General features: G+C 42.1%; 1 protein-coding gene and 2 pseudogenes across 5 annotated transcripts; 1 reads left to right on the forward strand and 2 right to left on the reverse strand.

Annotated features, from left to right (window-relative positions):
* Nucleotides 1-10,998: 10,998 nt before the first annotated feature.
* On the forward strand, nucleotides 10,999-484,560 carry LOC145412565 (putative monocarboxylate transporter 5). 5 transcript variants are annotated; one of them, XM_080282467.1, is made up of 15 exons: nucleotides 10,999-11,103; nucleotides 23,810-24,424; nucleotides 141,083-141,353; nucleotides 159,563-159,706; nucleotides 203,538-203,743; nucleotides 219,853-220,020; nucleotides 241,104-241,332; nucleotides 264,830-265,056; nucleotides 288,679-288,834; nucleotides 310,516-310,699; nucleotides 337,185-337,351; nucleotides 353,367-353,589; nucleotides 395,674-395,799; nucleotides 470,928-471,058; nucleotides 483,768-484,560. In XM_080282467.1, exons 2-15 carry the CDS (start codon nucleotides 23,939-23,941, stop codon nucleotides 483,990-483,992), a joined length of 2,943 nt encoding a protein of 980 aa, XP_080138593.1. In that variant the 5' UTR covers nucleotides 10,999-11,103; nucleotides 23,810-23,938; the 3' UTR covers nucleotides 483,993-484,560. The 5 variants fall into 5 exon arrangements, with proteins under 5 accessions (XP_080138593.1, XP_080138594.1, XP_080138595.1 ...); XM_080282468.1 differs by lacking the exon at nucleotides 395,674-395,799 and adding an exon at nucleotides 396,702-396,827; XM_080282469.1 differs by having other exon boundaries at nucleotides 264,866-265,056.
* On the reverse strand, nucleotides 387,527-387,645 carry LOC145412665 (5S ribosomal RNA; annotated as a pseudogene).
* A 42,598-nt stretch (nucleotides 484,561-527,158) lies between the features above and the next one.
* On the reverse strand, nucleotides 527,159-528,375 carry LOC145412395 (uncharacterized; annotated as a pseudogene).
* Between the last annotated feature and the right edge of the window lie 48,341 nt (nucleotides 528,376-576,716).

The raw sequence follows: 576,716 nt of genomic DNA on the forward strand, positions 1-576,716 counted from the left end.
ATAGCTGTATGATGATGATGATTGCTGTATAGATGACGATGATTGCTGTATGATGACATCGATGATTGTAGTGCAGTTCCTACAGTGCCTATGTGGTGAAGCAATGAGATGTGTGGCGGCACTGTAGGTAAGCTGTGAGTCTAGTCTGACCCTTCTGACAGGACTCCAGATTACACCTTATGCTCTCTGTTTGGCTTAGAAGGATTGCTTTTATCCTTTACTTTTTTCTTGGGAGCCATTTTTCACTTACACAATGAAATACAGTAGAGTTGTAAACACGAAAAGGGCGATGACGACGTAAGTAACTAACTGATTGATGTTTACAATAAGACTGGCAGAGTGGCAGGAATGCCCATGGGTGCGGGTATGCTAACTATAGCTCCAAAAGAAGTGCCAGTTGCACGCCAATTTCAGATTAAGTTACAGTGTATAGTACAGTATTAAAATAAGTTTGATCCGCGGAAACCTAAATCCGCGGTTGCAAATTCCGCGGATAAGAAGGGTCTACTGTATACTGAAGTGTTGAACAATAAAGTGTTGAAATGGGAAAGCAGTTGGGGTTGATGAGGTGTATGCACAGATGATTAAGTGTAGTGGAGAGAGTGGAATGAAGTGCTTGTTCGAGATATGTAAGAAGGCATGGTTGAGTGAAACTGTGCCAGCAGAGAGGAAAAAGGCTGTGATTGTACCCCTGTACAGAAATCAGGGTGAGTGAAATGAGTGCAAGAATTATCGTGGCTTAAGTTTATTGAGTGTGGTAGGGAAGGTATATGGAAAAATTTTTGTAGGAAAAGTAAGAGAGATATCAGAAGTCCTAATGAGTGATGAACAGGGTAGCTTTAGGACTGGCAGAGGATGTGTGGATCAATTATTTGCAGTGCGACAGATAGTGAAGGCATGTGAGAAGGACTATAGGGTGTTTATGGCATGCATGGATCTGGAAAAGCATACAACAAAGTAGACAGAGAAGGATTGTGGAAGGTTCTGCACATGTACGGTGTAGATGGTAAGCTGCTAGGTGTCGACGAGAGTTGTTGTGTTGGTATTTAGGCATGCGTAAGGGTAAATGGGCATCTAAGTATATGGTTCACAATCATTGTGGGCGTGCGACAGGGTTGTGTGATGTCCCAGTGGTTGTTCAATATATATATGGATGGGATGATGAGAGAAGTAAAACACACGTAATAGAGAGAGGGAGGGCATTGGTAATGAATGGTGATGCATGGAATATCTCAAATTTGTTGTATGCTGATGATGCAGCATTACATGCAAATACCAGACAAGAACTTGGTAGACTACTGCAGAGTTTTGCTGTTGTCTGTGAGTGTCGTGCCTTGAGAGTAAATGTATCAAAGAGTAAAGTGACGGTTATTGAGAGAGAAGGTGACTCCCAGTGTTATGTTACAATGAATAGAGACTGGAATTGGTGAGAGAGTTCAAGTACCTGGATACAGTGATAGAAAAGAGAGGAAAATGTGCAAAAGAAGTGGAAAGTAGAGTGACACAAGAAGGAAAGTAGCTGGTGCGATGAAGACCTTGATAAGAAACAGAGGCTTGAGTGTTGCAGCTGTGCAAGGCTTACATGAAGGAGTGTTAGTGCAAGCTTTAACATATGCATGTGAGACTGTGTTGTGGCATGAAAATGAAAAGTCAGGAGTGAAAGCAATGGAGATGGTACTGCTGAGGAATGTATGCGGAGTACAGATAGTGGATAGGATACAAAATAATATGATTCATGAAAGATGCGAAGTGAGGAAGTCTGCAGACACCAGAATCGAAGAGAGTGTACTGAGATGGTATGGTCATGTGGAGAGAACGGGTAACAATAGACTGATGAAAAAGGTTTATCTGAGCAAATCTGAAGGAGGGGGAAGGCGAGGTAGGCCAAGGAGAAGGTGGAGGGATATGGTGGATAAGTATGTGAGAAAGAGAGGTATGGAAGTTGGTGAGGCTAGGGGATTGACAAGAGATCGAGCTGGCTGGATGAATGTTGTGAGAAGTGCATGATCAGGGATTTAGCACCCCTTTTTAATGTGACAGTTTCCAGATTGACTCTATCAGATAAGTTTACATGAAGCAACAGAATGTGGTGAATGTTTTTGGCGTATCAGATAGAGCCAGGATTCCGGGGGGCTTGAATGGTGAGTGAATGGATATGTAGCCCACTGAATTGGGCAGGCTTGGGCTGGCTGGACGTTGCTACTCCCTACCCTGCCCTAGAGTGGGAAAGGAGGTCCGGATGGTGATGATGATGATGATGGTGTTGAATATCTCATGTAATTTACTGAATACTGTCCCGAAAGTACAAGATCATAAAGTAAAATATTCGTAAGTCAGCTGTTCATGAAATGGGGGCCACCTGTATATGGTTACCACCTAGTATAGTAAATGGTTTCCAGGTGTACAGGAAACCATTTGGCTTGTAACTCAGTGTAGAGTCACTCGTAGACAGAAGGACGAGGAGATAATGAAGGACAGTGTAAATATCCTGAATGTGATTGAATTTTGAAAAAACTGTACATACATATCAGTGGACAAGAAAAGATGAAAAGAGCAATGCGTAAGGTTAAATCAGCAGCACGGTAAGTATCCAAAGTGGCCTGGAATATTGGACTGATATATTGTAGTGAGGTACTTCAGAATTATGTATTCATATATGACACTGCTATAACATATAATACTTTAATCTTGTTCTGTATATAGTTAGCATTTCCTTATTACTTCAGAGAGGAAATGTATAATTCAATCAGTATGAAAACTGTATGGTGCTAAAGCTGCTAATGGCTTCAGGAATGTCTTTAATACATTGTTTATTGCTTCATTCTCCAGTTGAACATGAACTGTATTAAACACATTAGCAATGGATTTCACTTCTCCACTCTGCTTTACAACTCTTCATTGTGTATTTATCATTATCATCATAACAATAATTTCCTTTCAAAAATGGGATGAGTTCCTTTTTTTATGTCTGTTGTATTATGCATAATTTCTCTGATGTACTCAGTAAGTAGTTGAGGCGTACCCGGTATATCTTCAAATACAGTACTGTTGTGCCTGTATAGGTGTACATTTTTAGATACAAGACTTTACAAACTATTATCATCTGTGGTTATAAAACTACTGTTATTACAGTGTACAAACCATTATCAGCAGTGGTTACAGAGCTACCATTATTACAGTATACAAACCATTATCATCTATGGTTTCAGAGCCATTATTATTATTATTATCATTATTATTATTATTATTATTATTATTATTATTGATATTATTTTTAGTTATTACTACTGTTATTTTTATTACAATATTATTATTTTTTCAGTAAAATAATATTTCTGCACTGTCTGCATTTAACTTTAATTTGGCATTACGGGTTACATTAAACTAAGATTAGACAGCTATAGAAGATTAGTTCCTGATATTGTTAATTGCTAATAAACAGAATATTTTTTCTACATTAGAGTGTTTGAATGAGCAGGAACAGTGTATATACAAAATTTGATGTAAAATTTTCGTAAAATAAAATTATATCCTCGTTGTCGTATCCTTGACTCACTATTCAGCCGTGTATCGGTTTGTATCGCTTATAAAGGCTCCAACATGCTTGCATGAATCGGCCTTGGTCACCTAATGGCAGCTTTCCATGCTTTTGAATCTCTGGCAGTCTTCCTATTCAGTCCCTTATCCCTACGATCACAGTTTATGACCTCGTTCCAGGCCTTTTTCAGTCTACCTCTCGTAACCCGACCCCCATCATTCATGCTTCACACCTTGTGTACCCAGTGGTCATCTTCCATCATCTCAACATGCCCAGACCATCTCAGTCTACCCCTTCTCATCACAACACCAATACAGTCCAGTGCCATCCTTCCTTTCAACTGTTCGGTCATAAACCTAGCCCCATCAGGTTGCGCAATCAAAGATCCACTACACATCCATCTGAACATTGTCGTTTCAATACATTTACGCGTACAAATATCCTCTTCCTTTACTGCCCAGGTCTTACTACCATACAGCAATACACTCCCAACACATACTGCACACAAAGATGCCTGAGCATGGAGGGAGAGTCCTCTCAATTTCAGGAGAGGCAGCAGCACCCTGAACTCCTTCCAGCCACTCCTTACTCGAGCCCCACCTCCAGCACATAACATGTCCCCCAAGTAACAAAACTCTTCCACATACTCAAGAAACTAACCAGTTAGCTCAATCCCTTCACACGTGAAAATCTCTACATGCTCTCCCCAGCACACTGCATTTATGAAACCAGCATTATCTTGTAGTCTACCTCTAATACCACTGCATCTCTTATGTACCGACTTATCACAGGTACAGCACAAGATGGAGTTACTTCCCATGCCCTAGTGGCAAACTGCACATGGCCAGTCTCTGCTTTGACAGTACTGCCACCAGCCCCAGATATCATCACCCTTGTTTTATTCACATTTGCTCTCAAACCCTTGTGTTCCATTCTGTTTCTCCACTTCGTAAATCTCTCCTCCGCCTCTCTTACATTATCTGCAGTCAACACCAAGTTATCAGCATACAACATCCTCCATGGGAGTCCATTTCTGAAGTCACGTGAGAGAGCTTCAAGTACCATGGCAAACAATATGGGGCTCAAGACTGACCCCTGATACACGTCAACATTCATGGAAAACTTATCATTCAGATCCCCATTCACTCTCACCTGGGTGCATGCACCCACATACATAGCCATAACCACCTAATCAGCCACTCCACGATGCCAAGGTTTCGCATTGCCTACTTCACTACCTCCCTAGGGACTTTGTCAAAGGCCTTCTCCTAATCAACAAAAACAGAGTACAACTCCCTTTTCTTCCAATATATTTTACCTGGCGCACGGTGTCTCGAAGAGTCCATGAACTTGGTTACACAAGTCACAGGCCTGTGAGAAAGCCTCTTCTTACACGTTACCAGCGACTTTGTAGGCCTGCCTTTGCTAACAAGTACCTTACCTGGGGTGAAGACCAATGGTTGTCAGTGTTGTGGTCTGATGAGGCAACGTTTAGTGCTACCTGTAATCGAGGAGCGCACATGTACCGGCGCAAAGGTAGTGACCCACTTGACCCCTCTTACGTGGAGAGCACAGTTAAACACCCTGATTCACTTATGGTATGGGGTTGTTTCTCTGGGTAAGGTTTGGGGAAGCTTGTTGTGCTTCCCAAGAACTGCAGAGTGAATCAGGACGTTTATCTGGAGCTTCTTTGTGATCATTTACCTGAGTCCTTCGAGCTCACAGGTGCACGAGTGTTTCAGCAGGACAGTGCAGCTGCTCATTAAGCCAAATCGGTCACCAACTGGCTTCGTGACTGCGAGGTCTCCTTCATGAAAGACTGGCCAGGCAATAGCCCAGACCTCAGCCCGATAGAAAACCTCTGGTACCTCGTAAAGAAGAATCTCCAAGGGAAGGACGTGAGCTCTTTGCCTAAGCTGGAAGCAGACATTCGTGAGTCCTGGGCAAAAATACCACCCCAGCACCTGAGAAACCTCGTCCTTTCACTTCCACGACGTCTCAGGTCTGTGAAGAAGTGCAAAGGATACCCTACCAAGCATTAAAGGTAAATATAATGCATTATTTACATGTTTTTTCAATGTTGAAAGGTTTGTTTCGTGGGAGGGACGCAGGGCGCTCGGTACTTCTGATGAGCACTCTATATATATATATATATATATATATATATATATATACCTAGGCTGCTTCCCCCAAGGAAAGGGAGGTAGCCGAGACAGGACGACACACTCCCCATTTACTCATCCATTCAAACACATTCATTCGCATCTTAGCCCCAAAGGGGAGAACGGACAGATCCTCACCGCACCACACCGCACAAGGGTCAACTGTGCAATGCAATCAGTGACATCCGCAGCAAGGCCCGACAGGAGAGCTGGTTTACCCCTGTCACATCATAACAGACTCATCCCCTTACCCGCACCTGACCTGAAATAGCTGATCAGACCAAATGCGGGAGAATATCCCCTCAGGGCTGCGTCATCACTTATTCGTTCACAATTTCTCTCCATTTATTTCTGTCACGCACAGCCACACTTCCTTGCTCAACAGACATCCCTCTCGCATCCAGCGCTCTCTTCACAATGTCCATCCATCCTATTCATGGTCTTCCTCTCAGCCTTACACCTCTCACATCAGATCTAGTTATCTTTTTCACCAATCGCTCATTATCCATTCTCTCCATATGCCCAAACCATCGCAACACCCTCTGCTCAACTCTACCAGTCATCTCCTGAACAACTTCAGTTCTCCTTCGCACTTCATCATTCTGCACTCGATCCATACGTGTCGCTCCACACATACTCCTCAGACACCTCATCTCCATTACATTCAAACTTTTCCTCTATGCTACACCCATATTCCATGTTTCAGCCCCATATAACGCAGTCGGTACCACAACACCCTCATACAGCTTTCTCTTTACATCCATTCTAAACGAACGACATCTAAACACTTTTTTCATTCCTCCCAGCACCTTTCCTACTTCATTTATTCTAATCTTCACTTCTGCATCTATTCTTCCATCCACAGCAACATGTGACCCTAGATATTTAAAACACTCTACCTCCTCAAGCAACTCGCCATTCAAAACTATATTCATCCCCCTACCGTCTACCAACCTCGTACACTTCATCACTTTACTCTTATTCTCATTTACTTTCAATTTCCTCCTTTCACACACCCTTCCAAACTCCTTTACCAACTGTCTCAATCTCTCCTCTGAATCAGCCACCAGTGCAGTATCATCTGCAAACAGCAGCTGCTTGAGATTCCACTCTCCACCATCAACATTCACCAGACTCAGACCTCCACCTAAAACTCTTGCATTCACCTCTCTTACAACACCATCCATGTAAATATTAAACAACCAAGGCGACATCACACATCCCTGTCGCAGCCCCACTCTCACAGGAAACCAATCACTCACAGCATTTCCCACTCTTACACACGCTCTACTATTTACATAAAAACTTTTCACCCCTTTTAGTAACCTGCCATCAAGTCCATACAATCTTAAAACAGTCCACAAAGCCTCCCTATCAATTCTATGATACGCTTTCTCTAAATCCATAAATGCCCAAAACACATCCTTGCCTTTCGCTAAATATATATATATATATATACAGTACCCTCGCGTCCAACACGGTAATAATGTCTTGCATGGGTCCCGTGTTGGACCAAAAACATGTTGGACAAACAACAGAGCTTATGGGGAAAAATGAATTATGTCAGCAACCCTAGCAAAAGTCACCCTAAATACCTACCATATACCTTTACATATATTGGTACTACTGAAATTATAATAAATGGTACTGTGCTATGAATGATAACTAACCTCTTAGGATAGTGTTGGTGGGCTTGCTGGGAATGGAAGGTGGTATCCGAGGCTGTAGGTAGTCCTACTGGATCCCTGGAGGATGGCTGCTGGGGTCACTAGCGGGTAATGGCTGCTGCTCCTCCTCAACCTCCCTCATAAATCCTATGAAATCACACTCAGAATCACTATCCTCATCCACATCCATGGAAGGTCCTGCTTCTGCCTGTCCTAGCACTCCATAAGCCTTCACTGCTGCCAGGATCTTGTCTTGGTTTTTTATTATGGTCCTCATGCTGGCTTCATTCACGTCGTAGGCCTTGGCGATGTCCACTTTCCTCTTCCTTTTCTTTTTCCTCTCGATGATTTCTAGCTTGGTGGCCTGAGGGAGGTGCCGCCGCTTCTTGGGGTTCTCAGAAGGCTTCCTAGGCATCGTGAGCAGGATGAAATGCAGTAGCAAGGGCAGAAAATGCAGTGAGAAAAAAGCACCTTCCAATGCGAATTATGCGACAGAGTGTCACTGTGGCGGGAGAAATTTAAATAAAACATCATGTGAGAGCAGAAGCATTTTTGATTGGGTGACATCACGATCACGTCACGATAGCGGGTGGGGGATGCAACTTGCTCAGAAGTTTTAATTGGCTGTCAGCATCACAGGAATGTCCAGTATGACCGTGTTGGACTGGGGGTGATCGTGCTAGAGGCGAACTCTGCGGATTTCGCCCACTTCTCGGAGCTCTGTGCGTGTTATGCTAATGCACCTATGTTACAGTAATTAAATTGTATTAAATCATACTAATTTTTTGCTCTCTGTGCTGGACGCGAATCGTGTTGGACGCGAGGGTACTGTATATATATACTGTATATATATATATATGCACATATACAGTAAAATCTCAGTACAGTAAAACCTCGATATAACGGACTTCAATGGACCGGAATTCACTTTTATTGGACTCGAGGAGCTACCAGACTAAATCCCTATATATCAGAAAAAGTCCGATAAAGCCAGAAGCAGTTCGGACTGCCTGACCACTTGAGCTATGTTCACCACAATAAGGTAAATGAAAGACATGTTTATCAGTGCACAGTACAGTATTTTTATATATATTAAACCATTCGATTAATGTAATGAAGTTATAACACAGTACAGTACCAAAATGGTAGTCAAAATTGTTTAAAAACCGTTCGTGAGATCTGGACTAATGCCTGATATATATATATATATATATATATATATATATATATATATATATATATATATATATATATATATCGACTCAATCAGATATGCTGTGTGAAGTTGCAGAATGTGGTGAATGTTTTTGGCGTATCCGGTGGTGCCAGGATTCCGGGGGCTTGAATGATGAGTGAATGGAAATGTGGCCTATTTGGATTGGGCAAGTTCGTGCTGACTGGACATTGCTACTCCTCACCCTGCCCTTGGGTGGGAAAGGAGGTTCGGTTGATGGTGATGATGATGATACTGTATATATATATATATATATATATATATATATATATATATATATATATATATATACTGTATATATATATATATATATATATATATATATATATATATATATATATATGTATGTATGTGTGTGTGTGTGTGTGTGTGTGTGTGTGAATAAAATAACAGAGTTTTTAAATGATTGTAGCCAAACTGTTTGAAAGGGTTAAAGGATTCCCCATGAGTAAGTGTATTGTTTTTGAGAACACTAGGTCAGAGGTCAAAGTCACAGGTCTAGGGCAAACTTTGACCTAACAAAAGTAACTCATTGTTTCTACCCAGTTCTGACCAAATGAGAGCTGACACTAAAGCAAAAATTGAGTGATTCAGTTTTGAAAAGTCAAAGGTTAGGGTCACAGGGCAAGGTCAAAGTTCATCTGATATGTGTGTTAAAAAAATAAAGTTTTCATCCGATTTTAACCAAATTTGGGGGAAGTGTTCAGAGTCAACCAAGATATTATTATTATTGCTCCCCGTAAAACAACTAACTCAAAGTCAAGTGGCCACCCCTTATGGGAGTATGGCGTCTGGCAATAGATAGATAGATAGATAGTTATTTTTTTCGAATGGTAATTCAAAGGCAAAGGGATCAAGGTCACAGGACAGGGTCAACTACTGTAGAAGATTTTATTTAGACCAAACTTTATGGAAGGACAGAGGATAAAGCAAGAACAATAGGGTTCGATTGTTGAGAAGTCAGTGAAAGGTCTTGTCACAGGGAAAGGACAAAGGCTGAGATTACAGTTAGAAGTTAAGGACACATGACAAAGTAAAATATTGACCCGTGTGTCTGTATGTGAAGAAAATAAAGCAGTTCTGCTATGATTTGACTCCACCTTGGAGGGTGAGTTGAGGGTCACCCAAATGGTTGACCTATTTTTAGATCAGGGTCTCATAGCAGTCAACTAATACAGTTTTCATTCGATGTAAACTAAATTATGAAAAGTTTCAGATTAAAGTAAGGCAGAAAGCACATTTTTAGAACAGTCAAAGGTCAGGGTCACTGGGCAGAGTCAAATGAAACATTTGATTCTATTTGAATTAAAGTTGGTGATGGATTAAGGATTAGGCGAGAATTTGAATGAAGTAGGTGAATGTAGGGAAGTCTTCGAGAGAAATGAAGTCAGTGGATAGACAGTGAGGTTGGATGATGAGGAAATGGACAATGTGAGTGCATTTAAGTACTTGGGTAGTGTGATGAGTAAGATTGGAAGTTTAGAGGGTGAAGTGCTTGAAAGGGTACAACAAGGAAGAAAGGGTGCTGGTTTCTTGAGAGCAGTGATAAGAATCAGGGAATTGAGCATGGAAGTAAAAAAGTCGCTTCATGACGGTATTGTGATACCAGCTCTAAAGTATGGAAGTGAAGCTTGGACCCTGTTGGAAGGACACAAGTCAAGAGTGAGAGCAGTGGAAATGAGTTATTTGAGAGGAGCATGTGGAGTTACATGGAGAGACAGACAAATGAGGATGTGAAGGAGCATTGTGATGTGGCTGTGGATGTGATAGGAAGCATTAGGAGAAATACATTGAGGTGGTTTGGCCATGTGAAGAGGATGTAGAGCGAGAGACTAACGAAGAGAGTGTATGTGAGCGAGGTGAAAAGCAGGAGAGGGAGGGGGAGGCCAAGGATGAGATGGAGGGATGGAGTGAAGTATACCTGTATAAGAGAGGGGGGTGTGAGCTGGGAGCAGGACAGTGAAATGGCAGGGGACGGGGCGACATGGAGTCGATTTGTTTGTGGCCATCCCTTACGGGATTGAGGCGTCTGGCAGTAGATACATACAGTAGACCGATTTCGTTTTCTTCAACAGCTTCCAGGAAGTGTTAGAGATTAACTGCTTCGGCACCTAGAGAAAACAAAAATGGCTGTAACCCTCCATGGCCTAGTCCAGTATGGAAAGCATGTCGTCGCTTAATTTGATGTAAAGTGGATCCTTTGTTTTAAATATTGGGTGTACTGTGATCTCAATACCTTGCAAAGCTTTCTTTTTTTTTCTTTTTCTTTTTTTTTCCACATTAGAGCAGCATCATAGTTACCCCTAATGCCTCCACCACAGAAAACGTGCGTCTGCGTGCGTGTTTGCCGACTGTGTGGCGACGAACTGAGGGAGGCGGGGAAGGCAGTGTATACCTGGCGTCACTGTGCGGGAGGTTCGTTGCCCCTGGATCTTAGAGCTGAACCCGTCCAACATGATCTTCACTATTATTCATCCGGGAGGTGACCAGTACATCTGAGGGGTAAGCAAGCCTTTCATAGGAGTAAGCAAGAACCGACAGTGAAAGGACTATTAATGACAGTGTACCGGTATGTCGTGCGGTAACTGTGTGTGTGTGTGTGTGTGTGTAGGAAGGACAGCCTGAGACTATGGCAGGGAAAACCGGTGTGGCACCAGGCAATCTTTGTTCACAGTTAATATTGGTAGTTGCCAGTTATTTTGTGCCAAATTACACGTTAGGCTACCTGTATTCGTTCAGTAATTTCTGCCGACATTCATAGTGGTGATCATGAATTTTCAGCGAACTTTTATATACTGTACATTAATGATAATGATAATATTTGTTAACAAGGAGTATTGTCTCCTCTTTAGCAATAAGTTAATAACAACTATAGTACTTGATAGCCTATGTATCGTATGTGTCTGTCACATGGCAGTCTAAGTGTAGGTTAATGACCAATGGAGAGACAGGACTGCAACGAAATAATAATGAAATGACGTGTGCTTTAAAAATACTTTTTTGTCTTGATATGAATGTGACGATGTTCTGTTGCAAGCTAATAGGTAAAACACTTGAAAATCATGAAGTACCTAGCGATGTCAGCTCCTATAGTCTTGGCTAGCCAGGGGCTAGTGCACTATCAGCAACTGAAGTCCTGTCTTCTTTCTCGCTTTTCTCTCCGGGGACTTTGAATTAGTCTCGTGAATTCGAAACAGACGACGTTGATGACACTGATCTGTGGCCTGATTAAGTCATCAGTGTCGACTGACGGAGATTCATGAAGCTGTTTCAAACAGCTTCATGAATCTCCTGTTTGTCAGAAGTCAATAAAGAAAGAAACTGCAGAGGCGACAGGATTTTTGTTGGCAACTGTTGGCATTATATTAAATTTCGTGCCTCTCGCCGTGCGGGGTCAACCAAGCGTAGTTTGCCCTCGGTCCTCTGTTCGATAATCCGTTGAGTTCATGACATCCACCCGGCCAGATCCCCCCCTCAGTTCTTCCTGTTTTTCCCGCCTGTCCTATCCTCCACCTCTCGAAATACATACATACCGCTGTGTATTATGTACATGATTTGTTTATTGTTTGTTCTTATCAGTTATCATTGCCTCTTCCCTTCTTGATTTCCTTATAATTGCCCTTCCCCCCTTCTTCCCGTCTGATTTTCCCCTTCCCTCATTCTTCCAGTCTGACTTACCTCTCCCCTCATTCTTCCAGTATGAATCACCCCTCCCCTTTCTTCCAGTATGACTCACCCCACCCCTCTTTCTTCCAGCATGACTCACTCTTCCCCTTTTTCTTCCAGTCTGACTCACCCCACCCCTCTTTCCTCCAGTCTGACTCACCCCACCCCTCTTTCCTCCAGTATGAATCACCCCTCCCCTCTTTCCTCCAGTCTGACTCACCCCACCCCTCTTTCCTCCAGTCTGACTCACCCCACCCCTCTCTTCTCCAGTCTGACTCACCCCACCCCTCTTTCTTAACACCCGATTCATCCCTTCCTTCTTCCCTGCCAGCTCATTCCTCCTTCCGTCATCCAGCCTTCTGTTCCCTTTTTTGGTTTACTTCAGTCATCCGTTCCTTCCTTCTCTCTCTCACTGCCAACCTCTCAGCATATATCGGGGTATGTTGACCCGTGTCGGATGCATGTAAAGCATTGCCTGTGTGCTCATCGTTTGTGTATTTCTTTTTAATGATTATTCGGATATTATTACCCTGTTGTAAGGTTCGAACGGGGTATGAAAAAGATACTTGGTTTGAAGTGGAAACTGGGGTGAAACAAGGAAGTGTACTATCCCCATTACTGTTTATTGCTTATATGGACATGATAATTAAAAGATTCAAGGAAAGGTTTGGAAATGAAGAGCAAGGGGATATATTGGCCTACGCAGATGACATCGCATGTTGGAGTAATAGCCGGCCACAACTAACAAGAGCTTTGGAGTGCTGGAGGGAATGTTTTGAAGAAGCAGGAGTAACAATAAACATAAACAAAACAGAAATACTCACTGCGAAAAAGCAAAATGATGATGCGGATGATATAGTAGTTGGGGGCGATCAGGTCAAAGAAGTAGAACTTGTAAAATATCTGGGGTGTATTTTTACGAAGGAGGGAGATAAGAATAAGAGAGAGATCACCGAAAGGATAACTAAATATAGCAGATGTGTATGCTCTCTATATCCAATACTCAAAGACAGATATGTACCACTGGAGGCAAAGAGAACTATATTCCAGTCTATTTTAACACCTATACTGACATACGCATCTGAGAGCTGGACTTTGACAACCCGAGACTGGAGCAGAGTTCAAGCAGCAGAAATGAGACCACTGAGAGCAATAGTGGACAAAACAAGGAGAGACAGAATCAGGAATGAAACAATAAGAGAAATGGTTGGAGTAACATCGGTGAGAAAAGTAATCGAAAATTCACAACTGAGATGGCTAGGACATGTTGAGAGGATGGACGAGTCAAGAATAGTGAAGGAGAGATGGAATTGGAGACCTGATGGCAGAAGATCAGTCGGAAGACCTCGGAAAAGATGGAGAGATGGGGTGGAGGAACTGTTGGACAGACGAGGTATGGATAACATCGAAGCATCGAGAAATCAAGAGGCCTTTGAGAGAACCAACTGGAGACGGCTGATCCACCTGACAGGCTAAATGCCTACCTGGGAGCCGAATGAATGAATGAATGAATTGAAACACACACACACACACACACACACACACACACACACACACACACACACACACACACACACACACACACACACACGTCAGTGGCGCAACTTATTTACTGTCCTCACATCGTTCTTGTTTTGCGTGAGATCCAGACCCAGTGGCATTTTGACCGGTACCAACCGGTCTCTCTCTTTGTCTGTCTGTCTGTCTCTCTAGTGTACTGTTCTGTACTCTGCTTTCAGAATTATGGTCGTGGTCTTTCTTTTGTGTTGACGCACCATGTTGAACCAGTACCATGACTGGGGACCTACTGTATGTCGTTACGGGTTTTGTTCCGAGGAAAGATTAGGAATTAGCAAACAACTCATTTTTGCCGCAGTGAAATATGTGTAGGTCTGTGCTCATGAAGTTTTTATTTCTGACTTTTTTGTGCCAGGAAGAAAGAATTAAGACTAGAAGCTTGCAAGATTATTCCCTTCAAGGAAAAAAAAAAATCAAGATCCGTTCAATTCGAGATCCCTGGACACATTGCGTTTAAAAGACTGGAGGGCACAGGCAGAGGGAGATACAAAGACAGTCCCATAGGTGACATGCTGCATACATGAATGACTGGGAGTATCGGTGACTCTAGATCTAGAGAGTTGGACAGAAAAGGGGAGAGAGTTTGCTGCCAGACGGGTGTTACGCACCCGCCCGTAATCGAGGGGGGATGCAAGCAGGGAGTTTAGAAGTGACTACTGAAGTAGCTGTGGAAAAGAGAAAAAGCTGCAACAGTGCGGCGAAGAGACAGAAGTTGAAGGGAATCAGTAAGAGGAAGCGTTAATGAGACTAAAAGCCTTTGACTCCACCTTGTTGAGAAGTGCTGTATGTGGGGATTCTCCCTACATGAGAGTCGTACTCTACACAGAGGCGAATAAAAACCCTGTATAAAGTCATCAGATGTGTGGAGGTAAAGAGGGTACGGAGTCAGCATAGCACATCTAAAATCTTGAAGGCAGATTTTGCAGGGGAAGTGATATGATGTTTCCATTATAAATTCCGAGACAATGAAACCCCAAGTGTGTTCGGAGAAGATGTGGGATTGACTTGGATGTTGTCAAATATTAAAGGATATTCTTGTGGAAGATTTTGGCTGGTCGAAATATGCAGGGACTTAGATTGAGATGTATTAAAAACAACGACGCTACTTTACCACAGTCAGATAATTATGTGAACCAGGTCAGAAATAGTTGTCCCGTAGCCTCATCCCGTGTTTGTTGTTGTAACTTCTGTGATGGACAATGTGGGAAGCGAATGGAAAGGTAAATGGTGGAGTCATTGGCATCTTCCATGTAATTCACCGGGTCGGTCAGGATCACTTGATGATCGTGATCGTGTGTGTATGTGTGTTCGTACCGAATTGTTTTTACCTAATTGTATCTTTACAGGAATGAGTCAAGCTCGTATTATCCCGTGTTTTAAACCATTTTTATCATACATATCCTTAAATTTATGAATTGTTTTGGCACAAACTATTTCATTCGGTAGTGCATTCCGCTGATCATTTGCCCTATTTGGGAAACTGAATTTCCTTACGTCTTAATTGCATCTCTTTTTATGTAGATTTTTGCAGTATCCGCTTACTGATGCTTCCCCATAGGTTATATATTCATTTATGTCTAATTTCACTTTCCCTGAGATGCATTTATATAGTATAATCATATCTCCTCTTTTCTTTCTTTCCTGTAGTGTTGGTAGATTCAGCTTTTCTAGTCTTTCTTCATAGCTTAGATCCCGTAAGCTTTGTACCCATCTTGTAGCAGACATTGTACTTTTTCAATCTTATCTATATGTTTTTTGAGATGTGGATTCCAGACTACTGATGCGTACTCCAGGGTTGGCCAGATGAATGATGTTATCTTTCTCAGCATGTCTTCATATATATATGTGAATACCGTTCTCATATTAGCAAGCAATATATAGATATTCCATACCTTTGATGTGGTCAGCTGGAGATAGTCTGTTACTGATAATCACTCCTAAGCCCTTCTCCTGTTCTGATATGTGTAGGGTTGAACTTCCTATCTTAGTATTCCAACCTGGTCATTTTCCACTTTTACCAAACAATTGCATGGCGTTTGTCCACATTGAATTCCATTTGTCATCTATTGCTCTAATCATGAAGCCCATTTAATTCCCTTGTAGCTCTCTGCACGAGTCTGTGTTTGTAATTATCCTTTGTATTTTTGCATCATCAGCAAACATTTAGATGGTTTCCATTTCCAATGTTGCTGTCAGTGTCATTTATATATAGTAAAAACATAATTGGTGCCAGCGCTGAACCCTGTGGAACTCTGCTGGTTACTTCTCTCCATGATGAGTAATTTCCCCTTAGTACTGTTCTCATTTCTCTTTTTCTGAGAATATCCGGCATCCAACAGTACAGATTACCTTGGATTCCTCCTTGATGGTACAGTTTCCATAAAAGTCTTTGGTGCTTTCTTGAAATCTGAATAGATATTCTCTACTCTTCCCTCTCATTTCTGTAGTGTTTCTGCAACTCTATCATAGTAGTTTAATAGATTAGTAACACATGATTTTCACTTTCTAAAACCGAATTACCTTTCCGTTATCATACCGTTTCTTCTAGATGGTTTACCCAAACTTTTCTTATCAGCTTTTCTAGTATCTTACAACACTGGTCAGTGATATTGGTCGGTAGTTGAATGGATTCTGTCTATTTCCTTTCTTGAATAGGGGAACAATGTTTGCTTTCTTCCAAATACCAGGTAGTTTACCTTGACTTAAGGATTCCATGAATATTAAATATATTGGTCTGCTTAACTCTTCTGCATGTTTATGTTGCACCCAACCAGAAATTTCATCAGGACCATTTGCTTTTCCATTGTTTAATTTACTCAACTCTTCCTGTACCTCTTGTTCCGATGTCGCATATATGGTAATGTGTATGGGCATACACCTTCCTTATCATCTCTCTCAAAATTACTTTCTTCTGTAAAAACTTTATTCCTCTGATCTTTCCTAATTCTTTGTTTTAGCTTCATCCCTCTTTTCCTTTAGTAATCCCCATTCCTCCTAAATTAGGCGTCCTTTTATCCATACCTTTTTCAGTTCCTTTTTTTCCTCAGTTTGTTTGCATTTTTTAATATTCCTTTACAGTGTTCACACTTTGGAAGGTTACTTTTAGGGGCCTTGACTTATTTTTCTGATATTTTCCTAGCGTTTTGTGACCCTCAATATCTTTATCAGATATATCCTGTGATACTTCTTTCAATATGTTTATTATATTTACCATCTCCCTTTTGTCTCTTGAGATTCTATATTTTATTTCTTCTTCATCTATACCAGTAAGAGTGAAAGTTGGACTACAAATGTGGGCAATTATGTGTGTGTATGTGCCAGCGCAATATTGTGCAAGTAGAGTGAAAGAAGTGTTCTGAATGAATGTGGAAGCGTGCATGGAAAAGTTTTTAAGGAATGAGAGAGTGTTTTTGATTGGAGATATTAGTGGAAAAGTAGGGAATGTGAAAGTGGATGGAGTAGTTGGTGAGTGGGGGGTGCCTGCAGAAGTGGATGAGAATGGCAGTGCTCCAGTGGACATTTGTGCAGGGAGGGGGTTGGTGATAGCCAATACTCTCTTTTGACACAAAATAATCCATAGGTATACATAGTGAGTAATGAGAAGGGTGGGTGGTGAATTGAATGAACGGAAGGCAATGATTGATTACGGGTATGTGTGTGTGGATGATAGAATGAAAAAGTGTGTAATGGATGCAAGAGCGTACAGAGGGGTGGGAGTGGACTTTCTGACCACCATCTGGTGGTGGTGAAAGTCAAGGATCAAATGAAATGGAGGAGGAGGAAAAGAGAAGGACAGGAGGAAGTAGTCCATACAAGGAGGGTAGAAAAGTTTCAAGAGGATGGAAAAAAGGCAGAATAAAAGAGAGAAGTGGAGGAGCAATTGGGTAAATATGATTTGGAGCAGATGGGGGACATGGAACGTGTGTGCAAGATATTCACAGAAGAAATCTGTGCAGGATGTGAGATGGTGTGTGGGGTGAACAGAAGATGAAAGGGAGTGCAAGGAACAGCATGGTGAGATGAAGAGGTGAGACAGGTTGTGACGCAGAAGAAGAAAGCATGTAGTGAATGGATGTGAAACAGGGGCGTGGAGGCAGTTGAAAGACAGAAGAGAGAGTTATATGTAGAGAGGAAGAGAGAGGTGAAAAGGTTAGTAAGACAGAGAGTAAGAACATAGTGGATGAGGAATTTGGAAGGAATTTGAGTGTAGAGTGGAGGGAATGTAAGAAAATGTTCTGGAAAGAGGTAAAGAGAGTTAGAGAGGGTGATAAAGAATTGAGTCGGGGAGTGAAAGATAAAAATGGTATATTACAAGTGGAGAAGGGAGAAAAAGTGAGCAGATAGAGAGAATGCTTTAAGAAATTGTTGAACATAGAGAATGAACGCATAAGTGGCTGGGGAATGGCTGGGAGGAGGAGGGAGATGAGAAGAGAGGAAGGGATCATTAGGATGGAAGTAGTGGAAGCGATGAAGAAAGTCAAAATGGGGAAAGCTCTGGGAACTGATGAGGTGTGTGGTGAAATGCTGAAATCTGGGGGAGAGATAGTAGTAGAATGGATATAAAAGATGTGCAGATTGGCCTGGGAGGGAGGTAGAGCTCCGAAGGATTGGAAATCAGGCATAATTATTCCCCTGTACAAAGGAAAAAAGGAAAAAAGAAGTGTGTGGTAATCATAGGGACATTCTTCTTAGTGTAATAGGAAAAGTATATGGTAGGATACTTACTGACCGAGTTAGGGAAATAACAGAGGAATTAGTTGGAGAAGAACAGGGAGGTTTTAGGACGGGAAAAGGTTGTGTAGATCAGATATTTATTCTTAGATCTTTAGTGGAAAAGTTTCTAGAGAAGGGAAAGAAGTTGTATGCGGCCTTCATGGATTTGGAGAAAGCATATGACAGAGTGGATAGACGAGGAATGTGGAAAGTATTAAGGATATACGGTGTAAATTGTAAGTTGTTGAATGCCGTGAAGAGTATGCATGAGGGTGCTAAGGTTGCTGTGCGTATGGATAGTGAACTGAGTGAATTTTTCTATTGAATGTTGGATTGAAATGTGTGTCATGTCCCCATGGTTGTTCATTCTGTATATGGATGGGGTTATAAAAGAGAGACAAGGTAGGGCAGTGGATGTTGGAGAAACCATAATGAGAGAGGGCAGTGTTTGGAAACTCCCTGTACTGATATTTGCAGATGTTATTGTATTGTTAAGTGAAGACGAAGGGGAACTGCAAGGCTTAGTGTATGAGTTTGGGAGAGTGTGTAAGAAACAGAATATAAAGGTGAATGTAGGGAAGAGTAAAGTTATGCTCATTGAGAGAAATGAGCTCACTGAATGTACAGTGAGGCTGGTTGAGGAGGAAATGGAAAATGTGAGTGCATTTAAATTTAAGTACTTGGGTAATGTGATGAGTAAGGATGGAAGTTTAGAGAGTGAAGTGCTTGAAAGGGTACAGCAGGGAAGAAAGGTTGCTAGAACTTTGAAAACAGTGATAAGGAACAGAGAAGTGAGCATGGAAACAAAAAAGTCACTGCATGACGGTATTGTGATACCAACTCTAATGTATGGAAGTGAAGCTTGGACCTTGTTGAAAGGACACAAGTCAAGAGTGAGAGCAGTGGAAACGAGTTATTTGAGAGGAGCATGTGGAGTCATATGGAGAAACAGACTGGCGAATAAGGAAGTGAAGGAGCGTTGTGGTGTGGATGTGGATGTGAGTGATAGTAAGCGTTACGAGAAATACATTGAGGTGGTTTGGCCATGTGGAGAGGATGGAGAGCGAGAGACTAACGAGGAGAGTATGCGAGTGAGGTGAAGAGGGAGGAGGAGGCCGAGGATGAGATGGAGGGATGGAGTGGAGAGCTATTTGAAAGGGGGGGGGGAGCTGGGAGCAAGGCAGTGAAATGGCAGGAGGTGATTTGTTTGTGGCCACCCCTTACGGGATTGAGGCGTCTGGCAGTAATTAGATCTATACCAGTGATTACTATAGATTTATTGATGTCTGCTGATTCCTTTATCATTTTTGGATCTTTCTTTATGATTTCTTTCACTTCCATTCTTATGCGTTTTCATCTACATTTGTTTCAAAATCTATCATTACTTTCACCATTGCAGCATAGGGCCTACGTAGTTTGTACCGGTTCTTCATCTTTGCAATTTCTCATCATTTCATTCACTTGGGTTATCTTCCCTTCAGTACCACTGCTTTGGTCTAACAGACTGCTTGCTTGCCTAGTTGTCTCTTTATCGTTTCTGAGATCCTCCATAATTCTCTCATGGTTAACTACTGTACGTCCCATCTCAATCTTTTTTTTTTTCTTTTTTTCTTTTTTTTCCTCAGTGAGTCCACCTCAACTGACTTCCATTACTTAGTCTTCATTTCTTTCCTTCTGCAGGCGTTTTTCCTTTTTGATAGCTGCATTTTATATTTGAAAAAATTTCTCCATTTTATTAACTTTCTCCACAGTTTTATTATATGTTTCCATTTTAACCAGTTCTCAGTATTCGTCATTCTGTTCTCTACACTTATCCCTTCTCGTCGCACCGTTTAGGGACATCTTACAGAAAGAGAACGTTTACTTACAAATTGGCATCTCCCTGCTACCCGCCTGGTGATAATGACGACACCCAACTGGTGTTTGAGTTGTATCAGCGGATTCCTTGGCTGCACTCACTTGCATGTATTCTTTTATTTGGACAACACATTTTTGCATATACTTGCTCTGATATATTAGGACATCACTTAATTTAGCCTAGTACAGAGCTTGACTCGTATAAAGATAGTATTAGGTGTGGCCAACAGTGGCTAGTAGCGTAGCGAAGTGACGTGGTGTCGTGTGTGTGTGTGTGTGTGTGTGTGTGCGCGCTTTTCTGTATTTTTAAAGTAATTCCCATATCCCCTTAAAATATTACTCGTGATGTGCGTGAAAATGAGTCCCGGTATGTAATGTTGTCCGGATTTGCTTGTAAAACAGCCAGTAAGGAAAACATTCCTTTAGTTGAGGGTTTGCAGAGCAAACGTTTTAGCGACAGGTGGTCAGGGTGGTGGAAGTGCTGCCTAATATACGGAAATCCCAGAATCGAATATGCATGGAGAGAGAGAGAGAGAGAGAGAGAGAGAGAGAGAGAGAGAGAATTTTGCCTGTGATCACCTGTGAGTTAGTATCGTTTAACTCTTTATTCATGCTGTATGGATATTGCGATAAGGCCGACGAAGAGACCATGTTTGTTCGTGAATTCGCTGCTCAGGGTGACATTAAGCGAAACAAGATTTTCCATAGCATATAATCCGTTTGTGTGTGTGTGTGTGTGTGTGTGTGTGTGTGTGTGTGTGTGTGTGTGTGTGTGTGTGTGTGTGTGTAAATTTTTTTGCATTACGCTTAAGGATTGCACAGAAATAACTGAGTTAATATCAGTGTATTACATGTATACAAATATAAATATATGTAACGGTATTTTTGGAGTATAACAAATTTTATTGGGTGAATGGGGCGAGGTGAGGTGAGGTGAGGTGGGGTGAGGTGAGGTGGGGCGAGGTGAGGTGGGGTGAGGTGAGGTGGGGTGAGGTGAGGTGAGGTGGGGTGAGGTGAGGTGAGGTGAGGTGGGGTGAGATGAAAGTGAAATGACAGCGCTGGCTGGATGACATCCAAGTGAGGCCATGAACATGACATCTTTAGCAATGTTCTCACTTCGCCTCAAGTCATCACCTCACCCCACCACACCCCTCCCGCCTTGCACCACCCTCGCCACCAGCATTTCCTCACGTTTCTCACCTCTCATCTGTCTCCTTTATTATATTTCTCATTCCCCCTATTCCTCTATTTCTTCATGTGGTTGTATCCTTCAGTGTCTCTAAAAACTCGCTTGCCACCGTTTCCCATATGTCCCGTCCCCTTCCCATATTCCTCCTCTCGGCTTGTCTTCAGTTCATTTCCTCTTTCCTTATCATGTTTTTCCCTCAAAGAGTTACCGATTTTTTTCTTTTCTTGATCACTTACTTATATTTCTTCCTTGTACAATTCCCTGTAAAAATTTCCTTCCTCTTCCATTACCTTAATATCTCATAACAGTATGTTAATATCGGTAGTTATGAGTAACGGTTAGTTAAAAGTAAGTGTTCAACTGACCAGATGTATCATACTGACTGCATACAACTTTAACAAACTGATATTATGTTATGGGTTACAGAATGTCAACAAGAGGAACATAACTTTTGCAGGGGTCAACATTCATTTCCGTTTCTCCGTAAGCCTCTTCACTCCTTAATTTTGCTCTTATTTTTTTTCTTTTTTTTTTTTCACCCTCTTTATCGTGTGTCGTCTATCGTTCTTATCTCCTCTCTTATCCATCCACTTTAATCTCAGTCCTCCATTTTGTTCTTATTTCCCTCCTTGTTTATTTTTCTCCTCTTTATTCTTCCTCCATAACGTTCTTAGTTAATTCACTATTTTCCCCTCTTCATTACTCCCCTTATTCCCGTCCTCGTCTTTCCTTTCTCTCGCATTATCTCCCTTTTTATCCTTCTCGTCGTTTTCTCTCCCGTGTCCCTCCTTCCCTCCCCATTTATAACCTTCTCTCCCTCCGCTATTGCTCCCTCTTCCCCTTCCTCCCTATTCTCCCTTCCGTAGTCTCTCCCTGCCACCCTTTCCCCCCTTCCCCTCCTCCCGCCTCTGATTTCTGCGCCGTGAATCGACCAGCAGATGAGGCAAGAGAGGGAGAGAGAGAGAGAGAGAGAGAGAGAGGGGGGGGGGGAGACGGGGTTTGAGGGGAGAAAAGAAGAGAGGCTTGTCAGGTTGGAAGTTCGTAAGAATACACAGGAAATACAGGTAACAGAAAGCCTATTGACCCCTGACGAGGTTATCTGTCGGAAAAGTCTGTCCAGCGTGTGAGAAAAAATGATAGAAAGGAGGAGGTGGAGGGGGAGAGGGATTGTGAAGAGAACGAGGGGGAGAGGAAGGGCAGGTAGGGGAATGATAAGTAGGTGAGGGGGGAAGGAAGGGGGGACGGACGGGGAAGCAAATAGGTCAGGGAGGACTATGAAGGAGGTGGGAGGCTAAGGGATGTGGGACGGGGAAGGACACACAGATAATGATGTACAGGGGAAGCGAGAGAGGGACGGCGAGATAGGGGATGCATTAGTGATATGGCAGGAGGGAAAGAGCCAAGGACACATCGGAGAGAGAGAGAGAGAGAGAGAGAGAGAGAGAGAGAGAGAGAGAGAGAATGTAATGGGCTGAAGGACGGGGATGAAATTGAAAAAAATGGAGGGACAAAATATTAACTTAAGGATAGAGAAAGCGGTAATAAATTTAGACGAGAGGAAGGTGGAGGAGAGGAAGAGAGTAAGCTGTTTGAAGTAGATGTAAAGACCAAGGGAGGGACTTAGCTGGGGATATGAACATGAGGTGGAGAAGGGGGAGGGGGAGGGGTAGAAAGAAGGGGGGTATGGGATACAGGGCGAGAGAAGAGGTAAGGGGAAAAAACAGACTGAGGGATAAATAGGACGAGAGAAAGGATAGAGGAAGAGGAAAGGCGAGAGGAGTGTAGGGAGAAGAATCGGATTGGGGATAGATAGGGCGAGAGGAAGGGCAGGGAGAAGACAGAGTGAGAGGAGGGATAGGGGAAGGAAACAGCAGGTAGGGGATAGGTACCATAAGGCGAGAGGAAGAGTAGGGGAGTGGAGGCGTAGAAGGTATGAGTGAGGAGGGTGAGGGAAACCGAAGGAGGAACTGTTTATGGTACAGACAGGTATAAAGTAGAAAGGGTTACAGAAAAGTAAAGGGGAAATATTACACAATAGACTTCACCTGAAGAGGAGATATTGACAGAGAGGAGTTGGGAATGGATGTGTGGGTGAGGGAGAGAGGAAAATGAAGACAGACTGTTGAGTAGGAGAGAGAGAGAGAGAGAGAGAAGGGGGGGGGGGCAGGAATTTCTAACTCCAGCATTTCTTTCTTCTTTTTACAGGTATGACAAGATTATGACTTAGCTGAAGATGTCACTAACTTAGCCTTCCGAGCCACCACCACCACCACCACCACCACCAACAACAACAACAACAACAACAACAACATTACTAGCATCACGAGCAGCAGCATGAAGCTCGATAAACAGATATCAAAGGAAGGGGAAAAGAAGGAGGAAGAGGAGAAGAAGGAGACCAAGACGAATAAGCAGACGAAGGAGGAGCTAAATGAACGCCTTGCGGGAACCAGTCGAAGCGGCGATGGTGGCAAGGAAGAGAAAGACGACAACAACAAACCAACCAATAGCAGTGCTGATGAAACGCCCCCAAGGAAGTTCTCTGGGGAAGACGAACACCCCATCAACAACAAGATCTCCCACGATGGACAGGAGAAGCCGGAGAACTGGGCCGTGGACGGAGAACCCAGCATGGACCAGCAAGTTCAGGAGGAGATACCGATAAGGGAGCTGGATCTAGGGCGAGTGGATTCCAAGATGTGTATGGCCAACCTAGAGACGATCAAGGAGGGGGAGGTGCTGGAGCTGCCCCCTGACGCCTGCATAGCCTCCCCTCTCACCAGGGACTCCACGGCACGGTTCTACTTCGGCGACAGCACTGTGAGTAGGCGGTTCCTTTTGTTGTGTTTCGTATGTGACTTGAAGGATTTATTGCATATTATTAGATTTTTTTTTTCTTTCTTTTTTTGAAGGGAGGAGTCTTTGTTTTTACCATACATAATTTTACCCAAAGTTCTTTTATAGCTTGACGGGTTATTGGGGTTTGCAAAAGGATATTTATTTTGTGTCTTTGTTTTCATAATGTCTTTTACTCAAAGTTTTTTCTTTCGAAGGATTATCAGACATTCCAAGAAGAAAATTAATGTTGTTGGAGGTCATTGGTTTCATGTTTGGGCTACATTTCTCCTTTTTTACACAACTCAAAGGATTATTGGATATTGCAGAAATGCCGTTTTCACATACAGTGTTTTACTTTGTTGGTGTACAGTTGAAGGCATATTGGACGCTGCAGACAAGAAATATTGTTTGCACGGCATGACATATGAGTATTTACCACCTGACAAAGACAGCGTGTTGTTGGTTTTCCTTATTTTTCTTCTTGTCTTTTTGTCTGTTGATGTCATTGTAGTGCAAACCAGTGGACTCGCTGACTTCCTTGGTCTTGTATTGGATTTATTGTGCCTGTGTTTACTGTCAGCGTCCTCGATAATTTATTTGCCTTGTCGTGTATTAGTTTCTTTGTAGTGACGTTGTTTGTGATACGTATACTGTAGTATCTGATTTCGTGATACTTATTTCTTGTGATGTGTACTGTATCCTACATAGATCGCTTTCTTCACCATTGATGAAAGTGATTTTTTTCCCTCGAGCCTTTTTTAAAAATATATTCATTGTCATGTATTTCTTTGTTCTGACTTTTAGTTATTGTTTCTTCTGCCAACGAAGTTGGACTGAAGGTATTTTTTTACTCGTGTCTTTGTGTACAAGGTATCTCAAAAAGCTGTAATCGGATTTCTGTTATATGTGGTGGATATTGGGCAGCGGATCAGGGAAGACTTGATTAGGTTTTAAGATGGACCCGGCTGAGGGTACAGGAATAAATCATAAATTCTATTGGGATTGGCAGAGGTATGCCATCTCTGATTTCAAGTGGTAGGGCAGTATAAGACCGTAGCATTGACTGAAGAAGTGTGACCTTAAATAGCTTCATCTGGTAGGAAAGAGGAATTACAGCTGTAAATCACAAATTTTATTGAAGATGGTGAATGAAAGCGCTGTGTCAGCGCTTCAGGTTGTTTTTCCCCAATCCCGGTCATGCCTGGCCAGCAGACATGACGACCACAGGTAAGCAACTACTGCGGGGTCGTGCCATAGGTTTCCTACACTGTTGATGTGTTTACTTCTTAGTTTAGCATTGTGTTGTGCAGTGCTCCATAATGTGTGTTGTGTGTGGTCCTATTCTACAAGTCGGGCATGGGTCATGTGTGATTCCATCCAACTCAAGTCTAAGCTGATAACTGGTAAAGGCCGGGTCAGACTAGGTGAAATTGATCAGCTGTATTTAAGGATACCTCTGATGGGTGGATGTAGGGGGGCAGGATGGCATACAGTATGACATTCTGATTAAGATGTTTTGCCTTGTGCGTGAAATTAGTATGTAAGTGTTTCTTCGTTGCAAATGATGGAATGTCTGGATAGGGTGCAGTTGAAGAGGGTCTGGTAGTGTTTGTGTGGTGATTGTTTATGTGTCTAGTTGTGTTGTGTGGCGGTGACTTACAGTGGTAAGGGTGCTGCCGCGTAGAGCCGTGTGCCTCTCATATCAAGATCCCTCAGAAAGAGAGGACTTCATTTTCAAAATGTAAGTGAACTGTGGGAGTGGTACTGGTGCAGCCAGTGATGATTTGTATAGCGCTTTTGTGTATGGTCTGCAAGATGTTGTAGTGGGTATTAGTTTTTTTTTGTGTGTGTGTCCGTCTCTGGACACAGGCTTCACAACCCGTTACCACGGCCCAGTAGTTCTCCTACGTCCACACACCTCCACATGTCGCCACTATGGCACTAACACCCACTGTCCATAGTGAATACATACTAGAGCTGTCTCGTAAAGGAATGGTGTATTGGTATTAGTGGGGTATTTTTATGACATGTCGGCGGGTCGTCTGGTAGTTCAGTAAAGTCCGCTTTAATGAAATTCAAATCCTTACATTGTTCCCTGCCCCAGTGGGGATTCGAACTTGGGTCCATTAGGACAGCAGGCCAACTCTGTTGATTCAGCCACTGCCTCCCCCAAATGATAATGATAATAATGACCCATGCTGGAGAGGCATTGGACATCTCCGATTTAATATAGTGTTTTTAGAGCAGGAAATGTGTGTGTGTGTGTGTGTGTGTGTGTGTGTGTGTGTGTGTGTGTGTGTGTGTGTGTGTGTGTGTGTGTGCGTGTGTGTGTGTTTCCCTCCAGAGTCTCGCCCTCAAATGGCTTGAGGCATGGCAGAGAAAACTTGGGAGGAGATCATAAAAAATGAGCTTAAGGTTAAAAATTTGGACATAGATTTTGCTGAACATTGTAAAGCATGGAGAGCCGCCCTCATACTGAGATTGCCGTCTTGGCAGTTCTAATACTGTTTCGGTGTTGTTTGGTTATAAGCAGGTAATCACGTGACCAGTGACGTATATACCACGCCCTGATCCCACACGACAACAGCATCCCTACAACACCTGCCTGCACCCACACCCGTAACAACGTGACACAAAGTCTCCTGACTGGACCAGCAACCCGAGTACGAACAATGGGTGTGTGTGGTGCATCTGTAGTGCTTCACCTGTAGTGAGGCTGATTGGCTAGAAATTGGGGTTCTGGAATGAGCGAAATTGGCCCCATTAGCGGATCTCTGAAACTTAAGGACATGCCATTCAGATTCAGCGTAATGAATCCAACCTTACCGTGAAGCAGTAAACTTGTAACCTGTCCCTACTGAAAGTATTAAAGGTTGGAGATCCTTGAATCTTCTGTTGCATGAGGAAGTATGTGATATGGCCATAAGCATTATTCAGTGGACGTGAATCAGAATTAGGTGACGGTTTTAATAGGATTATATTTGGTTCATTCGATTATGTTTGGCAGGTTTATCGCTTTATGTTTGGGAGACCAGCGAATGTAGCGCCAAGTTCAGTCCGCAGGCTGGTGATAGCATTATTCCGTCCTTGGGAAGTAGTGATGGGAAAAGGTGTGTCTGAGAGAAGGGGAATGGAGTGAGGGGAGAGGGATGAATATGAAGTGGGTGAGGGGAGAGGGGAGTGAGTTTGAGCTCAGAGATGAGTGAGTGAAAGGGGGGTCTGTGAGTCCGAGTTGGATGAAAGGAAAGTGATATGGGATGTATGTGGAGTGGTTGAGGGGAGGGGGAGGGGGGTGAATGTGAAATGATGGGGTAAAGGGAGAGGAAGTAAACAGAGCAGAATGAAATGAGATGGGTAAGGGAGAGAGGGTGGAGGATGAGAGAACTGACCTTAGAGTGGTATGCGGTATCAAACAAAGACGATGATGCTGTTGGTCCAATACGAGTGAGAGGAAAGGCGCCGGATGGGAGGGTGGGGTGGCGTGTTGACATGAAGAACTAAGAACTTTACTCATCTGACGTATTTTTCGATTTATTACTGTTGCTTCCAGACGATTATATTCTGCTTTGGAGTTTTTTTTTTTTTTTCGGACTAGAGGGGTTAGATATAGCCTTAATCCCTTCAGTACGAAAGGCTTGTCTTACGATGAATAAAATCATCTGTCTGAAGCAGGAGTCTAAAAAGCACGCCACTTGGATCCAAGCGACTGAGGGAAGCTGGAGATTGGATAGATAATGCTCAATAAGTGGGAAGCTAATTCAAGTGAGTCGTAAGGGGATAATTAGTTAAGTAGGGATTTGAAGTGGAGGGAGCAGGAGGGTGAGGTGGCGGTGGATTGACTTGAATTGCAGTTGGGTTACTTTTGGTGTCCGATACTTTCATTACGTACTTCTTCATTACTGATTCTGCAACTTGCCAGGACCCATGGAAAGCCAATATACCAGGTATCTCGGGATAAAAGAACTGAAGATTGATATACAGTTGGAAATGGTCGATAACATGATGAAAACAAGGGATGAAATACAATGAGAGAATAAAGATGTAGAGAATAAAACACAAGAAAACTGAGCATCGAATCGATTAGAAGGAAAAAAAAAAAGATTGTATTTGAAAGAAATGAAAACTCAGGGAGAAGGAAAACAAGCAAACGAGAAGAGAGCGTTGTGAACGAGAGAGAGAGAGAGAGAGAGAGAAACAAGAAGCCTATCTTATTCAGAGTGCAGTGCGTAACTACCTTTAAAAATAGTGGAGTACAGGCAGGTATAGGGAAAGTAGGGTGGATTTGGTGATGTGTATGTAGAGTGCGGGACGGTACACTGAGTAGAGAGGGGAGAAACAGGGTCCGTCTTCGGTCGTGGCTGGGGATGGTGAGGTGGGAGGGGCGGGGAGGTGATATTAGCCGCAGTGGAAGAAAGGGAGAGAAGAAAGTCGATAAAAAAGAGGAAAAAATGAGAAAGGGAGGGAAGAAGGGCGGCGGTGGAAAAAGGAAGATGTGAGAAAGGGAGCATGAGGTGGGCTGAGGAGAATGTGCTAAACGAATGTATGGTAAAGGAGAATGGTGAGCTGGCGCGGAAGGTGCTGTGAGGTAAAGAGACTTCAGAGAGGAGAAAATGACAGGCAAGAAAGGAAGGAGTGACAGAAGAAATAAACTACAGTGAGGGAGGCGAAAAAAATGAGTCGAGAAGTATAGCGGGGGAGAGAGTATAAGAGAGGGAGGGAAATGCGTTTTGTGGTAAAAGGTGAAAGAGTGAGAGAGGGGGGGAAGGGGGAGTAGGAAAGTGTTGTGAGGAAGGAAGAGGTAAAAACTGAAGAATAGTATATCGAGGGTGAAAGGTGGGAGAGGGAGGAGAGGATCAGCGACAGAGAAAGGGTAAAGTCAATATGGCGATTAAGAGATAGATAATTAAGAGAAAAAGGGAGAGATAACGTAGAATGATAGAAAGAAAGAGATATGGAAAGCAAAGCAAGTAATTTGAGAAGAACGCCAGAAAAGAAGGTATGACGGGGAGGGGAAGGAGGGGTGCTGTGATAAAAAGGGAGGGAAAAAATTATAACTAGGTAAGGTGAAATGTAAGAGATGGTGAAAATAAGTAAATAAGAGGAAGAAAGCTAAATGAACGAGAGAAAAGAAGTGAAAGGAGGAAGAGGTAACAGAGGAATAACAACTGGAGCAGTAGTTAGAAGGAGAACAAAGTATAAATGAACCAGGAAGGAACGTACCGGTATACTGCACTTGCAACCGTGTCCTCTGACTTTGGTTTTTTAGTTCCAAACAACTTAGGTAGGACACAAAAGTTAGACTCATTGTTCGGCTTCCTTTGAGTTCATCGGAAGTGACGGGAGATGGGAGGGAGAGACGAGAAGACTGTAGGTGAAAACAAAGAGAACGAAGGTAGGAGAAGAAACAGAAGGCAGGAGGGGAAAGAGAGAAGAGGGAAAATGCGGATTCGAGTAAGAAGGAGAATAAGTGAAGGAAGTAAATTAATAAGAGCGGAAGAGGAAGGGGAGAGGTGGAATGAAAGTGAGGGAAAGTACAGGGGGGAAAATCAGACGAGGAAGAAATTTCAGGGGATAGATATGGGAAGCATGTACTGTACTGATGTTAAACTCAAGGGTGATGGGTATGTCTCATTTAAATGAAGGTGAAGAGATCTGTCTCGTGTTGAACATAGATGCTGTCACTTTGGTGGAAATAGAATGGGGAAGTTTGAGAGGGTATGGAAACTGATAAACCCAGAGTAGTAATTGCTGTAGTGTATGAAAAAGCAGGAAAAAGAATTATTGTACAGGAAGGAAAGAAATGACTGCCACACAGTAAAGTGGTAGAAGAGGAAAGGGAAAGCAAGTAAAGGTTAGGAAGTGTAGAAATGGATGAAACCACAGTGCAGTGAATGAAGGGGCTAACCAGTTGGCAATGGCATCGGCAGTGTTTTTGTCCTGACTCCAGAAGATTTTTTTCAGTTCGGGGAAAAGCCTTGCAGCTAGAGAGTTAAAGAGAGAGAGTGCGAATGTTGGCCCAGTTATCTGCAGGGAAGGCACGACATGAGACAAGAGGTGAAGTGAGGTAAATCAGAAAATGTGAATAGTGTCCCTGGAGTGAAGCGAGTTAAGTGAGTGTGAGTGTCCCAGTTACGTTAAGGGAAAGGATGGAAAAGGACGAGAAGTAAAGTGAGGTGAGTGTTGGTGTGGATGCTGCCCCAGTAAAGGCCAGCAACTGTGACAGGCGCTGATCAATACTACCACGTTCACCCCACGTGGCTCTTCACCACACCACACCGCCGCACACAGCAGTCCTCTCCCTCTGCCACACTTACATGTATTTTGTCAACACTGCCTTTTCTCATAACATGTGCATCAGTACAAGATTTATAAGAGAATTATACTCACGTTTGGAGAAGTTGTACCTGCCCAGTAAACGTCTCCAAATGCCTGTATAGTTAATTCTTGGATTTGATCAGGTCATGGCAGTGTGGTAAAAAGACATTGCATTTATATCAGTTGAACATGACTTCCTTCTTACTTGTCTGTCACTTCTGTCATCTCCACCTTCCTTCTTATACACTTGTGGGATACTTTAGCTTTGTATGTATCTTGAACCGCACTACATGTACGTACAGTACAGTCAACAGAAAAGGCTTCGGCCATGTTATTGCACGTATCATTCTGAAACATGGACCAAGCATTGTGGTATATGGGGTTCCCTGCTATTTTAAGTGCAGATATTGTCCTTGGTTATTATTAGGACTCGAAATGGCATAAATCGTCATATATTGGGTGATATAGTGTTTGAAACAACGCCTTAATAGATTCATGTGCGTCAGCAAAACTCGCTCACTTTCACATCCATCGTACCCCACGTTTGCGATACTTTTTTGTTGACTTTACACCATGTCAGTATGCTACAGTATATACTTCGTTTCCGTCTCACCTGTACCATGCACTTACCATTCTTGCCGCTTTCCCTCAGTTGCGTCACACCTTCACATTATCTCAAGGCCGTGTTCTGGGTGGCGTAGAAGACTTGTTGAGCATTTTTCTCGCCGATTTATTATGCATATTATACCCTGATATTTTCGTTTTTGCCATTCATATCTTGTATATTAGTTTTACCCAGCAGGGTACAAGAGGATATAAAGGTTTAATGTACAAAGTAAATAGCTGAGGAAATGGTATTACGAAGCATTTTATGTCATACAGAATATGGCCTTCTATTCATTCCGCGTGTTCCACGATAGCATCAACTTGTATCCTTTTTTTTTTTACATATAAAGGGAGAACTCACTCCTATGCCAAACTTTCGCTTATCACACCACTACCATACAACTCAGATTCCTTTAGTATGGGATCTCGTTTTCACACAAGTGTTCTCGGTTGAAAATATGCCTTATCTTAAACCCGTCACTGCAGTTACCTAACTAGGTTTCGCATGAATAGAATTTGAAAGACGTCATTGTATCGAGGGGGTTAAATGAGACGTACTTCCTTCACCATGAAAGTTCTCCGCAAATCTTATAAAAATCGTATAGTGATAGTGAAACTAAAAATTTTAAGACATCATCCTACCTAAGGGAATGCTATCTTTACAGCTTAGAGTACTGACTACCAGCGGCATGTAGTTTACTTAACCCTTTACCTGTATGCATATTCTTTGTAGTGTGAAATGGTGTGGTGGTAACAGAGTAGTCTTATAAAGTGGGTCCATTGTGCCGAGCGAAGCACCGCCTTTTTAAGTTGCCTGGCAGACCATGCTTTAATATCTCACCTCAGCTCAGCCACACCAGCACCACACTAAAGAGACACCTCCATTACACTTCCGTTATGCTACCACACCACAACTCCCCTTGAGCCACACTTCCTCCATATTTACAACATTTTCAAACCAAAACTACTTTTCAGCCACTTTTCTCCTGTTATTACTGCACTACCACACCATTACACTTCCACAACACTTTTGCTGTACTTGCACACTACCACTGCTGTGTGCATTCTTCCACCACATTGTGGATACTGCTCTAAATCTCCCGCATCCACTCTTGATCGGTGGTAATCATGGTCTTCTCCCTGTTTGCGGCTCCGTGAGTCTGGGATGACTCCGGCAGTGACAGACTTAAAGTGGGTGTTGGTAATATGCCTAAGCCCTGTCCTATGCTAGCAAATGTCGACACCCTGCCGCATCATACTGATGTCGTACCCGTCCAGCATAAGGTTCTGGTCATCATTCCCCTCTCCCCCCCTTCCAAAAAGGTTAGGTCACTCAGCAGACCTCATGAAAACTGATACAGATACAGATAAGTCTCTCAAACCCAAACCACGCCTGCCACACTACCACACTCGTCTGCTATAAAATGTAAAGCTGTCATACCGTAACCACATCTTTGTCACACCAACACACTGCCCGAAGAACACAGGAAAGACACATAACTCTCACGTCCCAGCACCTCATTTAACCACAGAGCTGCTTTACTGTAAAGGCATACCTGTACCACACCATTCCACCGACAACACCTGTAGCCCACCATTACTACAACTCAAGATTGTACTTCAGCAAGAGCACTACACAGACAATGCCAAACTACCACACCTAACATACCCCAGCCACACCAAAACCATACACAGTCATAACAACCATACCACGGCCACAGTACAACCACACCACTACTACATCACAACCACACCTCAACCATACCCCAGCCACATCACAACCATACCACTACTACACCACAGGCACACCACACCATAACAAAACCACTACCACATCACTATCACAGCACAACCACACCACAACCATATCACTACCACACTATAACCGCACCATAGCCACACCATAACCGCGCTGCAACCATATCACAACACGCCAGAACCGCACCATAACCACACGGCGACCACACCAGTGCCACACAACAGCCACACCACAACTAGAACTGCTGCCACACCATAACCATACCAGTACTACACTACTACGACACCACTACCACACCATTACTACACCATAACCATACCACAACCACACCACAGCACACTACTGCCGGACCACAACCACATCACTACCATACCAGAACCTCACCACTACTGCACAACAGTATTACACGACCATTACCACACCATAACCATACCATTATCTCACTATTACCACACCATAACCATACTATTATCAACCACTACCACACCATAACCATACTATTATCAACCACTACCACACCATAACCATACCACTACCACCATAGCCACACCACAACCACGCCACAACTGTACCGCAACCACACCACTACCACACCACACCCATACCACAACCACACCACTACCACCATAGCCACATTACTACCACACCACTACCAAACTACTACCACACCACTACCACTACTACCATATCACAACCGTACCACAGCCACACCTCAACCACGCCACTCCACATCACAGCTGTACCACAACCACACCACTACCACACCACAACCATACCACAACCACACCACAACCACACCACAGCTGTACCACAGCCACACCACAACCACACCACAACCACAACTTTACCACACCACATCCACACCATTATCACAACACCACCACACTAACTACAACACCTCAACCACACCACTACCACTGTGCTACCATACCACTACCACGTCACAGCCGCACCATAACCACACCATTACCACACAGCAAGCACACCACAACCACACCACTACCACTCTTCTTCCACAGCACTACCACACCACAACCACACCACTACAACACTACAGCCACACCACAACCACACCACTAACGTACCATTACCACACCTCAACCACACCACTACCACACCACAAACATGGGATGAGGCTGTGGCACACCTAATTTCTGACCTGGTTCATATACCTGATTGGGATGAAAGTAACCTGATATCACCATCCGCGTTGGGGGAGGCGGTGGCTGAATCGGTTGAGAGGCGGCCTGCAGTCCTGATGGACCCAGGTTCGAATCCTGGCTGGGGCAGGGAACAGTTTAAGGATTTGAATTTCATAAAAGCAGCCTTTCCTAATCAACCAACAGACCCGCCGACATGTCGGTAAAATACCCCCGCTAATATTAATACACCAGTCCTGTATGAGACAGCCCAAGCGTGTATTCAATATGGACGGTGGGTGTCAGCGCCGAGGTGGTGACATGTGGAGGTGTAGGAGGACTACTGGGCCTAGGGATAGGCTACTGCCCCCGAGATATAGGCTCTGAAGCCTTTGCCCAGAGTCGGAGACATAGAAAAAAAAAAAAAAAGAACTGAGAGGAGTGGTAATGTTTTCAGTTGTGAGGTTGGCTGGCTGGCCTTGTTTGTGTGTGGGTAAACAAGATATCTCATGAACGGCTTGAGCCATCAGCATGAAACTTTCCGGGGATCAAGATATGACCAAAATCTTGGACGACTTCGAAAATGGGCACTCGGGATCAATGTCAGGAGCACCAAAATGGCTACCAAAGGCCGACTAGTTGACCTCTATCACACTGCAACTATACCACAACCACAACACTACCCTACCGCAATCGCACACCCACTCCACAACCACACTACAACAGCATCCACACCCCTTCTAACCAGGCCACCCGCTCACCACATCTCAGCCCTATATACTTACCTCAGCGGGCGTTCCTTCTGCTTACATTTCCACCACCATCTCATTTGCTGCCGCCTGCTTACTGCACTACGACTTTCTCGCCTACTTAACCATCTGTTTCCCGCTTACCCGTCCCTTCCATCTCTGCTTTCACAATTTCAATGACTCACATAATGCATTTGCACGTATTACTTACATGCACATTCATTTACATTATACACTTATTGTCTTCCCATTCCTACTTACCAACATACTCTGTTACCTTTCCATTTATTTACTTTCTTACCTACCTACCTACGTACCTACCGACCGACCCACCAGTTCAGTTACGTACCTATGCACATTTTCATTAATATATTTCTTTACCTACCTGTTCATTCATTTATACACTGTACACGTAATTTCTGCTGACTGAGAACCTACTATAATGCCTCGTCACTACCAGACATCATCCCTAAGCCCGGAAAACTATTTGGAGGTGGCAGGAATTAAGTGGAAAAGGCGTAATTAAAGGACAGATGAAGTTTCCCACGAGGTGAGGAAAGTTATGTCATGATAGAAAGAACGAAAGTAATAAAACACATCATCTGAAGGCTATAAACGGCCGCACATGTTATTACTTACCTACGTACTGACCGAAGCATCTCCCACCAGTTATATGGTTAGTAACAGAAGCACTTACCCATTAATTATTGACAAACACCAGTTAATTACTGACAAGACACCAATTAATTTCTGACTGAAACACTTAACAACCAGTTACTGACTGAAACATTTATTTATTACTGAGTGGGCACGGACCAGTTAATTACTGACTGAAACAAACCATTTAATTACTGACTGAAACACATACCAATTAATTACTGACTGAAACACTTAACAACAAGTTACTGACTGAAACATTTATTACTGAGTGGGCACGGACCAGTTAATTACTGACTGAAACACAAACCATTTAATTACTGACTGAAACACATACCAATTAATTAGTGACTGAAACATACCAGTTAATTAGTGACTGAAACACGTATATACCAGTTAATTACTGACTGAAACAATCACCAACCAGTTACTTACTGACTGAAGCACCTCCCACCGGTTGTATAGTGTACTTACTAACTGAAGCACTTACCAATAAGTGACAGAAACACTTGCCAACCAGTTACTTATTTAAGCTAAAGCACTTACTCATTATTAGCTGATTCTTATCATCCAAGTACTTATTGAGTGACACACCTCCCACCAGGTGTGTACTTACCACCTGAAGCACTTACCAACCAATTAGTGACTAAAGCGCCTACCCACCAGTTACATATTTACTGACTGAAGCACCTATCAAGCAGTTAATTATTGACTGATGAGCTTACCTGCCAGTTACTTATCGACTGAAATGCCTATCAACCAATTACCGGTATATGTTTACTGGCTGAGGCACCTAAGAACCAGTTACTGACTAAAACACCTATCCACCAGGTATATACTTACTGAAACACTAAGCCACCAATTTTTTTCTGACTGAATCACCTACTTACCAGTTACTGACTGAGGCACTAACCATTACTGATAGAAGCACTTACCAGTTACTTTTAGAAGCACTCACCAATTACTTATAGAAGCATTACCATGTACTTATAGAAGCACTTATCATTTACGGATGGAAGCACTTATCAGTTACTGATAGAAGTACTCGCCGTTTACTGATAGGAGCACTTACCTGTTACTGAGAGAAGCACTTACCAATTACTGATAGAAGCACTTATCAGTTACTGACAGAAGCACTTACCAGTTACTGATAGAAGCACTTACCAGTTACTGACAGAAGCACTTACCAGTTACTGATAGAAGCACTTATCAGTTACTGACAGAAGCACTTATCAGTTACTGACAGAAGCACTTACCAATTACTGATAGGAGCACTTACCAGTTACTGACAGAAGCACTTACCAATTACTGATAGGAGCACTTACCAGTTACTGACAGAAGCACTTACCAATTACTGATAGGAGCACTTATCAGTTACTGACAGAAACACTTACCAATTACTGATAGGAGCACTTATCAGTTACTGACAGAAACACTTACCAATTACTGATAGGAGCACTTATCAGTTACTGACAGAAATACTTAGCAGTTCCCGATAGAAACACTTAGCAGTTCCTGATCGATACACTTAGCAGTTAAATCTAAGCAGACACCAGTAAATGCCAGACACACCTGCCCATTACTGGCTGAGGCTCTTATCCACCATTTGCTGGCAGAAGCACTTAGCCAATAATTCCTTACTACTTAAAGCACTTCCTAACCATTTACTTACTGAATGATGCACCAGCCCACCATTTACTTACCTATATTAACGCCTCACCACCCAGCCAACCAGTCACTGTATTACCCAACTTACTACCCCACTCACCGCTCTACCTCACTCACCACTCAACCCCACTCACCACTCTACCCACTCCCATTTCCTTACCACTGTGTTAAGTTAACCAGCCACCGTCATATTTACCAAGCCTGCCAGCCAGCCACATAGGGTGGTAGTAGCCAATGCAGCCACCTGGCCAACTGCGTATTAATGCCCCTATTCGTTCCCTCTAATGGCCAGGATATTGGACTGAGGGCACGCCAGAAAGGAGGGGAGGGTGGAGAGGAGAGGGGGGGGGAGTGGGCAGGAGAGGGGGAGTGGGCAGGAGAGAGAGAGAAAAGGAATAGGAAAGAGGGAGGGGAGCAAAGAGAGGGGGAGGAAGAAGACGGAGAAACGGGGACAGTGTAACAGAGAGCAAGTGATTGAAGAGAAAGGAAGAGTTGAAGCGATGAGGATAAGAGAAGTGGAGGTGAAGAGAAGGAAAAGGTGAGGAAAAGAGGATGGGAGTGGCAAAGAACGGGGAGAAGAGAGGAAGGAGGGAGAGGGGAAAAGGGGAAGAGAGGATGGAGGGAACGGAGGGAAGGGGCGAGGAAAGAAGGGAAGAAGTGGGAAAGAAGGGGGTGAAGAGAGGAGGAAGGGAGTGGAGAGAAAGGGAGGGCTGGGAGAAGGAAAGGAAAGCAGTGTTGAGGAGGGGGAATTGGGAAAGGGAAAGCAGAGGTGCAAGTTGGGAGTTGAGGGAGTGAGGACTGTGAGAGGGAGAGAAGAGAAGGAGGAGGAGGAGGGGAAAGGGAAGGAGTGGGTGGGAAAATGGAGAGAGAGAGAGAGAGAGAGAGAGAGAGAGAGAGAGGTCCATATAAATGCGTAGTAGAATGGGGGTGGGTGGGAAGGGAGGGTGAGATGAGTTATAATGATGATGATGGTGTATGCTGTGGACAGGGTACGTGTGTCTGTCTGTCCACTTGTCACTGGTATAAAAGGAAGGTGTCAATGAAGTGTATATATGATTTCCTCCAGCCATCTTTATGCGCAGATAATTTGACGTCGTTTATGTGTTTTCCGTGATAAACTGGATGTTCGTTAGAAATTAAATAACTATAGTTATGTTCATGAATAATGTACATTATTAGTCAACCCATTCGGTATGGTAACTTATTTCTTATTATAATTTTGCTGCCACGAAACACACAGCTATTAGCAGACGTCGCTTTGTGAAGGAGTTGGCAGCCATTTAATTTACAATGATACACAGTAATTTTACTGTAGTGGCGCTGATAGTGTGTTCCTTTAGTCTTAGTATTTATGTACTTTGTCATAGTGAATAGTAATAATAATAATAATAATATTAATAATAATAATGATAATAATAATAATAATAGTAACAACAACAACAACAGCAACAACAACAACAACAACAATAATAATAATAATAATAATAAATATAATAATAATAATAATAATAATAATAATAATCGCTGTTGTTTAAGCAGGTGGTTTAACATCAGTGTTGGAGTAAGATAAAGATTTGTGATGTCCCCATGGATGTTCATTATCTTAATGGATGGGGTTGTGAGATTAGTGAAAACTGGAGCCGTAAAGAAAGTGATGAAGACAGTAATGAATGGTGATGGGTGGAGTATTTCACAGTTGTTATATACAGTTGATGCTGTGCTTCTCGCTAGTAGCGAACAGGAACTATTCAGGTGAGCGTCGTGCCTTGAAAGTAGGCGTAGATGAGAGTAAAGTGATGGGTGTCGAGAGAGAAGGCGATTCCCTTAATGATGTTGTGGTGAATTGAAAGAGACTAAAATTGATGAGAGAGTTTAAGTACGTGGATGCAATATTAGGAGAGAGAGGTAAATGTGCAGAGGAAGTGGAAAGCAGAGTGACACAGATGAGGAAAGTGGCCATTGCTATGAAGGCCTTCATACGGAACAGAGGTGTGAGCGTGGCAGCTGGATTACTTGAAGGAGTATTGTTACCCACATTAACATATGAGACTTTGGTGTGACATGAAAACTAAAAGTGGTGTGGTGCAGATGCTGTTCTTGAAAAGCATGTGTAGAGTGCGGATATTAAATATGATAAGAAATAACTTGATACATGAAAGATTTAGAGACAGGAAGTCGTAGACAAGAGTTGAAGAGAGCGTGCTTAGATAGTATGGTCATGTAGAGAGAATGGATATAAATAGAGTGATGAAAAGGGCACAGTATAATTATGTAAGATAAGTTTGAAGGTGGGAGAAGATGTGGTCGTCTAAGAAGATGGATAAATATGATAAAAAAGAGTGTGAGAAAGAGAGGTATGGAAGCTGACGAGGCTAGGGAAGTGGTAAATGGTTGAGCTGGTTGGATGAATTTAATAATCCAGAGTACGTGACAAGGGTTTGACATTTTTTTTTTTTTTAACTTGCCAGTCCTTGGATAGACTGTCAGAATGGTAATTTTGAAGCTAGGTGTGGAAAGATGTAACTGTGAGGTAGTCAGGACTCCGGGGGCATGAATGATGAATGAGTGGGCGCGTGTCCCATTTCATTGGACATGCTGCTGCTTAGTTCACCCCTATCATATTCTTTCCATTTCCTTGTTTCTGGACCCTACTTCACTCCACCGCAAGGTGGGAGAAAGAGGCGGGATGGTGGCATTACTGCTGCAGCTACTACTACTACTACTACTACTATTACTACTACTACTACTACTACTGCTACTAGTACTACTACTACTGCTACTACTACAACTACTACTACTACTGGTAGTAATAATAATAATTAAAATAATGAGTGTGTGAGGAAGAGAGGTATGGAAGTCGGTGAAGCTAGGAGACTGACAAGAGATTGAGTTGGCTGGATGAATGTTGTGAGAAGTGCATGATCAGGTATTTGGCACCCCGTTTTAACGTGACATCGTCCGGATTGACTCTATCGGATACGTTTATATGAAGCTACAGAATGTGGTGACTGTTTGGGGGGTATCAGATAGAGCCAGAATTCCTGGGGCTTGAATGATGAGTGAATAGAAGTGTGGCCCATTGGATTGAGCAGATTTAGGCTGTCTAGACGTTGCTACTCCTCACCCTGCCTTAGGATGGGAAAGGAGGTCCGGATGATGATGGTGATAATGATGTTGGTTCAGATTAGATCAGAACTGTTTGAGCTGACATTGCAGAGTGACTTTGAGCAGTGACTTTCCCCTGGAATCCTGACCACTGACTGATGCTTCTCTAAATCGAATCTCGTTATCTTTATTTAACCAGGACATTTTCAGAAAGTTTAGTCTACATCGAATAAAAACTGTTTAAGTTGATCGTGCCTTGCGACCTTGATCTTTGACCTATGTTTTCCAGATAATAGGGCAATCTGTTGAGTGATCCTCAACCCATTCACCAATTTTGAATCAGATAAAATCAAAACTGCTTTATTTTGTTCACACAACAAGCAGGTCGCATTTTGACCTTGACCGATGACCTAGACCTTTGACTTCTCAAAATTGAATGTCGTCGTTCTTTGCCAGGCCCTTCATCGTTCCACGAAGTCTGTTTAAATCAGATAAAAACTGAGTTAACATTGCGCAGTGACCGTGGTGATTGACCTTTCCCTGTAACATTGAATTTAACTGTTCTCAAAATCCATTTCTTAAATTCGTGCTGTATCCTCAGCCCATTTACAGAGTTTGGTCTAAATCGAATACAAACTGTTTAAGTTGCCCGGTGCTTTTGATCTTTTAATCCATTGTTCTCAAAAACAACAATTTTACCACTTGGCTGAGTCTCATCGCCTCCACCAAGTTAGGTCAAAATTGGCTGAAACCCGTGATTTTTTTTTTTTCTTTACAAACAGACAAATGGGACGAACATTGAGCTTACCCTGTCACCTTGACCTCGACTGGTTGCATTCAAAACTCTCTTTATTCTTAACTCTCTCTCAACCCTTTTTCCAACTTTGGTCTAAATTGGATAACAAAAGTAAAAACCTGACTTTGCATGATAGGCATTTGACCTCGCCCTGTGACCTTGACCTTTGCCTTACTGTAAAAAAAATATTAATTAACCCTGAACTCTTCCACCAAGTTTGCTTAAAATTAGAACTTGTTTCGTTAGGGCGGGTGTAATAATAATAATAATAATAAAGTAAAAATAACGGGTTTTGGGTCAGGTGCGTGCAAATACAAGAGGTGGCCGTAGATTTTTGGATGATAAGTAATTATTTGTTAACTTGTTGTTATTCACGCTATTGTTTTGATTAGTGGTATTGTTATTATTACTGTATTATTATTATTATCATTATTATTATTATTATTATTATTGTTGTTGTTGTTGTTGTGGCTGTTGTTGAAATTGCCATTGTTGTAAAATTACTGGTATCATTAGTCGTACCAGTGCTGAGTGGACCTAACAACCCTCGGTCAGGCCAGCATGTGTACACCACCAAGCCAATCTAGCCCTAACCAGACCATATATTGTACAGCGTAGTGGTGGCCTGGGTTCTCTTGTACTGTACTGGCCGGCAACACAGGATGGTCAGATAAGGCTAAATCCTCTCCCTCGCAACCCGTGCACCATGACCTCCTGTTTATCACCGGGATTACGATAACGGGACGGGGGGGGGGGGGAGTTTTTGTCATTTTTATCTTGTTTTTAAACTGTACTGTGATAAGGTGGTGGTGATGTTTATGGTGTAAGTGATGAGGTGAAATATATTGGTCTTGTGGTGGTGAGAGAAGTGTTAGTGATGGTGATGGTGTGTGGTGGTAGTGGTGATGATGATGACTTGTGTAATGATGGTAAAGCTTGTGTGTTGTGTTGGAGGATTGATGCTGGTGGTGGTGGTGGAATGAGAATCATGGTGCATGTGGGAGGCATGATGGTGAGAATGGTGATCACTGATAGGGGTGAAAATGAGACTGTGAGGTTGTGAGAATAATGAATATTGTTGTAATAGTGATAGTGGCGATTACAGTGATGATAAAAGTGATAATGATTGTTGTGGTGACAGTGATAAAGATGATGATAGTGAAGCAGTGGATGATGATGATGATGATGATGATGATGGGGAGGAGGAGGAGGAGGAGAAGGAGGAGGAGGAGAAAAAGAGGAGGAAGAGGAGGAGAGCAGTAGGAGAGATGACGACAAAGGAAGATACAAGTGGGAGAGACGAAGACGATGGATGATGGAACAGGTTAAAAGAAACTGAAATGGAATCATGTACGAGTTAAAAGGAGAGGATGAGTGTAAGCCGTGTGGGTGGATGTGGAGGTGTTGTGAAGGATGTACTGGTGGGATTACGCTTATTTATTACTTACGTCAGTCGCGGTTGTATAATGGACTCTTGTTCCTGTGTATTTCTGGTCTTTTTCTCAGTTTGCCCACAAAGTACTTCAGAAACTTATAATCCTCCTCATCCTCCTCCTCCTCATCATCATCATCCTCATTTTCGGTTTTACGTCAGTTTTCGGTGTAGCAAGGGTCAGATGCTATCACCATATAGCACTTCACCTTGTGGGTTGTGCTTCAGGTGTATAGTAATACCTCTAGATTTGAGGTCGGCTCACACAACTTGTCAGTTGCCAGGAACCAGTCAGCTTATAGTTACGCCTTCCCACCAAACTCCCTTAATTCATCCTCTCGACATGTCTGGGCCAGATATATATTGCATTTGATGATTACCTTCGTTATTAAAAGAAAACTCACATGTCTTAACTTTTGGTGTAGATTTGATAACCCTCACAGACCACATCCGCCTGAAAAGTACGGTAAGAAGTATTTCCCATATGATCACGTCATCAGAATGTGTGTGTGGAATGTTCGTGATGCAGTCGAAAATGATCACAGTGCCCGTCAGTGCATTCGCACTTCCATTTTAAGCGGCAGTTTGTGAAGTTATGGTTCCAGCTTAACTGTATATTTTAATAGTCTCTGTTTCGTCAAACTTATGAACCCGCAGCAAGGTGCACGAGCACTCCATTTTGTTATGAAATATTCGTGGCAGATTATTTTATAGGTGTAGTGTACTTAACGAAAGTGCACACTTTATGGGCGAACTTTGGACTGAAGTACATGTGCTACTTTTGAATATAGTGTGTACTGGACGTAGATCTGGCACAGTTACTTCTAGAGTAACAAAATAAGGTAGCAGCAGAGTTACCTACAGTATCGCAGTTTTCTGCATTTACTGCATGGTGAATAAGCTGTTTATTTGTGCATTATTTATTTTTCCTTTTCCTCATCCTTCTGCCTACGGGTGACTGTACACTCCCTCTTTTGTCTTTCGTTCATTCTTTCCTCTTCCTTCTGCCAATGGGTGACTCTACACTGAGTGACAAACCTAATGGTTTCCTGTACACCAGGAAACCATTTTCTACGCTGGGTGGTAACCATATAACCAAATTATGGCACCTGGTGGTTTAGTGGGTAATTACAGCACTCCAATCGGATTGAGCCGGTGAAGGTTTATAATCCAAGGGGTGGTTGGGGTTATTGCTCATGTAATGCCACTCAGGGATGGATGAGGCTGGTCACTCTCATCTTAAATGTCAGGACCAAATTGCCTAGCCCCGGGATTCTACGCTTCTCATGGGGCAACGTAGAATTGAATGATGGATGGATGGATATTTATTTGCATATTTATTCATTCATTCATATTTTACATTCGAGCAAGAAAGTGGGGCGAGCTGTCAAGAACACTATCAGGGTGCTATCAGAATGCTTTAGCACAGCACCGGAACTGTGCGTTCTTGGAAACTGTTAAACCTGCAGCGAATATACGCACATCGTTTGAGATCTTATGAAAGTGTAATAGGTGTTAGTTAAATGTCTTTTCTCAAAATTCGCCACTGTAGTAAAGTTACAGCAGTTGAACATACATTATTAAAAAGTTAATGGGAAAGTAAAAGGTGTTACTTAGTGCTTGTCACGGAAATCGAGACCATATATTTAATAACAACCAGAAAGCTTCAAAGTGATCACCAGACCTGGGTGCTATCGGAAATTTGTATTAAAGCTACATCGGACCTACGCACATCTTTGGAAAACTAATGTAACAGTGTCCGCAAACTTCCTCACTCAAACGCATTCCACATGAATTTATTCAAGTGCCTATAACTTTTGTTTTGTATTTGATTTGGAGATTAATCTGCGTATGTTGTGGTTTTAACCTTTAGTTGGGCATGTTTTAGTGCTTATGGGTAATGCTGAATTAGGATTAAGGATCTTGACAATACGTTACCTTCGGTTTAAACCAGTATAAACCCACTCTGGAGGACAATGCCCGTTGAGTGTGCTATGTTAACGTGTAGTGGTGCAAGAACGCGCTCTGTGGTGTGCTCTTGTTACATGTGTGTGTGTGTGTGTGTGTGTGTGTGTGTGTGTGTGTGTGTGTGTGTGTGTGTGTGTGTTCATATGCAGATAAGAATGTATGAACCTCAGTGCGTGGAAGCCTACCGGTACCTCTGTTTATATGAGCAGAATATTAAGTAGGTTTGTATATATTATGTATAAATATGTATAGTGTTGTATGAGTGTGTGTAGATCTGAGAATGTGTGGAATGAGAGTGAGATGTCAAAGTGTCCGTGTCATTCAGTCCACCAGTGTCTGTTTTTTGCTATAGCGTCCTTTGGTTATACGCTGCTAGATTATCACACAGGTTTACTTCCTCCTCCTCCTCCTCCACTACTTTCATTTCATCTTGTTTTCCTCCTTCATTCCCTTTCTTCATCGTGTGTGTGTGTGTGTGTGTGTGTGTGTAAGAGAGAGAGAGAGAGAGAGAGAGAGAGAGATAACACTTCATTGGTAAGCAGTGCATGGCAACAGTAAACATTAAATTCATGTTCTTTGAATATCCGTCATTAATAGAAAGTGCTTTCACCTCCCACAACATTATACAGTTACGAGTATATCTACACTGTTGTCATGAAATTTTAAAGTGTGTATTTTGCCGTTTAGTTGACTCGCTTTTTATTGATCAGTTTAATTATGTAATATATTAAGGAATGTATGTTTTTGAATATTTATTCTGTTGTTTGATGGTTTTATTTCAAAATGTGTCAGTATTGGTATATTTACGCTTGTGTCAGACTTGTAGGCTAATCTTAGACGCTTCTTGGCGGTGCAGGCAGTCACAACGACCCCGGGTAATATATCGGTCAGTAACCATCCTACAAAGAAAATTGTTTCTTTCGGCATTTTGTCACTCCTCAGAACTGCTAGTGTTTAATTCGTTTTCCCTGAAATTAGCTTTGTCGTTTTTCTTTTGATCACTGGCTGTCTCTCTTCTTGGAAAAGAGTTGAGTTATAGACCAAAACCCTGTGACGTCAAGCGCGGGAAGCCTTTCATTGGCTGACGTCGTTGATGAGAAAGATATCTTCAGAATTGACTGTTTCTCAGAACTGGAAAATCCCCCCAGAATATACTGTAATAATATTGGTCATATAATATTTTGCTTCTTTATATTAACAAAGCTCACATGTGGAAAAGAAATGGCTTACACTTGTACTGGCATATGTCCAATGGTAAGCCCACCTTTCTAAGAATATCACTATTTACATAATACTTGCTGTCATCCACTAGGATATTTTATTACTTCAAAAACAGAGAAACTAATTTACGGTTTCATAAGACAGCATGACGAAACTGCGAATGTTTGCCAAGTGTATTAATGATGAGGAACTAATTTGGCATTTGGTAAGGCAGCATGACAAGGTTGAAAATGTTTGCCGAGTGTATTATTGGAGAGGAACTTGCATGAAACAGAGGATGTGTGAAAGCCTTTAATGGGTTGTATGACACACACACACACACACACACACACACACACACACACACACACACACACACACACACACACACACACACACACACACACACAGCTCTTTTTTCTTTTCTCCATACGGTACGTCCCTTCCCTTCCACCCCTATACTCTACCCTACCCTCACCCTGCTTACCTGTTTGCCTCATCATTCCTCCTCCCAGCTTGCCTCTTGCCCTGCCTTTCACACAGATTCCGTGCCTGCCTCTCACTGTCTGTCACATTGACTCCCTGCCTGCCTTCCACCCTGTCTCCCTGCGTGCCTTTCTCTCATGACGTGCTTCTTGCCCCCTTCCCTCCCATCTCTAAACTTTCTTCTCCCTTTCTCATATGATCATTAATCCTCGTCCCACCCTACCCCTCACCTATTCTCTCTTTCTCTCTCTCTCTCTCGCTTGCTCGCTTGCGCGCGCTTCTTCAACTAATCCGCCTTCCCTCTCACCCAGCCCACCTTTAAATTTTTACAAATTCACAGTGATGAGCCAGTGTCAGGGGTGGCAGGAGCTGTGTTGACATGTAGCACTACTAGACCTTAATGACGAATATCCCAGTGTATGGCCAGAATCAGATGTGTAAGAAAAATCCTGCTTTCATTGTGACCTTTACTCATCCTCTGCACCACCACCACCACCTCGCCCTCCCACTTATCACCACCACCTAGCGCTCCCACTCACCATTACCACAGTCACATCCCCCCCATGAGGGGTATTGTGCTATGGAAGAATTAGTGGGCTTATATGATTGCAGGGCGGTGGTGACGAATCCTAATATTCTTTTCCACTAGGTCAATGTGTGCGTTGCCTGAGGTAGGGACTGTATAGTAATAATTTCATTGCTAGTAATCAGCTGTATTACATTCCTCTTCATTTTACATGGTACTATATAAGAAGTTATTGCCGTGGTGGCCAAGTGGTTAACATTGTTTTCTAACCCGATTGCGCCAGGAATCGAATCCTGGTGCCGGCAGCAGGTGTCATTCGACCCCGGTGTCCATCAAACTTACTTGGGCTGGTAGGTAAAACGAGTACCTAGATTAAGACAGAGGCCAGATAACTGTGGTAAGCTGGATGATGCTGTTGTCTGGTATTCTAGGGAAGTGGGTGATAAGTAGCCACAGGCTCAAAGGCCTAAGTTATGGAGAGGAGCAGCGCAACTAAGTTTCTCATTGAGTCTGCCTTCCTCTCCCCATATAAGTAACATTTAATATCAACGATTACAAATACATGGGCAGAATACTGTTAGTTAAGATATTTAGGTTTTACTATTGTTCAGAAATTAATAACATTATTGTTATTATTGAAAACATTGTTGTATGATGTCAAAATATGTTGGTGTCACAGTTGATGCAGCTCACACAGACCGCAACGCATCAACGGAAAATTGCGGAGTATAATAAAAATTTTGGACTCGTTAAAAGCAAAGAGGGACAAATAGTGTCCTGCCACAACGCCACTACACTGACTGCACCCCCCCCCCCTCCTCTCCCGTCTGACCCCGCCACCAAGTCCGTCTCATGAATGGCTGGCCTCGGTACTACGCCTTTACTACGACACATGGGAGGCGGACGGGGGGAGGGGAGGGGGGCAAAAGGAAGAGAGATAGATGAATTGATTGAGGAATTTAGAGGGTCCGTGGAGGGAGGGGGAGGAGAGGGGCAGGAGGGACTCGGCATTTAGGACGTGAAGGAAGGAAAAACAGGAGACTGGCAGCTGGCCGGAAGAAAATTATGTAAAACGGAAGAAAATAAATGAGGAAGCATTAAAAAAGAATGAAATGGGTAGGATGCAGCGATAAAGAAAAGAGCAAGAGAGAGAGAGAGAGAGGAAGGGAGGGGGTGGGGAAGAAGGGAGGGAGAGGGGAGGCCAAGTGACTATATCCTCTTTTGATTGGGTTTAATAGCGGGGAAATGTACGAGGCCGGTGCATGTGGCCAGCTGGGGAGGGGGAGAGGGGCGAGGGCCGTGAGAGAGAGGGGGGTAGGGGGAGAGAGAGAGAGAGAGAGAGAGAGTTGTGTGTGGGAGAGAAGTGATGTGGGCTTAGGGGAGAAGGGGAGAGGGGATGGTCGAGAGAGAGAGAGAGGTGGGTGGGGGGGGGAGAGGTGTGGGCGTGAGGTGAGGAAACGGAGAGGGGAAGGAAAGAGAAAGCATGGGTGGGAATCGATGTCAGAGAGGTAGCGTGTGTGTGTGTGTGTGTGTGTGTGTGTGTGTGTGTGTGTGTGTGTGTGAAGATATGTAAGCAAGTAAGAAAGGGAACATGACAAGCAATCGTGGATGGGTTGATTGCAGTCGGTATAAGTAGGGATTGAAATATAATAGCTGAGGTGAAGAGAAAGGACACCGTTGTAGAAGGATAGCAGAGAGAGAAAGAGAGAGAGGAGAGAGAGAGAGAGAGAGAGAGAGAGAGAGAGGGGCAGGCAGAAGGTGTGTGGAGAATAAGAGGGTGCGTGAAGAGAGGAGTATGAGAGGGAATGAGATTGAGTGACGGATAATGAAGTAAGTGGGAAGATAAGAATGCTGAAGATGGAGGAAGTGAAGTGAGGGAGTGGAGAGGTGAACATGTGGGGCCTCTGAGAGGTTTAGCCAGGGACAAAAATTCACCTACATTTCCACTACGTCAGCTCCACACTTAGGACATGTGCATCACTTTCTGTCTTAACGCATCATGCCACAGAATATCATCGGTAAGCAGAGGAACACAGCAAGCCTCGCAGTTTAGGGATATTTAGCCTGCAACGGAAACAAAGAAGAGGTGAAGTAAGTGGTGAAATGTTGACCTCGACCATACATTTTTGTGATGATGCTAAGGTCTGTGCTGTTCTTTGTGGAAAATGTTCAAGTTTCCCTAATGCGCATGTCAAATTAAAGTTTATAATCAAAAGTATTATCTTTGTCCACTCCTTTAACATCTGGTTAGCTGAATTGTATTCAGTAAAATGATCCGTATATATTACTTAAGTTATCCTGTCAAATGATCTGTAAATATTATTTCAGTTATCCTGTACATGTTTTTCAAGCCATTTCATATTTGCAGCCGATGACCTTCATGTGGAACCTGAACGTTATTTTCATTTAAATTACGAGGGTGCAGAACTAATCTTTAACCTTTATTTATGTTATTTACTTTTGTATTTATTTATTTTTGCATTGTTTATTTATTTATTTATTTATCACAAGATAAAGATATAGGTTCATTATCTGTTCTTCGTCGTTGATGTGAGGAAAAATATGAGATACCCGCTGGATGTTATCTGCAGAAGGGACTCAAGTGGCATTTGGCATCTGTGTGTACATGATCTTGATATCCTGAAGGCAGCCTGAAGTGGCCAGGTACTGTATCATCAGAATAGGCATAAGATGTACAGTTAACAAACTCTGATCCATTGGAAATCTGTTGAAGATGACCTCCCCCTCCCTCTTGCCGGAGACTTGTGGATATAACCGTACAGTTGTGGAGAAAGTGATGTTATAGCTTCTCATTGTACGCAGTCATTTAAATGTCAGTTGTACGGCACCATTTGCAATAAATCTTCAACTGCATGGCGCAAGAATAGTAAACTGAAAAATAAGTATTAAAACTGCGCCTGTGATCCCCAAAGTGCAGCATGGATTACAGTATCTTGCTTTTGGATCCGCCCGTTTGAAAATATACATATGTTGTACTATCTGCCTGGCCAGCTGAACCGAGTGCGGACGGGGAATGACATGAACTGCCCTTAATGTGAACTGAAGTCAGGGCATCACTTGAGTATTAGGATGCCCTTCTTGAAACGTTGCATATAATTTCAGGAGGGTCAGGAGGAAAGGAAGAGGGCGCATGGAGGGGCAGTGGTGGTGGTGGTGGTGGTGGTAGTATATTATGACGATGGTGGTGGTAGCGGCAGTGATGATGATGATGATGATGATAATGACGATGATGGGATGGATGTGTGGTCACATAGTAATTGCTAAGGAAAAGGGGCCGGAATAAATTCTCACGCCGTCAAGCCTCCGCACGTGCAGCAAGAGACAGTTTGACACTGCCTGCAGAGTTACCTGAGACGAGGTGAAGAGACTGGTTACTGTAGTACTCTGTGGCTGACTGTAATGACCGGCACAGAGAGAGAGAGAGAGAGAGAGAGAGAAAGATTACTGACATTACCAAAAATGTGGATATTTTTACGCCTTGACCTCTTAGTGTTGTTCCCAGTTGAATGAAATCAGTTCATTTTCCTTATTAATACATTGTCACATTCTCCTTCCACTCCAAGTGTTTACGTTAGTCAGGCGATAATTCAGGTAAGGTGATGAGAACTGCATGTACGTGGAAACGAGAGGTCAGGAAAGGGGAAAGCAAGGCAAGAGAAGAGGCATGTGTCGGTGGCAAGGAGAGAGATGAGGAAGACTGGAAGGAAAGAAGGGCAGGGAGAGAATAGAAAGACAGATAGACAGATGAGAGAGAGAGAGGGGGGGGGGTCTGGTTAACAGTGGTAAAAATGCCGGAGGTTCTGGATCTCCTTGAAGAAAAGAACAACGTAAGGACAGCAAATAAGGTATGCAACTGACGTGTGTGTGTGTTGTGTGTGTGTGTGTGTGTGTGTGTGTGTGTGTGTGTGTGTGTGTGTGTGTGAGAGAGAGAGAGAGAGAGAGAGAGAGAGAGAGAGATGGAAGGAAAGTAGGGGTCAGTCTGCCCCATCGGACATCTCCCATTTTGCCACTTATGCCCCATCCCAGCCTATTGCTCACTCTTCCCCTCCCAACCATGTCCCCCGCCCCTCCAACCCCTATCCTCCTCCCCCAACTGCTCCTGACTCAGTGTTAGCCTGTCCTTCATTACTCCACCCTGCCTGCCCACCCCACCTGTCCACCCCGTGACGCTGCATTGCCCACCTTTGTTTCACCCCAAGTCTCTCTCTCTCTCTCTCTCTCTCTCGTACACACACACACACACACACACACACACACACACACACACACACACACACACACACACACACACACACACACACACACACACACACACACACTTGCGTGCGCTCGCGATTGCCTGTGGCATAACATATACTATCCTCTCGTCGTTTTTTTTTTTTTTTTTTTTTTTTTTTTTTTTTATCCTGAACCTCTGGAATTTTTACCGGTGGAAACCAGTCTCTCTCTCTCTCTCTCTCTGATCTGATGTGATCTGTATAACAAAGACTACCCAGTACGTAGTCGTTTTTCTTCTGCCTCTCCCATAAAATTTCCAGACTTATTCTTTTTAACAAGCATGGTGTTTTGTGTTTGTGTCTTTTGCCTGGTCAGCCGGCTGGTGTGGTGTGTGGGGGAAGCCTTCATGTTTTCTAGCCTTTTCTCCTACACGTTGGTTAGATCTAAGTAGAATTAGCCCTTCTTCCTGCACAGAACCTTGTCAGGGGTCAACAGGCCTCCTGTTACCTGTATTTCCCATGTAGTCCTATATACTCTCTCTCTCTCTCTCTCTCTCTCTCTCTCTCACACACACACACACACACACACACACACACACACACACACACACACACCAGTGTCATTATTTATTTACTGCCCTCTGGCATTTATGCCGGTGTTATCCAGTACCTGAGGTGGATAGGGATGAAGCAGCCGCCGCCGCCTCTCCTCCTCCTCCTCCTCCTCCTCCTCCTACTACTACTACTACTACTAATGATAATAATAATAATAATAATAATAATAATAATAATAACAATAATAATACTAATGATAATAACAACAACAGTAATAGCAAGTGTAGAGGTTCAGTTTCTTCCTGTGCATTGAGGGAAGACATGGAAACTGCATACCCAGTACCTCGATACAGCTGCCCATTTGAAAGAATTGCGCAGCAGTACATGTATTAGTGCGCCATTAAAGATGTAATGCCACATGACAGTGGTGGTGACATGTGATGGGGCCATGTCGTAGGATACTACAGTAGTAGCAGTACTGGTTAGTGGATGGGAACCCATTCTACAACATTAACTAATGTATCAAAATATCTGGCCTCTTTCCCCTATTTTGTATTCTTTATAAGTTTTGAAGGGGGACTGACCCCCCCTAAAAATAATGGTGAAAAATTTTTAGATAGTGGAAAACATTATCAAGGAACCAGACGAACTGACCCGAGAAGTGTCGTTACAATCCATGCGCTCACTTTCCCATATACGATTTTCTGGTCGCTTCTATTTTTGGGAGGGGGCTGACCCTCCACGGATCATTTGGGGTCACGCTCCTAAAGTGCCGCATTACGTATTAAAGTCCTTTGTACAACAAGTACTATTTTATCAAAGACATATCTGCCCGTCTTTCAGTATTTCTGGGAATTTCTTATATGGTGAGGGTCCCCCCCCCCCTCCTGCAGCAGTCATGGTTGGAAAATTTTATGTAGTGGAAGATCGAGGTAACCAGACGAACTAATCCATCAAATAGCCTAGTAGGAGTTAAGTCGCGCACACACACACACACACACACACACACACACACACACACACACACACACACACACACACACACACACACACACACACACACACACACACACACACACAGAATAAACGTTGCACAACTGTACTGGACAAGTTGCTGAAAATGATACCATCCTGATTCATAGGATTGACAGTAGTAGTAGCAGTAGCAGTAATAATAATAACAAGAAGCGGTGCCAAGACACAGAAAACCCGTCCGCGGCAGTCATTTTAGAGCTGACGTATAAACACAACAGGATATCTAGTCAAAGATGTCACATACCAAATTTGGAGTAAATCGGGTGAAAATTGACGATTTTATGCTCAATTGAAATTTTAGGGCCAACCAACCTGACACTGACCCCCCTACTGCCGACTGGGAGTGATCCCCCTGATGCAATGAGGCATGTTACAGGATGCGGATTTGAAAGATGTACCTTTAGGTTTTGGTTTCATGTCGATATGACGAAGTTGACAGGAGTTATAGCGAAAAAACGCTTTTTAACCGTCTCCCCCCCCCTTTTTTTAAACATTTTTTGGGCCAACAGCTTGAACCTTGGCCCAATATGGCCTAAAATTTGATCAGCTGATCAGGTCAGCGTAGCGCATCATCCTTTTAATTTTAGTTAAAATCGCGCAAGTAGTTTTCACATAAAGTTGTTAACAGACAGACCAACCGAGTGAAAACAATACCTGTCCCTGAGACCCTCCGGGGCGGGGACGGGTAATAATAATAATAATAATAATAATAATAATAATGATAATAATAATAATGATGATGATGAAATAGATGTGCTGTTTCTTCCTGTGCGTTCAAAGAAAACATGGACACCGCCTACTCAATCCTGTGACGTGCCTGCCGATTTCTTTGAAATCCATATCCTCAGAATCCCCTATTTCTAATCATTCTTATTTTTGAGAGGGGGGACTGACCCCAAGAATCACTGGGGGTCATGCTTCACAAATGCTGAGATTTCATTGTACAACATGTACTAAGATATGAAAGCCATATCTGCCCTCCTTTCACTATTTCTGAGAATATTTTATTATTAATAATAACACTGATGATGATGATGATGATGATGATGATGATGATGATGATAATGATAATAATAATAATAATAATAATAATAATAATAATAACGACAACAACAACAACAACAACAGTAATAATAATAATAATAATAATAATAATAATAATATCATCCATATTCACATTCATTTATTGTTATTCGTATGGTTCTGTTCTATATATAACCTTTTTTGTCGCTTTGATAACCAGTTTTTCTGATTTTGTTGCTGCTTAAAACGTCCTTCTTGTTTCACGTTTAAGCGTCATTACATTTACACATTATATATTACTACATTATATTTGTGCCATGTATACAAGTACAACTGTAGCCATTATATTGGATAAGCCACCTCTGTCCGACGTCCCTCATAAACACAACAGTTATAGGTCCTGTCTCAAGTCCCTTCAAATGTTCGCTGCCTGACTATTAGCCCTTCTGCTGCGGTGCAGTGTTTAATTTTCAACACATACGATATTACCTGTTTATTCAAACCGGAGAGCTTGGCTATAGACTCCATTAATCCCTACACCACATGTCATCTTTTTTAATGGGAATACATTAGTCTTGTAGTGGCCTGTTTAAAACAAGTTCGTCATTGGCTTGAAGTGTTAAGACATACGCTGATATCTGTGTTGTGAAATGCTACGATGCTGTTGTAACAGTGGCCGATCCGGGGAGGGGGGTTCTATTGGTGTCATGGAGCCCCCTCTGATCAGTCACGAAAAGGATAACGCTACTCGGAAGACGCACGCATTCATACTAGTATTTCTGGTAGAAAACCCACCACCATATTAATATTGTTAGTGTACCACAAGATTGGCTTTTCGACAGTACTGAAATTCAGATATTACCGACCAAAACAGCGCCAGAATACACCATTTTGATTTGCTTTTCAAAGGAAGTTCTCAGGCCCCCTTCGTCTCCCCCAACGTGCATTATGAGTGGGCGGCCAGCTCAAGCAGAATGTTTGAGAACCCTCCTCCCCCTTCCATCCGATTTTTTTTTTCTAGATCCGCCCTTGTTAATATGCATTTATGACATGACCGCGAACCTTGTTGAAGGAAATCGGAAGAAAAGAGAAAATGTTTAAGGAACATCAGATAAAACGAAAGAAAAGAGACAGGAGGTTGAAGAGAAAAATGAGAAAGAAAGGATACAACTCAAGACACGGGAAAGAGGGCAGAGTGAGAGAGAGGAATGTAAATGTAGGCAGGGAAGAAAAGTTATAGACCAAGAAGTGAGGGAGCAAAGGGAAGAAATGAGGGGGTGACGGGGAGAATAGGAAGGAATGAGGAGGGAAAGGGAGGGAGTGATGGGGAGATGTGGAAAGTGAGGGGAGACAGGGAGGAAGCGGTGGGGGAAGTGAAGGGGGGAAAGGGAGGGAGTGATGGGAAGATGGGAGAAGTGCGAGGGGAAAGGGAGGGAGTGATGGGGAGATGGGGGAAGTGAGGGGGGGGATGAGGGGTGATGGGGTGGACGTAAGAGTGACAGAGAGGGAGCGAGGAAGAGAAGGGGAGAAATAAAAAAGCTGGCTAGAGCTGGAGACATGGAACACTCGTGGTGCCCCGAAACTTATAAAAAATATATATATATCCGAGACATCCACCACAACAGCATACTCGTATTTGATTTAATGGGTTTAAACTTCAATTTGGCGTTCATGAATACGAAAAAATCACACACACACACACACACACACACACACACAATATGCCGGGGGTACATATTTACGGCAACAAAAAGCACTGATACCAACGCTTATAACAACAGCATGTAACCTGTACCATAAAACTATAGTCTGTTTTTGTTTCACCAGTTGTACCTTCGTGACCAAACAACCAGATCCATTCTCTTCCCACTAACCACACTAAAATAAAAGAGAGAGAGAGGGAAAAAAAAAAAAAACAAGATGGAGAGATGGTAGGGAGGACAGGGAGGGAGCAGGCAGGGAAAGAAGGGGGGTGGGGGAGGGAGGGAGGGAGCGGGGGGAGCGGTGACGGGAGGTTCTAGAAATTCTTGCATCACTGCGGGAGTTTCCAGTCAGCTTTAATCCAGCGTCACCAGATGGCGCATCCAGACACTTGCATGGCCGGGCAGCGGAGGGCTACCGGAGAGTATGTACTGTGTGTGTGTGTGTGTGTGTGTGTGTGTGTGTGTGTGTGTGTGTGTGTGTGTGTGTGTGTGTGTGTCTGTCTGTCTGTCTGTCTGTCTGTCTCTCTGACAAAATAACTCAAACAGTTTTTATCCCTTTGTAAGCAAACTCGGCTGAAGGGTTGAGGAATAGCCTTTGAAGATTTTTTTTTTTTTTTTTTTTAGAACAATAGGTCAGGCTATGATTCATAGTTACGGTGCTGAGTCCAACGTCGACCTAACTTGGGGGGAGGGGGGAAGGGGTGAGGGTAAGGGAAGAATAAACTGATTCAGTTGTGAGAATTCTACCAAAGGTCAGTGTTACAAGGCGAGGTCAGAGTTCGACCCGTGTGTTTGACTGTTAACAAATTAGCTTAAACAGGTTTGATCAGCTTTTAACTAATCTTGGTGGAAGGGTTGGGGTCAGCCAAGGAGTAACCTTATTGGTTTTCAGAACATAAGATCAGATGTCGTGGCCACAGGGATAGGTTTTCTTAAATAATTTGTATCCCAAACTTTATGAAAGATTGAACATGAGGCAAGATTATAATTATTCGATTTTGAAAACAGTCTGAAGTTAAGGTCACAGGGAAAGGTCAAAGGCCAAGGTCATAGGGCGGGGTCAGCTCAAAGCGTTTTGAGCTGATTTGAAACAGACTTGGTGGAAGGGTTGTAAATCAGGCAATAACAACGAGATTCAGGTGTGAGACCAATTAGTCGTTGGTCAAGGTCACAGGAAAAGGTCAAATTTCGGCCTGTTTGTGTCTGTGTGTGAACAAAATAACTAAAATGGTTTTGATCTGAGTTGCATCAAATTTTGTGGATGAGTTGAGGATAACGCAAGAGATATATTGTTTTTTGAACAGTAGGTCAGAGGCCAAGGTCACATGACAAGATCAGCATAAAACAGATTTATCCAATGTCATCTAAACTTTATGGATGATTCAGATTTTTAAAATAGGAAAAAGTCGATTGTGGGAATGGTTAGTCAAAGGTCAAGGTCAGAGGAAAAGGTCAATGGTTAAGGTTCCTAGGCAAAGTCCATGTTTTGTGTGTGTGTGTGTGTGTGTGTGTGTGTGTGTGTGTGTGTGTGTGTGTGTGTGTGTGTGTGTCCCACTCTGGGCATAGGCTTCACAGCCTGCACTCAAGGCCCAGTAGTCCTCCTACATACCATACACCTCTCTACATGTCACCACTTCGGCGCTAACATCCACCGTCCATATTGAATACATGCTAGGGCTGTCTCATACAGGACTTGTGTATTGGTATTAGCGGGGGTACTTTTATGACATGTCGGCGGGTCATCTGGTAGATCAGGAAAGTCTGCTTTTATGAAATTCAAATCCTTAAACTATTCCCTGCCCCAGCCGGGATTCAAACCTGGGTCCAACAGGACTACAGGCCGCCTCTCTACCGATTCAGCCACCGCCAAAGTTTGTGGAAGAGTTAAGGGTTAGGCAGGAGTGAAGGTATTAGAATTTGAGAGTAATTTGTAGACAGTCAAGGTCATAGGGCACAGACAAATACTCGGCCGTGAGATCAGTTGTTGGCCGCAGGTATTGCACATTGTGAAGCCTCCCCAACCTTCTCCACGAATTCCTTGACTGAGACAATCCCTGCCAGGTTTTGCCTGCAAACTTCTCTATCTCATCTTCCACCTCCTGTCTGGCCCTTTTCTGCTATAGTTGCAGTCTCTTGCTGCCCATTCAGTCAGCTTCTTGCTACATGGGTTATCCCTTGTTCTTGCTACACAACCTTCCCACCTCCTTTTCTGTTCTTTTATAACTTCTATAATGTCCATGAGTTTAGACTGCTCTCCCACCCAAGTTGATCTCTTCCTGTCTCTCAAAGATATTCCCAGCATTCAAAGATATTCCTAGCATTGTCTTCACCATTGCTCTTTGAGAACGGATTAGTTTGTTTTCCATTGATTTTGTCAGTTTCAAGGTACTGTACCACAACCGTATGTCATAGCTGGGATTATACATTCGTTATATACTTTCCGTTTTCATACATACTAGCAAACAACTTTCCTTGAGGTTACCGTGTGTACCAAAAGCTTTCCATCCAGTTGTAATTTTTTTTTTTGTTTTTTTTTTAAGTTTTCATGGTCTTCCGTTATTTTTAGTATTCGCCCCAAGTAATTTTACTCTTCCCCTTCTTCAGGAGTTTCTTCATTCATTTTGATGACGGTCTTTGGTGTATGTGAATTAAACATCACTTTAGTTTTACCTCGGCTCATCTTTAGCCTAATTTTCAAACTTTATTTAGGTCATATAAAATTTCATGCATTGTCTCTTCCGTTTCTAAGATTTAGACAGTGCCATCTGCAAATCTTAAATGGTTCAAGTTTTCTCCATCTGTGTTTACTCCTTTGTTCTCCCATTCTAGCTTTCAGATACTTTCAAGGGATGTAAATAATGTAAGTGAAATTGTATCACCCTGACGCACGCCTTTCACAATCTTAATTTTTTCAGTCTTTATGTAACTTAACTGTAGCAATTCCTTCTTTGTATATGATTTGGAGCAGTTTTAGAATGTTCTCGTTTACTCTTTTCTCTCGCAGTGAATTTGTAGTAGCTATGTGCTCCACAGTCGAACACCTTTTTGTCATCGACAAAACCTAAGCACGGTGGTTTATTTTATTCTATAGTTTTTCAGCTGGTTCATTGTGTGTAGATGATCAGTAGGTGATTGCCAGCATCGGAATCTTGCTTGCTTACGAGGTTGGTTTCCATTCTTTCCAAATTTGTTGTTATTCTGTTCGTATGGACTTTAGTGAAGAGTTTGTAAATAACTGATAGTAAGCTCGATCTTTTGAGTCGCCTTTTTGTAAGGTAGAATAACTATAGTATTACACCATGTTTTGGGAATTTTCTTTTCTATTGAGTAAATAATTGGGTGAACCGGTTTTGAACATCTGCATCCGACAGTAAATCTGCTACTATTCCATCTTCTGTGGCCTTTCCTCTTTTCATACTTTTATGGGAAAAGTTTTCTTCATTTGATGTTACCTTTAATATTTATGTCAAATGAAAAGCAGAGTTTTGGTACTGTTGTCATGGATGCATACGGTTCTGTGCAAGATACTTCACGTGTGTGTGTGTGTGTGTGTGTGTGTGTGTGTGTGTGTGTGTGTGTGTGTGTGTGTGTGTGTGTGTGTGTGTGTGTATCTATCTATCTATCTATCTATCTATCTATCTATCTATCTATCTATATATATATATATATATATATATATATATATATATATATATATATATATATATATATGTGTGTGTGTGTGTGTGTGTGTGTGTGTGTGTGTGTACGTATAATCATTATTCTTCCTAACGAAAGACAGTGTTATGCGGGTGAGACAGAACCATGGTTGACAAATCATCTTTTCTCGAGTAAACGTGAATACAGTACGGTGTATCTACTAACATAAATCTTTTACCTCTCTCTCTCTCTCTCTCTCTCTCTCTCTCTCTCTCTCTCTCTCTCATGACGCCAGTGTCGAAGTATACATTATGATGATGAAAAAGAGTAAGGTAGTGAATATTAGGGCCGTTGTAGGTGTCACAGGATTCAGTGGCGCCTCATCCTTGGCAATACAAGTATGTTACACCTTGAAACATTATTTCTCTTTACCTTTTATTATTTATTTCTAGCTATTTCAGGAGATTTATTCATCTACGGAGAAACCTTTTGCTGCAGTCGGGTTGATAAAGAGTATATCTTGCCCCACTGATTCAAAAAGTCTAAGGTGATTAATATCATCTGGTGGTCGCAAGAACAAAGTAACAAGAAGGATCACTTAGAGAGTACAGTACCTTCACCCACCAGTGCAAAATATTTGACAGAGCCGAACTTAAATATCGACCTGTTACTCTCTTAAAATCGAAATACATCATCCCTGCCTGATCGATGAATCCTCCACTAAATTTGGCCCAAATCAGATCAGAACTGAGGTAACGCTTGTCTTGCCACCTTGACATTTGGCCTTTGCCCTTGACCATCACCTTTCACTGAGTGTTTTCGAAATCGAATATCGTTATCCTTACTTTACCTTGAAGCCTTTCACAAAGTTTGTTTCAAATCGGGTAAAAACTTTAACTGATCTTGTCATGTGACCTTGACTTTTGACGTGTGTGTGTGTGTGTGTGTGTGTGTGTGTGTGTGTGTGTGTGTGTTTTCAAAAGCAGCAGTTTAACCCCTGAATGATCCGGATTAACCTTTCTGTTGTTTGATTAAAACTTTGATTTTATTCACTCACAGACACACTTTTCGGACGTTGACCTTGATGTTTGACCTTGACCTTTGACAGATTGTTCTCAAATTTGAAGCCCTTCGTTCTTGCCTTTCCTCTAAATTTGGCATAAATCGGATAAATGTTATTTAAGTTGATACAGACCTAACCTTTTGACCAGTTGTTCAAAAAAATAACAGATCAACCGAAGGCTGACCGTCAGCCTCTCCACGAACTTTGGTTAAAATCGGATAAAAGCTGTTAGAGTTTTGCACACACACACACACACACACACACACACACACACACACACACACACACACACACACACACACACACACACACACACACACACACACACACACACACACACACACACACACACACACACACACACACACACACACACACACACACACACACACACTCGTAGGTCTACTAAAACATAACACCCGCTCTCGCTTTCCGAGCGCAGGCATAAAAAGATGTTATCGAACTAAGGGGTTGATGATCTCATATATGCTATTGAAACCGTGTTAACATCGATATAGACTGTATTAATAACGTTCAAGAGAATACTGGGGTCGGTAGTGCCAAATAAATCGCTGAGGAGGAGGTGTTACGAATCTCCAGAGCAATTTTGAGAAGGAGCCTTAGCGGTGAGGAAGGAACAAGACTGTGAGTGGAGTGAGAGTATGAGAGGCGTCGGGAAAAAAAAGGTGTGATAACAGTAGGAACAGAACCGAGCGTGAGTTTGAGGAAGAACATACTGTGAGAGCAAGACGCTGTGAAATGGTAAGAGCTGGACAGTGTGGGTGAGTCCCAGAGAGTGTGAAGGAGATATATGAGTGAGATAGGACTGGCAGCAACACAGTGTGTGTGAACCCTTATGAATAAGAGTTAGACAGCGTGAGTGAAAATGAGATAGTGTGAGTAAGAGTAGTAAGCCAGTTTGAGTGAAAGTAAGCCAGTGTGAGAGGGACAATGTGAGTGGGAATGAAACAGTGTGAGAGTAAGACTGAGTGAGTCAGCCAATGTGAGTGAGAATGAAACAGTGTGGGTGCGACTGAGACAGTGTGAACGAGAGTAAACCATTGTGAGTGAGAGTAAGACAGTTTGAGTGAGAGTGAAACAGTGTGAGAGCAAGACTGAGATTGATACATTGTGAGTGAGAGTACGGAAGTGTGAGTGAGTGTGAGACATCGTGAGTGAGAGTGAGCCATTGTGTGTGAGCGTATGAGACAGGGTGACAGAGACCGTGTAAGTGCAACCGAGTAGTGCGAGAGAGAGTGTGACAGTACGATTAAGAGTGAGAAAATGAGTGAGTAAGAACGAGAGAGTGTGTGTGTATGGAAGTGTATGGGAGGGTGCATGGGTGAGGAGTATGGCACGGGGATCGACCTGCATTGTGAACAGTGTGGCCGTCCGAACACTGCCCTCACCCCACACCACGCCATTCCGGACAGGTGCAACAGGCAGGCAGGCTGGAACCATGCACACAGGCAAAAACCAGACAGGCGGGCAGAACCAGACATGCAGGCAGGAACCCGACAGGAAGGTAGGAACTAGACAGACAGGCAGGCAGGCAGGAAGAAATGGATGAAAACGAGTAGGCTGAGAGGAGACTAACAGGGAGAGGTACTGGGCAGGAAAAAAACAGGCAGACAAAGAGTCAAAGGGCAGGAAAGCAGGAAATTGTTGTACAGAAAGGCAGGCAGGGGAGAGGAGGCAAGTTGGCAGACACGTAGCAGGAAGGATGCGGGGAAGCTGGGAGCAGGTAGGCAGGCAGAGGGGTAGGTATACAAGGTGCAGGAGATCAGCAGGCAGGCAAGCAACAGCCAGGCAGGCAGACAGGCAAAAAGAAAGAACGACTGAGTACGAGAAGAGCAAGCAGAGAGATGGAATGACATGGAGTATTATCCAATCAAGCAGGGTGACAGACACACGGGGAACAAACAATAAACCGGGAACAAGAAAGCACACAAGCAAAAGGGTAGACGACATGTAGGTATGCAACTTGACAGACAGACGGAGACTAAAAGATATGAAAACAAACCAGAGGGAGAAAGGCAGGAAGACAGGCAGCAGAGGAGCTAGCAGATTATGAAGGCAAAGATGCAGGCAGCAGAAAAACTAGCCGACGGGTAGGAAAGTAAGAAGGGATGAGAGAGTTTGTGGATGAAGACGGTGGAAGGAGGGAGGGGTGGGATCGAATGGAGATAAAACTGATGGCCAGAGTAGATAGGAGGAGTCAAGAGAGGGAGAAAAAGGAAAACTGGAGTACCGTATAATATAGAACAGAAGTATGCGCCACGAGACCTACAGCAGCCATCTTCACAGGGTGTATGTAGTGCCCCTTCGTTGCCTTGCCATCCACAGCCATCCTTGTTCACTTCGTATTACTCGTTCATCTCCCGTCGCACCCTTTTCTGTTACCCCACAACGACTTTGTAGGAGAAATGTGCTCTGTAAGTCTGTTTACTGACTTACATTATATCATTGATCTGCACAATACATTTTCTTATGAAGATGTTGTGACCTGTGAAATATACCAGTGAGTGCACGCACACTTTAAGAAATGCTTTATAACATCCTAAAGTGCTCAGATGTGTGATTTTAGCAGAGATAGACTTGTAACAAATTACTTTGCAAAGAATTGTTTGCCCATAAGAATTTCAACAAAATAGCGAAAAAGAGCGAAAAAATCCTCACATTTACGTTACAACTTACCATGGAAAAGTGAGTCTAAAATACCAAAAATGGTTTTGAGCTTTTTATGTCAAAATGCAAGTTTTTAACACTCGGTGTCCTTTATCTTAGCACGTTAGAAAAACTGACACACCGTACCAATAGTTTCAGCAGTATGGGTTATGGGATGGGTGTACGTACCTAACAAGGAGATAAATAGACAGGTAGGTACTGTACTGTATATATGAATAAACACATACACACATTCCAAGAGGGAGGTAAAGGCTGTCTTGGGTAAACCTCGGGAGGGTTTGGAGAACAGGATTTTTTTGTGGCTACTCCTAGATTATACGCACTTGAGGGAAACACGTCAGCGACAAATGAATGCTATTTGAGAGCATTATTAAGGAAGGTAGAGAATACGGTTTTACAGAACAAGAGAAAGTAACAACAAAGAAACAAAATTAAAGCAAGAGGCAGCTTGCTGTTCCTGGTAAGAAGTGCCCAAGGCGTCCACACCCTCGTCTGGCCACCTGTGCACCTGGTCCAGCCTGGGTCATATGTTACCTACCTTGCCCTGCCGTGCCCTGCCATGGCCTACCTGCCCTGCTCTGCTATACCTTACCCTGCCCTGTCCTGGCCTACCTTGCCCCTACCCTGACTTATTGTACCCTACTCTGCCATGGCTACTCTTCCCTGCCCGGCCCTGCCCTGCCGTACTCTACCCTGCTGTGTCTAGGCCTACCGTATACCTACTTGGCCTACCCTGCCCTGCTGTGCCCTGGCCTGGCCTACTGTGCCCAGCCCTACCCAGACCAACCCTACCCTATTCTGCCCTGCTTTACTCTGCCTTTCCTGCCTTGCCCTACCCTATGCTGCCGGCCAAGCCCAGCTCCCCCCCCTTCCCCCACGCCACACATGCCTGCTTTGCCCTCTCACACCATACCAAACCACATACCACATCGCATCGCACCACAGCAAACTACACATCACATCACATCACACCAAACTACACATCACATCACATCACACCAAACTACACCACCCCACCCCACACCACACCACACCACACCACACCACACCACACCACACTCAGCACCGCTTCACACACACACACACACCATATCTCACTATATTGCATCACACCACACCATTGTACTACGTCATCACACCATATTTCACAGTACTGCACCACACCAAACGACACCACACCACACCACACCACACCACACCACTTGACACTACACAACATCACACCACACCACCTCATACCATAGCCTACTACAGCACACAACATCACATTGCACCACACCACACCACACCACACCATACCAAACATACCATGTCATAGCATACCACCTCACACTACACCACCTTATACCACACTACGTTGTTCCACACCACATTACACATCACACCACACCACACCACACCACACCACACCACACCACACCACACCACACCATACTACCTCATACTACACTACACTACACTAGTCTACACTACATAACACTACACAACATTGCACAGCAGTACACTACACAACACTACACTAGCCTACACTATACTACACCACACCACACTACACTACACTACACTACACTACACTACACTACACTGCATTGCGCTACACTGCACAGGACTACACTGTGTTGCACTGTTACACTACACTTCACTACAAGGCATTACCCTATGCTGTACTCTACTATACAACGCTACACCTCACTACACCACACCACAGTACACTACACTACACTACACTACACTACACAACCTGCATACTACACTACACTGTGCTGTGCTGTGCTGTGCCATACTACACTACACTATACTATGCTGTACTACGGTGCACTGCACTGCACAACCTGCACACCACACCACACTACACTACACTACACTACATTACTCTGCACTATGTTATGCTATACTGTGCCATACTACACTACACTATACTGTGCTGTACTGCAGTACACTATGCTGTGCTGTACTACACTACTGTATACTATGTTTTACTGCAGTACACTGCACAGTACTGTACTATACTAGACTATGCTACACTACACTGCACTACACTACACTGTGCCGAACTCCATTTCACCATAATACTCTGCTGTACTGTACACAACACTATACCTCACTACACCACACTGTGCTGTACTACACTACACTGTGCTATAATACACATCACTACACCACATTATGCTATACACGTACTACACTACACTACGCCATGCTATACAACACCACTACACTGTGCTGTGCTACACTGCACAACACTGTGCTTTACTACACTACACTACACTACACTACACTACAATACACTACATCACATTTCACTACACTGCACCATACGACCTGCACACCACACCCACCTACCCCACCCCTCCCACCTCCATTACCCGCCGTGGCCACTTGCCCTCCTCACCATGTCCAGTCACCCTTCCCAACCCACCTCTTCCCCATCCACACCAGCACCCACCACACGCACCTACCCACCTACACCACCCCTCCATCCCATCCCATTTACCCACCACCTCACTCTTCCACCCTCGTCTACCCACACACCATCCAGTTTCTATCTTTACTACTCGTCATATTGATTCTCTCTCTCTCTCTCTCTCTCTCTCTCTCTCTCTCTCTCTCTCTCTCTCTCTCTCTCTCTCTCTCTCTCTCTCTCATCACTTGGGTCATTCCATCTTTAACCCTTTAGCTCCCATAGGCGTACCGCCCTCCGTCTATCGGCTTAGAGTCGCGAAGTTCATAGGTCACTACCCCGGAGTTACCCATGTTTATTAACTTTTGAAAATGGCCAGTTCCGTCCTTTATTGAAGACACAGGGCACCAATAATACAGTACATATTCACCTGTTTCCCTCGTTACCTGTCTTCCTCAGCACACTTCTGACTCACATAAATACCTAGATCCCCACCAGTACCCATATACCCAGCCAGCCAACGTTTCATTGTTCTTACTGTCTCCTCGCACATAATGCATGCCTACCTATTACCTACACTGTCTTCCAACCATCATGCTTACCTATAACTCATTCACGCCACTTAGGCATCTGCCAGCCGGCCTGTTAAATTACAGTGTATTCATCTGTCGATAGTAGTTTCCTGCCCACATATTTAGACCCATGTGGTTCGTTGGTAATAATGCTCATCTTTCGTTCTGTCAATGCGACAGGAATCGAATCAAAACCCCAGCAAAGTGGGCATTTACCTTTCATTTACTATAACATATGGTGGTACCTTGTTGGTTTATACTGATGACATAAAACAGACGTGACATACAGACAGTCATTAATACGGGCCATTGTTCACTTACATTTTTCCCCTTCCAGACATCCCTTCCCAATTCGTTGTTGATCAACATAAAGAAGAGTTAATTCTGTCTATCCCGTTTGTTCATCAGAGAACGTTAGGTACTGCAGTGTACCATGTTTGGACTGACAAAGACGAAGTCCCAGGTGTACCCATACTCCATCACCTAACCAATTACATATTCTACACACCTGCCTAACCACTTGTTAAAAAATGTACCCACTTGATGTTCCATTTATATACCTATATATATATATATATATATATATATATATATATATATATATATATATATATATATATATATATATATATATATACACTACTGTAATATATATACAGTATACAGCTCTCTCTCTCATATATATATATATATATATATATATATATATATATATATATATATATGTGTGTGTGTGTGTGTGTGTGTGTGTGTGTGTGTGTGTATTGAGATTCCCAATCACCCGTGCAATTATTTATTTAGCAAGTTGACAAGTTTTAATACGGATTTGAGAAAGCTTTTAGGAACTGTTGATCGGAGCTGCAGACGACATACCATATCCACTTACCCACTCACTGTTATGTTATTTTAAATTACGTATTGTGCACGCCTGCATTAACACTTTTAGACAGATGACATTTCTAAAAATTTCTTTACTACCTCCAAACTACTTTTAATTAAACATAGGAAAGGATTTTCGAATTGTCAGTGTTTTATATAGCCTTCGCTAAACTTTCTAATATGGAAGGTCTATTCTTACGTTCAGTACATTCTTCAGTAGGCAGCAAGAATTAGCTAAACTAATATGCAGTGGGACGAATGCGATTAATAACCTACCCCATGTCAGGCCCAAATACCCAACCGCCTACATCCCACATCCATCCCCCCCCCCCTCGCTTATGCATCCAGCTGCCTGCCACCCCGCCTCATTGCCCATTGACCTGTGCATCACTTACGCGTTTACTCACCTGAGCTTTCATGGGGGCAAGGAGTGGTGGGGCAGCAGTGATGGTGGTAGTAAGTGTTGTAGTTTTTGTTATGGTAGTAATTGATACTTGTTGAATTATGACGATGATTCTGGTTGTGCCTCGGACTTCTTCCCCGGCTGCCCTTTTGCCGAGTACATCCACCAGAGACACATCGTCGATCCCGGCTCACACTCCCATACCTTAACACTTGCCCCTCCTCGCACTTTGGCCCTCACTAATCCCTACCCATACCCACACTGTTACTGTAGAAATTCTGCCCTCTGACATTTCGAAATGGTTGTCTTGCATTGACGATGTTCCTCTGAGATAGAAGACACGACTTTTTTTTGATGACTGTACAAGTCTTCATTATATATAACCTGTTTAATTTTATCTGTTTTATTTTACTTCATTTTAGCTTTCTGCCATTAAGTCCACAATAGACGAACTTACAGATATTGCCTACTAAACTCCCATTGTCAGCCTATCTGTAAAACTGATATGCCAGTGTCCTCCATTTTGCTGTACCTGTTGTATGGAAAGAGCTGTGATGTTTTGGAACACTTCGCAAACATGTATAGAGATAAAACGGTGGCACCCATTCCTATATTACTCCCTTCGAGGCGTAGGAACTCGACTTTAGACAATCCTAGTGTAGTACGTGAATGGGTTGATGATAAGCGTACTGTACTTCCTCTAATGGCATGATCGAAAAGCCTCCAGTCACCTTTTGGGAATCGAACCTATGCAAGGCTGTCACTGCAACTGGGGATTTCTAAGCACTGGAGTCACCTGGCTTACTGTGATTTGGTGGTTGGTGATAGTGGTTGTTGGGAAGCAATGGCGGGTGTTGTGGTAATGTGTCTGTTGGTGATTTGATAGTGGGGCATGATTGTGATTGTAATGATTACTGTTGTAACCGACGTGGCTTTTGTTTTGTTTGAGCGTTTTGTGTGTGTGTGTGTGTGTGTGTGTGTGTGTGTGTGTGTGTGTGTGTGTGTGTGTGTGTGTGTGAGAGAGAGATGAACCTCTTCAGCTCGAGGACCTTTCAGACGATTATTATTCAACGTACAGGAGATTTTTTGTAGTGAAGAGGTTTGTGATGAATGTATGTAAAGTCTCTCTCTTTAGCAGATTGAAGTCTTCTGAAGCTACTGGGAGGAAATACAAAAGGCACATTGGTAAAAATTCAAGAAGAATCAAATCTTATTGAATGGGTGTCTTATTTTCAGCTTTTCGAGATTTGGTAACATCACTTCTCTAGCGATTTGTTCTACACATTGCACCTCAGTATCCATTGGTATGTTGCTGATAGAAACTGTGTTGATACTGAACCAATATAACATACAAGAGAATGCCAGGATGTATTAGGCAAAACAAATAGGCACTGTAATTTATGACACGAAGCGCGTCCTGTGCCGCCGAGAGTACGTTTATGTAACACCTCATTGCCAGTCACGTTCGCTCCTCCTTAAGCTGGTTTGGTCAGCTATGTTACGAGGGGGGATCGATAAGTTCGTGGCCTGAGGTACAAAGATTTAATTTTAGACAACTTAACACAGCCATTTTTTCAACATAGTTTCTTTGCAGATTTACACACTTAGTCCAGCGGTCATAGAGCATACGGACCCCTTCTTTGTAGAAGTAAGCATCTTGGGCCTCCAAGAAGTGATCTACAGCATCAATGACGCCATTATCAGTGGGAAAATGGCGACGCTGAGTTCCTTTTTCTTACTGGGGAACAGGTAGTAGTCTGAGGGCGCCAAATCAGGGAAATAGGGCGAGTGTTCAAAAAGTTGGAATCGACATTCGTGGATAGCAGCAATGGCCACCGTGGACTTGTGAGCCTAGTGTTGTCTTGGTGGAAGAGCACCTCTCTTGTCAGCTTCCTGCACCGATTCTTCCTAATTTTCTCTCACAGCTGCCTCAAGAGATCAGCATAGTAGACCCCGGTGACATTGTGACCCTTTTCCAGGTAAGCCACCAACAGCACTCCTGCATCCCCCAAAATGGAGGCCATCACCTTCCCTGCAGACATCACCAACTTGGCTTCTTGGGAACCGGAGGTCCTGCATGTTTCCAGTGTTTCGACTCCTTTCGTGTCTGGTGGTGATGCACCCAAGTCTCATCCATGTTCACGAATCGCCGGAGAAATTTCGCTCTCGGGATCTGCATAAAAAATAGCAAGATTGTGCATAGAATTGTCCTGAATCTGCTTCACATCAGGTCCAAGGAGCTTTGGGACCCAGCGAGCTGAAATCTTGGACATTTGGAGTTCATTGCGGATAACTGCATGGAAACATTCCTGGAAGATACCCTGCTCTGTGGCAGTGTAATGCTTTGTTACTCGTCGATCTGCCAAGACTATGTCATGGATTTTGTCAATGGTTTCGTGTGTGGTGACAGTGACAGGCCTTCCTGGACGAGGGTCATCTTCCAAGCTTTCCCTGCCTTGTTTAAATTCAGCAGTCCTCTTCATAACCATGCATCTTGGAGGCCCAAGATGCCAACTTCTACAAAGAAGGGGTCCTTTAGTGTCGACCATGTCCTTGTGGATCAGCTTGGGTGATAAGCCCTTGATACCGAGGTAGCGGATGACTTCATGATGGGCAATATTGTCTTTTTTTTTTTTTTTTTTTTTTTTAATGCGGACTCTTGAATTTGAATTATATGGAACGGAAAAAACACAACAGTTATGAATTTCAAAGTTCCTGTGTAATCATTCAAAGAGTTGAATTGTTTGTAAATTTTGTTAGAACTGTATAGCTCCTCTTATACCATAGGCCACGAACTTATCAACCGCCCGTCGTACTCCCTGGGCACCGTGTTAGAGTACGCAGTTTGTTTTCATATAACGAGATTGGACTACTGACGTAACTCGAATACCAAATCATGCCTGTATGATTCGATGATCCTGAGTTATGATGCAGGAATCAATCTCCTTGGTTTCTAGTCAGATCAACCCTCCAGTCTAACTATTCTTGGCCATCAACTGGGCTGACAGGAGTAAGGGATGTTCATCAGGTTAGAATAAATGTGCTATAACAAGCTGTACAGGAATGGTAAGGACAGGGAAATTATCAAAACCAGGGCATAATAGTCAGGACGCTTATCTACCAATTAGCAGATTCATGCTAACATTTAAGCACTCTTACTGTGACGAGAATCGAGCCCCAGACCAGGTAGCTTTCCAATGCTCCACGATCTTTTTTTTTTTTTTCCATTCAAAAGCCTATCTAGGTTACGCGAAGATGATCGTTAAGTGTTTTGTAGCGTGTTTGTTCTGAGCTGATAAGATGCCTCTTTGCGATCAGTTGATGACCAAGTGCAGCAAGACTGAAGTACCTGAGAGACTCATTCCTGCCTCATTACGAAGGGTTATAGAAGTATATGCAACCACGAGTTAGTATTCGGCTTGTGAGATTTGCCCAGTTCCCTCAGATAAAAACAAACCGACTTCAGTCATTAGTGAATATAGTTCAGTGTCACCCAGTCGTCCAGTGTTTTCTGCATTTATGAAATAATCTTGTTGTAGTATATTCTGCCATATTTTTGTTTATATAAGAAATGGCTTAGTGTTCATGCAGTATATTCTCCCATCTCCCCCTTTTTGTTTTGTTTACCATTTAGATGTAAATGAGGTGTCTAGTAGGAAATATTTGAAGGCCAGAATGATGGTGAAATAACAACCTCATTATGGATTCACCCGTCACTCCCATCCCAAACCGACATTGCATATGACTTTCTTGACGTCAGTAAGTCCAGTCACATTAATTATTTGTTGGTATTCCTGTTATATGTTTATTTGTTTACTTAAGTTCATATTTGGAGAGTAGAAATTCCCCTTGTGCAGCAGTTTACACATGAGAGTTATAACAACGAACTTCAGATGTAGGTCATAATCCACATCTGAACCAGATCGTTTCTAATGCGCATCAAGGTAATCCAGGTTCATATTTATCAAGGATCTTACTTAGTTAACAGATAAACAAGCATTCTTTCCAGCTTACCGGTAGCAGAAATCGGTTTGCTTCCGTATTTTTTCCCTATAGCATTCTTTCAGGTTTAGTTGTGAGTTATTTGGTATGTGTGTGAGTGAAGATAAACGAAAAAGCAATCAGTTTTCCACACATCATAAGAGATGTGGTAAAAGTGGCCCGTAGTGGGTTTGATGATGCCGTGGCAGGCGTGTCAGTCAAGGGGCAGTATGTATAAACCTTCCCAAACATAAGATATTTATAAGATCTGCTTGTTTGTGATTCCCTTCTTCACTCTCACGTTTATCAGCATTTCACTTCCTAACTAGAATGAATATTTAAGTGGAGAATTACAAAATAAAACGACTCATTTTAAGCATTTTGTCGGAGTGGGGAATAATTATATGTAGTGGATATTGGCTCAAATCTTTTATCATTTCGATCCTAGAATCCTTTACCATCATCATCGTTACTATTATTATTATTATTATTATTATTATTATTGTTGTTGTTTTTGTTGTTGTTGTTAGTGGTGGTGGTGTTGATGCTGTTGTTGTAGTTGTTGTTTTCATTTCCAAGAACCGGCATATCGTAAGTGGCTTTGGGGATTTCCTAACACCTCTTCCTTAGCAATTTATTGTGCATTTTAAAAACACACTCTCCTCTTGTATGGCACTGACGCAAACGATGCCGGTATTAAAACAATATAAACAACACACACACACACACACACACACACACACACACACACACACACACACACACACACACACACACACACACACACACACACACACACACACACACACGCAGTTAAGATGTAATGTGGTAAATAAATGGCAAAGGAAGAGGTACTAGGATAAGTTTACCTGGTGTGTTACGTTAGCGGTGATGCAGAGGACGAGTGTAACCAAAGACACCGGTGGCTGTGTCCGTAGCGCCTGTGCTGTGTGTGCATGCTGATAAGGGGGGAGGGAGGGAGGGGGGGAGGGGGAGACAGAGAATAGGAAATAGCCGGGGGGAGGGAGGAGGGAGAAAAAAGAGAAGGGAAAAGAGGAGGCTTTGAAGTAAGTGACAGAGAGAGAGAGAGAGAGAGAGAGAGAGAGAGATTCAAAAGAGAGAAGAGTGAGAGAGAAAAGGGAGTAGAAAGGAAACATATTGGGCGTGAGATGGTAATGGGAAGTACAGGGACGAAGGAAGGATGACGGGGATGATGAGAATAGAGGTGATGGGGAAGAAGGAATAAAGAAGGGTAGAAGAGAAGCATGGGAGGATGGAAGGTAGGGAGAGAGAGAATCGGGAAAGGTGTAGGAGGAGGAAGAGGAGGGAACAGCAAATGGGGGGAGGACAGGGAGGGAGAGAATAGGGGAGGACTAAAAGAAGGGAGAGGAAGACAGAAGAAAATGATTATTGGAAAGAGAGGCGTTGCTGAGAGAGAGATTATGAAAAACTGGAAGAAGAGTGAGTACAGGAGGAGGCAGGAGGGATGAAGGGTTTGTGGAGGAAGGGGGAGGGGATGGTGGTGGTGGAGGGAAGAGGGGTGATGTTGGAGGGAGAAAAGTAGAGGTAGTGAACATGGGAGAGGTGTGTTAGGAGATATAGATAAAAAAAAAAAAAAGGAAACGAATTATTATTAAGCGCAGTTGTTAATATGTATGAGCCATAAACGTATGATGATCACATGAGTAAAGTTATTTATTTAGTAACATTTAAAGATATCAACACATCTCAAGCTGATGTTTAATTTCATGTCCTCTATCTCAGACTTAATGTTTAAGGAACAGATTGAGAAAGACTTGTAGGGCAGCATCGGCTGTTCTGGTCGGGTATAGGCCCATGTATAGAAAATAGTTACTTTGCAGAAGGTGATGTATTACGCAACATGTGTACTGCGTCTTAACTTGAAAATAATGTACCCAGCATCAAGATGTAAAGACCTTGTCCTCCATACCAGCTACAAGTTCACCCCATGCCTCAGGGTTGGAAGGGAGGGGAGGGGAGGGCAAAGAATGGAAGTATGAGTAGGGTAGTGACGGGGGGAAGGGAAGTGAGGTGGAGAGAGAGAGAGAGAGAGAGAGACAGAGACAGACAGACAGACAGACAGACGGACAGACAGAGACAGAGACAGAGAGAGAAGTAAGGAGGGAGGGAGGGAGAAGGGGGTCAAAGCGAAAGGGTAGAGGGAAAGGGCTGGGGCATAAAGAAAGGGTGAAATAAATGGTTCCTTGGAGCATGACAGCAAAGGTCATTGCCGAGAAGGGAAAAAAGAGTAGGACTGGAGGCGAGGCGAGGAACGAGGGAAAAGGAAAGGAAAAAAAAAAGACTAAGGTAGAAAAGGTGTGAAAATGAGGTGAAGAAATTAAAACTAAGGATGGACGAGGGAAGGGATTGGGGAGATGAGAGGGAAGGTGGGTGGAGAGGAAACGACAAAGAAGGAGAGGTGAAAGGAGCCGGATGATGGTGGGTGGAGATATGGTATGTACTGTATGTGGTCAGTGCTGTGGTACAACACAATTACACTCAAACATGCCACTGTCACAGACTCCCTTGTGCCCTACTGTATCCCACCACGAAACTAGTCTTGATACACACATGCAGACCAACACAGCAATTCTTGAAGTGCTGGGTGGTCACACACACACACACACACACACACACACACACACACACACACACACACACACACACACACACACACACACACACACACGAGATTATCGCGTGTCATGTCACGCTCCCATCCTTTAGAAGAGAATAAATGCACGTCAGGAAGTCATTCCGTGTCACACAGTCACACTGGCAGTATTTAAAACTGGTGTCTACTGAATAACAACAACAACAACAGCAACAACATTAATAATAATAATAACAACAATAACAACAGAAATAATAATAATAATAATAACAAGAAGAACAACAACAAGATTACGGAAGCATCATATAAAGGTGATTTATGGGGAGGAAATTATTAAATATATACCACAGGTACAAACGTTTACGCAGCCTGCCATAAAGAATAGTGGTACACAAGTCATCAACACGGCGAAAAGTTGGGTATAGTAATCACCCTCATGAAACATGTCTCATGGAGATTGGAGTGACCTCCTCCGCCTACTTTTTTTTTTTTTATAGCATACACATAGGCACTGTTGTTATGGAGGTATACACACTGACGTAATACGTAAGACAAAAGTTTAACCAGTTACACATCTGGTAACTGATAAGTTGGACAGCAGTGTGATCTAGATAATATGCTGAGATAGTGAGACAGACTTTATCACAGTACTATGGGATCGTGTGCAATAACGTGACATCAACCATCATCACACTTGAACTCAACATTGACCCATCCAAGTACATCACCTGCCCAGACGTCAGTAGCAAAGATAAAACAGGCTTGGTGGGGAAGAACCAGTTGCTGCCGTGTGGCCAGATGTCATTGTTAATGAGGGTCGAGATTGACTGATGGATAGATACACTGGTTAATTGAATGTTTGATTTGTCACTGACCTCTCAGTGTTGTGGTCGAGGGTAAATAAGTGCTTCTCGTTAGAAATGAATATACTGGGTGTGTGTGTGTGGGGGGGGGGTGTATGTATGTATGTATATATATATATATATATATATATATATATATATATATATATATATATATATATATATATATATATATATATATGTACAGGTGTGTGTATTTTAGCACGTACTCTAGTACCTCACCTTTTGCAGTTTATTTACCACAATGTACACCTTACCTGTGTGTGTGTGTGTGTGTGTGTGTGTACGAATTAAACTTTGTATTAATGCGTCGACCAATGAAGCAAAAGCATTCGGGGACCGAATGCTAATCGCTCGCCAAAATATATTATTGGCTAAGGTACAAGTTACCTACAAACCAAATATGAAAGTGATTCACAAAGTTCTGCGGAATTCAGTCACCGTGTTTCACCAAAAGCCAATCTCCATATATATATATATATATATATATATATATATATATATATATATATATATATATATATATATATATATATATATATATATATATATAAAGATAAAGTATATTGCAGCTGGCATTCTGTTGTCTTTGATCAAATTCTCACAAAAAGTAATTGACTTCAGCACATCGACATAGTTGTCATTTCCTGAATGTTTGGTGAAATTTCGTCCACAACTTTTCGAGATGTTTTGGCAGCAAATGCATACACAGAGACACAGACAAAAACTATATCGCCTCGCCTTGCTAAAGGCGGGCAATAACAACTTACTGTAAGGGTCATTACGACTTTATGTGCTTCCGGTACTTACAGTGTCAGTTATTTTTACTGCTTACAGTCTAGTTTACACATAAAGTAGACAAGGTCAATATTATGCACCTGTGTCTGACTGTACCATTATTACAGTTACTGACAACAGTTTTCAGGAACTTAGTCCAGTCCTTCACAGTGTTACTGTTAAACAGTACTTTGTGCTGTGGACAGTTGCTGACTTTGAGGCCACTTTCCCTTAGAGAGAGAGAGAGGCCGGTGGTTTTCTATAATTTTTCATGGAAAAAAAAAAAAAGATACACAAAAAGATAGCCCTTAAAGCTGTATCACACACTGATCATAGCATGAGCACTAATGTAATATATATATATATATATATATATATATATATATATATATATATATATATATATATATATATATATATATATATATATATATATATATATATTTTTTTATGTGTCTGACTTTGGGCATAGGCTTCACAGCCTGCTCTCAAGGCCCAGTAGTCCCACATATCAAACACCTCTCTACGCGTCACCACTTCGGCGCTAACACCCACCGTCCATATTGAATACATGCTAGGGCTATCTCATACAGGACTGGTGTATTGGTATTAGCGGGGGTATTTGTACGACATGTCGGCGGGTCTTCTGGTAGATCAGTAAAGTTTGATTTTATGAAATTCAAATCCTTAAACTGTTCCCTGCCCCCACGAGGATTTGAACCTGGGTCCGATAGGACTGCAGGCCACCTCCCTACCGATTGAGCCGCCGCCTCCCCATTATCAAGATTCTTGTGTTGGATGTCTTAAGGTTCAGTTGTCTACACTGTATTGTTTTATGGAAATATTTAATGGGGTCCAAAGTCTTGTGTTTTCATTCAGTTTTTATGTGAAATGGAAATGGTGGTGCAGATACTTCTTTTGCGGATGTTATTTATTTTTGAACAGTACTTTTCCCTAATGTTTTGTGAAGCTGGAGTCTACGCTGACGTGGTGTAGTCTTGGTTCATGTATTACTAAGTGTTTGAGTCTTTCATTGTTATTTTCAGCATACATAATCATATCTTTTAGACCTCTTTCACATTATAATATTGCTATTTTGACTGTAACATGAATGTGGTGATAGAGAAGAGGGGAAAAGGGAAGTTGGTGGTGGTGGAAGTTGAGCCAGATTAAGAGTTGTGTGGGCCCTGGGGCACAGCATATTGTGGAGGCCTCCTGACAGGCCGAACACCGAAGATGTGAGGCAGTAGGCTAGGAATCTGGGATGTGTGGAAATTCCCAGCGTTTGGGTCCATGGCTCTGCTCCGTTCATAAATGAATACAGTATTTCAAAGATGAATCTGAAGTATTATAGAGCAGGTTCAGTAAAGACATCCGTCGCATTTTTAAGCTATACCTAGCCTATGCAGTACACATAGCTGAGTCTACTGCTTTTTCTGTTTTAGAATCATGAAATTTCTAAGCTCAGTATTCCCACTGTCTTGTGTGTGTGTGTGGGGGGGGAGGGCTATAACCCCAGTAGGTCGTCTTTAATCCTGCCCTGGGCAAGAGGGAGGAAAGTGAAATTAAGAACAACAGGAGGAGAGGAAAATATGTGGGTATAGGAACGATGAGAGAAGACAAACAATGAGAGAGTAAAAAAATATTAGAACTGATGTGAGAGCAGGAGCGAGGGGATGGGTAGAGCAAGAGCGAGGGGAGGAGTGAGAAAGCAAGGGGAGGAGTGAGGGAGGCGGTGACAGGAGTGAGGGAGGGTGCTAGGCAGGAGGTGGAGTGGGCAGTGGCAAACAGTCCTCGGCTACTGAGTGTGTGAGGTGCATCTATACCCCAACACCCACAAACCCACCCCAGCCACCCCGCACTCACACACTCACTCACTTATTCACCCACGCCTTCCACCTCCTCTCACCTCTGCCTCATCCTGTTCTCCCTCTCTCTCTTTCCATCTCTCCTCCCATCTCCACCTCTGCTCCTCATTTTCTCTTGTCACCTTGACATCAGCTCATTCTCCACCTCTTTCTCTCTCTCCTTCTGTCTCCACCTTAGTTCCTCATTCTCTTCCTTTCTTCATCCTCGCTTTGCCACCTCATCTCCTTATCCTTCCCCCCCCCTCTCCCTCTTTACTTACGTCAGCTTCAATTTCTCTCTTTTCATGTTCTTCATTTGTTTTCTCATTTCCAACCCAGTGTTATGTGTTTTCTCTCTTCTGTTGCTTTATTCTTACTCCTTCTGTTCTGCCTTCCTTGTATTCTGCATCATCGTCAGTCTTCTGTTTTATCTTTTGAGTTCTCTCGTCGATTTAGGTTTGTTTTCTGCTGTTTCTTTTTGTATCAAGTTACTTTTACTGTCCTTTTTCTTATGACATTCGTCCTTTATCATTATGTTTCTGTATCGGCTTCCTTACTCCTCTCCTCTTACCCATTTATCTTCCCTCTTACTCTGTCTCCCTCCATCTTCATTGTTCCCCTCTTCTTCGACCTTGCCCGCCGCCTCTCTCCACTTTCTTCCCATTTCTGTTGTTCCTCCGTAGTACTCTCGCTTCACTTCCATCCTTTACATCCATCCCCCTTTCAATTTCCCTTCATCCATTCCTTCTCCACTTTTATCGACCTTCATCCTTCGTTACTCCATTCGTCCTTCCACTTTTTCACTCCTCATCTTTGTCGTCTTCCCCATCCCTCACCCCGTCCATCACTCACTCACTCGCTGACTTACATTCTCACTCCTTCCTTGTCGTCACCTGTCTTCCCCTGTGCCTCCTTCCCTGCCTCCCACCACTAGTTGCTTCACCTCATGCCTCTCGCTGTGTCTCCCTCTGTTTGCCTTCCCTCTTTCCACTTCCCTTCGCTGTCTCTTCTCATTCTCCCTCCACCTCCCTCCTCGTCTTCCCTTCTCCCTCTATCCGTTCACCTGGGCTTGCCATGTGACCTGATAGTGTGAGGCTCAGTCACTATCAGGAGTGGTGTAGTATCTAGTCTCTCTCTCTCTCTCTCTCTCTCTCTCTCTCTCTCATATATATATATATATATATATATATATATATATATATATATATATATATATATATATATTAATTTGCTTGTTTTATTTATTTTTAGCTCATTTTCCTTACATTCACTTCTGTGTACTTTTTATATTACTGTCCCCTTCTTCATTTACAAAATGATATATCCCACGCTTCATATTTGTTTTCGTCATAATAATGTCCTTTCTCCCTCCCTCTTTGCCTCCCTTGTTCTTCATTCTTCCACATCTTCATTATTCCATTTTCTGTGCCATCTTACATTGTTTGTCATCCCTCCCTCTTCTTCCGTCCCTTTCCTTTGCATTTCTTCTTTCGTCCCTCCTTCTGTCTTGTATTCCTAGCTCCCTCCCTTCCTGTGTGCTTTATTTTTGTCATTTGTCCTTTCCATTCTCCTTCTCATCCGCCCACACTCCCGACCTCCATTCACAGTCTCCTCTCTTCCTCAGCTGCACCTCCCTTCTAACCGTTTATTGTGTCTTTCACTCTCACTCTGTCCCTCATCTTTGTATCTCATTCCACTATTTAAGTTCCCCGTTCTCCTTATGGTACTCTCTCCGACCCTTCAGTCACACTTCGTCCATTATTTTCCTTCTCATCCCACTATTCAGGTTCCTCTTTTTCTGTATAATGTCTTCTCCTTCGCTTCAGTTGCGCCGTCTCCCTCCACCCTTCCACTTATACAGTCACTTTCCTTTTTATTCCCGGTGCTCTCCATTCATAAATTCTCTCCCTCGTCTCTCTCCTTGCTTCCCCTCCGTACTGCACACATATTGGCTGTTTGTTCATGTCTTCTCGTAAGCCTTCTCTCTTCTCCATCCACTCATATTTTTACTCCCTTCACTGTCCCTCCTCCTCTTCCTCCTTTTGTTATCTGTTTTCTTGTCACGTAAGTCGGGCTTCATATATATATATATATATATATATATATATATATATATATATATATATATATATATATATATATAAACAAGCATAGATGCAAATATGAATAAAACCGTCTTGCGCGTGTGACTGAATGTTCTGGTCGCCTGACGTCACCGATTTTATTATTTTACTCTGTTCTGAAAACCATGCATCCAGAGGCTTAATGTCAGTCAGTTAGGAGGGAAATTATATTCGCCCTAAAATCACCAACAATTGTAATTCTGTAACGGTTAAAAACTGAACTCACGTTGATTGTCCATTTTCCTACTTAATATTAGCCCTAGAATATCCTACTGAAGTGAGAACGACAAGTCCCTGGGACACCCTGTGTGTGTGTGTGTGTGTGTGTGTGTGTGTGTGTGTGTGTGTGTGTGTGTGTGTGTGTGTGTGTGTGTGATCTGGTCTTGTTCCGTACATTCTTCTTCCCCCCTCTTGTGCTTCACTCATTCATTTTTCCCTGAGTATTCTCACCACCCCACCCTCTTCTTTTCCCTGCCATGCCCCTCCCTCACATGTTTCCCCCTTCCCAGGTATAGCTAATCCCTCCCACCCATCCAGGAAAACATCAGCTTCACCAGACAAGTACCAAGGGATTAGAAAAAACATTCGAGCATGTTAGCTTCAGTGCTTAGAATATGGCAAACTTGTTTTAGATAAAGAAAAATCCATCGAGACAAGTGTTTTTCAATGAGGCAGGAAATACATAGACTTTAGCAATCAAGGAAAAGTCTACTGAGAGAATAGAAAAGATTTTAAAACTTAACCTTGAAGATTACCCGAAAATATTATTGCATAAGAAGCAGTTGGTAAACAGGACAAAGGCTAAAGAAAAGCCAAGGAAATACAACGAAAAAACAAAGAGGTTAAGAGAAAAGCAAGAAATTATTAAGGAAAATAAAAAGATATTACGCAAAAATCAAAGATATTACGGAAATTACCGAAGAAAAACAAGGAAATGAACAGTGTTAAAGAACTTGACGTACAGCCAGTGAAGTTAGCGATTACTGAACTCCTGTGACTGCGTGTATGTGAGATAAAAAACAAAAACAGACAGGGTGTGGATAACGCCCTCATCAACAATCCTGTCACTGATTTGTCACTTCATATTTCTCTTTAATAGGTCAGGTCTTTGGTTTCACACATACTGAGTTGACTGTTCATCAGGTTTAGATTTGTCTCGCCCAGTTTGCGTCACACATATTGACTTTACTGTCCATCAGGTTTAGTTTTGTCTCATCTAGTTTTCCAGCTAATGTAGTAATTATCTTCACTCACTACCTGTTCCTTTTAGTACGTTGCCAATTGTATTTGTATTTAGTGTAAACAAATAGGTGAGGTAATAAGTAGTTCACAGTAGAGGTGGGTTAATTGTCATCTTTCAGCAGGCCAGTCAGTGCGTCTTTCAGTCATTTGTCCCAGGGTGAGTTATTCAGTCAACCTGTGAATCTGTTAACGGGTCTGTTATTCAGTCTGCCAGTGACAGGGAGGGGGCGGCCAGTGAGGTACCCAAGCTGGATTGGATTGACTGGCGTGGCTTTATTGTGCTTCCCACTGACTCACTATGGTTCACACCGACTCACTTCAGTTTGCTTTGACTCACTCTGGTTCACTCTGACGCACTCTGGTTTGCTCTGACTCCCTGTGATTCCCTCTGACTCGCTCTGGTTGGGTCTGACTCACTCCAGTTTGCACTCACTCTGACTCGCTCTGGTTCGCTCAGACTCATTCCAGTTTGGACTAACTCACCCTGGTTCGTGCTGACTCACTCCGTTTCGCATTGACTCACTCCGATTCGCCCTGACCCACTCCAGCTTTGCTCTAGCTCTTTCTGGTTCGGTTTGACTCACTCTAGTTCGCTCTGACTCACTTTGGTTTGTTTTGACTCTGCAGTTCGCTCTGACTCATTCGAATTCGATCTGGTTCGTTCTGACTCACTCTGGTTCGCACTGACCAGCTGTGGTTCTCTCTGGCTGATTCTGGTTTGCTCCGACCCACTCTCATCGCTCTGGGTCACTCGAGCCTGCTGTGTCACTATCTTGCTCTTATTCAGTAGGTGTACTTTATTTCTTTTTTTGTTCCTTTCCGCACATCTGTTCATAAAACAACTGATCTACTGTACTTCTTACTTGTTCACACACACACACACACACACACACACACACACACACACACACACACACACACACACACACACACACACACACCTTTGTCTGAGCAATTGGAATGATCAATGTGAGTGAACCATGAGTGAAGACAAGACAAAGTGCAAGGAAGAGGGGGAAGAGGTGAGTACGCTTCAAGTCTGCAGTTTATTTAGTTGTACAGTATTGTTTTCAGTTACAATATTCTTGTATGTATAACTCGTGTGTGTGTGTGTGTGTGTGTGTGTGTGTGTGTGTGTGTGTGTGTGTGTGTGTGTGTGTGTGCAGTACCTTTGAATATCGCACAAACGTTTAGTGTATGACATCAGGGTTCCTTCCTGCAGTAAGATATTCTGTGTTACACGACCGTAGCACAACAACATTCACTGTACTGTATTCCTTACTCGTCCTTAATTTATGTAATATTTTTGTCAGTACGTGGTAGGTAGGGCACCCACCATCCACTCACTGTATACAATGCTATCCTTAGGTGGCTGTGCATAAAATAATAAGCCAAGTAGTTTCCTACACTTCAGGAAACATTAACAACGTTGGGTGGTTACCATACAACCAGTAAACGTACACCTGGCACTCTAATGGGTGTAGTTCCTGCAGCTGGATGTAGTCCTGGGGGTGGAAGAACAAGTGAGGATGAGCTTTATTGTTCACATAATGCTACCCAGGGTCGTGTGATCGGTCATCTGACTTTAAATATCTGGATTAAACAGCCCAACTCCTGGCCCCTACTCTCCTGATTTCAAGAAAATCTCAGATGATATACAAAGTAATTTTTAGTTAGTTTAAAGTACCGGTATTTGATACATCGTGCTTTCCTACTAAGTTGTCTCTGTGCTGTGGTAGTTTGGAAACACATATATCAGTTATGCAGGAGTAATCATAGGGGCATTTGTTTTCTTAGTGTAATAAGCAAAGTATATGGTAGGATACTTATTGACAGAGCTAGGGAAATAACAGAGGAATTGGAGAACGGAAGTTTTAGGAAGAGAAGAGGTTTTGTACATCAGATATACATCCTCAGGTCTTTAGTGGAAAAGTTTCTAGAGAAGGGAAAGAAATTGTATGCGGCCGTCATGGATATGGAGAAAGCATATGACAGAGATGGTAGACAAGGACTCTGGAAAGTAAGAATATATGGAGTAGATGGGAAATTATTGAATGCCGTGAAGAGTATGTATGAGGGTGCTAAGGCTGCAGTGCGTGAGGATAGTCAACTGAGTGAATTTTTCTGTCTGAATGGTGGACTGAAATAGAGATGTGTCATGTCTCAGTGGTTGTTCAGTCTGTATATGGATGGGGTTATAAAAGAGATACAGGGTAGGACAGTGGATGTTGTAGTGGCCCTAATAGTAGAGGGCAGCGTAGTAGGTGTAGTTGTTCCCTAGGCAGTCTGGCCTTACAGCCCCGAGTCCCAGAGGAAGGCCATGGCCGTGACCGGGCTTTCCCACAGAGCTCTCAAGGAGTGTATGTTGTGTTGTTGGCGTAGGTGATTGTGTGGAATGCAGTCTTCCATAATGTGCTTAATAGTATGGGATGCTGTGTTGCACTCTGAGCATGCATCAGCGACGGAGTCATCCAGCTTCTTCTGGTAACTTAAGAGGGCTGGATGATGACCACATCTCAGCCTGGCCAGGTGGACCCTGTCCTCACGAGGGAGATAGGATTCGGAGGGGTGGATATCAGGAGGCCGTGCATGCGGCTGTGTATTGTCTTTAAGTGACTGAATGGAACGGCGAGTGATTTGAGTATGGATATGCTTGTGGAAGCTGGTTTGAGGTGGGCGAGAGGGGATAGATGACAGTATTTGTGTATGATATCGTGTGCTTGGTGTTGTTTTGATGTTCCTTGGTATGTGTAGGTGTGTTGCCATCTAGTGTAGTGGATGTTGTGGGTTTGTGGAGGCTGCAGCGAGAATTTGCGTGCCTCTCATGTCTAGGTGATCCTTGACTTGGAGGACTTTGGTTTCTTGATGTAGGTGGTCTGTGGGTGTAGTAGCTGTGCAGCCTGTGATTATTTTTAAGGACTCGTTCTGTATGGTATGTAGAGTGTTGTAGTGTGTTTGGTGAGGTTAGGAGCCCAAGCAGGGCTTGCATAATTCATCACCTAACGTATATATGTTTGTGGTGGTGGTTTCTTTGTTGTGTCCAAATGTTGTATGGGCAAGTGACCTCAAGGCATTGAGTCTTGGTGTTATTTTATTTTTAATGTTTGTGATGTGTTGTTTAAAAGACATTGATGTATTGTATGTTACACCAAGGATTTTGGATGGGTGTGTGTGTGGTAGGGGAGTGTTGTTTATGGTGAGGTGTGGAATGTGACTGTGTTCTGCTGGAAGTTTGGAAACTTCCTGTATTGTTGTTTGCAGATGATACTATATTGTTAAGTGAAGACGAAGGGGAACTGCAAGGCTTGGTGAATGAATTTGGGAGAGTGTGTAAGAGACGGAATTTAAAGGTAAATGTAGGGAAGAGTAAAGTTATGGTCTTCGAGAGAAATGAAGCCAGTGAATGTACAGTGAAGCTGGATGATGAGGAAATGGAAAATGTGGGTGCGTTTAAGTACTTGGGTAGTGTGATGAGTAAGAATGGACATTTGGAGGGTGAAGTGCTTGAAAGGGTATCATCAAGGAAGAATAGTTGCTGGTTCTTTAAAAGCAGTAATAAGAAACAGGGAAGTGAACATGAAAGTAAAAAAGTCGCTGCATGATAGTACCGTAATGCCAACTCTGATGTATGGAAGTGAAGCCTGGACCTTGTTGGAAGGACACAAGTCAAGAACGAGAGCACTGGAAATGAGTTATTTGAGAGGAGCATGTGGAGTTACATGGAGAGAGAGAATGACAAATGAGGAAGTGAAGATGCATTGTGATGTGAATGTGGATGTGATAGAAAGCATTAGGAGAAATACACTGAGGTGGTTTGACCATGTGGAGAGGATAGAGAGCGAGAGACTAACGAGGAGAGTGTACATGAGTGAGGTGGATGGGGGAGAGGGAGGGGAAGGCGGAGGATGAGATCGAGGAATGGAGTGGAGAGGTGTATGAGAGAGGGGGATATGAGCTGGGGGTAGGGCAGCGAAATGGTGGGGGACAGGGCGACATGGAAGCGATTTGTTTGTGGCCACCCCTTACGGGATTAAGGCGTCTGGCAATAGATAGATAGATAGGTTTATTCTCTAACGTTATTCCTACTCGCCAGCATTGGAAATATTTCTAACCCTTACAACCCAAGGACGTCTTATCTAATCTGGCGGAATAAAATCGTTTTACGTTAAGCCAAAAAAAAATATTACTGAAGAGCTGCCCAGACTGAAGGAATTGGTTCTGTTGGCTTGTAATTCTCTGGCCAAGGTAATTTGTGTTCTTGATAGCTTAACTTTGTTATTGGATTTGTCGTACTTCCCTGTTATTGTCGCCTTGAACTGATTTTTAGCGTGGTTTACTTATACGAGTATAGTTGTATATTCAGATAATTAGCTAGTGATAAAGAAGGATGATTGAGATCAGTTCAAGGTGAGAGTCGCAGTTCATTTCATCACCAGGATAACTGTCTTACATGGTTATGCTAGTCCAGATTACATTCACCATGTTTGGGCGGAGTGCAGATACCTTTGAATTAAACTGTATATGAATTAAGACAGGTTTTGTAAAATATATAATTACTCTGTCAGTTCGGTAAGAGTCCTCGATTTTTTTGTCTTCGATAACAAATATGTTGTCAAGAGTTAGAGATTGATAACGATGATAACCGTGTGGAGACTGTTGTTACATTAGTAGGAATGCGTTACCGTACTCTGTTGCTCCAAGGTAAATAAAGGTCTCTGGTAAGGTAAGTGATTAGATGCCATTTGGTGTTCGTCAGGTGGTCAGTTGGTAGATAAGGCAGGCTAGTTAATCTCTCAAATCAGTGTGCTTGTCACTTTATCAGGCTTGGGTTGTCACACCCTTTGCCACCTGGAGTCAACGCACCGGTCCACCCACGTCACCACCACCACACTTCCCATCCACCCCACCCCATCACCACACGACCTGCCATCCACCTCACCACCACTCGACCTCCCTTCCGTCCCACCACCACACGACCTCCCATCCATCCCACCACTACTCGACCTCTCATTCACTCCACCATGCACACACTACCACCTACATTCACACCTCATCACACCCAACTGCATTTTAGCCCATACATCACACAGCATAAAGGATGTGGCAATTGTACAATGGGAGGAATACTTGGCTTGCAACCAGAGTTCTTTGGTTCGATTCCCGAGCAGGCCATGAGACCTTTGAATAGTCTTCATTACCCCAGCCCCGTCATACAGCTGAAATAGGGACCAGGTTTGTAAGGTCTACGGTTGTTGTCTGTCGTGTCTATGGTTACGACTTGGGAAAAGTTGAATATCCGCCTCAGTGACCGCCGTGTAATCATTTTTTTTTTTTTTTCACATCATTTCGTCTCACCTTCACTCTGTACTCATACTACCAAATTTTTCACTATTCAAACCGTCGCATGTCATCTCATTACTCCTTCCCAACAAACTCATTATCTACTACCCCTACCCCCACCCCCACCCCCACACATATTACCTTGACCTTCCGTTGCCATACGTGTCTCATTCCCTTGCGTTATCAACACGATCCTTGATCCTTCACGCACATCCCGCCCATTAATGCTCAGGCCTGCCACAGCCTTGTCTCAACCCTCTACCCCAGCCCACTTGCCCATCGTCAGCATCCTCCCTTTCCCTGTGTTATTAAGTATTTAATATTTGGATGCCAGTTATCTGCTTTTGTTATGACTTTTGCTAACGTCAATTTTGCTCTGCTCAAAATAAACCTAGAGTACCAGTGATGTAAAAAGTTCCTCATGACTAAGATTTGGTGGTGAAAAAACGACGTCCTCATTTACTGAAGCTTGCCAAATACTGTTTTTACCCACTCACAGAAAATTCACTGCATTTCGTAATCCAGTTTATGATAGACGATTTTATTACGTTCAGAAGTTCACTGCAGCCGTAGCGTTAAATTATTATATACCGTCTTTCCCTCTTTCACCCTATCCCGTTCCATCTCACTGCTGGACGTGCTCATTCACCTACCGGTGCGGTACATCACATCACATCACATCACATCTTTCCGTCTGTCCTCATACATTCATGCCTCTCACGTCTTTCCTCTTTCTTATTTCCTCCACCTGCATGTCATGTCTTATCTCACCTGCCTTGAAACTTCACCGATCATACACACACTTTACCTCCTCACACACACACACACACACACACACACACACAGTGTTTTCTCATCTGTAATCCCATGATCTCCCCCCCCCCCTTTTTTTTTTTTTTTTTTTTCTAAAGGGCCACCTGGGCACCGTAATGTTTTAGTCTGGCTGTCGCTGGGGAAAGTCCCTTGCCATTAAGTAAATTATTTCCTCAGACTCAGTTTCCTGCTCATATTAGCTTACCTTTTTTCATCTCTCTTTAACCCACATAGTGCCATCCTGTTTTCCTCAGTCCTACCCTTCAACCTCTCTAACCCAGCCCAACCCCTCCCCACCCCAGTCCACCTCATCCGCAGCCAATGAGCCACCATGACCCTGAGAGCGATTGTAAACATGTTTATCTCGTTGTTGCCCCCGGACTTAAGAACAAAAAAAAAAAAAAAAAAAAAAAAAAGTGCACCTGACAGACGAGATGCGCTTTAGTCTATTTTCTGGTATATTAATAGTCCTTTTTTAACTGTGCATTTCTGTGATCGATTTGAACGCAGTCATTATCTTTTGGTTTGTGTTTCTATCATTTGTTGTTATCTGTGTTGCAGTGTCATGATTACAGTGTGATCTTTCGCTGCTAGACCCATTTCACCTCCCATGCTCAACTTCCTCCTTCTTATCTTTCTTCCAAAACCTTTCTGTGCCCTGCATTACTCCCTAGCTCCCTACCTGTCTCTCTCTAACCTTTCCTTCCCTCCGATCCCCCATCCCACAACACCTTTCCTCTCTTTCGTCATCTCACCTTAAACCTTCGTCACATGCTCCATATGCATTTTCCCCTCTCATCCTCTATCCCTTCATCCTTCCCCTATCTTCCCACCAATTTCCATGAGTCAGCACCTCTGCCCCTCCTTCACCTCCTCCTGGGTTTTATAGGAAGAACTTTCGAGTTTAAATGGAAATCAGGTCTTCATCCCCCCCCCATCATCATCGTTCATATTTTCCTTTAGCTATTGCAGCCCCATGTGTCCTCAGGTCTTCAACGCTCTGTGCATTCCTCCCCGCCCTCACTTCTCTCCCGTCTTCCCCCAACATCTTCGCTACTTTCCTTTCTTCCCATGCTCTTAATAATCTCTCTCCTTTCCATGCGCCCGCACCTTTCACCTTCCTCTCATCGCCTTCCCCTCTTGCCTCTAACCACTTCCATTGCGTCTGTGCTCGTTTATAAAATAATTTGTACTCTCTGACAGCACAGATAATGATCACGTTTAAGTCAGTTGTTATTCGAGTCTCTGTCTTTTAGCGCGTATATGGTAATGCAAGTGTTGTATGTTTGGTTTGGCAGCCGCTCTACCACCACAATCAGTATTTCTGTTATTAGAATGTGCATTTGTTTTGTTCATTTAAACCACTCATTGTTTCTAGGTGGGTACAGGAATGAACCTTGTTGTTGTGGCTGCAGCAGCAGTATAAGTATCGTAGTTGGTGAATCACATGTAACGCAGTAAAGTTGTCTTGGTCTATAAGTGGATGAGACGTAGTATATTAGTTGTAGAACGCAGTAGTGTGGAGGTCAGGGTAGGGCAGGTACTAGCAGCCTAGGCTGTAATTACCCACGGCTTGCCCAATACTTCATTCCTTTTTTCTCTACTCTGACCACCTGGAGAGGGACAGGAGGAGGAAGCGGGGAGAGTGAGGGACGAAAAACATGTAGGAAATTGAAGAGACGGGGAAGAATTTGTGGAAGAAAAGGATTAGAGGACATATTATAGCGGTATGTAACGGAGAGACTGAGGAAGAAACATGTACGCGAGAGGGAGGATGAAGGAGACGAAGAGGAGGCTGACTTTGCGTGGAAAAAGATGAACAGAGAGAGGAGCAAAGGGGGGAGGTTGAGGGAAGATGGTGAGCCATGCCGTAACTCTTGTCTTCTCTCGACTTACACACCTGTTTTTGTTAGCGACGCCGAAAGAGTAGCTGTTGTGATCGAGTTGGTGTATGTATCTGTGTAGCTGTGTATTGATGTTTGTACGTTAACAAAATATCTCATGAATGCACAATCCGATTTTGGTTTTAAAACTGCATATTCATTGTGTGTGAGAATGGGAAAAAGTTATCCGATTTTGGCGTAGGTCAGTGTAAGATCAAAGTCATGGGTTAAGGTCAAAATTCGGGCACGGCGTCGCTGAGCTGTATGAACACTTGATCTTGTTCATGTTGATGTTGTTGTTAGTACTAATGCGATTTCTATACCTGCACGTGCGAAACGACAGTGGATGTTGTTCTTCTAGACGCGTTGTTTCTGTGTGTGTGTGTGTGTGTGTGTGTGTGTGTGTGTGTGTGTGTGTGTGTGTGTGTGTGTGTGTGTGTGTGTGTGTGTGTGTGTGTGGGAGAGAGAGAGAGAGAGAGAGAGAGAGAGAGAGAGAGAGAGTTATTGTTGCGTTAAAATGTATTTAAATGTTAGAACTGCTTACATAATTAAACCATCTTTAGTAAATATAACTGCATTTTTGTGTTGTGATATTTATGTGGTGAACGACTTATGGCGGCTCGGAGTGTAAATATCCTCTGTACGCTGTTGTCAGTTGGTTGAAGGAAGTGCTTAGTGTACGAAACAGCCTCTTCCAGGAGCACCCATTGTACCAACCCAGGCGGCACCACAAACTGTTGCTTTATTATACTTCTGAAGAAAGGACTGGCGAAGTGTGATGAATTTTGGATTGCTGGCAGAGTGAACAGAAGGGAGTGACAAGCCTTCAGCCACTTGTGCCACGTTGTGACCGTAGTACTGATGCGATGGGGAGACGGTGATGAGGACGCAGAGTAAAAAAGTGTGATTCATTGCATCTGACAAGCGAGAAAAACGCGCATTCGTCGACAGCATACCTGTGTCAGCTGGCATAGTCAGCTGGTAAAATCTCCAGTCAGCCTGACCACCAGAATAGCAGTTTAAAAGGACCATTGTTTTCTAACGTGGCTTAAATAGGAATGAATCAGTCCAGTGGTCGGTGGACGTTATTTCAATTTAATTCAGGTTCATGTACGAGTCACTTCCTATCAGCTTCTGTCACATTCATTCTTTCACGTAGTTTTCAGCCAGGCTCAGACTCAGAGCTATTTATGCCTGTTTCTAAAGTCAACCCTTTCAGTCCAGTATGTATTTTTCATTTTAATCAAGCTACCACCGGACGGGTTATTTCAACGAAATTCTTAGGTTCTGACATTAAAGGACTTGACGGCTGTATCTGTTGCATTTCCAAAGCAATCCCCTAAACTGAATAAAGACGTTATGAAGTCGCAAGCATAGACTAAAGGGAAACAAAATGTTACCAGATTCAAGGCAAGGGATTACGTCTACTCTGGTCAGTTTTGGTCAAATTAAAATCTGTTCAGCGCTGTTACATCCAGTTGAGTCCATTCAGGCATTTTCACGTCCAATCTTGCCTAGTTAGCCTCACGTCATGAAGCACCAACGAGGTTAATTTAGGATCACTCAGTCCATTGTAGATCCATCAGGGCACATCACTAGTTTTGGCCCAGTTAGGTCAATTCAGGACTGTGCAAGGGCAGTTAGCTTCATCATTGCCACTTTAGGTCTGGTCAGGCCCTTTGCATCCATTTCAACTCAGCCATGTCATCTCAGGCCAGTTTAGCCATTTTTAGATCCAGGAAAGTTGTCTGCATCTGTTCAGGCAGTAAGATCATATCGGAATCATTCAGGTCTAGTATGATTAATTCTGGCAAGTCTAGAGCCATTCACCTATCCATCACTACAGTCATGCTTAGACCCAGGCAGATCATGTCAAGCCTGTTTCAGTCAATCTAGATCCCATTTAAACCATCCATGACAGGTCAGGTCTGTCATATCAGTCAGCTATAATTTTCAGTCATTGGATATGATGGCATGATTTTTCAAAGGCAACACGATAAATATGACAGTTCCTCAGTCAGTGATAAGAATTTTGGACAGTGTACTCACAGAAGGCAAAATAGTAAATTTTTCTGTAGCGGTCTAAAGTTAGTGATGACACAGCCAAAAAACAGAGATCAGAGCTCCCTGGACCTCCCGTGTATCAGACACTGAGTGCCGCGCCTCCTGACGCAGTCCCAAACCCCCCTTCCCCCAGAAAAAAAGGTCACACACACACACACACACACACACACACACACACACACACACACACACACACACACACACACACACACACACACACACACACACACATATATATATATATATATATATCTTAATGATAAAATGATGATGTTCAAATTAGCAGTCATTTGGTATACATAATTTATTTTACCTAAGACACTCAAAATCCCATGAAGTGCAACGTTTTGAGGAACTATGAGTGATTAGGTGACAAAAAATTAGTTGTTTAAGATGTTATTTCTGAGTTTCATTTGAGATAATATGTGACGTCTTTTCCACAAAGAACTTGATAATACCCTAATTCTTTCCATCTGTCTATTGCCAGACACCTCAATTCCGTAAGGGGTGGCCACAAACAAATCACCTTCTTCCACTCCATTGCCTTGCTCCCAGCTCACACACCCCTCTCTCATATCCTTCTCCACTCCATCCCTTCATCTCATCCTCGGCTTCTCCCTCCCTCTCCCCCCTCCACCTCACTCACATACACCCTCCTCGTTAGTCTGTCGTTCTCCATCCTCTTCACATGGCTAGACCACCTCAGTGTATTCCTCTTAACGCATCCTATCACATCCACATCCACACCACAACGCTCCTTCACTTCCTCATTTGTCAGTCTGTCTCTCCATGTAACTCCACATGCTTCTCTGAAATAACTCATTTCCACTGCTCTCACTCTTGACTTGTGTCCTTCCAACAAGGTTCAAGTTTCTCTTCCATACGTTAGAGCTGGCATCACAATACTGTCATGCAGCGACTTTTTTACTTCCATGCTCACTTCCCTGTTCCTTATTACTGCTTTCAAAGAACTAGCATCCTTTCTTCCCTACTGTACCCTTTCAAGCACTTCACCCTCTAAACTTCCATCTTTACTCATCACACTGCCCAAGTACTTAAATGCACTCACATTCGGCATTTCCCCATCATCCAGCCTCAGTGTACATTCAGTGACGATTTCTCTCAGAGACCATAACTTTACTCCTCCCTACATTCACCTTTAGATTCCGTTTCTTACACACACTCCAAGACTCAGTCATCAAGCCTTATAGTTCCTCTTCGTCATCACTTAACAATACAGTATCACCTGCAAACAACAGTACAGGGAGTTTCCAGACACTATCTTCTCTCACCAAGGTTGCTTCAACATCCACTTCTCTACCGTGTATCTCTCTTATAACCCCATCCATATACATATCGAACAACCATGCGGACATGACACATACCTATTTCAGTCCAGCATTCAGAGAGAAAAATTCATTCAGTTCATTATCCACACGCACTTCAGTCTTAGCACTCTCATACATACTCTTCACGGCATTCAACAACTTCCCATGCACTCATATATCCTTAATACTTCCACATTCTTTGTCTATCCACCGTGTCATATGCTTTCTCTAAATCCATGAAGGCTGCATACAACTTCTTTCCCTTCTCTATAAACTTTTCCACTAAAGACCTAAGAATGAATATCTGATCTACACAACCTCTTCCTTCCTAAGACCCCCATGTTCTTCTCTAACTAATTGTTGTTATTTTCCTAACTCGGTCAGTAAGTATCCTACCATATACTTTTCCTATTATGCTAGGAAGACAAATGCCCCTTTAATTACCACACTTTTTTTTTTTCCGCTGTTCCTTTGTACAGGGAAATTATTATACCTGACTTCCAATCCTCCGGGACTCTATCTTCCTCCCAGGTCAATCTGCACATCCTCCATATCCATTCTGTTACTGTCTCTCCCCCATGCTTCAGCATTTCACCACACACTCCACCAATTCCTGGGGCTTTCCTCATTTTGACTTTCTTCATTGCTTCCACAACTTCCATCCTACTGATTTCTTCCTGTCTTCTCACTTCCCTCCTCCTCCCAGCCATTCTCCAGCCACATATACACGCATTACTTTCATTTTCTATGTTCAACAGTACCTTAAAGAGTTCTCTCCTTCTGCTCACTTTTTCTATCCTCTCCACTAGCAATCTGCCATTTTTATCTTTCACTCCCAGACTTAGTTCTTTATCACCCAGTCTAACTGTCTTTACCTCTTTACAGAACATTGTCTTACATTCCCTCAACTTTATGCTCAAAGTCCTTCCATATTCCTTATCTGCTCTTTTCATACTCTTTGTTACTAATCTTTTCACCTCTCACATCCTTTCTACATATATATCTATTTTGTCTCTCAATTTACTCCACGCTCTTGTTTCTCATCCACTCACTATATTCCTACTTCTTTTGCACCACAGCCTCTCTCACCTCTTCCTTCTACCATTCTTTTCCTGGCATTCCCTTGCGTCTTCTCTTCACCCCACACACCACCTCACATGCTACACAGATTTCCTCCGTGAATATCTTCCACACATCTTCCGTGTCCCCCATCTGCTCTAAATCATTTGTAGCCTACCCAATCACTCCTCCACGTCTGTCTTATATTCAGCCTTTTCCCATCCTCTTGTAACCTTTCCACCCTCCTTGTATGGACTACTTCCTCCTGTCCTTCCCTTCTCCTCCACCTCCATTTCATTTGAACCTTGACTGTCACCACCACCAAGTGGTGGTCGGAAAGTCCACTCCCCCAACCTCTGTATGCTCTTGCATCCTTTACACGCCTCATTCTTTCATCCACACATACATAATGAATTATTGCCTTCCATTCATCCAGTTTACCACCCTCCCTTCTCATCACTCACCACATATACCTGTGGATCATTTTGTGTCTAAAGAGAGTATTGGCTATCACCAACCCCCTCCCTGCACGAATGTCCACTAGAGCACTGTGATTCTCATCCACTTCTGCAGGCACATCTCACTCACCAGCTGCTCCATCCACCTTCACATTTCCAATTTTCCCATTCATATCGCCAATAAAAAACACTCTCTTTCCTTTCAAACTTTTCCATGCACACTTCCACATTAATTTTGTCCAGAACTCTTCTTTCACTCTGCTTGACCCATCTTGCGTTGGTGCACACACACACACACACACACACACACACACACACACACACACACACACACACACACACACACACACACACACACACACACACACACACACACACACACACACACACACACACACACACACACACACACACACACACACACACACACACACACACACACACACACACACACACACACACACACACACACACACACACACACACACACACACACACACACACACACACACACACACACACACACACACACACACACACACACACACACACACACACACACACACACACACACACACACACACACACACACACACACACACACACACACACATTTGTAGTTCAACTTTCAATCTTACCCACACAGCAGTCCTTGAGCCGACGGATCCATACTCTCTTATATTCTCCTTCCATCTCTTGCACACGACAATACAAACTTCTCTTGCCCCCTCATACCCTAGTTATGAAAGGAAAATTTGCAACCAAAGATATTTTGTTTAAAAATGACATACAGATATTATTTCAGCAAAAAAATAAATAAATAAATATATAGGACCATATCCAGCGGGCTTGTGATATATCATGGCACCGTACTGTAGAGGGAGGGTAATGTTTTGTTTGCCTCACACTGGCCCTGCTGTACTCGATCATTTTGTGGGTTATTTCCTGCAGGAGTTGCCATGTGCAAGTGTAGGCTAGGTAACCAGTTGTGTACGGACTGTCTTATGTATTATGTTGCAGTTCACATATCGCCTCATGAGTGGTGTGACAACTGGTGTATGTGGAGGCATGCGTGTGCAGTGGGGAGTGGGTGTCATGGCAACACTATTGAGACATTGATGGCCGGTGTTCAGTGGTTAATGTGGTTGGTATATGCTGGCCTGGCTCACCAGGGCAACCAGATGCACATGGAGGGAAGGTTGGCAGGAAGAAAACATGGAACCGGAGCCACAAACAAACAAACAAGCCAGCAGGTGACGATGGCCAGCTCTAAGTGGACCAAGCTTCGTCAGTGACTGGCAGTAATTTTCGACACTAAAAGCCACTTCTATATGGAGGTCCTCCAGTGCAACATTCCACCCAACAGTCATAGCCCTGGCTTATTAATCTTTGGAACCATAGCATTTCTCATGAGCAAGGTCGTCATTTTAGCGCTTTTCATATTTTCTGCACTTGATGATCTTTGACCCCTGACCTGGCAGATATAGGTCATGCATGTATGAAGCACACTTATAGTACTCATTAACGTCTATAAGCATGCAGGGTTTCATTCGATTCCATCCTCCCACTGTGGAACTAGGGAACCTGAAATTCATGGAATGGCCCGCCAGAGGTACAACTTCAAGGTGGCATTGCCAGTGACTGGAAGTGAGTTTCGACACTAAACGCCGTTTTTATGTGGAGGTACTCCAGTGCGACTTTCCACCCAAGAATCATGGCATTGGCTTAATCATCTTTAAAGCCTTAGCATTTTGCACAAGTGTAGGCGTGATTTTAGCTATTTTCACCATTTTCGCCTTTGACGACTTCTGACTCCTAACCTGGCCAATGTAGCACATAGGTGTACCGTAGGAAGTTGTAATACTAGTCAGTGTCTATAAGCATGCAAACTTTCATTCAGTTCCATCAAGCCGCTGGTGAACTAGGGAGGCATTTTTGAAAATCGGTGTAGTCTTTGCAGGTTTGTCTTTCAAAAACTAGAGGAGAGAGGAGAGAAATGGATGGCACACTTCCGTAAGGGAATGACCTCAAGATTACGCCTAAAGAAGCCAGAGCATTCTATGTCTATTAATAATGCTTCTACAGCTCAAAACATGAAAAGTACGAAAAAAAGCTGGTTTGTGGTCGTTGCTAGGCAACAGGTTTTTGCGTAGGAACCAAAACCTTGTTGACACAACTAGGTCATAGGCTGGTCGTTGTATCCAAGTTTGGTCGGAATCGGTTAATTCTGAAGGGTAGAAGTGCCTGCCACAACAAAACAAGAAAGAAAGAATACAAGAAAATCAAAAAAGAAAATGCGACTGACAATAAGGGCAGCATGGAGCTGGCTAATGATCAGTTTCCTAACTTAGATTTTGATAAGCAGACAGGACAGGGAGACAGGAGGCTTTTACCTGACTTGTATTTCCTGTTTCATTAAGCCTTTCGTCACAAGAAGGAAAGTATCGTATACAGTATATATATATATATATATATATATATATATATATATATATATATATATATATATATATATATATACACACAAATATGAAAGAAAGGAAACTGCTGAAACTTCCCATGTTTCTTGTTCGTAGATCAAAATTAGAGTTACGGTAGGGAGATGATCGTAAGGTTATTATTGAATCCGGCCTCAGCATGGAAAAGAGGAAGTGATGTAATTCCAGAGGAAAGGGGAGAGGCGAGCACGGAGGGAGATATAGCGAGATTGGAAGAGCTATGTGAGACGTTGTTTGTAGTAAAAAGAAAAAAAGAAAAGAAAAAAAAGAAAAGGAAGAGAAAGAAGGAACTAAAAGAAAGAATAGAGAAATATGAACCTCAAGGACAGCAAGAGGTAGAGAAAACAACAGTGGGAGAGACAAGAGAAAAAGTGATGTTAGGCGATGAGGAAAAGGAGTATATATAGAGGGAGAAGAAAAGCCTGGGGGTAAGCACGATAATGCAAGTAAGGCTAATAGTAGAATTACTGAACTGAACAAGGAGAGAGAGAGAGAGAGAGAGAGAGAGAGAGAGAGAGAGAGACCTAACTTAGACGACAACAATGCCTCACCGTAAACATGTTTTGTGAGAGACGTGCCTACACAAAACCTGCCACCCCAACACACACATACACACACACACACACACACACACACAAACAAACAAACAAACACACACACCAAAAAAGAAAACACACACACACACACAGCCAGGGAACGGCAGAGGAGAAGACGAAAATGGAAAGATTGAAGGAAGTGAAGACAGTATGACGAAGGATAGAAGAAGAAACGAGAGAGAAAATGAAATAAGAAATGCAGAAGAGAGAAAGGTCGCATAAAGGATGGAAGAGGACAGGAGAAAGAGGAGGAGGGGGGGGGGTTAGAAGCGAGGGAAGAGGGAAAGGGGAAGGGGAGAATTGAGGAAGGAAGAAGGGGAAGGGTAGATTCAGATTTAGATACAGAATATTGAGACGAGTACAGCTACATATCACCTACAGTTGGAGACGAAAGTTGACCTTTCTGACTTTCCATTTCTGTTGATTATCCTAAACTGAGAGAGGCTTTGCACAATCGCCTCCACTTCTAAGAACTACAAAGACTTGTGTGTTGAGGATCTTATGTGGCACCGTTATAGTTGTTTACCACTAATGTCTCTTGTGATCTCATCACAATAAGAGTTTTTTTTCCTACATAGTAGACGTTAGACGTAAACAGATACACCATCGTCACATAAGACTCCAACACAGCGATCCCAGTAGTATTGATTTTATAAGTGGAAGCGATTGTATGTTTCTTTTGCCGTAGATGAGTCAAGGAGGAAGGTGACGAACATTTACTAAGGATGAAGTTGACGCAGTGGAATAGTAGGCGAAAGTTTGTCCTAGAGTATATGCAGGATTTAAGTTGATGTTTATATAAATTACATACCGCACAGGTGCATAAGAGGGTAGAGAAAAGAGAAGTAGTTGGTGAACGGAGAGGAGAGGGATGAAATTAAACGGAAGGGGTCATGAAAGAGAGGAAAAACGAATGGGAGAGGAAGGAATGGGGAAGAAGAGAAGGGAGGAAAGGCGACGGTGGAGGTGGCAGAGGCTAGGAGAGAGGGCTACGGAAAGCGTATGGAGAGGGGGAGAGATAAGGGCCGTGGTTGTGGAAGGAGAATGAAGAGGAAAGGGTAGGAATGAAGGACGATGTGGGGATGTGGAAGGAGAAGTGGAAAAGAAAAGGTAGAAGTGCTCAAAGGTCAGGAACGACGGAGGAATAATAGAAGCGAAGGCTGTGAAAGAGTCTTTAAAGCTTTCTCTATGCCTCTGGCTCATATTTTGGAGTAAAGCTTTAAACTTAGTGAGACGGAGAGTAAATCTAATATCTTCACCAGTACATTGTGTTACAATACTTCACACTGGCAGGACGTGACCAAGCTGTTATGTTATTGATTGTGTTGATAGTATACATATGTATAGTACCGGTACATTAAAACACGCAGTGTAATACATGATGTATCAGGTTCATGTCAAAACCAGTGGCTAAAATTCAGCTTATAATCGCAGGGTACTAAACCGTCAGCCACCAAGACAGGAGGGAGGTCTGCAGTGTATGATGCTGTTCAAGATATCCCACAGTTACATCGTTAAGCTTTAATCAGATTAAAACACCAAAATTCGTCCATTACGATAAACAAAAATGTTAATGACCCTAGTCAGAGCAGGCCTGTGTTATGTGTACATACGTTGTTGGCTTGGAGGTGTCACCTAATAGAGATGTTCTCAAGAAACAGACTCATCAGTGGAAGGAAAGACTGAATCACAGAGCTGTGGCAGGATTTTTTATTTTTTTATTTTTATTTTTTATTTTTTAAGGGGGGAAGCATTATTATCGCCGGCCTTTATCACGGCGGAACGATAATGTTTATCGCCCGCCTTACCAGTTCGGAGCGATAATGTTTTTGCCCGTGTGTGTGTGTGTGTGTGTGTGTGTGTGTGTGTGTGTGTGTGTGTGTGTGTGTGTGTGTGTGTGTTTCCATTATATCATGAATAGCTTGAGCTATCAACATGAAACCTTGAGGGTATCAAGAGATGGCCAAAATCTTGGATGAGTTCGAAAATGGGCAGTTGGGGTAAAGATCAAGGTCACCAAAATGGCTGCCAAAGCCCAACTAGTTTTTATTGCCAGCCATTAGCTCCATTAGCTTATATCTCACGAACGACTTGAGCTATCAACATGAAACTTTCAGGGTATCAAGATATGGCCAAAATCTTCCGCCCCTGCCACCCCCTCCTAGGGAAGGACACCACCATCCGGCCTCCCTGGAGGGCCTCCTCTCCCTAGCGTCCCCGGGGGTGGCCGCGCTTGTAACCTGGCCAACAGCATATTCTGGCGGGCGATCAGCATTCGGCTCCCGAACGCTTTTCTTTCATTATAATGGTGCGTTTGACATGTAGGTAGGCCCGTAGATATGTTGATTTTTTTTTCCTTGCTTAGGTGTCAAATGGAATGCATGTATTGCTAGCAGAATGTACTGAAAATCATTCAGGGTGGCCTCTTTGTGAAGTAACTCCCAGTAGGCAAGAGAAAATAAACATCTAAAAAATGGTGACAGTGAAATTTGTGCAATCACTGGTACTGGCAACCTGTAGAGTATAACAGGAAACACACACACACACACACACACACACACACACACACACACACACACACACACACACACACACACACACACACACACACACACACACACACACACAGAAACTTGGCACTTGTTTACCGCCATTGGTGACCGTGAAGCGTGAACACTGCAACTTATGACGTATTTTTTTGCATTAAATTCTTGCTGCTTCCTTATGACTGTACTCAACTTAGGACAGACGTCATGTTGTGAAGGAGTTAATGAAGACAATATTTCATTCATGTAGTTCGAGAACTTTGTCCAAATTTGAATAATATTATCTGGTGGTAGAAATAATGAACTATATAAAACGTTATGGGAGAGAAGAGGTACACTCCAAGCACACAGTGTATAGTGTTTCGGGTCAGTTGTAAACGTCAGCATACATTAATCACTCTGGCGGTCTTCCATCTTCAGAGTATTTTAAACGCATCTGTAACATCGGAACGAGGAATGATGAAGGAAAATGGAAGGTGAGGAAGGAAAAGAAGAGTGAGCGGAGAGAAAGAGAGAGGAGTGAAAGAAGGATAATAGGAGGGAAGTGGCAGGAGGGGGGAAAGGGTGAAGTGACGGGAGAGACGTCACAAACACAAAGAAGTACGAATAACAGCAGGAGGGAAGGAGTAGTGTCAGAGAGAGTGGGGGGGGGAGGGTAAGGAAGGATGAGGGCATAATACGAGAGGATACGGAAGAAGGGAGGGAGGGAGGGAGGGTGTTAATACGCGTAAAGGAGGGAGGGACGGGGGGGAGGAAGGGAGAAATATAATATGGGAGAGGGAGGAATATAAGAGGCAATATGCATGACGACTCTCTTCAGAGGCGAGGGAGGAAAGAAACGATGTTGTGAGAGGAAAGGAATCAGCGTCTACTTCGCACGAAACAATCTGACACCAAGGGCGGTGGCAGTTGTAGAACTCCAAATGGTTCTGCCCTGCCTTTTAAAACTTGGTTTCATAAAGATACTATACATATGTCGCGTGCTTGATATTTCGTAATCGGTACTGTCAGTATGTACATATTTAGGATGTAATCTGGCCGCCTCGTTCGTGATACTATACAATACTGGTACCATATACAAACACTGCTGTCCCGAAAGTGTAGTGCGATACATATTCGTACCGTGGACCCACGATGGCTGTGTGATTGCTGACTCCGCCTCCAGATCAGCGTATACCCTGAGTCTGGAGTCGAACCCAAATGACCCCGCAAGTAAATGCTTGTAATATGTCTCTTCATTTGCAAGAATATGTTCGCATGCTCTCGATTCATGTAGATGACATAATGGACTCAGACACTCACAAACACAGCCAGTTGTGCTGGCATTCATATGCACTACTATCACCACACGCCTTCCTGATTCGTGCTTTGGCAGCATTAGGAGAGGTTATTTCTGGCTGTCACTCTCCCTCTGAAGAGATGGGCTGATTCTGCTATGGACCCCTTACAGACTGATATACTGTTACCACATAGTGGCTTACATAATCACCGTTCAGACTCTTTGACACAGTTACCCCTATACTTGACTTTACCCCCCCCCCACTCCCTTGAAGATAACAAGGGAGTTGGGGGGGGGGGGAGAGTAGGACAAGGAAATGAAAGGAGAGAGGAGTGAGTGACAGAAAGGACGAGGAAAGAGGAAGAGAAGAGGAAGTGGAGAAGTGGGAGAAAAGAGTACACAATTTTGGAGACATGGAACGTGAAATGAGTAGAAAGCTGTACTGGGGAGAGAGGGGAGGAGAGATTGAAAGAGATGATGCGAACATGAAGACGAAGAGGGAGAGGAGAATTGTGAAGGATATAGTGAATGAGGAGATTTGACTTGATTAAAGGGAGAGATGAGAAGTAGACTGGAAATAGAGGAAGAGAGGTAAGCAAGAATACAATGAAAGTGGAGCAGGTTAAGCGTGAGGGTGGATGATACAGCTAAAGAATCATGTTTACCCGTATGTTATCTCCAGTGCTGATAGTGACACCTCCACCTCCCCACAACAGATGTACTAAGTCTTTCTCACTAGCCTACACCTGGCAACTCATTACGCGCCTCTCACTGCATAAGCTAACTACCGTACGCAAGTGGTACACATTTACCGTAACAGTAGTAAATGAGGTTTCAAAGCCCCAGTCATGTCAACCAATTTAATAATACTTTATTAGTTTTACCGCACACATGTATAATATGACAGACAAACACTTTTCGTATGCAAAATCTGATACTGTTGTAGGACGGTCAATTACTTTTAGCATGTAAAATCTATTACGTAGTGTTTTCTAAATGTGGTCACATATCCTATAAGTAATTTTGTCGAGGGCTTGATAGTATTCATGATTATACAGTAGTTAGTAAAGGTGACCATGGTGACGGGTATACCATGAGTACGACACTGTTAAGGGAATGGCTGGACTGGGAGACCACTTGACAGAGATCTCACGTGGCAGAGGAACCAGTTGACACAGAATGAGTAAAGCCGGGGACAAGTATACCCCGAGACCACTTGACCATGGAGTGAGTCGAGCAGGGGGGAGAAAGCAGCAGTTGAAAGAACAAATGGACAGAAGAGCCAAGCAAGGTAAGAGACCTGCAAGACAAGCGCCAAGCAAGAAAAATCATGCAAAACAGTAGCCAAGCAAAACAAGAGCCAAGTAAGATAAAATGCAAGCAAGACATGAGCCATGCGAGACAAGAGCCAAGGGAGAAATAAACCACGCAAGAATTAAACCACGCAAGGAAGAATTAAACCACGCAAGAGGAGCCAAAGAAGAAACAAACCAAGAAAGATAAGAGTCAAGCAAGAAACAGATCACGAAAGATAAAGGCAAAATAAAGAAATACTGAAGATGGCTCGTATGATTAAGCTCGCTAAAGCGCACATTGTTTATAATATCGTCTGTACTTATATCGTCACTCATACAGCCACCAAACACTGTACAGTAATATTACAGTCATTAGTACAATCAAAAAATGCAAAAGGCAGAATGATTTGTTGTTTTTGTCATTGTTGTTGTTAAGTAACCCTGGTGTGCAGCTTCAGGCAAGCAACTGCCCCAGCAGGACCGTCCCGTGCGGTGAACCGTCTCCTTGCGTCAGGCAGCGGTCCGCCATAGCGAGGCCTGGGGAAGAGTATGGAAGTTTGGTTCTCGGATGGATACCGCATTTGCGTCTCTCCATCCGGTTAACAGAGGCACCATACAAGTAGTAGGCTCCACATCGCCCCGCTATTTAGTTACATGGTTACCACGCAGCGTTGTAAATGGTATCCTGGGTTACAGGTAACCATTAGGCTTGTGACCCACTGTAGAGCCACCTGAAGTAGAAAAAGATTAATAAAAAGTGACATGAAGGAGGGCAGACAGAAAAGGAAATGTTGAGGAAGAAGTAGGTAACACTGCATCAAATGAGTGGATGATGGTTTCCACCACTTTCCACCAAAGCGATCCGTAATAACAGTTAGCTAATGGAGGCTTTTTTTTCTAGTAAATAAGGTAGGTCCTTTATACGTGTGAGCCCTGCTGTCAGGCGATGAAAACAGATGACTAAAAGCACACGCAAACCAGGACCAATTACTCAGGAAAGCTTGAGCACAAGCACGAATAACGCCTTCACTGTGATCATGTCTGATTCTTAGTAACGCAAGACGATTGTATTCAAGACAGGAGAGGCTGAAACAAACTGACAGGGAACTGAGAAGAGAGAGAGAGAGAGAGAGAGCACTATTGACGACCAATTTGTGAGATGAAAATGATATGAATACGATACAAAGAAAATAATTAGAGTGGTGAATGAAACGGGAGGAAGAGGGTGCGAAGTGGTGAGGAGGACGAGAGGGTCAGGGAAGAGACGTAAATTTACTACTGTTGACCTTGACACTATTGTGGGTTTTGTGAGACTATATAGCGTCGGGGAGAGAGAGAGAGAGAGAGAGAGTAATGTGATAGTAGCCCTCATTGATACGTCAACTCGAGGCTTTTATGTTTAAGCACACTCACGCAGATACGTCATGTACACACACACACACACACACACACACACGAGGAAATAAAAAGTTAAACAATATATATATATATATATATATATATATATATATATATATATATATATATATATATATATATATATATATATATATACCGGTAATTCTGATGCAAGTTTAGGGTCACGATATCTCTTCCATTCCGTCTACAGTTCTATGCATTTTCTGTTTCTATTCGTCCACAGAGAGAGAGAGAGAGAGAGAGAGAGAGAGAGAGAGGACGTGCTAACCTTCACCTCACTCACGTAATCATGATAAACAGGAAAAGGAGTAACGTAGTATGCTCTCTCTCTCTCTCTCTCTCTCTCTCTCTCTCTTCTTTATCATCGTCTCTCACTTCTGCCATTAGTTTCCTGCCATTTTGTCTCCCTGCTTCCTCAGTCTTCTTACATTCACATCTTGTACCTTCAGCTTTCCCTCCGTCTTCACTCTTACTCTTCCTTGGTCACCCATTTTTCCACTGACATACTTCTTACCTGCTTACCTACCTCTCTTGTCTGCCTGCCTGCCTTTTTACCTACTTTCCTAGGTGTCTGATTTCCTGTATGTCTATACCTGTCTCACTGCTTTCTTATCTTCCCGACGACCTTCATGCTTTCCTACCTCTCCCTCTGCTATCCTAGTTTCCCACTTGTCTGCCTACTTACCTGTCTCTCCCTCTGCTGCGGTATCTACATTTTTTTTCTCCTCTGTGCTGTCTGTCTACCTACCTGCCTATTAAACATTTTTCTGCTTTCCCACGTACTAACCTACCTGCCTACCAACCTACCAATTTACACTGTTCTCCCTCTGCTTTACTATCTGTCTATCTACTTACCTACCCTTCTTTCTAGTGTCTTACTTATTTACCTACCTTGCTACTTACCTACCTTTCTGCCTTCCTTCCTACCTACCTACCTTCATTTATGTATCATTATCAGTGTGCCGTGATATGATGAAACAGAAGTTTTATACTCATATTTTGAAGTGCTCTTATATACTGGGTGAATCACTCCTCTGAGGCCTCAGATTTCAGCATTTTCGTTACTAATGAAGCGATTTAGGTGAGTCTTGGTACTTACTGTCTTCACGTCGTTGTAATTTAGCCGCATTAACACCAAGTTTGAAGGCGGTCTCTTTCACTGCTTCAACACAGGTTAACCCGGTGATCCAAAGTAGTCAGTTTTCTGTACAACTTATCCATTGTGGTGGTGCATTCCCTCTAATAATGGTTTTTTAGCTAGCCAGAGGAGCGAGGATTGTTTATAAATCATTTCCTGTAAGGAAACACCTCTGCCTGGAAAAAAAAAAAAAAATACTTCAGTGAAATTATGAGAAAAAAAATCGTCAGTTACTGAGTACAGCATGATGACTGGATCATTGCAACTGACGAACTGTAAGTACTTGTAAGTACGGAGTTTCATTTCAGTCTGTTGGTTAACAATGGATATACAGGCGTTATTGTAGGACCTCGGAGTAGTGAATCACACATACTTACACACAGACGCACACACACACACATATGTATGAACTGTATGTATGGAGAGAGAGAGAGAGAGAGAGAGAGAGAGAGAGCGTTTATCACGCTTATGGTGCCTGGTTTCTTTCTAGAAGTCCCAGGTTCGATTGGTAACGCTCTCGCTTGCCAACTGGTGGACGGGAGTTCGCGCCTTGCTCAGGTTGCGAAAAGTTTCACTGACGAAGTGGGTGGTTACTGTCCCCCTTGAGCAAGGGGACGGGTGTGTGCGTGTGTGAAGGTCACAGCCTTGCCCTTAGATCGGACTATATGAGCTCTCAGCTCCCTTCCGGGAGGGTAAAAGCTGACGATCACGACCATCAAGTGATCCTGACCGACCCGGTGAATTACACACACACACATATGTATGAACTGTATGTATGGAGAGAGAGAGAGAGAGAGAGAGAGAGAGAGAGAGAGAGAGAGCGTTTATCACGCTTATGGTGCCTGGTTTCTTTCTATAAGTCCCAGGTTCGATTCCTGGCAAGAGCGTTAAAAATTTTGGACATACTTACGCACATGTAATGTGTGCTTCTGATATATATATATATATATATATATATATATATATATATATATATATATATATATATATATATATATATATGAACTGTATGTATGGAGAGAGAGAGAGAGAGAGAGAGAGAGAGAGAGAGAGAGAGAGAGCGTTTATCACGCTTATGGTGCCTGGTTTCATTCTAGAAGTCCCAGGTTCGATTCCTGGCAAGAGCGTTAAAAATTTTGCACATACGCACATGTAATGTGTGCTTCTGATATATATATATATATATATATATATATATATATATATATATATATATATATATATATATACACACACACACACACACACACACACACACACACACACACACCTCCCTTTCTGTTTCCGTACTAACTCACATACGTAGTCATTCTCGTCTTCTGATTACCTGCCTGAATACCTGCTTACCTACATGATTACCAACCCAGCCCTATTCCTGTGCTTTCTCTCTCTCTCTCTCTCTCTCTCTCTTTCTCTCTAACTTGCCAATTTCCCTTCTATTCTCCCTTGCTGCCCTACATCTCATCTTGTTCCCCTCCATCCCTCACCCCCTACTTCCTGTCCTGTTCCCCCAGTCTCTTTCCTGCCTCTGTCTTCCTCCTTGTTCCCTTTCCCTCTCTATTCTCTTTCATTCTTCCCTCTTTGCCACCCTGCCATCTACTCTCCTGTATTCTCTGTTTACGGCACCTTACCTTTGGCTTTCCCCACCTCCCTAGTCCATTCGTATCTTGCGCCTTTGATCTTCCTGCTTCCCTCCCTACCGCACTGCCTCTTTCTGCTTGTATATTTTTTCCTTGCTTGTCACTCCATTTTCCTCCTTTCTTTTCCTCATTGTCTTCATGTCTCTCCCCTTGTTTCCTTATCCTCCTCTCTGATTCGCGTACTTCCCACCCAGTCACTTGCTTTGTCTTGCCGTCCCCATGCATCTGGGATGGAGATGCATAAAATTAGCAGGTGGAACACTTCAGTTAGATGCTCAGATTGTGAACGGCAGTCCCATGACAAAAAGCCTTTGTTGTAATGAGGGAAGCACGCGATACTTTCATATACCTGGCACCTTACGATGAACCGGTACAGTCTGCCTCTACCCACCGTGCACTTATTACTGGTTCATTCCGCCTGTAATCAAGCCGCACTTACTGCTGGTTAATTCTGCCTTCGCTCAAGTTGCACTTGCATCCCTTCCTTTTTACTTTGTCCGTGGGTCTCCGTTCTCTTGGTGCCATGCCCGGGGGTCCCTGTACTTCCACCTTCCCACCACTGCCAGGCAGCCCGCCAACCACTGTGTGTTGGCGGGTGACCCACTCCCCTACTTCATCCCCACCTCCATCCCCACCTCCACCACACCCCTCCCCACCTCCACCGTCAGCAGCCACAACCACATGCTCGCCAGTCTGTGTGAGTCAGTTACCCTGCCCACACGTTTCTCAAGTGATCTTATCTCACCTACCACAAGTGCCATAACTACCACCATTATCACAACTTCCGCCCTGCTATACTGTAACTCCCTGATTTGTATAGTCAGAGGTGTACAGTATGTTGCTCTGAAGGTGTAGAAAATACCATAGCCATTTTCTTCCATGTTCGCGAAAACTACAGTGTTTACCAGAGTTGCCACAAGTATTGCGCCATAGCAACCGCGTGATGCCAGCAGTGACGGGTGTTGTGTGCTTCTTCAAGTCTATATCGCAGTGTTTCAGTAACATTTTGATGAGTACAAAATAACTGGGGATGCTGTCTGTACAACATGTGTCCACCTTATCACTGCTTCTGTCCTCTCGCCTCGCATACCTCCAACTGATTTGTTCACTCGCATAGCTTCGTATTAGCATTTGCATTTTAAGTTTCATTATTATTATTATTATTATTTAGAAATAGTGATGTAAACATTAGTACGCGTCTATCTCATGATGCTTATTTTAAAAATATCAGCATTCAAGCATTATTATTATTATTATTATTATTATTATTATTATTTACCTCCTCCAGGAGGTATATGTTTTACCCCGCGTGGGTTTGTCTGTCTGTCTGCCTGTTAGCAGGATTGCAGAAAAAGTTATGAACGGATTTTCATGAAATTTTTTGGAGGGATAGGGTATGGCCCAATGAACAATCGATTAGATTTTGGTTGTGATCCGGAATTATTTGTTTGTTTCTTCACACCATGTTTCCAAAAGGTTTCAATGAATTTCAATGAAATTTTGTGGAAGGGTGGGCCATGGGGCAAGGAAGAATGAATTAAATTTTGGGGCGTATGTGGATCATACCGCACAGTATTTCCAAAAGTTCTCAATGAATTTCAATGAAATTTTGTGGAAGGGTGGGTCATTGGCCAAGGATGAAGTCTTTAAATTTGGGGGCAGATCCAGATCCGTATCCTACCGCACAGTATCTCCAAAAGTTCTCAGTTAATTTCAATGTAATTTTGTGGACCAGGGGCCAAGAAAAAAGTCGATTAACTTTGGGGGCGGATCCGGATCTGGCACTGGCGGAGGTATGCGCTCCTTGAGTGCTGCTGTAGCTATTATTAGCGAACCAAGAACTGTCATCATTTTAACATTTTCTTTACATGCATCATATTTAAAGCAGCTTTCAGCTACCGGATTTTTATTTTTTTTTCAATATAAGCTGCGCATTGCTATCGGTAGAGGCAGGCAAGAATAACGGAAATGCATCAGTCTGCGAGAGAGAAGGGAATAGTAACGGAAATGTATCAGTCTAGGAGAGAGAGAGAGAGAGAGAGAGAGAGAGAGAGAGAGAGAGAGAGAGCATAAGCGTTGTGGGGGTAGTGTAAAAGCGTTTATCTGTGTAGCCCACGTGCCTTGCTTGAGAAACTTGACTCCCGTGTGTGTGTGTGTGTGTGTGTGTGTGTGTGTGTGTGTGTGTGTGTGTGTGTGCGTGTGTGTGTGTGTGTGTGTGTGTGTGTGATAACATTAAGTCACCAGCCAACGCCTCATACTCACACCTGGAGACAGCTGGTAGTGTTGATGGTGGTGTTGGTGTTCGTGCTTTGACGGATTGGTCTTAACCGAATAACTGTGTACATTTTCCCTAAGATGAATGTAATGTTTTGGGGCCGGCCTATAATAATGCATAAAGTTCTTAATTTTAGGGCCTAACCTTTAATCGTGATAGTTTTAACATTTTGGTGCCTTGGTTTCTCTTGATCATCTGGGAGGGAAGGGGGGAGGGATTTCCCAACTCGGGGGAAATTTGGACACTCCGGGGGAGGAGGTAAAGAGATTAGGCCAAAATAGCCAACGTAGCCTTTCTGGTGTGTTGCTGGTTGTAGATGTGGTGTATTTCTTGATAAAATACTGTTTGGCTTTTTGGTTTGTTCTTTTTAAGAGTTATGTCTGAATTTTGATTCTCAAATAATCATCATGCTACATGAAAATAGTCTCTAAAATATTCCCAAAACTGTGTAAAAACAACACCGCTAGATTTCTTGCTGTTACACAAATAAATGTATAAATAAATAAATGCAGACGAATAACTCTAGAATCTGTAGTCACTCCCAAAAGGGGGAACTTCCTCCCTTCGGGAGCAGAAGGGGGGATCATGAAAGATGTTCTGGCAGAATTTGGGAACGACCAGAAGTTGGGAAGCCGTGATCTTGAGCATAGTAAAATCGTCTGCTGTAAGTCGAAATCAAATATAAAGTAAGTAATCCGTAGTCATAGAGATAACAGTTTACTGCCATATGCGTAGAACTTATCTGATATTAGCTAAACGTTCAGAAATCTCTCGAAGTTTTGACTACCTAGTCCCGGAGCACTTCCTGAAGTACAGTACGTGGGACTCGAAAGTAGGGGAAACTACGTAATGTGAAATAACCACTGAGTTTTGCATCCTGAAAATCGGAACGAAAAGTTTTGAAATACTGTAGTCCGTCTCACTTCAATAACTATTTTATTTTCTGTAAATCCGGCGAACTGAATATTAGGTTCGGAAAGTGCTAGGGTGAATGGGCATTTTTTCCAGAGTGTCTGACATTTTCGTCTCATTTCGTTCCCTGCATATTTTTGAGAGCCCCCAGTTTGTTTAACCCCTTCAGTCTAGTGACTTATATATATATATATATCCCCGAGGGTGCCACAGGAAATTATATATATATATATATATATATATATATATATATATATATATATATATATATATATATATATATATATATATATATATATATATATATATATATATATATATATATATATATATATATATATATATATATATATATATATACCCTCATACATGCTCCTCACGGCCTTCAACAACTTCCCATCTACTGCATATATTCCTAATACCTTCCACAATTCTTGTCTATCCACCCAGTCAGATGCTTTCTCCAAATCCGTGAAGGCTGCATACAACTTCTTTACCTTCTCTAGAAGCTTTTCCATTAAAGATCTAAGAATGAATATCTGATCTACACAACCTCTTCCCTTCCTAACAAACACCTCCCTGTTCTTCTCCAACTAATTCCTCTTTTGTTTCCCTAACTCTGTCAATATGTATCCTACCATATACTTTTTCTATTACACTAAGAAGACAGATGCCCCTATGATTACCACACACTTCTTTTCCCTTTTTCCATTGTACATGGGAATAATTATACCTGACTTCCAATCCTCTGGGACTCTACCTTCCTCCCAGGCCAATCTGCACATCTTCCATATCCATTCTTTCCCCCGTGCTTCAGCATTTCACTACACACTCCATCATTTCCTGGGGCGTATATTTAACTTATATAATTGGTAGTCACAGTAAAGTTATCTAGAAGGTATATGCATTGTAAGCTATATATATGGTAGACATAGTTATAGACACGATGGTAGACATGATGAAGTTATCGTGGGGAAGGTGAGAGGTGAGGGTGAAAGAGCAGAATTGTTGAGCCGTGTATGTGCGTTGCTTGTGGCAGAAATCAGTAACCGTATTCATACACGCTCTTGATATTAAATAATATAAAAGAGTGTTTGTTTAGATTTTCATCTTTTCTGGTACAGGCTGACTACCATGCACTTAACAACCAAAGTACAGCTTAGAGTAAAGTGAAAATATACGACTTACCTATCTTAAACATTGTAAAGCATTCCATACTAATACTTGCCCAGGAGTAGCACACAGTTGAAGGTCACTGAGAGGGGAGACTAAGGCCCGTGTTATTAAACCTGCATACACGAAGCTGTAGGTGATAAAACCCTAAGTTATGACGGTCAGTTTGAAAACACTTGAGGTTTGGAAGCGGTTGGACAGCATTCCACTTTGCATAGCGTAATCAATGTGGTAGAAAGGTTTAACGTATCGTTCCCATTACGTGTCAGAAATTGTCAAAAGTACTGCAGGAGCCTGCTTTCCTCTTTGCAATCTCAGGTTGACAGTACTGATATGTCCGTGAGACACGTAACAATACTGATACAGTAGTGTGAGCTGCTGACTTATGGGTACCACAAAGTGCGTTATGGAGTGTGGATACAGTTAACATCGATGGTGGGAGTTTATTTACATTAGTCCGCATACTTGATATAATATTACTCTACACTGGGTTCATTCACAGTGTTTACAGAGCTTTAGGCTGTCAGTGCATTCATTATAACCTCCGCCAAGGAGGTTATGTTTTACCCCGCGTTGGTTTGTCTGTCTTTTAGCAGGATTACTCAGAAAGTTGTGAACGGATTTTAATGAAATTTTGTGCAAGGGTGGGCCATGGGTCAAGGAAGAAATAATGAAATTTTGAGGTAGATCAGATCCGGATCCGGAGTTTCTCGCACAATATCTCCAAAAGTTCTCAATGAATTTCAATGAAATTTTGTGGAAAAGTGGGCCATGGGCCAAGAAAGAACTGATTAAATTTTGGGGGCGGATCCGGATCCTTTTTAGTGGCAATGGCATTGGTAGAGGTATGCGCCCTCTGAGCGCTTTCTAGTCACTGTTTGTTTATTGTTTTACTGGTTTGTATTATTATTATTATTATTATTATTATTATTATTATTATTATTATTATTATTATTATTATTATTATTATTATTATCATCATTGTTATTATTATTATTATTATTATTATTATTATTATTATTATCTGTCTGTCTGTCTGTCTGTCTCTCTCTCTCTCTCTCTTTTATATATATATATATATATATATATATATATATATATATATATATATATATATATATATATATATGTGTGTTAAATAACCTTTTTAACCTCACTTGTTGCTAGTTTTCTTCGTCTGTGTTACTGGTGTGGTTAAGAACTGCATCAGTCTCCTGCGCCTCCCCCATCGTCCCTTTCCTCCCCTCCCACTCATATCATGCGCGAGCCCCCTCCCCTACCCCACCTCCGGCGCAGCTTCTGGGTCAGTCAGTAATTGATACATCACATCTCTATCAGGGGTGTAGCTATGATTATTAAAACTGGGGCGGCCAAGGGCTGACTCAGCCTAATTATAGGGTAGTCCTTGGAGAACTCTTTAGGGTGTCCGAAGGTATAGCTCAGGAAGTTTGAGGTGGCCACTGGGATGGCCAGGCGTGCTTTGGCAAGGCCACTGCACATGCTATCATATCACATTACCGGACCTGCCATGTGTCACACCACCCCCGTCACCACACCGGCAAGGGCATGGGGATCGAATCATTTGATCTATGGCCTCGTTTTATAAATGTGTGTGTGCGTGCGTGCGTGTGTGCGCGCGCGCGTGCGCGTATGCTTGCTTGAGGCTGGCGTGGCCTCTCTTGACAGTACGTACGTAATGTCACGGTCATTGAAGCACAGGCATAATTGGTCATGTTGAGTGAGGGAGGACAGGAAGGAAGGTGTAAAGAGTGAGGGAAAACATGGAGGGAAAAATCAGGGAGGAAACATACTGACTTTCCCCTGGACAGTACTCTCAACATCCTCCGTCCATTTTCTCCCTTGTTTCAATCTCTTTCACATAGTCTCATCCCCCACCAGATTTTTTAGTCCCCAACTCCCTCTCTTCTCCATCTTCCTACTCATTTCCCTCCCTACCCTCCATCTCTGCATTCTGTCCTGCCCCCACCTCCATTCTCCCTTTACATATCCTCCTCCTCCCTCTGCTGTCTTTCCTTCCCCCAAACCTTTCCAATTCTTCCCTTAGCTCTTCCCTCTTCTCCAACGTTCCTTCCCGTTTTACCTGGCAGCCCTTTACTCCTGCCTCTCCTATCGCTACCCTTGTCCTCTCAGCTCCTTTACCATCATCGCCTTTATTTTCCTTCCACCACCTCCTCTCCTTTTACCATTTTTTGTTTCAGTACTTCTTCATTACATCGTCTCTCCCCTTTTCTCCTGTTTCCCCATCCTCTTTCACTGCTTCCGTTGACCTAACACTTGCCTCAGAACTCTGCCTTCCTTTTAACTTTTCTCCGACCTCCTTCTTAGACTCTTCCGTCCTACTTTTCCCCTTCACCTAAATCCCTCCTGCTGCTTCCTTTCTTCCGTGGCCTGCGTCATTCCCTTCCTTTTATCCCCAAACGTTTTCTCTCCTGCCTCTTCTCCCCTTACCCTCTCCTCACCCATTGCATTTTTTCCCTCCCGTTCTCTTGTTTCTTCACCACCACCCCTCACATCCAAACAAAAGTAACAAAAGTAGTCAGCATACCATTGCCACCCTAACCCCTTGCCCCGTTTCCCACCCAGCCGTCGCTTGTACCCGTCTGTTTATCATCATTCTGTTTGCCCTGCTCTTATGTGGTAGTTTTTGGATAATCGCTGTAAACCACTTTTTATGTTATGGCTGATGCGTATTTTAAATTATTGTTTTAATGATATTTCATCGCGTATTATGAAGGTAAAACCAGTAATGATATTATCGTTTCCTTCATCATCGTCATCTGGTAACGTTTTCCCACTTAAAGATGAGATGAAGTAAGAATCAGACACAATAAAAAGAGAAATGCAAGAGTTGGGGAACTGGCAGTATATTGCCCAGTGAACTGGGCTGCATAATCATCTACACATCATTCAGGTCCCCGAAATTTTGGCTCCACTTCACAAGCTTAAACATTTGCACATAGTATATATTGTTTTCATTATATATGTGCCTCACATACAGGTGCCAAGCAGAGTCCGTTCGTTGACTCCATCATCAAAATTTCATTTATTAGAATTACTTTTCTGTGTTCCGTTTTATGATGCATTAATGTCAATAGTATTAACACTGCAGATAAGAATAAAATAAGTTTTATCAGAGGTATTTTCTTACGAAAATCTTGATGATGAAGCTATTGTCCCAACCATGAGTAGACTGCTACTTACACTACAACTTTATCACACCGGTACACTTACTAATTATCACAGTAGGCTGAGTCAAGCAGCCCTCCTCACCATCCAGAACAGTCTAGGGTACTGTCAAACCCACATCATGATCGTTTTGACGGGATGCCAAGGAAGCAGGCGAGACGAGCAGCTGTGTTTCATTACATCTTTATGAGGCTGTAGATTAGTCCTGCTCACCTGCAGCCCCAGTGAGTACAAGGAAATGCCTCAGCTGATAAATACAAATTTAGTCCTACATCAAGATCGGAGGAAGTGACATTATCATGAAACATGTGTTCAGCCTAAACGTTCAATGGATACTTCTGTAGTGTAAAAATAATAGTTTCATATTTTCTTGCTATGTTTATCAAAGATAAAAACATTATATTTCTTCCATTTAAATCATTCAATAAAACAAGCGCGTCTGTTGACAGCACGACATGCGTCGGTCCATGCAACCGTCACGGAGGTTATGGGCCTTGGTGGAGGTAAAGAAATGGTCATGGTGAGAAAATAGGGGGGGGGGGTGAAAAACTGGTGGACGTTGGGTCTGGGGCAGGGAAGGACCCTGTAGAAATGAGAGTTGTAGGATTACTGGTTTAATGTATATTTCAGAGTGGTCTCCAACAAGAACAAGAACAAAATAAGCTCGCGTTGCACTCACAGACTGGCGTCTGGCGACGTTGGTAACAGTTATTATTTTTTAAGTCATAAATGTTACCACTGCGGTAAATTCTGTTGGTCGGTATTATATTTGTAGCTTTGGAAAGTGCCTCTTTGATGGTGGTAAACCAAAATGGTGGCAATATTGTAATGTATTTTATCTGTCTACTTGTCTCACTATCTTTAGCGAGACGTCCTTATCCCGGAAGAGGTGACCACAAACGGATCGCCTACATGTCATCTTGTCCTCCGTCATCAGGCTTCCCCATCTCCAGCTCACACCTCTCTCTCATATACAGGGTGATTCAATAGAAACGTTGCTCGTAAAACATCTTATATTTATTGCATATGTAATTATAGACTGTACATATCTGCATTAAGACATTAAAGGCAGAACCTATTTACAGTGTTTACAAAACAGTAGCTGCTCATAATCACAACATATGCTCCAAGTGCGATCCTTTTTCGTGAATGCAAGCTCATACCCTTTTTCCCATGTTAGCCGACACTGTTCAGGGTTGCTACAGTGATGTTTGCAATTGCATTCTTAATCCTGACCTTCGGTTCTTCTAATGTGTGTGGATTTGTCTGATAGACTACTTTCAAGTGACCCCTCTGAAAGTATTCGGGAGATGTTAGATCCGACGATCTTGGAGGGCACAAGTTTATGAAAACGAGTCGGTCAGCGAAAAATTCTTAAAAGAAGGCCATTGTTTCACTTGACGTGTGACTGTGGCACCGTCTTGCTGAAACCAGCAATGACGTTCATCCTCTTCAAGAAGTGCGGTGAAATGTGTGATTACGAGCGAGGGCGAAGCCCTAGCTAATCTCGCGTCAAGTTGCTCTTGGGAAAACTTCATCTTGCTATAGCTGAACACAAAGTACTCCCTTAGACTGCACAGGACATGTTGCTCGCCAAATATTGCTGGAATTTCACCAGTACATACCAAAGGAGCCATCTATTGAAAGAAAACGGAGTTACAGCCAATTTTCCGTTATTTCAAGACCATTCTGTGATAGATAACGTTTCTTTTGAATCACCCTGTACATCACCCTCCCCCATCCTTCCATGTCGTCCTCAGCCACCTCCTTCCCCTCCTCGCTCTTCCTTAGTTACACTTTTCCAGTCTGTCTCTCTTACTCCATTCAAATGGCCAAACTGTGTCAAGGTACTTCTGATGCATTTTAGCACATACAAAGCAACACCACAACGCTCCTTCACCTCCCTATTCCTCTGTGTTTCTCTCCACGCAATACTACACGCCTCTCTCAGATAACTGCGTTAGTGTATTTTTCTGAATTTCAGTGGCTCATACAATGTCAGGTTTGGAGTTTTCTTACCTCATTTGCGCAGTTTTTCACTGTGTTTGCCACGGATTGATTTTTCGTTGTGAGAGAGAGGTGGGTAAGGAGAGAACTTCATTTTTTCCCCTCCTCTCTGACAGTAGTAACTAGTCTACTCTGGAAGTACAGTATCATTTGACTTCTCTGATAGTTAAGACTGCATTACCCAACCTGTCAAGACCATTAGGCGTATGTGATGTGTGTATCTGTGTAACTTACCCCTTCCTCTCCTCTTGCAGGTCATGTCCACCATTCCATCTCCTCTTGTCACTGTGTGTCACGCTAGCTTGCTTCAGTTCAGTCAAAGCAGCTCAGTTAATTTCATTTTGCTTCTTTTTCTTTTCTTTTATTTTTTGTCCTTTGATCTTCCTCTTTTCCCATCCACCCTCTTTTCCCCTTCCTTCGCGTCGCATTCTTTACCCTTCTCTCAGTTGCCGTTCTCGTCCTGTTTGCATGTTACCGTACTTTTTTTCTCTCTCTACGTTCACCAAATGGAGAAGAGAGAGAGAGAGAGAGAGAGAGAGAGAGAGAGAGAGAGAGGATGGGGTTAAAGTGTTGTAATCTGTAACATTTACACCGCAAAGGTCTTCCCGATGTTGAATAAAATCGTCTGGTGTTATAAAAAAAAAAAAAAAAAAAGTCACTTAGACACCATACGTAAGAGTTTAAAGGAGATAATTCCAGTACGTGTTTTTGTTCTTAAGCTGGATAAAATTGTGTGACGGTGCAGAATAATATTAAAAAAACTTACGAGTGGCTTAATGGAGACATTCTAACTCGTTCACCAGGAGAGGTCTATGATAAGCTGAATAAAATCTTGAGAAGGAAGAATTGAATATGATGGAGGTCATGGTGCAGCCACTGTTAGGGTTTGTGTGTAGTGTATGAGGCAGGGGTAAGGCACTCACGTCACTCACAGTGACGCAGGGTTGCGAAGTGGCAGGGATTGTGGGGAACGAGTAGTGGCATGCACAGACAGTTCAGGGGTGCACAGGCTCTAGCTAAGAAAAGCGGCATTGCAATTCTTGCTGATTACTACTCGAACTACCTGACGACGATGCCTAAGAGGGCACTTTGTTATTGGCAACGAGGATTGTGGACCGCCTGCCTGTGTCGTGGCGGCATAACCGTTAACCAGCATAACCCAGTCTGGCTCAGCTGTCAGAATAAAGGTAGTTTGAATTACATATCTTTTGCCTATTGAGGCTGTGCTTATCCTCCACGTCCATTCAGACTCAGTCAAGTCAGGTTTGTCCAAGCAGGGATATTCATATCCATGTAGGTCGGTTCAGGTCCAGTTTGATCCGTATCAGTTAGCTTTTCTGTGTCATCTAGGTTCATTCATGTATTTCACATCAGTTCAGGTTCAGTCAGGTCAGTCACATTTGTACATGGAAATTCTAGTCCAGTTGGGTTGTATGGGGGTCATTTATCATCGTACAGGTCATTCAGGTCGCTCACATCAGCTCAAGCTCATGTAGGCTAGTTCAGGTCTGTCAGAGCTGTTCAGATCAGTTCAGTTGCTTTTAGGTTCTGTAAGTCCATGTACACCTGTCAAGGCGATTTGGGTCTGCTCAGGGCCATTCACATGTTAGTAGACCCACTTAAAACATACAAGCCCATTCTGTTGTTTCATAGCCATTAAGGCTCGAGGCCATATCAGGTGCTGTGCTGACCATTCGGATCCGGTTAGCCCCAATCAGGTCACTTAGGTCCACGCTAAGCCATTGAAGCCGTTAGACCCATTTAGCCCCAGTCAGGTCACTTAGGTCCTCTCAGAACCATTCAAGCCCTGTTAGACCCATTCAGGTCACATTGGTCCGTTCAGGTCAGTTAAAAATATTCAGATTCTTTGATCGACTCAGATTCAGTCTCTGCACAGGTTTCTCCATTCATGTCCAGTCAGGGTCTTAGTCCCAGAAAGACGATTCCCATTTAGACTATTGTTTCCCAGAAAGACGATTCCCATTTAGACTTGTTTCCCAGAAAGACGATTCCCGTTTAGACCGTTGTTTCCCAGAAAGACGATTCCCAGTTCGATGATTCTTTTCTACGGTACTCAATTTGCCATCACTGAAACGTTGATAATTTTAGTAGAATTTGTTACTTTCATAGCAATTGTTCTTGTTTTATTGTTATTAAGTCTAAATGTTTGTTTTAGCCGATGAATATCTTAATAACCGAGGAATAGCACAATGCATACTGCTTAAGTCCCAAATCCATTAGTTTACTAGCGATTCGCGTTTGCCATCTATACCGGGAGTCTAAACAAACAAGGTAATTCGGTGTCTGGCCGTCAAAGTGTAAGCAGAGTAGGTGGGTAACGTTGGCTAGTGACTGAAATGATACCTAGCTCCACTCTTTCTCCAAAGCAACACATGCGCTGAATCTCTAAATGTGGTCGTAATGGCAGAGATTGTTACTCAAGGTTGGGTCACTAACCTTACCAATGAAAGACACGCGTAAAAAAAGACGTTAATTGTTGATAAGCAGCATTGGAGGTACCGTATACTTTCAAAGGTTGTTCTGGGTGTACACATACCACTTTATTATCATACTTGATCTAAGTGTCCTGTACAATAAGTCATATGAAACACACTATATGCGAGACGAGGCTTTAATTATCTGCAGGTGTGTTCATCGGCTGCAAAAATTACACTAACCACCTCTGTAGATCAAGTTTACGCAGTCAGTATTTCAGGACTGCTAGGGATTGTGTAAATGGGATGGCAAAATCGGCTAAAAACAGACGATTGTCCAGATGGGAATCGTCCATGTGGGATGATACCCAGTGACTCGAGTCATTTAGGTCCGTGTAGTTTTACACATCCCTTCAGGCTCAGGCAAGCCAGTTGAGGGCCAATCAAGTTCATTCATATCCTTTACATTCAGTCTGACCTAATGAGATCAACTCAGGTCCAGTCACATCCACTGAGGTCACTTTGAAGTCATTCACATCCTTTTCGACTCAGTCGCGTCAGATCAGGGCCTTTCAGGTCTGGATTGGTCCATTCATAACCATGGCGCTAACGAGGAGCCTAGTCGTGGTGGCACTGTGCACCCTCGTTGGAGTTAAGCAGCTCCGGCGTCCACCAGGGAGCCAAACCCCATATTGCACTGGACGTCACGTTGGGAAAGGGCCCTGTCCGATCCTGGCGAGCCGCTGTCTGCCACACGGGGACGCCATGTCCCTGCACGTGTAAGCATGTACTGCGCCTGTAGGACGGCTCCACAGAAGCAATTGCTTACCTGTGGTCATTGGGTCTGCCTGGCCAGACAGACCGAGGTTGAGCAACAACAACAACATGCATATCACACCACCCCAAACCATCCTCTCTTAGTGCCCTTCCTCCACATCACATCATACCCTAGTTCACCCACACCATACCACGTCACACCCGACTGCTCCCTCATGACACCATATCCCTCTGTCCCCACGTTACACCACACTGCACCTCATTGCCCTCTCACCACACGGATTAATGAGCGTACCACAGAATGCTGTTTCCCTCGAACGTGCTGATTAATCAATATTGCCAACAGTGGACCTGCACCAGCCAACTTCTTGTACGTTTTTGGTGGCGTGCCAGCCCTTTGATATGGCCAGGCCACTTTTATCACCACTTCTACTGGGTCCTCCCCCACATACACCCACACACACTTTTCCCCCACTTCCCCATTCCCTCACACAACCACTCTCCTATACCCCCTTCCCCACCCACGCCTACTTCCCCCATTCCTTCACCCACACTCCGTTCCCGTTTCTCTTCTCTCCACATCATTTTTCCCAAGCTTCTCCTCCCATGCTCACTTACCTCTCCACCGCCCCTCCACACACACATCCACTTTCCTCAGCAAGCAGCCACATCCTTTTTTTACCCCACACATATTCAATTCTTCACGTTCTCACATCCCTTCGTTCATCCCCGAGACCTGATTCTTTTTAGGGGTGGGGGGATTTCATTTCATATTCAATTTCTTCCTCCACACACACATCCACTTTCCTCAGCAAGCACCCACATCCTTTTTTTACCCCACACATATTCAGTCCTTCACGTTCTCACGTCTCTTCGTTCATCCCCGAGACCTGATTCTTTTTAGGGGTGGGGGGATGTATTTCATTTCATATTCAATTTCTTGTACATATTATTCAAGCTACCTTAAAAAAAAAAAAAAAAAAAATAGCCGAGTCAGTACAGTAAACATCGCCGTCCTGTTTATTGCATCAAGCAGTGCATACAACATATTATTTACTGAGGGAGAAGGAACAGAAATTTTACAGTACTACTTATTATTGTTTGAGCATCAGCACTGGGTCATTCCCCCCTTGGCCTGCAGTACCGGTATTATTGGATTTGGCATCCTGTCATACTTTTTTTTTTTTTTTAAATATGCAAATTATGCTTTAACGGCCTTCGTTCATCTATCGGTCAGTTCTGATCCTCCAGCTTTTCTTGCAGTTTCGCCGTTGTTGAGCCGTTCTTGAACCAAAGCTATCACCACACTCTTTTCCTCCATCCATAACTTGCTGAACCCAAGTTTGGTAGCGCGGGGGGGGGGGGTAGATAAAAGATAGCAAGAATAAATCATCAATCAAAACACACAGGTAAGATCTTCGAGTACCCACAAATAAGTATGGCTCAGTGAATCCTCGTACGTCTGACTACACGCCTCATCAGAGACACAATGCATGGGTTTCAGAATGACATCAATTACAGTCGAACAGTGACACAGACAGGTTACATTAACTGGCACCGTGGCGGCACCTCCCCTCCTCCCACTTTTGTAATTGTCTCAGTCTGCCTTATTTTCGCCAGCTTTTATCTACACGTCCCCCCCCCCCTTTCCACCCCGAGTGTGGTGATGGCTGTGGTTCATGAAGGGCTCAACAACAGTGAAACTGCAAGAAATGCTGCAGGATCAGAGGCGGCTGTTAGATGAGCGAAGGCCGTTAATGCATAAACTGCATTAAAAAAAAAAAAAATGGCAGCATGCCAAATCCAATAATACCGGTACCGCTATCTATCTATTGCCAGACGCCTCAATCCCGTTTGGGGTGGCCACAAACAACTCGCCTCAAAGTCGCCCTGTCCCCCGCCATTTCACTGCCCTGCTCCCAACTCACACACCCCTCTCTCATATACCTCTCCACCCCATCCCTCCATCTCATCCTCGGCCTTCCTCTCCCTCTTCCCCCCTCCACCTCACTTACATACACTCTCTTCGTCAGTCTTTCACCCTCCATCCTCTCCACATGGCCAAACCACCTCAGTGTGTTCCTCATAACGCTTCCTATCTCATCCACATCCACACCACAACGCACCTTTACATCCTCATTCGTCAGCCTGTCTCTCCATGTGACTCCACAGGCTCCTCCTAAATAACTCATTTCCACTGCTGTCACTCTTGACTTGTGTCCTTCCAACAACGTCCAAGCTTCACTTCCATACGTTAGAGTTGGTATCACAATACTGTCATGTAGTCACTTTTTCATTTCCACGCTCACTTCCCTGTTTCTTATCACTGCTTTCAAAGAACCAGCAACCTTTCTTCCCTGCTGTACCCTTTCAAGCACTTCACCCTCCAAACTTCCATCCTTACTCATCACACTACCCAAGTACTTAAACGTACTCTCATTTTCCAATTCCTCACCATCCAACCTCGCTGTACATTCACTGACTTCACCTCTCTCAAAGACCATCACTTTACTCTTCCCTACATGCACCTTTAGATTCCGTTTCTTACACACTCTCCCAAACTCATATACCAAGCCTTGCAGCTCCCCTTCGTCTTCACTCAACAACACAGTATCATCTGCAAACAACAGTACAGGTAGTTTCCAAACACTATCCTCTCTCACCAGGGCCACTCCAACATCCACTACCCTACCTTGTACCTCTTTTATTACCCCATCCATGTACAGATTGAACAAGCATGGAGACATGACACATCCCTGTTTCAACCCAACTTTCAAAGAGAAAAATTCACTTAGTTCACCATCCACATGCACTGCAGCCTTCGCACCATCGTACATACTCTTCACAGCATTCAACAACTTCCCATCTACTCCATATATTCTTAACACTTTCCACAATCCTTGTCTATCCACCCTGTCATATGCTTTCTCCAAATCCATGAAAGCCGCATACAACTTCTTTCCCTTCTCTAGAAACGTTTCCACTAAAGATCTAAGAATGAATATCTGATATACACAACCTCTTCCCTTCCTAAAGCCTCCCTGTTCTTCTCCAACTAATTTCTCTGTTCTTTCTCTAACTCTGTCAATAAGTATCCTACCATACACTTTTCCTGTTATACTAAGAAGACAAATGCCCCTATGATTACCACACACTTCTTTTTCCCCTTTTCCTTTGTGCAAGGGAATAATTATACCTGACTTCCAATCCTCCGGGACTCTACCTTCCTCCCAGGCCAATCTGCACATCTTCCACATCCATGCTACTACTATCTCTCCCCCATGCTTCAGCATTTCACCACACACTCCATCAATTCCTGGGGCTTTCCCCGATTTAACTTTCTTCATTGCTTCCACAACTTCTGTCCTACTGATTTCTTCCTGTCTTCTCACCTCCCTCCTTCTCCCAGCCATTCCCCAGCCACTTATACTCGCATTACTTCCATCCTCTATGTTCAACAATTCCTTAAAGTGTTCTCTCCATCTGCTCACTTTTTCTCCCTTCTCCACTAGTAATCTACCATTTTTATCTTTCACTCCCCTGCTAACTTCACTTCCACCCTGTCTTACTCTTTTCACCTCTTTCCAGAACATTTTCTTACAGTCCCTCCACTTTACACTCAAATTCCTTCCAAATTCCTCATCCACTCTCTTCTTACTCTCTCTTACTAACCTTTTCCCCTCTTTCTTTCTTTCTACATATAACTCTCTCCTCCACCTCTCAGCTTCTTCCACGCCCCTATTTCTCATCCATTCATTGTATGCTTTCTTCTTTTGTGCCACAGCCTGTCTCACCTCTTCATTCCACCACGCTGTTCCTTGCACCCCCCTCCGTCTTCTCTTCCTTCCACACACCACATCACATGCTGCACATATTTCTTCTGTGAATATCCTGCACATACCTTCCACGTCCCCCATCTGCTCCAATTCATATTTGCCCAATCGTTCCTCCACTTCTCTCTTATACTCTGCCTTTTTTTCATCCTCTTGTAACCTTTCCACTCTCCTTGCAACTACTCCCTCATCTCGTCTTTCCTTTCTTCTGTTTCTCCATCTTACTTAAATCCTAATTCTGGCCACCACCAAGTAGTGGTCAGAAAGTCCGCTCCCCCGACCTCTATAAGCTCTTGCATCCATTACACATCTTCGCATCCTTTCATCCACACACACATAATCAATCATTGCCTTCCTTTCATTCAATTCACCACCCACCCTTCTCATCACTCGCCATGTATACCTGTGGATCATTTTATGCCTGAAGAGGGTATTGGCTATCACCAACCCCCTTCCAGCACAAATGTCCACTAACGCACTGCCATTCTCATCTGTCTCAGCAGGCACACCCCACTCACCAACTATTCCATCCACCTTCACATTCCCAACTTTACCATTCATATCACCGATCAAAAACACTCTCTCATTCCTTCCAAACTTTTCCATGCACACTTCCACATTTGTCCAGAACTCTTCTCTCACTCTTCTAGCACGATCTTGGGTTGGCGCAAACACACACACAATCGCCCACGGCTCAGACTATGAGTAGTATTTTAATATCTGTTCATTCACCCTCTGTAAATAATATATTGCATATATTGCTGGATGCGGTGAACAAGACGGCATTGTTTATTGTACTGACCCGACTTTTTTCCGGTGCTTGTGTATTGCCAAACGCAAAATAACTGTTAATACTGCGTGGCAGTGATTAAAATGCCTCCAGGCTTTTCTCACTACCCACCACCACCAACCCAAGCACCCCCCCCCCACTCTCTCTCTCTCTCTCTCTCTCTCTCTCTCTCTCTCTCTCTCTGTCCGCAAACCTTTCTTCCTTTCACCATTCACCGCCACTCCAAACCTCCCTTCCGCCGTAAACTTTAAATAATCATATTTGTTTTAATCACATCATGGGAAAATTTATTACTTTCGATAAGCAGACTTGTCCATATAGTAGCCTACATAAGCTGTGACTGTGGACCTTTTATTTTCTCCAGAAATTTTCATTTCATAAAAATTATCTGTGTCGTGTGTTTCATAGTGATAGTTTCATGAATGTACACCACTAATGATAACGTTGAACTTGAATCTGTCCATACTGATTTATATGCATGGCTGTGGGTAGACTAATCTGAGTAACGTTACCAATGACTTCGAGAATGTATATTGTCTTGGGCATTAGTTCTTCACACTCTGATTATGATACCATTTTCAACGATCCACTCCTTTAGCAACTGCAATTGCCAAAAGTCATTCTTAGAATGGTCTACTAGTCTTCCCCTAACCGGTTTTCCCCATCACAATTTTTCATATTGCCTCCTCTGATGCCCGTTTCTGTATAACAGCTGGACTACCATAGAAGCAGTTGGATCAGTGTTAGGGAGATGCAGACACTATCGTACAGTCTATCATGTTCGCTTCTGAGTCATCATATATATATATATATATATATATATATATATATATATATATATATATATATATAATATAATATAATATTTATATAATATTATATTATATTTTATATATATATATATATATATATATATATATATATATATATATATATATATATATATATATATATTATATATATATATATATATATATATATATATATATATATATATATATATATATATATATATATATATATATATATATATATATATATATATATATATATATATATATATATATATATATATATATCTGAGAACTAAAAATTAGTGTTGAGTGTAGCTTTGACCAGGCATGTGCTCCTGACTTAGTGTGGCCTTGTTCACGGGCTTTGATAATAGTGAGTTCAGTGGCCAGTAAACACTCCGGAACATAAACAAGCTACTCGTGTGTATGTGTGTGTGTGTGTGTGTGTGTGTGTGTGTGTGTGTGTGTGTGTGTGTGTGTGTGTGTGTGTGTGTGTGAGAGAGAGAGAGAGAGAGAGAGAGAGACAGACAGACAGACAGACAGACAGACAGACGAGACTGACAGACAGAGACAGAGAATGTGTGTGTGCATGTGCGTGTGCATGCCAACTCAGGTCTTAGTTGGTAATTAACATTAATGCCTAGCTCAGCGTTTGTTGTCCGTCTCTTCCGATGTGGTTGTGATGTTACTCGTAAAGTTAGCGAGGGATGATAAAAGATGGAACAATCCAAATCTGTTGTGGATGATTCAGTACCATTTGTTTGCTTACACTGAATGTGATCTTTGTTGAATGGCTCTGAGTTTTGTGAAGATTTATGGTCGATGATATAAGAAAACAGCAAGTGGTGCCAGGCACAACAAACCTCGCCCGACAGCAGTTATTTTATTGCTGTTAAATACTGCCTTGTTTCTGCCATTTAGTGTCAGTGCACAATTATTAAAGTCTAAGGTAATGGCACAAGTGTTTTCAAGTTGCTCCCTCTGAAAATCGTGATCATGCATTTGTCCTTTCAAGGTCACTCAAGGTCAAAGGTCAGTCTTCCAAATGAAAGCCCATATGAGACTGCCTATATCTTGGTAATAGTTAATATCTTCAACGAGCTTCGAGTTATAGTCCCCTGAATATCCGTGGCCTTGAGTTTGACCTTTCAAGGTCTCTTGCGGTCAAAGGTCAAGGTACCAGTTGTAAACCATATGGGATTTCCTGTTTCTATCTTCAACCAGTTTCGAGTTATAGCCCCCTGAATGTCCGTGAACTTGAATTTGACCTTTCATTGTCATTCAGGGTCAAAAGTCTTGGTGTCAAATGAAAGCCCATACTACGAGTTCCTGTATGTTCCTATTAGTAAATATCTCTAACCGTTTTTTGGTATAGCCCTCTGACAATCCGTGACCCTGATTTTGACCTTTCAGGTTCACTCGATTACCTCCAAAATTTAGTCACTCTCCTTGAGGACCAGTGCCAACATATATTGAAAGTTCCATATAATTTCATTCAGCCGTTTTTCCGTAATGTTGCTAACAAAAAACAAACAAACAAACACGACCAAAAGCAATACCTCGTCAGACTCCGTCTGGGCGAGGTAAGTATGAACAGTTGTAAACTAAAGGTTGTTGTGAAAGGTCACTTTCAGTTCTGAGAAAGGATTTGAAATGGTGGAGGAATTCCTTGATGCAGTGATACAAATGAGTCAAGTGTGAAGAACAAGTAGAACGTGGAATGGCTGCTGTGAAACAGAGCACAGAGGCTGCTAGAGAACTGCATAAAAGTGTATGAGGGTCCACACAAAAGTATGGATTGAAACACTGGTAATGTATGAATACCATATGAAAAATCGAGAGTAAGAGGAGTAGAAACTTTATCAAGGAATGCACTATAGATGGGATGCGTTTAGGTGACAGGTTCAGAAACTTGGCATTTGAATTAAAGAAGTTTATTACCCAGTGGGTAGACAAAATTTGTGCATGTAATGCAGTCGGAGGAAGAAACTGAATAGGAGTGTGGTAATGAAAAAAAAAAAAAATGAGTGAGGCTGATGATAGGAGGTGGCATGGAGGGTCAAAAGGACAAATAGTTATGACCAGAGAATGTGTGAGAAAGTGAAATACAGACAGTGAGGAAACAATAGAACTGACGATGAGTATATTGTAGTACAGCTATTTATGGCAGTGCACATACCTGTGTCAGATGTGAGAGCAGCGCGCATTTACTTCTTCTTCGAGAAAATTTTGAATTACCTAATTATCACTCCCCTACTGGCCAACCCACAATTAAATAGTCATTTTTACGTGGTACATAATCCTCGCCCTGCCCCGCCGTCACAGCCATCCCATCCTTACCCCCCACCCAGTATTTTCCCCTACTCAGCCGACACTTTTTCTGCCTATCCACATCGAAACTTAAGAGAAATCTGTGACGTAATTCTTCCTGTGGCCAACACGGCACCATGTTCATTGGATGTACTCATATCCTCCCTTGCCTCACCACACACCATTATCTTAGCCCATCTCACTCACCCTTGCTTTCCCATTTCACCCATTGTATCCTCCCACCCCCGCTATTTCCACCCCAATAATGTGAATCATTGGTGTAGTCAGGATTTTCTTAAAGGGGATACATCAGTGGCGCCTTTAGGTTTTCTGGCGAGCACAGCGAGTCTATATAAAGTTGGTGATTCTATGAGGGGGTGGTTGGAAGTGACATACACTTAAAGTTCATCACAGTGCATCCAGTATTATTAGCTTCATTAACCTCTGTTATATTCACCTTATTGCCACAGTTTCATTAGTAGACTACTGCCATGGCACATTTTCCCCAAAATACCTTCCTTCTTAAATGAACACAATACCTTGCCCAGTACGACATACATATTTCGTCAGTAATCTCTCTCTCTCTCTCTCTCTCTCTCTCTCTCTCTCTCTCTCTCTCTCTCTCTCTCTCTCTCTCTCTCTCTCTCTCTCATTGAATCTGACAGGCAAATAACTTCAATTTAATACACTCGTATTACTTAGGTACTTTTTTCTTGGGGGGGAGGGGCGGAGTATCAGTAGGTCGTCACTTTTCCTTGAACTTTTTCCTGACAATTGTTGAAATGGACTTCACGGCGTCACTGGGCACTCATGTGAAGACTCTTTAAATGATTCTCGCCCATAGTAGATCTGACTTCACTCTTTACCCTTCATATTAATGAAAGGATCCGCTCGGCAGTACAACCGGCAACAGTGGCCAGAGTAGTATCGAAAGACACTCGGTATTTAGCAGCATTTGAGCAGCTCTTTCACCCAGAGCTTCCAGAGAACTGTTGGGCCGCTCAGATTCAGGCACTGTTGTAAGTCTCTGCTTCCGTGTCACGAGTACACCTTTCAAGGCATTTAGGTTTGGAAAGTCACATTCGTAGTTGTGGATCGCCATTATAGAACACCTTACAGCTTTAGTCTGCTTCATTTTTTCGACCAGTAACCTACCACAAAACACAAAACATGTTTATAAATGGTTGACAGATATACAGAAGTAGTTCATATTGTGCTTAGAAACGACCCGGCTCTTGAAAAAAGGAGTCTGAACTCTGGAGCTTGTTGCAGTTTTTCATTTTTTCGGTACACGCTCAGTATACGCACAGTGGTCGGAATGGTCCTGAACTGACTTATGTGGACCGAAACTAATCTGGAAAGGCTGGGCCAGATGAGAAGTGAAGGGCCACAGTGAATATTAAGTGGCTTGATTAAGTCTGATTTCACAATCACATCAAATATTTGGAATCAGTCGCCATTCCGTTCTGAGGCCAAGCAATTAAACCAATGAAAAATTTACCATCACATACGAATTGATCAGTATCTCAGCAGTGCGCAAAGTCCTAAACAGTGGAAAATTTTATTCATAATAGTATCACATTTAATATTTATCCAGCCGAATCTCAGCTTGGATTTCGACTCAAACACCCAACCACCACACACCCTTTTGAGTTACCCTGTTGAAACCACGATGAGCCTTTTTTTTTTTTTTTTTTTTTTTTTTAAGTGCCAACACAAAATGCAGCTCACAAACGTTTAACTGGAGCCTCAGTATACTGTAATACAGAGATTTAGCCCACACCACGACGCACACCCTCACCTCATGCACATCACAACACACAACACACATCCTCACCTCATGCACATCACAACACACATCCTCACCTCATGCACATCACAACACACATCCTCACCTCATGCACATCACAACACACATCCTCACCTCATGCACATCACAACACACATCCTCACCTCATGCACATCACAACACACAACACACATCCTCACCTCATGCACATCACAACACACAACACACATCCTCACCGCATGCACATCACAACACACAACACACATCCTCACCTCATGCACATCACAACACACAACACACATCCTCACCTCATGCACATCACAACACACAACACACATCCTCACCTCATGCACATCACAACACACAACACACATCCTCACCTCATGCACATCACAACACACAACACACATCCTCACCTCATGCACATCACAACACACAACACACATCCTCACCTCATGCACATCACAACACACAACACACATCCTCACCTTATGCACATCACAACACACAACACACATCCTCACCTCATGCACATCACAACACACAACACACATCCTCACCTCATGCACATCACAACACACAACACACATCCCCACCTCATGCACATCACAACACACAACACACATCCCCACCTCATGCACCTCACAACACAATACACATCCTCATCTCATGCACCTCACAACACACAACTCATATCCTTACCTCATGCACCTCACAACACATCCTCACCTCATGCACATCACAACACATCCTCACCTCATGCACATCACAACACATCCTCACCTCATGCACATCACAACACATCCTCACCTCATGCACATCACAACACATCCTCACCTCATGCACATCACAACACATCCTCACCTCATGCACATCACAACACATCCTCACCTCATGCATCTCACAAAACACAACACACATCCTCACCTCATGCACATCACAACACATCCTCACCTCATGCACCTCACAACACATCCTCACCTCATGCACATCACAACACATCCTCACCTCATGCACATCACAACACATCCTCACCTCAAGCACATCACAACACATCCTCACCTCATGCATCTCACAAAACACAACACACATCCTCACCTCATGCACCTCACAACACACAACACACATCCTCACCTCATGCACATCACAACACACAACACACATCCTCACCTCATGCACATCACAACACACAACACACATCCTCACCTCGTGCACCTCACAACACACAACACATCCCCACCTCATGCACCTCACAACACACAACGCACATCCTCACCTTATGCACATCACAACACACAACACACATCCTCACCTCATCCACTTCACAACACACAATACACATCCTCACCTCATGCACATCACAACACAACACACATCCTCACCTCATGTACCTCACAGCACACAACACACATCCTCACCTCATGTACCTCACAACACACAACACACATCCTCACCTCATGCACATCACAACACACAACACACATCCTCACCTCATGCACATCACAACACACATCCCCACCTCATGCACCTCACAACACACAACACACATCCTCACCTCATGCACCTCACAACACACAACACACATCCTCACCTCATGCACATCACAACACACAACACACATCCTCACCTCATGCACCTCACAACACACAACACACATCCTCACCTCATGCACATCACAACACACAACACACATCCTCACCTCATGCACATCACAACACACAACACACATCCTCACCTCATGCACATCACAACACACAACACACATCCTCACCTCATGCACATCACAACACACAACACACATCCTCACCTCATGCACATCACAACACACAACACACATCCTCACCTCATGCACATCACAACACACAACGCACATCCTCACCTCATGCACCTCACAACACACAACGCACATCCTCACCTCATGCACCTCACAACACACAACACACATCCTCACCTCATGCACATCACAACACACAACACACATCCTCACCTCATGCACATCACAACACACAACACACATCCTCACCTCATGCACCTCACAACACACAACACACATCCCCACCTCATGCACCTCACAACACACAACACACATCCTCACCTCATGCACCTCACAACACACAACACACATCCTCACCTCATGCACATCACAACACACAACACACATCCTCACCTCATGCACCTCACAACACACAACACACATCCTCACCTCATGCACATCACAACACACAACACACATCCTCACCTCATGCACATCACAACACACAACACACATCCTCACCTCATGCACATCACAACACACAACACACATCCTCACCTCATGCACCTCACAACACACAACGCACATCCTCACCTCATGCACCTCACAACACACAACACACATCCTCACCTCATGCACATCACAACACACATCCTCACCTCATGCACCTCAGAACACACAACACACGTCCTCACCTCATGCACCTCACAGCACAATACACATCCCCACCTCATGCACCTCACAACATACAACACATCCTCAGCTCATGCACCTCACAACATACAACACATCCTCACCTCATGCACCTCACAACACAAGCATAGCCAGCCTTCAACTTGACCTCAACACATACCTTTGAGGGCACAGGAGTGGTGCCTAGATTCCTATACTCCCTCGGGTTCATGTCCAGTTGCGCCTGTGACAACAACAGTAATAACAACACCAATAAGAATAACAACAACAACAATAATAATAATAACAACAACAACAACAGCAACAGTGACAACAACAAGAACCACAACAATCACCTTCCCTCCCTCCTGTCTGTCGACGTAGCCCTTCTTCCCTCTCGCCGACCGATACTTGTCTTGAAAGCTTACCATGCTTACTGCTGTATATGTCTCTCGTCTCCTCTTCCAGCATCTTACTCCTCTCAACCCTCTTGGAATAGGGACCAGAAACAAGGAAAATATAATAACCAGTGCAGTTAAAAAGCAGGGCTGGACAGAACCACCTCCTTTCATAGAAACTGAGTCATTCCAAACTCGGCGCTACACTTTAGCTGGTTGCCATGCATGTAATAGCCGTGGATTATTTGTACTCCATTGTCTAACTGTGAGATATGGTAATGGCATATGCCATTGAAATTACTAAAATATTACTCAGAAAAATCATAACCAATAAGAATGAACTTTATTTTCAAGACTTGATATCGAAGTGTCAGGCTGTCACAACTACAGTACACCTTGCATAAATTTGATACGCTGGAGACTGTAGCCGGTCTCTCATACTGTATATATTAAGGCCTGCCTATTATACATTATTAATATCAGCTTTCGTACTGACAGTCCTTGTATTATCTGAAATTTAATATTTTGTAAATTTAAGCATTTAATATATCGCCACGAGACTCGCGTATGCGCATTAAAGGGACATTCCTGAATAGAAGTTAGAACAGCCCATGCTCAATGTTTACCAAAGACCACTGCTTGTTTCGTCCGTCCGGTGTTAATGTTTGAGAATGAACTATACTGAATTAAAGGGATTAGGTGCGATAGCTTAAATTCAGAGGCTGCCAAATCAAATCAGGGACTTCTTATCAGCCCTCATTATTATCAATATCTTATCCTAGTAACGTCAAGATCCATAAGTTGCTCGCTGTAGAGAGACTTCTATCAGTTGATGTACAGAAGGAATTAATGGCTTGCACTGATGCACCAGAAAAAAAAAAAATGCCTAATTACGTTTATTACTAGTGTTATTACTTTGCCACTAGGCTACCCTTTGATTTGTATTAATGACGTATAATACCTTGCATTAAATAGACATCTCAGCAAAAAGTTACCACCTTAATGTTTATTTAAAATATGAAAACTGAAGAAACAAAATGTAGGCTATGTGTATTTTAATATCGACAGTTTGCATCATTTAACGTACACCCTCTCAAAAATTTTTCGGCACCCCTTGCTCTGATACCCTTCGCAACGATCACTTACAGACGGCGAGAATAAGTGGTCGTGATGTGGTTGGTACCCCTGTACAGTACCTCTCTCCCTCTCCCACTGGATATCATCATTATAGCAGTCAAACTACACACACCACAACACAAGGCCAGGGATACCAACCACGCACAGTAATTCAGGAGTTGCTTCAGAATGCCTCATGCGGTGTGGCATAATGTATCGTGCCGTAAGGGTGCCGAATATTTTTTTTTTATAGCCTGTACAAGAGGATATTAATGTGTAATATAAAGTCGTTACAAGTGTCCAGTGCCATTTAGAATCATGCCTATGTTCCTTCAATTTTTGGAAGGGATGGTAAAATAAATCATTAACATGTACCAAATGATCAGGTAAGCCGCCTCTCAGCAAGAAAGTGATGTCAGAAGCCTAACTTTCAGTCCGCTGATAGGCTATATAGTTTTATTCTTGTTGCCAAACGATTTTACTGTTTAGAATACTCATAATGATGGGACTTAATGAAGCTGTATCGTCATCCAGTTCAGTCTCCCCTAAGCTGAACAAAGTCGTCGGAATAAAGAATAAAATGATTTACGTCGAGTGAAGGAAGTAGTATAATCACCCTCATGTAGCAGCACACGCTCTAGGCTAACTTGTAACTGTCCTCTTGTTTTTTCCTCGTTGTATAAATCTGTCCAAAGTGGCCCACGAAAATGTGGCATTAGTCAGCTCGGATAAACTCATAACAGGGAAAGGGTTAAAAACTGCCTTGATCTAACCAAAAATAAAGAACTTTTTATTTTATTCTGGCTAACTCCAGACGACTTTGCTCTTGTGATGAACCTGTTGTAGTCAGAGGAATAAGCACGTTTTTGTAATAATGCTTATAATAATGATAATAATAATAATAATTATTATTATTAATAATAATTATTATTATTATTATTATTATTAAGCAGATGTGCAACTTTATTTGATTTCTGATAAAAGTACATATTCAGCGGGGAAAAAAAATGAGTGAATGAAATTGATTGAGAGTCTGAAAATGAGAGAGAGAGAGAGTTCTTGATAAAGTGTGAAGTAAAAGGAGGGTAAAGGAAAGGAGAATGAAACGAATGTGAGCATGAGGATGAATGTGCGAGTGAATGTAGCCTATATGAACTAGTGAGGGAGAAATAATGTTGGATGAGACTGAGTAGACTGTGAGTGCGAGAATGAGTGTTAGTGTGAGAAGGTAAGGGTGAGTTAGTGAAAGAATCTGAGTGGGCGAGTGTGAATCTGTGAAAGTGAGACAAGTTTGAGAGATGTGAAACTGAGTGAAAGAATGTGACCAGAGGGAGCAAGTAAGAAAGGGAGATTGCACTGGTAAGAATGAGTTATTGAGTGTGAACATGAGAGTGACAGTGAGAACGTTAGGCTGAGCCTTTTTTTTTTTTTTTTTTTTTTTTTTTTTTACAGAACAGAGGAATGAAAAACAAATGAATAAAAAAAATTCCATACACCAGATCACTGGTGTCCTCCGTTCATAAAATATCTGTAACAATTGGACTTGAACAGCTGTAGGTTGAAGTTTGGGGGGAAACAACTGTAGGGAAGTGAGTTGCAGAGAGATGCAGTTTGGGGAATAAAAGAATTCTGATAGGCAGAAGTTCTGCAATATGGCTGTGTGACATCCCAGTCATGAACATTACCAGATGCCCGTGTAGCACGAGGGAAGGCATGGAAAGGTGGTACAATGGGCGCAACTTCGTCTGAGCGTTTGCCTTAATAATGTCTGTAGAATAATCAAGGGAGGCAACATTCCATCTTATTTGTAGGGGAGGTAGTTTATTTATAATAGCAGGGTTATTGATAATTCCAGCAGCTTTGTTCTGAATTTTGTCTAGTTGTATTAGTGCAGCCTCACCACATCCATTCCACAAGGGTGAGCAATATTCAAGCTGAGAGCACACATGACTTATAGCTAACTACTTGTCAGTGAAGAAGTTACAGACTTTGTACAATAATTTAAATTTCTTTGAGGCAGTTTTAGCAAGTTGTCTGACATGAGAGGTCGAGGTGAGGGCATTGTTAGGGCGTGTCCACATGTATGCTCAAACAAGCATTAGCAACAAGTAAGCAACACAGTAACAAACACGCTGCAAACATATTGGGAACAGCAGCGTCCAGATCATGTTGGCAGCATCATGATGAAGTCTTGGTTGCCTCGTATGGACACACTTATCCCATCACCTCTGCTGCCAGTGTTAGAAGTCGCACTGAAACATGTTTGCATACATCTGTCCAAATACTGCTGCAAACATGTTGCCAGCTATGTTGCCAACATATGTTTGAGTACACATGTGGACGAGCCCGTAAGTGAGACACTGAGAATTTCAGTACTTTTGGAGTTGGGAATATTAGTAGCATTGAAAGTAATATATGAATCTGGCAATATCTGCCCATTAGTAACTTTTATATATTTGCTTTTACTAGCATTAAATGAAACAAGGTTGTTTTGTCTTCGTTCATTGATTGTACTGTAGATAAATCTTGATTTATGGAGATGAAAGTGAAATGGTAAATAAATGAGGGAGGGTGGAATTATTACAGTAAGTGGTAGTTTTTTTGTTTTTTTTAATGCAGGAAAGAAGGAACCAAAGACCAGGAGCCCGCAAATCGTTCCCTCCAAGAAAAAACAGAAACTTTACAAAAGAGAGCCAAATTCAAGATCCGATCACTTCGAGATGCCTGGACACACTGCGTTTGAAAGACTGGAGATCATAGGAAGTAGGAAATACAGAATGAGACAGTTCCAGAGTTGACCTGTTGCATAAGTGAAAGACTGGGAGTAATGGTTAACTCTTGCATTAGAGAGTTGGACAGAAAAAGGATGAGAGTTTGTAGCTAGACGGGTCCTATGCACCCGTTGTAGAAGTGGAGGGATGCAAGCAGACAGTTCAGAGGAGCAGTGACCATGGAAGTAGCAACAGAAAAGAGATAAAAGAGGCATCAGTGCAGCAAAGAGACAGAGGTTGAAGGGAGCCAGTAAGACGAGGAGGGTTAATGAGGCAAAAAGCCTTTGACTCCACCCTGTTGAGAAGAGCTGTATGTGGGGAGCCTCCCCACACATGAGAGTTGTACTTTACACATAGGCAAATAAAACCCATGTATAAAGTCGACAATTGTGCTAGGGGTAAAGAAGGTACTGAGTTGGGTTAGAATACCCAATCTCTTGGAAGCAGATTTTACAAGTGATGCAATATGATCTTTCCAAGATAAGTCCTGAGTGAATGAAACCCCAAGGATGTTCAAGGATGATGCAAGATTGAGCTGGATATTATTAAACATTAGTGGGTACTCCTGTGGAAGACTGTGTCAGGTTGATAGGTGTAAAAACGGAGTTTTTGATGCATTAAAAACAACAGGATTATTTTTACCCCAGTCAGAGATACGAGCCAGGTCAGACGTTAGGTGTGCCATAACCTCATCCCTTCTTTGTTGAAGTAACTGCTGAGATGTACGTTGCGAGAATCGAATGGACAGGTGAAGGGTGGAATCATCAGCATATGAGTGGATAGAGTTAGATGTACAGTTTAGAAGGTCATTGATGAATAAAAGGAAGAGAGTTGGTGATAGGACAGAGCCCTGAGGAACACCACCATTGATAGATCCAGGAGAAGAATGATGGCCATCTACAACAGCAGCTATAGAACGACCAGAGAGGAAGCTAGAGATGAAGGCACAGATAGAAGGATAGAAGCCATAAGAGGGCAGTTTGGAAATTAAAGATTTATGCCAGACTCGATTGAAAGCCTTTGATATGTCAAGCGCAATGGCAAAGCTTTTGCCAAGGTCCCAAAAGGAGGATGACCAGGAGTCTGAAAGGTAGGTGAGAAGATCGCCAGTGGAGCGTCCCTGATGGAACCCATGCTGACAATCAGAAAGAAGGTTGTGATAGGAAAGATGCTTTAAAAAATTTTCTGTTAAGAATTGACTTAAAAACTTTTAAGACACAGGATGTTAAAGTAATTGGATGATAGAGGGTTGGTCACCCTTCTCTGGGACTGGCTGAATGAGAGCAAACTTCCAGCAAGAAGGAAAGGTACAAATTGAAAGACAAAGGCGAAAGAATTTACATAGACAGCGTGTAAGCAAAGAAGCACAGTTCTTGAGGACAACAGGAGGGACTCCATCAGGCCCATATCCTGTTAGTACTGAGGCCACTGATGACAGAAAATACATCAGCTGAAAAAATTTTAATGTCAGCCATGAGGAAGTCAGAGGGGGGAAGTGGTGGAGGAACAGCACCAGAATCATCCAAGGTGGAATTGGAGGAGAAAGTCTGAGCAAAGAGGTCTGCTTTATTAGTAAATGAAATAGCTACAGAGCCATCAGAGTAGAAAAGAGGAGGGAAGGATGATGAGGTAAAGTTATTAGATAGGTTTTTGGCAAGTTGCCAGAAGGAGCGGGAAGAATTTGAGTTGTAGAGTTGAGAGCATTTAGTACAGATGAAATTATTTTTAGCAGAGCGAAGAACAGACTTAGCACAATTCCGAGCAGAAACATAAAAGAGATGTGATTCAGAGGTGAGTTGGCTCTGGTACCTTTTATAGGCCCTCTCCTTGTTGTGGACAGCATTAGAACAAGCGTGATTAAATCAAGGCTTTCTTCCATTAGTCAAAGGATATGAGAAGGGAATGCATGCTTCCATGCCTGAGAGACTAACCACCGTAATGCACAAAGCACACTCAGATGGCTCCCGGCCATGGAAGCAATAATCATTCCAGGGAAAATCAAAGAAGTACTGCCTGGGGGCCTCCTGATCCGCAGCTCCAAAGTGCCACAGTTAACACTTCTTTCAAGGGTCCACAGGCCGCACCAGAGCTATAGGACAGGTCAAGGTAATAAGGTTGTGATCAGAGGAGCCCAATGGAGAGGATAGATTAACAGTGTAAGCAGAAGGATTAGTTGTAAGGAAAAGGTCATGTGTGTTGGAGCTCTCTCCAAGGCAGTCAGGGATACGGGTAGAGTGCTGTAGAAGCTACTTTAGGTCATTAAGGATAGAAAAGATGTAGGCTTGTTCACCAGATGGATCAGTGAAAGGAGAGGAGAGCCAAAGATGGTGGTGAACATTGAAATCTCATAGAATGGAGATTTCAGAGAAAGGAGAAATGGGAAGAAAGTGTTCCATCGTAGAAGATAGTTGAAGAACTTTTCATAGTCAGTAGAATTAGGAGATAAGAAAACAGCACAGATATATTTAGTCAGAGAATGACAGGGAAGTCGAAGCCAGAGAGTAGAGAATTCAGAAGTGTGTCAAGTTCAAGAATACTAGAGCAAGATAAGTCTTTGCGTACATATACACAACAGGCATCTTTGGGTTTGAAATGAGTATTCAGAAAGTTGGAGGAAACAGAAAAGGGTTTGCTCTCAGTTGCCTCAGAGAGCTGAGTGTCTGTCAGGAAAAGAAGGTGAGGTTTAGAGGAAGATAGCTGGTGTTCAACAGAGAGAAATTAGAGGAAAAGCCACGAATGTTGCAGAAATGAAGAAGTGAGTCAGACTGTGTATCCAGGCATCTCGCTGAGTCGTCACCAGGAGAGGGGCAGATGGGGCATTTATGGTCCCCCCCCCCCCCTGGAGACTCAAAGGCCTGGTTATTCTGTGCTTTTTTTTTTTTTCTTTTTTTTTTCTTTTTTTTTAAAGGACGTGTAGTGTGTACTGTGCTTGCAGATTGGTGTGGACAGAGAAACTTGTATTGGAGAGCATGCTGGCCTACTCTCTGTGTTACTGAAACACTGAAAAAGTTCAGCAAAGGGGGATGGTCATGCTGCTGTGTAAATAAGAGAAATGGTAACCTACTCATCACTCAGCGAATTATACATTATACATTATTATACATTATTTAGCTCTTCCTCCCACCTTTGAAACTTTTGTGTCCTTCCCCAATTGAAGAATTGGTAACTAGTACACTGATAACTAAGATCAGCCATGGAGAAGGGAGATGAGAGGGAGAGGGTTGTGGCGATGAAAGTGTAGTGAAATGTTTTGGGTATTGGCCCATATGTGATGGAAGTGTACTTGTATTGGATATCATTACAGCGTGAGAAGGAAGGATACTCTGATGTTAGGGAGGTCTCTCTCTCTCTCTCTCTCTCTCTAATATACATCAGTACATTAATTTACAGTTCGACCATTTCTCCTTTTATTTTTTTACTCGTAATGTTTTGTATTAAACTTTACTTTGTTGTTATTGGTGGAATCGTTAGACCATAAGTTCAGCATTCTCAGAAAATATGTTGTGTACTGGTATTGTACAGTACAGCTGTGTGACCATCATATATTTTATATTCATTGTTTCTTCACCTTCAGAGAGAACATTAGGTGACAGTGTAGTGTTGAATATAACCTGTGAATTACACTTTCAGAAACATGTTAAAGTTGATCATTAAGCGCCGCAAGGTGCCCCAATTTATCACACTATAATGATTATCTAATCAATGGAACATGTAAACTGAAAATATTACTGATATCAGTGCGTGATTTAAAAGCCTCAGAACAAATACTGGTTGGCAGTAAATTATAATAATATGAAAACTGGACACTTCAAAAATATTAAAATAAAAAGCTGTTAGAAATCCATAATAACCAGTTGTAGATTTGTCTACTGTTGCATTTTGACTACTTGAAGTAATGGATCGTAAAGACAGAGTGAAAAGGAATAGCAAGGCACGCACTGTGTCTTTCAGTGAGGATTTACAGGTAAAGAAGAACTTTAACATTGCGTGTCTTATTTCACAGTTCCATGATTTGTTCAGGATGAATGAATTATGTACACGCACTTACACATCTGAATGCGGGTACATTTCATCCATCAGATATTGTAGGCGACAGGTATAAGCCACTGTTTTTGGATGTTGCAATAAACATATCTTTTAATGTAGACCACTTGTTATGTAATTTTGCAATACTTTACTTTAAATATTAGGCATATGTTTACACATTTACAATATCTGATTGTAGGATTAGCATGCTTTTCCCATGCATAGGACTTCTTTCAATGTACTGTAATGCGAGTGTAAGTGGCTCGGAAATGGCTGGGAGAAGGAGGGAGATGAGAAGGGAGGAAGAGATTAGTAGGATGTAAGCAATGAAAACAGTCAGACTGGGGAAAGCCACTGCAGTTGATGGAGTGTGTGGTGAAATGTTGAAGCACAGGGAGAGATAGTAGTAGAATAGGTATGGAATATGTGCAGATTAGTGTGGGAGGAAGGTAGAGAACTGGAGAACGGGAAGCCAGGTATAATTATTCCCCTGTACAAAGGAAATGGGGAAAAAGAAGTGTGTGGTAATCATAGGGGCATATGTCTCCTTGGTATAATGGGAAAGGTATATGATAGGATGCTTATTGTCAGAGTTAGGTGAATAACAGAGGAATTAGGAGGTGAAGACCAAGGATGTTTCAAGAAAGGAAGAGGTTGTGTAGATCAGCAGTTCATCCTAACGTGTTTAGTGGAAAAGTTTCTAGTGAATGGAAAGAAGTTATATGCTTTCTTCATGGATTTGGAAAAAGCATATGACAGAGTGGATAGACAAGGAATGTGGAAATGTTAAAAATGTTTGGAGTAAATGTGAAACTGTTCAGTGCTGTGAAGAGTATATGTGAGGGTGCTAGGGCTATAGTGCATGTGATGGTGAACAGTTAATTTTTCTATCTAAATGTTGAAACAAGGATGTGTCATGTCTCCATGGTTGTTCAGTTTGTATATAGATGGAGTTTTGAAAGAGATACAAGGTGGGGCAGTGGATGTCCAAGCGGCCCTAACGAGAGAGGACAGCATTTGGAAACTTCCTGTTCTGTTGTTTACAGATGATACTGACTTGTTAAGTGAAGATGAAGTGGAACTGCAAGGCTTGGTGAATGAGTCTGGGAGAGTATGTAAGAATGGAATCAAAAAGTGAATGTAGGGAAGTGTAAAGTTGTGGTCTTCAGGAGAAATGAAGTCACTGAATGCATAATGAGGCTGGATGGTGAGGAAATGGAAAATGTGAGTGCATTTAAATACTTCGGTAGTGTGATGAGTAAGAATGGAAGTTTAGAGAGAGAAGTGCTTGAAAGGGTACAACAGGGAAGAAAGGTTGCTGGTTCATTGAAAGCAGTGATAAGAAATAGGGAAGTGAGCATGGAAGTGAAAAATTCACTGCATGAGAGTTTTCCGGTACCCACTCTAATGTATGGGAGTGAAACTCAGACCTTATTGGAAGGACACAAGTCAAGAGTGAGATCAATGGAAATTAGTTACTTAAGAGGAGCATGTGGAATTACATGGAGGGACAGACTGATAAATGAGAAAATGAAGGAGCATTGTGGCATAGATGTGGATGTGACAGAATGCATAAGAAGAAATACGTTGTGGTGGTTTGACCATGTGGAGAGGATGGAGAGTGAGAGAGTAATAAGGAAAGTGTATGTGAGTAAGGTGGAGGGGGGGAGAGGGAGAGGGAGGCTGAGGATGAGATGGAGGGATGGATTGGAGTTGAGAGTATGTGAGAGAGGGGGGTTGTTAACTGGGAGAAGAGCATCGAAATGACAGGGGACAAGGCGACATGAAGGCAATTTGTGTGTGGTCACCCCTTATGGGATTAGGGCATCTGACTATAGATAAATAGAAAGATGACTCTTTTTGCACATTGAGATTCTGTGCACATGGAACCTACTCATATAGAAAATCTGATTATTGGAGTAGTTTGGAAGGGGAGATGGTATGAGCAAAGAATATTGATGTGTTTAAAATAGAGTGGATGAAAGTCAATGTGGAGACAGGACAAAAGGAGTGTGGCTCAAATTCTGTGTACGGTTGTACAACTAGGTGAAAACACACACACACACACACACACACACACACACACACACACACACACACACACAGGGGGGGGAAGCACCATAGTGTACTGGTAATTTCTCTCTCCATGTTAATAAGGATGATCCTCTTTCAGAGTGAGTATGAGGGACAAGTTGGAGCAACACAGTATGAAGATGACGATGATGCAGCATCCTTTACGTCCCTGCCTGCCGAATTGCCTCCTCCTCCTGATGGTGGCTGGGGCTGGGTCATCGTTGTCGTGTCCTTCCTTTGTAATGCCATTGTGGATGGGGTGGCGTATTCCTTCAGCCCCTTTCTTGGCGTCATCTCGGAGGAGTTTGATGCTCCCAAGGGAAAGGTGGCGTGGATACCTTCCCTGTTGGCTGGTGTTTACCTCAGTGCTGGTAAGTAGCACTTTTATTTGAACTAATTGTTAAATATCAAACAATACAGTGTTTATAAGGGTTTGCCTGATAACTTGCCTGAAGCTTTGACATTTTTTTTCTGTTGGATGGGTTATATAATACTGTACGGTATTACAGTATGCCATTCACTTTAATTCTGCAGAGTGGCCTCACAAACCCCACGTGACATTCTGGTGCATATGGTTAGTGTACGTGTTAAATATTTTCTTTAGGTTTTTTACATAGGTATGAACATAAGTGGTATCCACAGTATAGAAGTAACATGCAAAAGCAGTGACATGTTCTTTTAATCCTGTCAGCCTTGTGACATTTTTCGTATATTCTTTCTTTCTCAAGACTTTTATTCAACTTTGGAGGAACTTTCTAAAGTGGAGAGATTGGGTAATTTCATTTACCCCTTCCCTACAAGAGTCTACCCAAAACTGAATGAAATTGTCTGGAGGTGTACATAGCAAAAATAAATCAATAAAACATATCACTGGATTGAAGGGATTAATTTCTTGGCAGTGTAGATAATTTAGTAAGAAATGAGCATTATAAGAGTGTCCTGAGTCTCACAGCTCCATTATAAAATGTGGTGAATATGTTGAGCCTTTTTCAAGTTATGTGAACACTTAACCACATTAGGATGAACTGAGTACAAATATTGGTGCCATGCATATCTTTGATGTTATAGGGAGGTGGGATGTGGGGGTTATTGTTGAGTAACCCTGGTCTGTCTACCCAGGCAGACCCATCAGTGGTAGGCAAGCCTCTTGCTGTGAACCGATGTCCCGTTGCAGTGCTGAACATTATGCCTCACCATAGTGGGGCACAGGAAAGAGCGTGAAAGTTTGGTTCCTGGATGAATGCCACATCAGCATCTCTCTACCCAGTTAACAGAGGCAAAGCAGGAGGCTCCATTTCATCCCTTATTTGGTTATATGGTTACTACCCAGTGTTGTAAATGGTTTCCTGGAATCCACTTCCCATTGGTTTCTCCATATTTCCCTCCCCCTCCAATGGGAAATAAGAAGGGGTATCTTGGTAGTGCCTGTCAGGACTGAAGAATTAGAGGCCCAAGAAAAGGACCAGAAAGTAAAAGTCATTAAGAAAATAGCACGGGATACAGTGAGTTAGTGGCAGGGTGTACCAGTCTCCATGTTGATAGTAGCACTGGCCCAATTTGCTGCAGCCAGGATTCTCACATCATTCAGTCCTGCTACATTTATATAGAAGCAGTAGAGTGTTGCCTGTGGCTGTCTGGGTGATTTTTTTTTTCTTTTTTATGCAGTCAAGTTCAAAGCATCCCAAAGGCTGTTAGTGGGAGCAAAAGAGGCCAGATCAAAGGTAGGGGAACAGAAACTAAAGGAGCATACACGTTGATGAACTATGTGGATTGATTTGCAAGCAAGATTGGTGAAGCAGCCTAACTCTAAGGAACCCCAGCCAGAAGTCGTCCCAAATAGATTGGCTCCACCCAAGTGACCTGAGAAAACTTTGGAAATTCTTGTGTTATCCAGAAAGAAGGGAGCTCAGCATCCTGAAAGGATGGGTTTGGTCAAAATTGGAAAGGTTTATAGCCATCAAGTGATACCAGTGAAAAGAACATCCCCAAAAAAATTAGGTTCCATACAAGGAAGTGCTCTGAAGAGAGTTCTGTAGGCAGAAGGCATGATGAATTTGCAGAGCTCCTATCATTGCTGGTTGCAGGCTAAAGCATAGTTATGACACCTTTCAGGGTTGAAGCACCATATGTTGTTGCAGAAGGAGTGTTGGTTATAGAACTAGTACTCACATGCCTCAGATGATATCCCACAGCCCATTTCCTGGCACCTGACCCTGATGGCTAGTGGCATATGGGTGGAGTCAGTTGAGGATCCAGAAGTACTTCCCTCATACCATAGGTGCTGTACATAGAACCTGTTAGAACCAGATTATGGCCTCAATTTCCCTTAACTAGGGGGAACTGATACTTCCAGAGTGGCATTCAAATAGGGACTTGGCCAGTGTAATCCAGCAACAGGGGACCTGTGGGATGGGGTTGCAACACTTGTTGTGGGATGTCCTCTCTCTTAGTTCTGTTGGATCTGTCAGCAGCTTTTGATACAGTAAATCATAAACTATTGTTGGATGGTCTGTATTTTTATGGCATTCATGAGAGTGCTCTTTCTGTCGGACAGATCTCAGAGAGTGGTTGTTGATTATGCTAGCTCTGATTCTGCTCCCCTTCTGTTCAGAGTCCCTCAAGGATCAGTTTTGGGTCCAGTTCTATTTACTGTCTACACAAGTAGTTTATCGTCTTTACTTGATGCTCACGATGTGTCCTACCATTTTTTTGCTGACGACACCCAGCTCTATGTTAAGATGTCAGATATAAACAGTACTGTGACAAAGCTTGAATCTCTAATGTCTGATATTAAGATTTGGATGGCTAAGAGGAAACTTAAGCTGAATGATGGTAAAACTGAGATCATCATCATCAGAGGAAACAGAAGTGGTGACGACACTGATAATGCCCTAGCTTTGAACATTGGCTTGTCACAGCTTCACCCAGTCAGTTCTGTTTGAAATCTGGGTGTTTATTTTAATTCAGAGTTAAATTACAAAGAACATATTAATCAGGTTATCAGAGGGTGTAACTTGCATATCAGAAATCTGTACTCTGTGAAAAAATTCCTGAATAGACGGTGCCTCTTAACATTGGTCCATGCAGTGGTCTTGTCTTGTGTTGATTATTGTAATTCACTGTGGGTTGGTCTTCCAAATAATATACTAACAAAAGTTCAGTCTGTGTTGAACAGGGCAGCACTTCTTATCTTAGGTCTTCCCCCGTGAACCTTAACTACCCTATTCCTGATTGAGTTGCATTGGTTACCAGTAAAGGCTAGAATTGAATTTAAACTGTGTCTTATTACATTCAACGTTCTTAAGTTTGGTGAACCGAAGTATCTTGGTGAATTTTTAAAACTCCCATTGGCACGCCCGGATGTGATGTCACATAATGAAAAGGATTCCTTGCGTCTTAACGATCCTGGAGCCATTCACCAGTCATCTTTCTCTGATCGTTCTTTTGTGTATAGAGCCCTTAGATTATAACAGATTGCCATTTTCCATACGACAACTCTCTTCTGTTGAATCCTTTAAGAGACAATTGAAAGCCTTTTTTTTTTCAAAATGCTATGACCTGGAGAGAGGTACTATGATGGATGATTATAGGGTTTAATTATTGTCACTTTCAGATATATATATGATATATGAGAGATGTCACAATTCTTGTAATTGTAAAAATAATATGTGTGTGTCGAGTGCTAGTGAATTCCCAAAGGAAGAACTGGCACTTTTGAGAAACAAAAGATCAGATTATTATTATTATTATTATCATCTCCAAGTAAGATGGAGAAATAGAAGAAGGGAAAGGCGAGAGGAAGGATAAGTTGCAAGGAGAGTGGAAAGGTTACAAGAGGTTGAGAAAAAGGCAGAGTATAAGAGAGAAGTGGAGGAATGATTGGCAAATATGAATTGGAGCAGATGGGGGACGTGAAAGGTGTGTGTAGAATATTTACAGAAGAAATATGTGCAGCATGTGATGTGGTGTGTGGGAGGAAGAGAAGACGGAGGGGGGTGCAAGGAACAGCGTGGTGGACTGAAGAGGTGAGACAGGCTGTGGCACAAAAGAAGAAAGCATACAATGAATGGATGAGAAATAGGGGCGTGGAAGAAGTTGAGAGGCGGAAGAGAGTTATATGTAGAAAGAAAGAGAGAGGTGAAAAGATTAGTAAGTGAGAGTAAGAAGACAGTGGATGAGGAATTTGGAAGGAATTTGAGTGTAAAGTGGAGGGACTGTAAGAAAATGTTCTGGAAAGAGGTGAAGAGAATAAGACAGGGTGGAAGTGAAGTTAGCAGGGGAGTGAAAGATAAAAATGGTAGATTACTAGTTGAGAAGGGAGAAAAAGTGAGCAGATGGAGAGAACACTTTAACCCCTTAAACGCGGATCGTCTTGTTTGCGACGCTCGGCAAAAAGGACATAACGGCGGATCATCGCATTTGCGATTCTAGTAAATTTTGAATAACCGCCGGCAAGCAGGCTCCAGCTGGTATTGTCTATCAGTACCACCACCCTTTAGCTACAATTAGCATGCTTTACCTTTGTACTACTGACCTCAGTTGTTGCCAAGTATCGCGTTTTCCCCCCGTCCCCCCCCCACCACGGCCCGGCCAGCCTGGCTGTGATACATGGCAGCGCTCTGAGAGCTCAGAACTGTAAATCTGTGCTCTCCTCTCACAAGCACTTTATGCTAATAGGAAACGCTTGTTTCCCCAGTTGTAACACTAGCTTTTTTTCTCACGGTTTGCCCCTGTTTAGCGTCAGTTTACTGCAGGCTTTCAAAGTGACATTATGGCGAGTTCTAGCTCTTCCCAGTCAGTGCAAGCGGCCGACAGGAACGAGAATAAAGTGGCGGGCGTAAGGCAGAATAAAAAGCGCGCCGTGGTGATCTTTTGGGAAGTAATATGATTGAAAATAATGTAGTATACATGTTTTTAGCTGTGAAAATGGAAATGTTTGTTGAGTGACGGGAAGACCGCCGCCACGGTGCATGTCGGCCGTACGCTTCGTTGATTTTAGCCTTATTTTCAGTGCTTATTGTACAAATACGGATTCCAAACTACCTTTACGTTGTAGTATAAAGTTTACTGTGACAGAATGAGGCTGTGGTAGAGGGGAAACCAGGTTGCTGGAGGTGTGAAAGTGAAGATTTGGTTACCCAGCTTTGCAAGTCTCCACAAGTCCTTGGGTAGTCCACGAAGGCTCAACACCTGTCTCTGGAGAAAGCTGAATGTAAGTACTATCTGCCATACCAAGTATAATGTTCTAGGGTTAATCTCTGATATTTGGCTAATATTTTCCTACAGGTACTCAGACCGCGATACAACCCCGCCACTCGGGGGGGATCGACTGTACACGGCCGCGTTTAAGGGGTTAAGGAATTGTTGAACATACAGGATGGAAGTAATGCGAGTATAAGTGGCTGGGGAATGGCTGGGAGAAGGAGGGAGGTGAGAAGACAGGAAGAAATCAGTAGGATAGAAGTTGTGGAAGCAATGAAGAAAGTTAAATTGGGGAAAGCCCCAGGAATTGATGGAGTGTGTGGTGAAATGCTGAAGCATGGGGGAGAGATTGTAGTAGAATGGATGTGGAAGAAGTGTAGATTGCCCTAGGGGGAAGGTAAAGTCCTGGAGGATTGGAAGTCAGGTATAATTATTCCCTTGTACAAAGGGAAAGGGGAAAAAGAAGTATGTGGTAATCATAGGGGCATTTGTCTTCTTAGTGTAATAGGAAAAGTGTATGGTAGGATACTTATTGACAGAGTTAGAGAAAGAACAGAGGAATTAGCTGGAGAAGAACAGGGAGGCTTTAGGAAGGGAAGAGGTTGTGTAGATCAGATATTCATTCTTAGATCTTTAGTGGAAAAGTTTCTAAAGAAGGGAAAGAAGTTGTATGCGGCTTTCGTGGATTTGGAGAAAGCATATGACTGGGTGGATAGACAAGGATTGTGGAAAGTAATAAGAATATATGGAGTAGATAGGAAGTTGTTGAATGCTGTGAAGAGTATGTATGATGGTGCTAAGGCTGCAGTGCGTGTGGATGGTGAACTAAGTGAATTTTTCTCTTTGAAAATTGGGTTGAAACAGGGATGTGTCATGTCTCCATGGTTGTTCAATCTGTACATGGATGGGGTAATAAAAGAGGTACAAGGTAGGGTAGTGGATGTTGGAGTGGCCCTGGTGAGAGAGGATAGTGTTTGGAAACTCCCTGTACTGTTGTTTGCAGATGATACTGTGTTGTTGAGTGAAGACGAAGGGGAGCTGCAAGGCTTGGTGGATGAGTTTCGGAGAGTGTGTAAGAAACGGAATCTAAAGGTGAATGTAGGGAAGAGTAAAGTGATGGTCTTTGAGAGAGATGATGTCAGTGAATGTACAGCAAGGTTGGATGACGAGGAATTGGAAAATGTGAGTACGTTTAAGTACTTTGGTAGTGCGATGAGTAAGGATGGAGGTTTGGAGGGTGAAATGCTTGAAAGGGTACAGCAGGGAAGAAAGGTTGCTGGTTCTCTGAAAGCAGTGATAAGAAACAGGGAAGTGAGCATGGAAGTGAAAAAGTTACTACATGACAGTATTTTGATACCAACTCTAATGTATGGAAGTGAAGCTTGGACGTTGTTGGAAAGACACAAGTCAAGAGTGAGAGCAGTGGAAATGAGTTATTTAGGAGGAGCCTGTGGAGTCACATGGAGAGACAGGCTGACGAATGAGGATGTAAAGGAGCGTTGTGGTGTGGATGTGGATGTGATGGGAAGCGTTATGAGGAACACACTGAGGTGGTTTGGCCATGTGGAGAGGATGGAGGGTGAAAGACTGACAAAGAGAGTGTGTGTGAGTGAGGTGGAGGGGGGAAGAGGGAGGGGGAGGCTGAGGATGAGATGGAGGGATGGGGTGGAGAGGTATATGAGAGAGGGGGGTGTGAGTTGGGAGCAGGGCAGTGAAATGGCGGGGGACAGGGCGACGTGGAGGCATTTTGTTTGTGGCCATCCCAAACAGGATTGAGGCATCTGGCAATAGATAGATAGATAGATTATTATTATTATTATTATGAATGTGGCTGGGAATACATAGTATATGCACAAAGGACAGTTTCCTTTGCAGAGGTAGGGTCAACAGTCCATCAAGTATGAATGAGCATAGCTTCATCACTTTGGTTGCATGAGGAATATTATGATAGTTGGCATAGAGAGGACCTTTCCTCAGCCAGTAGTGGTCAGTAACATCTCATGTAGGAGCATAGTTGATCTAGGTATTGACTAGAACCAGCGAAAGCAGAAAGGGTTGACAGTGTTAGGCGAGGATTTGGAGTAGTGTCATTTACCCTCAGTGAAGCAGTAGTCAGCACTGTGTTCAAGGACCTGCATGTATAGGTCAGTTATCAACTTAACTTTCTGGGTAGTCTGGTTTGGAGGTATAGCTGTGGCCAGGTTGGCACCTTGTGTTGATACTGAGGTACCTCATGATGGTCATATCTCTGGAAATGAGGGGGGAAGAAGGTCAGAAATTGTTAAATCAGTAAGTAGATGTTGTCAGTCACTCAAGTATTAATCCTTCCCCTCGGCAAGGTTGCTTTCCCACTGAGCTGTAATATGTAGTAGCAGTAATGGTTTGTGGGGATATGGTTGAAGGAATATGGTTCTGGGTTATGTGTACACATCTGTCTGTCTGTCTGTTGCCAAATACCTTAATCCTATAAGAGGTGGCCACAGACAAATCACCTCCATGCCTCTCACTCCTCTGACAGTTAGCTGCCCTCCCTTCAACTCGCACCCCCTCTCTTATATACCTCTCCACTTCATCCCTCCATCTCATCCTTGGTCTCCCCTTCCTCCTCTCCATCCTCCACCTCACTAACATATATTCTTCTAGACAGTTTCTCATTCTCCATCCTCTCAGCATGGCTAAACCATCTCACAGTACTTCTCTTAGCACTTTTAATAACATCCACATCAGCACCACAATACTCCTTTAATTCCTTATTTGTCTGTTGTCACTCTTTGTGACCCCACATGCTTTTGCCACACAAGTCATTTCCACTGCTCTCACTTATGAGCTGTGTCCTTCCAGCAGGATCCAAGCTTTACTTCCATACATTAGAATGGGGATCACAGTTTACTGTTGTTATTGTTGTTGTTATAGATTGCCTCACCTTTTGGGAGGCCCAAGCCATATATTAGCCCAGGAACACAGTTTACTGTCATTCAGTGATGTTCTTTTTTTCCTCTCCCATGCTCACTTACCTGTTCCTTATCACTGCATTCAGTCAACTAGCAACCTTCCTGCTGTGTTTTACCATTTCAAGCACTTCATTCACAAAACTTCTATCCTTACTTATCGCACTACCTAAGTATACTTGAATGCACTCACATTCTTCATATCCTAACCATCCAGTCTCACTGTGCATGCTGTGCTGTTATTTTTCTCAAAGACAATAAATTTATTCTTGTGTACTTTCACTTGTATATTCTGTTTCCAGCACACACTCCCAAACTTATTCACCAAGCCTTGCAGCTCACATTCATCTTCACCTAACAACACAGTATTATTAGCCGACACCAGTATAGGAAGTTTACACACCGTACCTCCTCTCACTGGGGATACTTCAACCTCCACTGTCCCACCTAGTATCTCTTTCATATTCAGGAAGTTATATAGGAAAGAAAAGGGAACTGTACATTGTTTTTGTTGATCTGGAGAAGGCCTTTGACAGAGTCCCTAGAGAGGTGGTGAAGTGGGCAGTGAAAAAAGCTTGTGATCGAGGAGTGGCTGGTTAGGGTGGGTATGGCCATGTATGTGGGTGTATGCACCCAGGTAAAGGTGAATGAAGTTTTGAGTGAGGAGTTTTCCTGAATGCTGGTGTGCATCAGGGGTCAGTCTTGAACCCCTTGTTGTTTATTATGGTACTTGAAGCCCTCTCACGTGACTTCAGAAATTGACTCGTGTGGGAGATGTATGCTGATAATTTGGTGTTGATTGCAGAGAATGAAAGGGAGGCAGAGGAAAACTTTAGGAAGTGGAGAGATGGTATGGGGCACAAGGGCTTAAGAGTTGATGCAGATAAAACAAAAGTGATGGTATCAAAGGCTGGGGGCAGTACTGCCAAAGAACAGGGGAAGTGGCCATGTGCAATTTGCCACAAGGGTGTAGGAATTACAGTAATTCCATCATGTGCAGTGTTTGTGATAAGTGGATGCATAAAGGATTAGTGGTTTAGAGGCAGACTGCGAGATAATGCTGCATGCATGAAAGGATTGAACTTACTGGTGAGTGTCTTGATTGTGTGGAAGAGTTTTGTTATTTGGGAGACATGTTATGTGCTGGAGGTGGGGCAGGAGCTAGCGCTGTTGCTAGGGTGAGGAGTGGTTGGAAGAAGTTCAGGGAGCTGTTGCCTCTTCTGATGTTGAGAGGCTCTACCTCTGTGCTAAACAATCTTTATATGTGGCATGTGTCAGGAGTGTAATGCTGTTTGGTAGTGAGACCTGTGCAGTAAAGGACGAGATTAACACATACGGAAATGGCAATGATTAGGTGGATATGCAGTGCATCCCTGAGTGCAAGGCCTAGGGGAGCTAGGCTTACGATGGAAGAGTTGTGAGGTAGGTTGGGACTGGAGTGCATTGGTGTTGTGATGTGGATGGGTAGATTGAGGTGGTTTGGACATGGGGCAAGGATGGAGGATGATAATTGGGTGCAGAAAGTGAGAAGTGATAATGTCAGGGGTAGGGGAATGTAGATCTAAGAAGACCTGGGACAAGGTCATTGAGTGTGACCTCAGGAATGGGACTAAATAGGGAAGCTGCCAGAGATCGAGCAGCATGGAGAACCACCATTAGGTGACCAAGGCCAGCACATGCAAGCATGTTGGAGTCTTCAAAAATGAAACAAAACAAAACAAAAAATGAACTCCATCCATATACAACTTACATAGCTGTGGAGACATGATACACCCCTGCTTCAGTCCAACACTCTGATCAAAGAACTCACTTAATTTACTATCTCTACTCACTGTAGTCCTTATACATACTCATCACAGCATTCAGCAACTTCTCATCTACTACATTTATTTTTAGTACCCTCGACTTCCCTCTGTATCTGCTCTGTCATACACTTTCTCCAGGTGTATGAGGGCACCTTACAACTTGTTTCCTGTCTCTAGATACCTTTGCACCAAATATCTTGAAATGAATATCTGACCTATGCAGCATCTTCCCTTCCTAAAAGCCCCCTTGTTCCGAATAATTCTTAAGTCACTATTCTAACTCTGTCGATAAATGACCTACCATATGCTTTTCCTATTACACTGAGAAGGCAAACACTGCTATGATTGCCACACGCTTCTCATTCCCTTTTTCATTTGTATAGAGGTAGTTATGTTTGACTTCCAGTCCTCCAGGAGCCTCTCTTCTTCTCAGACTAGTCTGCCCATCCTCCATATCCATTCTGTCACTAATTCTCCCCCGTATTTCAGCATTTCACCACACACTCCATCAATTTCTGGGGCTTTCCCAATTTTGACTTCCTTCTTTATCTCTAACACAGTGATCCCTTGGTTATTGCGCACATGGTTATAATGGTTTTTGTTATCACTGCTAGATGAAAATCTGCACTCCTTTTGTTATCTCCATTTTTCAGCTAAAAAAAAAAATTGTTATTGCACACCTGAGCTGGTTTCTTCTGACAATGATGGTGCAACATCTGCTGTTTCTGATGGCTTAGAGGGATTAAAAAATGAGGCTCTACTCAAAGAGTTATTCCCAGGTGGTGGAGACCATTAACTCTCCATCCCTTAGCCTCAGAACCCCTTTCATCAAGCCCATCTAAGGTCTCTGTATAGGATGTGTTTCTTGCATATTGTATCCTTTTCATACTTTCTCTTAACCTAACCCTGTGTGTTTCTGGTACTTACCATAACTGTTTGGATTTGTTTAGTAGATCTAAATTGTTATAAAAGGAAAATCTAGATCTATGAGTGGGGTGCCCAGTACCAATTAGGATAAATGCCATAGGTTCTTTGCTTTTGGTATCATGCACTGAGCATGGTACGAATTATGTGCTATAATGGTCTGCATCAGAATTTCACTAACTAGCTGTAAGTGGATAAGAAAATGAAATAAATAAATCAAATGCTAGGGCAATGGCAAACTGGGGATGCATCTAGGATGTACCATGTACACTCTGTGGTTCCATACTTTTCAGGGTGCTACCCAAAAGTTCCAGTAATTTGAACAGAGGAAGCCAACCATTTGCAGTTTTGCCGTTTGCCGCTAGGAGGAGTCACCCCTTGTCATAAGTGTGGCCCCGGCCATGTCTGAGCGGACGTGTTGTTGAGCTAGCATTACTATTGTAACGTGGTGTGTAGGTGGTTTGGCAGTTTGACAATGGCGGACCAATGACACCAATGTCAAGTTGATGTTGATCGTTTTCTTCGATATCCAAGGGATTGTCCACAAGGAATTCATCCCACCCAGTCAGTCCATCAGCAGAAAGTTTTACTGTGAAGTTTTGCAGCGTCTGAGGGAGAACATCCGCCGCAAATGTCCAGAACAGCGGAAGAACAAGGACTGGGTCCTGCATCATGACAGTGCCCCTGCCCACACATCAATTGTTGTCTGGCAGTTCCTGGCTTCTGCTAACACATCAGTCATTCCCACCCACCCTATTCACCTGATATTGCTCGCTGCGACTTTTTCCTGTTTCCCAAGCTGAAATTACGACTGAAAGGGCGTCAATTTGACTCGATTGAGGAGATCCAGACAGAATCGCAGGAGGTGCTCAAGACCATGACGCCTGAAGCCTTCCGGGATGCATGGACTCATAGAAAAAACACTGGGACCACTGTATAAGGGGACTTCTTCGAAGGCGACAGTGAGAACTAGGAGGTAAGGTAACTTATTTTCCTACCATATTCAAGTTACTGGAACTTTTGGGTAGCACCTCATAACTCCCCCTCCCCAAATTGAGGCCAGAGTGGCATAGAAGATTGTAGACACAAAATGTTTGGCATGGTAATGGCAGAGGGGGTAGCAAAAATGACAACATCAAAGAAGACTGAGAGACTTAAGCTGACCACATGAGATGCAGACATCTACATAGTGGTATGACATAGACTCCTGTAAGTCCCATGAATGGAAGTTGCAGGAGAGACCTGCTGAAAGCTCATTTTGTTACCATGAAGGAAGGTACTTGTGTCTTTTGATGCATTTTACATTTAGTGGTGATAAGAAACAGTGCACCGAGTCCACAGTTTTCTTAGTCTGGGATGATTCCTTCCATCTGCTATTTCTAATGCCTGGGTGGTGTTGTAAAGTGGCTGATGCCTCATCCTGAGGATGCCTTCAAAAAGAGGGAGCATAGAGTGGGAAATATGCATGTCTAGCTTGCCTTGTATAACAAAACTAAGATTTCCGTGGCTTGATTAAATATGTGGCCCATATCACCTTGCACTCTGTTGATAGCATTCATATTTTAGTGCCTTTTTCATGTTTATGTTTCCTCCCCATCCTTTTTTATGGGGACTGGGGGATATGAGGTTTAGGATCATGATGACAGTGATGTTAAAATTCAAGACAGGATAGAACTAGCTTACTTTGTACAGTACAACAGTGATCCCTTGGTTATAGCAGTTTTTATCACTGCAAATGGAAAATCTACAATCCTGTTCTTGTGCATTTTTCAGCTCCCCATCCCGACGTTTTCTGGGCAGTGGTACGCCCGTCCCGACATTTTTGGACCTTTTTTTTTTTTGGCTCAAACATCCGCTTTTGGTGAGAAACATCAAAAATTCATAGAGAAATCGCTCACCTGAGGTTTAAAATACTCGATCTAGGTATGAGTACTTCCTTACCTGACTGGGTTTTCTAACAGGTTGGCACCAAAGAAAACGAGTTCTATGGGAGGGTAACTATTTTATCCACTCATAAACAGTATTTATTTATTTACTTGGTACGAATTTATATGTAGTACAAGAGTATATTGGTTTTCAAACAGTAATATAGGCATTATAAGCATTGTTTCACTCACTAACTCATCACCATTCATGACCTTTTTTTTCCCACATTACCTGATCATCATTTCTGACTGTTTCTTCCTCTAATACTATGTAAACTTTGTCCTCCACATTGTCATCGATTGGGGAATCACTCTGGCCCTGAATGTCTTTATTGGCCAGGTCACTGGTAACAGGTGAATTGCCGAGACAATGGCGTGCCGGGGGGGGGAGAGGTTATGCGGTGTAAGGCATTGTCTCTGCTTGGCATCTTGTAGAGGAATAGAGGAAGGTGTCCTGTGTATACGTGCCAAAAATCACTCGCGAAATCACTTGCGAAAATTGAAAATTGTGTAAATTAGGGACCTTACAATGTTGCCGCGTTAATTCACGTCGCCGGGACATGAGTGCGTTAATTCACGTCGCCGGGACGGCGCGGGTTAAAAAACATTATTATTGCATTCCTGAGTTAGTTTCTGCCAAAGAAGATGGTGCAGTATCTGTGGTTTCTGATGGCTTTGAGGGATTCAGAGATAAAGCCCTACTTGAGGAGCTAATTCCAGGTGCTGGAGACCACTGTCTCTCCACCTCCTAGCCTCAGAATCCCTTACCTCAAGCCTGTCTCAGGTATCTCTGTGTTACATGTTTCTTCCTTATTGTGCCATTTTCATAACTTTCTGTTAACCTAACCTTGCCTATTTCTGTTTCTGATACACACAATAGAAATATGTATGTATTTAGTGGGTACATAATGTTTTAAAAGGCAAAATTTGGCTGTGCAAGTGGGATGCCTGGTAGGCACCAATTAAGTTAAATCCTGTAGGTTCTGTGCTTTTGTTATTTCTCAATTTCACTAACACACTAGGCTTGGTACCAGTTATGCATGATAATCAAGGGGTCACTGTATAAGGTACTCCAGCCTACAGTTGCTGTTGTTAAATACCTGTACTGTATAGAGTATAAGTTTTTCTTTTTGAGCATACCACCTGATCTCATTTGTTTTGATGTTGCTCAGCAAAAATTAGTAAGAATTTATAAATTTATAATCAGTAACAAACTGGAACATTGGTTTTGTTATGTTTTCGTAAATTTGAAACTCTTACACAGTATGCAGTAGGAGGCAATTTGGGTATATGATGGTATGTGGCCAAAGATTTTCTGCTAGATGAAGTGTGTATGAAGCCAAAATTTAACTTCAGCAGAGAACTTGTTTGAGCAGATGCTGAATATCAAGTTGAAGTCGAGTTAAATTTAAATAAAACAGTAACCAAAATCAAGATAACTCTAGAGGTAGCCTATCTTGAATTTCATTTGACTTTTAAGCATAACTTTACATTCTCAAGCATACATCATGTTGTCTGTTTAATGTGTTTATTTCAGTAGTGTGTATAATTTCTCTCGACTGACGTGACTTTCAAACAGCCAAATTCTTCATGTGTACTGATTTTGCCATTGTATTGAAGTCATTCCCAAACCCATGTGAAAATCAAGTGAAAGTGATTTTTTTTTTTTTTTTTTTTTTTTTTTTTTTTTTACCATTAGTTTTCGCAAAAACAGACTTCGTCATCTACCCTCGAATTTCCCAGATTACAGTAGCTTTATTTCAGGCCCATATTCCTCGCAGGAGGTAATGTGGGACTGGGGATTACCTAATAGTTTATTCCTGAGTATAGAGTGAAAAGACTACTATCTGGATGAAATATATTATTTTCTGCCTGTACTTAGAGGCAGCTGTAGGTGCAGAAATGAGTGACTGTATTCTCCATCTCTTTGTATTGAACCAATGAGCTGCTATGTTGCAAGCAGTTATATACAGTCCAATCTCGCTATACAGTAGGGTTATGTCAAGTGAAAACTTATTGCATAGCAAGACCATACCAGTATATTATGAGTTCAGTGAAGTTAGGATGGGTGACCTCAACCATGAAACCAAAAATGCCCCCAAAAAACTCTGCTGCCTTCCTGAAGTTTGTCCTGGGCCAGTGTGAGTCATCATGAAGGGTCCCCCCCAAAGCTGGGGTACATTTGGAGGTTATGTAGCTTGGAGAGCGCAAGGAAGACAGTCACTGGTGACGGACATGGGAGTGAGTGGGCAAGCAATGCTAAAAGAGTTGGCACAAAGGCTTCTGCTTGCATAGTCCCAAGATGGGGGTTCTGTGCCTGTAAGCATCGGGCAGCCGTCTTGGCTTAGACGGCTGACTATTGGCTTGTGCATGTCAGTGCATCCACGCAAGATTCTCAGTGGCAGCTGTCAAAAATATCATCCTAGCAAAATCGCGACCAGTTTTTTAACGTTATTCTGAAAAAGGGTATACTGTAACTGTTTAATTATTGCTGTAGCAAAATATCACATGGTGAACTTCGTATAGTGAGACCAGATTAAATACTGTATGTATGGCATAGGGAAGGAGATGGGAAGGAAAATGTATGTGATGCTTTCTGTCATCTTGTATGCATGCCCCCGTAGGTGTGAAGGTCCTCCAAATCTCTTCACTCTTGTGAATTCTAAAAAAATGGGTTATGATGATTTTTTTTTTTTTTTAATGCGAGAAAGAAAGAACCAAAGGTCAGAGCCCACAAACTGTTCCAACCAAGAAAAAACAAAAGAATACAAAAGAGGGCCAAATTCAAGATCTGTTCATTTCGAGATGCTTGGACACACTGCTATTGAAAGACTGGAGATCATAGGAAGTAGGAAATACAGACAGAGGGAGACAGTTCCAGAGTTGACTTGTTGCACAAATGAAGGACTGGGAGTAATGGTTAACTCTTGCATTACACAGTTGGACAGAAAAGGGATTAGAGTTTGTTGCTAGATGGGTGCTATACATCCGTCGTAGAGATGGAGGGATACAAGCAGACAGTTCAGAGGAGCAGTGACCATTGAAGTAGCAATAGAAAAGAGATAAGATGCTGCATTGTGGCGAAGAGACAAAGGTTGAAGGGAGCCAGTAAGAGGAGGAGAGTTAATGAGATGAAAAGCCTTTGACTCCACCCCATTGAGAAGAGCTGTATGTGGGGAGCCTCCCCACACATGAGAGCTGTACTCTGTACAGGAGCTAATAAAACCTATGTATAACGTCAACAACTGTGCAAGGGTAAAGCAGGTGCGGAGTCGGCTTACCACACCTAATCTCTTGGAAGCAGATTTTACAAGAGATGTAATATGATCTTTCCAAGATAAGTCCCAAGAGAATGAAACCCCAAGTATATTTAAGGATGATGCAGGATTGAGCTGGGTATTATTAAACATTAGTGGGTACTCCTGTGGAAGAGTTTGTCTGGTTGATAGGTGTAAGAACTGAGTCTTTGATGCATTAAAAACAACAAGATTACTTTTACTCTAGTCAGAGATACGAGCCAAGTCAGACATTAGGTGTGCCATAGCCTCATCCCTTGTTTGTTGAAGTACTATAACTGCTGAGATGGATGTTGCTAGAATCAAATGGAAAGTTGAAGGGTGGAATCATCAGCGTATGAATAGATAGGGTTAGCTGTACAGCTTAGAAGGTCATTGATGAATGAAAGGAAGAGAGTTGGTGATAGGATAGAGCCTGTCAGAATGACCAGCTGTAGGACAACCAGAAAGGAAGCTATTGATGAAGGCACAGATAGATGGACAGAAACCGTAAGAGGGCAGTTTGGAAATTAAAGATTTATACCAGACTTTGTCAAATACCTTTGAGATGTCAAAGCAATGGCAAAGCTTTTGCCAAAGTCCCAAAAGGAGGATGACTAGGAGTCTGAAAGATAGGTGAGAAGATTGCCAGTGGAGCGTCCCTGACAGAATCCATACTGATGATCAGAAAGAATTGTGATAGGAAAGATGCTTTAAAATTTTTGTTAAAAATAGACTCGAAAACTTTTGAGACACAGGATGTTAAAGCAATTGGGCTATAGTTAGAGGGTTGGGAGTGGTCACCCTTCTCTGGGACTGACTGAATGAGAACAAACTTCCAGCAGGAGGGAAAGTACAAGTTGATAGACAATGGTGAAAGAGTTTACCTAGGCAGGATGTAAGCACAGAAGCACATTTCTAGAGGACAACAGGAGGGACCCCATCAGGCCCATATGCCTTGTTAGTACTGAGGCCAGTGATGGCAGAGAATACATCTTTTGAAGAAATTTTAATGTCAGCCATGAAGAAGTCAGAGAGGGGAAGTGATGGAGGAACAGCACTGGAACTGTCTAACATGGAATTGGAGAAGAAAGTCTGAGCAAAGAGATCTGCTTTATCCATCCATCCATCATCCAATCCTACGTTGCCCCATGAGGAGCAAAGGAGCCCGGGGTTAGGCAAGTTGGTCCTGACATTTAAGATGAGAGTGACCAGCCTTATTCATCCCTGAATGGCATAACATGAGCAATAAACCCACCCATAGTATAAACCTACACAGGCTCAATCTGACTGGAGCACCTTAATTACCCACTAAACCACCAGGCGCAATAATTTGGTTATATGGTTACCATCCAGAATAGTAAATGGTTACCTGGTGTACAGGAAACCATTTGGTTTGTCACTTAGTGTAGAGTCACCCATAGGCAGAAGGAAGAGGAAAGAATGAAAAAAAGAAAGATGGAAGAGGAATGAAGGAAGAGACGAAAGGGCAGACACCCAGTGCAGTACTGCATTGAGTGAGTGGATGGTGAGCACCCCCACCTACCACTGTCTGCTTTATCAGTAGAAGAAATAGCTACAGAGCCATCAGAGCAAAAAAGAGGAGGGCAGGATGATGGAATAAAGCTGTTAGAAAGGTTTTTGGCAAGGTACCAAAAGGAGTGGGGAGAATTCAAATTGGAGAGTTCAGAGCATTTAGTACGGATGAAAGTATTTTTAGCAGAGCGAAGAATGGACTTTGTATGATTCCTAGCAGAAACATAAAAAAGATGCAATTTAGGGGTGGGTTGGCTCCGGTACCTTTTATAGACCCTGTCCTTGTTGTGGACAGCAGTAGAACAAGCATGATTAAACCAAGGCTTTCTTGCATTAGTCAAAGAATATGAGAAAGAAATGTATGCTTCCATGCCCAAGAGAATAACCTCCGTAATGTGCTTGGCACACTCAGATGGCTCCTGGCCATGGAAGCAATAATCATTCCAGGGAAAATCAGTGAAGTACTGCCTGAGGGCCTCCCAATCAGCAGCTCCAAAGTACCACAAATAACGTTTCTTTGGAGGATCCATAGGCCATACTGGAACTGTAGGACAGTTTAAGGTAATAAGGTTGTGATCAGAGGAACCCAGGAGAGAAGAAAGATTACCAGTGTAAGCAGAAGGATTAGTTTTAAGGAAGAGGTCAAGTATATTGGAACTCTCTCCAAGTCGGTCAGGGATACAGGTAGGGTGCTGTTCAAGCTGCTCTAGGTCATTAAGGATAGAAAAGATGTAGTGTGGGGTGATATATCCTCCTCCACCTTTTTAACACCATGTTCTCTCATGGGAACTACCCAAGGAATGGTCAGGACAAAATTTCCCTTAGGCTACTTTGACACTCTCTCTCTCTCTCTCTCTCTCTCTGTCTTTATATTTTTCTGCGATTATCTCCTTCCCTTTCTGCCATTACCCTCAATGGGATGACACAAATGTATTAATGTATATCTTTGTCTTTTTTGCCTACAGGACCCATAGTCTCTGCCCTGACTAACAAGTTTGGATGTCGGTCTGTGTGTATCGTGGGAGCTGTCATTGCTACCATTGCCTACCTTATCACCATATTTGCCAACTCTATTGAGTATCTTATGATATTCCAGGGAGTCATTGGAGGTAAGAAAAATTGTGAAGGAAATCAAAACTTCCTCTTGCAAAGTATGTCATGTGAGGAGCTTCAGAGGGCCAAGAAAGTGAATGTTAAATCATGTCTGAGTTGATGGAAGATAGCATTTCATAGTGCTTTCTTGGGCTGAGAGTTAAGAGGGCCATAGTTCAAATCTGGAATTTCAAAAAACACATTTGAAAATATATTCAGCCTGTAGAGTGTGCGCTTGCCTGCAAGAGGAGCCTCCCCAGTGGGGAAAAAAGACTCATAATGAACTTCCACTTATTTCATGTTTTGTAGCATTGCAGTGGTAGCTCTACAGGTGTATATGCAAGGCATGTGGCTGAAAAGTAAAACTTTGCCCTAATTAAAGAAGCACCAGTCTTTTGGTTTCATAAAAGTAAATACTGTATACAGTAATTATTTTACTGATGCTATCAAAACAAAAGTCTCCCTGTGACTTATGCCCTCATTGCACTGACAGTGTTACTTATTTACTAAACTAAAATCTTGTTTTTAGTTCATCAGAATTTCAGAAGGAATTAATTAAAATTTTTATTTAAGTATTGGAATTTATATTCATGCTGGAAGACTTTTGTAAATATGCTGATGTAAAGATATTATACTCATTTTTTTTTTAATTGAGGCAAAGATGCACTTGACAGGTTGGTGATGATTTGCTGAATGCAACATTACTTCATAATCTCTTTACTAGTTAGCGTTATTAATTGACAACTTATATCTGAGGGGGAAATTTGGGTTAGTAAATGTTATTCAGACATGTTGTATTCAGCTAATCATCACCAACCTGTCAAGTGCATCTTTGCCCCAGCAAAAAAAAAAAAAAAAATGAGTATAGGATGTTTTTGCAAACAGTTTCTTTAATTAGGCCATGGTCTACAGTATTGGTTTATATGGCATTGGTCTTTGGAGCATTGATAGGGTAACTAGTTTTCAGTTAATTGCAGCTTGTATTTTAACTTGTCTTTGTGTTACTGGCCTTAACAGCACATGGCTGTGGGTTTATTACAACAGACCAGACTTCCATATTCATATACTGTACAGGACAATCAGTTTATTGATATAGCTATAGTATTAGATTCTGCTATATCAAGTTATGTTTGGTGAGAAAACAGAATGTGTTCAATTGTTAGGTATATTTGACTGTTGGGCAACTCAGTAATAGTCTCTTTGTTTGTATTCAGTAATAGGTTCCAATACTTCACTCTAGAAACTGTAAACTAGACTGTTTAACTTAGCCAGCACATCAGATACTAGTGAGGTAAGGAACACAAGCACTGCTCAGTATTGTTAATGGTGCAGCATCCTTTGCTTATTACTCATACTGTTCCTGTAGTACTGATAACCTTGACAGCGTAATGATATTTTTGCACTTGCATTTGTGTAGGTAGGGATATTGTTTTACCAATATCTGTGTGTGTGTGTGTATTTGCCTATTTGTAGTATACAGGAATTGAGCTAAGCTCATGTTGTCCTGTCTCCATATCTACATTTATCCAATCTAGTTATAAACATGAATGTTCTATGCCTGCACCACCTCCTCATCTAAGTGTGTGTGTGTGTGTGTGTGTTCTTACCTAATTGTTCTTACCTAATTGTATCTTTCCAGGAATGAGTCAAACTCGTACTGTCCCGTGTCTTAAACCATATTTATCGTACATATCCTTAAATTTGTGAATTGTTTTGGCACACACTATTTCATTCGGTAGTGCATTCCATTGATCAATTGCTCTGTTTGGGAAACTGAATTTCCTTACGTCTTTATCACATCTCTTCTTATGCAGTGTTTTGCAGTGTCCTCTTGCTGATGCTTCTCCATATGTTCAGTAATCATTTATGTCTATTTTCTCCTTTCCTGATTTGCACTTATATAGCATTATCATGTCACCTCTTTCCTTCTCTCCTGTAGTGTTGGTAGATTCAGTTTATGTAGTCTTTCTTCGTAGCTTAGGTCCCTTAAGCTTGGTATCCATCTTGCAGCGGCCCTTTGAACTTTTTCAATCTTGTCTATATGCTTTTTGAGATGAGGACTCCAGACTCCTGATGCATATTCCAGGGTTGGTCTAATGAATGATGTTGTTATCCTTCTTAGCATGTCTTCATTTATGTATGTGAATGCTATTCTCATATTTGCAAGCAGTGTATACATGTTCCGTACCTTCTCGCTGATGTGGTCAGCCGGAGATAGTCTGTTATTGATAATCACACCTAGGTCTTTCTCTCTTTCTGATGTGTATAGGGTTTTATTTCCTAACCTATGATCCCAATCAGGTCTTTTTCCACTTTTACCAAACTTGATTACATGACACTTGTCCACATTGAATTCCATTTGCCATGTACTACTCCATTCATGAAGTTTATTTAATTCTTCTTGTGGCTCTTTACAAGAGTCTGTGTTAGTAATTCTCCTTTGTATTTTTGCATCATCTGCAAACATATTCAGATAGCTCTCATTTCCAGTGTTACTGTTTATATCATTTATATACACTAAAAACATGATTGGTGCCAGCACTGAACCCTGTGGTACTCCACTAGTCACTTCTTTCCATGATGAGTAGTTTCCTCTTAGTACTGTCCTCATTTCTCTTTTTATGAGAAAGTCTTGCATCCAACAAAACAGTTTGCCTTGAATTCCTCCTTGATGGTACAGTTTCCATAAAAGTCTTTGGTGTGGTAATGTGTCAAAAGCTTTCTTGAAATCTAAATAGATACTGTCCACCCATCCTTCCCTTTCCTGTATTGTGTTTGTTACTCTGTCATAGTAGCTCAACAGATTATTAACACATGATTTTCCTTTTCTGAAACCAAACTGTCTTTCTGTTATCATACTGTGTTCTTCTAGATGATTTACCCAAGCTTTTCTGATAAGTTTTTCTAATACCTTGCTTACAACACTGGTCAGTGATACTGGTAGGTAGTTGAGTGGATTTTGTCTATTTCCTTTCTTGAATAAGGGGACAATATTTGCTTTTTTCCAAATATCAGGTAGTTTACCTTGACTCAAGGATTTCTTGAAAATTAAAAATAATGGTTTACTTAACTCCTTTGCACATTCTCATAATACCCAACATGAAATTTCTTCAGGACCACTTGCTTTTCCTCTGTCTAATCTACTTAACTCCTCCTGTATTACTTTTTCTGCTATTTGTATATCTGGTAGTATGTGTGGACATGCGTGTTCCACATAGTCCCTCTCAAAATTTTTTTCTTCTGTAAAAACTAATTGGAAATTATTATTTAGTGCTTCACAAATATCTTTCTCTTGTGTATAAGTGATTCCCTCGTCCGTAATGGATTGTATTATATCTTTTACTTTGGTTTTGCTTCTGATATAGTTGTAAAACAGCTTTGGTTGATCACTACTTTTATTTATTATATCCTCCTCAAACTGTTTTTGGGCTTCCCTCCTTATTCTTGTATAGTCGTTTCTTGCCTGTTTGTAATTATTATACGCCCTTTCACTATTGTGTCTTCTGTATCTATTCCACAACAAATCTCTTCTTTCTTTTGATTTTTTACATTCTGTATTGAACCATTTCTGTATTTTCTTATCTGCTTCTTTGTGCTGTGGGATGTACTTCTGGACTCCTATTTCATAAAATTCACAAAATTTTTTATATACAGCATTTAAATCTTGTCCTCTAAGCTCATTTTCCCAATCAGCTTCTAAGAAATACTTCTTTAGGTGTGTATGTATTTACCTATTTGTATTTACCTATTTGTAGTATACAGGAACTGAGCAATGCTCGTGTTGTCCTGTCTCCATATCCACATTTATCAAGTCTACCTTTACACACATGAATGTTTTTCTCATGCACCACCTCTTTGTCTAAGTCGTTCCAAATATTTAAGTATTTACCTAATATACCTAATTGTGATAAACATGGAATGTACTATGCTCGTGGGTTTCCGTCGCTGTTTCTCAATAAGTCGAATTTAGCTTTAAACTCGTTTAAGTTTTTAGACTGGACGATCTCTTTGTCCAGGCTATTCCATAAGTCTATACTTCTGTAAGGAAAGCTATATTTCTTGATATCCTTCAAGCAGCTTGACTTTTTCAATTTCATTCCGTGTCTTCTTGTTGCTCTCTTATCCCATACAAACAGATCTTTGTCAATTTTATCTACTCCCACCATGGTCCTGAACACCGCAATCATGTCTCCCCTCTTTCTCCTTTCCTCTAACGAAGGCAAATCCAGTTTTTCCAGCCTCTCTCTGTATGACAGGTCTGTCAGACTGGGGACCATCTTGGTTGCTGTTCTTTGTATTCTCTCAATCTTGTTTATATCTTTCTTTTTGTGTGGGGACCACACTACCGCTGCATATTCTAACCTGGGGCGGATCATGGCCACTATAAATTTTTTCATCATTTCCTCATCCATGTAATGAAATGCTACTCTTATGTTAGTCAAGAGTTTATAAGTCTCTCCAACTATCTTGTTAATGTGCTTTTCTGGTGACAAACTATCTTGGACCAGCACTCCCAAATCTTTCTCTTCTCTCCTTTTTGTGATTAATTCATTACCCAAAAAATTTTTCAGTGATGGTCTCCTGGTACTTTTACCCATTTCCAATATTTTACATTTCTTTACATTAAATTTCATTTCCCACGTCCGGCTCCAATTGTGTATCCTATCCAAATCCTCCTGCAGTTTTTTACAATCCTTCTCAACCTCTATCTTCCTCAAGATCTTCACATCATCAGCAAACAGACTTGCATAACTGTTCAGTCCATCTACCATATCATTTACGTAAATCAGGAACATTACTGGCGCCAACACTGAGCCTTGAGGGACTCCACTTGTTACTTCCCTCCATCCAGACATCTTTTCCTTTATTACTGTCCTCATTTGTCTGTCTCTCAAAAAGTCTCTCATCCATTCCAGAAGTTTCCCCTTTAGTCCTCCTTTATATTCTAGTTTCCACATTAGTCTCTTATGAGGTACCTTGTCAAAGACCTTCTCTAAGTCTAAGTACACACAATCCACCCAACCATCTCTCTCCTGTACCACATCAATTGCTCTTGAGTAAAAGCTCAACAAGTTAGAAACACATGACCTTCCACTTCTGAATCCAAACTGACATTCAGCCAAAATATTCGTCTCTTCCAGATATTTTATCCATCTGTCTTTCAGGATTCTCTCACACAATTTTGCGACCATGCTGGTTAGAGACACTGGTCTATAATTCAGGGGTTCTTCCCTGTTTCCTCCCTTGTAAATTGGTACCACATTTGCCCTCTTCCATTCTTTTGGCACTTTCCCCTCTTCCAGTGAGCATACAATTAAGCTGTGAATTTTATCCGCCAGTTGTTCTCTGCATTCCTTCAGTAAATTAGAAATTCCATCAGGTCCTGGGGCTTTCCTTACATCTTGAGTTTCCAGTAATTTATACACTTCCTGTACCTCCACTTTTATATCTTTCATCACCGGAACATTTCTAATCACTCCCTCCCCTTCCACAAGCTCCTTTTTTTTAGTGAAAACTGACTGAAAACGTTTGTTCATTATTTCTGCTTGCATTGCCACATCCTTAAAGACCTCTTCTTCTACATTCAGTTTGGTGATTCCTTGCTTTTGTTTCAGTTTGCCATTAACAAATCTATAAAACAGTTTGGGTTCATCCTTGCATTTGTCAATTATACCTTTTTCAAAATTCCTTTCTTCTTCTCTACATATTCTTGTGTATTCATTTCTTGTTCTTTTATATTCTTCCTTTGTTCTGTCGTTACCTCTCTTTCTCCAATTGTTCCATGCCTTATCTCTCTCTTTTTTTGCTGTCATACACCTTCTATTAAACCACTCCTTTTTCCTGTTTTCTTTCCCTCTTACTCTTGGTACAAATTTTTCCACTCCCAAATTATAGAGGTCTAGAAAGATATCCCACTTCCTCTGTATCTCTCTTGTTTCTCTGAATTTTCTCCAATCTGCATTTTCAAAAAAGTTTCTCAATCCTGTAAAATTTGCTTTCCCAAAGTTGTATCTTCCCTGTCTATGAAGCTCATCTCTTGGCTCGACGTTTCCTATTAACATCTGGAACTCAATGACCACGTGATCACTTTTTCCCAAAGAACAGAGATATTCCAATGATTCTATTACATCGGGTTCTTTGATGAACAGTAAATCTAACCTTGCTGGTGTGTCCTCACCTCAAAACCGTGTCTCTTCTTTGACCCATTGCGTCATCACATTATTCATTATTATATTTAATAACATAGTGCCCCACAAATCCTCGCCGCCTCCCGTGTACCATTCCTCCCAGTTCACCTCTTTACAATTAAAGTCACCCACCAAAATTATATTATTGCTTTTCTCAATTATTTTTTGCAAGTAGCTAGCCATATCTGACAACATCTCATGGTATTCGTCATCCTTCCATGCTCTCGTCTTTGGGGGAACATACACTACCGCCATATCTCTCTTAACATTCTCTCCAGTTTCTAATTTCATATGTATCACTTCAGCCCTGCCTTCTCCCATTTCCACAGTATCTACATTTATGTTGTTCTTCACTGCTATCATCACTCCTCCTCCCTTTTTTTCTTTTCTGTCTTTTCTCCACAGTTTGTATTTACCATCTCACAAATGAACATCAATATCTTCTCTTAATTTGGTCTCTACAAAGCACATGACATCAGGTTTATGTTCTCTCAAGAAATCATTAATTTCGATCCTTGTCGATATGAAACCATCAACATTAGTATATATCACCTTCAAATTATTTTTGACATTATTAATAACCTCTTCTCTCCTACACTCTGTCCGTACCACTTCCTCAACTTCTGATCTTTCACAACCATCCCCCTTAGTTTCCTTCACTTCTATTTCCTTAAATACCATTTCCTTACTTTCATATCCAATACTCTCCAAAAAAAAGTATTACATTCTTCCTCTGTCCTCTTATCATTTTTTTCCTTTACTTCTTCCTTTAATGATTTTAAAACTTCTCTTTCTTCTTCATTCAGGTCTTTTCTTATTATAATATTTTCCATCCCCGCCTCTTTGCTTAATTTTCAGGTCACTTTAAGTATCTCATTTATTACACTTTCTGATGTAAACTTGACTCTCATTGGTCTTGTTTCCCCTATCTTGTAAGGCCCTATCCTCCTTACTTCCTCAATTTCTTTTACCCACTTGTCTCCTTCGGGGTCAATCTTGCCTAATATTCCTCTCACCAGGTTCGTGTCTCTCTCGAGTCTTACAAACCTAACCTTTTCTTCCTCTTCCCTGTTTCCAAATACTACCACACATCTGTTCCTTTCTACAGTTTCTCTCACTGTTTTCTCTTTTTTCTTCAGTATTTTCACTACATTTTCTTCCATTTCTTTCTTGTTCATTTCCCTTTCTTCCTGGATGATCTCTCTTAAGCTGACCACTTCTTTCTGTTCTTCTTCTACGTGTGCCCACTTTGCCTTATGTTCTTCTAATACATTACTCACCTTCTCCGTTTTATTAGTACTCTCTTCTAGTTTCCTCCTCAGTTCAACATTTTCCCGCTTCAAATTCCTAATCTCTTCATTGGCTGTTTCATTGGACTGGATCAGACTCTGTATGGTAGTTTTTGTATTTACTGACACATCCTTTATCACTAGATTCTCTACTTTCTTTTCGAGTTCACTAATCCTCATAATTAATGTTTTAACCAGGTCCATGACATTGGTATTAGCATCAAATCCTTGAAATTCTAGTCCCTCGTTGTTTATATTTTCGGCCATGTTTGATGTTGGTTAAATACCAAAACAGCTGTTACCGAAAAAAAAACTACAAACATTCATGTACAATCTAGTCAATAAATCTTTACCTTTTTGGTAGTCTATTAACTTTCATTATTTTTAATTTAAAACAAGACCTTAGGAGACAGGACAGACGAAATTCCTGAAACTACTTAAGGTTAGCAGCGATGGCTGGGACGTCTGCTCTCTCCGGCTGTTCATTCGTGTGTGTGTGTGTGTGTGTGTTCTTACCTAATTGTATCTAGGAATGAGTCAAGCTCATACTGTCCTGTGTATTAAACCATTTTTATGATACATATCCTTAAATTTATGAATTGTTTTGGCACAAACTATTTCATTCGGTAGTGCATTCCACTGATCAGTTGCCCTATTTGGGAAACTGAATTTCCTTACGCCTTTATCACCTCTCTTTTTATGCAGTTTTTTGCAGTGTCCTCTTGCTGTTGCATCCCAATAGGCTACATACTGATTTATGTTAATTTTCTCTTTCCCTGAGATGCATTTATATAGTATAATCATGTCTTCTCTTTTCCTTCTCTCCTGTAGTGTTGGCAGATTCAGTTTTTCTAGTCTTTCTTCATAGCTTAGATCCCATTAGTTTAGTACCAATCTAGTAGTGGCCCTTTGAACTTTTTCAGTCTTATCTGTGTGTTTCTTGAGGATTCCAGGCTAATGATGCATACCCCAGGGTTGGTCAGATGAATGATGTTATTATCTTTCTCAGCATGACGTCATTTATGTATGTGAATGCTATTCTTATATTAGCAAGCAGTGTATTCATGTTCCATACCTTCTCACTGATGTGGTCAGCTGGAGATAGTCTGTTACAGATAATCACTTCTAGGGCCGGATTAAGTCTGTTACAGATAATCACTTCTAGGGCCGGATTAACCATGAGGCACTTGAGGCACTGGCCTCAGGCCCCCAGACTCTAAGGGGCCCCCAGATTCTAGGGATAAATATAGTTAACTATACAGTATATGCCATCAATATTTGATGATATCATTGAAGAATTTTCTAGAAAGAAAGCTAGAAAAGTGTTTAAGTTACCAATAGTTGTGGACTTTGTTTTTTTTAATAAACAGCAGTAATAAACAATTTATTTATTTTTTGTTCTTGTTATTTACATATACATTTAGGGTTGGTTGAATTTTGATATCATTGAAGAACTTTCTAGAAAGAAAGAAAAGTATTTTAGTTACCAAGAGTTGTGGACTTTGTTTTTTTAATAAACAATAGTAACAAGCAATTTATTTATTTTTTGTTCTTGTTACTTACAGTACATATACATTTAGAGGTGGAGGCCCCCAAGCTGATCTGTGCCTCATGCCCCTGTTCAACTTAATCCAGCCCTGATCACTCCTATGGTCCTTCCAATTTATCCAGATGGTTTGGGCGTTGTCCCTCACGGGAGTTCCCCTTCGAGCAATGCTGCCGAATCTGTACCAAAACACACCTCTCTGTCTCATGTCATCTATTTACTACTTCTAAATATTTTTTTACAGTATATATATATATATATATAAAATTCTCAAATATGGCTATATAGTATAAGAAAATGCCTATTGTTTTTAATAATAACAATGACTTTTTATAAATACCTCAACACTTGGCAACGTTGCTTTCCAACGTTGTCGCGCTTGTAGGTGAGTCAGTGAGGGTAGGTCAGGTGTCAATCCGCAGGTCACTTTCTCTGACTGCCATTGAAAGATAAGCTCCTACCCCTATTACTCGCCCTCGTCTGCTCCACAGTGGAGAAAAAGAACTTATTTACAACGTAAATAAGTATTTTTTAGAAGAGACGGCAAACAAGGGACCTATAATTGATCCCTCAAAAGCTGTTGCTCGAACAGCAAAGGCCACCAATGTGAGTGAAGTAACAGTCAGACGAATTTGCTCTTCCATCAATCAAGCCTGCATTACACAAAAGTTACCAGAACAAATTATAATAATTCATAAAACCGTATAGACTTTTAATAGAAATAAATAACCATAAACTGTAGATTTTATATGGAGAGAGAGAGAGAGAGAGAGAGAGACAGACAGACAGACAGACAGACAGACGAAGTCAGGAGGCTTTTCCTCAAATTCTAATAATTCATAAAACCGTATAGACTTTTTATAGAAATAAATCTCCATAAAATGTTGATTTTATATGCAGAGAGAGAGAGAGAGAGAGAGAGAGAGAGAGAGAGAGAGAGAGAGAAAGAGAGAGGGAGAGAGAGAGAGAGAGCTGGGAGTGAGGGTTAACCCTTGTCTGTAATCTGATAATTGGCCCAGTAGAAACTGTGGCAACGTCGCACGTAGGGGAAGTCCCGTGAGGGACAACGCCTAAACGATCTGGATAAATTGGAAGGACCATAGGTCCTTCCATCTTTCTGATATGTGTAGGATTTTACTTCCTAACTTACAATCCCAACCTGGTTTTTTTCCACTTTTACGATACTTAATTACATGACACTTGTCCACATTGAATTCCATTTGCCATGTATAACTCCATTCATGAAGTGTATTTAATTCTTCTTGTAGCTCTCTACAAGAGTCTGTGTTAGTAATTCACCTTTGTATTTTTGCATCTTCAGCAAACATATTGAGATAGCTGTCATTTCCATTGTTACTATCTGTGTCATTTATATGCACGAAAAACATAATTGGTGCCAGCACTGAGCCCTGTGGAATTCCGTTAGTCACTTCCCTCCATGGTGATTAATTTCCCTTTAGTACTGTTCTCATTTCCCATTTTCTGAGAAATTCTTGCATTCAACAGTACAGTTTTCCTCAGATTCCTCCTTGATAATACAGTTTCCATAAAAGTCTTTGGTGCGGTACTCTGTCAAATGCTTTCTTGAAATCTAGATAGGTACCGTCCACCCAGCCTTCTCTCTTCTATAATGTTTCTGCAACTCTATCCTAGGAGCTTAATAGATTAGTAACACATGATTTTCCCTTCCTGAAACCAAACTGCCTTTCTGTTATCATATTTTGCCCTTCTAGATGGTTTACCCAAACTTTTCTTATCAGCTTTTCCAGTATCTTACAACATTGGTTAGTGATACTGGTGGGTAGTTGAGTGGATTTTGTCTGTTCCCTTTCTGGAATATGGGAACAATGTTTGCATTCTTCCAAGTATTTGTTGGGTAGTTGAGTGGATTTTGTCTATTCCCTTTTTTGAATATGGGAACAATGTTTGCATTCTTCCAAGTATCAGGTAGTTTACCTCGACCAAAGGATTTCTTGAATATTAAATACAGTATATTGGTGTACTTACATCTTTTGTACATTCATGTAGCACCCAACATGAAATTTCATCAGGACCATTTGCATTTCCCTTGTCTGATGTACTTAACTCCTTCCGTATTTCTTTTTCTGATATTTGTATATTTGGTATTATGTGTGGGCATGCATGTTGCATATCATCTCACTCAAAATTATTTTCTTCCGTAAAAACCGATTGGAAGTATAAAGTGCTTCACAAATATCTTTCTCTCGCGTATAGATGATCTCCTCGTCCGTAATGGATTGTATTTTATCTTTAACTTTGATTTTGCTTCAGATGTAACTGTAAAATAGCTTTGATGGATGACAACTTTTAATTATAATGTCTTCCTCAAACTGTGTTTGGGCTTCTTTCCTTACTCTTGTATAATCGTTTCTTGCCTGTTTATAGCTGTTATATGCGCTCTCACTGTGTCTTCTGTATCTGTTGCACAACAAGTCTCATTTTCCTTTTGATTTTGTATTCATTTATTCATTCATCATCCAATTCTGCATTGCCCCATGAGGAGTGTTGGAGCCTAGGGCTAGGCAAGTTGGTGTTGATGTTTAAGATGAGAGTGACCAGCCTCACTCATCCCTGAGTGGCATTATTTGAGCAGTAAACCCCAACCATCCCTTGGATATAAACCTTCACCGGCTCAGTCCGACTGGAGTGCCATAATTACCCACTAAACCACCAGGTGCCAAAATTTCATAATATGGTTACCACCCAGCATAGTAAATGTTTTCCTGGTGTACAGGAGACCATTTGGCTTGTCACTCAGTGTAGAGTCACCCACAGGCAGAAGGAAGAGGAAAGAATGAAGAAAAGCAAGACAGAATTTTCTACAAGGTGTTCCTGCCCTAAAGCAGTTTGCTGTAGTGCGATATTGCTATAACGCGGCACGATTTTGCAGAAGGAAATAGACATTCTAAATCGGGTGCTGTCAGCGTAACGCGGTAATTTGAACCGGGCGGGCTGTGATGCGGTGGATTTTAATATGTGCCCTCCTCCTTTACCTTATCTGTGGCAATGTGTTTCTGCTCTTCTCCTCACATAAGGTACAGTTCAATAAATAAAGAAGTCTTGTATTGACCTAATGTGTTTTTTATTACCATATTAATGCTTTGAGGAGGTTTAAATTGGGGGGTAATTTTGCACCACAAAGGGGGGAAAAGTGGACTCTAGGTAGGGGTATGGAAGGAAATAGGGGTTTTCAAGAGTCCCTCTAACGCAATATTTGCCTAACTTGAGGTTGGTGCAGAAGCAAATGCCCATGTTAAGGAAAGAACACCTGCATAACAATTAAATCTTGTCCTCTAAGCTCTTTTTCCCAATCTGTTTCTAAGAAGTACTTCTTTAGGTCATGGTAGTTTCCCTTTTTGTAGTTTAGGCCCTTTTTGTAACTTTCATTACTGTTAACTATGTCATATGCAATCCTGAAGTTGCAATTTAATCTATCTATCTATCTATTGCCAGACGCCTCAATCCCGTTTGGGGTGGCCACAAACAAATCGCCTCCAAGTCGCCCTGTCCCCCGCCATTTCACTGCCCTGCTCCCAACTCACACCCCCCTCTCTCATATACCTCTCCACCCCATCTCTCCATCTCATCCTCGGCCTCCCCCTCCCTCTTTCCCCCTCCACCTCACTCACATACACTCTCTTCGTCAGTCTTTGACCCTCCATCCTCTCCACATGGCCAAACCACCTCAGTGTGTTCCTCATAACGCTTCCTATCACATCCACATCAACACCACAACGCTCCTTTATATCCTCATTCGTCAGCCTGTCTCTCCATGTGACTCCACAGGCTCCTCTTAAATAACTCATTTCCACGGCTCTCACTCTTGACTTGTGTCCTTCCAACAACGTCCAAGCTTCACTTCCGTACGTTAGAGTTGGTATCACAATACTGTCATGTAGTAACTTTTTCACTTCCATGCTCACTTCCCTGTTTTCTTATCACTGCTTTCAAAGAACCAGCAACCTTTCTTCCCTGCTGTACCCTTTCAAGCACTTCACCCTCCAAACCTCCATCCTTACTCATCACACTACCCAAGTACTTAAACGTACTCACATATTCCAATTCCTCACCATCCAACCTCGCTGTACATTCACTGACTTCACCTCTCTCAAAGACCATCACTTTACTCTTCCCTACATTCACCTTTAGATTTCGTTTCTTACACACTCTCTCAAACTCATCCACCAAGCCTTGCAGCTCCCCTTCGTCTTCACTCAACAACACGGTATCATCTGCAAACAACAGTACAGGGAGTTTCCAAAAACTATCCTCTCTCACCAGGGCCACTCCAACATCCACTACCCTACCTTGTACCTCTTTTATTACCCCATCCATGTACAGATTGAACAACCAAGGAGACATGACACATCCCTGTTTCAACCCAACTTTCAAAGAGAAAAATTCACTTAGTTCACCATCCACACGCACTGCAGCCTTCGCACCATCGTACATACTCTTCACAGCATTCAACAACTTCCCATCTATTCTATATATTCTTAACACTTTCCACAATCCTAGTCTATCCACCCTGTCATATGCTTTCTCCAAATCCATGAAAGCCGCATACAACTTCTTTCCCTTCTCTAGAAACTTTTCCACTAAAGATCTGAGAATGAATATCTGATCTACACAACCTCTTCCCTTCCTAAAGCCTCCCTGTTCTTCTCCAACTAATTTCTCTGTTCTTTCTCTAACTCTGTCAATAAGTATCCTACCATATACTTTTCCTATTATACTAAGAAGACACATGCCCCTATGATTACCACACACTTTAATTTAATTTAATACTGCATGCAAAGCTGGGAACACTACTAATAAAAAGTAGCGGCGCTTCCATTCCTGTTACTAGCTCGAAAAAATAGTGGCGTTACTGGTTTCGCTACTTGGTACAAAATGTAGTGGGGCTCCCGCTCCTGCTCCCACTACTTTGGATAAGAAAAAGGTCCATCCATCCATCCATTGCCAGATGCCATGTATCCCAAACGGGGTGGTCAAGGGCTTAGAGTTAATTGTTTTACAGGGAGGGGCACTAATCCTCCACCAACCCCACTTGACACGTAGGGATGCCAACAGCATCTGGTGTTCCCAGGCGGTCACCCATCCAAGTACTAACCAGACCCAACGTTGCTTATCTGTGATATAGCAATACACTATATACTGATTTGATAATATTTGTCAGTCTGAGTGGTTATGCTGTGTACCAGTAATGTCAGTATATACTTATATTGAAAAAAAAAAAAAAAACATCATATACATGTCGGTGTCACTTTAATGAAGCTTAGAGCCGAATGTACAGGAAAAAGCTACTTACTGTATAATGTAACAAATGTTCTTTTACATTGTTACACAGTATACCTACTGAAAGTAACATGCGTTTATAAAAGGCAAAAAAATGTGGCCTACCATTGATACATATTATATAGATTTATTATATTTTCAATTATACCTTTTTAAGATATGTACGAGAACGAAAGTAAAAATGAACTGGGGCATTCTTTTGAAGGCTATTTATACAGTAGCAATGTTTTTTCCATTACTTTAAACTGATAGTTACATACTTTTACGAAATAATAACGTAGTGAGTAAGAATTAGTCTGAAAGAGAGAGTGAGAGAGGGAGCGGGAGTTAGAGACGGGGATAGTTAGAGGTGTGTGTGTGTGTGTGTGTGTGTGTGTGTGTGTGTGTGTGTGTGTGTGTCCCTGTGCTGCACGCCAAGCTGCCAGTTACTTAATTTAAATGATCAATACTTAGCTAGCAAATTCCTGTCTAATTATTGCACATTACTAATAAATAATAATTAATATATTACTGATGTATGTAGAACAGGTGGCTTTACATTGGGTGACAAGCCAGGTGGTTTCCTGTAAGCCAGGAAGCCGTTTGCAACGCTGGGTGGTAACCATATAACCAAACCATACGTGCTCCCTACTTGTCAGCAAGTGGGTTGGTGGAGGGTTAGTGCCCCTCCCCATAAAACAAATAACTCAGAGCCAAATGGCCACCCCTTACAGGATTATGGCATCTGGTAATAGATAGATAGATAGATTATTTTTCGTCATTAATAAATACAACCAAACCGTTGGCATATCTGTATGTACTCACCAACTCCGGACCTGTCTTCGTCGCGTGAATAGTGAGGAGCGCGGTAACGCGTGAGTACGGCCAAAAAGTAGCGGCGCTCTCAGTTCCGCTAGTGGCTAAAAAAAGTAATGGCGTTACCACCATCGCTATTAAAATAGTAGCAGCGCTATGTAGCGCAGCTGTTGGTAGCAGCACTATTCCCAGCTTTGACTGCATGGTTGCTTTTGCTGAGTGGAGGGTGATACATTATATTGTCAGTATCATTTTCTTGCCTAGTAAATATAAGATCTAATACTGATGGATCATTAAGTCCTCTTTATCTGATGTTTTTCTTTACATGTTGTGTTAGTAAAAACTCTTGCACAAGATCCAGGAGCTTTTGGTCCCAACAGCTTTCATGGCTTCTTACATCTAGGGTATTCCAATTTATATTTGTATTGAAATCTCCAGTTAATATAATTCTTTCAGATTTCTCTTCCATTCTATGTAGTAATGTTCTTAAACTCTCAGTTGTACAGTCTGCCAGGTCTTCATATTCATCTTTTTCCCAAATGTTTGTTCTGGGTGGCATGTATAAATTTGCCACAATTAATTTCCCTTCATATGTATTAATCTCTCCTGCAATTAGTTCTACTTGTGAGGGTATATCTTGTTCTGTTTCTTTGACTTTTTGGTTTTTCTTTGTAAATATTATAATTCCTCCTCCTTTTTTTAAATTCTTATCTCTTCTAAATGCAGTATATGAGTATTGTATTCCTCTAAGTTTAGGGTATCATTTGATATCCTTGGGGTTAATTTTGTTTCAGTTAGGTAAATAATATGTGGCTCCTTTTCATTGGCATAATCTTTCATCTCTAATAATTTAGACACCGTTCCATCCACATTTGAATACATCAGCTTAATCATCTTGTTTACATACTTGCCATAGCTTGAGTCTATTACCCTCCCTTTTTTTTAGTCCCTTCAGGTTATGTACCACTTTTGTACCTGCAATCCACTTACTTTGTAAAAAAAGATTTACTCTTCTTTTCCTCTGATCTGTCCTCATTTTTTGTTTTTGCTTCCTCCCTCCTTTCCTTTAGTGTTCCCAGTTCCTCTTGAGTTAGGCATCATTTTGTCCATCCATCCATCATCCAATCCTATGTTGCCCCATGAGGAGTGTAGGAGCCTGGGGCTAGGCAAGTTGGTCCTGACATTTAAGATGAAAGTGACCAGCCTTACTCATCCCTGAGTGGCATTATGTGAGCAATAACCACCCCTTGGATATAAACCTTTGCCGGCTCAATCCGACTGGAGTGCCACAATTACCCACTAAACCACCAGGTGCCATTATTTGGTTATATTGTTACCACCCAGCATAGTAAATGGTTTCCTGGTGTACAGGAAACCATTCAGCTTGTCATTCAGTGTAGAGTCACTCATAGGCTGAAAGAACAGGAAAGAAAGACAATAGAGGGAGTGTAAATTCACCTGTAGGCAGAAGGACGAGGAAAGATACGTTTTTAAATTTCTCTTTTTCCATGAATTTGTTTGCATTTTTTAATATTTCCTCTACAGTGTATGCACTCTGGAATGTTACTTTCTGGGGCCTTCCTTTACTTCATTCATATTTCCCAGGCCTTTTATGTTCTTCTGTTTCTTTCTCACAGATATCCTATGATACTTGCTGCAGTATGTTCATTATATTTTCTGTCTCTTTTTTGTTCCTTGAGATTCTGTTTTTTATTTCCTTTTCACCTGTGCCACTGATGACTATAGATTTGTTAATCTCTCCTGATTAGTTTTGGGATATTCTTTATAATTTCTTTCACTTCCCTTCTTATGCCTTTTTCTTCTACCTTTGTATCAAAATCATTCTTTACTTTCACCATTTCAACATACGTAGTTTGTACCTCGTCTTTGTAATTTCTCACCATTTCATTTGCCTGTGTTATTTTCTCTTCAGTGTTACTACTTTGGTCAATCAGACTGCTTGCTTGCCTGATTTTCTTCGTATCATTTCTGAAATCATCCACAGTTCTCTCATTGTTAACAACTGTACATCCCATTTCACTAGCTTTTGTTCTCAGTGAATTTAGCTCAGCTGATTGTTCATCTATTGGTATGGCTTTTTGGTTTATTAACTTTATTGATTCCTCATTTTTTCCCTTCTGTCTGCGTAGTTCATTCTTGATATCTTCAGTTTCCATTTGAAAAAATCTCTCTAGTCTATGTACTTTTTCAACTAACTTATCATAAGTTTCCTTTTCAACTATTCTTGGTAGAAGTCATCATCCTGTTTTTTACCTCTGTGTCTTTTCTTAACACCTTCTAAAGGCATCTTTCCAAAATAAAGCCATCTTAAAGAAAAGATCTTTACTAACAGTTTTTGCATCACTCTGTCATCTGCTAACCTTGGTGTTGTCCAGCTGACGTAAGGAAATTCATCACATTCCTTGTCACTGATATAGATGTTTACTTACTTTAGACTACCCTTTCTTTTATATTTCTTGGTTTACTATGTTGGATCAATACCTATATTAGCCTGATATGAGCTTGACCCATAAACAGATACAATTTAGGTGTCCTCAGAGCAGAGCTCAGTGATACCTATCCAACTGGTGTGCTTGCAGCAGTGTGTGTGTGTGTGTGTGTGTGTGTGTGTGTGTGTGTGTGTGTGTGTGTGTGTGTGTGTGTGTATTTACCTATTTGTATTTACCTGTTTGTAGTATACAGGAATTGAGCAATGCTCATGTTGTCCTGTCTCCATATCCACATTTATCAAGTCTACCTTTACATACATGAATGTTTTTCTCATGCACCACCTCTTCATCTAAGTCGTTCCAAATATTTATGTATTTACCTAATATACATAATTGTGATATACACGGAATGTGCTATGCTCTTGGGTTCCCGTCGCTGTTTCTCAATAAGTCAAATTTAGCGTTAAACTCGTTTAAGTTTTTAGACTGGACGATCTCTTTGTCCAGGCTATTCCATAAGTCTATATTTCTGTAAGGAAAACTATATTTCTTGATAGCCTTCAAGCAGCTTGACTTTTTCAATTTCATTCTGTGTCCTCTTGTTGCTCTCTTATCCCATAAAAACAGATCTTCTTTGTCAATTTTATCTATTCCCACCATGGTCCTGAACACTGTAATCATGTCTCCCCTCTTTCTCCTTTCCTCTAAGGAAGGCAAATCCAGCTTTTCCAGCCTCTCTCTGTATGACAGGTCTGCCAGACTGGGGACCATCTTGGTTGCTGTTCTTTGTATTCTCTCAATCCTGTTTATATCTTTCTTTTTGTGTGGGGACTACACTATTGTTGCATATTCTAACCTGGGGCGGATCATGACCACTATCAATTTTTTCATCATCTCCTCATCCATATGATGAAATGCTACTCTTATGTTAGTCAAGAGTTTATAAGTCTCTCCAACTATCTTGTTAATGTGCTTTTCTGGTGACAAACTATCTTGGACCAGCACTCCCAAATCTTTCTCTTCCCTCATTTTTGTGATTAATTCATTACCCAACAAATAATTCAGTGATGGTCTCCTGGTACTTTTACCCATTTCCAATATTTTACATTTCTTTACATTAAATTTCATTTCCCACATCCGGCTCCAATCATGTATCTTATCCAGATCCTCCTGCAGCATTTTACAATCCTCCTCAACCTCTACCTTCCTCAAGATCTTTACATCATCAGCAAACAGACTTGCATAACTGTTCACTCCATCTATCATATCATTTACATAAATCAGGAACATTACTGGCGCCAACACCGAGCCCTGAGGGACTCCACTTGTTACTTCTCTCCATCCAGACATCCTATCCTTCATTACTGTCCTCATTTGTCTGTCTCTCAAAAAGTCTCTCATCCATTCCAGAAGTTTCCCCTTTAGTCCTCCTATATATTCTAGTTTCCACATTAGTCTCTTACGAGGTACCTTGTCAAAGGCCTTCTCTAAGTCTAAGTACACACAATCCACCCAACCTTCTCTCTCTTGTACCACGTCAATCGCCCTTGAGTAAAAGCTCAACAAGTTAGAAACACATGACCTTCCACTTCTGAATCCAAACTGACATTCAGCCAAAATATTCATCTCTTCCAGATATTTTATCCATCTATCTTTCAGGATTCTCTCGCACAATTTTGCGACCATGCTGGTTAGAGACACTGGTCTATAATTCAGGGGTTCTTCCCTGTTTCCTCCCTTGTAAATTGGTACCACATTTGCCCTTTTCAATTCTTGTGGCACTTTCCCCTCTTCCAGAGAACACACTATTAAACTGTGAATTTTATCCGCCAGTTGTTCTCTGCATTCCTTCAGTACCCAATTAGAAATTCCATCAGGTCCTGGGGCTTTCCTTACATCTTGAGTTACCAGTAGTTTATACACTTCCTGTACCTCCACTTTTATATCTTTTATCGCCAGTACATTTCTAATCACTCCCTCCCCTTCCACAAACTCTTTTTCATTAGTGAAAACCGATTGGAAACATTTGTTCATTATTTCAGCTTGCATTGCTGCCTCTTTATAGACCTCTCCTTTTACTTTCAGTTTAGTGATTCCTTCCTTTTGTTTCAGTTTGCCATTAACAAATCTATAAAACAGTTTGGGTCATCCTTGCATTTGTCTATTATACCTTTTTCAAAATTCCTTTCTTCTTCTCTATGTATTCTTGTGTATTCATTTCTAATTCTTTTATATTCTTCCTTTGTTCTGTTGTTACCTCTCTTTCTCTAATTGTTCCATGCCTTATCTCTCTTTTTTTGCTATCATACACCTTCTATTAAACCACTCCTTTTACCTGTTTTCTTTCCCTTTTACTCTTGGTAAAAATTTTTCCACTCCCAAATTACAGAGGTCTAGAAAGATATCCCACTTCCTCTGTATCTCTCTTGTTTCTCTGAATTTTCTCCAATCCGCATTTTCAAAAAAGTTTCTCAGTGCTGTAAAATTTGCTTTCCCATAGTTGTATCTTCCCTGTCTATGAAGCTCATCTCTTGGCTCGACGTTCCCTATTATCGTCTGGAACTCAGTGACCACATGATCACTTTTTCCTATAGGACAGAGATATTTCAATGATTCTATTACATCAGGTTCTTTGGTAAACAGTAAATCTAACCTTGCCGGTATGTCCTCACCTCGAAATCGTGTCTCTTCTTTGACCCATTGTGTGTGTGTGTGTGTGTGTGTGTGTGTGTGTGTGTGTGTGTGTGTGTGTGTGTGTGTGTGTGTGTGTGTTCTTACCTAATTGTTCTTACCTAATAGTATCTTTACAGGAATGAGTCAAGCTCGTACTGTCCCGTGTCTTAAACCATATTTATCGTACATATCCTTAAATTTGTGAATTGTTTTGGCACACACTATTTCATTCGTTAGTGCATTCCATTGATCAGTTGCTCTGTTTGGGAAACTGAATTTCCCTACGTCTTTATCACCTTTCTTCTTATGCAGTTTTTTGCAGTGTCTTCTTGCTGATGCTTCTCCATATGTTAAATAATCTTTTATGTCTATTTTCTCCTTCCCTGATATGCATTTATATATCATTATCATGTCACCTCTTTTCCTTCTTTCCTGTAGTGTTGGTAGATTCAGTTAATTTAGTCTTTCTTCGTAGCTTAGATCCCTTAAGATTGGTATCCATCTTGCAGCGGCCCTTTGAACTTTTTCAATCTTGTCTATGTGTTTTTTAAGATGACTCCAGAGTACTGATGCATACTCTAGGGTTGGTCTGATGAATGATGTTGTTATCCTTCTTAGCATGTCTTCATTTATGTATGTGAATGCTATTCTCATATTTGCAAGCAGTGTATACATGTTCCGTACCTTCTCACTGATGTGGTCAGCCGGAGATAGTCTGTTATTGATAATCACACCTAGGTCCTTCTCTCTTTCTGATGTGTGTAGGGTTTTATTTCCTAATGTATAATCCCAATCAGGTCTTTTTCCACTTTTACCAAACTTGATTACATGACACTTGTCTACATTGAATTTCATTTGCCATGTATTACTCCATTCATGAAGTTTATTTAATTCTTCTTGTGGCTTTTTACAAGAGTCTGTGTTGGTAATTCTTCTTTGTATTTTTGCATCATCTGCAAACATATTTAGATAGCTTTCATTTCCAGTGTTACTGTTTATATCATTTATATACTCTAAAAACATGATTGGTGCCAGCACTGAACCCTGTGGTACGCCACTAATCACTTCTTTCCATGATGAGTAGTTTCCCCTTAGTACTGTTCTCATTTCTCTTTTTATGAGAATATCTTGCATCCAACAAAACAGTTTGCCTCGAATTCCTCCTTGATGGTACAGTTTCCATAAAAGTCTTTGGTGTGGTAATGTGTCAAATGCTTTCTTGAAATCTAAATAGATACTGTCCACCCATCCTTCCCTTTCCTGTATTGTGTCTGTTATTCTGTCATAGTAGCTCAACAGATTAGTAACACATGATTTTCCTTTTCTGAAACCAAACTGTCTTTCTGTTATCATACTGTGTTCTTCTAGATGATTTACCCAAGCTTTTCTTATAAGCTTTTCTAATACCTTGCTTACAACACTGATCAGTGATACTGGTTGGTAGTTGAGTGGATTTTGTCTATTCCCTTTCTTGAATAAGGGGACAATATTTGCTTTCTTCCAAATATCAGGTAGTTTGCCTTGACTCAAGGATTTCTTGAAAATTAAAAATAATGGTTTACTTAACTCCTTTGCACATTCTCGTAGTACTCAACATGAAATTTCATCAGGACCACTTGCTTTTCCTCTGTCTAATTTACTTAACTCCTCCTGTATTACTTTTTCTGTCTGTCTATCTATCTATTGCCAGATGCCTCAATCCCGTTTGGGGTGGCTATTTGTATATCTGGTAGTATGTGTGGACATGCAAGTTCCACATAGTCCCTCTCAAAATTTTTTTCTTCTGTAAAAACTAATTGGAAATTCTTATTTAGCGCTTCACAAATATCTTTCTCTTATGTATAGGTGATTCCCTCGTCCATAATGGATTGTATTATGTCTTTTACTTTGGTTTTGCTTCTAATGTAGCTGTAAAATAGCTTTGGTTGATCACTACTTTTATTTATTATATCCTCCTCAAACTGTTTTTGGGCTTCCCTCCTTATTCTTGTATAATCGTTTCTTGCCTGTTTGTAATTATTATATGCCCTTTCACTATTGTGTCTTCTGTATCTATTCCAAAACAAATCTCTTCTTTCTGTGTATTTACCTATTTGTATTTACCTATTTGTAGTATACAGGAATTGAGCAATGCTCGTGTTGTCCTGTCTCCATATCCACATTTATCAAGTCTACCTTTACACACATGAATGTTTTTCTCATGCACCACCTCTTTGTCTGAGTCGTTCTAAATATTTAAGAATATACCTAATTGTGATATACACGGAATGTACTATGCTCGTGGGTTTCCGTCGCTGTTTCTCAATAAGTCGAATTTAACTTTAAACTCGTTTAAGTTTTTAGACTGGACGATCTCTTTGTCCAGGCTATTCCATAAGTCTATACTTCTGTAAGGAAAGCTATATTTCTTGATATCCTTCAAGCAGCTTGACTTTTTCAATTTCATTCCATGTCCTCTTGTTGCTCTCTTATCCCATACAAACAGATCTTCTTTGTCAATTTTATCTACTCCCACCATGGTCCTGAACACATAATCATGTCTCCCCTCTTTCTCCTTTCCTCTAACGAAGGCAAATCCAGTTTTTCCAGCCTCTCTCTGTATGACAGGTCTGTCAGACTGGGGACCATCTTAGTTGCTGTTCTTTGTATTCTCTCAATCTTGTTTATATCTTTCTTTTTGTGTGGGGACCACACTACCGCTGCATATTCTAACCTGGGGCGGATCATGGCCACTATCAATTTTTTCATCATTTCCTCATCCATATAATGAAATGCTACTCTTATGTTAGTCAAGAGCTTATAAGTCTCTCCAACTATCTTGTTAATGTGCTTTTCTGGTGACAAACTATCTTGGACCAGCACTCCCAAATCTTTCTCTTCTCTCCTTTTTGTGATTAATTCATTACCCAAAAAATAATTCAGTGATGGTCTCCTGGTACTTTTACCCATTTCCAAAATTTTACATTTCTTTACATTAAATTTCATTTCCCACGTCCGGCTCCAATTGTGTAACCTATCCAAATCCTCCTGCAGTATTTTACAATCCTCCTCAACCTCTATCTTCCTCAAGATCTTTACATCATCAGCAAACAGACTCGCATAACTGTTCACTCCATCTACCATATCATTTACGTAAATCAGGAACATTACTGGTGCCAACACTGAACCTTGAGGGACTCCACTTGTTACTTCCCTCCATCCAGACATCTTTTCCTTTATTACTGTCCTCATTTGTCTGTCTCTCAAAAAGTCTCTCATCCATTCCAGAAGTTTCCCCTTTAGTCCTCCTATATATTCTAGTTTCCACATTAGTCTCTTATGAGGTACCTTGTCAAAGGCCTTCTCTAAGTACACACAATCCACCCAACCATCTCTCTCCTGTACCATATCAATCGCTCTTGAGTAAAAGCTCAACAAGTTTGAAACACATGACCTTCCACTTCTGAATCCAAACTGACATTCAGCCAAAATATTCATCTCTTCCAGATATTTTATCCATCTGTCTTTCAGGATTCTCTCACACAATTTTGCGACCATGCTGGTTAGAGACACTGGTCTATAATTCAGGGGTTCTTCCCTATTTCCTCCCTTGTAAATTGGTACCACATTTGCCCTCTTCCATTCTTTTGGCACTTTCCCCTCTTCCAGTGAGCATACAATTAAGCTGTGAATTTTATCCGCCAGTTGTTCTCTGCATTCCTTCAGTACCCAATTAGAAATTCCATCAGGTCCTGGGGCTTTCCTTACATCTTGAGTTTCCAGTAATTTATACACTTCCTGCACCTCCACTTTTATATCTTTCATCACCGGAACATTTCTAATCACTCCCTCCCCTTCCACAAGCTCCTTTTCTTTAGTGAAAACTGACTGGAAACGTTTGTTCATTATTTCTGCTTGCATTGCCGCATCCTTAAAGACCTCTCCATCTACTTTCAGCTTGGTGATTCCTTCCTTTTGTTTCAGTTTGCCATTAACAAATCTATAAAACAGTTTGGGTTCATCCTTGCATTTGTCAATTATACCTTTTTCAAAATTCCTTTCTTCTTCCCTACGTATTCTTGTGTATTCGTTTCTTGTTCTTTGTATTCTTCCTTTGTTCTGTCGTTACCTCTCTTTCTCCAATTGTTCCACGCCTTATCTCTCTCTTTTTTGGCTATCATACACCTTCTATTAAACCACTCATTTTTCCTGTTTTCTTTCCCTCTTACTCTTGGTACAAATTTTTCCACTCCCAAATTATAGAGGTCTAGAAAGATATCCCACTTCCTCTGTATCTCTCTTGTTTCTCTGAATTTTCTCCAATCCGCATTTTCAAAAAAAGTTTCTCAATCCTGTAAAATTTGCTTTGCCAAAGTTGTATCTTCCCTGTCTATGAAGCTCGTCTCTTGGCTCAACGTTTCCTATTAACATCTGGAACTCAATGACCACGTGATCACTTTTTCCCAAAGGACAGAGATATTCCAATGATTCTATTACATCGGGTTCTTTGGTGAACAGTAAATCTAACCTTGCTGGTGTGTCCTCACCTCGAAACCGTGTCTCTTCTTTGACCCACTGCGTCATCACATTATTCATTATTATATTTAATAACATAGTACCCCACGAATCCTCGCTTCTCCCAGTACCATTCCTCCCAGTTCACCTCTTTACAATGAAAGTCACCCACCAAAATTATATTATTGCTTTTCTCAATTATTTTTTGCAAATAGCGAGCAATATCTGACAACATCTCATGGTATTCGTCATCCTTCCATGCTCGTCTTTGGGGAACATACACTACCGCCATATCTCTCTTAACATTCTCTCCAGTTTCTAATTTCATATATATCACTTCAGCCCTGCCTTCTCCCATTTCCACAGTATCTACATTTATGTTGTTCTTCACTGCTATCATCACTCCTCCTCCCTTTTTTCTTTTCTGTCTTTTCTCCACAGTTTGTATTTACCATTTCCCAAATGAACATCAATATCTTCTCTTAATTTGGTCTCTACAAAGCACATGACATCAGGTTCATGTTCTCTCAAGAAATCATTAATTTCGATCCTTGTCGATATGAAACCATCAACATTAGTATATATCACCTTCAAATTATTTTTGACATTATTAATACCCTCTTCTCTCCTACTCTCTGTCTGTACCACTTCCTCAACTTCTGATCTTTCACAACCATCCCACCTAGTTTCCTTCACTTCTATTTCCTTAAATACCATTTCCTTACTTTCATATCCAATACTCTCCAAAAAAAAAGTATTACGTTCTTCCTCTGTCCTCTTATCATTTTTTCCTTTACTTCTTCCTTTAATGATTTTAAAACTTCTCTTTCTTCTTCATTCAGATCTTTTCTTATTATAATATTTTCCATCCCCGCCTCTTTGCTTAATTTCCAGGTCACTTTAAGTATCTCATTTATTACACTTTCTGATGCAAACTTGACTCTCATTGGTCTTGTTTCCCCTTTCTTATAAGGCCCTATCCTCCTTACTTCCTCAATTTCTTTTACCCACTTGTCTCCTTCGGGTCAATCTTGCCTAATATTCCTCTCACCATGTTCGTGTGTCTCTCTCGAGTCTTGCGAACCTAACCTTTTCTTCCTCTTCCCTGTTTCCAAATACTACCACACATCTGTTCCTTTCTACAGTTTCTCTCACTATTTTCTCTTTTTTCTTCAGTATTTTCACTACATTTTCTTCCATTTCTTTCTTGTTCATTTCCCTTTCTTCCTGGATGATCTCTCTTAAGCTGACCACTTCTTTCTGTTCTTCTTCTACGTGTACCCACTTTGCCTTGTGTTCTTCTAGTACATTACTCACCTTCTCCGTTTTATTAGTACTCTCTTCAAGTTTCCTCCTCAGTTCAACATTTTCCCTCTTCAAATTCTTAATCTCTTCATTGGCTGTTTCGTTGGACTGGATTAGACTCTGTATGGTGGTTTCCGTATTTCCTGACACATCCTTTATCACTAGATTCTCTACTTTTTTTTCGAGTTCACTAATCCTCATAATTAATGTTTTCACCAGGTCCATGACATTAGTATTAGCATCAAATCCTTGAAATTCCATTCCCTCATTGTTTACATTTTCGGCCATCTTTTACGTACCGGTAAAGTACCTAAACAGCTGTTACCGAATAAGCCACAAACATTCATGTATACTATTGCCAACAAATCTTTACATTTTTGGTAGTCTACCAACTTTCATTATTTTAAATTTAAAAGACCCTAGGAGACAGGACAGACAAAATTCCTGGAACTACTCAAGGTTAGGAGCGATGCTGCAGGCAAGCAACTGCCCCTATGGGGTTGTCCCATAGGTTTTCTACACTGTGTCAGTAATGTAGTGTGGCGTGTGCTGTGCGGTGCATCATTATTTGTGTTATGTTTTGTGGGCCGATTCCGCAAGGTAGGCATGTGTCATCTGTGGTGCCATCCATCTCAGATCTAACTTGGTAGGTAAGGAGGGCAGAGTGATGTCCTGTTTTAAGCTTTGGTTGGTGAACTTGATCATATCTGTTTAACGACACCTCTGATGGGTTTATGTCAGGGGGGAGGGGGGTACTTGTAGTATGGTGTTAAGATCATGGTGTTGTCTTGTCGTGCATGTCAAGTGAATATGTAGGTGTTTTTTGTCCCTGATATTGGATCATCTGGAGTTAGGATATTATTGTAGAATGTTTTATACAATAATATTTGTGCTGTGGTTGTTTTATGTGCCTATGTATATTGTCTGTGTTATGTAATGACAAGAGTATTGTGTATTGGCACAGGTTGCTCCTTAAAATTGTGTGCCCCTCATATCAAAGTAGTCTCTTCAGAGTGTAAGTGACCTGTGAGAGTGGTTTTGGTGCAGTTATTGGTGATGCACGGGACATTTTTCTGTATTTGCAAAGTATTGTACTGTACTGGGTATTAGACAAGATGGGAACCCATGCAAGGGAGGCATAGGATAGTATTGATACATTGTATTGTTTGTAGAGTGAAGAGAGAATGCCTTTGTTGCCCAAAGTCTTGCCATGTAGTAGCCCTGGGTGCGTTGAGGAGTCTGGAAGTGCACCACCCCTTGATGTCTTGTGTATGGATCTTGAAGGTGAGTTCAGTGTCATATGATACGCCAAGGATCTTAGTGGAGGGTGTGTGGCATACATACACATACATTGTTATGTGTGATGTGGATAGAGTACCTGTGTTCATGTTTACTGCTGGTGATGAGTTTGGTGGTGGATTTTCGACTGGGGCGATAGTCGGCCTGTTGTCCTCTACCCAAGTTTGCAGTATGTTGAGGTAGTCTTGTTGCAGTGTGCAGGCTGTGTCTGCAGTATGGTGTGTGGTTGGTATGGTGATGTCATCTGCATATGTGGAAATGTGTGTGGGTGGTAGGGGTGTAGGAATATCACTCATGTGTGAGTTGAAGAGTGTAAGTGAGAAAACGGAGCCCCATGGAACTCAGTTAGGGAAATTTCATGTTCAGAATGACTTGCCCTGGAATGTAATATGTGCTTATCTCCCAGGCAGAATTTGGCAGGCCAGCATTTGGTGTTGTTCTCCATGCATGTGTTGTATATAATGGAGTTAGAGTGCATTGGGATGCCATCTAAAGCTTTACTAATAGCTATTGGTTTGAGAAGTGTGCATTGTGTGTGTGTGTTACAGAGTATGTAGTATGGTGTGTGTAGAATGTTGTTTTCTGAATCCATGTTGGGAAGAAGCAAAAAAGGTTGTGGGGAATGACTTAATTGAGAATGTGTTAAATTATTTTGGATGATGGGCTAAGTAGTGTTGTGGGTCTATAAGAACAAGGGAATTTTGTTTTTTGGTGTAAGTATAGCGATAATTGTTTCCAAATATTGGGAATGCTATGGTGTGTGTATGAGCAGTTACTGATGTAGCCTGAATGCCTTGTGGTTCTGAATGTTCCAGGTGCCGGTTGCTGATGCCATCCAGCCTTTTGCTTATAGAGTTCTTTTTTTTCTTGATAAATTTTACAAGTCTGTTCTCGAGAGAAGGGGATTGCATTATAATCGAGTGGGAAGGACTGCTTATGTTGAGAGGGTTGTTTTCCGGACTCATTGCATGTTGGTACTAAGTGACATGTTTACATAGTGCATTATGAGTATGTTTGCTTGTTCTTTGTGGGAAGGGAAGTGTTGGGTGTTGGAGATGATGGCAGCTTGGATCTTGGAAATGCATGTTTATGATTTAGTGATACTGCTAAGTATTTTGTAGAGTTGAGATGGGACTGTCGAATGGCAGAATGTTGTCACAAAGACTTTCAGATTTCCATTATCTTTATACAGATACTAATTTTGTTGTTGATCTCATTGTTTAGTTCTTGGACCCTTATGATGGTGTCTTGTGTGTGTGGAAGAGGTGAGTTGTGTTTAAGTCTAATGTGTTGTCTTATGAGATTGGCAGTCTGTGGTGTAGTTTTGGTTGCAAGTATCTTCTGTTGCCTTGTGGAATGTTGTGTTTTTGTGCATTGAGTAGGGTATTGTTGATCTTTTTAATGCATCTGTTAATGTTGGTGATGGGTGTGTTGTTTTGTTTGCTGAAGTATTGTTCTGTTCTTCAGTGAATTTTGTCCAGTCTGCTTTTTTGTAGTTTGAGTATCTGAAGTGTGAGCACTCTGGTTTGGATTATGTTTCTGTAGTAATAATGATGGGGAGGTGATCTGTTGTGAGTTTGGGTTCTGTTTGCCAAGTGGTAGTGAGTGCTAGTGTTTGCAAATAGAAATTGATGTCTAGGGAGGAGGGTGGCTTTACACTGTTTATAGTGTCACTCGTCTTGCAGGCTGTACCTTAAGTGAACTGTCACTCATCGTCAGTATCAGCAAAGGTGACTTCTGGTGGCTCTGGTGTCATGTCTGATATAGAGAGCCCTGAGTTACTGGGGGGTTGGAGTCCTAGAGGCTAGTGCTGGATCATGAGGCTATGTGGAGACTGGCTGAGGAAGTTGATGCTACTGACATAGTGGGGGTCTGACTCTGTGCAGAACCCCCTGGCAGTAGGAGAGGGCAGAGGCTTGATAAAATGGGAAATCTTAGGTTAGATCTTCTCTTGCTGCTGCTGCATGAACTCCAGCCTGATGAGCCCCATGACCTCATAATGTTGAACAAGAGGTCCTCCAATTCCACATACAGTATGATGGTCAGGATTGTGTCTACAGCACCGTGCCTGCAGCTAGAGACAGTCCTCCTCCTCCTCCTCCTCCTCCTCCTCCTCCTCCCTGTCATCTCTTGTCCTGTCTTTCTGGGGGTCTACCACAGTCTCCTCCTTCATGTGGTGATAGTAGTCAGGCACACTAGCATCCTTATCCATCCATTCTTGCAGCTCCTCCTTGGCATAATTTCACTACCTGGCAGCTGTCAGCAATTCTACCATCCTAGATCCCTCAAAACCCTCAAAAGCATGCTGTGGTGCTGTAGTCTTTGGGTTTCTTGAGGAGTTTGTGACAGGTGGCACTTTCTTCCACACATCTACCCAGTTGAAGATGGCATCCTTTGTGGTGTTGTTATTGAACCTATGCAGGATTTTTGTGCCTCTGATGTCCTCATAGTCAGCCTGATCCATCCCATCCTCATCACAGCAAGGCACTGTTGCAGGTAGAGGTTACTGTAGTATTTCTTGGCACTCTCTGTGACTCCCTGGTCCATGGCTGGATCATGGTAGTGGTGTTGATTGGCAGGAACAAGGCCTTGATTCATCCATCCATGCTGCAGAGGAGGAAGGATGGGCTGGGACATTGTCCAACAGCAGCTCAGCCTTCATTTCGACAGGACTGATGCTATACTGTCTTTGGTGCTGCTTTACAGAAGGGTCGGAGCTGTGGTGGAACCAGTCTGTAATGATATCCTTGGTAAACCAGGCAGACTTGTTTCCCTGGTACTCCACTGGAAGCTTGGCCATATGTCCTTGAGTGACCTGGGTTACTTGTTCCCACCTGTTATGACTGGCTGTACTGTAGCATTGGCACAGGCCAGAATGAAGAACTGTTCCTTCTTTGGTTTATGCCCTGGAATGCTGCTATAATCTTTGGAAGCTTGGTTGTGTTAGGGAAGTGCATGCCAATAGGGCCCAGTTTTGTTTGCAGTGTAAATTTGGAATTCATGCAGACCCTCCTCCTCCTCCATCAGCTTTCGAAAATGCCTAACAAATGGCTCCACAGCATCAACATCGGCACGGAGCAGCTCTCCAGTTATGGTTCTGTAAACAATGCCATGGCACCTCCTGAGCCTCCACAGCCAGCCGTCATTACATGTGAAATCCTCTTTTCCAAGGTGTGCAGCAAACCTCTGAGCTCCATGTTGGATAGCCAGGCCATGCACAGGGACTGTGTCCAGCTTCTTTTTGGGCAGCTTCCTGATCCATAACACACTCTTCCCCATCTTCCAACTTTCCATTTTCTTCATTCCATCCTTTGTTTTATTTTAAGCCTTCAGGATGCCGTGAAGGATCATCTTCATGAGGTCACACTTGTGCATGAGATCGGTCCTGCTCATGCCTCTCTCGAGGGCCTCACTCATATCTATCTTCTCCACATTGGAAAGACTCCTCCTGTTTGCCTTCTCAGAAGAGGTGCTGGGAGATTCTTACAACAAGCCTTTCTTCACAGTTACAGTGAGAGAACACTTGGCAAAGTTGAGAAACATGAGACATGAACACAGTTGTCTGAATGCAACAAGAGATGTGGCAAGACTGAGGCAAATCATGTGTTCTAGAGTGTCACTGACTCTGTTCCCACCTAAAAGTAGCCCCCAAATAACAAAACTTGTCACCTATTCCTGCCAGCCGATCTCTCTCTCCTAGCCCAAGTGCATGGGAGAAACCATTACTAGCCTTGGCATCTGTGTTGTGTCACCCTGTGTGTTGGGAGTGGTTTAGAAGGGTCATGTAATGCACCTCATTTATTGACCATTATTCATTACAGCCAAAAAACAGTTTGCTGGGCTCAGAGATGTTTGGAAGGGCTGTGTGATGTTCTCGCTTTATTGTCCATTGTTCAATATTCCAGTGAAAGTTTAATGAGCTCTTATGAATTCAGTAAATCCAAAATTCTTTACATCGAGGTTAAATAGAGCAAGGGTCTACTTTAGATACTTAATTGCTTGTGTTTGTGTGGCTGCCAACTCTTAAATGTTTGGTATTTAGACATGGTCACTATTTGAGGGATACTAATTGAGGGCATTTCAAATGATATTTCTTTAGAGTGCATGTGAAACTATGGTATTTGTAGAAATGGATGGAGCAGGTGATGGTCAAGTGCTTTCCTAACCGCCGGGTTTTGGTATGGACTGACACAGAAGAGGTGGTGTGAGGCTGCTGGCTGTCAGTACAGACCGACATGAAAGAGGTGGTGTGAGTCTGCCAGGTGTTGATAGGAACCGCACTTGTTTTCCCAGCACAGTTTGAAGTGGCCGCCACTTTATCTTATCACCAAAATCTAAGGAGAGACTCTTGCCAGTTGAGCCAGCCATACCTCAGGTGTTTCTGTAACTTTGCCAGGTGTAAGACGATGTTTCCTTAACCCTTCTCATTCAATTCCATTCCCATCTCACATGGACTTTTGCCTCATCGACCCCTCCCAAACCTCTTTCCAAGGATGCTGGGAAAGGACTTGGTGATTGTGCCATAGGGTATGCCTTGGACACCACTGTGTTTAGTTTGTCTAGTAATGGAGAAGTTATCACATTGGGAGCATAGCCAAAATCGGTGCCACGCACTAACACACGAATACAGCCTACCTCGTGCCAAAAATTACTCCTCTTCATTACGTCCTTACTCATCGATGCGACAACCTACAGACCTAGGGATACTTTCATTAGCAAGAAGAAGAGTTGGTGAGCATTTGGTCTTTAATTTATTTCCCTATCTGGTATAGTTTCTGAGATATTAATTTTTGAAAACAGGCTGTTTTCAGAAAATTGCCCGTAGTAAGAGAAGAATTGGACGCTATAAATAGTCCGTGGTTTAAGGATTCAGGAGCACATTTTTGTGTGTGTGAATGTGAGTTCAGTTCAAGTGGAAACAAAGTGTGTTAAAATTGGGTTAAAATAACTTTAGTTATGTAGCATCATTTTTTATGTATTAGAGGACTGGATGGTTTAGGGAATGTATTAGGTAGTCTAGCTTTTGCCACCCAAAGTCAGGTAAATTACAAGACAGACAGGCAGACAAAGAGAAAGTACAGTATGCAGACAGTGTGGATTGGTGGTGGATGTCATTAGTGTGGTTAGGAGAATGAATGAGTTATGTGTTTAAACCAGCAGAAAGTTAAAGATTGAAAGTTAATTTTAGGAATGAAGCTGGTGGAAAACTTGTGATAGCAAAGTGAAATAAAATAGCGAAATATACATAAATAAGGGTGTCTTGGTGTGGTAGGAATAATATTTTTTTTTTTTTTTTTTTTTTTTTTTTTTTAAATCGACACAACACACTGCTACATTCAGGTGATTATGTGACTTCTGTCCAAAAATAAACCAAACTTTTTAAGTCTTGAACCAACTAGCCAGTGTAGCGTGATCGTGACGGGAGTGTTGTATTTACCTAATTGTATTTACCTAATTGTGATATGCAGGAAATGAGCTACGCTCGTGGGGTCCCGTCTCCATTTCTCAATAAGTCAAATTTAGCTTTAAACTCGTTTAAGTTTTTAGACTGGACGATCTCTTTGTCCAGGCTATTCCAGAAGTCTATACATCTATAAGGAAAATTGTATTTCTTGATATCCTTCAAGCAGCTTGGCTTCTTCAGTTTCATCCCGTGTCCTCTTGTTACTCTCTTATCCCATAAAAACAGATCTTCTTTGTCAATTTTATCTACTCCCACCATGGTCCTGAACACCGCAATCATGTCGCCTCTCTTTCTTCTTTCCTCTAAGGAAGGCAAATCCAGCTTTTCCAGCCTCTCTCTGTACGACAGATCTGACAGACTGGGGACCATCTTGGTTGCTGTTCTTTGTATTCTCTCAATCTTGTTTATATCTTTTGTTTTGTGTGGGGACCACACTACTGCTGCATATTCTAACCTGGGGCGAATCATGGCCACTATCAATTTTTTCATCATCTCCTCATCCATTTAATGAAAAGCTACTTTTATATTAGTCAGGAGTTTATACGTCTCTCTAACTGTCTTGTTAATGTGTTTTTCAGGTGACAAACTGTCCTGGACCAGCACACCCAAATCTTTCTCTTCTCTCACTTTTGTGATTGGTTCATTACCCATCAAATAATTCAATGATGGCCTCTTGTTACTTTTACCCATTTCCAATATTTTACATTTCTTTGCATTGAATTTTATTTCCCACATCCGGCTCCATTCGTGTGTCCTATCCAGATCTTCCTACAGCATTTTACAATCCTCGTCAACCTCTACCTTCCTCAAGATCTTTGCATCATCAGCAAACAGACTTGCTTAACTGTTCAGTCCATCTACCATATCATTTACGTAAATCAGGAACATTACTGGTGGCAACACCGAGCCCTGTGGGACTCCACTTGTTACTTCCCTCCATCCAGAGATCTTATCCTTTATTACTGTTCTCATTTGTCTGTCTCTCATCCATTCCAAGAGGTTCCCCTTCAGTCCTCCTATATGCTCTAGTTTCCACATTAGTCTCTTATGGGGTACCTTGTCAAAGGCCTTCTCCAAATCTAAATACACACAATCCACCCAACCATCTCTTTCCTGTAGCACATCAATCGCTCTTGAGTAAAAACTCAACAAGTTGGAAACACATGACCTTCCACTTCTAAATCCAAACTGACATTCAGCCAAAATATTCATCTCTTCCAGATATTTTATCCATCTATCTTTCAGATTTCTTTTGCACAATTTTGTGACCATGCTGGTTAGGGACACTGGTCTATAATTCAGGGATTTTTCCCTGTTTCCTCCCTTATAAATTGGTACCACATTTGCCCTCTTCCACTCTTGAGGCATTTTCCCCTCTTCCAGAGAACACACGATTAAACTGTGAATCTTATCTGCCAGTTGTTTTCTGCATTCCCTCAGTACCCAATTAGAGATTCTATCTGGACCTGGGGCTTTCCTTACATCTTGAGTTTCTAGTAATTTATACACTTCCTGTACCTCCACTTTTATATCTTTTATCACTACATTTCTAGTCACTCCCTCCCCTTCCACAAACTCCTTTTCATTAGTAAAAACTGACTGGAAACGTTTGTTCATTATTTCTGTTTGCATTGCCCCATCCTTATAGCCCTCTCCTGCTACTATCAGTTTGGTGATTCCTCCCTTTTGTTTCAGTTTGCCGTTAACAAATCTATAAAACAGTTTGGGTTCATCCTTACATTTGTCTATTATACGTTTTCGTTCGTTTTCGTTTTCGTTTCGTTTTCGTTTTTAAAGGCTCCAACATGCTTGCATGTGTCGGCCTTGGTCACCTAATGGCAGCTCTCCACGCTGCACGATCCATTGCAGCCTCCCTGTTCAGTCCTTTAACCCTAAGGTCACACTTAATGACCTCATCCCATGTCTTTCTCGGTCTACCCCTCATAACCCCACTCCCAATATTAACACTTCTCACCTTCCTCACCCAATTGTCATCCCCCATCCTCTCCACATGTCCAAACCACCTCAATCTACCTCTCCTCATCACAACACCAATACACTCCAGTCCCATCCTACCTCTCAACTCTTTCATTGTAAACCCAGCCCCTCCAGGCCTTGGACGCAGGGACGCACTGCACATCCACCTAATCATTGTCATTTCTGTACGTCTGAGCCGGCAAATATCTTCCTCCTTCACTGCCCAGGTCTCACTGCCATACAGCATTACACTCCTAACACATGCTGCATACAAAGACCCCTTAGCACGGAGGGAGAGCCCTCTCAATGTCAGGAGAGGCAAGAGCTCCCTGAACTTCTTCCAACCACTTCTGACCCTAGCCACAGAGCTAGCTCCAGCCCCACCTCCAGCACACAACATGTCTCCCAAATAACAAAACTCTTCCACACACTCAAGAGATTCACCAGCAAGTTCAATCCTTTCACGTCTGACGATCTCCACCTGCTCACCCGGCACGCCGTACATAAAATCAGCATTATCTCGCAGTCTACCTCTGATACCACTACATCTCTTATGCACCCATTTATCACACACACCGCACAAGATGGAATTACTTCCCACGCCCTTGTGGCAAACTGCACATGGCCACTCTCCCTCGTCTTTGACAGTATTGCCACCAACCCTAGATATCATCACTTTTGTTTTATCTGCATTTACCCTTAAACCCTTTTGCCCCATACCATCTCTCCACTTCCTAAACCTTTCCTCCGCCTCCCTTTCATTCTCTGCAATCAACACCAAATCATCAGCATACAACAACTCCCACGGGAGTCCGTTTCTAAAGTCACGTGAAAGTGCTTCAAGTACCATGATAAACAACATGGGACTCAAGACTGACCCCTGATGCACACCAACATTCACGGAAAACTCATCACTCAAATCTCCATTCACTCTCACCTGGGTGTGAGCACCCACATACATGGCCATAACCACCCCAACCAGCCACTCCTCCAAGCCAAGCTTTCTCATTGCCCACTTCACCACCTCTCTAGGGACTCTGTCAAAGGCCTTTTCCAAATCAACAAAAACAAAATAAAGATCCCTTCTCCTGCCCATATATTTTTCCTGAAGCTGTCGAACAATGAATATGGCATCAGTGTTCCCCCTACCTGGCATAAAACCAAACTGCATCTCATCAATATTCACTCTTTTTCTAATCATACCTTCTAAAACTCTCTCTATTACCTTCATTATCTGATCTAAAAGCTTTATACCTTTATAATTTCCTCTTTCCAGGGCATCACCCGTCCCTTTATACACATTTACAATTACACTCTTCAGCCAATCATCTGGGACAACACACTCATAAATAATCCTGTTTATCAGGTCAGTGACTAAACTCACCCCTATATCGCCTGAGGCCTTCAACATTTCGGCAGTCAACCCAGACACACCTGCTGCCTTCCCCACCCTCATCCTGCCTATTGCCTCACTCACAGTAGCAGTATCAATCAAAGGCCAAGGGCCAAACACTGGATCTGCTGGCTCCAAACCTTCCCTGTCCCAGTCAAACTCCTCATTCAACAACCGGTTATAATGCTCCCTCCATGCATCTTTAATATCCTCACTGTTCACTACTACCCTTCCTTCATCATCCTTCACACACTGCTCACCCATGATATCCCGATTATCCCTCTTCACCTGACCTGCCACCCTAAATATATTTTTCCTTTCCCCATGATTTAGGTTATCAAGTAATTGTCTCTGTGACTCAGACTTTGCCCTGTATACCTCTCTTCTAGCCCTACGCTTGGCAGCCAAATATTCCTCTTTGCTACCACCCTTTTTCCATTCCCGGAAAAGCCTTCTTTTCTCCTTAATTGCAGCTTCTACACCCTCATCCCACCACCAAGTTACTTTATGTCTTGGTGGTCCTCTTGTCCAGCCGCATGTTACATCAGTAACTCTCAAGAAATTGTTCTTGAGGGCTCTGTACTGTTCATTAACGCCTCTGTCTACAGCTCCTTGTTCAGCCACCACTCTCCTCAACTCGCTATAGAAGGCATCCCTTACTACTTGGTTTTTCAGCTTCCATATTTTCCTCCTAGGTACATAAGTCCTCTTTTTCATCACTTGTTCTTTATGGTGAGTGTAGCCTATACACTGTATATGGCTAGTGAGGGAGTGATCGCCCTCTACCTACACAGATCAAAAGCCCTTGGGAGCAGGGGGGTGGTTGCTTTCTCAGGCAGAGGAACTCCTTGAGAGTGAAATGGCTGGGAAGCATGCCGGCACGTGACTGGCTACAGCATAGCTGGGTCTTTCGGGTGTGGGCAATCAGGCAAGTTAGCTGCCTACTGCGACTGCAACACAATGGCGAGGTGTTCAGGAAGTTAGCCAAAGAAACCTTGATGGACTCTGAAAGAACAATAATGGCCCCCAGTCCCGTGCAGCCCTTAAATGGGCAGGGGGTGCTAAGAATCTCACGGTTGCCTCAATTACAATCTAGTTCCTTTGTTAATGCAAAAAATACAATTAAAATTGGTAACTGGAATGTGAGAACGCTAAATCATGACGGTAAAATCGATGAGTTAGTGAAGGTTTTTCAAAATTACGGACTTGATATTTGTGCTCTGACAGAAACTAGATTAACTGGAGTCGATAAGTTGGATTTGGAGGATGGTATGCGTTTATTGATATCTGGCCGACAGGACGGAATGCATTATCAGGGAGTAGGATTGTTGCTGGGTTGTAAGGCAAATAAGGCTTTATGTGAGTGGGATCCTATAGATGAGCGATTGTTATACACACGGTTTAAATCAAATCATGGCAACATCAGTCTGTTTGCGTGTTATGCACCTACTAATGATGCACTGAATGAAAGGAGACACATTTTATGAAAAGTTGCAAGAAGGAGTAGGAAGGGTGCCTAGACATGATGTTTTGATCTGCGTTGGAGACTTTAATGCAGTAATGGGCTGTTCAAATGAGGGATTTGAGGCATGTATGGGTAAGATGGGAGTTGGTAGTAGGATGAGTGAAAACAGAGTGAGGTTTGGAAGCTTCTGTCTAGCAAATGACTTAGTCATCGGGGGCACACTCTTTCAGCATTGCAATATACACAAGACAACTTGGGTGTCGCCTTGTGGAAAATATAAAAATCAGATTGATCACATCGCTATCAGTAGGAGGCATAGAAGTTCTCTGCTAGATGTTCATGTTAAACGGGGAGCGGATATTGGTAGTGACCATCAACTTAGCATTGCAAAAATAAGGTTTAAACTTAAAAATCAGAAGAAGGAAAAATCTGGTGTTGGTAGATACGATATTGTTAAGCTTAGAAGGGAAGGAGAAGAAAAGGAGGAATTCAGATTAGAATACAGAAAAAGGTTTTTGGCGTTGGAAACGTTGGAAGAGGAGGAGAGAAGTGTAGATGAGATGTGGGAGGATGTGAACAAAGTTTTGCATGAGACTGCTGAATGTACGATTGGAAGGAGACATAGATTCAGGAGAAAGAAATGGATATCAGAGGAAACGTGGGATATGATGAAAAAGAGAGGTGAGGCTAAATTGAGGAGTGAGATGCAATGTGTTGATGAACGAGAGATTGAATTAGCAAGAGCTGCGTACTGGAGTTTGAATTCAGAAGTAAGAAGGTTAGCTAGGAGAGATAAAAGAAGATGTGTGGATGAAAAGGTTGCAGAGACTGAAATCTTAATAAACAAAAATGATGGACAGAGTCAAAGAATAGCATATGAATCGATTAGAGAACTGAGTGGTAATGCAGGTAAACGCAAGGAAATACCAGTTAGAGACAGGGAAGGAAATTTATTGACCAAAGATGGAGATATTAAAAATAGATGGAAAGAGCATTTTGAGACAGTTCTTAATAGACCAATACCACCAGAAGAGGATATACCGTCTGCTCAGGAAGATTTAAATATAGAAACAGGAGAGTTGAGGCTTGCTGAACTGGAGAAAGCAGTAAAACAGTTAAAGAATAATAAGGCACCAGGGGAGGATGGTTTATTTCCGGAAATGTTTAAAGTTGAGGGGGATAGATTAATAATGATCTTGACCAAGCTTTTCAATAAGATATGGGTGACGGGGTTACTACCATCAGTTTGGAAGAATGGTGTAATTGTTAAAGTTCCGAAGAAGGGAGACCTGAGTGAATGTGGTAATTGGAGGGGAATCTCTTTGTCACCGATAGCTTTGAAAGTTTTCAGTAGAGTGTTGTTAAATAGGTTGGAGCCGGTGGTTGAGGGTATTCTGAGGGATGAACAGGCTGGTTTTAGAAAGAGACGTGGTTGCAATGATCAGATCTTTATAGTTAGGCATTTGATGCAGCAAGTTAATGAAATGAGAGTACCGTTAAGTCTTTGTTTTGTTGATTTTGAAAAGGCTTTTGATAGTGTTTCGAGAGAGACTATGGGGAAGATCATGAGACATTATGGAATACCAGAGGAGTTTGTGAGGGTCATTATGAACATGCATGAGGACACATTTTGTAAAGTGATGGTTGATGGTTGTCTGAGTGATTCGTTTGAAGTCAAGTCCGGAGTAATTCAAGGTGGTGTTCTATCGCCTTTACTATTTATATTGGTCATTGATTACATTATGAAATGCGTTGGAACAGAAACCGATGCAGGTATACTTTGGGGAGAGAACAGGAAACTTTTGGATTTAGATTATGCAGATGATATAGTTTTGATTTGTGATGGGCCAGAAGAGATGCAGAGAGTGTTGGACTGTTTGGTGAGTGAAGGTCGCAAGGTGGGTTTGGTTATTAATTGTGGAAAAACTGAAATAATCAATATGAATATGGAAAATGCACCGGAATGTGTAATTGGAGGTATGGTTGTAAAGCAAGTTGATAGGTTTAAATATTTAGGTACTTATTTAGCCAAGGATGGCTCTTTGAACTTTGAATTCGAGGAAAGGTTAAAGAAGGCTAATCAGGCAATGGGAATGCTTAAAAATATTTGGAATAATAACAATTTTTCTGTGCATACAAAAATCAAACTTTATAAGGTAATGGTTAGGAGTATCTTAATTTATGGACACGATTCTTGGTACAGCACAGTGACTATGGAAAATAAATTCTTGGTGTTTGAAAATAAAGCACTTAGAAGAATATTAGGAGTTAAGTGGTGGGAAAGGATACCAAATAGTAGAATTAGAGAAATAACAGGAGTGCAGCCGGTCGATGAATATGTTAGATTCTCACGATGGAAGTGGCTAGGACATGTGTATAGGAGACAGGGAATAGTATGAGGTACACCAGGGTGGGTGGCACTTGGTAGGAGAGGTAGAGGAAGGCCAAAAGAGACGTGGGTGAGGACAATGAGACGGGAAGCTGGAGATGAGTGTTGGGGAGATCTTGAAGAGTTAGCACAAGATAGGATGTGGTGGTGTGAGTTCATCGAGGCCCTATGCATCCCCGAGGGTGCCACAGGAAATGATTGATTGATTGATTGTTCTTTAAGCACCATATCACAAATCAATAGTTTGTGCTGCTGCACACACTCCTCACTTCCTATAACTTTAACATCCCTCACTAACCTCCTATCGGCCCTCCTAACCAGAAAATAATCTATCTAACTGCTATTTCCCCCAGACTCATACATAATTAACCTACTGTCTCTTTTTCTAAAATATGTGTTGCACACAATCATGTCCGTTGCCTCCCCAAACTCGAGTATCCTTTCCCGTTCTGCATTCCTTAGACCATATGCACATCCCCCATGCACTCCTTCATAACCTTGTGCTGCTTCACCTGCATGACCATTTAAGTCCCCTCCCAAAATCACTATCTCATCATCCCGCATACCACCCACGACACGTATTAAATCATCCCAAAATCTATCTTTCTCTGATTCATCCAATCCTGCCTGTGGAGCATATGCCGATATAGTCGCAGCTATCTTTCTTCCCAACAGAATTTTCACTACCAATATCCTATCGCTTACTCTCAAAACATTCATAACATATTCCACCCATTTCTCCGCAACCATCACACCAACACCTCCATATCCGTCTGTCCCCCCCTGCCAAAACAACTTATAGCAACAGTCCTTCCCAACAATCTTTCTGGCTGATCCACCCCTGTACCGGACTTCCTGCAAACACGCCACATCCACCCACCTCCTACTGAATGCCTCAACGACTTCCCCTGCTCTTCCCCTCAAACTTCCCACATTCCATGAACCCACCCTCATCCCCATGGGTGATTTACTGTCCTCAGGCTTGCTTTGAAACTTATTTTGTTTTGTCATATTCAGTATTAATAAAGGGGGACAGACACAGCACAGGTCCCACTCACTGCACAGTCCCAGGTCCAGGCAATGGATCTGAGACCCCTAGCCCACCAGCTTACCAGTGGCTGTGGTAGTGGCCTCGGGGCACCCTGCCAGGACAGCTGCAGGGACACCCTCCAAGCGCGTCTTGGCACTGCAACTATCCCACCATTATACACCTACTGATAGGGCAGCCTCCTGGGGCGCTACTCCCAGGTTCGGGCCCCTCTCTATTGGGCGGAAGCGGCAGCCTGGGAACCGCAATGCCCTGTACCTTTTTCAAAATTCCCTTCTTCTTCTCTGCGTATTTTTGTGTATCCATTTCTAGTTCTTTTATATTCTACCTTTGTTCTGTTGTTACCTCTTTTTCTCCAGTTGTTCCAAGCACGTTTTCTCTCTCTTTTTTTGCTGTCATACCCCTTCTATTAAACCACTAATTTTTCCTGTTTTCTTTCCTCTTTACTCTTGGCACAAATATTTCCACTCCTGAATTATAGAGGTCTAGAAAAATATCCCACTTCCTCTGTATCTCTCTTGTTTCTCTGAATTTTCTCCAATCTGCATTTTTGAAAAATTTTGTCAATCCTGTAAAGTTTGCTTTCCCAAAGTTGTACCTTCCCTGCCTATAAAGCTCGTCTCTTGGTTCCACGTTCCCTGTTATCATCTGGAACTCAATGACCACATGATCACTTTTTCTTATAGGGCACAGATATTTCAAGGATTCTATTACATTGGGTTCTTTGGTAAACAGTAAGTCTAGTCTTGCTGGTGTGTCCTCACCTCGAAACCGTGTCTCTTCTTTGACCCATTACATCATCACATTGTTCATTGTTATATTTAATAATATAGTGCCCCACGAATCCTCGCCGCCTCCTGAGTCCCATTCCTCCCAGTTCACCTCTTTACAACTGAAGTCACCCATTAAAATTATATTGTTGCTTTTCTCAATCATTTTATGTAAATAACTTGCCATGTCTGACAGCATTTCCTGATATTCATCATCACTCCATGCTCTTGTCTTAGGGGGAACATACACTACTGCCATATCTCTCGTTGTTCTCTCCAGTTACTAATTTCATATTTATCACTTCAGCCCTGCCTTCTCCCATTTCCATGGTATCTACATTGACTTTGAGCTTTAGTCTAACACTAGCCGCAGCACACCATGTCACTTGTCAAGTGCACTAAACATCATATGTTTAGTGACTTGACAAATTTTCTTCTGTCTCTTCTGTCGTCTGGAATTGGTGGCCTTTCAGGGTGACTTTCAACTCTGTGAACATAAGAAAGGTCTGCATTGGCCAGATCTGGAGAGTAGGGTGGTGTGGGGATGATAGTAGTCTCATGCTTCGCCAAAAAGCCACAGATAAGGAGCGATTCATGAGCAGGTTCATTGTCATGGTATTCTGTCCTCGCCTTAGGCCTTTTCCTTCTCACTGCCCCCGTCGAACATTTCAGAATGTCAGAGTAAAACTGTCTATTGACTGTCTGACTATGTGGAACAAACTCATGATGAACGATGCCTGTCCAGTAAAAAAAAGATGATCAGTATCACCTTCATAGTTAAGCGGCTCTGACACGACCTTTTTGGTCACAGTGTTCCAACCCACTGTGATGACTGCCTTTTTATTTGAACATCATAGCCATACACCCATCTTTCATCACCTGTTACGACATTTTTCAGGAAGTTTTCATCAGCTCTTGAACAGTCAAGCAGCTCCTGACTGACTGTGACACGGTTTTGTTTTTGCTCATCTGTACACAGATGCAATATAGATATTGCGGCAACACAATGCACCTTCAGTTTTTCAATTAAAATCATGTGGCACGAACTTCTACAGATGCATATTTCTTTGGACAGTCAGGCTACGATTTTCATGGATCTCAGCTTGCACTATCTCAATGTTATCATCATCTCTCAATGTGGAACACTGTCCAGATTTGGGATCATCTTCAGTGGATGTTCTTCCCAATTTGAACCACTGGAACCACATGTGACATCATGAATCACTCAAAGAATGCTTCTCATAAGCCAGTTGCAACATCTGAAAAGTCTCTGTAAAAGTTTTTTCCAATTTGAAACGGGGCTTCATGCAAGCATGCAAACACATTGCTCTTCAAGATTCTTCATTGTTCAGCTTGCAACAAATTGCCAAGTGCACCAAACACATGTTCACTCAAGTGCATTTACCTCTATGACAAAGTGATGTGGCTAGTGTTGGACTAAAGCTCAAAGTCACCACTACCCAGCACTCCCATCACAATCACACCAAACTGGGAAGGTGGTGCACTGTTAAAAATTCATTTCTTTTTTTAATGAACCTCATACATTGGGATGACAAACCTTACAGTGTATGATAATACTTGTACAGAAACCCATTTACTATAGTGGTGGTAACCATACAGCCAGATGGATACCTAGTGGTATGGAGGGTTAAGGTGCTCCAACTTGATGGGGCTCATTAGGGTTTACATCTAAGGGAAAGCTGAAATTTATTGCACATTTAATGCCACTCATAGCAATGCCACTGTTCGCTTGTGCTCTATATGTCTGGACTAAGTAGCATACCTTGGGCTTCTCTACTTCTGATGGGACAAAAATGAACAGAATGAAGAAATATATGTTTCATGCACAGTATTACTATATATATAAACAGTATATGTATATTAAAATTTTTAAGTTGCTGTCACTATGTGTGGACACTGAACTGGGCACCAAGCATAAATAGATGGATAGATAGTAGAATAAATGTGATTTGTCTCTTTGCAGGGTTTGGGTTTGGTTTGGTGTACCTACCAGCAGTGGTGTGTGTGGGCTACTATTTTGAATCAAAGCGAGCGCTAGCCACGGGTATTGCTGTGTGTGGCTCTGGAATTGGTACCATGATATTCCCACCGCTCCTCAACTACCTCATCTCGGTATATTCATGGCGGGGCACCAACTTGCTGATATCTGGCATGATCCTTAACTGTTGTGTAAGTACTAAGTTGGCTGTAAAGATATAAGCATATATATATATATATATATATATATATATATATATATATATATATATATATATATACTGTATATATATATATATATATATATATATATATATATACAGTATATATATATACAGTATATATATATATATATATATATATATATATATATATATATATATACTGTATATATATATATATACTTGTGGTAGGTGGGGGCGCTCACCATCCACTCACTCGATGTAGTGCTGCTCTCGGGTGTCTGCCCTGTCCTCTCCTCCATCCTTCTTTCCTTCCATCTTCTTCTCTCTTTCTTTCCTTCATTCTTTCCTCGTCCTTCTGCCTACGTGTGACTTTACACTCCCTCTTCTGTCTTTTATTCCTTCATTCTTTCCTTTTCCATCTGCCTATGGGTCACTCTACACTGAGTGACAAGCCAAATGGTTTCCTGTACGGCAGGAAACTATTTACTACGCTGGGTAGTAACCATATAACCAAATTTTGGCGCCTGGTGGTTTAGTGGGTAATTATTGTGCTCCAATCGGATTGAGCCGGTGAAGGTTTATATCCAAGGGATGGTTGGGGTTTATTGCTCATGTAATGCCACTCAGGGATGAGTGAGGTTGGTCACTATCATCTTAAATGTCAGGACCAACTGTCTAGCCCCGGGTTCCTACGCTCCTCATGGGGCAACGCAGGATTGGATGATGGATGGATGGATGGATGATATATATATATATATATATATATATATATAGGCCATATATACACTCAAACCTCAAGTGCCGCAGGCAATAGGGACTGGGCAAGGACTGTGGTACTCAAATCCGTGTCATGCAGACAACATGTTTATGTGTTAATGGTACAATGTGTTCTGGCAACTTTCCATAACTCTCACTTTCACCCCTTCTTACAACCTGACTCCATGTAAATTACCCCTACTTGCACCTACCATCAGGTAAAACAATGAAAGAGATATAACTATAATAATTAAAAACATCAGTGGTATTAAAAATAGCATTAACAAAAACAGAAGTTGGGCTGGGTACCCTTTTGTTGATACGTAGCTCCACGGTATTTTCCTTCCGCCCCTCAACCCCAATGTTGTTGTCAAAGTTTTGCTATCTCTTGTATCATGTGGCCTTCAGGAGAGACCTTAGGTCGTATGGTTAAACAAAAATTTATGGGTCTGACGGTTTTAGGGGACGAAATAGAACGAAAATTTGTTCTAACCAGAAAAAATTACGTTCATCCTTGTGTTCTCGTGAGTTAGCGTTCCGTTTCACATTCTTCGTTTGATATCACGCTTCCCTACACATTTCAGACAGACTAAGCATATGGCTAAACTGTTCAATCAGTCCAAAATGTGTTGGGAAAAGCGTTACAGAACGAAGAATGTGAAATGGAATGCTAACTCACAAGAACACATGGATGAAAGTTTTTTTTTTTTTCCAAACACTTTCATTCCATTTCGTCCCCTAAAAGTGCCAGACCCATAAATTTTAGTATAACCATATGGCCTAATGTCTCTCCTGAAGGCCACATGATTCGAGAAGGCGAAACTTTGACAACATTATCGGTGGGGGGTAGGGGATGAGTGCCGGGAAGCTACGTATCAACACAAGGGTACCTAGCCCTACTTTTTTGTTAATGCTATTTGTAATACCACTGATGCTCCTAATTACAATAATTATATCTCACTGTTTTACCTGATGGTGTGTATAAGTGGGGGTAATTTACGTTGGGTAAGGAGGAGTAAAAATGAGAATTTCTCTGACGCTCCACATAACGCCCTGTAGGCCTAAGCTTCTCAGTCAGCTTCAGGACAGATATAAACTTTCACAGCTACAAGGTTCACATCACTTCTATGCACGATCTTTATCTTCTCCTGGTCCTTCCAAATCGTTATGATGGTGCATTCATTTATGCCATACTTTTTTGCCATTTCAGTAAACGTACACTTTACCTAAAGCAGTAGAAGGACTTACCAGTTCAATTCATATTCCTCCAGTTTGTTTTCGATGTTCTTCTGACTATTTCCAGGGTGATAAATTACCAATTCCTGCTGAAAAACTTCCCATTTTTTATCATCACGTTCCTTACGCCGTACGTATGATTGTCTTGACGTACTCAAAGGTGGTTTTCATCTCCCGATTTCCCAACTGGATGCTAGGTTAGATTAGGTTAAATTATTAGGTATAGTTAAGCTAGGTTAGGTCAAGTGTAGTAACACTTATGGACAGGCCCTTTTGCCGTAACCCAGACGAGTCAAACGAGTTGACATAGTGGAACACAGCTAAAAACAATGGGGAAACAGATTTAGCATGAAATATTTTTTTTACCACCCAGAAGCAATCCGAAAAATATAAGACTATCAGGAAGAAAAAGAGCGAAGAATGTGGAACTGAACGCTAACTTATGAGAGAACATGGATAGAAGTAATTTTTTTTTTTTTTCCTGATTAGCAAACATTTTTGTTCAGTTTTGTCCCCTAAAACTGCGAAACCCATATGACTGTGACGTAAAGTCAGTAAGACGCAAGAAAGGACCTTATAGCCGTATGCACAGTCAGTCCTAAACGTGTTGGGATGCACGAAGTCGAGCAAAAAATGTGGAACTGAACACTAATTTATGAGAACACATGGATGAAAGTTTTTTTTTTTCTAATTAGGAAACATTTTTAGTGGTAGGTGGTGGTGACCATCATCCACTCACTTGATGTAGTGCTGCCTACTTCTTCCTTAGCCTTTTATCATTCTTTTTCTGTGCCTGCCCTCCTCTCTTCCTATTCTTCTCATCTTTCCTGTCACTTCTTATTGCTTTTCTTTCTGTTACAGGTGGCTTTACATTGAGTGACAAGCCAAATGGTTTCCTGTAAACCAAGAAACCATTTACAACGCTGGGTGGTAACCATATAACCAAACCACACGTGCTCTCTACGTGTCAACAAGTGGGTTGGTGGAGGGTTAGTGCCCCTCTTCTCATGGAGCAACTTAGGATTGGATGATGATGGTGATGAGATATATATATATATATATATATATATATATATATATATATAGAGAGAGAGAGAGAGAGAGAGAGAGAGAGGGGGGATAGATTTAATATGTCAAGGGATGCTTTATTGAGCCTTGGTTTTCCCCCCCAACCAAGTTCTTAACTCACCCAAATAAATCCAAAAACAAAGTTTCTAGCTCACCTCATCTCCCAGATAACTTTAAAGCAAGCTAAACTAAGTCTAAAAGCAGTTTATCACACACCTAAACCCAAAAATAAAATACGAAAGTTGTCAGATATAAGTCTGGATAAAATCCAACTTAGTAAACTGTATCCCAAAATGACAATGCTCACCCCACGTATGACTGAAACACATTAATATAAGTGTAGAAACAGTTTATAAATCAACCAAAACACAAAATTTAAATCTAAAATATCATCAAAAGTGGTTTTAAGAAAAATCTAAATCCATCATTAAACCTGGGTTTGGCCATTGTCAGGCGGGATATGGTGGTATTTCTACCGCCATCACTAAGCCAGGGTATCGCATCTAGGGGTATTGTAGACAGTGCTCCCTTAACATCCACGGGGATTAGGTAACAGAGACACCCACGTACAGTATGTTAAAAATCCATGGATATCTGTTGCCCCCCTTAAAAACACCCCAGGACCCCTCTTAACCCTTTGGCTGCAGTGGCTGTGATGACAACGTACTGACTGTGCTCATTGCGGAGAAATTGGAAAAAAATTATGTGTTTTCAACTCATGTTTTAACCCACTAATCATTAATCTTGAGAGCAAAAATTTTTGTCAGACAAACATCATTCTTTCTACTATCATTTTGCAACAAACTGCATGTCCGTAGGCATTCCAAGCACAGAGAACGATTTGAGAGAATACAAGGTGTGTTTTGACTGTCTGATGCAAGAAATAGCCCAAGGAGGTGTAAGTTTCCACCAAACCACAAGATTTTTTCCATACAAAATAGGGTTACAGCCACATTACCTCATCACAGCAATTGCATTAATAATAAAAATAAAACACTCCTAGCCAGTCTCCTATGGTTTTGTTACGATATTCCGGTGTTTATGTTAGACTTTAGCGATACAGTAATGATGTGAGGAAAATCATTACACACTTTATTAGACTTCATGAATGACTTTTATAACCACTTACTTTTATAAAGCTTATTGATATAATGTCATGAGTCATTTCATGGCATTACTGCATGGTTTGCGACCACAAAAATGTTCGCAATGCGCTTTGCATCGTGACTTCTCTGATTATCGCAAAAATGTCACTAAATCACTTGTATTTTATCACAGTAATTCACAACCTAAAGGTGAATGTAGGGAAGAGTAAAGTGATGGTCTTTGAGAGAGGTGAAGTTAGTGAATGTACAGCGAGGTTGGATGGTGAGGAATTGGAAAATGTGAGTACGTTTAAGTATTTGGGTAGTGTGATGAGTAAGGATGGAGGTTTGGAGGGTGAAGTGCTTGAAAGGGTACAGCAGGGAAGAAAGGTTGCTGGTTCCTTGAAAGCAGTGATAAGAAACAGGGAAGTGAGCATGGAAGTGAAAAAGTTACTACATGACAGTATTGTGATACCAACTCTAATGTACGGAAGTGAAGCTTGGACATTGTTGGAAGGACACAACTCAAGAGTGAGAGCAGTGGAAATGAGTTATTTAAGAGGAGCCTGTGGAGTCACGTGGAGAGACAGGCTGACAAATGAGGATATAAAGGAGAGTTGTGGTGTGGATGTGGATGTGATAGGAAGCGTTATGAGGAACACACTGAGGTAGTTTGGCCATGTGGAGAGGATGGAGGGTGAAAGACTGACGAAGAGAGTGTATGTGAGTGAGGTGGAGGGGGAAAGAGGGAGGGGGAGGCCGAGGATGAGATGGAGAGATGGGGTGGAGAGGTATATGAGAGAGGGGGGTGTGAGTTGGGAGCAGGGCAGTGAAATGGCGGGGGACAGGGCGACTTGGAGGCGATTTGTTTGTGGCCACCCCAAACGGGATTGAGGCGTCTGGCAGTAGATAGATAGATAGATAGAATTCACAATATAATATAATATAACACATTCAGCCACTCTGGTATGAGTGCATATTGCTTCGTATTACATATGAGAGTTGGGGGGGGCAGCTGACCAATTTAGACGAGCTCATTGAGGGGTACGAGAGAGAGAGAGGGGGGTGGAAGGGCAGTAAACTGGTTCATACCAGCTCATTGAGGGTACATGGAAGAAGAGAAATACTCCCAGTCTGTCCTAACTTTTTCCCTGATGCATTAATGACATAAATAAATGAAGTGGCCAAAAGGAAGAGTGTTATATTTGATTCACTGCATAATGCCATCATTAAAACAGCCATGAACTGTGCCTGGGAGAATGTTACATTTGCAGTGAGCAGTGTCAGCAGAGTTCAGTGAGATAAAATGCTTTAGTAAACCCAGCCCTGGTACTGTATCCACCTGCGGATATTTAAAACCGTTTATGTTATATCCACCCATGGATATTTAAAACAGTGTATGTTAAAAATGCAGATGTTAAGGGATGACTGTATAGGGTTATACCTGTATGTATGTAATAGAGCCCAAGCAACATCTGGGACTTGGTCTTGTTCGGGACTTGGGAAAAATGCCCCTGGACAGACTCTTGTAGACTGCAGCCCAACCTAACCTTGAAAACCACCTAAAGAACTCCCTACTGGACATGCACAGCACCTATTTAAGACCCTGTTCACACAAATAAGGGACAGAACCATAAAATAAAATGAAAAGGAACTGGAGAATGAGAAATCAGAAGTATGGAAAATATATGGCAGTATACAGGGTACTTACGACACGTCCGTGGTCGTCACAGAGATTAACCTGCCTCCTCTATGGCTCTGACAGTGGTGAAGATGCACTTAAAGCACATACAGTAATCCAGTGTTGTGCTGCACTTAATCCTTTGCACTGTGAGTTATAATTTTTTAACACTGCGCATTTTGTTCTTACTTGTGCCACGGCAGTTGCAACACGCCAGTGTTGCCCTTCACACTTAATCCTTTGCACTCTGAATTCAAATTTCTGAACACTGCACAGTGCTGAAATTTCCATGTACAGTAGTCTAGTGGCAGCCTGGCCTGCAGCAGGTAGGGCACCACCACAAAAGCGAGCACGTGGGCGGCCATGGTGACGAGCGTGTAGTCACGATGGTAAGTAGGCGGGAAATGGGGAGAGTGCTGGTGCACTGTAGCAGACGTCACCAGAACTATACACCAAAATACAGCTGTTCATCACCATGTGACAAATTCAGAGTAGGGATGAACACGTACCGAGTTTTTGTGTGTGTGTGTGTGTGTGTGTGTGTGTGTGTGTGTGTGTGTGTGTGTTCTTACCTAATTGTATCTTTACAGGAATGAGTCAAGCTCGTACTGTCCCGTGTCTTAAACCATATTTATCGTACATATCCTTAAATTTGTGAATTGTTTTGGCACACACTATTTCATTCGGTAGTGCATTCCATTGATCAGGTGCTCTGTTTGGGAAACTGAATTTCCTTACATCTTTATCACCTTTCTTCTTATGCAGTTTTTTGCAGTGTCCTCTTGCTGATGCTTCTCCATATGTTAAGTAATCATTTATGTCTATTTTCTCCTTTCCTGATATGCACTTATATAGCATTATCATGTCACCTCTTTTCCTTCTGTCCTGTAGTGTTGGTAGATTCAGTTTATTTAGTCTTTCTTCGTAGCTTAGGTCCCTTAAGCTTGGTATCCATCTTGTAGCGGCCCGTTGAACTTTTTCAATCTTGTCTATATGCTTTTTGAGATGAGGACTCCAGACTACTGATGCATATTCCAGGGTTGGTCTAATGAATGATGTTATTATCCTTCTTAGCATGTCTTCACTTATGTATGTGAATCCTATTCTCATATTTGCAAGCAGTGTATACATGTTCCGTACCTTCTCGCTGATGTGGTCAGCCGGAGATAGTCTGTTATTGATAATCACACCTAGGTCTTTCTCTCTTTCTGATGTGTATAGGGTTTTATTTCCTAACTTATAATCCCAATCAGGTCTTTTTCCACTTTTACCAAACTTGATTACATGACACTTGTCCACATTGAATTCCATTTGCCATGTATCACTCCATTCATGAAGTTTATTTAATTCTTCTTGTAGCTCCCTACAAGAGTCTGTGCTAGTAATTCTCCTTTGTATTTTTGCATCATCTGCAAACATATTCAGATAGCTCTCATTTCCAGTGTTACTGTTTATATCATTTATGTACACTAAAAACATGATTGGTGCCAGCACCGAACGCTGTGGTACTCCACTAGTCACTTCTTTCCATGATGAGTAGTTTCCTCTTAGTACTGTCCTCATTTCACTTTTTATGAGAAAGTCTTGCATCCAACAAAACAGTTTGCCTCGAATTCCTCCTTGATGGTACAGTTTCCATAAAAGTCTTTGGTGTGGTACTGTGTCAAAAGCTTTCTTGAAATCTAAATAGATACTGTCCACCCATCCTTCCCTTTACTGTATTGTGTTTGTTACTCTGTCATAGTAGCTCAACAGATTAGTAACACATGATTTTCCTTTTCTGAAACCAAACTGTCTTTCTGTTATCATACTGTGTTCTTCTAGATGATTTACCCAAGCTTTTCTTATATGTTTTTCTAATACCTTGCTTACAACACTGGTCAGTGATACTGGTCGGTAGTTGAGAGGATTTTGTCTATTTCCTTTCTTGAATAAGGGGACTATATTTGCTTTTTTCCAAATATCAGGTAGTTTCCCTTGACTCAAGGATTTCTTGAAGATTAAAAATAATGGTTTACTTAACTCCTTTGCACATTCTCGTAATACCCAACATGAAATTTCATCGGGACCACTTGCTTTTCCTCTGTCTAATCTACTTAAATCCTCCTGTATTACTTTTTCTGCTATTTGTATATCTGGTAGTATGTGTGGACATGCGTGTTCCATATAGTCCCTCTCAAAATTTTTTTCTTCTGTTAAAACTAATTGGAAATTCTTATTTAGTGCTTCACAAATATCTTTCTCTTGTGTATAAGTGATTCCTTCGTCCGTAATGGATTGTATTATATCTTTTACTTTGGTTTTGCTTCTGATATAGCTGTAAAACAGCTTTGGTTGATCACTACTTTTATTTATTATATCCTCCTCAAACCGTTTTTGGGCTTCCCTCCTTATTCTTGTATAGTCGTTTAATGCCTGTTTGTAATTATTATACGCCCTTTCACTATTGTGTCTTCTATATCTATTCCACAACAAATCTCTTCTTTCTTTTGATTTTTTACATTTTGTATTGAACCATTTCTGTATTTTCATATCTGCTTCTTTGTGCTGTGGGATGTACTTCTGGACTCCTATTTCATAAAATTCACAAAATTTTTTATATACAGCATTTAAATCTTGTCCTCTAAGCTCATTTTCCCAATCAACTTCTAAGAAATACTTCTTTAGGTCTTGATAATTTCCCTTTTTATAGTTTAGGCTCTTTTTGTAACTGTCATTGCTGTTTACTATGTCATATGCTATCCTGAAGTTATAATTTAGTACTGCATGATCGCTTTTGCCGAGTGGAGGGTGATATATTAAACTGTCAATGTCATTTTCTTGCCTAGTAAATATTAGATCTAGCACTGAAGGTACATCAAGTCCTCTTTTTCTGGTGGTTTCCCTCACATGTTGCGTTAAGAAATACTCTTGTATGAGATCCAGGAGCTTTTGGTCCCAACAGCTTTCTTGGCTATTTATATCTAGAGTATTCCAATTTATAATTGTATTGAAGTCCCCAGTTAGTATAATTCTTTCCAATTTCTCTTCCATTTTATGTAGCAATGATCTTATACTCTGCATTGTACTCTCTGCCAGGTCCTCACATTCGTCTCATTCCCATGTTTGATCTGGGTGGCATGTACAAATTGGCTACAATTACTTTACCTTCAGATGTGTCGATCTCTACTGCAATCAGTTCTACTTGTGATGGTATATATAGGTTTATTTTCTTGACTTTTAGATTTTTCTTAGTTAATATTATAATTCCTCCTTCTTTTTTTAAATTTCTGTCTCTTCTCCATATACAGTAACCCCTCCAATATCCGGATCAATAGAGCCATCGGTAGGTTCGGATATTGGTTTCGTCCGGATATTGGGCCCCAGCTTATGGACTTGTACTTATGGACCCTAACTCAGAGAAACACCTATACAACTCCCTCCGGACATGCATAGCACCTATTTAACACCCAAATCACACCAATAAGGCACATAAATGACTGAAATAAATGCAAATGAAGCATAAAATGTGGGTTTAGAAGTATGTTCATACATTAATAAACATTCTGGTACTTATGGACTCTAACCGAACCTAACTCTGAAAAACACATTCCTACTGCACATGCATGAGGTAAGTATAGTATGGAAAGAAGTACAGTATGACACGTTCTGGTAAGTATAGTATGGAAAAAAGTACAATATGAAACATTCTGGTAAGTATAGTATGGAAAATAGTACAACATGAAACATTCTGGCTACTTACAGCAAGTCCCTGGCCACCTCGATGAATAACCGCCTCCTCTCGGACTCTGACAGTAAGAACGATTTCCTGAAGCACTTGCACTACACTCTTCCTGAAGTCTTGCACTGAACTTAGTCACTAACACACAGAAGTCCGTTCTCTTCACAGTGTTCACTTTAGTCCAAATAATGTTCCATTTACTTTGAGTGTTGCACATTAACTTTTCCCAAGTTTTTTTAATTTTCCAAAGCCAAAACAAAGAAGGTTAGTTACGTTAAATTTCTTTTCTACTGAGTCTTTTCTCCCAACTTGAAAACCTTAACACAACACACCGTTTTTCACTGCACAACACTCAAAATTCCCGTGTGGTCTAGTGGAGAAGTTCTTGCTGTTTATTCACTGTCAGAGTCCAGAGTATCACTGGCAGGCGACCAAAGGGGTACATCGGTGGGTCGTGGTGATGGCGTACACCGACTACAGAAGACTCTGAAGATAGCCGCAAACTCACATCGAGCGGTGACTCCACTGTAGCTGATGTGCTGGGCTGTGGCTCGGAGCATGAGGGCCTGTCTTGGGGAGGCAACGGAGTGGAACCAGGGCTTGGCACAGCGGGGGTCACGGGCCTGAAAAAACTGTCAATCGTTGACTGACGCAAGGACCGACGATTCTGGCGATTGATGATGCGCTGCCGGAAAGCACGCACTTCCTCCACGAGTCCCAAGGGCCCCATCTCCCTGTCGCAGTCCGGGTGTTCCAGGTAGTCTAGGACGAACTCTAGATGTTCCCGGAGTGCGCTCAGCTTGGGGATGGCTGGAGTAGTGTCCTGCTGAGAGGAGTCCGCATCATCATCGCCTTCGTCATCGGAATCTTCAAGTTCGGGACTGACACCAGCAACCGAAGACGCGATCTCAATATCAGACAACGTCTGATACCCAGGATCGCCCTCGTCGTCGTCCAACCACTCACGAACATCGTCCACATCAACATCGTCGCCGTGCGTACGTAGCCGTGCATGGAAGTCATCCACGTCAAACCCTAGGAAATCGTACTCCACATCTGTTCTGAGAAGCAGACGAGACCAACCATTTTCAAGAGTTTTCACAGGGACTTCCATGCACTAGCCCAGTTGTACAGCGCAGACTTGATGTTGTAGCGGCGAAGGTTTTCCAAAGTCCGCTTGCCTCGAGTGTCACGTCCTTCCCTGCGCTCGTCCTCGTCCTCGAGAACAACCATCACCTCGTCCAGGAACTTCCGACGGTACAGGCGCTTTGTTGCCACGATCACTCCTTGGTCCATTGGTTGAATGAGAGCAGTCGTATTAGGTGGCAGAAACATGCACCTAATACGGCCATTTTCAGCAACCAAGTCCTTGTCGCACGGGTGGGCAGGTGCATTGTCGAGGAGGAGAGCCTTTACCTGGTCGCGAGGAATTCCCAGTGTCTTCGTCTGGTACTGGATGACCTCCTTGACGAAGTGACGGTGAAACCAGTCTTTGAAAATCACAGCTGTGAGCCATGCTTTCAAAGAATGGTACCATACGACAGGAAGGACATCCATCACCCCACGAAGGCACCGAGGCTGCTTTGTACGGCCAACAATAACGGGCTTAAGCCAGTGCATGCCGTTAGCATTGGCACAACACAAAGCAGATATCCGTTCCTTAGAAAGCTTGCGGCCAGGTACATGCTTCTCCGTCTCATCGGCTAGAGTGTTCGTTGGCACCGAGCGATAGAATAGGCCAGTTTCGTCAGCGTTATAGACTTGACCGAGAGTGAGGCCCTCCCTGTCGATCAAGCCTTTCACCTTGTGCCGAAACTCGTCCACTCCATCCTCGTTAGCGTCCAATGCTTCGCCATGTGCTTTACGGTTGGTAAGGCCATGTCGTAACTTGAACGCGAAGAGCCAACCCTCGGATGCCTTGAAGTCAAGGGCGTCGTGAAGCCTTGCAAACTTCTCAGCAGCAGCCTTCAGCTCCGTTCCACATACCATCACATCAGCTGCACGTTGCTGTCGATACCAAATCAACATGGAGCGGTCGATCTCTGCATACTTGGGGGTAAACATAACCTTCCTCTCCACGTTGCGTTTGCTTCTCGACGAGAAGTCAGCCGTGTACTGCATGAGCTTGTCTCGGGAACGCTTGATATCGAACAAAGTCGACCGGGCCAGGTTGAACTCGCGGAGAATGCGTGAAGAAGACCAACCCGCATCAACCTTCTCCAATATCTCCCGTTTCTTCTCCAGAGTCAACACCACTCTCTTCCTTTTCTCAGGAGGCGGGGCCATCATCACACACACTAAGAGTAGGGCAGAGAGCAGCAGGAGGCCTTGCAGCAAGTACGGCACCACCACAAAAGCGAGCACGTGGGCAGCCATGGCGAACAGCGTAGGTCTAGTCGCGGTGAGAGACAGGCGGGAAGTGGGGAGGATGCAGCGGCGCTCTATCGGACGTCGGAGGAATGACGAACCAAAACAATGCTCTCACGCGGCGCGCGCGGCAAGTTCAAATTACGGACGGCAAAAAATCGATTTTTTTTTTTTAATTTTTTTGGATTTTCGGACCATTTTGGGAATGTTTGATCCCAGGACGATAAGGTTTGGTTAGTGGGGATGTTCGGTTATTGGGCGTCCGGATATTAGAGTGATTACTGTATTGTATTCCTCTAAGTTTAGTATGTCATTGGATATCCTTGGTGTTAATTTTGTCTCAGTTAGGCATATTATTTGTGGTTCATTTTCTCTGACATAATCATTCATCTCTAGTAATTTAGATACCATTCCATCCACATTTGAGTACATCAGCTTTATCATCTTGTTTATATACTTGTCATGACATGGTTCTACTACCTTCCTCCTTTTTCTTCCATCCTGTGTGTGTGTGTGTGTGTGTGTGTGTGTGTCCCAGATATCCGGATATCTTAGGGAATATTCCGAGACTTGGACTAATGACCCAAGCCCAAAACGTTTGGGACTTGGGCGTCTGGGTCTTAAAGGGATTACTGTATATATATATATATATATATATATATATATATATATATATATATATATATATATATACATATATATATACAGTATGATCTCACCAATAACGATTTCGACAATAACGTTTTCGGCAATAACGGTAAGTTAGAATAGATACCCATTTTCTATAATAACGTTTGGATTCACTTGAATAACAGTTATTTCGTGAATGCCAAGTTGTTATAGTGCAAATATGTCCATATAAAGGTGAGGAATGAAACAGACAAGCAAGAAAAGATGAAGGAAATCGCCGAAAATGTGAGCAGTAGCGAGGAGGAGATGGAGGATCCTCCCCTCACCACCTCCCCTGACTCGCCCACTGCCGTCCCCTCCACCTCCACTGCCCTACCTGACTCACAATCTGCCTCCCCCTCCACCTCCACAGCCCCACATGATTCACCTGCTCCACCTGGCATACCTGCAACCCCTAACATAATGACTGTTGCTGCATTCTGGAAGAAATGTAACATTCAACAGGCTGTAAATTTCTTCGTCAATGCCTGGAATAATACAACATTGGCAACCATTAAACATGCCTGGTCGGCACTCCAGCCACAGCTCAAGTCTGCTGAGATAGAGAGAGAGCAGCCATCAGAATTAATGACTAATGATTGGACCTGTAAATCAGATTTCAAGAAAATACCAGAAACAGTATCACGATCGAGTGAATGCCTGCCATCAGTCACTCATCACTCACTTTCTTTCACAAAGCTAGCCAGCCAAGGAAGAACAACAGAGAAGGGTTGAGTAGATGATGACATTGATGACATTAGGGACTTTAATGAAGATTTTGACTTTATGGGGTTTGATGAAGTGTTGATGGAAGTGGGTGACCCTGGCGTAAGAGGCATGAGTGGGGATGAGGCCAGCAAGGAGTCAGGGGGTACGATGCAATAGCATCCATGCACAAGCCTCGAAACAATCATCATATCAAACACCTCATAACTCCATTAAGGTGAATTTTATATTACTCATGATGATTTAATAACTAATCTTATTATTTCAGCTAAAAAAAAGTAGTGATAGGAGGACTCCAGGTGGGAAAAGTGGATAAAAGTCCTGGAGTGGTGGCACCAATAAACCCTTTAACATGTATTTTAATGTCACGCAAATAATGTTTTCGCTAATAACGGCATTTTTCTGGCACCAATTAGGCGTTATTGGTGAGATCCTACTGTGTATATATATATATATATATATATATATATATACTGTATATACACATCCATCCATCATCCAATCCTGTGTTGCCCCATGAGGAGCGTAGGAGCCCGGGGCTAGGCAGTTGGTCTTGACATTTAAGATGAGAGTGACCAGCCTCACTCATCCCTGAGTGGCATTACATGAACAATCAACCCCAACCATCCCTTGGATATAAACCTTCACCAGCTGAATCCGACTGGAATGCAATAATTACCCACTAAACCACCAGGTGCCAAAATTTGGCTATAGTTACCACCCAGCATAGTAAATGGTTTCCTGGTGTACAGGAAATCATTTGGCTTGTCACTCAGTGTAGAGTCACCCACAGGCAGAAGGAAAAGGAAAGAATGAAGGAAAGAAAGGCAGAGGAGGGAGTGTAAAGTTACCTGGAGGCAGAAGGACAAGGAAAGAATGAAGGAAAGAAAGACAGAGGAGGATGGAAGGAAAGAAGGATGGAAGAGAGGAAAGGGCAGACACCCGAGAGCAGCACTGCATCAAGTGAGTGGATGGTGAGTGCCCCCCACCTACCACAGTATATATATATATATATATATATATATATATATATATATATATATATATATATATGTACTGTATGTACAGTAGATTCAGAAATTTAGACACCATTGTTACTGTAAAAACCTTGCAAAATTTAAGTTGTCCAAATTTAAATGAACTTCTTATGAAGGAAAATAAGTGTGCTAAGGGTGATCAGTGAGTGTATTATTCTGTTTAACTATCTCTTCTAACTCCTTCCTTTGGACATGAAAACAGTCTGAATACAATAATAGCTTACCATATCCACTACTTCCCTTTCAATAAGCAGTATTACCAAATGAAAAATTGTCTGCCATTGAATTCTTAATAACAACCTGATCATGATGGCATTGTTAAAAAAGTATGAAATATTATAATTGAAATGAGTCCATCAGCTAGAGCATACTGGTAGCTCCGAGCTGCCGCTTTCCTTAGGGTCCAATAATCGATTTTTGTGGTTGTATCTTTGCCTCTCATAATTTTTAGTTATTGTGCATTGTCTTCTTTTATTTTTGCTCATCATCAAGCATAGTTATATTCAGTGAAAAATGGGCTGAGAAATTCAGTAAATATTTTTTTATTTATGCCCTCTTGAAAGCAGTCATTATCCACTAGGTTAGGACCATTTGGGCCTGGGTCATGTCCGATAGCACATGAATATATTTTGTCATAAAAGAACAAATGCACATAGTTGGTACGTGCACAACTGTTCACTCAGTGTTTTTATAAGTACATTCATTTTCAACATTATACTGCCTGTAAATAATGAAGTGTGTGATATTTGACACTGCTATTCATGTGTTGTTTTGGCACTGGCTAAATCAGGACTGAGGCATCTTAACTTCTAACTGAAAGGATACACAGAATGCACACAGCTGATGTGTGCAAAGCTATTCATTCAGTGCCTTAATTGCACTCATTTTTAATGGTACTGTATAGAATGTGCTTTATACAACATTGCTGCTCACATGTTGTGGCGGGGCTAGAGCATCACTACAGGTACTTGCATTCATGATTACGTGAGACCACTTCCATGAACATGTGATCAGCAGGTGCAATGCACGCCATTAATGAAGCAGCTGATGTTGTATTTCTGTCTTTACGTAATTAATTTTCAATGGCAAAATTTTGACAAATACAAATACCATAAGAATGTTACTTGAATTGGTTCCTAACTTTTGTTATGTTAATATGAATCATCACAGAAAGAACCATCGGACCTCAAGAGTTTGCTGTATAAAGTCGGTTCAGCACAAGTAATGGCCATGATCTTTTTGTCAGATGATCTTACTATGGCCTGTGTTTACATTTTGATTGGTGGCTGTAATTTTTCGATTCAGCATAGCCCGACTGTGTTTCTGAACAGAAACCAAGCAGCCCCAGATGCATTTTGAATCCCAAACTCTAGCCTCAACCCATCAAAAATTGCAAGTTTGTTGTAAAAAATTGTGACTTGGTAGATATTTCATGTGTTGTTGAAATTCAGGTTGTCGAAATTTAATCAAACGAGATTTGAGAATGTACTGTATACAGTACTTTATATTGCTTATTACTGTACTGTAGAGGAATGGCATATTATCTGAAATTTCTGATCCCCCATTATGCATGCCGGTTCGGGATATTCTTAGATTTCTCTCCTGTATTGTATTGCAGTTAGAAGTTTTGGAAATTTTTCACTTTCTTCCATTGTAATCTTTAATTTGAGGGAAGTAGAATTTAGAGTATTTATCCACTACTTGATATAGTATCTTGAGTTTATTTTTGATTATGGCAGTTTGTAAATGTGAATAATTTATATTTGTCAGCTATTTGGAGCTCTTATGCGACCACTGGAAGTACCAAGAATGAAAAAGAAAGATCTGTTGCAGCGCCTAGCAGAAGAAAAGAGAGCCGCCATGGAGGCAGGATCATTTTGTGAGTCAAACTACGTTACTTACACACACCCTGATGGCACAGTCGAAAAACGACCGAGGGTAAGCTTTACACACTTGCTTCAAGTTGTCTCTTTCTCCCAGTTTTCTCTTGTTCCAGTTTTTCAGTTTGTTTTTCTTTGTACAGATACTGGTATACAGCCCATTTGCCTATAATGCGATAATTTTATTCCAACCTTACATCACGTTATGGACGTTTTGCAGTGCAAACAAATGAACATGTACAAAGCTTTTTTTGTCCCAACTTTCCTTGTTGCTACCAGTAATGACCTCTTTAAGAATGCCCTAACCTCTCGAAGTTGGTCTTAAAATTACCAGGCATTGATAATCACATTCATGTTTTGCTCTTGTTAGCCCAGGCTTATCTGGATGTGAACCCAGTGGACTGTGGGAAATTGGCCATGTCAGTTGGCCAATCCCAGAAAACTTTTGGTGAGGCTGTATTGAAGGATTTTCTGTGCCATGAGTGTAGGACACTAGAATCTCCTAAATCGCACTCTTATGAGACTGAGCACGTGCTGTGATTTGAGAATTCCGTGAGTTAGAAATAACTAATCTTTTGGGGAAACTTCTTATGACTTATTATTCCTGGATTACCACAGCTACTGGGCATTTATATAAACATACCTCTGAAAGCCATAACTGAGAATTTAGAATGTGTGATACATTGATGCATCCAATGGGAGCGGTGGTTGGTAAACAATGCGGTCAGTTGGAGAGATTGTTTGTAAACACTGGATGGTGATCTGCCTGCTTCCGTGAATACCCCCAAATTTTGTTTTTTCCCACCCATTTCTTGCAGCCACAAATCAACAGTTAACCATCCACGTCACATATGTACCAAAATTACTTAACTCAAGATCATGAGTTCGTTATAATAGGCAGTATTACGGCGCCTGTCAAGTGAGAATTACTCCGTGTGATTATATGAGAGAGGGGGGTGTGAGTTGGGAGCAGGGCAGTGAAATGGCGGGGGACAGGGCGACGTGGAGGCGATTTGTTTGTGGCCACCCCAAACGGGATTGAGGCGTCTGGCAGTAGATAGATAGAATTGATTTTCGTTCTTTACCAGATGGGTGTGGCCTTTCCCTGTTTTCTATTGTAGTGAGTCTCTCACAGGTTACTTGTTATTATTCCTGGATTATCGCAGCTAATGGGCATTTTTTTAAACATACCTCTGAAAGCTGTAAATGAGAATTTAGAATGTGTGATATACAGACACATCCAGTAGGAGTGGTGGTTGGTAAACAATGCTGCCAGTTGGAGAGATCGTCCACTTGAGTCCTTAACGGTGGATAACTTTGGCTTTCTTCTCACTACCATCAATCCTCATTGCATCAGACTTTGGTTGTAAGTTAATGGCGACTTTTTACATTTCCTCAAAGATGTTTTAAGCTTAGGAGGGTTACAGTTGGCCTTGGTAACAATGGGCAGGGGGAGGAAGCATGGAGGAAAGAAAAAATAATCCCATACACCACACCCTTACCCCACGTTGTCAACAGAGAGGAGACAATGCCCTGAGCCGGGCGGGTGCTGGGGCTCACTTGTGCGCGTCCTTCATGCTTGGTTTTGGAGGGAAGCACTGTGATTGGCTTAAAGCAAGTGCTGTACATGAATATGACTGGTTTAGTAATTTACAGCTTGCTAGACACAGGGACTTGAGGTAATGGTGGTACGTATTACACAAGGCATCGAAAAACCTTCACTTTTGAGGCAGCATCCACGAATTTTCATGATTTACTGATGTTGCAAACTGTTGCATGATGTTTCCATGTATTATGAATCTGCTATTTAGGATCACATGATTTAGGAGATTGTTCAGTAGTTTTGAGTAGAGCTCAAAATATATATATTATTGTTCAGAATTATAATGCACAGATCATGTGGTGATGTTATATTTTGTTTGCCTGCCTAATTCAAGCTGATGATGTATTTACGTTACCGATTACAATATGTTGTGTTGTGTTACTGTTTACTGTTGACACATAGCTTATCAGTCATTTTGTCACAGTAGAGCTAAAAAAAATTAGTTATTCAGGTTGGATTACACAGTTATGTTATCATAATGTTTTGAAATAATATTTTCCTTCCCAGTAAACAGCTGATTGAATGTTTGTGTGACTCGCATGTCACTCAGTTTTTGCCGCTTTACATCCCCCAAAATAATAGTTATCAGACTGGAGTACACAGATCATTTTCAGGATAATTAAGGCACACTTTCACTGAGGGTGATGTGTATTTTCACACGGGATATTCCTTAGATCAGCTGATAGCCGTTTCCTACTCGGCCTCTATTAAAAAAAAAATAATAATAAAAATGAGGTACCAAGATTCTTCTAGTATGTTTCATTTATAAGATGACACATAGATTTACATGCATATAGGTTTTTATTAATGTCTATCTATCTATCTATTGCCAGACGCCTCAATCCCGTTTGGGGTGGCCACAAACAAATCGCCTCCAAGTCGCCCTGTCCCCCGCCATTTCACTGCCTTGCTCCCAACTCACACCCCCCTCTCTCATATACCTCTCCACCCCATCCCTCCATCTCATCCTTGGCCTCCCCCTCCCTCTTCCCCCCTCCACCTCACTCACATACACTCTCTTCGTCAGTCTTTCACCCTCCATCCTCTCCATGAGTATTATTGTGAATATTATTGAAGTGTTAACCCCTCTGCACATAATGACGCATTTGTCGTCATTAGGATGTGGCTGCGCTCATGCACTTTGATGCTTTTGTCGTCATTAGGATGTGGCTGGACCCATACACATTGGCGCTTTGTCGTCATTAAAGCATAAAAACTTTTGTCAGAGAAAATGTTTTTGGCTGATCGGCGTCATTTTTGGAGGTGTCGTAGCTTTCCTGCACCTCATCAAAAGTAATGAGTTGGCAACTGTGGGTCTCGGTACCAGCAAGAGAGCGGACGGGTTATTCAGTACCAAATGAGCTGTGAGTGGGGAAGGTACTTTGTGGTTCTGTCCCTTTAAATTTCCACTCTTACCCCCGTCCTGGCCGTGCAACATATTTCAATATATCAGTAGTGCTTGTGTATAGTGTTTGGGCACTGTTGTGATTGGATTTGGTGTTTGCAGTAGGAAATTTGGTGTTTGTTAAGCATTCCTGGTCGTTATTAGTCGTTGACCCAAAAAAATTGTGCTACTGTTTCTAATCAACTACACTGCCTCTACCCTGCACCAAATGTGAGTATTCAACTACAGTGGAATTTCAAATTTCGATGGGCACATGTGCCTAAAAATCACTGCGAAATTCAAATAATCGAATTTTAAACTAAACTTCTTATGGGAAAGATTAGTTTAGGTCCAGGGCTTCCGAACCTAACTACCTAAAATCATGATTTTTTGCCCACACCCCCTGTAAACTTTATGAACTATAATTGTGGTTAAGTAACTGTAGTTCTGCATTGTATTGCCATACTGTCAGCAAGTGTATACTTGGTGTATTTCTGCCCTTTCCTGTATTGCCATTTCTCCTTTGGCTGCGAAGATTTAGAGGTGCCAGGCTGCTCTCATCCATTACCACTGCTACCTGAAGAACCACTCTTGCTTGCCGTCTTGAAACAGGTAAGTTGCGACGAAAATACAAAAAAAATACATACTACTAAATTGCAGTGAAATGCATGTCCACATGTGGAAGGTACAGGCTGAAAGTGTGGCACTTGGCTGGAGAGGGCTGCTGGCAGGACAGTCGCAAGATGGCCGCCGACAACAGAGCATTGCCTTGCACATGGCTTGTTGTTGGTGGTGTCTGCTCCCATCCAGGAGCTCTTGTCCTTAAACAGCATGACTATTTTTTTTCTCAGTCTCTACTGTATTGTTGATTTCTATATTGCTCCTTATATTCATAATTACCGTACTTCTCTTCGTTTCAGTATTCTGCCTACTGTATTTACTGACACCTGTAATTCATTTTATTTTAGTATTTCTACTATTGATTCTCTTCTTTTAATTTCTCTTGTTATATCTTTGAGTTATTAAAGTATTGATTAATTAATATTAAGTATATGGTTAGTACTTGGATGGGTGACCGCCTGGGAACACCAGATGCTGTTGGCATCCCTACGTGTCAAGTGGGGTTGGTAGAGGATTAGTGCCCCTCCCTGTAAAACAATTAACTCTAAGCCCTTGACCACCCCGTTTGGGATACATGGCGTCTGGCAATGGATGGATGGATGGATGGATATTTATAGAATGACGGTGAATCGTCCAGGGTGCAAATTGTCCTGATGGAAAGTCGTCCATATTTTGATGGGGAATTATCTGACGGCGAATTAACTTGATGGTGAATTGTCTTGGAACCATATCATCATATGCTTCATATACTGTATGAATAAATGATGTTCATTTTCATTCTGTTCTTGACACGTCACATACGATATTAGGTTAGGCTCATACTTTTCCTCATAATTTTCCTTCACTTCTAGCATTTTGGTTCGCATCAAAAATATTGTCTTTGCTTGTTTTGGTTGGAGTCTGGCCCTGAGAGCACGTCACATACGATATTAGGTTAGGTTCATACTTTTTCTTATAATTTTCTTCACTTCCAGCATTTTGGTTCGTATAAAAAATATTGTCTTTGCTTGTTTTGGTTGGAGTCTGGCCCTGAGAGCATCAAAATCCGCGACTTTGCATTGAAAAGTAAGGTAGGCAGACCACTCCAAAATGCATCGAAATTTGATTCATCGAATTCTAAACCATCGAAATTTGAGATTCTACTGTATAAAAATTAGTGACAGTGAATCATGTGAATATAGTGTGCATATCTACTGTACAAAGAATTGGTGAAAAGCATTTAATTCTTGTCCTCTAAACTTCTTTTCCCAGTCAGTTTCTAAGAAGTACTTCTTTAGAATGAAAGACTGACTAAGAGGGTGTATGTAGGTGAGGTGGAGGGAGGGAGAGGGAGGGGTAGACCGAGGATGAGGTGGAGGGATGGAGTTGAGAGGTATATGAGGGAGGAGGGGGTGAGTTGGGGGGAGGGGAGTCAAATGGTGGGTGACAGAGTGACTTGGAGGCGTTTTGTCTGCGGCCACCCTTTGCGGGATTAAGGCGTCGGGCTATAGATAGATAGATAGATAGATAGATAGACTTCTTTAGGTCATGAGACTTTCCCTTTTTATAGTTTAGGCTCTTTTTGTAACTTTCATTGCTGTTAACTATGTCATATGCAATCCTGAAGTTGCAATTTAGTACTGCATGGTCGCTTTTGCCGAATGGAGGGTGATATATTAAATTGTCAAAATCGTTTTCTTGCCTAGTAAATATGAGATCTAGCATTGAGGGTACATCGAGTTCTCTTTTCCTGGTGCTTTCCCTTACATGTTGCGTTAGGAAAAACTCCTGCACAAGATCCAGGAGCTTTCGGTCCCAACAGCTTTCTTGGCTTATTATATCTAGAGTACTCCAGTTTAATATTTGTATTAAAATCTCCAGTTAGTATAATTCTTTCCGATTTCTCTTCCATTTTATGTAGTAATGCTCTTAAACTCTGAATTGTACTTTCTGCCAGGTCCTCATATTCATCTCTTTCCCATGTGTTTGATCTGGGTGGCATGTACAAATTGGCTACAATTACTTTCCCTTCAGATGTATTGATCTCTACTGCAATCAGTTCTACTTGTGAGGTATATCTAGTTCTATTTCTTTGACTTTTAGATTTTTCTTAGTTAATAATATAATTCCTCCTCCTTTTTTTAAGTTCCTATCTCTTCTCCATATATTATATTCCTCTAAGGTTAAGATGTCATTTGATATTCTTGGTGTTAATTTTGTTTCAGTTAGGCATATTATATGTGGTTCATTTTTTCAGATATAATCATTCATCTCTAATAATTTAGATACCATTCCATCCACATTTGAGTACATCAGCTTAATCATCTTGTTTATCTACTTGTCATGACTTGGTTCTACTACCTTTCTCCTTTTTATTCCCTCCTGTTATTTACCACTTTCATACCTGCAATCCAATTACTTTGTAAAAAAATGTATTCTTCTCCTCTGACTTTCCCTCATTTATTGTTTTTGCTTCCTCCCTCTTTTCTTTCAGTAATTCCAGTTCCTCTTGTGTTAGGCATCTTTTTATCCATACATTTTTTAACTCCTCTTTTTCCATAAGATTCATTGCATTTTTTAGTATCTCCTCCATGGTGTTTACACTCTTGAAGGTTACCTTTAGGGGCGTTGACTTGCTTCTCTCGTATTTCCCTAACCTTTTTTGTTCGTCTGTGTCTTTACTACAGATTTCCTCTGATACTTCTTTCAATATGCTCATTACATTTGCCATCTCCTTTTTAATTCTTGAGATCTTGTTTTTTACTTCGTCCTCTTCTATACCAGTGATTACTATAGATTTGTTGATATCAGCTGAATTTCTGACTAATATAGGATTGTTTTGGATTATTCTTTTCACTTCCTTTTTAATGCTTTTTTCTTCCACCCTTGTTTCTAAGTCTTTCTTTACGTTCACCCTTTCGGCATGTGTGGTTTCCACATCATTTTTGTAGCTTTGCACAGCTTCATTCACCTGTGTTATCTTCTCAATATCACTGGCATGTGTGGTTTCCACATCATTTTTGTAGCTTTGCACAGCTTCATTCACCTGTGTTATCTTCTCAATATCACTGCTTTGGTCTATCAGACTGCTTACTTGCTTAATTATCTCTGTATCATTTTTGAACTCTTCCATAATACTCTCGTGGTTGACTACAGTACTTGCCATTTCACTCATTTTCCTCCTAAGTGTACCCACTTCTACTGTCAACTCATCTATGGTTGTGTCTTTCTTGTTGACTTCCTTTCCTAACTTTTCTATTTCTTCCTTTTACAAGTGCATTTGTTTCTTAATTTCATCAATCTCATTCTGGTAAGCCATCTCTAGTATATGTACTCGTTCCACCAGTTTATTGTGAGTCTCCATTTCAACCAGTTCTTGGTAGAAATCATCATCCTGCTTTCTACCTTTATCCCTTTTCTTTTCCAAATTTGCTTTATTAAAGAGTGTGGTCATCCTGCAGTACTAAAAGCACATATACTACTTACATTCTCAGGTGCAGTCGTAGACTAAACAAATGATCAGCTGATTTTGCGCATTCTTGTGCTACTTTGTTTTCTTTACTGTTTGAAGAAGTCTTACTTAAAACTTCTTTTTTTATATTAGAACACATTTAGTCTAACCTGGTACAGAGCTTGACTCATATAAAGATACTAATTTAGGTAATGCCGCTGTCCAAGTTGGCCAGGTATGGAGTGGTGGCGACGTGCGTCTGCTCTCCTCGGTGCCTTGTGTGTGTGTGTGTGTGTGTGTGTGTGTGTGTGTGTTTACCTAGTTGTGATATACTGTACAGGAAATTAGCTATGCTTGTGGGGTCCCCTCTCTGTTTCTCAGTAAGTCAAATTTAGCTTTGAACTTTTGCTTTGAACTCATTTAAGTTTTTAGACTGGACGATCTCTTTGTCCAGGCTATTCCACAGGTTTGTGCATCTTTAAAAAAAACTGTATTTCTTGTTAATATGGACATTATGAAAAGTAGCTTACCAGTTTGTATGAAACAGAAAGTATATAACGATTGTATAATTCCGGCTATGATGTATGGTTGTGAGACTTAGAAACTGACAAAATCGATGGAAAATAAACTAATTTGTTCTCAGTGAGCAATGGAAAGGTCAATGTTGGGAATATCTTGAAGAGACAGGAAAAGATCAACTTGGGTGAGAGGGCAGACTAAAGTCAAAGATATTATAGAAGTTATAAAAGAACAGAAATGGAAGTGGGCAGGCCATGTAGCAAGAGTAAGGGATAATTGATGGAGCAAGAGGTTGACTGACTGGACACCAAGAGATTGTAAGCGTAGCAGAAAAAGGCCAGACAGGAGGTGGAGGGATGAGATAGAGAAAATTGCAGGGAAAACGTGGCAAAGATTGGCTCAGTCAAGGAATTTCATGGAGAAGGTTGGGGGAGGCCTTTGTTCAGCAGTAGACATGTAATGGCTGATGATGATGATGATATTTCTTGATATCCTTCAAGCAGCTTGGCTTCTTCAGTTTCATTCCGTGTCCTCTTGTTGCTCTCGTGTCCCATACAAACAGATCTTCTCTGTCAATTTTATCTACTCCCATCATGGCCCTGAGCACTGCAATCATGTCGCCTCTCTCTCCGCTTTCCTCTAAGGAAGGCAAATCCATCTTTTCCAGCCACTCTCTGTATGACAGATCTGCCAGGCTGAGACCATCTTGGTTGCTGTTCTTTGTATTCTCTCAATCTTGTTTATGTCTCTCTTTTTGTATGGGGACCACATTGATACAGCTGCATATTCTGACCTGGGGCAGATCATGGCCACTATCAATTTTTTCATCATCTCCTCATCCACGTAATGAAATTCCGCTCTTATGTTAGTTCTTTGAACGCAGTGATAAGAAACAGGGAAGTGAGCATGGAAGTGAAAAAGTTACTACATGACAGTATTGTGATACCAACTCTAACGTACGGAAGTGAAGCGTGGACGTTGTTGGAAGGACACAACTCAAGAGTGAGAGCAGTGGAAATGAGTTATTTAAGAGGAGCCTGTGGAGTCACATGGAGAGACAGGCTGACGAATGAGGATATAAAGGAGCGTTGTGGTGTTGATGTGGATGTGATAGGAAGCGTTATGAGGAACACACTGAGGTGGTTTGGCCATGTGGAGAGGATGGAGGGTGAAAGACTGACGAAGAGAGTGTATGTGAGTGAGGTGGAGGGGGAAAGAGGGAGGGGGAGGCCGAGGATGAGATGGAGAGATGGGGTGGAGAGGTATATGAGAGAGGGGGGGGTGTGTTGGGAGCAGGGCAGTGAAATGGCGGGGGACAGGGCGACTTGGAGGCGATTTGTTTGTGGCCACCCCAAACGGGATTGAGGCGTCTGGCAATAGATAGATAGATAGATGTTAGTCAAGCGTTTATACGTCTCTCTAACTGTCTTGTTAATGTGTTTTTCAGGTGACAAACTATCCTAGACCAGAACTCCCAAATCTTTCTCTTCTCTCACTTTTGTGATTGGTTCATTTCCCATCAAATAATTCAGTGATGGCTTCTTGGTAGTTTTACCTATTTCCAATATTTAAAATTTTTTTGCGTTGAATTTCATTTCCCACGTCCGGCTCTAATCATGTATCCTATCCAGATCCTCCTGTAGCATTCTACAGCCTTCCTCAACTTTTACTTTCCTCAAAATCTTTGCATCATCAGCAAACAGACTTGCATAACTGTTCATTCCATCTACCATATCATTTACGTAAATCAGGATCATTACCGGCGCTATCACCGAGCCCTGTGGGACTCCACTAGTTACTTCCCTCCATCCAGACGTCCTGTCCTTTATTACTGTCCTCATTTGTCTGTCTCTCAAGAAGTCTCTCATCCACTCCAGGAGATTTCCCTTCAGTTCTGCTATGTGCTCCTATTTCCACAATAGTTGCGTATGGGGTACCTTGTCGAAGGCCTCTCAGTCTCTCTCCTGTAGCACGTCAGTTGCTCTTGAGCATAAGCTCAACAAGTTGGAAACACATGACCTTCCACTTCTGAATCCAAACTGACTTTCAGCCAAAATACTCATCTCTTTTGGATATTTTATTCATCTCTCTTTCAGGATTCTCTGGTACAATTTTGTGACCATGCTGGTCAGGGACACTGGTCTGTTATCAGGGGTTCTTCCTTGTTTCTTCCCTTTTAAATTGGTACCACATTTGCCCTCTTCCATTCCTGAGGCACTTTCTCCTCTTCCAGAGAACACACATTTAAACTGTGAATATTATTCGCCAGTTGTTCTCTGCATTCCTTCAGTGCCCAATTAGAGGTTCCATCTGGTCCTGGGGCTTTCCTTATATCTTGAGTTTCCAGTGATTTATACACTTCTGCACTTCCACTTTTATATCATTGATTACTACATTTCTAGTCACTCCCTCTCCCTCCACAAAATCCCTTTCTTTAGTGAAAAACCATTTGGAAACATTTGTTCATTATTTCAGCATGCATTGCCACATCTTTATAGACCTCTCCTGCTTTCAGTTTGATGATTCCTTCCTTTTGTTTCAATTTGCCATTGACAAATATATAAAGCAATTTGGGTTCTTCCTTACATTTGCCAATTATACCTTTTTCAAAGTTCCTTTCTTCCTCCCTATGTATTCTTGTACTGTATATTTATTTCTGGTTCTTTTATATTCTTCCATTGTTCTGTTATTACCTCTCTTTCTCCAGTTGTTCCACGCCATGTCCCTCTCCTTTTTTGCTATCATACACCTTCTATTAAACCACTCCTTTTTCCTGTTTTCTCTCTCACTTGCTCTTGGCACATATTTTTCCACTCCCAAGTTATAGAGGTCTAGAAAGATATCCTACTTCCTCTGTCTGTAACTCTCTTGTTTCTCTGAATTTTCTCCAATCTGCATTTTCAAAAAATTTTCTCTATCCTGTAAAGTTTGCTTTCCCAAAGTTGTATCTTCTCAACCTATAAAGCTCATCTCTTGGCACCACGTTCCCTATTATCATCTGGAACTCAATGACCACATGATCACTTTTCCTATAGGACATAGATATTTCAAAGATTCAGTTACGTCAGGTTCTTTGGTTAGCAGTAAATCTAATCTTGCTGGTGTGTCATCACCTCGGAATTGTGTCTCTTCTTTGACCCACTGAGCCATTACATTATTCATTCCTATATTTAACAGTATACTGCCCCACGAATCTTCACTGCCTCTTGAGTCCCATTCCTCCCAGTTCACCTCTTTACAATTAAAATCACCCTTTAGAATTATATTGTTGCTTTTCTCAATGACTTTCAGTAGATAACTAACCATGTCTGACAACATCTCGTGTTATTCATCGTCATTGGTCTTGTCTTGGGGGAACCTGTACTACTTCCATATTTCTCTTGCCATTCTCTCCAGTTTCTAATTTCTTATTTATCACTTCAGCCCTACCCTCTCCCATTTCCACAGTATCCACATTTATGTTGTTCTTGACTGCTATCATCACTCCTCCTCCCGTTTTTTCTTTTCTATCTCTTCTCCACAGTTTGTATGTACCATCTCCCATATGGATATCAATATCCTCTCTTAACTTGGTCTCTACAAAGTACATAACATTTGGTTCATGTACCCTCAAGAAATCGTTGATTTCTAACCTTGCTGATATTAACCCCGAGGCATCCTGACAACTTATGGATACGTTGCCACATTTTGTCACAGTAACATCCGACAACATGTCCATACGTTTTGCGATTGCGAGGTCCGTCATTTGCACATTTTTCAAGTTTCACAGGTGATTTTTGGTAGGCATATTGTGATACCTTCCTCTACCCAATGCCAGGCAGGGATAATGCCTGGCCCCATCTTAACCCCCCTCCCATACGCCATTTTCTCGGCAACTCACCTGTTAGCAGTGACCTGGCCAGTAAAGACATGTTGCACCATGGTCTCTCCAGTGACAAAATTCAAGGCGAAAGTGATCCCAAGGACAAAGAAAAAAAAGAAGCCAGAAGAAGAAACAAGCGGAAGTGATGAGATGGTAACATTGTAAAGGAAGGTGCCATATGTTGTTGTTTTTGGTGAGTGAACAATGCTTATGTCGCCTATATTATTGTGTGAAAAGCAACATGCTGTTGTACAACATATAAATTCTTACATATAAATTCCTCACATAAAATATTATATATATATATATATATATATATATATATTATATATTTTATGTGAGTAATTTATATGTAAGAATTTATATGTTGTACAAGAGCATCTTGCTTTTCACACAATGATATAGGCGACGTAAGCATTGTTCACTCGCCAAAAACATCAACACTATATATATATATATATATATATATATATATATATATATATATATATATATATATATATAAATAAAATGAGTGGTTTGAAATAGTTACCCCTCCCAAGAAAACATCTTCTCTGGAGCCTGGCCTGAGAGAACATGGTACCAAGGTGAGGGGTACTGTTACCTGTATTTGGTATTTCAAAACTCAACTGAGCACTTTTTCTCTGAATTTTCAATGGTTCTCATAAAAAGGGGAGGTTTTAACCAAAAAAAAAACTTTCCTAAAAGCTTCCGGGATTGGGGGGTTCATTGGTGAAAAATTTGCCGGGATGGGGCGGGTTAAACCATCAACATTAGTACAGTTATGTTGCCTATGGCGCAGACTTCTATGCCGCGGTTTTCTGTGACATGGCAAGGTGCCAGAACCAAAAAAAAAATGAACCATCCATCCATCCACCCATCATCCAATCTTACATTGCCCCATGAGGAGCGTAGGAGCCCGGGGCTAGGCAGTTGGTCCTGACATTTAAGATGAGAATTACCTGCCTCACTCATCTCTGAGTGGCATTATATGAGCAATGAACCCCAACCACCCCTTCACCGGCTCAATCTGATTGGAGTGCAATAATTACCCAGTAAACTACCAGGCATCAAAATTTGGTTATATGGTTACCACCCAGCATAGTAAATGGTTTCCTGGTGTACAGGAAACCATTTGGCTTGTCACTCAGTGTAGAGTCACCCACAGGCAGAAGGAAGAGGAAAGAATGAAGGAAAGAAAAACAGAAGAGGGAGTGTAAAGTTACCTGTAGGCAGAAGGACAAGGAAAGAATGAAGGAAAGGAAGACAAGAGGATGGAAGGACAGTTGGATGGAGGAGAGGAAAGGGCAGACACCCGACAGCAGCACTACATTGAGTGAGTGGATGGTGAGCACCCCCACCTACAAAAAAAATTAAAAAATAAATAAATAAATAAAAAACGCATAACATACCTATGGTGCAGGGGCTCAGCAAGGTTTGAAATGTGCCTCTTGCCTCGGAACCCCCAACCCTACCGCTTCCACTTTAGCACTATCATCGTCGGAGTTAGGTATGTTCAGTATTTTATGCCCTTAAAGCCCTTTGCTATTTATTGTTTAGTGTTTAATTTGAGGCGCTGAGTGGAATAACCTCTCATGTGCCAAATATAGAAAATGGAGAAAAATGCTGTTAAAGTATGTTTACTTTCAAAATGCCATATCTTTTCTACTGATAAAGATATTCTGGTGAATTTTTTTTCAAATGTAGCTGAAAACATCTGCTTGCATGTTTTAGAGTATGTAAATCAATGGCATTTTGAAAGAACAATATATTAACAGCATCTTTCTCCTCTTTCCTGACAACAATGAACTGCATTTTCCCAAAAATGTGTGTTATTGCAAGCCAATTTTACGATGTATACATGTCCTTTCACAATATCCATTAATATAATAATAATCTAATAATAATCTGGCCTTTTGTTTCTCAAAAGCACCAGTTCTTCCTTTGGGAATTCACTAGCGCTCGACACCCATATATTATTTTTGCAATTACAAGAATTGTGACATTTCTTGTATATAATACAAGCTACATCATATATACATGAAAGTGGGAATGATTAAACCCTATAATCATCTGTCATAGTACAGTACCTCTCTCCAGGTCATAGCATTTTGAAAAAAAAAAGGCTTTCAGCTGTCTCTTAAAGGATTCAACAATAAAGAGTTGTCTTATGGACAATGGCAATCTGTTACATAATCTAGGGGCTCTATACACAAAAGAACGATCAGAGAAAGATGACTGGTGAATGGCTCCTGGCTCATCAAGACGCAAGGAATCATCTTCACTGCGTAACATCACACCTGGGCGTGCCGATGGGAGTTTTAATAATTCAGCAAGATACTTTGGTTCACCAAACTTAAGAATCTTGAATGTAATAAGACACAGTTTAAATTCAATTCTAGCCTTTACTGGTAACCAGTGCAACTCAATCAGAAACGGGGTAGTTCAGGTTCTCGGGGGGAGACCAAAGATAAAGTCGTGCTGCCATGTTCAACACAGACTGAACTTTTGTTGGTATATTATTTGGAAGACTAACCCACAGTGAATTACAATAATCAACACAAGACAAGACCACTGCATGGACCAATGTTAAGAGGCACTGTCTATTCAGGAATTTTCTCACTGAGTACAGATTTCTGATATGCAAGTTACACCCTCTTACAACCTGACTAATATGTCCTTTGTAATTTAACTTAGAATTAAAATAAACACCCAGATTTCGAACAGAACTGACTGGGTGAAGCTGTGACATCCCAATGTTCAAAGCCAGGGCATTGTCAGTGTCATCACCCCTTCTGTTTCCTCTGATGATGATGATCTCAGTTTTACCATCATTCAGCTTCAGTTTCCTCTTAGCCATCCAAATCTTAATATCAGACATTAGAGATTCAAACTTTGTCTTAGTATCGTTGATATTTGACATCTTAACATAGAGTTGGGTGTCTTCATCATAAAAATGATAGGACACATCATGAGCATCAAGTAGAGACGATAAACTACTTGTGTAGATGGTAAGTAGAATTGGACCCAAAACTGATCCTTGAGGGACTCCAAATAGAAGGGGAGCAGAATCAGAGCTAGCGTAATCAACAACCACTCTCTGAGATCTGTCTGACAGATACGACTTAAGGAGCAAAAGGGCACTATCACGAACGCCATAAAAATACAGATCATCCAACAATAGTTTATGATCTACTGTATCAAAAGCTGCAGACAGATCCAACAGAACTAGGAGAGAAGACATCCCACTACAAGTGTTTGCCACCAAGTCACTCTGAATCCTTGTCAGTGCAGTTTCAGTTGAATGGTATTTTCTGTATGCTGATTGAACAACAGGAACAACTCTGTTGTGTTCCAGTAGTGGTACGAGTTGATCGAGTATGGCCCACTCAATAATCTTGGATAAAAAAGACAGGTTAGAGATGGGGCGATAATTTGTCATGCTCTCGACATCAAGGTCAGGTTTCTTAATTAGGGGCCTATGCAAAGCATGTTTCTCAGACTTCACAAAATTACTTTCTAAGAAGCATCTATTTATTATGCTGCAGATAAAGTCTGCAGCGTGCTCATACACATCAGGTAGTTGTGACATGTTACATGGATCGAGTGAGCAAAATGTTTTATTAAGTTCTCTGATATAACATTTGACTTTGTCTACATCCAGCGGATGAAATGTTGAAAGCAAATGATCCCCGGTGCACCATGGCTGGAAGTTGACTGAGTACGCTTCACTAGGAGAACTGCTGTCTAAATCACTTTTTATGCGAGATATCTTACTTGTAAAAAATGAAGCAAAATTGGAAGCCAAGTGGGTATCAGATGCAGAAGTTGGTTTAACAATTACATTCCTCCGACCAACCAAATTGTTCACAACTGCAGACAGTTTTTCTTTATCACCACGACATGAATCAACTTTATTTTGACAATACTTAGCCTTTTGGGCTTTTACAGTGTGAACAACTGCTCTTTTCGCAAAAACATAACGCAAACGAGTTACTTCGGTTCGCTGCAAGTGCCGCTCACGTTCTGCCCTTCTACGTTGTCTACGCAAAGAATTAATGGATGGACCATACCACAGAGAATCATCACGTACAGTGATTGTTTTTACTACCTCAGGACAATAATGGTCAAAAATTGACCTAAGCTTGTTGTTGTAAATATTAACCAACTCATCAGAAGAAAGACTGGAAGAATCAGTGGAGTTTAAACGTTGATCAATTTCAAGACACATCAACTGGCGGTCAACATTTCTGTAATTTCTGAACCTGATGTCCCTTTTATATGAAGGGGATTTCGGGACATCAAAACTAAGAGTGATCAGAGCATGATCAGAGATGAGGGGGTCAAATGAGTCAACCTCCACATCTGATACGCACCTGCAACCAACAAGGGACAAGATCAAGTCAAGGACATGTCCTGAGACATGAGTTGGATTACTCACATGATTGAAAAAATTGTTCTGGGTGATCAACTCAAGGAATTCTGAAGAAAATGGTTTTGACTCTGGACTGTCAACCCAGTAATTGAAATCACCACAAACAAGAAGTCCTCCAGGTTTAAGAGAAAACCCTTCAAGAAACTGCCCAAACTCCTCCATAAAACCTCGATCTCTGCCCGGATGACCCGGTTGATAGACAATTGCAATTCTAATTGTATTGTGATGGAAATTTATTAATAGTTCCATAAATTCAAATGAAGATGGGGTCAGGTCTGGGTCAGTCAGAGAAACGTTTACAAGTGCTGCCGAGTAGATGAGTGCTACGCCTCCTCCCGGATAGTCAGCAGCAGGCCTGGGAATGCTAATTATAGAATGTGTCTTAGGCAAAGCATTAAGAATAATATCGACATCAGACTCATACAACCAGGTTTCAGTCAAGCACAAAGTGTCAAGCTCGTGCTACTTTAGAATTTCATTAATATAGTCTGTCTTATTATGGATAGAACGAATATTTAAAAGACCCATCCTTAACTGGTTCAAGAGGGACGTAGTCAGTTTTTTGTATGGTCAAACTTGGTGTTTTCAATCAATCTATTCCTATAAGAAATCATAATTGGACATTCTCTACTTGATGCAAAATGGGCAACCACCTGTGACTTTGAATTAGCATCTTGATGTCTTAAAGAAGAGCAGTTGATGCATTTGGGAGAATTTCTGTTACTAAAGTCCTTAGATTTATGGGCTCCAGCACAAAAGACGCAATTAGGTTCATCACTTTTCCTAAAACATCTTTCAAATGTATGACCAAAGCCTTGACAGTGATGACACTGTATAACCCAGAATCTATCAAAAGCACGGCATCTTATAAGATCCACATAGATGTAATTGCCCTGTTCTACAATGAAGGATCTCACCTCTGGCAACATCTTCAAGACAGCAGCTGTTTTTGTGTCATTCCTTGTTCTTGTGAAGAGAAGGTTGAGGGTACAACCTCGATCAATGAGCATCTTAATTTTACTGTTTTTTCTCAGAATGTTTGGGATGATGTCAGAGTCACTCAAGGAAGAGGAAAGGCTTGTCACGGTCATTTTAGGCAACATTTTCTTTGGCTCTGATATGCAGAAAGTGCCCTCAGAGCCAAAATGATCACTCAGCACCCCAGTTGCCTTACCTTTGGCCTCAGCTGACGGAAACTTCATTACCAACCCACCAGCCTTGGTCTTAAGACAGCTATCAACCGGTACCGAGTTAAGTACACCTCAGATGTCTTCTGGTCCCATCTGATTTGTCGGGGCATCAGCACCACTGTCTGGTTTCACAATCAGTACATGCTGACCATGAATGGCTTTTTTCTGGCCATGAGCACTGATCTCAATCACGCCCCCAGGCAGATCCTTCCCTTCCCCCACGAGAGACCCGCGAACAGCATCCGCAAATGACTTGGCCCTATCTTGCGTGACAGCTATGGGTGATGAGACCTTGGTCTCTAGTGGCTCCAGTCTATTTGAAACATCTCTAATTGCCTGAAAGATTGGTCCAATAACTTTATCTTCAAACTCCTTCTTGGTACTACTTCCTCCACCAACCAAGATCTCATCCACTGGTGCAACACATTGGCTACACAGCCAGTGAAAGCCCAGCTGGTGGCTCTTCTTCATAAATGGATAGTCGCCTGCGTCCAAATTTTCACAAGCTATATGAACCCACTCACTGGAGTAGGTGCACTTCAGTGCTTGTGCACTTTTTGCTACAGACCTACTGCAGTGAGGGCACTGGTGTTGTTTGCTCATGATAAAGGAGAACAAAAAACAAAACAAAATGACAACAACAGCAAAAAGTATATGCAATACTACCTGGGATAAACCTGGGTAGCTCCGCCCCCATTTGTGTCACCCTAATTTAGGAGAAAAAAAGAAAACCGAAAAAAACACAAAGATCAGAAATGGAAAAAAAACAGGGTGTCTGCGAGGTCACCACGAGCAGGTGGGGTACGACTTGACTACCCTTCTAGGAAAGGTAACCCAAACCGAGGTGCCGCAAAAGTGCTGAGATGGTATTGACAACTTTTCCCAATTCGAGCTTTATGGCAGCAGCAAATACGTCACTTAGGCAAGACCTGATTGGTTACGATACTGCTACAAAACCAGCACAAAAAAATAAAATATAGCTAAGAAAATCTGTCCGTGGTGGCCTGTGGTGCTCGAGTGGTTATTACTAGCATTCAGGGACTTCCCCCACATGAAGCTAACAATAGATGCGTGTCTGAACTTGAATACCTAAGAAAAATCAACCTTAACACCATTGGAATAACTGAGCCTGATGTTGGTTTCCAAGGTTCAGGACCTGGTTAAGACAGTGCTAAGACACAATGGTTTTCTGACTGGATTATTCAGGCAAAAATGGACCTAATGTCCACCTAGCAGAGGATAAACACCTTCGTATCCAGCACGGTCAGTCAGTACCCTCTATAAAATGGGATTTTCATCCTTGTTGCGGGCATTTTTCACATGATTCGTTATTGTACTAGTAGAAGAGGGTTTGGGGAATACGTTGGTGTACTTAACTCCAAAATGACCGCTGTGGTGAACAAGAGGTTATTCCACTCAGGGCCTCATTTGTGTGTAATACATGCAGTGACTGATTGCTTGATTGTGTGCCTGTGTAAAGTGGGTGAAAAGTGGGGTGAAAAGGGGGACTTTGGGCGAACGTCCAGAACCAAATTCCATTTTTCCTATAGGTTTAGTTATCTGTATGGCACGGTTTGTTATGGAGCTGGCTTGTCCCAGAACCAATTATCCGTGCCGTAGGTGACGGCTGTATGTGCCTCTTAACTTTTTTCATTGTTTTTTATTCCCTTTTCTCTCCCACTCTCCGTCGGTACTGCTTCCTCAGTTTCTGATTCATAACACTCCAATAAAACACTGTCATCTCTTTCTCCGTTCTCTGTTCGTTTTTTGCCTTTGCTTCCTTTACTAACTCCTTTATTTTAGCTCTTTCTTCCTCATTGGCATCGCTCTTTATCCAAACATTTTTGAACCCCTCTTTGTCTGATAATTTCCATGTGCTGTTAATGATTTCATTTACCATTACGTGGGACTTAAACTTTACCTTAAGTGGCCTCGCCCCTCCTTCCTCGTACTTTCCTAACCTAAACACTTCTTCAGTCTCTTCTTGAGCTTCGTTGTTGCACTCCATAACTACTGATATTATCTCTTAAACCTTACTCAGTTCTTCTCTTTCTCTTTCTGATCTTACTCTCATACATTTTTCTTTTACTCCTGAAATTACTACACATTTTTTTTTATCTGCTACATCCCTGACTAAAAATTCTCTACTTCTCAGTATCCTAACCACTTCCTTCTCCACCTTTTCCTTGCTTTGTTGTTCTATAATCTCTTTCAGATTTACATTTTCTTCCTCCTGAATTTTCTTCCACCCCTTGTGTTGCTCCTTGATTTCCTTAATGTGCTCATCTTGCATCCTTGATTTTGATTCATACTCATCTAGTTTACTTTTCATCCTGTCCCATTCTTCTTCCAACCTATTTTCCCTCTTGAGCTGTTTTATTTCATTTGAGGCAGATTCATTACTCACTTTTAACTTTGTATCTTCTCTTTCTTGTTCAGCACTATGTGTGCAAACTTTTTCCAATTTATTCTGCAGTACTTTGATCTCTTTCTCCTGCTCTGAGGTCCATTCCTGCAACTCTCTAATTACTGACCATACCCTTTTTAACTCCTGGACATTACTTTCTGCCATTTTCTCCGCTCCTGCTACTCTTGTTTGGTTCAGCTTAGCACTTCCTTTACCCATATCATCATCGGAGTATCCTGCAAATTCCCCTTCATCACAATAGGCTGGTCTCCTTTTCGATGCCGAGTGGACGATTATTTCCCCATGATCCACAAGGAGCTGTGTCTCTGTCGGCGACTTGTGTGTGTGTGTGTGTGTGTGTGTGTGTGTGTGTGTGTGTGTGTGTGTGTGTGTGTGTGTGTGTGTAGTCATCTCACCCATAATGCACATTTTTATGATGTTATTTGTATTTAGTGTTCATAGATGTCGGTCAAGTTTGCTCAAAATGCTTTCCTATTTCTCAATGAATAGGCAAACTTGGCCAAATATGGCATTTCCAGCCATTGCACAGGTCTCTCCTTCCCACAGCACATGGCATATGACTTCTTAGAGACCCAGTGTGGTACTCTTCCTCCCTCACCCTTCATTTCTTCTTCTTCCCTCACACCAAGCCCAAGTTCCTTCACAGTTCATTTTAAGTTCAGTACAATAAGTGTATTTATAGATCTGTTCATAATTTTATAGTAAGGCTTCCTTATGAATATCTGGTACTTTTAAGGCCAGTTTGCAAAAGGTTACGGCAGGCTTTGGGGGATCCGAGGTGCTGAACGAAAGCCTGTCTTCCCATATGCCCTGTGTCTTCCATAACAGTGGCTGCCTCCAGCAGCAGCCAGTGAGTATCCAGAAAGAAAAGTAGAGATGAAGACAGATAAAAGGTTACACACTGTAAGAAGCAGTGTGGTAGAAACTACAGCTGCCAAATCCCATTTTGTCCTCCTCTGGGCATAGGGTCCTGAGGCTAGACTACTGTTAGTCCAGAACAGAAGGGGCTTGAGGGTAGGCTACTGTTAGTCTTGAATATTTAAAGGCATAAGAATGACTTATGGCCCTGGTAGCATCTGCATTGTAGAAAAACCTCTGGCCACCTCTTAGATTCAAACTATGATGCTCAAGTCATAATACCCTCCAACCTGATCACTCCACCAAATTTGCCACAAGGGCAGTCTGGAAAGTTTTGTGCCACGCATGGTTGAAAGCTTTTGAGATGTCAAATCCATTGGCAAAGGCTTCACCAAAGATAAGGCTTTCTATTTAAGTTTGTAGTCTTAGAAAGTAACAAATCGACATCTGGTGTTTTGTTGGGTAAGCCACTTATGTTGGATTTGGCTGATAAAAGTTCAAGTTCAATGGATTTAGGAGCTTGTCATTAATGTAATGCCACTCAGTGGAGGCAAGTGACTTCTTTCTCTGCTTTAAGTGTCTGAACTGAATAGTGAGCACTGAACCTTATGCTCCAGATGGGACAGCACAGGCTATGATGGATGGGTGGATGGATGAATGAAAATTTAGACATAGAAATAATATTCTAAGCTTTGTACTTGTTTTGAGGTATGTGTCAAACTGATTTCCAGAACATTAAGTTTTGCTTGTGTTAAATGCCTGATGTGTTTTATTCCATTCTCTGGTGCTTATTTTTCCTGACTTCTATCAGAAAGCGATGAATGCTGACCCTGGGGTTCACTCACACCTAAACCTGTCTGGGTATCTGACCCCAACTGCCACCACCCTGGCCCTGCCCACCATCCAAGAGACCCAAGGCAGCACACCCCCAGACCAAGAATCGCCTATTTCCGCTGCCAGTAATGAAGTGTCTCCCATGATTGCCACCAATAACATCAGACCCAACAGCACCACAGACCTCCAACAGGAAAAAGATACCTGTATGCACAGTGTAGTAATGCACAGATATTTACTGTCCTGTGTGTGTGTGTGTGTGTGTGTGTGTGTGTGTGTGTGTGTGTGTTCTTACCTAATTGTTCTTACCTAATTGTATTTTAACAGGAATGAGTCAAGCTCGTACTGTCCCGTGTATTAAATCACTTGTATCATCTATCTATCTATCTATCTATCTATAGCCCGACGCCCTAATCCCGCAAAGGGTGGCTGCAGACAAAACGCCTCCAAGTCACTCTGTCACCCACCATTTGACTCCCCTCCCCCCAACTCACCCCCCCCTCCCTCATATACCTCTCAACTCCATCCCTCCACCTCATCCTCGGTCTACCCCTCCCTCTCCCTCCCTCCACCTCACCTACATACACCCTCTTAGTCAGTCTTTCATTCTCCATCCTCTCCACATGTCCAAACCACCTCAGTGTATTTCTCCTAATCTTTTCAACCACATCCACATCTACCCCACAACGTTCCTTCACTTCTTCATTCGTCAACCTGTCCCTCCATGTCACTCCACATGCTCCTCTCAAGTAACTCATTTCCACTGCTCTCACTCTTGACTTGTTCCCCTCTTGCAAGGTCCACGCCTCGCTTCCATACGTCAGGGTAGGGATCACAATACCATCATGCAGTGACTTCTTAACTTCCATACTCACCTCCCTATTTCTCATCACTGCTTTCAGTGTGCCAACAACCTTCCTTCCCTGCTGTACCCTTTCACGTACTTCATCCCCCAAAGTTCCATCCTTACTCATCACACTACCCAAGTACTTGAATGCACTCACATTCTCCATATCCTCACCATCCAACCTCACTGCAGACTCTGTGACTTCATTCCTCTCAAACACCATAACTTTACTTTTGTTTACATTAACTTTCAGCTTCCTCCTCCTACACACTGTCCCAAATTCATTCACCAAACCTTGCAACTCCCATTCATCTTCACTCAACAATACTGTATCATCAGCAAACAGCAACACCGGAAGCTTCCAAATCTCACCCTCATTCATTAGGGCCACCCCCACATCCACTGCCCTACCTTGTACCTCCTTTACGACCCCATCCATATATATATTAAACAGCCATGGAGACATTACACACCCCTGTTTCAGTCCCACATTGAGATCAAAGAACTCACTCAGCTCACCATCCACTCGCACCGTAGCCCTAGCTCCCTCGTACATACTCTTCACAGCACTCAACAATTTCCCCTCCACTCCATATATTCTTAATACCTTCCACATACCTTTCCTATCTATTCTGTCATAAGCTTTCTCCAAGTCCATGAAGGCAGCGTACACTTTCCTTCCCTTCTCTAGATACTTCTCCACTAAACATCTTAGAACAAATATCTGATCTACACACCCTTTTCCCTTCCTAAATCCCCCTTGTTCTTCTCCAACTAGCTCCTCTGTCATATGCCTAACCCTATCAATGAGTATTCTACCATATATTTTACCAGTCACACTAAGAAGGCAAATACCCCTATGGTTACCACATACTTCTCTCTCCCCTTTTCCTTTGTACAGAGGAACAATTATACCTGATTTCCAGTCCTCTGGAACCCTTCCTTCTTCCCAAGCCAATCTACACAGCTTCCATATCCACTCCACAACAATCTCACCCCCATACCTAAGCATTTCACCACACACTCCATCAATTCCTGGGGCCTTTCCCAGCTTAATCTTCTTCATCACTTCCACTACTTCCGACCTACTGATCTCTTCCTCCCTCCTCTCATCTCTTCTTCTCCCAGCCATTCCCCAACCACTTATACTCACACTGCTCTCACTCTCTACATTCAACAAATCCTCAAAGTGCTCCTTCCATCTCCTCAATTTCTCTCTCTTCTCCACCAACAATCTATTATTCCTATCTTTCACTCCCCTACTATTTCCCCTTTCACACTGCCTTACTTTCTTTACCTCCTTCCAAAACAATTTCTTACTCTCCCTCCATTTCACACTCAGATTCCTCCCAAACTCTTCATCCACTTTCTTCTTACTCTCCTTCACCAGTCTCTTAACCTCCCTTCTCCTGCTCACATATACCTCTCTCTTCTCTCTCTCATCTTCTCCCCTACCTCTACTCGCCAACCATTCACCACATGCCTTCTTCTTTTGTTCCACAGCTCGTTTCACCTCATCATTCCACCATGCTGTCCCTTGCACACCCTTGCATCTCCTCCTCACTCCACAAACCGCCTCACACGCTGCGCTTATCTCTTCCGTGAATATCTTACATACGTCTTCCACCCCTTCCATCTGCTCTAGCTCATACCTTCCCAATCTTTCTTCCACTATGCTCTTATACTCTGTCCTCTTCTCACTATCTTGCAATTTCTCCACTCTTCTCACAGGAGCTGCTTCCTCCTGTCTTCCCCTTCGCCTCCTCAACCACTTTCTTTGCAGCTCCACCTTGGCCATCACTAAGTGATGGTCCGAGACTCCATTCCCCCACCCTCTCCACACCCTTGCATCCAACACTTGTCTTCTCATTCGCTCATCCACACACACGTAGTCTATCATTGCCTTTCGTTCAACAAGTTCACCATCCATCCTCCTCATTACTCTCCATGTATACCGGTGGATCATCTTATGACGAAAGTAGGTGTTGGCTATTGCCAACCCCTTACCAGCACAGATGTCCACCAAAGCACTACCATTCCCATCTACTTCCGCTGGCACACCCCACTGACTTGTATCATACATGTCCTTAAATTTATGAATTGTTTTGGCACACGCTATTTTATTCAGTAGTGCATTCCAGTGATCAAGTGCCCCATTAGGGAAACTGAATTTCCTTATGTCTTTATCACCTCTCTTATTATGTAGTTTTTTTTGCAGTGTCCTCTTGCTGATGTTTCCCAATAGGGTATATACTCATTTGTGTCTATTTTCTTTTTCCCTGAGACACATTAATATAGCATAATCATGTCTCCTCTTTTCCTTCTGTCCTGTAATGTTGGCAAATTCAGTTTTTCTAGTCTTTCTTCATAGCTTAGACCCCTTCAGCTTGGTACCCATCTTGTAGCAGCCCTTTGTACATTTTCAGTCTTATCTATGTGTTTCTTGAGATGTGGATTCCAGACGACTGATGCATACTCCAGGGTTGGTCTGATGAAAGATGTTATTATCTTTCACAGCATGTCTTCATTTATGTATGTGAATGCTGTTCTCATATTTGGAAGCAGTGTTTACCTGTTCCGTACCATCTCACTGATGTGGTCAGCCAGAGATAGTCTGTTATTGGTAATCACTCCTAGGTCCTTCTCTTTTTCTGATATGTGCAGGGTTTTATTTCCCAACTTATAATCCCAATCTGGTCTTTTTCCACTTTTACCAAACTTAATTACGTGACACTTGTCCATATTGAATTCCATTTGCAATTTGTTGCTGTTTATTTAATACTTCTTGTAGCTCCTACAAGAGTCTGTGTTAGTAATTCTCCTTTGTATTTTTCCATTATCTGCAAACATATTTAGATAGCTTTCATTTCTAATGTTACTATCTATGTCATTTATATACACTAAAAATATAATTGGTGCCAGCACTGAGCCCTGTGGAACTCTGCTGGTCACTTCCCTCCATGATGAGTAATTTCCCCTCAGCATTGTTCTCATTTCCCTTTTTCTAAGAAAATCTTGCATCCAACAGTACAGGTTGCCTTGGATTCCTCCTTGATGGTACAGTTTCCATATACAGTAAGTCTTTGGTCCAGTACTCTGTCAAATGCCTTCTTGAAATCTAGATAGATACTGTCCACCCATCCTTCTCTTTTCTGTAATGTTTCTGCAACTCTATCATAGTAGCTTAATAGGTTAGTAACCCATGATTTTCCCTTTCTAAAACCAAAGTGCCTTTCTGTTATCATATTGTGTTCTTCTAGATGGTTTACCCAAACTTTTCTTATCAGCTTTTCTAAAATCTTACTTACAACACTGGTTAGTGATACTGGTCAGTAGTTGAGTGGATTTTGTCTGTTACCTTTCTTGAATAGGGGAACAATGTTTGCTTTCTTCCAAATATCAGGTAGTTTACCTTGACCCAAGGATTCCGTGAATATTAAATATATTTGTCTACTTAACTCTTTTGCACGTTCATGTAGCTCGCAACATGAGATTTTGTCTGGACCATTTGCTTTTCCTTTCTCTAATTTACTTAACTCCTCCTGTATTTCTTTTTCTGATATTTGTATATCTGGTAATATGTGTGGGCATGCATGTTCCATATCATCTCTCAAAATTATTTTCTTTTGTAAAAACTGATTGGAAATTTTTATTTAGTGCTTCACAAATATCTTTCTCTTGTGTATAGATGATCCCTTCATCTGTAATGGGCTGTATTTTATCTTTAACTTTGGTTTTGCTTCAGATGTATCTGTAAAGTAGCATCAGTTGATCACTACTTTTATTTATAATGTCTTCCTCAAACTGTCTTTGGGCTTCTCTCCTTGTCCTTGTATAATCATTTCATGGCTGTTTATAGATATTGTATCCCCCTTTGCTGACCTTTTCAGTGTGACAGTAACATAAAGAGTACTGTAGATCAGCATACTCTCCCAAACATTTCCTCAAACTATCTTATGCACTACACCAAATGCGCTTTACATATCACACAACGTGTCCCACTACATTACAGGGTTTGACACCAGCAAAGGCATATGGCCAAAAAACTTTGCCCCCACTACCTAGTGGGGGACTTTTTTTGGAGGGGGGGGCATGACGGGGATTCTGCCGGCATAGATCATGGGTCCTTGGCAAGATGGGGCTAGAACATGTGCTAGAGGGTACAAGGCATTGTGGTTCTCAGGCTGCCTCTTCCGCCCAATATAGAGGGTCCACTAACCTGGGAGTAGTGCCCCAGGAGGCTGCCCTATCAGTGGGTGTATGATGGCTGGATAGTTGCAGTGCCAAGGCGCGCTTGGAGGGTGTCCCTGCAGCTGTCCTGGCAGGGTGCCCCGAGGCCACTACCACAGCCACTGGTAAGCTGGTGGGCTAGGGGTCCCAGATCCATTGCCTGGACCTGGGACTGTGCAGTGGGTGGGGCCTGTGGTATGTCTACTCCCCCATTATTATTATTATGATTACTGACTATGACTGAATACAAGAATAAGCTTCAAAGCAAGCCTGAGGACATTAAATTGCCCAGGGGATGAAAGTGGGTTCATGAAATGTAGGAAGTTTGAGGGGAAGAGCAGGGGAAGTCGTTGAGGCATTCAGTAGGAGGTGGGTGGATGTGGCATGTTTGCGGGAAGTCCGTTGCAGGGGTGGATCAGCCAGATTGTTGGGAAGGATTGCTGCTGTAAGTTGTTTTGGCAGGGAGGGACAGACAGATATGGGGATATGGGTGTGTTGGTTGCAGAGAAATGGGTGGAATATGTTATGAATGTTATGAAAGTAAGTAGTAGTAGTAGTAGTAGTTGTTCCCTAGACAGTCTGGCCGAACAGCCCCGAGTCCCTTAGGAAGGCCACGGCCAAGACCAGGCTTTCCCACAGAGCTCTCAAAGAGTGTATGTTGTGTTGTTGGCATAGGTGATTGTGTGCAATGCAGTCTTCCATAATGTGCTTAATAGTATGGGGTGCTGTGTTGCATCCTGGACAGGCATCAGCAAAGGAGTCATCCAGCCTCTTCTGGTAGCTTAAGAGGGCTGGATGGTGCCCACATCTCAGCCTGGCCAGGTGGACCCAGTCCTCACGAGGAAGATAGGACTCAGAAGGGTGGATGTCAGGAGGCTGTGCATGCAGTTGTGTGTTGTCTTTAAGTGACTGAATGGAGCGGCGAGTGATCTGAGTGTGGATATGCTTCTGGAAGCTGGTCTGAGGTGGGCGAGGGGGGAGAGATGACAGTATTTGTGTATGGTATCATGTGCTGGGTGTTGTTTTGATGTTCCTTGGTGTGGGTGGATGTGCTGCCATGTACTGTAGTGGATGTTGTGGGTTTGTGGAGGCTGCAGCAAGAAACTTGAGTGCCTCTCATGTCTAGGTGATCCTTGACTTTGAGGACTTTGGTTTCTTGATGTAGGTGGTCTGTGGGTGTAGTAGCTGTGCAGCCTGTGATTATTTTTAGGGCCTTGTTCTGTATGGTCTGTAGAGTGTTGTAGTGTGTTTTGGTGAGGTTAGAAGCCCAGGCAGGGCTTGCATAATTCATCACTGAACGTATGTATGGTTTGTATACTGTGGTGGTGGTTTCTTTGTTGTGTCCAAATGTTGTATGGGCAAGTGACCTCAGAGCATTGAGTCTTGGTGTTATTTTATTTTTAATGTTTGTGATGTGTTGTTTAAATGACATTGATGTATTGCATGTTACACCGAGGATTTTGTGTGTGTGTGTGTGTGGTAGTGGGGTGTTGTTTATGGTGAGGTGTGGGATGTGACTGTGTTGTGCTGTCCAGTTTGTAAGAAGTCATTGTAGATTTGGCTGGGGCTATCTTGAGCCTGTTTGTGGTGAACCATTCGTGTAGTGTGTTGAGGTAAGGTTGCATGATGTGTGCAGCTGTGTTTGCGTTTTGGTGCATACATGAGAGTAAGTGATAGGATATTGGTAGTGAAAATTTTGTTTGGTGGAATGATGACTGCAATTATATTGGCATATGCTCCACAGGCAGGCTTGGATGAGGTAGAGAAGGATAGATTTTGGGATGACTTAATACATGTAGTAGGTGGTATGGAGGATGATGAGATAGTGGTTTTGGGAGGGGACTTAAATAGTCATATAGGTGAAGCAGCTCAAGGGTATGAAGGAGTACATGGGGGGATGTGCATGTGGTATAAGAAATGCGGAAGGGGAAAAGATACTCGAGTTTGGGGAGGCGATGAACATGATTGTGTGCAACACACATTTTAGGAAAAGAGAGAATAGGTTAATTACGTACAAGTCCAGGGGAAATAGCAGTCAGATAGAGTATTTTCTGGTCTGGAGGGCTGATAGGAGGTTAGTGAGGGATGTTAAAGTTATAGGAAGCAAGGAGTGTGTGCAGCAGCACAAACTATTGATTTGTGACATGGTGCTTAAAGAACGTATGATGAAAAAGAGGACTTATGTGCCTAGGAGGAAAATATGAAAGCTGAAAAACCGTGCCTAGGAGGAAAATATGAAAGCTGAAAAACCAAGCAGTGAGGGATGCGTTCTATAATGAGATGAGGAGAGTGGTGGCTGAACAGGGAGCTGTAGACAGAGGCATTAACCTCTAAAGTACGCAATTCGCTCAGCAGGTCTGTCCCTCCAGCCACAAAACAGGTTCGATTTTTCAGCTTTCACCAAGGTAAAAATTTTTCTTCCACATTTCAAGAGACCGAATTTACACACCTGAAAATGTATGTTTCAGCCAGATTGACCAAATAGTTATTGCACAATCACCCATCAAAGATGCAAAAAAGTTACCAATCCCCCATGGGCGAAAATAGAAAATGTACAGAAAATGCATTATTCACGGTATATAATTATATATACATAACTAATGTCAATGTGAAGTGTTCCCTAGGCATGAAATGTCAGAGTGGCATACGCCCGTAGCAACAAAACAAGCCAGGTGAAAAGTGGAGGTGGAGTGTGTCTGGCTGGAGAGGGGAGGAGGAGGGAGGGAGAGGGGAGAAGGGTTGCTATGCACACACACCGTTGTAGGGAGTATGATGGGGTATGGTTAGTTGGGAGGGGACAATGTGGAGATGATGCAATGGGGCTGAGGGATGTAAAGTGACGGTGGTGGGGGGTTCTTTCTCCCCCACCTTAGGGGGCCAATCATGCCATACCACCCCAGACACTCTAGTTGTCATTGGTCTGATCCTATATATATGTCATCAAAGGGGCGGAGTTACCCTCCGCAGTTTTTTGTGTCTTTATCGATCGTGCGGGATAGGCTGGCATGTCAAATTACGCAAAAGCACAATCATGCACCATCGGTCTTGAAGGGTTAATGAACAGTACAGAGCCCTCAAGCACAACCTGTTGAGAGTTATTGATGTAATATGCGGTTGGACAAGAGGCCCAGCAAGACATAAAGTAACTTGGTGGTGGGATGAGAGTTTAGAAGCTGCAGTTAAGGAGAAAAGAAGGCTTTTCCGGGAATGGAAGAAGGGTGATAACAAAGAGGAATACTTGGCTGCCGAGTGTAGGACTAGAAGAGAGGTATACAGGGCAAAGTCTGAGTCACAGAGACTCTTACTTGATAACCTAAATCATGTGGAATGGAAAAATATATTTAAGGTGGCAAATAAGATGAAGAGGGATAATTGGGATATTATAGGTGAGCAATGTGTAAAGAATGATGAAGGAAGGGTAGTGGTGAACAGTGGGGATATTAAAGATGCATGGATAGAGCATTATAGCTGGTTGTTGAATGAGGAGTTTGACTGGGACAGGGAAGGTTTGGAGCCAGCAGATCCAGTGTTTGGCCCTTGGCCTTTGATTGATGCTGCTGTTGTGAGTGAGGCAATAGGCAGGATGCAGGTGGTGAAGGCAGCAGGTGTGTCTGGGTTGACTTCTGAAATTTTGAAGGCCTCAGGAGATATAGGGGTGAGGTTAGTCACTGGCCTGATAAATATGATTATATATGAGTGTGTTGTCCCAGACAATTGGCTGAAGAGTGTAATTGTAAATGTGTATAAAGGGAAGGGTGATGCCCTGGAAAGAGGAAATTGTAGAGGTATTCAGCTTTTAGATCAGATAATGAAGGTAATGGAGAGTTCTAGAAAGTATGATTAGAGAAAGAGTGAATATTGATGAGATGCAGCATGAGTCTATGCCAGGTAGGGGGACCACTGATGCCATATTCATTGTTCGACAGCTTCAGGAAAAATATATTGGAAAGCAATGGGATCTGTACTTTGTTTTTGTTGATTTGGCAAAGGCCTTAGACAGAGTCCCTAGAGAGGTAGTGAAGTGGGCAATGGGAATGTTTGGGTTGGAGGAGTGGCAGGTTAGGGTGGTTATGGCCATGTATGTGGGTGCTCACACCCAGGTAAGAGTGAATGGAGATTTGAGTGATGAGTTTTCTGTGAATGTTGGTGTGCATCAGGGGTCAGTTTTGAATCCCTTGTTGTTTATCATGGTACTTGAAGCCCTCTCACATGACTTCAGAAATGGACTCCCGTGGGAGATGTTGTATGTTGATGATTTGGTGTTGATTGCAGAGAATGAAGGGGAGGCAGAGGAAAGACTTAGGAAATGGAGAGATGGTATGGGGCACAATGGCTTAAGGGTAAATGCAGATAAAACAAAAGTGATGATATCTAGGGTTGGTGGCGGTATAAAGAAGAGGGAGAGTGGCCATATTGCCACACAGGCATGGGAAGTAATTCCATCTTGTGCAGTGTTTGTGATAAATGGGTGCACAAGAGATGTATTGGTGTTAGAGGTAGACTGCAAGAAAATGCTGATTTTATGTGCATGGCATGTCGGGGAGAGCAGGTGGAGATTGTCATTCATGAAAGGATTAAACTTGCTGGTGAGTCTCTTGAGTGTGTGGAAGAGTTTTTTTTGGGAGACATGTTATGTGCTGGAGGTGGGGATGGGTGAGAAGTCGTTGTAAGAAGTTCAGGGAGCTGTTGCCTCTCCTGACATTGAGTGTACTCCCCTAGGGCCCTTGTATGCAGCATGTGTTAGGAGTGTGATGCTGTATGGTAGTGAGACCTGGGTAGTAAAGGAAGAGGATATTCGCAGGCTCAAACGTACAGATATGACAATGATTAGGTGGATGTGCAGTGAGTCCCTGTGTGCAAGGCCTTGGGGGGGGGGGCTGGGTTTACAATGGAAGAGTTGAGAGGTAGGATGGGACTGGAGTGTATTGGTGCTGTGATGAGGAGAGGTGGATTGAGATGGTTTGGGCATGTGGAGAGGATGGGGGATGATAAATAGGTGCAGAAGGTGAGAAATATTAATATGGGGGGTGGGGTTGCAAGAGGTAGACCGAGAAAGAGGTGGGATGAGGTCATTAAGTGTATCACAGGGTTAAGGGATTGAACAGGGAAGCTGCCATAGGTCGAGCAGCATGGAGAGCCGCCATTAGGTGACCAAGGCCAATGCATGCAAGCATGTTGGAGCCTACAAAAATGAAAGGAAACGAATGCCCTCTCATGATTGTGTCTTCTGAATCTGTGGAACAGGTCTCTTTTTTTTTTTTCTTTTGATTTTTTACATTCTGTATTAAACCATTTCCTTATTCTCTTTTCTGCTTCTTTATGTTGTGGGATGTAATTTTGGACTCCCATTTCCTAAAGTTTGCAGAATTTTCTATACATAACATTTAAATCTTGTCCTTTAAGTTCCTTTTCCCAATCTGTTTCTAAGAAGTACTTCTTTAGGTCATAATACAGTAGTTTCCCTTTTTGTAGATTAGGCTCTTTTTGTAACTCTTTTTACTGTTAACTATGTCACATGCAATCCTGAAGTTGCAATTTAATACTGCACGGTCACTTTTGCTGAATGGAGGGTGATACATTATATTGTCAATATCATTTTCTTGTTAGTACAGTAATCCCTGTACTACCAGGACGCCCACTTTCCAGACATCCCCACTTACCAGATATTTTGGTCCCGGGATCCAGTATTCCCAAAATGGGCCAAAAATCGCAAAAAATTCCAGAAAAACCCCACTTTTTTCCCCCCGTAATTTGAAATTGGCGCGCACGGCACGGACCAGCTGTGTTTTGGTGCGTAGTTCTGCTGCTGTCCGCTAGAGCGCCCTTCATCCTCCTCACTTACCGCCCGTCTCTTGTGAGTGCAAGCTCGTGATCATGGCCGCCCACGTGCTCGCTTTTGTGGTAGTGCCCTACCTGCTGCAGGCTCTGCTGCTGCTCTCCTGCCTCTTGTTAGTGTGTGTGATAATGGCCCCGCCGCCTGAGGAGAGGAAGAGAGTGGTTTTGACTCTGGAGAAGAAGAGGGAGATATTGGACAAGCTGGACGCGGGATGGTCAACCTCACACTTCCTTCGTGAATTCAACCTGGCTTGATCTATTTTGATATCGAGATCCTTTGACAAACTCATGCAGTACAAGGCTGCCTTCTCGTTGAAGAGCAAATGCAATGTGAAGAGGAAGATGATGTTTACTCCCCGGTATGCAGAAGTCGACTGCTCCACGTTGATTTGGTATCGACGGTGTCACGGGGTTTTTATAATACCACTGTGTTTTTAAAATAAATACTGAATATTATTTAATTTGATATTAATATTCAATAATATTGAAGAGCAGAGACAATGATTGTCTTGCTACATCAAGCAACGATTACTTTACGCTGACTTGCTACGATTCTCTAAGAACGAGAATTTATAAACTTTCTCAACAGTACACAGCAGAGACTAATTACTCACAGTTGCTGAATTACTGTACTGTTAGCCTCTGGAGAAAGTTACTTCACCCCTGACAATAAATAACTAATACTAACATCAGGTTCTTGCCGATGCTTAACTCCTATGGCACAACGGATTTTAAGTTAATACAACAAGACTGGTCTAAGTACCAGTTATGAATAGTAAAACGTTTATGCAAGCTAGGAGCTATATGGAAAATAAGCTTAATTTGGAGAAATGAAACAAGATTTTACTTTACACTGAGCTCAAGAAAGGAACTGTTAAATTTATTGATTACAAAAAATAAATTTAATGTTACAATTCAAATCAAATTAATGAGACGCACTCACTCACTCACGCAATAGCTAAATACTTACGCCTAGAAAAAAAACACCTTAATTAAACTCTTATGACTAGGGAAATACAAGAAGGAAATACTATAGTCGATGAACGCTGCGTATCACCCAAGCTGAACTAAAGATGGAAGTACTGAAGAACTGTGAAGTGGAGTTTGGGTACTAGCTGACCTCTCACACTGCTGGCACAGGACCTCTCTCCGTCGCAGCAACAACTGGACTGAATTCAAAATACATTGTATGGGCAGGACGCACAAGCCACCGGAAGAAGGCGTGGCTAACGGTTAAGGCAAGCAGAGGCGAACGATAAAGAAACAATTGTATCGCTCAGTAGAGCACTTAGTGACGTGCATTAAATCGGTCACTTTTGAAAGTGACGAATGTTTTGAAAAGTATACTCCGAAATGGAGGGAGAAACGGTTAGCTGAGCGATTCACAGTGAGTTTTCCACTAATAGTTCGTGGCTTCTCACAAAAGGGAAATGTCGCGAATTGATTCGTGACCTTACGCCCTTACAAAGTTAAATTTTTTCCTTATGGGAAAAAATTTGTGGATATATATATATATATATGTACACATCCTAAGTCATTCGCACAAGATTCACACGGTGGTGTGTGTGCTATCCTGCTACAGGAGAAAGTCGCAGTCGCCAGTGAGCGAAAGAACCTCGTATTTACGTTAATAGAAGCAAGCTTGAGGGAAAAACTCCGTGACGACGGTGAAAATCCTGTACTCAGGTCAAACTGAGCAAAAAGTCGCTACATTTACACTGACAACTAATTGTTGTGTAGTGTGATGTATGTAATACACGGTGTAGGTGTGACAGTTGTAGTGTAACTGTACCTACGTGTAAAATGACACAGTAAATAATAATATGGCGACGACAAAGGCAGAGAAGAGGCGGCAGCGTGCGGTAGACGATCAGCTGGCCCGCACAGCAAAACTGCTACACCCATTGCTGAACCTGCAAAACCAATTGAGGTGGAGCATCAAAAGTGTCAATGAGACAAAATTCTTATTAAGTTACAATTACTCTCTCTGCCTAGCAATCAGTACATGCTACGAAAAGTACACTCGAGGTCGCCATTAATTTTAGCACACGATTAGTGTCGGCAAGTTGAGAATCCTTGTGCAAACTCGGGTCTTCCATAGCCTCGAACTGCACATGGGTCCTCAACCTGTGCCTTAACCTACAGTTCTTATATTAATATCGGGGAGCTGAGAATCCTTGTGCAAACTTGGGTCTTCCATAGCCTCAAGTCGCCTCTGCGGAATTCTCACTTCCCCCTTAACCTACAGTACTTATATTAGTATCGGGGAGCTGAGAATCCTTGTGCAAACTTGGGTCTTCCATAGCCTCAAGTCGCCTCTGCGGAGTTCTCTCTCGAACTTCCCCCTTAACCTACAGTACTTATATTAGTATCGGGGAGCTGAGAATCCTTGTGCAAACTTGGGTCTTCCATAGCCTCAAGTCGCCTCTCAACTTCCCCCTGAACCTACGGTACATAATATGTATGTACAGGCCCTGGACATAATGTGTCCTGTGGGGCCAATGGGCGAGACGTCAGGTCTGCACCCACTTCACCACTACCCTGTCTCTCAACTGTCTCAGAGATTACGGGTGTGGTTACAAATGGCACAGGAAGGGCATGTCCCTGATTAGTGGTGATACTTTGGCACACACTGCAGGAACGGACAAAACTATCTATGTCTCGTCCCATCCCTGGCCAGAAAAAGTCAGCTCGGATACGGCCCTGGGTCTTCCTTTTGCCCATGTGACCTCCTGAGGCTGAACAATGACCCCATTGTAACACTGCTAGGCGGTACTTGGCGGGAACGACAAACTGCAGTCGAACCTCGCCCTCGGGTGTTCGTGACTCACGGTAGAGCCGTCCTTGTTTATGAAGGAACTTGGCTCGACCTCCCCGTGAATACTTTATCACTCGACCCTTTTGTTTGTTCCGCACAGTAGCAAGTGTCGGGTCAGAATGTTGTTCTTGTACAACAAGTTGACTACACATCAGATCTTGGGGTGATTCAATGATCACTGGGGTGACACAGTCTGGAGCCTCAGTCATGGCTCGTGTTACCGCAGCAGCCGAAGTCTGAGTAGCGTCATCGGAGCAACTATCCTTGACTCCATTAATATTTCCAATGATGAGTTCAAATAAAGGTTCTGGCATGACAACTGCAAGTGTCGTACCAGTATAAAATGGAGATGCCACCTGGATACATGCCTCAGGGAACAATCTCACTGATCCATCAATAAGGCTTCCATGGATCTGTCGACCTGTATACTGCTCAGGCCGAACTAAACTCTGCTTAACAGAGCAACCTGAGGAACCATTGTCTCTCAGGACCTTCACAGGAATGTCTCCCACAAACCCTGGCTGAACAAGGAAGGTATTGTCACCTGTGGGAGGGCCTGTGGAGGAAGCAGCCAGCCACTCATGAGGCTGCTGAATTGATGTGGCAAACATTGTGCCTTGTGAATTATATTGGGAAGATGGAACATTGGCCATCTGTGGAGGGGGGTTCACTGTCACTGTGGGACTAGTGAACTGTGGGGAAGTACCCACACTGGTAGGGACGTGACCACCGTGCTGCTGCTGAGGAATGAAGGCTGCATTCGCTTCCTGCCTCTTTTGAGCTGGTGGTGAAAAAGTTTGTCCCGACGGTCGGTTGCGTGGCTGATACTGCTGTTGGTTAGGGTACTTGTTGTACCTCTTCCACTCAGGTTTCTGAGTGTTTTGCCCCTGGTCCTTCTGCGGTTTGCTTGGACCTTGGCCATTACTCTGAGAACGACCTTGGTGCTGGGATTCAGTCTGAGACGGCTTCCCAGACTTGGCAGTATCTTTTCTGCTCCAGGTGTTTTGCTTACGAGTTTGATACCCGTATGCAGTAAAGAATGCGTCAGCCTTTTCTGCCATTTGGCTGGCATCTTTCACCTGGCAGATCTTAAGCTGTGCTATGAGCTCAGCAGGCCACGACCTCTCTAGCTGTGTACGCAGCATAAGGTCAATTATCCCCTCACGCGTGGAAGGAGTTTCATCTTTCTCCATCCACTCATTTAAGTAAGCTGTGAGATGATCAAGGAACTGAACAGCTGTCTCCTTGTCTTGGAGACGAGCTCGCATGAACTGAACTTTGGCGTCGTCTACTGTGAGACCATACGCCTTAATGAGTGCAGCTTTCATCATCTCATATGTGAGATTGTCTCCACGAATTCTGTGGAGAATATCGAGGGCAGGGCCCTCAAATAGGCTAAGAAACTGAAGCCGCTTAGCTGCCTCATCCAGTTGATACATGTCTGCCATGTCCTCAAAACGAGCTATGTATGGCTCGATTCGCTCGCTTTCCTTGTATGAAGGAAGCTTGATGCGTGGGGTCGCCAGGACATGTGCAGGGAGAACGCTCGTGGAGCTTGGACCAACTGCACCAGACGTGTCTGAAGCCAAGGAATCTCGCTTGAGCTTCATCATTTCAAGTTCATGTTTTTCTCGTGCCTCACGTTCGGCACGTTCATATTCACGTTGTTCCCGCACGTGTTCTAAGTCGAGTTCGCGCTGTTTTTGCTCGTGTTCGCGCTGTTCTCGCTCGTACTCGCGCTCCATTTCACGCTGCTCTTGTTCATATGCACGCTCTCTTTCACGTTGTTCGCGCTGTTCTCGCTCGTATTCGCGCTGAATCTTACGCTCTTCACGGGCATCATTCTCGCGCTGCTGCTCCTGATTATGCCGTGAGAGTATATACTCTTTAATTTCGGTTGGGTCCGAAAGACCCATTTCTTTGGCTTCCTGTAAAAATACAGTAGTAGCCATGGCGCTAGCTTATTGAGCAACCCGAAACTGAGCACTGACTGCTTCGCAAACGAATGCTAATGACACAAGTAAAGAGTACAGACACAAGCTAGTGGTGACCAGTCTTATCTAGATAACTGGCAAAAATAAATCAAAAATGTAAATGACTGGGAAGACTCAATAATAAACACAATGGGTACGGCGACTTCCCAGGAGCGAATAAAATCGTCTGGCGTTACCAGGAATAAACTAGAGTTAAGTACTCTATTGATTAATAAAGCAAAAATTCACTTGCTAAATCAACGGTAACCAGTAAACTTGTGCCTATAAACTTTAATTATAAATACCTAAATATGAATGAGTGAGCACTATCTCGTGAATAGCTTTAGAGCTAGGAGTTAATATCCTGGAATGAGGTCGCCAATTGTCACGGGGTTTTTATAATATCAGGGTAATTTTGAATAAATGGTTAAATGTTATTTAAATTGATAATAATATTCAATAATATTGAAGAGCAGAGACAATGATTGTCTTGCTACATCAAGCAACAATTACTTTACGCTGACTTGCTACGATTCTCTAAGAACGAGAATTTATAAACTTTCTCAACAGTACACAGCAGAGACTAATTACTCACAATTGCTGAATTACTGTACTGTTAGCCTCTGGAGAAAGTTACTTCACCCCTGACAATAAATAACTAATACTAACATCAGGTTCTTGCCGATGCTTAACTCCTATGGCACAACGGATTTTAAGTTAATACAACAAGACTGGTCTAAGTACCAGTTATGAATAGTAAAACGTTTATGCAAGCTAGGAGCTATATGGAAAATAAGCTTAATTTGGAGAAATGAAACAAGATTTTACTTTACACTGAGCTCAAGAAAGGAACTGTTAAATTTATTGATTACAAAAAATAAATTTAACGTTACAATTCAAATCAAATTAATGAGACGCACTCACTCTCTCACGCAATAGCTAAATACTTACGCCTAGAAAAAAAAACACCTTAATTAAACTCTTATGACTAGGGAAATACAAGAAGGAAATACTATAGTCGATGAACGCTGCGTATCACCCAAGCTGAACTAAAGATGGAAGTACTGAAGAACTGTGAAGTGGAGTTTGGGTACTAGCTGACCTCTCACACTGCTGGCACAGGACCTCTCTCCGTCGCAGCAACAACTGGACCGAATTCAAAATACATTGTATGGGCAGGACGCACAAGCCACCGGAAGAAGGCGTGGCTATCGGTTAAGGCAAGCAGAGGCGAACGATAAAGAAACAATTGTATCGCTCAGTAGAGCACTTAGTGACATGCATTAAATCGGTCACTTTTGAAAGTGACGAATGTTTTGAAAAGTATACTCCGAAATGGAGGGAGAAACGGTTAGCTGAGCGATACACGGTGAGTTTTCCACTAATAGTTCGTGGCTTCTCACAAAAGGGAAATGTCGCGAATTGATTCGTGACAGACGGCAACATGCTGCTGGTGTGCTGGTGCATGACACGGAGCCGAAGGCTGCTGCTGAGAAGTTCGCAAGGCTTCATGATGCCCCAGACTTCAAGGCATCCGAGGGTTGGCTCTTCACGTTCAAGTTACGACATGGCCTTACCAACCGTAAGCCCCATGGCGAAGTTTTGGACGCCAACAAGGATGGAATAGAGGAGTTTCGGCACAAGGTGAAGCGGTTGATTGACAGGGAGGGCCTCGCTCTCGGTCAAGTCTACAACGCTGAAGAAACTGGTTTATTCTATCGCTCTTTGCCAACGAACACTCTAGCCGAGGAGACGGAGAAGCGTGTACCTGGCCGCAAGCTCTGCAGGCAACAGATATCTGCTTTGTGTTGTGCCAATGCTAACAGCATGCACCGGCTTAAGCCCGTTATTGTTGGCCGTGCAAAGCAGCCTCAGTGTCTTCGTCGGATGATGGATGTCCTTCCTGTCGTTTGGTACCATTCTTTGAAGGCATGGTTCACTGCCCACATCTTCAAAGACTGGTTCCACCGCCATTTCGTTAAGGAGGTCATCCATTACCAGACGGAGAAACTGGGAATCCCACGCGACCAGGTAAAGGCCCTCCTTCTCCTTGACAAGGCACTTGCTCACCCTTGCGACAAGGACTTGGTGGCTGAGAATGGGCGCATTAGGTGCATGTTTCTGCCACCTAATACGACTGCTCTCATCCAACCAATGGACCAAGGAGTGATCATGGCAACGAATAGGCAGTACCGATGGAAGTTTCTGGACAAGGTGATGGTTGTTCTCGAGGACCAGGATGAGTGCAGGGAGGGACGGGCCATGCGAGGCCAGCGGACTTTGGAAAACCTTCGCCGCTACAACATCAAGTCTGCCATCTACAACTGGGCCAGTGCATGGAAGGAAGTCCCTGTCAAGACTCTAGAAAATGGTTGGTCTCATCTGCTTCTCGGAACAGATGTGGAGTACGATTTCCTAGGTTTTGACGTGGATGACTTCCATGCACGTTTATGTGCGCGTGGCGATGATGTTGATGTGGACGAAGTGCGTGAGTGGTTGGATGATGACGAGGGCGATCCTGGGTATCAGACCATGTCCGATATCAAGATCGCATCTTCAGTTGCAGGTGTCAGTACCCAGCTTGAAGATTCCGACGAGGACAGCAACGATGATGTGGACTCCTCTGAGCGTGCCACTACGCCAGCCATCCCCAAGCTGAGCACACTCCGGGAACACGTAGAGTTCGTTCTCGACAACCTGGAACACCTGGACTGCAACAGGGAGATGGGGCCCTTGGGACTTGTGGAGGAAGTGCGCGCTTTCAGGCAGCGCATCATTAATTGCCAAAATCGTTGTTCCTTGCATCAATCAACCATTGACAGCTTTTTCAGACCCGTGACCCCCGCTGTGCCCAGCCCTGGCTCCACTCCATTGCCTCCCCAAGACAGGCCCTCATCCTCTGAGCCACAGCCCAGCACATCAGGCACTGTGGAATCACCACTGGATGTGAGTTTGCGCCTGTCTTCAGAGTCATCTGCAATGGGTAGTCCATCACCACGACCCAGTGACACACCTCTAGGCCACCTGCATCAGCTACTCCCAGACTCTGACAATGAATAAACTGCAAGAACTCTCCACTAGACCACACAGGAATTTACAGTGTTGTGCAGTGAAGAAAACAGTGCATAGTGTTAAGAAATTAGAATTGTGAATGCAAAGACTAAAGTGCAGAGTGCAACACTGATTTTATTGACGTTCAATGGAGCGCAAATTAGACTAGAGTGTATAATGTTAAGCAAATGGATTTATGAGTGCAAAGACTTAAATGCAGAATGCAACACTCATTTCATTAAGGTGCAATGGAGCGCAAGTAAGATTAGAGTGCGCAGTGTTAAGAAAATGGAATTCTGAGTGCAAATGACTAAGTTCAGTGCAAGACTTCATGTACAGTGTACTGCAGGTGCTTCAGGTACTCCTTTTTACTGTCAGAGTGTGAGAGGAGGCGGGTTATTCTTCGAGATGGCCAGGGACTTATTGTAAGTACCCAGAATGTTTCATATTGTACTGTACTTTCCATACTTACCTCTAAAACCTCATTTCACTCTTTTATGTCCCTTATTGGTGTGAATAGGGTCTTAGGTGCTATGCATGTGCAGTAGGGAGGTGTTGTTCTGAGTTAGGCTAGGTTAGGGTCCATAAGTACCAGTCCAGGAGCCAGGGACTTGTTGTAAGTACCCAGAATGTGTAATATTGTATAAACTCACCTCTAAAACCTCATTCTCTGCTTCTTTTGCATTTATTTAAGTCTTTTATGTCCCTTATTGGTGTGATTGGGGTTTTAAATAGGTGCTATGCATGTCCAGAGCGAGTTGTATAGGTGTTTTTCTGAGTCAGGGTAGGTTAGGGTCCATAAGTACAAGTCCAGGAGGCTATGGCCCACTATCTGGACGGGACCACTTTCCGGACATGCCTTTGGCTCTATTACAACGGATAGTGGAGGGATTACTGTATATAAAAGATCTAGTACTGAAGGATCATCATGTCCACTTTTTCTGGGGTTTTCCTTTACATGTTGCATTAGGAAAAACTCCTGCACAAGGTCCTGGAGCATTTGGTCCCAAGAGCTTTCATGGCTTCATACATCTAGAATATTCCAATTTATATTTGTATTGAACTCTCCAGTTAATATAATTCTCTCAGATTTCTCTTCCATTCTATGTAGTAATGCTTTTATACTTTGAATTGTACTTTCTGCCAGGTCTTCATATTTGCCCCTTTCCCAAGTGTTTGCTTTGGGTGTCATGTATAAATTTGCCACAATTAATTTCCCATCAGATGTAGTAATCTCTGCTCCAATCAGTTTTCTCCTTGTGAGGATATATCTAGTTCTGTTTCTTTGACATGCAGCTTTTTCTTTGTTAAAATCATAATTCCTCCTTTTTTTTTCATTCCTATCTCTTCTCCATATATTATATTCCTCTAAGTTTAGGGTATCGTTTGATATCTTTGGGATTAATTTTGTTTCAGTTAGGCAAATAATATGTGGTTCCTTTTCTTTGGTAAAATCTTTCATGTTCCTTTTCTTTAGTATAATCTTTCATTTCTAATAATTTAGATACCATTCCATCTACATTTGAGTACATCAACTTAATCATCTTGTTTACATACTTTCCATAGCTTGAGTCTATTACCTTCCTTTCATTTATTCCCTTCTGATTAAGTACCACTTTCTTACCTGAAGTCCAATTACTTTGTAAAAAAATTTACTCTTTTCTTCCTCTGATCATTGCTCATTTTTTGCTTTTGCTTCCTCCCTCATCTCCTTTAATGTACCCAATTCCGTTTGGGTTAGGCATCCTTTTATCCATACCTTTTTTATTCCTCTTTTTCCATGAGTTTGTTGGCATTTTTTAATATTTCCTCTACAGTGTTTGCACTCTGGAATGTTACTTTCAGGGGCCTTGACTTAATTCTCTCTTATTTCCCTAGCCTTTTATGTTCTTCTATATCTTTCCCACAGATATCCTCTGATACTTGCTGCAGTATGTTCATTATATTTTCCATCCCCTTTTTGTCCCTTGAGATTCTGTTTTTTGTGGTAGGTGGGGGCACTCACCATCCACTCACTCGATGTAGTGCTGCTCTCGGATGTCTGCCCTTTCCTCTCCTCTCTCCATTCCTTCCTTCCTCTTCTGTTCTTCTTTACTTGATTCTTTCCTTGTCCTTCTGCCTATGGGTGACTTTATACTCCCTCTTTGTCTTTCTTTCCTTCATTCTTTCCTCTTCCTTATGCCTATGGGTGACTCTACACTGAGTGACAAATGTAATGGTTTCTTGTACACCAGGGAACCATTTACTACGCTGGGTGGTAACCATATAACCAAATTATGGCACCTGGTGGTTTAGTGGATAAGTACAGCGCTCCAATTGGATTGAGCCGGTGAAGGTTTTTATCCAAGGGGTGGTTGGGAGTACTGCTCATGTAATGCCACTCAGGGATGAGTGAGGCTGGTCATTTTCATCTTAAATGTCAGGACCGAATTGCCTAGCCCCGAGTTTCTACGCTCCTCATGGGGCAACGTAGAATTGGATGATGGATGGATGGATGGATTCTGTTTTTTATTTCTTCACCTATGCCACTGATTACTATGGATTTGTTAATCTCTACAGTTTTGCTGACTAGTTTTGGGTTTTTCTTTATAATTTGTTTCACTTCCTTACGCATTTTTCTTCTACCCTTGCATCTAAATCATTCTTCACTTTCACCATTTCAGCATACAGTACATAGTTTGTACCTCATCGTTGTAATTTCTCACCGTTTCATTTACCTGTGTTATTTTCTCTTCAGTGTTACTACTTTGGTCTATCAGACTGCTTGCTTGCCTGCTTTTTTCCATATCATTTCTGAAATCATCCATAATTCTCTCATCGTTAACAACTTCCTTCCTTCTGCATGTGTAACTCCTTCTTAATTTCATCTTTTTCACTTTGAAAAGTTTTCTGCACTTTATTCACCTTCATTACTATTTGTTGTATGTGTCCATTTCAACCAGTTCTGGGTAGAAATCATCATCCTGTTTTCTGTCATTATCCCATCTCTTAACACCTTCGATATTCACTCTACTAAAGATGATGCTTATCTTGCAGTAATTCTCACTTAGGAAAATAGCTTTTACCTACAGGTTTGCATCTCCCCACTGCCTGCCTGGAGATGACACCCAGCTGATGATGTGTTGTATCAGCAGATTCTTGCACTAACTTGGATGTACTGTACTGAGTTCTATTAGTAGGACAACGCTTTTGCTTGTACTTTCACTGCTATATTAGAACATCACTTTATTTAGCCTAGTACAGAGCTTGACTCATATAAAGATACTATTTAGGTGTGGCCAGTTGCGGCCAAAGGTGGCCATTGCAGAGCGAAGTGACGGACGTCCTCCCTCTCTCCCTTGCTGTAAGTGTGTGTGTGTGTGTGTGTGTGTGTGTGTGTGTGTGTGTGTGTGTGTGTGTGTGTGTGTGTGTGTGTGTGTGTGTGTGTGTGTTTGTGTGTGTGTATGTGTGTGTGTGTGTGTGTGTGTGTTTGTGTGTGTGTATGTGTGTGTGTGTGTGTGTGTGTGTGTGTGTGTGTGTATGAGAGAGGGAGGAAGGGAGGGAGAGAGAAAGAGAGAAACTAGAAAAGGTGGATAGTGAGGATATTTTTGTGAAAGTTGATGGAAGGAGACGAACACATTCAAGAGGAGTAAATGTGTAAATAATGTAAAAAGGTTGTTTTCTAAACAGATAAATAAATATTTAGAATAGTTTGTGAGGACAAGTGATGCAAGCAGTGTATATATAATGCATGTATAATACTTGATGACAAAAAAGAAATCATGTGAATTTTAGATATTCTCTTCCCCATTACCGGAAAACACTGACTGTTAATTATTTTGCATGTATTCCTTCATGCATCACTTCTAAGGATATGTTAGCTGCACAAAATGAGGAATCACTGTGCTGTACTTTTAAAGACTCTTTGAGGAAACAGTTAAAAATGAGGGGAATGGTAGTAAATATTGCCATGTGTAGCCAGCCAGTATTGTTTATTGAGAGAATGTGATGGTGCCATGCCAAGGTAGGCAGACCAACATCCACCACTATCACCTTATGTGATCCACAGGTCATTGTGTTGCCAGTAAACTCAGTTCGAATCCAGAATATTTGGTATCCTAAATTGCTAGGTATTTACAGTGTGTATAATGTGGATACCTGTTGATTATTATTTTGTCTTAATAATACCATTAGATGTTTGATAATAGATACCATGAAGTGGTAGGTAGCTGTGGTAGTTAGGTAGCAGGCAGCATATAGTTAGCAACTTGGAATTGACAGTACAGTATATTGGTAGGTAGTGGTGATCATCATCCTCACCCATTATAGTGCTGCCTACATTTCCCTGTAACCCAGGTTACCATTTACAACATTGGGTGGTAACAATTTAACAAAATAATTGGGTGATGTGAAACTTACTTTTGTGCCCCTGTGAAGTGGGTGGAGAGACACAAATGTCGCATCCATCCAGGAACCAAACTTCCTCACACTTACACGCGGCATGCCACAGGAAGCTGCTGTCTAATGCAAAGGAACATCAGTTCGATGCACAGGCCAGCCTGCAGGAGCAATTACTTGTCTGTGGTTGATGTGTCTGTTTTACCAGACAGATTGGGACTGATTATCTACTACCACTGCAATTACTACCACCACTACTACTATTTGACAGTGTTGTAGGCTGTTAAGTTTTCTGTAGCATACCTCCCAAATTATAGGTGGGTCTTATCATATGGAGGAAATGCATCAATTTAGTACTTAACAGTCAAAACATGTGCAGATATGTTCAGTGTAGTATTGTACAGCTAAAACAAAAATCCATTTTGAATTCTCATTCCTTTAACTTTAAATTATGGGTGAAAAGTGGCACCAGTAAATCTGTGAATGACTGCAACCGTGACTTTTAAGGGTATACTATATGCTAATGGTCATTCATGACGATATAGTGTAACTATCTGAATTTTGTTTGGCAGGTGACATTGAACGTCAGAATTTGGTATCCGCCACAGACAGTGCTGGAGGACCTGTGATGACACCACTACCAGCTCGTGTGATTGCTTTGGCCAGCTCTGGCAGGATTCCTCGCAACTGCTCTCAGCCTGTTATGGCACAGGGTACAGCTGGTGTAATTCCAAAGAATGGATCAGTCCCAAACTTTGAGAGGAGGTTGTCCAAAGTTGAAGTTGCTAGTGCAATGAAGGTAAATATTTGGCATAATTTTACAATTCACTTTAAGACATTTAATTCATTTGTGTTATTTTTACACTGACATTGCCTATAGTTTCCATTTCTCTGTCGTGAATACTCAGCTGTAACAGGAGATTCTAATCACAAATGGAATATGGTTCTAGTTATGATGTGCTGTGTAAAGGTGTAGAGCTGTACTGTGGTCTTTTTCTACCCCAAAACTATGTGAAACAAGCTGCAAAATGATGAAATTCTTAACCATGTTAAATTAAAAATAGTATGGCAGTGCTTCTGAGGACTTGTGATGTACTCTTTCCTGTTACTCAGACAATATTTCTTATAAACAATGTAATAATATATCCTACCCATCCCTCTTAAAAAATTGCTGTATAATTAGATTTCTTAACTGCTACATTCTCATTCTTAAAACATAGTACACACACAGAACATTCATCTTTTAAGAACAGAGATTGTTTTTGTGCACTTATCAATATAGGAATACAGACAGATGGTACTCAGTAGTCAGTGAAATTATTACACTGCATTCATTATCAGGATACAGTTTTAGGTGAAGTTAGTAGCCCAAACACTTCAGACATTTATTTTATGCTAAAACCAATATCAAATGGATGAGAGCTTGCAAAATTTCTCCTTTCAAAAGAGAAAGTGAGAAAAAGGCTGTGTCATACCACAGTGAGGAACAGGACAGCATGTCCATACTGATTTCCTTCATTCCATTGACACTTTATTTATTTTTCCTCCAGACAGTTTATTCATGGTATGATAGACTTTTTGAACAGAATGGGTTGCATGCTGTATAGCCTTCATTAATCTCTTCACTGTCAAGACATAGTGGTAGGTGATGGCACCCATTATCCACTTACTTGATGTAGTGCTGCCTAATTCTTCTTTCACCTTTATCATTCTGTTCCTGGGTTTGCCCTCTTCTTTTCATACTTCTCACTTTCCTTCCTATCATTTATTATTACTCTTATTTCCATATCATGTGGCTCTACCCTGAGTGACAAGTCTACTGGATTCCTGTAACCCAGGAAACTATTTAAAATGCTGGGCAGTAACCATATAACCAGATCACAGGGTGATTTGGAGCCTATTATGGTACCTCTGTTACATGGAAGGAGAAATACAAATGCGGTATATACCCAGGAACCAAACCTGCATGTTTTTCACTGTCTTGCTGTGGCTAGATGCTGTCAACCACCAGGGAGCATCAGTTTGCTGCAGAGGACAACCCTGCAGGGGCAGTTGCTTGCCTTTGGGTTATAGGTCTGCTTAGTCAGAGAGACTGGGATTGAATCATCGTCTATAAGACATCTCTTCTGAGTAAAATTGTCTAGGGATAGCAAAAATATATTTTTTAATACATCGTCAGAATGAAGGGGTTAAGAGGATGCTTGAGCATGTAGGTAGTTTCTGTGTACAGTTATGTTGATAGGGTGAGATGAATGGCTACCATCAACCCTCAAAGATACTACCAAGAGAGGGAAGTGTGGCTACAAGCATAGTAACAAGCTACACAGTTATTATTGTTAGCAAAAAACTCAACCACAAGTAAACAGAGTCAAAGTTCAAGTTGAGCCTCACAGTCACAAATATTATCAAACATTTTTTATTTCTTTTTCCCAGTAGCCTCTAGCAGTATGGCTTTATGTAAATATTGTTACAACTCTTGTGCAAAACACTCCGACACAACAAATGAAACAATTGATAGAAGCTTATGAGGCATTCCTTGACTAAAATACAGTGGACACATGCTGTGATGTGAGAATTTCATGATTTAGAAATACTGTATATACAGTTACCGCTCGCACAACATGCAATCCTAGTGCGTGAAACTCATATAACACAGAAGGCAAAATTTGAGGCCAAAAAATGGTCACAACGCAAAAAATGATAGCCATAACATGGGTGAAGGAACCTGGCCAAATTTTTCAAACCTGTACTACACTGCGACGATAGAGATAACACGGCCAGAGGCCCCAAATTATGGTTCAAACAGTCATAATGCAGAAAACTAGGGTCATTACATAGTGGGAACAGACATAACTCGGCCAACTATTATCATAGCACGGGTCGCATCATCCAATGACATATGGATGTCATGTGTCTGCGTGGGGTGTTGTCACTGTCCACTGAACATTCCTGCCCCAGTTGAGCCTGCGCTTTCCCCTCTGTCAGGCTGCACATGTGCTCTGCTTGATCTTTTTTTTTTTTTTTTTTCTCCCACAGAACTCCACTCCACCTCCCCCCAGCAAACCCAAACCCTATTCCATTCAAGGTGGGGAATCCTGTAGTGTGTATATGTACTATAATGAAGTCTTGAAAAAAAAAAAAAAATGAAAATTGCCCCTTAAGGTGAACTTGTGGCTGGCTTGGGTACCATGAAACCCTTTAACATGTAAACATGTGGCCCTATAATGCAGAATTTTCATAAAGCAGAAGCTTCGGAATACAATATTCCTGCTGTTATGTCCCCATCCCACACTGTCACAGGCTCCAACAGCAGTAGATCAGTATAGGAATGATGTTGCCCAGTGAGTTGTTCTTCCTATGATCAGTCTTTTGGTTCACAGCACGCAAGATCAGCTGAGGCGAAAACAGACACTGGCTTCTTAAGTTCGCTGTCTTTATTTTCCATATAATTATACTTAATGCTTTTCAGCTTCACTATTTTCATAACCACTGAAGATACACAAACTGCAGTAACACTTCACTGTTTGCCAACAACACTTCACTGTTTTCACATATTCCGAAGATACACAAAGTTAACCATCTGCACTGACATTTAATGCTTGCCAACAACACTGACACTGAACTACACTCAAACTGCACTGGAAATTGACTGAACTCATTCTAGTCTCTTCCCCATCCTTATATAAGCTTCCTATACAGTGCTCATCAAAATTATCGAGCGCCTACTGCCGGGCGCACAATACTTATGGCCAAAAAAGAATCGCCCATTTTTGGTAGTAAAAATTGAGCCACAAGTTTGCGGCGCTAGCATGACGTCACAGTAGCCTGAGGCCTTCCGACAGCGCTGGTTGGTTCCCGCCTCAGTTGCCCACGGGCTGCCTGAGAGAGAGGAACTCCGCCGCATCTCCCTCTCTTTTTGCGCCCATTTTTACCGAGTGTCCCGCAGTGTTTTGGCTTTCACCACTTTGTTATGGCACCTTCCCGTGAACTATCGAGTGAAATCATATCCCAGATCATTGCTCTAAAGGAGGCAGGCCACCAAACAAAGGAAATTAGTGAATTGGTTGGTGTAGTTCAATTGACAGTGGTGCGCGTGGTTTCGAGTGGAAAACAGTGGTGATGTTCCCACAAAGAAACCGCGGTCTGGTAGGCCTAGGAAAACTTCCCCAAGGTCTGTTAATGTTTTAAAACGTGCAGTGGAGTTTAATCCTCGTGTGAGTGCAAGAAAAATAAAGGAGAGCAACCCGGAAGTGTTTGGTGAGGTGTCTGTGTGCACAGTATCTCTTAGGGTCCATGAACTTGGTTACACAAGTCACAGGCCTGTGAGAAAGCCTCTTCTCACAAAATACCAGCGACTTCGTAGGCTTGCTTTTGCTAACAAATACCTTAATTGGGGTGAGGAGCAATGGTTGTCAGTGTTGTGGTCTGATGAGGCAACGTTTAGTGTCACCTGTAACAGAGGAGCGCGTGTGTACCGGCGCAAAGGTAGTGACCCACTTAACTCACGGTATGTTGAAAGCACAGTTAAACATCCTGATTCACTCATGGTATGGGGTTGTTTTTCTGGTCAAGGTTTGGGGAAGCTTGTTGTGCTTCCCAAGAACATTAGAGTGAATCATGTTTACCTGGAGCTTCTTTGTGATCATTTACCAGACTCCTTCGGGCTCACAGGTGCACGAGTGTTTCGGCAGGACAGTGCACCTGCTCACAAGGCCAAATCGGTCACCAGTTGGCTTCGTGACTGCAAGGTATCATTCATGAAAGACTGGCCAGGAAATAGCCCAGACCTCAACCCGATTGAAAACCTCTGGTACCTCGTAAAGAATAATCTCCAAGTGAAGGACGTTAGCTCTCTGCCTAAGCTGGAAGCCGCCATTCGTGACTCCTGGGACAAAATACCCCTCCAGCACCTGAGGAACCTCGCCCTTTCACATCCAAGACGTCTCGGGTCCATGAAGAAGCGTAAAAGATACCCAACGAAGCACTAAAGGTAAATAAAATGCATTATTTATATGTTTTCGTAGGGACGCAGGGCGCTCGATACTTCTGACGAGCACTGTATTATAGAGTGTTCAATTACTTCTACAAAGTTCTTGTGCATTAGCGAGGGAGCAACAGTTTCAACCGTTACAAGCCCAGAGACATCCAAAATATGCCAGTTTTCTTACCCTGGATAACACTCTAAATTATTTAGCATACAAATTTAAATTAAATTACATAATTTAACAAGCAGTCACATAAATAAAACATTATAGAGAAAAAGAGCATAAAAATTAATGTACAGCTTATGAAATAACAGCGCTCACAATAGCAGGCTAACTGGCAACTCTGACACGCAACGTTAATACCAGATACATTGAGAAACTTCCGGAGTACCATCCATCTATCCATCCATCATCCAATCCAACATTGCCCCACGAGGAGCATAGGAGCCCGGGGATAGGAAAGTTGGTCCTGACATTTAAGATGAAAGTGACCAGCTTCACTCATCCCTGAGTGGCATTACGTGAGCAATAAACCCCAACCACCTCTTGGATATAAACCTTCACCGGTTTAGTCTGATTGGAGCACCATAAATACCCACTAAACCACTAGGCACCAAAATTTGGTTATATGGTTACCACCCAGTGTAATAAATGGTTGCCTGGTGTACAGGAAACCATTTGGCTTGTCACTTAGTATACAGTAGAGTCACCCACAGGCAGAAGGAAGAAGAAAGAATGAAGGAAAGATAGAAGAGGGAGTCCAAAGTCACCCATAGGAAGAAGGACAAGGAAAAAATGAAGGAAAGAAAGACAGAAGAGGATGGAAGGAAAGAAGGATGGAGGATAGGAAAGGGCAGATACCCGAGAGCAGCACTACATCAAGTGAGTGGATGGCAAACTAGCAAATCCCGCATCTCAGCACTACCCCCTCCCTTGTCCTTTGTTGTCCTGATGAAACTACACAAGGTGTACAAACAATTCTTAATCAGAACTAAACATTTCATTATACACAAAATAATCCTTCAGCTTATCAGGTCTTCTCCTATGCCACTTCCAACGACGTCCCTGCTCCTCAACACAATCCACTCCTCCTGAAATGTCTTGGTCATCTTCCTGATGCACTTCTTCTCTTGGGAAACTGTCACCATCCTCTTGCACTTCAGCTCCTTGGTCCTCCTCAACATCCTCGGCTGCAGGAGAGCACAGTTCCTCGGAGACGTCCCAGCTGTACTGTCCTGGCCCATGGTACTGCCACAGTTGGTGCATGTGCACCACCTATGGGCGAGACTTCCTGCCTCCTCGAATCCAATACATTACATCTGATAGACAGTCCAACACAATGCAAGGCCCATTCCTTGACCACTGCAGCTTCGATGACTGTCCCTTCTTCCGCTGAGGATTGTATAACCAAACTTGGTCACCAGCCTTGAAGCTCATCTCACTTGTCACGGCATCATACTTGCATTTCATCACCTTCTGAAAATTCCTTGCACCTGATGATGTACCTTAGCCAGCCTTTCCCGAAGATGCTTCGCATAGCTGGAGGTGTCTGTAGGCAGCTCTGCACCAGGTGGTCTTCCCATTAACAAGTCAATGGGTAAGCATAACTCATGGCCCAACATCAGTTTTGCAGGGATGTAGCCGGTAGACTCATGGGATGCAGACCGATATACCATCAACAGTTCAGTTAATTCTGGTCCCATTCTGTTTGTCCCTCTACGCAGTACTTGGCCAGTTTTTGTCCCAGGGTCCAGTTGAATTTCTCCACCATCCCATCTGACTGTGGCCTTACTGGGGTTGTCCTGGTCTTCTTGATCCCCAGTAAGTTGCAGCATTCATGGAACACAGCAGATTCAAAAGTTTCCACCCTGGTCTGAATGTAGCTCTTGTGGCATCCCAAAATGACAAAAGAATTGGTTAACCAAGACCTGAGCAACAGTCGCAGCCTCTTGATCAGGGATAGCATAGGCTTCTAGCCACTTTGTAAAGTAGTCCATGCCGACACATATACAGTAGTCCATCATTTGTCCGGATGCTTAGGATCCGGATGTGTTAATTGTCCTCATGCTGGACCTTGGCTCTGTTAAACCATTATCCAAATTTACTTGCTATTATCTGGATGTAAAAGTCCCCGAGAACTACTGCCAGCCAGCCTACATGTTCAAACATTCAGTATCGTGGCCGCTGGGCTCGAGCCATGAGGGGGAAGTAGTCTGTAACCCACAGCTGGAGCTGAAGTGTCCATCCGTCCCTGTACTGAATGATCAAAGCCGGGTGCTTGTCCTGTCGCTCCCAGGGAACCTCCAGCACCCGAGTAATATGACTGTAATCCACAAGCAGTGTCAAAACATCTGTACATATCACACACCGAATGTCTAATATTGTGCGGTCATGGGGGCTAAGTCTTTCCCAGCCATCACCTCCATTGAACACAGACCACAAATCTCATGTACATGTTCGGCGACAGCCACCATCCGCCTCTCTACTGAAGGTTGAAAGTCCCCCAGTCACGGTGAGTTGTGTTTCTGCATGGCCACTCAGCATCTAACAGACCAAAAGCCATGAGCAGATGTGTGGCAAAAGTGCCCATCCGCCTGTTGACAGAATGGAGAAAATCCTGCCCACAGCCGTGCTTCTCCCCACCTCCCATCCCTCCTCCATACCCTCCTGGCCTACCCCCCTCCGTGGTGACAACAGACTCATAAGTTTTCAAAGCTTTTGTCATTTATTCAGCTGCTATTGGTTGCATTGAAACTCTGCAGTAACCACAAGAAAGCTCATGAAATTCTTCATCTAGACATATGCATTATTCTTGGAAGGTGCCAACAAAATTTTGAACTTGGATGGTGGGAAGTTATATGAAGGTTTTACTCCTGAACACTTTATTCTTGCTGATTTTTTGTACTTGTCAGTTTTATGTGTTTTTATTAGCTTATAATATAAACACCATCAAAGATGATGTTATACCATTTATACCAGTATAACCAATTTCTTTTGGCATATTTGGCCATGGAATTCTTTTTAAGCCCCAGGAACAATCACTCGTCGCAGACAACATATTTTCAACTCGTCATTTAGTTTTTTTTGTGGATTTTTGTTGTTTATGCATTATTTTCATGATCTTTAGCATTAATATGGGTAATGCAATGTGTGTTTTGGTGTCTAAATATAGCAGATTGACCTGAAAATAGTGCCAAAATTTGGAGGGGTACTGTGCATACAGTGGCGTATAGGTAGGGTGTTTTTTGTTTTTCACTTTTTTTTTTTTTGAAAATAATGTGTATGTTTTAATGTCAAAGTATGGCACAATGGCTGGAAAACATGACCAAAATAAGGAGGAGTACTGTACATACAGTAGTGTTTAGGTAGGCTGTTTTTGGCTTTCAGTGGTAGTGGTAGTAGTAGTAGTAGTAGTATTAGTTGTTCCCTAGGCAGTCTGGCCAAACAGCCCCAAGTCCCTAAGGAAGGCCACGGCCGAGACCTGGCGTTCCCACAGAGCTCTCAAGGAGTGTATGTTGTGTTGTTGGTGCAGTTGATTGTGTACAATGCAGTCTTCATAATATGCTTAATGGTATGGGGTGCTGTGCTGCATCCTGGACAGGCATCAGCGATGGAGTCATCCAGCCTCTTCTGGTAGCTTAAGAGGGCTGGATGATGCCCACATCTCAGCCTGGCCAGGTGGACACTGTCCTCACAAGGGAGATAGGATTCAGAAGGCTGGATATCAGGAGGCCCTGCATGCAGCTATGTGTTGTCTTTGACTGAATGGAGCGGCGAGTGATTTGAGTATGGATATGCTTCTGGATGGTCTGAGATGGGCGAGGGGGGGGAGAGATGACAGTATTTGTGTATGATATCATGTGCTGCTTGTTGTTTTGATGTTCCTTGGTGTGTGTGGATATGCTGCCATGTAGGGTAGTGGATTTTGTGGGTTTGTGGAGGCTGCATCGAGAATTTGGGTGCCTCTCATGTCTAGATGATCCTTGACTTTGAGGACTTTGGTTTCTTAGTGGAGATGGTCTGTGGGTGTAGTAGCTGTACAGCCTGTGATTATTTTTAAGACCTTATTCTGTATGGTCTGTAGGGTCTTGTAGTGTGTTTTATTGAGGTTAGAAGCCTTTAGTGAGGTTAAAGCCCAAGCATGGCTTGCATAATTCATCACTGAACGTATGTTTTGTTTGTATACTGTGGTGGTGGTTTCATTGTTGTGTCCAAGTGTTGTATGGGCAAGTGACATCAAGGCGTTGAGTCTTGGTGTTAATTAATCTTTAATGTTTGTGATGTGTTGTGTGAATGACACTGATGTATTGAATGTTACACCAAGGATTTTTTGGGGGGAGGGTGTTTGCAGTAGGGGAGTGTTGTTTATGGTGAGATGTGGAATGTGACTATGCTCTGCTGTCCAGTTTGTGAGAAGGGTCACTGTAGATTTGGCTGGGGCTATTTTGAGCCTGTTTGTGGTGAACCATTTGTGTAGTGTGTTGAGGTAAGGTTGGAGGATGTGTGCGGCTGTGTTTGCATTTTGGTGTGTATATGTAAGTGTTATGTCATCCGTGTAGGAGGCCATGTGTATTTGTGGTGTGTGGGGTGTGGTTATCTCATGCATGTACAGGTTAAAGAGAGTAGGGGACAAAACAGATCCTTGGGGGATGCCATTTGTGAAGTTTCTGATGTTTGAAGACTGACCAACAAATGTTACGTGTGCACATCTGCGTGCTAAATAGTTTGCCAGCCACCTTTTTGTGTTATTGTGCATGTTTGTGTTGAATATTTTGTTTATGAATAGAGGTTGTGGCAGGGAATGGCATCAAATGCTTTGCTAATGTCTAGTGTGACTAGGAGTGTTCTGTGTGGTGGCCTAGCTGAATTTATGCCATCAAAAACTCTTTGTGTAAGGTCTGTAAGAAGAGTGTTTGTGGAATGTAGTGGCCTAAAACCATGTTGTGATGGGGCTAGGGGGAGGTGAGGTGTAACTAGTTGTAATACCAGTCATTCAGTGACTTTAGAGGGGGTGCAGAGGAGTGTGATGGGGCAGTGTGAGGAAGGTCTTTGTTGGGTTTCGGGATAGTGATGATGGTGCCATGCTTCCAGATGTTTGGTATTATTTTGTGTGAGTAGCTGTATTTTGATATGTTGGTGAGTGCTTGTATACCTTGTGGTCCAAGGTGTTTAAGGTTTATATTGCTTATGTTGTCTGGTCCATAGGCAGATGAGTGCTTAAGGTTGCTAATGATGTGCTTCGTCTTCTTGTACGTGAAAGGTGTGAAGTCTGGGTCTGTGGGGAACTGTCTCTTGTGTCGGATGACATATTGGTCGTCATGATGGGAGTTTAGATGACTAACATGTGAAAAGTGATTGATGAGAGGTTTTCAGTGGTTTTTCTGCATGGGTTTCTTGGTGTTTAGCATTACTTTGGACATTCCCATGTGTGTTTTGGTGTCTAAGTATACCTGCATGAGTGGAACACATAGCCAAATTAAGCACAGGTACTGTACAAATAAGTTAGTTATAGGCTGGAGGTGGGTAGAGGTAGGGTCTGGGTATGGAAGGGGAATAGTATTCATTATCTGGATGTTGCCAATACCTGGACATGCCTTTGGCTCTATTATCTTTGAATAAAAGAAGGATTACTGTGTATACTGTATATGAGAGAGGGGGGTGTGAGTTGGGAGCAGGGCAGTGAAATGTCAAGGGACAGGACGACGTGGAGGCGATTTGTTTGTGGCCACTCCGAATGGGATTGAGGCGTCTGGCAATAGATAGATACAGTAGATAGATAGATATAGTGTTTGAGAAGAAAGATATTTATAAGTATACATGGGTGAGACAGGAGGGTGGAAGGGTTGTTGATAGAGCTTTGATGGACTATGTGGTTGTGTCCAGGAATGTAATAGGAAAATTGTTGGATGTGAGAGTTCTGAGAGGGGAGGGTGGAGGTATGTCTGACTGCTACCTAGTGGAGGGAAAGTTAAGAGTAGGTAAGAGATGGGTGAGAGCTAGGAGGGTTAGATGTGGCAGGGAGGTTTTGAAAGTGAGTGAGTTGGATAAAAGAGAGAAAATGACAGAGTATCAGGAGAAATTGAAAGTTGAGTGGAACGCAGTGAAAGATCAGGAAAATGGCAGTGTGGAGGAGGAATGGCAGTTGTTTAAGAGTGCTGTGGTGGGGCATGCAGAAGAGGTGTGTGGTGTGAGACATATGGGTGGTGGTGTAAGAAAAGGAAGTGAATGGTGGTGCGAGGAAGTAAGTATGGCTGTGGCTGAGAAGAGACGTGCAAATGAAGTGTGGCTGCCGAGGAAGGATGAGGTGTCATATGAGAGGTATAAGGAAAAGTGGAATAGGGCGAGAAGGGCTGTGTGTGATGCTAAAGTGGCAGCAGATGAGAGGTGGGGTAGGCGGCTGACTGAGAATTTTCAATACAATAAGAAAATGTTCTGGAAGGATGTGAAAAGGGTGCGAAAGGGAGAGTCTGGGAAGGAAGAGCAAGTAAAAGCAGAGGATGGAAAGATGTTAATTGAGATGGATGCAGTAAGGAAGAGATGGGCAGAGTACTTTGAAAGATTGTTAAATGTAGAGGAGGAAAAGGTGGCTGAGATTGTGGCAGATGGAAGGGTGCAAGGAATAAATGTGCTGGGAGAGTTGAATGATTCTTTGATCACGAAGGAGGAAGTAGAGAAGGCAGTAAATGAGATGAAAACAGGGAAAGCTGCAGGTATGGATGGGTGTGCTGTGGAATGCCTGAAGGGTGGTGGAGTGACTATTGTTGACTGGTTAGTAAGATTGTTGAATGTGTGCTTTGTGAATGGTATGGTGCCAGTTGACTGGGCAAGTGCTTGTGTGGTCCCATTGTATAAAGGCAAGGGTGATAAGTATGAATGTACTAGTTTTAGGAGTATAAGTCTCTTGAGTGTTGTAGGTAAGGTGTTTGGTAGAATGTTAATTATGAGAGTTAGAGAGGGTACAGAGGGAGTGATTGGTGATGAGCAGTGTGGCTTTAGGAGAGGGAGAGGATGCGTGGATCAGGTGTTTGCTGTGAGACAAGTGTGTGAAAAGTATTTAGCGAATGGCAAGGATGTGTTTTGGGCATTCATGGATTTAGAGAAAGCTTATGATAGAATTGATAGGGAGGCTTTGTGAACTGTTTTAAGATTGTATGGACTTAATGGTAGGTTACTAAAAGGGGTGAAGAGTTTTTATGTAAATAGTAGACCATGTGTAAGAGTGGGAAATGCTGTGAGTGATTAGTTTCCTGTGAGAGTGGGGTTGCAGCAGGGATGTGTGATGTTGCCTTGGTTGTTTAATATTTATATGAATGGTGTTGTAAGGGAGGTGAATGCAAGAGTTGTAGGTGGAGGTCTGAGTCTGGTGAATGTTGATGGTGGAGAGTGGAATCTGAAGCAGCTGCTGTTTGCAGATGATACTGCACTGGTGGCTGATTCAGAGTAGAGATTGAGACAGTTGGTAGAGGAGTTTGGAAGGGTGTGTGAAAGGAGGAAATTGAAGGTAAATGAGAATAAGAGTAAAGTGATGAAGTGTATGAGGTTGGTAGATGGTAGGGGGATGAATATAGTTTTGAATGGTGAGTTGCTTGAGGAGGTAGACTGTTTTAAATATTTAGGGTCACATGTTGCTGTGGATGGAAGAATAGATGTAGAAGTGAAGTTTAGAATGAATGAAGTAGGAAAGGTGCTGAGAGGAATGAAAAAGGTGTTTAGATGTCGTTAGCTTAGAATGGATGTAAAGAGAAGGCTGTATGAGGGTGTTGTGGTACTGACTGCATTATATGGGGCTGAAATTTGGAATATGGGTGTAGCAGAGAGGAAAAGTTTGAATGTAATGGAGATGAGGTGTCCAGGCCCAGAGGGAATTCCGCCAATTGTTTTGAAAAAGTGTTCCCTGGAACTTGCCTCTGTCCTAGCTAAATTATTCAGACTATGCATAGGTACTTCTTTATTCCCAAATTCATGGAAAGAATCCAATATCCACCCAGTTCCGAAGAAAGGAAGTTCGTCTGACCCCTCCAATTACAGACCAATAGCTGTCACATCTTCTCTTGGTAAAGTATTTGAAACTTTAATTAATAAGCACATTGTTAAACATCTTGAATCCAACAACTTAATTAGTGATAGACAATACGGTTTTCGCCACGAAAGATCCACGATTGACATACTCAATCTCTTAACTCATAGCATCCATCAATCAATTGATCTTTTTGGAGAAACTCATGCAGTAGCTCTTGATATCTCTAAAGCTTTCAACAGAGTATGGCACTGTTCCCTGCTGTCCAAACTCCCTTGCTATGGACTAACGTCTTTTGTTCCTTTGATTTCTTCATATCTTAGTGACAGGAAAATAAGAGTAAAAGTAGATGATGTATATTCCTATTTCCACTCAATTTACGCCGGCGTGCCGCAGGGATCAGTTCTGGCGCCAACCCTATTTCTGGTTCATATTAATGATCTCTTATCTGTCACCCACAATCCCATTCACTCATATGCAGATGACTCAACACTACATAGTTCATTCACACTCAGACATCCATTTACAAAGTCTAATATCTCTACCTCTCAACTCAGTACAGCCATCTCCATAAATCAAGATCTATCTACAATCAGTGAATGGGGACAAAACAACCTTGTCTCTTTTAATGCTAGTAAAACTAAATATATACAGTTTACTAATAGACAGATATTGCCAGATTCGTACATTACCTTCAGTGCTACTAATATTCCCATCTCCAAAAGTATTGAAATTCTTGGTGTCTCACTTAACAGTGCCCTCAGCTGGACCTATCATGTCAGATCACTTGCTAAAACCGCCTCAAAGAAACTTGGGATTATTGTACAGAGTCCGTAACTTCTTCGCCGATGAGCAGTTAGCTATTATTTATAAGAGTCATGTGTGCTCTCAGCTTGAATATTGCTCACCCTTGTGGAATGGTTGTGGAGAGGTTGCATTAAGACAACTAGACAAAATTCAGAACAAAGCTGTTAGAATCATTAACAACCTTGCCATTACATATAAACTACCTCCCCTGCAAGTAAGAAGGAATGTTGCCTCCCTCGTATTATTTTACAGATATTTTTTTGGCAAATGCTCAGACGAAGTTGCGTCCATGGTGCCACCTCTCCATGCCTTCCCTCGTGCTACACGGGCATCTGGCAGCGTTCATGACTGGAAAGTCACTCAGCCATATTGCAGAACTTCTGCCTATCAGAATTCTTTCATTCCCCGAACTGCATCTCTCTGGAACCCGCTTCCCCAGAGTTGTTTTCCTCCAAATTTCAACCCACAACTGTTCAAGTCTAACTGTTACAGATATTTTATGAACAGAGGACACCAGTAATCAAAGGCTTTTCGTCTCATTAACTCTCCTCCTCTTACTGACTCCCTTCAACCTCTGTCTCTTTGCCGCACTGTTGCATCTTTATCTCTTTTCTATCGCTACTTTAACCCTTTAACCGCGGGTGTCATTCCAGAATGACGTTGCAAAAACTGGACCAAACCGCGGGTGTCATTCTCGAATGTTTGTGAATATTTTGAATACCCCGCGTTTTTTCCGTGCGCCAATTGTTTCAAGGGAGAGTAGCTATTAAGTTCTTTCACTCCAGCCGACCCCCACCTCCCTCTTCCCCCCCCTGGGGCCCCACCTCCCACCCCCTGGGCCCCCCACCCCACCCCTGACCAAGCGCGCATCAGTATCTGTCCAGCTGTGTGAGTGACAACACATGTTGATGTGGCAGTGAAGTGCAGGCAATTACAGTGCCTTTTACCTGTCTCAGTGAACACAGAGTGGGTGTTTATCGTATGTGCAGTGTTCATATATGTTTATAGTATTATTATCAGAATGTGATTGGCATTTGGTAATGGTGTGTGAGCGAAAAATAGTGATTACAACACCGCTGATGTGGCAGTGAAGTGCAGGCAATTACAGTGCCTTTTACCTGCCTCAGTGAACACAGAGTGGGTGTTTATCGTATGTGCAGTGTTCATATATGTTTATAGTATTATTATCAGAATGAGGTTGGCATTTGGTAATGGTGTGTGAGCGAAAAATAATGATTACAACACCGCTGATGTGGCAGTGAAGTGCAGGTAATTACAGTGCCTTTTACCTGCCTCAGTGAACACAGAGTGGGTGTTTATCGTATGTGCAGTGTTCATATATGTTTATAGTATTATTATCAGAATGAGGTTGGCATTTGGTAATGGTGTATGAGCGAAGGTAATGATGTGTGAGCGAAAAATAGTGATTTTACACCCCTCACTTCTAACGGCACTGCCCGTCCTGTGAAAGTCAACGAAGTCATGAAACCTACATCAATGGAAAGCTGAAGGTTAGTACTTTCTAATGGTACCTTATTTTTTTCTCTAGCTTTATTCTGTGCAGAGTTATTAAGGTTAAAAGGTTTGTTTACATTTGGCTGAAACCCCCGCGGGAGAGGACAGTCAGACCAAAACAATACCCGCGGTTAAAGGGTTAATGGTCACTGCTCCTCTGAACTGTCTGCTTGCATTCCTCCACCTCTACGACGGGCACGTAGCACCCGTCTGGCAGCAAACTCTCATCCCTTTTCTGTCCAACTCTCTAATGCAAGAGTTAACCATTACTCCCAGTCTTTCATTTATGCAACAGGTCGGCTCTGGAACTGTCTCCCTCTGTCTGTATTTCCTGCTGCCTATGATCTCCAGTCTTTCAAACGCAGTGTGTCCAGGCATCTCAAAATGATCGGATCTTGAATTTGGCTCTCTTTTGTATTATGTTTTTCTCTTGGAGGGAACTGTTACTGCGGGCTTATGGCCTTTGGTTCCTTCTTCCTCGCATAAAAAAAAAAAAAATCTGGTGAATGGATTATTTTTTTTTACTCATTTGTTTTTCCTTCCTCCGTTCTGTTATTTATAAAAAAAAAAAAAAAAATGTGTGGAGTGACGCGTATGGATCGAGTGCGAATTGATGAAGTGCGAAGGAGAATTGGAGTTGTTCGGGAGATGGCTGATTTAGTTGAGCAGAGGGTGTTACGATGGTTTGAGCATATGGAGAGAATGGATAATGAGCAATTGGTGAAAAAGATAACTAGATCTGATGTGAGAGGGAGACCACGAATAGGATGGATGGACAGTGTGAAGAGAGCGCTGGATGTGAGAGGGATGTCTGTTGAGCAAGGAAGAGTGGCTGTGCGTGACAGAAATAAATGGAGAGAAATTGTGAATGAATAAATGATGACGCAGCCCTGAGGGAATATTCTTCTGCATTTGGTCTGATCAGCTAGTCAGGTCAGGTGCAGGTAAGGGGATGGGTCTAGTATGATGTGGCAGGGGTAAACCAGCTCTGCTGTCAGGCCCTGCTGCGGATGTCACTGATTGCACTGCGCAATTGACCCTTGTGCGGTGTGGTGCGGTGAGGATCTGTCCCTTCTCCTCTTTGGGGCTAAGATGCGAATGAATATGTTTGAATGGATGTGTAAATGGGGAGTGTGTTGTCCTGTCTCGGCTACCTCCCTTTCCTTGGGGGAAGCAGCCTAGGTATATATATATAATATGAGCCTTTGTGGTATAGTGGTAGAGTGTGCGTTTTGCACGCTGGTGAGCACGGGTTCGCCTCCCGCCAGAGTTGTAAAAACTTTGGGAAGCGTTCACCAAGCCACTTGCTACTTTGGCAGACACAAGGGGTGCTGTGGTTGAACTAGTGTCGCATACTAGTATGCTTGCACCCAATCGGCCTAAGGCAGACTGATTACACTTGGTTCACAGACTACACACACATCCAAAGCCACTACAACACTACAATCACACTCACAAGCACTTCTCACCCTACATACAGTCTCTGCCAGACAGCCTAAGCCACTGGGTAGAGATACATTGGCTGTATCATCCCTGCTTCGGTAGGGATAGGCCGGTCCTGCAGTGGACCTCAACGGCTGATGATGATGATGATGATTATATATATATATATATATATATATGCAGTATATATAGATAGATAGATAGATAGGTAGATATACAGTAATCCCCGTAATATCCAGATGCCCAATTTATGGACATTTTGGGCCCATGACTTTGTAACCCCAAGATTGCCCCAAAAACGCAAAAAATTATTTAAAAATCCGACCTTTTTTTCCACCGTAATTTGAACCTGGCGCGCGGTGTGGACCAGCTGTGTTTTGGCATGTAGTTCCGCCGTCATCTGCTAGAGTGCCTCAGCATCCTCCCCATTTCCTGTCCGTCCTTCATCATGAGTGCACGCTCGTCACCATGGTCACCCACGTATCGTTTTTGTGGTGGTGCCCTACCTCCTGTATGCTCTGCTGTTCCTCTCCTGCCTCTTTCTTGTGTGTGTGATGTTGGCCCCACCGTCTGAGAAGAGGAAACGAGTGGTTCTGACTCTGGAGAAGAAGAGGGAGATAGTATTTAACAAGGCGGACGCAGGATGGTCAACGTCATGCATCCTCCTTGAATTCAACCTTGCCCACTCTACATTGTTTGATATCAAGAAATCCCACGACAAGCTTACCCAGTACACGGCTGACTTCGCATCGAAGACCAAACCCAATGTGGAGATAAAGGTTACGTACCTTCCCAGGTTTGCTGAAATCGACCGCTTCACCCTGATTTGGTATCGTCAACAACGTGCTGCTGGTGTGCTGGTGCATAGTACAGAGCTGAAGGCTGCTGCTGAGAAGTTCACAAGGCTCCACAACGCCCCAGACTTCAAAACATATGAGGGTTGGCTCTTCACTTTCAAGTTACGGCATGGACTTATCAACCGTAAGGCCCATGGCGAAGCTCTGGAGGCCAACGAGGATAGAGTAGAGAAGTTTCAGCGGGAGGTGAATGGCTTGATCAACAGGGAGGGCCTCACTCTCAATCAAGTGTACAATGCTGATGAAATTGGTCCATTCTATCGCTCGCTGCCAATGAACACTCTAGCCGAGGAGACGGAGAAGCGTGCACCTGGTTGCAAGCTCTCCAGATATCGGATATCTGCTTTGAGCTGTGCCAATGCCAACAGCATGCACCGGCTCAAGCCTGTTATTGTTGGCTGTGCAAAGCAGCTTTGGTGTCTTCGTGGGGTAATGGATGTCCTTCCTGTCGTGTGGTACCATTCTGTGAAGGCTTGGTTAACAGCCAAGATCTTCAAAGACTGGTTTCACCAGCACTTTGTCAAGGAGGTCGTCCATTACCAGACGAAGACACTGGGAATCCCGTCTGACCAGGTAAAGGCCTTCCTTCTTCTGGACAATGCACCTTCACATCTGTCCGACAAGGAGTTGGCGGCTGAGAATGGCCGCATTAGGTACTTGTTTCTGACACCTAATACAACTGTTCTCATCCAACCAATGGACCAAGGAGTGATCGCGGCAATGAAGAGGCTGTACCGAAGGAAGTTCCTGGACAAGGTGATGGTTGTTCTGAAGGATGAGGATGAGCGCAGGAAGGGATGGGACACACGAGGCCAGCGGACTTTTGGAAAACCTTCACCGCTACAACATCAAGTCTGTCATTTACAGCTGGGCCAGTGCATGGAAGGAAGTCCCTGTCAAGACTCTGGAAAGTAGTTGGTCTCGACTGCTTCTCGGAGCCGATGTGGTGCACAATTTTCTAGGTTTTGACGTGGATGACTTCCATGCACGTCTTTGTGTGGCTGGCCACGATGTTGATGTTGACGAAGTGCGTGAGTGGTTGGATGACGATGAGGGTGATCCTAGGTATCAGATCATGTCTGATATCGAGATCGCATCTTCAGTTGCAGGTACAAGTACCCAGCTTGAAGATTCCGACAAGGAAAGCAACAATGATGTGGACTCCTCTCAGCATGCCACTACTCCAGCCATCCCCAAGCTGAACGCACTCCAGGATCACGTCAAGTTTGTTCTTAACTACCTGGAACACCCGGACTGCGACAGGGAGATGGGGCCCTTGGGACTTGAGGAGGAAGTGCGTGCTTTCAGGCAGCACATCATCAGTTGCCAGAATCGTCGTTCCTTGCGTCAATCAATCATTGACAGTTTTTTCAGGCCTGTTACCCCCGCCGTGCCCAGCTCTGGCTCCACAACACTGCCCATAAGACAGGCCTTCCACCTCCGAGCCACAGCCCAGCACATCTGCCATGGTGGAGTCGCCACTGTACGTGAGTTTGCGCCTCTCTTCAGAGTCATCTGCAGTGGGTACTCCATCACCACGTCCCAGCGACACGCCCCTAGGCCACCTACATCAGCTACTCTCGGACTCTGACAGTGAATAAACAGCAAGAACTTGCCACTAGACCACACGGGAATTTACAGTGTTGTGCAGTGTAAAGAACATTGTGCAGTGTTAAGAAATTAGAATTCAGAGTGCAAACACTTAAGTGTAGGGTGCAACACTGGTTACATGAGAGTACTGTACAGTACAATTGAGCACAAGTGAGAAAAGAATGCGCAGTGTTAAGAAATTAGAGTTCAGAGTGCAAAGGCTTAAATGCAGAGTGCAACACTGGTTACAGGAAAGTTCAATAGAGCACAGGTGGGAAAAGAATGTGCAGTGTTAAGAAATTTGAATTCAGAGTGCAGATGACTAAGTGCAGTGCAAGACTTGATTGCTGTAGGCGCTTCAGGTGCACCTTTTTACTTTCAGAGTCTTAGAGGGGGCGGGTTATTCATCGAGATGGCCACGGACTTGTAAGTACCCAGAAAGTTTAATAATGTACTGTATTTTCCATATTCACCTCTAAAACCTCATTCTCTGGTTCCTTTGCATTTATTTTGCCCTTTTATGTCCCTTATTGGTGTGAATAGGGTCTTCAGTAGGTGCTATGCAAGTGCGGTAGGGAGTTATGTAGGCATCTTTCTGAATTAGGCTGGGTTAGGGTCCATAAGTACCAGTCCAGGAGGCAGGGGCCCAATATCTGGACAGACCCAATTTCTGGACATGCCTTTGGCTGAATTACGTCAGATATTGAAGGGATTATATGATATATATATACAGTACCCTTGCGTCCAGCACGCGTTAGTCCAGCACGATTCACGTCCAGCACGGAGAGCAAATGATTAGTATTATTTAATACGATTTAATTACTGCAACACGAGTGTGTTAGCATAACACGCACAGAGCTCCGAGAAGTGGGCGAAATCCGCAGAGTTCACCTCTAGCACGATCACCCCCGGTCCAACACAGTCATACTGGACATTCCCATGATGATGATAGCCAATGAAAACTTCTGATCAAGTAGCCTTCCCCGCCCGCTATCGTGACGTGATCGTGATGCTGCCCAATTAAAAATGCTTCTGCTGTCACGTAATGTTTTGTTTAAATTTCTTCCGCCACAGTGCCACTCAGTCGCATAATTCGCATTGGAAGGTGCTTTTTTCTTGCTGCATTTTCTGCCCTTGTTACTGCATTTTACCCTGCTCACGATGCCTAGGAAGCCTTCTGAGAACCCCAAGAAGCGTTGGCACCTCCCTCAGGTCACCAAGCTAGAAAGCATCGAGAGGAAGAAGAAAGGGGAGAGGAAAGTTGACATTGCCAAGGCCTACGACATGAATGAAGCCAACGTGAGGACCATAATAAAAAGCCAAGACAAGATCCTGGCAGCCGAAGGCTGTCACACGGCACTTCATACCAGGTTTGCCAAGGATACGATGGTAAATCGGAATGGTAACGTGGTAAAATTGCCGACGATACCACAGGCATTTGGAACTCATCTGGATGGATTCCTGCCGAGGATACGACGGGCAAAACAGTGTGACCAAAACCCAGGCGACTCGACAGAGAATGTATCGTACTACAACATTGAACATTTAGCCTGACACTGAATACATATTAATATTTTAGAATAAATATCAATCGTTTTGAAACCCTTCTCATCGGCGTGTGTACCAGTTTATAAACAAAGTTGCTTCTCCTTATTCTCTACCGAGTCAGCGACAGCGATCACTTTCCACAGTCACGAGACGGGGCTCTGGCAACAGTGTGAGAAGCATGCCCTTTGCCGAGGATTACAGAGTGCTAGGACAGGCAGAAGCAGGACCTTCCATGGCTGTGGACGAAGATAGTGATTCTGAGTATGATTTCGAAGGATTTATGAGGGAGGTTGAGGAGGAGCAACAGCCATTACCCGCTAGTGATGCCAGCAGCCATCCTCCGGGGACCCAGTAGGACTACCTACAGCCTTGGATACCACCTTCCATTCCCAGCAAGCCCACCAACACTATCCTAAAAGGTTAGTTATCATTCATAGCACAGTACCATTTATTATAATTACAATAGTACCAATATATGTATAGGTATGTGGTAGGTATTTAGGGTGACTTTTCCTAGGGTTGCTGACATAATTCATTTTTCCCCATAAGCTCTATTGTTAGTCCAACACGTTTTTGGTCCAACACGTGACCCATGCATGACAATATTACCGTGTTGGACGCGAGGGTACTGTATATATATATATATATATATATATATATATATATATATGTATATATAGCTTATATCCAAGGGGTGGTTGGGGTTGATTGCTCATGTAATGCCACTCAGGGATGAGTGAGGCTGGTCACTCTCATCTTAAATGTTGAGACCAACTGCCTAGCCCCGAGCTCCTACGCCCCTCTTCGGGCAATGTACGATTGGATGATGGATGGATGGATGATATATATATATATATATATATATATATACATATATATACGGTACTCGTCAAAATTATTCAGCGTTGTCCGCCGGACGCGCAATACTTATGGCCAAAAGAGAATCACCCATTTGTGGGGGTAAAAATTGAGCCACAAGTTTGTGCCGCGAGCATGACGTCACGGTAGCCTGAGGCCTTCCGACGTGCTGGTTGGTTCCCGCCTCAGTCGCCCACAGGCTGCCTGAGAGAGAGGAACTCCGCCGTGTGTCCATCTCAAATTGCGCCATTTTTTACCGAGTGTCCCGCAGTGTTTTGGGGTTCACCACTTTGTTATGGCACCTACCCGTGAACTATCGAGTGAAATCATATCCCAGATCATTGCTCTAAAGGAGGCAGGCCACCAGACAAAGGAAATTAGTGAATTGGTTGGTGTGGCATGATCGACAGTGCGTCGTTGGTGTGCTCGGTTTCGGTTGGAAAACAGTGGTGAAGTTCCCACAAAGAAACCGAGGTCTAGTAGGCCTAGGAAAACATCCCCAAGGTCTGTTAATGTTTTAAAACGTGCAGTGGAGTTTAATCCTCGTGTGAGTGCAAGGAAAATTAAGGAGAGGAACCCAGAAGTGTTTGGTGAGGTGTCTGTGAGAACAGTGTCTCGTAGGGTGCATGAGCTTGGTTACACAAGTCATAGGCCTGTGAAAATGCCTCTTCTCACCAAGAGCCAGAGAATTCGTAGGCTTGCCTTTGCTAATAAATATCTAAACTGGGGTGAGGAGCAATGGTTGTCAGTGTTGTGGTCTGATGAGGCAACGTTTAGTGTTACCTGTAACAGAGGGGCACGTGTGTATCGACGCAAAGGTAGTGACCCACTTGACCCACGGTATGTAGAAAGCACAGTTAAACATCCTGATTCACTCATGGTGTGGGCTTGTTTCTCGGGTTTAGGTTTGGGGAAGCTTGTTGTGCTTCCCAAGAATGTTAGAGTGAATCAGGATGTTTACCTGGAACTTCTGTGTGATCATTTACCAGACTCACTCGAGCTAACAGGTGCATGAGTGTTTCTGCAGGACGGTGCACCTGCTCACAAGGCCAAATCGGTCACCAATTGGCTTCATGACTGCGAGGTATCATTCATGACAGACTGGCCAGGAAATAGCCCAGACCTCAATCCGATTGAAAACCTCTGGTACCTCGTAAAGAAGAGTCTCCAAGGGAAGGACGTTAGCTCTCTGCCTATTCTGGAAGCTGTCATTCGTGACTCCTGGGACAAAATACCCCTCCAGCACCTCAGGAGCCTCGCCCTTTCACTTCCAAGACGTCTCAGGTCCGTGAAGAAACGTAAAGGCTACCCTACGAAGCACTAAAGGTAAATTAAATGCATTATTTATATGTTTTTTCAATGTTGAAAGGTTTGTTTCTTAGAAGGGACGCAGGGCACTCAATAATTCTGATGAGCACTATATATATTTATATATATATATATATTTATATATATATATGTCCCCATGGTTGTTCAATGTATACATGGATGGGGTGATGAGAGAAGTGAAAACACGAGTAATGGAGAGAGGGATGGCATTGGTAAAATGAATGGTGGTGGATGGAATATCATAAATTTGTTGTATGTTGATGATCCAGTACTACTTGCAAGTACCAGACAAGAACTTGGTAGGCTAATGCAGAGTTTTGCTGATGTCTCTAAGCGTCGTTCCTTGAGAGTAAATGTAGAAAAGAGTAAAGTGATGGTTATTGATAGAGAAGGTGACTCCCAGTGCAATGTAACAGTGAATGGAGAGAGAGACTGGAATTGGTGAGAGAGTTCAAATACCTGGGTACAATGATAGAAAAGAGAGGAAAATGTGCAAAAGAAGTTGAAAGTAGAGTGATAGAGGAAGAAAAGTAGCTGGTGCAATGAAGGCCTTGATAAGAAACAGAGGCTTGAGTGTTGCAGCTGCACGAGGCTTACATGAAGGAGTGTTAGTGCCAACTTTAACATATGGATGTGAGACTATGATGTGGCATGAAAATGAAAAGTCAAGAGTAAGAGCAGTGGAGATAGGACTGCTGAGGAATGTATGTGGAGTACAGAGGGTGGATAGGATACGAAATAATGTGATTCATGAAAGATGCGGAGTGAGGAAGTCGGTGGACACCCTAATTGAAGAGAGTGTACTTAGATGGTATGGTCATGTGGAGAAAATGGATAACAATTGTGTGGTGAAGAAGGTATATCTGAGCAAATTTGAAGGAGGGAGGAGGCGAGGTAGGCCAAGGAGAAGGTGGAAAGATATGGTGGATGAATGTGTGAGAAAGAGAGGTTTGGAAGTCGGTGAGGCTAGGGAACTGACAGGAGATGGAGCTGGCTGGATGAATTTTGTGAGAAGTGCATGATCAGGAATTTTTGGCACCCCTTTTTAACGTGGCAGCATCTGGATTGACTCTGTCGGATACGATTATGTGAAGCTATGGAACATGGTGAATGTTTTTTAGCGTATCTGATAGAGCCAGGATTCCGGGGGCTTGAATGATGAGTGAATGGAAGCATGGCCCATTGGATTGGGCAATTTTGGGCTGTCTGGACATTGCTACTCCTCACCCTGCCCTTGGGTGGGAAAGGAGGTCTGGATGATGATAATGATGATGATGATTATATATATATATATATACTGTATATACGTAAAACAAATAACTAAAAGTCAAATGGCCACCCCTTATGGGATTATGGCGTCTGGCAATAGATAGATAGATAGATAGATATACAGTACATATATATATATATATGAAACATATATATACAGTATTGTATACAACTAAGTTGCCTCTCATACTTTCCTCCCACAGGTCATCCCTGCCACTCCCAAAGCTTCTTCTTCAAACTTACGTTCTCTAGGCTCTCAGGAGATGCGGCGTATGTCTGGAGGTTATGGCCGTGTTAGTTCTATTGGTTCCTTTGCTGATCCGGAATCTGTGCATCTTCATCGACGTCGTTCATCTTCTGTGAGTTATGGAATAATCTTGGTGATTGCTAAGGATGTACCAATAATATTCTGTACTGTAGAGCATCCTAAAAGGTGGCTGGAATACAGTATTGTTCTGTGCAAGATCATTAGTATTCAAGATATACAGTGTTCTCAGTGTTTCATAGAGTACAGTCAGTTACTGGTTTTGTTAATGATACATTAGGCCTACCTAGCTATAACTTATAGCTAAGAAATCTTAGTACAGTCAAGTCATTGATAACACACTCTTTCACTGTGTGAAGCATCTTTAGTGTAATGGTCAGGGAAGAAAAAATTATTTAAAATTATTAGTAAAATGTGGCTCATACAGTGCAGTTTCAGTGAAGAAATTGTATAAAATCTGTTATGTTTGTGCAGTTATCATCCTGTGGGCAACAGCCTTACTGTTTACTGTGATATTATTAGTCTCTGAGCATTGACTCCTTCCATCCCCATGTGTGGTGTGATGTTTTGACAGACTAGTGTACAGGAGACTTCATGCAACAGTCTTTCCCACACCCCTCTCCCTTTGTGTGTGTGTGTACTTGACTGGTAAGTGAAAAGGAGAGTATATATATATATATATATATATATATATATATATACACACACACAACCCCCTGCTATCGTGCATTCAGCTGTCGCAGTTATCTCCTTTCGCGCACACATCAAATGCACAACCATACATGCTATCACGCACCCCAAGACCGCTATCACGCTTCGAGTTTGAAGCGCCCGGGTTGTGAACACCCGCCGCACTGGATTGGTGCGACTCATCCGCCTACGTCACAGAGCACCCTCGCTGGTGATTGGCTGACTCTCCCCAACCGCCGCGCCACTTCAGTTGAATGCGCGTTAGATCTCTGCTGACAGTGAAAGAGGAATTCCTTACACTTTTTTTTGTGTGTGTGATGTAATGGCTGACAGACCACACAAAAAACCACCCACCATTGCCAACGATACCACAGGCATTTGGAATTCATCTGGATGGATTCCTGCTGAGGATATGACGGGCAAAACAGTGTGACCAAAACCCAGACGACTCGACGGAGAATACATCGTACTACAGCATTGAACATTTAGCCTAACACTGAATACTTATTAATATTTTAGAATAAATATCAATCGTTTTGAAACCCTTATAAAGAGTTAATATTTCCTATACCGAGAAAACTGTGATGTTGATAAAGTTGTCACGTGTTAACAACTAAGATGAGGCTCTGGCAACAGTGTGAGAAGCATGTCCATTGCCGAGGATACGAGGAATGTGTATGATAGCATCCAAGTTTTGTTCTACTTAAATCTTCCTCGGCCATTCCTGATACGAGGTACCATGTAATACCCCCTTTAGCTATGGACACTAAAGAAATCATGGAGACAGCTAAAGAGATCTGGCGGCAACTAAGCCACTCCCAAGCCTCGGAACCCTTCAAACCACCCAAGCCTTCCTTAATCCTTAAAAAGGTAAGTTTGATGTCCTTTTATGTTGTTTATTTATTCATTATACTGTTATTACTAATATAATAATGCTTTATTTCATGTTGGAGGAGAGATTGGCTGGAAATCGTAGGCATAAAGTGGTTAAACGTTAGAAAAATGGACCACTGAAAGACCAATTAGAAATTTTCCCATTGATTGTTCAGTTCAGCTATCGTGAATTCATCTATCACGTGCGTTTGCTGTAACCAGTTAGGTGCAATAGCAGGGGGTTGAGTGTATCTCTCTCTCTCTCTCTCTCTCTGTATAATGTATATATATATATATATATATATATATATATATATGTATGGTGGTAGGTGGTGGTGACCATCATCCACTCACTTTATGTAGTGCTGCCTACTTCTTAGTCTTATCATTCTTTTTCTGTGCCTGCCCTCCACTCTTCGTATTTCTCCCATCTTTCCTGTCACTTCTTATTGCTTTTCTTTCCTTTACAGGTGGCTTTACATTGAGTGACAAGCCAGATGGTTTCCTGCAGGCCAGGAAACCATTTACAATGCTGGGTGGTAACCATATAACCAAACTATACATGCTCCCTACGTGTCAACAAGTGGGTTGGTGGAGGGTTAGTGCCCCTTCCCGTAAAACAAATAACTCAAAGTCAAATGGCCACCCCATATGGGATTATGGTGTCTGGCAATAGATAGATAGATAATATATATACATATATACAGTAAAACCTCTATATAACGGACTTCAGTAGACCGGAATTCGCTTTTATCAGACTCGAGGAGCTACCAGACTAAATTCCTATATATCAGAAAAAGTCCGATAAAGCCAGAAGCAGTCCGGACTGCCTGACCACTTCAGCTATGTTCACCACAATAAGGTAAATAAAAGACATGTTTATCAGTGTACAGTACAGTATTATTATACGGTATATATATATTATACCATTTGATTAATGTAGTGAAGTTATAACACAGTACATAACCACAGTGGTAGTCAAAACAGTTTCAAAACAGTTCATGCACTCTGGACTAATGTCTGATATATCAGAAAAAGTCCAGATTAGCAGGGGGAAGTCTGGATGTCACTTTTATTGGTATTTTGCATTTTTTTTAATGGTTTGGGCCCCAATTAGTCTGTTATAGTGAGGTCTTACTGTATATATATATATATATATATATTGTTACGGAACAGAGAAAGATAATGTACACTTTAAGTGAGAATACTAAAAATCACTACTGTCCCGTAAAGTTCCAGGTTCAAAACAAAAGAGTTAGGTAAAATTACAAGTTAAAATTTAATGCTCAAACTAACAACAAAACATTCAGGACTCATAAGGATAATGTAATGGCAAAAAACAGGTTAAATATATGGTTAACTGCAATAGCCTCTATTAACACGAAATTAGCAAAAGTAAATTTATCTAAGTCAGCCCTGATAACATGAGAATACTAGATAATACTCAGTGAATGCAAGATATATTATTACAGATACAAAATATTATTAATGATGGCTGACAATAAGAACCTTACATGAATTACAAAAACCTCACTAGGCCTACGAATCAACCTTATGCTACACAGTGCAAGAAAAAATGCAATAACACTTATACTCAAATTACACAGCTGCTAGATGGTTGGAGACTTCCTGAGCACTCACAATAATAACCGTACAGGGGAGGACAGAGATGTGAACAAAATGAGGAGTAGATCTAAGTGGCAATTAATGTAGAGACTGAGCTCATTATATAGGGGCCGGCAGAGCTTGATACAACTTGTAAGAAGGACGCGCAAATGAAGCCTTGGGGACAAAGAGTTGACAATCCCGCTCTGAACAACAGAAAGAACGACTTACTCTACTATAACGGTAGAAGGGGGGAGTGAGGTAGAACACGCTCGTGATCAAACAGGCAGCACACTGTACGTTAGAATTACACAAAGGATGATGAAATCATAGGCTATGTAACACCTCCCCACAAAGAAAAAGAAATTTACAAAGGAAATTTCTTATTACTCTAAAACAATCTGTCTAAAGTCTAGATAAGCAATCTGCAATAACATTTTCTTTCCCCTTGACATGTTGTACAGTATGTCTTATGAATACTCCTGAAGAAGTAGACTCCATCTTGTCAATCTCTGATTTTTATCTTTAAACTTACTAAGGAATTTCAGTGGGTTATGATCGGTATAAATGACTATGGGGTCAAAACCAGAACACAAATAAAATGAAAAATGCTGTAAACCCAAAATCAAGGCCAAAAGCTCTTTCTCAATAGTTGAGTAGTTCTTTTGAGGTGGAGTGAACTTCTTACTGTAATAAGATACAGGGTGTTCAATACCCTGATCATCCTCTTGCAGCAAAACAGCCCCAGCTCCTGTATCACTTGCGTCAACAGCCATCTTAAAAGGCTTAGCAAAATTTGGAGTAGCGAGCACTGGCTGACTTAATAGGATAACTTTAAGTTTGTTGAAAGAGGATTCACAGTTATCGGTCCAGACAAATTTAACTCCCTTTTTCAGTAGGTCTGTAAGTGGTGATACAAGAATTGAAAAGTTAAGAACAAATCTCCTGTAATAACCCACCATTCCCAAAAATCTTTGTAGCTCTTTCCTACTTTTAGGTCTGGGAAGATCACTTATAACCTGAACCTTAGCTGCTGCTGGTGCAACATGTCCATCACCATTTACGTACCCAAGGTACTGAACTTGAGCTTGACCAAACTCACACTTTGATAAATTAGCTACAAGATTAGCCTGAACCAAACGCTCAAGAAATTTACTGACATGGCATAGGTGATCTTTCCAGTTGTCACTGAAGATTAATACATCATCAATATAAACAACACACCCTGCCAAACCCTCTGTTACAATATTCATGAGCTTCTGAAATGTGGCTGGTGCATTCTTCATACCATATGGCATTACAGAACATGCAAAAGTCTTTCCTAGTGTTTCAAAACATGAGATCTCCCTAGCACGTTCAGTCATATGTACTTGCCAGTATCCCTTTAACAAATCAAATTTACTTATGTACCTAGCCTTTCCGATCTTGTCTATGCAATCTTCCACGCGAGGGAGGGGGGTAAGTGTCTGTTTTGGTTATCTGATTAACACGTCTGTAGTCGATGCAAAGCCGCTGTGACCCACCTGGCTTAGGGACTAGAGTGACAAGAGAACTCCACTCGCTCTGACAGGGCTCAATCATCTTGTGGTCCAACAGGTAGCCAAGCTCCTTCTGGATGAGAGGAACTTTCACTGGGTTCACACGGTAAGGAGGCAGTTTAATTGGCTTTGCATCTCCAACATCGACATCATGCATCAACACAGTGGTTCTTCCTGGAGTGGCACGGAACACTTGCGGGTACTCCTGCAGTAATGCCGAAAACTCCTGCCTTTCCTCGGGAGGTAGATGAGAAAGCTTAGTCTGGAGATCATTCATGATATCAGGATTCTTCCCCAAACTATCACTCAGGCTCATGCTGCATGGGAGAGCTTCACTTGCAGACTCGGGTGGAACAGCTACAGTGCAGACTGGATTATTTTCATCCCGCCTGTGATATAACTTTAGCATGTTGATGTGACAAAGTTGCTTGTTCTTTCTACGATCTGGTGTGGCGATGACATAGTTGACATCACTGAGTTTCTTCTCCACGAAATAAAGACCACTAAACTTGGCTTGAAGAGGTTGCCCATGAACCGGTAGCAGAATCAAAACCTGATCTCCTGGCTGAAAGTGGCGTAACCTGGACTTCTCATCATACCAAGTCTTCATCTTCTCCTGAGCAGCTCCTAAATTCTCTCTCACCAGCTGTAAAGCAGTGGACAGCCGTTCTTTGAACTTCATCACATACTCCAGCAGGTTGACGTCATCTTCCTCCGACAGCCAGCATTCCTTGAGTAGCTTAAGGGGTCCTCTTACTTCATGGCCAAACAGTAGTTCAAAAGGTGAGAAGCCCAGTGATTCATTTGGAGATTCTCTTGCGGCAAACACAACGAATGGAAGACCTTTATCCCAGTCTTTCTGATGTTCCAAACAGTATTTCTTGAGCATCGATTTCAGTGTTTGATGATATCTCTCCAACGCTCCTTGGGTCTGGGGATGGTAAGCTGAAGACGTGATCTGGGTGATGCCCAGCTCTTTCAGAGACTGCTTGAAAACATTTGACATGAAATTACTTCCCCAGTCTGACTGTACCTCCTTGGGCAGACCAAACTTGGTGAAGAACCCTAGCATTTCCTTAACCACGTTCTTTGCTGAGATATTTCTAAGTGGAATGGCTTCAGGATAACGAGTAGCCATATCAATCAGGGTCAACACATAAGAAAATCCTGAAGAAGTCTTAGGAAGAGGGCCCACAATATCCACCAACACATGGGTGAAAGGCGCCTCAAAAGGAGGAATGGGAACTAGAGGTGCAACCTTTTCGGTCTGATTACACTTCCCCACAACTTGACAGGTGTGACAAGACTTACAATACCAGGAAACATCCCTGAAGATACCTGGCCAGTAGAAGTGTTTCAAAATGCGTGCCACAGTCTTCCTCACTCCAAGGTGTCCTGCCAAACTGGAATCATGAGCCACTCTAATGATATCCTGCCTACAAACACGAGGGATGACAACTTGATGTACAACCTCCCATTCACAGTCGGCTGATGCTGTTGGGGGTCTCCACTTCCTCATCAGTACTCCTGACTTTACATAATAACAAGTAGAAGCACCAGCTGACTCTTCTTCACTGTAAGCAGAGTTAGCTAGACCTTTCAACTCAGGGTCAGCAACCTGCAACTCAACCAACTCTTGACGAGACAAATTATCAACACTACGGGGTACTGCCTCATCTGGTGAGTGGTCCAAATTAGCAAGAAAAGTGTCAGCTAGGATAACATCATCATCATCATTATCCTCTAAGTCACCAGTAACTTTAGACTTAGCCCTAGTGACAGCACATGCAGGGAACACATCAGGGACATCACAATCCTGGGCCGCAGCCACTGGCTCACTAGACAACTGAGGAGCTGGACACACTTGACTTCCACCAATATCATTTCCAAGTAAGAAAGTTACACCTGACATTGGGAGTGTCTCAACCAACCCAACTATAACGGAACCATTAACAAAACCAGACTCTAAATTCACTCTGCACAGAGGGACAGAGAAGTAATTATTTCCTACACCTTGTAAGATTAAAGTTTCATCAGAGGAATTAACATTAGAGCCTAGAACACTGGTCCGCATAAGGGATTGGCAAGCACCTGTATCACGATATATTTTAACTGATTTCCTGTCATTATTGTCCAGAGGACTGACAAAACCATCAGACAGGAAATTAGCACATGAACTCTTGAGAGTGTCACCCACGTTACTGCTCAAAAGAGGAGCTTCATCATGAGGATTTAATTTACCCCTCAAAGCAGGTTCAGCTAACTCAGTTAAAGAAATCTGGGAACTCTCAAGGGTGGACACTAGACCAATTGACTGAATATTTAAAGACTCCTTTTTGTTCACATCACGTTGTCTCCTGAAACATTTCTCCGTAGTATGACCAAGCTTACTACAATAAGTACATTTACTTTTCTGAAATCTAGAGGTGAAGCTGGTATTTACTTCCTGAGAAACATCATCTTTATTCTCTTTCCTGTTACCTGTACTCTGAGTAGAGGCAACGTACTTACTCTCAGCTTTCCCTTTTTCTTTAGAATATCTCTTGTGAGTGAGAACATATTCATCAGCTAAAACTGCAGCATCAGACAAATTATCTATTCTTTTCTCATCAAGATATAGGCTTACATCTTTACTAATACACCTTTTGAAGTCCTCCAGCAAAATCATCTGCTTAAATTTGTCAAAATCAGAATCCACATTCTTAGAATTTAGCCACTGCTCTAACAGATCTTCTTTGATTTTTGCATACTCAACATGGGATTGCTTATCTTGCTTATAAGTTGTCCTAAATTTTACTCTATAGGCTTCAGGAACAAGCTCATAGGCCTTAAGAATCAAGCTCTTAACTACATCATAATTATCAGATTGATCCTGAGGCAAAGATGCATAAGTTACTTGAGCTTTACCGGTGAGAACAGTTTGAAGGAGTCCTGTCCAATACTGTTTGGGCCAATTAAAACCTGTAGCTACCCTCTCAAATAACTGAAAATACTTTGTTAAATCAGATTCATTAAAAGGAGGGACAAGTTTAACATTTTTAGCCACATCAAAATCATCAGAGCTAGATGATCCAGTTCCACCTTGTTTCATGCGATACTCATGGTCTGCCTGAATCCTAGCATTTTCAACTTGTGCCTCAGCCTCCTTAGCACGAGCCTGAAACTCAGCCTCCTTAGCCTGAGACTCAGCCTCCTTAGCACGTGCTTGAAATTCAGCCTCCTTAACACGAGCCTCCTGCAGGGCTAGCTGTAACTTAGCTAATTCAATCTGCGTTTGCTCATTTGGAGGAGTAACATTAAACAAGCTTTTATTAATCATGCCAACAATTTGATCTTTAGAATGATGAGAGTGAACTGCAATTCCCAATTGTTGAGCAACAAGCTTAAGTTCATTCTTTGTTCTGTCTTCTACATCACACACTGTTTGCACATTTGACAAAAAATCTTTGGCTTCATCAAGCATAGTAATAGTAGACATCATGAATAAATCACAGTCACAAAATATCGAGCAATATCCTTATGATAATATCCTGAATAACCTGATAAGAGGTCGCCAAATTTATGTTACGGAACAGAGAAAGATAATGTACACTTTAAGTGAGAATACTAAAAATCACTACTGTCCCGTAAAGTTCCAGGTTCAAAACAAAAGAGTTAGGTAAAATTACAAGTTAAAGTTTAATGCTCAAACTAACAACAAAACATTCAGGACTCATAAGGATAATGTAATGGCAAAAAACAGGTTAAATATATGGTTAACTGCAATAGCCTCTATTAACACGAAATTAGCAAGAGTAAATTTATCTAAGTCAGCCCTGATAACATGAGAATACTAGATAATACTCAGTGAATGCAAGATATATTATTACAGATACAAAATATTATTAATGATGGCTGACAATAAGAACCTTACATGAATTACAAAAACCTCACTAGGCCTACGAATCAACCTTATGCTACACAGTACAAGAAAAAATGCAATAACACTTATACTCAAATTACACAGCTGCTAGATGGTTGGAGACTTCCTGAGCACTCACAATAATAACTGTACAGGGGAGGACAGAGATGTGAACAAAATGAGGAGTAGATCTAAGTGGCAATTAATGTAGAGACTGAGCTCATTATATAGGGGCCGGCAGAGCTTGATACAACTTGTAAGAAGGACGCGCAAATGAAGCCATGGGGACAAAGAGTTGACAATCCCGCTCTGAACAACAGAAAGAACGACTTACTCTACTATAACGGTAGAAGGGGGGAGTGAGGTAGAACACGCTCGTGATCAAACAGGCAGCACACTGTACGTTAGAATTACACAAAGGATGATGAAATCATAGGCTATGTAACAATATACATATATATATATATATATATATATATATATATATAAATGGTAAAGTGTAACATAATGCAATCGTTTGTCGTTACATAATTGTTACATATCGTTTGTAGTTACATAATTGTAGTTAAAGTTACATAAAAGTTACATCTTGTTAATGCAACTGTTACATAAATTGGTACATATTGTTTGTAGTTACATAATTGTAGTTAAAGTTACATAAAAGTTACATCTTGTTAATGCAACTGTTACATAAATAGTACATATTGTTTGTAGTTACATAATTGTAGCAAATGTAACATAATGCAATCGTTTGTCATTACATAATTGTAATAATTGCAGTCCTGACATATGCTCGAACTAACTGCATCATCTCCTTACTGGCTACTTCGTAATCTGTCGTCAGCTTTTCCTCAGTGTAACTTGCAAGATCATTTCCCATTCCCAGGCTCGCATAGAGCTGTCTATCTATCTATTTATCTATCTATCTATTATGATTTGTAATTATAATATGGAGTCCTCACATATATATATATATATATATATATATATATATATATATATATATTTAGCCGATCCTCTGTGGTAGTGTGGTAGAGTGTGCGTCTCGCACGCTGGAGGATGAGAGTTCACCTCCCTCCAGAGTTATGAAAAAACAAAAAACCTTGGGAAGCATTCACCAAGCCACACACTGCTTTGGCGGACATAAGGGGTGCTGTGGTTAAACCAGTGTAGCATACTAGTATGCTGGCACCCAGTCGGCTTAAGGCGGGCCGATTACACTTGGTTTACAGACTACACACACATATCCAAAGCCACTCCAACATTACAGTTACACTCACAAGCATACAGTCTCCACCAGACAGCATAAGCCACTGGGTAGAGATACATTGGCTGTATGATCCCTGTTTCGGTAGGAGTAGGCCGGTCCTGCAGTGAACAATTAACGGCTGCTGCTGCTGCTGCTGATGATGATGATGATGATGATGATGATGATATATAGCCAGTGCTCACTTAACGTGCAGTCAAAGTACGCGAGCCTCACATAACACAACAGGTAATGTTTGAGGCCAGGAAATGGTCTAAACATGAAAATGACAGATAGAACGCGGGTGAAAAAAATCTGCCAATTTGTTAAAAAACTGTACTAATCTGCAATGATAGGGATTAACCCGAGACGTCCTGTCGACGTATAGGTACGTTGCAACATTTTGCATTTGCCAGTCCTGTCGACGTACTTGTACGTTTTGCAATTGCAAGGTCCCTAATTTGCACAATTTTCAATTTTCGCACGTGATTTTTTGTACATATACATGGGACACCTTCCTCTATTCCTCTACAAGATGTCAAGCAGGGACAATGCCTTACATCACATAACCTCCCCCCCCCCCAGCATGCCATTGTCTTGGCAATTCACCTGTTACCAGCAACCTGGCCAATAAAGACATTCAGGGCCAGAGTGATTACCCAATCGATGACAATGTGGAGGACAAAGTTTACATAACATTAGAGGAAGAAATAGTCAGAAATGATGATCAGGTAATGTGGCAAAAGAAGGTCAGGAATGGTGATGAGTTAGTGAGTGAAACAATGCTTATAATGCCTATACTACTGTTTGAAAACCAATATACTCTCATACTACATATAAATTCGTACCAAATAAATAAATAAATAAATACCATTTAGGAGTGGTGTGGAATAGTTATCCTCCCATAGAACTAGTTTTCTTTGCAGCCAGCCTGATAGAAAACCCTGTAAGGTAAGGAGGTACTCCTACCTGTAACGAGTATTTTAAACCTCAGGTGAGCGATTTCTCTATGAATTTTCGATGTTTCTCACCAAAAGCGGAGGTTTTAGCCAAAAAAAATTTTTTCCAAAAATGGTCGGGACTGGGGGGTGTCGGAGGTGTGAAAGTGGCCGGGACGTGACGGGTTAAGCAGCCTAAGGCCACAAATTATAGTTCAAACCATCATTACATGAAAAAATTGTTCATAACGCAGTGGGAGCAGACCTAACGCGGCCATTGATAGTCATAGTGCAGGTTGCATCTGCCTATGACGTATGGCTGTCACATGTCTGCATGGGGTGTCGTCATGGTCCACTGAGCATTCCTGCCCCAGTTTAGCCTACCCTTTCCCCGCGCTCTGGCTGCACTCGTGCTGAGTTATTTTTACTCCTTTTTTTTTGGGGGGGGGCCACCTAAGGACTAGTAGGAGTCCTGCCCTGCCTCGGAACCCCACTCCCCCTCCCCCCAGGAAACCCATAACCTCTTCAGTTCAAAGTAAGGAATTCTCCAGTGTTTGTATGTATTGAAGTAATTACAAGGTAAGTAAAATTCCCGGGAAAAATCCTTGAAAATTGCCCCAAAAGGTGAACTTGGGACTGGCGTGGGTACCATGAAACCCTTTAACATGTAATTATATGGTCCTGTAATGCAAAAATCTCATAAAGCAAGACCTTCTAGGGACAGTAATTGCACATTTTGTGAGTGCCCACTGCATGTGTGTGTGTATATATATATACAGGCATACCCCAGTTTAACGATCTGATTTGTTAGGTAAAACCCCATCATTAGGTGGGGTATCGTATATCAGGATACTTTTAACATGTATTTCTATGTGGACCGTTTACTAGCCTTGGGTTTCCCCCCAAACCAGGTCCAAAACCCACCCAGATGAGCCCAAAAACAGGTTTAAAGGCTATCAAAATGCCCTAACAGCTGTCAAGGAAGCTAACCTAAGCCCAACACCTGTAAGTAACTCACCTAAACCAACAAATATAACCTGAATATCGTCAAATATAAGTCTGGAAAAAATCAAGCTTAGTAAACTGTACCCCAGCATGACAGTGTTCACCCCACCTGTGGCTAAAACACATTCTAAAAGCAGTTTATAAATCAACCGAAACACACAATTTTAGTCTAAAATGTCATCAAAATCGGTAAGAAAAATAAAAACCCATCATTAAACCGGGGTTTGGCCATCGTTGGGAGGGGTATGGTGCAATTTCTACCCCCATCGGTAAGCCGGGGTATTGCATCTAGGGGTATCGTATATTGAGGTATTACTGTATGTACATAAACAGTAAAACCTCAATATAATGGACTTCAGTAGACCGGAATTCGCTTTTATCGGACTGGAAGAGCTACCGGACTAAATTCCTTTATATTGGAAGAAGTCCGATAAAGCCAGAAGCAGTCTGGACTGTCTGACCACTTCAGCTATGTTCACTATGATAAGGTGAATAAAAGACATGTTTATCAGTGTACAGTCCAGTGTCATTATATATATTATGCCATGTGATTAATGTAGTGAAGTTATAACACAGTACAGTAAGACAAAGGTAGTCAAAACATTTTAAAAACCGTTCATGCGATCCGGACTAATGTCTGATGTATTGGAAAAAGTCCGGATCAGCAGGGGGAAGTCCGGATGTTGCTTTTATCTGAATTTTGCATTTTTCGGCATGGTTTGAGCCCCAATTAGTCCATTATAGTGAGGTCTTACTGTGTATATATATATATATATATATATATATATATACACACAGTCATCTTGCATTAAGTGCATGAATATGGGCAACACAGCCCTTTGCACTTTATAAATTTGCACCTTGCAAAGCATAGAAACCCATGTTAAAATGGCTTTGTGAGCGACACATCCTGAATTTTCGTATATTGATTCACCAATACCTAATCCTAACTAAAATGCAAAAGGAAAACTTACATTAAAAACATGTATATATATATATATATATATATATACACAGTGGAACCTCGGTCCTCGAATGTCTCATGTCGAACAAATCGGACCTCGACCAAAAAATTCAAGAAATGTTTGCTCCAGAGGTCGACCAAAATATCGGACCTCGACCAACCTGAACGTAGCCAAACGAAGGGAAGCTGGCCGACCGACAGTCACGCGTCCACCTTTGTTGTTCGTCAACGTGGTCGTCCTGCTGTGCTTCACATTTTTCTTGATTCAGTGCAGTATTAGCCCCTAATAATGGCTCCAAAGAAAGCAAGTTTATCCAGTACGGCTACTGGCAGTGAAAAGAGTAAAGTAGTGCGGAAAATAATTGAAGTGGAAAAATTATTGCTTATCTTCATCAGTGAGAAACAGTTAGCAGGAGACAGTGTTAGTGAGTATATAATTTGTGAAAAGGCAAGAGAAATATACAGTCACCTCGTAAAGGAAAGCACTGGTACCAGTGCTGAAACTTAAATAGGTAAGCATCTGGGGTCTTGGAACGGATTAAAATGATTTACATTATTTCTTATGGGGAAAATTAGTTCGCTTCTCGACCAATTCGGTCCTGGAACAGCCTTCCAGAACGGATTGTGTTCGAGGACCGAGGTTCTACTGTATATATATATACAGCAAGGTCATCCCCAACGCGTGGGTTTCGTTCCTAACGTGGCGCGTTCGGCGCGAAACCGCGTAAGTTTTAACTACTCCTTATTTTGCTCCCTAGATCTCCTAAATGTGGTCTTTTGCTGTTATCTGCCATTGGTAATCAATAAGAAGCACTTTAAGTGGTTAGAAGATTTATTTAATGTTATAACTTACAAATACAGTATTGCACAGCAAAACTTCGACATACAAATACGTAAACACAAGGCAACATTCCGATGCCGAAACCAGTCGGCGTCGGAATGTTGCCTTGTGTTTACATATTTGTATGTCAAAGTTTTGCTGTGCAGTACTGTATTTGTAAGTTATAACACTAAATAAACCTTCTAACCACTTAAAGTGCTTCATATTGATTACCAATGGCAGATAACAGCAAAATACCACGTTTAGGGAGTCTAGGGAGCAAAATGGTTTCTGGACTATTCATTGTCAACCCAGTTTGCCGTCACAACAATAACAAGACAACATAGACTTTGATGGATCCCCCTGAAATATAGTTATGAAAGTATTGATTAATTAATAATAAGTATATTTATGAAAGTATTGATTAATTAATATAAGTATATTTATATAATGACAGGGAATCATCCAGGGTGCGAATTGACCTGACGGGGAATCATACATGTTTTGACGGGGAATTGACATGATGGCGAATTGTCTTGGAACCCACAGATCGTGTGTAATATATAAATCAGGTTAACTGGTTACAAGGCTTTATTTAATGCTTTAACTTTCTTTAAGTGCTTAAACTCACAAGTGCATACCAGAATAGTAAATATTTAACTTACAAATACAGTACTGTGGAAAAGCAGTACAGCAAATATTTAACAAACAAATAAAAAAGGTAATATTCTGATCCCTATCAGAAAACTGGTTATAAGACTTTATTTCTTGCCTGAACGTTATTTAATAATACTTTAACTTGCACATAAACTTACCAGGACAGTACTATAAATATTTAACTTACAAATACAGCACTGGGGAAAAGCAGTACAGCGAATCACATCACGTGATCAAAACAAACCGTGCGTGCTGAGCTGATGTTCGAGGATTTGGCCTTTCAAAGGCCTCTCTTGCGTAAATATATAGTTTTCGTAATGGTTCTTTAATCTTACGTTGTCTTATACATATCGCAGCACTAACCGTGTGTATTTGCGAGCGCATTCAGCAAGAACATGTTCGGGGCGAGTTTACTGTATTTATATAAACATACATATACTGTATATATATATATATATATATATATATATATATATATATATATATATATTCATGGGGCACTATATTGTTAAATATAACAATGAACAATGTGATGATGCAGTGGATCAAGGAAGAGACAAGATTCCGAGGTGAGGACACACCAGCAAGATTAGATTTACTGCTAACCAAAGAACCCAATGTACTAGAATCTTTGAAATATCTTTTTTTTTTTTTTTTTTTTTTTTTTTTTTTTTTAATAGGAAAAAGTGATCATGTGGTCATTGAGTTCCAGATAATAATAGAGAACGTAGTACCAAGAGATGAGTTTCTTAGGCAGGGAAGATACAACTTTGGGTAGGCAAACTTTACAGGATTAAGAAAATTGTTTGACAATGCGGATTGGAGAAAATTCAGAGAAACAGGAGAGATGCAGAGGAAGTGGAAATCTTTCTAGACCTTGATAATTGGAGAGTGGAAAAATATGTGCCAAGAGTAAGGGGGAAAGAATGCAGGAGAAAGGAGTAGTTTAATAGAAGGTGTATGATAGCAAAAAAAGAGAGGGACATGGCGTGGAACAACTGGAGGAAGAGAGGTAATTACAAAACAAAGGAAGAATATACAAGAACTAGAAATGAATATACCTGTACAAGAATACGTAGAGAGGAAGAAAGGAACTTTGAAAAAGGTATAATAGACAAATGTAAGGATGAACCCAAACTGTTTACAGATTTCTCAATGGCATATTGAAACAAATGGAAGGAATCACCAAACTGAAAGTAGATGGAGAGGTCTCTAAAGATGCAGCAATGCAAGCTGAAATAATGAACAAACGTTTCCAGTCAGTTTTCACTAATGAAAGTGAGTTTGTGGAAGGGGAGGGAGTGACTAGAAATGTAGTAATGAAAGATATAAAAGTGGAAGAACAGGAAGTGTATAAATTACTGGAAACTCAAGATGTAAGGAAATCCCCAGGACCAGATGGCATCTCTAATTGGGTACTGAAGGAATGCAGAGAACAACTGGCAGATAAGATTCACAGTTTAATGTTGTGTTCTCTGGAAGAGGGGAAAGTGCCTCAAGAATGGGAGATGGCAAATGTGGTACCAATTTATAAGGGAGGAAACAAGGAAGAACCTCTGAATTATAGACCAGTGTCCCTAACCAGCATGGTTGTATAATTGTGCAAAAGAATCCTGACAGATAGATGGATGAAATATCTGGAAGAGATGAATATTTTGGCTGAAAGTCGGATTGGATTCAGAAGTGGAAGGTCATATGTTTCCAACTTGATGAGCTTTTACTCAAGAGCAATTGACGTGGTACAGGAGAGAGACTGTTGGGTGGATTACGTGTATATAGATTTGGAAAAGGCCTTCGACAAGGTACCCCATAAGAGACCATTGTGGAAACTAGAGCATATAGGAGGACTGAAGGGGAACCTCCTGGAATGGATGAGAGACTTTCTGAGAGAGAGACAAATGAGGACAGTAATAAAGGACAGGATGTCTGGATGGAGAGAAGTAACAAGTGGAGTCCCCCAGGGCTCTGTGTTGGCGCCAGTAATGTTCCTGATTTACGTTAATGATATGTTAGAGGGGGTGAGCAGTTGTGCAAGTCTGTTTGCTGATGATGCAAAGATCCTGAGGAAGGTAGAGGCAGAGGAGGACTGTAAAATGCTGCAGGAGGATCTGGATAGGATACATGATTGGAGCCAGAAGTGGGAAATGAAATTCAATGCAAAGAAATGTAAAATATTGGAAATGGGTAAAAGTAACAAGAGGCCATCACTGAATTATTTGATGGGTAATGAACCTGTCACAAAAGCGAGAGAAGAGAAAAATTTGGGAGTGCTGGTCCAGGATAGTTTGTCTCCTGAAAAACATGTTAACAAGACAGTTAGAGAGACATATAAACTCTTAACTAACATAAGAGTAGCATTTCATTACATTGATGAGGAGATGTTGAAAAAATTGATAGTGGCCATGATCCACCCCAGGTTAGAATATGCAGCAGTACTGTGATCCCCACACAAAAGGAAAGATATAAACAAGATTGAGAGAGTACAAAGAACAGCATCTAAGATGGTCCCCAGTCTGGCAGATGTCGTATAGAGAGAGACTGAAAAAGCTGGATTTGTCCTCCCTACAGGAAAGGAGGGAGAAGGGTGACAGGATTGCAGTGTTCAGGACCATGATGGGAATAGATAAAATTGACAGAGAAGATCTGTTTTTATGGGATAAGAGAGTACCAAGAGGACATGGATTGAAACTGAAGAAGCCAAGCTGTCTGAAGGATATCAAGAAATATAGTTTTCCTAATAGATGTATAGACCTGTGAAATAACCTGGACAAAGAGATTGCCCAGTCTAAATACTTAAACGAGTTTAAAGCAAAATTTGACTTATTGAGAAATAGAGATGGGACCAGCATAGCTCATTTCCTGTATATCACAACTAGGTAAATACAACAGTAAAAAAACACACACATGCAGCACATGTATCCACCTGCACAGTGCCACTTAACACACTAACAGATGAAGGGTGTGTACATTGTCATCTAGCATCCACACACTGTACAGCAAGCACTTTCTGCCCTGCTTTCAAATTTTGGGAACTTTATGGTAGCACCTCGTACATACCAGATACCATCCGATAAATGGGAAAAACCACTCAGACCATCTGACAGCTCTGGCCTGCGGGATCAAACTGGATTGCATCATGCATGCGGGGTGACTCAGAACACAGGTACCAATGCTGGCCACAGTTTTTTCCACCCGCTTGAGCTAGTCATAAAGTGCCATGACAAGGGTGTGAAATTATGGGCCAAGTAAGTGGTAAATAGGTATAGTTTTCATTTTTATTACTAGAATACAGTATACTGTTTTACTCATTTATTTTCCATTATGTGCTTGAAATTCCACTTCAGGAAGGGACCATTGGACTTACCAGATTATCGGCATTATTATTTCGGGCTTTCCCCAATTGTTGCACATAGAGAGGGTCTGTTGTTCAGACCAAGCAGTCCATCACTGTCACATGCCTGGCACATATCGGTCCCATGCCACCACAGTTTCTTGGGAAGAATGTTTTGACTGATGGCCATTGCCAAACTGAACCAGTACCAATATGTTCTTGGTGATGTGAACAACACCCAGGCTAGATGCATGGCTGCTGGTCAGTCTTTGTCTGTTTGGAAGAGAGAGCAGGAGGCCCAAAGTGCATTCCATTCCAAATTATGTACGAAATACTACCGTAATTGAAATGAGTTGTGCATACGGAAATCTTTATGAAAACATCAAACAGTTTGTTTAAAGAGAAAATATGGCATATTACAGAAGAAATGAGTAAAACAGGCAAGAAATTTAAGCTCTTACTGCTTAATTTTTAGGCTTAAACTCTTTTTCTGTATTTAAAAGTAACAGAATTAATGCAAGTTGCTTGAAGCTATATTGATGATGCACAATATATACTAACTGCTAAGTATGTACCCCATGATGGAAGGTGTGAGCACAAGGTAATTTTGATGGAATGGTGACTACCATGATGGAAGGAAGGATCAGCCCTTATCTTCTTCACTTCAGAGGCATCTTTTTCTTATTACTCTTGGTACTGCCAGATGATTTTATGCTCATTGTGAGAGACTTCAAAATTGAAGTGTTAGATATAACCCTTATTAACCTCTTCATTGCCTTAGTGGTGTCCTAAGCTGAAGAGAATTGTACAAAGATAGCAACAATGTAGAAAAATATGTCATCAGACTGAAACGATTAATCAGATGTTTATTGGGACAGCAGTCAGAAATTATGAATAATATTATAGTCTTGCCCAACTGATTTGATCACTACTTCATAACAAACTCAGGATGTCAGTGTGAAAAATTAGGTCTGCATTTCACAGTCCTTTCACCATGCTTTGTACCATCCAGATATTCAAGCCTTTTTCCAGCCTGGAATCATGGCATCAGTTATGCGGCCATTAAACTAAATAGTCTACAGCATCAGATTTTTATCAGTGTCATGTGTTTGAACAACTCCATCATGCCAGAGATGATGGGGAAGGACTCGGAATGACAGAGAAAGCTGAGCAATATATTGATGAGGCTATGGCTTCAGTTCTGATCAGAGAAGAGGATGCTTCTGTTGCAGACCAAGAAAAGCAAGCTCCTGTTGGAGGCCCCTCCAGTGATATAGGTTTGTCACAGTATACTGACTTGTTGTAGGCATCATCCAGTTCTGGAAGTCATACAACATTCACCACTCTGTGAACAGCATCTCAACTCTGGATGCCAAGTGTCATCAGTCAGTGACACTACCCTCCATGGTAGCAAATGCTGGATGTCATTGATTGAGGTGTGTCAGAATTTCACTTAGCATGTGTTTGTTGAAGGAAGTAACAGTCATAAACAGTCACCTGTAATGTTAGGACAATGAAAATGTATCATTCACCCCCCACCTGGAATGTATGAGGAGGAAACAAAAGGGAAGTAGTTAACAAATGAGTTTTAGTTATGATTTAGCGTCACTGCCAAAGCATTAAAAAAAGTTACCATTATTCAGTTCATCCTAGCTTGTCACACAATATAGCAGCCTCAACTCACCAGTTTCTTAAAGCAGAAGGTTAGTTCTTTCAGTTGGTGTCAAATATATCAAGATTGCATGAATAGAGTATGAGACAAAAAAGGAAAAATCAGAGTAAATGAGTTTTGGTGGTGGTGACGTGTCTGCACTGTTGTGCCGTCAAACCATCTAAACAGTTACTTTAATTTAACTTGCCTTTGTTTCTCCCACAAGTGATGTATTAGCCTCAACTCAAGAACCTTGTAAAGCAGAAGATTAGTACTGTACTTTCAATTGGTATCAAGTAAATTATGACTACCTTAAAGGTCTCAAGATACAAAAGGGAAAGCCAGAGCAAGCAGGTGCTGACAGTGCCAGTGATAGGCTTGAACTGCTTACCCAGTGAAACACACACACACACACACACACACACACACACACACACACACACACACACACACACACACACACACACACACACACACACACACACACACACCGCTCACTGGTGCAGTGGTAACATTCTCGCTTGCCAACTGGTGGACGGGAGTTCGCGCCTCGCTCAGGTTGCGAAAAGTTTCACTAACGAAGTGGGTGGTTACTGTCCCCCTTGAGCAAGGGGACGGGTGTGTGTGCGTGTGTGAAGGTCACAGCCTTGCCCTTAGATCGGACTATATGAGCTCTCAGCTCCCTTCCGGGAGGGTAAAAGCTGACGATCACGACCATCAAGTGATCCTGACCTACCCGGTGAATTACACACACACACACACACACACACACACACACACAAGAAAAGCTTTCTGTTCAGTGATATAATTTTCATTTTATTCTTGCTACCATTAAATGATTTATTGAGCTCTGAAGAGACTTTTCAAACTGGAGGGATTAGATATAGCCTTCATTAACTCCTTCTCTGCTAAACTTTTTCTAAACTGAGTAAAGTTGTTTTGAGGCAGCAAGAATCTTTAAAATATGTTTTTGGGTTTAGAGTGTTAAACTCGCCCTACCTCCTTCCTTTAAGTTTAACAGCTTTAACTGAATGACATCTTGAGGTTGAAAGTTATTGCTTTCTGTTTATACCAAAAACTGTATGAAGATTGCATGAATATGGTTAAGGAGACAGATTTTTAGTTACCAAAGTTGTCAGATATGCCTGTGTGTAAGGGATGCCAAGTCACAACCATAGCCAGCATTCAGGGGATAATAGCATGGAAGGAGGTGACCAAGGTAGCAATGAAGCACACCTCGTGAGTGCTGGTACCGTACCTTTTTGGGTATGGCCCATGTCTCAGTGTTAATGTACAGGGTATGGAGGAGGCTCATGGGGTGTGGATGAGGGTGTGGCCTGTGGAATATACCAGGAAACTGTCAGATTGTGATGTTATCAACACTACTGGGGTAATGGAGGTTGTAGCTGACATTGAAGAAATGATGGCAGAAACTGCAGTAGAGAAAAGACTGATGGTGAAGTTACTATGCAACAGGAGGAGGAGGAAAGGGGCAGGCAGGAGAACACAAAGTCAGTACTTTAAGGAGAACCTGCAGGACAGTAAATAAGCAAGATCATTGTTGCTGCTGATATTTTGATATATATATATATATATATATATATAAATATATATATATATATATATATATATATATATATAAATATATATATATGTATTTTTTGTAATTAAACTTTACAGGAGATGAGGGAAGAGATGATACACCACATTACCAAGATCCTACATTGCTATGAGGATCACTGTCACAAACAGGTGAATGCTACCACACAAACACTAATCACTCATTACTTCTGCTCACCAGCTACTCAGGAGGATCCTGCTGTGGATTGTTCAAGGCTGTCAGATAATGATGATGTCACTTCTCAGATGACAAAAGCCAGTTTCAAAGATTTTGTGCAAGAGGTTGATGAACTAAAGCAAGAGGCTTAGCAGGAAGGACAAACTGGAAGGCGGTAGTGTTCCTAGTCTAGGAACTTTCCGTACCAAGTCTCATTTGCTATTACCATCGAAGTACTGTAGCTACCTCAGCTGTCAGTTTAAAATATTTCTAACCTGTTTATGTTTATCAGTTATCTGTTGTTGGTTAAAGTGCACTTGAGGAGCATTAAGTAGCACCTGTTACATATAGAATATGGTTGAAAGCAGCTATAATGGGTTCACTGAACAAAAAGAGACTGAAACTCAGAGACTGAGATCAGATACCCCTTATAACATGAAAACATATTGTTTTTGTAATATAATTTTTTATAATGCATTTGCAGAGATTGAGCCAGGTCAGGTTTATATCCAAGGGGTGTGTGGGGTTTATTGCTCACTTAATGCCATTCAGGGATAAGTGAGGCTGATCACTTTCATCTTAAATGTCAGGACCAACTTGCCTAGCCCTGGGCTTCTGTGCTCCTCATGGGGCAGCATGGCATTGAATGGTAGGTGGATAGATGGAACTGAATTGTGTTATGGGTGATTTGACTGTACAGTACAGTAGTTCTTTTTATTAAGTAAGCAGTTTTACTGTGTGTGTCCCAAAATGCTGTAAGTATTTTCTCTCCTGACCAGAAATCCATGATGCTGCGTCCAATGTCACGACAAGACATCTTCTACTCCGGCAGTATTGCCAACCTGCGAGAGTACAAATCCCAGGCGTCCATGTTATCATACCGTGAATCTTCACTTAACCTGCCAGGCACCGGTGCCTCACGGGTTGTCCTAGATGCTCTTGATGGACCAGATGATGAGGAAGGTACTTTGCCAAGTTATAGTTACATGATGTAATGACCATTCTAACCTATTCAAACTTTTCTGTATAAATCTTCCTCTTTTGTGCCATATGACGCACAGACTTGCTTGCAACTTAGGTTTTGGTCACAGGTAAACAAATGACTCTGCCAGAATATATTGTTAATGTAAATTTGCTCATTAATATTATTAGTACTGGTATCTTCTTAGCTTGAAAAGGTATTCTTGTAGCTGTTTTGATTCAAGAGAGGGAAAGGAGTGAGGAACTAAGACTTCTTTTTATTAAACATTCTCAAAAAGAGTTAGTTGAGTGTTGATGAGAGGGGAAACAAGGTTTGAATTATGGTGCTTTGGGTGAAGTACTGATATTTACAAAAGTGCTGCTAATGTTATTGGTCATTGAGGTAGTAAATGTACAGTATAAACCAAAACTAGTTTAGTGATATGACAATCACATTTGAACTCTGGATTGGCCTAGAGTTTTAAGTAATATAACACTGTAGATTGTATTATTGGAAGATGTCCCTGTATGTTAGATGCAAGTTAATGTATGCCTACATCAGTTGGGGAGAGGTTTTATATATCTTTGATTAATATTAAGTTGCTGGGGAGGGACACTTGCAGGCAGCTCCACTAAACAGTAATACAAATGGCTTTCTACCCACCCCCTCATACCCCATAATGGAGGATGGTGGATTACAAACAGGCAGCTTCAGCTTGCAGCAGTCTACCTTGTTTACATCAAGATGAGCCTCCTCCTCCTCCTCCTCCTCCTCCTCCTCCAAAAAGATGGAAAAGTGGCATTTTCTAATGTAGATGGTTTAACCCCTTAACCGCGGGGTGTCACTTTCGTGATGCTTGGGAGCAAGGGATCATACCGCGGGGCGTCACTTTTGTGATTCTGTGTTATTTTGAATTCGCCCAGGCTTTCAAGTGGTGGCTTGTATCATCTATCAGTACTGCCAATGTCCAACACTAGTCAGCACTCCTAATCTCATCTGTACTCCCATCCATTGTTGACAATTTAGCCATTTCTCCCTGTTCTTGACTCCCCTCCCTACCTCCCCTCCATTACCCTCTTCTCTCGCATGCCCGGCCGTGCTACGCTAAGTAAATCTTCCCTGGAAATTTCCACTGATTTCATCCATTGAAATAAGCCCTATGCCCTATTCTTATACCAAATAAAATATACAAGAAAGAAATAAGGTAAGTGCTAGTGCCATACACCTGGAATTGGCTAATTATCACCTGACAACACCTCACGTGCACTCGTTCGCTAATTTTCGCTGTTTATTTCCCCCTGAAATATGCCGTATAATCTATTCTCATAATAAAAATATATATAAGAAAGGAAGGGAGAAGCCTAAGTGATATTTACATTCACCTGGAACTACCTAATGTATTATGTATTGTCTAGATTTCCTGCCAATCATTTCATAGCGTATTTATTAGCAACTGTCACCCCGCTGACATTGGCAGCATTGCACTCCCCCTAGGCAGGCCACCACACTGTATTCAGTTTACTGTCGTCTTTCAAGGTGAAAGCACGTCGGATTCGCGCCTGTCCAATTCTGCCGCTTTTTAGCCCCATGCAAAGGGCCCTGTGACCTCTACCCCCTACTAAACCTCGTATGGAAAGAGGTAAAGGGCTAAGTGACTGCTGTGGAACGTGAACTGGCTAATTTGTCAATGAAAATGATAGACAGTGACTACGATCTATCTGGTGAGTAAAACAGTGCAAGTGGAAATGTAAATAATGTGTAAATAATGTGTAAACAGCAAGTGAAAGCAATGAATGTAAATATTAGTGAACAGTGGAAAATAGTTTTATAAGTTACTGCAAGTGACTGCATAACACAGTGTAAATAAAATAGAAATGTAAATAATGTAAATAAAATAGAGAATGTAAATAGAAATGTAAATGAGTAGTAATATAAGAATACGAGTATATATACTAGGAGTAATGAAAGTGAAAGTTTCACTCTAGCATGTATGAATACTATGAGTTATGAAAGTGAAAATGAAAGTGACAGATTCACTCTCAACGCTAGTATACAGGATGAGAAAGTAAATGCTACGTATTTTGTGAAAGAGAAATTGAATGCCTACAGTGACAATAAACTACTATTACTGAAGGAAACTTATGGATAAAGACTGTAGATATATATAAGTGTTATATAGTAATAGAAATATAAAGTGTGAATGTTTTTATGAATAATAAATGACAGAACACCAGCGGCGAACGATCGCAAGTGGGAAGGTCATACTCGCTCGTAATTTTCATTGCTTTCACAGTGTTTTTTTTTTGGAGTATGGATTCCAAACTATTTGAGAATCATAGAATAGTGTTTCTAGTGATAATATCAGGCTGTGGTAATCATATTACGGGTTGTTAGGAAGTGTAAAGTGGAGACTTCATTACCCAACTTCAGAGGTCTCCACAAGTCCTACGGTACTCGACGAAGGCTCAACAAACATCCCAGGAGAAAGCTGAAGGTATGTGCCATAGGCATTTATAATTATAATATTCTAGGACTAATAACTGATTTTTGGCAAATATTTTTAGAGAGTCTGTCGGAGCGCGAATATATCCGTGAGACACACGAGTCTGGCAAAAACAACCCCGCGGTTTAGGTGTTAATCTCAGCAAGGCTAGAAATAGACGATTTCTTGAGGGTAAATGAGCCAGACCAACCTAAGAGAGAATATTGAAGTCCAAATGGGAAATGAGAAATACAAACTATGGAGAAGAAATAGAAAAGAAAAAATGGGAGGAGGAGGGATGATAGCAGTGAAAAACAACCTAAATGTGGATAGTGTGGAACTGGGAGAAGGTATGGCTGAAGTAATAAGCATGGTAATAGAAACCAGAGAGAAAAGCAAGAGAGACATTGCAGTAACATATGTCCCCCCCCCCCCCCAAGACAAGGGCATGGAATGAGGAGGAATATCATATGTTGTCAGACATGGTTAGATAACTACAGAAAGTGATTGAGAAGAGTAACAACATAATCCTAATGGGGTACATCAGTTTTAAAAAGGTAAACTGGGAAGAGTGGAAATCAGGCAGTAGTGAAGATTTGTGGGGGAGTTTACTATTAAATGTAGCAATGAATAATGTATTGACCCAGTGAGTCAAAGAATAGCTGAGATTTAGGGGGGATAACACACCAGCAAGACTAGATTTTATTCTAACCAAAGAACCTGATGCAATTGAATCTCTGAAATATCTATGCCTTATAGACAAAAGTGATCATGCAGTGATAGAGTTCCAAACAATAGAAGGAAATGGGGAGACAAAAGATGACCAATACAGGCATGGAAGATACAACTTTGAGAAAACAAACTTTACAGGACTGAGAAAAATTTTCAAAGAAGGGGATTGGGGAGAATTCAGGGAAACAAGAGAGATAGAGAAGAAGTGGAACGTCTTTCTAAACTTCTATAATACGGATGTGGAGACGTATGTGCCAAAAGTTAGTGGGAATGAGAACTGGAGAAATGACTGGTTCAGCAAATGGTGCATGATGGCAAAACAAGAAAGGGATTAGGCATGGAACAAATGGAGAAAGAGAAGTAATTATAGAACAGAGGAAGAATATAAAAGAACTGGAAATGAATAAACAAGAATACGTAGAGAGGAAGAAACTTCAGAAAGGTACAGTTCACAAATGTAAGGGAGAACCTAAATTGTTTTACTGGTTTCTTAATGGGAAATTGAAACAAAAGGAAGGAATCAGTAAGCTGAAAGTAATAATAATAATAATAATAATAATCTGGCATTTTCTTTCTCAAAAGCACTAGTTCTTCCTTTGGGAATTCAATAGCGCTCGACACCCATACATTATTTTTACAGTTACAAGAATTGTGACATTTCTTGTATATAATATAAGCTACATCATATATACATGAAAGTGGCAATAATTAAACCCTATAATCATCCATCATAGTACCTCTCTCCAGGTCATAGTATTTTGAAAAAAGAAAGGCTTTCAGTTGTCTCTTAAAGGATTCAACAGTAAAGAGTTGTCTTGTGGACAATGGCAATCTGTTTTATAATCTAGGGGCTCTATACACAAAAGAACGATCTGAGAAAGATGACTAGTGAATGGCTCCTGGCTCATTGAGACGCAAGGAATCATCTTCACTGCGTAACATCACACCTGGGCGTGCCGATGGGAGTTTTAACAATTCAGCAAGATACTTTGGTTCACCAATCTTAAGAACCTAGAATGTAATAAGACACAGTTTAAATTCAATTCTAGCTTTTACTGGTAACCAATGCAACTCAATCAGAAACGGGGTAGTTGAGGTTCTCGGGGGGAGACCAAAGATAAGCAGTGCTGCCCTGTTCAACACAGACTGAACTTTTGCTAGTATATTATTTGGAAGACCAACCCACAGTGAATTACAATACAAGACCACCTCATGGACCAATGTTAAGAGGCACCGTCTATTCAGGAATTTTCTCACAGAGTACAGATTTCTGATATGCAAGTTACACCCTCTTACAACCTGATTAATATGTTCTTTGTAATTTAACATAGAATTAAAATAAACACCCAGATTTCGAACAGAACTGACTGGGTGAAGCTGTGACATCCCAATGTTCAAAGCCAGGGCATTGTCAGTGTCATCACCCCTTCTGTTACCTCTGATGATGATGATCTCAGTTTTACCATCATTCAGCTTCAGTTTCCTCTTAGCCATCCAAATCTTAATATCAGACATTAGAGATTCAAACTTTGTCTTAGTATCATTGATATTTGACATCTTAACATAGAGTTGGGTGTCTTCATCATAAAAATGATAGGACACATCATGAGCATCAAGTAGAGACGATAAACTACTTGTGTAGATAGTAAATAGAATTGGATCCAAAACTGATCCTTGAGGGAGTCTGAACAGAAGGGGAGCAGAATCAGAGCTAGCGTAATCAACAACCACTCTCTGAGATCTGTCTGACAGATACGACTTAAGGAGCAAAAGGGCACTATCATGAACGCCATAAAAATACAGATCGTCTAACAATAGTTTATGATCTACTGTATCAAGAGCTGCAGACAGATCCAACAGAACTAGGAGTGAAGACATCCCACAACAAGTGTTTGCCACCAAGTCACTCTGAATCCTTGTTAGTGCAGTTTCCATTGAATGGTATTTTCAGTATGCTGATTGAACAACAGGAACAACTCTGTTGTGTTCCAGTAGTGGTACGAGTTGATCGAGTATGGCCCGCTCAATAATCTTGGATAAAAAAGACAGGTTAGAGACAGGACGATAATTTGTCATGCTCTCGACAGCAAGGCCAGGTTTCTTAATTAGGGGCCTAAGGAAAGCATGTTTCTCAGACTGTACAATATTAGTTTCTAAGAAACATCTATTTATTATGTTGCAGATAAAGTCTGCAGCGTGCTCATACACATCAGGTAGTTGTGACATGTTACATGGATCAAGTGAGCAAAATGTTTTATTAAGTTCTCTGATATAACACTTGACTTTGTTTACATCCAGGGGATGAAATGTTGAAAGCATATGATCCCCGGTGCACCGTGGCTGGAAGTCAACTGAGTACACTTCACTAGGGGAACTACTGACTAAATCACTTCTTATGCGAGATATCTTACTTGTAAAAAATGAAGCAAAATCAGAAGCCAATTGGGTATCAGATAAAGAAGTTGGTTTAACAATTACATTCCTCCGACCAACCAAATTGTTCACAACTGCAGACATTTTTTTTTATCACCACCACATGAATCAACTTTATTTGATAATACCTAGCCTTTTGGGCTTTTACAGTGTGAATGACTGCTCTTCTCACAAAAACATAATGCAAACGAGTTACTTCTGTCCGCTGTAAGTGCCACTCATGTTCTGCCCCATCTACGTTGTCTATGCAAAGAATTAATGGATGGACCATACCATGGAGAATCATCTCTTACAGTGATTATTTTTACTACCTCAGGACAATAGTGGTCAAAAATTGACCTAAGCTCGTTGTTGTAAATATCAACCAGTTCATCAGCAGAAAGACTGGAAGAATCAATGGAGTTTAAACATTGATCAATTTCAAGACACATCAACTGGCGGTCAACATTCCAGTAATTTCTGAACCTGATGACCCTTTCATATGAAGGGGATTCGGGACATCAAAACTAAGAGTGATCAGAGCATGATCAGAGATGAGGGGGTCAAATTGGGTCAACCTCCACATCAGATACACGCCTGCAACCAACAGGGGACAAGATCAAGTCAAGGTCATGTCCTGAGACATGAGTTGGATTACTCACATGATTGAAAAAATTGTTCTGGGTGATCAACTCAAGGAATTCTGAAGAAAATGGTTTTGACTCTGGACTGTCAACCCAGTAATTGAAATCACCACAAACAAGAAGTCCTCCAGGTTTAAGAGAAAACCCTTCAAGAAACTGCCCAAACTCCTCCATAAAACCCCGATCTCTGTCCGGATGACCTGGTTGATAGACAATTGCAATTCTAATTGTATTGTGATGGAAATTTATTAATACTTCCATAAATTCAAATGAAGATGGGGTCAGGTCTGAGTCAGTCAGAGAAACGTTTGGAAGTGCTGCGGAGTAGATGAGTGCTACACCTCCTCCTGGATAGTCAGCAGCAGGCCTGGGAATACTAATAATAGAATGTGTCTTAGGCAAAGCATTACGAATAATATCGATATCAGACTCTTACAACCAGGTTTCAGTTCAGCACAAAATGTCAAGCTCGTGCTGATTTAGAGTTTCATTAACATAGTCTATCTTATTACGGATAGAACGAATATTTAAAAGGCCCATCCTTAACTGGTTCAAGAGGGACGTAGTCAGTTTTTTGAATGGTCAAAATTGGTGTTTTCAATCAATCTATTCCTATGAGAAATCATAATCGGACAGTCTCGACTTGATGCAAAATGGGCAACCGACTGTGAATTTGAATTAGCATTTTGATGTCTTAACCCTTTAACCGCGGGTGTCATTCCAGAATGACATTGACAAAACTGGACCAAACCGCAGGTGTCATTCTGGAATGATCGTGAATATTTTGAACACCGCGCGTTTTCCCGGCGCGCAAAGTGTCTCACACAAGAGTAGCTGTCGAGTTCTTTCACGCCAGCCATCCCACACCTCCCTCCTCCAACCCCGAGGGGGCCCCCCCCTCCCCTGCCCTGACCCGCATCAGTCAGTATCTGTCCAGCTCTGTGCGTGAGAATGGCGCTCCGTCCCGACTTATCGTCGCTCGCTTCCTCCTCTAAAGTGATTAGTGCTAGTGTTCCCTCTACCTCTACACCGGTAAAGGAACTGCCGACGGCGAGGCAGAAGGGGTTGAGCACTCCTGAAATTAGAACTGAGCTGGACAAAACAGTAAGTACTACTCTTGATTGTGGCAGTGAAAGTGACACACTCACAGCAAGCAGTGACGATTTGGCAGTGATTGGTGGTGAACCATTTTCCATTGGTAGTGACAGTGATGAAAGTGATTGTGTTGTTCCCCCCCCACCACCCCCAACTTACTCTGGGAAAGGGAAGGCTCCTATGGGCAAATCTGGTATTGCACGTGGGAAGGGAGTGAAGCGCAGGCTCACGTCTCCCACACCAGGCCCTAGTAAGCATTTCCCATCAATTTCCCGTTCCCCTAGCCCTATTGCCCTCACATCATCATCATCATCTGCCGTGCCCTCTCCTCAGTCTACATTATCTGAGGAGTACGAATTCCCAGAGCCTGCAAAGCGAGGGAAGGCAGGCCGTGCAGGCAGGGCAGGCAGGCCTAGAACAAAGGGGATGCGTGGCAGTTGGAGGGCAAAGTTGGGCGATAAGCGAGGTGATAAGCGGGGTAGAAAGGGTCAAGTTTCACCACGCACCAGGTCAGAAACCCCCCCGCCTGCCCCCCGCTCAGCTCCCTCACCCTCGCCACCCCCCCCACTCACCGCCCCCTCACTCACCCCCCTCCCGCTCGCCTCCTGCCTCACCCCCCTCCCGCTCGCCTCCTGCCTCACCTCCTGCCTCACCCATTGCCTCACCCATTGCCTCCACCTCAGCTCCTTCTCACAGGGAAACGAGTGCAATGCAACCTGCCACTGCCACTGAACCACGCACAGGGAAAGTGGATGCATTTGTTTGGTCTGACGGTGCAGATTTTCAGCCACACAATCCACCGTTTGATATGACAAATGCTGGAATACAGCCTGCCTTCCCATGCAATGCAGGAGATGACTTTGTTGACTACTTCCTGGCCTTCATGGATGATGAAATCGTCCAGCATGTCAGCGATGAGACCAATAGGTATGCAGCTCAGTGTGCAGCAGAAGGGCTGGGACCTATTGGCTCACCAAAGCAAGTGTCGTGGTTGCCTGTCGGAATCAGAGAGCTGTATGTTTTTTTTGCACTAATGTCTCTGATGCCCCATATAAAGAGACATGAGTTGGAGGAGTACTGGCTCGTGGATGACATTACTACTATCCCAATATTCGGGAAGTATATGTCACGGGATCGGTTCCGACAGCTGCTTGGATACCTGCACTTCGCTGACAATGCAAACCCGTCCCAAACTGACCCTTTGTGGAAAGTGAGGGATTTTCTCAACAGGATTAGGGATCAATTTATGCGATTTTTCCAGCCTATGCAGAAAGTCGTCATAGACGAATCCCTGGTATTGTTCAGAGGACGTCTCAAATTCATGCAGTACATCCCCAGCAAACGCCACCGCTTTGGGATAAAGTTCTTTGTGCTGTGTGACTGTGAGACGGGGTATATCCTGGATTTTGTCATCTACTCGGCTAGTACAATGGATGTGAACAGGAAAGACCCCCTTGGCTTCTCTGGCTCCATTGTAAAAGTGCTGATGGAGATGTATTTTGGTGGTAATCATGTGCTGTACACAGACAATTACTACACAGCACCGAAACTCTCCAAATACCTTGCTGAACACGGCATTGGCACTGTTGGCACTGTACGGAGCTATGGGAAAGAGTGGCCAAGTTTCCCCGAAGCATCATCATCATCCAAGGGAGATGTTCACCTGAAGAAGTCAGACAAGCTTCTTGCGATCAGGTGGCATGACAAGAAGGTCGTGAATATGATCAGCACCATCCACAAGGGGGAATTGCAGAGAACTGGGAAGGTCAGCTACAGGACGGGAGAGCCAATCATGAAGCCTGATGCCGTCATTGATTACAGTGTCAATATGAGACTTGTTGATAAGTCTGATATGATGATTGGCGAAATCGACTGTCTCAGGAGAAACACCCGATGGTACAGGAAGGCTTGCCTGCACGTGCTCGATATGTGCATGCTCAACGCCTTCATTCTCTACAAGACACAAGTCGGGGGCATAAGGCAACCATCACTGAGACAGTTTTCCAAGACTGTCGTGCAGCAGCTACTTGCACGATTTGGTCAGGTGACGGCATTGATCCCGAGGCGACACTCTGACACACAACCTGACTGTCTTGAGTGCCGCAATTACATGAGCCGGCACCAGCTTGTGAAATTGCCTCTTACAGCAGGCGGCAGGTTGTCACAGGGCCGCTGCAGAGTATGTCATAACACCACACGGAGGCCTAGGACGAGAAAAATGAGCACACACCAGTGCCTGGAATGCCAAGTCGCTCTATGTGTAACTCCGTGCTTTGACGATTACCACTCTCTGAGTAAATACTGAAAGTGACAGTGATATATAGTGATGTGACAGTGACGTGCTTTGCCAATAATTATATAATGGATAATGTAGTAATAAGGGATATTTTGCCTAGAAAAAAATGTAAATATTGGCCAGTATAATAAGTGATATTGTAATAAGAGAATCTGCGGCACTTGTGTAATTCTGTGATGCGCCAGTGACGCAATATAGTAATAAGTGCAGTGTAAATATAATGTATATTGCCCAGATTATATGTAAAATAATATTAGAAGTTAGAAAGAATGAAAAGATCGCATGAAACGTCAGTGAGCGGGTGCCGCCGCAGTGAAGAGCGGGCGCAGCTGCAGGGAAGTGCCTTTTACCTACCTCAGTGAACACGGAGTGGGTGTTTATCGTATGTACAGTGTTCATATATGTTTTTATTACTATTATGAGAGAGTGGTTGGCATTTGGTACTGGTGTGTGGGGCGTAAAATAGTTATTTCACACCCCTCACTTCTAACGGCTCTCCCCGTCCTGTGAAAGTCAACAAAGTCATGAAACCTACATCAATGGAAAGCTGAAGGTTAGTACTTTCTAATGGTACCTTATTTTTTTCTCTAGCTTTATTCTGTGCAGAGTTATTAAGGTTTAAAGGTTTGTTTACATTTGGCTGAAACCCCCCGCGGGAGAGGACAGTCAGACCAAAACAATACCCGCGGTTAAAGGGTTAAAGAAGTGCAGTTGATGCATTTGGGAGAATTTCTGTTACTACAATCTTTAGATTTATGGGTTCCAGCACAAAAGATGCATTTAGGTTCATCGTTTTTCCTAGAACATCTCTCAAATGTATGACCAAAGCCCTGACAGTGATGACACTGTGTAACCCAGAAGCTATCGAAAGCACGGCATCTTGTAAGATCCACATAGATGTAATTTCCCTGTTCCACAATGGAGGATCTCACCTCTGGCAACATCTTCAAGACAGCAGTTTTGGTGTCATTCCTTGTCCTTGTGAAGAGAAGGTTGAGGGTACAACCTCGATCAACGAGCATCTTAATTTTATTGTTTTTTCTGAGAATGTTTGGGATGATGTCAGAGTCACCCAAGGCAGAGGAAAGACCTGTCATGATCATTTTTGGCACCATTTTCTTTGGCTCTGATATGCAAAAAGTGCTGTCGTGCTCACCTTACTTGCTTTACTCTTTGTCTATTCTTCTCCTATGGAAGACTAAGTTCAGTTACATTAAGTCCAAATCAGGTTTAGTCAAATTTAATCAAGTTTCATTAGGTAGCGCTGGATAGGTACAAGAGGGGAGCCAGACATAACAACACATCAAGTAATCATAAGTCCATTTAAGGCCGGCACTATGTGGGAGTGTCTCGTTCCTTATTAAGAGGAAGGGATTCTAAGGTTACTCAAAACTAATTTTCTTTTCTCCATTTATCTACAAACTATGTACAAATTATACACTAAGTCAAAAACATCAACTTATTTGGTTCACTCCACGAACTCAAGTTATGTAACTGCCTTATGGTCTTACTCTATAATAATACTATTAAATCATCCCACCTTACAATGGTAATCAACAGTACAACTAAGTCCCATTAAACAAGTAACAATTCACAAGTATTGTTCGCGTAACACTTGAAATGTCACTATGATTATTACTTGTCAACTAAAGATAATACTAAAAGTAATATTCTCCTACACTTAGAATAATACTAAGGATAATACTCTAGCATACCATCATATCACTATAGCGTTGTCACTACTAGAACATTAATCACTGTAACATTTTATTCTAGTATCACTTCACCTCAAGTTACTTCAATATATTTCTGTAGAATTAACACCACTCTTTAACACAGTTATCTGCCCTACTCAATACTCCTTAATAAAGACACTTAACCCTTATGTAATCTTTGTTCTTTTCATCATTGAGCAAATAAGTTAGTTTAACAATCATACAAATTATCCGGCCCGTCCTGTTATACCCTACCATGGCTCTACAGTATACTCTCAATATATTTCACAGTGTATTTCACTTTCCTCTCCTTTCTCTCTTCCCTACTCTCAGTTCCACTTTCCTCCATGTCCTCTAACAAGAATGTCTACTCACTGATACCGTAGAGTACCAAGACATCACCAGTCTCATCGTTGTGGTAGGGTGCTCAGGCGGGCCTCCTAGATAAGATCTTCCCCAAGTTCTCCTAGACTCTTTGCCCTCTCTGCTTCGACTGACTTCCAACCATCTGCTTCTCCCTCAGGAAAAGTACAGGGGCCGGAAGTAGGCGTGTACTCTTCATATCCTTCGTTCACGTCTCTCAGTGTTCTTAGTCGGGTCTGGTCCACAACATTTTAAAATAGGTGGTGGCGACCATCATCCACTCACTTGATGTAGTGCTGCCTACTTCCATAGCTTTTATCATTCTTTTTCTGTGCCTGCCCTCCTCTCTTCCTATTTCTCCCATCTTTCCTGTCACTTCTTATTCCTTTTCTTTCCTTTACAGGTGGCTTTACATTGAGTGACAAGCCAAATGGTTTCCTGTAAGCCAAGAAACCATTTACAACGCTGGGTGGTAACCATATAACCAAACCATACGTGCTCCATACGTGTCAACAAGTGGGTTGGTGGAGGGTTGGTGCCCCTTCCTGTAAAACAACTAACTCAGTGTCAGATGGCCACCCTTTACGGGATTATGGTGTCTGGCAGTAGATAGATTGGTAGATAACCTTAATTCACACTAGACATGGTTACCTTTTAGTTTTGAATCACTTTTCTCTTATCTCTGTTTATATACGTAGGATACTACTCCATTAGGCCGTATCTAGCTCTTCCTTTTGGGGCACATAAATTTAATTAAGTGTAGACAGTACAGGGCTGTGAGAGTACCTGTGTGCCTCGGCACTCCCTCTTATTATTACTCACTCTTCATTCACTTTTCATTTTTCATTCTTCACCATTCACTGATCTGTGGCTTCTTCCAGCTTTTCAAGGTGCCGCAGGTAACGATATTTGTCTCGTAACGTTTTTCGATATCCTTTATCCCTTACTGATTGTTGTGGATGACGTGATTGTGGTATGGGTGGTTGTGGTCGGATGGTGGGTGGTCTGATGGTGGGTGAGTCAGCCGCAGCTGCGTGTGTTGTGTTCCCATTGAATGCCTGGTGTAAGTCGTCATCACCATCATCAGCGTCGTCAACATCGTTGTTGTCATCCGTATTGCTGTAGTTGTTGCCGCAGCTTGCCGTGCAGCGACAGTATCCTCAGAGCCAAAATGATCACTGAGCACCCCAGTTGCCTCGCCTTTGGCCTCAGCTGACGGAAACTTCATTACCAACCCACCAGCCTTGGTCTTAAGACAGCTATCAACCGATACCGAGTTAAGTACACCTCTGATGTCTTCTGGTCCCATCTGATTTGCCAGGGCATCAGCACCACTCTTTGGTTTCACAGTCATTACATGCCGACTATGAATGGCTTTTTTCTGGCCGTGAGCACTGATCTCAATCATGCCCCCAGGCAGATCCTTCCCTTCCCCCACGAGAGACCTGCGAACAGCATCCGCAAATGACTTGGCCCGATCTTGCGTGACAGCCATGGGTGATGAGACCTTGGTCTTTAGTGCCTCCAGTCTATTAGAAACATCTCTAATTGCCTGAAAGATTGGCCCAATAACTTTATCTTCAAACTCCTTCTTGGTACTACTTCCTCCACCAGCCAAGATCTCATCCACTGGTGCAACACATTGGCTACACAGCCAGCGAAAGCCCAGCTGGTGGCTCTTCTTCATAAATGGATAGTCGCCTGTGTCCAAATTTTCACAAGCTATATGAACCCACTCACTGCAGTTGGCGCACTTCAGTGCTCGTGCACTTTTTGCTACAGACCTACTGCAGCGAGGGCACTGGTGTTGTTTGCTCATGGTAAAGGAGAACAAAAAACAAAACAAAATGACAACAACAACAGCAAAAAGTATATACAATACTACCCGGGATAAACCTGGGTAGCGCCGCCCCCATTTGTGTCACCCTAATTTAGGAGAAAAAAAGAAAAACGAAAAAAACACAAAGAACAGAAATGGAAAAAAACAGGGTGTCTGCGAGGTCACCACAAGCAGGTGAGGTACGACTTGATACCCTTCTAGGAAAGGTAACGCAAACCGAGGTGCCGCAAAAGTGCTGAGATGGTACTGACAACTTTTCCCAATTCGAGCTTTATAGCAGCAGCAAATACGTCACTTCGGCAAGACCTGATTGGTTACGATACTGCCACTGCGCAAAGCAGTGAAAGAATGAAATGTCTATAAAGATGTGGTTATGCAAGCTGAAATAATGAACAAATGCTTCAAATCAGTCTTCACTAGAAAAAGTGATTTTGTGGAGGAGGAGGAAGTGACTAGAAATGTGGTGTTTAAAGATGTAAAGGTTGAAGTGCAAGAAGTATACAAATTACTGGAAACTCAAGATGTGAGGAAGGCCCCAGGACCAGACGTGATCTCTAATTGGATGCAAAAGGAATGCAGAGAACAAATGGCGGATAAGACTTACGGTGTAATTGTGTGTTTTATGGAGAAAGGAAAGTGCCACAGAAATGGAAGTGGGCCAGTGTGGTACCAATTTATAAGGGAGGAAACAAGGAAGTACCCCTGAATTACAGACTGGTGTCCTTACAAGCATGGTTGCAAAACTGTGCGGGAGCTTCCTGAAAGACAGATGGATAAAATATCTGGAGGGGCTGAACAATTTGGCAGAAAGTCAGTTTGGATTCAGAAGTGGAAGGTTGTGTGTTTCCAACTTGCTGAGCTTCTACTCAAGGGCGATAGTTGTCCTACAGGAGAGAGAGTTGGGTGGATTGTGTGTGTTTAGGTGTGGAGAAAGCCTTTGACAAAGTACTCCACAAGCAACTAATGTGCAAACTGGAACCCATAGGAGGACTGAAGGGGAACCTCTAAGAGTGGATGAGAGACTTCTTGAGAGACAGAGAGATGAGGACAGTAATAAAAGACTGGATGTCTGGGTGGAGGAAAGTAACAAGTGGAGTCCCACAGGTCTCAATGTTAGTGCCCATAATGTTCCTGATTAACGTAAACGATATGGTAGATGGAATGAACAGTAATGCAGGTCTCTTTGCTGATGATGCAAAGATCATGAGAGTAGAAGTTGAAGAAGACTGTAAAATGCTGCAGGAGGACCTGGATAGGATTCATGATATATATATATATATATATATATATATATATATATGTAGACATACAGTGGTCCTTTGCATTTAGCGATTTAATTGGTCTGGCGAAACCATCGCTAAATAGGAAGTGTACTTTATATGGGAAAAATACTAGTTAGTCTGCTCCCATCCCCCAAGTCACCCTGTTGATCCCCTATTTCGTACTTAAAGTGCTGAAAATGAATCACAGTATATTACCAATACATTATACAGATACAGTACTGTATGGTTATACATCTACTCACCAGCAACAAACGCCAAATGATCAGCACTGTGAGAGGAAAAAAAGCACCCAAGGTTGCCAGGTGCTCACAACAATGATAACAATGGCAGTCTGGTGGCAGATGGGCAAGGTATTTCACGCCTTACATCGCTAAACATGTAAGACAGTCGTTAAATGCGCGGGATTGGTCCCTTTTCTAACTTATCATCAGATGCTAAAATCGCTAACTTGCAACACGCTAAATGCGAGGGACCACTGTATATATATATATCAGTTAATGGCTTGGGACCCATCTCCAATGATTCACTAAGGCAGAGAAAGGTGTGAAAACGAGAGCTTTAAAATTAACAAGTGCCAGGCAGGACAAGAAAATCTGACGTGCTTTCCCATCCAAAGTCAGGTAGGCACTGAGCTAATAATCTCACAGCATTTGGTGGTAAGCCAATAAAGTTGCTAGAAGCCACCAGAAAAAAATCCACCGACTATAGGAATTTTCGTACAATATTTCTTGGACCCAACCAAATATATGGTGCGAATTAGAGGGTCCAGACTTCCATTTCACCGACTGTATATATACTGTATATATATATATATATATATATACTGTATATATATTTGTGCATATATGTGCATGGAAAATTTTGGAAGGAATGAGAGAGTGTTTTTGATCGGTGATATGAATGGTAAAGTAGGGAATGTGAAGGTGGATGGAATAGTTGGCGAGTGGGGTGTGCCTGCTGAGATAGATGAGAATGGGAGTGCATTAGTGGACATTTGTGCTAGGAGAAGGTTGGTGATAGCCAATACCCTCTTCAGGCATAAAATGATCCACAGGTATACATGGCGAGTGATGAGAAGGGTGGGTGGTGAACTGAATGAAAGGAAGGCAATGATTGATTATGTGTGTGTGGATGAAAGGATGCGAAGATGTGTAATGGATGCAAGAGCTTAAAGAGGTTGGGGGAGTGGACTTTCTGACCACTACTTGGTGGTGGCCAGAATTAGGATACAAGTAAGATGGAGGAATAGAAGAAGGGAAAGACGAGAGGAAGGAGTAATTGCAAGGAGAGTGGAAAGATTACAAGAGAATGAGAAAAAGGCAGCGTATAAGAGAGAAGTGGAGGAACGATTGGGCAAATATGAATTGGAGCAGATGGGAGATGTGGAAGGTGTGTACAGGATATTTACAGAAGAAATATGTGCAGCATGTCATGTGGTGTGTGGGAGGAAGAGAAGACAGAGGGGGGTGCAAGGAACAGCTTCGCGGACTGAAGAGGTGAGACAGTCTGTGGCACAAAAGAAGAAAGCATACAATGAATGGATGAGAAATAGGGGTGTGGAAGAAGTTGACAGGCGGAAGAGAGAGTTATATGTAGAAAGAAAGAGAGAGGTGAAAAGATTAGTAAGGGAGAGTAAGAAGAGAGTGGATGTGGAATTTGGAAGGAATTTGAGTGTAAAGTGGAGGGACTGTAAGAAAATGTTCTGGAAAGAGGTGAAGAGAGTAAGACAGGGTGGAAGTGAGGTTAGCAAGGGAGTGAAAGATAAAAATGGTGGAGATAATAGTGGAGAAGGGAGAAAAAGTGAGCAGATGGAGAGAACACTTTAAGGAATTGTTGAACATAGAGGATGGAAGTAATGCAAGTATAAGTGGCTGGGGAATGGCTGGGAGAAGGAGAGAGGTGAGAAGACAGGAAGAAATTAGTAGGATAGAAGTTGTGAAAGCAATGAAGAAATTTAAATTGGGGAAAGCCCCAGGAATTGATGGAGTGTGTGGTGAAATGCTGAAGCATGGGGGAGAGATAGTAGTAGAGTGGATATGGAAGATGTGCAGATTGGCCTGGGAGGAAGGTAGAGTCCCGGAGGATTAGAAGTCAGGTATAATTATTCCCTTGTACAAAGGAAAAGGGGAAAAAGAAGTGTGTGGTAATCATAGGGGCATTTGTCTTCTTAGTATAATAGGAAAAGTGTATGGTAGGATACTTATTGACAGAGTTAGAGAAAGAACAGAGGAATTAGTTGGAGAAGAACAGGGAGGCTTTAGGAAGGGAAGAGGTTGTGTAGATCAGATATTCATTCTTAGTTCTTTAGTGGAAAAGTTTCTAGAGAAGGGAAAAAAGTCGTATGCGGCTTTCATGGATTTGGAGAATGCTTATGACAGGGTGGATAGACAAGGAATGTGGAAAGTATTAAGAATATATGGAGTAGATGGGAAGTTGTTGAATGCTGTGAAGAGTATGTATGATGGTGCTAAGACTGCAGTGCGTGTGGATGGTTAACTAAGTGAATTTTTCTCTTTGGAGGTTGGGTTGAAACAGGGATGTGTCATGTCTCCATGGTTGTTCAATCTGTTCATGGATGGGGTAATAAAAGAGGTACAAGGTAGGTTAGTGGATGTTGGAGTGGCCCTGGTGAGAGAGGATAATGTTTGGACACTCCCTGTGCTGTTGTTTGCAGATGATACTATGTTGTTGAGTGAAGATGAAGGGGAGCTGCAAGGCTTGGTGGATGAGTTTGGGAGAGTGTGTAAGAAATAGAATCTAAAGGTGAATGTAGGGAAGAGTAAAGTGATGGTCTTTGAGAGAGGTGAAGTCAGTGAATGTACAGCGAGGTTGGATGGTGAGGAATTGGAAAATGTGAGTACATTTAAGTACTTGGGTAGTGTGATGAGTAAGGATGGAGGTTTGGAGGGTGAAGTGCTTGAAAGGGTACAGCAGGGAAGAAAGGTTGCTGGTTCCTTGATAGCAGTGATAAGAAACAGGGAAGTGAGCATAGAAGTGAAAAAATTACTACATGACAGTATTGTGATACCAACTCTAACGTATGGAAGTGAAGCTTGGACGTTGTTGGAAGGACACAAGTCAAGAGTGAGAGCAGTGGAAATGAGTTATTTAAGAGGAGCCTGTGAAGTCACATGGAGAGACAGGCTGACGAATGAGGATATAAAGGAGCGTTGTGGTGTGGACGTAGATGTGATAGGAAGCGTTATGAGGAACACACTGAGGTGGTTTGGCCATGTGGAGAGGATGGAGGGTGAAAGACTGATGAAGAGAGTGTATGTGAGTGAGGTGGAGGGGAAAAGAGGGAGGGGGAGGCCAAGGATGAGATGGAGGGATGGGGTGGAGAGGTATATGAGAGAGGGGGGTGTGAGTTGGGAGCAAGGCAGTGAAATGGCGGGGGACTGGGCGACGTGGAGGCGATTTGTTTGTGGCCACCCCAAATGGGATTTAGGCGTCTGGCAATAGATAGATAGATAGATAGAGATACATATATATATATATATATATATATATATATATATATATATATATATATATATATATATATATATATATACATATATATATATATATATATATATATATATATATATATATATATATATATATATATATACAGTATATATATATATATATATATATATATATATATATATATATATATATATATATATGTATGTATTTATGTATGTATATACAGTGGGCTCACACAGTGCGCGTCACCGCAGTGCGCGATTCGCCTTGTGCATGAGTGACCAAAAATCATAACCAAAAACCCTTTAATGCGCGAGTTTACTGCACAGAACGCGAGGCAGAGGCAAGGAGTGGCTCAAAAGTGCCATTTTCTACTAGTGCGCGACCACCCCTCACAGAGCGCGTCACATGTCGTCATGTTGATGCGCCAGACAGAGTCAAGTTGAGCAGCCTAGCGTGATGGATGGCAGGACTGAGCTGTGTATGTCAAACATTAGCAAGATCCTTGCTGCCATGGATAAGCTCAAGGAAGAGGTGAAGGAACAGGAAGTGAGCAACCTAAGAATGTAGGAACTTCTGGTTGGTATCGACAAACTCTTCCATTTCTACACAGACAGGCACAGGGAAGAAATAAACAGGAGAAGACAGACGCTCATAACAAGCTACACACAGCGGGCTCAAGTTGGTGAAATAGCGGAACCATCGACATCGTCTGCTCCTGTTCCTGTTGAGGATGAAGAGGATGCAATGTCAGAAGTGTCAGCATTGGACTTTGAAGGGTTTATGGCCGAAGTGAGTGACTTTGATTCCCCTGGGGAAGGTGATCAAGAGGAGTCTGCGGAGGGAAGTGTTGGTGCGGTGGGGAGTGCGGCGCTGTAAGTGTTGCCGCGCTTCGGAACTCCTGTTATTTAAGTTCATCAGGCCTGTTGTCAACTGTTGTTAAGGTGACTACCCATATTTTTGTTATTGTAGCTATAGCTTTAGTACAGTGTCTGAAACATATGACCTTTATTATGTCTCTAAGGGCTAAAAAATGTCCAGGTATGAGGAGGTACCGCCCATATGTAATTATTCCCATAAGATTATGTATTCCTAGTACACAAATTCCCAGTGCGCGAGCTCGTGCATCGCCCAATCTCTCGCGCACTGTGCGAGCCCACTGTATATATATAATATATATATATATATATATATATATATATATATATATATATATATATATATTATATATATATATATATATATATATATATATATATATTATATTATATTATATATATATATATATATATATATATATATATATATATATATATATATATATATATATATATATTATATATATATATATATATATATATATATATATTATATATATATATATATATATATATATATATATATATATATATATATATATATATATATATATATATATATATATATATATATATATATATATATATATATATATATATATATATATATATATATATATATATATATATATATATATATATATATATATATATATATATATATATATATATATATATATATATATATATATATATATATATATATATATATATATATATATATATATATATATATATATATATATATATATATATATATATATATATATATATATATATATATATATATATATATATATATATATATATATATATATATATATATATATATATATATATATATATATATATATATATATATATATATATATATATATATATATATATATATATATATATATATATATATATATATATATATATATATATATATATATATGTGTGTATATATGCACACACACACACACACACACACACAAACGCGCACGCGCACGCTTGCGGACCAGTCAGAGCGAATGGATGCGTCTCAACCACCTCTCAACCACTTCTGCAAACCTGAAGTAGTTTTCAGGAATTATGTTTGTCCTGTCTCCTGTAGTCTTGTCTAAAGTTTAAAGTATTGTATGTTAATATAGTCTACCAAAAATGTAGAGAGATGTAAATGTTGATTGTGAGAATTAGTGAACTTGAAAAGAAAATGGAGAATCTAGTGTTCTGAAACATGCCTGAAAATACCAGAAACACTGTACAGAGTCTGATACAGGCGAATGAGACGGCGAACTAGGAGTTTGAGAATTTGAAACAAGAAAATATTGAATTAAGGAGAAAACTAAAAGAGACAAGTAACAAAATGGAGAAGGTGAGTTCTGTATTAGAAGAGCAAAAGGCAAAGTGGGCATGTGTGGAAGAAGAATAGAAAGAAGTGGTCCGCTTAAGGGAAATCATTCAGGAAGAAAGGGAAATAAACAAGAAAAAAATGGAAGAAAATGTAATGAAAATATTGAAGAAAAAAGAGAAAATAGTGAGAGAAACTGTAGAATGGAACATGTGTGTGGTAATATTTGGAAACAAGGAGAGGAAGAAAAGGTTAGATCTGTGAGACTCAAGAGAGACTCAAATCAAGTTAGAAAAATATTGGGCAAGATTGATCCTGAAGGAAACTAGTGGGAAAAAGAAATTGAGGAAGTAAGGAGGATAGGGCCATATAAGATAGAGGAAGCAAGACCAATGAGAGTTAAGTTGTCATCAGGAAGCGTAGTAAACGATGTACTTAAAGTGACCTGGAAACTAAGTAAAGAGGCAGGTGTGGAAAATAGTAAGAAAATATTTGAATGAAGAAGAAAGAGAAGTTTTAAAATCTTTGAAGGAACAAGTAAAGGAAAATAATTACAGGAGGACAGAGGAAAAATGTATTTTTTTTTTTTTTTTTTTGAGTGATGGATATGAAAGTAAGGAAGTGGTATGTGAGGAACTGGAAGTGAAGGAAACAAGGGGGATGGATATGAATACGAAAAAGAGAAGAATGAGTAAAGATAAAACCTGTGCATTAAATCTAAATATGTATAGTAATGGAGATGGGTTAATATCTAAGAAAGGGGAAATGGAGACTATATAAATAAAAATAAACTGAAATTGCTTGCTTGGTGGAGACTAAATTGCCCCGAGATGTTGATACAAAATTATTTGGATGGAACATTTATAATATTTGGAGGATGGATAGAGAAAGCAAGTTTGGGGGAGGTATAATGATTTTAAACTAATGACTTAAGAGCAAAAAATATAGAAATTGAAAATACCATAGCTGAACATTTGGGAATTGAAATAGAGGACAGTTATGGAGAAAAAAATAGATGTAATAGTATTCTTCTGTGCCCCCAGAACTAGGGCATGGACAAAAGAAGATTACAAACAGTTAATAAGAGAATCCATCATTAAACTAAAGATGTTAACTGAATGAAGAAACAGAATAGTAATAATGGGAGATTCTAACTGTAGAGAAGTTGACTGGGAAAGTATGGATGCTGGGAACAATGAAGAATCATGGGGAAATAAATTAATGGAATTGGTGATGGAAATCATGTTAACCCAATTAATTAAAGAAAATACAAGAATTAGGGGAGACGACAAACCATCAAGGCTCGACTTAGTATTCACCAAGGACCCAAATGATGCGAGGAACATAACCTATCATGCCCCATTGGTAAAAGTGATCATCTGGTTATTGAGATGGAAGTGGCAGGAGTAAAGGAAGGAGAAAGAGATGAAAAACACAGAGAATATAGATACAATTATGGGAAGGCAGACTTTGCTTCCCTGAAGAATTTTTCCAAAATGTAGACTGGAGTCAAATGAATATGATCACAAATGTTGATGAGAAATATGAGTTTTTGATAGAAGTATATAAAACAGGAGTTAGTAAATATGTCCCAAAATTTTCCACAGCAATGGAAAGGAAGAGAGAATGGTTTAACAACAGATGTAGAATGGCACATGAGGCAAGAAAAAGAGCATGGAATAAAGTGAGCAGAAGATATGGTGAAAGGGCTTGGGAGGAGTACAAGTAGGTAAGAAATGAATATGTAAGGGTGCGGCAAGAGGAAAAAAGGAAATACGAAAAAGATACTGTAACTAAATGTAAAAAAGAGCCGAAACTATTTATAGGTTTGTAAATGTTAAAATGAAAGTTAAGCACAGTAAAATATGATTGAGGGATGGAGATGAAACTTATGAAAGAGAAGAAGAATTGTGCAAAATAATGAACAAAAGCTGCAGTCAATCTGTGTGTTGGAAGAAGAATTTAGGAACCTGAAAAGGAGCCCAGGATAACGGGAATGGCAGAAGATACAGTTGACGTGAATGAGGTGCTACAGCTGATGAGGGACTTGGATGTGAGAAAAGCAATGGAACCAGATGGTGTGGCTGGATGGATCCTGAAGGAATGTGCAGACCAGTTATAGTCGCAGCGCGCGACTCTGAGGTTGTCATTATCATGTCCTGGCAACCTACCCTTAATAATGCTTCCGATTTTGTGTATGATATGATACGCTCGTGATTCATCTATAATATGTTCCTGTATAACAATATTCGTGTATAACACATTCGTGTATAATAATATGATTTGTGTCTAATATGATACAAAATCGGATGCGCTGTTAACAGGTAGGTTGCCAGGGTACAATAATGACAACCTCAGAGTCATGTGCGCCGCAACTATAGTGTGGCCTGTTTATGTCATCATCAAGACCTCATTGGAAAATGGACAGTTACCTAAAGATTAGAAAAGAGCAAATACTGTGCCAATCTTCAAGGGAGGAGATAGGGAAGATCTACTCAGTTATAGACCTGTATCACTTACTAGTATTGTTTGTAAAATCTGTGAGAAAATTATTAGAAAAAGATGGATAAAGCATTTAGAAGAAAATGAAGTGATAACACCAAGACAATTTGGTTTTAGGGAAGGAAGATCATGTGTTATTGACCTGTTAAGTTTCTATAGTAGGGTAAAAGATGTCATACAAGAGAGGGAGGGATGGGCAAATTGTGTCGGTCTTGATCTCAAGAAAGCATTTGTCACGGTGCCCTATAGGAGACTGCTGTGGAAGTTGAAGGCCTTTGGAGGGATGCATGGGAAACTGTTAAAATGAATGGGAGATTATTTGATAGAAAGGCAGATGAGAACAATTATAAGAGGCAGTGTTTTACAGTGGAGAAACATAACTAGTGGAGTACCCCAGGGCTCTGTCGTAGCTCCAATAATGTTTCTGATATATGTAAATGATTTGCCAGAGGGTTTGAATAGTTACATGAGTATGTTCACAGATGATGCTAAAAATCATGAAACATATTGAATGTATTGATAGTTGTAAAAAACTGTGAGAGGATGTGGACAAACTCCACAGCTGGAGCCAGACTTGGAAAATGGATTTTAATGCCAAGAAGTGTCATGTGTTAGAAATGGGAATGAGTGAAAAAGACCACACTGGACATATAAAATGGGCAATGAAATAATTAGTAAAAGAAAAGATGAGAAAGACTTGGGAGTGATTATTCAGGATGACTCTTCACCGGAAAAGCATATAAACAAAATCATTGGAGGAACTTATGGATTACTGACCAATATGAGAGTGGCTTTTAATTAGATGGATGAGGAAATGCTGAGGGAGTTGACAGTGACCATGATAAGACCAAGACTAGAGTATGCAGCTGTGGTATGATCACCCCATTTGAAGAAGCACATTGATAAACTAGAGAGGGTTCAACGGATGGCAACGAAGATGATACCATGCTTAAGGGAACTCACCTACGAGGAGAGACTGGAAAAACTGAAGTTACCAACGCTGCGTGAGAGAAGGGAAAGTGGTGACTTGATTACGATATTTGGAAATGTAAGAGAATTGGAAAGGGTGGATAGAGAAGATCTTTTTGCATTGGATGGTAGACGAACAAGAGGTCATGACTTCAAGTTGAGGAAAAGTAGATGTCTTAATGATCTTAAAAGGTTCAGTTTCCCGAGTGCAAGCATAAGTATTTGGAATGACCTAGACGAAGAGGTGGTGCAGGCAAAAAATATTCATCTGTTTAAAACTGGACTAGATACAGTCAAGTCATCTAAGGCGCAGCTAATTGGTTCTGGACCGCGCCCATGCCACAGAAATAACTAAACCTATGGGAAAAATTGTATTTGGTTCTGGACGTTTGCCCAAATTTCCCCATTTCACTCCACTTTTCCCCATTTTTCCCTACTTTATACATGCACACAATCAAGCAATCAGTCATTGCATGTATTACATGTAACAATAGGCACAAAAACCAGGAGGGTGATCAGCCTTGTGTCTACTTGGGCAATACCACGCACTGCAGATCGAGCGAAAAAAAGCTCGGTCAAGTAGACACAGATCAGCAGACCAACCAAAACATTAAAGATGTGGAGGCTGCCTGGTCAAGCACTGATTGAAGAAGTTTATTTAATAAAGTCTGTATGCTCAAGTGACAACAAAACACACATGTAACACATTAATAATCATTCTTATATACGTGATGATGATGATGGGAGGCATTATACTTTGTCTTAGCTCAGAGATAGGTGCCTCGTCATTAACTCATTCATAGCAGCTTTACGAATAAACCTCTAAACTAGTCACTCTACCGAAAGAATCTTTAATGTTTCATTACTTAACACAATGAATTTGGTGAAGTTTAACCACTTCATAGGAGAGAAAAAAGTCCACAGTTGGAGCTGAAGTGGTCGCCATCTTCTTTGTTTACAAAGAAGGTAGCGTGCCAAGTGCCAGGGGGATATGCCTGTGTGTTTCAAACCTTGCCGCGCCCGCACCATAGGTATTTTATGCGTGTGGTTCATTTCTGGGGGGTCTGGCACCTTCCTGTGTCATAGAAAACTGTGCCATAGAATCACTTGCCATAGGCAACTTGACTGTACATGTAGATATGGAGACAGGACAGCACGAGCTTAGTTCAGTTCCTATATACTACAAATAGGTAAATACACACACACACAGTAAAAGTTTTCCAATCCAACCACCAATAATCCGATTATCCCAATACTCCGAATTTGTCAAAGAGAAATTTCTCGATTTTTTTCTGGCCTTTATCGAAGGATTTATCTGACTTGGACTTACCTGCGGATTTGTGTGAACCTGCCTGCTACTATTCACCTACACTTCTATGCATTTCTGGTGAGTACAACATTAATCCATATCATTTTAACTGTTTATTTAATGATCGTTTACATATTTCTAATATTTTCGAAGGTCCCTTCCATTAGCCCTAAAAAAACAATAGTCCGAAAGACCCTCGGTCCCCTGCCCCTCAGATTACAGGACTTGAATTGTACGTGATAAAGCAGAGTTTCCAAACTTTGTTGTCAAAACTGGTTTAATAATAATACTGTAATAATAATAATAATAATGATAATAATGTAATAATAATAAATTCAACATAGTACTACTACTGCTGCTACTACTGCTACTACTACTACTACTACTAAATAATAATAATAATAGTGCTTGAACTTAATAATTTTTAAGAATTATGGTAACTGATAACTTGCAATGTACTGTTCAGTGGTTATAAGAGTTGGAATGGTGGTTAGTCAAAGTTTTTGTGGCACAGTGATCCCTTGGTTATTGTGCACAATTGGTATCGAACATGGTGCGTGATAATGGACTTGCGCAACAAGGAAAGCACAGAGGTATTGGAATTTATCCTCATGGATACCAGGCACCCCAAGTGCAAGCCCAATTTTTCCCTGTTTTGACAATTTAGACCCACTAATTATATACCCATCATTATGGTAAGTATCAGAAGCATGCATAGTCATGGGTAGGTTAATAGAAACTGATGAAAAGAGCACGATAAGGAGAAAACATGTGCCATAGAGAAACCTGAAATGGGGTTGAGGTTAGGGGGTGGAGAGTTAGTGGTCTCCACCACCAGGTATTAACTCCCTGAGTAGGGCCTCGTCTCTGAATCCCTCAAAGTCATTAGAAACCACAGATACTGCACCATCATTGTTGGCAGAAACCAGCTCAGGTGCATGATAATGATGTTTTGAAGCCAAAAAATGTAAAATAACAGCAGGAATGCAGATTTTTAAATTGCAATGATAATGAAAACTGCTATACCCAAGTATGCAGTAACTAAGGGATCACTTTATTGTTAAAGTTTTCTTTTACTTTAACATTTGTTGTAGTCTTAATTGTCTTTATTTTTTAAAAAATGCATTTTTTTTTTTTCAAAATCTTCATACTTCCTCAAGAGAAGTGCAGTTGTCTGCCAGAATCCATCAGAGGAACGATAGGCCAGATGATGGACTTTTCCCTGCTGAGAAATCCTGTCTTTCTTCTTATTGGAGTGGCTAACCTCCTGGGCATGCTGGGTTTCTACACACCCTTTGTCTACCTCCCTGCTGCAGCCATGGAGAAGGTACTTTTCCATTTCCTACATGATGTACTCTCTTTTCCATTTCCTACATAATGTATTCTGCTAATATCATAATACCACATGTGCAGCATTTCTTCAAGTTTTACATTTGCATTCTTTGATAGAATTGACTTTTGCCTTTTTATCATTTGTATTGAGATGGTAAATGTTTTTACTTAGCCCAAACTAATTTTTTTGTGTGTGTTAGACACTCTTAGAGGCACCCTTTTAGAAAGGAAATGTTAACACTTTTCTTTTCCTTCAACACAAAATGGGGTGCAGGCAAGGCATTTTCACTTGACATAACCAGCATAGAAGAGACGGTGTTGCAGTTCCATCATCAGAATCAAAGATCTCTGTCAGAATTATACCAAATTATACTTACTAAAACCAAAGAACTCAACTAGTCTGAGGAGCAGGTTTAAGTTTGTTGAGATTTCCGGCAGAAAATCTTTGGTTTGTTTTAATTTCTCCTGAGATGAGTCTCAAGTATAATTTTGTAGTATTTCAGACTTCCTTTTTAAGAAAATGATAAGTATCTGTAAATTAATGCTGTGTGTTTAAGAAGATTAGCTGGAGTAATGTATGTACAAACTATGCAGACAAATGCTAGAAGTTCCATTTTTTTAAAGCTAATTAAATATATAAACAAAATAAAGGATGTGCTCTGCAGCACATTTTTTCCTTTCACACAATCACCTTTTTTTTTTCTCTCTAGCCTAACTGAAATATTTTCATTGTTGTTGATACTGAATGTGAGGGTGTCAAGTGAATGCAAAATTTATTGGTGCATTGTTTAAATATATTTAGTTTAACAGCTATGCATCTTTCACATAGCACAGAAATAGTGAAAAGTTTCAGACAGCATCAGCATCTCTTTAGTATTTTTATTGATTCTGCCCTTTTGGTACATAAGGGGATTCAAAGCTTTTCCTTGATATTACCCCTCCCCCTTAAAAAAAAGTTTGATCAAAACCTTAAGAAACATTCAGAAGGCTTGTGTTATTTGTGTGTCCAGCTCTCACATTTCATGGTATTTGCAGTAACGACAATATATTCAGTTTTCCTCGTTTATGCAAAATTTTGTGACTTATGTGCTAGAATGGCTTGAAAATCATGAGTGACCTATGGAAAACATGGGGAACAGACTGGAGATGCTTAGCCCCAGGTGGGTTGGCCATCTTTGCCAAGGTTACAATTTACAAAATAAAGGTATGCCTTGTTTAATATACGATGAAACATAGTGGTATCAGCATCTGTGCTGAATAATAGCTCATTCTTTCCATGAAGTTTCATACTCATCAGGCATTAACAAAAATCCTACACTTGTCTGGTTAGGTTAACAGGACAGGAAGATTATTTTGGCATTATTCAATACAGTCTCCCTTTACCTTAATTATCATCATTATGATCTGTGCATTACAGTTATTCAGCTATAATTAATTCATTTTGAGCTTTAGCGTGACAAAATGGAGTGATATGTATGTAAAGAGTAACAAAGAACATTCAAGCAGCTAATGAATGAGTGGGAATTACCCACACAAAAAGAAAACACAACATTTGGAGCCAAAGGGTACCATAATTTTCCTTAACATGATCTGTCCATTACAATTCTGAATGGTGGGTAATTACTTTTTTAAAGCTCTAAAATTACAAATATTGAAAAGTATGTGTATGAAAAATAACACAGCATTTGGACATCTGATGATTTAGGAGTAGCCAACAGGAAAGCAAAGTATTGCATCACTGAGTCACTGAGTGCCATAATTATCCTTGGTGTATTCTGTGCCTCACTCCCACTGCTTTGAAAATACCACCACCAGCACCCTACCCTTATCCCTGACCGCCTTGGAGAGAGCTCCAACATACTTGACCTCTTCCTCACAACTAATCCTTCTGCTTACTCTGTTAATCTTTTCTCTCCGTTGGGCTCCTCCAATCACAACCTTATCACCTTAACCTGTCCTATCACTCCAGTACGGCCTGTGGACCTTCCAGGGAAACGTCGTCTGTGGCATTTTGGAGCCGTGGACTGGGAGGCCCTCAGGCAGTACTTCTTTGATTTTCCCTGGAATGATTATTGCTTCCATGGCCGTGAGCCATCTGAGTGTGCCTTGCGCATTACGGAAGTTATTCTTTCGGGCATGGAAGCATACATTCCTTTCTCATATCCTTTGACTAATGCAAGAAAACCTTGGTTTAATCACGCTTGTTCTAATGCTCTCCGCAACAAGGAGAGGGCCTACAAAAGGTACCGGAGCCAACCCACCCCTGAATCACATCATCTTTACGTTTTTGCCCAGAATCGTGCTAAGTCTGTTCTTCGCTCTGCTAAAAATAATTTCATCCATACTAAATGCTCTCAATTCTCCAACTCGAATTCTTCCCGCTCCTTCTGGCACCTTGCCAAAAACCTTTCTAACAACTTTATCTCATCATCTCTCCCTCCTTTTTTCTACTCTGATGGTTCTGTAGCTATTTCTTCTACTGATAAAGCAGATCTCTTCGCACAGACTTTCTCCTCCAATTCCACCTTAGACGATTCCAGTGCTATTCCTCCATCACTTTCCCCCTCTGACCTCTTCATGGCTGACATTAAAATTTCTTCAGCTGATGTATTTTCAGCCATCACTGGCCTCAGTACTAACAAGGCATATGGGCTTGATGGGGTCCCTCCTGTTGTTCTCAAGAACTGTGCTTCTGTGCCTACACCCTGCCTAGGCAAACTCTTTCGCCTTTGTCTGTCAACTTGTACCTTTCCTTCTTGCTGGAAGTTTGCTCTCATTCAGCCAGTCCCAAAGAAGTGTGACCACTCCCAACTCTCCAGCTATCGTCCAATTGCTTTAACGTCCTGTATTTCAAAAGTTTTCGAGTCAGTTCTCAATAGAAAAATTTTAAGGCATCTTTCTTATCACAACCTTCTTTCCGATCGTCAGTACGGGTTCCGTCAGGGACGCTCCACTGGCGATCTTTTCACCTTTCAGACTCCTGGTCATCCTCCTTTTGGGACTTTGGCGAAAGCTTTGCCACTGCACTTGACATCTCAAAGGCTTTCGATCGAGTCTGGCATAAATCTTTAATTTCCAAACATCGCTCCTACGGTTTCTATCCTTCTATCTGTGCCTTCATCGCTAGCTTCCTTTCTGGTCATTCTATAGCTGCTGTTTTAGACGGCCATCGTTCTTCTCCTAGATCTATCAACAGTGGTGTTCCTCAGGGCTCTGTCCTATCACCAACTCTCTTCCTTTTATTCATCAATGATCTTCTAAGCTGTACATCTAACCCTATCCACTCATACGTTGATGACTCCACCCTTCACCTTTCCATTCGGTTCCCGCAATGCCCATCTCAACAGTTACTTCAACAAACAAGGGATGAGGCTATGGCTCACTTAATGTCTGACTTGGCTCGTATCTCTGACTGGGGTAAAAATAATATGGTTGTTTTTAATGCATCTATGACTCAGTTCTTACACCTATCAACCCGACAAAATCTTCCACAGGTATACCCACTAATGTTTAATAATATTCAGCTTAATCCTGCATCATCCTTGAACATTCTTGGGGTTTCATTTACTCAGGACTTATCTTGGAAAGATCATATTACATCTCTTGTAAAATCTGCTTCCAAGAGATTGGGTGTGCTAAGCCGACTCCGCTTTTTCTTTACCCCTGCACAATTGTTGACTCTATACAGGGGTTTTATCCGCCCCTGTGTGGAGTACAACTCTCATGTGTGGGGAGGCTCCCCACATACAGCTCTTCTCAATAGGGTGGAGTCAAAGGCTTTTCGTCTCATTAACTCTCCTCCTCTTACTGACTCCCTTCAACCTCTGTCTCTTCGCCGCACTGTTGCATCTTTATCTCTTTTCTATCGCTACTTTAATGGTCACTGCTCCTCTGAACTGTCTGCTTGCATTCCTCCACCTCTACGACGGGTGCTTAGCACCCGTCTGGCAGCAAACTCTCATCCCTTTTCTGTCCAGCTCTCTAATGCAAGAGTTAACCGTTACTCCCAGTCTTTCATTTATGCAACAGGTCAACTCTGGAACTGTCTCCCTCTGTCTGTATTTCCTGCTGCCTATGATCTCCAGTCTTTCAAACGCAGTGTGTCCAGGCATCTCAAAATGATCGGATCTTGAATTTGGCTCTCTCTTGTGTCTTGTTTTTCTCTTGGAGGGAACTGTTTCTGCGGGCTCATGGCCTTTGGTTCCTTCTTCCTCGCATAAAAAAAAGTAAATAAATAAAAAAAGATATTATCGCTTTTGTTTTGTGCACATTTACCCTCAAACCCTTGTGCCCCATTCCATATTTTCACTTCCCAGATCTTTTCTCGAGCATCCTCTCATTCTCAGTGATCAACACCAAGTCATCAGGATATAACATCTCCCATGGGAGCTCAGTTCTGAAGTTTATGACAGAGCTTCAAGCACCATGATAAATAGTAAGGGACTAAAACTGTCCCTTGATGGTGACTTTGGAGGTGGGTGGAGGTCTACTGCCTACAGGCCTGGTTCAGGGGAGAGACAGCTAAGATTATTGTTGAGAAGGACTGTAGATATAAGCCACTTTAGCAGGGAAATGTAGATGGATATGGTAATGTGGGTGTGTTGGTTGAGGAAAGATGGATGGAATGTTTCGTGAGTGTAATGAGATAAATGAAAGGAATATAGCACTGAGAATATTGCTTAGTAAACTTGTCTATCTATCTGTCTATAGCCAGATGCCTTAATCCCATACAGGATGGCCACAAACAAATCGCCTCCACGTCGCCCTGTCCCCCGCCATTTCACTGCCCTTCTCCCAACTCACACCTCCTTCTCTCATATACCTATCCCTTCATCTCATCCTTGGCCTTCCCCTCCCCCTTTCCCCCTCCACCTCACTCACATACACTTTCGTCATCAGTCTCTCACTCTCCATCCTCTCCACATGGCCAAACCACCTCACTGAAAATATTGTTAAGTAAACTTGTGACTCATGTTATATCGGTGTATGCTCCATAGCTTGGCTTGGATGATGAAGAACAAGATGTATTCTGGGATGACTTGATACTTGTGGTGAGGGGTATGGGGGATGATGAGATTGTACTTTTGGTAGAGATTTAAATGGTCACGTGGGTGAAGCAAGTCAAGGATATGAAGGGGTGCATGGGGGATGTGCATATGTCATGATGAATGTTTTTAAAAGCTCCTGTTTGGTTCCGAGGGTTACTGCTATACGGTATTGAAAAAGAACTACAGTAGTTTACAGTCACTCAGCCTAGATCAAACTGAATTCACCTAAACAACAAGATTTGTTTATTTAGTTATTTATCTCTTTGTCTTTTTTTTTCTTTTTTAGTTCTTTCCCCATAGAAAAATAAAATCATTGTTTTCATACCTAAACTATCAAAATCATGTTTCTTGAATAAATGATTTGAGTATGGATTCAAGGAATGCCAGTTAGGTGGGTATCTGTACAGTACATACAAGGTCTGTTCAGAAAGTATCCAACCGTAAGCTCTAAAAAAATAAATAGCTAGCCTGTTGAGGTAGGACACTGATCCTCCTCAAAGTAGGCCCTTCTTACTTGTCACACTTAGCCCAGCGTTCTTTCCACTGTCAGAAACATTTTTCAGAGTTGGTTTTCGGTGTCTCCTGCAGGTGCTTCATTGCATTTGTCATCATCTCTACTCTAGTCTCAAGTCGGGAACCCTTCAGCAGAGTTTTGAGTGTGGGGAATAACCAAAAGTGGCACAGAGCCATGCCTGGTGAGTAGGGAGCCTGTTGGACTTGTGGGATGTGCTTGGTCAAAAATTCCTGAATCGGTTGAGAAGAATGGGCAGGGATGTTGTCATGGTGCAGCTTCCAACTTGCCACTTTCTGAAGGTCTGGTCTCTTCTGCCAAACTGTGTTACGAAGACGATGAATAACATTGAGGTAGTCATGTTTGTTGTCAGTCTGACCATCTGGTATGTATTTATTCATGATGCACACCACGGTAGTTGAGAAAAAACTGTCAACTTGGGAGTCCATTTCACCTTGCTGTGGACCTGTTTTTTTTTTTTTTTTTCCCCAAGGCAACCCTGCATGATTTTTTACCCTGGGGGTAGGTTTTTTTTTTCAAGAATACTCCCCCAGTATCCCTGCTTGTCGTAAAAGGCGACTAAAAGGGTTGGTGGAGGGTTAGTGCCCCTCCCCGGAAAACAACTAACTAAAAAAACAAACAATAAGCCTAGGACAAGGACTGACCAAACGATGACGACCAAGGACCGGACAAAGGACATGGTTATCGGAACGTGGAATGTAAAGGGAGCGAATGATCAGGTGAAAGAGAGGGAGATTGTCCAGGTGCTTGAGGGTGCGAAAGTGGATGTATGTGGAATAACTGAAACAAAATGGAGAGGAGAAAGTGTGAGAGAATGGGAGTATGGATGGGGTATATGTGCAGGAGTAGGTGAGAATGAGAGGACAAAGGAAGGAGTATGTATAGTTGTGAGTAAAAGATGGAAGAAGAGCATAAGACAGTATGGATCAGTTGGGTCAAGGATTGCGTGGGTAAAGTTGAAAGTTGGAATACAAATGTGGGCGATTGTGTGTGTGTGTGCGCCAACGCAAGACCATGCTAGAAGAGTGAGAGAAGAGTTCTGGACAAATGTAGAAGTGTGCATGGAAAAGTTTGGAAGGAATGAGAGAGTGTTTTTCATTGGTGATATGAATGGTAAAGTTGGGAATGTGAAGGTGGATGGAATAGTTGGTGAGTGGGGTGTGCCTGCTGAGATAGATGAGAATGACAGTGCGTTAGTGGACATTTGTGCTGGGAGGGGGTTGGTGATAGCCAATACCCTCTTCAGGCATAAAATGATCCACAGGTATACATGGCGAGTGATGAGAAGGGTGGGTGGTGAACTGAATGAAAGGAAGGCAATGATTGATTATGTGTGTGTGGATGAAAGGATGTGAAGATGTGTAATGGATGCAAGAGCCTATAGAGGTTGGGGGAGTGGACTTTCTGACCACTACTTGGTGGTGGCCAGAATTAGGATTCAAGTAAGATGGAGGAATAGAAGAAGGGAAAGACAAGAGGAAGGAGTAGTTGCAAGGAGAGTGGAAAGGTTACAAGAGGATGAGAAAAAGGCAGAGTATAAGAGGGAAGTGGAGGAACGATTGGGCAAATATGAATTGGAGCAGATGGGAGACGTGGAAGGTGTGCATAGGATATTTACAGAAGAAATATGTGCAGCATGTCATGTGGTGTGTGGAAGGAAGAGAAGACGGTGGGGGGTGCAAGGAACAGCGTGGTGGACTGAAGAGGTGAGACAGGCTGTGGCACAAAAGAAGAAAGCATACAATGAATGGATGAGAAATAGGGGCGTGGAAGACGTTGAGAGGCGGAAGAGAGAGTTATATGTAGAAAGAAAGAAAGAGGTGAAAAGATTAGTAAGAGAGAGTAAGAAGAGAGTGGATGAGGAATTTGGAAGGAATTTGAGTGTAAAGTGGAGGGACTGTAAGAAAATGTTCTGGAAAGAGGTGAAAAGAGTAAGACAGGGTGGAAGTGAAGTCAGCAGGAGAGTGAAAGATAAAAATGGTAGATTACTAGTGGAGAAGGGAGAAAAAGTGAGCAGATGGAGAGAACACTTTAAGGAATTGTTGAACACAGAGGATGGAAGTAATGCGAGTATAAGTGGCAGGGGAATGGCTGGGAGAAGGAGGGAGGTGAGAAGACAGGAAGAAATCAGTAGGATAGAAGTTGTGGAAGCAATGAAGAAAGTTAAATTGGGGAAAGCTCCAGAAATTGATGGAGTGTGTGGTGAAATGCTGAAGCATGGGGGAGAGATAGTAGTAGATTGGATGTGGAAGATGTGCAGATTGGCCTGGGAGGAAGGTAGAGTCCCAGAGGATTGGAAGTCAGGTATAATTATTCCCTTGTACAAAGGAAAAGGGGAAAAAGAAGTGTGTGGTAATCATAGGGGCATTTGTCTTCTTAGTATAATAGGAAAAGTGTATGGTAGGATACTTATTGACAGAGTTAGAGAAAGAACAGAGGAATTAGTTAGATAAGAACAGGGAGGCTTTAGGAAGGGAAGAGGTTGTGTAGATCAGATATTCATTCTTAGATCTTTAGTGGAAAAGTTTCTAGAGAAGGGAAAGAAGTTGTATGCAGCTTTCATGGATTTGGAGAAAGCATATGAAAGGGTGGATTGACAAGGATTGTGGAAAGTGTTAAGAATATATGGAGTAGATGGGAAGTTGTTGAATGCTGTGAAGAGTATGTGCGATGGTGCAAAGGCTGCAGTGCGTGTGGATGGTGAACTAAGTGAATTTTTCTCTTTGAAAGTTGGTTTGAAACAGGGATGTGTCATGTCTCCATTGGTTGTTCAATCTGTTCATGGATGGGGTAATAAAAGAGGTACAAGGTAGGGTAGTGGATGTTGGAGTGGCCCTGGTGGGAGTGGATAGTGTTTGGAAACTCCCTGTAGTGTTGTTTGCAGATGATACTGTGTTGTTGAGTGATGACGAAGGGGAGCTGCAAGGCTTGGTGGATGAGTTTGGGAGAGTGTGTAAGAAACGGAATCTAAAGGTGAATGTAGGGAAGAGTAAAGTGATGGTCTTTGAGAGAGGTGAAGTCAGTGAATGTACAGCGAGGTTGGATGGTGAGGAATTGGAAAATGTGAGTACGTTTAAGTACTTGGGTAGTGTGATGAGTAAGGATGGAGGTTTGGAGGGTGAAGTGCTTGAAAGGGTTCAGGAGGGAAGAAAGGTTGCTGGTTCTTTGAAAGCAGTGATAAGAAACAGGGAAGTGAGCATGGAAGTGAAAAAGTTACTACATGACAGTATTGTGATACCAACTCTAACGTACGGAAGTGAAGTTTGGACGTTGTTGGAAGGATACAAGTCAAGAGTGGGAGCAGTGGAAATGAGTTATTTAAGAGGAGCCTGTGGAGTCACATGGAGAGACAGGCTGACGAATGAGGATATAAAGTAGCGTTGTGTTGTGGATGTGGATGTGATAGGAAGCGTTATGAGGAACACACTGAGGTGGTTTGGCCATGTGGAGAGGATGGAGGATGAAAGACTGACGAAGAGAGTGTATGTGAGTGAGGTGGAGGGGGGAAGAGGGAGGGGGAGGCCGAGGATGAGATGGAGGGATGGGGTGGAGAGGTATATGAGAGAGGGGGGTGTGAGTTGGGAGCAGGGCAGTGAAATGGCGGGGGACAGGGCGACTTGGAAGCGATTTGTTTGTGGCCACCCCAAACGGGATTGAGGCGTCTGGCAATAGATAGATAGATAGAACCCTGCATGCTTCCAGTGGGATGACAGTGCTTTGGTTTCTGGGTTGTACTCATACACCCAACTCTCATCTCCAGTGATAAGTCTTCAGAAAGTCTGAATTGTGATTTGCTCACTCCAACATGGCTTGAGCAACGTTTATTCAAGAGAAGAGATCACGGCGAATGCAACGAAACACCTGCAGGAGGTACTGAAAACCAACTTTGAATAATGTTTCAGCCAGTGGAAAGAATGCTTGGTTATGTGTGTCAAGTCAGAAGGAGCCTAATTTAAGGGTGATTAGTATCCTAGCCCAACAGGTTTCTTTATTTTTTTCGAGCCTAAGGTCGAATACTTTCTGAACAGACCTCCTATATCTGTTGGTAATAATTGACTGTCCCAGTTTTCCAAAAAATTCAATTTTCCAAAAGCCTCTTGTTCCCAACCATTTTGAATTTTGGGAAACTGCGCTATATATATACTGCTACCAGAAATTGACTTAGGACCTCCCCCCACTAGGTATTAAAAAACACAGAAATCATAGTATATCACAATGTTTGTTCATGAAATACCATTCATTAATATGAAATCATGTTTCCCTTGTTTTTCAGGACCAGTTGGATGCATTTTGGCATGGAATCACATAGATCTCTAAAGTAATCTAAGGACATTTCATTGCACCAAACATTTGTCTGTTCAGTCTTGAGGTTGTCCAGATTGGGTGTCTTCTTCTCTGCCATGATTTTCTTCATCTTTGTCCAGCAGTTTTCCATCGGATTTAGATCCGGACTGTTGCCAGGCCAGTTGAGGACCTCAATCCGATTATCCTGAAGCCATTTTGTTACCTTTCTTGACATGTGTCGTGGAGCTGAATCGTGCATGAAAAAGTCGCATCCATGAATAGCGAAAACGTTTAACAAATGATCTTTCAGAACTTGAATGTACCGGCCACCATTCATCATCAAGTTCATAGGAAGAAAGTAGAGGCCTCCCCTTCCCATTTCACCAGAGAAACACCCCCATACCATTATTGAGTGTGGGTGCTTAACAGTCGGCACCATGTAAGCAGGGTCATATCAACTACGGCAGGGAGGGCGACGAATCTTGGCAGAACGCACCTGGAACACTTGAAATGTGCTTTCATCAGAAAACATAACTTTTCTCCACTCATCCGATGTCCAGTGTGCATAATTCTTGGCAAACTGAATGCGTTGCTTCTTCATGCGGTCAGTGAGAAGCGGTTTCTTGGCTGCAGCGCAGCTTGGCAAACCCAGTTTCTTCTGCAAGCGGTGTTGGATAGTTTGAATTGAGACTTCTTTTAACAGCTGGGGATGCATTCTCTTCATTTCTGCTGTTGTCAGTCAAGGATTCATGATTACTTCCCTCTTCAGAAGCGTATCTGTACCTCTGGAAGTCGGCCTCTTCTCTTCACTGCCATCCTTGTGCTCTGGCATGACATCAGGTGGCAGGCCATGCGCTGCAGCAAGAACCTTCATGACTGTCGGCTTTGTGCATCCAGTACGTTCACAAACCATGTTGATAGGGACATTATCCTCCCTCCATGCAATGATATGGACCCTCTCATCCCTTGAGCAATACTTTCCAAACACAACAACTCGACTCTAGGAAAATACAGTAACAGGGCAAACAGTAATGGATACGAAAAAAGAGGGCGGTGCAAGCTTGGAGCGATGGGAACATATGCTCCCACTCTCGCTTTTGGGCAAGCACTGACGTGCTGAGTGTTTCACCACCTCCCGCCAACACCAGAGGAGTGGCCAGTTACTTCTTGCCCAAAAAATTCACTTGGTTGAGGTGGAAACACAAAGCAAAAACAGACAACTCTCCCATAGCAATTCAGTGTGTAGTTCCAAAGTCAGTTTGCGGTGGGTGTATATATATATATATATATACACGTACAGTAAATCCTTCACAAGTCGAACTGTATGGGGTTTCACCCTGGTTTGAGTTACCAAATTTTCACCCCCGAAATTTGCTAAGACAATACCTGTTACTTGTCCTTTCAACACTAAATGAAAGGAGCATATATAAATAAATAAGTTATGAAAAAAAAAAAAATTTAGTGCTTTTAATATACCTTTAATTGGTAGAAAATCATTCATAGAGACAGTACAGACATGTCGGCAGCTTGTGATGGAGATGGATTTTCACCCCCCAAATTGCAAAGACAGTACTTATTGCTTGTCTTTGCAACACTAAAATAAAGGAGCATATACAGTGTATAAATGAATAAAGAAAGACAAAAAAATAAAATTCAGTGCACCTAATTTACCTTTCGTTAGAGGTAGTAAAGACCCGTCGGCAGCTTGTGCTGGAGACGGAGGTGGTGGAGTTCACAATTTAACGTAACATTCTAAACAGTACCCAGTATTTATTTCACTGAACACTTAGAATTAAACTTATATGTAATCACTATAATAGACTGCAGTGTAACACTTGCAGTAATAATAATACTGAACTTTAATCATGATCATTTAACACTAAGTCACACACACACATTTTTTTTTTTTTCATTTAGTCAAATACAGTTTTCATAAACACACACACACAGACACTATTTGGTGTCTGTGGCAACACTACTTGAATTGCTGGCTATCTGAAGAGCTGTAGAGCAGAATCACTGCTGGAATCAGAAGGAGGGATAGGCCGATGCCTTGGCATAGGCTTAAAGAAGTCATGAATCTTCACCTGCTTCTGCTGCGAATACTGGCGACGAATAACCAAGCCTTGCGACTCCTTTATATGTGTATAAAAATTTTGTGCTTCCGCATCATCAAGATAATCCAGCCAAGGTATGACAACATCCATTGCTTCACGAACTTGGGATAATTTGTATGGATTCCTGCGTCCAACATCACTGTTCTCTTCCTCATTGTCATCATCATCATCATCATCTTCATCTTTCTTCCCAGCCATGAACTCAGCAATTTTTTCTTCTGTTTGATAATGATACCCAGGATCATTGGCATCCATTTCAAGCCACGGGATGACATCATCTTCATTAATATTCTTCTCACCGACTTTTTGCATAACTTCAAGATAATCTGAGACTTCAAAGCCAGTGAAATCAGGCAAGCAGCAGACTGGCGGCCACATGTGCACCTCGCACCACCTTTTTCCCCCTACCTCTGCATCTCGGCCTATTTACATAAGTGGTCTTGGCCTGAGTACGGCTTACCAAAGATTCCGACTTCTAAAAGTTCGTCTTATGACGGGTTTACTGTATATATATATATATATATATATATATATATATATATATATTTACAGTGCCCTTGCACAGTGAAAGAATTCATAGTAAACAATTTGCGTAGTGAACGAGCAGGGGATAATTACGTCCACAAAACCATAATGAACGAGTTGAACCCCGAGTGAACGAAATTTGAACAACACCCCCCCCCCCCAGTTGATGCTGTACAAGAGGCCAGATCTGAGCAACCTGTTGAGCAATGTAGAGTCACCCATAGGCAGAAGAAAGAGAAAGAATGAAAGAAAGACAGAAGAGGGAGTGTAAAGTCACCCATAGGCAGAAAGAAGAGGAATGAATGAAGAAAGGAAAGCAGAGGAGGTATAGAGAGAGAGAGAGAGAGATACTCGAGTAGATATATAAGTAGATAGATAGATATTTTAGTGATAGGTGGGGGCACAACCATCCACTCACTCGATGTATTGCTGCTCTCGGGTTACTGCCCTTTCCTCTCATCCTTCTCTCCTGCCTTCCTTTTCTTTCTTTCTTTCTTCCTTCTTTCTTTCTTCTTCCCTCTGTCAGCGGGTGAGCCTACAATGAGTGACTCTACACTGGGTTCCTGTATGCCAGGAAACCATTTACTGTGCTGGGTGGTAACCATGTAATCAAACTATGTCGTCTGGTGGTTTAGTGGGTAATTAAGGTGCTGCTGCCAGATTGAGCCAGTGTAGGTTTGTAGGTTTATATCGAAAGGGTGGATGGGGTTTATTGCTCACATAATTCCACTCAGGAATTAGTGAGGCTGATCACTCTCATCTTAAACGTCAGGACCAACTTGCATAGCCCCAGGCTCCCACGCTCCTCATGGGGCAACACAAGATTAGATGATGATGATGAAGATGATATATACTCTTTTTTATTCAATCTCTGTTCATATCAAATGAGCATCCTAGTCAGACTGAAACTTGTATCTTGTATAGAACATTTTCATTTATGGATAAAATGCTTCCATGTGAAGAATTTCTAGAACTTAAAGTGAGATACTTTCTCCATAAATGTTCATATTTGAAGTCATTATGTTTCATATCAAGGTATTGCATATTCATTTTTCTCTTCTCTTTCAATTTTACATCATTTACATTATCTCAGACAAACAAATGAAGAAGTGAAGGAGCATTTGTGGTATTGGTGTGCATGTTATTAAAAGCATTAAGAGATGGTTTGGCCATGTGGTGAGGCTGGAGATTAGAGGTTGACAAAAAGGGTGCATGTGAGTGATACTCTGAGATGCTCTGGCCATGTGGAGAGGGTGGAGGATGAGACTGTCTAGATGAGTATATGTGTAAGGTGGAGGGGGAGAGGGATAAGATGGTCGGATATGGTGGAGAGATATATGAAAGAGGGGGGTGCAAGTTGGAGGGAAGGTAGCCAGATGGCAGAGTATGGGGCTACATGGAGGTGCTTTGTTCGTAAAATCCTTTTACAGGATTAAGGCAACTGTCTATAGATGCATCTCATACACTGAGTAATGTACTGTACATTTGTGATCTAGAAATATGAATCCATCCTGTAACATATTTTTAATTATATGAAATGAACATTGCTGTACATTTCCTTTATTTAAAAAAAAAAAAAAAAAAAAAAAAAAAAACACTACCAGGTTTAATCAATAAATTATCATGAGTTTCCTGGATTCCTTGATAACTGATGGGGAAATGTAATGGCAGCATATGAGCAGCACTCAAAATCAGGAGAGTGGCCATGATGAGCATCACTTTTTGCAGTTGAAAGGACAAGAGTTTCCACCTTTTGCCGAACTGCTTATTAGGACTATAATGCTTCACAGTCATAAAGAGTAAAAGAAGAAGGACATGGGGCTGTCTCTCTCTCTCTCTCTCTCCCGTGTTGATAATTCTTTCCTAAGTTGCCTGCATGAGTTCTGGAGTAAGAACATGGGCTTTTCTTAGTAAAAAACACATTCCATCCTCCAAAGTAGGTTGTGGAAGCACCATACCAAGTGCTCCATCTTAGCTGCCTTAGACCTTTTCATGTTCCCCAAGAAAAGAAAATGGTCTGAAAGAGATGGAAGGTCTCATCTCTCAACTAGGCTTTCTCTGCATTGTCAAGAGAACTTGCAAAGTACAGTATAGTAATACCTCGATATACAATACCCCTAGATGCGATACCCTAGCTTAATGATTGGGGTAGAAATACTACCATACCTCGCCTAACGATGGCCAAACCCCGGTTTAACGATAGGATTTGATTTTTAAAAACTGATTTTGATGGTATTTTAGACTAAAATTGTGTGTTTAGGTTGATCTGTAAACTGTTTTTAGACTTAGATTAATGTGTTTTAGCCATAGGTGGGGTGAACATTGTCCTTTTGGGGAACAGTTTACTAAAACTGATTTTTTCCAACTTATATTTGACGATTTTCAGATTTTATTCATTGGTTTTAGTGAGTTATTTACAGTTGTTTTGCTTAGGTTAGCTTCCTTGGCAAGTGTTAGGCCATTTAAATAGCCTTTAACCCGTTTTGGGGCTCATCTGGGTGGGTTTTGGACGTGGTTTGGGGGGGAAACCCAAGGCTGGTAAACGGTCCACATTCAAATGCATGTTAAAAGTACCCTGATATATGATACCTCACTTAAGGATGGGGTTTTACCTAACCATTTAGATTGCTAAACCGGGGTATGCCTGTAATTGTGGAATTGCAGCACCTTTCTCTTTGGAACTAAGTAGCTGACAAGATTATGCCATTGAACCTACTGCAGTTATGATCTAACAAAGAATTAAATAACAGAGCCTTATTCTGAAAGTTCCTCCACATTTCCAATAGAGGAAGAAATATGTTGTGTGCCTTTAAGACAAAGTGTGTTTTTTTAGCAGTCTGGTGTGGCCATCTGATGTGGATGCTGGAATAAATCTATCTATCTATCTATTGCCAGACGCCTCAATCCCGTTTGGGGTGGCCACAAACAAATCGCCTCCAAGTCGCCCTGTCCCCCGCCATTTCACTGCCCTGCTCCCAACTCACACCCCCCTCTCTCATATACCTCTCCACCCCATCCCTCCATCTCATCCTCGGCCTCCCCCTCCCTCTTCCCCCTTCCACCTCACTCATATACACTCTCTTCGTCAGTCTTTCACCCTCCATCCTCTCCACATGGCCAAACCACCTCAGTGTGTTCCTCATAACGCTTCCTATCACATCCACATCCACACCATGTAACAGCTAATCTTGTTGGCTTGTAACCTGTTTATACATCTAGTGTATTATGTGTTTAGTGGCTTATGAAAGATGCAAGGGAGCATCATAATTCAAATATTTCTTTGTAAAGGGGCGAGCTGGAATACCAGTATGAGACAAAATCAAAGTACATTTTGTTGTGTATCTTCAGCCTCACAGTATGGATCCATGTTCCTATTAAAGTTTATATATCTCTGGTCATGAAGGAGAATCGTATCTGATATTTTGATTAACACAACCTCACAATAGAATTCTGTGTTTCTCATTTGTACTAAACTTATACCATAATATCAATTTTTTGTTTCAGGGTGTGGATGCACAGTCAGCCACATTCCTTATTTCCCTCATCGGAATCACCAACACTGTTGGGAGGGTCCTGTCTGGAATATTAGCTGATCTTCCATGGGTCAATCCACTTTGGCTGAACAACTTTTGCATCATCTTCTCGGGTGTCTGTGTCTTCTTCACCCCCTTCGCGGCATCATATGCTTCCTTTGTAGCTCTCTCCCTCTTCTTTGGGTTCTTTGTGTGTAAGTATAAAGTGTAATTAATGTCGCTTCTCATTTTTTATATAATTAATGTGTAAGTGATGCGATTTAGTCCATTTTTCACTTAGTTGGTTGTTAATGCATGCAAAGGAAGATAGTGTAGCCACTGGCAGCCACAGAAGTGCAGTGGTAGTTAGGGTTCAGTCCCAGTACACTCAGTCATCAAGGAGAGAGGTGCAGACTTTTCACTGTACTTGTAAAGTGTTTTAAAAATCATCTCTCTATTTTTTTTTTTTCTTTTTTTTTTTTAAATGAAACTTTACAGTAGTGTGTGTGTGCAGGGATGAGCCAGAGCCAAGATAACAATTGGCTTCAAACAGTCCAGTGTTACCCTTTTCCACATCCCAATTCGGTGTTGTATTCTGGCACCCAAGCCTGCATAGTTCATTACCACATTACTGTGTGCTCTTTCTGATGTGCACACTCCTTACTTTTATGTTCCCTACATTTTTAGTTGCTTTTCTCAGTGACTGCCCTATTTTCTTGGGTTAACCTGTTCAGTTCTTTATAGAACATAGTGATAATTTAGCCCCTACACTTGGTGATGGATCAAAAGAAAAAAGATCATTACTGAGACTAAAGTTATGCTATTTGATTTGAGTCAAATTTGGATGCATAATGGTTTATGGTTACTGTCATCCTTGGGAGGTACTGCCATGGGAATGATGTAGGGACAAAAGCCAAGTAACTGGCCTGCATAACACTCATAGGTGTGAACTCGACCAAATATACATTCAAAGTCTGCCCTGAGACCACTTTATTACACACTCATATATTCTACACAACTACAAACTTCCAGAACTGAGAGGTAGACAGAGCTGGAGCAGGAGGAGGAAGAGGGTGGGTGTGTTGTCCCTCTAACATATCCCAGGTCTCAATGCCCAGTTTCTGGCCAACTGAGGAGGGGCTACATCAAGCTGCTGCCCAAAGCCTTAAAATGCTGGTACTCCATAAGCATTGTGAATCAAGCATACATTAATAGAATATGTTTGTCATAGAATACCATCATCTGCCATTTTTGCAAAGTTATGCCCTCTCCTCCCTAGACACCCAAAATATATCATCATTGTCATCATCATCATCTCCAGTGCCTTGTACCCTTCTGGGAACCTTGCACCAGGGGATTGCCTTGACTGAACTGCCTCCAGGTTGCATTGTCCTTACATACCATTCTTATTATCTAGATACACCACTTATTCCTTCTCTCTCCTTCATACATAGAGGACCTCCGTTATGTTCATTATATGTGGTGACCTTAGCCGTCGCCATAATCACAGTTATATGGCACTAACCCAACTTGTACAGGCTGATAATTATTGGCTGAAAACTTCAAAGATTTTTAATGTGTGACCAATTTCTGCCTTATTTCTTTTGCTTTTTTGACAAGTTATTACCTGTATTAAAGCAGTATACAGTAGTACCCCTTCTTATATTAAAATAATTAGGTGGAAGCTTGGTTTGATAATCTGACCGGTCACCCCCTCAGGTGGGAACTCGAATACTTGATTGAATATAAATGACTACAGTATCATATTCTGTACCCCATTTGATTGACCTGTGTACCTGAGATGTATGGGGTGAGTATTGTCTGTTTGATTTGCAGCTGTCGATTGGCCGCTGATGATGTAATTGAAGTAAATGCAGGCACGTATTATAGTGCATCATGCAGACGTAAGTGTACATGTGGGTGGATGTAGTGCAACATGCAGATGAAAGTGTACACTGGGGGTAGGGGGGTTTTCAAGAATACTCCCCCAGTATCCCTGCTTGTTGTAAAAGGCGACAAAAAGGGTTGGCGGAGGGTTAGTGCCCCTCCCCAGAAAACAACTAACTAAAAAAACAAACAAGAAGCCTCGGACAAGGACTGACCAAACGATGACGACCCAGGACCGGACAAAGGACTTGGTAATGAGTACATGGAATGTAAGAGGAGCGAATGATGAGGTGAAAAAGAGAGAGATTGTCCAGGTGCTTGAGGGTGCAAAAGTGGATGTATGTGGAATAACTGAAACAAAATGGAGAGGAGAAAGTGTGAGAGAATGGGAGTATGGATGGGGTATATGTGCAGGAGTAGGTGAGAATGAGAGGGCAAAGGAAGGAGTATGTATAGTTGTGAGTAAAAGATGGAAGAGGAGCATAAGACAGTATGGATCAGTTGGGTCTAGGATTGTGTGGGTAAAGTTGAAAGATGGAATACAAATGTGGGCGATTGTGTGTGTGTATGCGCCAACGCAAGATCGTGCTAGAAGAGTGAGAGAAGAGTTCTGGACAAATGTGGAAGTGTGCATGGAAAAGTTTGGAAGGAATGAGAGAGTGTTTTTGATTGGTGATATGAATGGTAAAGTTGGGAATGTGAAGGTGGATGGAATAGTTGGTGAGTGGGGTGTGCCTGCTGAGATAGATGAGAATGGGAGTGCGTTAGTGGACATTTGTGCTGGGAGGGGGTTGGTGATAGCCAATACCCTCTTCAGGCATAAATTGATCCACAGGTATACATGGCGAGTGATGAGAAGGGTGGGTGGTGAACTGAATGAAAGGAAGGCAATGATTGATTATGTGTGTGTGGATGAAAGGATGCGAAGATGTGTAAAGGATGCAAGAGTGTATAGAGGTTGGGGGAGTGGACTTTCTGACCACTACTTGGTGGTGGCCAGAATTAGAATGCAAGTAAGATGGAGGAATAGAAGAAGGGAAAGACGAGAGGAAGGAGTAGTTGCAAGGAGAGTGGAAAGGTTACAAGAGGATGAGAAAAAGGCAGAGTATAAGAGAGAAGTGGAGGAACGATTGGGCAAATATGAATTGGAGCAGAAGGGAGACGTGGAAGGTGTGTGTAAGATATTTACAGAAGAAATATGTGCAGCATGTCATGTGGTGTGTGGAAGGAAGAGAAGACGGAGGGGGGTGCAAGGAACAGCGTGGTGGACTGAAGAGGTGAAACAGGCTGTGGCACAAAAGAAGAAAGCATACAATGAATGGATGAGAAATAGGGGCGTGGAAGAAGTTGAGAGGCGGAAGAGAGAGTTATATGTGGAAAGAAAGAGAGAGGTGAAAAGATTAGTAAGAGAGAGTAAGAAGAGAGTGGATGAGGAATTTGGAAGGAATTTGAGTGTAAAGTGGAGGGACTGTAAGAAAATGTTCTGGAGAGAAGTGAAAAGAGTAAGACAGGGTGGAAGTGAAGTAAGCAGGGGAGTGAAAGATAATAATGGTAGATTACTAGTGGAGAAGGGAGAAAAAGTGAACAGATGGAGAGAACACTTTAAGGAATTGTTGAACGTAGAGGATGGAAGTAATGCGAGTATAAGTGGCTGGGGAATGGCTGGGAGAAGGAGGGAGGTGAGAAGACAGGAAGAAATCAGTAGGATAGAAGTTGTGGAAGCAATGAAGAAAGTTAAATCGGGGAAAGCCCCAGGAATTGATGGAGTGTGTGGTGAAATGCTGAAGCATGGGGGAGAGATAGTAGTAGAATGGATGTGGAAGATGTGCAGATTGGCCTGGGAGGAAGGTAGAGTCCCGGAGGATTGGAAGTCAGGTATAATTATTCCCTTGTACAAAGGAAAAGGGGAAAAAGAAGTGTGTGGTAATCATAGGGGCATTTGTCTTCTTAGTATAATAGGAAAAGTGTATGGTAGGATACTTATAGACAGAGTTAGAGAAAGAACAGAGAAATTAGTTGGAGAAGAACAGGGAGGCTTTAGGAAGGGAAGAGGTTGTGTAGATCAGATATTCATTCTTAGATCTTTAGTGGAAAAGTTTCTAGAGAAGGGAAAGAAGTTGTATGCGGCTTTCATGGATTTGGAGAAAGCATATGACAGGGTGGATAGACAAGGATTGTGGAAAGTGTTAAGAATATATGGAGTAGATGGGAAGTTGTTGAATGCTGTGAAGAGTATGTACGATGGTGCGAAGGCTGCAGTGCGTGTGGATGGTGAACTAAGTGAATTTTTCTCTTTGAAAGTTGGTTTGAAACAGGGATGTGTCATGTCTCCACGGTTGTTCAATCTGTACATGGATGGGGTAATAAAAGAGGTACAAGGTAGGGTAGTGGATGTTGGAGTGGCCCTGGTGAGAGAGGATAGTGTTTGGAAACTTCCTGTACTGTTGTTTGCAGATGATACTGTGTTGTTGAGTGACGACGAAGGGGAGCTGCAAGGCTTGGTGGATGAGTTTGGGAGAGTGTGTAAGAAACGGAATCTAAAGGTGAATGTAGGGAAGAGTAAAATGATGGTCTTTGAGAGAGGTGAAGTTAGTGAATGTACAGCGAGGTTGGATGGTGAGGAATTGGAAAATGTGAGTACGTTTAAGTACTTGGGTAGCGTGATGAGTAAGGATGGAGGTTTGGAGGGTGAAGTGCTTGAAAGGGTACAGCAGGGAAGAAAGGTTGCTGGTTCTTTGAAAGCAGTGATAAGAAACAGGGAAGTGAGCATGGAAGTGAAAAAGTTACTACATGACAGTATTGTGATACCAACTCTAACTTACGGAAGTGAAGCTTGGACATTGTTGGAAGGACACAAGTCAAGAGTGAGAGCAGTGGAAATGAGTTATTTGAGAGGAGCCTGTGGAGTCACGTGGAGAGACAGGCTGACGAATGAGGATATAAAGGAGCGTTGTGGTGTGGATGTGGATGTGATAGGAAGCGTTATGAGGAACACACTGAAGTGGTTTGGCCATGTGGAGAGGATGGAGGGTGAAAGACTGACGAAGAGAGTGTATGTGAGTGAGGTGGAGGGGGGAAGAGGGAGGGGGAGGCCGAGGATGAGATGGAGGGATGGGGTGGAGAGGTATATGAGAGAGGGGAGTGTGAGTTGGGAGCAGGGCAGTGAAATGGCGGGGGACAGGGCGACTTGGAGGCGATTTGTTTGTGGCCACCCCAAACGGGATTGAGGCGTCTGGCAATAGATAGATAGATAGATAGATAAAACTTTATAATCAACCTTAATTTTATTTGATAACTGTAAACTTTTAAAGCTAATTTTGACCTCTTTAGCTTCAGAAATTATTCCATATTTAAACTGGCTGCTTATATTGCAAGCAGTTTACAAATATAAATATATATGTGTTAAAATAAGGAGAGCTATTGATTTACATCATTAGCGGCCAGTCAGCAGCTGCTAATCAAACACACCCTACTCACCCCATACATCTCAGGTGCACAAGTCAACCAAATAGGGTATAGTACTGTAAAAGAAAAACTATATCCATTTTACACTACCTTGGACCTTAATTTTGCCCATTTGCAGCTTTTTTCACGACAGCACTTTTTTCATGACTAGTACAATTGGGCCTAGAAAGTGATGGCAAAGTCTTCAGAAGATTTCAGTCAGCAATAATGCATATACATTTCCTTAGATCTTTGCAAGATGACACCTATTATGTAAAATTTAATAGGAAATGATAAGTAAATTGCAAAGTACTTACACATTTCAAAATTGTAGGAAACAGTTCGTCCATCCATCCATCCAGCATCCAATCCTATGTTGCCCCATGAGGAGCGTAGGAGCCTGGGGCTAGGCATGTTGGTCCTGGCATTTAAGATGAGAGTGACCAGCCTCACTCATCCCTGAGTGCATTATGTGAGCAGTAAACCCCAACCACTTTTGGATATAAACCTGCACTGGCTCAGTCCAGTTGGACCACCTTATTTACTCACTAAACCACCAGGCCCCATAATTTGGTTATATGGTTATCACCCAGTACAGTAAATGGTTTCCTGGTGTCCAGGAAACCATTTGGCTCATCACTTGTTAGTTACAATAAAAAGAAATCCTAAACGAAACTAAATGGAATTTCAGAACTACAGTATCTCTCAAGGATAGGAATAAGTTGCGAAGCTTAAGTCTAGTATGGTAACAAGCAGTTATTTTTGGGAGCATAAAACTGAGAAGAAAAAGCCTTCAAGAAACAATGAAAATCTGTCATTTTCATTTATATTTACCTCTAGAATACTAGTGAATAAAGTCAGTTATTTCCATTTTTGTTGTCTCCATGGACAATGACAAAAAGCGGGATTGCGGCATAAGTTAGTAGGCTATTTTAAATGACTCACTTAACATCACAAGTGGAGACAACTTTTACTCACAGACATGCAGCTATTACACCACGTTTTGCAATTTTTTCATCAAGAAAAATCTTTGGAAGACATAGTATAAGCCTGAGAACTATCAATGAATGAAATATAAAAGAACCTCGCTAATTAGCTGAGGGTTGGAGTTTCTTGGAGAATGCAAACTTGTGTCATAGTCTAGTATCCTCAGTGCCTGAACGACTGGCAAGACTAATAAAATGCAATAAACATATTGTTCATTTCAAACCTTCCAACTCAGCATTTTCAGTTAGGCAGGACATAGTAGGTTTATTTAAAAAGAAAAATATTTCAGATTTAAAGATCAAACAAGTATGTTCTTTTGCAATGCATGAGTTTGTAAGCCCATGTTTTAGTCCTCTTTATTGCCTGGTGTAAGAGATAAAGGTCTAATATGTCATACCTAATAATTTTGCATCAGTAGGGAATAAAGAAGATACTTACAGCAAGTGCTTGCATAACGCGTGATCCTATAGCGCAAAACTCACTTAACACAGGAGGTGCCATTTCGTGTCCATAAAACGTCACAGCACGGAAAAAATAGATATAATGCAGTCGGAGGACGCTGCTCATTTTTAATAGGACCTGACTACTCGGTGACGATGGACATAATGTGGCCTGAGGCCTCAGTTTATGTTTCAGATTCATACTACACAGCCAATGATAGCAGAATGCGGCACGAGGCATAAAATTACGGTTGAAAATCGCACAATGCAGCAGGTGATAGACAGAGCGCGGATTGCATCAGCCAAAAAAATGAGACGTTAAATATCACACACAGTAAGGTGTGGGACAGGGAGGTGCAGTTTAGGACAAATAACACAGAGGCATTAAGCTAAGCTGGGGGCAGGGGTGGGCGGGGGGACAGGAAGGGAGACAAGCAGGGGTAGGGGAGGGTGAGTGGAAGGGGAAGGAGACAAGTCAGCATGAGGGAGGGCAGGGGAAACAGGAAGGAGACAAGCAGGGTGGGGTAGAATGGGGGGACTGGGAGGAAGAGAAGAACTACGGTACTACCTCCCCACTCCATCTCACTCACTCACCCACTCACTCATTCTCATACTCATTCTCTCACTCACTCACTCATTCTCTTACTCACTCACTCATTCTCTCTCACTCACTCACTTACTCATTCACACTCACTCTCACTCTGTCTCTCACTCTTGCTCACACACACACACACACACACACACACGAACCGCCGGAGAGAGAGGTCGTCCCAGGCATCGCTCCTAACCTTGAGTAGTTCCAGGAATTTTGTCTGTCCTGTCTCCTAGGGTCTTTCTTTAAATTTAAAATAATGAAAGTTGGTAGACTACCAAAAATGTAAAGATTTGTTGGCAATAGTATACATGAATGTTTGTGGCTTATTCGGTAACAGCTGTTCAGGTACTTTACCGGTACGTTAAAGATGGCCGAAAATGTAAACAAGGAGGGAATGGAATTTCAAGGATTTGATGCTAATACTAATGTCATGGACCTGGTGAAAACATTAATTATGAGGATTAGTGAACTCGAAAAAAAAAGTAGAGAATCTAGTGATAAAGGATGTGTCAGGAAATACGGAAACCACCATACAGAGTCTAATCCAGTCCAACGAAACAGCCAATGAAGAGATTAAGAATTTGAAGAGGGAAAATGTTGAACTGAGGAGGAAACTTGAAGAGAGTACTAATAAAACGGAGAAGGTGAGTAATGTACTAGAAGAACACAAGGCAAAGTGGGCACACGTAGAAGAAGAACAGAAAGAAGTGGTCAGCTTAAGAGAGATCATCCAGGAAGAAAGGGAAATGAACAAGAAAGAAATGGAAGAAAATGTAGTGAAAATACTGAAGAAAAAAGAGAAAATAGTGAGAGAAACTGTAGAAAGGAACAGATGTGTGGTAGTATTTGGAAACAGGGAAGAGGAAGAAAAGGTTAGGTTCGCAAGACTCGAGAGAGACACGAACATGGTGAGAGGAATATTAGGCAAGATTGACCCCGAAGGAGACAAGTGGGTAAAAGAAATTGAGGAAGTAAGGAGGATAGGGCCTTATAAGAAAGGGGAAACAAGACCAATGAGAGTCAAGTTTACATCAGAAAGTGTAATAAATGAGATACTTAACCCTTTAACCGCGGGTGTCATTCCAGAATGACGTTGCAAAAACTGGACCAAACCGCGGGTGTCATTCTCGAATGTTTGTGAATATTTTGAACACCCCGCGTTTTTTCCGTGCGCCAATTGTTTCAAGGGAGAGTAGCTATTAAGTTCTTTCACTCCAGCCGACCCCCACCTCCCTCTTCCCCCCCCTGGGGCCCCACCTCCCACCCCCTGGGCCCCCCACCCCACCCCTGACCAAGCGCGCATCAGTATCTGTCCAGCTGTGTGAGTGACAACACATGTTGATGTGGCAGTGAAGTGCAGGCAATTACAGTGCCTTTTACCTGTCTCAGTGAACACAGAGTGGGTGTTTATCGTATGTGCAGTGTTCATATATGTTTATAGTATTATTATCAGAATGTGATTGGCATTTGGTAATGGTGTGTGAGCGAAAAATAGTGATTACAACACCGCTGATGTGGCAGTGAAGTGCAGGCAATTACAGTGCCTTTTACCTGCCTCAGTGAACACAGAGTGGGTGTTTATCGTATGTGCAGTGTTCATATATGTTTATAGTATTATTATCAGAATGAGGTTGGCATTTGGTAATGGTGTGTGAGCGAAAAATAGTGATTACAACACCACTGATGTGGCAGTGAAGTGCAGGTAATTACAGTGCCTTTTACCTGCCTCAGTGAACACAGAGTGGGTGTTTATCGTATGTGCAGTGTTCATATATGTTTATAGTATTATTATCAGAATAAGGTTGGCATTTGGTAATGGTGTATGAGCGAAGGTAATGATGTGTGAGCGAAAAATAGTGATTTTACACCCCTCACTTCTAACGGCACTGCCCGTCCTGTGAAAGTCAACAAAGTCATGAAACCTACATCAATGGAAAGCTGAAGGTTAGTACTTTCTAATGGTACCTTATTTTTTTCTCTAGCTTTATTCTGTGCAGAGTTATTAAGGTTTAAAGGTTTGTTTACATTTGGCTGAAACCCCCGCGGGAGAGGACAGTCAGACCAAAACAATACCCGCGGTTAAAGGGTTAAAGTGACCTGGAAATTAAGCAAAGAGGCGGGGATGGAAATATTATAATAAGAAAAGATCTGAATGAAGAAGAAAGAGAAGTTTTAAAATCATTAAAGGAAGAAGTAAAGGAAAAAAATGATAAGAGGACAGAGGAAGAACGTAATACTTTTTTTTGGAGAGTATTGGATATGAAAGTAAGGAAATGGTATTTAAGGAAATAGAAGTGAAGGAAACTAGGGGGGATGGTTGTGAAAGATCAGAAGTTGAGGAAGTGGTACGGACAGAGAGTAGGAGAGAAGAGGGTATTAATAATATCAAAAATAATTTGAAGGTGATATATACTAATGTTGATGGTTTCATATCGACAAGGATCGAAATTAATGATTTCTTGAGAGAACATGAACCTGATGTCATGTGCTTTGTAGAGACCAAATTAAGAGAAGATACTGATGTTCATTTGGGAGATGGTAAATACAAACTGTGGAGAAAAGACAGAAAAGAAAAAAGGGAGGAGGAGTGATGATAGCAGTGAAGAACAACATAAATGTAGATACTGTGGAAATGGGAGAAGGCAGGGCTGAAGTGATATATATGAAATTAGAAACTGGAGAGAATGTTAAGAGAGATATGGCGGTAGTGTATGTTCCCCCAAAGACGAGAGCATGGAAGGATGACGAATACCATGAGATGTTGTCAGATATGGCTAGCTACTTGCAAAAAATAATTGAGAAAAGCAATAATATAATTTTGGTGGGTGACTTTAATTGTAAAGGGGTGAACTGGGAGGAATGGTACTCGGGAGGCGGCGAGGATTCGTGGGGTACTATGTTATTAAATATAATAATGAATAATGTGATGACGCAGTGGGTCAAAGAAGAGACACGGTTTCGAGGTGAGGACACACCAGCAAGGTTAGATTTACTGTTCACCAAAGAACCCGATGTAATAGAATCATTGGAATATCTCTGTCCTTTGGGAAAAAGTGATCACGTGGTCATTGAGTTCCAGATGTTAATAGGAAACGTTGAGCCAAGAGACGAGCTTCATAGACAGGGAAGATACAACTTTGGCAAAGCAAATTTTACAGGATTGAGAAACTTTTTTGAAAATGCAGATTGGAGAAAATTCAGAGAAACAAGAGAGATACAGAGGAAGTGGGATATCTTTCTAGACATCTATAATTTGGGAGTGGAAAAATTTGTACCAAGAGTAAGAGGGAAAGAAAACAGGAAAAAGGAGTGGTTTAATAGAAGGTGTATGATAGCCAAAAAAAAGAGAGATAAGGCGTGGAACAATTGGAGAAAGAGAGGTAACGACAGAACAAAGGAAGAATATAAAAGAACAAGAAACGAATACACAAGAATACGTAGGGAAGAAGAAAGGAATTTTGAAAAAGGTATAATTGACAAATGCAAGGATGAACCCAAACTGTTTTATAGATTTGTTAATGGCAAACTGAAACAAAAGGAAGGAATCACCAAGCTGAAAGTAGATGGAGAGGTCTTTAAGGATGCGGCAATGCAAGCAGAAATAATGAACAAACGTTTCCAGTCAGTTTTCACTAAAGAAAAGGAGCTTGTGGAAGGGGGAGTGATTAGAAATGTTCCGGTGATGAAAGATATAAAAGTGGAGGTGCAGGAAGTGTATAAATTACTGGAAACTCAAGATGTAAGGAAAGCCCCAGGACCTGATGGAATTTCTAATTGGGTACTGAAGGAATGCAGAGAACAACTGGCGGATAAAATTCACAGCTTAATTGTATGCTCACTGGAAGAGGGGAAAGTGCCAAAAGAATGGAAGAGGGCAAATGTGGTACCAATTTACAAGGGAGGAAACAGGGAAGAACCCCTGAATTATAGACCAGTGTCTCTAACCAGCATGGTTGCAAAATTGTGTGAGAGAATCCTGAAAGACAGATGGATAAAATATCTGGAAGAGATGAATATTTTGGCTGAATGTCAGTTTGGATTCAGAAGTGGAAGGTCGTGTTTCAAACTTGTTGAGCTTTTACTCAAGAGCGATTGATTTGGTACAGGAGAGAGATGGTTGGGTGGATTGTGTGTACTTAGACTTAGAGAAGGCCTTTGACAAGGTACCTCATAAGAGACTAATGTGGAAACTAGAATATATAGGAGGACTAAAGGGGAAACTTCTGGAATGGATGAGAGACTTTTTGAGAGACAGACAAATGAGGACAGTAATAAAGGAAAAGATGTCTGGATGGAGGGAAGTAACAAGTGGAGTCCCTCAAGGCTCAGTGTTGGTGCCAGTAATGTTCCTGATTTACGTAAATGATATGGTAGATGGAGTGAACAGTTATGCGAGTCTGTTTGCTGATGATGTAAAGATCTTGAGGAAGATAGAGGTTGAGGAGGATTGTAAAATACTGCAGGAGGATTTGGATAGGATACACAATTGGAGCCGGACGTGGGAAATGAAATTTAATGTAAAGAAATGTAAAATATTGGAAATGGGTAAAAGTACCAGGAGACCATCACTGAATTATTTTTTGGGTAATGAATTAATCACAAAAAGGAGAGAAGAGAAAGATTTGGGAGTGCTGGTCCAAGATAGTTTGTCACCAGAAAAGCACATTAACAAGATAGTTGGAGAGACTTATAAGCTCTTGACTAACATAAGAGTAGCATTTCATTATATGGATGAGGAAATGATGAAAAAATTGATAGTGGCCATGATCCGCCCCAGGTTAGAATATGCAGCGGTAGTGTGGTCCCCACACAAAAAGAAAGATATAAACAAGATTGAGAGAATACAAAGAACAGCAACCAAGATGGTCCCCAGTCTGACAGACCTGTCATACAGAGAGAGGCTGGAAAAACTGGATTTGCCTTCGTTAGAGGAAAGGAGAAAGAGGGGAGACATGATTGCGGTGTTCAGGACCATGGTGGGAGTAGATAAAATTGACAAAGAAGATCTGTTTGTATGGGATAAGAGAGCAACAAGAGGACATGGAAAGAAATTGAAAAATTCAAGCTGCTTGAAGGATATCAAGAAATATAGCTTTCCTTACAGAAGTATAGACTTATGGAATAGCCTGGACAAAGAGATCGTCCAGTCTAAAAACTTAAACGAGTTTAAAGTTAAATTCGACTTATTGAGAAACAGCGACGGAAACCCACGAGCATAGTACATTCCGTGTATATCACAATTAGGTATATTCTTAAATATTTGAAACGACTTAGACAAAGAGGTGGTGCATGAGAAAAACATTCATGTGTGTAAAGGTAGACTTGATAAATGTGGATATGGAGACAGGACAACACGAGCATTGCTCAATTCCTGTATACTACAAATAGGTAAATACAAATAGGTAAATACATATCCCTTCGATCCCCCCCTCTTCTCCTCCCATCCCCAATTTCCACCCCCCCCCATCCCTCCTCCATCCCCAGCCATGCCCAGCAAGTTTTTGTTTTAATTTTTGGTGATTTACTAAAAAAATATTGGTTGTATCAAAAATTCTGGAAAAAAAAACAAAAAACAAGAACCTTGTGAAATTCTGCATCATGACATATGCATTGCTCTTGCTCAATATTTGTAAAATTTTGCACTAGGAAGTTGGGAAGTTATTTGAAACTGTTTTCACCCTTGAACAGTTTTATTCTCACTGCATTTCTGCACTTTTACTCATCAGTTTTGTGTGTTGTTATTAGCTTAACTTATAGTATAAACGCCAGTGAAGATGATGGTATACAATTTATACCAGTAATAACTAATTTCCAAGGGCCAGTTTGTTAGTGGAAATTTTTTTCTTTGTGCTCAGCAGAAACAGCCTTAGGGGGATGAAGGAGGGAAGTGGGGGAGAAGAGAGGGGATGGAGGGAGGACCGGGAGAGTGGTGTGCACCACCACATCTGTGTTCCGGCATGCTCGTTCAAACCTATGGCCCCAAAAGGTGAACTTGGGGCTGGCTTAGGTACCATGAAACCCTTTAACATGTAAACATATGACCCTAAACATGGAATTCTCATAAAGCGGGAGCTTTAGGATACAATATTCCCGTGTTATGTGAGTGCTCACCGCACAATTAACGCCGGCGTGCCGCAGGGATCAGTTCTGGCGCCAACCCTATTTCTGGTTCATATTAATGATCTCTTATCTGTCACTCACAATCCCATTCACTCATATTATTTTTTTTCCCCCATTTGTTTTTCCTTCCTCCAGTCTGTTAGTTAAAAAAAAAAAAAAAAAAAAAAAATGCAGATGACTCAACACTACATAGGTCATTCACACTCAGACATCCATTTACAAAGTCTAATATCTCTACCTCTCAACTCAGTACAGCCATCTCCATAAATCAAGATCTATCTACAATCAGTGAATGGGGACAAAACAACCTTGTCACTTTTAATGCTAGTAAAACTAAATATATACAGTTTACTAATAGACAGATATTGCCAGATTCGTACATTACCTTCAGTGCTACTAATATTCCCATCTCCAAAAGTATTGAAATTCTTGGTGTCTCACTTAACAGTGCCCTCAGCTGGACCTCTCATGTCAGATCACTTGCTAAAACCGCCTCAAAGAAACTTGGATTATTGTACAGAGTCCGTAACTTCTTCGCCGATGAGCAGTTAGCTATAATTTATAAGAGTCATGTGCACTCTCAGCTTGAATATTGCTCACCCTTGTGGAATGGTTGTGGAGAGGTTGCATTAAGACAACTAGACAAAATTCAGAATAAAGCTGTTAGAATCATTAACAACCCTGCCATTACATATAAACTACCTCTCCTGCAAGTAAGAAGGAATGTTGCCTCCCTTGCATTATTTTACAGATATTTTTTTGGCAAATGCTCAGACGAAGTTGCGTCCATGGTGCCACCTCTCCATGCCTTCCCTCGTGCTACACGGGCATCTGGTAGCGCTCATGACTGGAATGTCACTCAACCATATTGCAGAACTTCTGCCTATCAGAATTCTTGCATTCCCCGAACTGCATCTCTCTGGAACTCGCTTCCCCAGAGTTGTTTTCCTCCAAATTTCAACCTACAACTGTTCACATAATCTTTACGTTTCTGCCCGGAATCGTGCTAAGTCTGTTCTTCGCTCTACTAAAAATAATTTCATCCATACTAAATGCTCTCAACTCTCCAACTCGAATTCTTCCCGCTCCTTCTGGCACCTTGCCAAAAATCTTTCTAACAACTTTACCTCATCATCCTTCCCTCCTCTTTTCTACTCTGATGGTTCTGTAGCTATTTCTTCTACTGATAAAGCAGATCTCTTCGCACAGACTTTCTCCTCCAATTCCACCTTAGACGATTCCGGTGCTGTTCCTCCATCACTTCCCCCCTCTGACTTCCTCATGGCTGACATTAAAATTTCTTCAGTTGATGTATTTTCTGCCATTACTGGCCTCAGTACTAACAAGGCATATGGGCCTGATGGGGTCCCTCCTGTTGTTCTCAAAAACTGTGCTTCTGTGCTTACACCCTGCCTAGGCAAACTATTTCGCCTTTGTCTGTCAACTTGTACCTTTCCTTCTTGCTGGAAGTTTGCTCTCATTCAGCCAGTCCCAAAGAAGGGTGACCACTCCCAACCCTCCAACTATCGTCCAATTGCTTTAACGTCCTGTATTTCAAAAGTTTTCGAGTCAATTCTTAATAGAAAAATTTTAAGGCATCTTTCCTATCACAACCTTCTTTCCGATCGTCAGTATGGGTTCCGTCAGGGACGCTCCACTGGCGATCTTCTCACCTACCTTTCAGACTCCTGGTCATCCTCCTTTCGGGACTTTGGCGAAAGCTTTGTCATTGCATTTGACATCTCAAAGGCTTTCGATCGAGTCTGGCATAAATCTTTAATTTCCAAACTGCCCTCCTACGGTTTCTATCCTTCTATCTGTGCCTTCATCGCTAGCTTCCTTTCTGGTCGTTCTATAGCTGCTGTCGTAGACGGCCATCGTTCTTCTCCTAGATCTATCAACAGTGGTGTTCCTCAGGGCTCTGTCCTATCACCAACTCTCTTCCTTTTATTCATCAATAATCTTCTAAGCTGTACATCTAACCCTATCCACTCATACGCTGATGACTCCACCCTTCACCTTTCCATTCGGTTCCCGCAACGCCCATCTCAGCAGTTACTTCAAGAAACAAGGGATGAGGCTATGGCACACCTAATGTCTGACTTGGCTCATATCTCTGACTGGGGTAAAAATAATATGGTTGTCTTTAATGCATCTAAGACTCAGTTCTTACACCTATCAACCCGACAAAATCTTCCACAGGTATACCCACTAATGTTTAATAATATTCAGATTAATCCTGCATCATCCTTGAACATGCTTGGGGTTTCATTTACTCGGGACTTATCTTGGAAAGATCATATTACATCTCTTGTAAAATCTGCTTCCAAGAGATTGGGTGTGCTAAGCCGACTCCGCTCTTTCTTTACCCCTGCACAATTGTTGACTCTATACAGGGGTTTTATCCGCCCCTGTGTGGAGTACAACTCTCATGTGTGGGGAGGCTCCCCACATACAGCTCTTCTCAATAGGGTGGAGTCAAAGGCTTTTCGTCTCATTAACTCTCCTCCTCTTACTGACTCCCTTCAACCTCTGTCTCTTCGCCGCACTGTTGCATCTTTATCTCTTTTCTATCGCTACTTTAATGGTCACTGCTCCTCAGACCTGTCTGCTTGCATTCCTCCACCTCTACGACGGGCGCATAGCACCCGTCTGGCAGCAAACTCTCATCCCTTTTCTGTCCAACTCTCTAATGCAAGAGTTAACCGTTACTCCCAGTCTTTCATTTATGCAACAGGTCAGCTCTGGAACTGTCTCCCTCTGTCTGTATTTCCTTCTGCCTATGATCTCCAGTCTTTCAAACGTAGTGTGTCCAGGCATCTCAAAATGATCGGATCTTGAATTTGGCTCTCTATTGTATTTTGTTTTTCTCTTGGAGGGAACTGTTACTGCGGGCTCATGCCTTTGGTTCCTTCTTCCTCGCATTAAAAAAAAAAAAAAAAAAAAAAAAAAAAAAGTCTAACTGTTACAGATATTTTATGAACAGAGGACACCAGTAATCTGGTGTATGGATTATTTCTTTTCTCCATTTGTTTTTACTTCCTCTGTTCTGTTATTTAAAAAAAAAAAAAAAAAAAAAAAAACAGTTATATGCTAGGGGGAGACAAGGAATAAGAGGCAGAAAAGATCTAGCTCTTCGGGTAGGGTATCCTAACTGGGAATAATTTCATTTTTGCTGCATCCTTACTAAGTTCCTATATCATCACCATAACATTTGAAAAACAAGTAGCATATTGCATTCACAAGAATTTTCCTAATTCGGCCTTTGAAACTAGACCATCAGTATTTGAAATCCAGGGACATAAATACATGAGGTGCACGGGGATATACTGTGCACCATGTGCGGAGCAATGCATTACATATTCAGATCAAGAAAACATATGATACAGGTTAGCTTCCAGTATATCATTGCCTCATGTTATTCATTTCTCATAATTCTTAGCATGATATATTATTTTTTTTTTTCCCCGATATGATATGATGAAGCAGAGAATTTTTACCTTATATTCACTAACTTTTCACAGAACGCATGGCAGTGCAGAGTGTCCAAAGCAGTCTGAAACTCTGCCATCACTTCTTAGGGTGACTGTACAGTATTACAGTAATTTATCTGTTATTACAACTCAGAAGTCATGATAGGGAATGGGCAGTTTCAGGCCAGGTTGGAATAAAAAGGATAGGAAACACATGTATTGCACATTGTACCAGTATAGATGGTTGTACACTGCTTACCAGAAGCCATTCTTCAAAATGGAAAACACTTGGTAAAGTTGAGATACGTGAGATGCAAGCGCGATAGTCTGAACACAACAAAAGATGTGGCTAGACTGAGGCTGATCATATGTCATACAATGTGTCCACAGACTCTGTCCCACCCAGTCCTACCAGGCAACCCCCAAATAGCCCAGCTCGTCTTTTTCCTGCCAGCAGATCTCCGAACTAGCCCAGTTGGGTGGGAGAAACAACAGCCTTTGCATCTGTGTTGTGACTTGTGAGTCACCCCATGCATTGTTAGCAATTCAGAGAACCTTATGATGCACCCCATTTATTGACCTCTTGTTTAATAGAGCTGAAAAAAGTTCAGTGGGCAGAGAAGCATTTAATAAATCAGAAATTCTTTATATTTGGGTTCTTTAACCCTTTAACCGCGGGTATTGTTTTGGTCTGACTGTCCTCTCCCGCGGGGGTTTCAGGCAAATGTTATCAAACCTTTAAACCTTAATAACTCTGCACAGAATAAAGCTAGAGAAAAAAATAAGGTACCATTAGAAAGTACTAACCTTCAGCTTTCCATTGATGTAGGTTTCATGACTTTATTGACTTTCACAGGACGGGCAGCGCCGTTAGAAGTGAGGGGTGTAAAATCACTATTTTTCGCTCACACACCATTACCTTCGCTCATACACCATTACCAAATGCCAACCTCATTCTGATAATAATACTATAAACATATATGAACACTGCACATACGATAAACACCCACTCTGTGTTCACTGAGGCAGGTATAAGGCACTGTAATTACCCACACTTCACTGCCACATCAGCGGTGTTGTAATCACTATTTTTCGCTCACACACCATTACCAAATGCCAACCTCATTCTGATAATAATACTATAAACATATATGAACACTGCACATACGATAAACACCAACTCTGTGTTCACTGAGGCAGGTAAAAGGCACTGTAATTGCCCGCACTTCATTGCCACATCAGCGGTGTTGTAATCACTATTTTTCGCTCACACACCATTACCAAATGCCAATCACATTCTGATAATAATACTGTAAACATATATGAACACTGCACATATGATAAACACCCACTCTGTGTTCACTGAGACAGGTAAAAGGCACTGTAATTGCCTGCACTTCACTGCCACATCAGCATGTGTTGTCACTCACACAGCTGGACAGATACTGATGCGTGCTTGGTCAGGGGTGGGGTGGGGGGCCCAGGGGGTGGGAGGTGGGGCCCCTGGGGGGGGAAGAGGGAGGTGGGGGTCGGCTGGAGTGAAAGAACTTAATAGCTACTCTCCCTTGAAACAATTGGCGCACGGAAAAAACGCGGGGTATTCAAAATATTCACAAACATTCGAGAATGACACCCGCGGTTTGGTCCAGTTTTTGCAACGTCATTCTGGAATGACACCCGCGGTTAAAGGGTTAAAGTAAGGGTCTACTGTAGCAGTAAACCAACAAAAGTTAGAAAGGAGAAAATAAAGGAGGAAGGGGGCAAAAGAAGGAAAACATGGAGAAGGATGGAGGAGGTGAAGAAGGGGGACAGATAAAAAAAGTGGTTACTGCCAAACACGGTATGCAAAATCCCTATTATTCTTATTTTCCATTTTTCCAAATCTTTTGGACATGACAGGAGAGGGCATAAAGAGGAGAATAAGAGACAGGGAGAGAAGTAACAGAGCAAGAAAGAGAAAAGGAGGAAAGGGAGGGAGATGGTAAGGGAGCTGCAAAGTTGGAACAACAAAAGTTAACCCTTGTGCCACACTTATCATAAGGGTTACATCTGGATGAGAGAGAGAATGTAAGCTTGATGGTAGTGATAGTAACTGTTAATGTTGTATGTTTTGTTTTTCCCCAGAATAGTAGGTTGTATCTTTACACAGAAAGCATATCAGTAAACAAGTTGGGGTCATGCTTGTTTTTTAGGGGGAAGCGGCAGATACGCTTGAGATGTGGGTAACAAATTAGTTTTTATTTAATGGGTTAAACAGACCAAGATATGCTCATTATTTAGCACAGAATGGATCCACACAAGTCAGGCAATAGAGCTAATTTGTTATCTTATTCTTCAGCTGGACCCCAACTTTTTTCCTAAGAACCTTTGTGTGGCCATGCATGCCTTCAGATAAGCTTTCCAAGATACTACTCATCAGAGATAGAACAGACACTCACCTACACAGATGACAGTGGCAGGCTTAGTGCTGAGGGGGGGGGGGGATATCAGGCTGAGAAGGAGCTTGGACAGGCCTCCAACTCCTCTGCACCTCCATTAGGCAGTAGAGGTGGCAGAAAGCAACTCAAAAGTCATTTGCATCATCATCTGAGGAGTCCTGTGCAGTGGTGAATGGTTGGTCCCAGGTCACTTGTGAGGGAGAGGAGGATGAAGCTGGTTGCAGCAGTTACGGGAAGCAGGACACAAATACTTTATCACACCACTGAGTTACCATCTTGGCTGTGCCCCACACCTTTGAATTGTGATCCCTTTCAGTGCCCAGTTGCTCACACCAACAAGCAACCAGGGACAGGGGAACCAGTGGCCAAAGCTTGCATTTATTTTATCACATAATAAGATGATGTACAGTACTTCTTGCTGGCTTTGAAGCCCAGTGCCTGACTTTATTCCATTGTTAGAAAAGGTAGAGGAAAGTAGGCATTTCCAAAATTAGCCCAGTCTTGTCCATTTTGAAGGCCTGCACTGCTTTATAGTTACCTTCCTTCTGATTACATCAACACAGGAAGGAAGGTGTCATTGTCTTTAGTATCAGTAGATGAGACTTCTCTGTGCAGCCAGCTGTGGTGAAGCCCATGCTGCTTGACTGGCACAGAACTAGGCCAGCAAGAGGTGAATGTTTAGAAGGCTGTCCTGCCCCAGCCTTTACCATTTCCAAATCAAGGCTCACGGTAGTGTGCATAACAAAAAAGAAAGAGAAGAAGACAAAAGGACCTGGGGCTTATGATGGCATGTGGCAAGTAGCACAGCTAGGACCATCAAGAGAAACCTGTGTGCAAACTGGAATGGTGACAAGGGTGGTGTAATGCATTTTGGGATGAGGCTTGTGGGCTATTTGTCACTGAACATCACATTTGAAGCCTCAGAGGGTCATGGAGGAGGGGAGGATTTGACCAGGCTCAGCCAGGATAAGTAAAAATTTGCACAAAATGGATTGAAGTCATAGTTTGATTGTCATGCAAGTCAAATCCGTGCAAGTTGGAGGTTGACAGTACAGTATTGTATTTGTTAATAAAGATTTGACTGACTACTTAGAGCATTTATACTGTATTGTGTACTCCATTGACTTTGTTTCTTGACTTGGTAATAATATTTTAGTTGTAGCTGAACTACTTTATTTACTTTTTCTTTTGGTGGGGTGGGGGGTTAGGGGCCCCATTATCCAAGGCATCACTTGCACTTCAGTATTACCATTTTTTATAGTTATCAGCACATCCAACACCTTGCTGATTTAAGTGGTAACAGTTGTGACCTGCCCTTACCTAAAATAAATATTATTGTGGCACTTGGCTGTCAGTTTAGGATAAGTAACCAGCTACTTCAGCTAGATTGAAGTAATTGATGTTTGGGATTACACTTTCTAGCTGATATTAGAACCAGTCACCCTTCATGTTTTCCCTAACTTTTACCATTTCTGAGTTTTACCATATACAGTAGTTGACAGGCGAGAGTGAAATGTCAAGAATGGCATCTGCCTGAGGTGTTTGCTATTTTATGATAGCAATATATGGTAATTTGCTGATGAAGGCGAGGACACATTAGGAGTTTATACTCAAGTGTAAAGTTTGAAGTATCTTGGGAAGGGGAAGCAACTATAAAAGACTAAGTGGGTGTATTAGTTTATCATTTTTATTTTTCCTGCAGTGTCTTTAGTCAGCTTCATGTCACTCACCAAAGAAAATTCATGGACTGTACAATATCAAATTCTGTATTATGGGAACTATTGTTTTATATGGAATAAAAAAGATTTCCTTTATTTAGGGCCACTTTATGTTGCATAATACTAAGACATAGTTAGCCAAACACTGTGGTAGCCATTTTTTGGAAATTTAAGTAAGTTGACCATATTCTCATCAGTTTAGGAGGCCTTCTGGCATGTTTTCCTTACCAGTTTACATTTACAGGTGGTGCATAAGTATTTTCTTGTATATCATTTATGCAGTTAATGCCAATAGAAACTTAATATGATGATGATGAAGATGATGATGATGATGATGATGATGATATTGTCAGTAGAAAATATATAACCAGTGTATATGAATAATACGTAATTCGCAAAATAAATAGCTACAGAATTGGTGCCAGGAAGCATCCTAAGCTGATGAATAATCATACCAGTGTACAGTCCTGTTGTAATTATCGTGGTATATATCACTATCTGTATAAAACAGTATCATTACCATACCCAGTTACTTCATTGGGTTGCGTTACTTTATTAACATAAAACTAATCTGTATTTTATAAGAATTATACTGGATACTAAATGTTGCAGATTACAATGTGCAGTAACATTAGAATTTACTCCCCAGATACCTGTATTTGTATTATTTTGTTTATGCAGCTTGTTAGCAGAATCAGGAAAATCATAACCATTTTGGTGAATTACATATGTGGTATAGTCTAAAATATTTATGATAAAGTATGATAATTCCTGATATGATAGACAACAAGACTGAAAATAGGTGACATTTCGCTACTAATTCTTACTTAATGTTACCTTTTCTCCTACTAATGCATGGAATACTGTGTGCATGCTGCCTTTTAATAAGGTGCATGCAGAATGGTGCATGGTGCTTATAGTGTTTCTTTGTGCCATAGATACTCAGGTGAAACATCCATTTAATTTGTATTTTCTCTGCTTTGTATTTTTTTTTTTTAATGGATGTAAAGAGAAGATAACTCATTATAGTATGCAGGAGCATGGAAACACATCTGAATTGATGGGTGAATATTTTAGTGGTACAGTGGTAGCCAAGGGAGATGTAACTGTAAAGGAAATAGAATCGTCGTACTGGAACTGGTTCAAGGAGGAAAGGTGTCTGGGTACTGTGAATGTGTTGATGAGAAACTCAGATGTGAGTACAGTGCAGAGATTGTAAGGGTGAATGTTTCTACAGTGCTATCATTCCTATGTGAGTATGAGGAACTGGTGTGGCAAAAAAAAAAAAATAGTGAATCAGTGGAAATGGAGCTGTTAAGGGAATGTATATTTGCTGCATAAATGGATAGGATTAGAAATCATGAGATACACAAGTGATGTGATTTAAGAATTCAGTAATTCTTTTGATCAGAGGATAGATGAGGATGTCTGTAGATGGCATTACTACTTAGTGAAATAAGTAAATGACTAAGGCAATAAAAGTGGAATCTGTTAGTAGATATGAAACATGGATGACAAGGAAGATGGCTAAGTGAGTCCATGAAATTGAGAAGTGAACACATTGTAGAAGTATCTAAAGAGTAGACAAGTACCGGAGCTAAAAGGGTGAAACCCAAGTGGACGTACTTGGCAAGGGTTGCATTTTTATTTATCTTCATTTATTTATTTTGTGTGTTTGTGTGTGTATGGGAATTGACAATAGCTTTATTGCTTAAGTATTAAAATAACTCAGGTGAGGGTATGTGTGAATGGTATAGTCAGTGAGATGGTCACTGCAAAATAACATGCAGTTCTTGTGTAGATGTTTAGTGGAGAGAGAGAGAGAGAGAGAGAGAGAGAGAGAGTGTGTGTGTGTGTGTGTGTGTGTGTGTGTGTGTGTGTGTGTGTGCACATGCATGCACACATGCGTGCGTGCGTGCATGTGTGAGTGTTGGTGTGGGTATGCATGTGCATTTGTGTGTACCTGTTTGTGTAGAGAGATGTGGAGGGGTTGGGATATTTTTGCTGAGGAAGCAAGCTTCAGTAATCAACTTTAGGATATAGTGTATGTGATTTTATAATATGCTTGGAAAATTTAGTGGCTTTTTCTCTTTCTTTGATATCAGTGCAGTTGTGGTTAAATATGTTTACATGTGTACATCTGTATGCATATTTATGGTAACAAAGTAGCTCATGAGTGCATCAGCCAATTTGGATCAAAGTTGACATAATATGTTATTTTGGTGTAGATTGATCAAAGGTGAAGGTCATCAGTCTGGGTCAGAGGTTGCACAGAGTGTTGCACTGCTCCCCTAGGCCCCTTTCTATTTTGTACTTTCTTGCTGTACCACAGCAATAACCTTTAATCATATCCTGTTGGGATCAAGTTATCTAATTTGTTCTTCAGTCAAAGTGCAATCTCACCTGAACTTAAAGTAGTGCATCAGACTGTCCAGTAAAATCTACTTAAAGTCAGTGTTATGTGGAAGTGTGTATGTGTGAAAGAGGGAGGGAGGCAGGCAGACAGGTTGGTTCAGTGGGGATATGATTAGGATTATTGTTAAAATCTGCAGTGACAGTAAGTTTTTCAGTAAACATTAATGATTTTGAAAAAGATTCAAAGCACACCATTAATGAGCAGTGAGACTGACCTAAAAATATATTTCTAGCGTAATATATATGGAAAATACGGGTAGTGGAAGATTGGCACATCCATTTACCTGTCATTTGAGTGGTAGTTAACAGAAAATAGTTCATTTTAGAAATTGTTATTGTCTTTGTTACTGCAATTCCAGGTTCATCTGAATATGAATCCAGGGAACTTCATCCTGAAGTTATCTTTTCCTGCAGTGTATCATCCTCCTTGCAGAGGATAGGGAAGGAAATGAAGGATGTTTTTTAACTGGGTAGCAGAGCTTCCTGGTTTCATCAGTGCCACCACAGGAAAGCATCCCTCTTTTTCACTGGTTTTATAGTAAATCTCATCATTATTGACTTGATGATGTAGTGCCTGGAAAGTTGTAATATCAGCGCTATGTTTAGATAAGTCTTCCTTGTCTTATAATCACTGGTAAAAAAAAAAAAAAAAAAAAAAAAAAAAAAAGTTACACTGCAGCATCTACCAGACACGAAATACAGTACTCCATTGATATAGATCTTCCCTTACTTAACAGTGTTCTCACTGTTGGGGCTATTAAGCACAACTTGATCATCTTTTGTCTCTGGCAAAACTTCCTGTTTCTCCAGGGTGCCTTTAGAAAGAGAGAAAGAGCACTTGAAGCAGAGGTTAGCATAGCAGGTAGGAGGGCTATAATAAAGACACTAAATCTGTTGAGCTAATAAATGAGGGGTGCTATTCTGTAACCTGCCAGTTTAATGGCTTCCCCTGATTTAGTGACAGGAAAGCTAAGAGTCTAGTTGATAGAGAAGGTTCACTGCTAAAGGATCATAATTTCCCCCAAACCATCCAGGTAAAACAGTAGGCAAATCTGCAAATACTGGAAGTGGTCTAAGTAGTTGACACCATCTATCTATGATGCAATTCTTTTTACCCCATCAGGGGCATAGGAGCCTGAGGCCAAGCTATGCGGCCATGATATTTAAGGCAAGGGTGATCAACCTCATGACCTTGTGTAACATTTTGTAAGGAATACATTGTAACCAACTCTTGGTTGTAAACTTTTCCAGTTGCAGCACCTTAATCCATTAGACCACCAAGTGCCATAAAGTTTTATGGTTATCATCGAGCACAATTAATACAGTAATCCCTGTACTTTCTGGACGCCCACTTTCCGGGCTCCTCACTTACCAGACATTGTGAGCCTGGACCTTCGGAACCCAAAAATGGCCAAAAAAAAGAAAAAAATCCCCTCAAAATTCGAATTTTTTCCCACCCATAATTTGAAATTGCCGCGCGCCATGCCGTGCCAAACAGCTGTTTACACCACAGCCCCTTCACCCCTTCCTTCCTCCCCCCTCCCCAGTCACGGTTGCCATTTGGTATTTTTCATTACCAAATGTGGGCCAATTTGGTACTGAAAAGTTCATTAGGTAGTGAATCAGCATGATCCATTACCAAACAGATTTTTCACATGTATGAAAATATAGAGAATGGAGACAGTGGACTGTCTTCTTTCTTTGATTAATCTGCTAGCATACATAGAGCAAAAATAAACATGCTGCTGCTTATTAGGAGAGTGATTATATCCATTTGTACATATAATTAGTGAAGAATAAATGCTTCCTTAAAGAATTTGGTAATGAAAAGTTAAATTTGGTAATGAAAATTGAGGAGTTTGGTAATGTGGCCAAGTTCAGATCTGGCAATTCTGTCTCCAGTTACTGCCTAACCTTCATTTAGGAAAGATGTCCATCCCAGTGGGTACCACACGTGCTCATTTTTTATGAATAAACAGTGAATAAACTGCAATACCTTGCCACTAGACCACATGGGAATTTACAGTGTTGTGCAGTGTTAAGAAATTAGAATTTAGAGTGCAAAGGATTAAGTGTGGAGTGAGTGTGGAGTGCAAAGTGGTGGTCGAAACTGGCGGTTGAAACTGGCGTGGTGCAGTTAAGAAGAATGTGCAGTGTTAAACAATTATAACACAGTGCAAAGAATTAAGTGTAGCACAACACTGAGATACTATATGTGCTTCAAGAGCACTTTCAAAACTACCAGAGCCTTAGAGAGTTAAAGGAGGCAGCCACAGACGTGCTGTAAGTACAGTACCCTGTACACTGCTAGGCCTAAGTATTTTCCATACCCACTTCTAATTCCTCATTCTCTGGTTCCTTTTCATTTATTTCATGCTTTATGTCCATTATTGGTGTGAAAAGGGTCTTAAATAGGTTTAAATAAGTGCTATGCATGTCCGGTAGGGAGTTATTTAGGTGGCTTTCAGAGTTAGGCTGGGTTAGGGTCATAAGTACCAGTCCAACAGGCAGAAGCCCACTTTCCGGACGGGACCACTTTCTGGACATGCCTTTGGCTCTATTACATCGAATAGTAGAGGGATTACTGTAGTTTCATGGGCTGTGGGAAACAGAATCATCTGAAGGCAGCTCTGCATTGAGTGAATGAATGGTGAGCACCCTAACGTAGCATGTGTACGTGTGATGCAGGACTTTTACATAACCAGCATAAGCAGCTCCAGTAAATACCAGTTCTTTTTGGTGTCCCCAGTAAAATTTATGGAATAGTAAAGTTTAGGTAAGTAATTATAGGTAGTAATGGCCTAGCATAAAACTGATAGATAAAGACACTGATGAACATAGGATGCACATCACGTATCTGTCTATCTTTCTGTCTATTGCCAGATGCCTTAATCCCATAAGGGGTGGCCACAAACAGATCGCCTCCATGTCGCCATATCCCCTGCCATTTAGCTGCCCTTCCTCCAGCTCACACTCCTCTCTCATATACCTTTCCACGCCATCCCTCCGCCTCATCCTCAGCCCCTCCCTCCCTCTCCCTCCCTCCACTTCACTCACATACATTCTCCTCGTTAGTTTCTCACTCTCCATCCTCTCCACATGGCCAAACCACCTCAGTGTATTTCTCCTAATGCTTTCTATCACATCTACATCCATGCCACAAAGCTCCTTCACTTCATCATTAGTCAGTCTGTCTCTCCATGTAACTCCAGTAAACTCCTCTCAAATAACTCATTTCCACTGCTCTCACTCTTTACTTGTGTCCTTCCAACAAAGTCCAAGCTTCATTTCCATACATTAGAGTTGGTATCATAGCACTATCATGCAGCAACTTTTTTACTTCCATGCACACTTCCCTATTTCTTATCACGACTTTCAAAGACCCAGCAACCTTTCTTCCCTGCTGTATTGTTTCAAGCACTTCATCTTCCAAATTCCATCCTTACTCAGCACACTACCCAAGTACTTAAATGCACTCACATTTTCCATTTCCTCATCATCTAGTCTCACTGTGCATTCAGTGACTTCATTTCTCTCAAAGAACCATAAATTTAATCTTCCCTTCTTTCACCTTTAGATTCCATTTCTTACACACTCCCAGATGATTGGCTGAAGAATGTAATTGTAAATGTGTACAAAGGGAAGGGTGATGCCCTGGAAAGAGGAAATTATAGAGGTATAGAGCTTTTAGATCAGATAATGAAGGTAATGGAGAGAGTTCTAGAGGGTATGATTAGAGAAAGAGTGAATATTGATGAGATGCAGTTTGGGTTTATGCTAGGCAGGGGGACCACTGATGCCATATTCATTGTTCGACAGCTTCAGGAAAAATATATTGGAAAGAAAAGGGATCTGTATTTTGTTTTTGTTGATTTGGCAAAGGCCTTTGACAGAGTCCCTAGAGAGGTGGTAAAGTGGGCAGTGAGAAAGCTTGGGTTGGAGGAGTGGCTGGTTAGGATGGTTATGGCCATGTACAGTATGTGGGTGCTTGCATCCAGGTGAGAGTGAATGGAGATTTGAGTGATGAGTTTTCTGTGAATGTTGGTGTGCATCAGGTGACAGTTTTGAGTCCCTTGTTGTTTATCATGGTACTTGAAGCCCTCTCACGTGACTTCAGAAATGGACTCCCGTGGGAGATGTTGTATGTTGATGATTTGGTGTTGATGGCAGAGAATGAAGGGGAGGCAGAGGAAAGTGGAGAGATGGTATGGGGCACAAGGGCTTAAGGGTAAATGCAGATAAAACAAAAGTGATGATATCTAGGCTTGGTGGCAATACAGTCAAAGAAGAGGGAGAGTGGCCATGTGCTATTTACCTCAAGGATGTGGAGAGTAACTCCATCTTGTGCAGTGTTTGTGATAATTCGGTGCACAAGAGATGTAGTGGTATTAGAGGTAGACTGCAAGATAATGCTGATTTCATGTGTGTGGTGTGTTGGGGAGAGCAGGTGGAGATTGTAAGGTGAAAAAGGATTGAACATGATGGTGAGTCTCTTGAGTGTGTGGAAGAATTTTGTTATTTGAGAAACATGTTATATGCTGAAGGTGGGGCTGGCGCTAGCTCTGTGGCTAGAGTGAGCTGTGATTGGAAGAATTTCAGGGAGCTGTTGCCTCTCCTGACACTGAGAGGCTCTTCCTTCATGCTAAGGGATCTTTGTATGCAGCAGGTGTTAGGAGTGTAATGTTGTATGGTAATGAGACCTGGGGAGTAAAGGAGAGGATATTTGCATGCTCAAACATACAGAAGTTACAGTGATTAGGTGGATGTGCAGTGCATCCCTGAGTGTGAGGCCTGGGGGGACTAGGTTTATGATGGAAGAGTTGAGGGATAGGATGGGGTTGGAGTGTATTGGTGTTGTGATGAGGAGAGTTAGATTGAGATGCTTTGGGCACATGGAGAGGATAGTTGATGATAATTGGGTGCAGAAAGTGAGAAGTGTTAATGTTAGGGGTAGGGCTGTGAGAGATAGACCAAAAAAACGTGGGACGAGATAATTGAGTGTGACCTCAGGGATATGGAACTGAACAGGGAAGCTGCCAGCAATCAAGCAGCATGGAGAGCCACCATTAGGTGGCCAAAGACGGTCATAGGCAAACATGTTGTAGCCTTCAAAAAGTAAACGAAATGATATATATATATATATATATATATATATATATACAGTGGGCTCACACAGTGCGCGTCACCGCAGTGCGCGATTCGCCTTGTGCACGAGTGACCAAAAATCATAACCAAAAACCCTTCAATACGCGAGTTTACCGCACAGAACGCGAGGCAGAGGCAAGGAGTGGATCAAAAATGCCATTTTCTACTAGTGCACGACCACCTCTCACAAAGCGCGTCATGTGTCGTCATGTTGATGCTCCAGACAGAGTCAAGTTGAGCAGCCTAGCGTGATGGAAGGCAGGACTGAGCTGTGTATGTCAAACATTAGCAAGATCCTTGCTGCCATGGATAAGCTCAAGGAAGAGGTGAAGGAACAGGAAGTGAGCAACCTAAGAACGGAGGAACTTCTGGTTGGTATCGACAAACTCTTCCGTTTCTACACAGACAGGCACAGGGAAGAAATAAACAGGAGAAGACAGACGCTCATAACACGCTACACACAGCAGGCTCAAGTTGGTGAAATAGCGGAACCATCGACATCATCAACTCCTGTTCCTGTTGAGGATGAAGAGGATGCAGTGTCAGAAGTGTCAGCATTGGACTTTGAAGGGTTTATGGGCGAAGTGAGTGACTTTGATGCTCCTGAGGAAGATGATCAAGAGGAGTCTGCGGAGGGAAGTATTGGTGCGGTGGGGAGTGCGGCGCTGTAAGTGTTGCCGCGCCTCGGAACCCCTGTTATTTAAGGTCATCAGGTCTGTTGTCTACTGTTGTTAAGGTGACTACCCATATTTTTGTTATTGTAGCTATAGCTTTAGTACAATGTCTGAAACATATGACCTTTATTATGTCTCTAAGGGCCAAAAAATGTCCAGGTATGAGGGGGTACCGCCCATATGTAATTATTCCCATAAGATTATGTATTCCTAGTACGCGAATTCCCAGTGCGCGAACTCGTGCACCGCCCAATCTCTCGCGCACTGTGCAAGCCCACTGTATATACTGTATATATATATACAGTATATATATATATATATATATATATATATATATATATATATATGTATGTATATAATTTACCTATCTGATGGAGCCAGGATTCCATGGGTTTGAATGATGAGTGAGTGGAAGCATGGCCCATTTAATGGGGCAGACTTAGGCTGTCTGGATGTTGCTACTCCTCACCCTATTCTAGGGAAAGGATGTCCGGAAGATAATGATGATTTTTTTCTTTTCTTCATTTATTTGAGATGAGCATGTGGAGTTACATGGAGAGACAGACAGGAGTGTTGTGGTATTGTAGTGGATTTTTGACTGTGTAGAGTGGATGGAGAATTAGAGACTGACTAGAAGAGAGTATGTTTATAAGGGAGAGACTGGGGATGAGAGGGAGGGAAGGAGTGGAGAGATAAATGAGAGAGGGTGTTGTGTATCAGAGGGAGGGCAGCCAAAGGGCAGAAGACAGGGCGACATGGAGGCGATTTATTTATAGCCATCCTTTATGGGATCAAGGTGTATGGGAGTAGGTAGATAGATAAATAAGTAAAAGTTCATCAAGAACCTGGTATATGAGCATGCTTGGGGTGGAATAGGCATGCTGAAATGTGCATATACAAATTTCTACAAGAGTATCTACTGCACTTTACCCATGATAAGCACCAGTAAATTATGCACCGGAAATTCAGTGTGAGGTCTCTATTGAGGTCGGTATTTCATGGTCAGAGCCACATTCTCTATTGATGTATGTTGCAGTTTACCCAAAGAACAAGCAGAAACAGTGTTCTCTAGAAGGAACTAGCACCGTACTTCAACCGCAAACATCAGTTATCATACGCTTGGGTAATATTCCCTTTTTTTTTTTTTTTTTTTTTTTTTTTTTTTTTTTTTTTTAAATAGAAACTACAGTACCCTCACGTCCAGTACGCATTTATCCTCTACTATTCTTTTCCAGTACAGTTGGCAAAAAAATAAAATACTTTATTACCGTACTGTAGTACGGATTTGTTGGGCTAGTATGGATCGGCCGCACAAAGTGGGCCAAATCTGAGGAGTTCTTATCTAGTACTGACGTGCTGCATCCAGTACTGTTACCTGTGCACGTGGGAAGATGGCCAACGTTGAAGAACGTTTCCCCAGTACTGCTGCATCAGTCCAAGATGCCTTCCTTGTGACTCATGACATGTGCCACTCAAATTGCAGTATTGCACTTCTCTCTGATTACGAAGAAGACGATGTATCAACATGTGACTATGAGGGATTTATGAGAGAGGTTGAGGCAGAGAGACCTCCTCAGGATGCTGAAGGCCCTCCTCCAGGGGATCAGTAGGACCTTTTACAACCTCAGAAACCTCTCCTCCTTCCACCCACAAGCCCATTACCACTCATCTTAAAGGTTGGCAAAATCTTAGTTGTGTCAAAATGTAGTTAAGTTGAATATGGGGGGGACTTTTTCAAGGCTTGTCTGACATATTTGATATTTCCCATAAGGTCTGTTGTTTGTCCAGTATGGATTTAGTCCAGTACGGTAGTACTGTCTGACAAAAATATCGTACTGGATGCGAGGGTATTGTACAAGCGAGACTTGCTTCAGAGTATTGCCACAAGTTATAGGTATATGTATGAGGAAATAGTTTTGTGAAAACAGAGTTTCTTTACAAAACAGCACAAAACAGTATCTTCACTGATATATAGGAAATTATGATGGCACGATTGCCCCATGCCTTGGAGCAGTTGTCTTGGTCTTTATAAAATTAAACTATTTTCATACATAAACACTGTTTGCCAGTGGCAATTAAACCTTTAAACAAACATTAAACACTGCTGAGAACAGAGTTTTATGAGATAATAGAAAATCATACAATGGTGAGAACAGAACTTTATGAAATATTTGAAAATCATGTAGCATACACAGAATCATTGTTAAATCTAATAAAAATGTATTGACAGCATCCCAGAGTAAAAAATTTAGTGTACAATGAGACCCTTGGCACAAAAAATATCTTTAAACATGAGTCTCCCCTTCACAAACTCAGTTTTCTCTCATTTCAAAACAGTCCGCTCCATAGATGTGATGGGAATGTGTGTGACCTCAGGCTCCTTGTAAATCAGAAACCCAGACTTCACTTTCTATGATTATAGTTTATGAAAAACATGAACATCCCATGCAGTGTGTTCTGGCTCAGTCAGGCAGTGTAATACATGTAGATAACGATAGTTTTTTCCATGGCCTCTGCCTGGAAAGCACATTGGAAAATACCAGTAATCATCCTTTTCCATCCATCCCACAGTCAGGGCTTGTACAGTAAGTCCACACTGTCATATTGGAATTTACCTGTAAATTAACAAAGAACATTGGCTAGTTGTTTTTAGTGTGTGAAATATGTTCACAACAATTATTACCACTATTGCATGCATTAATACAGTTATGCCTTTCATTGATAGATTATCAGTAAAAACATATACCCAGTTTCGAGCTAATGTTTTGTTTTTCGTTTTTGAAGACTCCAACATGCTTGCATGTGTCGGTCTTCGTCACCTAATGGTGACTGTCCATGCTGCTCGATCTCTGGCAGCTTCCCTATTCAGTCCCTTATCCCTGAGGTCACACTCAATGACCCCATCTCATGTCTTTTTCAGTCTACCCATCACAACCCTACCCCCAACATTAACATTTCTCACTTTCTGCACCCAGTTATCATCCCCCATCCTCTCCACATGCCCAAACCACGTCAGTCTACCTCACCTCATCACAACATTAATACACTCCAGTCTCATCCAACCCCTCAACTCTTCCATCATAAACCTAGCCCCCCCGGGCCCCACACTCGGGGATGCACTGCACATCCACCTAATCATTGTAATTTCTGTATGTTTGAGCCTGCGAATATCCTTGTCCATTACTGCCCAGGTCTTACTGCCAAACAACATTACAATCCTAACACATGCTGCATACAAAGATCCCTTAGCATGGAGGGAGAGCCCTGTCAGTGTCAGAAGAGGCAACAGCTCCCTGAAGTTCTTCCAACCACTCCTCACTCCAACCCCACCTCCAGCACATAACATGTTTCCCAAATAACAAACTCTTCCACTCATTCAAGAGACTCACCAGCAAATTCAATCCTTTCATGCCTGACAATCTCCACCTACTCTCCCCGACACACCACACACATGAAATCAGCATTATTTTGCAGTCTGCCTCTAATACCACTACATCTCCTATGCACCCACTTATCACAGACATTGCACAAGATGGAATTACTTCCCTCGCCCTTGTGGCAAATCGCACATGGCTGCTCTTGCTCTTTTCTGACAGTACCACCTCCAGCCTTAGATACGATCACTATTGGTTTATCTGCATTTGAGCCCTTGTGCCTCATACCATCTCTCCACTTCCTAAATCCTTCTGCTGCCTCCTTTTCATTCTCTGCATTCAGCACCAAATCATCAGCAAACAACATCTTCCACAGGAGTCCATTTCTTATGTCATGTGAGAGAGCTTCAGGTACCAAGATAAATGACAAGGAGCTCAAAACTGACCCCTAGTTCACACCAACATTCATGGAAAACTCATCACTCAAATCTCCACTCACCCTTACCCACATACATGACCATAACCACCCTAACCAGCCACTCCTTGATCCCAAGCTTTCTCATTGCCCACTTCACCACCTCTGTAGGGACACTGTTAAAGACCTTCTCCAAATCAGCTAAAACAAAGTACAGTACAGTTCCCTTTTCTTTCCCATATATTTTTCTTAAAGCTGTCAGACAATGAATATGGCATCATTGGTCCCTCAGCCTGACATAAACCCAAACTGCATCTTATCAATATTCACACTTTCTCTAATTATACCTTCTAGAACTCTTTACGTTACCTTCATTATCTCACCTAAAAGTTTCATGCTTCTATAATTTCCCCTGTCCGAGAACAGTGATCCCATGTGGATGTGTGCCTCCATTGGAAGCTGACAGCCATATGTGTGAGACAAGATGGCCACTCACTGTTTATATGCACATCAAAACACCACCATTATCACAAAAAAATAACATTGTGCAATATTAAGTGGAGATATTAATGAAAATTGTAACTTGGAAAATACTGCATTGCTGGTTTCCAGCACTGGGGGGTGCCCTTGGTAACGACTCATACTGGCCCAGAACATACTTCAGGTGGGTGGCAGACATGTTTTTTGAGATTTTAGTTTATGTGGCCCCCATGCCCAATCGACCACAGTATGCGATTTCTTGGTATGCAATCTGTTTTCACTTACGTAACCCAGTCGCATTCCAGGGTGTGACTGTATCATAGCCACAGTTACCCCATACAACCTTGGCACATTTCCTCATTGATGCATATAAGGGACTATGTGCTGTATGTTGAAAGCTGTAAATACACGTTTACTATAACATACCTTATTCATTCATTCATTGCCAGACGCCATGTATCCCAGACGGGGTGGCCAATGGCTCAGAGTTAATTGTTTTACAGGGAGGAGCACTAATCCTCCACCAACCCCACTTGACACGTAGGGATGCCAACAGCATCTGGTGTTCCCAGGTGGTCACCCATCCAAGTACTAACCAGACCCAACGTTGCTTAACTTCGCTGATCGGACGGGAAGCAGTGTACTCAACGTGGTACATACCTTATACTGTCCTTAATTACTGACAGCATTTTGAATTATGCGGGCAACTTTATTCATTTAGCACCATACCTTGGCATTTCAAGCAAATATTTTGTAGGAAATTTTTTAATAAACATCTGTTGTTTGCAGATGATGCTGTGTTGTTGAGTGAAGACGAAGGGGAGCTGCAAGGCTTGGTGGATGAGTTTGGGAGAGTGTGTAAGAAACGGAATCTAAAGGTGAATGTAGGGAAGAGTAAAGTGATGGTCTTTGAGAGAGGTGAAGTCAGTGAATGTACAGCGAGGTTGGATGTTGAGGAATTGGAAAATGTGAGTACGTTTAAGTACTTGGGTAGTGTGATGAGTAAGGATGGAGGTTTGGAGGGTGAAGTGCTTGAAAGGGTTCAGCAGGGAAGAAAGGTTGCTGGTTCTTTGAAAGCAGTGATAAGCAACAGGGAAGTGAGCATGGAAGTGAAAAAGTTACTACATGACAGTATTGTGATACCAACTCTAACGTATGGAAGTGAAGCTTGGACGTTGTTGGTAGGACATAAGTCAAGAGTGAGAGCAGTGGAAATGAGTTATTTAAGAGGAGCCTGTGGAGTCACATGGAGAGACAGGCTGACGAATGAGGATATAAAGGAGCGTTGTGGTGTGGATGTGGATGTGATAGGAAGTGTTATGAGGAACACACTGAGATGGTTTGGCCATGTGGAGAGGATGGAGAGCAAGAGACTGACGAAGAGAGTGTTTGTGAGTGAGGTGGAGGGGGAAAGAGGGAGGGGGAGGCCGAGGATGAGATGGAGGGATGGGGTGGAGAGGTATATGAGAGAGGGGGGTGTGAGTTGGGAGCAGGGCAGTGAAATGGCGGGGGACAGAGCAACATGGAGGCAATTTGTTTGTGGCCACCCCAAACGGGATTGAGGCGTCTGGCAATAGATAGATAGATAGATTAAAAAGAGCACAAAGTAATCATGTAACATGATGAAATTAAGGGATTATATAGAATATTGAGTAGTAAACAAATTCCACATAGTTACTGTATATTTCAGTAAGTAATACATATTTGGCAACCACTCATACAATGAACACTTTCAGGTAGTTAGCACATATACCCTGGACTTGGTGTGATTACTCCACTGTATGGTGCACTAAAAACTCATTTTTGGCAAAAGTGCAAACTACATAAGGTTGCTTGAGTATTTTTGTCAACAGTATATGCTTACTTTACAGATGAGTAATTTCATTTTTCTTTGCTATGATGCCATTGATTATATTCCTTTACATACAGCTGCATAATGAATTTAAAACAATTGTTCATAAACAGCAGCTGTGGTTAAGGAAGAACTTACTGGTAAAGTGGAAGACTAAAACCCAGGAGAGCAGTAACATGAAAAATTGCATGGCCACATATATGGCAGACACTAGGCTGCAGTAAGTGTCCATATAAAATCCAGTTATCTCTCAGTTATCAGACATAATAGAGCCATCAGTACGTCCGAGTATGGACAAAATCTGGATATGGAGCAATAACCTACCCATACCCAAATTACTATGTATGTACAATACCCCTATTAACTGTGGCAGTGTTTTACGGTCTTTCAGCTATATAGACATCAAAACACGCGTGGGAATATCCAATAGAATGCTAGACACTAAAAAAAACAATGCATAAACAATAAAAATCCAAAAAAATTCACAGTACTTACCACCCAGTGAATGGTGGACAGACATTGTAATCTGCTAGTCTTCAGCTGGTGTAGTTTAACATATGTCAGAAACCTCCTCCTTCTCCATCCACTGGAGCTGGGTGATGAGTGATGTGTGTCGAGGCGATGGAGGCCTACCCACCTCAGGAGACTCTGAAGAGAGCACAAGTTCACGTCTAACAGCAACTCAGTGACTGTTGATGTGCTCAGTTGTGAGTGCGGGAGTGAAGAATGGGGACAAGATGGTGGTGGTGAGGAGAACGGGCTTGCATGCATGAGGGTGGCAGGCTTGAAAAAAGAGTCAGTGTTGGACTGACAATAGGTGTGACAATTCTGACGGAGGATGGCAGTGTCCCTGACTGCACCCCAGATCCATCGCAATCTTCAGTGGCATCAACTTTGTTTTGCAGTGCAGGTGCTCAGCATATTCGACCCTTTGCTCGTCCTCTAGCACCACTTGCACCTCATTGAGGAACCTGCAGTGGTACAGTCTCTTTGCTGCCACAATACACCTTGGACCATTGGTTGAATGAGAGCAGCTGTATTAGGTGGCAGAAACATGCTCTCTATGATCATTATCAGCAACCAATTCCTTCTCAGACGGATGTGCAGGGGCACTGTCAAGGATGAGGAGTGCCATCGCTTGGTCGCAAATGATGCCAAGTTCCTCCATTTGATAACGGATAACCTCCTTGATAAATTGTCTCTGGAACCAATCTTTGAAGATCTTACAGTTAAACCAGGCTTTCACAGAATGGTACCACACAACAGGCAGGCTATCCATCAACCCACAGAGACAGCATGGCTGTTTTGCGCATCCAGCAATATCAGACTTTAGGCAGTACATCCCGGTAGCATTGGCACAGCACAAAACCAAAACATGCTGTTTGGACAACTTCTGACCAGACACAGTCTTCTCCCTGTCTTCCACCAGGGTGTTGGTGGGCAAGGAGAGGTAGAAGAGGCCAGTTTCGTCAGCATTGTACACTTGACCGAGAGCAAGATCATTATCCTCAATCAAACACTGCACTTTCTGGCAAAATAGCTGAACATCCTCTGCTGTTGCATCCAAAGTCTCTTCACATGTCATACAGCCAATAAGTCCATGTCGAAGTTTGAACTAGAAGAGCCAACTTTCAGATGTCTCGAAGTTGTGCATGTTGTGTAGGTGTGCAGACTTCTTGGCTTCCAGCTTCAGCTCGGTCCCATGTACAAGCACGCTGGCGTCCAGTTGTTGGTGGAACCAAACCAAAGTCAACTAGTCGATGACAGCATTGCGGGGCTGAGACATCACCTTCCGTGTTGCCCTATCAAGTGGCATCACCTTAGTCGTATCCGTACTGAATCAGCATGGCCTGTGATTTCTTGACATCAAACAATGTTGAATGGGCCAGATCATGTTCTCACAGAATACGTGAAGTGGTCCAGCCCAGATCAACCTTGCTTAATATCTCTTGCTTCTTCTCCAGAGGCAAAATCTTCCTCTTTTGTTTCTAGGATCGTGGTGGGGCCATCATCACACACGCGAGAATGCCACAGAGGAAAATCAAGGCCTGAAGAAGGTAGGGAACCACCACAAATGCAACAGTGGAAGAGGCCATTGTTACAACTCGGCCAAGCACGTCCACTTTCGTGAGACAAAGGCAGGAACTGACGTGCAGTACCGCCACGTGAACACAGTTCTGCCATGTCTCTACCCCCGCTTGACTATGAGTATACAAGTAAAAAGCACCAAACTCACCTATGAGCACAAGGGTCAATTTCGCTTAGCCAGGCAAATGTTGCCATGCAACAGCAACACTGGATCCATGTACATCTTGGCCTCTGGAAGCATCTGGGTAATCTTGCCGGCCAGACATCGTGGACCATTTGGTGGGAAGGCAGACAGCTGCGTGTGCCTGGAAGCATCTGAGTGATCTGGCTGGCCAGGGGACTTTGACCATTTGGTAGGAGGTGGACAGCCATTTTTGCTCAGCTCATGGGTTAGGATCTGTATTACTCGTGTGTGGCCGGTAGTCTCCAAATGATCCAGGTGGCAGGGGGACCTCGACTGTTCGGTGAGGAGGCAGACAGCCATTTTTGCTCAGCTGGTGGGGTAGGGCCTATTGCCCACACTTGGCTAGAGAAACCAGCTGGCTACCCAACCAGTTTTTTATATTTGTTGGCCGCCCAACCAGTGATGTCGGAAATTTCAAGCTCAGTATGGACAAAAAAATCCTGATACGGAAATAATAGAGGCAAGGCCTAACGTTCAGATACGGAGCATGTCAGGATACAGAACGTCTGGATAATCGAGTGATTATTGTTGTTGCAACACAGACAAAAATGAGTTGGTACTTTGCAGGTGGGAGTGTCAGGCTATATATGGCCAGGGACAGACATGGCATCAGCACTGTCTGGTAGGCACAGCCTCTCCTATTTTGTAGACAGTTTTACTGTTGAATGAGGGTTGCAATGCTTGATGAATGAGCCTGGAAGTGCATGTTTTAAAAAAAAAATTACAGTAGAATTACTGTTTCGTAAGAGATGTGAAGTAAATGAGTGCATGGTGAAGTAGGATAGTCAGGAAATAGAAACTGTGAATACTTTTAAATATCTAGATAGTTCTGTAAGCAAGATTGGGAGTTTGGAAGATGAGCTGCAAGTAAGGGAATGAAGGGAAGAAGGAGAATTACAGTGCTTTGAGTGCAGTGGCAAGGAAGAGAGGAGTGAGGGTTTGAGTAAAGAAGTTGTTACCTGACAGTATTCTGACCTCCACTCTCAGTATATAGAAATGAAACTTACTTTGCTAGGAGGATGCAAGTCAAGAGAGAGAGGAGTGGAAATGAGTTGTCCAAGAAGAGCATGTGGAGTTACATGGAGAAACTGACGTATACAAAAAGAATATTTGAAGCCTTATGGTGTTGATTTGGGCATGGTAAAATGTGTTAAGGAGAAACATCCTTGAGTTTTTTGGCTATGTGGAGATAATGGAAAATGAAAGACTGACTAGGAATATGTATGTGAGTGAGAAAGGGAGATGGGGGGGGGGGAACTGGGAATGAGAGAGATAGAGAGAGGGAGGGATGGATAGAGAGGTATATGAATAAGAATAATGTGAGTTGGGGGGAGGGCATCCTGATGCCAGAGGATAGAGTGATGTGAAGATAACCTGTTTACAGCCACCTCCTCTGGGATTAAGGCATGTGGCTTTGCTTTTGATAAAAAATGGATGAGGCTACTGATTGAAAGATTGTGGGATCAGTCTCTGAGGAGGTAAGAATCTAATGAGGTAAGAAGCAACCAGCTTTCACAAAATACATATCTAAGTACTGTACAGTATTGACAGTTTGGTATTTGTGCCAAAGTAGTGATGTGAGGGTGTATGGTGTAGCTATACTTTAGTGCATGAGAGGATTGTTATGCATCTAGGAATGGATTGGCAGCAAATAAAGTAAAAATTAAAGTAACTTCTATGTCTCATTTATCAAGCACATGGATATTTAGCATTACTATAGACTTATTTATTCATGAAGTAGTAGTGAGTTAATCAGCTGTTCAAAGTTAATGCCACAGTACTGGGACTTGTATAGTTGTCTCTTTACTCGGCCCCTTGTATGTGCAGGGTTTAAACTGGTGAAACTCAAATTTATACATCTTACAGTTGTTGACTGGCACTGACAAGAAAAAGAAACCTACATGTGGTGGCACTGTGTATCCTGGGTGGAGCAACTGAGGCATCCATTTGGGTGCCAAACTTCCACATATTTCCCAGCACCTTTCCATGGGGAAGGATCCTGGTCCAACCCTGGTGATGCACTGTCTGCTGCAAGGGGATGCCAGTTTCCTATATGATTTACTGCAATGTATTTGTAGGACAGACCCACAGATGCAATTGCTTACCTGTGGTCTGCAGATCTGCTTGGGCAGACAGACTAGGGTTAAGCAACAGGCACTTTGGTTAAAGTAACATAATCACAAATCCATTCCAGCAGGAAATAAATAATATTTTTTTTAAATCACCCCATTCTCCATTCTTGTGTGATTTAAATTTTCTTAGTATGTCAGTTGTTGTTGTTGTTGTTTCATTTTGTTTCATTCAACATGCTTGCAAGCATCAGTTATGGTCACCTGATGGTGCCTGTCCATGCAGCTCATTTTCTGGCAGTTTCCCTATTCAGTTCCTTATCCCTGATGTCACACTCTGTGACCTCATCCCAGGTTTTATTTGGTCTTTATCTTGAAACTGTACCCTCGACATTCACACCTCTTGCCCTCCACATCCAGTTGTCATCTTCCATCCTCTCCACATGCCTAAACCATCTCAGTGAACCCCTCTTCATCACAGCACTAATACATTCAAGTCCCATCCTTCTTCTCAACTCAATCTTTGCATTCCCTACCCTACCATTCCTCTCATTCTAGGATAGACCACACATCCATCTAATCATTATCATATCTGCAAGTTTGAGCCTACAGATATCCTCTTCCTTTACTGTCAAGGTATTCCTACCATACAACATTGTACTTCAAACACATGCTGTATACAAGGAGCCCTTCGGAAGGAGAGAGGGCCCTCTCAATGTCAGGAAGGACAACAGCTCCCTGAACTTCTTCCAACTACTCCTTACTACCCTAGCCTAGCCACAGAGATAGCTCCAGCCTCACCTTCAGCACATACAATGTCCCCCAAATAACAAAACTCCACACACTCAAGCTAGCAAAAGCAGTTGTTTCCTGCCTTTCAGTCTCTGCATGCTGTCCCCTGCACACTGCAGACACGAAATCAACATTATTTTTCAGCCAACCTCTTAATAATATTACACCTCTTATGCACTCACTTATCACAAACACTTCACAATATGAAGTTACTCCCCACACCCTGGTGGCAAACTGCACATTACCACTCCCTCTGGTTTGACAGTACAATACTGCCACCAGCCCTAGATATCATCACTTTTGTTTTATCCATGTTTACTTTCAAACCCTTGTACCCCACTCCATTTCTCCTCTTATTTCTTTCCTCTGTCTCCCTCTTATTCTCCACAATCAACACAAAGTGATCAGCACGCAAAATCTCCCATAAAAATCCCATTATGAAGTCACATGAGAAGACTTCACGCACCATGATGAACAGTAAGGGGTTTAAGACAGACTCCTGACGCATGCTAACATTCACAGATATCTCATCACCTCTGTTCCCTCTCACCTGGGTGCAAGCACCCTTATACATTGCCATAGCCACTCAAACCAGCCACCCCTTGATCCAAAGTTTTCTCATTGCCCACCTCATCACCTCCATAGGACCTCTGTCAAATGCCTTCTCCAGATCAACAAAAACAAAATACACCTCCCTATTTTTTCTTGTGTACTTTTTCTGAAGCTGTTGGACAGTGAATATTGCATCACTGGTTCTTTTGCTTGGCATAAATCCAAACTGCACCTCATCAATATTCACTTTTTCCCTTATCATATCATGTAACCTTGATATTTGCTGTGTTGTTAGCCTTTTATTCATGTAAATTAAAATAACAGGAGATATAACTTACTCTCAACAAGTTTATATACAGCTGCAATGTCTGCATTTTAGCAGCAGGTTGAGCTGTGGGGAATACAAGGGTGACATATGAATATAAAGACCAGTCAATATTTCTTTGTACTATATATTTCAGAAGTATCCTAAGTATTCCATCTATTGATTAGCATCCAGTTCATGTGAAGTCAAATGATCAGATTGCAGGAAATGTTGTTAGGAATAGATTTAATCATAGCCCATCAGTGAATATGCAACACTTTTTATATGAGCAGATGAAGCAAGTGCTAGTCTTGTACAAACAGATAAGCAAATATTTTATTAATACATTGCCAGTCAGTGTTTTTAAGGTGCTCAGAAGTGGTGTTTGAGGGATGGCATTGGGCCAGAGGTGAGAGAGGTAGTCTTGGAGGGTATTCACACTACCCTTTCTCCCATAAGTTATTACAGTACACTCCTTCCAGTGACTTCTATCTCAGCATCAACTCTCACTTGTGTTAACCTTCGTGGATGTAGGGGGCCGAGTGTAGTTCCTGTTTATTATGAAGGCCGATTATATAAGTGTTAGTATATTTCCCAGTGTTTTAATAATCATTTTGTGCATTTTTATTTTTAATATTGCCAACTACTGTTCTGCATCTTGTATTATATGTGCAAACCCCATAATAATTGCCAGGTATGCTTTGTTTTGCTGTCCACTTCCATCCTGTACTTATGGCATTGCATATATGGGTGAAGTGTATCCATGTAGTATTGGCCTCTGTTATTGTCAACCTGTGTGCAGTTATCCCACCTTGTTGCTCACATACTAGCCTTATCATTGTTATCTCTTCAGCTCCGTTCATCGCCCTCACTTCCATCATCATAGTGGACCTGCTCAGCCTAAGGCAGCTCACCAATGCCTTTGGGCTCCTGTGTATCTTCCGTGGAGTGGCCGGCATACTGGGTCCTCCTGTCTCAGGTACCAGACCACACATGGCTGCATCTATTCTCCCAGCAGGGCTGGGAGATAATGCCCCACCCACCTTCCCCTCCCATAGGAGAAGTAGTATGGCAGTAGTGGTGACTATTGGGGATGGTGGCTGTGGTTGTGGTTTTGGTCATGGTTGTGGTGGCACTGCTGCAGAAGTTGTCCATACTTCATTATCACAACTGTCATCATTCATCGTTCACATATTTTTCTGTCTTCTTTGTGTTTGACTAATTGACATCGGACTGACTCATAGACATATACTACATATTCACTAATAGACAATTAATTGGCATGATTAACTTGTAGTACAGTACAATAAATGGATCGTCAGTTAACATTTAGTTGACAAGAATATCACTAAAAACTCAAACTTCTGCTCTGTACTTGCATGATTAATGTTAGCATTGACTGGCTTTCTGAACAAAAAGTATATGTTACTCTCATTAGCATATGCTTGCCATTAATGATGTTTTAGTAGAGACATTTAGAAGCTTTCCTGCAACAACTAACCGGCTATACAGTAAATGTATTCAGAGACGCTGATAAGAAGTTTTATGACTTATTACTGTATAGGACTTCTTGTTTAACAGACATAACTAAATAACTTGTTCAAGAGAACTCTTTTCTAATGAGGAATATATATTTGATCTTCAATATTCTGAAGATCAAACTGCTTCCTTACATGTTAAGCACATCCTCACCTAAATGTTTTAAGATATCATGTGTTTATTCAGCAGCTGTCAGACTGTGCTCAGCTTGGCATAACAAAGCTAACAGCCAAGCAGCATGAAGAAAAGTAAGGCAGTAATGCTTTTACTGTCCATATGGTAAGTAAGTTGTGTGGCAGCAGCAGCAGCAATAGTACTAACATGGTAGGGGCTTTATTGCAGCTGCGTACATCTCGCTCTCGTCCATCATCTTGGTACAACTGCTGGGTCTGTCGCAACTCACCAATGCCTTTGGGCTGCTCATCCTTTTCCGAGGGTCAGCCTCGATGGTGGGCGCTCCCATCTCTGGTAAGAGCTGCAGCCTTCCTCATCACTGATTTTTTTTTTAACAAGCCACACTGACACAGTGCGCAACATCGCCTGTATAGCAGCAACATTGATGAATTCATTAAATACAGCTTCTCAAGTGGTTGGTTATGAATGAATATACTGGTAGCATATATTTTCCTTATATGAATGGCTCCAGTACCATAGTTTTAAAGGACTGGTGTGTGGCTCATCTTCAGAGATATCCCACATATTGACCTTTACTCAAGCATTGTGTATTTCTTGATATATATATTTTCTGCTTTTTGTAAGCTTGCCATTAAGTCATATGGTCAAAAGAAAGATATGGGCTGGCTCCAAACAAACTGAACTGATGTTCATTGTTTACCAAAGTATTTAAAAGTTTTTCAAACAGTACAAGATAGTATGCAGGTATAGTACTGTACCTTGTTTATGGCTTTATGAGAGGAGCCTGAGTCAGCAGCAACTAAAAGACAACATTAATGTATGGAATGTTCAGCTGTATATTGCTGATAGCGTCAGGGAACTGTGTATGTTTGAGACGGCTGTAATTATTGCTAGCTGATTGCGAGTTAAGGATCATTTGACATAACATTGTGTATAATGGTGCGTAAGGGAATACTGATATATAGTTTATTTGCAGCAGTTTTTTTCATGGGTGTTAATGTGGTTGATTCATGAACAGTAAATATGCTACCCTTGTGGTATGTGTAAGATACCATTTGTCTGCCAAGACTGTTGTCTTGATTAAGGAGTACATGTGAAGAGTCAGTAGATGTTGTGCAAAACACCATAATGAAAAAAATATTTAGCATATTGTAGCATCATGCATTTCTATTGAAATAAGTCGTCATAAGTCCACTTCACTTTTTTTTTTTTTTTTTTTTTTTTTGTCATACATGGTATGCCATATCAAAACAGCATACATGGTATGTTATATCAGTATCTGTAAGATGTTTTGGAGTATTTCCCTAATACTAAGTGCATGAAATTAATGAATAGCATATTAATCAGATGAGTGATGAGGAAACTGCTGTGAATTAGTTACTGCATGTATATACTTGCTATGTCATGCTGAGTGAGTTCTGGTACAGTATAAACAAACCCTGTCAGAGACCATCTGGGAAGTAAGGTCAGTACACTGTACATGGTAGTTGCAGAATAGCATCACAGCTTGGTAAGGTTGGGGCATGATTTGATCTGGGGCTCACGTGTCAACTCAGTCAGTTAAAGGTCTAAAGTGTTAAGTTAATTTCAGCTCTCCTTCAGAAACTACTATCAGATCCTATTCCTGTAGTATCATTTAAGTGAGTTTGGTGTAGCCAAATACAGCATTAATACCTTGAGATGCATGGCTAGTTGTGTCTGGGGAGATTTTGCATCAACCAGAGTTATATCAACCAGGTACACTGTAGGAAAACCATTATGGAATAATGCCCCCCCTTTTTTTTTTGTATACAGTATCTCTACCACAGATTCTCAAAATACCTTACCAACTCACAAAATGTAATGATAATGTACAGTACTCCACACACACACACACACACACACACACACACACACACACACACACACACACACACACACACACACACACACACACACACACACACACACACACACACACACACACACACACACACACACACACACACACACACACACACACACACACACACACACACACACACACACACACACACACACACACACACACACACACACACACACACACACACACACACACACACACACACACACCAGACAAGAATAGCAGATGTAAAGAAAACAGCGGAGAGGAATGACCAGGAGATAAAAAAGGTATGGGCAGTAATTAAAGAGTTGCAGGAACGGACCATAGAGCAGGAAAACGAGATCAAAAGTTTAAGGAGTACACTGGAAAAAATCTGTACATGTAGTGACAAACAAGAAAGGGAAGTTACTGAATTAAAAGTAAACAATGTCTCTGCCTCGAATGAAATAAAACAGCTTAAGAGGGAGAATAAGAGGTTGGAAGAGGAAAGGGACATGATGAAAAGCAATCTAGATGAGTATGAATCCAAGTCAAGTATACAGGAAGAGCACATTAAAGAAATCAAGGAGCAACATAAGGGGTGGAAGAAAATTCAGGAGGAGGGAAATGTATATTTGAGAGAGATTATAGACCAACAAAGCATGGAAAAAGTGGAGAGGGAAGTGGTTAGGGTGTTGAGAAGTAGAGAATCTTTAGTTAGAGATGTAGTAGTTAAGAAAAAATGTATAATAATTTCAGGAGTTAAAGAAAAACGTATGACAATAAGATCAGACAGAGAAAGAGAAGAACTGAGTAAGGTTAAAGAAATAATATCAATAGTCATCGAGGAAAACAACGAAGCTCAAGAAGAGATTGAAGAGGTGTTTAGGTTGGGAAAGTACGAGGAAGGAGGGGCAAGACCATTGAAGGTAAAGTTTAAGTCCCAAGCAACAGTTAACGAAATTATCAGTAGAACATGGAAACTGTCGGACAAGGAAGGGTTTAAAATTGTTTGGATAAGGAGAGATACAAATGAGGAAGAAAGAGCTAAAATAAAGGACTTAGTAAAGGAAGCAAAGGTAAAAAACGAACAGAGAACGGAGGAAGAGAAGACAGTGTTTTATTGGAGAGTCATGGATCAGAAGTTAAGGAAGTGGTACTGGCGGAGAGAAGGAGAAAAGAGGGTATAGAAAACATCAAAAATCATTGGAAGGTGGCATATACTAATGTTGATGGTTTAATATCGGCAAGGTTAGAAATCAACGATCTTTTGAGGATACATGAACCTGATGTCATGTGCTTTGTAGAGACCAAGTTAAGAGAAGATATTGATGTTCATATGGGAGATGGGTAATACAAACTGTGGAGAAGAGACAGAAAAGAAAAAACAGGAGGAGGAGTGATGATAGCAGTGAAGACCAACATAAATGTAGATACCGTGGAAATGGGAGAAGGGAGGGCCGAAGTGATAAATATGAAATTAGAAACTGGAGAGAATAACAAGCGAGATATGGCAGTAGTGTATGTTCCCCCTAAGACAAGAGCATGGAGTGATGATGAATACCAGGAAATGCTGTCAGACATGGCATGTTATTTACAGAAACTGATTGAGAAAAGGAACAATATAATTTAAATGGGTGACTTCAATTGTAAAGAGGTGAACTGGAAGGAATGGGACTCAGGAGGCGACGAGGATTCGTGAGGCACTATATTATTAAATATAGCAATGAACAATGTGATGACGCAATGGGTCAAAGAAGAGACAAGGTTCCGAGGTGAGGACACACCAGCAAGACTAGACTTACTGTTTACCAAAGAACCCAATGTAATAGAATCCTTGAAATATCTGTGTCCTATTGGAAAAAGTGATCATGTGGTCATTGAGTTCCAGATGATAACAGGGAACGTGGAGCCAAGAGACGAGCTTTATAGGCAGGGAAGGTACAACTTTGGGAAAGCAAACTTTACAGGATTGAGAAATAGGGAGGTGAGTATGGAAGTTAAGAAGTCACTGCATGATGGTATTGTGATCCCTACCCTGACGTATGGAAGCGAGGCATGGACATTGCAAGAGGGGAACAAGTCAAGAGTGAGAGCAGTGGAAATGAGTTACTTGAGAGGAGCATGTGGAGTGACGTGGAGGGACAGGTTGACGAATGAAGAAGTGAAGGAACGTTGTGGGGTAGATGTGGATGTGGTTGAAAAGATTAGGAGAAATACACTGAGGTGGTTTGGACATGTGGAGAGAATGGAGAATGAAAGACTGACTAAGAGGGTGTATGTAGGTGAGGTGGAGGGAGGGAGAGGGAGAGGTAGACCGAGGATGAGGTGGAGGGATGGAGTTGAGAGGTATATGAGGGAGGGGGGGTGAGTTGGGGGGAGGGGAGTCAAATGGTGGGTGACAGAGTGACTTGGAGGCGTTTTGTCTGCGGCCACCCTTTGCGGGATTAGGGCGTCGGGCTATAGAATAGAATAGAATAGTAGAAAATTTTTTGAAAATGCAGATTGGAGAAAATTCAGAGAAACAACAGAGATACAGAGGAAGTGGGATATTTTTCTAGACCTGTATAATTTGGGAGTGGAAAAATTTGTGCCAAGAGTAAAAGGGAAAGAAAACAGGAAAAAAGAGTGGTTTAATAAAAGGTGTATGATAGCAAAAAAAGAGAGAGACACAGCGTGGAACAATGGGCCTGTGCACTGAGTGGTCCTGACATCTGGTGGGAGTCTGTGAACTTCTAGAAATACGTGTTTCGGGTTTCAAAGATAAATTTTTCTATGCGCTTTCATGTAGTTTCCTCAAATCACAAAATTTTTCGAATGTGTTTGACAATAATGCTATTGGTGTGTAAGTGGCATTAGAGGAAAAAAAAAAATCATAGAACAGGAATCATCATCTCCACGGAATTAACTTCTACATATAATTCACTATTCAGTAAACATCCAATATATATATGGTGTAAGACTATAACATGGTACATGAGGAAATACTTCATGCACAAATTTTGCCATATTTTAAAATTCGTTGTCGGAGCAATGTACGACATGTTTTCCTGGTTGCTCTCCACTCAACACCACTTCTACATCGCGTCTCCCACAGCCTACAATGTTTGGCGTCCATATTTGATGGAAACCTGGCCCATCCTTTCACTTGTTTCATGAATGGGTGCTGGTCTGCGCTGAAAGTTGATTCTGATTTGCGGTCAGCCACGGCGCGAAGTTCGTTATTTTGCTAACTGTTCTTATTGTCGATGTCACACCGCTAACTGCTAAGTATAGAAACCCACAACTCTCAACACTGACTGAACAGATCACATGGTTAATCAATGAAAAACTTACTCCCAATTCTCCTTGAATAGCCTGTCTGGAATATGTACCACAGTACTGACAAGCACTACATTCTATGATTCTTGTTATCCTCTGTTCTATCCTCCACAGCACTCCGCTACCTAGCAATAGCCGCTAACAACTGCACTTCCAAGGCAGTGTAAGGGAGAAGTACCAGTTTAAAAAAGTGTCATGTATAGACTATATAGTCAACTAAACAGTTGTGATGATCTCAAATGGAGAAAGAAGTGTATTCTTACAGGGTGTGTGTGCCTTATGTTTCCTAGTCATAGTTGCTAAAAAATGTACTGCTTCAAGCTAGTGTAAGCAAAACTCTACTGTTTATCGGTGGAGAATATTTATAAAATAAATGCACGACAAAAGGAAGGGTGTGGCACGACCCACCACCTTCTTTTGTTGTATTAGCACTGTGTACCTTTACAACAATAAACATTTCAGATCAACCAAGTCATCCCATCACCGACATATCTCGCCAGTCTCGTTTTTGTTTACAATCGTACGTGTGGCAGAGCCCAGTACCGAATGGAAATGTCGCATGGCAAATTTATCCGTATCTTTCATCATTGTTCTTTAAGAAATGGAAATCCTATTACCCTTATTCGAATTACTTACCGTCTTTATACATCCATGGAGGCAATATTTCCACATAAACCCTCTTTAATACTTCCCTAGAAATCACCTGATAGACAGGAGTAGAACATACATTTGAATACTATTTTTCCCCAACCCATCTTCTTTATAAGGCCATGAATATTGTAGAACCCTTAGTTTTGCTGGTGTAAACCTGATGTTCAACGTAACAACACTCAGTTTTAGTTCGCTTTGGGTAGAATAACATGAAATATTGGTAGCTGTAACCCTCACACCCACGACAGGCGCATCTGGGATGTCACAGACTCCCACCAGATGTCAGGACCACTCAGTGCACTGGCCCATTGGAGAAAGAGAGGTAACAACAGAACAAAGGAAGAATATAAAAGAACTAGAAATGAATGCACAAAAATACGCAGAGAAGAAAAAAGAAATTTTGAAAAAGGTATAATAGACAAATGTAAGGATGAACCCAAACTGTTTTATAGATTTGTTAATGGCAAACTGAAACAAAAGGAAGGAATCACCAAACTGAAAGTAGAAGGAGAGGTCTATAAGGATGCGGCAATGCAAGCAGAATTAATGAACAAACGTTTCCAGTCAGTTTTCACTAATGAAAAGGAGTCTGTGGAAGTGGAGGCAGTGACTAGAAATGTAGTGATAAAAGATATAAAAGTGGAAGTACAGGAAGTGTATAAACTACTAGAAACTCAAGATGTAAGGAAAGCCCCAGGACCAGATGGAATCTCTAACTGGGTACTGAAGGAATGCAGAGAACAACTGCCAGATAAGATTCACAGTTTAATGTTGTGTTCTCTGGAAGAGGGGAAAGTGCCTCAAGAATGGAAGATTGCAAATGTAGTACCAATTTATAAGGGAGGAAACAAGGAAGAACCTCTGAATTATAGACCAGTGTCCCTAACCAGCATGGTCGCAAAATTGTGTGAAAGAATTCTGAAAGATGGATAAAATATCTGGAAGAGATTAATATTTTGGCTGATAGTCAGTTTGGATTTAGAAGTGGAACGTCATGTGTTTCCAACTTGTTGAGTTTTTACTCAAGAGCGATTGACGTGCTTCAGGAAAGAGATGGTTGGGTGGATTGTGTGTATTTAGATTTGGAGAAGGCCTTTGACAAGGTACCCCATAAGAGACTAATGTGGAAACCAGAGCATATAGGAGGACTGAAGGGGAACCTCCTAGAATGGATGAGAGACTTTTTGAGAGACAGACAAATGAAGACAGTAATAAAGGATAAGATGTCTGGATGGAGGGAAGTAACAAGTGGAGTCCCACAGGGCTCGGTGTTGGCACCAGTAATGTTCCTGATTTATGTAAATGATATGGTAGCTGGAGTGAACAGTTATGCAAGTTTGTTTGCTGATGATGCAAAGATCATGAGGAAGGTAGAGGTTGAGGAGGATTGCAAAATGCTGCGGGAGGATCTGGATAGGATACATGAATGGAGCCGGATGTGGGAAATGAAATTCAATGCAAAGAAATGTAAAATATTGGAAATGGGTAAAAGTACCAAGAGGCCATCATTGAATTATTTGATGGGTAATGAACCAATCACAAAAGTGAGAGAAGAGAAAGATTTGGGTGTGCTGGTCCAGGACAGTTTGTCACCTGAAAAACACATTAACAGGACAGAGAGACATATAAACTCCTGACTAATATAAGAGTAGCTTTTCATTATATGGATGAGGAGATGATGAAAAAATTGATAGTGGCCATGATTCACCCCAGGTTGGAATATGCAGCAGTAGTGTGGTCCCCACACAAAAAGAAAGATATAAACAGGATTGAGAGAATACAAAGAACAGCAACCAAAATGATCCCCAGTCTGGCAGATCTGTCGTACAGAGAGAGGCTGGAAAAGCTGGATTTGCCCTCCTTAGAAGAAAGGAGAAAGAGAGGCGACGTGATTGCAGTGTTCAAGACCATAATGGGAGTAGATAAAATTGACAAAGAAGGTCTGTTTTTATGGGATAAGAGAGTAACAAGAGGACATGGGATGAAACTGAGGAAGCCAGGCTGCATGAAGGATATCAAGAAATATAGTTTTCCTTATAGATGTATAGACCTGTGGAATAACCTGTACAAAGAGATTGTCCAGTCTAAAAACTTAAACGAGTTTAAAGCTAAATTTGACTTATTGAGAAACAGAGATGGGACCCCACGAGCGTAGCCCATTTCCTCTATATCACAATAAGGTAAATACAATTAGGTAAATACACACACACACATATGCACGCACGCATGCATCCACACACACACACACACACACACACACACGAGCGAATAATTGAGAAAAGCGAACAGTCATAGCAAGCAAACGTCCCAGCCATCGCTGCGAACCTTAAGTAGTTTTCAGGAATTTTGTCTGTCCTGTCTCCTAAGGTCTTGTTTTTAATTTAAAATAATGTAAGTTAATAGACTACCAAAAATGTATTGGCTAGAGTATACACGATTGTTTGTAGTATTTTCGGTAATAGCTGTTTTGGTACTTTAACCAACTTCAAACATGGCCGATAATGTAAACATTCAGGGACTCAAATTTCCAGGATTTGATAAAAATACCAATGTCATGGATCTGGTTAAAACACTGATTATGAGGATTAGTGAACTTGAAAAGAAAGTGGAGAATCTAGTGATAAAGGACGTATCTGAAAATATGGAGACTACTATACAGAGTCTGATCCAGTCCAATGAAATGGCGAATGAGGAGATTAGGAATTTGAAGCGTGAGAATGTCGAATTGAGGAGAAAACTACAAGAGAGTACTAATACAATGGAGAAGGTGAGTAGTGTATTAGAAGAGCATAAGGCAAAGTGGGCACACGTAGAAGAAGAACAGAAAGAAGTGGTCAACTTAAGAGAAATAATCCATGAAGAATGGGAAATGAACAAGAAAAAAATGGAAGAAAATGTAGTGAAAATACTGAAGAAAAAAGAGAAAATAGTGAGAGAAACTGTAGGAAGGAACAGATGCATGGTAATATTTGGGAACAGGGAGGAGGAAGAAAAGGTTAGATCTGTGAGATTCGAGAGAGACATGAACCTGGTGAGAAGAATAGTAGGCAAGATTGATCCCGAAGGAGACAAGTGGGTAAAAGAAATTGAGGAAGTAAGGAGGATAGGGCCTAAGAAAGGGGAAACAAGACCATTAAGAGTCAAGTTGTCAACAGAAAATGTAGTAAATGATATATTTAAAGTGACCTGGAAATTAAGCAAAGAGGCAGGGATAGAAAATATTATAATAAGAAAACACTTGAATGAAGAAGAAAGGGAAGTTCTAAAATCATTGAAGGAACAAGTAAAGGAAAAAAATGATAAGAGGACAGAGGAAGAATGTAATACAGTAATCGCTCCAATATCCGACGTAATAGAGCCATAGGTAGGTCCGGTTATTGGTTTTGTCCGGATATTGGGCCCCAGCTTATGGACTTGTACTTATGGACCCTAACTCAGAGAAACATCTATACAACTCCCTCTGGACATGCATAGCACCTATTTAAGACCCAAATCACACCAATAAGGCACATAAATGACTGAAATAAATGCAAAAGAAACATAAAATGAGGGTTTAGAAGTATGTTCATACATTAATAAACATTCTGGTACTTATGGACCCTAACCTAGCCTAACTCAGAAAAACACATTCCTACTGCACATGCATAGCTACTAACACCCTATTCACACCAATAAAGGACATTAAAGAGTGAAATGAGGTAAGTATAGTATGGAAAAAAGTACAGTATGAAACATTCTGGTAAGTATAGTATGGAAAAAAGTACAGTATGAAACATTCTGGTAAGTATAGTATGGAAAAAAGTACAGTATGAAACATTCTGGCTACTTACAGCAAGTCCCTGGCCACCTCGATGAATAACCGCCTCCTCTCGGACTCTGACAGTAAGAACGATTTCCTGAAGTCTTGCACTGAACTTAGTCAATAACACACAGAAGTCCGTTCTCTTCACAGTGTTCACTTTTGTCCAAATAATGCTCCATTGTAACTTAGTGTTGCACTTTAACTTTTCCCAATTTTTTTTTATTTTCCAAAGCCAAAACAAAGAAGTCTATTTACGTTAAATTTCTTTTCTACTGAGTCTTTTCTCTCAACTTGAAAACCTTAACACAACACACCGTTTTTTTCACTGCACAACACTCAAAATTCCCGTGTGGTCTAGTGGAGAAGATCTTGCTGTTTATTCACTGTCAGAGTCCGAGAGTATCACTGGCAGGCGACCTAGGGGTGCATCGCTGGGTCGTGGTGATGGCGTACCCACTGCAGAGGACTCTGAAGAAAGCCGCAAACTCACGTCGAGCGGTGACTCCACCGTGGCTGATGTGCTGGCCTGTGGCTCGGAGCATGAGGGCCTGTCTTGGGGAGGCAACGGAGTGGAGCCAGGGCTGGGTCACGGGCCTGAAAAAACTGTCAATGGTTGATTGACGCAATGACCGACGATTCTGACGATTGATGATGCGCTGCCTGAAAGCACGCACTTCCTCCACGAGTCCCAAGGGCCTCATCTCCCTGTCGCAGTCCGGGTGTTCCAGGTAGTCTAGGACGAACTCTAGATGTTCCCGGAGTGCACTCAGCTTTGGGATGGCTGGAGTAGTGTCCTGCTGAGAGGAGTCTGCATCATCGTCGCCTTCGTCGTCGGAATCTTCAAGTTCGATACTGACACCAGCAACCGAAGACGCGATCTCGATATCAGACAACGTCTGATACCCAGGATCGCCCTCGTCGTCATCCAACCACTCACGAACATCGTCCACATCAACATCGTTGCCGTGCATACGTAGCCGTGCATGGAAGTCATCCACGTCAAAGTCCAGAAAATCGTACTCCACATCCGTTCCGAGAAGCAGACGAGACCAACCATTTTCAAGAGTTTTCACAGGGACTTCCTTCCATGCACTAGCCCAGTTGTACAGCGCAGACTTGATGTTGTAGCGGCGAAGGTTTTCCAAAGTCCACTTGCCTCGTGTGTCCCGTCCCTCCCTGCGCTCGTCCTCGTCCTTGAGAACAACCATCACCTCGTCCAGGAACTTCCGACGGTATAGGCGCTTTGTTGCCACGATCACTCCTTGGTCCATTGGTTGAATGAGAGCAGTCGTATTAGGTGGCAGAAACATGCACCTAATACGGCCATTTTCAGCAACCAAGTCCTTGTCGCACGGGTGGGCAGGTGCATTGTCAAGTAGAAGGAGAGCCTTTACCTGATCGCGAGGGATTCCTAGTGTCTTCGTCTGGTAATGGATGACCTCCTTGACGAAGTGACGGTGAAACCAGTCTTTGAAAATCACAGCTGTGAACCATGCTTTCAAAGAATGGTACCAGACGACAGGAAGGACATCCATCACCCCACGAAGGCACCGAGGCTGCTTTGCACGGCCAACAACAACAGGCTTAAGCCGGTGCATGCCGTTAGCACTGGCACAACACAAAGCAGATATCCGTTCCTTGGAAAGCTTGCGGCCAGGTACACGCTTCTCCGTCTCCTCGGCTAGAGTGTTCGTTGGCAGCGAGCGATAGAATAGGCCAGTTTCGTCAGCGTTGTAGACTTGACCGAGAGTGAGGCCCTCCCTGTCGATCAAGCCTTTCACCTCGTGCCAAAACTCGTCAACTCCATCCTCGTTAGCGTCCAATGCTTCGCCATGTGCTTTACGGTTGGTAAGGCCATGTCGCAACTTGAACGCGAAGAGCCAACCCTCGGATGCCTTGAAGTCTAGGGCATCGTGAAGCCTTGCGAACTTCTCAGCAGCAGCCTTCAGCTCCGTTCCACGTACCATCACACCAGCTGCACGTTGCTGTCGATACCAAATCAACCTGGATCGGTCGATTTCTGCAAACTTGGGGGTAAACATAACCTTCCTTTCCACGTTGCGTTTGCTTCTCGACGAGAAGTCAGCCTGGTACTGCATGAGTTTGTCTCGGGAACGTTTGTTATCGAACAAAGTCGACCGGGCCAGGTTGTACTCGTGGAGAATGCGGGAAGAAGACCAACCTGCATCAACTTTCTCCAATATCTCCCTCTTCTTTTCCAGAGTCAACACCACTCTCTTCCTTTTCTCAGGTGGCGGGGCCATCATCACACACACTAAGAGGAGGCCCGAGAGCAGCAGGAGGCCCTGCAGCAGGTAGGGCACCACCACAAAAGCGATCACATGGGCAGCCATCACGAGGAGCGTACGTACACTCGCAGTGAGAGACAGGCGGGAAGTGGGGAGGATGCAGCGGCGCTCTATCGGACGTCGGAGGAATGACGCGCAAAACAATGCTCTCCCGCAGCGCGCGCGGCAAGTTCAAATTACGGACGGGAAAAAATCGCTTATTTTTTTTATTTTTTGGGGTTTTCGGACCATTTTGGGAATGTTGGATCCCAGGATGATTAGGTCCGGGTAGTGGGGATGTTCGGTTATTGGGCGTCCAGATATTAGAGTGATTACTGCACTGTACTTTTTTTTGAAGAGTGATGGATATGAAAGTATGGAAGTGGTATGTGAGAAAATAGAAGTGAAGGAAACTAAGGGGGATGGCCATGAAAGATCAGAAATTGAGGAAGTGGTACTGACGGAGAGAACAAGAGAAGAGGGTATAAAAAACATCAAAAATAATTTGAAGGTGGTATATACTAATGTTGATGGTTTAATATTGGCAAGGCTTGAAATTAACGATTTCTTGAGAGAATACGAACCTGATGTCATGTGCTTTGTAGAGACCAAATTAAGAGAAGATATTGATGTTCATTTGGGAGATGGTAAATAGAAACTGTGGAGAAGAAAAGAAAAAACGGGAGAAGGAGTGATGATAGCAGTGAAGAACAACATAAATGTAGATACTGTGGAAATGGGAGAAGGCAGGGCTGAAGTGATATACTGTATATGAAATTAGAAAATGGAGAGAATGACAAGAGAGATACGGTGGTAGTGTATGTTCCTCCTAAGACAAGAGCATGGAATGTTGATGAATACCAGGAGATGTTGTCAGATATGGCTAGTTATTTACAAAAAATAATTGAGAAAAGCAATAATATAATTTTGGTGGGTGACTTTAACTGTAAAGAGGTGAACTGGGAAGAATGGGACTCAAGAGGTAGCGAGGATTCGTGGGGCACTATATTATTAAATATAATAATGAATAATGTGATGACGCAATGGGTCAAAGAACAGACACGGTTCCAAGGTGAGGACACACCAGCAAGGTTAGATTTACTGTTTACCAAAGAACCCGATGTAGTAGAATCATTGAAATATTCCTGTCCTATAGGAAAAAGTGATCACGTGGTCATTGAGTTCCAGATGATAATGGGGAACGTCGAGCCAAGAGACGAGCTTCATAGGCAGGGAAGATACAACTTTGGGAAAGCAAATTTTACAGGACTGAGAAAATTCTTTGAAGATGTGGATTGGAGAAAATTCAGAGAAACCAGAGAGATACAGAGGAAGTGGGATATCTTTCCAGACCTGTATAATTTGGGAATGGAAAAATTTGTACCAAGAGTAAGATGGAAAGAAAACAGGAAAAAGGAGTGGTTTAATAGAAGGTGTATGATAGCAAAAAAAAAAAGAGGGATAAGGCGTGGAACAACTGGAGAAAGAGAGGTAACAACAGAACAAAGGAAAAATATAAAAGAACAAGAAATGAATACACAAGAATACATAGAGAAGAAGAAAGGAATTTTGAAAAAGGTATAATAGACAAATGCAAGGATGAACCCAAACTGTTTTATAGATTTGTTAATGGCAAACTGAAGCAAAAGGAAGGAATCACCAAACTGAAAGTAAAAGGAGAGGTCTATAAAGATGCAGCAGTGCAAGCTGAAATAATGAACAAATGTTTCCAGTCAGTTTTCACTAAAGAAAAGGAGCTTGTGGAAGGGGAGGGAATGATTAGAAATGTTCCGGTGACGAAAGATATAAAAGTGGAGGTACAGGAAGTGTATAAATTACTGGAAACACAAGATGTAAGGAAAGCCCCAGGACCTGATGGAATTTCTAATTGGATACTGAAGGAATGCAGAGAACAACTGGCGGATAAAATTTACAGTTTAATCGTGTGTTCTCTGGAAGAGGGGAAAGTGCCACAAGAATGGAAGGGGGCAAATGTGGTACCAGTTTATAAGGGAGGAAACAGGGAAGAACCCCTGAATTATAGACCAGTGTCTCTAACCAGCATGGTTGCAAAATTGTGTGAGAGAATCCTGAAAGACAGATGGATAAAATATCTAGAAGAGATGAATATTTTGGCTGAATGTCAGTTTGGATTTAGAAGTGGAAGGTCATGTGTTTCCAACTTGTTGAGTTTTTATTCAAGAGCGATTGACGTGGTACAGGAGAGAGATGGTTGGGTGGATTGTGTGTACTTAGAGAAGGCCTTCGACAAGGTACCTCATAAGAGACTAATGTGGAAACTAGAATATATAGGAGGACTGAAGGGGAAACTCCTGTAATGGATGAGAGACTTTTTGAAAGACAGACATATGAGGACAGTAATAACGGATAGGATGTCTGGATGGAGGGAAGTAACAAGTGGAGTCCCTTAAGGCTCGGTGTTGGCGCCAGTAATGTTTCTGATTTACGTAAATGATACGGTAGATGGAGTGAACAGTTATGCAAGTCTGTTTGCTGATGATGTGAAGATCTTGAGGAAGATAGAGGTTGAGGAGGATTGAAAAATTCTGCAGGAGGATCTGGATAGGATACATGATTGGAGCCGGAGGTGGTAAATGAAATTTAATGTAAAGAAATGTAAAATATTGGAAATGGGTATAAGTACCAAGAGGCCATCACTGAATTATTTGACGGGTAATGAATTAATCACAAAAATTAGAGTAGAGAAAGATTTGGGAGTGCTGGTCCAAGATAGTTTGTCACCTGAAAAACACATTAACAAGATAGTTAGAGAGACATATAAACTCCTGACTAATATAAGAGTAGCATTTCATTACTGTATATGGATGAGGAGATGATGAAAAAATTGATAGTGGCCATGATCCGCCCCAGGTTAGAATACGCAGCGATAGTGTGGTCCCCTCACAAAAAAAAAGATATAATCAAGATTGAGAGAATACAAAGAACAGCAACCAAGATGGTTCCCAGTCTGGCAGATTTGTCATACAGAGAGAGGTTGGAAAAGCTGGATTTGCATTCCTTAGAGGAAAGAAGAAAGAAGAGAGACATGATTGCAGTGTTTAGGACCATGATAGGAGTAGATAAAATTGACCGAGAAGATCTGTTTGTTTAGGATAAGAGAGCAACAAGAGGACACGGAATGAAATTGAAAAAGTCAAGCTGCTTGAAGGATGTCAAGAAATATAGCTTTCCTTACTGAAGTATAGACTTATGGGATAGCCTGGACAAAGAGATCGTCCAGTTTAAAAACTTAAACGAGTCTAAAGCTAAATTTGACTTACTGAGAAACAGTGACAGGAACCCACGAGCATAGTACATTTCGTGTATATCACAATTAGGCGTATTATGTAAATGCATAAATATTTGGAACAACTTGGACGAAAAGGTGGTGCAGGAGAAAAACATTCATGTGTGTAAAAGTAAACTAGATAAATGTGGACATGGAGACAGGACAACACAAGCATTGCTCAATTCCTGTGTACTACAAATAGGTAAATACACACACACACACACACACACACACACACACACACACACACAATTGAAGCATCAGAGAGGCAAGATGTACAACACATCGCTCTGAGCTTGTCCGACCTTGGTCACAATTGGCCATACCTTAATAGTATCTTTATATGAGTCAAGCTTTGTACTGGGTTAAACTAAATGGTGTTCTATAAAAGAGGAAGTTTAAGTAAAAGTGTTGTTCAAATAACAGATTACAGCAAATTATTGCAGGAATGCGCCGAGCACGCTCATCAGCTGCTTGGAGTGCTGCATGTCCCAAGGAATGCATACTTGTAAGTAGAATTATCTTTCTCTTAGTACCACAAGATGACCACAGTCTTTAGTAAAGCAAATTTGGAAGGAGTTAAGAAAAGGGATAAAGGTAGAAAGCAGGATGATTTCTACCAGGAAGTGGTTGAAATGGAGACGTACAATATGTTGGTAGAATGGGTACACAGATTAGAGAAGGCATTTCAGAGTGAAATGGATAAAATTAAGAAGCAATTGCACATGCAGAAGGAGGAAAATGAAAACTTAGTGAAAGAAGTAAACAAGAAAGACACAACAATAGATGAGCTGTAAGTTGAGGTGGGTTCACTTAGAGGAAGATTAGTGAAATGGCAAGCACAGTTGTCAACCATGAGAGTATTATGGAAGAGTTCAGAAATGATACAGAGACAATTAAGCAAGCAAGCAGTCTGATAGATCAGAGCAGTGATATTGAGAAGATAACCCAAGCGAATGAAGCGATGCAAAGCTACAAAAATGATGAGGAAACATCATATGCTGAAATGGTAAAAGTAAAGAAAGACTTAGAAACAAGTCGAAGAAAAGAGCATTAAGAAGGACGTAAAAAAAAAAAAAATTCAAAACAATCCAAAATTGATCAAAGATTCAGCAGATACCAACAGATCTATAGTAACCATTGGTATGGATGAGGAAGAGATAAAAAACAAGATTTAGAGAGACAAAAAAGAGATGGCAAATATAATGAGCATAATGAAGGAAGTATCAGAGGAAATCTGTAATAAAGACATAGAGGAACACAAATGGCTAGGGAAATACAGTAATCACTCCAATATCCGGATCAATAGAGCCATCGGTAGGTTCGGATATTGGTTTTGTCCGGATATTGGGCCCCAGCTTATGGACTTGTACTTACGGACCCTAACACAGAGAAACACCTATACAACTCCCTCCGGACATGCATAGCACCTATTTAACACCCAAATCACACCAATAAGGCACATAAATGACTGAAATAAATGCAATAGACACATAAAATGTGGGTTTAGAAGTATGTTCATACATTAATAAACATTCTGGTACTTATGGACTCTAACCGAACCTAACCTAACCGAACCTAACCGAACTCTGAAAAACACATTCCTACTGCACATGCATGAGGTAAGTTTAGTATGGAAAGAAGTACAGTATGACACTTTCTGGTAAGTATAGTATGGGAAAAAATACAATATGAAACATTCTGGTAAATATAGTATGGAAAATAGTACAACATGAAACATTTTGGCTACTTACAGCAAGTCCCTGGCCACCTCGATGAATAACCGCCTCCTCTTGGACTCTGACAGTAAGAACGATTTCCTGAAGCACTTGCACTACACTCTTCCTGAAGTCTTGCACTGAACTTAGTCAATAACACACAGAAGTCCGTTCTTTTCACAGTGTTCACTTTAGTCCAAATAATGTTCCATTAAATTTAAGTGTTGCACATTAACTTTTCCCAAGTTTTTTTAAGTTTCCAAAGCCAAAACAAAGAAGGTTAGTTACGTTAAATTTCTTTTCTACTTAGTCTTTTCTCCCAACTTGAAAACCTTAACACAACACATCGTTTTTTTCACTGCACAACACTCAAAATTCCCGTGTGGTCTAGTGGAGAAGTTCTTGCTGTTTATTCACTGTCAGAGCCCGAGAGTATCACTGGCAGGCATCCAAGGGGTGCATCGGTGGGTAGTGGTGATGGCGTACCGACTACAGAAGACTCTGAAGACAGCTGCAAACTCACGTCGAGCGGTGACTCCACTGTAGCTGATGTGCTGGGCTGTGGCTCGGAGCATGAGGGCCTGTCTTGGGGAGGCAACGGAGTGGAACCAGGGCTTGGCACAGCGGGGGTCACGGGCCTGAAAAAACTGTCAATCGTTGACTGACGCAAGGACCGACGATTCTGGCGATTGATGATGCGCTGCCGGAAAGCACGCACTTCCTCCACGAGTCCCAAGGGCCCCATCTCCCTGTCGCAGTCCGGGTGTTCCAGGTAGTCTAGGACGAACTCTAGATGTTCCCGGAGTGCGCTCAGCTTGGGGATGGCTGGAGTAGTGTCCTGCTGGGCGGAGTCTGCATCATCATCGCCTTCGTCGTCGGAATCTTCAAGTTCGGGACTGACACCAGCAACCGAAGACGCGATCTCGATATCAGACAACGTCTGATACCCAGGATCGCCCTCGTCGTCGTCCAACCACTCACGAACATCGTCCACATCAACATCGTCGCCGTGCATACGTAGCCGTGCATGGAAGTCATCCACGTCAAACCCTAGGAAATCGTACTCCACATCTGTTCCGAGAAGCAGACGAGACCAACCATTTTCAAGAGTTTTCACAGGGACTTCCTTCCATGCACTAGCCCAGTTGTACAGCGCAGACTTGATGTTGTAGCGGCGAAGGTTTTCCAAAGTCCGCTTGCCTCGAGTGTCACGTCCTTCCCTGCGCTCGTTCTCGTCCTCGAGAACCACCATCACCTCGTCCAGGAACTTCCGACGGTACAGGCGCTTTGTTGCCACGATCACTCCTTGGTCCATTGGTTGAATGAGAGCAGTCGTATTAGGTGGCAGAAACATGCACCTAATACGGCCATTCTCAGCAACCAAGTCCTTGTCGCACGGGTGGGTAGGTGCATTGTCGAGGAGAAGGAGAGCCTTTACCTGGTCGCGAGGAATTCCCAGTGTCTTCGTCTGGTAATGTATGACCTCCTTGACGAAGTGATGGTGAAACCAGTCTTTGAAAATCACAGCTGTGAACCATGCTTTCAAAGAATGGTACCATACGACAGGAAGGACATCCATCACCCCACGAAGGCACCGAGGCTGCTTTGCACGGCCAACAATAACGGGCTTAAGCCGGTGCATGCCGTTAGCATTGGCACAACACAAAGCAGATATCCGTTCCTTAGAAAGCTTGCGGCCAGGTACACGCTTCTCCGTCTCATCGGCGAGAGTGTTCGTTGGCACCGAGCGATAGAATAGGCCAGTTTCGTCAGCGTTATAGACTTGACCGAGAGTGAGGCCCTCCCTGTCGATCAAGCCTTTCACCTTGTGCCGAAACTCGTCCACTCCATCCTCGTTAGCGTCCAATGCTTCGCCATGTGCTTTACGGTTAGTAAGGCCATGTCGCAACTTGAACGCGAAGAGCCAACCCTCGGATGCCTTGAAGTCTAGGGCGTCGTGAAGCCTTGCAAACTTCTCAGCAGCAGCCTTCAGCTCCGTTCCACGTACCATCACACCAGCTGCACGTTGCTGTCGATACCAAATCAACGTGGAGCGGTCGATCTCTGCATACTTGGGGGTAAACATAACCTTCCTCTCCACGTTGTGTTTGCTTCTCGACGAGAAGTCAGCCGTGTACTGCATGAGCTTGTCTCGGGAACGCTTGATATCAAACAAAGTCGACCGGGCCAGGTTGAACTCGCGGAGAATGCGAGAGGAAGACCAACCCGCATCAACCTTCTCCAATATCTCCCGTTTCTTCTCCAGAGTCAACACCACTCTCTTCCTTTTCTCAGGAGGCGGGGCCATCATCACACACACTAAGAGTAGGGCAGAGAGCAGCAGGAGGCCTTGCAGCAAGTACGGCACCACCACAAAAGCGAGCACGTGGGCAGCCATGGCGAAGAGCGTAGGTCTTGTCGCGGTGAGAGACAGGCGGGAAGTGGGGAGGATGCAGCGGCGCTCTATCGGACGTCGGAGGAATGACGAACCAAAACAATGCTCTCAAACGGCGCGTGCGGCAAGTTCAAATTACGGACGGCAAAAAATCGATTTTTTTTCCCAATTTTTTTGGATTTTCGGACCATTTTGGGAATGTTTGATCCCAGGACGATAAGGTTCGGTTAGTGGGGATGTTCGGATATTGGGCGTCCGGATATTAGAGTGATTACTGTATAAGAGAAACAAGTCAAGGCCTCTGAAAGTAACCTTCCAGAGTGTAAACACTGTGGAGGAGATACTAAAAAATGCAAACAAACTTATGGAAAAAGAGGAATTCAAAAATGTATGGATAAAAAGATGCCTAACTCAAGAGGAATGGGGATTACTAATAGAGAAGAGGGAGGAGGCAAAAACAAAGAACGAGGGAAGATCAGAGGAAGAGAAGAATAAAATTTTTTACAAAGTAATTGGATTGTAGGTACGAAAGTGGTACATAACCAGAAAGGAATAAAAAGGAGGAAGGTAGTAGACCCAAGTCATGACAAGTATGTAAACAAAATGATTAAGTTGATGTACTCAAATGTAGATGGATTGGCATCTAAATTATTAGAGATGAATGATTATATCAAAGAAAAGGAACCACATATTATTTGCCTAACTGGAACAAAATTAACACCAAGGATATCAAATGATACCCTAAACCTAGAGGAATACAATATATGGAGAAGATATAGGAACTTAAAAAAAGGAGGAAGAATTATGATATTAAAAAAGAAAAATGTACAGGTCAAAGAAATAAAACAAGATATACCCTTACAGGTAGAACTAATTGCAGTAGAGATCAATACATTCGAAGGGAAAGTAATTGTGGCAAATTTATACATGCCACCCAGATCAAATACTTGGGAATGAGGTGAATATGAAGACCTGGCAGAGAGTACAATAGACGAGTTTCCGGTCAAAATTTTTTTTGAAGTTAGATACTTGTATGGGTAAAAGATACTCAGAAAATAACTATGTCAACCATTATTTCCAATAAAAATACGCAGAAACATGAAAAAATAATAGATAAAGTAGCCAAAAAATCACGTGACACTGAAACGGCCTGTGATTGGTCGTGACGTCACGACTCACACTGAGGCAGCATAGTCTGCTCTGTTTACGTTTAGCCGGGATACACTGAGCTTATTTCTGACCTCTAAGAATGTCCAGTGACAAGAGGAATAATTGCTAATGTTTTGTTCCAATGTGTAAGTGCACTGACAAAAACACAGTAGGGAAATTATTCCTCTATGTACCAGCCAATGACAATAAACGAAAACAGTGGTGGCTGGCTGCTCGTCGGAAGTTCCCAGTGCTGGAATGCAGTCTTTACTGTTGTGAAAATATTATATTCTTCACCATATAGGTTCATACACACCTAATTAACTGAAATTCAGTAAAAAAAAAAAAACTATTCTTTATTTGATTATTAATAGAATATTAGGAGTCAGAGCAAAAACGTGCTAAGGTTAGTGGGTATTTCTACTTTAGATCGCCAACATGCCTTGACAGACTTCTGTTTTGCACAGATACTGATTTAAAGTGCAAATAAATGCATTTGTATGTTAAATTAATAATTATACAAGGCAGAAGTCTGCCAAGGCAAGCTGTTCAGCTAAAGGAGAAACACTTCCGCTAATTTTAGCCCGTTTTCGCCGTGAATCCGGATTTTTTAAAAGGTAAAATTAAATACAAAAATTTGACCAGATTTCGAATAATTAAGTGAGCATGAACCTCTATGGTGATAAAATCTACAACACTTACCAATTAAAGTGCCAATTCGGTGTTGATTCGGTAAATGACCGCCAATTCGGTATTTCGTCACACTCCCCTGAAGTAGGCCTACTGTAGTTGAGTCACTGAAACTTTTTTTTTTTTCTTCAGAAAACTAATAATGAAGAGGTCAAATATTAAATATGAGCATGATACCATCATAAATTTATACAACTGATACTGTACGGCATACATTTAACACTTCCCACCTCATGAGGTCCAAGCACCGCTCGGGAATGGTGTAGCTGTAAGCTACTTCTGGTCGATTTCACCACAATTTACTTACCTAACAGGTACCATCCATTTACACCATGAAAAATATTCCTTCACAACATACCTGAAGGGGGTAGTTTGGATCTACGGTGGCCATGTAGGTACAAATATAATCTCTGTTACTGGTAAAGTATTGTGTGATGGATTGGAGCGTCGTCTGCGGTGTGAATGCTGACGTCATCGCCAACATGGCGGCTCCTTCCCTCCAGCCGCAAAGAATTAAAGTTATCATGTCTTGTTCAGTGCAAATGATAAATTAAATTAAAAGATACATATACCGTAAGTTTTTAAGTACATGGCAGAGTGCACTGGCCATGTTTACTCAGAACTGACAACTCGTCTATTCAGAGTTTAACCCGCCCCATCCCGACGTTTTTGGACCTTTTTTTTTTTTTTTTTGCCCAAACATCCGCTTTTGGTGAGAAACATCGAAAATTCATAGAGAAATCGCTCACCTGAGGTTTAAAATACGCGATTTAGGTACGTGTACTTCCTTACCTGACTGGGTTTTCTAACAGGCTGGCACCAAAGAAAACGAGTTCTATGGGAGGGTAACTATTTTATCCACTCATAAACAGTATTTATTTATTTACTTGGTACGAATTTGTACGTAGTAGAAGAGTATATTGGTTTTCAAACAGTAATATAGGCATTATAAGCATTGTTTCACTCATTAACCCATCACCATTCATGACCTTTTTTTTCCCACATTACCTGATCATCATTTCTGACTGATTCTCCCTCAAATGCTGTGTAAACTTTGTCCTCCACATTGTCATCGATTGGGGAATCACTCTGGCCCTGAATGTCTTTATTGACCAGGTCACTGGTAACAGGTGAATTGCCGAGACAATGGCGTGCAGGGGGGGGGGGAGAGATTATGCGGTGTAAGGCATTGTTCCTGCTTGGCATCTTGTAGAGGAATAGAGGAAGGTGTCCCGTGTATACATGCCAAAAATCACTCGCGAAATCACTCGCAAAATTTGAAAATTGTGCAAATTAGGGACCTTGCAATGTTGCTGCATTAATTCACGTCGCCGGGACGGCACGGGTTAAGAATAATACCACACAGAAGGGAGGAGAACTCTGAAAGAATTATATTAACTGGAGATTTCAGTTAAAATATAACCTGGAATACTCTAGATTTAAAAAGCCAGGAAAACTGTTGGGACCAAAAGCTCCTGGATCTTGTGCAGGAGCTTTTCCTAACACAACATGTAAAGGAAAACACCAGAAAAAGAGGACTTGACATACCATCAGTACTAGGTCTTATATTTACTAGGCAAGAAATTGATACTGACAATATAATGTATCACCCTCCATTTGGCAAAAGCAACATGCAATATTAAATTGCAACTTCAGGATTGCATATGACATAGCTAACAGTAATCAAAGTTATAAAAAGAGCCCAAACTAGAAAAAGGGCAACTATCATGACCTAAAGAAATACCTCTTGGAAATGGATTGGTAAAAAGAGCTTAGAGGACAAGATTTAAATGTAATAAATAGAAAATTCTGTGAACTTTATGAAATAGGATTCCAGAATTACATCCCACAGCACAAAGAAGCAGAAATGAAAATAAAGAAATGGTTTAATGCAGAATGTAAAAAAAAAAAAAAAAAAAAAGACTTGTTGTGGAATAGATACAGAAGTCACAATAGTGAGAGGGCATATGAGGCGCTAGAATCATAACGTCCCAAGCACCGATTTTTTAAAGAAACAAGAAAAATGCCTCCAAAGTCTGGTGACCTTTTAACTTGTATATCTCAGGAACTAAGCCATATTGGCTTTTTTTTTTTTTTTTTTTTTTTCCGAAATGTAGTGCAAGGTCTCAGCCATAAAATCCCATCATTTACATGAGAGAGAGAGAGAGAGAAAAAGAGAGAGACTGATTGATTGATTGATTGATTTTATTGCCCAGTAAATAGTTACATAAAATACAATAATACATTTATCTGAATAATTGGCAGATATAGCTAGCTAAGCAGAGCTCAGTGTAGCAAGCCTTATAGGCATAAGTAAATATATTAATGCTAGGTGACACACAGTTTTACAATTTAACAAGGTATGCAATATAATATTACAGTATAAAACCGACTAATTTTGAAGTTGGCAATAATCAAACTGATTAAGTAAAATAAATTCCTGAAGCCTGTAAGGAAAGGTATGAAAGCAATATTGTAACTGGTATGGTAACTATTGACGAAGAAAATAAAGTTGACATTAATATGCTAACACTGACTAGTATTGATCTAGAAGGTGTTGTTTAATGGACCTTTTGAATATACACATAAACATGGCATGTCTTAGTGATTCGTCCAAGGTGTCCCATAATTTGGCTCCCGTATAACTAAGACCATTGTGCATGTGATGTTCTGTGGTATAGAAGTTGCAAAAACTCTTGGGCTCCTCTGGTATTAAAGTTGTGGACTGTTACATGAAAATCATTCTCCAGGGACATATGACCTTTTAAGGATTTAAACACGGAGTTGACTGCCTGAACCAACAAGATATCATCTAATTTTAATAGACCATTTCCTTAAATATTGGACCTGTGTGAGCATTTTAAGACTGGTAAGTTATTATACGAAGTATTTTCTTTTGTGCCAAGAATAAAGAATCTAGGTACACACAGCAAAAAAACTATCGTTACAGGGGGGGTCCGATGTGTTTCATACTGAACAACCTGGCTGTCTTGCTATGGTTGGTAAGCCTGACAGTGGGTGAGTTGCCAAATAGGACGAGGTAGAAATATGCATGGGAGAAGCAATGGATATAGCTTATAATAAATATGCAACAAACACACGCAGGGATACCAATGGAGGAGGCTGTTATCAAAAACCTTCATTCGTGTGTCATTTTATATCGCGCAGAAGGTGTAACGATAGTTTTTTTGTTGTGTGTACATCTTGTTTGCTCCACCCCAAATAGCGGAGCAGTAAATTATAAGAGAGTAAGCCAAAGAAAGGTAGAGTTGCTTTAAATTATCAGTGTTCAAAGACTCCCTGGTTCTGTGAAGAATGCCAGCAGTTTTTTATAATCTCACTTTAATGTCATTAACCCTTTAACCGCGGGGCGTCACTTTCATGACGCTTGGGAGCAAGGGATCATACCGCGGGGTGACACTTTTGTGATTCTGTGTTATTTTGAATTCGCCCGGGCTTTGAAGTGGTGGCTTGTATCATCTATCAGTACTGCCAATGTCCAACACTAGTCAGCACTCCTAATCTCATCTGTACTCCCATCCATTGTTGACAATTTAGCCATTCCTCCCTGTTCTTGACTCCCCTCCCTACCTCCCCTCCATTACCCTATCCTCTCGCCTGCCCGGCCGTGCTACGCTAAGTAAATCTTCCCTGGAATTTTTCACTGATTTCATCCATTGAAATAAACCCTATGCCCTATTCTTATACCAAATAATATATACAAGAAAGAAATAAAGTAAGTGAGAGTGCCATACACCTAGAATTGGCTAATTATCACCTGACAACACCTCATGTGCACTCGTTCGCTAATTTTCGCTGTTTATTTCCCCTTAAAATATGCCGTATAATCTATTTTCGTAATAAAAATATATATAAGAAAGGAAGGGAGAAGCCTAAGTGATATTTACATTCACCTGGAACTACCTAATTATTGCAGGCCACCACACTGTATTCTACACTAAGTAAATCTTCCCTGGAATTTTCCGCTGATTTCATCCATTGAAATAAGCCCTATGCCCTATTCTTATACCAAATAATATATACAAAAAAGAAATAAGGTAAGTGATAGTGCCATACACCTGGAATTGGCTAATTATCACCTGACAACACCTCATGTGCACTCATTCGCTAATTTTCACTGTTTATTTCCCCTTGAAATATGCCGTATAATCTATTTTCGTAATAAATATACATATAAGGAGGGAGGGAGAAGCCTAAGTGATATTTACATTCACCTGGAACTACCTAACTTATTAAGTATTGTCTTGGTTTCCTGCCAATCATTTCATTGCTATATATTAGCAGGTCTCATAGGGCTGAAGTTGGTAGTATTGAACCTACCCTAGCCAGGCGGCAGGAGGCCACCACTATCAGTTCACTGTCGTTTTTGAAAGTGGGAGTATGTCTGATTTGCTCCTGCTAACTTCCGTCGCTTTATAGCCTCATGCAAAGGGCCCTGTGACCTTTACCCCCTATAAACCTCGTGTGGAAAGAGGTAAAGGGCTGACAATTGATAGAGAATGACTATGATCTTTTTATTGAGTAAAACAGTGCAAGTAGAATTGTAAATAAAGCGTAAATAATGTGTAAACAGCAAGAAAACAATGAATGTAAATATAAGTGAACAGTGGAAAATAGTTTTATAAGTTACTTCAAGTGACAGTGCATAACAGTGTAAATAAAATCTATCTATCTATAGCCCGACGCCCTAATCCCGCAAAGGGTGGCTGCAGACATAATGCCTCCAAGTCGCTCTGTCACCCACCATTTGACTACCCTCTCCTCAACTCACCCCCCCCCCTCCCTCATATACATCTCAACTGCATCCCTCCACCTCATCCTCGGTCTACCTCTCCCTCTCCCTCCCTCCACCTCACCTACATACACCCTCTTAGTCAGTCTTTCATTCTCCATTCTCTTCACATGTCTAAACCACCTCAGTGTATTTCTCCTAATCTTCTCAACCACATCCACATCCACCCCACAGCGTTCCTTCACTTCTTCATTCGTCAACCTGTCCCTCCACGTCACTCCACATGCTCCTCTCAAGTAACTCATTTCCATGCTCTCACTCTTGACTTGTTTCCCTCTTGCAAGATCCATGCCTCGCTTCCATACGTCAGGGTAGGGATCACAATACTATCATGCAGTGACTTCTTAACTTCCATACTCACCTCCCTATTTCTCATCACTGCTTTCAGTGTACCAACAACCTTCCTTCCCTGCTGTACCCTTTCAGGCACTTCATCTCCCAAAGTTCCATCCTTACTCATCACACTACCCAAGTACTTGAATGCACTCACATTCTCCATATCCTCACCATCCAACCTCACTGCACACTCTGTGACTTCATTCCTCTCAAACACCATAACTTTACTTTTGTTTACATTAACTTTAAGATAGATAGATAGAACTTTAAGATTCCTCCTCCTACACACTGTCCCAAATTCATTCACCAAACCTTGCAACTCCCATTCATCTTCACTCAACAGTACTGTATCATCAGCAAACAGCAACACCGGAAGCTTCCAAATCTCACCCTCATTCATTAGAGCCACCCCCACATCCACTGCCCTACCCTGCACCTCCTTTACAACCCCATCCATGTATATATTAAACAGCCATGGAGACATCACACAACCCTGTTTCAGTCCCACATTGAGATCAAAGAACTCACTCAGCTCACCATCCACTAGCACCGTAACCCTAGCTCCCTCGTACATACTCTTCACTGCACTCATAGAAATGTAAATAATGTAAATAAAGTAGAGAACGTAAATAGAAATGTAAATGAGTGGTATTATAAGAATACAAATATATATACTAGGAGTAATGAAAGTGAAAGTTTCACTCTAGCATGTATCAATACTATGAGTTATGAGAGTGAAGGTGAAAGTGACATTCACTCCCAGTGCAAGTATACAGGACGAGATAGTGAATGCTACATATTTTACTGAAAGAAATTGAATCCCTACAGTGACAATAAACTACTATTACTGAAGGAAACTTATGGATAAAGACTGTAAATATATACAAGTGTTATATAGTAACAGAAATATAAACTGTGAGTGTTTTTATGAATAATAGACAACATTAGCAGCGAACGATCGAAGTGGGATGGTCATACGCCCTCGTAATTTTCATTGCTTTCACAGTGTTTTTTGGGGGGAGTATGGATTCCAAACTATTTGAGAATCATAGATTAATGTTTCTAGTGATAATATCAGGCTGTGGTAATCATATTACGAGTTGTCGGGAAGTGTAAAGTGGAGACTTCGTTACCCAACTTCAGAGGTCTCCACAAGTCCTACGGTACTCGACGAAGGCTCAACAAACACCCAAGGAGAAAGCTGAAGGTATGTGCCTTAAGTATATGTGATTTTAATATACTAGGACTAATAACTGATTTTTGGCAAATATTTTTAGAGAGTCTGTCGGAGGCGAATATGCCCGCGGGAGCCGCAAGTCAAAGCAAAACAAGCCCGCGGTGTGAGGGTTAATATGAGTTTTCTGTATCATTCCACTATCAGTTGTAACACCTAGAAATTTTACATCATTAACTTTCTCAATTACATGATTATTAATTTTAATCTCAAAGTTTGGCAACTGTGGCAACTGACAGCTGGAAAGATGAGTAACAAGATAATGGGTTTTATTCAAATTAAGTGTAAGACCATTCGATTTAATCCAGTTTAAAACCTTGATTAATTCTTCATTCATTTAATTTACCAGTTCCATTAGATTATTACCTTGCAAATAAATGTTTGTATCATCTGCGTATAAGAGATACTTCAACTTAGTACTTGAGAAAACGATATCATTAATGAATAATATAAATAAAACAGGTCCAAGTACAGATCCCTGTGGGACACCATACTTCATGTACTTATATTTAAAATTCGCATTATTATAGTAAACAAACTGCTTCCTATGACTAAGATAACTTGTTTACTATTTATGTGCAGGGCCACGTATGCCATAAATATGTAACTTTTTTCGTAAAGTATCATGAGTTATGGTGTTGAATGCCTTTGACAGAGCACAAAAAAACGGTTAATTGATATTGTTTTGTGTCGAAAACTTCATACACTGCCCTAGTTAGTTCATGAATGGCACACTCCGTGGAAGAGCGAGGCCGAAACCCAAACTGATAAATCATTAAGACAGAATGTAATTCGAGATAGTCAATTAGCCTGGAGCAGACAACTTTTTCATTTATTTTACTGAATATTGTGAGCGGAGAAATGGGTCTGTAATTCTGAGGAATGTGTTTATTTCCCTTCGTAAAAACTGGAATAAGTTTAGCTATTTGCAGATACTGTGGAAAACACCCAGTTCTAAATGATTTATTGATTATATACTTGAGGAAAGGAATAATTACATCCAAATATTCTTTAACAACTGACACAGTTAGAGCATCATATCCACAAGCTGAATTTTTTAATTTAGATATTACCGAAAGTAGCTCAGAGAGTAAGTGGCCAACCAAAATGAAAAATTAACAGGTTCAGGGAGAAAGTCTTCGTAATCACTCAGTCCTGCAGAGATATTACGGCTCAGTCACTCACCTACTGAGCTAAAGTAATCATTGTTCATCGACGATTGTTTCTGGATTAGTAGTTGGTGTACCGTTGAATATAAAGTTTTGCGGGTTTTTGTACTGTTTAGTTCGATTCAGTATCAGATTAACAAAGTTCCAGGTTCTTCTCACATTGCCAGAGTATTCATATAATTTATTTTAGTAATACAGTAGTTATTTTTTGCTGTTTTAATGGTACAGGACAGAATGTTTCTATAATTCTTAAAATAGTCACCATAAGTAAGAGGCCATTTTGTGGATTTCTTCTGTAATTGGTGCTTGTATTTTATAGAATTAATAATGGCCGGAGTAATGTACGGCTTGTTGAAGAGAGAGAGAGAGAGAGAGAAACCGTAAATTTTATTTCACATACACTGTATACACTACACTTTCACACACACACACACACACACACACACACACACACACACACACACACACACACACACACGCTTAGAAACTAAATACAGTACATCCCCCTAGTATGCGCCTATATGGGCAGCATAGGACGTCTCGTACTAGGAATTCGCGTACTGTGAATACATAATCTTATGGGAAAAATTACGTATGGGCGGCACCTCCCTTCATGGGCAACCCTTGAGACGCCTTTCAGACCTAAGTATTGTACTATACAGGGAAATTATCTAAGGCATATTACCTAAGATAAAGTAAACCTACAAGATTATGGCTTTACAAGGTAAATCATTGGTGGTAGGTGGTGGCGACCATCATCCACTCACTTGATGTAGTGCTGTCTACTTTTTCCTTAACCTTTATCATTCTTTTTCTGTGCCTGCCTTCCTCTCTTCCTATATCTCCCATCTTTCCTGTCACTTCTTATTGCTCTTTTCTTTTACAGGTGGCTTTACATTGAGTGACAAGCCAAATGGTTTCCTGTAAGCCAAGAAACCATTTACAGTGCTGGGTGGTAACCATATAACCAGCCCATATTTGCTCCCTATGTGTCAATAAGTGGGTTGGTGGAGGGTTAGTGTCCCTCCCCATAAATCCAATAACTCAGTCAAATGGCCACCCCTTAAGGGATTATGGCATCTGTCAATAGATAGATAGACCTTTACCTGTTATTGCATCTTGGGGGGGCAATGTCGCGTACCCGGGGTAACCCCGGATTTGGGCCACTTTTCGCTGCCTGTCTCGCTTACAAGGAGTTCAGTTCGTGTACTAATAAAAAATACGTTAAAAGAAAAAAAAAAAAAATGGTCCTCACACACAAGGGGGATTGCGTACTGTGGGATGTACTGTATTACTGGCATTATGAACACTTATTATCACCAAGGTCATTGTAGTCATCATTACCACTATTATTGCCATTTTTATTTTAATGTGCCTATAACATGCTTATTATTGCCTTTATGTGCACGTGTAGTTGCCTGTATGATTACGCGAATTCTGACTTAATTGAGTTTCTACGCATGTGTGTATGTGTAGTGTATGCTCTTTGTGTGAAATAATAATTCTCTCTCTCTCTCTCTCTCTCTCTCTCTCATATAAATAATAGGATTTTATAGCTGCAACCTTGCACTACATTAAGAAACAAAAAGCTATGCAATATCTGTCTTAGTTCCTGAGATAAACGTGTTTAAAAGTCATCAGACTTTGGAGGCATTTCCTTTGTAAGAAAAAAAAAAAAAAGGCACTTGTGACGTTATGATTATAAACACCTCATATAATAACTATAAACAGGCAAGAAATGATTATGCAAGAATAAGGAGAGAAGCCCAAAGACAGTTTGAGGAAGATATTATAAATAAAAGTAGTGATCAACCGAAGCTATTTTACAGCTACAAATGAAGCAAAACCAAAGTAAAAGGTAAAATACAATCCATTACAGACAAGGGGATTATCTATACACAAGAGAAAGATAATTCTGAAGCACATGATAAAAATTTCAAATAAGTTTTTATAGAAAAAAATAATTTTGAGAGGGATGGTATGGAACATGCATGCCCACACATATTACCAGATATACAAATATCTAATTCTGGCCACTACTTGGTGGTGGCCAGAATTAGGATTCAAGTAAGATGGAGGAATAGAAGAAGGGAAAGACGAGAGGAAGGAGTAGTTGCAAGGAGAGTGGAAAGGTTACAAGAGGATGAAAAAAGGCAGAGTATAAGAGAGAAATGGAGGAACGATTGGGCAAATATGAATTGGAGCAGATGGGAGATGTGGAAGGTGTGTGTAGGATATTTACAGAAGAAATATGTGCAGCATGTGATGTGGTGTGTGGAAGGAAGAGAAGACGAAGGGGGGGTGCAAGGAACAGCGTGGTGGACTGAAGAGGTGAGACAGGCTGTGGCACAAAAGAAGAAAGCATACAATGAATGGATGAGAAATAGGGGCGTGGAAGAAGTTGAGAGGCTGAAGAGAGAGTTATATGTAGAAAGAAAGAGAGAGGTGAAAAGATTAGTAAGAGAGAGTAAGAAGAGAGTGGATGAGGAATTTGAAAGGAATTTGAGTGTAAAGTGGAGGGACTGTAAGAAAATGTTCTGGAAAGAGGTGAAAAGAGTAAGACAGGGTGGAAGTGAAGTTAGCAGGGGAGTGAAAGATAAAAATGGTAGATTACTAGTGGAGAAGGTAGAAAAAGTGAGCAGATGGAGAGAACACTTTAAGGAATTGTTGAACATGGAGGATGGAAGTAATGCGAGTATAAGTGGCTGGGGAATGGCTGGGAGAAGGAGGGAGTTGAGAAGACAGGAAGAAATCAGTAGGATAGAAGTTGTGGAAGGAATGAAGACAGTTAAATCGGGGAAAGCCCCAGGAATTGATGGAGTGTGTGGTGAAATGCTGAAGCATGGGGGAGAGATGGTAGTAGAATGGATGTGGAAGATGTGCAGATTGGCCTGGGAGGAAGGTAGAGTCCCGGAGGATTGGAAGTCAGGTATAATTATTCCCTTGTACAAAGGAAAAGGGGAAAAAGAAGTGTGTGGTAATCATAGGGGCATTTGTCTTCTTAGTATAATAGGAAAAGTGTATGGTAGGATACTTATTGACAGAGTTAGAGAAAGAACAGAGAAATTAGTTGGAGAAGAACAGGGAGGGTTTAGGAAGGGAAGAGGTTGTGTAGATCAGATATTCATTCTTAGATCTTTAGTGGAAAAGTTTCTAGAGAAGGGAAAGAAGTTGTATGCGGCTTTCATGGATTTGGAGAAAGCATATGACAGGGTGGATAGACAAGGATTGTGGAAAGTGTTAAGAATATATGGAGTAGATGGGAAGTTGCTGAATGCTGTGAAGAGTATGTACGATGGTGCGAAGGCTGCAGTGCGTGTGGATGGTGAACTAAGTGAATATTTCTCTTTGAAAGTTGGGTTGAAACAGGGATGTGTCATGTCTCCATGGTTGTTCAATCTGTACATGGATGGGGTAATAAAAGAGGTACAAGGTAGGGTAGTGGATGTTGGAGTGGCCCTGGTGAGAGAGGATAATGTTTGGAAACTCCCTGTACTGTTGTTTGCAGATGATACTGTGTTGTTGAGTGAAGACGAAGGGGAGCTGCAAGGCTTGGTGGATGAGTTTGGGAGAGTGTGTAAGAAACGGAATCTAAAGGTGAATGTAGGGAAGAGTAAAGTGATGGTCTTTGAGAGAGGTGAAGTCAGTGAATGTACAGCGAGGTTGGATGGTGAGGAATTGGAAAATGTGAGTACGTTTAACCCTTTAACCGCGGGCATTGTTTTGCCCCGACTGGCCTCTCCCGCGGGGGTTCCAGCCAAAATGTAAACAAACTTTAAACCTTTATAACTCTGCACAGAATAAATCTAGAGGGGAAAATAAGGTACCATTAGAAACTTCTAACCTTCGGCTTTGCAATGATGTAGGTTTCATGATTTTGTTGACTATCACTGGATGGGCAGTGCCATTAGAAGTGAGCGATCTAAAATCACTATTTTTCGCTCACACACCATTACCAAATGCCAACCTCATTCTGATAATAATACTATAAACATATATGAACACTGCACATACAATAAACACCCACTCTGTGTTCACTGAGGCAGGTAAAAGGCACTGTAATTGCCCGCACTTCACTGCCACATCAGCGGTGTTGTAATCACTATTTTTTGCTAACACACCTTTACCAAATGCCAACCTCATTCTGATAATAATACTATAAACGTATATGAACACTGCACATACGATAAACACCCACTCTGTGTTCACTGAGGCAGGTAAAAGGCACTGTAATTGCCTGCACTTCACTGCCACATCAGCGGTGTTGTCACTCACACAGCTGGACAGATGCTGATGTGTGTTTGGTCGGGTGGGGTGGGGAGCCCGGGGGGAGGGAGGTGGGGGCCCGGGGGGTGGGAGGAGGGAGGTGGGGGTCGGCTGGAGTGAAAGAACTTAATAGCTACTCTCCCTTGAAACAATTGGCGCACGGAAAAAATGCGCAGTATTCAAAATATTCACAAACATTCGAGAATGACACCCGCGGTTTGGTCCAGTTTTTGCAATGTCATTCTGGGATGACACCTGCGGTTAAAGGGTTAAGTACTGGGGTAGTGTGATGAGTAAGGATGGAGGTTTGGAGGGTGAAGTGCTTGAAAGGGTACAGCAGGGAAGAAAGGTTGCTGGTTCTTTGAAAGCAGTGATAAGAAACAGGGAAGTGAGCATGGAAGTGAAAAAGTTACTACATGACAGTATTGTGATACCAACTCTAACGTATGGAAGTGAAGCTTGGACGTTGTTGGAAGGACACAAGTCAAGAGTGAGAGCAGTGGAAGTGAGTTATTTAAGAGGAGTCTGTGGTGTCACATGGAGAGACAGGCTGACGAATGAGGATATAAAGGAGCGTTGTGGTGTGGATGTGGATGTGATAGGAAGCGTTATGAGGAACACACTGAGGTGGTTTGGCCATGTGGAGAGGATGGAGGGTGAAAGACTGACGAAGAGAGTGTATGTGAGTGAGGTGGAGGGGGGAAGAGGGAGGGGGAGGCTGAGGATGAGATGGAGGGATGGGGTGGAGAGGTATATGAGAGAGGGGGGTGTGAGTTGGGAGCAGGGCAGTGAAATGGCGGGGGACAGGGCGACTTGGAGGCGATTTGTTTGTGGCCACCCCAAACGGGATTGAGGCGTCTGGCAATAGATAGATAGATAGACAAATATCAGAAAAAGAAATACAGAATGAGTTAAGTAAATTAGACAAAGAAAAAGCAAATGATCCTGACAAAATTTCATGTTGGGTGCTACATGAATGTGTAAAGGAGTTAAGTAGACCAGTATCTTCATTATTAAGGAATCTTTGGGTCAAGGTAAACTGCCTGATATTTGGAAGAAAGCAAACATTGTTCCTTTAATCAAGAAAGGGAAGAGACAAAATCCACTCAACTATTGACCAGTATCACTAGCCAGTGTTGTAAGATACTGGAAAAGCTGATAAGAAAAGTTTGGGTAAACCATCTAGAAGAACACAATATGATAACAGAAAGGAAGTTGGTTTTAGAAAGGGAAAATCGTGTGTTACTAATCTATTAAGCTACTATGACAGAGTTCCAGAAACATTACAGAAAAGAGAAGGGTGGATGGACAGTATCTACCTAGATTTCAAGAAAGCATTTGACAGAGTACCACACCAAAGACTTTTATGGAAACTGTATCATCAAGGAGGAATCCGAGGCAAACTGTACCATTCAATGCAAGATTTTCTCAGACAAAGGGAAATGAGAATAATACTAAGGGGAAATTACTTATCATGGAAAGAAGTAACTAGTGGAGTTCCTGCTGGCACCAATTATGTTTTTAGTGTATATAAATGACATAGATAGTAACATTGGAAACGAAAGCTTTCTAAATATATTTGCTGATGATGCAAAAATACAAAGGAGAATTACTAACACAGACTCTTGTAAAGAGCTACAAGAAGTAATAAATAAACTTCATGAATGGAGTAAAACATGGCAAATGAAATTCAGTGTGGACAAGTGTCATGTAATCAAGTTTGGCAAAAGTGGAAAAAGTCCTGATTGGGATTATACATTCAGAAGTAAAACCCTACACATATAAGAAAGAGAAAAGGACGTAGGAGTGATTATCAGTAACAGACTATCTCCGACTGACCACATCATTGAGAAGGTACGGAACATGTATACACTGCTTGCAAATACAGTATGAGAATAGCATTCACGTACATAAATGAAGACATGCTGAGAAGGATAATAACAGACCAACCCTGGAGTATGCATCAGTCTTCTGGAATCCTCATCTCAAAGAACACATAGATAAGATTGAAAAAGTTCAGAGGGCCGCAACAAGATGGGTACCAAGCTTAAGGGATCTAAGCTACGAAGAAAGACTAGAAAAACTGAATCTGTCAGCACTACAGGAGAAAAGGAAAAGAGGAGACATGATTATGCTATATAAATGGATATCAGGGAAGGAGAAAATAGACATAAATGAGTATTTTACCTATGAAGTAGCATCAGCAAGAGGACACTGAAAAAACTGCATAAAAAGAGAGACAATAAAGATGTAAGGAAATTTAGTTTCCCAAATACCAAATAAAATAGTGTGTGCCAAAACAATTCACAAATTTCAGGATATTTATGATAAAAATTATTTAATACACGGGACAGTACGAGCTTGACTCATTGCTGTAAAGATACAGTTAGGTAAAAACACACACACACACACACACACACACACACACACACACACACACACACACACACACACACAAAGGGATTCAATCTAGGCGGACGTGTGACACCGGCGCTCCGTACCAAATCATCACGGCCAGTGGCATTACCTAAATAGTATCTTTGTATGAGTCAAGCTCAGTACCAGGTTAGATTAAATGATTGTTCATTATTAAAAGGAAAAAAAATAATAAGTTTAAACAAGACTTGTTCAAACAGGAAATAGAACCAAGACGAAAGAATACGCTGAGTCATCTCTGAGGTTTGTTTAGACTACAACAACACGGAGATTGTAAGTACATGCTTTGCACTTTAAGTATTGCAAAATGGATACATACTTCAGTCAAACAAATTTGGAAAAGAAAGGAGATAAAGGTAAAATGCAAAATGATGATTTCTACCAAGAACTGGTTGAAGTAGAGACTCACAATAGACTGGTTGAATGTGTAAACAAACTAGAAATGGCTTTCAAAAATGAAATTGATGAAATAAAGAAGCAGATGCATTTGCAAAAGGAAGAAATAGAAAAACTAGGAAGGGAGGCAAATAAGAAAGACACAACCATCAGTGAACTATCAGTGGAATTGAGTACACTTAGGAAGAAAATGAGTGAAATGGCAAGTACAGTAGTCAGTCACGAGAGTGTTATGGAAGAGTTCAAAAATGACACAGAGACAATTAGGCAAGTTAGCAGTCTTATTGACCAGAGCAGTGATATTGAGGAGAAGATAACACAGTGAATGAAGCTGTGCAAAGCTACAAAAATGATGTAGAAACCACGTATGCTGAAATGGTGAAAGTAAAGAAAGACTTAGAAACAAGGGTGGAGGAAAAAAGCATTAAAAAGGAGGTGAAAAGAATAATCCAAAACAATCCAAAGTTAGTCAGAGATTCAGTAGAGATAAACAAATCAATAGTAATCACTGGTATAGAAGAGGAAGAAGTTAAAAACAAGATCACAAGAGACAAAAAGGAGATGGCAAATTTAATGAGCTTACTGAAAGAAGTATCAGAGGAAATCTGTAGTAAAGACATAGAGGAACACAAAAGGTTAGGGAAATACAAGAAAAGCAAGACAAGACCTCTAAAGGTGACTTTCCAGAGTGTAAACACTGTGGAAGAGATACTAAAAAATGCAAAGAATCTTAAGGAAAAAGAGGAGTTCAAAAATGTATGGATAAAAAGATGCCTAACACAAGAGGAACTGGAATTACTGAAAGAGAAAAGGGAGGAAGCAAAAACAAAAAATGAGGGAAGATCAGAAGAGGAGAAGAAGAAATTTTTTTACAAAGTAATAGGATTGCAGGTACGAAAGTGGTACACAAACAGGATGGAAGAAAAAGGAGGAAGGTAGTAGAACCATGTCATGACAAGTATATAAACAAGATGATAAAGTTGATGTACTCAAATGTGGATGGAATGGTATCTAAATTACCAGAGATGAATGATTATGTCAGAGAAAATGAACCACAAATAATATGCCTAACTGAAACAAAATTAATACCAAGGATATCAAATGACATACTAAACTTAGAGGAATACAATATATGGAGAAGAGACAGATATTTAAAAAAAGGAGGAGGAATTATAATATTAACTAAGAAAAATCTAAAAGTCAAGGAAATAAAACTAGATATACCATCACAAGTAGAACTGATTGCAGTAGAGATCGACACATCTGAAGGTAAAGTAATTGTAGCCAATTTGTACATGCCACCCAGATCAAACACATGGGAAAGAGATGAATATGAGGACCTGGCAGAGAGTACAATTCAGAGTGTAAGATCATTGCTACATAAAATGGAAGAGAAATCGGAAAGAATTATACTAACTGGGGACTTCAGTACAAATATAAATTGGAATACTCTAGATATAAATAGCCAAGAAAGCTGTTGGGACCAAAAGCTCCTGGATCTTGTACAAGAGTTTTTCTTAACGCAACATGTGAGGGAAACCACCAGAAAAAGAGGACTTGATGTACCTTCAGTGCTAGATCTAATATTTACAAGGCAAGAAAATGATATTGACAGTTTAATATATCACCCTCCACACGGCAAAAGCGATCATGCAGTACTAAATTATAACTTCAGGATAGCATATGACATAGTAAACAGCAATGATAGTTACAAAAAGAGCCTAAACTATAAAAAGGGAAATTAACAAGACCTAAAGAAGTATTTCTTAGAAGTTGATTGGGAAAATGAGCTTAGAGGACAAGATTTAAATGCTGTATATAAAAAATTTTGTGAATTTTATGAAATAGGAGTCCAGAAGTACATCCCACAGCACAAAGAAGCAGATAAGAAAATGCAGAAATGGTTCAATACAGAATGTAAAAAATCAAAAGAAAGAAGAGATTTTTTGTGGAATAGATACAGAAGACACAATAGTGAAAGGGCGTATAATAATTACAAACAGGCAAGAAACGACTATACAAGAATAAGGAGGGAAGCCCAAAAACAGTTTGAGGAGGATATAATAAATAAAAGTAGTGATCAACCAAAGCTGTTTTACAGCTATATCAGAAGCAAAACTAAAGTAAAAGATATCATACAATCCATTACGGACGAGGGAATTACTTATACACAAGAGAAAGATATTTGTGAAGCACTAAATAAGAATTTCCAATTAGTTTTTACAGAAGAAAAAAATTTTGAAAGGGACTATGTGGAACACTCATGTCCACACATACTACCAGATATACAAATAGCAGAAAAAGTAATACAGGAGGAGTTAAGTAGATTAGACAGAGGAAAAGCAAGTGGTCCTGATGAAATTTCATGTTGGGTATTACGAGAATGTGCAAAGGAGTTAAGTAAACTATTATTTTTAATTTTCAAGAAATCCTTGAGTCAAGGTAAATTACCTGATATTTGGAAAAAAGCAAATATTGTCCCCTTATTCAAGAAAGGAAATAGACAAAATCCACTCAACTACTGACCAGTATCACTGACCAGTGTTGTAAGCAAGGTATTAGAAAAACTTATAAGAAAAGCTTGGGTAAACCATCTAGAAGAACACAGTATGATAACAGAAAGACAGTTTGGTTTCAGAAAAGGAAAATCATGTGTTATTAATCTGTTGAGCTACTATGACAGAGTAACAAACACAATACAGGAAAGGGAAGGATGGGTGGACAGTATCTATTTAGATTTCAAGAAAGCTTTTGACACAGTACCACACCAAAGACTTTTATGGAAACTGTACCATCAAGGAGGAGTTCGAGGCAAACTGTTTTGTTGGATGCAAGACTTTCTCATAAAAAGAGAAATGAGGACAGTACTAAGAGGAAACTACTCATCATGGAAAGAAGTGACTAGTGGAGTACCACAGGGTTCAGTGCTGGCACCAATCATGTTTTTAGTGTATATAAATGATATAAACAGTAACACTGGAAATGAGAGCTATCTGAATATGTTTGCAGATGATGCAAAAATACAAAGGAGAATTACTAACACAGACTCTTGTGAAGAGCTACAAGAAGAATTAAATAAACTTCATGAATGGAGTAGTACATGGCAAATGGAATTCAATGTGGACAAGTGTCATGTAATCAAGTTTGGTAAAAGTGGAAAAAGACCTGATTGGGATTATAAGTTAGGAAATAAAACCCTATACACATCAGAAAGAGAGAAAGACCTAGGTGTGATTATCAATAACAGACTATCTCCAGCTGACCACATCAGCGAGAAGGTACGGAACATGTATACACTACTTGCAAATATGAGAAGAGCATTCACATACATAAATGAAGACATGCTAAGAAGGATAATAACAGCATTCATTAGACCATCCCTGGAATATGCATCAGTAGTCTGGAGTCCTCATCTCAAAAAGCATATAGACAAGATTGAAAAAGTTCAAAGGGCCGCTACAAGATGGATACCAAGCTTAAGGGACCTAAGCTACGAAGAAAGACTAAATAAACTGAATCTACCAACACTACAGGAGAGAAGGAAAAGAGGTGACATGATAATGCTATATAAATGCATATCAGGAAAGGAGAAAATAGACATAAATGATTACTTAACATATGGAGAAGCATCAGCAAGAGGACACTGCAAAAAACTGCATAAGAAGAGAGGTGATAAAGACGTAAGGAAATTCAGTTTCCCAAACAGAGCAATGGGGTGCTTCTGAAAAGCCTAGTATTCCGTCAGATGGCTCCACTGTAGCAGTAAACACATTCCCGCGCTGTATAAAAAGCATAATTTTATTTGTTAAATATTTACACTGTTGTGTGAAATTGTGAATCATGGTAATGTCATATGCCGTAATATAAATAATACAAATAGAAAACGTATATATAACGTATCATGAATTGTTTATATTTATCATAAACTGAAATTAAAATATCACTGATGGCATGTGATGGCAATCCGCCATTTCAGTGGTCCTATATTATTTAATTTCTGCTACATTTAGTGCAAGTTAGATTCTTAATACATAGTTTGTTCAGAGTGTAAAGTACGCCTAGTGGGTATCTTGACTCATCCAGTCTCTATGTGGGCAGAAATTTAATGTTGAGTAAATACTGGCATTCACCATCAAAAATCATCCGGTCTGAGGAACCGTCCCAAAACCAAGATTGTTTACGCGTCATTCTTTGCCCGGTCTCACCGAGGACAGACGACTGTGGAAGGAACGCAAGGCAAGACATCGCCTCCAAGTGATTCACAAGATTCACACGGAGTCAAGTTCAGTATTCACGATTATATATATATATATATATATATATATATATATATATATATATATGCAAACGTGAGAACACATGAGTAAATACTACTGCATCCTCTTAAATGTCTATCTCCCAGTGAGATTGCATCCAGGTCAAGAGGACTGGTATGTGCACAAGCTACTGACTCAGTCAGTGGAAGATCTTACAAACATATGTGTGTGGACAGGTGGCCTGGAGACAGTTCTCACATGACCATACCATTAGGGACTTGCCAAGAGGGGGCAATGTGTGTGAGATATTGATGATAAGATGACCTTAAGGTATTTATTTGGTAGGCACTTGGTGAAATGTAAAAATTAAAATAACCACTAGTTCTCAACAGAAAAAGACAAAACTTCACTGTAACACTTTATTTACAAAAAGCTACAATGATACATATGAATATGACTCACTCATGGTGCAAGGAAGCTGCAGGGGAAGGTGTCTCTCTTTCAGCTCAACAGTCAGGAACTCACATTACTGAACTATATGTGTTTGTGGGTTTGTCCATTTACGACAGTAATGTAACCAACGTCGGGTACAGGGACATGAGAAATGAGCGTAGCTTAGTTAAGAGCTAGAGAGGCAAGATGTGGGAATGACAATCACACAAAGATATCGCTCAGTGAAACACACTGCCTGTACATAGTCACTTATGAACCAATGACGAATGTTATGAATTTAGCTTGTTTCTACTCTGAGTGAATCCGTGACATTACACGCCATCAAAATAAAATTTTTCATGGAAACTTGACATGATGACATCCCTCGTGGAAAAACTTAAACACGGGACTGTCTTGTGGTGCGCATGCGTGAAGGAAGCGAGCAAAATGTTGAATGCCAGTATTTACTCAACATTAAATTTCTGCCCACACAGAAACTGGATGAGTCTAGATACCCACTAGGCGTACTTTACAGTCTGAACAGACAATGTATTAAGAACCAAATTTGCACTAAATGTAGCAGAAATTAAATAATATAGGGTCACTGGAAGGACGGGTTGCCATCACATGCCATCAGTGATATTTTAATTTCCGTTTATGATAAATATAAACACTTCATGATACGTTATATATACGTGTTCTATTTGTATTATTTATATTTCGGCATATGACATTACCATGATCCACATTTTCACACAACAGTATAGATATTTAACAAAGAAAAATATGCTTTTTAAACAGTGCGGGGAATGTGTTTACTGCAACAGTGGAGCCATCTAGCGGAATACTAGCTTTGAAAGCACCCCATTGATCAATGGAATGCACTACCGAATGAAATAGTGTGTGCCAAAACAATTCACAAATTTAAGGATATGTATGATACATATGGTTTAAGACACGGGACAGTACGAACTTGACTCATTCCTGTAAAGATACAATTAGGTAAGAACAATTAGGTAAGAACACACACACACACACACACAAACACACACACCGCTCGCTGGTGCAGTGGTAACGTTCTCGCTTGCCAACTGGTGGACGGGAGCTCTCGCCTCGCTCAGGTTGCGAAAAGTTTCACTGATGAAGTGGGTGGTTACTGTCCCCCTTGAGCAAGGGGACGGGTGTATGCGTGTGTGAAGGTCACAGCCTTGCCCTTAGATCGGACTATATGAGCTCTCAGCTCCCTTCCGGGAGGGTAAAAAGCTGACGATCACGACCATCAAGTGATCCTGACCGCCCCCCCGGTGAATTACACACACACACACACACACACACACAACCAGAGGAGGCAGCACATTCCATCACCTGGCTCCGTGCTGGCCACCCTTGGCCACAACTAACCACACCTAAGAAGAACTATGTGAGTCAGGCTCTGTACTAGGTTAAACTAAATGGTGTTCTAATATAGTAGAACAAATACAAGCAAAAGTGTTGTCCAAATAACAGAATACATCCAATCAGTGCAAGAATCCGCTGATCAAAGCATCATTAGCTGAGTGTCATCTATCACCAGGCAAGTAGCAAGGAGATGCATACTTGTAAGTAGAATCTATCTAAGTAATCCCACAAGATGAGCACCATCTTTAAAGTGGATATGGAGGGAGTTAAGAAAAGGGATAAAGGTAGAAAACTGGATGATGATTTCTACCTAGAACTAGTTGAAATGGAAACATATAACCAACTAGTAGAGAAAGTTAATAAACTGGAAAAGGCTTTTCAATGTGAAGTAGATGAAATTAAGAAGCAGTCACATGCAGAAGGAAGAAAGTGAAAAATTAGTTAATGAATTTAACAAATAAGACACAACAATAGATGAGCTGTCAGTTGAGGTGGGTTCATTTAGAAGGAAAATTAATGAAATGGCAAGTATAGTTGTCAACCATGAGAGTATTATGGAGGAGTTCAGAAATGATAGACAATTAGGCAAGCAAGCATTCTCAGAGACCAAAACAATGATAATGAAGAGAAGATAAGCCAATTGAATGAAGTGATGCAAAGTTACAATGATGATGTGGAAACTACGTATGCTGAAATGGTAAAAGTGAGGAAAGACTTAGAAACAAGAGTCAAGAAAAAAGAATTAGAAAGGAAGTGAAAGAATCAAAAGGAACCCAATATTGGTCAAAGATTCAGCAGATACCGACAAATCTGTAGTAATCACTGGTATAGATGAAGAAGAAATAAAAAACAAAATTTTGAGACAGAAAGGAGATGGCAAATATAATGAGCATATTGAAGGAAATATCAGAGGAAACCTGTGATAAAGACATAGAGGAACACAAAAGACTTGGGAAATATGAGAGAAATAAGTCAAGGCCTCTGAAATTAACCATCGGGAGTGTGAACACTTTGGAGGAAATACTAAAAAATGCAAACTCATGGAAAAAGAGGAATTTTAAAAAGTATGGATAAAAAGATGCCTAACTCAAGAGGAACTGGGATTACTAAAAGAGAAGATGGAGGAGGCAAAAACAAAGAACGAGGAAAGATTAGAGGAAGAGTAAATTTTTTTTTACAAAGCAATTGGATTGCTGGTACGAAAGTGGTACTTAACCAACAGGGATTAAAAAGATGGAAGGTAGTAGACTTAAATTAGGGCAAGTATGTAAACAAGATGATTAACCCATCGCGTCCGGGTGACATGTAAACATGATGACCCGGGGAAGTCCAGGTGACACATATACATGATCTAGTATTTTGCGGCATTGTTTGAATATTCCATGGGTTATTTTCACCACCCGCAGCCACTGGCAACCCTCCTGCATGCATCCAACTCATGCTACAGTTACCTGCATACCTCTGTAATGGATAGATCTAAGCAAAAAGTTTTTCCTGTGTCTGGATCCTTGGCTTAGCGGCCACAGCCACCGACTTCAACACCAATGAAGTCCAAAAGCCAGAAAAGAAAAAGCCTTAGTGATAGTGCGATAGGGTGAGAACTCGATGTGACGTTATTGCCAAGTGTGAATGGAGAAAGTGACTCTTCCTCTGAGGAAAGCGACCGCCATAATGAGTCTTGGTATTTATGCATTGCATGAGGAGGGTAGAGGACATGAGTCCTTAACTGCATGACTGTCGTTTTCCCCTGTACGTTCATCTGCTATTTTTGATGGGAATTGTTCAGAGGGTATTGATGATGCTGGAGAGAGGGATACTGGCACGGTTGTGGAGATGGAAGAGGAGTTAGGGAGTGGAGAAAGGGAGGAGGGAGGAGGAAACGTGGTATGTCAAGCCTCGTGCTACTGCTGTGCCCATTTATGTGAATAATGTAAACAGAAAGTTTGTTTCATGGTGATATCAGTGCCTTATTCTTTACTGAAAGTTTTCGTGTGTGTATATTTGTTATGATGAAAAAGTACGAATCACAGGAAAAAAAATTCTGTTATAGTGGAAAATATAGTGGAGAGGAGGGAGGGAAGAGGAAATGCGGTGCCTTCCGCCACTGCTGTATCTATTTATATGAATAATGGAAGCAGAAAGTTTGTTTCATGATGAGATCAGTGCCTTATTTTTTATTGTAAGTTTTCGTGTGTGTATATTTATTACGAAGAAGAAGTCTAAATCAAAGGAAAAAAAATTCTGTTATAGTGGAAAATATTTTTAATTATTGGCAGTACATGAATAACTATTTTGTTCACAATATTTTTTTTTTAGGTTTTATGTAGTAGTAGTAGTAGCAGTTGTTGAAGTAGTGGTAGTAAATGTAGTAATAGTGGTGGTAGTAGTAGTAGTTGTAGTAGTGGTACTTGTAGTAGTAGTTGTAGTAGTAGAACTTGTAGTAGTAATAGTAGTAGTAGTAGTATTTGTAGTAGTAGTTGTTGTAATACCATGACTTCTAGTGGCACAGCGATGCTAGAATCGAATGACAATACAAGCCAAACATACATTATGTGTGTGTGTGTTGTGTGTGTGTGTGTGTATGTGTGTGTGTATGTGTGTGTAAGGCGATGGTAGCGAAGCGGTGGCGAGGCGAGCAGGTGCACATACCTGTACCTGAGGCAGCCTGCCTCAAGGTCATTGTTATGGTTACCAGACTCACAGCAGCACTCCTCTCACATTTTTGAAAAACGTACATGGAAAAGGTGTTTGTGGTGGATTGCGATCTTCTGGAAGTGTTATTATTGTGGAGGGGTAGTATAAGCCTTAGTTGTCACCACACATCTGTCATGCCTATGGACATGAGCAAAGAAAAAAAAAAAAAAAAATTGCCCCCATTCCCCACACACTTTTTCTGACGACACACCCTTCACGGACAATCTGGAGCCATCAGCTTGAAGTCAAGTGATTGGTGAGTATTCTGACACATATTTTGTTAGTTTTGGTTAAGCATTAGCTGAGATATGAAGGTTTAAAAACAGAATATTTTCTCAGGAATGCCTGGCTAGGAGAAGGGTTGGCAGGAATATTTGTCGGACGCGATGGGTTAAGTTGATGTTCCAATATGTAGATGGAATAGTGTCTAAATTATTAGAGATGAAAGACTAGACCAGAGAAGAGGAACCACGTATTACTTGCCTAAATGAAGCAATATTAACCCTAAAGTTATCAAACGATACCCTAAACTTAGAGGAATGCATTATATGGAGAAGAGACCAAAATTTAAGAAAAGGGGGAGGAAATATAATCTTAAAGAAAAATCAACAAGTCAGAGAAGTAAAAATAGACATACCCTCACAAGTAGAATGAATTGCATTGGAGATTTTCACACCTGAAGGGAAACTAATTGTGGCAAATTTAGACATGCCACCCAAAACAAGCACTTGGAAAAGAGGCGAATATGAAGACCTGGTAGAAAGTACGGTTAAGAGTTTAAGAACTTTACTACATAAAATGGAACAGAAATCTGAAAGAATTACTGTATATTAACTGGAGATTTCAGTACAAATATAAATTGGAATACTCTAGATGTAATAAGCAATGAAAGCTGTTGGGATCAAATGCTCCTTGATATTGTGCAGGAGTTTTTCCTAACACAGCATGTAAAGGAAAACACCAGAAAAAGAGGACTTGATGATCCATCAGCACTAAATCTTATATTTACTTGGCAAGAAAATGATATTGACAATATAATGTATCACCTTTCATTCAGCAAAAGTGACCATGCAGTATTAAATTGCAAATTCAGGGTTGCATATGACAGTTACCAGTAATGAGAGTTAAAAAAAGAGTCTAAACTACAAAAAGGGCAACTATCATGACATAAAGAAGTACTTCCTAGAAATAGATCAGGAAAAGGAGCTTAGAGGACAAGATTTAAATATTATATATAGAAAATTCTGTGATTTTTATGAAGTAGGAGTCCAAAGAAACAGAAATGGAAATAAGGAAGTGGTTTAATACAGAATGTAAAAAATAAAAAGAAAAAAGGGATTTGCTTTGGAATACATACTCGTACAGAAGACAATAATGAGAGGGCATATAACAACTATAAACAGGCAAGAAATAATTATACAAAGATAAGGAGGGAAGCTCAAAGACAGTTTGAGGAAGACATTATGAATAAAAGTAGTGATCAACCTAAGCCGTTTCACAGATACATCCAAAGCAAAACCAAAGTTAAAGGTAAAATACAGTCCTTTACGGACAAGGGGATCATCTATACACATAAGAAAGATATTCGTGAAGCACCAAAAAAACTTCCAATCAGTTTTCACAAAAGAAAATAATTTTGAAAGAGAGGATGTGGAACAAGCATGCCCAAACGTATTACCAGATATAAAAATATTAGAAAAGAAATACTGGAGGAGTTAAGTAAAATAGACAAAGGAAAAGCATATGGTCCTGACAAAATTTCAGGTTGGGTGCTACATGAATGTGCAGAAGAGTTAAGCAGACCATTATGTTTAATATGCAAGGAATCCTTAGATCAAGGTAAACTACCTGATGTTTGGCAGAAAGCAAACATTGTTTCCCCCATTCAAGAGAGGGAATAGACAGAATTCACTCAGCTACAGACCAGTATCACTGACCAGTGTTGTGAGCAGGATACTAGAAAAGCTGTTAAGAAAATTTCGGGTACACCATCTAGAAGAAGACAGTATGATAACAGATATGGTTTTAGAAAGAGAAGATCATGTTTTAGTATTCTGTTAAGCTACTATGATAGTTATAGAAACATTACAGAAAAGAGAAATGGGTGGACAGTATCTCTTTGATTTCAAGAAAGCATTTGACAGAGTACTGCACCAAAGACTTTTATGGAAACTGTACCATCAAGGAGGCATCTAAGGCAACCTATGCTGTTGGATGCAGGATTTTCTCAGAAAAAGAGAAATGAGAACTGGACTAAGGGAAAATGACTCATCATGAAGGGAAGTAACTAGCAGAGTTCCACAGGGCTCATTGCTGGCACCAGTTATGTTTTTAGTATATGTAAATGACATAGACAGCAACATTGGAAATAGAAGCTATCTAAATACAGTATGTTTGTGGATGATTCAAAAATACAGAGGAAAATTACTATAACAAATTCTTGCTGAGAGCTTCAAGAAGAATTAAATAAACATGAATAGAGCAATACAGCAGGAGTAGACTGTAGCACCAGTTGAGCAGGGCACTACTCCCAAGGAGGATGGAAAGCTGATGACAGGGAGAGCTGGAGCTCCCGTTTCATCAGCCCTCGGGACTAGGTCCCGACTATCCCCCCTTTGCTGAACTTTTTCAGTGTCTCAGTAATACAGAGAGTAGGCCAGCATGCTCTCCAATACAAGATTCTCTAACTGTCAGTACCAAACTACATGCACAGTACACACCACACTTCCTTAAAAAAAAAAAAAAAAAAAAATGGCGTTGAATAACATAGCCTCGGAGTCCCCAGGGGGGGGGGACCATAAATGCCCCCACCTTCTGCCCCTCTCCGGGTGATGACTCCAGATGCCTGGAACAACTATCTGATTCTCTTCTTCTTCATTTCTGCAACATTTGTGGCCTTTCCTCTAACTTTCACTCTGTTGAACACCACCTCTTCTTCTCTAAACCTCACTTTCTTTTTCTAACTGAGACTCAGCTGTCTGAGGCAACTGACTGCAGACCCTTTTCTGTATCCTCCTACTTTCTCTATACTCATTTCAAAGCCAAAGGTGGCTGTTGTGTATATATACGCAACAACTTATCTTGCTCTCATGTTCCTGAACTCGATTCTTCTGAATTCTCTACACTCTGGCTTCGGCTTTCATGTCATTCTCTGACTAAATATATCTGCGCTGTTTACTTATCTCCTAATTCTACTGACTATCAAAAAATCTTTGACTATCTTACTTCTACGATGGAAGACATTCTATCCATTTCTCCTTTCTCTGAAATCTCCATTCTAAGAGATTTCAACGTTCACTACCACCTTTGGCTTTCCTCTCCTTTCACTGATCCACCTTGTGAACAAGCCTACACCTTTTCTATCCTTAATGACCTAGAGCAGCTTGTACAGCACCCTACCCATATCCCTGACCGCCTTGGAGAGAGCTCCAACATACTTGACCTCTTCCTTACAACTAATCCTTCTGCTTACACTGTTAATCATTTCTCTCCATTGGGCTCCTCCGATCACAACCTTATCACCTTAACCTGTCCTCATGCTTCAGTATGGCCTGCGGACCCTCCAAAGAAACGTCGTCTGTGGCACTTTGGAGCTGCGGATTGGAAGGCCCTCAGGCAGTACTTCTTTGATTTTCCCTGAAATGATTATTGCTTCCATGGCCGGGAGCCATCTGGGTGTGTCTTGTGTGTTATGGAGGTTATTCTCTCCGGCATGGAAGCATACATTCCTTTCTCATATCCTTTGACTACTGCACGAAACCCTTGGTTTAATCACGCTTGTCCTAATGCTGTCCGCAACAAGGAGAGGGCCTATAAAAAGTACCGGAGCCAACCCACCCCTGAAGCACATCTTTTATACGTTTCTGCTCGGAATCGTGCTAAGTCTGTTCTTTGCTCTGCTAAAAATAATTTCATCCGTACTAAATGCTCTCAGCTCTCTAACTTGAATTCTTCCCACTCCTTCTGGCACCTTGCCAAAAACCTTTCTAACAACTTTACCTCATCATCCTTCCCTTCTCTTTTCAACTCTGATGGCTCTGTAGCTATTTCTTCAACTGATAAAGCAGATCTCTTCATTCAGACTTTCTCCTCCAATTCCACCTTAGATGATTCCGGTGCTGTTCCTCCATCACTTCCCCCCTCTGACTTCCTCATGGCTGACATTAAAATTTCTTCACCTGATGTATTTTCAGCCATCACAGGCCTCAGTACTAATAAGGCATATGGGCCTGATGGAGTCCCTCCTGTAGTTTTCAAGAACTGTGCTTCTGTGCTTACACCCTGCCTAGGCAAACTCTTTCGCCTTTGTCTGTCAACTTGTACCTTTCCTTCTTGCTGGAAGTTTGCTCTCATTCACCCAGTCCCAAAGAAGGGTGACCATTCCCAACCCTCTAACTATCGTCCAATTGCTTTAACATCCTGTATCTCAAAAGTTTTCGAGTCTGTTCTTAATAGAAAAATTTAAAGCATCTTTCCTATCACAACCTTCTTTCTGATCTTCGGTATGGATTCCATCAGGGACGCTCCACTGGCGATCTTCTCACCTGCCTTTCAGACTCCTGGTCATCCTTCTTTCAGGACTTTGGCGAAAGCTTTACCATTGCACTTGACATCTCAAAGGCTTTCGATCGAGTCTGGCATAAATCTTTAATTTCCAAAATGCCCTCTTACGGATTCTATCCTTCTATCTGTTTCTCATCTCTAGCTTCCTTTCTGGTCGTTCTATAGCTTCTGCTGTAGACAGCCATCGTTCTTCTCCTAGATCTATTAACAGTGGTGTTCCTCAGGGCTCTGTCCTATCACCAACTCTCTTCCTTTAATTCATCAGTGACCTTCTAAGCTGTACATCTAACCCTATCCACTCATATGCTGATGACTCCACCTTTCACCTTTCCATTCGATTCCCACAATGTCCATCTCAGCAGTTACTTCAACAAACAAGGGATGAGGCTATGGCACACCTAATGTCTGACTTGGCTCGTATCTCTGACTGGGGTAAAAATAATCTGCTTGTTTTTAATGCATCAAAGACTCAGTTTTTGCACCTATCAACCCGACAGAATCTTCCACAGGTATACCCACTAATGTTTAATAATATTCAGATTAATCCTGCATCATCCTTGAACATGCTTGGGGTTTCATTTACTCGGGACTTATCTTGGAAAGATCATATTACATCTGTTGTAAAATCTGCTACCAAGAGATTGGGTGTGCTAAGCCAACTCCGTTCCTTCTTTACCCCTGCACAATTGTTGACTCTATACAGGGGTTTTTATCCGCCCTTGTGTGGAGTACAACTCTCATGTGTGGCGGGGGCTCCCCACATACAGCTCTTCTCAATAGGGTGGAGTCAAAGGCTTTTTGCCTCATCAACTCTCCTTTTACTGACTCCCTTCAACCTCCAACTCTTTGCCGCACTGTTGCATCTTTATCTCTTTTCTATCGCTACTTCAATGGTCACTGCTCCTCTGAACTGTCTGCATGCATTCCTCTACCTCTACGACGGGCGCGTAGCACCCGTCTAGCAGCAAACTCTCAGGTTTTTTCTGTACAACTCTCTAATGCAAGAGTTAACTGTTACTCCCAGTCCTTCATTTATGCAACAGGCCAACTCTCTAACTGTCTCCCTCTGTCTGTATTTCCTGCTTCCTATGATCTCCAGTCTTTCAAATGCAGTGTGTCCAGGCATCTCGAAATGATCGGATCTTGAAATTGGCTCTCTCTTGTATTTTGTTTTTCTCTTGGAAGGAATAGTTTTGCGGTCTTGTTACCTTCCTCACATAAAAAAAAAAAAAGTAATAATAAAAATATGGCAAATGGAATTTAATTTGGACAAGTGTCATGTAATTAAGTTGGTAAAAATGAGAAAAGTCCAGATTGGGTTTATAAGTTCGATCAACCCTACACATATCAGAAAGGGAGAAGGACCCAGGAGTGATTTTCAATAACAGATTATCTCCAGGTGACCATATCAGTGAGAAGGTTCGAAATGTGTATACACTGCTTGCTAGTATGAGAATAGCGTTCATATATATAAATGAAGACATGCTGAGAGAGATAATAACATCATTCATCAGACCAACCCTGGAGTATGCATCAGTAGTCTGGAATCCTCATCTCAAGAAACACATAGATAAGATTGAAAAAGTACAAAGGGCAGCTACAAGATGGGTACCAAACTTAAGGGATCTGAGCCACAAAGAAAGACTAGAAAAATTGAATCTACCAACACTACAGGCGAGAAGGAAAAGAGGAGATATGATTATGCTATAGAAATGCATCTCAGGGAAAGAGGAAATAGACATGAATGAATTTATAACCTATGGGGAAACTTCAGCAAGAGGGCACTGGAAAGAACTACATAAAAAAAAGAGGCAATAAAGATGTACAGTAAGCCCTCGCGTTTGGCGATCCAATTAGTCTGGAGAAACTACTGCCAAATGCGAATTTCGCCAAACGCGAGTTCTTTTTACCATATAAATTGCCTATAAAGTGCCTCAATCAGTCTTTGGTCATTGCCAAAGTCCCCCTTTTGACCCCTAAAACACCATCTTTCGAGCTGAAATAAAATCTTTTGCCTTCACATATTAATACACATGTAGAAAACAGACCAATAAACAATAAATAAAGCTAATAAGACATGATATAAAGGTTGTAACTAACCGTAAATAGAGTGAAGATAGGCTTGCTTGGCTGGGGACATCGGAGTGGCAGTGGGGGCAGCTTAGTTGCTACCACCACTTTCCTCATCACTCTCCCCCTCCTCCCCCATAACCCCCTTAGCAACCATTTGTCTCGCTTGATCATCCACTTCATCGAAGCCAGAAAAGTCAGCATCCAGCTTAAAGAGGGCAGCGAAGCTTGGCTGGGGAGGTTGGGGTGGCTGGGGAGGTTGGGATGGCTGGGGAGGTTGCGGCTGTTCTTGTGGCTGTTCTTGTGGCTGCTTTTGGGGCTGTTCTTGTGGCACATCGAGTGGGGGGGACCGCCAGGGGACCGCCAAGTTTGAATTCAAATCGCCAAGCGCGCATTCGGTGGTCCGTGGCCACCCTACCGCCAAAAGTGAGTTTCGCCAAGTTGAAATTCGCCAAACACGGGGGCTTACTGTATGGAAATTCAGTTTCCCAAATAGGGCAATTAATCAGTGGAATGCACTACCAAATGAAACTGTGTGTGCCAAAACTATTCATAAATTTAAGGATATGTATGATAAAAATGGTTTAATACATGGGACAGTACAAGCTTGACTCATTCACGTAAAGATACAATTCAGTAAGAGCACACACACAGATAATCCAAAAATCAAACAGCATACAACACAAAACATGAACCACACACACACACACACACACACACACACACACACAGTTGAAGTGATGTCATGCTTGGTTCAAGCTGTGCTAGAAATGTTTGCAATCACATCTCATGTGGAAGAATCACATTTTCATTTACCATCTATGAGGAACTGCCCCACAAATTTAAAATCACTCAAAGTAGCAGCAAAGTACTGTCAGTGCTGGGCAACTGCACAGCAAATGGGAGGTCTGCACCTTCACTTCCGCAGCTGCACTTTGGCCTCTTCTGCACCTGCACTTCCACACCTCCATTTTGGCCTCTTCCACACCCGCACTTCCGCACCTGCATTTCTGCACAACCGCACTCACATTTGCACCCTATTTATATACCAATATATATATATATATTTTGTATATATATATATATATATATATATACTGTATATATATATATATATATATATATATATATATATATATATATATATATATATATATATATATATATATATATATATATATATATATATTCTGTATATATATATATATATATATATATATATATATATATATATATATATATATATATATATATGTATGTATATATATTCTGTATATATATATATATATATATATACTGTATATATATATATATATATATATATATATATATATATATATATATTTATAGGTTAGGACAGACAAACATATGGGTCAGTGGAGCAGACAGGCTGACGACTCAGGTCCCCTCCTCACTCAGCAGTAAGAGACCATTGTGAATCTTGTGATATCTTACTTAAAAAGGAGTATTATAAAATACTAGCTTCTTCATCAAATAGTAACTTAAGATTGCTAGAATCAGTATATATTTAAAGTCCCATAATCCATCTCTAAATAACACTATGTCTGCAGTACTTCTTTATGTTACATAACTGTTTTAGAATCCTTTCCCATCCCCCTATTTTACTTTCGTCATATGTAGACCATATGTCTCAGTGTGTATTTTCACTTGCACAGTATTGTGATTTTAGTGTTTTGACTTGGTTTTATATATATATATATATATATACTGTATATCCAGTGATAAGAAATAGGAAAGTGAACATGGAAGTGAAAAAGGTACTACATGACAGTATTGTGACACCAGCTCTAACATATGGAAGTGAAGCTTGGATGTTGTTGGAGGGACAGAAGCCAAGAGTGAGAGCAGTAGAAATGAGTTATTTGAGAGGAGCATGTGGAGTCACATAGAGAGAGAGAGACTGACAAATGAGGAAGTGAAGGAGTGTTGTGGTGTGGATGGGAATGTGATAGGAAGCATTAGGAGAAACTCACTGAGGTGGTTTGGCCATGTGGAGAGGATTGAGAGTGAGAGACTGATGAGGAGCATGTATATGAGTGAGGTGGAGGGGGGAGAGGGAGGGGGAGGCCAAGGATGAGATGGAAGGATGGAGTGGAGAGGTATATGAGAGAGGGATGTGTGAGCTGGGAGCAGGGCAATGAAATGGCAGGGGACAGAGTGACATGGAGGCGATTTGTTTGTGGCCACCCCTTACAGGATTGAGGCATCTGGCAATAAACAGATAGATATATAGTATATATATATATATATATATATATATATATATATATACATACAGTAATACCCCGATATATAATACCCCTAAATGCAATACCCTGTCTTAGTGAAGGGGGTACAAAAACCACCAAAGCCCATTACACGATGGCCGCTCCCCAGTTTAACGACGGGCCCTGCGATGTCGTGTCCACAGGCAATAACCCGAAATTTTGAATTGCACGCGTTCCCGTGGCCTGCTGAACCGGCCCGCCTCTCAGGATGCGCAGAAACGCTTGCGCAGACCTCACAGCCATCGCTCACCCCCCGCTCACCCATATTGTTCTTCTCGCACCGGCCGTCTCAGACTGACGAACTCACTTATGCCCGGCCACCACTTATTGTGTTGCACCACCAGAGTTACGCAAGCCGCTACCATAGTGTACTGTAACTGAGTACGAGCAGTGCCGTGAGTACAGCAGTGATACTAATCATGTGTGGAGTGCGATTTTGTGTGAATTTCAGCCTTAATGAGTGTGATCATATCTGGTAAGGGTGCTGCACATGGTGCGGCTGGTGGTGGTGCTAGTGGAGATCCTAGTCAGGGTGGTAAGCTGCCTGCTAGTGTTGGGGCTGGTGATGTTCTTGTGAAGCCTGTGCATAAAACTGTGTCTCTAGAAGTCAAGCTACATATTCTTAAGCGCCACGACAAATACAAAGGTGCGTGTGCTATTTCCTCGGCTCTCTGCCTGGCCCAGTTGACTGTCTCCACCATCATCAAGAAGATGGAGGCCATTAAGGCTGCTGCTGGGGAGGTTGCAACCTTATCTGCCTACTGTACCACCTGCCAGAGAGAACGTGTGATGGAGGAGCTGGAGCTGATGCTGCGCACGTGGGTAGAGGATCAGAACTGGCAGAAGGCATCCATGAGCCAGGCATTTATTTGTGCTAAGGCTCTCTCGCTATGGGATGAAATCAAAGTGAGGCGGGATCTTGATGCTAACGAGACCTTCGAGGTGAGCCATGAATGGTTTGACTGGTTCAAGAGGCGAGCTAATCTCCACCACGTGAAGATGCATGGTAAGGCTGCGAGTGCATATACAGTGGCGGTGGCAGTGTTTCCTGACGAAATGAAACACATCATCGCAGAAGGTGGCTACAGTGCGAAGCAGGTCTTGAATTTTGACGAGACTGGGCTCTTTTGGAAGAGAATGTCCTCCAAGACATATCTTTCAACAGAGGAAAAGTCTACACCAGGGTTCAAAGCCTCGAAAGATCAGCTTACATTCCTGCTGGGGGGCAACGCCAAGGGCGACCTCAAGTTGAAGCTACTCTTTGTCTACCACTCCAAGAACCCCAGGGCTTTGGTGGGGTATGTTAAAGAAAACCTTGGGGTGATATGGAAGTCAAACAAGAAGGCCTGTCTGACATCTGATATCAGTTTATCATATTTCCACTTGTACCTCTCTTGTGTCCTGAAAGGGTATGCCTTGCAGGAGAATTTGGGAAACAGATTTCCCGTGGTGGTAGACAACGCGCCTAACCACCCTCCCACGATGAAGGAATGGGCCAGCAATATAGAGGTGTTGTTCCTGCCCCCCAACACCACATCCGCATTGCAGCCGATGGACCAAAGGGTGATTACTGCTTTTAAAGCTTATTACATCTGCCGCACTATGTAGCAGTTGGTGAGGGCCTGTGACAGTGATGACAGGACAACAGTGCAGCAGTTCTGGAAGGGCTACAATATATGCCATCCCATAGAGAACATCACTGCAGTGTGGTGTGAAGCTATCCACCATGAATGGCATGTGGTGGAAGCTGTGGCTAGAGTGCATGCACTTCTTCACCGGTTTCCCAGAGGGCATGCAAGCTCCGCTGGTGCAGTGTGTGCAGCAGGACATAGTGGAACTGTCGCACGAGGCAGGCTTCGGGGAGGTCGATGAGGATGACGTGGACGAGGTTCTCGAAAGCCACAGGGAGGAGCTCAGCAACGAGGAGCTCCTCAATATGGAAATTCAGCGGGTGCACAGGAGGAGGAGGTTGTCCCGAAGTGCGAGCCCTCTGTATAATGATTCTGAGGGAGATACTAACAAAGCTGGAAGAAGTAATTGCACTGATGTGCACACATGACCGTCTCCCAGGACGAAGCAGGAACACTGCTGATCGGCTGGAGGAGGGGATGAAGATGTACAGGACGATGTGGAGGAAAAGAAGAGGCTGGCCAGGCAGACAACAATCACTGCCTTCTTCAAACAAGCCCCCACCATGTCAGCAGGCCACAAAAAATCTCCCCAGTCTTCAGTGAGCAGAGCATCTCCCCAGCTTGCAACCAGCAGAGCATCTCCCCCACCATCAACCAACAGAGAAACACCCAGGGTCTCCTTCTGCCAAGGAAGTGCTCGGCCCCTAGTGCTGGACCTAACCTCCAGCCTATCCCCATCTCCCGTGTCACCTGTGTCTCCACTAAGGCACTCCACCACTCCATCGCTGCCTTCCTCGTCCCGGCCTCCATCTCCCTCACCACTTCAGCCACTGTCACTGTCTCCCTCGTCACAAAGTGAGCCACCACATCTAACTCCATTGCTACCTCATCAGTCATTGAAGCGGTCTCCATCACCACCTCACCAGTCATCGCAGCTGTCTCACTCACCACCTCCTCTGTCATCGCATCGCCACTGCCTGAGCCATTGCATTGCATCCCCATCGCCACCACCTGAGCCATCGCGTCACACCCCCATCGCCACTGCCTGAGCCATCGCATCACACCCCGTTGCCACCGCCTGCCTCATTGCATCACACTCCATCGCCATCCCAAGAGCCAGTGCATCAGTCTCCTGCTACAATCACCCCACCTCACCAGGCTTCCTCCCCTCCCCTCCCCTAGAGATGGGGTTTGAGGGCTTTAAGGAGGAGGATCGAGTGCTAGGAAACACCATATGTCCCCTAGCCTCGGGGGGAATAGCAAGGATGATGACCAGGACCGGACATGGACTTACAAGAAGTAAGTGATAAGAGGTGTTTGATGTTTTCTAATCTATTCCTTATGATTTTCAGGCCTTATTTGTCGGCTTCAGTGAGTTATTTACAGGTGTTAGTTTAGCTTCCTTGACAGCTGTTAGGCCATTTAGATTGGCTCTAAACTTGTTTTTTAGGCCTCTTTGAGTGTGTTTTGGTCTTGGTTTGATAAATGCTTCACATTACTTGACATGTTAAAAGTGCCCCGATATATGATACCCCACCTCATGATAGGGTTTTACCTAACCAGTTACATCGTTAAACCGGGGTATGCCTGCATGTGTATACAGTATATATATATATATATACACATACACACACAGGCATACTCTGGTTTAATGATGCAGTTGCTTAAGTATAAACCCATCACTAGGTGGGGTATTGTATCTTGGGATAGATTTAACCCCTAAAGTACTAAGCTCATCGATTGAGCTTTTTGCACCGTTTCTTAAAAGGACGAGCAACACTGATCATGCAACATCCACAAAAAACTGGCGGCAGCTGGCTCCACCCCAGCTGTGACGTAGATGGCTTCTAATCAATCAGAACTAAGTGTTGGACACACCGGAGGGGGGACCCAGGCCCGTAACCAGCCACTACCTTGTTACTACCCTACTTCCCACCGTTCTTACCACCACCACCCCTCCCACCCCCTCCTAATGCTTCCCCCCCCTCCCATGTGGATCCCCCCCATGTCCCCCTCCCAGTCATCTGGGGGAAGGGCCCCCTACCTTCCCTTTGTGTCCCTGTACTCCACTTGGGCCCTTCCTGTGTGTCTTGTGATGATCTCTTCCCATCCCTCCATCCCCGTACACCCCCTCCTGGCCTTACCACCTCTCACCACCTTCCCCCACCCCCATCCCCATTCCCTAGCATCTCCCTGGCCTCGAATATTTTGCGTATTTTTTACGCTTTATGGCACATGTTTTGAATCATTACCTGTAATTTATTCGTGTCTTTGCATACAGATATGCACACCACAGTTATTTTAGCTGTCTTTATTTGAAACCCACTCGAAAAAGAAATTTTATTTTATACCGATGCATGCAAGCATGTTGGAGCCTTCAAAAACGAAACAAAATGAAATGAAATGAAAACTAGCTAGATTTGACAGTTTGGAGGGGAGGGGAGTGTCACGGGGTTTTTATAATATCACGGTAATTTTGATATAAATGGTTAAATATTATTTAAATTGATATTTATATTCAATAATATTGAAGCGCAGAGACAATGATTGTCTTGCTACATCAAGCAACGATTACTTTACGCTGGCTTGTGCACGATTCTCTAAGAACGAGAATTTATAAACTTTCTCAACAGTACACAGCAGAGACTAATTACTCACAATTGCTGAATTACTGTACTGTTAGCCTCTGGAGAAAGTTACATCACCCCTGACAATAAATAACTAATACTAATAATAATAACATCAGGTTCTTGCTGATGCATTAACTCCTGGCACAACGGATTTTAAGTTAATACAACAAGACTGGTCTAAGTACCAGTTATGGAAGCAAACGTTTATGCAAGCTAGGAGCTATATGGAAAATAAGCTTAATTATGGAGAAATGAAACAAGATTTTTACTCTACATTAAGCTCAAGAAATAGAACTGTTAAATTTATTAATTACAAAAACAAATTTAACATTACATTTCAAATCAAATTAAATGAGACGCACTCGCTCACTCACACAGAAGCTAAATACTTACGCCTAGGAAAAACACCTTAACTAAACTCTTAAGACTACAAAATACACAAAGGAAATACTAGTCAATGAATGCGGTGTATCACCCAAAGCTGGAGAACTAAAGGTGGGAGCTTGGAGAAACTGTAAGTGGAGTTTGGGTACTAGCTGACCTCTCGCACTGCTGCACAGGTCCTGTCTCCGTCACAGCAAACACTAAACTGAATTCAAATAATGCATAGGCAGGACGACAAGCCACCAAAAGAAGGCGTGGCTAACGGTTTATGCAAGCAGAGGCGAACGATAAAGAAACAATTGTATCGCTCAGTAACGCACTTAGTGGCGTGCATTAAATCGGTCACTTTTGAAAGTGACGAATGATTTGGAAAGTATACCCCGAAATGGAGAGAGAAACGGTTAACTGAGCGATACACAGTGAGTTTTCCACTAATAGTTCGTGGCTTCTCACAAAAAGGAAATGTCGCGAATTGATTCGTGACAGGGAGGTTAGACGAGGGGAGGGGAGGGAAGGGGAGGAGAGAGGAGGGGAGGGAAGGGAATGGGAGGGAGGGGACTGGAGGTATGGGGAGGGGAGAGGGGAGGGGAGGAGAGAAGAGGGGAGGGAAGGGAATGGGAGGGAGGGGACTGGAGGTATGGGGAGGGGAGAGGAGGGGAGGGAGGGGATTGGAGGTATGGGGGAGAGGAGATGAGGGGAAGATGATTTTTTCTATTTATCATATTTATTTGGGGGGTTTGTCACCATTTTGTTTTTTTCTAAGCACATTACACTGGTTTATAACATCTGTACACGCCAAAAAAAAAATTGATTTTGATGATTTTTGTATGTATTTTTGCGAAGAAAACAGGTGCGAGCGGTGTAGTTTCTTTCTCGCCAGGGCCATGATGGGTAACTATTATCATCTTTGACGGGCCATAGCTCAGTAGGTCTAGGAGGGTGGGGTTTGCATTTTCAGGTGTGTAAATTCAAGCTCTATAAATCAGGCATAAAACTTTTAACCTTTGAGAAAGTCGAAAAATAGTCCTGTTTTTGCGTCCTTGGGAGTAGTCAGGGCTGGAGATTTGTGCACCCTAGGGGTTAACATGTAAAGTATTGGGGTGCATTTTTGAGCTTTGGGTCCCCCCCGCCCCCCAACCAAGACCTAAACCCACTCAAATGAATCCTAAAAAAAAAGTTGAAAGCCAGTCTAAATGGCCTAACAGCTGTCAAAGAAGCTAACCTAAGCCTATAACCAGTGCCTGTCTTGCTTGTACCCAGTCAAGGTCACTCGAGAATTCGATGTCCGACTTGTATTCAAACTCGGTAGAGAAGAAGCAACAGCATTATATACAATCCCACCATCAGATGGTCTGGGGACACTTAAATAAACATCTGTTTTGCATAATAATAATGTATGAGTGATGCAGAATTGTCCCAAGGTGCAAATTGTGACAGAGAATCGTTGATATTTTGACGGGGAATTCTCTTGACGGGGAATATGATCGATGATGTGATCAGGATAGCCTTTTTAGCGCCCCCTCCCTTTTTTTTTTTTTTTTTTTTTTTTTTTTTTTTTTTGCTGAGCTCTTTTATTTCCTTCTCTCTTATTTTCCAAAATTTATTCAGAAATGTAGGCAAAATATATTATAACTACTATATGTAACTACAGTGTGTAACAGTATAGCTATAGGTAACAATACGTAAAACAGGTAGTTATGTCAAGTTCTCCAGGAAGAGATAACTAAACATCCCCTTACCCTAGACTAATCAAGAATGCCAAACACCCCTGATCATGTGCCAAAAACGTGACCAAGACACACACACACACACGTACGCCCACACACTTTAGCCCGAAGCTAGAGTGGGATATAAATCCGATATCACATGTAGGAAAGTTAGTTAGACAAAGAGAGAGTGGTAGAGATTTCCAGAGAGCAATAGGGAGTAGGAGAGTGAGAGTAAAATAGGAGGACTGCAGCTAGCAAAAACTGCTACTCTCCATAGGCTACACAGGTCATGCAGAGTTCTTAACTTTTATTCATATAACTGTCTAACAGTGAACTCCGTCGACCCAGTTCTGCCCGTTTCATCATCCCACTTAAAATACGAAGAGGATAACAAAACAAAGAAGGCCTACACTGACATCTACAATGCCTTACCATTACTCTCTCCTAGTGCTTCTCCCATCGACGATACAACCAGATAGCCTTCTCTATATAATTACACTCCTCGGCTACGTTGACTTGCATTGGCATCAGCAGCGAACAAGGGTAAACTATGTCAAACTACATTTACTGACATTTGTGGCTAGTGGTAACAACGAACCGACCACGATCAAACCAAGCCTTACAAGTTATACAACGATAAACTATGCTCGTTGATCTTAGTTTATACGTTCATCGATATACACAGCAGACTACTCTCCTGAACCGCTACAACAGTAAACAGCAGTGGTAAACGAACCGACTTCGCACAACTTGACAACTTTATGCAAGTCGAAGTTCCTTTGTATTTTCAAAGTGTATTTTGTATTTTCAAAGTGTTTTCCCATGACCAACCTGAATGTAAACACATAATTTATCAGTCGATGGTGCGATCATGATAGCCTTTTCAATGGCCCCTTGTTAAGTCGTTTTTGTTACTGTTCAGGTTGCTGAGCTCCTTTATTTTCTTCTCTCCTTTTTTTCCATCATTTATTTAGGAATTCTTTTGTATTTTCAGAGTGTTTTCCCTTGAACAGCCTGAATGTAAACACATGATTTATTGATCGATGATGCAATTGTGATAGCCTTGTCAACTGCCCCTGTTTATGTCGTTTTAGCTACTTCCGGTTGCTGAGCTCGTTTATTTTCACCCTTATTTTCCAACATTTATTCAGAAATTCCTTTGTATTTTCAAAACTTTTTTCCATGAACAGCCCTAACGTAAACACATGATTTATCAATGTCACAGTTTTCATCAGTGCATGAAATATTTACTCTCTAAGGTTTTCATAATTATTAATATTTATTTAGAATTATTATTATGTGGAGAGGATGGAGGGTGAAAGACTGACGAAGAGAGTGTATGTGAGTGAGGTGGAGGGGGGAAGAGGGAGGGGGAGGCCGAGGATGAGATGGAGGGATGGGGTGGAGAGGTATATGAGAAAGGGGTGTGTGAGCTGGGAGCAGGGCAGTGAAATGGCGGGGGACAGGGCGACTTGGAGGCGATTTGTTTGTGGCCACCCCAAACGGGATTGAGGCATCTGGCAATAGATGGATAGATTATTATGTACTTCATGATAGGTTAGATGACAGTTCAATGGTCAGATATGAAATATTCTTTTTGAGTCTCCTAGTTGTCCACATTGTTTTGTACTTCATCTGCTGGGCGAGAATCTGTACCCCAAATTACAGTGTTTACTCCACCTATGACCAAAACATCAATCTATGTCTAAAAACAGTTTATAAATCAACCTAAACTCAAAATTGAAGTCATCATCAGAATCGGTAAAAAAAAATAATGGAAACCCATCGAAAACTGGGGATAAGCCTACGATAGGCTGGGTAGGATGGTATTTCTACCCCTACACTATTGTGGGGTATCGCATCTAGGGATATCATAAATCGGGGTTAGCCTGTGTGTGTGTGTGTATATATATATATATATATATATATCTATCTATCTATCTATAGCCCGACGCCCTAATCTCGCAAAGGGTGGCCGCAGACAAAACGCCTCCAAGTCACTCTGTCACCCACCATTTGACTCCCCTCCCCCCAACTCACCCCCCCCTCCCTCATATACCTCTCAACTCCATCCCTCCACCTCATCCTCGGTCTACCCCTCCCTCTCCCTCCCTCCACCTCACCTACATACACCCTCTTAGTCAGTCTTTCATTCTCCATCCTCTCCACATGTCCAAACCACCTCAGTGTATTTCTCCTAATCTTTTCAACCACATCCACATCTACCCCACAACGTTCCTTCACTTCTTCATTCGTCAACCTGTCCCTCCATGTCACTCCACATGCTCCTCTCAAGTAACTCATTTCCACTGCTCTCACTCTTGACTTGTTCCCCTCTTGCAAGGTCCACGCCTCTCTTCCATACGTCAGGGTAGGGATCACAATACCATCATGCAGTGACTTCTTAACTTCCATGGATGGATATATATATATATATATATATATATATATATATATATATATATATATATATATCTATATGTATATATATATATATATATATATATATACACAGGTAAGCCCTTAATTCACGCGAGGGTTAGGTTCCCAGACCATTCGGTATGTGGTAAATTCGCGTATATGTTCTGCCCTTGTGTTCACATAATTACGCATGTCTATTAAGTATATTACATCTGAATAATACTGTTTATGCATTACATACACCTCATAAACTAGCATAAAGTATGAAAAACAACAAAAATGTAAGAAATTTAAAACTGAAACCTGACAAGCACAGGCGTAGGTGGAGACACTTTAGCAGGCTGGTGCACTAGCCCTCACTGCCTCCCGTATGCTACATTCTGCCTTCTTTATTGTATGAACAGTTGACTCATTTACCCCAAACATACGGTTCCAGGACAATTCACAGGCGTAGGTGGAGACACTTTAGCACAGTCTGGTGCACTAGCCCTCACTGTCTCCCGTATGCTATGTTCTGCCTTCTTTATTGTGTGAACAGTTGACTCACCCCAAACATACGGTTCTGAGACATTTCACCATCAAGTCAATTCACCATCAAAACATAGACGTTTCCCCGTCATTCTATTAATATACTTATTATTGATTAATTAATACTTTAATAACTAATTTTCAGGGGAATTTTATAACTCATATAAGTAAAAAATTAATGTACTGTACTTGCTAAATAAACTGGTATGTAAATAAATGATGGGGAATCGTCCTGACAGAGAATTGTCGCCGACATAGTTTGTCCAACACTTTATCTTTCTCTGTCAGCAACATGTCTTTATGAGTCCGTTTTGGTGTGTTACCACATGCATCACTAGCACTACGCTTAGGCCCCATGTTGGCAAACAAGGCAAGCAATCACTGGAAGGCAGAAAAATAAGCCACAAATAACGATTTGAGAGTCACGCATGGTTCGACCGTTGGATTCAAACTGACTGTGGTGCGTGGTAGACCGACCTCCCACACACACATACATATATGTATGCACACGGGCAGCAAGTAGGCATTTTTATATTTTATTTATTTCTCTTGTATATTAAAATTATTTATTTGAATACTATAATTTTGTTTTAATTACTGTATGAAAAATACGTGGATAACCGAAATGGCATGAAAAAAGTTCGCGTGATTTAAGGGATTACCTGTATATATATATATATATATATATATATACTATCTATCTATCTATTGCCAAACGCCTCAATCCCGTTTGGGGTGGCCACAAACAAATCGCCTCCAAGTCGCCCTGTCCCCCGCCATTTCACTGCCCTGCTCCCAACTCACACCCCCCTCTCTCATATACCTGTCCACCCCATCCCTCCATCTCATCCTCGGCCTCCCCCTCCCTCTTCCCCTTTCCACCTCACTCACATACACTCTCTTTGTCAGTCTTCCACCCTCCATTCTCTCCACATGGCCAAACCACCTCAGTGTGTTCCTCATAACGCTTCCTATCACATCCACATCCACACCACAACGCTCCTTTATATCCTCATTCGTCAGCTTGTCTCTCCATGTGACTCCACAGGCTCCTCTTAAATAACTCATTTCCACTGCTCTCACTCTTGACTTGTGTCCTTCCAACAACGTCCAAGCTTCACTTCCGTACGTTAGAGTTGGTATCACAATACTGTCATGTAGTAACTTTTTCACATCCATGCTCACTTCCCTGTTTCTTATCACTTTTTTCAAAGAACCAGCAACCTTTCTTCCCTGCTGTACCCTTTCAAGCACTTCACCCTCCAAACCTCCATCCTTACTCATCACACTACCCAAGTACTTAAATGTACTCACATTTTCCAATTCCTCACCATCCAACCTCGCTGTACATTCACTGACTTCACCCCTCTCAAAGACCATCACTTTACTCTCCCCAAGCACTTCACCCTCCAACCCTCCATCCTTACTCATCACACTACCCAAGTACTTAAACGTACTCACATTTTCCAATTCCTCACCATCCAACCTCGCTGTACATTCACTGACTTCACCCCTCTCAAAGACCATCACTTTACTCTCCCCTACATTCACCTTTAGATTCCATTTCTTACACACTCTCCCAAACTCATCCACCAAGCCTTGCAGTTCCCCTTCGTCTTCACTCAACATTACAGTATCATCTGCAAACAACAGTACAGGGAGTTTCCAAACACTATCCTCTCTCACCAGGGCCACTCCGACATCCATATATATATATATATATGTATATATATATATATATATACATACAGTAATCCCTGTTCTTTCCGGGTGCCCACTTTCCGGACTCCCCACTTACCGGACATTGTGAGCTTGGATCTTCGGAACCCAAAAATGGCCAAAAAAAAAAAAAAAAATCCCTCCAAAGTCCGAATTTTTTCCCACCCATAATTTGAAATTGCTGTGCGCTGCATGCCGCCAAACAGCTGTTTACACCATGGCCCCTTCACCCCTTCCTTCCTCCCCCCTTCCCCCTGCCCAGTCACAGTTGCCATTTGGTATTTTTCATTACCAAATGTAGGCCAATTTGGTATTGAAAAGTTCGTTTGGTAGTGAATCAGCATGATCCATTATCAAACAGATTTTTCACATGTATGAAGATATAGAGAATGGAGAGTGTGGACTATCTCCTTTCTTTGATTGATCTGCTAGCATACATAGAGCAAAAATAAACATGCTGCTGATTATAAGGAGAGTGATTATTTCCATTTGTACATATAATTAGTGAAGAATAAATTCTTTTTTGTCTCCAGTTGCTACCTAACCTTCGTTTAGGGAAGACGTCCATCGCAGTGGATGCCACGTGCACGTTTTTTATGAATAAACAGTGAATAAACTGCAATACCTCGTCACTAGACCACATGGGAATTTACGGTGTTGTACAGTGTTAAGAAATTAGAATTTAGACTGCAAAGGATTAAGTGTGGAGTGAGTGTGGAGTGCAAAGTGGCAGTTGAAACTGGCGGTTGAAACTGGCGTGGTGCAGTTAAGAAGAATGTGCAGTGTTAAACAATTATAACTCACAGTGCAAAGAATTAAATGTAGCACAACACTGGATTACTATACGTGCTTCAAGAGCATTTTCAAAACTACCAGAACCTTAGAGAGTTAGAGGAGGCAGCTGTAAGTACAGTACCCTGTAGACTGCTAGGCCTAAGTATTTTCCATACTCACTTCTAATTCCTCATTCTCTGGTTCCTTTTCATTTATTTCATGCTTTATGTCCATTATTGGTGTGAATAGGGTCTTAAATAGGTTTAACCTCTAAAACGCGGGGCGTCGCGTTTGTGACGCTCGCTGAAAAGGACTTAACGGCGGATCGTCGTGTTTGCGATTCGAGTTAATTTTGAATAACCGCGGGCAAGCAGGTTCAAGCGGTATTGTCTATCAGTACCGCCACCCTTTAGCTACTATTAGCACACTTGACCTTTGTACCACTGACCTCCGTTGTTGCCAAGGATCTTTTTTTTTTACCCACCCACGCACCGCGGCCCGGCCACTCTCGCCGTGATATATGGCAGTGCGCGGACTGCTCAGAAATGTCAATCTGCGCCTTCCTTTCGCAAGCACTTTATGCTAATTGGAAATGCTTGTTTCCCCAGTTGTCACACTAGCTTTTTTTCGCGCGGTTTGCCCCTGTTTAGTGTCAGTTTACCGCAGTCTTTCAAGGTGACATCATGTCCAATTCTAGCTCTTCCGAGTCAGTGCCTTCAAACCCTCCAAAAAAGGGCTTTGTGACCTCTACCCCATCAAAACCCTGACTAGGGAGTGCAAAGGGCCTGAGTGAGTCTGCTATAGGCCTAGAATTACTGAAAGCCTCTATGGACTACAGTAGTGACGTTGCGGTGTTATTGAGCCTTGCTGAATCAGACACTTTATTGAGTGCCGAGTCTGAGGTGCAGGGAGAGACAATTGCTGAGCCTAGCACCTCGTCAGGCAAGGCTCCAGTGCAGAAGGGAGTGGCATATGGCAAGGGGTCCAAGAGGAAGGGAAGTGGTGACCCCGGTTCCCAGCCATTGTTCTCCTCAGGCCGGCCATTGTCCCCAACCTCAGGTCACGCCACCGCCATACCGCCTCGCACCCCCAGCCCCATTCTCTCGTCATCTTCGTCTGCTGTGCTTTCTCCTGAGTCTTCGGAGTCTCCTTCACCACCTCGGAAGGGAAGTAGGCAGTCTGGTATTCGTAGAGGTTTCCGTAGGCCCCGTATTCGTGCTGGCATGAGTAGGAAAGTGTCTCCTAGTGGTAAAATTAGTGGTAAGGTTTATCACACTAGGCAACTCACCTCCCAGCCTACTGCGAGTGACCTTGAACCTTCTCCCACTCTCCCCACCACCACCACCACCACACAGGCCTGACCTGGCTCACCTACTGCCACACGGCCTGCCTCACCCACTGCCTCACCGCCTGCCTCACCCACTGCCACACGGCCTGCCTCACCCCCTGCCGCACCCACCCACTCCCAGCCTAGGCAGGGCACTCTGGACGCCTTCGTGTGGTCTGAGGGCTCTGATTTTGTGCCAGAGGATCTGCCCTTTGATTCCACTGGGTGTGGGATCCAGGCTGACTTCCCTGTCACCGAGGGTGGTGAATGCTTGGACTACCTGTTGGCCTTCCTGGATAACGAAGTAATGGAGCAGATTTGTACCGAGACAAACAGGTACGAAGGAGAATGTGCTGCAGTTCGTCAAGGTGAAGGTGCAACGCCATCCACGTCGCGAATGGCAGCATGGGTTCCTGTGACGATCCGGGAACTATTTGTATTCATCGGTTTGATGCTTCTGATGCCACATAACTGGAAGCACAAGTTCGAGGAGTACTAGAGTGCTGACAATCTTTCCCCACACCCATCTTCAACAAGTACATGACTCTGGATCGTTTCAGGCAACTCATGACGTACCTTCACTTTGCCAACAACGATGAGCCTTCCCAGACTGACCCCCTATGGAAAGTGAGGGAAATCCTGAACAAGATCAAGGACAAGTTTATGACGTTCCTTCGGCCCTTCAAGAAAGTAGTGATCGACGAGTCCTTGGTTTTGTTCAGGGGCCGTCTTCGGTTCGTGCAGTATATTCCAAGCAAACGCCACTGCCTTGGAATAAAGTTTTTCGTGCTGTGCGACTGCAAGACGGGGTTCATCCTAGACTTCGTTATCTACACCGCCAGCAATGTGAACTTGGACAAGACTGACCCCCTTGGATTCTCTGGCTCTGTGGTGAAAGTGCTTCTGGAAAAGTACTTTGGTGGGAATCATGTCCTGTATACGGGCAATTATTATACAGCACCCAAACTCGCCAAGTAACTTTCAGAGCACGGCGTCGGATCCTGTGGCACTGTCAGGAGCAATAGGGCACACCACCCTGCCTTCCCCGAGGCTGAAAGATCAAAGCGGGGAGACGTGCACCTGAAGAAATCCGACGATGCTGGCGATACGGTGGCATGACAAGAGGATCGTCAATATGCTCACCAGTGTCCACAAGGGGGAAATGCAAGCCACAGGGAAGGTCGACAGAAGGACTGGCGATCCTATGATGAAGCCTGATGCTGTAATTGACTACAACGTCAATATGCGCCTGGTGGACAAGTCCGATATGATGATTGGAGAAATTGACTGCCTGGGGAGGAACCGTCGCTGGTACAGGAAGGTGTTCTTGCACTTGCTGGATATGTGCATGCTGAACGCCTTCATCCTGTATAAGATCAAGAACAGGAAGCCAGCTAACTACTCTCTCAGGCAGTTTTCCAAGACTTGTGTCTACCAGCTGCTTCAGCGTTTTGGGCAGGTACTGCCATCAGGTGCCAGGCGCCACTCACAGGCACCTCCAGACCGCCTACAGTGCCAGGACTACCTTCAGCGACACCGCCTGGAGCCACTGCCTAGCACTGCCAAGAGGGGGAAAGCACTGAGGAGGTGCTATGTTTGCAGCCACACAAACCGGCAAGAACGAACTTTTAGACGCACCTCCTTGCAGTGCAAAGAGTGTCAGATTCCCCTGTGCCCTTACCCGTGTTTCTTTGACTACCACAGCCTGAGTAGATATTGAAAATAAGGGTGAAAATATGTAAATAATACTGAGAGTGACAGTGATAATAGTGTTTAGTTTTTTGTATGTACTGACAGTGACAGTCAGTTGAGTGTAAATTAGTGTATGTAGTTGTAAAAGCACTGACAGTGACAGTGATCTCAGTGTAAATTATTGTACATAGTAATAATATTAGTATTGAGAGTGACAGTCACTCCAGTGTAAGAAGTTGAAAGCATATTTTTCTATTCTATGTTATGACATTGACAGTTTGGTGTGTAGAAAATATTATTTTTATAAGTAATGACAGTGACACTGATGAATAAGGCACTAAACTGACAGCAAGAGTGAAAGTGAGCGATAGAAATGAAGTGCAAGCGGCCGACAGGAGCGAGAATAAAGTGACTGGCGTAAGGCAGAATAAAATCGCGCCACGGTGGTCTTTCTCATTCCCGCTTCACAATACTGGCAGTGACAGTGATTTTTATGGCTGTAATAGTAACATGCAAGCCTTTGGGAAGTACTATGAAGGAAAATAATGTAGTATACGTGTTTTTAGCTGTGAAAAGGGAAATGTTTGTTCAGTGACGGGAAGACCGCCCCCGCGCTGCATGTTGGCCGTACACTCCGTTGATTGTAGCCTTATTTTCAGTGCTTATTGTACAAATACGGATTCCAAACTACTTGTACGTTGTAGTATAAAGTGTACTGTGACAGGTTGAGGCTGTGGTAGAGGGGAAACCGGGTTGCTGGAGGTGTGAAAGTGAAGATTTTGTTACCCAACTTTGCAAGTCTCCATAAGTCCATGGGTAGTCCACGAAGGCTCAACACCTGTCTCAGGAGAAAGCTGAATGTAAGTACTATCTGCCATAAAAATTATAATGTTCTAGGGTTAATCTCTGATTTTTGGCAAATATTTTCCTAGGGGTACTCAGACCGTGATACAACCCCGCCACAGGGGGGGGATCGGCTGTCGATGGCCGCGCTTTAGGGGTTAAATAAGTGCTATGCATGTCCGGTAGGGAGTTATTTAGGTGGCTTTCAAAGTTAGGCTGGGTTAGGGTCATAAGTACCAGTCCAACAGGCAGAAGCCCACTTTCCGGACGGGACCACTTTCTGGACATGCCTTTGGCTCTGTAGAAGGATTACTCTATGCATATATATATATATATATATATATATATATATATATACAGTGGCCTCACACAGTGTGCGAGATCACAGTGCTTGAATTGCATTGTGCACGAGTGACCAAATATCATAACCAAAAACCTTGAATACGCAAGTTTACCTCACAGAACACAAGGTGGAGGCAAGGAGTGGCTCAGTAACAGCATTTTCCATTAGTACGCAACCCCTCCCACACAATGCGTCCATTGTCACATGTCGTGATGTTGGATGCGTGGTTTGATCCTGTTCCTGTTGAGAATGAAGAGGATGCAATGTCAGATGTGTCAACATTGTACTTCAAAGGGTTTATGTCTGAAGTGAGTGACTTTGAGGCTCCTGGGGATGGTGCTCAAGAGGAGTCTGTGGAGGGAAGTGTTGGCGTGGCAGGGAGTGCGGCGCTGTAAGTGTTGCCGTGCCTCAGAACCCCTGTTATTTAAGTTCATCAGGCCTCTTGTCTACTGTTGTTAAGGTGACTACCCATATTTTTGTTATTGTAGCTATGTCTGTAGTACAATGTCTGAAAATTTTGACCTTTATTATGTCTCTAAGGGCCCAAAAATGTCCAGGTATGAGGGGGTACTGCCCATATGTCATTTTCCCCATAAGATTATGTATTCACAGTGCGCGATTCCACATTGTGCGAGGACCAGGACCGCCCAATCTCTCACACACTGTGCGAGCCCACTGTATAAAGTCTTATTGCAAAAAAATCTATAATATAAATATATATTGCCATTTGGGTCACCAAATTTCGTCCATTTGGCTGTCTTGGCTGATCGAGTGATCTAGGGGCATTCGCTGTCTGATCTGGAGAAAAAGGAAAATATGCGGCTGTGACGGCACACTCGTGTGTGATCACTGATTGCAGTGATTAGTATGTAGTAGTTAATACTATTTATCATATATGATCAGTTTGTCATGCAACTGCTGTATGATCAGTGTCTCTTTACATTTCTTTTTCTTTTTTTCTTTTTCAAGTGTGCAAACGTGCGTGCAGATCAATCTGCACTTCCGCACCCACACCTCCACACACCATTTTGCACTTCCACACAATGCAGATGTGAGGAGGTGTGAGAGATGTGCAGAACTTGCCTAGCACTGAGTACTGTATATATTGCCCTTTTGTTTTGTCGTTAGTCAGTATGGTAGGCAAAGGAAAATCAGTTATAGCATTATAACCATTTTAAAAGAAATGGTAAAGAAATTGCCAACCACAAGCTTCCATTGGAGTTTATATTTTTCTTGTTCAAATTTAAATGTGCACCGTTGTTTCATAAAATAATATTGCATATATTCAGTAAGTTAATAAAAAAACGTGACTACAGTGGAGGCAGAAATAAAGGTTATTGCTGTACAATTTGTTATAGAGTGCAAGCATTCATATATCTTCTGGATGGAGAGCTGATTTAATCTAGTCTTACACTGGGATAGCACAACTTTCACCTGGTCAGTTACTTAATTTGTGTCTGTATTGGTTCAAACTTAAAGATTCAGCTCATTATTATATTCAGTTTTTAGAAGGAAATCACCCCAACCTTGCTTCTTAGTTTCACATTTGGCTGTAATCAGGAGCTTGACTTGATTCAGATAATACAAGTAAGTTGGTAAACTGGTTGTCAGAAATCTCAGAAAAGCTCACTGTTTTGTTTAGTTTTCATGCTGCTTTTGTTGTCTTGTGCATACAGCTTATGCTTTTGATTTTAGAATTTGTAATAATTTTAGCTACAGGAAGCACTTTGTATAGTGAACTAATTGGGGGAACAGTGGGTTGTTAAATCTCATGTGTGATAGTTATTGTTATTATGAACCCAGATCCTTTATATGCCTACCTTTGATCATTAAACTGTCGTACCCTAAGTGTTTTAATTTCTGTAATTTCAATATGGTACAGTACCTTGCAGCTTGATTTTGTGCACATATGTACAGTAAAGTCTCAATTATCTGGCGTAATTCAGTCAAGCCCTGTGCCGTATAATTTGAAATGCCGGATATTGCATAGTACCCCTATTGGCCCAATATTTGGCGCTGAGCAAGATATTGTTACTATCTGTCTCAACCCTCTATCCTAAAAACTTTCCCATGAGTAAAAAATGAAAATTAAGCATAAAATACAATAAAGTAATGATACATTACAGTAATACAGCACTGGTTGGCTACTATTTATGAGCCGGTTGATACACCTCAACACCGGATATTGCATAGAAGTGCTGGTTGCATCCCATTTTGGCGCATAGTTTTGCTGGATATTACTTCAGGTTGCATCCTGTATCAGCACCAGATATTGCATAATTTCTCCGGATATTACTTTAATAGAGCAGAGCCAGACGCACTGGATATTGCATTGGGCTGGATATTGCGACGATGGATAATTGAGGGTTTACTGTATTGTATTTATAATATCATTACAAATTTTATACACTACAGCAAGATTTTAAAAAAAAGTAAGTGACAGAGAAGCAGTAGAAGTGTGTACATAATGGTGAGCAAACCTAGATTTATGTCATCAGTCAGTCAGTGAGCCACATCCCCCATATAACTACACCTTTTTCTGATGTATGAGGAGATTGTTCAACTGCTTGTGAAGGACTTTCTTAAAAGCTGACATTTGATAAATAGAGGTTCATTATAAAAAGTATTTACCATACAATGCCCTGACCTATAATGTAACATTTTGATCCCACCCTCACATCACATTTTAGAAATTTTGCATTATATGTACAGTACATGTAAAAAATTTTTTTTGGTCCAACTTTCCACATCATCACCCATAAAGACCCCCCCTCCCCAGCTTGCCGTAATGTCTCCAGATTGGGCTTAAAAATACCAAGCATTGATAAGGAAGCCCAACAACACATTTATAAGCACATTTATGAACACATTGTACAGTATACTGTGCTTGTGTGAACTGTGATGTTAAATGAGATTTGTGTGAGGGAGGAGTGTTTAAGGCTGACTCCAAATGATTGGATTAAGTTTAGGAGAGACTTTTCAAATGATGGCGTTAGATATAGCCTTCATTAACTCTGGTCTTACTTAAGTTGAAGAAAGTGATGTGGAGGTTCCAAGATTTAAAAAAAGAAGGAAAAGTAAGATTGGTAATTATGATTCTCAACAGTATCATAGTGACCTGCACACACTGTCAGATGATCACTAGTAATAGCTACCTGTCTTTACACTTCTACATTTGCTACCAGTTGTTACTCTGCCAGTTTCAGATATACAGTACAACCCTTTTCAGTGTAGAGGCTTAATATAATAAAAGAGTGTATTCTAGCATAATATAATAAAGGAATGCTTTCTAATTTAACATAATCCTTGTTTCCTAGTATTAACTGAATATGGAAAAGTGTAGGCCTCATGAGCTAACCAGCAAGTGGCTTTGCTGATCACTAGCATTAACTGCCTTCCTCAACACTGCTACATTCACTACCAACTGTCTGCCAAATTCACTTAATCCTTTTCAGATTAGATGTTAAATAAAACAAGGAATAATGTAGTTATTGTTTCCTTCCATAAATTAAAATCAAGAATTGGTAAAAAGTCTTGAGCTAACCAGAAAGTAGATGTGATGTGGGGGAGAGGGAGGCTACACATGAAAAAGTAAGAGACTAGTGTCTCATGCATGCAAATGTATTCATGCTGGGATAGAAAATTCCACATTTGGACTGTAGCCTAATGGGCCTGCATTTCATGTTAAAGTATGTCAGTTCTGTTTGTTCTACACTAATAAGATGGACCTGTCCATCAACTCATCATGTTATAGGTGATTTGTACAGTGAAAACACCATTACAGTCAGTCTTATTGCACTTGTTAACTTGTTTGTTGAACCTGGACTTAGGTGATTGACTACTCCTGACTCTGGCAGACCATAAGGGTGGTATGTGTGCGGGCAAGCTTGGAAGACATTTACTCAGTCACTGTTTTCAGACAGGAAACTCAGCCACATCTACACAGATTTGTTACCAGTTGAAGCCAAGACCTTAATTTATTAGAAATCTTACTGGTTTCAAATGACTTCTATTCCCAAGCAGTGTCCAGCTACTTTTGGAAAATAATTAGCTGGTTTGGCTTCTCATTAAGCTTCTAGTCAATAGAAAATCTTTAGCTGTACCTTGACCAATCACAGTATGGGAATTCCTTAAAAGAGAGCATGGAGAGCTTTTAACCGATTTTGACATTTGAGATGACTCCTGTTTGTGGTATTTAGCTCCATAGGTTCTTGATTTAGCAAACTACTGTAAGTTATCCACAGGCATCTATAAAGTATGAAAACCATTAACATGGGACCCTTAATTTAATTAACAAATCCCAGATGCAGTGAACATCTCTAGTTTACCACATGGTTCTAAATGTAATGTCCATAAGGCTGTTTCACTGATATTAAGATTAATTTGAATATGCCATCGTAGATCTGTTCACTTAGTTATGATCATCTTTGTAAAAAAATAAAATGCTGGTGATAAACTGTTTGTTAAACAGGGAATCAACTGATAATGTATTACAGCAGTGTTATGTATCATTCCAATACATATTCCATAATGACAACAGGCCATCATACATTGTTATACAGTACAGTACAAGTATGAATGTAGAAGGTGTTGTGTGTGTTTATGACTACTGTATGTAGTTTTCCTTCTGGCTTCTTTTATGTTTTTTGTAGCAAGATTTGGCAGCCTAAGCCATCCCCCTGTTGTGTGTCTTTCTCTTTAATGAGTCACAAATAAAATTAATATTCCATTGTGTAATATACTCACATTGTTCAGCTGATGATACAAAATAGAGAGGAAAAGAGGCTTTATATGTACACAAAATGATAATTCACTTGAATAACTAATGTCCAAAGCTGCTTTGTTTACCCTTTCATCATCACCAGCAAATCTGCTAGAGATTAACACAGTTCTTTTTTTCCACACTTACAGGAAGTATTTATGATGCTACACAGAGCTACGACATTTCATTTTACTCAGCGGGAATCCTTCTCTTTGTGTGCGCAGGCCTGCATTGCGCAGTGCCCTTAGTCCAGCGGTTTTGCAGTCAAGCTAACTTACCGGTAAGCATGTGTTTGTGTTCTGCTGTATCCTAGTATTTGAAATATCCACATATATCATACAGTAATATGCTGTATCATATGGTGTGACAGGTTGTGTTGTGGTTTGTAATAACTTTGAAATTCTGATACATGACATTTATTGTACTCATGCTGCCTAGGTTTTATTTCCCATCACTTCTGACTACACCACATGTTTCCAAAGTTTTGATCATTATATGATTTTTTAAATTAAATATATACTATATAAATAATAAATAAATAAGTACATACAGTATATATATATATATATATATATATATATATATATATATATATACACAGGGTGTTTCAAAAGTCCCTCATTGTTTTTTAAAATTCATTAAAACTGCAATTACAAGAGGAACCAAATGACAATTTGTTTGCTGAGTCTACGATTCACGAGAATTTTGATGGCATCAAACTTGGCTTCATAAGTCTACTGGAAAGTCACTGGTACACCTCAACCTTGGCACCACCTTTTTCGAAACAAGCAAGCCACCTTTTTATGCATTCTTGGCCGACATTGGACAACATTTCGGGAGTAACAGAAGCACACACATTCCTGATCTGTTCTTCTAGTGTGGGGAGGTCTCGCGGCTTGGTGGCGTACACTTTGCTCTTAATGTAGGCCCGCAAAAAGAAGTTGTATGGTGTAAAGTCCGGCGAGCAAGCAGCCCATTCGATGGGACTACGGTGATCAATCCACCGATCCGGGAACTGTTCTTTCAGAAATGAGCGAACCTCACTCAAGTAACGAGGAAGGGCACCGTCTTGCTGGAAAATGACTCCTTGCATGTCAGCTACAGCTGACAGTTAGGGGATGCAGAACTCCTGAAACATACGAAGGTAATTGTCTCTGTTGATGTTCACAAAATTTCCATCTTTATCCCGGAAGAAAAACTGACCAATCAGCCCAGCTGAGGAGATGGCGCACCAGATGACCAATTTTGGCGTGTCCCTTTCATGTTTATGAATTTCCATAGGACTGTGAGTTCCCCAGGTGCGGGTGTTGGGCCGATTGACGCAACCAGAAAGGCGGAAGAGAGCTTTGGCACTGAACCACATGTGCTCCAGGATCGATGGGTCTGTTTCGTAGTGATGCAACAGTGTCTCACACATCTCCACCCGGCAATCATAGTCTTGAGGTTCCAGTTTCTGAACCACCTGGATCTTGTACGGATACAGCTTGAGATCATGCCGCAAAATCCATTGGATATATGTCACACTGATGATCAGTTCCGCAGCTGCTTGCCTAATGGACTTTTCTTGACACTGAGCAAAAGCTTCACGGACAGTTTCAACATTCTCCTCACTCCGCCCATTTTGAGGTCATCCTGATTGGAGTTTGTCCTTAACGGATCCGGTCTCCATGAACTTCTGGTGGGTGGCGATGATGGTGTTCCTATCCGGTGCATAATGCTGTCCGTAGACTGCCCGGAATCGTCGCTGCACTTCAACCACAGATTGAAAAACCTCCTGCCATGCAGCGATTTTACACCTCTGCTCTAGAGTCAGCATGGTAGCGGAAGAAAAGGGTGCAAAACTTCAAATGTAGACTCAAAGAAAATTCTCAACTACTGAGTATGAGTTAATCACAAGATGAATGTCGTTGGTCGATTACCTGCAAAAAAAATTGAAAATCAAATTAGTGAGGGACTTTAAAAACTCCCAGTATATATATATATATATATATATATGTATATATTGTATATACAGTAACCTCTCAAATAATGCGAAGGCTAGGTTCCTGGAGAGGTCGCGTTAGTTAAAAATGCGTTATTTAAATATAATTTTCCCATAAGAAACAATGGTAATATTGGGGGTTACGTTCCTAGACCCTGGGAAGTCTACCCATTTGGGGAGTTATGCTACTCTAAACTTAAAAGCAACAATATTAATTTGAAAGAAAATCCATGTAAAAAACAAAAACAGTATATTTGGGGAGAAATAAACAACATTTGAGCCCTAGTTGGGCCGAAGCATTGTTTACTTCTCCCCAAATACATACTGTATTCGTTTTTTACGTGGATTTTCTTTCAATTCTGCTTTATTCAAGGCATTGTGAAAGTTCCTCAACATTATTAATGCATTAGTAGGTCATCAAAACACAATAGTAAAAACAACATTTTCATTACAGTAAGTAGGTCACAAACAATAACAACACACAGCCTCACTTTATCTATGCATCACTCGTCGTCTGCTGCTGTCCCTCCTCCCCCCCCTCTCCCCCACCTCCCATCGCTCCCCACCGTAAATTTGTTGTCCCTCCTCGCTCTGCTGTCCTTCCTCTTCTTCTGACTCCCGTGCTACAGGTGATGAAGATAGCTCTCTTAAGTTTTCTGTCTTCTTCATAAAGAACTGCTTTATCTTGGTCTGAGTGGTTTTCTTCTTTCTGTTCTGCAGCATCAAGTTGTAACAATTTAGATCTGTCATCACTTTCCTGGCCAAATCTTGTCCGAAAATAAGCCAAATTGCTCAGAATGGGGCCACACTTCATTTTCGAATATTATAGTTCGAATAAAACCGGTTTAAGCAACAGACAAATAAAAAATTGTATTTGTGCATTAACTGCCACGCACGGTCTATCAGCTCGGGACTGTCCAAGGTGCGCGCGACTAATTTGAAACCATCACGTACTTGTAAAGTCGCGTTAAATCGAGGAACCCTTGTTAGTTAAACATATCTCCATAAATATTTGCTCGTGTTAAAATGAAAATGCATTTTTTAAACTCGCGTTAGTTGAAAGGTAACTGTATATATATATCTATCTATCTATCTATAGCCTGACGCCCTAATCCCGCAAAGGGTGGTTGCAGACAAAACGCCTCCAAGTCGCTCTGTCACCCACCATTTGACTACCCTCCCTCCAACTCCCCCCCCCTCCCTCATATACCTCTCAACTCCATCCCTCCACCTCATCCTCGGTCTACCTCTCCCTCTCCCTCCCTCCACCTCACCTATATACACCCTCTTAGTCAGTCTTTCATTCTCCATTCTCTTCACATGTCCAAACCACCTCAGTGTATTTCTCCTAATCTTCTCAATCACATCCACATCCACCCCACAACGTTACTTCACTTCTTCATTTGTCAACCTGTCCCTCCATGTCAATCCACATGCTCCTCTCATGTAACTCATTTCCAATGCTCTCACTCTTGACTTGTTCCCCTCTTGCAAGGTCCATGCCTCGCTTCCATACGTCAGGGTAGGGATCACAATACTATCATGCAGTGACTTCTTAACTTCCATACTCACCTCCCTATTTCTCATCACTGCTTTCAGTGTACCAACGACCTTCCTTCCCTGCTGTACCCTTTCACGCACTAAGTCCACTAATATGATAATATCTGGTATACTCCCAAGGATCAAGGCAGAAAATAGTTTCTATGATAAGGCCTTCAGCACAAATAACCGGCTCAAATCTCTCTGCACGCAAGAGGGAGTCGACTTTGTCAATCTGTGGGACCAGTTTTATGAGCAACATACTCTATTCCAGAAAGATGGTCTCCATTTGAACTCAGTAGGAGCGGCACGGCTAGGTAGACTTCTACACGATAAAGTTGCCCTCTTCAGATCAAAAAACGCGGCACGTCCAGGAACAGTAACCTTAACGTAAATACCCACAAAGTCAGATCACCAACTGTTCGGAACGGAATTAGAGTCTGCTATGCTAACGCACGTAGTCTACGTAACAAGTTTGAGGATTTAGAATCTCTAATTTACCTAGAAAATTATGACATCATTGGCATCACAGAGTCCTGGATTAACACATCTGACCGTGACTTTCTAGCGGAATACTCACTAACAGGGTACAATATTTTCAGCTGTGAGCGACCACATCGAGCTGGTGGCGGTGTTTTACTATATGTGAAAACTAGTCTCCATCCCCTTGTGCTATCCAAACCCTGTATTACCAACATAGATGCCAGTTATGTTCAGCTAAGTATTAATTCACACAAAATAAATATATGTCTCATCTATCGTCCGCCAGCACAGTCAACTGAGACAGATGAAAAACTTTATGATCAAATTGCGGAAATTTGTTGTCAAGAGGATAGCGTAATTTTTGGAGACTTTAATCTACCGGTAACAAAGTGGGGTGAACCACTGACGGCACACTCAGGACAAGAGCTTTATACGAATCTTCAGGAAAGCGCCCTTTCCCAACACGTAGAATACCCAACGAGAGGAAACAATATCCTAGACATCATCTTGACTACAAATGATAACCTAGTCAACAACGTTGAAATAGGACCTGAGTTTAGTTCCAGTGATCATCGAACTATACAGTTTAATATTACTACTGAAAAAGTAAAAGAAACGGAGAGCAAAGAAAAGGTCCCAGATTATCGTAGAGCTAATTTCAACAGGCTCAGAGCGCTACTTGCAACTGCAGATTGGAATCAAATGTCTGAAACCGATGACATAAACCAAGCATGGGAAATATTCACCGAAAAATTTAATGAAGTGGTAAAGTCATGTGTGCCACTACGTAACAGACGTCCAGCTGGAAATAGTAAACCAAAGTGGTGGTCCAGTGAAATAAAAAGTAACTTAATAGCCAAAAAACAGGCATACCATAAATATAAAGCTACACAAAATAATGATGATAAATTACAATACGATAATCTACGCCGCACATCGAAAAGACTTATTAAACAAAGCAAAAGAGCACTGGGAGATCCACATTGCTAATACGTGCAAATCAAATCCTAAAGAATTTTACAGTTACATTAGAAAGAAAAAGGTTATGACTACATCAATAGGTCCTCTAGAAACAAACAATGGCAGACACACTGAAAATGAGGTCGAAATGGCAAACATTCTTAACGATTACTTTGCGTCTGTTTTTACAGTAGAAAACACCACCAGAAACCTACTGTTACCCACAAACCAAGCAAATAGCACGGTCCTTAGTAACTATGCTATCCATAATAATGATATCCTTTCAGCCATAAATAGTACGGACATAAACAAAACCCCTGGCCCCGATAAAATATCACCGAGAATTCTCAAAGAAGCAAAACATGAGTTACTGCTGCCACTCTCTGTCTTATTCAATAAATCATTAAGTACTGGGAAAGTTCCACGCGAATGGAAACTAGCAAATGTAACACCAATTTTCAAAAAGGAAATGAGTCGCACCCAGGAAATTACAGACCAATCAGCTTAACATCAGTAGTGTGCAAGTTAATGGAAAAATCATAAGAGATAAAATAGTTAATTATCTAGAAGAAAATAATATAATTAAAGACTCGCAACATGGATTCAGACATCGTCGTTCATGCTTAACTAACTTACTGGACTTCTTCCATGATGTTTACAAATCATACGATGACTCAAGAGCAGTAGATATAATTTACCTCGACTTTCAGAAAGCATTTGACACTGTCCCTCACAAGCGTCTCATGAGAAAAATAGAAGCACATGGAATAAAAGGAAAGACGCTAAAATGGTTACAAGACTGGCTCTCAGACCGAAAACAGCGAGTTGTGATAAACGGAAAGGAATCCAAATGGCGTAATGTGATCAGCGGCGTTCCCCAAGGCTCAGTACTTGGACCGATACTTTTTATTATCTATATAAATGACATTGATGAGGGTCTAAATTGTAAAGTATCCAAATTTGCAGATGATACTAAAATAACCAGTAAAGTCACTTCAAAATTACAGTGGCAGCAGTTACAAAAGGACCTTAATACTTTAGCAAGCTGGGCAGAAAAATGGCAAATGAAATTCAACACAGAAAAATGTAAAGTACTTCATATTGGAAGTAACAATGTCCATGCAAATTACAAAATGAACAATATTCAGTTATCAAGTACAGACAGTGAAAAGGATCTTGGTGTGATAATATCAAATGACCTAAAACCAAGCAAGCAGTGTACCGATGCGGTAAAAATTGCAAACAAGCTAGTGGGTTTTATTGGAAGAACTTTCGAGTTTAAATCAGGAAAAGTCATACTGCCTTGTACAACTCGCTAGTGCGCCCCCATCTTGAGTATTGTGTGCAATTCTGGTCTCCTTACTACAGAAAGGACATTGAAAAATTAGAGAAAATTCAGCGAAGAATCACAAAAATGGTACCACGACTTAGAAACAAACCATATGAGGAACGCCTTGGAGAACTTAAATTATTTAGCCTAACAAAGCGCAGGTTAAGAGGGGACCTTATTGAAGTTTTCAAAATCATGAAGGGATATGACAACTTAGACATGAATAAATATTTTAATATAGACCGGTCGAGTCAAACCAGAAGTAATGGCTGCAAAATCATGGGAAAACGATTCCAATCCCACGAAGCAAAATACTTCTTCTTTAACAGAGTTGTAAATATCTGGAACAGATTACCCTCAGATACCGTGAACAGTATCTCAATTGAGACATTCAAAAACAAATTAGACAAGTATTTGCATGAAAATCCTCAGCTGACTCTTTTTCTGTCCGAATAACTTGCTTTTATAGCTACGGTACATGTAAGTTCATGCCCCCTTAGTCTACAAGACACCCCATAAACAATGTACCCGTACATAGTGTTGCGTCACGATATTATACATTTCCAATTTATTCGGTGCAAACAAAGCAATATAAGCACAGATTAGGATCTGCACAGATAACCCTGAGTTAACGGTCACTACTCTTACTTTCGACCTGTGATGGGCTGTGGATCACTGAGGGTCCCTGTTAGTCAAGTGACCACCATCGGGATTTTTTTAATGTACCAGGGGTCACTGCTTCAGGATGAAACTTGTGTACTTGTCCCACATGGGAGAGTTCCTTGTCTCAGTGGAGTGAACGGAGCTGTTGCCTGATTGACTGCTGCCTACCTAAAAGCGCCAGGGAAGGTTGCCGCACCACCCCTAAACATCCACTCTGTGCATTGCACATCCACACTGTGCACTGTGCAGTCCCCTTTTATCTGAGACACCCGTCCTATATACTTTTCAGTCTCCCCAGCGCAAAGAAAGCAATATAAGCACAGATTAGGAGCTGCACAGATAACCCTGAGTTAACGGTCACTACTCTTACTTTCGACCTGTGATGGGCTGTGGATCACTGAGGGTCCCTGTTAGTCAAGTGACCACCATCGGGATTTTTTAATGTACCAGGGGTCACTGCTTCAGGATGAAACTTGTGTACTTGTCCCACATGGGAGAGTTCCTTGTCTCAGTGGAGCAAACGGAGCTAGGGCCTGATTGACTGCTGCCTACCTTAAAAGCGCCAGGCAAGGCTGCTGCACCACCCCTAAACATCCACACTGTGCAGTGCGTAGCTTCCACGTTATGTCCACAGACTTCCCATTAACTCAATGTAACTGGTTTATAATGTCATGCCGTAACTATTATTTTATTTGTTTACTTTCTCTTTCAGGTTACTCTATCGGGTAGCTTATAGATAAAGTATTATAGAATGTGACTTTTCCTTTCCAATGTTTCCTATAAAATTTCCATGTCAGTTTTTCCATGCTGCATGGTGGTTTTTCTCACTTTTTCCTGGAGGGTTTGGTGGTGGGGGGAGCCTTCTTGCTTTCCTATCCTTATCCTTCAACATGTAGAGTTAGATCTTGTAGTCATAGTTTTCTCTAACAAGCAGCCTCGAAAGGACCATAAGGTCTGTTGCTGTTTGCTTTCCTGTGTAATCCTGTGTAATCCCCCAGAGTTCCATCCTTACTCATCACACTACCCAATTACTTGAATGCACTCACATTCTCCATATCCTCACCATCCAACCTCACTGCACACTCTGTGACTTCATTCCTCTCAAACACCATAACTTTACTTTTGTTTACATTAACTTTCAGATTCCTCCTCCTACACACTGTCCCAAATTTATTCACCAAACCTTGCAACTCCCATTCATCTTCACTCAACAGTACTGTATCATCAGCAAACAGCAACACCGGCAGCTTCCAAATCTCACCCTCATTCATTAGAGCCACCCCCACATCCACTGCCCTACCCTGCACCTCCTTTACAACCCCATCCATGTATATATTAAACAGCCATGGAGACACACAACCCTGTTTCAGTCCCACATTGAGATCAAAGAACTCACTCAGCTTACCATCCACTCGCACCATAACCCTAGCTCCCTCGTACATACTCTTCACAGCACTCAGCAATTTCCCCTCCACTCCATATATTCTTAATACCTTCCACATACCTTGCCTATCTATTCTGTCATAAGCTTTCTCCAAGTCCATGAAGGCAGCATACACTTTCCTTCTATTCTCTAGATACTTCTCCACTAAACATCTTAGAACAAATATCTGATCTACACACCCTTTTCCCTTCCTAAATCCCCCTTGTTCTTCTCCAACTAGCTCCTTTGTCATATGCCTAACCCTATCAATGAGTATTCTACCATATATTTTACCAGTCACGCTAAGTAGGCAAATCCCCCTGTGGTTACCACATACTTCTCTCTCTCCTTTTCCTTTGTATAAAGGAACAATTATACCTGATTTCCAGTCCTCTGGAACCCTTCCCTCTTCCCAAGCCAATCTACACAACTTCCATATCCACTCCACAACAATCTCACCCCCATACCTAAGCATTTCACCACACACTCCATCAATTCCTGGGGCCTTTCCCAACTTAATATTCTTCATCGCTTCCACTACTTCCGCCCTACTGATCTCTTCCTCCCTCCTCTCATCTCTTCTTCTCCCAGCCATTCCCCAACCACTTATACTCGCACTGCTCTCACTCTCCACATTCAGCAAATCCTCAAAGTGCTCCTTCCATTCTTCAGTTTCTCTCTCTTCTCCACCAACAATCTGTTATTCCTATCTTTCACTCCCCTACTATTTCCCCTTTCACACTGCCTTACTTTCTTTACCTCCTTCCAAAACAATTTCTTACTCTCCCTCCATTTCACACTCAGATTCCTCCCAAACTCCTCATCCACTTTCTTTTTACTCTCCTTCACCAGTCTCTTAACCTCCCTTCTCCTGCTCACATATACCTCTCTCTTCTCTCTCTCATCTTCTCCCCTACCTCTACTCGCTAACCATTCACTATATGCCTTCTTCTTTTGTTCCACAGCTCGTTTAACCTCATCATTCCACCATGCTGTCCCTTGCACACCCTTGCATCTCCTCCTCACTCCACAAACTGCCTCACACGCTGCGCCTATCTCTTCCGTGAATATCTTACATACGTCTTCCACCCCTTCCATCTGCTCTAGCTCATGCCTTCCCAGTCTTTTTTCCACTATGCTCTTATACTCTGTCATTTTCTCACTATCTTGCAATTTCTCCACTCTTCTCACAGGAGTTGCTTCCTCCTGTCTTCCCCTTCGTCTCCTCAACCACTTTCTTTGCAGCTCTACCTTGGCCATCACTAAGTGATGGTCCGAGACTCCATTCCCCCACCCTCTCCACACTCTTGCATCCAACACTTGTCTTCTCATTCGCTCATCCACACACACGTAGTCTATCATTGCCTTTCATTCAACAAGTTCACCATCCATCCTCCTCATTACTCTCCATGTATACCGGTGGATCATCTTATGCCGAAAGTAGGTGTTGGCTATTTCCAACCCCTTACCAGCACAGATGTCCACCAAAGCACTTCCATTCCCATCTACGTCAGCTGGCACACCCCACTGACCAACCACTCCAACCACTCATACATTCCCAACTTTGCCATTCATGTCTCCAATCAACAGCACTCTCTCACTCCTCTCAAACTTGTCCATACACGCTTCTACACTCGCCCAAAACTCATCTTTCACTCTTGCCACTCGATCCTCTGTCGGGGCATACACACATACAATCGCCCATATATATACAGTATCTATATATATTGAAATGCATGATGAGTGAATGAGTGAATGGAAGTGTGGCCCATTGGATTTGGCAAACTTGGGCTGTCTGGACATTGCTACTCCTCACCCTGCCTTACGGTGGAAAGGAGGTCCGGATGATGATGATGATGATGATGAATACAAGTGTATATATATATATATATATATATATACTGTATGTATATATATATATATATATATATACTGTATGTATATATATATATATATATATATACAGTATATCCTTATGATGATTTGTTTGTTGAAAAAATGAATCAATCTGCTATTAGTTTTCAAAATCGTATTCCTCTACTTTGATATAATTTGTTTGAGGAACATATCAGATGTTCTCAGTCAGGATGGATTACTGTAGTTGCAGTGCACGACTCTGAGATTGTCATTATCGTACCCTGGCAACCTACCATTCAAAAGTGCTTCTGATTTTGTATCACATTATACATGAATGTTATTACTATGCATGAATATATTATACACGAATCACATGTGTCTCATATTATACACGAAATCAGACATACTTTTGAATGATAGGTTGCCAGGGTACAATAATAACAACCTCAGAGTCACGCGCTGTGACTATAGTTGTCTTAGTCATGAAGGCTCAGGTTTATTGTAACTCATGCATTGTTGCCCACACCCATTCGTTTGACTCATGCAGTTAAATCATTGATGGTGATTCCTTTATCTAAATTAGATCCCATAGATCATGTCCTAGTCAGTGTTATAATATTTTATGATGTAAATTTTGAGACACCTGATGGTCAAGTGGTAAAGTAAGCCAGCTTGGGCAATGTCCTTACCTAAAGCCATGGTCCCATGGGGACAAATGTGAGAAATTCTTGCTTCTCATATTGCATTCCCATTTAAAAGGCAATAAGTCCAGTGTTTGGGGGCCATTATTAGGCAGTATTCAGGACGGTTGCGTTCGTCCCTTCATGGAAGATTCCAAGCAGTATTCAGTGATCAGATGCTGCTAATGTTTAATTTACCTCCATAAATAGGATATATCATAGTAATACTATTATGCACAAAATACTGAAGTACAGTAGTTTGAAAAGCACAGGGTGTTATATTTTGGAAGTCAGCTTGTTATGTTTTATTTCTTCCTCGTTGAGTTAGGCATGGATTTACAAACAATACCATACATAGATGAACTTGCAGCATTTCGAATAGCCTCACATGAAATGACAATCTTGATACGTAAAACTACAGTATATCATTCTTTAAATTCTGTAACTAGGTACACCTTATTATTATGGCAGGAATCATCATGCATCACCTGACAGATGTCACACAAGTTGTATGGTTTTCTTACCCAGTACCATGTATTTAATCCTACTGGTTGGATGATGAATGAATGAACTACAGTTACAGTACCAAGAGGTGTTAGAGGTAAACTGTGAGAGATAATGCTGATTTCATGTGTGCAGTGTATCTGGAAGAGTATGTGGAGATTATCAAACATGAAAGGGTTGATCTTGCTGGTAAGTCTTTTGAGTGTATAGAAGAGTTTTGTTACTTTGGAGACGTTATGTGTTGGAGGTGGGACTGGAGCTAGCTCTGTGGGTAGAGTGAGGAGAGGTTGGAAGAAGTTCAGGGAGCTGTTGCCTCTTCTGACATTGAGAGGGCTCACCCTTCGTGCTAAGGGATCATTGTGTGTGGCATGTGTTAGGAGTGTAGTGCTGTATGGTAGTGAGACTTGGGCAGTGAAGGAAGAGGATATTCATAGGCTCATATAAACAGAAATGGCAATGATTAGGTGGATGTGCAGTGTGTCCTTGAATTCAAGGCCTGGTGGGGCTAGATTGTTGATGGAAGAGTTGAGAGGACGGCAGGGACTGGGGTGTACTGGGGTTGTGATGAAGAGGGGTACATTGAGATAGTTTGGGCAGGTGGAGAGGATGGGGGATGATGGATGAGTGCAGAAAGTGAGAGGTGTGAATACTGGGGGTAGGGTTGCGAGAAGCGAACTGAAAAAGACATAAGCTGAGGTCATAGAGTGTGACCTCAGGGATAAGGGACTGAAATGGGAGGCTGACAGAGATCAAGCAGCATGGAGAGTTGCCATTAGGTGACTAAGGCTGATGCATGCATGTTGGAGCCTTTATAAATGAAATGAAACAAAACAAAACAAAACCTGTTAAATACTCATGCAGACTGTAGTATGACAAAAACAGTTTTTCCATCTCATTCAACAGGTGTAGCATTTTTTTTTCTTGAGCTGCCTGTAAACAGAATGACTCATGTAACCACCTGTTACCACCTTTAGAAAAACTTCCAGACTTAATGGATTGCCGGCCACTTAATGAATTGCCAGCCACATTGATGGCCAGAGATATTGCTCAAGGATGTTCTTGTCTGAGTAGGGTTTTGTACACAGTGGTGGTATGGATCTTCCATAGGTGACTTTTTTTTTTTCTTTTAATGTCCTGTATGTGTCATCAAGGATGTAGGATGGTTTACCCTAAATATTCTAAATTATGAAAGCCAAGTCATGTGCCCTTATGCCCAAATGGAGTAATATGGGTATATTATTATTGTTATTGATATTTTTCATATTTTATTTTTTTAAGATCCCATTCCTACCAGTCACTACTCGATATGATTTTATAAGGTATAAAAGTAACACAATGCTTTAATTAAAAATGTACAAGTTTAACTCTGTGCATTTTTTAAAAAGGAAAAACCAATGCATGTATTGCTGTAATGGAATGTTGTGTTAAGATGTCTGGTCAAACTAAAGGAACTTGTCAGTTCTTTGCATTTACAATGAAATTCCTTTTCTCCTTGTCTTACACTACCACACACACACACACACACACACACACACACACACACACACACACACACACACACACACACAGGTAACATACACAACCAATGAGGAATACCTAGCAGCAGTGCCAGAGGAGGAGGAAAGTGAGGCAGGAGTGTCACCAGATGCAGGGGAGGGAGCTGGCATTGTTCTTGACATCAAGCCAAAGGACAGCAGCATCGTCCATCAAGACTCGGGGGAAAATAAAATTATTCTCGACAGTACGCAAAATGAGAAAGGAAAAATTAAGGAGGAAACTGTATCATCCCTCTAACTTATCATGTGATGCAACTTGTGTTAATAGTCGAGGCTGTATTATAAATAGATGCATTGTTGTATACATGAGCCTTTAGCACTTCACTTGTACAGTATTTATCAAATAACTTGGTTTGAAGTCAAGACTGATGTGCTTGTACTCCAAAAAACACCATTAATACCTGTTTAGACATAATGTGGTGTATGAATGGTGGTCTTTCATGATGTCCATTTTGTAGTGTGACTTTAAACTTTTTTTTTTTTTTTTTTTTTTTTTTAAAGACTTGAAGTTATGATTGGAATATAGGCTGACAATGAAACTACAATGTTTATCCATGCATCCATGATCCAACTGTATCAAATTGTGTAGCACTCTTCTTTCATGCAGTACTGCTTTATGTAGTGTGTACAAAAGCCACTGACAATATATTAGCATACTGTACAAGCACAAGTATAGTATTTTACTGTATGAAATATGTATACTTTCAGTCCAGTGACTGGTGTCTTAATAGAAGTTTATACTTTTTACTGGAATGAACATGAAATTTAACACCAGTTTCTTTGTATACTGTCCACAAATTGAGAGTACAGTACAGTAATCCCTCCAAGATCCAATGTAATAGAGTCCAAGCAACATCCAGGACTTGGTATTGTTTGGAACTTGGGAAAAATGACCCTGGACAGGTACTTATAGACCCCAACCCAACCTGACTTTGAAAGCCACCAAAATAACCCTACTGGACATGCACAGCACCTATTTAACCTCTAAAGTACTAAGTTCGTCGATGGAGCTTTTTGCGCAACTTCTTAAAAGGACGAGCAATGCCGATCATGCAAGATCCACAAAAAACTGGCGGCAGCTGGCTTCCCCCCGGCTGTGACATAGATGGCTTCTAACCAAGCAAAACTAAGTGTTGAACACACTAGAGGGGGGGACCCAGGCCCGTACCCAGGTGGTAGGGGGTATACTCCCCACCTCCCTCTCACCACGTCCCTTTACCCCACTACCTTGTTACTACCTCACACCATTCTTACCACCACCACCCCCCTCCCACACCCTCCTCATGCATCCCCTCCCCTCCCATGTGGATCCCCCCATGTCCCCCCCCCAGTCATCTGGGGGGAGGGTATTTCCCCCCGTACCCTCCCTCCATGTCCCTGTACTCCACTGGGACCCTTCCTTTATGTCTGGTGGTGGTCTCCTCCCATCCTTCCATCCCCATGCACCCTCTCCTGGTCTTACCACCTCCCACCCCCACCCCCCGGCACACAGTATCTTGACCTCCCTGGCCTCGAATATTTTGCATATTTTTTATGTTTTATGGCACGTGTTTTTGAATCATTACCTGTAATTTATTTGTGTCTTTGCATACAAATATGCACACCACATTTATCTTAGCTGTCTATATTCGAAACCCACTCAAAAAAGAAATTTTATCTTCTCTAGCTAGATTTCACAGCTCGGAGGGGAGGGGAAAGGGGGGAGGGGAGGTTAGGTAAGGGGAGGGGAGAGAAAGGGAGGAGAGAGGAGGGTAGGGAAGGGGAGGAGAGAAGGGAAGGGGAGGAGAGAAGGGAAGGGGAGGGAGGGGACTGGAGGTATGGGGAGGGGAGAGGAGGGGAGGATAATTTTTACTATTTATCATATTTTTATTGGGGTGGTACATGACCATTTTCCCTAGCTAGATTTGACAGCTCGGCAGGGAAGGGAGGGGGAGGGGAAAGGGGGAGGGGAGGCTAGGTGAGGGAAGAGGAGGGGAGGGGGAGGGGAAAGGGGGAGGGGAGGCTAGGTGAGGGAAGAGGAGGGGAGGGAAGGGAAGGGGAGGGAGGGGATTGGAGGTATGGGGAGAGGAGAGGAGGGGAAGATAATTTTTACTCTTTATCATATTTATTGGGGTGGGTTTGTCACCATTTTATTTTTTTCTAAGCACATTACAATGGTTTATAACATATATACACACCAAAAAAAAATGATTTTGGTGATTTTTATACATATTTTTGTGAAGAAAACAGGCGCGAGTGGTGTATTTTCTTTCTCACTGGGGCCGTGACAGGTAACTATTATCAAGTTTGACGGGCCATAGCACAGTAACTATTGGGTCTAGGAGGGTGGGCTGTGCATTTTCAGGTGTGTAAATTCAAGCTCTATAAATCAGGCATGAAACTTTTAACCTTTGAGAAAGTCGAAAAATAGACCTGTTTTTGCGTCCTGGGGGTAGTCAAGGCTGGAGAATTGCGTACCCTAGGGGTTAAGACCCTATTAACACAAATAAGAGACAGAAACCATTAAATAAATGAAAAGGAACCAGAGAATGAGAAATTAGAAGTGAGTATGGAAAATATTTAGCAGTGTAAAGGGTACTTACAACATGTCCGTGGCCATCGCGAAGATTAACCTACCTCTTCCATGGCTCTGACTGTGGCGAAGTTGCACTTGGAGCACGTACGGTAAACCAGTGTTGTGCTGCACTTAATCCTTTGCACTGTGAATTATAATGACGGATTTCCAGGTGTCGTCTGCTACCTAGCTGGTGAGCCCTATTTCGGTCCAGACCTAGAAACGTAACATAACTATTGTGACTATTCTATATGTCTGGATAAACTTACAAGAGTTAGCAACACTATAGACCATTAAAGTCACTAAAATACTCGTTGCGAAAAAATATCATGCCCATGAATGAATACGTTTGACTGGGTATTATGCATATGTGTACATTGAGCTTCCATCTGGCAATTTCTTACACACAGTCATTTTGTTGTGTTACTGATGAGTTCAGTGCAATTGGCTGTCATTTCTGCATTCGTATCGTCTTTCTGAGTAAGAATAGTGCTTTCTTGAAGCTTGTCATTGCCTCAGTTTTCTGAAATTTAATATTTGCCAAATAATGCCACTTGACATCTGTTTCCATACATCATAGGCGACCATCCCCTTGCTGGGATAAAACATAGCTCACTTTTCGTTAGCTCTTGATGAAGGCAGATGTGTGTATGGTTCATTTACTAGACCATTATGGCGATTAACCAAGGTTTTGAAGTCCAATATATGCATGAAAAGTATGATGTACCTTGATTTATACAATGAGGATACAAAAAAGGCAATTGCAAGTTAGCCTAGTGCTGCTACATGAGCGTGATTACTTCCTTCACTTTAAGAACGTAAATAATTTTATTCATTATTCTGATGACTTTGTTCAGCTCAGGAAAGACTGAACTGGATGATACAGCTTCATTAATCCCTTTCAGTATGAGTATTCTAAATGGTAAAATCATTTGGCAGCAAGAATAAAACTGTATATCATCGGACTGAAAAAGTTAGGCTTCTGACGTCGCTTTCTCTTTCAAAGGCTCAAAGGCTTACCTGATCATCATTTGGTACATGTTTTATGATTTATTTTACCATCTCTTCCAAAAATTGAAGGAACACACATGATTCTAAATGGCACTGGAGACTTGGTACGACTTCTGTCTATATTACACATGCCACCGGGAAGGCAGTTTGTTCTGGTCTGAATGTATATTTTCTTGGGAGTATGCACTTACAGGTTAACAGGTAGCTAGGAATAAATGTAGAAACTTTAGCAACTGCAAAATAATTGTGTAGTCACAATGGTAAGAGTTTATGAAAAAATGGATAAGAAAACACTTTTATCACAGAAAACAACATGCAACATTTATTAGGTTACAGCATGTAGTGCTGCTCTCGGGTGTCTGTCCTTTCCTTTCCTCCTTCCTTCTTTCTTTCCCTCCTCTTCTGTCGTTTATTACTTCATTCCTTTCTCGTCCTTTTGTCTACGGGTGACTTTACACTCCCTCTTCTATCTATCTTTCCTTTATTCTTTCCTCTTCGATCTGTCTGTGGGTGACTATACACTGAGTGACAAGCCAAATGGTTTACTGTACACCTTAGGTAGCAGCACATTAAGAACCTGACCCTTTTGCCAACCACATTCTTCTTTTCCAACCATGTTTAGTCTTCGTCTGTTTTAGTAAACACTCTCAGTGGCCATTTCTCAAATCCGAGACTGTCCCTCTGGTACGCGTGTGCGAGTGTATTGGAGAAATATTAACAGGTAAAATTTACAAACTAATGAATTACAGGTGAGACAATGACTGTCATGTCGAAAATCTGTTAAAAATTAATAATGCTCGGGACTTCATATATGAATGGGATCAGCTACAATATCCAACAATCAAAATTGCATTTATGCAAAGAGAATTTGTGAAGTACTAACGTTTGAGAAGCGAGTCTACTATAGTAACTCATGAAATTGCACAGATTAAAAAGATCATTCATATAGGTTATGAGTTTTCTAAGTAGTATTTTATTATTCTCAGTGATATATGCCATGACTATATCTCACAATCCGACAAGGGAGTAAAAATAATCCACAAATATTACATGCATGGTAACTGGGAAAGAGCTGCCATAGGACCGAATTAGGTAGCAGGTGACGCACTGAAAGTTCCCCATTGTTTAACACTGCACATTCTATTCTTACTTTGTGCCATGCCAGTTACAGCATGCCAGTGTTGCACTCAGCACTTAATCCTTTGCACTCTGAATTCTCATTTCTTAACATTGCACAACACTGTAAATTCCCATGTGGTCTAGTGACGAAATATTGCAGTTTTTCACCGTCCACCGCAAAAGCAAGCAAACACATAGGCAGCCATGGCAACGAGCGTGCATTCACAATGGTAGGTAGGTGGGAACTGGGGAGTATGTAGGGGCACTCTAGTGGAAGTCACTGGAACTACGCGCCAAAACACAGCTGTTTGTCATTGTGCGGCAAATTTAGAGTGGGGATGAACACATATCGGCTTTTTTTTTTTTTCATTTTGACGTTTTTTGGCCATTTTTGGTGTCCCAGATATTTGGATATCTTAGGGAATATTCTGAGACTTGGACTAATGAACCCAAGCTCAAAATGTCCAGGACTTGAGGTGTCCGGGACTTGGGCACCCGGGTCTTAAAGGGATTGCTGTATGTAATGTAACTGGTGGATAAATTCTTAAACGGCAGTAGGCTACTGTGTTAGAGACATCATCTGAGTAGCATTTCTGGGAAGTTTGGTATCAGTGCAGTGTTCTTGAGTGGACAATATAAAACCAGCCACGAAGTATGTGGTGGAATAGGGAGCTGAGCACCACCAGTGACTCAAGTTTTCACTACAAAAGGAATAGGAAAAAAAACTTAATATTTTGGGAAAACCAACTGTTTACCAATTAGGAAGGATTAGAATAATCATGGATAAACCTTTGTAGTGGCCTTTTTGTTTTACTAATGTGCAATAGTATTGTGCGGTCTCACTTAAGGTCCACTTATTGTGAAAATAACTTATAAGTAAAGCCCATAAATCTGTGTGCATGGGTGAGCCAAAGCTCTGATGTCATTGGCTGCCAGAGTTGAGAGAACAGATCCGAATCATTTACTGGGGAAATGGAATACCATGGAATTATTTGCAGTGATGCACAGACTTGAACAGAATAAAATCTTGCATTTTCTATGTTTATTGCATTTATTAAAGAAATAAAAAAAAATGTAATATTCTGTACTAACAATGAGATTATTCCATTATTATGAGACTTTGATCTTTCTTAACTGCAACCAACCTCCTCATCATGATGTCTGGGGTCCAAACAAAGGGATGGCACTACAAACAGCTGAAGCAACTGCAGTAAAAAAAAAAAAAAAAAAAAAAAAAAAAAAAAAAAAAAGGAAATGCATTTTTGTTAGCATTACTGTAAAAAAAATTTAACTTTAGAACCAGGAATTCCTCGTATTGTTTTTTTTATGTGGATTTTCACATTTTCAATGCATGTAACAATAATTGCAGTAAATATAAATGAACATATAGCTCCAAAATTGCACTCATGGAAGCTGAATTAGTATTGTATTTCACCAGTTCAGGAATAATATTTATTTTTATTTTTGCAAATTTTATATGCATATTTTCCAACATTATGACAGTGCCACTTGGCCTCCTATAACAAATATGCCTAATTTAGTGTAAACAGTACTGTAATCAACATTCCAAATTTTCCTTTCTTAGGTTAAAAAAAAAAAAAAAAAAAGGTCAACTTAGGAAGTTGATCCTCCCCCCTTTTTTTCCCCACATTTTTTACAGGACTGAAATAGTTAAATAGCAGTACTGTATTTATCAAATATTTTAAGTGTCACAACAATCTTAAGAGGATGTAAATTCTTGGTTACAGTGGATAAAATCATGGTTATGCCTTTGTAGTGGCCTCTTTGTTTGGCAGATGTGCATTTTTATTCAGCAGCCTCACTCAAGGTCCATTTATCACAAAAATAACTTCTATGCAAAGTCCTTAAATCTATCGAATCAGTGCATGGGCATGGGTGGAACCAAAGCTGTGACGTCATCAGTTACCATAATTAAGAGAACTTGTCCATACAAGTACTAGAGAAAATGGAGGCTGAAGGTGAAGACGGATATTATGACGGGGTAAGGCATCCCTATATAAGATTTTATCATTTCCAGTTTTCCTTATTTTCTGCCCCAGGCACTCTGTTTTACACTTATTTTAAGATGTCCAGAATGCATAAGATTCTTATGGTTATCATAGGACCCAAATATATTTGTTTAACATCCCTATCACTACTACTACTACTACTAATGTATAATACTATATTATCATTACTGTTATAATTATTATGAACTCCCTAAACCCGTTACTGCACATTCATCATCTCACATAATTCCCTGTTACCAACACCATTTTCCCTATTCCCACCTATAGCTTTTATTAAGATTTTATTTCCACTCTCATCATTAGGTGACCAAGGCCGACACATGCAAGCATGTTGGAGCCTTTAAAAATGAAAAGATGAAACGATTATCAGTAAATGTCACCTTCAGTTGCTGTCTGTGTTTCACTGCCAAGAGAAGGTACAGGCATACTTTTACTCTTTCACCCCTACTTATCATGCTTCATTTGAGGATGCTGTCCAGCTCAGCAATGGTTTTCCTTCCTGCATTGTCCTTTCCTTTAATTCACTTCCCAATGTACCATGCTTGCATCGCACCAAGGCCAAGTACTTGCAGTTTTTACCTCCTTTGGCTCCTACCATTCAGTATGAATGTGCATTTCTCTTTGTAAGCTTAGTATTCTAACTCTTTTTACCTGAAAGGAAGCCAAATGATGACATCTCTGTTTCACTGCATATGATCTTTTGTTTTACCATTATTCATAACATACATGTAAAGTGATGACTGTTTGATACGATAGAATGCATTTGGGGGATGAATAAATATCATCATATCATCCTGCCTATTTTTCCCACCTGCAGGTATGGTGAGGTAGGGATAAAAAGCAAGGAGGAGGAAAGATGATAGTGGGAGAACTAATCAAAGAATATGATTGTGGAAGAGCTAATTAGCAGCATGCCTAGTGAAATGAGCCACACATATATTCATTCGCCATTCAGTACCCTAGAATCTTGGCTCCATCTGACAGGTGCACTTGACCGCATATAGCATCATATTTACCCGTCAGAGTCAATCCAACAACTATCACGATAAAAAGGGTTGCCTAGCCATTGTCATGCACTTTTCTATACAAATTTCATTCAGCCAGCTCACAAAACCAGAGCTTCATTCAGTGAATTTTTGGGAGGAGGTAGTAGCTGAATCAGTAGAGAGGCGGCCTGCAGTCCTAATGGACCCAGCAACAAATCCTGGCTAGAGCAGGGAACAGTTTAAGAATTTGAACTTCATATAAGCAGGCTTTACTGATCTACCAAAAGACGTGCTGACATGTCATAAAAATACCCCTGCTAACACCAGTACTCCAGTCCTATTGATACAGCCCTAGCATGTACAGGTATACCCCAGTTTAATGATGCAATTGGTTAAGTAAAAACCCATTGTTAGGTGGGGTATCGTATCATGGGGTACTGTACAGTATATTTAACATGTAAAGTATAGGGATGCATTTTTGAGCCTTGGGTTTCCCCCCCAGCCAAGTCCTAAACCCACCCAAATGAGCCCAAAAACAAGTTTAAAGCCAATCTAAATGGCTTAACAGCTGTAAAAGAAGCTAACCTAAGCCAACCAACTGTAAATAACTCACTAAAACCAGCAAATAAAATCTGAAAATTGTCAAATATAAGTCTGGAAAAATCAAGCTTAGTAAACTGTACCCCAAAATGACAATATTTAACCCCACCTATGGCTAAAACACATTAAGTCTAAAAACAGTTTTTATATCTACCTAAACACAATTTTAGTATAAAATATCATCAAAATTGGTATTAAAAAAAAAAAAAAAAAAAAAAAAGTTAAACTAAGGTTTGGCCATCATTAGGTGGGGTATGGTGATATTTCAACCTTCATCGCTAAGTCGGCGTATTCAATCTAGGGATGTGGTATATCGAGGTATACCTGTATTTAATATGGACGGTGGGTGTTAGTGCCAAAGTGGTGATGTGTGGAGGTGTGTAGGAGGACTGCTGAGCCTTGGGACAGGCTCTGAAGCCTCTGCCCAGAGTCGGACACATAAAGAAAAAAATAAAAATAAATAAATAAATAATGCCCCTAACAAGGTTGTACTGTAGTCTCTCCTCTTTTTAACTTTAAAATAAAGTTCATGTTCCAGGAACTTTCATGCAATGAAGCCGTTAAAATATAATACCTGTAACTCTTCCATCTCAAAAGCATCTTGCAAATCTGAATCAACCACATGTTCTTTAGTTTCACTAACATATTCTTTATCAAAATCTTCATTGCCCACAGAGGTGAAGATCTTTGCCAAAAGATGTTTATTTTGAAGTTCTTCATTACCATTTACTCTGTCACTGTCGTAATGTGAGTGAATGACCCTTCAGTGACATTGCTTACAGGTTTCATAGCATTTTCTTAATTATATTTGGCATCCATAAGAGAACTATGTTTATCTAAGAAATAAGACATCAATCTGTTTTACAGATACTGTGGATAAGTGATCATAACAGCCTCCCAGTTGCCTCGTAATGGCAAAAGAAGTGTTTTGACCCACTGCGATAAAAGAAAATATCATATATGTTCATCAGCATCTTGTAAAACTTTGGTAAGGATTGTGATGAGATTGCTGAGTCTTTCTTGAATAAATACATGCCCTTCCTGCAATACATATTCATACCTCTCATAGTGCTTTCTGCTTTATCCACAACCTTATTTACTTATTTATTTATTTATCTGCATTAAACAGGTCAAACTAAGCATCTGTTAAAAGATATAAACTCATTGTCTCATCACAATCCTTGGACTGCATAAGCTCACTTGTCTCGCCCCGTCTCTGAACTGAAGCAGACCCATTTCATTAAAGCATTTCAGGGTCTTTGCATTGGTTTCAGATGGTAACTGAACAGATAGTTTACCTCAGTTTGTGTACCCACTACATCAGTGTGTTTTTCTGACCGTTAATGTTACTTTCAGGCCACTTCTGTTTCACTTTATCAGTTCTCTGACAACCACTCTTAATGTACTTTCCATTTATCATAAGAAAACCATAGTCAAGGAAGTTGTTGACCATCAATTTTACAAGGTGAGAAGCATCAGAAAATACACAAATATCTTGCTTACTGGCAGCTGTATTAATATAATGGGAAAACAGGTTTAGTTTTCAGGCACTTGAAGGGCTTTCCACAGGTTTAGATTACCTAGCCCAAGATCATTTACATAGCTGTGTTACTGGAGATCCTGCTGCTTCTTTCTTCAAAAACAATTTTAAAAATAATTGCTTTGGACATAGGACAGTCAAAGTATAAAAAAATCATTTTTCCTTGATCCACTTCATCCCCATATCATATCTTACTGAACAATTATTTTTGTTTCATAAAGAGTGTCAGTTGTGTTGATGTATGACCATATCTTTGAAACACTTGTTTAATTGAGATGGTGCACACACACACACAAGAGTAAGAGGGAAAGAAAACAGGAAAAAGGAGTGGTTTAACAGAAGGTGTATGATAGCAAAAAAAGGGAGAGATAAGGCGTGGAACAATTGGAAAAAAAGAGATGTAACAACAGAACAAAGGAAGAATATAAAAGAACAAGAAATGAATGCACAAGAATACGTAGAGAAGAAGAGAGGAATTTTGAAAAAGGTATAATTGACAAATGCAAGAATGAACCCAAACTGTTTTATAGATTTGTTAATGGCAAACTGAAACAAAAGGAAGGAATCACCAAACTGAAAGTAGAAGGAGAGATCTTTAAGGATGCGGCAATGCAAGCAGAAATAATGAACAAACGTTTCCAGTCAGTTTTCACTAAAGAAAAGGAGCTTGTGGAAGGGGAGGGAATGATTAGAAATGTTCCGGTGACGAAAGATATAAAAGTGGAGGTACAGGAAGTGTATAAATTACTGGAAACACAAGATGTAAGGAAAGCCCCAGGACCTGATGGAATTTCTAATTGGGTACTGAAGGAATGCAGAGAACAACTGGCGGATAAAATTCACAGTTTAATCGTATGCTCACTGGAAGAGGGGAAAGTGCCACAAGAATGGAAGAGGGCAAATGTGGTACCAATTTACAAGAGAGGAAACAGGGAAAAACCCCTGAATTATAGACCAGTGTCTCTAACCAGCATGGTCGCAAAATTGTGTGAGAGAATCCTGAAAGACAGATGGATAAAATATCTGGAAGAGATGAATATTTTGGCTGAGTGTCAGTTTGGATTCAGAAGTGGAAGGTCATGTATTTCTAACTTGTTGAGCTTTTACTCAAGAGCGATTGATGTGGTACAGGAGAGAGATGGTTGGGTGGATTGTGTGTACTTAGACTTAGAGAAGGCCTTTGACAAGGTACCTCATAAGAGACTAATGTGGAAACTAGAATATATAGGAGGACTAAGGGGGAACTTCTGGAATGGATGAGAGACTTTTTGAGAGACAGACAAATGAGGACAGTAATAAAGGATAAGATGTCTGGATGGAGGGAAGTAACAAGTGGAGTCCCTCAAGGCTCAGTGTTGGCGCCAGTAATGTTCCTGATTTACGTAAATGATATGGTAGATGGAGTGAAGAGTTATGCAAGTCTGTTTGCTGATGATGTAAAGATCTTGAGGAAGGTAGAGGTTGAGGAGGATTGTAAAATACTGCAGGAGGATTTGGATAGGATACACAATTGGAGCCGGACGTGGGAAATGAAATTTAACGTAAAGAAATGTAAAATATTGGAAATGGGTAAAAGTACCAGGAGACCATCACTGAATTATTTTTTGTGTAATGAATTAATCACAAAAAGGAGAGAAGAGAAAGATTTGGGAGTGCTGGTCCAAGATAGTTTGTCACCAGGAAAGCACATTAACAAGACAGTTGGAGAGACTTATAAACTCTTGACTAACATAAGAGTAGCATTTCATTATATGGATGAGGAAATGATGAAAAAATTGATAGTGGCCATGATCCGCCCCAGGTTAGAATATGCAGCGGTAGTGTGGTGCCCACACAAAAAGAAAGATATAAACAAGATTGAGAGAATACAAAGAACAGCAACCAAGATGGTCCCCAGTCTGACAGACCTGTCATACAGAGAGAGGCTGGAAAAACTGGATTTGCCTTCCTTAGAGGAAAGGAGAAAAAGGGGAGACATAATTGCGGTGTTCAGGACCATGGTGGGAGTAGATAAAATTAACAAAGAAGATCTGTTTGTATGGGATAAGAGAGCAACAAGAGGACATGGAATGAAATTGAAAAAGTCAAGCTGCTTGAAGGATATCAAGAAATATAGCTTTCCTTACAGAAATATAAACTTATGGAATAGCCTGGACAAAGAGATCGTCCAATCTAAAAACTTAAACGAGTTTAAAGCTAAATTTGACTTATTGAGAAACAGCGACGGAAACCCACGAGCATAGTACATTCCGTGTATATCACAATTAGGTATATTAGGTAAATACTTAAATATTTGGAATGACTTAGACAAAGAGGTGGTGCATGAGAAAAACATTCATGTGTGTAAAGGTAGAGTTGATAAATGTGGATATGGAGACAGGACAACACGAGCATTGCTAAATTCCTGTATACTACAAATAGGTAAATACAAATAGGTAAATACACACACAGTAATCTGTTGAGCTACATGACAGAGTAACAAACACAATACAGGAAAGGGAAGGATGGGTGGACAGTATCTATTTAGATTTCAAGAAAGCTTTTGACACAGAACCACACCAAAGACTTTTATGGAAACTGTACCATCAAGGAGGAATTCGAGGCAAACTGTTTTGTTGGATGCAAGACTTTCTCATAAAAAGAGAAATGAGAACAGTACTAAGAGGAAACTACTCATCATGGAAAGAAGTGACTAGTGGAGTACCACAGGGTTCAGTGCTGGCACCAATCATGTTTTTAGTGTATATAAATGATATAAACAGTAACACTGGAAATGAGAGCTACCTGAATATGTTTGCAGATGATGCAAAAATACAAAGGAGAATTACTAACACAGACTTTTGTAAAGAGCTACAAGAAGAATTAAATAAACTTCATGAATGGAGTAGTACATGGCAAATGGAATTCAATGTGGACAAGTGTCATGTAATCAAGTTTGGTAAAAATGGAAAAAGACCTGATTGGGATTATAAGTTAGGAAATAAAACCCTATACACATCAGAAAGAGAGAAAGACCTAGGTGTGATTATCAATAACAGACTATCTCCGGCTGACCACATCAGCGAGAAGGTACGGAACATGTATACACTGCTTGCAAATATGAGAACAGCATTCACATACATAAATGAAGACATGCTAAGAATGATAATAACATCATTCATTAGACCAACCCTGGAATATGCATCAGTAGTCTGGAGTCCTCATCTCAAAAAGCACATAGACAAGATTGAAAAAGTTCAAAGGGCCGCTACAAGATGGATACCAAGCTTAAGGGACCTAAGCTACGAAGAAAGACTAAATAAACTGAATCTACCAACACTACAGGAGAGAAGGAAAAGAGGTGACATGATAATGCTATATAAGTGCATATCAGGGAAGGAGAAAATAGACATAAATGATTACTTAACATATGGAGAAGCATCAGCAAGAGGACACTGCAAAAAACTGCATAAGAAGAGAGGTGATAAAGACGTAGGGAAATTCAGTTTCCCAAACAGAGCAATTGATCAATGGAATGCACTACCGAATGAAACAGTGTGTGCCAAAACAATTCACAAATTTAAGGATATGTACGATAAATATGGTTTAAGACACGGGACAGTACGAGCTTAACTCATTCCTGTAAAGATACAATTAGGTAAGAACAATTAGGTAAGAACACACAATCAGCCGGAGAGAGCAGATGTCCCAGCCATCACTGCTAACCTTAAGTAGTTTCAGGAATTTTGTCTGTCCTGTCTCCTAAGGTCTTGTTTTAAATTTGAAATAATGGAAGTTAATAGACTACCAAAAATGTAAAGATTTATTGGCTAGAGTATACATGAATGTTTGTAGTTTTTTTCGGTAACAGCTGTTTTGGTACTTAACCAACACTTAAACATGGCCGAAAATGTAAACAATGAGGGACTCGAATTTCAAGGATTTGATACAAATACCAATGTCATGGACCTGGTTAAAACATTAAATATGAGGATTAGTGAACTTGAAAAGAAAGTAGAGAATCTAGTGATAAAGAATGTGTCTGAAAATACGGATACTACCATACAGAGTCTGATCCAATCCAATGAAACAGCGAATGAAGAGATTAGAAATTTGAAGTGTGAAAATGTTGAATTGAGGAGGAAACTAGAAGAGAGTACTAATAAAACGGAGAAGGTGAGTAGTGTATTAGAAGAGCATAATGCAAGTGGGCACATGTAGAAGAAGAACAGAAAGAAGTGGTCAGCTTAAGAGAGATCATCCAGGAAGAAAGGGAAATGAACAAGAAAAAAATGGAAGAAAATGTAGTGAAAATACTGAAGAAAAAAGAGTAAATAGTGAGAGACTCTGTAGAAAGGAACAGATGTGTGGTAATATTTGGAAATAGGGAAGAGGAAGAAAAGGTTAGGTTCATAAGACTCGAGAGAGACACGAACCTGGTGATAGGAATATTAGGCAAGATTGACCCCGAAGGACACAAGTGGGTAAAAGAAATTGAGGAAGTAAGGAGGATAGGGCCTTATAAGAAAGGGGAAACAAGACCAATGAGAGTCAAGTTTACATCAGAAAGTGTAATAAATAAGATACTTAAAGTGACCTGGAAATTAAGCAAAGAGGCGGGGATGGAAAATATTATAATAAGAAAAGATCTGAAGAAGAAAGGGAAGTTTTAAAATCATTAAAGGAAGAAGTAAAGGAAAAAAATGATAAGAGGACAGAGGAAGAATGTAATACTTTTTTTTGGAGAGTATTGGATATGAAAGTAAGGAAATAGAAGTGAAGGAAACTAAGGGGGATGGCCGTGAAAGATCAGAAGTTGAGGAAGTGGTACAGACAGAGTGTAGGAGAGAAGAGGGTACTAAAAACGTCAAAAATAATTCGAAGGTGATATATACTAATGTTGATGGTTTCATATCGACAAGGATCGAAATTAACGATTTCTTGAGAGAACATGAACCTGATGTCATGTGCTTTGTAGAGACCAAATTAAGAGAAGATATTGATGTTCAATAGGGAGATGGTAAATACAAACTGTGGAGAAAAGACAGAAAAGAAAAAAAGGGAGGAGGAGTGATGATAGCAGTGAAGAACAACATAAATGTAGATATTGTGGAAATGGGAGAAGGCAGGGCTGAAGTGATATATGTGAAATTAGAAACTGGAGAGAATGTTAAGAGAGATATGGCGGTAGTGTATATTCCCCCTAAGACGAGAGCATGGAAGGATGACGAATACCATGAGATGTTGTCAGATATGGCTAGCTATTTGCAAAAAATAATTGAGAAAAGCAATACAGTAATATAATTTTGGTGGGTGACTTTAACTGTAAAGAGGTGAACTGGGAGGAATGGTACTCGGGAGGCGGCGAGGATTCGTGGGGCATTATGTTATTAAATATAATAATGAATAATGTGATGACGCAATGGGTCAAAGAAGAGACATGGTTTCGGGGTGAGGACACACCAGCAAGGTTAGATTTACTGTTCACCAAAGAACCCGATGTAATAGAATCATTGAAATATCTCTGTCCTTTAGGAAAAAGTGATCATGTGGTCATTGAGTTCCAGATGTTAATAGGGAACGTCGAGCCAAGAGACGAGCTTCATAGACAGGGAAGATACAACTTTGGGAAAGCAAATTTTACAGCATTGAGAAACTTTTTTGAAAATGCGGATTGGAGAAAATTCAGAGAAACAAGAGAGATACAGAGGAAGTGGGATATCTTTCTAGACCTCTATAATTTGGGAGTGGAAAAATTTGTACCGAGAGTAAGAGGGAAAGAAAACAGGAAAAAGGAGTGGTTTAATAGAAGGTGTATGATAGCAAAAAAGAGAGAGATAAGGCGTGGAACACTTGGAGAAAGAGAGGTAACAACAGAACAAAGGAAGAATATAAAAGAACAAGAAATGAATACACAAGAATACGTAGAGAAGAAAAAAGGAATTTTGAAAAAGTATAATAGACAAATGCAAGGATGAACCCAAACTGTTTTATAGATTTGTTAATGGCAAACTGAAACAAAAGAAAGGAATCACCAAATTGAAAGTAGAAGGAGAGGTCTTTAAGGATGCGGCAATGCAAGCAGAAATAATGAACAAACGTTTCCAGTCAGTTTTCACTAAAGAAAAGGAGCTTGTGTAAAGGGAGGGAGTGATTAGAAATGTTCCGGTGATAAAAGATATAATAGTGGAGGTACAGGAAGTGTATAAATTACTGGAAACTCAAGATGTAAGGAGAGCCCCAGGACCTGATGGAATTTCTAATTGGGTACTGAAGGAATGCAGAGAACAACTGGCGGATAAAATTCACAGTTTAATCGTATGCTCACTGGAAGAGGGGAAAGTGCCACAAGAATGGAAGAGGACAAATGTGGTACCAATTTACAAGGGAGGAAACAGGGAAGAACCCCTGAATTATAGACCAGTGTCTCTAACCAGCATGGTTGCAAAATTGTGTGAGAGAATCCTGAAAGATAGATGCATAAAATATCTGGAAGAGATGAATATTTTGGCTGAATGTCAGTTTGGATTCAGAAGTGGAAGGTCATGTATTTCTAACTTGTTGAGCTTTTACTCAAGAGCGACTGATGTGGTACAGGAGAGAGATGGTTGGGTGGATTGTGTGTACTTAGACTTAGAGAAGGCCTTTGACAAGGTACCTCATAAGAGACTAATGTGGAAACTTGAATATATAGGAGGACTGAAGGGGAAACTTCTGGAATGGATGAGAGACTTTTTGAGAGACAGACAAATGAGGACAGTAATAAAGGATAGGATGTCTGGATGGAGGGAAGTAACAAATGGAGTCCCTCAAGGCTCGGTGTTGGTGCCAGTAATGTTCCTGATTTACGTAAATGATATGGTAGATGGAGTGAACAGTTATGCAAGTCTGTTTGCTGATGATGTGAAGATCTTGAGGAAGGTAGAGGTTGAGGAGGATTGTAAAATACTGCAGGAGGATTTGGATAGGATACACAATTGGAGCCGGACGTGGGAAATGAAATTTAATGTAAAGAAATGTAAAATATTGGAAATGGGTAAAAGTATCAGGAGGCCATCACTGAATTATTTTTTGTGTAATGAATTAATCACAAAAAGGAGAGAAGAGAAAGATTTGGGAGTGCTGGTCCAAGATAGTTTGTCACCAGAAAAGCACATTAACAAGATAGTTGGAGAGACTTATAAACTCTTGACTAACATAAGAGTAGCATTTCATTATATGGATGAGGAGATGATGAAAAAATTGATAGTGGCCATGATCCGCCCCAGGTTAGAATATGCAGCGGTAGTGTGGTGCCCACACAAAAAGAAAGATATAAACAAGATTGAGAGAATACAAAGAACAGCAACCAAGATGGTCCCTAGTCTGGCAGACCTGTCATACAGAAAGAGGCTGGAAAAACTGGATTTGCCTTCCTTAGAGGAAAGGAGAAAAAGGGGAGACATGATTGCAGTGTTCAGGACCATGGTGGGAGTATATAAAATTGACAAAGAAGATCTGTTTGTATGAGAGGACACGGAATGAAATTGAAAAAGTCAAGCTACTTGAAAGATATCAAGAAATATAGCTTTCCTTACAGAAGTACAGACTTATGGAATAGCCTGGACAAAGAGATCGTCCAGTCTAAAAACTTAAACGAGTTTAAAGCTAAATTTGACTTATTGAGAAACAGTGACGGAAACCCACGAGCATAGTACATTCCGTGTATATCACAATTAGGTATATTAGGTAAATACTTAAATATTTGGAATGACTTAGACAAAGAGGTGGTGCATGAGAAAAACATTCATGTGCATAAAGGTAGACTTGATAAATGTGGATATGGAGACAGGACAACACGAGCATTGCTCAATTCCTGTATACTACAAATAGGTAAATACAAATAGGTAAATACACACACACTAATCTGTTGAGCTACATGACAGAGTAACAAACACAATACAGGAAAGGGAAGGATGGGTGGACAGTATCTATTTAGATTTCAAGAAAGCTTTTGACAGTACCACACTAAAGACTTTTATGGAAACTGTACCATCAAGGAGGAATTTGAGGCAAACTGTTTTGTTGGATGCAAGACTTTCTCATAAAAAGAGAAATGAGAACGGTACTAAGAGGAAACTACTCATCATGGAAAGAAGTGACTAGTGGAGTACCACAGGGTTCAGTGCTGACACCAATCATGTTTTTAGTGTATATAAATGATATAAACAGTAACACTGGAAATGATAGCTATCTGAATATGTTTGCAGATGATGCAAAAATACAAAGGAGAATTATTAACACAGACTCCTGTAAAGAGCTACAAGAAGAATTAAATAAACTTCATGAATGGAGTAGTACATGGCAAATGGAATTCAATGTGGACTAGTGTCATGTAATCAAGTTTGGTAAAAGTGGAAAAAGACCTGATTGGGATTATAAGTTAGGAAATAAAACCCTAAACACATCAGAAAGAGAGAAAGACCTAGGTGTGATTATCAATAACAGACTATCTCCGGCTGACCACATCAGCGAGAAGGTACGGAACATGTATACACTGCTTGCAAATATGAGAATAGCATCCACATACATAAATGATGACATGCTAAGAATGATAATAACATCATTCATTAGACCAACCCTGGAATATGCATCAGTAGTCTGGAGTCCTCATCTCAAAAAGCACACAGACAAGATTGAAAAAGTTCAAAGGGCCGCTACAAGATGGATACCAAGCTTAAGGGACCTAAGCTACGAAGAAAGACTAAATAAACTGAATCTACCAACACTACAGGAGAGAAGGAAAAGAGGTGACATGATAATGCTATATCAGGGAAGGAAAAATAGACATAAATGATTACTTAACATATGGAGAAGCATCAGCAAGAGGACACTGCAAAAAACTGCATAAGAAGAGAGGTGATAAAGATGTAGGGAAATTCAGTTTCCCAAACAGAGCAATTGATCAATGGAATGCACTACCGAATGAAATAGTGTGTGCCAAAACAATTCACAAATTTAAGGATATGTACGATAAATATGGTTTAAGACACGGGACAGTACGAGCTTAACTCATTCCTGTAAAGATACAATTAGGTAAGAACAATTAGGTAAGAGCACACAATCAACCGGAGAGAGCAGACGTCCCAGCCATCGCTGCTAACCTTAAGTAGTTTCAGGAATTTTGTCTGTCCTGTCTCCTAAGGTCTTGTTTTAAATTTAAAATAATGAAAGTTAATAGACTATCAAAAATGTAAAGATTTATTGGCTAGAGTATACATGAATGTTTGTAGTTTTTTCGGTAACAGCTGTTTTGGTACTTAACCAACACTCAAACATGGCCGAAAATGTAAACAATGAGGGACTCGAATTTCAAGGATTTGATACAAATACCAATGTCATGGACCTGGTTAAAACATTAATTATGAGGATTAGTGAACTTGAAAAGAAAGTAGAGAATCTAGTGATAAAGGATGTGTCTGAAAATACGGATACTACCATACAGAGTCTGATCCAATCCAATGAAACAGCGAATGAAGAGATTAGAAATTTGAAGCGTGAAAATGTTGAATTGAGGAGGAAACTAGAAGAGAGTACTAATAAAACGGAGAAGGTGAGTAGTGTATTAGAAGAGCATAAGGCAAAGTGGGCACACGTAGAAAAAGAACAGAAAGAAGTGGTCAGCTTAAGAGAGATCATCCAGGAAGAAAGGGAAATGAACAAGAAAAAAATGGAAGAAAATGTAGTGAAAATACTGAAGAAAAAAGAGTAAATACTGAGAGAAACTGTAGAAAGGAACAGATGTGTGGTAATATTTGGAAACAGGGAAGAGGAAGAAAAGGTTACGTTCGTAAGACTCGAGAGAGACACCAGGTCAGGACGTCTTTCATGCCCACCCTCCAGATACACACCAACACCTCTGCCCACTGCCCACACATCCCACCATTCACCACCACAAACCACCCACACCCCAAACACCTCTCCCATCACCCTCCCTCTCCACCAAGCACGATGGAATCCTCCTAAATCCCAATTCTCCACAGTACAATGCTCCTCCCACCGACCCATCCCCCATAAAAGCCCCAATCTCCCGTCGCTCGCCAGCATTCAGCTTTTGCCTCCACACCAAGCACAATTGCCCGAGATGAGGATCATCAGGATCCACTGGCAGCCCCACGACCGCCCACATGTCAGGATCTGGAAGACACACCACCTTCACCTCATACACCGGACCGACCACTCATCCTCCCTCCGGCTCACTCTCAACCCTCACCGAGAGCCAAACCCCTTCACCTTCCACTAGACCAACCTCCTACATCACCTCACCCCAACCCACCAGACATCCACCACCACAACATACCACCTCCAGTCACGAGGCCGTGACTTCTTTACCATGGAGGGTGGTAAAATACCCGCCGCAGCCGGACCACCCACCCCGCCACCCCCCACCCCGCCACCCCCCACCCCACCGTCGAGCCGCTACCACACCACCACCCCAGGAGGACACCACGGTGGGGCTAGTGACCCAGAACAAGAGGGTCACTGGGACACTACTGTCCTGAGTCCCTCTTCCCCGCAAGTACCCCAACACCAGATAAGCGGGAAGAGACAACGACCCTGCGAGCAGGACAGCCATCACCAGAATCGGGATGGGACTGAACAAGATTCAGTCCCAGGTGACACCGCGTTCACGGCCACTGTACGTGACGGGGAAGGAGCGGCCACTGTACGCCCTTCAGTTGCTTCTCTAAGGGTAGACAAGCTCCCGGCTACAGCCAAAGTATCTACCAGGGTAGACAGACCCTCAGCTATGGCCACAGTACGTACCGGAGAGGGCGTGGCCTCTGTGCACCCCTCTCCTGTTTTTCCCTCCTACGGGAGCAACACCACGTTCACGGCCACTGTACGTGACGGGGAAGGAACGGCCGCTGTACGCCCTTCAGTTGCTTCCCAAAGGGCAGGCAGGCTTACAGCTACGGCCGAAGTACACACCAGGGTAAATAGACCCTCGGCTATGACCTCAGTGTGTACTGGAGAGGGCGCGGCCTCTGTGCACCCCTCTCCTGCTTTTCTCTCCTACGGGAGCAACACCGCGTTCACGGCCACTGTACGTGACGGGGAAGGAGCGGCCACTGTACTCCCTTCAGTTGCTTCTCTAAGAGTAGACAAGCTCCCGGCTACGGCCAAAGTATGTACCAGGGTAGACGGACCCTCAGCTACGGCCACAGTATGTACTGGAGAGGGCGTGGCCTCTGTGCACCCCTCTCCTGCTTTTCCCTCCTATGGGAGCAACACCACGTTCACGGCCACTGTACATGACAGGGAAGGAGCGGCCACTTTACGCCCTTCAGTTGCTTCCCATAGGGCGGGTAGGCTCACGGCTACGGCCGCGGTACATACCAGGGTAAGTAGACCCAAGGGTATGGCCTCAGTTCGTACTAGAGAGGGCACGGACTCCGTGTACCCTTCTCCTGCCTTTTCCTCCTTCGGGAGCAGCACCGCCAGCACGGCCACTGTATGTGCGGGGGAAGGAGCAGCCACTGTACGCCCTTCAGCTGCGAGCCCTAGGAGTCATGAAACCGCGCTCATGGCCACTGTACGTAAGGGGGAAGGAGCGGCCACTGTATGCCCTTCATTCGTGGCTTCGAAGGCCCTCCCGACGCAGGAAGTCCCTTGCGCGGCCGACCCTTTCCCTCTCGGCTGCGTGGGATGCCCTTTGTCACCTTCCGGGAGTGTTGCCCCTCAGGTGTTGCCAGAGTGGTAGCGTGGCCCAATCCAGGTCCTACCGCCTACCCCTGGGAGATCCCTGCTCCTGCCGGACACCCGACGGAGACGGTGCCGCAGCTCACCCCTGTCGGCGCCTCCCTCTACAGGCAACCGCAGTCCTAGGACCCCCAGGCCCGACCAGCAGCCCCCAGGTGAAGGCAACCCAGGCTCTCTCTCCCCACGGAGCCAGAGGCGACAGGCCCGCCTCCTACAGCTGTTTGGCCCCAGTCCTGAGGGCCACCTCTCAGGTCGAGGCCCCCAGACCGGAGGGCCTCCCTGCACCCCACCAACGAGGCTCCAGTACGAGGGCCTCCTCCCAGGTCGAGCCCTCCAGACAGGCGGGCCTCCCTGTACTCCAGACCAGGACCTGGGCAGTGACTCCCCTGCGGGCAGTGTATTGCCCTCTGCAGGAAGGCTCCCCCTAGGGCCTCCCCCTCACACCCTGACACCATAGTGAATAATACCCAGGAAACACGGGTAGTGACGTTAACGCCCCTTGTGTCATGAACAGTCGAGACGGGAAGATAACAGTGAACAGTGACAAAGTGAGGGCCAGAATAATACCAGTGAAAGTTACCAAAGTCCGATACCCGGCAGAATAGAAAATGGCCTGAGTCCCAGATAAGAGAACTTATAGCAATCGTGAACCAAGACTAGAGTCAAACTCAAATATGAAGTCCCTTTGGGTGGGGCCCGAGAGGGGATTTCCCTCTCTACAGCTTTGCCGCATCAACTCCAGTACCTATCTCTCTCTCTGTCATATGTCAGCTATTTACTATTTGAAATTGTATATTAAATATTCTGTACTTATTAAATATATTAAATAAGGCTATGTAGTGCTATGAATGTGTCGCTTTTTAGGATAATAGCAATGATTTGTATAAATTCCACACCACGTGACAACGTCGCTTTCCGACGTTGCCAGAGGTCAAGGACACCCACCTCAGACTACAGGTGACCGGTCACTTCCTCCCTGATCCCCACCCACGATGGCAGCAACTCCGACTCGCTCTCGTGTGCTCCACAGTCGGGAGAAAGAACTTATTTACAATGTGAACAAGAATTTTTTTAGAAGAAAAGGCTATTGGAGACTTTATAAGTCCACCTTCAAGAGCAGTTGCTCGCACTGCCAAAGCTACCAACGTTAGCGAAAAAACAGTCCAAAGAATCTGCTCTAAATTTAATAAGGCTTGTGTGACCACCGTACCACTGTCAGTGTAATGCTGGGTTGAATTAGGCTCGACTTCTCGTACCTATTTCACCCAACGTGGAGCGGGGTCCTCTTTCGAAACCGGAGCTAGTGCAATAAAGAGAGGTAGGACATAAAAACCTTCGGCAACACCATACACGTATATTACCACAGTCAGACACAGGACACTTCAGCAGATATTACGCCACAATATAGAGCAATACAAAAACCTTATCTAAAATATTGTTTATCTCGCAGGATACTAGCTTTCTAGATACTAATGACAATACAACAAATCTTAGTACTAGGAGTGCAGTAAATACAAGTGCGCTTGGAGCGCGTGAGGGGGGGGGGTTTGTGATCCACCAGGAGGAGGTAGGGGAGATGCGGAGAGTGACTTAAAACGGCGAGGAGGTAGTTATGGTAATACTGAAGGATGCCCGATGTTAGCAAGGGAGTTTAGGTATTTTCTGTTGGCGAAGATTCTTTGACAAATAACTCTGATTCTTACTTTGACTTCAAGGGCGGGAGCGAGGAATGGAGAGAGTTTTTAGGAATAGCGGGCGGAGGGGGGGAATATCGTTAATACTCGCCTTCCTTGATATTTTGGTGGAAATATGGTTTTCTGTAGGCACCACTTATTCGTCACACATCTCGGTATGATAAGTAGACTCTCGCTTCACAACGCGTAACAAAGTCGGAATACTCGTAAATACTATTTCACCATATTACTAGCCAATAGAACTCCAGTAATATTTTAGTCTTTCTCCGGGTTCTAGAGATATGTCTTTAGAAAGATACAGGGTGGCACTCACACGTATTTTCACTTTAGGTCTCAACCCACATTCTCGTCCTTCAACTGGATATTGTGTTCTGATTTACCCCAAAGGAGATTACATAAAGTTACTGCACAATACTTATTCTAAGAGACAGGGAGTCACACTTAACCTACTTACGGGCTCGGCGTGCGGCCCGTAGGACTGGGGCCGAAGAGGTCTAGGAACCTCTGGGTCAGGTCCCGGCGTCGCGGGGGCGTGGTGAGGTCTCGCCTGGGTGTCCTAGGGCGGGCCGGAAGAGGCGACAGACTGCGGTCTCCCACGACCAGGGGCGCCGTCAGGGGAGGGCTGCGGCAGCGGCTGTCACGGGGGCCCGACAGGTGTGTCTGCTCGAAGGCCACGCTTAGGGAACAGAGGCCGGAGGAAACAGGGAGGTCTCTCCGAGATATTCTGGAGCGAGACCCCTGGAGTTCAACCTCCGGTTGTGGGGACGTCCCTCTCCTCACTACACCCTGGGAGCGACCATCGATCGTCTCTACCTGGACACTGGGGGAGCGACCATTGATCGTCTCTACCCGAATATTGTGGGAGCGACCATTGATCGTCTCGACCAGAGTGCTGAGGGAGCGACCGTTGATCGTTTCTACCTGAGCTTTGGGGGAGCGACCATTGATCGTCTCTACCTGGATTTTGGGGGAGCGACCATTGATCGTCTCTACCTGGATTTTGGGGGAGCGACCATTGATCGTCTCTACCGGAGGGCCAAGGGAGCGACCATTGATCGTCTCTACCTGGGCTTTGGGGGAGCGACCGTTGATCGTCTCTACCTGAGCTTTGGGGGAGCGACCATTGATCGTCTCGACCGGAGGGCTAAGGGAGCGACCATTGATCGTCTCTACCTGAGCTTTGGGGGAGCGACCATTGATCGTCTCTACCTGGATTTTGGGGGAGCGACCATTGATCGTCTCTACCCGAGCACTGTGGGAGCGACCGTTGATCATCTCAACCGGAGGGCCAAGGAAGCGACCATTGATCGTCTCTACCTGGGTGTTATGGGAGCGACCATTGATCGTCTCTACCGGGGTTTTATGGGAGCGACCATAGATCGTCTCTACCTGTTCACTGCGGGAGCGACCATAGATCGTCTCTACCAGAGGGGCGCTGCCTGGAGTATTGTTTCTGACTCCATTGATCGTCTCTACCTGGATTTTGGGGGAGCGACCATTGATCGTCTCTACCCGAGCACTGTGGGAGCGACCATTGATCGTCTCAACCGGAGGGCCAAGGAAGCGACCATTGATCGTCTCTACCTGGGTGTTATGAGAGCGACCATTGATCGTCTCTACCGGGGTTTTATGGGAGCGACCATAGATCGTCTCTACCTGTTCACTGCGGGAGCGACCATGGATCGTCTCTACCAGAGGGGCGCTGCCTGGAGTATTGTTTCTGACTCCACCCCTAGCTAACTCGGTGATTCCGCCACGCGAAGGTAGTGTCTTTCGCCTACGGTGGCGGCGGCGTGGTGGTTGAGTGTCACAAGGGCACACGGCCCGGGCTGACATACGTCGTTGTTGCCCGGAGTGGTGGTGGCTGGTGGCGGCTACCCCGGGGGGTCCGAGTGGGGGTGTCGGCATTCTTGAGGGGGAACTCCGCTGCTTCTGGTTCGCCTCGATGTCGGGGATACTACGGTATTCTCCGGAATATTCCGGAGTACTGTATGTGTGTCCGTCAAAGCCACGCATTTCTGTCAGTACAACCCTATTGAGCTCATTTGGGCTCAGGTGAAGACCTATATAACCGAGGCAAACACCTTCAAAATGGTTGATCTTAAACGTCTTGCCAAAGAAGCTTTGAATCATGTAACACCGAATAACTGGATGAAAGCAGCGCAGCGTGCTGAACAACAGCAAGAAGAAGATTCACAGCAAGACGTAGCAGTCGACCATTTCGTGGATTCATTCTTAATCAACATATCAGAAAGCTCAGATGATGAATTGTCTGATTAAAGATCAAAGAGGGGACTTATGTCTACTGGGGAAACCTCTATAAAAAAAAAAAAACGCGCCAAGACTTTTACCTCAGTGGTGGTGTGGAAAAAATGTCGAAACAATATACAGTAGAAGAAAACAAAACTTATAAATATATCAAAATTTTCTCAATCAACTGAGAGAGAGAGAGAGAGAGAGAGAGAGAGAGAGAGAGGAGGTTTGGCAGAGCTGTAGAGAGGGAAATCTCCGCGCGGGCCCCACCCAAACGGACTTCATATTTGAGTCTGACCATAGGGTGCGCGGAAGAATCAGAAGTCTGTGAATAACCTTTAACACCAAGATTTACAGTTACACTTGAGACACAGTATTCTGCATGTACACTTAGGTAGTTAATTATAATATCGCGATACCCTTATTTCGTCTTTAGGCAGAATTGGTATTATATAAATTGAGTCCGATGCACTGGGGATGAACAGGGCCAAGAGTTAATGGGTTGAATGCTACTATAACTAGACAGGGTGCGGATCGCGACACTTGATGGAGTCAGTCGCGACAGCTGTGTCCCTGTCTACTGTATATCCAATACCTCTCTGTTTTATATGGTAACGGTGTAGGAATTAAGACAATAGATGTGTTAAGGTATACTGCCTGGTTTTTATGTCCTGTTCCTTTGTGGGTGCTTTACTTCCGGTTCGGAAAGAGGACCCCGCTCAGTCGCTGGTGTTCTTAGAATGAAAACTCGGACTAAAAACACCCAGCATAACACCATCACCCTGGCGGCAGCCATGTTACACCACACCTGATGCCCGTATTTTTGTACTGAGCTGCTCTGTGGGATTTTGAAAGCAACTGATGATTCCGGAAAATATAGTGCCATGGTCCACTGTGCCGCTTACGGACACAAAAATGGGAAAAGGAATTCATCGAAGTGAGATGGCGTTACATTTCACAAGTAAGAAATACGTCTTGCTGCTAATTCTATAACATTACTGCCCCCTTGGGTGGGGCAGGAAGATTCTTCCCCAGCATCTCTGCATGAATGAGGCCACTAAAAAGGGCCCATTTATCTCTAGTTTTTCTTTCCATGTCCTCATCTTCTCAGTTCACACTCTCTTGTAGATATTTCCATGTTTCTTCTGGCCTTTATCAATCTGGACATTCGGTTTCATGACATAGATAGTCTAAGAACTTCACACACCATTTCAACACCATCGCTTTGACTTAAAACAGCATCAACATCACTATCATTTCATCGTTAATACCACACTATCTTTTCCCTTTCTTCCATTACCTTTCTCTGCCTCTGTGCCGTAAAGGACAAGCTCTGCTCTGCAGCAACCTATGGCGTTGTTTTATACTCATTGGCTAAATGTAACCGATATCATTTGTTGAACTAGGCCGAAAAAAAATCATAATCCATATATGTTTTTGTATTATAAGCGACAAGTGTATCTTTATTAATAACCACTGCTTACTCAAAATAAAATATTTCAACGTGTCAAGTGGGGTTGGTGGAGGATTAGTGCCCCTCCCTGTAAAACAATTAACTCTAAGCCATTGGCCACCCTGTCTGGGATACATGGCGTCTGGCAATGGATGGATGGATGGATGGATAACTGGTGTTCCAACATGGCAGCCGAAATCACACGCTTGCAGCGGAGATAGCCTCTCCATAATATTGAGCTCAGTGATCCATACCAGTTAGTATAAAAGTCATTAATGTGGGACTGGATAGAATTGACATCACTAGAGAAGAAAGACTGCCATGGAATGTCAGCAAGATAATTTCTAAATCCATCCCAGTTTACCCTATCTAAGTGTCTGTCACCCTGATAGGTTCAGAACAGAGAGGTTCTGGGGAGTAGAGGTGGGCGTATCGATACCAAAGTATAGATATTTTCGATACAGTCCCAGTATCGGAAGTATTGATACTGGTGGCAAAGTATCGATACTTTTGAGTACTTTTGGGAATAAAGTTGTTGGTGATTATTGTTATCCTACGTGTTCAAAGGTCAACTTCTTGTCCTCTGAACATGAGAGACTGATCTGGGGTTCCCTTCTAGACCAGGTCTAGAGCATGCAACTAGAGGAACAGGGCAAAATAACTCGGGTCAACGAACCTTACACATATATTGCCTTAGAATCTAAAATGCCGAATAGTTCTGCTGATGGCATCTCAACACCCCCAGAAAGAGCCTATGGAGGGGCAAACAGAGTGCGACCTGACTCCGGGCGACAGGGATATAAGTCTGCCCAGGCCGCGCGCCCCTATGACCCGGAACTCGCCCGCCGCCACCATAGCAGGAAAAAGAGACTACCTTCCAGGTGAGCTGAGCACCAACAGGATCGGGGTGGGGCTATTACTCTAGCTCCAGGCAGCACCCCTGAGACGGTCGGTAGCCGCTCAACCCTCCTGCAGGAGACAGCCAGTAGCCGCTCAGGAGGTAATCAGGAGATGGCCGGTAGCCGCTCCCGCCTTCATCAGGAGACGGCCAGAAGCCACTCTGAAGGTGCCCTACAAGAGACAGCTAGTAGCCGCTCAACCCACCTACAGGAGAAGGCCGGTAGCCGTTCTGGAGGTAATCGGGAGATGGCCGGTAACCGCTCCTGCCTTCATCAGGAGACAGCCGGTAGCTGCTCTGAAGGTGCCCTACAAGAGATGGCTGGTAGCCGCTCTGGAGGTAATCAGGAGATGGCCAGTAGCCGCTCCCGCCTTCATCAGGAGACACCCGGTAGCCACTCTGAAGGTGCCCTAGAGCCAGTAGCCACTCGACCCTCCTACAGGAGATGGCCGGTAGCTGCCCCAGCCTTTGTCAGGAGACAGTCAGTAGCCGCTCCGAAGGTGCCCTCGAGTCAGCCTGTAGCCACGCCCTTAAAAGGCCACGGCCAGTAGCCTGACCCTACAAGAGGAGACGGCCAGTAGCCGCTCCTCCGTCAGATGCTGCCTCCCCTCCACGAGAGTACTACCCAGAGGGAGGTCCCAGTCTTGAGGACTGCTGGAGAGGCTCTGTGACCCCCACCGGGCTCTTCTCTCTACAGCCGGTCCCTGATGGGCCTCGCCTGACGGACCCCGACGGAGGCCAATGCCACAGCCAGATCCTGACAGCATCACCAACCACCAGGGACCACAGCCCATAGGACCTTGAGACTGCCCCCAGGACCCCTGGGCAGGACATCCCTACATCTTGACACTGGAGACCCTCGTCCTCCATCAGGCACCTGAGGGAACAATTCAGGCAGCTGTTTGGCCCCAGTCCAGAGGGCCAGACTCCAGCCCCAAGCCCTGAGAGCGTGGGTCCCTTTGCCGCACACAGCTCCGGACGAGAGAGGATGCCCCTATGAGTGATCCTGTGGCCCCTGAATACGGAGGCCCCTGGCAGAACTCAGCCCCGTCAGTAGCTGGGCTGAGCTGTTCGCTGCCGCCCTTTTCCTGGCCGCTACCACGCCCAGTCCCAATAGTGAATGACAGTGAAAGTACAGTGACAGTGATACAGTAAAGCGAGGGCTGAGCAGTGAGTTATTAGAAACATGGGAAGTTAGAAATAAAACCTGTCAGTGTTAATGTAAAAGAAAGGTAACAGCGAGACAGTGAACAACCCCGAGCAGTGAAGAAAGTGTCTGTCTGAGTGAACATAATTCCCTCACAATGACGTAGCCTCATACTAAGACCAATCTGGGCTACCAGAACCATAGTGATGATTAACAGTGTAACAGTGAACTCAAGTAGACAGCCCAACAGCGATAACAGTGCCTCGGCCCTGGTGAAAGTGAACTCTGCTTAAACAGATGAAAGTCTAGACTTCCCACGAGCGACAGTATTGATTTCTTGGCCCTAGGATTCCTGGTAATAACTAACGTACTATTCACTTTGTGCCTGATCTTGTCCTGAATAGTTTCCTGCGTGATACTACTCTTCACAGTCTAGACATAAGGTTTATAATTGCCCAGAATAATTACTCTTGTGACATCTACCTGTTCCACTTGTAGAATTTGACAATACATGTGTAAGGTTGTTGCCTTGAGTTTTCGTGTCCTGCCTCTCTCTTATTTGTCTAAGCTCCGGTCTAGAAAGAGAACCCAGCTACACACAAGGTGTTAGAGAAATGGGAAGCCGACCCTAAAACACCTAGCATTACAGAATCAAAACAGTACTTAACACAATATGTATATAATACAGTGTACAGGTAACAGGCACAATAAGACATGAGGACTCTGGTGTGAGCTGCTGGGGACTTCGGCTTCTCACAGGTGTCGTCCAGGTGTGGGAGGGGTATCGTCAGGTGTGCCCTCCTGCAGGAGGCACGGGACCACTGCCAGGGGCTAGGTCATCCAGAGTGGGCTGCTGGGCGGTGTGGAGGGAGGCCCTTCCCTGGTGGGGCCTCAGTGGGGAGGTCAGAGCTTGTTTGTGCCTGCTCCCGAAGGATGAGGGAGTGCTTGCCAATAGGGCTGGGGAGGTCATGCTCTGGAGTCCTGGGGGCGACCCTGGGTGACTGAGGGCTGCGATCTCACTAGGGTCAAGCCACCATCAGGGGCTGCCTGCAGCGTTCCTTTCTCCGGGAGTCCGACAACGAGGGACGTCGTTGGGGCACTGGCTGCAGAGCATGGATCCCCAGGCTCACCACAGGGCCTTGCCAGATCTCCTCCAGCTGCAACTCTGCTGGGGAACTGCCTCTGGGGAGAGAGAGAAGGATGTCCCGCTCGGCCTCTGGATGGATGGTGAGGCAAGCAAGGAATGCCCTCTGTGAGGGGCGTCACAAGGACAGCAGACGAGGGATGTATGGTGGCTGATCCCTCCCCGGCAAGGACGGTGGCCATCGCTGCAGTTCTACTAACCCCTGGGACAGCAGGCAAAGGGCATATGGTGGCTGACCCTTCCCTGGCATGGATGGTGATCGTTGCTGCAGTCCTGCTCCCTGTGGTGGCAGACGAAGGACCATTAGTGGCTGATCCTTCTCCGGCACGGACAGTTGCCATCGCCATGGTTCTGCCCTTCTCTGTGGTCACAGCCGAGAGATGTACGGTGGCCGATCTCTCCCTGGTGCAGACAGTGGCTGTCACCATGGTGCTGTTCCCAGCAGAGCTGCAGGTGAAGGGTGTATGGTGGTCAACCCTTCCCCGGCACGGGCAGTGGCCGTTGCTGCAGTCCTGCAAAGGGATAGTAGCTGAGAAGTGTACGGTGGCCGACTCCTCCCCCACGTGGACGGTGGCCATCGTCGCAGTGCTACCTGGGACTGTATGCCTGCAAGTCCCACCCTGATCCTGGTGAGTGCTGGTCTGCCTGGAGAGTAGTGTACCAGCAGAGCACACCTCTCGTTGGGTCTGCTTGAGGGGAAAAGGGGTGCATAAGACCATCTGGCCTGGGCCCTCTACGCGCTCTATGCGTCTCCCTGTGGTCTCTCCTTGGGGTAGGTGTTTTGTGACCCTGTCCGTGGTCCCTCCTTGGGATGGGTGTTTCATCATCCTGTCTGTGGCCTCCCACTGGGGTGGGTATTTCACCACCATCGTGAGGGAAAAAGTCACATCCCTGTGGCTGGAGGTGGTAGGTGTCCAAGCTGGTGGTCTGGTAGGTCGACATGAGGTGGCGAAGGAGGGCAGTCCAGTGGTGGGTGGGCAGGTTTGGTTCCTGGTGTGGTGTGTAGGTTATGTGGAGGGTGGGGGTCTGCGGGATCTTCAGGAGGATGTTAGGTGTCCCCCGGATGCGTTGGTGTTTCCCCCAGGCAGGGGTCCAGGTCACTCGGCGTATCTTCATTTCTGGAGGTGGTGAGTGGCCAATATCTCCCGGCTGAATGCTGGAGACAGGTGAGGCAACCTGGGTTTTAGGGGGTCGTCGGGGACTGGTGGAGGTGTTTGGTTCAGTGGGTGCTGGGGACACTGGAGGTGTGGGTGAGGGTGTGGATGTGTATCTAGCTGGTGGGTGGGAGAGCCAGCTGGATCTGGTAGCGGTGGTGGTGAGGACAGGTGTGAGTGGCGAGGAGCTTGGGCCCACATGGTGAGGCGGCCAGGTGGGGGTGAGGGGTTCTTGGTTTGTGTGGTGGTGTTTTTGCATTAGGAGGTGGGGGAGTGGCGGTGGTCAAGGAGGGGGAGCTGGTGTGGGGTCTGGTGTAGGACGTTGGTGCAGGAGAGGAGTGTGTGGATGTAGTGGTGGTGGTGGTCAGGGCAGGTGTATGTGGCATGGAGTGTCAGTCACGTGGCGGGATGGCTGGGGGGTCTCCCGGTTGGGTGGCTGGGCCTTTGTGTCCTGTGTGGTGGTGTGGTGGCGGGTGGTGAGATGGGGGATGAGGTTGCCGGGGGTGAAGCGGGGCTCTGTGGCGATGGTGTGGAACTGGTGGAGGTTAAGGTGGGGGACGTGATTGTGGAAGGAGGAGTGCATGAGGGCGAGGAGTAGCAGGTGTATGAGTCAGGTGCGTGGTCAGGGGTGGCGGGTAGGGGGCAGAAAAGTCGTGCATGGCAGTTAAGGGGGGGTTTGGGTGTAAGGTGGCCTGTCCTAGGGGTGGCAGGGGTGAAGGCAGGTGTAGGTGGCGTGGAGGGCTGGTCACGGGGTGAGGTGGCCAGGGGTGGGTGTGGGGTTTCCCAGTTGGGTGATGGGGCCTTTGTGTCTGGTGGTGGCGGTGTGGCGGCAAGTGCTAGGGTGGGAGGTGAGGTCACCGGTGATGAGTGGGGGGGTGTGGTGAGGGTGTGGAGTTGGTGGAGGGTGTGGTGAGAGGTGCGATTGTGTAGGGGGGAGTGAGAGAGAGTGAGGAGTGTGATGGCGTGAGGTAGCAGGTGTACGAGTCAGTTGTGTGGTCAGGGAAGGCGGGTGGTGGTGCGGCTTGCTGGATGGGGGAGAGAGTGTGGCGTGGTTGAGAGATGGCAAGTGGCGGGCGGAAGAGAGACACATGGCAACTGCAATATGTGCTGGAAGTGTTGTGATACTTGATGGAGGAGACCGTGTGGTGGCCTTGGGTACCTGGTCTCCATTGGGCAGCAGTGAGTTTTTCCCACATGTCATGAATGGGGCACTGGTGATTACATGCTGAGAATTCCCATGGATCTATGGAAATCAGGTTGATATTCTCCTTAGAAGAGGGGCGCCTTTTGGTGGGGCGTGCCCTGGCCATACTGGGTGGTGTTGGTGAAACTGTGCATCTGGGGGGCGTCCGTGGTTTTGGGGGTTGTGTCTGATTCATCGGAACTTTGCTCACTGCGCTGATGTGTTGTGGGGCAGAGCGAAGGGTGAGAAGATGCCTGATAAGTTGAACATCCCCGCTGAGGTCTCCCTTGGGTCAAAGATTATGAAGTGTTCCCTTATGGTGCTGGGGAAGATCCCCAACAGGGTATTGAAGATATGTCATTCCCAGGTGGTTGTGTTGGTCTCCGGGTAAGCAGCAGTGATGAGTCGCCTAGCCTGTATGAGTGTGTCATCCAGGTTGCCAGTGTAGGTGAGGGTGTTGAGCTGGGACAAGGCTACGACTTTCAATAAGGATGATGTGACTGTCTGGATCACGATTTGGGTGAATTGCACCCATGTCAGCTCCAGGACGATCTTGGCGACGATGCTTGACACCGCTTTGCCCAGGTGAGGCAGGATAACTGCTATCCTCTCCCTGTCGTGGTCGAATCCTGTGTCTAGCAGTGGCTTAATCGTGGACATGTATGTGTTAATATTGTATTGTTTGGAGTCGAAAATTGGCAACTGGATATGTGGTTTGGCTGCCATTTTGCTAAACTTTCCCTTATCTTCCTCGTTGCTCTCTCACTGGATCAAGAACCACCGCTAGCCACCATTGTTATGCTACTTGTTCAAAGGTCAACTTCTTGTCCTCTGAACATGAGCGACTGATCTGGGGTTCCTTTTGAGACCGGGGCTAGAGCATGCAACTAGAGGAACAGGACATAAAAACTCGGGTCAACCAACCTTACACATATATTGCCTTAGAAACAACACAGTACTTAACACAATATTAACATTATACAGTGTACAGGTAAGAGGCACAATAAGACGGGAGGACTCTGGTGTGGGCTGCTGGGGACTTGGGCTTCTCACAGGTGTTGTCCAGGTGTGGGAGGGGTCTCTTCAGGTGTGCCCTCCCAGAGGAGACACAGGAGCACTGCCAGGGGCTGGGTTGTCTGGAGTGGGCTGCTGGGTGGCATGGATGGAGGCCCTTCCCTGGTGGGGCCTCGGTGGGGAGGTTGGCCCTCAGGACTGAGGCTGAACAGAGCAAACAGGCACACTTGTTTGCACCCGCTCCTGGAGGAGGAGGAGGACTGCTTGCCAATGGGGCTGGGGAGGTCACACCCCGAAGTCCTGGGGGCGCCCCTGGGTGACTGAGGGCTGCGGTCTCACTCGGGTCATATCACCATCAGGGACTGCCTGCAGCGTCCCTTCCTTCAGGAGACCAACAGCGTGGGACATCATCAGGGTGCTGGCTGCAAGGCACGGATCCCCAGGCTCCCCATGGGGCCTCACCAGATCTCCTCCAGCTGCAACTCTGCTGGAGAACTGCCTCTGTGGGGAAAGAGAGAAGGGTGTTCAGCTCGGCCTCTGGATGGGTGGTGAGGCAAGCAAGGGACGTCCTCCGTGAGGGGTACCACAGGGTCAGCAGACGAGGGACATACTGTAGCCGATCCCTTCCTGGTGCAGACGGTGGCCATCGCCCCGGTCCTGCTCCCTGTAGAGGTGGCAGACAAAGGACGAACGGTGGCCGATCCTTCCCCGGCGTGGATGGTGGCCGTCGCTGTGTTTCTGTCCTTCTCTGGGGTCACAGCCAAGAGATCTACAGCGGCCAGTCTCTTCCCAGTGTGGACGGTGGCCGTCACCGCGGTGGTGTTCCCAGCGGAGGCTGCAGGTGAAGGGTGTACTGTGGCCGACCTTTCCCCAGTGCAGACGGTGGCCGTCTTCATGGTGCTACCTGGGACTGTATGGCTACAAGTCCCACCCTGATCCTGGCAAGGGCTAGTCTGGCTGGAGAGTAGTGTACCAGCACGGCACATCTCTCATTGGGTTTGCTTGAGGAGAAGAGGGGTGCATGGTGGCGGGGAACATAGGACCGTCTGGCCCAGGCCCTCTACGCGCTCTATGCGCCTCCCCGTGGTCTCTCCTTGGGGTGGGTGTTTCACCACCCTGTCCATGGTCCCTCCTTGGAGTGAGTGTTTCGTCACCCTGTCCGTGGCCTCCCCGTGGTGTGGGTATTTCAATTATGATATGACATACTGTATACTTATCAAAACTAATATTATTTAACGTATGGCAGGTCTAAGGAGTCTCACACTGAGTTGCCAGTTTCACTGCAGTAAAATTTTACAGAGATATTTCCATAATATGGTTCTTTTGTCATAAAAGATTATTAATTCAAGCAAGCATCCGTATGTTCCTCCCATGAGAGAGAAACATGATACACACCCTCTCACCTCCACACCCACCCACCTATTGAGTTGCAACTTCAGCCATGCTAATAATAATAACAATAATAATAATAATAATAATGATGATTATAAAAAATCCACACAGGACGAGTTCAAATCTTATTGAAGTTTTTGTTATTATATTTATGGGAATTTTAAACCTGTTATATATATATATATATATATATATATATATATATATATATATATATATATATATATATATATATATATATATATTGAAATGCGTGGCTTTGACCGATACGATTCTCCGGAATATTCCGGAGAATACCGCAGTATCCCCGACATCGAGGCGGACCAGGAGCAGTGGAGTCTGCCCTCAAGAATGCCGACACCCCCACTCGGACCCCCCGGGGTAGCCGCCGCCAGCCACCACCGCTCCGGGCAACAGCGGCGTACGTCAGCCCGGGCCGTGCGCCCTTGTGACACTCAACCACCACGCCGCCGCCACCGTAGGCGAAAGACACTACCTTCGTGTGGCGGAATCACCGAGTTAGCTAGGGGTGGAGTCAGAAACTATACTCCAGTCAGCGCCCCTAAGGTAGAGACGATCTATGGTCGCTCTAATAGTGTCAAGGTAGAGACGATCAACGGTCGCTCCCATCAAAACCAGGTAGAGACGATCAATGGTCGCTCCCATAAAAAAAAGATAGAGACGATCTATGGTCGCTCACATAAAAATCAGGAAGAGACGATCAATGGTCGCTCCCTGAAAGCTCAGGTAGAAACGATCAACGGTCGCTCCCTCAGCACACCGGTAGAGACGATCAATGGTCGCTCCCATAAAAACAAGGTAGAGACGATCTATGGTCGCTCCCATAAAAATCAGGTAGAGACGATCAATGGTCGCTCCCTGAAAGCTCAGGTAGAGACGATCCACGGTCGCTCCCTCAGCACCCCGGTGGAGACGATCGATGGTCGCTCCCAGGGAGGAAAGACCTCCCTGTTTCCCCCGGCCTTTGTTCCCTGCGCGAGGCCCTTGAGAAGACCCACCTGTCGGGCCCCCGTGACAGCCGCTGCCGCAGTCCTCCCCTGTCGGCGCCCCTGCTCATAGGAGACCGCAGTCCGTCGCCTCTTCCCAGGACACCCGGGCGAGACCTCACCACGCCCCCGCGACGCCGGGACCTGACCCAGAGGTTCCTAGCCCTCTTCGGCCCCAGTCCGGAGCCCAGTCCGGAAACCCCCGGACGTGAGAGGACGCCCTTGCGAGTCGCCCCGTGCCCTCCCGGCTCGCCCTACCCTGACGACGCCCTCAGTCCGACCGGATCATCACTGAGGTAACCGTGTTTCTCTCCACGAGAGATACGAGTGATCCTGTAATAATCGTGAAGTAGGTTAAGTGTGACTCCTGTCCTCTTAGAATAAGACTAGTGCAGTAATTTCATGTAATTTCCATTGGGGTAAACCAGGACATAATGCTCCATTAACGGGCGAGAATGTGGGTAGAGACCTCAAGTGAAGATACGTGCGAGTGTCATCCCGAAGTTTTCTAAGGACTTCTCTCTAGAGCCCAAAGAAAGACTAACACTTTATTGGAGTGCTATTGGCTAAGCTCTGAGTAATATAGTGGAATAGAATTTACGAGGGTTCCGACTTTGTTACGCGTTGGGAAGTGCGAGTCTACATAACCTACCGGGGAGATGTGTAATATATAAGCTGTGCCGACGGAAACCTAGTGTCACCAAAACAACGAGGACAGCGAGTAATAACTATATTCCCCTGTTCCGCACGCTATCCCTAAAAAATAACTCTCTCCACTCCTCACCCCCGCTCTTAAAATCCAAATAAGAACCAGAGTTAATTGTCAAAGAATTCTTGCCAACAGAAAACACCTAAACTCCCTTGTTAATATCGGGCCTCATTAAATATTACCATAACTTCCCCCTCGCCGTTCTAAGTCACTCTCCGTGTCCCCCTACTTCCCCCCCCCCCTCCTGGCAGATCACAACCCCCCCCCCTCTCCCCTCACGCGCTCCGCGCGCACGGGTATTTACTGTACTCCTAATACTAAGATTTGTTGTATTGTCATTAATATCTAGGAAGCTAGTATCCTGCGAGATACACAATATTTTAGATAAGGTTTTGTATTGCTCTATATTGTGATGTAATGTCTGCTGAAATGTCTTGTGCCTAACTGAAATAATACACGTGTATGGTGTTGCCGAAAGTTTTTATGTCCTGTCTCTCTTCATTGCACTAGCTCCGGTCTCGAAAGAGGACCCCGCTCCGTGTTGAGTTGATTTGGGACGAGAAGTCGAGCCAAATTCTACTCAGCATTACATATATATGTATATATATAACAGGTCTAAGCAAAGGGTTTTGATAAATACTGTAAAAGCGTAATCGACATGCAATGCAAAGTTCGGAGTACGAGATGATGCGAGTATGCGCGCAGTGACGACCGTGGCCGTGCAGTCACCGACAGTTCGTCGTCCGATGGGGCTGCTTAGCTTGATCGTGCTTCACATTTCGGTGTGGTCTGGATGGAAGTTTGTGTTTTTCCTTTCCTTTGTGCAGTAAAGGTAAGCCGTAGTTATATTTTTATCCATAAATATCTAATAAAACATGAAGCTGTTGCTGGTCATAATTAGATAGCAATAGGAGTGCAACTGGGAAATGGTGTGAGAATTTACCAAGCTTTCAGCCACGTTTCTCCCTCAGTGTTTTGATATGATACTGTTTCATTATGTTAATCCCAAGTAGCATATAGTATTCAGGTTATTCAATACTAATAATGAAGATGCATAATAAAATGCAGATATACATAAGTGGACCAACAGTATTTATAATTGTTTAGTATTTATGGCGACATGGATTTCATGAAAACTACCTGTCCTCGATATACATGGTAATTTTTAGTCTTTAATCATCATATTATGCGATAGCCTTTATATTTCAGTGATGATGGATGAATGGATGGTAAAATGTTGAAAAATATTAATATACACATTCATTTTCACAAAGTAGTACGCATTCAAACCAATACCAACATCTTGGTATCGTTACTCGATGCTGCCGGTACTGTGCGTTACTCGATACTTCCGATACTGGGATGGAGGCAATCCCTTATGGGATTAAGGGGTTAGGCAATAGATAGATAGATGACATAAATCATGCCATAGGAGGAACATAGCCCCATCAAGAATAAGAAGGGCTTCTTGAAGGGGATAGTACGTCTTTGGGGGAATAGGTATGTTTCCATGAGCTATATGTATAGGTGATGAGGGAAGAGGTATGTTCCCATGAGTGATATGTACAGGTGATGGGGGAATAGGTATAAATGTGATCCCCTTTCATGGCAGGTAAATAGGTCTATGGGGAAATAGATCTTTGCCACATAAAGGGGAGTAGATCCAAGAAGGAAAGGTTAGTTGTCCTCATATGAGGAAGAAGGGCGATGAAGAATACACAGGAAGCCCTCTCGTAATCGAACATGGTCCATTGGCAGTCGGTCAGTCCAACACTGTTGCTAAAATAAATCCATTGGGTATTATGGAAGCCTCAACTGAAAGAAACACCAGTCCATCGTGAGAATGGGTCCCTGCGGCAAAAATATTTTCTTGCACAAACAGATGTATAGAGGAAACAATCCCAAATGGGAAATCGGACACAGGGTAGAAAACAGAGCCATGTTGAATATAGATGTTTGACCATGGTGAGAAATTTGGTCCATGGAGGAATAGGTTTATAGGGCAGACCAGCTGACTGAGGTATATACAGCAGGTAAGTAGATATAAACTGGTATATGCGAGAAGAGAATCACTGGGATAAAAGATGCGGGTGTATTGTTGACCCAAGATGGTGTAGCTGGACACAAGTCTAAGGTGTCTCATAAAGAAGCTTTAGTCATGGTGCACAACTCTGAGGTTATTATCGTGCCCTGGCAAGCTCCCATTCAAAAGTGCGTCTGATTTCGTATGAAACGCATGTGATTCGTGTATAATAATACAGTATTCATGTATAATATATTTGTGCATAATAATATGATTCGAGTAGAATATGATACGAAATCGGATGCACTTTTGAATGGTTGGTTACCAGGGTACGATAATGACAACCTTAGAGTCATGTTCCACGACTATAATCATATGCAATTCACAATCTAACAAGCAATCCAATGGAGGTATGTCATTTTTTTTTTTTTGGTTGTACTACTACTACTACTACTTCCACTACTGCTAATGACTGAGGTGGTGCCTACTAAAAGATGTACAGTTAACAGGTGGTGGAGCTAATTATGACAGGTGTTTGAGTGCTTTAGGTCATGTAGAGAGGATGGTGTATATGAGACTGACTAGAAGAGTCTATGTTACTGAGGTGGAAGGGAGAAGGACGAGCGGGAGACCAAGTATGAGGTGGAGTCGTATATGAGAGGGGGGGTGTGTTGAAGAGAGGGCAGCCTGTCACCGGAGGACAGGGTGACACTGAGGTGGTAGGTGGTGGCGACCATCATACACTCACTTGATGTAGTGTTGCCTACTTCTTCCTTAGCCTTTATCATTCTTTTTCTGTGCCTGCCCTCCTCTCTTCCTATTTCTTTCATCTTTCTTGTCACTTCTTAGTGCTTTTCTTTCCTTTACAGGTGGCTTTACATTGAGTGACAAGTCTAATGGTTTCCTGTAAGCCAAGAACGTTTACAACGCTGGATGGTAACCATATAACCAAACCATACATGCTCCCTACGAGTCAGCAAGTGGGTTGGTGGAGGGTTAGTGCCCCTCCCCGTAAAACAAATAACTCAAAGTCAGATTGCCACCCCTTACGGGATTATGGCATCTGGCAATAGATAGATAGATAGGTGTGAGTTTCAATAGGTGTAGTTTTTGGCAATATAGAGATACACTTTACTCATGAAAGAATAGTAGGTTTTAGAGTCAGTGGGCAGGACAGTGAACCCTTACACTTGATAAGAAGCACACACACACACACACACACACACACACACACACACACACACACACACACACACACACACACACACACACACACACACACACACACACACACAAATATGTAAACATGATTAAGTTGATGTACTCAAATGTAGATGGAATGGTATCCAAATTATTAGAGACAAGACTATACCAAAGAAATTGAACCTCATATTATTTGGCTAACTGAAACAAGTTAATCCCAAGGATATCAAATGACACTATAGGCTTTGAGGATTACAATATATGGAGAAGAGATAGAAATTTGAAAAAATGAAGAGGAGTTCTGGTTTTAACAAAGAAAAATCTACAAGTCAAAGAGATAACTAGATATACCATGACAAGTAAGAACTGATTGCATTAGAGTGTTATACAGTACTAGGATTTTCCTAGTCCAGTTGAGTTCTTTTAAACAGGGAGGAACACCAAAACAGGACTCAATACACTTTAAGAGTACAGAGTAAACACAAAAACTCCAGATGGCAAGGTGAAAGATTTATTCCATTAGCCTTTATACACAGCTTTACATCCGAGATTATGAGATCTATATGTACGAAAAGGTCAATTGGGGCGAAGGGGTAATGGGAAGGGAGAAATCTGGAGGGAGATGTCCCGGATATGACACACTCACCACTAGGGTATTCTCTGGAAAAGGAAGGGGCCAGGGTTTAACTCTACGTCTGTACAGGTGTTGTAATGTGGTGAATTAGTGGCGAAAAGGTTAAGGGGCAGATAGGCTACGACCCTGGCTCTGGAAGAGTGGAGGCCTGATGTCTGGCCCTGTCTCCCTCTTAGTCTGGTGATAGAGTGTGTGATTTGTGCCCAGAATGGGTCTAGTGGTGAAGTTAGAAGGGACCCGAGAGAGTCGGAAGAAGTATAAGTTACCAAGCCCAGGATTCATTTTCCATGGTAGGAGGGCACTCTCTATCTGTGGGAAGGGATGTGTGTGTGTGTGAGGGGGACTTGGTCCAGCTTCATCGTCACACTGGGGAGGCATGCCAGACTCTGGGGAGTGTGTGATCTGGAACTCCTGTGTTGCCAAGTCATCTCTAGCAAGCTCAGAGGTGCTGTATCTGACAAGGACTCTAGAACACAAGTACTCATTCCGCATTGCCAAGCTGCCTCTAGCAAGCTCGGGGGTGCCGCATCTAGCAAGGACACTGGAACACAGGAACTCCTGCGTTGCCAAACCGCCTCCAGCAAGTTCGGGAGTGCCACATGTAGCAGACATACTTGATCATTGGAACTCCTGTCTGGCCAAGGTGCCTCTGGCAAGCCTGGTTTTGCTGCCTTCAGCAAGCACTGAGTTGATAGCCCTCGTCGCTGCTGGTACTGGTGGCTCAATCGGCGATATGGGCGGTGTGGCGGTTCTGGGCTAGAAGGACTTCCAGTTGCAGGTGCGCCAGCCCCTTGTGTCCTTCTTGGGCAGACACTCGTATCCCCACAACTCAGGGGTGGCTGCATGCACTTTCTCCCGCCCATTTTTGAGCTGGAACTGTGGTAGATCTTTCGACCTGTCGTGTTGGAGCCCTGGGTATTTTATAGAGATTGACACATCTGAAGGGAAAATAGTTGTGGCACATTTATACATGCCACCTGCAAGAGGGGGCTCAGGGAAACACCGGATGCTCAGCCTTCCTTTACTTGTCTCTCGATACAGTACATTCTGGTGGGAGCAGGTAGGGCCCCACTTTCCCATGCTGCCACTGAGCAGCCCAACATATCATACAGCCCTTACATCCCCCCCCCCAAGATATATAACTGCAATGTACACAATAGTTGTATATCTAACAATGAATGAGAATAGGGCAAATACACATTAAATTACAGAAAAGGCATAAATACAGGCTATGATGGCATGTGGGGGAGGCGGTGGCTGAATCAGTAGAGAGGCGGCCTGCAGTCCCAGTGGACTCAGGTTCGAATCCCGACTGGGGCAGGGAACAGTTTAAGGATTTGAATTTCTTAAAGAGCAGACTTTCCTGATCTACCAGAAGACCCGCCAACATGTCGTAAAAGTACCCCTGCTAATACCAATACACCAGTCCTGTATGAGACAGCCCTAGCATGTATTCAGTATGGACGGTGGGTGTTAGCGCCGAAGTGGTGACGTGGAGGTGTAGGAGGACTACTGGCCTTGGGATAGGCAACTGCCCCCGAGAAATAGGCCCTGAAGCCTTTGCCCAGAGTCGGACACATAAAAAAAAAAAAAAATAATAATAATAATAAGAGCCTACATACCATGAAAAAAATATGGGACTTCCCACTGGTACATCAACATAACTTTACAAAAAAAAATAAGGATAGTGAATGGTGAATGTTACATAGAGAGCCACCTAGGCTGCGTACACTATCCTTGGACGTTGAGTGGATGGTGAAGGCCGAAGTGTGGGGAGTGGCGATCCAGGTGTGGGCATATGATGTGCTGGGTGTGGGGAGCCAGGTGTAGGGGCCGCCTTGGGTGGTGACTGTGATGTCAGAGAGTCACGTGCGTGAGTGGGGTTTGGCTGGGGCAAGGGTGTCAAGGGGTACCCATCATGGATGACCCGTAGGTGTCTCCAATTGTGTAGTGACAGGCAGCCACTGCCACACAGCCTGACAGTATGCTGGTGGTGGGGAAGTGTCTCGATGATGATGCCACGTCAATCCCAGACTCTGGTCGATTGGTTCTGCACCCACACCTGGGCACCTGGAAGCGATGGGAGAAGGCTCTTGGGTGTTCCCTGGTGTTCTATGATGTCGCTGCAAGTCTTGGCCATTGCTAGCTCCCTGTCATGGAGGACTCACCGCCAGTGCACATCCACCTTGTAGTTCTGCCTAGCCGTGGGTACTGTACCTCATCATGCAGCTGTTTCCCTGTTGCCAGCTGGGCTGGGGACTTGCTGACCCCTTGCAGGGGCATGTTCAGGTATTGTAAAACCACTGACATCTTGTCACAGTCAAGACTGTCTCCGATGTCTGTGTTCATCTGTTACAGCCTCTTGGCAGACTTTACAGCAGCCTCTGCTCTGCTGCTGGACTGTGGGTAGTGGGCGGAGGAGATGCACATCTCCACCCCCCGTTGTTAGAAGAAGGCACATATGTCATTAACAAGGTTGGTACTGCTGTCAGTGGAGATCCCCTCAGGTGCTCCCCACTGTGAGAAGTACTTTCGAAGGTGGGCCATGAGCTTGCCGGAGGTGGCGCCACTTGGGAAATGGGCAATCTCCAGCCATCCTGTGAGTCCGTCATCGTATGCTAGGTACACTTGACCATTGAGCTGCAGCAGATCCATAACTGTGTGTTGAAAGGGTACTCTGGTGCTGGCATAAGAATAAGTGGTTCAGCTGCCTGGGATGGGGGATGGGCGGTACAAGCGGAACACGAGTCTCTGTAGTACTGAAGGTCGCCCTCCATACCTGGCCAGTATTCCGTCTGCCATGCTCTTCTTAGCATGCTGTCAAGCTCTTCGTGGCCAGCATGGAGGTTGGCTGCCACCTGGTGATAAAGGGCCTCAGGAATTACCAGGTGGATGGACCCCTGGTTGAATGTGTAAGTCATGAGTCCCTGCGACACTACCAGTCTGTCCTTGACACTGTAGAATTGATGCAGGCAGGTAGTCTGCTGTGATCTCTGCACGTGCCGGTCACCTGCCAACACTTTGGCCACGAGTATTGGGAAATGGGAACATTGACTGTGGCTTGGAGGACCGCCACGTCACCCAGGGTGATACACCTGTCCTGGCTGAGAGCAGCAGCAGTGGCCGTTGCCATGGCCATGTCCAAGTCATCGGCCAAGTCGTCATCTGTGGTGTCTGGCCGTGCCCAGAGGGCAGGGTAGTAGGATAGGAGGTCGGCTGCACAGTTCCATTTTTCCAGGAAGATATTTCACCTGGAACCTGTACTGCAGTGTTTTTTCCTTCAAGATGAACAGCCTTGGGTTTACAGTGTCCTTCAGTGCCCTGTCTCCTAGGAGCTTGATGAGGGGGCGATGATCGGTGACTAGGACTAAGGTGGGGCATCCGAGTAGAAAGTGGCAAGCTTTGCAGAGGCACCAGACAACCGCTAATGCCTCACCTTCCACATGTGCATATCTCTCTTCGGGTGGCGTCAGGTGTGTATCCCTCTTTGGTTGGCCTGAAGTGTTGACTGCCACAGAACCTGAGACGCCACCCGCTCTTGGAGCAGAAGGAAGCCTCTATCGACGGGCAAGAGTGGTACTGCTGAAGAACCACAAATCCTATGCCTTCCTTGCTCCAGTCCGTCATGGCGATCGTGGGTCTGTCCTTGTCATAAAAAGTGAGGCCGTCCTTGGCCACCTGACACACTGCATCCTTCGCCTGCTGAAACTTCTCCTGAAGGCAGTTATCTCAGTACACCTGTTTGCCCTGGGGCATGCGCAACAGCTCCCTAATAGGCTCCGTGATGGGGGGCTGTGGCCAAGAATGGTGCCAACTGGATAACAAATCCATGCCAGGACCGGATGTCTGTTAAGAGGGGTTTGGGAGGCATACTGAAGTTCCTGATGGCAGCTACCCTCTCATCTGTGGGCATATATGAGTCCCAGCTTGTGTGGAGGCTGGCAAAATCTACTTTCCTTCTAATTTCTCAGGCATGAGGGTTATACCGTTCTTGGCGCACGTCTCCAGGAAGTTGTAGGTGTGCCAAAATGCATCCTAAACACAGGCATCATACAGTAGTGTGTCATCGATGCATTTGAGTTTTTGTGGGACATCCACGATGGCGTTGTCGTACCTCTTGGTGAATGCGTCCGGGGCTGCACAATGTCCCATGGGGGTCCTGTGGTACCTGTGATGACCCCAAGGGTATTAAATGTGGTGAGCTTCGTGCACAACTCCCCAACCTCCACCTGATGGAAGCCTCAGTGTGCATCGGCGGTCATCTTGTAGGTGTGGCAAAGGATGCCTGAAATCATATCAAAGGGCATGGGGGTGTGGTGTCTCTCTCTATGGAAGGCAGCATTGAGTTCCTGGATGTCGACAGTACCAGTACACCTTGGGTGGCCTGACTTTTTGGCCACTACCACCATTATTGTGCACTACTCAGTTGCCTCCCCTGTTGGCACTGGCTCAGTCACACCCTTCCATATGTCCTTGTCCAACTGATTCTTGACCTCAGCCTCCCAGTGTTGTGGCACAGATGCGGGGGTGTGGCAGGCATATGGCACGGCACCAGGAAGCAGGTGTATCCTGTGTGGCCCGTCTGACATGACTGGGAGGGGACATCTATCAGTGTTGTAGGTGAATGCCAAGAAGTGCTGGCGGAGCCATGCTTCTAACTGTGGGACGCTTTCCTCCAACGGCGGCAGGGGCATGGTGTCAGGCCTCTGCGGCAAGTTGTCTGCTGGGTCTAGGGAGCTGCCGCCACCTGTGGCAATGACGCAGCCAGTGGAGACTTGTGTGGGAAGTCAGGGTGAACAAGACCCAATTCCCTGCACGCTGGCAACAAGAGATAGTATTGTTGGGCCGACTTGACAAAGTAGGTCTCCTGGGTAGCCAAACAGCCGGTGTAGCGTATGTCACACTTGGTAGATCACATTGGTTGTAGAAACATGTTTGTCACATCCCTTAAGCCAGCCTAGTGCTGCAACAGTGCTGGCTGTAGGGCAAGAGACTCCAGGAATGCCGGGCTAGCCACACACACCTGTGCCCCAGTGTCAGCCACAACTTGGACCAGACAGGACTTCCTGCCACACTGGTGGCTAATGGTTACACAAAACATAGGCTGGACTGATGAGTTGGTGCCAGCAATGACCACAGCCCCGGAAACCTCCTGGGTATCGCCTGCTAATGCTTGAGTTCCGGCACTTGGCGGCCTGCCTTTGCTCCTACACAACGTCGTGAAGTGGCCAGTTTTACCCCACTGGTGGCATGCTATTGACCTTGCAGGGCATGACAACCGTCCTGGTGGGTGGGAACTGCTGCAGCTGGGACAGGGTCAGGCCCTGGACTTGAGGATGGGGCAAGCACAAGAGCAGGCTTACAAGCTCCCACCATGCTCTGAGTCTCATCTCTCTGGAGCGCATCTGGCAGAGGCGTGGCACCAGCTGCCACGCTTTCCTGCCCAAAAAGCTTGCCAACACTGGCATCCTCGTGGGCTGCCTCAGATGTAGAGCAGTATTAACACAAAGTATGATATATTGAACACACTGAGGTGGTTTGGCCATGTGGAGAGGATGGAGGGTGAAAGACTGACGAAGAGAGTGTATGTGAGTGAGGTGGAGGGGGAAAGAGGGAGGGGGAGGCCGAGGATGAGATGAAGGGATGGGGTGGAGAGGTATATGAGAGAGGGGTGTGTGAGCTGGGAGCAGGGGAGTGAAATGGCGGGGGACAGGGCGACTTGGAGGCGATTTGTTTGTGGCCACCCCAAACGGGATTGAGGCGTCTGGCCATAGATAGATAGATGATATATTGACCTGAGAGGCACCGCAGGTCGATGACTGGACCTGGGAGTGGAAGTGGGCAGGTGTGGGCACCTTGCAACCATGGCAGGCACATAGATAGGACCAATCACTGTGCTATAAAAGAAGGGGTTCAGGGAAACACCGGAAGCCCATCCTTCCTTTACTCGTCTCTTAATACATTCTGGTGGGAATGGGTAGGACCCTGCTTTCCCATGCTGCCGCCAAGCAGCCCAACTTTTCATACAGCCCTTACATCACCCAAAACAAACACCTGGGAAAGAGGTGAATATGAAGACCTGGCAGAAAGTACAGTTCAGAGTTTACGAGCCCTGCTACATAGAAAGGAAGAGAAATCTGAAAGAATTATTTTAGCTGGACATTTCAATACAAATACAAATTGGAATACTCTAGATGTAAGTAGCTGTAAAAGCTGTTGGGAACAAAAGCTCCTACATCTTGTAGAGAGTTTTTTCTTAACACAACATGTAAAGGAAAACACCAGAAAAAGGAGACTTGATGATCCATCACTACTTGCAGTTCCCCAAACCACATCTCTGGAACTCAGTTCCCCAGAGCTCTTTACCCCAGAATTCAACCTACAACTTTTCATGTCCAACTGTTACAGATTTTGTATGAATGGAGAATGCCAGTAATCTGGTGTATGGATTTTTTTTTTTTTTTTTTTTTTTTTTTTAAAAAAAAAAAAAAAAAAAAAAAAACGGCAAGATAATGATATTGACAATATAATGTATCACCCTCCATTCAGCAAAAGCGACCATGTAGTATTAAAAATTTCAACTTCAGGATTACATATGATATAGTTAGCAGTAATGAAAGTTACAAAAAGGGCCTAAACTACAAAAACAGCAAATATCATGACCTAGAGAAGTACGTCATAGAAATAGATTGGGAAAAGGAGCTTAGAGGTTAAGATATAAATGTTATATATAGAAAATTCTGTGAATTATATGAAACAGGAGTCCAATATTATATCCCTCAGCACAAAGAAAAAGAAATAAGGATAAAGAAAAGGTCTAACTATCTATCTATCTATAGCCCGATGCCCTAATCCCGCAAAGGGTGGCCGCAGACAAAACGCCTCCAAGTCGCTCTGTCACCCACCATTTGAGTACCCTCCCCCCAACTCACCCCCCCTCCCTCATATACCTCTCAACTCCATCCCTCCACCTCATCCTCGGTCTACCTCTCCCTCTCCCTCCCTCCATCTCACCTACATACACCCTCTTAGTCAATCTTTCATTCTCCATTCTCTTCACATGTCCCAACCACCTCAGTGTATTTCTCCTAATCTTCTCAAACAGGAGTCCCTCAGCACAAAGAAAAAGAAATAAGGATAAAGAAAAGGTTTAACACAGAATGGAAAAAATGAGAATAGAAAAGAGACTAGCTGTGGCATAGATACACAAGACACAACAGTGAGAGGCCATATAACAACTATAAACAGGCAAGAAATAATTTTACAAGGATAAGGTGAGAAGCTCAAAGGCAGTTTGAGGGAGGCATTATATATAAAAGTACTGATCAACCGGAGCTTTTCTACAGCTACATCCAAAGCAAAACCAAAGTGAAAGAGAAAGTACAGTCCATTATGGACTGCAAGTTTCTTATCAAAATTCCCAGCAATTTTTTACAGAAGAAAGCAATTTTGAGAGAGATGATAAAGAACATGCATGCCCCTGCACATTACTAGATATACGGTACAATTATCAGAACAAGAGGTACAGGAAGAGTTGAGTAAATTAGACAAAGGAAAAGCAAATGCTTCTGAAGAAATTTGGGTTTGGTGCTACATAAATGTGCAGAAGAGCTAAGCAGACCAATATATTTTATATGCAAGGAATCCTTAGGTCAAGGTAAACTACCTGATATTTTGGAAGAAAGCAAACATTGTTCCCCTGTTCAGGAAAGGAAATAGGCAGAATCCACTCATCTGTAGACCATTATCCCTGACCAGTGTTTTAAGCAAGATATTAGAATAGCTAATACAAAAAATTTTGGTAAACCATCTGGAAAAATACAGTATGATAACAGAAAGACTTCAGTTTTAGAAAAGGAAAACCATGAGTTACAAATCTATGAAAGAGTTGCAGAAACACTACAGAAAAGAGAGGAATGGATGGACAATATCTATTTAGATGTTAAGAAAGCATTTGACAGAGTATTGCACCAAAGGCTTTTTTTTAAACGGTACCATCAAGGATGAATCCAAGGTAATCTGTTTTATTGGATGTAAGATTTTCTCAGAAAAAAAGAAATGAGAACAGTACTAAGAGGTAATTACTCATTAGGAGGGAAGTGACTAGCAGAGTTACATAGGGCCCAGTGCTGGTACCAATTGTATTTTTGTATATGTAAATGATATAGAGAGGAACATTGGAAATGGTAGCAATCAAAGAATGCTTGCTGATGATGCAAAAATACAAAGGAGAATTATGAGCAGACTCTTGCAGAGAACTACAAGAAGAATTAAATAAGTTTCATGAATGGACCAACAGATGGCAAATGGAAATAATTGTGGATAAATGCCATGTAATTAAGTTTGGTAAAAGTGGAAAAAGGCCAGATTGGGATTACGAAGTAAAACCCTACACTTATCAGAAAGAGAGAAGGACAAAGGTGCGATTATCAGTAACAGACTATCTCCAGCTGACCACATAAGTGAGAAGGTACAGAACATGTAAACACTGCTTGCAAATGTGAGAATAGCATTCACATACATAAATGAAGAAATGCTGAGAAAGATAATAACATCTTTCATCAGACCAACCTTGGAGTATGCATCAGTAGTCTGGTATCTTCATCTCAAGAAACACATAGATAAGATTGAAAAAGTTCAGAGGGTTGCTACAAGATGGGTACCAAGCTTAAGTGAACTAAGCTGTGAAGAAGACTAGAAAAACTGAATTTGCCAACATTACAGGAGAGAAGGAAAAGAGGAGACATGATTATGCTATGTAAATGTATATTAACCCGCCCCATCCCGATGTTTTTGGACCTTTTTTTTTTTTTGGCTCAAACATCCGCTTTTGGTGAGAAACATCAAAAATTCATTGAGAAATCGCTTACCTGAGGTTTAAAATACTCGATTTAGGTACAAGTCCTTCCTTACCTGACTGGGTTTTCTAACAGGCTGGCACCAAAGAAAATGAGTTCTATGGGAGGGTAACTATTTTATCCACTCATAAACAGTATTTATTTATTTACTTGGTATGAATTTATATGTAGTACAAGAGTATATTGGTTTTCAAACAGTACTATAGGCATTATAAGCATTGTTTCACTCACTAACTCATCGCCATTCATGACCCTTTTTTTCCCACATTACCTGATCATCATTTCTGACTGTTTCTTCCTCTAATGCTATGTAAACTTTGTCCTCCATATTGTCATCGATTGGGGAATCACTCTGGCCCTGAATGTCTTTATTGGCCAGGTCACTGGTAACAGGTGAATTGTCGAGACAATGGCGTGCAGGGGGGGGGGAGAGGTTATGCGGTGTAAGGCATTGTTCCTGCTTGGCATCTTGTGGAGGAATAGAGGAAGGTGTCCCGTGTATACTTGCCAAAAATCACTCGCAAAAATTGAAAACTGTGCAAATTAGGGACCTTGCAATGTTGCCGCATTAATTCACATCGCCAGGACGGCGCGGGTTAAGGAAGGAGAAAAATAGACATAAATGAATATATAACCTATGGGAAAGCATCAGCAAGAGGACACTGCAAAAAAAATGCATAAAAAGAGAGGTGATAAAGACATAAGGAAATTTTGTTTCCCAAATAGGGCAATTGATCAGTGGAATGCATTATCGAATGAAATAGTGTGTGCCAATACTATTCATAAATTTAAGGATATGTGTGATAAAAATGGTTTAATACACGGGACTGTACGAGCTTGACTCATTCCTGTAAGGCAGCGGTTCTCAAACTTTTTAGTGTGTGACCCTATTTGGAATATTTCAAGACTTCGTGACCAACAGGGTAAAAAAATCAAACACACACACATACAGAGAGAGAGTAGCTGGTATATAGCGTATGTAGCTATTATGAATATGCTAATAGTGTAATAAGGCTAATTACAATTTCATTTAAGTAAATAAAATAAATTGAAAGTATTAGGCCTATTCTATGTTCCTGCGACCCATCAAAATTCCTCCCTTGACCCACCTTTGGGTTGCAACCCATAGTCTGAGAATCACTGCTGTAAGGATACAATTAGGTATGAACAATTATCTAAGTAAGAACACACCAGTAGAGAGGTGGCCTGCAGTCCTACTGGACCCGGGTTCAAATCTCCGCTGGGGCAGGGAACAGTTTAAGGATTTGAATTTCATAAAAGCAGACTTTACCGATCTACCAGAAGACCTGCTGACATGTCGTAAAAATACCCCCATTAATACCAATACACCAGTCCTGTATGAGACAGCCCTAGCATGTATTCAATATGGGCAGTGGGTGTTAACGCTGAAGTGGTGACACGTAGAGGTTTATGATATGTAGGAGGACTACTGGGCCTTGAGTGCAGGCTGTGAAGCCTATGCCCTGAGTCGGACACATAAAACACACACACACACACACACACACACACACACACACACACACACACACACACACACACACACACACACACACTACAGTGAACATCCATAAGTGATACAAAGCAAACAGGAAAGATTCAGATATTATGGATTTAACGAGTGCGAACGTCAGGGTACGGTTGGAAGAGGCAGACCAAAAAAGACCTGAGATGAGTTCATAGAGTGTGATCTTAGGGATAAGGGACTAAATAGGGAGGTTGCCAGAGATCAAGCAGTATGGAGAGCCATTATGTGACTGAGGCCAACGGATGCAAACTTATTGGAGCCTTTATAAATGATACAGTATGGTACGATCACAGTACAAAGCACTTGATTAAGCAGTAAACAACCTAATGTAGAATCACAATCCAATACACAGTAATCCCTCCAAGATCCGATGTAATAGAGCTAAAGGCATGTCCGGGACTTGGATATATCCGGGACTTGGGAAAATGCCCCCTGGACAGGTACTTATGAACCCTAACCCAACCTGACATTGAAAACCACCTAAATAACTCCCTACTGGACATGTATAGCACCTATTTAAGCCCCTATTCATACAAATAAGGGACAGAAAGCATGAAATAAATGAAAAGGAACCAGAGAAAGAGGAATTAGAAGTGAGTAAGGAAAATATTTTTCAGGGTACTTACAGCATGTCCGTGGCCATCACGAAGATTAACCCACCTCCTCTAAGGCTCTGACAGTGGTGTAAATGCTCTTGGAGCATGTACAGTAATCCAGTGTTGTGCTGCACTTAATCCTTTGTACTGTGACTTATAATTGTTTAACACTGTCATTCTTTTCTTACTTGCGCCACGCCAGTTGCAACATGCCAGTGTTGCACTCTGCACTTAATCCTTTGCACTCTGAATTCTAATATCTAAACACTGCACAACCCTGTAAATTCCCATGTGGTCTATTGGCAAGGTATTGTATGGTATTCACTGTTTATTCACAAAAATGAGCACGTGGGGCAGCCATGGCATCAAGCGCGAAGTCACAAAGGTAGTTAGGCGGGAACTGGGGAGGGGAGGATGCATGGGCATTCCACTACGTGCCAAAACAAAGCTGTTTGTCACTGCGCAGAAAATTTAAAGTAGGGATTAACACATCGTCGTGTGTGTGTGTGTGTGACCAAGGACCCGAGCCCAAAATGTCTGGGACTTGGGGTGTATGGGACTTGGGCTTCCGGGTCCTAAAGGGATTACTGTAGATATCTCTGGGAAATAAGCCAGGAATGATTTGATGACAAGCTGTAGATTAGGTGGAGAGAATGGAAAATACAATCCATTGATTGTCCAGTGTCAAGCCATGTAGAGATTTATGTTACACCACCGCCACTAAGAAATATAGGCTAAGGACCCTTTAACCCTTTCATGTTTATGGGTGCAGTGCAAATTTCACCCACTCATTACCATTCGATGCAGGCTGCGTCTGCACACATTTCACCCTCTCGTTACCATTTGACGCTGGTTGCATCGAATGAAATGGCACCTGTTTTTTTTGTCTCATGAATGATTTTGCATCCATTTGTGGGCAAGAACAAAGCACTACTTGTGTCCCCGTGTATCCATCCACCAAGCTTAACCCACACTGCAACCAGCGTCGCCTCGCTGCCCCAGTCAGTGTGCTACAAGCATTGCTCGTACAGAAGATAATTTCCTTTCGCAGTCCATAAAATCAGCCCTAATTGACCTACAGTAATTCTTTATACACCAAAATGTAGCCAAATAAATTCCCTATAACTTTTTCTCATTAACAGTTACCATAAAAATTATATTTATGAGAAAAACTTAAGTAAAAAAAAAAATTAAGGTATAATTTGCATTTGGCTGATTTTTTTTTTTTTTTTTTTTTTTTTTTTTTTACAACACCATAAGCACATACATTTATTCAGGATTATGGTGAAAAAAATTACAGTTATGGAAGCATAAATAAGGGGGTGAGGATAAATTGTTTATGAACTATAGAATGCATGGGAATAGCGCAGTGACATGGGGGTCTCTCAGTGAGTGGCCTTGGATGCCGAGACACGTGTCCCGAGTACTCACTCACGGTAGGATGCAGCCTGCGTCAACTGGTAATGAGAGGGTTAACATCAAGGCAATGCAAGAACAAAAGAGAAAAAAAATGAAGGGGAGAAAACAGTATAAACATTTACCCATGTTACACAAGCTTCTCTCTCTATTTTTGGGCAGTTTTCTTTGTTACAAGCTACACCCCCAATCCAGTGCCTTACTGTCTGCCTCAATCCACAACACAGTCTTTGCCTCGGTGCCACCTGGGACCCCTCAGTGTCATCATGAGAAGGGAGGGGTGTATACGTATGTCGATTGGGTCTGTGGTGCCGAGTTTTCTACCTTGACCTACACATAATAGAGCCATCCCAATGGTTACCACCTTATTGTCCCCATGGCAGAGGAATGGTGTACACATGTGTTGCTTAACTCCGCGGCACCTTGCTGTCTGTTGGACCCACAGCTTATAGTACCACACCAGGCATGCCATAACTTACTGAGAACATTGGACTAATGCCTGTTTATATACAGTACTATTATGTTTGTGTGCTAGGCGCTAGTAAAACACAAAACACAAAACAGCTTTCCACTTCAGCCCTTCCTCAGGTTACTTTTATCCTTTTCTCCAACCATGCCTCACCCTCCTTTCTTAATGTGTGTGTGTGTGTGTGTGTGTGTGTGTGTGTGTGTCTGTGGATTAGAGTGGGGTAGGGTACGTAAAGGTGGGGAATGGTAGTATTGTGTGTGTGTGTGTGTTTGTGTGGATTAGATTGGGATGGGGTATGTAATGATAGGGAATGCTAGTAGTAGTTGTGTATGCATGTGTGTATTTACCTAGTTGTGATATACAGGAAATGAGCTACGCTCGTGGGGTCCCGTCTCTTTTTCTCGTTAAGTAAAATTTTGCTTTGAACTCATTTAAGTTTTTAGACTGGACGATCTCTTTGTCCATGCTGTTCCACAGGTCTATGCATCTATATGGAAAGCTATATTTCTTGATATCCTTCAAACAACTTGGCTTTTTCAGTTTCATTCCATGTCCTCTTGTTACTCTCCCATCCCATACAAACATATCATTTTTATCAATTCTGTGTACTCCCATCATGGCCCTGAACACTGCAAGCATGTCACCCTTTTCTCTCCATTCTTTTAGTGTAGGCAGGTCCAGCTTTTCCAGCCTCTCTCCATAAGACAGATCTGCCAGGCTGGGGACCATCTTGGTTGCTGTTCTTTGTATTCTCTCGATCTTATTTATGTCTTTCTTTTTGTGTGGGGACCACACTACTGCCGCATATTCCAACCTGGGGTGGATCATGGCCACTATCAAGTTTTTCATCATTTCCTCATCCATGTAATGGAATGCCACTCGTATGTTAGTCAAGAGATTGTACTTCTCTCTAACTATCTTGTTAATGTGTTTTTCCAGTGACAAACTATCCTGGACCAGCACTCCTAAATCTTTCTCTTCTCTCACTTTTTTTATTTGTTCATTACCCATCTTATAATTCAGTGATGGCCTCTTGATACTCTTACCCATTTCCAATATCTTAAATTTTTTTGCATTAAATTTCATTTCCCGCATCTGGTTCCAATCTTGGATCGTATTCAGGTCTTCCTGCAGCATTTTACACTCTTCCTCGACTTCTACTCTCCTCAAGTTCTTTGCATCATCAGCAAACAGACATGTGTAACTTCACTCCATCTACCATATCATTTACATAAATCAGGAACATTACTGGTGCTAACACCGAGCCCCGTGGGACTCAACTTGTCACTTCCCTCCATCCGGACATCTTGTCCTTTGTTACTGTCCCCATTTGTCTGTCTCTCAAGAAGTCACACATCCACTCCAGGACGTTTCCCTTCAGTCCTCCTATGTGTTCCAATTTCCACATTAGTCGCTTGTGGCGTACCTTGTCAAAGGCTTTCTCCAATCTAGATACACACAGTCCACCCAGCTGTCTCTCCTGTAACTCGTCAATCACTTGAATAAAAGCTCAACAGGTTGGAAACACATGATCTTCCACTTCTGAATCCAAACTGGCTCTTAACTAATATGTTCGTCTCCTCCAGATATTTTATCCATCTGTCTTTCAGGATTCTCTTGCACAATTTGGCAACTACACTGGTCAGGGACACTGGTCTATAATTTAGGGGTTCTTCCCTGTTTCCTCCCTTATAAATTGGTACCACATTGGCCCTCGTCCATTCCCGAGGCACTTTCCCTTCTTCCAGAGAACACACAATTAAATTGTGAATCTTATCTGCCAGTTGTTCTCTGCATTCTTTCAGTACCTAGGTGGAGATTCCATCCAGTCGTGGGGCTTTCCTTACATCTTGAGTTTCCAGTAATTTATTCACTTCCTGCACTTCCATTTTTATGTCTTTTATCACTACATTTCTAGTCACACCCTCCCCCTTCACAAAGTGTGTTAAACCAAAGCAGGGAAAAGGAAGTCTGTGTGTGTGTGTGTCTGTGTCTGTGTTAGAGTGGGGTGGGGTATGTAATGGTTGGAAATGGTGATGGTGGTAGTAGTAGTAGTAGTAGTAGTAGCAGCAGCAGCAGCAGTAATATTACTAATAGTAGTAGTAATAGTAGTTGTGTGTGTGTGTGTGTGTGTGTGTGTGTGTGTGTGTGTGTGTGTGTGTGTGTCTTTCTTACCTAATTGTTCTTACCTCATTGTATTTTTACAGGGTGGAGTCAAGCTCAATTTTATTATATTTTTCTTTAAAAATGTGATTTTTTTTTGGCACGGCCAATTTCTTCTGGTAATATATTTCACTGATCTATTCCTCTGTCTGGAAAGCTGAATTTTCTCACGTCTTTAATTTTTTCTTATATGATTTCTTGCAGTGTCATAATGTCAGTCTTTTCTTTTCCTTTGACACATTTATATACCATGATCATGTCGCCTCTTTTTATTCTCTCTTCTAAAGTTGGCAATTGTAGTGTATCAAGTCTTTCTTCGTAGCTAAGATCTCTCAGGCTTGGGACCTATCTTGTGGTTGCTCACTGTTCCTTCTCAATCGTCTCAACATGCTTTTTCAAGTTTGGGTTCCATACTGTTATGCCCCCATGTCTCACACTGCCACAGGCTCCAACAGCAGTACTGTAGTTCAGCATAGGAAGGACGTTGCCCAGAGAGTTATTTTTCCTAGAGGCTGCCTTTCAGAGTACAACAGCGAGATCAACTCAGGTGTTGTAAATAAACACTGGCTTCTTAAGTTTGCTGTCTTTATTTTCCAAAGAACCCACTCACTCGATGTAGTGCTGCTTTGAGTGTCTGCCCTTTCCTCTCTTCCTTCCTTCCTCTCCTGTCTTTCTTTCCTTCATTGTTTCCTCTTCCTTCTGCCTACGGTTGACTTTACACTCCTTCTTGTGTCTTTCTTTCCTTCATTCTTTTCCTTCTGCCTATGGGTGGCTCTACACTGAGTGACAAGCCAAATGGTTTCCTGTTCAGGAAACCATTTACTAATCTGGGTGGTAACCATATAACCAGATTATGGCATCTGCTGGTTTAGTAGGTAATTTGGGGCGCTTCAACTGGATTGAGCCAATGCAGGTTTATATCCAAGGAGTGGTTGGGGTTTGGTACTTACGTAATGCCACTCAGGGATGAGTAAGGCTGGTCACTTTCATCTTAAATGTCAGGGCCAACTTGCCTAGCCCCAGGCTCCTATGCTCCTCATGGGGCAACATAGGATTGGATGATGGATGGAATTACACTTAATGCTTGTCAACTTCACTTCACTGTTTTCACAGTACCAAAGCTATACAACACTGATACAGAACTGACACTGAACTATACTCAGACTGAACTGAAAACTCCTCTAGTCCTTCCCCATCCTTTCAGCTTCCTGTATACTATAATTATCTACTACATTCTCGGGGAAGAAACAGTTGCCAACTTGGAAACATCCAAAATATCCAGAGTTTTCTTACGCTACATAACACTCCAAATTCTTTAAGATACAAACTGAGATAAAATTACATATTTTATCAATCACATATATACAACATTATAGGCAAAAAGAGCACAATTTAATGCATAACTTAAAAAATACCTCCACTCACAAATAACAGGCAAACTGGCAACTCTGACACGTAGTGGAAAAACTTGAAAATCGTCAGGAATACTCCAGTACTACCTAAATGGCAAATCCTGGTTCTTAACAGTACTACTGCTGCATGATGGACAATGCCACTGGGGCAGTTGCTTATTTGTAGTCGACAGCTCTGCTTGGTTAGGCAGACCACGGTTAATTGACAACAACAACCCAGGCTAATAAGATATCTGGGAAGCTCCAGCCACCCCAGATGTTAAAAGATGGTAGACAGTAGAACAAGTAATGTTTCATTCATTTTCATTCGTCAACTAAACCTATGTTGCCCCATGATGAGCGTAGGAGCCTGGGGCTATGCAATTTGGTCTTGACATTTAACCCACCGTGTCCCAGCAGATTTGTCACCACTGACATCCTCCTTCGATCCTGGCAGATTTTGGATTTTTTTTTTTTTTTTTTTTTTTGGCTTAACCCTCAGCTTTTTGTGAGAAACAATGGCAGTTCACAGAAAAAGTGCTCACCTGAGCTTAGAAGTGGTCTAAACAGGTGACCTTCCAAACACCTGGTACCGTGTTCTCTGGAGGCGCGCTGCTGTTGCCATGTTTTCTATGGTAGGGGTAAGTATTGGAAACCACTCAGAATAGGTAGATATTTATTAATTTGGTACAAATTTACATGTAGTACAAGAATATATTGGTTCTCACACAAAAATATAGGCGATATAAGCATTGTTCCATTCACCAAACACCAGAAAATCGCCAGATTCTTGCATAATTGACTTACTAATGACTGTTGTTTCAACTTACATTCTATTTTTCAACTTACATTATATCTTTCCACTAACATTATACCAGTTTCCACTTTATATAACTTTTATCACATATTTACAGGCCTTACTATTATAGTGAGCGTCTTATTATCGCATATTTACAGGCCTTACTATTATAGTGAGCATCATATTATTGCATATTTACAGGCCTTACCATTATAGTGAACATCATATTATTGCAAGCACACACAGTATCAGTAATGTACTAAGGTGTGGTATTCTTTGAAACATGGCTCAATGCACAATCCAATGTTGCTTTCCACATACTCGTACCTCGTGTCTTTACTCTGAGTGGTTGCTTTCACTATTGATTGGCTGCATACGTGACAGTGGCGTTGGGGTCTAGGACGGTTCGGTTGAGGAGGGATGGTGGTGGGGAAGTGGCGTCCTGAAAAGCGTGGGGAGTCTGGCTGGCAGTGGCGGGGCGGGTGCGGTGGTGGGTCCTGTCCTATGCATATTTTGTGATGATTTCCTGAGACAGCTCCCTTACAAACCCCTCGAAGGTCTCTGAGGTTCCCGTAGTCAAAGTGTGGAGGTAGTGGGCGTTGAGGACCATGATGTCAAGCAAGTGGAAAAATAGCTTTTTGTACCACTTCATGGTGGCTCTGGCACATTCCATACTGGAAATCATGAGTCAGACTGGTCTACTTGCCTCATGTTGAGACTGTAGTCCAGTAACGACTCTGGTTTCCAAACATTGAGCCTCCTCTCTCTGCGGTAATCCATGGAGTCGGTGTGGTGCATCAGGGGGCGGTGTACCGTTGACAGGAGGAAAACGTCCCTGTTATGGTTCCATATGGTGGTGATGATGTTCGTCTTGAAAAAACCACCTCATTCTTGTTAAACTTCCTCCCAACCTTGATCATATGCCGACAGTTTTCTTGACTGTGCCACAGACTCCGGTGTCGTGAAGGTGGAGGTACCAAGTGAGAAGGGGGCTAGTGTACCAGCTGTCTAGGTACAAGATGTGACCACGATGAAGGTACTACTGTATCATTTTCTTCACCATGGCCCCAGAGAGTCCAATACTTCGATCTTCTGTTATGTCTGTCTGTGTGCCGGTGTACAAGACTATGTCATGTACATAACCAGTTTTACAGTCACACATAACAAATAACTTGAACCCAAAATGATCTCTTACTGGGTATGTACTGCTGAAAAGAAACATTGCCTTTCCACAATACGACTCTCGTCTAAGACAAGGTTTCTGTAAGGATGGAAGGATGAGTGAAACTTTTCTCGCTAGGGATCAAATGCCATCCTTATTCTCCTTATTCTTTCATTGTTATTAGCATCAGCAGGGTCGTCGGCATCGCAAAAGTGGAGGCAGCTCAGAATTTGTTGGAATCTGTTACAACCCATTACCTTCCCAAAGAAAGGTGTGTTGATCATTGGGTCCGTAAACCAGTATTCCGGAATTTGTCTTTTCTGTTCAGCACCCATCAAGAGAACCAGGCAAAAAAGATGAACATCTCACCTGTGGTAACTGGGTGGTCATACTGTTGGGAGTGCTTGCTTGTTCTTCCTTCACGCTCGCTTTCACAGCGCTGGCTGCTAGCAAATGTGTTAGTTTGCTCCACAAACTCCTCACCAAAATATAGGTGGAAGAAATCCACCCTGGTGGAGCCTGCATGGAATCCAGGAGCCATGCTGCCAGACTGCCACTCTTCCATGAATTGGTGAATGATAGGCATGAAGTCACTCCCATCTTCCCAGTCCCATGACACACTAACATCTCCATCGTCGCCTTTGTTGGGCTGGGCAGGAGAGGGTGGTTGGGGAGGTGGAGAGCAGTGCCCTTCCCCACTTGCACTCCTTTTCCTTCTTCCTTTTCCCTTACCCTTTCCCTTCCCTTTCCTTCCTTTCCCCACGTCATGGGGCTGAGGGAAGGAAGCTCGGGAATCTTGCTGGGAGAAAGAAGACACTGCTGCTCCTCACCTGCTCACTCCCCAGGTGCACCACATGCTCGCCTGGGAGCTGCCTCCCTGCCACCACCACTTTCTCTTTCACTACTCACGCTCACCCCACCACTCGCGCTTTCCCCAGACAAAGCACGAACCTCATACCTTATTTTCCTCCTTGCCGCCCCTTCAGCTCCCCGGGGCAAAATCCTTTCCCTCCCCGACCACAAGGTTACACCACATCCTATGGCTCCATCCTCGTCCTTGTTATTGTCAGACCCTTTGTCTAGGGGCTGGAGAGAGGTGTGTGCACGTGGTTGGGGTCCAGGCTGGCCTACCCTAACCTTACGGTACATAACGTACCCGGTACCTCCTCATCTTGGCTGCTCGTTTCATCGTCAGGCACCACGTAATCCTTGTCCTCCACATCGTCATCGATTGGGGAATCACTGTTGCCTGTCAAGGCATCAAGGGCGGCTTAAATTTCGTCGTCAGAGAGACCTCAGCACGCCCTGTCTTTAGTGAGTCACTGCTAAAAGTTGAGTGACCGAGACAATGGCGTGCGGGGGTCACGTGGGGTCGGGGAGTGTCCCAACCTGGCAGTGGGTAGAGAAAGGTGTTCCACATACATGTACCAAAAATCACTCACAAAATTTGAAAAATGTGCAAATGACAGACCTCGCAATTGCAAAACTTATGGGTACGTTGACGGGATTCAGCATGACAAAACGCTGCAGCATACTCATACGTTAACGGTACGCGGCAGGTTAAGATGAGAGTGACCTGTCTTACTCACCCCGGAGTGGAATTACATGGGCAATAAACCTCAGCCATCTCTTGGATATAAACATGCACTGGTTCAATCCAATTGGAGCACCTTAATAACCCATTAAACCACCAGGTGCCATAATTTGGTTATATGGTTACCACCCAGCATAGTAAAGGGTTTCCTGGTATACAGGAAACCATTTGGCTTGTCACTCAGTGTAGAATAATCCATTGACAAAAGGAAGAGGAAAGAATGAAGGAAAGACAAAAATACTACAGATTACAAAAACAAAAATAATATAAAAATAGACTGCTGGATGTTAAGTATGGCTGAATATAGCGGGAGTGGCCTTTAACGAGGTTTTGGGCACCCATTTAACATGATAGTTCACAGAATAATCTCTGAGAGGTGCATGTGACATGCATCTACAAAGAAAAGCAGAATGTGTCGCTGGGTATGCATTTGAGGTGCAGCTAGGAATCTGATGGTTTAAATGTATGCATGACTGTGTGGCCCATTTCAATGGTCATGCTGGTGATAGTCCTCCCATATTTGTTCTTTCTGATCCTTGTTTCTTGATCTAGTGCATCCCATCTTGAGGTGGAAATAAGGTTAAGATGACAATAATTATGGTAATGAGAATGAGAGGGCAAAAGAAGGAGTGTGTATTGATGTGAGTAACTGATGGAAGGAGATTATAAGAGAGCATGGATCAGTTGGTTCAAGGATTCTGTGGGTAAGCCTGAAAGTTGGAATACAAATGTGGGCGATTGTGTAGTGTATGCGCCAACGCAAGTTCGTACAAGCAGAGTGAGAGAAGAGTTCTGGACAAATGTGGAAGTGTGCATGGAAAAGTTTGAAAGGAATGAGAGAGTGTTTCTGACCGGAGATATGAATGGTAAAGTAGGGAATGTGAAGGTGGATGGAGTAGTTGGTGAGTGGGGTGTGCCTGCTGAGATAGATGAGAATGGTAGTGCTCTAGTGGACATTTGTGCCGGGAGGGGGTTGGTGATAGCCAGTACCCTCTTCAGGCACAAAATAATCCACAGGTATACATGGCGAGTGATGAGAAGGGTGGGTGGTGAACTGAATGAAAGGAAGACAATGATTAATTATGTGTCTGTGGATGAAAGGATGTGAAAGCGTGTAATGGATGCAAGAGCATATAGAGGTTGGGGGAACAGACTTTCTGACCACTACCAAGTGGTGGTCAGAATCAAGGTCCAACTAAAATGGAGAAATAGAAGAAGGGAAGGATGGGAGGTAGGAGTAAATGCAAGGAGAATGGAAAGGTTACAAGATGATGAGAAAAAGGCAGAATATAAGAGAGAAGTGGAGGAACGATTAGGGAAATATGAATTGGAGCAGATGGGAGATGTGGAAGGTGTGTGCAAGATATTCACAGAAGAAATATGTGCAGCATGTGAGGTGGTGTGTGGGGTGAAGAGAAGACGAAAGGGGGTGCAAGGAACAGCATGGTGGAATGAAGAGGTGAGACAAGCTGTGGCAGAAAAGAAGAAAGCATATAATGAATGAACGAAAAATAGGGGTGTGGAAGAAGTTCAGAGACGGAAGAGAGAGTTATGTGTAGAAAGAAAGAAAGAGAGGTGAAAAGATTAGTAAGAAGAGAGTGGATGAGGAATTTGGAAGGAATTTTAGTGTAAAGTGGAGGGTCTGTAAGAAAATGTTCTGGAAAGAGGTAAAGAGAGTTAGATAGGGTGGCAATGAAGTTAGTAGGGGAGTGAAAGATAAAAATGGTAGATTACTAGTGGAGAAGGGAGAAAAAGTGAACAGATGGAGAGAACACTTTAAGGAATTGTTGAACATAGAGAATGAGAGTAATGCATAAGTGGCTGGGGAATAGCTGGGAGAAGGAGGGAGGTGAGAAGTCAGGAAGAAATCAGTAGGATGGAATTTCTGGAAGCAATGAAGAAAGTCAAAATGGGGAAAGCCCCAGGAATTGATGGAATGTGTGGTGAAATGCTGAAGCTTGGAGGAGAGATAGTAGTAGAATGCATGTGGAAGATGTGCAATTTGGCCTGGGAGGAAGGTAGAGTCCCAGAGGATTGGAAGTCAGGTATAATTATTCCCTTGTACAAAGGGAGAGGGGAAAAAGAAGTGTGTGGTAATCATAGGGTTATTTGTCTTCTTAGTGTAATAAGAAACGTATATGGTAGGGTACTTATTGACAGGGTTAAGGAAATAATAGGTGAATTAGTTGGAGAAGAACAGGGAGGTTTTAGGAAGGGAAGAGGTTGTGTAGATCAGATATTCATTCTTAGATCTTTAGTGGAAAAGTTTCAAGAGAAGGGAAAGAAATTGTATGCAGCCTTCATGGATTTGGAGAAAGCATATGACAGAGTGGATAGACAAGGATTGTGGAAAGTATTAAGAATATATGGAGTAGATGGGAAGTTGTTGAATGCTGTGAAGAGTATGTATGAAGGTGCTAAGGCTGCAGTGTGTGTGGATAGTGAACTGAGTGAATTTTTTTTTTTGAAGATTGGGTTGAAACAGGGATGTGTCATGTCTCCATGGTTGTTCAATCTGTACATGGATGGGGTATAAAAGAGATACAAAGGTAGGGCAGTGGATGCTGGAGTGGCACTAATGAGAAAGGGCTGTGTTTGGAAACTACCTGTACTGTTGTTTGCAGATGATATTGTGTTGTTAAGTGAAGACGAAGGGGAGCTGCAAGGCTTGGTGGATGAGTTTGGGAGAGTGTATAAGAAACGGAATCTAAAGGTGAATTTAGGGAAGAGTAAAGTTATGGTCTTCGAGAGAAGTGATGTCAGTGAATGGCTTGGTGGATGAGTTTGGAAGAGTATATAAGAAACAGAATCTAAAGGTGAATATAGGGAAGAGTAAAGTTATAGTCGTCGAGAGAATTGAAGTCAGTGAATGTAGAGTGAGGTTGGATAATGAGGAAATGGAAAATGTGAGTATGTTTAAGTACTTGAGTAGTGTGATAAGTAAGGATGGAAGTTTGGAGGGTGAAGTGCTTGAATGGGTGCAGCAAGAAAGAAAGGTTGTTGGTTCCTTGAAAGCAGTAATAAGAAACAGGGAAGTGAGCATGGAAATGAAAAAGTTACTACATGACAGTATTTTGATACCAGCTCTAACATATGGACGTGAAGCTTGGACGTTGTTGGAGGAACACAAGAGTGAGAGCTGTGGAGTCACATGGAGAGACAGATTGACAAATGGGGATGTGAAGGAGCATTGTGGTGTGGATGTGGATGTGATAGGAAGCTTTAGAAGAAACACACTGAGGTGGTTTGGCCATGTGGAGTGGATGGATAGTGAGAGACTGACAAGGAGAGTTTATGTGAGTGAGGTGAAGGGGGACAGGGGGAGGGGGAAGCCAAGGATGAGATGGAGGGATGGAGTGGAGAGGCATATGAGAGAGGGGGGTGTTAGTTGGGAGCAGGGCAGTGAAATGGTGGGGGACAGGATGATGTGGAGGCGATTTGTTTGTGGCCACCCCATATGCGATTAAGGCGTCTGGCAATAGATAGATAGATAGATTTTTAAAAGAAAGTTTTATATATATATATATATATATATATATATATATATACCTCACATATTTTATCCTAATTAATTATCTAAATGGTTTAACAACAACAACAGTGCATTCAAGGTGCATCCACACTTCACTTGCACTGCAACATTTATTTTGATGTTCAAGTTAAGGCCAAATGATCTTATGTAGCACAGGGAAAAATAATTAGGACTGAAGGTAACTATACCTCAAATAACGTTCACCGAAACAGGAATCTTTCTATAGTAGTACAATTAGCAACTCCACTTTTATCTGGAAGTGAACCTGGTGGACTGTATGCCGAAACTACAGTACCCTTTCCTTGCATTCTATCATCCCTGTTTGAAGGATTGGAAGGGAGTTGATAGATATTTTCGCAGAGCTGGTTGGCTGTATCACTGCCATTGTTTGAAGACATCCCTCACTAGCACCGCTTGCTATAGCAAACCATCTATATAATCTAACTGATTTCGGGAAAGAGTGCATCGGTAATTCTTATCTATCTATCTATCTATATACCTAGGCTGCTTCCCCCAAGGAAAGGGAGGTAGCCGAGACAGGACGACTCACTCTCCATTTATTATAATTCTTATAATCTGCTAAATCCATTGCTCGATACTGAAGTTAATTTATGAACCCAGGTTTTAATAATATCCACTGTAGTTCATCTGTTATAATATGGTACTGTATAATTTAGTACTGTACACATATATAAATACAGTAATCCCTCAATTATCCGGACATAATAGAGCCAAAAGGCATGTCTGGGTAGTTGCAACATCCGGGTAATGAACACTATTCCTCCACCACACCCAGACCCTACCTATACCCACCTCCAACCTATACCAAACTTGTTTTTACAGTACCTATGCTTCATTTGGCAGTGTTTTCCGGTCATTCAGGCATATTTAGACATCAAAACACACATAGGCATATCAAAAGTAATGGTAAACACCAAGAAAACCATGCAGAAAAAACACTGAAAACAAAAAAACACCCTACCTAAACACTACTGTATGTACAGTACCCCTTCTTATTTTGGTAGTGTTTTCAGGTCACTGTGGCATATTCTGACATCAAAACATTCATAGGAATATCCTCAATGATTATCGACACCAAGAAAACCATGAAAAAAAAAAAAAAAAAAAAAAAATTCATTCATTCATTCATTGCCAGACGCCATGTATCCCAAAAGAGGTGGCCAAGGGCTTAGAGTTAATTGTTTTACAGGGAGGGGCACTAATCCTCCACCAACCCCACACACATAGGGAGAACGTTATGCCAACAGCATCTGGTGTTCCCAGGTGGTCACCCATCCAAGTACTAACCAGACCCAACGTTGCTTAACTTCTCTGATCGGACGGGAAGCGGTGTACTACTGTATGTACAGTACCCCACCTTATTTTGGTAGTGTTTTCAGGTCATTCTGGCATATTTTGGCATCAAAACATACATAGGAATATCCTACATAATTTTGAACACCAAGAAAACCATGCATAAAAACCAATGAAAACCAGAAAACTCCCTACCTAAACACCACTGTATGTACAGTACCTTTTCTATTTTTGGGACTGTTGTTGGGTCATTCTGCCATATTGTGACCTCAAAACACACATTGGGATATCCTAAATAAATTTTAGCACCAAGGAAACTACGAATGAAACCTAAAGCTACCTGCCGATAAACATTCAGTTGGGGTACTTACCACCCAGAGCATCACTGCCAGGCTTTGAAAACCACCACCTCCAGCAGGTTGTCCCGTGTGGTCTGGTGGCAAACACTAGCGCCTAACAGAGGTCAAAGAACTCGTCCTTGTCATCCTCAACCTGCTGGAGCTGGGTGATGACTGGTGATGTGCGGTGCCATGATGGTGGCCTACCTACCTCAGGAGACTCCGAAGACAGCCGCAAACTTACGTCTAATGGAGACTCAGCGGCTGTCGATGTGCTTGGTTGCGGGTCCGAAGGAGAAGGCGGGAAACGAGCTGGTGGTGGTGATAGTGATGAGAATGGGCTGGCACTCAAGGGGGTCGCAGGCTTGAAGAACGAGTTGATCCTGGTCTGACGGTAGGACCAACGATTCTGCCGGAGGATAACAGCATCCTGGACTGCCAGCAGCTCCATAGCCAGGCTGAGCAGCACCAACTCCCTGTCACAGTGCAGATGCTCGGCATACTCCAGCATCCCCTCCAGGTAGCCATGGAGGACACTGAGATGAGGGAGTTGTGGAGGGCTGCGAGTCAGGGTCCTCATCCTCGTCCTCTTCGGTCCCACTGTCCTCTTTCATGCCTGCAGAGGCAGCAGTGGCGATCTCTCCATCAGACATGGTCTGGTAGCCAGGATCGCTACCGTCGTTGTCCAACCAATCCCGCATGTCATCAACATTCGCCTGCTCTCCTGCCTGCCTAAGGCAACTGTGGAAATCATCCATGTCTAAGCCCTCAAAGTCGTGCTGAGCTTCGATTCCCAGCAGGAGACGAGACCAACTGCTCTTGAGGGTTTTGACGGAGACTTCCTTCCACACATTTGCCCAGTTGAACACGGCAGAATTCTGGTCATAACGCTGAAGATTCTGCAAGGTCTGAACCCCACATGTGTCCTCCACCGCGTCCTCGTCCTCCAGCACCACCATCACCTCATTCAGGAACCTCCAGGGTTACAGTCTCTTTGCACCCACAATAACACCCAGGTCCTTTGGTTGAATCAGAGTAGTCATATTAGGTGGCAGAAACATGCACCTAATCCGCCCGTCAAAAGCAACCAAATCCTTCTCAGACAGATGTGCAGGAGCATTGTCCAGAGCAGGAGTGCTTTCACTTGGTCGCAAGCTATTCCAAGGACCTCCATTTAATAACGGATAACCTCCTTATTGAAATGTCTGTGGAACCAATCTCTGAAGATCTTAGTGGTAAAGCAGGCCTTCACAGAATGGGACCACACAACAGGCAGGCTATCCATCAACCCACAGAGACAACGTGGTTGTTTTGCACACCCAACAACAACAGGTTTGAGGCAGTGTGTCCCGTTAGCATTGGCAAAGCACTGAACAGAGACACGTTGTTTGGACAACTTCTGACCTGGCACAGACTTCTCTCTTTCCTCAGCCAGGGTGTGGTTGGACAAGGAGTGGTAGAACAGTCCAATTTCGTCAGCATTATAGACTTGACCAAGGACAAGGTCCTCGTCCTTGATCAGGCGCTGCACTTGCTGGCAAAACGGGTCAACTTCTTCTGCTGCCGCGTCCAAGGCTTCGCTGTGTACCGTATGACCCGTAAGTCCATGGTGTAACTTAAACCTGAAGAGCCATCCCTCCGATGCCTTGAAGTCCTGGACATTGTGCTGGTGTGCAAACTTCTCAGTAGCAGCCTTCACCTCGGTCCCATACACTAGCACACCAGCCCCACATTGCGACAAAACCAGATCAAAGTCGACCAGTCAACAATGGCATGAAGGGTGTGGGTCATTACCGTCCTGTTACCACGTCGTGTGCTTTCGCCAAAGTCCTGTCTGTACCGCATAAGCTTGTCACATGACTTCTTGATATCAAACAGTGTTGAACGGGCTAGATCATATTTGCGAAGACTGCGGCCTGTGGTCCAGCTCGTGTCAACCTTGTCCAATATCTCACGCTTCTTTTCCAGACTCAGAAACTTCCTCTTCCACTTCTCAGGTGATGGTGGGGCCATCATCACACACAGAAGAATGCAGCAGAGCATGGCCACAACCTGAAGAAGGTAGGGAACCACCACAAAAGCAACTGCAGTCACAGCCATCATTGGAAGCAGAACCACTCACAAGGGGCAGAAAGGTGGGAACTGAGGTGCGGGCTTCTGTTCAGTGGCAAGCAGGACAGTACAGCCCTGCCATATTGCACCAAACGGTTGCATTCGAGCACAGAGGAAGCCATGTGCAGCAAACTGACATCTGTCTATAAGGTTCACTTCTATTTGCCCAGGCAATGGTTAGTACGTGACGGCAACAGCGGATGACCAGTAGATCACCACCTCAGGCAGTGTATGACTTACGCAGCCTGCCATGCAATTCTGAACATTCGGTAGGGAAGCGGACAGGTGCACGTGATGGGGTGTTACCGCACTAATCCCGGAGGCTGGGGGACTCCCACCATTCAGTATAGGGCCGGATGGGTGGTATTACCATACATTTCTCATGGGCTGTGGTCTGTGTTACAGGTGAGGTGGCCACCAGTACCCCTCAGCTGGGAACAACACTCGCCTCGTCTGTTCAAAAATAACCATAGAATTTTCTCGAAGATATGCTCAATGTCTTTCTCAGGCATAATTACATAGGACATCTTTACCTAACCTTACCAAACCTAACCTTTCCTAATAAGGCTGCTTTGCTAAGGTGGCTGACTGTGGTGTTGAAATGAATATCCATACAGAATGGAAGTGTATTGTTGAGTACAGTACAGTATTGTACTGTACATACAGTACTGTACACATACAGTTGAGTACAGTACTGTGTACAGCACTGTACTCTAGTACTGTACTATCATATGCATTGGTACAGAAATTACTGCAGTACTGATACTCTATCATCATGGCATGTGAAAGAATCTGTGTGTGTGTGGTGCGTGTGTGTCTCCCAGTGGCCACGCGATTTTCAACCTTCGATAGAGAGGTGGACAGGCGCTGTTACCGAATATCTGTCCGTGGGTTGTGGTCTGTGTTACACGTGCAGTGGCCACCCACACCCCTCAGCCAGGAACCACACTCGCCTTGTCCTTTCAAAAATAACCATGGAATTTTTTCGAAAATATGCTCAATATGTTTCCGAGGCAAAATTACATAGATTAACTGTATTTTACCTTACCAAACCTAACCTATCCCAATATGGATGCTTGGCAATGGTGGGTGAGTGTGGCACTGAAACGAATACCCGTACCGAATGGAAGCGTACTGTTCAGTATTGTACTGTACATACACACACACAGTACTGTACTGTGTACAGTACACTACTGTAGTACTATCAGATACATCAGTACAAAAATTACTGTACTGTACTGATATTGTACTCAGCGTAGGAAGGTCTCTCTCTCTCTCTCTCTCTCTTTGTGTGTGGTGCAAGTGCCTCCCAGTGGCCGCGTGATTTTCGACGTTCGGTAGTGAGGCTGACGGGTGCTGTCACCAAACATGTACTCGTGGCTTGTGGTCTCTGTTCGATGGTGGTGGCGGTTGAGCAAGACTTAGCCCTGTGACCGCACGACTATTGACGTTCGGTGGAGAAGCGGACAGGCACTGTCAGTGAACATGTATTCGTGGCTTGTGATCCGTGTTAGTTGCTTGGTGGCAGTGAGGAAAGAGCTAGCCTGGTGGCCATGCAATACTAGACATTGGGTGGAGATGCATATGGACATTTTTGCACCATTTGCGGGTTACAGTTGTATTGCTTAGGTGCTGGAGGTTCACTGGGAGTGATTGGATGAGTGCGCGACTTTGACCACTCAGTACAGGAGTGGACGGACATTTTAACTCTGATTGTGAACTACAGACTTCTTTCCGCTCACGGTTCGAGCCCAGCGACCACTATGCCGAATGTTTGGACATGTCAGCTTGCCGGCCGATGTTCTTGGGCACTTTTATGTCCAGATAATAACAAGTAAATTCGGATAATGGTTTAATAGAGCCACGGCCAGTGTCTGGATACTGAACACATCTGGATACTGAGCATCCTGATAATTGAGGGATCACTGAACAGTAAAACCTCCCTCAGTAGGCATAAGAGGGGCTGAGGCCTTGCTGACTTAGGCAAATTGCTGACTTATGAGAATCACCTCTTCCCCTCCCCCCCCAAAAAAAAGTGTCTAAGACCACTTACCATGTTTGCATACAGTAGTAGGGTCTAATCCAAGCATAGAGGAGGCCTTTTGGTAGGATGTTGAGGTGTTTGGGTGGCGCATGAGCACGATTTTCTAACCATACCCACACTTAACATGCTGTACAGTTACAGTAATCACACTTAACATACCATACAGGTCTTTATCACTAATTTACCTCACTATTGTATTAAAATTACTGAATTACTCTACTGAACTTAACATACAGTTTATATACGGTACATTTATTCACTACTATCACTTAATCACAGCAGCCTCGTTAGCACCGGCACTTTCCCCTACAACTTTCCTGTTGGTGAGGCAGTGTCAGTTCCTGAACTTGAAGGGCCAACCAGAACTTGCTTTGAAATCCGGGATCTTCAGATGTTTGGTGAGCCTCATTGCAGCGTTTTGCGAGTCCACACCTCTCACAGGCACACCAGTGGCACGCTTCTGTTTGTACCACTTAAACACAGCAGTGTCTAAGGTCAGGTGCTTCAGAGGCTGGACTTCTTCTTAGCCCTCTTGGTAGAGTCTGGGTCCTCAAGAGGAAGGGCATGGGCACGAATTTTCTTTTAGTTTTTCGTGATGTCGTAGGTGCTGGGCTTGGTGTCAAACTCGGCTCAATCAGATGTCTTTGAGGTGCCAGCGTTTATTCGTGTCAAGACTTTCAGCTTCTCCTGCAGGCTCAGAGTCTACAGCTTCATTCTGTTCCTCTCAGAGGCTCCCTTGGTACCGTACAGAGATAACATGATGGCAGGATGCAGGATGCAGGATAAGTACACCTGAAAAGTGCACAACACTTTGTCACAGTCATGAGCAAGCGGGAGAGAACCATCCCGGATGGTGGCTGAGGCCTCCATGTGATCAAGGTGTGTATAAAGAGAGGTGTTTACATGTAGGCCTCAAGCAAATTGACTACTTGGCATCTTTTACTTAGGCCCTCCCTGGCCATGCCCCCTTACCACAGCCCGTCCGTAGATGCACAGAGATATAAAAAGCTGGTTGCATCCTGGGGAAAAAACTTGGCATAAAACTGATAGTGCAGTTATATTAGCCAAGACAATACCCAGTTTAGGAACCTGCAGTAAACTGGTAAACTCAGAAACAAAACCAACTGAAACTAAAGAGGAAAAAAAAAACATCCTAACTATTCCTCACTGTGTGCCTTACTGTAATTACGAAGCATAATCTGAAAGACTGTATCTTGTCAAACTTTGTGATAAAGAAGGGCTAAAGCATTACTGATAAGAACCTTGTTTATATCTGTATAAGAATTTAAACGACAGAACCAAATGCTGTTAATTACTATCTATCTATCTATCTATTGCCAGACGCCTCAATCCCGTTCGGGGCGGCCACAAACAAATCGCCTCCACGTCGCCCTGTCCCCCACCATTTCACTGCCCCGCTCCCAACTCACACCCCCCTCTCTCATATACCTCTCCACCCCATCCCTCCATCTCATCCTCGGCCTCCCCCTCCCTCTTCCCCCCTCCACCTCACTCACATACACTCTCTTCATCAGTCTTTCACCCTCCATCCTCTCCACATGGCCAAACCACCTCAGTGTATTCCTCCTAACGTTTCCTATCACATCCACATCCACACCACAACACTCCTTTATATCCTCATTTGTCAGCCTGTCTTTCCATGTGACTTCACAGGCTCCTCTTAAATAACTCATTTCCACTGCTCTCATTCTTGACTTGTGTCCTTCCAGCAACGTCCAAGCTTCACTTCCATACGTTAGAGTTGGTATCACAATACTGTCATGTAGTAACTTTTTCACTTCCGTGCTCACTTCCCTGCTTCTTATCACTGCTTTCAAGGAACCAGCAACCTTTCTTCCCTGCTGTACCCTTTCAAGCACTTCAACCTCCAAACCTCCATCCTTTGCTCATCACACTACCCAAGTACTTAAACGTACTCACATTTTCCAATTCCTCACCATCCAACCTCGCTGTACATTCACTGACTTCACCTCTCTCAAAGACCATCACTTTACTCTTCCCTACATTCACCTTTAGATTCCGTTTCTTACACACTCTCCCAAACTCATCCACCAAGCCTTGCAGCTCTCCTTCGTCTTCACTCAACAACACAGTATCATCTGCAAACAACAGTACAGGGAGTTTCCAAACACTACCCTCTCTCACCAGGGCCACTCCAACATCCACTACCCTACCTTGTACCTCTTTTATTACTCCATCCATGTACAGATTGAACAACCATGGAGACATGACACATCCCTGTTTCAACCCAACCTTCAAAGAGAAAAATTCACTCAGTTCACCATCCACATGCACTGCAACCATAGCACCATCATACATACTCTTCACAGCATTCAACAACTTTCCAGCTACTCCATATATTCTTAATACTTTCCAAAGTCCTTGTCTATCCACCCTATTGTATGCTTTCTCCAAATCCATGAAAGCCACATACAACTTCTTTCCCTTCTCTAGAAACTTTTCCACTAAAGATCTAAGAATGAATATCTGATCTACACAACCTCTTCTCTTCCTAAAGCATCCCTGTTCTTCTCCAACTAATTCCTCTGTTCTTTCTCTAACTCTGTCAACCATACACTTTTCCTATTATACTAAGAAGACAGATGCCCCTGTGATTACCATTATTACCACACACTTCTTTTTCCCCTTTTCCTTTGTACAAGGGAATAATTATACCTGACTTCCAATCCTCCGGGACTCTACCTTCCTCCCAGGCCAATCTGCACATTTTCCACATCCATTCTACTACAATCTCTCCCCCATACTTCAGCATTTCACCACACACTCCATCAATTCCTGGGGCTTTCCCCGATTTAACTTTCTTCATTGCTTCCACAACTTCTATCCTACTGATTTCTTCCTGTCTTCTCACCTCCCTCCTTCTCCCAGCCATTCCCCAGCCACTTATACTCGCATTACTTCCATCCTCTATGTTCAACAATTCCTTAAAGTGTTCTCTCCATCTGCTCACTTTTTCTCCCTTCTCCACTAGTAATCTACCATTTTTATCTTTCACTCCCCTGCTAACTTCACTTCCACCCTGTCTTACTCTTTTCACCTCTTTTCAGAACATTTTCTTACAGTCCCTCCACTTTACACTCAAGTTCCTTCCAAATTCCTCATCCGCCCTCATCTTACTCTCTCTTACTAATCTTTTCACCTCTTTCTTTCTTTCTACATATAACTGTCTCTTCCGCCTCTCAACTTCTTCCACGCCCCTATTTCTCATCCATTCATTGTATGCTTTCTGCTTTTGTGCCACAGCCTGTCTCACCTCTTCAGTCCACCACGCTGTTCCTTGCACACCCCTCCGTCTTCTCTTCATCCCACACACCACATCACGTGCTGCACATATTTCTTCTGTAAATATCCTGCACACACCTTCCACGTCCCCCATCTGCTCCAATTCATAATTGCCCAGTCGTTCCTCCACTTCTCTCTTATACTCTGCTTTTTTCTCATCCTCTTGTAACCTTTCCACTCTCTTTACAAATGCTCCTTCTTCCCGTCCTTCCCTTCTTCTATTTCTCCATCCTAATTGGACCTTGATTCTGGCCACCACCAAGTAGTGGTCAGAAAGTCCACTCCCCCAACCTCTATAAGCTCTTGCATCCATTACACTTTTTCGCATCCTTTCATCCACACACACATAATCAATAATTGCCTTCCTTTCATTCAGTTCACCTCCCACCCTTCTCATCACTCGCCATGTATACCTGTGGATCATTTTGTGCCTGAAGAGGGTATTGGCTATCACCAACCCCCTCCCAGCACAAATGTCCACTAACGCACTGCCATTCTCATCTATCTCAGCAGGCACACCCCACTCACCAACTATTCCATCCTCCTTCACATTCCCTACTTTACCATTCATATTACCGATCAAAAACACTCTCTCATTCCTTCCAAATTTTTCCATGCACACTTCCACATTTGTCCAGAACTCTTCTCTCACTCTTCTAGCACGGTCTTGCGTTGGCGCATACACACATACAATCGCCCACATTTGTATTCCAACTTTCAATCTTACCCACACAATCTTTGACCTAACTGATCCATACTCTCTTATGCTCTTCTTCCACACAGTAGCAAATTCATGTTAATATGCAGGGTGTCCAGCAAGTTTTGTCATTAGCAACTGGTGATGATTATTCAAGACATTCTATTAAAAAAAAAAAAAAAAAAGTTCCATTAACATACATTTCTTCCAACAGTAAGACACAGTTGTTCGGTATTATTATTCATAGAAAATAGTCTTTACTGCATAAATAAAGAAAACTTAAATATATTGGAAAGCTAATGCAATATTCCATATGTACATTATTTCATACATAACCTTAATGACAAAACTCATTAGACAACCTGTATATTCAGTAGCCCATTCTGTTCAATGAAAATAATAGTCTAGTCTGATGAAAATACTGTACATCCACAACTGTGACAACAAAATCTACAGAACTATCAAGTAATGCTGAAATTGACAGAAGTATTATCATAGTGTCACTTAATGGATAATTGAAAAGGTACTGGAAACTTAAATCTTTTATTTCCATTAAAAATCTAATGTTCTGAAAACTAAAAGTCGGCATTTATTGGTAAATACTCACTCATGATCTTCATACAAATCATGAGTGCAAATGTTGTTTCCTAGACTTGGTAGATTTATAGCAGGGCACAAACTTTGCTTAAAAGAAAGCTTGACATTATCATAAGACAGGTGAAAGTTTAAACACTTGGGTGAAAAATGCATAGAGCAAATACAATGCCATGGTTTTACTTGCCTGACATGTGATAGATCTTTTCTTTTGCAGGCATCTAGCCACTGTCGTAATACCTTGTGTTGGTTTTGCGGAAATACATGAAAAGAGACAAACTTCCTACTGTTTCTCAAATTACCTTTGCATGTAGCAACAGCATGACACACCATTGCTACAAGTATAGAATGTGAACACAAACACACCGCCTTCCTGCCAAGTGATGTGTGGTAAAGGGGAGGAGCTTATGACATCATAATAGCTAGCCAGTGAGGACTCAGATGGGACTGCCACATAGAGAATTATTGTTATTATTTATTCGGTGTTAATAGAAGTATCAGGAATAAAACAAAAATTCCTCCTCTTTATTTATTTTAACAAAGTGTTTAGTCTACAAATAAGTCTTAAAAAGTCCCTAGGAAAAAGTTTTTCAAAATGTGTTACAACAGAGCTTAGTGGGGGTGAAGGCACCTCTCTCTCTATACATACATTGCACGTGATGTGCGGCACTGAAGTTCGGCGTGTTTATACCACCTTCTTTCTGATCGTCAGTATGGGTTCCATCAGGGACGCTCCACTGGCGATCTTCTTGCCTGCATTTCAGACCCCTGGTCATCCTCCTTTCGGGACTTTGGCAAAAGCTTTTCCATCGTACTTGACATCTCAAAGGCTTTTGATCGAGTCTGGCATAAATCTTTAATTTTCAGACTACCCTCTTACAGTTTCTAACCTTCTATCTGTGCCTTCATCTACAGCTTCCTTTCTGGTCGTTCTATAGCCGCTGTTGTAGACAGCCATCCTTCTTCTCCTAGATCTATCAACAGTGGTGTTGCACAGGGCTCTTGTCCTATCACCAACTTTCTTCCTTTTATTCATCAGTGATCTATGCAGTACATCTAACCCTATCCACTTATACGCTGATGATTTCACTTCACCTTTCCATTCGTTTCCCTCAACGCCCATCCCAGCAGTTACTTCAACAAACAAAGGATGAGGCTATGGCATACCTAATGTCTGACTTGGTTTGTATCTCAGACTGGGGTAAAAATAATCTTGTTGTTTTTAATGCATCAAAGACTCAGTTTTTACACCTATCAACCCGACAAAATCTTCCACAGGAGTACCCTCTAATGTTTAATAATATCCAGCTTAAGCCTGCTTCATCCTTGAACATGCTTGGGGTTTCATTCACTCAGGATTTATCTTGGAAAGATCATATTGCATCTCTTGTAATATCAGCTTCCAAGAGATTAGGTGTGCTAAACCAACTCCATACCTTTTTTACTCCTGCACAGTTGTTGACTTTATACACGAGTTTTATTTGCCCATGTAGAGTACAACTCTCCTGTGTTGGGAGGCTCCCCACATACAGCTCTTCTCAATAGGGTGGAGTCGAAGGCTTTTCGTCTCATTAACTCTCCTTGTCTTACTGGCTCCCTTCAACCTCTGTCTCTTCGCCACACTGTTGCCTCTTTATCTCTTTTCTGTCGCTACTTCCATGGTCTCTGCTCCTTTGAACTGTCTGCTTGCATCTCTCCACCTCTATAACGGGCGCATAGCACCCGTCTGTTAACAAACTCTCATCCCTTTTCTGTCCAGTTCTCTAATGCAAGAGTTAACCATTACTCCCAGTCCTTCATTTATGCAACAGGTCAGCTCTGGAACTGTCTCCCTCTGTCTGTATTCCCTACTGCCTACGATCTCCGGTCTTTCAAACGCAGTGTGTCCAGGCATCTCAAAATGAACAGATCTCGAATTTGGCTCACTTTTGTATTGTTTTTGTTTTTTTCTTGGAAGGAATTGTTTGCGGGCTCATAGCCTTTGGTTCCTTCTTACTTGCATAAAAAACAAAACAAAACATAAATTGCCAGCCAACAACTAATGTGCCAACTTAATTTTGACTTCTACAAGTTTGAACGGGATACCCTGACACATCACACCTCATGTGATGCCGAGTTTGGGTTATTATGTAGGATTTTGCCAACTTAGGATCATTTAGGTCAATTATTTTTTTTGCCACAATTTTCATAAATGATTTTTTAAATTAATATTTTGGAGCCGTGCTGACTTATATATACACTCGACCCTCCATTTCCTGGACTAAAAGGGGGGGGAGACCAGTCCGGGAACCCCAAAAGTCCCGGAATCATAAGTCTGGCCCCACATACCATTCCCCGGACTTTTACCATACTTTGTCCGAATTCTCTAATATTGTCCAGCAATTATTCCGATATTCTAGAGCATTATGGAATTTAAGCTGCCTGTACCAAAATAACTAACATACATAGTACATAAAATAATAACACTGACACAATAACAATTATAATACCGTAACTGACACAATAGCGGTATTTTGCTAACTACAACCCTAAGAATGGTTGGTTTGACAGCTGTCGATGAGAATGTGGAGGATATGATAGAAGATCAGAAAGCTGAGGAAAAAGAGGAAAATGAACAAGGAATGGAACACCACAAGGTGAGCCAAGCACTCATCAGCTGACCAAGATACAAACACGCAGTCATCGAATGTGATCTCAATCTTGGACTGAATTGGCAATTCTAACTGAAAAATATTTTGATCTTTATCACCATATAGATTTGCACACCTAATTATCTGAAATTTACTAAAAAATTTGTGCTTAATTTAATCAGGATTCAGAGCAAAAATTTCTTAAAGTTAACAGAAGTGTTTTGCCTGTAGCCTAACAACTCGCCCTGATGGACTTTTGTTTTGTATAAATATAAATTTACAATGCAGATACTTTTTTTATTTACTCAAAATATTTATGCAAAATACAAGTCTGTCAGGGTGTGCAGATGATCTGAAGGGGAAATATCTGCTAACATTGGCACATTTTAGCTCTGAAACCTAATTTTTAAATGAAGTTATATTAAGTACAGTTTTTTAGTGGATATAAAATAATTAGGTGTGTATGAGCCTCTGTGGCGAAACATTAAAATATTTTTCAATGAAAAGTGCCAATTCGGTATTTAGTCGCACTGAGTCAGGTGAGCTAAGTGAGTAGGAATGGATCCCATTGACTTTGTCAGTAAGAAAATATATATATATATATACTGTATATATATATTTTTATTACATATGAGTTTTATTGCATCCAAGCTTTCCTTAAAGTTTACTGTGTTATGCAGTAAATTATTTACAGTGGCTTTTGAGAAAGGTTAGAGGCAAGTGGGATATTGCCATGAGTTAAAAGAAACTGGTGGGGTGAAGCAGGTTGATGGCCAAGATGCTTTTCATGAATAAAAATATCTTCTAGTGTGTGTTACAAATGGCCTTTATCAAGTCAAAACCTTGCTAAAATTATACTGTGTTGTGCAGCATACTGCTTATAGTTTTATATGAGAGAATAATGGCTGGACTTTTGTGAGAATCCCGGACTTGTATGGGCATTTCCGGCATTTAATAATAAGTAAGGCCTCAGCCCGTGTCCATGAAATCTGAAAACCGGGAAATCGGTGTACAGGAAATGGAGGGTTGAGTGTAATCCCGATGTAGGGGAATGCCGACTGAGGGAGGTTTTACTGTAAATCACTCCATGGCTGTTTAATACATGCATGGATGGGGTTGTAAAGGAGGTGCAAGGTAGGGCAGTGGATGTGGGGGTGGCTCTAATGAATGAGGGTGAAACGTGGAAGATTCCGGTGTTGCTGTTTGCTAATAATACAGTATTGTTGAGTGAAGATGAATGGGAGTTGCAAGGTTTGGTGAATGAATTTGGGAGAGTGTGTAAGACGAAGAATCTGAAAGGTAATGTAAACAAGAGTAAAGTTATGGTGTTTGAGAGGAATGAAGTCACAGAATGCACAGTGAGGTTGGATGGTGAGGATCTGGAGAATGTGAGTGCATTCAAGTACATGGGTATTGTAATGAGTAAGGATGGAACTTTTGGGGATGAAGTGCTTGAAAGGGTACAGCAGGAAGGAAGGTTTTTGGTTCACTGAAAGCAGTGATGAGAAATAGGGAGGTGAGTATGGAAGTTAAGAAGTCACTGCATGATAGTATTGTGTTCCCTACCCTGATGTATGGAAGCGAGGGATGGACCCTGCTAGAGGGGAACAAGTCAAGAGTGAAAGCAGTGGAAATGAGTTACTTGAGAGGAGCATGTGGAGTGACATGGAGGGACAGGTTGACGAATGAAGAAGTGAAGGAACGTTGTGGGGTGGAAGTGGATGTGGCTGAGAAGATTAGGAGAAATACACTCAGGTGGTTTGGGCGTGTGGAGAGAATGGAGAATGAAAGACTGACTAAGAGGGTGTATGTAGGTGAGATGGAGGGAGGGAGAGGGAGGGGAAGACCAAGGATGAGGTGGAGGGATGGAGTTGAGAGGTATATGAGGGAGGGGGGAGTGAGCTGGGGGGAGAGTAGGCAAATGGTGGGTGACAGAGCGACTTGGAGGCGTTTTGCTTGCAGCCACCCTTTGCACCCTTTGTTCACAAGAGGACTGCTGACAGCTAACTGCATCATCTCCTTACTGGCCGCTGTCGTCAGCTTTCCTCAGTGTAACTTGCAAACCTCATTTCCTTTTCCCAGGCTCACAGAGGGCTGTCTATCTATCTATTTATCTATCTATCTATTATGATTTGTAATTATAATACAAGGGCGTCGGGCTATAAATAGATAGGTAAGCAGCAGAGCAGTGATAAAACCATTTAAACAATAAGGGACAGAGCTATAATAAGACTGTAGGTTGGTCAGTTGTCTATATTTGCCAAATATACTGAACTTTACTCAGTATTAAAAGATTGTTTGGTTGGCTTGAAGAGTTTATTAAAGGTGAAATTTGGTATACTGAGTAGGTGGAAAGATGGTTTACTGTACAGTATTTTATTCTCACTAATATCTGAAGATTTTAATGTGCACCGAGTAAGCATGGCCACAGACAGATGTTTTACAGAAGTATTTAGTGATGATTCATAAATGGTAACTAAACAATGTAAGAGCTTTGGTAATTCTCTTATTACAGTATTGTTGTTTTCAGAAAAAAAATATACATTCACTTTTACAATGCTGTAGATAGAAGTTACATACAATGCTATTAATAATAATAATAATAATAATAATAATATTACCAGATTTAGTGATTAGCATAAATAATACAAGTCAGCCTGAAATACCACCAGCCTCAGGTGGCAAACTGCAGACATACTGCGCACTGTACCTTCTGACACAACCCACGGCTAACGTGGAACTGACTATACAGTGTATTGATTTGCAGTACTTGTAGTGTTGGCACAATTTTAATCAAACATATCCATTTACAACAGGACAAGGGTGGTGTACCCACCCTCAGCTGATCTGCGATTGTTATGCGGTGTGGAATTAAGGGCAACTTTTTGACAGAAAATTATTAATATCTGACAGTTTGTTATTGTAACACCAATGTTAAACCCGTCTGGAGCTAGAAACAAATTTTATCTCAACAGCTATGGGTTCAGTTTCTTTGGAATTTGCCAGTTCCAACAGTTCTGGGCTCAGGTTTGGGTTCAAGTTTAGTTTTACATCCCTGATGAGTGCCAGGGTAGGGCAAGAGAAATGCTCTGTCAGTGGCACTGGCAGTAGAGGATTTTCCTGTAAAATCAAGGGTGTGAGTGTGTGACAGAAATATATGAGAAGGGTGGAAAGGGGTGGATAGGACAAGCTGTGCTCATTTTGGGTGGAGGGGCATGTCTGAGGTATATGACCTTATGAAGAAATCACTTCAATTTATTTTCAATTAGATTATTTCACATCCCACCAGGCTACTTGAGGGCCATCCAGAGCATTCATTACTATTCTGCCCAAATAAAAAACTATGCAAACAGGATTTTAAAAAAATAAATAAATCAATAAAAAATAAGACCCCTCATACCTGCACTCTTACCATACTCCTTTATCTTAAATTCTATCATTGGAATTAACAAATACTACCCTTGGAATTAACACTGGAGTGCCACTAATCACCACCATAGTACTGTACCTGCTTAGCTGGCACTCAGCATTGTTAGACTAATTGCTATCCATGAATTTAGCACAGTGCCAGCTTCTTAACCCTTGATTAGCAAGGTGGCGCCAAAGTCGGTACCATAGGCCTATTCAGCTTTAGCACACTGCCGCCTATGGGCGTCTGTGGCCGCCTTCCCCAGTATTATCATTTCAAGGTCTGCTGTGGTCGTGCATGGTGGGTAGGTTTTGCTCCCGTGTAAAATTTCGGTTTTATGCCTCTTGGTCCATTTCTCGGTACCACCTTGCCAGTAACGTGAGGTCGAGGCTGTATACGCTTTCTAGTTAATATACAGTAGTTATGTATTTATGTGTGTTATTTTGCAGCTAAAAGAGTGTTATACAAAAGAAGGTAAACAACAGCAACATTCAGTATAGGGGGGGGGTGTGTGGAGGAGGTGGAGGTGGACGTGTAACGGTGCCCTGGGATGAGTCCGACGCTTCCACTGCTGCTACATAGTTGCCCATTATTTAGTTCATAAAAATCATATTTTTCTTTGTTTTTCAGTAGTTTTAGGTTAGAACTCTTGCAAATACATTGCATTACCTTTTGTAATTAAAATCTATATCATTTTCATATTTATTTTCATTTTCCAAAGTTGGTACTGAATCAGGTACCACCTTGCCACTCATGTACAAATTCTGACCTTGCTAATCTAGGGTTAATAGCTGATTTGAGTTTTGAAAATTGAATTTACATTGACTATTTATATGGCTATGTATGTGGGTGTTAACACACATCAAAGTAAATGGAGTTTTAAATGACAAGTTCTCCATAAACGTTGACATGCATCACAGGTCTTGAGCTCCCTACTGTTTGTTGTAATACTTGAAGCTCTCTCACATTATTTCAGAGGCGAACTCCTGTGAGAGATGTATGTTGATGACTTGGTGTTGCTTGTAGAGAATGAAAGGGAGGCAGAAGATAGATTTAGGAAATGGAGCACTAAGGTGTGATAGTATATATGGATAAAACGTAAGTGATTGTATCTAGGGCTGTTGGTGGTACTGTCAAAGCAGAGGAAGTGTGGCCATGTGCAGTTTGCCACAAAGGCATAGCAAGTAACTCCATCTCATGCAGTGTTTGTGATAAGTGGGTGCATAGGGGATGTAGTGGTATTAGAGGTAGGCTGTGAAATGATGCTGATTTCATGTGGCAGTGTGTCGGAGAGAGAATGCAGAGATTGTCAGACGTGAAAGGACTGATCCTGCTGGAGTCTCTTGAGTGTGTGCAGGGGTTCTGTTATTTGGGGGGCCAGATTATGTGTTGGAAGTGGGGCTGAAGCTAGCTCAGTGCAAGGAGTGGTTTTAGGTCAGGGAGCTGTTGCCCCTCTTAACATTTAGAGGGCTCTTTCTCTCCATGCTAAAGGATCTGTATGCTGCTTGTGTTAGTAGTGTAATGCTGTAAAGCAGTGAGATCTGGGCAGTAAAGGAAGAGGATATTCGTAGGCTCAACTATACAGAAATGACAATGATTACAAGGATGTGTAGTGCATTGAATGCAAGACCTGGGGGGAGGGGGGGGCTAGGATTGTGATTGATAAGTTGAGAGGAAGGATGGGACTTGAATATACTGGTGCTGTGATGAGAAGGGATAGATTGAGTAAGTTTGGGCATGTTGGGATGGAGGATGACAATTGCATGTGGGAGGTGAGAACTGTGAATGTCAGGGGTAGGGTTGCATGAGGCAGATCAAAAAATATCTGGGACAAGGTCATGATATGTGACCTCAGGGATAAGAGACTGAATAGAGGGTGCCAAAGATTGAACGGCATGGACAGCCACCGCTAAGTGATAAAGGCTGATGCATGCAAGTATATTGAAGCCTTTATCAGTGATATGATACAACAGTACGAACTGTAAATCTGAACCACCCAAGAACATCTAATCAGAAATGTTCACTGCACTCTTAATCAGATAATCATGCATAGTAACAAACTCCTTATGTTATGGAGGAATGAACAGACCAGTGGGCTGTTGTCTGAATAGACATGAGATCAATCCCAGGCTGGGAGAGTGAAAGTTTGCGAATCAAAATTTCATTACAACAGTAAATACTGCTGTTCCACAGAACCCACTGACATGTCATAAAAACACTCCTGCTAATACTGTGACACTAGTCCTGAAATCCAGCCTTAGTATGTATCCAGTATGGATGATGGATGTTAGTACCAAGCAGTAACATCTAAAGGGACTTAACATGTAGGTTTGCTGGGTCTCAGAAAATGGACTAGCTAATCTATGCAGAGCTGGAAAAACACAAACGTCAGTTATTTACTAAGCATTACCAGAGCAAATTTTGCAGTTGCCTAAGACATGGCTTTGGCTAAACATTTGGCAATATTTTTCCTGCTGTCCTGATTACCACTGCACTGTTTCTCTTCTTACTACTGCCAGACTTTACACACACATTAGGAGAGCACTCCATGGTAAAGAATCTAACCTCTTTAGTATGATGGCATCTGTGTCATAATCTTGCCATCACCAGAAGATTTTCTTCAGGTTAGGGAATACCTCTTGTTGCAGTTGTTGCTCCATTCCATCCGTCTGATTGAGTAGACCCGTCAACTGCAAGTATGCAACTGCCCCAATGGGATTATCTCACAGGTTCCCTACACTGTCAATGTTGTGTCTGCGTCTTAGTGTGCAGCGTGCATTCCAGTGCTCCATTTTGTGTTATATTGTGTGGGTCAGTTCTACAAGCAGGGCATGTGTCATCTGTGATTTCAACCAACCCAAATCTAAGCTGGTAGTTGGGGAAGGCTGGGTACCGGTAATGCTCTGCTCTAAGTCTAGCTAGGTAAACTTGATCATCTCTAAAGACAACTCTGATGGGTGGTTGTCAGGAGGGGGGGGGGCTTGTGGTATGGTGCTGTGATCAAGGTGTAGTACATGCATTGCCCTGCATGTAAAGTGAGTATGTAGGTTCTTCTTCATTGCTAGTGCTGAAATGTCTGGAAGCAGGATATTGTTGTAGACAGTTTGATAAAAGTTTGGTGATTATGTGCCTAGGTGTGTTGCTTGTCTCTATCATGTAATGACAGGGGTGTTTTATACTGGGACAGGGTAATTCATAGAACTGTGTGCTCATCAACCAAGGTAGTCTGTGACAGAGATTACTTTTGTTTCAGAGAGAAAGTGAGCTGTGGGAGTGGTTTTGGAGCAGCCAGTGGTGATGCATAGGGTGTTGTTCTGTATGATTTCCAAGGTGGGTATTAGACAAGATGGGAGTCCATGCTAGGAGGCATAAGACATCAGTTATTTAATGTATTGTAGAGTACGGTAAGTGTTTCTCTTTTTGTTGGCCAAGTCTGGTCCAGTAGTTGACCTAAATGCACTGAGTCTGGGGGTGCACTCCCTATTGATGTCTTGTAGATGGTTATCAAAGGTATGGTGTTATATGTCACTCCAAGGATCTTGGTGGAAGGGATGTGTGGCACACATACACTGTTAAGTGTGATGAGAGAGAAGTACCTGTGTTCATAATATGAACACAGGTACCAGTAAATATTATTTACTGGTAGTGTGGTGGTACCTGTGTTCATATTTACTGGTAGTGTGGTGGTACCTGTGTTCATATTTACTGGTAGTGTGGTGGTACCTGTGTTCATATTTACTGGTAGTGTGGTGGTGGATTTGGCTGGGGTGACCGCCAGCCTGTTGTCCTCATCCCAAGCCTGCAGTGTATTGAGGTAGTCCTGTTGCAGTGTGCAGGCTGTGTCTACAAAGCGGTGTGTAGTTGTCATGGTGATGTTATGTGCATAGGAGGCAATGTTTGTGGATTGCTGGGGTGTGGGAATATTATACATGTATAGGGTGAAGAGTGTAGGTGAAAGAGAACAGAGCCCTGTGAAAATGTTAGGAAAATTTTGTGTTTGTGATGACTTGCCTTGAAACCGCAATATTGTATACGTACACTTATCTATCAGATAAATAGCTGACAAGCCAGCATTTGGTGTTGTTCTCCATGTCTGTGTGCAATTATGGTAGTCTGTGTCAGGGGAGAGCATCAAAGGTTTTATTAATACTGTATGTATTGTTGTCAGAAGTGTGCATTGTGTGGGTGTCAGAGTTCATGTCATCCAATGTTTGTTGTGGCTTTGTTGAGAATGAGGTGTTCGGTAGTTTTGGATGATGAGGTAAGCAGTGTTAGGAGTCTGTACTAAGAAGCTAGTGTAGGGTCTTTGTTTGGTTTAAGTATAGTGATGCTCAGTCCATGTTTCCAAATACTGGGCATGCTACAGTGTGCAGCTGAGTAGTTGCTGATGTTTGTGAGGGCCTGGATGCTTTGTGGTGGTAAATGTTTCAGGTGTATAGGTTGCTGATGCTGTCCTGCCCTGTGCTTATAAATGCTCTGTTTCCTTGATAAATGTTAAGTGTCTGTTCAAGAGTGAAAGAGTTTCATTGTCATTGAGTGGAATAGACTGTCTATGCTGAGTGGGTTCTTTTGAACACTGTACATGTTGGTGTTAAGGGACTTATGTCTGCATAGTCATTTATGATTATGTTTGCTTGTACTTTGGAGGGAGGGATGTGCTAGGTGTTGGAGGTGATGGCAGCATAGGTCCTTGAAGTGCATGTTTGTGGTTTAGTAAGCAAAATTGTATCGGATGATATCCAGTACCGTACAGATTTTTTTCATATTGTGCCTGAATCATAGCAACTGGCTCTACCTAATTCACTAGAAATTCTTTCACATCACTCCAGGCTCAACAAAGTCATTATGATCAAGATCCCTATGAAGCATAGACAAAAGCAAAGCCCTATCCTGGCAATGCCTCTAACATATGAGATTTTGGGGGGATAGGGAATCAGAGAAGAGTGAAGTGGACAAAGAGATGTGGGTGGGCAGGCTGGGACTGAACTGAATGATGAGGCAGTGCTATGGGGTACACCCTGCAAAGATGAGTGCTACAGCATGGGAAATTGAGATTTGTCACTAAAATAAAGGAGATGGCAGAAACGGGTCATACAGACCAAAAGTAGTGAGCAAATAGGGATGGAATGGTGGACAGGTGGGACATGGCAGGCGTTGTACCCCATGTGAAGATGACATTGTATAGTGTATTGGCCATTGTGTACATATTCTCTAATAACTTTGATGGAGATACAGGGGATGCAGAAATGCAGGTGCAAGGGCGAGAGAATCATCGGAATACATATTGTAGAGACAGGCACTGTTTCTGGGGAAGTAGTGGTAGTGTGAAAGTTTACTTGAGAGATTTCACCTAGAAAATTAATGGAATTGGGGGGAAAAATTGGTGGAATTGGCAACAGAGAATGAATGGTATAGGCTGAGATGACAGTGGGTTGCAGATGATGTAAACTATATTAGGACAAACATTTTATGTTTGTTGAAAAAAAGAAAGAAAAAAAAAAAGTACTATGGGCAACAGGAAGAAAAAGATATCAATGAGCAGGATGGGGTGTAATGGTGGTGGCTGAATGAATGTGGCTAGGAAGTTATACCTTTTGAAGACAGGTGCTGTGAGTTGTGTGCAAGGATAAGTAAAATATATCTCCTACACATTATCTTTTAAAAAAACAGCTGGGGTGGAGTGGGATGAAAGAACAGGTAGAGTTAGCAGGATGGAAAAGGGATGGTGGTGAGTGATGCAGTGCACACTGGGAGAAGAGGCAGTGTATCTGGGGTTCTACTAACAAAGACTTTGGTAAAATACAAGTATTTCTCATGGATATATCATGTGGAGATGGAGGAAGGAGTGGGATGGGCAGAGAGAAATGGGCAGGGAAGGCTTCAGTGGTGGTAGGTGGCAGGTCAGTGCAAGGGAGGACACACTGTGAGGATAAGAATTTTGGTATGTTAGTATTGGAAAAGTGAAAACTAAAAATACAATTATTATTACTATTTTTTAAGAAGAAAAAGAAAGTAAGCACATCACTTTCACATTGCCAGTGTCATATGATACAGGAAAAACAAAAAAGTCCTCATACTGGTGGTGTTAGTCTTTCAGTCTTGGTAAATATTTCAAACCTTAGAACATGTAAATGTCTATAACAAATCTTACAAGAGAAAATAATTGAGGGCAAAAAAATAGAAAACTATGACTTGTGGGAGCAATATAAACTACTACATCAAGCAGCTGTGAGGAAATTAACCCTTCAAGGGCAGGTGCCTTATATTTACTGTGGAGCAAGACTCAGGGTGCAAGTTCTGAGTGCCATAACTTACTGTACTGTGTCTTGCAATCCTATTATTTGATCCTTGCAGCAGTCAGCTGGGTGATTTAGGGATCATCACTATTTACCAGTAACTTTCCCAAAACATGCCTGCCTGTTGTATGTCACTGAATACACGTATACAGTGATCCCAGAATATTTTAAAACACCATATGCAGTTTACTTTCATCCCTCCTTCCAGGATGTTTATTTATATGTATACAACCAGGGGATAAAACACTGAAATGACACACGTTTTAAAATCATACCCTTTCTAGCGTGAAGAGAGTGTACTGATATGGTATGGTCATGTGGAGAGAATGGATAACAACTGAGTGGTGAAAAAGGTATATCTGAGCGAATTTGAAGGAGGGAAGAGGCGAGGTAGGCCAAATACTAGGTGGAGGGATATGGTAGATGAGTGTGTGAGGAAGAGAGGTTTGGAAGTCGGTGAGGCTAGGGGACTGACAAGAGATCAAGCTGGCTGGATAAATATTGTGAGGAGAAGCACATGGTCAGGGATTTGGGACCTCTTTTTAACTTGACAGAGTCCAGATTGAATCTATTGGAACGTTTATGTAAAGCTACAGAATGTGGTGAATGTTATCGTATAGAGTCATGCTTCTGAGGGCTTCAATGGTGAGTGAATGGAAGCGTGGCCCACTGGATTGGGCCAATTTGGGCTGTCTCGACGTTGCTATTCCTCACCCTGCCCAAGGGTTAGAAAGGAGGTCTGGATGATGATGATGAAAATAATAATAATTACATTAAATAATAATAATAATAGTGGTGGGTGGGGGGCAATCATCATCCACTCACTTGATGAAGTGCTGCTCTTGGGTGGCTGCCCTTTTCTCTCTTCTTTCCTTCCTCTTACGTCCTTTCCTCTTCCTTCTGTCTGTGGGCGACTCTATATTGAGTGACAGGCCAAATGGTTTCCTGTACACCAGGAAACCATTTACTACACTGGGTGGTAACGATATATGCAAACTATGGTACCTGGTGGTTTATTAGGTAATTAAGGCACTCCAACCAGATTGATCCTGTCAGTTTATATCCAAGGGGTGGATGGGGTTTATTGTTCATGTAATGCCACTCAGGGATGAGTGAGGCTGGTCACTCTCATCTCAAATGTCAGGACCAACTTGCCTTGCCCTGGGCTCCTACACTCCTAATGATGTGGCATAAGATTGGATGGATGGATAGATAATAGTAATTTACCTATCTATCTATAGCCCGATGCCCTAATCCCACAAAGGGTGGCCGCAGACAAAACGCCTCCAAGTCGGTCTGTTACCCACCATTTGACTGCCCTCCCTCATGTATATAATAGTAATAATAATAATGATGATGATGATGATGATGACAACAATGATGATGATCATGATGATGATGCTTTATTATTTTAAAGCCTTTTGTTTTTCATAGGCTTTGTTTATTATTACAACTGCCTAGACAGTAAACTCTCAATCAACCACTGTAATTCAGCCAAGCCCTATGCCAAATAAAGCAAAATGCCGGATGTTGCATAGTAACCTCCCCCCATCGGCTAAACGTAAGACGTCGAGCTGAATATTGTTACTATCTGTCTCGACCCTCTGCCCTAAAAACTTTCCCATGAGTAAATGATGAAAATTATGCATAAAATACAATGCAGTATTGATACAGTACAGTAATACTGTACAGTATAATCCCAGTTAACCAGGAGGCTTGGGGAATTTACCTTCCCAGTTACTTATTTTTCCCAGACATCTGATACATAATCGTGCTCTTACACATATCACTGTGGTACATACAATACCATTTGTATCCAGGGCCACACAAACAATTCCATCTGAAGCATTACCTCCACTTAAACACACCCCATTGAGGTAACACACATGATTGCAGTGTCTTGCAGTAGTGCATAATGCACATGGTAATTTCATTTTGTTAAACATTGTTATTTTATTCATAAACGTTGGAAAAATAAACTAATGTATATAAATAAATCTTGTACATTTATTGGTGAACTGATGATCTGGAATGAGGTGTTATTCAGTAGAATTATCATGACTCCTTTGTTAACCCTTTCATGTCTCCTGGCCATGACTGTGGCTTCATTGGTATGGGTCTCCTGGTCATGATTGCGGCTTTATTGGTATGGGTCTCCTGGTCACGATTGCGGCTTTATTGGTATGGGTCTCCTGGCCATGATCGTGGCTCACCTATCCGCACGGGAGATTTTAAACTGTGGCGGGAGGCTGGTGAATGTTATCAGTATTTCTCTCAATATTTACTTATTTCCTGGGTATTAGAAAATCCACATGAGAAGAAATAAACACTGACTTATGATTTTAGGTTAGTAGGAGTGTTTTGCTAACATTTTGTATACAGAAATGCCTTGAGCACCACATGCCACTTGCTACATAACTTCCCATCATTATTACGGATCTTGTATGGTAAGTAGCACCCTAATATTTTGTAGACAGATGCATATTAGTTCCTTATGCATGAATATAATTCCCCCCCCCCCTGAATTAACAAACCTTGATTTTTGGGGGGTCAAAAAATTCAATTTCTCAGACAGGACCTACAGACCTATTTGCGACCTTAACCTCTCTGGTGCCAGGAACGACGATCGTTGATTTTTGGAGGATTACTTAACCCCGGGCTCGGGGCTCACCCGCTTACCCTCCCAGCCTGGGATACTCAGCGATTTTTGCCCCGTTTAAAAAAAAACAAAAACAACAACAACAACAACAGGAGATTAAAGGACAAACCTTTGGCTATGTGATGACATTATCAATAGGTCAGTGGGTAGACAGTCAACAATGGAGGGCGGAAGGGAAAACAAGTGACTAAAATCCACTTTTTTTCGGCACTTTGGTGCCTGCCGGGATGTACTGTACTCCTCATAACTTCTTGCTTATTCCTTGTTTATTGTGAGTTCAGACAAACAAGCAAAAATATCTCCTTTTTTGTTATGGCTATACGTAATATATGACTTTTCATATTTTAGGGCATATAAGGCACACCCCAGTTTTGGCAGGCCTAATCTTGGAAAAATAAAAAAATGCAGCAAACCCCAGACCCCCTAGCTGAATGTCTCACGCTTTCAGCGCTCTGCCCACTTACATATCACTACATAACCATTCATGTGCTGGTTATAAAATTTTCATATACTGTACAGGAATCATGAAAATTTAGACTGACACCCTTTGGTAAGCTATCATGGTAGCCTTTGTTACAGTACTTACCTTAACACTACCAGATATCAACACTGACCTTCACCATCACCAGTATTGGCCATTATTAATAACTCTAACCTCTATCAACCAGTAACACTAAAATTATCAGTCATCACCATTAATATTATCAGTCTCCACTGCTGGCACTACCAACTACCACCCCTATTACAAAGCTATCATCACTGCTTAACCCGTTAACTGCTCTATACAGCCTGAGCTGTTCCATGAGCGACTGCTTAATACAGCCCTGGGTGTGCAGGTGAATTTTGAATATAATGCCATGGTGACCAAGGCTGACCCATGCAAGCATGTTTGAGCCTTCAAAACCGAAACCGAAAAAGAAAACGAAAACCATACATTCTAATAGGGAATCAGACACTTCGATGTTCATCCATGGCTTTACCAAGTTAAATTTTGAGCTAATATTTTCGTTACTATATACTTTGGAATGTGTTCTCTCAGTTCCTAAGACAAAATTTGGCCTTTGGGAAATTTCATTTTTACCCCTATGTCTGTGCACCACAGACATCTCCAAAAAAAACCCATGAGCAGTTAACGGGTAAAGCAGTATGCGCCATCACCGTGATCACTTGTAAACAAACATGGCAGCAAGTTGTGGCATCATCAGAACTTATGGTAATGAAAAAATACTGCTGAATATTTAGTTTTGTCTTTATTTATTTAGTTTATTCGTATATTGCGCCAAAACTTACCGGTATTTTTTTTGTTTCGGCAATACTGATCGCTGTCCTCTGATGTAAACAAACAACAGCGCACAGCTGCTGTGGACACAGGTTTGCTTATTTTGTACTGAATAACTATATTTGTAATTTATTTCTATAACTACATGTGTATAACTATATTGGTAATTTATAATAGTTAGTTGCAAATCATTCTAAAGAAATTTAGGAAACACTTTTGTATGGAAGGTGTTTGGAGTTCGTTTAGGGTACTGGTAGGCCTACCCCAGCACTGAAACTATCACTTGCCAGTAGCCCAAGCCTACCCAAAGCCTGACCTTGAGCACATAAGGCACAGGGTGATTTTCTGGGACATTTTTTGGGGGAAAAAATTGTGCCTTTTATGCTCCACAATACAGTACTTACACGAACCACATTCTATATTCTCTTTCATTAATATATATATATATATACAGTAATCCCTGTACTTTCTGGATGCCCACTTCCGGACATTGTGGACCTGGACCTTCAGAGACCCCCCACCCCCCCCACCCCCACCCCAAAAAAATCCCCCTCAAATCCAAATTTTTTCCCACCCGTAATTTGAAATTGCCATGCGGCACCAAACAGCTGTTTACACCATGGCCCCTTCACCCCTTCCTCCCCAGTCACAGTTGCCAATTGGTATTTTTCATTACCAAATGTAGGCCAATTTGGTACTGAAAAAATCGTTTTGTAGTTAATCAGCATGATCCATTACCAAACAGATTTTTCACATGTATAAAGATATAGAGAATAGAGATGGTGGACTGTCTGCTTTCTTAGATTAATCTGCTAGTATACATAGCACAAAAATAAACATGCTGCTGATTATAAGGAGAGTGATTATTTCCATTGTACATAAAATTAGTGAAGAATAAATGCTTCCTTTAAGAATTTGGTAATGAAAAGTTAAATCTGGTAATGAAAGTTGAGGAGTTTGGTAATATGGCCGAGTCCAGATCTGGCAACCCTGTCCCCAATTACTGCCTAACCTTCGTTCAGGGAAGACGTCCATCGTAATGGATGCTGCACGTGCTCGTTTTTTTTTACAAATAAACAGTGAATAAATTGCAATAACTCGCCACTGTACCACATGAGAATTTACGGTGTTGTGCAGTGTTAAGAAATTAGAGTTTAGAGTGCAAAGGATTAAGTGTGGAGTGCAGAGTGGCAGTTGAAACTGGTGTGGTTTAATTAAGAAGAATGTGCAGTGTTAAACAATTATAACTTACAGTGCAAAGAATTAAGTGTAGCACAACACTGGATTACTGTACATGCTTCAAGAGCATTTTCACAACTACCAGAGCCTTAGAGAGTTCGAGGAGGCGGCCACAGACGTGCTGTAAGTACAGTACCCCGTACACTGCTAGGCCTAAGTATTTTCCATACTTCTAATTCCCCATTCTCTGGTTTCTTTTCATTTATTTCATGCTTTATGTCCATTATTGGTGTGAATAGGGTCTTTAATAGTATAAGTGCTATGCATGTCCTGTAGGGAGTTATTTAGGTGGCTTTCAAAGTTAGGCTGGGTTAGGGTCATAAGTACCAGTCCAGCAGTCAGAGGCCCACTTTCCAGACGGGACCACTTTCCGGACATGCCTTTGGCTCTATTACATCGGATAGTGGATGGATACATATATATATATTTATATATATATATATATATATATATATATATATATATATATATATATATATATACACCGGTATATATATACACACATACAATATATTCTAAGATATTTACTGACTGCGACAGGCAGAGTGATAGTGGAGGGCAGCAGAGAGGAGGAAGTCATGTGTCACCACCAAACCGACGTGTATACATCCGCAAAACACCTGCAATTTTTCACATTATTATGTACAGTAACCTCTCAAATAACGCGAGGATTAGGTTCCTGGAGAGGTCGCGTTAGTTAAAAACGCTTTTTTTTAAACATAATTTTCCCATACAAAACAGTGGTAATATTGGGGGCTACGTTCCTGGACTCTGGGAAAGTCTACCCATTTGGGGAGTTATACTACTCTAAACTTAAAAGCAGCAGTATTAATTTGAAGGAAAATCCACGTAAAAAACAAGAACAGTATATTTGGGGAGAAATAAACAATATTTAAGCTCTAGTTGGGCCGAAACGTTGTTTCCTTCTCCCCAAATACATACTGTTTTCATTTTTTACGTAGATTTTCTTTCAATTCTGCTTCATTCACAGCATTGTGAAAGTTCCTCAACATTATTACTGCATTAGTAGGT

This window comes from Coenobita brevimanus, chromosome 93 (genome assembly GCF_032717465.1).
Source record: "Coenobita brevimanus isolate Jiangsu-jjx chromosome 93, ASM3271746v2, whole genome shotgun sequence".
NCBI classification, from domain to species: domain Eukaryota; kingdom Metazoa; phylum Arthropoda; class Malacostraca; order Decapoda; family Coenobitidae; genus Coenobita; species Coenobita brevimanus.

Excerpts from the sequence above, each read along its gene's own strand:
- LOC145412565 (XM_080282467.1), top strand. The coding sequence starts at position 23,939 with ATGAAGCTCGATAAACAGATATCAAAGGAAGGGGAAAAGAAGGAGGAA. Across the intron at positions 241,333-264,829 it reads CCAACAGGAAAAAGATACCT|GTGACATTGAACGTCAGAAT; the intron begins GTATGCACAGTG and ends TTTGTTTGGCAG. Across the intron at positions 395,800-470,927 it reads ACTGGGTCCTCCTGTCTCAG|GAAGTATTTATGATGCTACA; the intron begins GTACCAGACCAC and ends CCACACTTACAG.